Source organism: Bubalus kerabau, chromosome 3, assembly GCF_029407905.1.
Source record: "Bubalus kerabau isolate K-KA32 ecotype Philippines breed swamp buffalo chromosome 3, PCC_UOA_SB_1v2, whole genome shotgun sequence".
NCBI classification, from domain to species: domain Eukaryota; kingdom Metazoa; phylum Chordata; class Mammalia; order Artiodactyla; family Bovidae; genus Bubalus; species Bubalus kerabau.
Window position 1 is genome coordinate 45,463,094 of NC_073626.1, and position 500,388 is coordinate 45,963,481.

The 500,388-nt window shown below is 40.1% G+C and overlaps 2 protein-coding genes, 1 long non-coding RNA gene and 1 other non-coding gene across 11 annotated transcripts in view; 2 read left to right on the forward strand and 2 right to left on the reverse strand.

Moving 5' to 3' along the window:
• The first annotated feature begins 90,903 nt into the window (after positions 1-90,903).
• On the forward strand, positions 90,904-377,642 carry MLIP (muscular LMNA interacting protein). Of its 8 annotated transcripts, XM_055571766.1 has the most exons (16): positions 90,904-91,166; positions 100,624-100,772; positions 104,273-104,394; positions 223,222-223,377; positions 226,571-226,963; positions 244,775-246,328; positions 266,214-266,285; positions 276,596-276,661; positions 276,746-276,829; positions 276,943-277,002; positions 286,815-286,859; positions 299,923-299,967; positions 313,221-313,349; positions 338,989-339,195; positions 364,437-364,490; positions 375,852-377,642. In XM_055571766.1, the coding sequence occupies exons 2-16, from the start codon at positions 100,745-100,747 to the stop codon at positions 375,855-375,857; spliced, it is 3,021 nt and encodes a 1,006-aa protein (XP_055427741.1). In that variant the 5' UTR covers positions 90,904-91,166; positions 100,624-100,744; the 3' UTR covers positions 375,858-377,642. The 8 variants fall into 8 exon arrangements, with proteins under 8 accessions (XP_055427741.1, XP_055427749.1, XP_055427744.1 ...); XM_055571774.1 differs by lacking the exon at positions 244,775-246,328 and having other exon boundaries at positions 90,924-91,166; XM_055571767.1 differs by lacking the exons at positions 90,904-91,166; positions 100,624-100,772 and adding an exon at positions 92,377-92,499.
• Positions 199,497-200,351, reverse strand: LOC129646080 (uncharacterized). Its single transcript, XR_008711670.1, has 3 exons — positions 200,239-200,351; positions 199,844-199,935; positions 199,497-199,753 (listed from the first exon to the last, which is right to left on the reverse strand). It is a non-coding gene; the product is annotated as an uncharacterized LOC129646080 (long non-coding RNA).
• TRNAC-GCA (transfer RNA cysteine (anticodon GCA)) lies at positions 343,432-343,503 on the reverse strand. Its single transcript has one exon. It is a non-coding gene; the product is annotated as a tRNA-Cys (tRNA).
• Positions 377,643-437,171: 59,529 nt separating the features above from the next.
• TINAG (tubulointerstitial nephritis antigen) overlaps positions 437,172-500,388 on the forward strand; it is a 105,605-nt gene continuing 42,388 nt past the window's right edge. Inside the window, exons 1-9 of the mRNA XM_055571775.1 lie at positions 437,172-437,526; positions 450,015-450,078; positions 450,717-450,806; positions 460,083-460,197; positions 475,033-475,156; positions 479,395-479,545; positions 482,377-482,557; positions 484,436-484,481; positions 487,860-487,983. Of these exons, the coding sequence (XP_055427750.1) occupies positions 437,172-437,526; positions 450,015-450,078; positions 450,717-450,806; positions 460,083-460,197; positions 475,033-475,156; positions 479,395-479,545; positions 482,377-482,557; positions 484,436-484,481; positions 487,860-487,983 (1,250 nt within the window). The remainder of the gene's footprint in view (positions 437,527-450,014; positions 450,079-450,716; positions 450,807-460,082; positions 460,198-475,032; positions 475,157-479,394; positions 479,546-482,376; positions 482,558-484,435; positions 484,482-487,859; positions 487,984-500,388) is intronic.

The window sequence follows — 500,388 nt, forward strand, 5'->3', positions numbered from 1 at the left end:
AGGTAGCCTTCACAGCGGAAATGGCACCAAGCAGTCAGACCCAACCCAAGAACATGCCAGCCTCTTCCAAGGAAAAGAAAACAAATAATTAGGTATGTAGAATCTCCTAGAGAAATTTAAATGCGCTCACTGCTCTGTCCACCTCTATTCCCCCAAAGCCGTGGTGAACTGAACAGTGAAGGATGAGCTTTATATGAAAACAGAATCCACCGTGGACGTTCTCTCTGTTCTTCAGGGTCAAGATTTGACCTTAGATAAAGTCGGTCTGCTTCTCATTCAGCCCAGGAGTCAAAGTGTCATCTTTATAAAAACAAAACCGAGAATGCCCGAATCTTAAAATGGGAAAGGAAGCAAGCTTTCTTATCCTTATGATTCCCTGGGGGCTCAGTGTTAAAGACTCTGCATGCAGTGCAGGAGACTCGGGTTCCATCTTAGCATTTTAAGGGAAACTTGACTACGTGAAAGGAGGCCTTGTGAGGCCAGAGGCAGAAGTTCCTGACCTCTCTCTGAGGAGTCCTGCTCCCCAGCCCTGTCAGCCCTGCCCCTGTCTGTCTTTTCCTCTAGGAAAGGGAGGAGTACCCTGTCTGGCCTGACTGTTTGTCTTGGGGGAGTGGCAGGTAAAAGCAGGAAAGACTTGTATGACCTGTTCATCCACTTGTTTGTAGCCCCCAGTTCCTCTTCTGTAGCAAGGAAATTGTGCCTAAGTGTGTAAAATTCTCAAAATGGAGAGGGAATGAAATCATGAAATCACTGATGATGAGGGAAAAAGGAAAAGTGTTAGTTGCTCAGTCGTGTCCAACTGTTTGCAACCCCATGGACTGTAGCCCCTGTCCGTGGAGTTCTGCAGGCAAGGATACTGGAGTGGGTAGACCTTCTTTTCTCCAGGATGATGAAGAGGGGCATTTAAGAAATCTAGAGTAGGTTGCCTGTGTCTTCTGTTTTTTTCTGGAAAGTTTGGAGGAATGGGCCTGACCAACCCAATCTTTCTACCTAGAAACTTCCTAGTGAGGTTTCACAGGGTAAGGAAACCCAGGTGAGTCAGGCCCAATTCCTTGTCTGTTGGAAAGTTACTCTGAGCAGCCCGTTCTAATCTTGTAAGGTGGCCGACGCCCCTGCTCTGGGCACGCTGGCTGGCAGGCGGCAGGGCTGCACAAACACACACTGTCTAATCGGGGCGGCTCTGGAGCTGCTTTTAACGGGAGCCCAGTGAGAGCTGAAATCTCAAATCAGCCTTCAGAGTTGACGTCGCTCAAGTTTCCAAAGAACTAATTAAAAGAACTTTAAAATCAAAATCAAAAGTAGAGGTATAGTGGACCCTCATATACTTGTCTGCCGGAGTCAACAATTCCCAGTATGAGAACAGTGCTGAGCCATTTGACAAGATAGTGAGTGGCGTTCCCTGTGCTACACGGTAGGTCCTTGTTATCATCTGTTTTATATGTAGTGTATCTTTTAATCCCAAACTCCTAATTTATCCCTTCCCTTCCTTTCCCCTTGGTAACCATAAATTTGTTTTCTATGTCTGTGAGTCTGTTTCTGCTTTGTAAATACGTTCATTTCTATCATTTTTGTTTAGATTCCACATATAAGTGATATCATATGGTATTTGACTTTCTGACTTCACTTAGTGTGATAATCACAAGGTCCATCCATGTTGCTGCAAATGTTAGGCCATTGTGTAGAAACCAAATGATGTTTTATTTTGAAAGGTTTTTTTTTTTTTTTTTTGGATGTGGACCATTTGTAGTCTTTATTGAATTTGTTACAATATTGCTTCTGTTTTTTGGCCACCCCGACCAGGGATCAAAACACACCCCCTGCTTTGGAAGACAAAGTTTTAACCACTGGACAACCAGCGTGCCAGACCTTCTAGAACTAACACCAAAAAAGGTGTCCTTTTTATCATAGCGGACTGGAATACAAAAGTAGGAAGTCAAGAGGTACCTGGAGTAATAGGCAAGTTTGGCCTTGGAGTACAAAATGAAGCAGGGAAAAGGCTAACAGAGTTCTGCCAAGAGAACACACTGTTCATAGCAAACACGCTCTTCCAACAACACAAGAGAAGACTGTACACATGGACATCACCAGATGGTTAACACCGAAATCAGATTGATTATATTGTTTGCAGCCGAAGACGGAGAAGCTGTATATAGTCCAAAAGAAAAAAAGAAAAAGACCAGGAGCTGACTGTGACTCAAATCATGAACTTATTACAAAAAAGTGAAAAGGGAAAGTCATTCAGTTGTGTCCAACTCTTTACGACCCCATGAACTATACAGTCCATGGAATTCTCCAGGCCAGAATACTGGAGTGGGTAGCCTTTCCCTTCTCCAGGGGATCTCCCCAACCCAGGGATCGAACCCATATCTCCCACACTGCAGGTGGATTCTTTACGAGCTGAGCTACCAGGGAAGCCCAAGAATACTGGAGTGGGTAGCCTATCCCTTCTCCAGCGGATCTTTCCGACCTAGGAATTGAACCCAGGAATCAAACTGGGGTCTCCTGCATTGCAAGCTGATTCTCTACCAACTGAGCTACTAGGGAAGCCCTCCTTATTACAAAATTCAGACTTAAATTGAAGAATAAGCAGGGAAAACCACTAGACCATTCAGGTATGACCTAAATCAACTCCCTTACAATTACAGAGTGGAAGTGACAAATAGTTCCACCGGATTAAATCTGATAGGGTGCGTGAAGAACTATGGGCAGAAGTTTGTAACATTGTACAGGAGGCAGTGACCAAAACCATCCCCAAGAAAAAGAAATGCAAAAAGGCAAAATGATTGTCCGAGGAGGCCTTACAAATAGCTGAGCAAAGAAGAGAAGTGAAAAGCAAAGGAGAAAAGAAAAGATATACCCATCTGAATACACAGTTCCAAAGAACAGCAAGGAGAGGTAAGAAAGCCTTCCTAAGTGATCAGTGCAAAGAAATAGAGGAAAACAATAGAATGGGAAAGACTAGAGATCTCTTCAAGAAAATTAGAGATACCAAGGGAACATTTCATAGATGGGCACAACAAAGAACAGGAATGGTATGGACCTAACAGAAGCAAAAGATAGTAAGAAGAGGTGGCAAGAATACACAGAAGAACTATACAAGAAGAGCCAAATGACCCAGATAACCACGATGGTGTGATCACTCACCTAAGCCAGCCATCCTGGAGTGTGAAGTCAAGTGGGCCTTAGGAAGCATCACTACAAACAAAGCTAGTGGAGGTGATGGAATTCCAGCTGAGCTCTTTCAAATCCTAAAAGATGATGCTGTGAAAGTGCTGCACTCAATATGCCAGCAAATTTGGAAAACTCGGCAGTGACCAGGACTGGAAAAGATCAGTTTTCATTCCAATCCCAAAGAAAGGCAATGCCAAGGAATGCTCAAACTACCAAACAATTGCACTCATCTCACACTCTAGGAAAAGAACACTAAAAATCCTTTAAGCTAGGCTTCAACAGTATGTGAACTGAGAACTTCCAGATGTACAAGTTGGATTTAGAAAAGGCAGAGGAACCGGAGATCAAATTGCCAACATTTGTTGGATCATAGAAAAAGCAAGAGAATTCCAGAAAAACATCTGCTTCGTTGACTACACTAAAGCCTGTGTGGATCACAACAAACTGGAAAATTCTTAAAGAGAGGGTAATACGACACCATCTTACCTGCCTCCTGAGAAATCTGTATGCACGTCAAGAAGCAACAGTTAGAACCGGACATGAAAGAATGGACTGGTTCAAAATTGGGAAAGGAGTACATCAAGGCTGTATATTGTCATCCTGCTTATTTAACGTATGTAGAGTACATCATGCAAACTGATGACAAGCTGGAATTAAGATTGCCAGAAGAAATATCAATAATCTCAGATATGCAGATGACACCACCCTTATGGCAAGGTGAAGGGGATCTAAAGAGCCTCTTGATGAAAGTGAAAAAAGAGTGAAAAAGCTGGATTAAAACTGAACATTAAAAAAACTAAGATCATGGAATCCAGTCCCCTCATTTCATGGCAAATAGATGGGGAAACAATGGAAACAGTGACACATTTTATTTTCTTGGGCTCCAGAATCACTGCAGATGGTGACTGCAGCCGTGAATTAAAAGACGCTCCTTGGAAGAAAAGCAATGACAAACCTAGACAGATACTAAAAAGCAGAGACATTACTTTGCTGACAGAGGTCTGTTTAGTCAAAGCTATGGGTTTAACCGTAGTCATGTATGGATATGAGAGTTGGACCATAAAGAAGGCTGAGCACTGAAGAATTGATGCTTTTGAACTGTGGTGTTGGAGAGGACTCTTGAGAGTCCCTTGGACTGCAAGGAGATCCAGCCTGTCCATCTTAAAGGAGATCAGTCCTGAATACTCATTGGAAGGACTGATGCTGGAGCTGAAGCTCCAATACTTTGGCCACCTGATGCGAAGAGCTGATTCATTGGAAAAGACCCTGATGCTGGGAAGGAAGGAAGGCAGGAGGAGAAGGGGATGACAGAGGATGAGATGGTTGGATGGTATCACCGACTCCATGGACATGAGTTTGAGCAAGCTCTGGGGGTTAGTGAAGGACAGGAAGCCTGGCGTGCTGCAGTCCATGGGGTTGCAAAGAGTCAGACACGACTGAGCGACAGAACAACAGCAACCAGCGTGCATGCTAAGTCGCTTCAGTCCTTTCTGACTCTTTGTGACCCTATGGACTGGAGTCTGCCAGGCTCCTCTGTCCATTGGATTCTCCAGGCAAGAGTACTGGAGTGGGTTGCAATGCCCTCCTCTAGGGGATCTTCCCAACCCATGGGTTGAGCCTATGTCTTCTGCATTAGCAGGTGGGTTCTGTACCACTCTTGCCACCTGGGAAGCTGTGGACCACCAGGGGAGTCCTCAAATTATGTTCTAAAATACATCCATGAGGAAAAGACTATACAATGAAATAATTTAAAAACCCCAGGAGAAGCAGAGTGCAAGTGTACCTTTGCAGCAGCATTTGGAGTCTAAAATTTTGAATCAGCACAGCACAGCCACTGGAATCATGTGCTTGGGTTTGAATCCCAGAGCTGCAATGTGGCTTTGGAGAAGCAACTTAACCTCACCCGTTCTTCATTTCTAAAATGGGGCAGTGATGCCTCTTACAGGCTCAGCCTGAGGATGAAATAGGGTGCATAGGACATACGCTCTCAGGAAGCCTGCGTCTGTGATTATTACAGGTCTTGCTGCTGTTGTTATTCTAATGGTGTTATTAGCAGCTCTGCACTTCCTCCCATGGGCTCAGCAGTGTGTGTTCACCAGGGTCATATTCACCGGAAATGAGGACACACGCTTATTCTCTGTTGGAGAAAACTTCATCTGAAAACTCTCCTGTGATGTTCTCTAGAGACCCATGGGTTATGTAATGGACCAGGGAATTTGCAGCTCGCTTAATGGTTAGGTTAGCAACCATCCCCTTGTAACCGGTAACTGATGGCTCAGACTGTAAAGAATCTGCCTGCAGTGCAGAAGACCTGGGTTTGATCTCTGGGTCAGGACAATCCCCTGGAGAAGAGAATGGCTACCCACTCCAGTATTCCTGCCTAGAGAATTCCGTGGATAGAGGAGGCTGGTGGGCTACAGTCCCTGGGGTTGCAAAGAGTCAGACACGACTGAGTGACTAACACTTTGACCTGGTTACTGCTCATTGTAACTCGAGTTACCAGCTAGGTGTTCTCAAGGGAAAGCTCGTTTCTACTGGGGAACCGTTAAATGCCTGATTGAGAAAAGGTCTCTGGGTTTGCACACCGCGCCACCACCCCCCCTGCCCCCGCCAAGTTCTCGGTGCCCTGAGCTGTGGTCTCGTGCCCATTTACTGTCTTATTTCCCTTTGGTTCGCCCTTGACTTTTGTGAATCCCCCCTTTTCCTCTCCTGCTGGGTTCTCTCCCTTCTCTCTCCGAGGGAGATCTCTGAGGCTTCTCTGTCCCAGGAAGGGCAAGTAGATTTAACACGTGGAGCATTTTTGGGAAAAAACCTACTGGATAAAAGAAATCAACGCAGCCTGCGTTGGCGAGCATGCAGTCCACTCCCATCTTCCTGGAGTGTTTGCTTTTTGAAAAGCTGACAGCTGGTAGGATGGATGGGGAGACGGACCAGAAGAACTTGATCTGGTTGCCTTTGTTCAGCAGGCTGTGCGGAAGATTCAAGGTGAGCTTTTGTGTCTCACAGTTGGCAGACGGACAGTGTAGACTGTGGTGGTGGACAGTCCCTCTCTTTAACAGGCCCAGGCCCTTGAGAGAATCTGATTGGGTTGATTCTCCAAGGGCTTGTGAGGCACCAGCATTTAATTTCTAAGGCTACCCCGGTGCAGTGAAACAGTGGTTCCAAAGGCTGCTGTTTACTAAGCACTTGCTACACGCCACGTCCCGGGCGGACTGAGCACAATTCCAGTTTTTCAGAACAACCTCTGAGGTAGGTTGTTTCCATTTTGCAAGCATGCATTTTGCAAAAGTCACAATTAGGATTCAGCTAGTTTTGATGTGTTTGTGGGAGGAGGCAAGCTCCACATCCTGTTTCACCATCTTGAGCTCTCCCCACCAAGGTTCAGATAATTTTCGTGACTTTCACAACATCAAAAGTAAATGACAAAGTTGAAATTCAATTCACATCTCCATTGACTAGGATCCGATCTCCATAACTCATTTATTTTCCTTAGCCCCCAGACGAAACACTGTGAAGCTGCAGTTATATTTAGAGCTGTATTTATTGTAGAGGTGATGGTTCTGTCTTAATTTATCAAGATCCTTTAGATCTAGGCTGTAGACAAAGCCTGGGCTTCCCAGGTGGTGCTAGTATTAAAGACCCTGCTTCCAAAGCACGAGATGCAAGAGGCGTGAGTTTGGTCTCTGGGAAGGGACAGTTCCTCGGAAGAGGGCACGGCAACCCACTCCAGTATTCTTGCCTAGAAAACTCCGTGGACAGAGAAGCCTGGTGGGCTGCAGTCAGTCGGGTCACAAAGAGTCAGATATGACTAAAGAGACTTAGTACGCACATATGCATAAACAAAGATTGGCGTAGAACTCTGTGACATTGAGAGCATCTATGCAGACGCGGATCTTCCTCTGTGCCCAATTAGGGTGGCAAATGTTATCCCTGCCACCCCCTCCCCTCCCTACTCTACATGGTGTCCTATGGCAAGAGGTGCAAACATTTTCATGGGATCTCTGTTCTACCATCTCGGAATGTCTGCAATACTCAAGAAACTTGGGAGAAAAAGGGCTTGGTGGGTGACCAGAAAAGAAATCAATATGTTTTTTTAACATTGACTGAAGTGACAGTTGGGGAACTGAGTCTTGAGAGAGCGCCAACATGTTGCAAAAATTGGCAGTTAGCCCTAGAGTGAGTGAGCTAATTAATTAGGACCGATCCTCGACCTCGCTGCCTTTCACAGCCTCCCGTGGGAGAAAAGACAGCTCAAGAAGCCTTGGAGATCAAGAGTGCTGAAACCTGACCTTGGTGCAGTCTGGGGGGAGGTAAGAAAGGTGACTCGTGGTTTATTTCAGATCCTCCCTTTAAAAAGTGGTGTGAAAGATTTGACAAATAACGATCACTCCCCTTTAGGAACTATGGTTTAACCATAGAAGCAGAAAAGTAGGGGGAAAAAAAAGCTCATTTGATTTGGCAGGATTTAATTTTGTTGGAAACTGGCTCAACATCCCTGGTTGTACGAAGAGATGGCCTTGTGCGGTCAGTCTTCGTGTGGCAGGAAACCCGGGCCCTTTGGGGCTGGGTGGCGTGACACCTATATCTGATGAGTGTGCAGAGGCTTCTCAGAGGGGCTTTCTCAAGCGCAGGCTCGTGCTTTGCACCAGGCTTGCTCCTGTCTGAACCCCAGCATCCCGTGTTCACGCACCTGGCAGCTGCTGCTTGCCCTTCCCGGTTGTAGGTGTGAGGGCTTGTTTGTTTAAACCTCGAGCAACAGTTCTTGGAAAAACAAAACAACATGCTCACTTGTCTGGGCATTGCATGTTCTTCTTGACTGTCGTCCTGCCCGTTGGCCCAGAGGCATCCTGGGTGGGGTGAGTTTCGGGGATGGTTTGGGGAGTTTCGGCAACGGGCTCTGGGCTGGGTCTGTCGGGTGGGGGTTGCTCTTGGTTTTCATCATTCTGGAACAGCTGGGGGTCAGAGGGCATCGCTGTAGATGTAGGTTCTTAGGTTCTGGCCTCAGGCTTCTCAGCCTGAGGGCAGATGCACCCGGGGAGGCATTCACCCTAAACCTAACCCTGGTCCTAACACGTGCCTTAACCCTGACAGGTGGGAGGGAACCCTCCTCTGGCTTGTGTTCTCATCAGGACTCTTGAAAAACCGCTGGTTGGATGGGGTCCCTGCTGGACGTTGCCCCCTCCCACTGCTGGCTGCCAGCTTCGTGCCACATCCCTCCCCAGCCCCCGCACTGGGTTGGCGTCACCAGCAGATGAAGGTGAAGGCAGTGTGCTCGGGCCTGAACAAAAGCAGACCTTTCGATACCCAGGGCTGGGCGTTTGTGAGGACTGGCCTAAGCCAGTGACCCAACCTCCTCTTTCCCATCTCTGTGTACAGTTCCAGGTAGCACACAGGTTGTTAGAAGAAAAACGTCAACAGAGTACCAAAGCTCTGGACTGGTTCTTTCCCCCTAGTCATAGCTACTGGGGATAGGATCACATTGCTCTTCAAGGAACTGGCACGGGGTGGCCAGAAAAATCAGTGCCCAGCTGCCCTGCCTCCTGCCTGGAGGAGGAGGCCAAGCCTGTTTCTGCTCACCGTCCTGTGATCCAGGACCACTACAGGATCCTCTCTTTTTTGGTGGCGACAAGCACCAGAGTCCCTTGGTGGCCATGTTAAAGCAGATTGCTGGCTCCCACCCCCAGAGTCTGACTCAGGAGGGCTGGATTGGGGCCCCCAAATCTGCATTTCTAACATTTCCAGGTGTAGCTGTTGCTGGCTCAGCATCCACATGTGGAGAACCACTGCCCCCTGCATTGGAAGGAGCAGAAGCCTTAGAGTTAAGCAAAGCTGGGTTTAAAATCTAGCTACAGCACTTGGTTGGGCTTCCCTTGTGGGTTCAGATGGTAAAGAATCCGCCTGCCAAGGCAGAAGACCTGGGTTCTATCCCTGGGTCAAGAAGATCCACTGGAGAAGGGAATGGCTATCCACCCCAGTATTCTTGCCTAGAGAATCCCATGGACAGGGGAGCCTGGCAAGCTCCATGGGTTTGCAAAGAGTCAGACGTGACTGAGCAAGTAACACAGCACTTACTTAATTTTGAGACCTTGAGAGGTTTTTCTTAATTTCTCCAAGTCTCAGTGGACTCATTTTTAAATGGGAATACCATCTCTTTTTTTAGAGGATTAGGGGACAGAGGTGGCACAGAGCAGGCATTCAGGAATCACCCGCTCCTCTGCTGTCCTGAAGTGTGCACGCAGCGGTCCCACAGGTGGGCACAGGGCACCTGGTCTCTGTAGCCGAGTGCTGGGTTGGAGGCTTCTGTTAACACATCTAAGCTAATGCGAGTTGAGGCGGTGCCTCCAGGATCAGAAACTCTGATCGGGAGTGCCCCAGGGGAAGCCCGGAAGTGCTCGTGGCCAGCGGGGTTACAGCAGATCAACACTTCCTGACTTGCCCGATGGCAGAGACGGCATTATACTCATTTGTGTGTCTGTGCCTGACATTCCACCCCCAAAATTCCAAACCTACGATCTGCCGTTACACCTCGGCTGTTGGAGGAAATCTCCCAACCGTGCTATCTCAAAACATTTCAGGATGCTAAACCTCACTTGTGATTCTAAACCTTCACATGGGCCAGCACTCACTTTAGTGTCTCAAGAAGCTAAAGTCAAGTTGATTTAGTCAACTGGGCCCAAGTTTTCATTTTTCTCCATAAATCCATTATTCCCTGCAAAGACGATCCTTAAAACGGGTTAGTATGGAAAAAAATATATTCATAAATATTAAGTGGTATCATCCTTTGTTATTAACTAAAGCAAAATTATATATAATTAATTTTAATTACAATGGTTTCATAGACATATGACTAGTGGTACTAATCATTTATCATAGAATTTCCAATAAGTTGTGCATTTTTAAGCCTTGTGTAATGTTTATTCCATCACTATCTAAATGATGGAGTTTCTCTGAGCCAAGATTTCCTCTGAGAACAATGGCAAAGTTTTTTGGACAACATTTCTATTAAAATATTTAAGTGCAGGAGTCCTTAAACTGTGGCTCACTTACTGATTTTGTAAATAAAATTTTGTTGGCGCATGTCTGTGCTTATCTGCTTATGTACAGAAACTGGCCCTCAAAACCTAAAATACTCTCCGGCCCCTTACAGATAAAGTTTACAAGGGGTTTCTGCTTCTATCCGGCCGATATGGCTCTCTTGCCACCAGAGGGCGCTGTGTCCTGTCTGCTTATCACAGCCAGATTCCCATCTGGAAACCCTGGCTTCCTGCAGAGGCTGACTTCAGAGAGCTGAATACACCCTGGGCCCTGCTGCTCCACCACCGAGAGTACAGCCTCCTGGCTGCTTGCTCTGTCAACATGGGGTGCTCTGGGACCACCTCCTCTCAGAATGCTGAGAGGTCTGGGGTGAACCCTTGGTGCCCTTTCTGGGCCCCAGGACCATCTTAGGCCTGGCTAAGCAATGTGACCTGTCATCTCCATAACTGAAATAATATCTCATCTCTTCCCAGGTGGTACAACTGGTAAAGACTCCACCTGCCCATGCAGGAGACAAAGAGATGCGATCCTTGAGTCTTGAAGATCCCCTGGAGAAGGAAGTGGCAACCCACTCCAGTTTCTCACCTGGAAGATTCCACGGACAGAAGAACCTGGTGGGCTGCAGTCTGTGGGGTCGCAGAGAGTCAGACACCGCTGAGCACACACACACACACACGCAGCATGCTATGGGGAAGAGGCAGTGTTTTAAAGGTTGTGCAGGCGGCACGTGAGGATGCCTGAACGCCCGCTTTATTTTATGGAGGAAAGGCAGGCTTTCCTATATGTCCGTCTTCCTCTAGGGATGTCCCCTGGGCATCCGCGCTGAACTGGCCTTTCTCCAGACGTCCCTGGCCACAACCTGCTCTCCTGGCCTCTCTCCTGACTTCGGTGCATCAATGACCCACTTTACCCTTTAACTTCAGTTGCTTCTTAGAAACTATAATAGCCTAAGTTAGCGATAACCTTGATCTTAAGTCCTCCCCCCGTAACTACCTGTTCCCCTGTTCTCTGCCAACCTTCTTGAAAAAGAGTTCTGGTCTTGCTCTCTCCCCTTATAACCCTCCCACCCCAACCCCCTCCACCCAGTTCTGTGGGCATTCCTCCAGCACATCATGGAAACTATTCTGACCTGGCCACTGGGCCTCTGTTGCCATATTTGACAAACATTTCCCCCAGCTTTATTGAAATATAACTGATGTATTAAGGTGTAGCAAGAGTTGATGTGATACATTTATATTTGCAAAATAATGACCATACCCAGTGTGCACATTTTGATTCAGCTCTTGCTTTCCTAGACCCATCTGTTGGATTTGGCTCTGTGGAGAACCCTCTCCTCCTTGAAACTTCAGTGTTTTTCCAACTTTTAAAAACTGCAACTCAACTTAAGAAGGAATCTTCTACATGGTAACCCAGTAAACAGGTACATCTACTCAGCAGAAACTAATGTTTCCCAGTGTATCCTTAACTGTATACAAGAACCCTAGTCCAGTTTCGTTCTTCGTCAGTGTAAATTACTTCACAGTCGAGTAATTGATTTTATTACCCAGTGATGGACCTGATTCCATAGCTTGAAGCCCGTACCTTCGCCTCCCCTGACATTCTTTTCCTCTGCTTCTCCTCACATATCTCTCACTGTCCTCTTTGGTCCTTGCACTTCCTGATATTCCCGGCGTCTTACCTTCAGCTTTCCGTTCCTTTCGTATGTATCTTTCTTGGGTGGTCCCGTTTTTCCTCTTTATGCTGCAGACACCAAAATCCATCTGCACTCCAGAGTCCTGCATTGTGCTTCTGCAGGAAATGATATTGACCCCAGGTTCCGTTCCCAGAGCCCTACCCTGGGTCCAAGTCAGAGGGGACTGGTTACCTGGTTGAAACTCATGGACTTGAGGCTGATCTGGGACACGGCTGCAAGCAAAACCAAAATAAAAGCCAACTGCGTTTTTCTACTTGGATCTAAGACAGAAAGACAGGACCAGCGTTTTCCATTCTAAAGTCACGTGTGTTTCTTTCTGATGTTTGTCATTTCCTGCTCTTTGTTAGAAGTGAGTCGCTGGGCCCAGCCTGTACTCAAGGGGACTCCTTTGGCTTTATCATCAGTAGAAGAAGAAGAGATAATAGCTGTCCTTTTCCGAGTGACCACTGTTATGTCAGGCACTATCCAGACTGCAGAATACACACTAGTTCAATTAGGTTTTAAATCCCACGACACTCTGAGCTTGGTGGTTGTATCCACATCTAAAAGACTAGGACACTGAGGTGCAAATCGGATTAATGATTTGCTCACAGCGGCAGCTCTTGTGCTTGAACCAGGCCTGTTCAACTCCTCCAACGGTCACTTCTCAGGGCAGGCCCAGCCCCCGGGGTTTGCAAAACTCTTCCGATCAAAAAGTAGTTCGGGAGTGGTGATGACAGAAAATGGCAGACAGGCACAGAAGTTATTCCAGCCCAGCCTCTGGATCGGCCCCCTCTAGCCAGGTTTTCAGCCGATCAGCTGCAGCGATGACCTTTGGTGGGTGGGTGGGTGGTGGGGGGGAAGTCCAATTGAATTAAAATGGCAGAGGGTAATGACACCCCAGGAAGCTTCTTACACTTGACTGGCATCCATAGTTGAACTGGTAGGAAATTGTGTGTTGTTGGGGGAAGGAGGGGAGGAGGGGAGAAGAAAGAAGGGGAAAGGGAGGTGTAGTGGGTGTTTGTGATGTGGGTGGGGTGCGTAAGGGGCAGGAGAGGAGACTGGGCTTGGAAACAGGACTCGTCAGGAGGTAAAGAAGGTGATTCCAGAAGAGAAAAGGTTTTTGCCTGCTTGACAGGCCTGTTGGGAAAACTTAAAATGGAAATGTAGTTTCCTGGTATCTAGTGCACTTTTGGAAGAAAGGTACGATGTTCTCATAGAATAAGAATCCCAGGCAGGTTTTCTCCCTGTATTAAAGGTGCCAGAGAGAAGTCTCCCTGTGCTGGGCATCTGCAGTGGTGGCCCCATCCCCCACCACTGGACTCTCTGTTGCACTAGGCTTTATGTTCAAGCATTGTATCAAATCAGCCTCTGCCTGCCTCTCTGATAGCATTTTAGCCTAAGAAATTGACGGTTTTCTACAACTATGGCTGAAATGAACTTCGCTGTTCGCTTTCTAAACGAATTGCACAGTATGTAGGCACCGTTTCAATTCCTGTGGCTCCCTGCTACTCTGACTTCTACTGTCTGAAGTAGTTTCTTTACAATCCTTGAATGGCAAATAGGGAAACTGTAGAAGACCATGTAAAGACTTACACAGTAAGTCCCCTGTGTACAAATGAGTCTGGTTCCAAGAGTGCATTCTTAAGTCCGATTTGTTTGTAAGTCCACCATAGTTAGCATGCTGCTGCTAAGTCACTTCAGTTGTGTCCGACTCTGTGCGACCCCATAGACATCAGCCCACCAGGCTCCCCCATCCCTGGGATTCTCCAGGCAAGAACACTGGAGTGGGTTGCCATTTCCTTCTCCAATGCATGAAAGTGAAAAGTGAAAGTGAAGTCGCTCAGTCGTGCCAACTCTTCGCGACCCCATGGACTGCAGCCTACCAGGCTCCTCCATCCATGGGATTTTCCAGGCAAGAGTACTGGTGATACCCGATTAACACAATCGGCTATGTAGTACTGTACCGTAATAGGTTTATAATACTTTTCACACAAATAATACACCAAAAACTAACAAAAATAAACCATTTTTAATCTTACAGTCAGTTCAGTTGCTCAGTCATGTTCAACTCTTTGCGAACCCAAGGACTGCAGCGCGCCAGGCTTCCTTGTCTTGCCACCAGTGCCTGGGATTTGCTCAAACTCATGTCCACTGAGTCAGGTTGGTGACGCCATCCAACCAGCTCATCCTCTGTCGTCCCCTTCTCCTCCTGCCTTCAATCTTTCTCAGCATCAGGGTCTTTTCTAATGACTCAGTTCTTCACATAAGGTGGCCAAAGTATTGGAGTTTCAGCTTCAGCATCAGTCCTTCCAATGAATATTCAGCATTGATTTCCTTTAGGATGGACTGGTTGGATCTCCTTGGAGTCCAAGGGACTCTCAAGAGTCCTCTCCAACACCACAGTTCAAAGGCATCAATTCTTCGGCACTCAGCTTTCTTTATAGTCCAACTCTCACATCCATACATGACTACTGGAAAAACCATGGCTTTGACTAGATGGATCTTTGTTGGCAAAGTAATGTCTCTGCTTTTTAATACACTAAGTTTAATACACTGTCGTAGCTTTTACTTCAAGGAGCAAGCATCTTTTAATTCACGGCTGCAGTCACCACCTGCAGTGATTTTGGAGCCCAAGAAGATAAAGTCTGTTACTGTTTCCATTGTTTCTCCATCTATTTGCCATGAAGTGATGGAACTGGATTCCATGATTTTGGTTTTTTGAATGTTGAGTTTTAAGCCAGCTTTTCTACTCTCCTCTTTCCTGTTCATCAAGAGGTTCTTTAGTTCTTCTTCACTTTCTGCCATAAGGGTGGTGTCATCTGCATATCTGAGGTTATTGATATTTCTCCTGGCAATCTTGATTCCAGCTGGTGTGTCATCCAGTCCGACATTTCGCATGATGTAATCTGCATATAAGCTGAATAAGCAGGGTGAGAGTATACAGCCTTGACGTTCTCCTTTCCCAATTTTGAACCTGTCCATTGTCCCATGTCCAGTTGTAGCTGTTGCTTCTTGACCTGCATACAGGTTTCTCAGGAGGCATGTAAGGTGATCTGGTATCCCATCTCTTTAAAACTTTCCACAGTTTGTTGTGATCCACATAGTCTAAGATTTTAGTGTAGTTAATAAAGCAGAAGTCGATGTTTTCCTTGGATTCTCTTGCTTTTTCTATGATCCAGTGGATGTTGGCAATTTGATCTCTGTTCCTCTGCCTTTTCTAAATTCAGCTTGCACATCTGGAAGTTCTTGGTTCATGTACTGTTGAAGCCTAGCTTGGAGAATTTTTAGTATTACTTTGATAGTGTGTGAGATGAGTACAATTGTGTGGTAGTTTGAACATTCTTTGTCATTGCCTTTCTTGGGATTGGGATGAAAACTGACCTTTTCCATTGGCTGGATTTTCCAAATTTGCTGTCATATTGAGTGCAGCACTTTAACAGCATCATCTTTTGAGATTTGAAATAGATCATCTGGAATTCCATCATCTCCAGTAGCTTTGTTTGTAGTGATGCTTCCTAAGGCCTGCTTGACTTTGCACTCCAGGATGTCTGGCTCTAGGTGAATGATGATACCATTGTGGTTATCTAGGTCATTAAAATCTTTTTTTTTTTTTTTTTTTTTTGTATAGTTCTGTGTTTTCTTGCCACCTCTTCTTAATATCTTCTGCTTCTGTTAGGTCCATACCATTTCTGTCCTTTATTGTGCCAATCTTTGCGTTTAATGTTCCATTGGTATCTCTAATTTTCTCAAAGAGATCTGAGTGGGTAACAGGTAGGAAGGCTAGGGGTCCCCAAGTGGAGGAAATAGACTGCAAGTGGCAGAGGTTTTTTTTCTCTTAAGCAGCAAGAGGAAACAAACTGCAAATGGCAGGCATTTTTTCCACTTCTCTATACAAAATTTAAAGGTTTCTTTTAAATTCTGTGTTGTCATGATGAGACCTGGTTCCACCTGAGCTTAACTTTTCTCAAACGTTGAGCTAACCAATGGAAATGGTTTTTCTTATGGAAATGTTTTTCTTAAGCTATGTTAATGAACTATGTATTTGCCTTGGAATCTACCTTTCTTTAAGATTCATATCAATTGTTTTATGACTTGGGATGACTCACCTGGTGCCAATGCTGTCCCCAAATGCATGTTGTGGGAGAGGTGCCTGATGCAACTCTCCCAGTTTTGAGGTTGTATCAGATATATAACTCCTTGCTAAAAAATAACTCTTTCTGCCCCCTTCTGATGCCTATGTCGGAAGCTTCATCTATCCCTTTATTCTCTAATAAAACATTATTACACAAAAGCTTCAAGTGATCAAGCCTCATCTTTGACCCCAGATTGAAATCATCTCCCTGGGAGGTCACAAAACCTGGCCTAGCTCCCAGCTCTCAGGCATTCAGATATGTTTATCTTTCCTTTTCTCCTTTGCCTTTCACTTTTCTTCTTTTCTCATCTGTATGTAAAGCCTCCTCAGATAACCATTTTGCCTTTTTGCATTTCTTTTTCTTGGGGATGGTTTTGATCACCGCTTCCTGTACAATGTTATGAACCTCCGTCCATGGTTCTTCAGGCCCTCTGTCTATCAGATCTGATCCCTTAAATCTATGTGTCACTTCCACTGTATAATCATCAGGGATTTGATTTAGGTCATACCTGAATGGTCTAGTGGTTTTCCCCACTTTCTTCAATTTAAGTCTGAATTTGGCAATAAGGAGTTCATGATCTGAGCCACAGTCAGCTCCCGGTCTTGTTTTTGCTGACTGTATAGAGCTTCTCCATCTTTGGCTGCAAAGAATATAATCAATCTGATTTCAGTATTGACCATTCAGTGATGTCCATGTGTAGAGTCTTCTCTTGTGTTGTTGGAAGAGGGTGTTTGCTATGACCAGTGGGTTCTCTTGACAAAAGTCTGTTGGCCTTCGCCCTGCTTCGTTTTGTGCTCCAAGGCCAAATTTGTCTGTTACTCCAGGTATCTCTTGACCTCCAACTTTTGCATTCCGGTCCTCGATGATGAAAAGTACAGTACCTTGAAAAGTACAGTAGTGCAGTATGGCATCCAGGGGCTGGCATCCAGGGGCTGGCATCCAGGGGCTGGCATCAGGGGCTGGCATCAGGTAAGAAGAGTTTCTGACAGAAGAGGGGGGAAGAGGTGGGAGATGGTGGAGCAGAAGGATCACCAGCAACAGGAGATGGAGGGAGCTGAACTGTCACTCCCACCTGACGCTGCTGGCACAGGTTCTGCTTCCTTGCCGGAACCAGATGCGTGTTCCCATCTTTGAAAGTTCACACTAGAAACCACTTTACTTCTGGTTAGTTTTGCCATTGCTATGAGTCCCCAGGTCACTGGCGCTGAGATGGAGACTTGCTGGCAAATGTTCTCTGTGGTGACCCTTGAAGGAGGGTGTGAGAAGCAAGACTGGGCGTCGGGGAAGCCAAACAGCAAGGCTTCTGGGGCAGCGGCTTCAGCCCATCCGGCGGGTGCCTGGGAGCCCAAGTGAAGCAGAGAGGGGGCCTTTCACCCCTGAGCCGTGGTTGATGTGGCTGTACTGCCAAGGCGGGTCAACTCAGACCAGGCAGCTGCCTCCCTGGAGGTCAGCTCCTTGGCTGGAGGGGGGCCCGGGGATGAAGAGCAGTGGCCAGCTCACTGGACAGCTGGGCAGGGAGCACCCCACTTCTGGAGGAGCATCTATGCTGCCCCCACTGCAGGTGAGGCATCCGTTCCAATGATCCTAAACATCTGGTCGTTTTCTGATTATTTGTTCAATTTCAAATTCTCTTCTGGGACTCATTTTTTAAAAAATTAGTATTTGTTGTATCTCCTGAAAAGAGATTAGGGAATTATTGACTTCTTAAATGAAACTGTCTCTTGAGTCCAAATGCCCTAAATTGTCTTCTAGGCTGATGTACAGAGTGAGTTTGTTTATTTTTCTTGAAGTATAGTCAATTTATAGTGTTGTGTTAATTGCTGCTGTGCAGCAAAGTCATTCAGTGACACACACGCATGCACTTTAAAAAAAACAACACTATTCTTTTCTGCTGTGGTTCATCCATCAGATCAGATCAGATCAGTCGCTCAGTTGTGTCCAACTCTTTGCTACTCCTTCTGGTTATTACAATCTGACTCCTAATGCCAGGAAAGGCTTCACAGTCTTCCACATCTCGAATCAGGACTAAACCACAGAGGATACATCTTGTCAGTAATAGTTTTACTTCATCAAGAGGCAGGAGAGGTTGGATTCTTTTACACTTATTGGGAATATTTTAGTAATAATATTACAAAATGACAAATGCACGGTCTCCTATTTCTTTAATTTGCTGCAGTCTCTGTTTCTCCCTTATCAACCTAAAAAAATTCAAAGTAAATGTCAGTGTTCAGCATCCAGTGAGACAAACAGGAGAAATAAAGGATCCTTCTTACTCCACTAGAAGTTTTAAAAGGGCACATGGCCCCTTTCATTCTTATGAAATACATGGTTATTTTATGTGCTATTCCAAAAAGCACATAAAAAGTTCTAATTTTATGCAAATGCATAAAAATTGGCTTAGAGAGCCCAGATTTGAGGGGAAACACAGCCCTGCCCTCAGGGAGTCCCAGTGGCGGAGGGACTGAGCTCTGCCCAGAGCTGGGGCCTGAGAGGAGACGCAGCCCAGTGCCAGGGAGCCCCAGTCTGAGGGGAGACCAGCCCAGTCCTGAGGGATCCCCAGTCTGAGGGGAGTCACAGCCCTGCCTCAGGGAGCCCAGTGATCTTTCTCCCAGTACCCCCCAGTTATGTGTCTTATCCCCTCCTGGTGGCCTCAGGGAAGGGCTTCAATAGGACCCCCCACACGTCTAGTTCTGGGCCTTTCACAGTTACAAAGCCCCAGTGGGTAGAAGAGGGGTCCTCCTACGAAAGCTCAGTCTGGAGCCCAGATTGGCAGCTGAGCCAGGAGACGGGCTCCAGGGTCGGGCTGGAGCAGACCACCCAGAGCTGTCATGAGGGCACTCCTGCTGAGAGCGGGTGCAGGCCTAAGGTGCAGGCTGGGGTCCCTTGAAGGGGTCCTAGGGGCCGCCTGAAAGTGCAGAGAAGCTGAGAGCGGCAGAGGCTGCTCAGAGCTGAAAGCAGCCTGTCGGGGAGACCTGCAGGAGGAGGTTCGCCTGGAGGAGCGAGGTTGCCACAGCAAGGACCCAGGACTGGGGAGGGGGATGGTCCGTGTTGCCCATGGCCCGGCCCAGAGGGCATGAGGCCAGATACCAGGGGCACCGTGGGGGCTCCCCTCCCTGACCTCGTCCCCTTCCCTCACACATCCTTCCTCATCATGGTAGGCCTGGCTGACGAGCAGGCACAGGCAGTGTGGGCACCTCTGCGGGGCTGGCATCTTGCCAGAGGCATGACATGACCTCCCCGGGGGAAAGTTCCATCTCTCGCCTGTGAGCTTGTGATGGAGGCCCGGGTCACATTTCTGGGTCGAGAATGTTTGCTTCAGTTATAAGTAACTGGAAAAGTCAGAGGAACAGCCCAGATTTTCGGGCTGGAGACAAAAATGGTTTTCTCCTATTTCCCCACATCAGGCTTGTTTAATAATTCAACACTTCTTATTTTTAACTTGTAAATGTGGGAAATATTTATTATTCCTAGTGATTTCTGCTGTAATTAAAGAAAATTGAGAAGCAAAACAATGTGCAAAAGAAACTTCCTAAATGATGGCCTCTGGAAAATGGCAGGATGATGGTGACGACGAAGATACGCGTGTGTGTGATCAGTGAGTTCTTTTCCTTTCTCCCCTCGTCAGAGTCAGGGGCATGGAGACCTGCACTTCTGTTTTAACAGGCACTTCTTTGCAAGCATCTTAAACACTTCTGGCCCCAACCTACCTGGGCTGGTGCCTATACCCTCCAAGTAGGATGAAATTAGTGGGAAAGTCCATTACCCATCTTGACTCCCAGGATGTGGGTAACAGGCTCCTGAAACCTCTGAAGAGCTCCTTTGCCAGGTTCCCACTGGGGCTCATTACGGGGAAAGGAAAGTCTTCGTGGTTTTTCGGACAGGTTCAGCTTAGCTAATGAAAAACAGAACGGGGAGTCAGTCCAGCGCAAGAAGCCGAGGAGAGAGAGCGCCCACCTGGAAATGTGTGAGAATAGGTCTTTGGAAATAGAATATACTAGGTTAAAAAAATTAGTTTTTAAGCTTTTTCTCACAGCTATAAAATGAAATATTAACTAAAGAAATGTGCTCCTACTTATAGTCCAAAACAGTGTGCTGTAAGTGAAGGTGGCGATGTTGCCATTTTGGACGGTCCTTTCGGCCCGGCTAGTGTGGGTCGCATTGATTGTCCCCATCCTCTCAGCACCAGTCCCCTTTGCGTTTGATGGCGTGTTGCCATGGTACCGTCGAGAAGCACTTAGTGGACTTTTCTATTCTCAGGATCAGGAAAGGGGTGGGCAGGGAGAAGAAGATCATTTGACGACTTAAACTTATTGAATAAGTCCCTCGAATGTGGATGGAATCATGGAAAACATATCTCCTTGCCAAGGAGTGAAAAATATTCCCTTAATAAAATACTGTTCATGCACAGTGTGTGCCAACTGTGCTTTTCAGAATTAGCTATTTATCTTTTCAAGTTTGGTTTGAACTTTCCAGGGCTTGACCCAGTACTGGAGTTGGCTTCAGAGCATTTAGAAGATTTTCTTCTTAGATCTTGTCTGTCAGTTGACACTATACTGTTTCTTATAGGATATCACTTTTGCAAATAAATATGCTTCAGTGATTTAAAACATTTTCCCATGTATTCTAAACAATCATTTCTCTGTAATTATTCATCACTGTGAGCATTGCTTAGCTTTTAAGGGTGTTTACTGATTGCTTCAATAGGCTGTTCTTATTTTGGTAAGTCTAGTTTAAAAAATTTTGCAGAGTCAGCAAAACCCCTCCAAATCACTGTCTCCTTGAGTGACTAAATGAAATAATTATATTTCTATTTATAATAATTCTATATATTCATTGTAATAATTAATTCTATTTCTTCACTTTTATCCCCCTCTATGTTCTATTTTGAAAAAAAAAATCAGTAAGCCTTTAAACTTGAATGTACTAAAGGAATAGCTTTGCTCAGGCATTTCTCTTAAGACGAGGTGAAGATGTGGAAAGCAGGATGATTTGGAAGGGGTATAATGCTGGTAGCATTAGAATGTTTGAAGAAAGGACGGGAATAAAATACAGCAAAGAGTGAAAATAATCTATTAAAGACGTTCTCTATGTCTTAGAATATTTTCACCAACAGGGTGAGTGATATATTTTTAGATGGATGTTATCGTTCTGCTTTATCACATTTTTTAGAGGCTGTATAGCACTTATTTTTCTTCTTCATTTTTCTATATAACATTCATTTTTCTTCTTAAAATCTAAAGCAGGAGCCAATCCTTTGGTGATCTCTCAGATAATAGATTCAACAGCAGTGACCAGAGAAATGCCTGTGAAGTTTTCATGAGAAATCAGAGAAGCTACATGTACAGTAAGGAGTTGGTCGTGACTGTTGGAAGAGGTGATTTCTCTGATTCTGCTTTCAGCATTTTACAAGTTTCCAGCCATATCTCTAGAGACACGCAAGGTTACTCACATTCCAGGAGTGACAGACAGACACAGCAGTCCTTCAAGGCAAAGCTGTCCATGCAGGAAAATGCTGCCACCTTGCCACTTGCAAGCCTTCTTCTAGGTGGCAAATGACCTCACTGGATATTAGCGTATGTATGTGTGCATGCACACATGTGTGCTGTGGTGTATAGATGAAATAATTTATCCATTGCAATCGATTTCTCTGGACCCACATATTTAGAAGCTACTAGTTATTTTTAGGATGCAAGAATAAAGTTCTCTTAGTTTGACAGTACAATACAGAGAAGTTTAACATCTGAAGTGGAGTGATTGAGTCTCCACTTATTCACAGAAACACATCTTTATTTGTCAATCGCTTTGCATGTATCTGCCTAATTTGGAGATGGCAAGAGCAGAACTGGCTCCAGAGATGGTGGCCCTGCCTTGGTCTGAGATGTATTACTGACTGGCTGTGTGTCCTGAGATAGGTGGCATAACTGCTCTGTGCAATTCCTCCATACAGAATCTTTGGGAAACAAGAATATTCTTCTTAAGTTTTTCAGGCTCTTGAACTACTAGTCATTTAGGGGAGTGACATAAAAACACAGAATGCCACTCTCAATGAGTTTTATAAAAACTTTTCAGAAAGCCACACCTGGGATGATGGTGCTTTGTTTCTATCTCGGTTGTTTTCTCCTCTCTTGACACCCTCTTCCTTTCTGCTCTTCTTTTAGAAAATGCTGTTCCCTGCAAAGAAAATAATTACTTCCTTAATATTTTGGTGAATTTCCTTCTGGGTAAATTGCAGCTATTTGTGAAGAAAAATAACAAGTGTTAGAAAATAAAATATAACAACTTAGAACAAAGAAAACTCTAAATTCATGACCTGGGCGGTTTGCAGAGTTTTTTAAGTTGCTACTTTAATAAATACAAAAGTTAGAAAATACAAAACGCAGGCCACTGTCGATTAAGAGCTAATTGTGTCCCTAATGGTAATCGGAATATTATTTTTAGGAAACAGAAGCAACTCCTTGACAGTTTCCTAGGCTATTGCATCTATTACAAAGACAAACAGAAAGCAGCCCTGATGTGGACACAGTTATTTCTCAGAGAAACGCGTTCATAGATATTCCCATTTGCAGAAATTCCCCTGGCATCAGCAGTATTGGCTCAGATATTCCTCTTACACATAAATATTTAAAACATAGCCTGAGGTTTACAGAAAACACAACAGCCTCTATTTTGTGTGCTTGTCCTCAGGGAGAAGCAGAGCTCATATGTGAATATTAACAGCGTAGATTCACTTTTCAAAAGGAGCTCAGCTCCAAATTCCGAGTCAGAAATAATTTTCTAGTTGAGTGGTTCTCAGCTTTTCCAAGGATTGAGAATACCCTTTTCACATCTAAAAAGAGTTGCAGACTTCTTGTAAAACAAAGCGAAATTAAACAAAGTGAAATCACACAAACTCCTGGTAGAATCATTATATTTTCATTGCCTTCAATTGAAGAAATAAAATGACATAAAAGTTACTATGAATTTGGTAATTCGTTAAGAAACTTGTGTTTCTTTTTCTCCTTTCCCTTGATTTTCTTCTGTATTCACATTGACTTTTTAGTTACATGTATATTTTGATATGTCATCTCAGATTCTTTGTGGGGAGAGTATAGGTGTTAAAAAAGAAAATCAGGGACTTCCCTGGTGGTCCACTGGTTAAGACTGAGCTTCCAATGCGGGGGGCACAGGTTTGATTCCTGGTCATGGAGCTAGGATCCCACAGGCTGCGTGGTGCGGTCAAAAAAATAAAAAATCAAGAAAAAAATTTAGGAATTTTTATTGGGTAAGTTATTTTGTAAAAGTAGGAGTAGTTTATATTTAAACTATTTAAAGCTGCACGTGCACAGAGCTTAAGAAGTTGGGCAAGTGTACAGGGCTTCCAATAAAAACTTGGCAGTCCACTGGACATCTCCCAATTTCCACTCCTTAGCAACAACCACTTCCAAAGTGAGATTTTTTTTTTTTTTGAGATTTATTCCCATATCCCTATATGGCAGATTTCTGTTATTACTTCTTTGCTACAACTTTGCTATTACTAAACTTTTATAGTTTTAGTCATAATATATTGATTGTCTTGCTTGATATTTTTTCTTTTTTACCTACTATCGATTTTGACTTTCTGCCTTCCCCCCTCCCTCCTAATACAGTTGTACAAAAATTTTGGTTAAAAGAATATTCAATGCTATTGTTTTTTGCTATAAAAACACTATTTGAGGGTTAGAGAGGGATTATTGGGAGTTTGGGATCAGCAGATGCAACCTATTATATATCGACTAGATAAACAACAAGGTCCTACTGTGTAGCACAGGGAACACTATTCAATATCCTGGGATAAACAATAATGGAAGAGAATATGAAAAAGAATGTGTATCTGTATATCACTGAATCATTTTGCTGCACAGCAGAAATTAACACAACATTGTAAATCAGCTATCTTTCAACAAACTAAACAAAAAATAAAAATGCTATTTTACAGACAAGGGAAGTGGCATACAATGGTTACTTTTTCTCTCTTGTAAAGTGTTGTATTTTCCTTGGAGTTAATAATTGTTTGCTCCATTATCTTATATGCTTGTCACCAGTTTAGTCCCACATTCTATCAGTTGCCCAAATGTAATCAGTCACGTTAAGTTCTATCTCATCGTCTTGAAGAAATCCCTTGCTGTTTCCCAGTTTGCTCAAAATTTCCTAATTGCTCTCAAGACCTGTTTCAGAATCAGTTCTTCAGGAGCTGCCTGCACCATCTTCCTAGTGATTTTTCTCTTTTTCACTCTGATGTTGGATTACCTGTGTTTTACTTCCTTTGTCTTCCTGTTTCTTGGTTTATTTCCTTGTTTTGGTGGAACATATCCTTTGGACTTCCTTGGTAGCTCAGATGGTTAAAAATCTGCCTGCAATGCAGGAGACCTGAGTTCAATCCCTGGGTCAGGAAGCTCCCCTGCAGACGGGAATGGCAACCCACTCCAGTATTCTTGCCTGGAAAATCCCATGAACAGAGGAGCCTGGTAGGCTACAGTCCATGGGGTTACAAAGAGCTGGACATGACTGAGCGACTAACACATACACACACATCCTTTGGTAGTTTTCTGAGAAAAGATTTTTTAGGCTTACCGTATCAGAAATAGCACCCCACTCCAGTACTCTTGCCTGGAAAATCCCATGGACAGAGGAGCCTGGTAGGCTGCAGTCCACGGGGTTGCTAAGAGTCAGACACGACTGAGCGACTTCCCTTTCACTTTTCACTTTCATGCATTGGAGAAGGAAATGGCAACCCACTCCAGTGTTCTTGCCTGGAGAATCCCAGGGACGGGGGAGCCTGGTGGGCTGCCGTCTATGGGGTCACACAGAGTTGGACACGACTGAAGTGGCTTAGCATAGCATAGCATATCAGAACATATATATATATACACACACACACATATTTAATTTTATTGTAACTTTTAATCAATAGTTTGAGTACATAATTCTAGTTTGGAAATTATTTTTCCTTGTAATTTTGACTTATTTCCAGAGTTTTGTTAGGTTTTCCAATACCATTCTGATTCTTGATCTTTTGCAAGAAAAAAAATGAAGTTTTCACAATCTTCACTACCTTCTTGTTGTTCTGAAATTTCACAATGCAACAGCATCATGTACATCTATATTTATCTGTATGTTAGAATTATGTGCACCTTTCAAGGTAAAAATTAATATTCTTTGAATATGGGGAATTGAAAAAAATTATTATGTTGATTACTTACTGTTTTGTTTCTCTGTTCTCTCTTTTTGGATTTTCTATTGCTTGGATCTTTGAGCTACTGGATTTCTCCTCTATTTTTTAATTGCTATTTTCCATATATTTTTTTACTTCCTGGAAGATTTCTTCTTCCAAGTTTTTTATTTCTGCTATTGTATTTCTGATATCTCAGAGCTCCTTTTTTCCCCCAAGTATGTTTTTTGCAAAAGAGTAGTGTCCTGTTCTTACTTCATGAATGTAATAGTGTCTCTTATCTTTTTGAAGATATTCATGGTATTTTGTGAGGAATTTTTTTTTCTTCCTGCATTGCATGTATCTCCTATGTTACTTTTTTTTCTTGTTATTTTCTCTGATCTGTCTTTCATTTGAGTTTCCTCAAATGTCTGGTGATCTTTACTTGTCTGCTTACTCTTTTTAATTTTTAACTTTTTGTTGTGTGCCTCATGGCTTGCAGGATCTTAGTTCCCAGAGCAGGGGTTTCACGGCAGTGAAAGTGCAGAGTCCCAACCATGGACCACCAGGGAGCTCCCCAACTGCTTATTTTAAGTGGGGCATGAAGCTGACTGGAAGCTCTGTTTGCATGAATGGGGCCGGCTGACATGGTGTGTCTTTGTTCTGTAAGGCAGTCTGATAATGTCAGTATCTTTAGGACTTTTCTACTGGACTGGTGTGAATTTCCAGAGTAGTTTCCTTTCATTTTCTCCCTCTAAAATTCCTCTACCCTGTTTCCAGTAACCTGGTGGGGTGATGGTGGTGGGGTAGGTGTCTCAAATTCCATATGTTAGCTTTTTCCTTCATTCTACTTATTCGGTTGCATAGAATAATTTTTCTTGGGTGTTTTTAGATGTAAAGAGAAAAACAAAAAGCCTCCAAGCCCTGGGGGAATTTTTCAGAGTTTGCGCTGGATGTTGAGACTGATGATGTCATACAGCAAAGGGATGTGAGAAGGCTCGTTAGTTACATAATGGGGATTTCTGAGCTGAGCAGGCAGGCCGCTCATGCAGGTGCAGAATGGCCTGAGCTAGCAAGGGAAGGGGGCTGGCCTTTTCTTTTGTGGTCAGAGGGGTGAGCTGGGGAAAGGGCTCACGTGCAGAGAGAATGCTGTGGTTTGAATTGCCCCCCTGCACAAGCAGGGAGCACTCAGGCTTTCTCAGATGCTGGGATAAGGGGAAGAGGGAGGGTGAGGTTTGAGAGGATAAAAGGAATTTTTGTGTACTGAGGTAGAGGGAAGTCATTCTGCCTTAGACATGAGTTAACTTGAATCTGATGCTATCTACAATAGCTTGTTTGTGGCATATCAAATATACATTGTACATCTGCTTTAGTTATTAAAGAAAAGTAAGGAAATCTGTGTTAAAAATAAAGATGAAATGCTCCTTTTCCTGGGAACCCAGTGCCAGTCCTCTTTGGATGATAAGTCTCCCTTCACAGGTGCCAAGGCCCTGCTGGACATGCTGTATGTATTCAGCGTCTGTTTTTGAAACCCTGAAGTGTTTCCCTGACTTGTTTAATGTTCTTTATTTGGACAAGACAGAAAACTGTGCTGTAAACCCTGCTTCTCGGGAGCAGTTTCTCAGAGTAATCTGAAAAGTTAGTTTCCTGGCTCTAGTCCTCAGTTTGACTCAAACTTTTTTCTATTCTTTTTTTTTTTTCCAGAGTTCATTAGTTTTTATTGGAATAAGCACAGGAAAAAGCAACTTCCATTTTTTTCATGAATATTTTACATGTTTGCAGAAGCAAAGAGTTCTACTAGGAAAAGGGGATGTGGTTGATATTGACAAAAAATGATTATATATTGATGGCTACTTCAGACATATTTTAAATTGCTTTGGATATATTCTTTCTTAATTTTCTTTTTAAAAAACTTTATCGAAGTATAGTTGATTTACAAAATTGTATTAATTTTAAGTGTACAGCAAAGTGAATTAGTTATATAAACACACTCATATGTATCTTATTATTGATGGCTTATTGATTATTTTCATCGGCAGAGAGCTGCCGGCGGTCAAACATTCAAGATAGAGTCAGACACTGCTATATTTAAAATGGATAACCAACAAGGTCCTATTGTAGAATTCATGGAGCTCTGCTCAGTGTTATGTAGCAGCCTCCATGGGAGGGGGTTTGGGGAGAATGGATACATGTATGTGTATGGCTGAGTCCCTTCACGGTTCACCTGAAATTATCACAACATTGTTAATTGGCTGATTTTTTTAAAAAAATTGTTTTTTAATTTTTTAAGATTTTTTTTAAAAAAGATAAGTCAACCACTTTTAATACATTCAGCAAATGCTATCACCCAAATAAAATACCAACTCCTGAACTGGAAAAAAAAAAAAAAAGATGGAGTCAGAATCCTCCTTACAGGAACACACTTGGAACAAAAGGCAGGACAAATGTCTTGAAGATGATGCAGAAAATGTTACTAAGGGACATGGCCCTGCCTAAGCCCAAGAGAGGGAACAACTTATTTAAAAGTTCAGTTCCCTCTGTGGGGCTGATGCTGAGGCCAGGAGTTGAGTCGAGTCTGTTGTTAGGAAAGCGTGTTCAAAAACCTTGTAGACCGTGGTTTTCAGAGTGTGACAGACTGTTCACTAGCAACAGCAGTGTCTCCTGGGAATTAACAAATGCAAATTCCCAGGCCCCACCCCGACCTACTGAATCTGCAGCTCTGTGGGTGAGGCCGGCACCCTCTGTTTGAACAAGCCCTCCGGGTGATGCCAACACCCAGCTCCAACCGAGAACCACAGGTGGAGAGTTTACAAGTCAGGACAGGTCCGGGACACAGCCGGAGAGCTAACCGGCACAACGCTGTGAAGAAACAGGACTTGAAAAATTTCCACTGGCAGGTAGAAAAACAGGTCACTGTTTCTGAGAAGGGTGAGCGGAGGGGAGGTGATCGCAGAGGAGAGGAGCCCAGCCTCAGGGCAGAGGCGAGGCTCTAAGGGGGCGAGAGCTGGACGAAATTTCCAGGAGGTAGGGGGAGACGAGGGAACGAGGCTGCGCTCTGTTCCAGGGGTTCTGCGTTTGCTGCCCCGCCCTCAGAAGACGCTGGTCACACAGAGGCCTCCGACTTGTGCGGGGCAGTGGGGACAGAAGCGGAAGATGGCCAAGGGGAAATTCCATCCCACGTGGGTAGAGAGGGTACATTAAAGATTATTTTATTAAAGTATAGTTGACATGCTAATACAATGTATTAGTTTCAGGTCCACAGCAAAGTGTCTCAGTTACATATGTGTTTTTTCATATACTTTTCCATTGTAGTTTAGTTGCTTGCTAAGTCGCTTCAGTCGTGTCCGACTCTGTGTGACCCCATAGACGGCAGCCCACCAGGCTCCGCCGTCCCTGGGATTCTCCAGGCAAGAACACTGGAGTGGGTTGCCATTTCCTTCTCCAATGCATGAAAGTGAAAAGTGAAAGGGAAGTCGCTCAGTCGTGTCCGACTCTTAGCGACCCCGTGGACTGCAGCCCACCAGGCTCCTCCCTCCATGGGATTTTCCAGGCAAGAGTACTGGAGTGGGGTGCCATCGCCTTCTCCAAAGGATATTGAAAACAGTTACCTGTGCTGTATGGTAGGACTTTGGTGTTATCCATCCGTACGTACTAGTTTGGATCTGCTAATCCCAACCATCCCTCCCTGCATCTTGGCAACTACAAGTCTGTTCTCTATGTAAATTGGTTTCTTTTCAAAGTTGCAGTCATTTGTGTTGTGCTTTAGATTTCACATATAAGTGATGGGATATATGGTCCTCCACTGACTTCACTTAGTGTGATAATCTCTAGGTCCACCGTGGATCTGCAAGTGGCATTATTTCATTATTTTTCATGGCTGAGTAAGAGTGCCACATCTTCTTTATCCATTCATCTGTCTGTGGACATTCAGGTTGCGTCCGTGACTTGGCGATTGTAAATACTGCTGCTATGAACATGGAGGTGCACATATCTTTTTGAATTATCGTTTTGTCTGGATATATGCCCAGGAGTGGGATTTTAGGATCATATGGCAACTCTATTTTTAGTTTTTTGAGGAATCTCTCTACTGTTTTTCATAGCGGCTGCACCAATTTACATTCCTACTAACAATGTAGCACAGTTCCCTTTCCTCCACAGAGACGGTACGTACTTTTAATTTTTGCTTACCGATGCGTTCCCCAATGCGTTCAGTATGCACTGACGGACTGACTAGATAGATGAGGTGTTTGAGTATTTTTAGAATCTATGGCAGGGGCCTGGATTAGTTAAAAACAATTTTTTAAACTAATTTGTTGCTGTAGGCATCTTATGTATTAAAAATAGAAATAAAAAATAACTGGCATGCATTTGATTTTCCTCCATAAAAATGGTATGTAAATTCCTCTAAAATAGAATATACCTGTGTCTATAAATGGGGTTTCCCTGGTGGCTCAGCTGGTAGTGAGTCCCCTTACCCGTGCAGGAGATGTGGGTTTGATCCCTGGGTTGGGAAGAGCCCCTGGAGAAGGAAATGGGAACCCACTGTAGTATTCTTGCCTGGAAAATTCTATTGTCAGAGGAACCTGCTGGGCTACAGTCCATGGGGTTGCAAAGAGTTGGACGTGACTGAGCATGCACACACATGTAGTATCTACATTTTCCTTGAAAATTGTTAAAATGAAGCCTACTCCTATAGACAGATGTCTTATAAGCTTCTGTAATAGTTTTCCTCATACTTTTAAAAGGTTAAACTTTCTAATTAAGGAATACTGGAAAATAAAAATAGTGCAAAGAGCAACTGAAGTTACTCCCAGCACCACACCTAGAGATGAACAGAATGCTATGGAGTTTTAGGGCTGAGACCCTTGTGGTTGGCACCCCCGCTTCCCTGAACCCCCTGCTCCCTCAGCTTCCAGCTCGGGGTCTTATTCTTGGCACACTTATTTACTGATTTAAACCAAGGCTTCAGCATCAACTGTCGTCTTTTACCATTTTAAGTACTTTTCCATCATAGCCATTGTGGGAGAAAAAAAAAATCAAAGCGCCTTCCTTGAAGCCATGCTCTTTCTTCCAAGTGTGTCTTTTTCTTTCTTTTATCCATTAATTCTTAGTCTCCGTTAATCCCACTCTGTGAATCCATCCGTTCTTCTGGCTCCCATCATCTTAGGCTCCTCCACCAGTTGTTTGATCTTAGCTTTCTTTCCTGTGATAATTTCACATCTCCACTTGCCTTTATGGGATTGCTTTTTGCTCTGTTACTTTGAAGTCTTTATGTCCAGGAGGCAATTCTGACTTCCTCCTCCCGGCTCAAAAAAAAAGTCAGCGCTCTGGATTTGCCTGCTTGCGCCAGTACCATCATCATTCTTTTTGTCACTGATGCTGTCAACCCTCCTCTCGTCTCTGTTCTGGAACTGTGGCCAGTTGGTAGTTTTTGTATGAGAGCCTGTGCTGACTCTTTTTTTTCCCGCCACACTGTGCAGCATGCACAGCCCCCAGCAGTGGAAGCGTAGCGTCCTAACCACCGGGCCACCAGGGAAGTCCCTGTGCTGGCTCTTAACCCTTTTTATTTCTCATTCTTTTGTACCTAAATCACTGCAATCGTCCCACGAGCAGCTTCTCCTCCAAGGCTCACTTCCAGGCACTGCAGAATTAACCTTTGTAAAGACAACTACTCCTGTCCATCATTCTTTTTTAGGAACCTCTGGGGCTTCCTGTTGTCCTAAGGATGAAATCCACCATCCTCGTCCTGGTGCCTGGCTATCCCACAATGAGCAATGCATCCTTCAACCTCATCTTCCCCTATTTTCCAGTGAAAAAACATTCCTCTGACTAGGTTGTCCTGAATCCAGTCCCCTGAATCCCCACATTTCCTCTTCCAATCTTAGTTCAGATGCTAATATTTTCTCCAGAAAACCTTTTCTGATCCACCAAGCCACAGCGATTTCCCCCTAGTTTGGACTTTGGAAGCCCTTCCTGTCCCATGTATATTGTTCCTAGTTATAAAATTACAGCTTCTCTCTGTGGAACTGAGTTTCTACTGTGTGCTCAGCACTGTTCTAAGTTGTTCTTATTGTACTTACTCATCACACAGTCAGTGGAGTAACTCCAGTTATGGACAGGTGAGGTCACTTACCCAAGGTACAGGACGGTAGAACCAGGATTTACATCCAAACGGTGGCTCAGCATCTGCCCTCTTATCTACTCCTCACCCCCTCAGTGTATGCTGCCTTCCACTCTTAGACTCCACTTGCGTGTGCACATTTGAATGCATGTTGTCGTCTGTACACGCCCTTGAAGGCAGGAACCTTAACTCACGCATGCTCCAGAAGTCCCAGCAGAAAGCTCTGTGTGTCTATAAACGTTGACTGTTTGAGTTAAATGGTTTATGGAGACTTTTTTCCTTCCTGAGATGATTTAGTTCATTTTCATGAAAGGATAGTCTCAAAGTCACGTTTGACTAAGTCTTGACCAACGGAAAGGTAGACTATCTGGGATTAAGCCAGTGTCCTGGCCTCAGCGCTCGGCTTCAGAGGAGTCTGATCGTTTCACAAATGACCCCGTGCTGAGGTCTGAAGAGTAACGAGGCTTGATGAACCTGTGCGTTCTCCCTGTGCTTTGCAGGGGCTGGAGAGTGAACTTGGCCAAGGCTTGCATGTCTGCAAACAAGAATGAACCGGCCTTGACTCTAGAAGTTGCAGCTGAATGGCCAGCATTGAAAATGCAGTGACTCTTTTCCACTTTTTTTTTTCTTTTCCCCTCTCTTTGCTTTTGAAGCCAAGGGTGAGTTATGGGAGAAAGTTTGGATACAATTTTTCTGTGTTCTCAGCCTGGCCCTGACTGACAGGCTGCTCGAGAAAAATTCCGCCAGAATGGCCTGCGTACCAGGAGGAACCAAACAGCCAGACGGATGATGAAGATGGGTCTCAACCCGCTGATGGTGTCACACGCTTACTTAAAGCTCCAAATCGAGTTGTGTCTTTTGACTGTTTTCTCTTCCTAGAATGAAATGTCTTCAGAAGCTTTTCCAGATTGCTCATATTATTTATCAGTTTAGGTAAAATGAGTAAAGCTGTCTTTGTTAAGAGTCATTCACTTTTAAGGAGTGGATATGGACTTCAAGTTATATGCCAATTGAATGTTGGAATAGCAATTTCTGGTATTTTTCAAGGACTTTATAAGTGAAAAGAATCACCTGTACTTATTTTGTGATTCTTAACCCACGTAGTATTTGCCTTTTGCAAAGCCCTTAGAGACACATCTATGTTTTTTTCTTTTTTTTTGGCTGTACTGTGCAGCTTGTGGGATCTTACCTCCCTGACCAGGGATTGAACCCTGGCCCTGGCAGTGAAAGCGCTGAGTCTTACCCAGCAGGGGATTCCCAGAAACACGCATGCTTTTAAATAAATAAATATTTTTTTATTTGGGACTTCCCTGGTGGCTCAGATGGTAAAGTGTCTGTCTACAACGTGAGAGACCTAGGTTCGAATCCTGGGAAGATTCCCTGGAGAAGGAAATGGCAACCCACTCTAGTACTCTTGCCTTGAAGATCCCGTGGACGGAGGAGCTTGGTGCAGGCTACTCTCCATGAGGTCGCAAAGAGTCGGGCACGACTGAGCAACTTCACTTTCTTTCTTTATTATTTATTTGGGGTTATGAACGAGGTCTGCTGGGCACAGAGTTGGGTCTGAACAAACCTGGGCCTGGTTCCCGCCCTGCAGGCATTTGCCCACTGGCTGTGAAGGCCAGACTAGGGCCCTCTGTGAGCCCCACATTTTCCCTCAGACATCCCTGCCTTTGTTTACACTCTTTGGGACCTGATTTGATTTCTGGGGTTGTTTCCATGTGGACCTGGAGGTAACCACTCCCACGGCTGCTGGATGAGGTTGACACGCCGTGCGCCTGACTGGCACTTTGCAAGTTTGCGCAGTGCCCAGCCTGCACATCAGTACATGACGGCCCTCAACACTGGGTCTAGAGGGTTATTGCAGACCACCAATCGAGTTTATTCTGTGCTGGCATCACTGCTTTCATACTCAGAGTTCTGGAGGAGGTTAAGTTCTTACTTCTATCCCTGTGGACTAACCTTATAAGATACGAATGAAAGAAAAAGAAAAAACCAGAAGTTTATTCTAAATACAAGACAGTAATAAACTACAGATTAGATGACGTGGAAGATGCACTGTCTAACTTCAGAGGTGAAACCGTAATAGTGGAGACATGGCCTAAGAGTCAGAATATTTAACTTCTCCTATTGGTTCGGTTTATTAATATGTTGACTTTTGAAGGGATTATTTAACTCCTTGGAGCATCTAAGAAGGATTACATGCTTCCCTGGGCTGTCACAAAAGATTCTGAAGAAGAATAGATATGTGTGTATGCAAAACTGAATCACTTTGCTGTACACATGGAGCTAACACAGCATTGTAATTTAACTATACTCCAATCTAAAATTTTAAAAAATTGCTATACCAAGTGATTAAGATAAATATGCAGAAAAAATGGCCATCCATTATCAGGATTTTTTTTTTGGATTGTTTTGCTTTGTTTTGGCCCCAATGCACTGCAATGTGGGGTCTTAGTTCCCCGACCAGGAATTGAACCTGTGCCCCATGCATTGGGAGTGTGGAGCCTTAACCACTGGACTGCTAGGGAAGTTCCGTGTTTGCATTATTTTGAATTTACGGTATCACAATGTTTTTAGAAACATGTTGCATTTGTAGCAACAACAAAAAAAGAGTGTACCAGAGACAGAGGGAGACAAAAATGCAATAGGCACCAGTAAGGTCCAGTCTTCCCCATGAGAAGGATATGGGAGCAGTCTGAGAAGGTGAGTCCTGAGATAGGATTACATTTTGCATTTTACTGTGCATTGACCTGAAGGAAGGAGTCATAATTTGGAATCCTCTCTGCCTCCAACACTTAGCATATAGTGATAAACTCTGTTTTTGAGATGAATGAAAAAAATAGATGAAACTCACAAATCCAGAGAAAAATAGAACATACACTGATCCAAGCTCTCAAATTTCCCAAATCAACAAGCATCTTAGAATGCTGACTATATGCCAGCCGTACACAGGCCCTCAGTGTGCTGCTGCTGCTGCTCCTGCTAAGTTGCTTCAGTCGTGTCCTACTCTGTGCAACCCCAGAGACGGCAGCCTACCAGGCTCCCCCGTCCCTGGGATTCTCCAGGCAAGGACACTGGAGTGGGTTGCCATTTCCTTCTCCACCCTGAGTGTACAGCAACGCACAAAACAGAGCAGTTTTTGCTTTTAAAAAGTGTTCTGTGCTGGCATAGCAAGAAGATATGTAAAAAGTAATTAAAATATATTCATATTATAAGGTGAAATCTAGGTGCATAATTAGGAGTCTGACAATTGCTAATTTTACAATTATTCAATACATTGAAATCCACACGCAGAAAGCTTACCTCTAAAGGGAGTTTTTAGAACAAAATTAGCATTGATATGATTGGCCAGACTCTCTTTCTCCTGTAAGAGAGGCCTGTTTGTACATTCTTTATGGTGTCTATTTACAGAGACCCAATCTGTGATATACAAAGGACAGATTTTCCCAGAGAACATCTAGCAGCATTATCAGCTTTAAGTTATTTATCTTGGAAGCATTCATTAAGCACTTATTAAATTGTAAGGAGATACCAGACTCTGCCTTTAGAAATCACTCTTCAATACAGTCCACTAAACACATGTCCTTGAAATGTGGCTAGTTCAAATTGAGATGTGCTATAAATATAGAGCAGACCCTGGATTTTGAAGACTTATTATGAAAAAAAAAATAGGAACTATCTCTTTAGTAATTTTATATTGACTACATATTGAAATGATATTATTTGGATTCATTAAATATAATATATTAAGATAAATTTAAGTTTCTTTTTGCTGTTTAAAATGTGGCTGCTAGAATATTTACAGTTGTAAGTGTGACTTATATGTGTGTCTTCTATTATCTTTCTGCTGGATCTGCTGCTTTAGAAGTTAATAGACTAGTAGACAGATACACAAGCAAATCATCAGACAGACAAGTGCCCTAGAAGCACAGAGGAAGGCGCAGGCCTTTCCCTGGTGTGATCAGAAACAGATTTAAAGGAGGAAGGAGGGCAGACCTGGAAGACAGAGAAGCATAAATGAGGCAGGGAAGAAAGCCTGGTAGCTTCAGGGAAGGCTCTGTCTTTAGGGGGACAGAGGCACCAGCAGGAAGCTATAGGAATAGTCGTTGTAGTTTCCTGTAATGTAGTTAAATTTACCTGTCGCTTAGTTAGAAGGTTAGTATTTGCAGATCTTGCCATCTGAATGACAACAGATGGAAAAATTACCCAACTCGAATGGCTGTATTATCTCAGACACCACTAGATGGCACTGTGCCCTAGGACGGAAAAGCAGGTAGGTCAGGAAAAGTGGCGATTTCTGGTCTGTCTCAGAGGCTTTTTTTCAAGAGTACGCTTTTTTGAGCGTGCAAACCTGATACATACATGTCTATTTAGATACGTCTATACCTAATACTGCATTGGAGAAGGAAATGGCAACCCACTCCAGTGTTCTTGCCTGGAGAATCCCAGGGACGGAGGAGCGTGGTGGACTGTCGTCTATGGGGTCGCACAGAGTCGGACACGACTGAAGCGACTTAGCAGCAGCAGCAGCAGCAGCATACCGAATACTGGACTAATACACGACGTCCATCATAAGACATACATATAGAAAAATGGAAGTATAAAAGACTATGATGAAAATTTAATTGAAGCCCTAGATTCTTTCCTACACTCTGGTGGATTATTTTGGGGTTGTGTGCATCTCTCCAGGTGTGTGTACCCCACTTCAGAGAACATGGATCTATTTCATGCTTTTTATCATGATTTTTTTTTTTTACATGTCAACCCTTTTAAAGTAATGAAATTAAAGACTAAAATGAGAAAAGGTCAAGACGTGGTTGCCTGGAGATCTTTATCATTTTCCATTTAAACCAAATTTCATCTAATATACCAGAAAAATGAATGAGTTAAAGCAGCAAAGCAAGTACTATGGAATTTTTTTCTGTTATATATTTTGTTGTTTAAAAATCAAAGAGGTTAAAAAATTTAAAAACTGACAACAAGCAAAGCAAACCAAAAAAGGATATAAATGATATAAGTATTGTTGCTGGCCTATGCCAAACAAACATGAAGAATTAAATAAAAACCACCAAAAAACCCAAACAAGGGGAATAATTCCTGACTTTATTAGAGAAATATAATTTCATTTATGCTCTGGTTTCATAGAATTGTCTCTGTAGAAGGTTTTTGTTGTTTTGTAAAGTATGATGGACTTCTGGATTTTGGAGAACAAGTGATCCTCAGTGATCAGGTGACCCCGTTGGTCAGGTGATCCCTGCTGGTCCAGTCAGCTGTGGATCCAGGGGCTGATTGTAGAGTGAAATCCACTCCCATGAGTGGAAGGTTGGATCAGATTTTAGAGAATAAGGATTACAAAGTAGACAACACCCCACAAGTCTTGTTGAAAGAAGGATAATTCCAGGTAATTATATTTGTATGAGATTAATTTTTTGCTTTCTAAGACATTGCCATGGGCACTTGCCATCAACGTGCACAAGAATTAAACCATGTGCTGCTGCTGATATTCAACACTCCCTGAAAGGAGTGCAGGGTGGAGAGCAGAAAAGAGGCTCTGTGTGCTGGCGGTGGGGAGTGGAAACTGGCAGAGCAGGCCTTCCGGTAGTTAGATATTTTCAGGGGCTGATTTTGTGAGCCTAATTCTTGAATCTCCTCAGATCTAGAAAAGCACTAAAATCGTTCACGGTGAAGACTGTGCCTCGTGACGAGCAGAAACCTTCTGTAAAAAAAATATGTGCATCCACACCAACCTTTCCCCCTGCCTCTTAGAAACAGTTTCAGAGCTTTCTGAGATGCTATCTCCTGGTCCTAATTTTGCCCCAAATGAAACTTAACTCGCAACTCTCACATTGTGCATTTTTAAAAGTTGACATATTGTTAAGGGGCTTCCCAGGTGGCTCCATGGTAAAGAAACTGCCTGCCAATGTAGGAGATGTGGGTTCCATCCCTGGGTCAGGAAGATCCCCTGGAGAAGGAAATGGCAACCTACTCCAGTGTTCTTGCCTGGGAAATCGCAGAGGAGGCTGGCAGGCTACAGTCCACGGGGTTGCCAAAAAGTTGGACATGTCTTAGCAACTACACCACAGCAAATTGACAAGAAGGCTGGATTTAGGAGTTAGTAGCCCAAATTTATTCATCAGTCAGAACTCACGGCGACTCAAACAGGAAACAGGGCTCCTTTCATCTCAGCGTAGAATCCAGCCGCCATCTCTCAGACCTCAGGGGCTGCCTTGCGATGACTCTCCAGACGCATGTACTAACTTTGCAGATGTTTTCAGTGTGTATTTGCCTCAGTTCAGTACAGTTTCAATCTAAGCTCCGCCCCCCCCCCCCCCCGCCCCTTCCATCACCCTCTGGCCAGGCTGCTGTCCTGGGGTCTGGGGTGGGATGTGTGTGTCTGTGTGTGACCACCTCCCTGCCTCCCAGGCCTCCTGCCTCCTCCTCCGGGTCTGAGTCCTCTGATGTGCTGCGGCTTCGCGGGGGAAGGGCAATGGGTCACTGCTGCTCGTGATCACCCTGCCCACCTTCTTTTCCAGTTACACAAAGACTAGCTCTCTCTCCAATAAAAAGTTAATAAAATAGAAAAGAAAACAGAGTTTCAAAAAATAATAAGAAAAAATTAAGAAAGAAAAAAAAAAAAAAAACCAGCAACAACCTCGCTCTCTCTTCAGGGGCCCTGGAAACACCTCAGAGGGCCCAGAGCCTCGCTGCAGCCCAATTCCCACCAGCGATCTGGTGCCACCTTTTGCTGTCCTAACGCCCTTTGGGTGGCACCCCCAGAGACTCACCTCACAGTCACCTTGCTCAGTGGACAGCTATCTTGGGTAGAGAAGCAGCAAGGATTCTCGGCTTCAGCTGTCTTCCACAGTGTGCATTCGGCCGTGGGAAGCCCAGCATCCCTGGCCAAGCCGCCTGAGGGCCACCCGCCTCTCCCATCTCTGGTTGCTGTCCACGCCACTCTTTCCTGTCTCGGGAAGCAGGCTAGCTCAGCTGGCAACCCACTGGGAGAGGCGCCAGCTCCCCTTCCTGAGACCCCCAGTTTCTACCAAGGATTCTCTTAAAGCCCTCTTTGATTGGTTTCATTCAAGAGGAGAAGAAACCACCCTCTTTTTCCTCTGCCTCCTCGCACGCCAAGGGGTGGCCTTCCAACTCGGGCAATTGCATCCTCTCAACCCTCCGCCTCCAGCCCCCAGTCATTATCACTGAGTACAGAGCATCCTTTACATATTCGCTTACTTAATCTTCGTATAGGTGCAATAAGATACGTTTTAGGCGATGAGGAAATTGAGACACCAAGAAGTTAAAGAGCTTGTGAAGGTCACACAGCGAGCAAATGGGAAAGCTGGGATTCAGAACTGGACTGTGTTTGGAGCCTGTGGTCTTGGGCATGAAGCTTTCTGAGGTGTGTGTGGCAGGGATAAGAGCCAAATGGGATATATGGTGCTGGACCTGGGCTATAGGTAAGAGAGCAAGGTGACTGTCTCTTACTAAGTCCTGAAAAGTGTCTGGCCCCCAGTATCTGTGGAGAAGTCTACTCAGCTTTGAGCATTTTCTACTTCCAGGACAAGAGGAAGGTGATGTCTATAGGATCCCTAAAGGCATTTGCTACCTTAAGAGTCTTTAAAAAAATTCTTCACGTGGCAGTATTTTTAAGTTGATCAGCCATGACTACATGACATAAGGCGCCCTTAATCCAAAAGTATGATTGAGCACACAGAGCACCTGGCTCTTCTCCATGTCCATGCTGGAGTTTCGATGGATGGATGAAGCTGTTAGTTTTTTCCTTTAATTATATTATTATTTTTAAAAGTTGAAATGTAGTTGATTTACAATATTGTGTTAATTTCAGATGTACAGCAAAGTGATTCAGTCTTATGTATAATTTTTCAGATTCTTTTCTAAGTTATTATGAAATATTGATATAGTTACCTGTGCTGCACAGTAAGCCCCTTTTGCCTAATCTATTTTATATAGAATAGCATGTATCTGTTAATCCCAAACTCCTAATTTATCCTCCTCTCCTTTGCCCTTTGGTAACCATAAGTTTGTTTTCAGTGTCTGCGAGTGCGTTTCTGTTTTGTACATAAGTTCATTAGTATCATATTTTAGATTCCACATATAGGTGATAGATGATATTTGTCTTTGACTTGCTTCGCTTAGTATGACAGCTCTGTTCCATCCATTTGCTGCAAATGGCAATATTTCATTCTTTTCTGTGGTTGGGAAACGTTCCATTGCATATGTGTACCGCATCTTTATCCGTTCACCTGTTGCAGGACACTTATGCTGCTTGCATGATTGGACTCTTGTGAATGGTGCTGCAATTAACATGGGGTGCATGCATCTTTTCAAATTAGAGTTTTCACCTTTTCCAGATATATGGCCAGGAATGGGATTGCTGGAATAAGCTAATTAGTGTTATAATTTAGATATTCTGTGTGGCCATTTATTATCCAAGTAAGGAACAGTATGTAGCGGGGAAAGTAAGCCAAAGTCTCTATTTTCTCTCAACTGCAAACCTGGGAAAATCATATGTTAGGTTGATAAGTAACAATAATTTCTTGGGTAAAAGCCCTTGATTAATTACTTGTCTATTTATTGAAGCATAATTTTGATACTCTTTGGCAATTCCCCCTTTTGGCATGCATTTTCCTATTTGCTTTGGTCCTTGGAAATAGCTGAGGACTTGAATTTATGACCCTCCTTATTAGCACTTTACTGAGAGAGTCATGATGGGCGGTGGGTGGGAGGAAAGGGGGGAGGGTCAGTCATGCCCAGTGTCTTCGTTAAATCTGGAGAAAGTCATCTTCATGGCCTTGGGGGTTGGATTCGGCCATGTGAGGTGAATGGAGGATCCTATAGATAATCTTTATTTTAAAATTTACAGCAAGAAGTAACCAAAAAGGGATGTGATGAGTTACTCTGTGCCCCACAGGAAGGAACTGTCTCAGAACCTGGCTGACCTGATTCTGCTGATGACTCAGCTCGGAAGGACACCTCATCGGGAAAGTGAATCACGTACGTTCCACGTGTAACAGGGAGAGAGCTTCCCGGTGCTGTATTTAGGGCAAGGTCTTACCACCCTTCTGCCTGTGACTTCTGGATATGTCAGGTAGGTCCATGTAGGCACTTCACTTCTCTGAGGAGGTGATCACCAGGTTAGCTTCTCTTGCCTTGATTGTGCCATCTTGAAGATCAGGTTCTTGAAGTTCCCAGACTTTGAATTAAAGAAGCATTCAGTTTCACATTAGCCTTAGGGGCTGCAATGCTGTGACACGACTTCTCTTGAGAAATATAAACATCACACCAGGTGTGTGACCTGGTGTTTTCACAGCTTTGTTTGCGGTTACATGTGTGTTACATGCTGATATCTGTAACGGCACTAGGCCCAGCTCTGTCAGTCCTGCTTCTAGTCATGACCCGTGGATATTAATGCACTTTCACTGTCTTACTGGACTCACTTCTAGGATCAAAGTTCTAGCATTTTCGTGTTAGTCTCTGACACTTGTAAGCTGGGGACAGACTGAGCTTTTAGGACCAAACAACATATCAGGCAACATGTCATTTTCTACTTGACAGAATTAAACAGAGTATAGTCTCTAAATATTCTTTGCTGTATTTTTGTGTTCTGCCAGCTTTTGCAGGATGAGGCACTGATATTAAATGAACAATTCTATTTATATATGAATTATTTAAATGCAGATGAGCATAATAAATGATAAATTCATTAAATGCATTGTGGTATTATTCTCTTACATTCATCATAAAACATACAAATTTATGATTTTTGAAAATAATGAGGTAAACAAATGAATACAAGTTGAAGTGTTGATCTTTTCTTTCTTGTCTGCCCTGGGGTACGTGCTGTCTACTTGGACTTTTCTGCAGACGTTCATGAACTTATAAGTAAGATCCACTTTTCACATAGCTATGCAAATATAAGTGAAAACCAATACCATCATTCTGAAAGGAACTTCTCAGAGCCTGCTTTTCCAGCTTCTTGTTTTCTAGGCATGGTTATTTCTAAGGTGAAAACTGCTTCTGTAGGTCTCAAAGTTCTAAATTTTAAGGGAAATAGCTCAGCCGTGTGTGGGAGTGGAGTTATCCCAAATGAGTGGAAAACGATGTCAGTGGGTGACATCACCCTGTGACTCACGCCTCTCTGTGAGTCCTTCTGCCTCCGTGGAATCAAAGTTCACTTGTGAGATAGTGCTGCCCAGGACCTGGGAAATGTGCATCTCTGTCTGGGATCCCTGTTCTGTGGCCTGAGTCATAGGTACACAAGATGACGGGGTGGCTAGCGACTCATGTGAGAACTTACTCACAAGAGTAACCTCATTTGGTTTATCATGTAAGCCCCAATAAAGTCACTTCTAACTGACCGGAAGGAAGGGTGCATTCAATTTTTCTTCCATGGTAGTTTGAATAAAGGGAATGAAGGAGGGATCTATTCAGTTCAGTTGCTCAGTCGTGTCCAACTCTTTGCAGCCCCATGGACTGCAGCACGCCAGGCTTCCCTGTCCATCACCAACTCCAGGAGCTTGCTCAAACTCATGTCCATTGAGTCAGTGATGCCATCCAACCATTTCATCCTCTGTCATCCCCTTCCCCTCCTGCCTTCAATCTTGCCCAGAATCAGGGTCTTTTCTAATGAGTCAGCTCTTCGCATCAGGTGGCCAAAGTATTGGAGCTTCAGCTTCAGCATCAGTCCTTCCAATGAATATTCAGGAGTGATTTCTTTTAGGATGGGCTGGTTGGATCTCCTTGCAGTCCAAGGGACTCTCAAGAGTCTTCTCCAACACCACAGTTCAAAAGCATCAATTCTTTGGTGCTCAGCTTTCTTTGTGGTCCAGCTCTCACATCCATACATGACTACTGCAAAAACCATAGCTTTGACTAGATGGACCTTGTCAGCAAAGTAATGTCTCTGCTTTTTAATATGCTGTCTATGTTTATCATAGCTTTTCATCCAAGGAGCAAGAGTCTTTTAATTTCGTGGCTGCAGTCACCATCTGCAGTGATTTAGGAGCCCAAGAAAATAAAGTCTGTCACTGTTTCCACTTATTCCCCATCTATTTGCCATGAAGTGATGGGACTGGATGCCATGATCTTAGTTTTTTGAATGTTGAGTTTAAGCCAGCTTTTCACTCTTCTCTTTCCCTTTCATCAAGAGGCTCTTCAGTTCCTCTATGCTTTCTGTGATAAGGGTGGTTTCATCTGCGTATTTGAGGATATTAATATTTCTCCCTGCAATTTTAATTCCAGCTTGTGCTTCATCCAGTCCGGCATTTCATATAATATACTCTGCATGTAAGTTAAATAAGCAGGGTGACAATATACAGCCTTGATGTATTCCTTTTCCTATTTTGAACCAGTCTGTGGTTTCATGTCTGGTTCTAACTGCTGCTTCTTGACCTGTATACAGATTTCTCAGGAGGCAGGTAAGGTGGTCTGGTATTCCCATCTCTTTCATAATTTTCCTGTGTGTTGTGATCCACACGTCAAAGGCTTTGGCATAGTCAATAAAGCAGAAATAGATGTTTGTCTGGAACTCTCTTGCTTTTTCTATAATCCAACAGATGTTGGCAATTTGATCTCTGGTTCTTCTGCCTTTTCTAAATCCAGCTTGAAAATCTGGAAATTCTCAGTTCAGTTCAGTACCTGGCTTGGAAAATTTTGAGCATTACTTCACTAGCATCTTCACTAGTGTGTGAGATGAGTGCAATTGTGCAGTAATTTGAGCATTCTTTGGCATTGCCTTTCTTTGGGATTGGAATGAAAACTGACCTTTTCCAGTCCTGTGTCCACTGCTGAGTTTTCCAAATTTGCTGGCATATTGAGTGCAGTACTTTCACAGCATCATCTTTTAGGATTTGAAATAGCTCAGCTGAAATTCCATCACCTCCACTAGCTTTGTTCATAGTGATGCTTTCTAAGGCCCACTTGACTTCACATTCCAGGATGTCTGGCTCTAGGTGTGATCACATCATTGTGGTTATCTGGGTCATGAAGGTTTTTTTGTACAGTTCTGTGTATTCTTGCCACCTCTTCTTAATATCTTCTGCTTCTGTTAGGTCCATACCATTTCTGTCCTTTATTGTACCCATCTTTGCATGAAATGTTCCCTTGGTATCTCTGATTTTCTTGAAGAGATCTCTAGTATTTCCCATTCTATTTTTTTCCCTCTATTTCTTTACACTGATCACTGAGGAAGGCTTTCTTATCTCTCCTTGCTATTCTTTGGAACTTGGCATTAAGATGGATATTTCTTTTCTTTTCTCCTTTGCCCTTCTTCTCTTCTTTTCTTGAATTTTGACTTTTTGTATTTATTTTTCTTGGGGATGGTCTTGCTCCTTGTCTCCTGTACAACATCACAAACCTCTGTCCATCATTCTTCAGTCACTTTGACTATCAGATCTAATCCATTGGAACCTGCACTCTCTGCATTGGAAGTGTACAGTCTTGACCACCAGACCACCAGGGAAGACCCTGATTCCACAGTTTTAAACTCTAACTCAGAAAATTTCACAGTGTTTTCACAGACATTACTTCATTTGATTCTCATAATCCTCTAAGGTGGCCAGACTAGCTTGTTGGTGTCCCCATTTTATGGATAAAGAAACAGAGTCTCAAGGAGGTTCAGTTTAGTTCAGTTGCTCAGTCGTGTCCGACTCTTTGCAGCCCCATGAATCGCAGCATGCCAGGCCTCCCTGTCCATCACCAACTCCCAGAGCTTACTCAAACTCATGTCCATTGAGTCGGTGATGCCATCCAGCCGTCTCATCCTCTGTCGTCCCCTTCTCCTCCTGCCCCCAATCCCTCCCAGCATCAGGGTCTTTTCCAATGAGTCAACTCTTCACATGAGGTGGCCAAAGTGCTGGAGTTTCAGCCCCAGCATCAGTCTTTCCAATGAACACACAGGACTGATCTCCTTTAGGATGGACTGGTTGGATCTCCTTGCAGTCCAAGGGACTCTCAAGAGTCTTCTCCAACACCACAGTTCAAAAGCATCAATTCTTTGGCACTCGGCTTTCTTCACAGTCCAACTCTCACATCCATACATGACCACTGGAAAAACCATAGCCTTGACTAGACAGACCTTTGTTGGCAAAGTAATGTCTCTGCTTTTTAATATGCTATCTAGGTTCATCATAACTTTCAAGGAGTAAGTGTCTTTTAATTTCATGGCTGCAGTCACCATCTGCAGTGATTTTGGAGCCCCAAAAATAAAGTCTGACACTGTTTCCACTGTTTCCCCATCTGTTTCCCATGAAGTGATGGGACCGGATGCCATGATCTTTGTTTTCTGAATGTTGAGCTTTAAGCCAACCCTTTCACTCTCCTCTTTCACTTTCATCAAGAGGCTTTTGAGTTCCTCTTCACTTTCTGCCATTAGGGTGGTGTCATCTGCATATCTGAGTTTATTGATATTTCTCCTGGCAATCTTGATTCCAGCTTGTGCTTCTTCCAGCCCAGCATTTCTCATGATGTACTCTGCATATAAGTTAAATAAGCAGGGTGACAATATACAGCCTTGACATACTCCTTTTCCTATTTGGAACCAGTCTGTTGTTCCATGTCCAGTTCTAACTGTTGCTTCCTGAACTGCATATAGGCTTCTTAAGAGGCAGGTCAGGTGGTCTGGTATTCCCATCTCTTTCAGGATTTTCCACAATTTATTGTGATCCACACAGTCAAAGGCTTTGGTGTAGTCATTAAAGCAGAAACAGATGTTTTCCTGGAACTCTCTTGCTTTTTCGATGATCCAGCAGATGTTGGCAATTTGATCTCTGGTTCCTCTGTCTTTTCTAAAACCAGCTTGAACATCAGGAAGTTCACGGTTCATGTATTGCTGAAGCCTGGCTTGGAGAATTTTGAGCAGTACTTTACTAGCATGTGAGGTGAGTGCAATTGTGCTTTAATTGTCACCTTTAATAAGTGGTTGACCTAGGAGATCCAACCAGTCCATTCTGAAGGAGATCAGCCCTGGGATTTCTTTGGAAGGAATGATGCTAAAGCTGAAACTCCAGTACTTTGCCCACCTCATGCGAAGAGTTGACTCATTGGAAAAGACTCTGATGCTGGGAGGGATTGGGGACGAGAGGAGAAGGGGATGACAGAGGATGAGATGGCTGGATGGCATCACTGACTCGATGGACGTGAGTCTGAGTGAACTCCGGGAGTTGGTGATGGACAGGGAGGCCTGGCATGCTGCGATTCATGGGGTCGTGAAGAGTCGGACACAACTGAGCGACTGATCTGATCTGATCTGATCTGACCTAAGAGGAGAATGTTCATCTTCTGACTTCTACCCTAAACAAAGGATAAGAAAAATTACAGCATAGGAAGTATATTTTTATATAACATTAAGCATATTGAGATGAATTCTAGTGTATATTTTATTATATCCCAATATAAATGTCTTCAGTTCAGTTCAGTTCAGTCTCTCAGACAAGTCTGACTCTTTGCGACCCCATGGACTGCAGCACGCCAGGCTTCCTTGTTCATCGCCAACTCCCAGAGTTTGCTCAAATTCATGTCCATTGAGTCAGTGATGCCATCCAACCATTTCATCCTTTGTCGTCCCCTTCTCCTCTTGCCTTCAATCTTTCCCAGCATCGGGGTCTTTTCAGGTGAGTCAGTTCTTTGCATCAGGTGGCCAAAGTATTGGAGTTTCAGCTTCAGCATCAGTCTTTCCAATGAATATTCAGGATTGAGTTCCTTTAGGATGGACTGGTTGGATCTCCTTGCAGTCCAAGGGACTCTCAAGAGTCTTCTCCAACAGCACAATTCAAAAGCATCAATTCTTTGGTGCTCAGCTTTCTTCACAGTCCAACTCTTACATCCATACATGACTACTGGAAAAACCATAGTTTTGACTAGATGGACCCCTGTGGGCAAAATAATGTCTCTGCTTTTTAATATGCTGTCTAGATTGGTCATAACTTCTTCTCAGGAGCAAGTGTCTTTTAATTTCATGGCTGCAGTCACCATCTGCAGTAATTTTGGAGCCAAAGAAAATAAAGTCTCTCACTGTTTCCATTTTTTCCCCATCTATTTGCCATGAAGTGATGGGACCGGATGCCATGATCTTAGTTTTCTGAATGTTGAGCTTTAAGCCAACTTTTTCACTCTCCTTTTTCACTTTCATCAAGAGGCTTTTTAGTTCTTCGCTTTCTGCCATAAGTGTGGTGTAATCTGCTTATCTGAGGTTATTGATATTTGCCCCAGCAATCTTGATTCCAGCTTTCACTTCATCCAGCCCAGCATTTCTCATGATGCATATAAGCTAAATAAGCAGGGTGACTATATGCAGCCTTGACTGTATATACTGTACTCCTTATGTCTTGGTTACATTTCTGTCCCCTTCTCCAAGAAGGACTAATTATATTAGCACTGAGAAATTGATTTTAAGGAAACAAAGCGTTCAGTGACATTTTAAGAAGTCCCATTGATTGATGGATTGATTAAACTATAGTTGATTTACAGTGCTGTGTTAGTTTCAGATGTATGGGAAAGTGACTCAGTTATATATGTATATGTGTGTGTATGTGTGTGTGTATATATATATATATATATATATATTCTTTTTTTGATTTCCACTATAGGTTATAACAATATATTGAATATAATTCCCTGTGGTCTACAGTAGGACCTTGTTTATTTTACATAAAGTAATGTGTACTTATTAATCCCAAGCTCCTACTTTTTATCCCTTCCCCATTTTCCCTTTGGTAACAGTATGTTTGCTTTCTATGTCTGTGAGTCTGTTTTGTAAATAAATTCATTTCTATACGAACATCTTTTTCATGTATCTTTTTTAGTTAGAGTTCTCTCTGGATATATACTCAGGAGTGGGAAAAAAGCAGGGTCATATAGTAGCTCTATTTTGAGTTTTTTAGGAACCTCTATACTGTTTTCCATGGTGGGTATACCAGTTTACATACCCAACAGCAGTGTAGGAGGGTTCCCTTTTTTTCCACACCCTCTCCAGCATTTATTATTTGTAGATTTAAAAAATAATAACTTATCTGCATTTTATGGTTCTTTTTAAAATCAAGATATAGTGGATTTACAATGTTGTCTTAGTTTCTGGTATACAGCAAAGTGATTCAGTTATGTATATATATCTTTTTCAGATTCTTTTGTGTTATAGTTTATTACAAGATACTGAACATTTTTAGTAGACTTTTTGATGATAGACATTCTGACTGGCGTCAGGTCATACCTCATTGTAGTTTTGATTCACGTAAGAAGTCCCCTTTCAGATGAAACTCTTGAATTTAGTGTTACCTCGGAAATGCGTTCTTCACTATAAGGACAAGAACTTACACTCTCACCGTGGGCTGTCTCAGAGATAAAGTTGGCAGCTTAAGAGAGCAGTCAGCTGAGTGCTGTGTGCCAGTCACCAGGCAGCTTAAATGCTCTTGGGTCGAGTTGCTCTACCATATTGGGCAGGTTTTGTCTGGAGAAGCAAACGATCTACCCTCTTGCTTCCCAATTCACTATCCTTTGACTCTGGCTGCTTTGGTTTCATCTCTTTATGCCTGGACCTGCCTATTTCTCTGTATCTACTCCCACCTCCCTGGTGGCTCAGTAATAAAGACTCCTCCCACAATGCAGGACACCTGTATTTTATCCCTGGTCTGGGGAGATGCCCTGGAGTAGGAAACGCAACCCACTCCAGTGTTCTTGCTTGGGGAATTTCATGGACAGAGGAGCCTGGCCTGCTACAGCCCGTGGAGTCACAGAGAGTGGGACACGACTGAGCACACATGGAAGTACTCCCACTTCTCCATCTTTCTTTCTTTCCCTCACCTTCTATTTCCCTTTATTTCTCACTTTACTTCATATTATCTGTCACTTTGATTTTCTATTAACCCATAAGCATCACTAACAGATTACAGATTCCTATAAATGATGAGTGGGAATTTAGAAGAGTTTTTTTTTTTTAAAGAATTTTCAGATCCTTCTGCATATGTGTGTGTGACTGAAATTAATTTATTTATTGAAATGTACTTCCTTAATTCTTAAATGGCTCACTCAGATACAGTGGAGTCTTGCTCAAAATCCCTCTCTTGCATAAACATCCTGATGTGATTCTTTCCAGATGCGATTTTCTAGAATCTGAAAATTCTAGATCATATACATTTGCATAGAGAGTATTTAGCTAGAATCTTGCAAAAACATGCTCTTTCTGAAGTGTGGGTGCAGGGGAGCTGGAGGCCAGCAGGTGTCAGGCTCACCCAGGAGGGGATCTGAGAATGGCTTCACTGCGGTTTAAGAGAGTTTGCTTTTTTTTGAATGAACTTTTGAATAACCAAAGTTAGGGTCTTGCTGGTTTTAAGGCAAACTCTGGGTTGGCTAAGAGAGAAAGGAGATCATTTCAAGCCTGTAGCACCACATACCCAAATGGTATGCTGAGTATCCCTTAATAGGTAATAGACATTTTATTTTCACTTGCCGGGTGACTGATTTATGAGAGAGAACAGAGCTGTCCCTTTGGGTCCATACAGCAGTGTCTTCCCCCCTGGAGTTTTGGAGTTGGTCATCATCTATACCAACCATACCCTCACCCACCCTATTTTCAGATGAGAAAAAGAGAGATCTAGAAAAGGTTTTTCGAAAGACTCACAGCTGTGGGGAAAGGTTCAGAGTTAGGATGAAATCTGGGGTCAGAGTAACTGGGTCTTCAGCCTGAATGATGATAAAGTGTCATTTGAGTCCAGGGTTCATGGCCATGATGACCTTTACCTGGCGGGGGTTCTCTGGACTCCAGGCTCGGTTCTCAGCATTGCCGTGTTCAGATCATGAGAGAAACGTCAGACTGGAGAGGACTGCCTGAACCCGCGCTTGTTCACAAATGGTTATCCTCACGATAATCCCCGTAGCAACGAGGGTGAAGATGATTGTGCTGGAGGAGGAAAGCAGGTCTAGGGACCACCTGATTGAGGGGAGCGATCAGGCAGTCAGCTCCCAGTATTGCTTCTCAGGAGCCAGCAGCTCTGTTAGAGAGGGGCCTGGGGAGCTTGCTGTTTGCATTTACAAGGAAACCACTCCTCCTTGCTGGTCTGTGGCTGGGACCTGACTAGCAAGCCAAAGATTGCTATGGTTCACCTTTTCTAGCTCCTAAAGGTGAAGGACAGTCTGCTATTTGCTGTGGGTTCCTCAAACCCGAGCAGGCTGCAGAGCTGTGAGCCCAGCTTCAGAGAGGTGCTGATGGTGGCTTTTACAGAGGAGAATGCTCGCCCACCTTGCTGATGTAACTGGCTCAACAGACACGGAGACAAGCTCAAGGCCGCCTCCCTCAGAGTGGCTCTCCATGTGTTTTCCAAAGTAATGTCTGAATGCTAAATTTTTGTTGTTGTTGTTAAATGGAATGCACCATTTAAGGCACCGCACGCTTGTAGGATTTTTGTTCCCCAACCAGGGATCGATCCGGGCCCCCTGCGGTGGAAGGGCAGAGTCCTACCCACTGGTCCACCAGGGAATTCCCAGATACAGATGACATTGGAAGAGGCTTCTACCTAGGACTGTCGTCTAGCCAATGAGTGACAGCTTGGTGGGCATGGAGTGTGTGGCCCTGGTCTTTCTTCAAGGAAGAGCTTGCCGGCCGTCTTTGGGGAGGGCAGTGGGCAGACAGCCCACACTTGTCGTGTGTCCTTCACGTCTGCTTCAATGACAGAGATGCTTCGTCCTGTCTCCCTCTGCGCAAGCAGTCCACCTCCAGGGGCTGATGTGGCAGAAGGGATAAAAGCCTAGCCAGCCATCGCCACCCAACTTGGACTTGCTCTGATGGGCCCTATTGGTGGGAGCTGAAGTTTCTCTTTTCCCTTTGTCCAATCCAGCTTTGTCCTCTACACTTCAGGGCTATTGATCTTCTATTCAGCTCACTGTCTGTGTTGGGGAAACCCAACCTGCAGCAATTAACCTATCTCTCTGTTTTTGAAAACTTTATGTCCCCATAATGCAAATACCTAAAAGTCTTTTGTAATTTAATTTTCAGTTATATTTACATAAGGTAGGAAAGGATTATTTGTACAAAATCTCAGAAAGAAAAAAAAAAGTTGTCTGGTACTAATACCATAAAAATAGTTATTATAAATTGACTCTCAACACAGCCCACTTCACCACTGTTTACTGTGGGAGAAGGTTCCTGAATTCTTGATTTATAAGATGCTGTATACTCTGAAGTTTTTCACACCCAGTTTTTTGTCTTTCTTCTTTTACTAATGAGTTTCCCTAAATGTCTTCACATATTTCTATATGGGGCTTTGTGGCTCCATCAACCTTTGGAGCTAGTCTCAAAATACCAAAGCATTGTCCTGATCTTGCTGGGGGAGCAGCCCTGCAGATGGGGGAGGAGGTAGAGGGGAGGAGGTAGGAGGGGAGGGGTGGGAGGAGGGGAGATGACCCTCAGGCAGCAGGCTCCACTCTTGCAGCCTAGCAACTGTTTCCAGCGTTTGCTGGATCTGTGCTTGACCCTTTAATTACCTACCTGGGTACTGTGGAATCAAATGGATTGGATCAGGAAAAGAAAAAAGTGGAAGGAAGGAGTGCCCTCACCTTTTAGGTGCTGTGCAGGTCATAAGCAGAGGTCATGAGCCACGATTCATGGTGTCAGGAAGTTTATGTTTGAGTTGATGACATACTAGATTAAAAACTCTTGTGCATATGCCTCAAATTTTGTTACATAAAATTTGAAAAATTTCTAATTTAAAAGGAACTACAGGCTGTCATATAGAGTGAAGTCAGAAAGAGAAAAACAAATATATATTCATGCATATATGTGGAATCTAGAAAAAGAATGTTGTTGCTGTTTAGTTGCTATAAGTCATGTCCGACTCTGTTGCAGTCTCATGGTCTGTAGCCTGCCAGGCTCCATGGAATTCTCCAGGCAAGAATACTGGAGTGGCTTGCCATTTCCTTCCACAGGGGATCTTCCTGACCCAGAGATTGAATCTGGGTCTCCTGCAATGGTAGGCAGTTTCTTTACCACGGAGCCAGCAGGGAAGCCCATGCACTATTGATACCATGGATAACATAGATAACTAATGAGAGCCGACTGTATAGCTCAGGAGGCTCTGCTCAGTGCTCTGCGGTGACCCAAATGTGAGGGAAACCCAGAAAAGAGGGTTACATGTATACCTATAGCCAGCTCACTTTGTTCACAGTAGAAACGAGCACAACATTGTAAAGTAACTATATTCCAATAAAAAAATGTACAGAGCTTATAGTGTCCAAGTCAGATTTAGAACTGGTTTTAATATGATACTGCAGGGTGATATCCTTGTTCACACAAGGGCTGGATTGTGAGTGTCAGTCCAAGATACCATCATGTAATCTTATCTCTATTTCAGGAAGTATTCTTATTAGAACCATCTCCTAGAAGAAAGCAAGTTATATTAAAAAAGATTGAAACATGAGTCAGTCTTCAGTATTGCAGCATAATGAAAAACCACATATACGTATCCTGGAAAATTCAGTGAGAGTAGATAGTTAGAAAAGAAAACAGATGACCAGAAAGAGTTAGCTTTTATTCCTGGAAATAAGCACTTTTCCTAATAATGTATGGATATTTTTGTCATGAAAATGTTTCATGACATTAGGTTTCAAACGTTAGGTTTCTCTCAGTTGTTAAAGCTATTTTGCTTGTTTTAATAGGCTTCTCTTATATACATTTCAACGAAAGCAAAAGAAGAAAAAGTGACAAATGTCTTACAAAATAGAAATATCCTTTTTATCAGTGATGATTTAAAACATTCAAAAAGTATTTTCTCACAATGACCCTGATTGAATAGTCTCAGAAATATATGTTTTAAATGCTGATATGGTTTTGGTGAGTTTAATCTCAAATGGGGTGGTGTGTTCAGCCCAAGTGGTGATGTTTCAGGTTTATTCAGCTTGACAGTACCAGCGTTTCCTTGTTGGACATTACCTTATCAAAGTGTCTATCTCCTCAATAAAATATCCTGGCTTCAAAATGAGCAGCTCCCACCGTGTGTGGGCTGGCTTCTTTGCTGGGCCCATACTACAGAAATCAGAGAACGTTTGCTTCCAGCTGGTCTGCCTAGAACAACTATTTCCCCCACTTTCTCATCTTACTCTCTGACCTTTTAAAGCATTTCAAGGGTGCAATTGTCTGACTTCCTCCTTTATTCTGCCATTACCGTTCCTCCCTGCTTGGCTTTGTACTCTTCCATCCCATGATTTCTGGATTTTATTTGCCTTTTTATATGAATGTTCTGTTTCTTTTAATCTACTGGAAAGCCTTCTTATCATGCTCACTTAAAAGCTCTGGTGGCGTTGGACTTGGTCTTGATTGGACTCAATCCACATTTCAACTGCCAGTATCTTAGGCTTAAAATAAATGTTATTGTTCAGCTTTATGCTCTCTAAAAAATAGTAGGGCAGGGAGAAAAAGGACAAAGCTTTGTACAATTATCAAATCACAGGAAAATGTTCTTGCTGGATCACCTGGGGATATCTAGGCCAATGTGGAGTTTTTCTTCTCATTGTTTTTCATTTTTGTGTGCTTTGAGTAGCAATGCTCAGAACTTTTAAATTCCCATCAAGAAATGTTCTCATTTTGTCATACAAATTCAATTAAACCTCTTGTTTTACAGATCTATCACCCTCATGTTCAGAGGAGCCATGAGGAAACTGTGATCTCAGTCCTCTGTCTTTGCTGTCTCCTCTAGAGCGTTCATCACACATTGGTGACTCTCTTCCTAGCAGTTAAATATTGACTTTAAGAAAAAGAATATCACCCCAGGGCCCAGAGAAGAAACATTACCCTGGGCTAATCTGTGCACTGTTTAAATTGCAAGAACAAAACTTACTGTCTGAATGTAACACCTGGAAAGGTCATCCTGACCCACTTTATCCACAGGTATGAGTCGGCACATAATATTGTCCTGGAAACAAGAATGCTCGCGTCCCCGCCCTGCGTGTGCTACCTGTGTGGACACATGGCCTCGTGTATCCCTACCCCACCCACCCCACGTGGCATCTAATTATCATTCTCATTTAGTTTTGAGCTCAGATTATTGCAAATTTGGACAGTAAAGTCCCTTCAAGATGGTTCCTTGTGCCTGGGTCATATTGCCATGATTCTTGGCAGCATATCCTTACCTTCCGGTGCAACTGAATGTTCCAAGCTTGAAGGGCTCTTCACCTTCTGCTCACAAAGCCAGGTGGGGTGGGAGGTGGAGGCTAACTTCTCCCTCACCTGGACTGGTCTGACACATCTCAGCCCTAGGAGGTTGGCTGAAACCTCCACCCTGCCCCCGTGAGTTAGGTGAGTGAGGTCAGAGCAGAGCCTGGGAAGGGCAGGTCGGCTCTAGAGCCATGTGCTTCATCATCTGTCCAGACTGCTCAGTGAACAGAAAAGGTTCATTAAAGTAAAAAACAAACAAACAAAAAAAAGCTCCAGGCTCATCCGGCAGCTCCAGCCTCACTCTTCTCCAGCCTGGCTTTCAGCCACTTCTCCAAGGACCCCGGTTTCTTGTCAGGGGGCGTGGTGTTAAGAGATCCAGGTCTGCCCCGGGCTGTGCTTAATGTTCCTGGAGCGTCTGTCTTCTGAGCCTTTTTAGTGGAAAGAGCCAGGAAATATACACGTGCACTACACGCGTTAGTACGCATGTGCGTACGCACATGGTCTACACATGGGCGCATGTATATGCATAGATACATACACACATTTAAGTATCATGAGTTCATGCTCGTATCTCTGATTCCAGTTTACTACTTCTTTGTTTTGAATGTAAGGATGGGACCCCTTTCTTTCTTTTTATTCTTTTATTTTTTAAATTCCTTGGCCTCCCTGGTGCTGCATGTGGGATCTTAGATCCCCCAGCCAGGATTGGTAACCAGGCCCCTGCGTTGCAGGGAAGTCCCTCCAGTTTACCTTGCTTACCTTCCCCTCCCACATCTATGTGTCTCTTCTTTCCCAGTGAGAATCTTAGCTTCCAGAAACATCAGGACATGAATCATTTGCTCAGTCCTGTATTACATCTGAAATGGTATCAGAATACCTTCACCCACAACCACTACAGAAACAAACCTGCTAAAAAGAGTTCAGGATCTTTCTAGTTCTCCCATCTTCCTGCCCAGCCTGAGATGGAGGACAAATAGCTCATAGGTCAAAACTGTTAAAAATTATTCAAATTAGGTTTTCCCCTACTGTGGTTATAGTTATTAATATATTGATTCTAAATAATAATATATTATTAGGTAACCAACTTAATTTTTTTGTTTTATTTCTCTTCCATTATTTTGTCACCTAATAATTGGTGGATCTGTCTACAAAACTTCGCCTTTGAGTATTTGTCTGTAATGTGTGTTATAGAATACAAGAAACACTTGCTTCCATTTTCTGGAACTTATTCATTGTATCTTCTCATCCAGATTTATTCCCATCTGTCCATGCCTTTGTTTCAGAGTAGATTCTACTGTGGTTCTAATCAGTTATGCATGTTCTATATGAATAAAATTCCAGGCACACAGAGCCTAGAAATGTACATGATTTACTACAAGATACTGAAATCTCAGTGTGCAGGGACCTCATTTCCAGTGTGACTTGATGGCTCCCACTCTTTGCAGTTTTAAACTTTTATGTTGATCTGGCATTCTGGATGGGGATTTTTTCTACTTTTCTGTGAGTCATAGCCATGTAACAGCCATAGGAGAGCTAAACTTGGAGAGACTTGTTTTCAAGGATTTGAGGATCTGCCCTCTGGCTTTTTCTCATCTGTATTTCATAACAAAAAACTAACAAGGATTTCATTTTGGTGAATCTGCCTACTAAATCGATGCTTGCACATAACACATTCATCGATTAGCATTTGGGATTTTGATGAAACCAGTATGCAAGTAATTTTGCTTTAGTGGCTGTTAAAAGTGTATTTTAGAAGGAAAAATATGTTCTCGCATTGAGTACTTCGAGGTTCTTCTTCAGTTTATCAAAATCTGTGCATATTGTAATGTGGCCTTTTAATGTACGGGTGAACCCTTGTCATCTCATTACTGACTACCGTATGATATACAAAATAACCCACACACCAAAACTGCCAATAAAATAGCAAAATCAGAGTGACATTCCTGAAGTGCACAGCGCTTTTATTTGCTTTTCTATCCCTAACTGGATCCATTGTCTCCTTCTTCTACATTCTACTGCCTAAAGCATTTGCCCCATTGCTGTATTCATGCTCTGGTCACACCTTTGTCAGTGATTACCTTTACTTGATTACTCATCTTCCATGGTGACTCCTGGCCTTTGGTTCATCTTTTTTTGTTTAGCCTCCTTCCTTTTGAGAAACCCCACATTTGAGTAGTCAACAACTTCTGATTATCTCAAAGATACCTGGGATTTTTCTGACGAGTGCTTCTGCTTCAGATGAGGCCCCTGACCTGGGATCTCAAGACCCAGGGGACATCAAGATGGAGGATGAGCCAATGGAGGCAGCCTCCCCTATTCAGATGGTTTCAGTAATGCTTTTAAATCGTCTTATCCTCCAAGAAAAACAACGGCATATTTTTGACACTTATATTTTTCTAATATTGTTCCTGAGTCACACTGCCTTACTCATAGTTTAAGTTGTTAGAAATTGTTGTAAAGAGGTCAAAAAAAATCCATCTGTCATATAGATTGTTTTTCATTTGCAAATACTAGAAATTTGAGTTAAAAATCATATAACTTGAGATAGTAAAGGAGAAATATCGTATGATATCTCTTACATGTGGAATCTAAAAGAAAATGATACAATGAATTTACGAAACAGAAAGAGACTCACAGACTTGGAGAATGAACTTGTGGTTGTTTGCACACACTGCAATATTTAAAATGGATAACCAACAAGGACTTACTGTTTAGCACATGGAACTCTTCTTGGTGTTATGTGGCAGGCTGGATGGGAGGGGAGTTTGGGGGAGAATGGATACATGTATGTGTATGGCTGAGTCCCTTCACTGTTCATCTGAAACTATCAACGTTGTGAGTCAGTTATACTCCAATACAAAATAAAAAGTTGAAAAATAAATAAATATGTTTAAATGGTAATAAAAACCATATAACTTGAAACAGTCTACATAACATGAAGTCATTAGCATATTAAAATTTCATACTTTTTATTTTAAGCACATTTTATTAAAACTCCATAGTCAATGACTCTAAAGTAACCATGGATGTGTTTTCATTTCTTATATTTTACTGGAAAAAAGTGATTAAAGTCATTGTATACATTTTTACCTTGTTCTTGTGTGTCTGGTATAACTAATTCTTTTCTTTAGGTACAAATGACCTACTTGTTGTCATTTTCTGCTGGAATAAAATAGCTTTCCTATTTAATGATTAACTTTGGAAGAGCATGCATTAGTTTGGAGGAAAGAGCAAGTAATAATAACCTAATTCATAGTTTCTTTTTCTCTTAGGTGTTTTCCTTTAAGTTAATTTCCTCTAGACTTAGTTCATATATGGAATAATATCTTATTTACCTTCAACAGAAGTACCTCCTAGGATAGTTCTCTATCTCTGAGTAAATGCTGCTATTCTTTATAGTATTATAACTAATTTTTTTTTAAACAGTGCATTTTCCTCAAAGGTTCAGACATTATTAGATGGCAGAGTTGGTTCAATGATAAATGTTATCAAGTCTGATATCTGTGTTTTCTTTGTCTTTTCCTTATAGTCACAAAAAGGTTGCCATCAATCCACCCATCATATCTACTATCAAGCAGGAAGAAAGGAAAAGTGCCTGACTTTAGTTTATAATTTTAGAAATAGATACAGGAGGATCTGTAACCTAAAAATATAAATATTATAACTTAAAATATTTTTCTACTTATAATATTTTACTTTAAAAATTACTTATCTGAAAGGCTATCAGATTTTTTATTACATTACTCAGTTCAGTTGCTTAGTCGTGTCCAACTCTTTGCGACCCCATGAATTGCAGCTCGCCAGGCCTCCCTGTCCATCACCAACTCCTGGAGTTCATTCAAACTCACGTCCATCAAGTCGGTGATGCCATCCAGCTGTCTCATCCTCTGTCATCCCCTTCTCCTCCTGCCCCCAATCCCTCCCAGCATCAGAGTCTTTTCCAATGAGTCAACTCTTCGCATGAGGTGGCCAAAGTACTGGAGTTTCACCTTTAGCATCATTCCTTCCAAAGAACACCCAGGACTGATCTCCTTTAGGATGGACTGGTTGGATCTCCTTGCAGTCCAAGGGACTCTCAAAAGTCTTCTCCAACACCACAGTTCAAAAGCATCAATTCTTCGGCACTCAGCTTTCTTCACAGTCCAACTCTCACATCCATACATGACCCCTGGAAAAACCATAGCCTTGACTAGACTGACCTTTGTTGGCAAAGTAATGTGTCTGCTTTTTAATATGGTATCTAGGTTGGTCATAACTTTCCTTCCAAGGAGTAAGTGTCTTTTAATTTCATGGCTGCAGTCACCATCTGCAGTGATTTTGGAGCCCCCCAAAATAAAGTCTGACACTGTTTCCACTGTTTCCCCATCTATTTCCCATGAAGTGATGGGACCAGATGCCATGATCTTAGTTTTCTGAATGTTGAGCTTTAAGCCAACTTTTTCACTCTCCACTTTCCCTTTCATCAAGAGGCTTTTGAGTTCCTCTTCACTTTCTGCCATAAGGGTGGTGTCATCTGCATATCTGAGGTTATTGACATTTCTCCCCGCAATCTTGATTCCAGCTTGTGCTTCTTCCAGCCCAGCATTTCTCATGATGTACTCTGCATATAAGTTAAATAAGCAGGGTGACAATATACAGCCTTGACATACTCCTTTTCCTATTTGGAACCAGTCTGTTGTTCCATGTCCAGTTCTAACTGTTGCTTCCTGACCTGTATATAGGTTTCTCAAGAGGCAGGTCAGGTGGTCTGGTATTCCCATCTCTTTCAGAATTTTCCACAGTTTATTGTGATCCAGACAGTCAAAGGCTTTGGCATAGTCAATAAAGCAGAAATAGATGTTTTTCTGGAACTCTCTTGCTTTTTCGATTACATTACTATTTAGTAAATATTCATTTAAGAAATACAAACTATGTGCCAGACAGTATTTTAAAAGCTGAGACTGTAAACTCTAATAAAGAGATTTTTGCCTTTAAGGACCCTCTGGATTCATCCAGGAAAAAGTGCAAGAAAACGGACAAATATAGTCGTGTCCTGGATAAACCCCAGAGCATAGCACTGCCAGGGGCAGGGTTAGTGTGGAGATTGCTAACTGATATCTGGGGCAGGGTTAGTGTGGAGATTGCTAACTGATATCTGGGGCAGGGTTAGTGTGGAGATTGCTAGCTGATATCTGGGGCAGGTGAGACTTGGCCCAGAATCTGGATCATGAAGATAAGGTACTCAGTAAAAATGAAGCTCCAATACTTTGGCCACCTGATGCAAATAACTGACTCATTGTAAAAGACCCTGAGGCTGGGAAAGATTGAAGGCAGGAGGAGAAGGGGACGGCAGAGGATGAGATGGTTGGATGGCATCACCAACTTGATGGACACGAGTTTGAACAAGCTCCAGGAGTTGGTGCACAGGGAAGCCTGGTGTGCTGCAGTCCAAGGGGTCACAAAGAGTCAGACACGACTGAGTGACTCAATGGAACTGAACTGAAAAGTGAGGGGAGGAAATGGAGGGTGTCCAGGCATCAGGAAAGCATATTCAAAGGCCTGGAGGTGATTGGGTACACAGTTTACTCAGGAACCATGTCCAGATCACAGGCGCAAGGGATGGAAATTTAGGCTAACACTTCACTTTTTCAGGACCTTGGTCTTGGTCCTATCCTTGTTAATTATACTATTAGCTTTTAGTTTCACCTGGTTCTCATTCTTTAGAAGTTGGTTTTGGTTCTACTATCCTGGGACCTCCGGGCTAACAAGCCAAATACTTTGTTGTATTAACATTGGAATTCAATAGAAGCTATATATCATGTCATGATATATATGTCAAGCTATATACATCATGGTGGCCTAATCTGCCCTATGGGTGTGACTAGTGCTGTGTTTGTATGCTTTTTTTCTTTTCTTGTATAGCATAAAAAATTGAAATATTTCCCCACATTTAAAATCAGGAGATTTCGTAGAAGAATCCAGTTTCTCTGGAAAATGAGAAGATCTGGAAAGACCAGGACTGTGTTCTCCTACAGCAACAATAGCCTGTAGTTGCAGAAGGACCAGAGGTGTCCAGTTCACTATGGTCCTCACTTCCCGTTGTTTCATAAGTGCCCACTAGACTGATTAAAGGTCGGTTGATCGGAAGGCATTTATATTTGCAAGCTCTAGTTCAGTACATGAAGTATTTATTTAGAGAGGGTTTGTGTCCTCCATAGGTATATGTGTATATATGTATATATGTATGTATATATATATAAAATAGATGTGTATATATATGCATGTGTGTATATGTATGTATATATAAATGTATGTGTGTAAATATATATGTATATATTATACATGTATGAGTATATATGTGTGGATAAAATGTATGTATGTGTGTGTATAAAACATTTGTATCTGTGTTTATATGTATGTTCAGTTCAGTTCAGTTCAGTCGCTCAGTTGTGTCCGACTCTTTGCGACCCCATGAATCGCAGCACGCCAGGCCTCCCTGTCCATCACCAACTCCCGGAGTTCATCCAAACACATGTCCATCAAGTCAGTGATGGCATCTAGCCATCTCATCCTCTGTCGTCCCCTTCTCCTCCTGCCCCCAATCCCTCCCAGCATCAGAGTCTTTTCCAATGAGTCAACTCTTCACATGAGGTGGCCAAAGTACTGAAGTTTCAGCTTTAGCATCATTCCTTCCAAAGAAATCCCAGGGCTGATCTCCTTCAGAATGGACTGGTTGGATCTCCTTGCAGTCCAAGGGACTCTCAAGAGTCTTCTCCAACACCACAGTTCAAAAGCATCAATTCTTTGGCACTCAGCTTTCTTCACAGTCCAACTCTCACATCCATACATGACCACTGGAAAAACCACAGCCTTGACCAGATGAACCTTTGTTGGCAAAGTAATGTCTCTGCTTTTGAATATGCTATCTAGGTTGGTCATAACTTTTCTTCCAAGGAGTAAGCGTCTTTTAATTTCATGGCTGCAGTCACCATCTGCAGTGATTTTGGAGCTCCAAAAAATAAAGTCTGACACTGTTTCCACTGTTTCCCCATCTATTTCCCATGAAGTGATGGGACCAGATGCCATGATCTTTGTTTTCTGAATGTTGAGCTTTAAGCCAACTTTTTCACTCTCCTCTTTCACTTTCATCAAGAGGCTTTTGAGTTCCTCTTCACTTTCTGCCATAAGGGTGGTGTCATCCGCATATCTGAGGTTATTGATATTTCTCCTGGCAATCTTGATTCCAGCTTGTGCTTCTTCCAGCCCAGCATTTCTCATGATGTACTCTGCATATAAGTTAAAGGTAGGTAGAATAGGGAAAAGGAGTCCAAGATGGCGGTGGCTAAAAGACAAAGAAGGGAAAAGCCCGCAAAAATAAAACAAAAGAAGGTCTGAGGACCAGAGTGAGGACCTCAGGTAAAACAACACTCCTGGCTGGGCCAGTTTACATAGGACAGGCCGAGGTAGAGAAAAACATATAAAAAGAGAAGCCAAAGCTAGCTCTCTCTCTCCCACGCGCTGGGGCACTCTTCTCTTCGCGTCTTTGGATCGATGTGCCCTCACGCCTCAGAGATGGATTTTCCAGCTATCTTCCAAATAAAATAGAGCTGTAACACTGAACTGTAACACTGATTTGTCGAAGAGCTATAACATGGCTCTTTCGAGACCTAAGAGCTATAACACGGTCTATCCAAGACCCGAGAGCTGTGACATGCCAAGGGGGCTTTAATGTCCGTCACTCCAAATCTTTGTTGTGATGAGACAAAGAACCGAGGAACATACGCTTGCATGACACGTAGATGTGCATATATGTATATATAATTTATGCATATATATATTATGTGTGTATATATATCTGTGTGTGCCTATATATATGTGTGTGTATATAAATGTGTGAGTACGCATGTGTGTATACATATGCATGTGTGTATACTATACATCTTCTTGAGGAAACATTACTGGGTTAACTTGCACACTAGCAATGCTTGTCAAGCTACATCAACATAATTTTGTTTCTATTGACACAAACTTATCACATTTCATTGAGTTTACATTGGCTACTAGTCTGCTTGAGTGAACAACCATGAAGCACCTCTCTATTATGAATCTTGTTTCTAATTATCTTACACAATTTTTGCACCCTGCAAAATTATTACTATCTGATAGACTTTACCATCTTAAAAAAAAAATCCCTCAGCAGGTTATGACAAAAAGAAGAAAATAAGACTGTGACTTTTCAGGCATGATGTCTCCTTGGTTTTTGTTAACCCATTGAGTCTCCTTGAAAAATATCTGTAATGTCCTCAGCTCTGTCTACATGATGAGGTTGTCACTGATATTTGAGTAGGATGGTGTATGTCACCAGGACTGTAACTAGGTACTGAGGACCTTAGATGAAAGGGGCTATCACTTATCATCCTTAGGAGTCATAAAAAGTATTACCAGAAAGGGCTACTGGTCTAAAAAAAAAGGCACAGTTTTAAAGCTCTATGGCTTCTTATAAAAAAGGAAGCCAAAGAGTGGAAGGCCATATGTATGGAGGCTTTGGGGCCTGTGACCAGTGATAGACTGGTCGTTGACTAAGGTCTGCTTTATGTTTTGCTCAGAGGGTGGGTGAGGGTATATTTATTGAACCTATGACTATGGCAGTATTAGACCTCTAGAACAAAAAGAAAAGATAGAGATGACCTTGTCTAGTTCCCTCATTTTAATGATGAACAAGTAGGTTCTCAGAGGGACCGTGTGATAGAGACAAGACAGGGGCCAGGCCCCCTTGCCTCTCATTCTGTGCCTGTGGCTTCACTTCCAAGGCAGTGTTCACTGCCCACATGGGTTTACCTGAAGTCTGTTAATCTTGCTATTTTTAAAGGAGACAGCAAAAGAGACACTGATGTATAGAACAGTCTTATGGACTCTGTGGGAGAGGGAGAGGGTGGGAAGATTTGGGAGAATGGCATTGAAACATGTAAATATCATGTATGAAATGAGTTGCCAGTCCAGGTTCGATGCACGATACTGGATGCTTGGGGCTGGTGCACTGGGACGACCCAGAGGGATGGAATGGGGAGGGAGGAGGGAGGAGGGTTCAGGATGGGGAACACATGTAAACCTGTGGCGGATTCATTTTGATATTTGGCAAATCTAATACAGTTATGTAAAGTTTAAAAATAAAATAAAATTAAAAAAAAAAATAAAAAAAAAAAAAATAAAGGGAGTTAGAGACCTGTTTCTTCTGTGTCTTTGAGGCTTATTTACCATGTGAGTCAAATAGGGGAACCTCAATCAATTATCATCTTGGACAGGTTAGGGGGTTTGTATGAATGACCAGGAATGAGATTTGAAGAAAAGAGAAAGGCAAAGGAGAAAAGGAAAGATATACCCATCTGAATGCAGAGTTTCACAGAATAGGAAGGAGAGATAAGAAAACTTTCCTTAGTGATCAATGCAAAGAAATAGAGGAAAACAGTAGAATGGGAAAGACAAGAGATCTCTTCAAGAAAATTGATACCAAGGGAATATTTCATGCAAAGAAGGGCTCAATAAAGGACACAAATGATATGAACCTAAAAGAAGCAGAAGATATTAAGAACAGGTGGCAAGAATACACAGAAGAACTATACAAAAAAGATCTTCATTACCCAGGTAACCATGATGGTGTGATCACTCACCTAGAGCCAGACATCCTGGAATGTGAAGTTAAGTGGGCCTTAGGAAGCATCATTACGAACAAAGCTAGTGGAGGTGATGGAATTCCAGTTGAGCTGTTTCAAATCCTAAAAGATGATGCTGTGAAAGTGCTGCACTCAATATGTCAGCAAATTTGGAAAACTCAGCAGTGGCCACAGGACTGGAAAAAGTCAGTTTTCATTCCAATTCCTAAGAAAGGCTATGCCAAAGAATGCTCAAACTACCGCACAATTGCACTCATCTCACGCTAGTAAAGTAATGCTCAAAATTATTCAAACCAGGCTTCAACAATACATGAACCATGAACTTCCAGATGTTCAAAATGGATTTAGAAAAGGCAGAGGAACCAGAGATCAAATTGCCAACATCCACTGGATCATCGAAAAAGCAAGAGAGTTCCAGGCAAACATCTATTTCTGCTTTATTGACTACACCAAAGACTTTGACTGTGTGGATCACAATAAACTGAAAAATTCTTTAAGAGATGGGAATATGAGACCACCTGACCTGCCTCCTGAGAAATCTGTATGCAGGTCAAGAAGCAACAGTTAGAACTGGACATGAAACAACAGACTGGTTCCAAATAGGAAAAGGAGTACGTCAAGGCTGTATATTGTCACTCTGCTTATTTAACTTATATGCAGAGTATATCATGTGAAATGTCGGGTTGGAAGAAGCACAAGCTGGAATCAAGATTGCCAGGAGAAATATCAATAACCTCAGATATGCAGATGACACCACCCTAATGGCAGAAAGCAAAGAAGAACTAAAGAGCCTCTTGATGAAAGTGAAAGAGGAGAGTGAAAAAGTTCGCTTAAAACTCAACATTTAGAAAACTAAGATCATGGAATCTGGTCCCATCAGATCACATCAGATCAGATCAGTCGCTCAGTCGTGTCCGACTCTTTGTGACCCCATGAATCACAGGACGCCAGGCCTCCCTGTCCAACACCAACTCCCGGAGTTCACTCAGACTCACGTCCATCAAGTCAGTGATGCCATCCAGCCATCTCATCCTCTGTCGTCCCCTTCTTCTCCTGCCCCCAATCCCTCCCAGCATCAGAGTCTTTTCCAATGAGTCAACTCTTTGCATGAGGTGGCCAAAGTACTGGAGTTTCAGCTTTCGCATCATTCCTTCCAAAGAAATCCCAGAGCTGATCTCCTTCAGAATGGACTGGTTGGATCTCCTTGCAGTCCAAGGGACTCTCAAGAGTCTTCTCCAACACCACAGTTCAAAAGCATCAATTCTTCGGTGCTCAGCCTTCTTCACAGTCCAACTCTCACATCCATACATGACCACAGGAAAAACCATAGCCTTAACTAGATGACTTGGCAAATAGATGGGGAAACAATGAAAACAGTGACAGACTTTATTTTTTTGGGCTCCAAAATCACTGCAGATGGTGACTGCAGCCATGAAATTAAAAGATTCTTGCTCCTTGGAAGAGAAGCTATGACCATCTGGACAGCATATTAAAAAGCAGAGACATTACTTTGCCAACAAAGTCCATCTAGTCAAAACTACAGTTTTTCCATTAGTCATGTATGGATGTGAGAGTTGGACCATAAAGAAAGCTGAGCACTGAAGAATTGATACTTATGAACTGTGGTATTGGAGAAGACTCTTGAGAGTCCCTTGGACTGCAAGGAGATCCAACAAGTCCATCCTGAAGGAAATCAGTCCTGAATATTCATTGGGAGGACTGATGCTGAAGCTGAAATTCCAATACTTTGGCCAACTTATGTGAAGAAATGAGTCATTAGAAAAGACCCTGATGCTGGCAAAGATTGAAGATGGGAGGAGAAGGGGACGACAAAGGATGAGATGGTTGGATGGCATCACTGACTCAATGCACATGAGTTTGAGCTAGCTCTGGGAGTTGGTGATAGACAGGGAAGCCTGGCGTGCTGCAGTCCATGGGGTTGCAGAGTCAGACACAACTGAGCGACTGAACTGAGCTGAACTAGAAATGACAAGGAATGAGATTTGGTTTCTCAGGGGTTGGAAGAAACAGGGGATTGGTCTACGGCATCAAATATTTGGAAAGCCAAAATCCCAAATATGTCTTATTCTTTTGCTATTGAAGTCATATATCTGAAGTCTTCAGTCCTCTGAATATAAGAATTTTCACAACTGAAAATCTGGCATGATTTTTCACACTGACAAGAAAACCTGTTAGAGTTGAGTATAACTGTGTATCACTTCTATGAAATACTCTCCTTCTAAAAAGTTTTGGTAGTGTTTTTTATGAAGAATATTTCATATTTGAAGTTTTAAAAATGATTATTCAAAATGACATTGTCAGTTTAATACATTCTTGTTAGAAACAATAAGCTTTGCTGTAAGAGGCAAAGGGAGTCCCCAGTACTTAGGCTTAAAATCCTTTGAGAATGCTAGAATTTGACTTATTATATTTTTGTAAATTACTGTTGTAAATTATAACATATTTATAAATAACTATATTTTTAATATTAGCTAAAGTTAACTGTAAAGATAAATTCTTTATATTTGCTTGCATGCTATGTGCGTGCTAAGTTGCTTCAGTCGTATCTGACTCTGTGCGACCCTATGGACTGTAGCCTACTAGGCTCCTCTGTCCATGGGGTTCTCCAGGCAAGTTGTGCCCTCCTCCGGGGGTCTTCCCAACCCAGGGATCGAACTTGCATCTCTTACTTCTCTTGCATTGACAGGCAGGTTCTTTACCACTAGTGCAACCTGAGTATATTCATTCACTTCAGTTCAGCCTCTCAGTCGTGTCCGACTCTTTGCGACCCCATGAATCGCAGCACGCCAGGCCTCCCTGTCCATCACCAACTCCCGGAGTTCACTCAAACTCATGTCCATCGAGTCCGTGATGCCATCCAACCATCTCATCCTCTGTCGTCCCCTTCTCCTCCTGCCCCCAATCCCTCCCAGCATCAGGGTCTTTTCCAATGAGTCAACTCTTCACACAAGGTGTCCAAAGTATTGGAGTTTCAGCTTCAGCGTTGAGTCCTTCCAATGAACACCCAGGACTGATCTCCTTTAGGATGGACTGGTTGGATCTCCTTGTAGTCCAAGGGACTCTCAAGAGTCTTCTCCAACACCACAGTTCAAAAGCATCAATTCTTTGGCACTCAGCTTTTTTCATAGTCCAACTCTCACATCCATACATGACCACTGGAAAAACCATAGCCTTGGCTAGATGGACTTTGTTGTCAAAGTAATGTCTCTGCTTTTGAATATGCTATATAGGTTGGTCATAACTTTCCTTCCAAGGAATAAGTGTCTTTTAATTTCCTGGCTGCAGTCACCATCTGCAGTGATTTTGAAGCCCAAAAAACAAAGTCTGACACTGTTTCCACTGTTTCCCCATCTATTTCCCATGAAGTGATGGGACCAGATGCCATGATCTTCGTTTTCTGAATGTTGAGCTTTAAGCCAACTTTTTCACTCTCCACTTTCCCTTTCATCAAGAGGCTTTTGAGTTCCTCTTCACTTTCTGCCATAAGGGTGGTGTCATCCGCATATCTGAGGTTATCGATATTTCTCCTGGCAATCTTGATTCCAGCTTGTGCTTCTTCCAGCCCAGAGTTTCTCATCATGTACTCTGCATAGAAGTTAAATAAACAGGGTGACAATATACAGCCTTGACATACTCCTTTTCCTATTTGGAACCAGTCTGTTGTTCCATGTCCAGTTCTAACTGTTGCTTCCTGACCTGTATATAGGTTTCTCAAGAGGCAGGTCAGGTGGTCTGGTATTCCCATCTCTTTCAGAATTTTCCACAGCTTATTGTGATCCAGACAGTCAAAGGCTTTGGCATAGTCAATAAAGCAGAAATAGATGTTTTTCTGGAACTCTCTTGCTTTTTTGATGATCCAGCAGATGTTGGCAATTTGATATCTGGTTCCTTTGCCTTTTCTAAAACCAGCTTGAACATCTGGAAGTTCATGGTTCACGTATTGCTGAAGCCTGGCTTGGAGAATTTTGAGCATTACTTCACTAGCATGTGAGATGAGTGCAATTGTGCTGTAGTTTGAGCATTCTTTGGGATTGCCTTTCTTAGGTATTGGAATGAAAACTGACCTTTTCCAGTCCTGTGGCCACTGCTGAGTTTTCCAAATTTGCTGACATATTGAGTGCAGCACTTTCACAGCATCATCTTTTAGGATTTGAAATAGCTCAACTGGAATTCCATCACCTCCACTAGCTTTGTTTGTAGTGATGCTTTCTAAGGTCCACTTGACTTCACATTCCAGGATGTCTGGCTCTAGGTGAATGATCACACCATCGTGATTATCTGGGTTGTGAAGCTCTTTTTGCACAGTTCTTCTGTGTATTCTTGCCACCTGTTCTTAATATCTTCTGCTTTTGTTAGGTGCATACCATTTCTGTCCTTTATCGAGCCCATCTTTGCATGAAATGTTCCCTTGGTATCTCTTATTTTCTTGAAGAGATCTCTAGTCTTTCCCATTCTGTTGTTTTCCTCTATTTGTTTGCATTGATCACTGAGGAAGGCTTTCTTATCTCTCCTTGCTATTCTTTGGAACTCTGCATTCAGATGTTTATATCTTTCCTTTTCTCCTTTGCTTTTCACTTCTCTTTTCACAGCTATTTGTAAGGCCTCCCCAGACAGCCATTTTGCTTTTTTGCATTTCTTTTCCATGGGGATAGTCTTGATCCCTGTCTCCTGTACAATGTCATAAACCTCATTCCATAGTTCATCAGGCACTCTGTCTATCAGATCTAGTCCCTTAAATCTATTTCTCACTTTCACTGTATAATCATAAGGGAATAGATTTAGGTCATACCTGAATGGTCTAGTGGTTTCCCCCACTTTCTTCAATTTAAGTCTGAATTTGGCAATAAGGAGTTCATGAGCTGAGCCAGAGTCAGCTGCCAGTCTTATTTTTGTTGACTGTATAGAGCTTCTCCATCTTTGGCTGCAAAGCATATAATCAGTCTGATTTAGGTGTTGATCATCTGGTGATGTCCATGTGTAGAGTCTTCTCTTGTGTTGTTGATAGAGGGTGTTTGCTATGACCAGTGCGTTCTCTTGGCAAAACTCTATTAGCCTTTGCCCTGCTTCATTCCGTACTCCAAGGCCAAATTTGCCTTTACTCCAGGTGTTTCTTGACTTTCTACTTTTGCATTCCAGTCCCCTATAATGAAAAGGACATCTTTTTTGGGTGTTAGTTCTAAAAGGTCTTGTAGATCTTCATAGAACCATTCAACTTCAGCTTCTTCAGCGTTACTGGTTGGGGTATAGGCTTGGATTACTGTGATATTGAATGGTTTGCCTTGGAAACGAACAGAGATCATTCTGTCATTTTTGAGATTCCATCCAAGTACTGTATTTTGGACTCTTTGGTTAACCATGATGGCTACTCCATTTCTTCTAAGGGATTCCTGCTTGCAGTAGTAGATATAATGGTCATCTGAGTTAAATTTACTCATTCCAGTCCATTTTAGTTCACTGATTCCTAGAATGTCGACGTTCACTCTTGCCATCTCCTGGTTGACCACTTCCAATTTGCCCTGATTCATGGACCTGACATTCCAGGTTCCTATGCAGTATTGCTCTTTACAGCATCAGACCTTGCTTCTATCACCAGTCACATCCACAACTGGGTATTGTTTTTGCTTTGGCTCCATCCCTTCATTCTTTCTGGAGTTATTTCTCCACTGATGTCCAGTAGCATATTGGGCACCTACAGACCTGGGGAGTTCCTCTTTCAGTATCCTATCATTTTGCCTTTTCATAATGCTCATGGGGTTCTCAAGGCAAGAATACTGAAGTGGTTTGCCATTCCCTTCTCCAGTGGACCACATACTGTTAGACCTGTCCACCATGACCCTCCCTTCTTGGGTGGACCCACACAGCATGGCTTAGTTTCATTGAGTTAGACAAGGCTGTGGTCTGTGTGATTAGATTACTAAGTCCTATTCTTTTTTTTTTTTTTTTTTTTTAAAATCACTCTCCTTCTCCACCATCCACCTAACTGGTTTTCCTGCATTCACTTATTGTGTTGAATTGTGCCTATTGATAACTTGGTTGAATTTGGGGCCATATATCCTGAATCCCTTTTCTGGAGAGTTTCCCTTAGTTTTGGTCAAGAGAGGAGCTTGGGTGAAAATACAGAAATGGAAGCCCACCAGATCCAGAGATGAAAAGACACAGATGTTCCTCGCAAGTCGCATTTTGTCCTCGCTGTCCTTCACTTGATGGCCCGCTCATTTTCCTGACCACTGGACCTGCTGCCCAGCTCTGGCCTCAGGTCCACCATCAGATGCTTGACTTCAGACCCACAGAGGCAATGACCGCCAGAGGCCACAGCCCCCTAAGACTCCCCCCAAGCTCCCCTCATGGCCCCACTTCACAGACTAACCATGCTTGGCTTCTCAGATCTTTCTTTGAGCTCTGTCTTGTGCAGAGGTTGGTGTACCCTGGCAAGAGGCTAATGACTTCTATCCTATAACTATTCTAGACCGTTCTGCTCCTCCCACAGCTGTGAAAGCTCTAATTCCTATGTTATTGTTGTGGGTGCTTAGTTGTGTCCAAGTCTTTGCAACCCCATGGATTGCAGCCCACCAGGCTCCTCTGTCCATGGGATTTCCTAGGCAAGAATCCTGAAGTGGGTTGCCATTTTCTACTCCATCTAATTCTTATAGTAAATCTCTATTGCCATGACACTCCTGGTGCCTTTGCTTCTCCAACTAAAGCCAGACCAATCCACCCAGGGGCTCATCCATGGCTTTTCACAGAGCCAAAGTCTTACAGTGGAAATGCTCCTATCCGACCCTCCCTTGTCCATTAATCCTTGACTCTCAGGATCTCTCTTTTAAAGCCACCACTGTACAGGATTCTGAACTCCCTCCTCTGGCCCTGCCTGGCCCCCACACTGCCCCAACACCTACATCCTTGGAGACTAAGGTGTAGGGTGGATTCCCTCTTGAATCCGCGGCTCATCCTGTTCCTTCCTAGCTGGGGCCTTGGGAAAATTGTTCAACATTTACTAGACACAATTTCCTCCCTTGTAAAAGGGAAAGAAGGATCCCAGCTACCTCATGGAAGCCGTGTGCGGCATCAATACAAAGCTGTCCACATATACTATCTGGCTGCCTCCCCCTTATTCTCCACCAGTCCTTCGCCACCCTCCATGGAGAAGGAGGAGGTGGCCCTGGGGGTCGACGTAGTCCACCACCTCTGACCCCATGATCCCAGTGGATGAGACTAGAGTGTAAACCGTGGGCGATATCCCTGAGCACTGGGGCAGGAGCATATGGATTCAGGGCCAACGGAACACTATCTTTTGTTTTTTTTCCCCTTAAGATTTCTTTATTTTTGGCTGTGCTGGGTCACTGTTGCTGCGTGTGGGCTTTTCTCTGGTTGCAATGAGCGGGGGGCTACTCTTTGTTGTGGTGCTTGGGCTTCGTGTTGCAGTGGTGTTTCTCATTGCAGAGAATACGCTCGAGGTGCACAGGTTCAGTAGTTTTGGTGCGGATGTGGGGTCTTCCTGGACCAGGGATCAAACCAGTGTCCCTTACATTGCAAAGTGAATTCTTTACCACTGCACCACCAGGGCAGCCTCAGCACTTAGTCTTTTAAAGTGGCTGATTGTTCCTGTGAGTGATAATCATGAGGAAGCCACATTAAAAAATTGTTTACATCAATGTTGGTTACAGGTTTGAAGAATGGAGAAAAATTTTAAAAAGAAACTTTGCTCTAGAAGCAATACTAATTATAGATGCTTATACCCGTGGCTTATTGTGTCCACCAATCGGCACGCAGCACATGACAAGGAGGCGGAGCCTTACGTTTGCCGCAGGCAGACTCGTTTCCCTCCACTGCAACTGTAGCTTCTGTCTACGGACGCTTGGCTGTGGAATTTCGTTGTTCAGATAACGTATTCTTCTGACAACAACTCAGGGTGATGAAAGGAAGAAGAATTCCCACAAAGATAGTACTAATATTCAGGGATCTTTTTATATTTTATCCCTCAAACCATACTACAGGAGAGTTGTTGTTCCCATTTTTTTCTGATAAGAAACAAAGGCTCAGGGAATTTAAATAAATGCCTAAATCCATAAAGGTATACATTGGACTCAAATAATATTCTCTTCCAAGCTCTTGTTTGAATCTGTGTGGCAAATCTGATCTGTTGGGAGTTATTTAATGATACACATAAATTCCTTAATTAATGGCACAAAAATGTGGAGAGAAATGGATTGGCCTCAACTGGGATTTAGAGTTCTAGATGCAGGGGCAAGGGTGTGCCTGCTTATTTTTCCTTGGGGTCCAATTTTCTTAGATTTTATTTTATTTATTTATTTATTTTTTAATGTCTGCCTGCAGTTTGAATTCTGTTGGCTTCCTACGAGCTCCAAACTTTAAAAAAACAATTCTTGGGTCTCCCCAGCATGTTCTAGCATCTGTGAGCTACTTGAACAGCCTAGCATTGTCTTTAGTATTTCAGATACCACAGTCTGTTTCAAACAAATTATAGTGGTCTCTATTGACTGTAATTCTCTGTCAGGTAGACCACGTGGGGCCTTATGCCTGACGATTCTTGAGAAGAGGATGCTACAGTTGATCTGACTTTTTTTATTGAAGCGTAGATAATGTATGATATTATATTAATTATAGATGTACAAGATAGTGATTCACAATTTTTAAAGGTTACATTCCATTTATAGTTATTCTAGAATATTGACTATATTCCCTATGTTGTACACTATAATCTTGTAGCTTATTTTTTACACAATAGTTGGTACCTCCCCACTGGTAAGCACTAATTTATTTTCTACATCTATGAGTCTATTTCTTTTTTGTTGTTATATTCACTAGTCTGTTGTATTTTTCAGATTCCACATATAAGTGATATCATACAGTATTTGTCTTTCTCTTTCCAATTAATTTCACTTAGCATAATCCCCTCCAAGTTCATGCATGTTGTTGCAAATGGCAAAACTTCACTCTGTTTTTGTGGCTGAGTGGTATTTAATACACAATGAAATACCACTCATAATATATATATACACACACACACACACACACACACACACACATACATATATATGAAAGTGAAAATTTTAGTCAGTCAGTTGTGTCCAACTCTTTGCGACCCCATGGACTATAGCCCACCAGGCTCCTCTGTCTGTGGGATTTCCCAGGGAAGAATATTGGAGTGGGTTGTCATTCCCTTCTCCAGGGTATCTTCCCGACATAGCGGGCAGATTCTTTACCACCTGAGCTACCAGGGAAGCCCATGTATATAATATATATACACACCACATCTTTATCCATCCATCTGTTGATGAACATTTAGGTTACTTTCATAGCTTGGCTATTGTAAATGATAATGCTATCAACATTAGGGTGCATACATCTCTTTGAATTATTACTTCTGTTTTTGTGGATATATACTCAGGAGTGGGATTGCTGGGTCCTATGGTAGTTCTCTTTCTAGTTTTTTGAGAAATCTTCATACTATTTTCCACAGTGGCTGCACCAATTTACAGTCCCACCAACAGTGTATGAGGGTTCCCTTTTCTCCACATCCTCTCCAACATTTATTGTTTTCCTTTTCGATTGTGGCCATCTGACAGGTGTGAGGTGATATGGTGGTTTTGATTTGCATTTAGGAGATCAGCCGTGGGATTTCTTTGGAAGGAATGATGCTAAAGCTGAAACTCCAGTACTTTGGCCACCTCATGGGAAGAGTTGACTCATTGGAAAAGACTGATGCTGGGAGGGATTGGGGGCAGGAGGAGAAGGGGATGACAGAGGATGAGATGGCTGGATGGCATCACTGACTCGATGGATGTGAGTCTAAGTGAACTCCGGGAGTTGGTGATGGACAGGGAGGCCTGGCGTGCTGCGATTCATGGGGTCGTAAAGAGTCGGACACGACTGAGGGACTGAACTGAACTGAACTGATGATTATTTAGGCTGAGCATCTCTTCGTGTGCCTATTGGCTATACTCTACCTTGCACTGATCTGATGGCTCTGAAATTCACCTGCAGGGTGTGGAGGAGAATGAAAGTCAGTTTGTCAAGACTGAAGAAAAGGAAAATGTGATAAAACAAACTTTTATGATGCTTTGAAATCTTGAGAAAGTTGACTTGCTTTATCCTCTTCAAGGGTGTTTGAGTCACCCTTCTTACTTCCTGGTTGGCAGTTACTTCATGTCCCCTGAAAAAATGCATCAATCATCCAATGAATGGTGTACAAATTAATTCATGGACATGAAGATTAACATGCAATCTGCTAATGCTGTGCTAATGAGCTTATGATTTTCACAAAATGGACCAATTTTGAGTTTTATCAAGCTCAGTGGTTGAAATTAAAATGGAAATGGCAACATTTGTTTTTTGTTCTCTCCACAAAGCAACTAATTATTTTTCTCTGGGTAATGATAATTAACAGAATTCCTCTCATGTTCCTGATCAGTGCACAGCTGGTACTCGGAAAATCACAGAGACGTGTTTTTATGTGGTGACGTTAAACCCCTGTCTAACTTGGGAAGTGCATTCGTTGTATGCTCTTGCCCTCAGTTTATTAATTCTAAATTATGCCTTGATGAACTTCTCAAATTGGGAGCAAATTCACATTAATAAATTGTCATCAGTCAGAGAGAGAGAAGGAAGGAGGGAGTGTTATCATAATGGTCTACTATTGAGTGTAGGTTTTGTCTGCCTCAGATGTTGTAGTTGGGCTTACCATTTTGATCATCTGAGTAAGGTATATTTTAAAAGAGGCATTCTTCTTTCAGTTAAGCAGACATGTGCTTGGTGGGTCTAGGCTTGGGCCTGGGATGCATTCAGAGGACTACTTACCCCCATTCTTCGGGCTTTCTGAAGTGTAGATCTGGACCAGCACTGGCCAGAGGACCTGTTGGCTAAACCTCACCAAGGGTTTCCAAAGCTCTGTAGGGCAGCTGAGTAATTATTATCTTTCTTGTTCTTTGCACAGCAATTGCCTTAGGCACAGGGTCTATGAATCAATATTTTATCTCCAAGTTTTGCACAGTGCTCAGAAGCTAACAGGAGAAGGAAATAGCAACCCACTCCAGTATTCTTGCTTGGAGAATCCCATGGACAGAGGAGTCTGGCAGGCTACAGCCCACGGGGCCACAAAAGTCGGACACAACTTAGTGACTAAACCAAGACCAGAAGCTAACAAGTGGATGAATGAAGAGAGGTACAGAAGAAGACTGCCATGTTCAATCCTGGCTACCCAAGGAGGCTTGATACTAACTGAACAATGCGTGGTGGTTGTGTCTCACAATCATATAGAAGAAACCATGTTTGCACTCATATTACCTTAAGAACACTAGTGAATGTCTTTGTGAAGTTTCCACTATGGCAAATTTTTAAATATGCTGATACTTTATGCTGGTGAGGCTATCGAAAGCACACTTATGTAACCCTTTAGGAAAGAAATTTAGCAATCTCTATGAGGAATTTGGATGATTTACTTGTTTTCTTTAATCTGCCAAAACTCAGCCTCAGGAAGGCAACTTTAAGGAAATAATTTAAAATAGAGAAACAATTTTTGGCACACCAAGATGCATGTCTCATTTTTTTTTTTTAATCATGGCAAACTAGAAACAAGCTAAGCTTCCCACAACCTGAGGGTGGTTAGTGACATGTGGCATATTCACTAACTGCAGCTTCACTTGTTGATATAAAAGATGCTTTTCAAGATTTTATAGTAAGATAAAAAATTACTCTGTTTAGGTCTAAAATTAATACATTATTCTTGCAATTAAAATTTCCTGCATAGAGAAAAAGCCTGGAAGGAAATATTATTAAATCTAAGAATAGAAAAAAGAGAAAAATCCATCAAATATTATTGCTTTTATTTTTCCAAATTTAAGTGCATCCCTTTGATTGCATCTCCTCTTCTCATTCCTCTGAGAACAGGTGACCTTGCCCCAGCTTCTTCCTTCTCTATGTTCTGTTATCCAAACCAGATTGGATCATGGTGGTCATCTGACTCAAGGTAGGGAGATGGACTTTCTCTCCAGGGTATTTACACTTGGGAATTCAGAGAAAGCAAGTCAGGTGGTATGTATGCCTTGGATTGAAGGACATGTGTGGGGGGTACAGGCATCTTCCCATGCTTGTAGAAAGAATGCAAATTTTCAGAAAAATAGGAAGAAAGCAGAAATATTAAGAAAGTAAAAATAAAAGATTGTGGGACCCCAGAGAAAAACTTGTTTCTGATGATGTCTTAGTTTCTGGTTCTAGCCCTCATGAGGCCTGGCTGAATGCCATAGGATATTCTTGTGTCCTTATATTATTCATATTATTATTGTTTTTCTCACAATTTTAAAAATTGTATAATTCTGTTTATCAAAACTTCCAGAATAAGCAAATCCATACAGACAGTAAATAGACTAAGGGGTGTGAGGGGCTGTGGCAGAGGCTGCTGCTAATAGTCATGGGGTCTCCTGGGGGGGTGATTCACAACACTGTGAATGTACTGAATACCCATGAATGGCATACTTTCAAATGGTATACTTTCAGATTTTAGCTGGAATGAAGTCTATGTAAGTAAGATGTCTCTACTTTGGGATATTTTAAAAAGTTATCCACTATTATCCAAAGTGATTCTGCATTATACTAAAATATTTTTACAACAAAATAATAATTGATATATTTTTAAAAAACAACAGATATTTTATCAAGAGCCCTTGCTGACTTGCTGTTTGTAATAAATGAGAAACCACATCATTCATGGGCATAGAAGTACAGTATTTCTAATGGTCCTATTTTTCTAATTTTGGGGAAGTATGATAATTTCATTTGCTTCTAACCTATGGGTATTCTGTTATGTTAAGCAAACTTTATGTGACCAGTTTCATTTTTAAAATGATAAAGAAGAGAGACGTCCATTAAGGTAGGTTATATCTGGTGGTTCTCACCAATGTCATTGCCTGACCTTTGCCCCTGGATCTTGGCCGGACAGACAAAAATTATGTTTGCCACCACCTAACCATCAGAAATGCTCAAGACTAAAAGCATTAGTGATAGGAGACAGTATTCATAATGTATTTATTCAATAAAAACACCAGTCCCCATTCTGATTATATTAAAAATTCTAACTATATAAAGAAAAACCTGGAAAGAAATGTGCTTTACCATTAACTGTGGTGTAACTGAGTTGCAGCTTTACAAAAAATTAAAATTTTCCTTTTTGTACTTCTTTGTATTTTCCAGATTTTCTACAGTGTGTGTGAACTTGTTAATAAAATGTTTTAAAAGTTAAATTTTTAGTGAAAAAGCAATTACCTTAGTCACAAGAACAATCTTGTCCGTCTTCTCTCCTGATTTTATCAGGAGAAAGATTCTTTGAGAAAAAGGTAAGTATGGAGGGACAGAGCTTGGACTTCCTTGAATGTACCTGTCAGATGCAGGCCCTTTGGTCGCTCTTCAGGGGAACTTTTATCAGGACGACGTGGACCGGAATTCATGGCTGGTCCAGAGAATCCGAAGCTTACAGCAGGGAGTGGCCTAGAGCTCTGGCTCAAGGGGAAGCGTGGCTCTGCTCTTTTCTGTGTGAACTTGAGAAGTTACTTAACCTCTGTAAGTCTCAGCTTCCTCATCTGAAAAATGACGTAGCGTCCTCACCGGGTTGTTGAGAGCATGAAATGGGACAGCATTGTATCAGTCACTCAGCACAATCACTGGCTCATAGTAAGTGGTCGTGGAGTTTTTATTTCTACTGTTAGTAGCAGACATAAATCCTCCTATGTACTCTGTAAGTTCTCCAAGCCTACCTGCCTCTCCTCAAGCGCCCTTTCATAGTCTGTCCTCCATTACGTTACCCCTTGTAGGGAGAGAGCAAATTAGCCAAGATGGCCTGTCAGGCTCTCCTGCCCCCTGGCCTCTCGCTCTTGCCCCACATTTTGTAAATAATGACTAACAGCTGAGCTCATTTATAACCCTGCACTGTCGTGAGTTACTTTGGGCTGTAGGGAAATAAGACTGCCACCCAAAAAGCAGCGGGAATTACTGCTGCATCAGGGCTGTGTCCCTCGGGTTGGCTATGAGAGGCGAGACTATAGCGTGAATGCTACGGCGGCTGCGTGAGTCAGGAGAGACTACTGGTACGGCTGCTGCATCAGCCGGAAGAGAATAAATGCGTCTGCAGCTTCTCCAGCTCCTCCGGTCTTCTTCCGGCTTCTTAGCTCACGCATTGCCTACCCTGGGCTCAGCGAACGGTGCGGACAGTGTGAACAGCGAGACAGTTGGTGCTGTGAACAGGATGAAGAGCAATTCAGTTCAGTTCAGTTCAGTTCAGTTGCTCAGTCGTGTCCGACTCTTTGAGACCCCATGAATCGCAGCACGCCAGGCCTCCCTGTCCATCACCAACTCCCGGAGTTCACTGAGACTCACGTCCATCGAGTCAGTGATGCCATCCAGCCATCTCATCCTCTGTCGTCCCCTTCTCCTCCTGCCCCCAATCCCTCCCAGCATCAGAGTCTTTTCCAATGAGTCAACTCTTCGCATGAGGTGGCCAAAGTACTGGAGTTTCAGCTTTAGCATCATTCCTTCCAAAGAAATCCCAGGGCTGATCTCCTTCAGAATGGACTGGTTGGATCCCCTTGCAGTCCAAGGGACTCTCAAGAGTCTTCTCCAACACCACAGTTCAAAAGCATCAATTCTTCGGTGCTCAGCCTTCTTCACAGTCCAACTCTCACATCCATACATGACCACAGGAAAAACCATAGCCTTGACTAGACGGACCTTTGTTGGCAAAGAAATGTCTCTGCTTTTGAATATGCTATCTAGGTTGGTCATAACTTTCCTTCCAAGGGTAAGCGTCTTTTCATTTCATGGCTGCAGTCACCATCTGCAGTGATTTTGGAGCCCCCAAAAATAAAGTCTGACACTGTTTCCACTGTTTCCCCATCTATTTCCCATGAAGTGATGGGACCGGATGCCATGATCTTCGTTTTCTGAATGTTGAGCTTTAAGCCAACTTTTTCACTCTCCACTTTCACTTTCATCAAGAGGCTTTTGAGTTCCTCTTCACTTTCTGCCATAAGGGTGGCGTCATCTGCATATCTGAAGTTATTGATATTTCTCCCCACAATCTTGATTCCAGCTTGTGTTTCTTCCAGTCCAGCATTTCTCATGATGTACTCTGCATATAAGTTAAATAAGCAGGGTGACAATATACAGCCTTGATGTATTCCTTTTCCTATTTGGAACCAGTCTGTTGTTCCAAGTCCAGTTCTAACTGTTGCTTCCTGACCTGCATACAAATTTCTCAAGAGGCAGGTCAGGTGGTCTGGTATTCCCATCTCTTTCAGAATTTTCCACAGTTTATTGTGATACGCCCATATATCTCTATCAATTCCAAAAGTAGTGAAATCAGTGGTTCTCAAACTTTAATGCCCACAGGAATCATCTGGGGGTCTTGTCAAAATGACCAATTCTGACTCTGTAGGTCTGGCCTGGCATCTGAGATTCTGAATTTTTCACAAGCTCCCACGTGAGGTCCGTGTTGCTGTTCAAAGACCACTTTTACCAGCAAGGACTAGGGTGACCCAGCTCCAGTCTTCGAGGAATCACCTCCAGTGTCCTAACCAAAGTGGTCTCCTTCTTTGGCTCTCAACGCACATCATTTACTCTCCAAATTCAGCACTTCTCAGGTTCAGCCTGCTTTGGTGTGTTGCTGTACAGAATTCCGTTCACTTCTCTCCAAGCTCCTGACAGTAGATGGTGCGGTCCTTCCAGGAAGCTGTCGGCACCAGCACAGCGATGCGATCTCCTGTCCTCCAGTCATTGTCAAATTATTGAACTAGATGAAAAAGGAAACGATGCCTTGAAATATTAATAACACTGCTGTTTACATGAGTATTCACTTAGAAATTGACAACATAAATCAATTTAATTAGTGGAAATAATGGAAGGCAGTACTGATGTGAAGAATTCCAAATGACAAATAGATGCTGTGATTTTTTTCTTTTACAAATATGTTATTTATTGTAGAATGCAGAGTGGGATGATATACTGGATGGGATGACAAGGCCAACCTGAAATATTTTCCACAGAATAAGTGGAAATAAATCAAATAAGTGATTTATAATTTGTTTGGCACAATGAGTCTCTTGGGAGGTGGTTTAAAAACATCCTCCAAAAGGACCAGAGGCCAAGGTTGAATAACCTGGTGTGCAGGCTGGATGCAAAATTAGCAGGTTTTGAGGTAATGTGGACTTGCTTCTGTTGGGAGTAATTAGAGGAAAATTTTGTGGGAAATGAGGAAGGTGTGGCGAAGGAATGTGTTGGCAGTGGTCATCGAGTGGATGTGACCGGAAGTCGATCTGCGAGCTGCACCCAGGTCGTCAGAGATCACTTCCTCCTCTCCTCTCCTTGAAATGTACATTCTGACCACAGTTCCCAAGGGGGACACAGCCCGGAGTGAGCTTTGAGTTGTTGAGACCATCTGAATGGAGGACAAAATTGAACCCAACTTGACCTCTACGTAAACTTTTAAGATTCTGGTGGGTGGACAGGTGTGGAGAGCTACTCACTTTGGTCACCAAAGACAAGCCTCGGTTGTAAGGTCCCTCACTGATTAAACCTGCCACCCGCCAGTCTGGAGTGTCTGCCTTGTTCTCCTCTCCCTTGATGCTAAGGCTAGTTTGTGAACCAACAGCCTGCTCTTTGGTGTTTCCTGGAGGCTGAATCTCAGGGCAAGTGCCCCACCCACTTGTGGGGTTTGTTCAGCCTGCCACAAGCCACCCTTTGTATAATTCTGACTTACCTTCTCTGGATCAATTGTCATTTCATTTCTGGAGGACTTTCACCCTTACTTTAAAAAATCCAGTTGAAGCAAACAGAAGAGAAACTCCATTTTCAGTAACCTTTTCCTCATCTGTCATTTATGTCCATAAGGAAGCTTAAACAATTTTTGTCAGTACACTAAAAATTAGATAATTGGCTATATTGTAAAACTTTTCAACTCTGGACTCCAGATCTCTACAGTTGCTGAGAATTCTTATCAAGAAATCATCTAGGGAACCTTCACAACTCCTGTTTTCATGAAGAGGTCTCAGTGGGGATGAGGTTTACGCCTAACTCTTAAAATTTCATTTTGGTGACTTGTGCCCAGGATCCAACTTTAGTTACAGAGTAAACAGTATTTCCAAAGACTGACAGGGTCAGCTGCTCGGGGAATGTGGCCGGTGACCTCCCTGACGGATGACCGCCCTGCTGGCTGCTTCCAAGTCAGTTGAAAGGTAAGCTTTTTTTCTGTATAAGGGCACGGCTGCCTTGGAACGTGTTTCATTTACTAATGATAAAACTGAAAGTATATCCCAGGCTCGCTGTCTTAAAGGGCGTGGAGCTGTGACTTTGGGGGCAAAGTGATTTGTCATGTCAAGACAACTACAATAGCTAAGTTGCTGGGGTTGGGGGAGGAATGCGTGATGGTGTGAAACCTCATTGCTTTGATTAAGCCACAAAGACCCAGGAAAACTTAAATCCAGAACTCCTTTCTGATGTGAGAAACACACACGGGATTCTAATATTCAGAAAGTAAAGACTTCCATCTTTGAATCCTTTTTCCTGAAGTCTTGTTAGTTTAATCTGACTGTTGTCTTCACTCCTGAGACAGTCATGGTGTGTGTGTGGTTGTGTCTGTGTGTGTCTGTGTCTGAGAGAGAGAAAGAGAGATTTATTGACTACTATGAAGTGTATCTGCTATATACATATAGTGTATATATTTGTGTATATACAAATATTTGTATATATGTAAATACAGTGTTTATATACTCTGTATAAATAATATATCTTGTGGGTGCTGAGTATAGAACAGTTGAGAAAATGGAACTTGCTGGTCTTGGATCCCAGACTGACTTTATTCAGCTCGTGTGTTACAAATTGTGTAACAGGAGGTAAGACTTTTGTTTCATATCAGAATCGTTGCTCTCTCTCCATGTTGATCGTTATTAGTGTTTCTTTTAAAAACCTCACATTTTATTTTTCAACAAGTTTTGATAGAAGAATTGGCATTTAAAAGATGCACGCATTGAAAAGGTAACACTTTTCAGAGTGCTCACAGCTCTCACTTAATTGAACTATTTTCTAATGTGCCAAAAAAGTGCTCTACCATCAAAGGTGATTTTATAAATAAAATATTTTATGTTAGATAAAATATAAAGAAAATACTTTATATAGAAAATATGCTTTTCCTCCCATTGACTAAGCTGTCTTGCCCAGAATCATTTAAAAAATATGGCCCAGAACCAAAAACAAGGGCACAAATAGTATCAGAAGAAGTAAAAAAGTAAAATTCTAGTAGAAAAGGTTTATGCTTCATTGAAGAGGGATAACTACAAAGGTACCAAGTTGTTAAGCTGTCATTAATGCAATTATCCTTTACTGATATCTGGGGATTTGCTTTTGTGTCCTCTTGGCAGCTTCAACTTTCAAAAAACGTATATTACATAGTGATAGATTCAATGTTAAGAACTTGCTCTGTGGACATGGTCTTTTTCACAAGCGGTGGGCATGTACCTCTGGTCCACAGAAGCCATGAAGAGGCTTAAACCTGGTGACCGTGAGAGGTTAAAGTCTGAGTATTTGCCTATTTGTCAGATGACAGACAAGAAGATGAGACAGATTTCGTAAAATGAGAATTCCCAACTGCTGCCTGCGAGTTTACAGTGGTCAAAATGGATAAATAAACTCAGGGAATTCTGGGAACCATTCGCTGCATTTGGCTCTTCACTGTCACTCCCCACGGCCACCCTCATCCCACCGGACCATTAAACAGAGTCTCCTAGAGATAGAGGCATATATTTTGAACCAAAAGCAACACCAACAAGACCAAAGTTATCTCAGTTCGCAGTGGAGGGGGGTCCAGCTAGATGTGCATTTGGTGCCTGGGTACCGCAGAAACACATCCTTTGGGTGGGGGATGGGGTCCTTGGGACCGCTGAGGCACCTGGAGGCCTGTGCTGAGTGCAGGGTCCTGCATCACTACGAAACAGGCGGCGTTACCTCGGCTTCTGGCTTGACTGTGGAGCACACGTAAGACCCTAGTCTTGGAGATGCTGTGGAGAATGATAAGAAACCCATATAAACGGTGTTCCTTGTCTCAGAAGAGGACCCTTTTTTAATAAAAAGACATTTATCCTTGGAGCATACAGTGAGGAAGATCTTTGTTGTCTACACAATGCTTGCAGACTGTCATTCTTTTAGAAAGAAGACAGCATTGGTTTTTCACACCTTGAGGTGTCCACCTACCTTGTGAGATTTCAGCAGTAGAGCACTTACCGGTGCTCTTGTCGTGGAGGTGAAAGTTCTTTAAATGGCAGGCGTGGGGAAAATCACCACTATTAAAAAAGCAAAAAAAAAACCAACCTGTATTAACTCTTGGACCTAGTAGATAAAAAAGCCATTTTATGTGTTTGTTAGCCCTCTGTATGTAAAATAGGTAGCCAACAGGAATTTGCTGTATGTCTCAGGAAACTCAAACAGGGGCTCTGTATCAACCTAGAGGGGTGGGATGGGCAGGGAGATGGGAGGGAGGGTCAAATGTATACCTATGGCTGATTCATGCTGAGGTTTGACAGAAAACAATAAAATTCTGTAAAGTGATTATCCTTCAGTAAAAAAATAAATGAATTAAAAAAAAGCCATTTTAATAGTGGCAAACTCTACTTTCCCCCATGTTTGAATATGGGCACAAAATCTGAGCCGTATTTCCCAGCCACACCAGGCATATGGTGATGAGGAATAGAGTGAGGTGACAGTGTCTCGAAGCAAAAATCATTGACTGAGGGTCATTTGCTTCATGTTTGAATGGAGTTCTTGCTGGCTTAATGTAAGGTAGATTTTAATTTCCTGTTTGGAGTGACCTGTTGCTCATATTATATTCCTGGGGAAAAAAAATCATAAATTCCCATCTTAGGAATTATAGATCTTCCTGTTTTTTAAAAACAATACCTTCATTGAACCATAATTTACATACCATAAAATTCATTCTTTTAAAGTGTGCGTACAATTCAGTGCTTTTAGCATATTCAGAGTTTTTATGTCATCATCATTATCTAACATCAGAATATTTTCATCACATTCAAAAATCCCACCCCTACTCATCAGCAGTCTCTCCACAGTCTGCCTTGCCCCTCAAACCTTGGCAACTATGGCCTGTTTCTATGGATTTGCCTATTTTGGGTGTTTCATATAAATGAATCACAATATGTAGCTTTTGTGACTAGTTTCTCTCACTTACCATATTTTCAAGGTTCATTCACATTGTTGCATGTATCAGGACTTCATTCTTTTTTATTGCTGAGAAATACACCTCTGTGATACATCCCCTTTATGTTTTCACATTAAAAAAATTTTTATTATTATTATTATATTTTTTACTTTACATCATTGTATTGGTTTTGCCATACGTCAACATGCATCCGCCATGGGTGTACACGTGTTCCCCATCCTGAACCCCCCTCCCACTTCCCTCCCCATACCATCCCTCTGGGTCATCCCAGTGCACCAGCCCCAAGCTTCCTGTATCCTGCATTGAACCTGGACTGTTACAAACAATGCTATCATGAACATTTGTTTACAAATTTTTGTATGAACATATGTTTTCACTTCTCTTGTGTGTATACCTAGCATTAGAATTTCTGGCTAATATGGTGACTGTATCTATAAGATTTTGAGGGATTCCTACACTGTTTTCCAATGTGACTGTTCCAGTTTGTAACGCCAGCAGCATACGAGGTTCTGGTTACCCACATCCTTGCCAAGGCTTGTCACTGTCTGCTTTGATTCTAGCCGTCCTAGTGGGCGCGAACTGCTATCTCCTTGGGGTTTTGATTTGTGCTCCCTAATCACAGTTTCGTTGCACAGCTTTTCATGTGCTTCTCAGCCATTTGTTTGTCTTCTTAGGAGAAATGCCTATTCAAATCCTGCGCCTATTTAAAAAAAATACGTTTATTTAGTTTGGCTGCTGGGTCTTCGCTGCTGCGGGCTGGTTACGGTCCAGTTGTGGGGCACAGGCTTCTCACTGTGGGGGCTTCTCTTGTTGTGAGCTCAGGCTCTAGGCTGAGTGGGCCCGGTGGCTGTGGTGCTCAGGCTTAGTTGCCCTGCGGCCTGTGGGATCTTCCCGAAGCAGGGTTCGAATCGGCACCTCCTGCGTTGCAAGGCAGATTCTTAAACACTAGACTACCACAGAAGCCCCTTTGTCAATTTTTTAAATTGGTTCATCTTTTTCTTTGATTTGTAAGAGTTCTTTATGTATTCTGGATCGTTGTTGTTCAGTTGCTCAGTCACGTCATACTCTTTGTGACCCCCTGGACTGCAGCATGTCCGGCTTCCGTCCTTCACTGTCTCCCGGAGTTTGCTCAGATTCATGTCCATTGAGTTGGTGATGCCATCCAACCATCTCATCCTCTGTTACTCTCTTCTCTTCTTGCCCTCAATCTTTCCCAAATAGCAAGGAGAGGTAAGGAAGCCTTCTTAAGTGAACAATGCAAAGAAATAGAAGAAAACAATAGAATGGGAAAGACTGCAGATCTCTTCAAGAAAACTAGAGACACCAAAGGAACATTTCATTCAAAGATGGACACAATAAAGGACAGAAACAGTATTCTGGATATAAGTCCCTTATCAGATAAATGATTTGCGAATATTTTCTCCCATTCTCTCTGTTAATTTTAACAATGCCACATTGTTAGGATTTTGATATTATCTTTGAAGTTAACTTTTTTCCTAGATAAACTTTATGAAACCCAGGGGATTAATGGCACACACCTTCACCAAGAACTTGCTTGATGGCAGACAGTGGGTTAAGTTCTTTTCACATGTTACCACATTTCAATGTTTGTCAGAACATTAAGAGGTTGATACCATTCCTTTACTTAAGGGAGAAGGAACTGAGACTCGGAGAATTAATTTCCTGAAAGTGACCCAGCTAGAAAGTGGCAGAATCTGCAAGTCAATTAAATTCTTCCTGCTTCCTGAGTCTATTTCTTCTTCACTTTAATTGTTAGTGGTTTGAGTAAGATAAGTGAACAATCAATATTGTATTCATCTGAAGTATAATTTGTATTGGATAAACATGCATTTTATTCCTATGTTTTCTATCAAAAGTTATCTAAATATCAATGCAATAAATGTCTTAAGTCACGTCCATGCATGCATGCTTAGCTCCCTTCAGTCATGTCTCTTTCATGACCCTATGGACTGTAACCTGCCGGGCTTCTCTGTCCATGGGATTTCCCAGGCAAGAATACTGGAATGGGTTGCCATGCCCTCCTCCTGGGGATCTTACTCACCCAGGGATTGATCCTGCAGCTCCTGCATAGCAGGTGGATTCTTTACCAGTGAGCCACCAGGGAAGCTCCCTAAGTTATATCCATTGGATACATTTCACTCCTGTCTCTTGCTCCTTCCCTTCTGCCTTTTTTCCTTCTTTGCTTTTTCCTTTCTTTCCTCTCTCCTGTGCTCTTTCCAAGTCCTTTGTTTAGTCCTTACTATGCTTTAAGTGACTGAAACACACACACACACACACACACACACACACACATGCTTTAAGTGCCTGGATAAAGTGATGAATAAAGCACCCTCTTGTGCTTATATAGTACAAGAAGTCCCCCACATATGGATGATTTCTTTTCTTAGAGTGCATTCGTAAAGTCCATCAAAGTTAGCCTAGGTAACTAACTACCACAATCAGCTACGTAGTACTGAACTGTAATATGTTTATAATACTTTTCACACAGATAATACATAAAAAACAAACACAAAAAATAGATAAAACATTTTTAATCTTACAGTATAGTACTTTGAAAAGTACATCAGTACAGGACAACAGCTGGCATACAGGGGCTGTCTTCAAATGAACAGGCAGGAAGGGTTATTGACTGGAGTGGGTAGAGGAGGTGGGAGATGGTGGAGTGAAGGATCATCAGCAACAGGAGTTGGAGAGCAACCTGCAGGTTCATTTGCACTTGGCACTGATGAAACACACATTTGCATCTTTCAAAGTTTGCAACTTGAAGGTTCGTGTGTAGGGGACTTACTGTAGTAGGAGATATGAACTGAAAATAAATGTTAGATATGGATAAACTTCAAATGAATTGCACCATCTCCCATGCTAGTAAGGTCATGCTTGCGTGCTATGCTTCAGCATTATGCAAACCAAGAACTCCCAGATGTCCAAGCTGGATTTAGAAAAGGAAGAGGGAGGTCAAAATGCCAACATTTGCTGGGTTATAGAGAAAACAAGGGAATTTCAGAAAAACATCTGTCTCTGTTTCATCAACTATTCTAAAGCCTTTGACTATATGGATCATGACAAATTGTGGAAAACTCTTAGAGAGATGGGAATACCAGACCATCTTACCTGTCTCCTGAGAAACCTGTATGCCAGTCAAGAAGCAACAGTTAGAACCCTGTATGGGACAACTGATTGGTTCAAGACTGAGAAAGGAGTACGACAAGGCTGTCTGCCGTCACTCTGTTTAACCTATACGCAGAGCACATCATGAGAAATGCAAGCTGGAATCAAGATAGGTGGCAGAAACATCAACAACCTCAGATATGTGGATGATACCACTCTAATGGCAGAAAGAGAAGAGGAACTAAAGAGCCTCTTGATGAAGGTGAAAGAAGAGTCAAAGAGCTGGCTTAAGGCTAAATATTAAAAAACTAAGATCATGACATCTGGCCCCATTAGTAGTGACAGATTTCCTCTTCTTGGGCTCCAGAATTACTGTGTATGGTGACTGCAGTCATGAAATCAGAAGATGATTGCTTCTTGGCAGAAGAACTGTGACAAACCTAGACAGTGTGTTGAAAAGCAGAGACATTTCTCTGCCGACAAAGGTCCATATAGTCAAGGCTGTGGTCTTCCCAGTGGTCTACGGTTGTGAGAGCTGGACCATAAAGAAGGCAGAGCACCAAAGAATTGATGCTTGTGAACTGTGGTGCTGGAGAAGACTCCTGAGAGTCCCTTGGGCAGCAAAGAGATCAAACCAGTTAATCTTAAGGGAAATCAACCCTGAATACTCATTGGAGGGACTGAAGCTGAAGCTGAATCTCTAATATTTTGGTCACCTGATACAAACAGCCAACTCATTGGAAAAGTCCCTGATGCTGGGAAAGATAGAGGGCAGAAGGAGAAGAGGATGAGATGGTTGGATGGCATTGCCAATGAATGGAAATGAACTTGGGCAAGCTTTGGGAGATGTTGAGGGACAGTGAGGTCTGGTGTGCTGCAGTCCATGGGGTCACCAAGAGTCAGATATGACTGGGCAACTAAACAACAATGACAACAAAAGCTTCAAATATCATGTATAATGATAGGCTGGCAGAATGATAAGAACTATGAAGTAGAAGCGGAGAAAGCGATGGCACCACACTCACTCCAGTGTTCTTGCCTGGAGAATCCCAGGGATAGGGGAGCCTCGTGGGCTGCCATCTATGGGCTCACACAGAGTTGGACAGGACTGAAGAGACTTAGCAGCAGCAGCAGCATTAAGTAGAAGACAGCAAATGAATGGACAGAGGATATGCTAAATTAGATGGTCACTGGGGAAGCTCTGGATAAAGGGTGAAGGGAGCCATGTGACTCTGGAGGGATATGTTTAAATATATTTTACATATGTTTAAGGACCAGGAGCTTTCCTTGATGAAAGTGAAAGAGGAGAGTGAGAGAGTTAGCTTAAAGCTCAACATTCAGAAAACTAAGATCATGGCATCTGGTCCCATCACTTCATGGGAAATAGATGGGGAAACAGTGGAAACAGTGTCAGACTTTATGTTTTTGGGCTCCAAAATCACTGCAGCTGGTGATTGCAGCCATGAAATTAAAAGACGCTTACTCCTTGGAAGAAAAGTTATGACCAACCTAGATAGCATATTCAAAAGCAGAGACATTACTTTGCCAGCAAAGGTCCATCTAGACAAGGCTATGGTTTTTCTAGTGGTCATGTATGGATGTGAGAGTTGGATTGTGAAGAAAGCTGAGCACTGAAGAATTGATGCTTTTGAACTGTGGTGTTAGAGAAGACTCTTGAGAGTCCCTTGGACTGCAAGGAGATCCAACCAGTCCATTCTGAAGGAGATCAACCCTGGGATTTCTTTGGAAGGAATGATGCTAAAGCTGAAACTCCAGTACTTTGGCCACCTCATGGGAAGAGTTGACTCATTGGAAAAGACTCTGATGCTGGGAGGGATTAGGGGCAGGAGGAGAAGAGGACGACAGAGGATGAGATGGCTGGATGGCATCACCGACTCAACGGACGTGAGTTTGAGTGAACTCTGGGAGCTGGTGATGGACAGGGAGGCCTGGCGTGCCGCAATTCATGGGGTTGCAGAGAGTCGGACACAACTGAGTGACTGAACTGATCTGAATTGAACTGAAGGACCAGGAGCTTTCCTTAGGTAAAATTATGCCCATATAAAAGCCAACCCTCATACACTTGCTGGTCCAATGGAAGCCAAGAGCTATCCTTCGTGTTTATCAACAACAGCAAACATGCTCCTTCTTCTGATCAGCCAGCTATCTCTGCAGAGTCACACGGCTCCCTTCATCTTGACTTAGCTACCTCTGTAAAGATCCTATCTCTAAATATTGTCTTATTCTGAGAGACTGGGGGGTTAGGGTTTCCACTGTGAATTTTGGGGGGAAGACAGTTCAGCTGGTAACAATGGGGAAAATAATAGTGCCTACCTAGAAGTGTTTAACAAAGTAGGTAGAATAGTATCTACCTCCTACAAGTGGTTTAGAGAAGTGCTTAAGATAGTAGATGCAAACTCTTACAGCTGTTGCTGGCACATGGTGAGTGCTGTTGGGTGTGCTGTGTAAGATGCTGTTATCTTATTTATATTCAGTCACACCTACATTGTGAGCTTGTTGAAGGAAGGAAAGCAGAGATTATATCTTAGCATTTTTTTTTTAATTTTATTTTATTTTTATTTTTTTTATTTTTTATTTTTTTTTAATTTTATTTTATTTTTAAACTTTACATAACTGTATTAGATTTGCCAAATATCAAAATGAATCCGCCACAGGTTTACATGTGTTCCCCATCCTGAACCCTCCTCCCTCCTCCCTCCCCATTCCATCCCTCTGGGTCGTCCCAGTGCACCAGCCCCAAGCATCCAGTATCGTGCATCGAACCTGGACTGGCAACTCATTTCCTACATGATATTTTACATGTTTCAATGCCATTCTCCCAAATCTTCCCACCCTCTCCCTCTCCCACAGAGTCCATAAGACTGTTCTATACATCAGTGTCTCTTTTGCTGTCTCGTACACAGGGTTATTGTTACCATCTTTCTAAATTCCATATATATGCGTTAGTATACTGTATTGGTGTTTTTCTTTCTGGCTTACTTCACTCTGTATAATAGGCTCCAGTTTCATCCACCTCATTAGAACTGATTCAAATGTATTTTTTTTAATGGCTGAATAATACTCCATTGTGTATATCTTAGCATTTTTTATTATTTTTATCCATTATTTAAAAAATCTGCCTGCACCTAGTACTCTTCGTCCATTATGTATACTCAGCACACGTTTGTTTAATTCAACTTTCCATTTTTCTCATTATCACCGGCATCTGCTCCTTCCCCAACCAGCTTTGCATCCCACCCTCCCTTTACTCCCAGCTGGATCATGGATTTCACCTTCAGGTATTATACTAGCATTGAACAAGTTTTCTTTTGCAGCCATAGTATGCTGGGTTGTGTTGTTTCTTTTTTTCTCTAGAGAGATTTTGGGACGTCTCCTTTGTAGCTGAAAGTGAGGTCCAGCTGCTCACCATTCAACAGCCAATAAAGAGGCAAGGTTGGGGAAAGAAAAGTTTGCTTTAGTTTGGATGCCGGCAAGTGGTGGGTGGGGTGGGAGGAGGAGGGTGGACTTTTATCCAAAATCCGATCCCACCTCTGACAATCAGTGGGCAAGAGCTGTTATAGACGGAGGAAGGGGACTCCATGCAGTAACAGTACAGTCAGCTCTGACAGTCCTCTTGAAATTGGTCGTCAGTGGTCTGATCAGTGCCATCTTGATTGTTTTAAATAGTTAATCTTCAATTCCAGGGTCATTTTTTCCCCGTTTCTTTGAGGCCAGTTCTCAGAACCGCGACGCTGTGTCGTGCCTACAGTCTGGGCACCGTGTAGTTAACTTCTCCCATCTGCGGTTTCAGTATCTGTAAGACAGCTCACAGGATACGGCTCAGAATAGTATCTGTAGTTCTTGAGAAGAAACTAAAGTTCTTAGATGCTTAATGACTACTGTGATTAATCTTGTTGAGCTCTTTTCCTTTGTTTCTGCATTTTCTCACTTCTCTGATTAAACTTATTCTTTGGCTAAGGTTTCTCACAGACAAAAGGCAGGCAGAGAACATGGAGGGGAGGGACCATAAGGTCCTGCTCTGTTTCATCCTCATATGAAATGTCAACTCTTGCCTTGCTTTCGACGCGTATGGATCTTGCATGCTAATCAGCCTCTAAGACTTACATTTCCAAGCTTGTCAGAACAATAACTAACATGTGTGATTCCCTTTCTGGATCTGAGGAGAGCCGAAGAGGGAAACCACTTTTGCCCATGAATCTGATAGACGTTTCTGAATTCTCATCCTGAAACAGTGGTGGCTAGGTTTATTTCTGCTAAATGTTTCACTTCTAGAATCCTCGGCACTTCCATCCTGATGCATATTAAGCCTAGTGCACCCCGCCTGATGACAGAGAACCAGCTGTGATCACGCCAAAGGTCAGAGCCTCGCAACACGTTTCCTGAAATGTTTTCTTTAAAAAGTGGGGGAAAAACTGATAGGAAATGTGAGTTACAATCACAAACAGGTGTGAAAATGATCTTTGAAACAGCCTGAGGGAGTAGGCCACCGGTAGATCAGTCTTAACTTACTCTGAAAGCCGTTTTTATTGCCATCCACGTATCTAATTCTCTGTAAAAAACAGGGAGTTAATTACCATCGCCCTACACAGTTAATTTTTTTTCAGGCATATAACTATTTCTAAAGAATTCTGGGAACATTTGTTCGACTGGAAAAAGTGAGTTTCATGTTCTATGTCATAACTTTGTTCTCAGTAGAAAATCCAGGATAATGAAAAAAATAATCAGGTTTGTGAAGGAAAAATATCACTTTTCCTTTATGAAGTTTGTAGACATCATTTGCCTACTTTTCATGATATGAAGTTGACAACACCTCTTGAATATATACATTGTGTGTCTGAATAGCTTTAATTAGTTAACTTTGTGCTTTCCTTGAAGTGACTTTTTAAAGTTTTGAACTGCAAAATAAGGCCAGGATTCAAATTGGAATTAGAAAGAATGGGGCTGGCTGATTCATGTTTGCTATAAGACCATCACATTTGTCCTTTAATTTTATTTTGCAAAGTTTTTTTTTTAAGTGTTATTCTCATTTATTGATACAGAGGTTAAAAAAAAGATGATCTATTTGTATAGCTTACATTAGTACAGAGGCTTGAATGCCAGGTTTAGATTGTATCTAAAGATTTATTTTTTTGATGTGGATCATTTTAATTTTATTTTTTTTTTCAAACTTTTTGTTTTATATTGGGGTGTAGCCAGTTAACAAAGTTGTGATAGTTTCCATGAACAAAGAGTGACTCAGCCAAGCATGCCCAATGTATCCACTCTCCCTCAAACCCCTCTCCCATCTGGGGGCTCCTAACATTGAGCAGAGTTCCATGTGCTATTTAGTAGGTGATGTGAACCATTTTTCAAAGTCTTTATTGAATTTATCACCATATCGCTTCTGTTTTTTTTGGCTGTGAGGCATGTGGGATCCTAGCTCCCCAGCCAGGGATGGAACCCGCCTGCCTCTCTCCCTGCTTTGGAAGGCTAAGTCCCAACCCCTGGACCACCAGGGAAGTCCCAACACATTCGTCCTTTTAAAATTTGTTTATTAGGCCCATATTCTATAGTATGTTTTATTCAATTGCAATGGCTATTCATGAACTTTTTGACAGTGGCTCTTTGTCACAGACATCTTTCTTGGCTCAGGAACCTAACATGTAGGGATAATCTCCTGTTGAGGGGTTGCTTTCTTATCTAGTGACATTTATCATTATCTAAGGCCAGCTGCCTGACGTCTCTTCAGGGCTCTGTTTATGGGGTTTGAACATCTATAAATGGAAACACTAGCTAACCAGAAATTATCGCCAGGGCTTTCTGATAGTGTCCTGGGCTCTCACAACTTGGAATGTCCTGCAATATCTAACATGTAAGCACGTCACATCATTTTCTAGACAGAATCGGAATCTTGCCTTTTCTCTCTCTCTCTCATTCTCTTTCAACATGGACTTTGAAAAGCATGGAAAAGGAAGCTTATTAAATGAGAATTTAGAGGAGAAACTGACGGTAAGGCTGATATTTCACAAACACGGATTTATGATGTAACTAGCAGAGTAAAAATCAGTTGTTATAGTATGAAAAAGTTATACCAGGCACCTATATTTCCCTGCTTTTCTGGTCAATGACCTTGAAATCAATGAGTTCCAAGCGTTTTACTGAAAACAATGTGATAAAATTATTAATATGATGTCATTACTAGAATGTGGGTAAATTAGATTTAGTTAAATGATATGGTTTATCTCTGTTTTAACAACCAGGATCCATTTATTTTGAGACCTGGTGGTGGTCACCTCAATACTGGGAGGTTATTTTCTTTACTCATATGAAGTTTAGCGAATATTCAAAACTCAATTTCAGAGATACCAGGAATGAGTGTCAAGGGAAATCTGAGTATTATGGACAATTTTAATTTTTTTATGGAAAAAATTAATGATAAAATGTAAGGATAAAATTTACTTTTGAAAAAGTTTAGTTTTTGGCAGTAAAATTTGTAAAAGTTGCTTTACCTTGATGCTAAGAAATTTAGTGTCAGAAACACAGTGGTCACTTCTGTTTGCTCAAACACAGAATGTGCTGTAACCTAGATTAGAATGTATTGTTCATGGTTCACCTGATAGGTTTAGAAGATTAATTATGTTTATAAAGTTACTGAGGCTTCAGAGTTAATGTTAGAACAGGGCATGGCTTATTTTAATAGCTGTACAAGTAGCAAAAACTAAAACTGTATTGACTATAAGACTGTGGCTTCTTGAACTCATGAGAATGTGTTGTTCTGGATGTCTGACATTGAGATATATGCACTAGCAACGATATTAAAACCTGAAAGAAGGAAGAAAAAACCATATTGCGTTGAAAACTCCTAACGTATGTTAGAATTTCAAGGTCTTAAAGAAATATATTGGATAAAATATATAAAACTTCTTCTTAAAGGATTTGGGTCATTTTGAATATTGACCGTGGACCTCTCTTCAGGTGATTGTTTAAACATGTCATGGCCCCAGACTGCTTTGCCTTTGGACTGTTTTAAAAAGTCATGTATTACTGTAGAACTAACCAGGGGTTTTGAATCAGGAAGATCTGATGAAAATCCTCACTCCATCACTTCTAAATGTGGGATGATGGGATTTTGTTTAAGCCTTTCGCGTCTCAGTTAAGTCACTTGTTGATGGGGAGCAGTGATACTTAATCGGAAGGCTGTTACGAGCATTAACTATAATGTATGTGAAGTCCCTCGGCTGAACCTGTTATTTTCAAACTGCTTTTGGCCTGACTTACTTAGCAAGTACATATCCAGGCTTTGTTTACATAGAAAGAGAAAGCTGAAATGCATTTCAAATTAAAAGGAACACTCACATATGTTAACTATAAGGCTTAGGAGTTATAAAACCTTGATGGAACCAGATAGATGGTTAATAAATACACCAGTAAGAGTTGCTATGAACGAGTGTGAAATTTGATCCAGAGCTCACTGGCAGTCTTTTAGAGGAATAATAAACATAGTGGACATGGGGCAAGTGAACAAAAGTGAAAACAAACTCTTGGTATATAAATGTTTCACTGCCCGGGAGGTCAAATGTACCCGAATCTCTCTGGAACACAGCTCTGAATCAAGAAGTGAGCAAAAACCTCTCTTTAGAGGGAGTAATTGTCATAACATTCATGGACTTTAGTCTGGAGGGGAAGCCTAGGACTGGCCCCTGATTAATTTCCAGGAGATTTGCAGGAAAATCTGGGGTGGATCGGAAGGCGCCAGAATGTCCAATCTGTACTGAGCATAGGCGGTTCTCAGGGAGGGCAGGAACACAGTAAATAAAGTTCAGTACTTGGGAAAGTTACCTGTTCAGATAAATAGATAAATAAGTAAATAGTGCTAGTACTCAGCTGCTCAGTCGTGTCTGATTCTTTGTGACCGTGTGGACTGTAGCCTGCCAGGGTCCTCTATCTTTGGGTTTTTCCAGGCAAGAATACTGGAGTGGGTTGCCATTTCCTACTCCAAAAATAAGTAAATAATATAACAAGTAAAATTAAAGCAAGAAATCTTGACTACTCTCCAAACTCCTTTTCTTTTAGATGATTAAATGCATAAACAAAGAATTTCACTTACATTGATCTTTAACTGAAATAGAAAATACAGTATTAACAGAGTAAAAATAGTCATGCGTCTCAGAGCATTTTGACTTAATGGTGGTTTCTTTCTTTAAAAGTTGATAAGAACAAATAGATCTTACACATAAGTCTAATAATTTCTATCACATCAGTTAGTATATCTCGAGACAAGTCTATCTTCCCAAGTAATAAATGTTCAATAAATATCACAAAAATCATCATAATGAGAAGGGTACAACAGTACCCATTATAAACAAACAGCCAACTCATTTTATACGGATGGATGCTTGGTAGAAACAAATGAACACAGTGGAGCTGACTGCTGTGTTTTTTACTCAAAAAATATTGCTTTTTTGAGTAAAAGTAACTATCTGAGATTGAGAAAGAAATTCATCATCTGACAGTTTGTTAAACAGGATGTGTATAATATAAGAAGCTGAAAACTGGTATTTTAAGTAAAATTTTACCTTTATTAAAATTTTTTTACTTATTTTAAATTTGAGGGTGAAAGACTTATCCTATGACATGTAGATTTCCTTAGGATCCACAAAAACATTCTCCTCAATTTCAGGGAAAGAGAATCATGACTCTTTTGAATACAATGAAAGAGAAATGATGTAGAAGAAAAAATGATGGGTAAAACATAAGCATACAAAACATACATTTAAAAATCCAGTGAAGGGTAGTACTTTAAGGTTAAATCAATCATCAATTTATAGATTCAATAATAAAAATAAAATCTTTTTCTAAGAAGAAATCTGTTAGCAAACAAAACACAAAACTACTGTTTTGGCTATAATTCCCGATATCATTGTTGAGTTTTGTTTGGAGCCTTTTCAAAGAGTCAACTTCGTGTCTGTCCTGAGAAACAAAAAGATCCTTTCAGATTGGTATGTATTCCTGAATGCCCATTTGAACAAGACATGTGCTAAGGGCTGTCACGGAACATGCTTGATAAAGCCTTGGACATCGAGGAGATTATTATGTTTTGATTGTTTTTTAGTAGATTATAAAGGAATAATGGTAAGCTTAAGTAGCTTAGAAATATTCTAAGGGTGCAAAACATAAACATTCCAAATTTTTTCATTCTTACATAGACTCGGGACAGCAAGACTATATATAATTACTCATCAGAATGTCTTAACAATGAGAACAATCGTGAAGCATTTTATGCAGTAACATATTTTGTTTCATTATAATATCAACTGCTGGAGGAGATCACAGAGAGAACATGACCTCTTGTTGACCCAAGAGCAAGACCCAGGCAGTGGAAGCCTCCTCCCTGGTCCCCTGTCCTTAGAATATGAATTCTGTCTACTGTTCCCACAGTGGGAGCTGTTTCAGGGATGCAGCCTTGAGAAGAAGGGGATGCTGAGACTGTCTGGGTGGGACGGTCTGACTGGACCCAGGTAGGACCTCTCTGTAAACTTCTAAGATTCTGACAGGCAATCCAGGAGATTTACTTCTCTTGCTGATGCCCAAGAAAGCCATGTATGTAAGATCCCTGTTTATTAAACCTTCCACCCACCTTCTGGAGTCTCTGCCCCTTCTCTGGTCTCTCCTTACCCTCCCTGTATGATAACCAATTTCAAATTTCACCCAGCAAGCTCCCAAGGCATCAAACCAACATCTGCATACCTATTTATTTTTCTTATTTTATCTAACTAGGGTCCCTGGTAACAGGCACTCAGTAGGTGCTTACATATCTGAACAAAAAAGTGTATACTATTGCCAATGTTTTTGGTGTGTTATGGAGAGATTATTTTCTGTACAGCTTGAGTGTTGTTTCTGATCTATGCATTATTTCTGACAAGGTAGCATCACATAATACAATAAGTGGTAAATTTAAGTTTGTAATTCTCTGGAGAAAAGGTGCTGGATCTCTGTTATCTTTATATCATAATTGATTACCCTAGATCCTTAATAAACTAATTCTGGTGATGGCCAAAATGAAGGGAAGTGGAGAACAAACAAACAATATTTCCTTTTCCTTGACATTTGGTTATTTATCTTGAAAACTTCCTTCCATTTCTTTGCTATTTGTGAGAGTGGTCCAGTGACTCTTGCTATGTTCTGGACTTCACTGAGAAGTTGTTCTGAATGTCCACTGTGTCTGGTTACTCTGATGTAGAGGATATGAGTTAATCTGTGCCCAAACCTTAATTCCTCCATGCTACTGGCTCATTCGGCTTTACGGGCGGCGCCGTCGCGGAGAATGGCAGGCATCTGCTCGTCTGTGAGAATGCCGCTGGCCTCTCTGGCACATCTGTGGTGCCTGCTGTGAATTCTACGCGCCTCCCTAGATGGCCCGTTCATCATCAGTATATTTTGAATTTAACTGTTTGAGAGAGCCAAAGCTCTGTAATAAGCTGACACTCAACATACTCCGTGGAAATAATTATTTTTCACAAAACAGATGGGTGGTACTGAACACAATTTTATGATAAGCGGCTCAGTAGGCCTCCCTTGACTGGAAGGCAAACAGAGGAAACTCAGAACTAGCTTCTCTGAATTTCTGAGCTCAGCGTCACTTCCGAACTTTTAGTGAGATCAAGTCAGTTGGTCTCATATCTTACAGGGGTAGACCTCCTCTGAGAAGTCAGTAGAGGGGCATAGGATTGATCAGTCTGTACCAGGTATTAGGGAGTTGATTGATTAAGACACGCTCTCCAAAGAACTGAAACAGCCCTCAAGCATTGTGAGTAGTAAGAAGACTCTGGTTTCATCCTAGGTGAAGATGTATAGTTGCACAGAGTAACCATGAGTCCTGACCACTGGCAAGTCAAGGTAAAAAACTAAGTAACTACTCTTAGAGCTCTCTTTCATGAGAAATAGTCCCACCCGACGGAGGGGCCTGGTAGGCTGCAGTCCGTGGGGTCGCTAAGAGTTGGGCACAACTGAGCGACTTCACTTTCACGCACTGGAGGAGGAAATGGCACCCCACTCCAGTATTCTTGCCTGGAGAATCCCAAGGACGGGGGAGCCTGGTGGGCTGCCGTCTGTGGGGTCGTGCAGAGTCGGACACGACTGAAGCGACTTAGCAGCAGCAGCAGCAGCCACCTCTCTCTGGCCTCCTGTTCATAGAGCCAGTAACACATTTTTAAAGCTATCCGAAGAATCTGTAGCATGAAATAAAAAACGGAGGGAGGAGATGAGATGCCGTGATGCCATAATGGTGATGAGTCACTGTCATGGGAATCAGTGGGAAACTGTCAAAGCAGTGGGAACTGAGTCTTCTTTTAAAACTAATTTTTACTGGATTGTAGTTGCTTTACAATGTTCTGTTTGTTTCTGCTGTGCAGCCAAGTGAATCAGTTGCGTATATGCATGCATCGCCCTCTTTGTATAGTTCCTTCCTGGTTAGGTCACCACAGAGCACCGAGTACAGTTTCCTGCTCTGCCATAGGTCCTCTAGAGTTGTCTGTGTTACGTAGAGTAGTGTGTCTATGTCAGTCTCCATCTCCCGGTTCATCCCGCCCATCCTTCACTCCTTGGGAACCTTAAGTGTGTTCTGTACATCTGTACTCTATTTCTGCTTTGCAAATAAGTTCATTTGTACCACTTTTCTAGATCCCACGTATAAGTGATGTTATATGATACTTGTTTTTCTCTTTCTGACTTGCTTCACTCTGTATGACCATTGCTGGGTTGTTCCATGTCTCTGCAAATGGCACTATTTCATCCCTTCTTTTGCTGAGTAATACTCCTTTGTGTATTCATATATATATACACACCAAGTCTTTCCTGTCTATTCCTCTGTCAGTGGACACGTGTAAATTGCTCCGTCTTGGCTGTTGGAGACAGTGCTGCCTTGCACACTGGGTGCAGGGGCATGCATCCTTTTGAATTATGGTTTTGTCTGGATATGTGCCTAGGAGTGGTGTTGCTGGATCATACGGTAGCTCTGTTTTTAGCTTTTTAAGGAACCTCCATACTGTTTTCCATAATGGCTGTACCAATTTTGTAGTTGAATCTTAATGGGCATCATGGCAGAATAAGGTGAGGCTGGGAAAATGATGAGTTAGGGTAGGTGAGTGCATGCAGGTGTTCTGGGGACCATTCTGACATATCTATGAAAATCAGAACAGAGAACCTACACATGTGTGTGTGTGTGTGTTCTGGGGACCATTCTAATGTATCTATGAAAATCAGAACAGAGAACCTACGTGTCTGGGGACCATTCTAACATATCTATGAAAATCAGAACAGAGAACCTACACGTGTGTGTGTGTGATGAGGACTTCTTATTCCAAAGAAGAGGCTTTCTTCCTCTTCCTAAGTGCCTGTGTGGTGAAAAGCATGTTGTATCTGAGGCTAGGGAAGGTTGTATTTGTCTGGCTTTTGACAAGTCACTTAACCTTTGGTGTCCTGGGGCTTCCCTGGTGGCTTAGTCAGTAAAGAATGTGCCTGAAATGCAGGAGATCTGGGTTCAGTCTCTGGGTTGGGAAGATCCCCTGGAGGAGGGCATGGAAATCCACTCCAGTGTTCTTGCCTGGAGAATCCCATGGACAGAGGAGCCTGGGGGGCTAAATCTATGGGGTCACAAAGAGCTGGACACGACTGAGTGACTAACACTTTTGCTTTCACTTTGGTGTCCTAGCTAAGAGGCTAGGTTGTACAAGGCTGGGTTGGATTTGTCAAGATTGTTATTCTCTCTGAAACTTTGAGTCTGTAGCAAAATACCCTTTGGCTGTGTGCTGATTAAATTTTTTCCATGGCAAAGAATGTCTGTTTATACAAACATTGAAATAATTTGTGTTTTTATGTCATCACTGACCAAATGTAAAACAGAAGTCCTCGTGATTAGATTAAACCTTCCTTGCAGTATAGAAAGTTCACAGTTCAGTGCTCACAAATTGAATTGCATATATTTTCAATGTTTTCACTGAGAAATGACAAAGATTTGAGAACTGGATCTTGGGGGAAAATTATGGAATCGATGAAGAAAGAAGCATGTAATTGCTTCAATATAAACACTGAGATATTATCAAAATAAGGCATTCTGTTTTCTTACAGCAGTACATAAAATAAAGTGGGCTCTGTGTTTTCATCAGGAGTAGCAATTTACAAAATATGGGCTCTGTGTTTTAAATGTTATTTCTGAGATGGTTTGTTTAGGGCGTATTCATTCCCTCTTGTAGTTCTTGCTGCTCCTTGCAATGTTCCTGACACAGATAACTTGGTCCCTTTGCAACTCTAATTTTAGTCCCTTTTGCATCACTGAGGTTGAGAAAAAAGTGGATTGCACACGAATGGCAAAATCCTAGCCACCATTTCCATTTTTCTTTTTCTCAAAGGGAAAAAAATGAGGGCTGTATCTATTAGAACCCAGGGCAGGGAGGTGAAGAGTAAAGTGAAACTGATAAGGATCCAGATTTCTACTTTATGGTTCACAGGAAGTTCTCGAAGCCAAACCAGTCCTTTGAAAATCACTGCTAATTAAAGCAGTGTCTGCTGATAATGTAAGTCTGAGATGCGCTGTTTGAATGGGTCTTTTGCTGGAGCTCTGTGTGATGACGAGTAGAAGAAAGATGGATGGTAGGCTCTCACCGAGCTGTGATTTCACAGCGACGTTTGTAACACCCTGTACTGCGGTGAGGTGGTTCCTAGGTTCTCGTTGTGGGAATTACAATGACTTAACTAGCCAGGCGTGCTGTCCGGGGTATGGCTCCCCCCAGGGAATGGCAAGCAGACTGTGGTGTTAGTGATGCAAGCACGTTAGAGAGTCGCAGGCTTTGTTTTGCTGCCTGATCATAAAAATAAGGAGATGGCTTTTTAAAATGGCAAGAGGGTGTCTGTGATATAACAGCCGGTGTTTCTCTTTTATTTATAACCTGAGATTTTCTGGAGCGTCCTTTCGTCACTTTCCTTCTCAGTTAAGTGGGGGTTTCCTTGCAGAGGTAGCTTCTGGGGAAGATGTCCCCACAGTTTTTTCTCCAAGATTGGCCTTGTGTCTGTCAGGACGTAGCCATTCAGAGACCACTTCATGCTCGTAAATACTGACTTGATGACGTTCATTTTCAGAGCAGAGGAGAGAGCTCACGGGATTGCTTTCCTGAACCTGTTACACTTTGCTGGGATATCACGTCATCATGGGGAAGCTGAATGAGAAAATGTCAGCTTGAATTAATAAGCTTATTAGAGAATGGGCAGCTCTTTTAGAAAACGTGAAGGTAATATGGAAAAAATCAAATGTTTTTTGATTTCCATTTTGCTTTTCCAGTGGGCCTCAGCTTTCAACCTGGGAATTCCTGTGTGTTTGTTGTTCCGTTGGCTTCTTCTTATTCATTCATTCATCCATCCAGCCTGGGAATTCTCTGTGTGTAGCTTGTGACTTTCTGCCCACCCATTCTCCTTTGCACGGCAAGTGGAAGAAGAAGCGGGATGGGTCTTAGAGACCGCCAAAGAATTCTCTTCTTTGCAGCCCATCTACAGTCCTGCCCTGTGAAATTTGCCTTCCTTGGCTCTGGTGCCTCCAGGGTTTGGAGAGACATCTATCAGGGCCCCTTCCTAGCTGCAGCTCTGCTTCATAGCGCAATGCACCTCCATCTCCTATCTTCCAGGAACTTACAGAGCACAGCTTCATGCTGATTCCCCTCCTATGATAGGTCTCTTATAGTTGTGGGTTTATTCTTTTAGCTTCCTTTTCTCTCCTTTTAATGTAGTCCAGAGGAGGATGTGAGGGAAACGCCTGGGTTCCATCAGTGTCCTTGAACCAAAAGACGTGTCAAAAGTCAACCTTCCTCAATGTTCAGTGTTGGAAAATCTTTTCAATAGGTGGTGAGTGTTGTCAAACACCCAGATTCTTCATTGAGAGAGAGGTTCTGATGTATAAATGTTGTATAAGCCATGGTATATGGTGTGCCAAGAAATATTCTGCTGCTAAGTCACTTCAGTCGTGTCTGACTCTGTGTGACCCCATAGACGGCAGCCCACCAGGCTCCCCCGTCCCTGGGATTCTCCAGGCAAGAACACTGGAGCGGGTTGCCATTTCCTTCTCCAATGCAGGAAAGTGAAGTCGCTCACTCGTGTCCGACTCTTAGCGACCTCATGGACTGCAGCCCACCAGGCTCCTCCGTCCATGGGATTTTCCAGGCAAGAGTACTGGAGTGGGGTGCCATTGCCTTAGCATGTAATTAAAAATATTATGCTGTTTCTGAAAGTTGGAAAAGGAGGAAAGTTATAGTTTGGACCCTGCTTCGTTGTGGAATAGTGACAGTGGTGGTTCAGTGCAGGGACTCTGGGGCGAGCGTTCAAATCCAGGCTCTTACGCGATCATTCTACATCAGCTTCGGTTTCCTTACCTCTAAAACAGGATGTGACTCGCCTCCCAGGGCCATTATATGGATGGCAATGAGGAAATTTTGGAAAAGCACTTGCATACAACAAGCCTTCAGTAAACAGGAGCCATTAGACAAAAGGAAATCACAATGGGATACAAGTTACACAAACCCTGGATTTGTGTCTGGGGTTTGTCCTCTGCGAGACAATGTGATTTCTTTTTTTCTTTTTTAAAATTTTTGCCCACACTACACAGCATGTGGGATCATAGTTTCCTGACCAGAAGTCAAACCCTCACACCTTGCAGTAGAAGCAAGGAGTCTTAACCACAGCACCACTAGGGAAGTCCTGAGGATGTGATTTCAAACCAGAGGCAATGCTTAGAAGGTGTGCCTTCATCAAAATTCTAAGCTTTTATTTTGTCTCTCCTGGAAGGGTGACAAAGTTTTAAAAGTAAGAGTGTTTATTTTATTTTTCCCAATTATTTTAATTTTAATTAATTTTTATTGGAGTAAAGTTGCTTTACAGTGTTTGTTAGTTTCTACTGGACAGCAAAATGAATCAGCCCTACATATACGTGTATCCTTTCCATTTGGACTTCCTTCCCATTCAGGTCACTGCAGAGCATTAAGTAGAGTTCCCTGTGTATACAGTAGGTTCTCATTGTTATCTATTTTATGTATAGTATCAGTAGTTTCTGTAGATCAATCCCGATCTCTCAATTCCTCATAGCCTCCTACTTCCCCCTTTGATATCCATACATTTGTTCTCTATATCTGTGTCTCTGTTTCTGCTTTGCAGATAAGATCATCTGTACCATTTTTATAGATTCCATATATATATGCATTAATGTATGATATTTGTTTTTCTCTTTCTGACTTATTTCTCTCTGTATGATGCTCTCCGGGTACATCTGCATCTCTCCAAATGAACCATTTCATTCCTTTTTATGGCTGAGTAATATTCCTTTATATATATGTACCACATCTTCTTTATCCATTCCTCTGTTGATGGGCATTTAGGTTGCTTCCACATCCTGGCTATTGTAAACAGTGCTGCAACGAACATTGGGGTGCATGGATCTTTTTGAATTATGGTTTTCTATGGGTGTATGGTCCAGTAATGGGATTGCTGGGTCAGATGGTAGTTCTATGCTTAGTTTTTTAAGGAACCTCCATACTGTTTATGTTCCATAGTGGCTATTTGAATTTATGCTTCCACTAACAGTGCGTAGGGGTTTCCTTTTCTCCATGCCTTCTCCAGCATTTATTGTTTGCAGTTGATGATGGCCATTCTGACCCTTGTGAGGTGATACCTCATTGTAGTTTTGATTTGCATTCCTCTAATAAAACATGGCACCCATTCTGAAAGACATTATGGTTTCTACTCAGTGGAGAATACTTATATTACATTAATGTAGATTATATGTAGGGAGAGAACAAAAGGGCTAAATTGTGCAGTGCAAATAATTATGACATACTTAATATGTAGCTCGTACAATTAATAAAAAATATGCCAGTGACTGCTAGACTTATCAAGGCTGGGTGTTTGTAGGAGCAGAGGAGTCGAGGTGAATTGTTAGGAAGGCATCCTAGTGCATGTGTGTGTAGAATGTTTAAAAGAAGAACATCAGTTCAGTTCAGTTGCTCAGTCGTGTCCGACTCTTTGAGACCCCATAGACCGCAGCACGCCAGGCCTCCCTGTTCATCACCAACTCCCGGAGTCCACCCAAACTCATGTCCATTGAGTCAGTGATGCCATCCAACCATCTCATTCTCTGTCGTCCCCTTCTCCTCCTGCCTTCAATCTTTCCCAGCATCAGGGTAGGACTCTTTTCAAATGAGTCAGCTCTTCCCATCCGGTGGCCAAAGTATTGGAGTTTCAGCTTCAACATCATAAATATGGTTAAAAGTGCTGTTGGATTGAAAAAAGTTTTAAATCCAGAAGCTGTTTATTCTCTTTAGGAGATTATAATTTATGTCTCTTACTTCATCTGCCATTTTTCTTCCCTGGACATAATGTATTTTCCTGGGAAAGCAAACCACCAATGGTTCATTTATTTACTTTAGAATTTTTCTATAAAACATATAGTTCCTATACTACAAGTAGGGCTTATATTGGGACAACTTTTCTGGAGCATAATATATAATGAAGCCTTAGATACTTGTATATCTACTGGCCAGGTAATTTTACTCTAAGAATTTTTTTGAAGCACAGAAATGTACAAATATTAGTTTCAATGATGTTTATTGCCATATTGTTTGTAAAAGCAAGAATAATGGACACAGTAGAGAAATTAGTTACGAATCCACAATAATATTATATGAGGAAATTTAAGGGCTGTGGGATAGTGGACAATATACTCCATTTTTTTTTCCCTACAAAAATACAGATATTGTGCAGTGTGGAATGAATGAGTCTTTTATGGACCTTCTACTTGGGAAGAATATTAGCAAGCAAATCAGTGAATGTATTTGGGCAGCGCTTCTCTTTACAGATAAAGTCTGCAATACTGTGAGTTGAACTACATTTTTTTAGTTTTATTAAATTTCAAATAGCTCAGAGTTATTTTTGTTCATAATAACCTCATGTTTTTACGATCCTGCTGAACTGAGATTGTATCAGAGAAGAATGCAAGGTCAGCTGATATTTGGTGCACTATTCCTCACCTGAGAGCAGATTTATAGACTCTTGAGAGCTTTCATCTTTTAGCCAAACAGCCTTGGGCCACCACCAGACCACAAACTCCTCAAGGACAAGAATTGGATTTTCCTGGCATTGAGGTCCGTGTCTGGTGTGTACCTGGTAAATCTTGGTTAACTGCACAGGTGTGACTTTCATGTACATGTGGGTGTGTAGTGCACTTTATCTGACTTCCTAAGTAGTAAGGATCACAGACTAAGCCTGTACTGAATTCATCTTAAGATTCAGCCATGTCCGGAGAGCTGGTAGCTTGGCACTTTCAAAAACTTCTTTTTTAAGAGACATTGAAAATCCTCCCAGGGAGAGACTTACCTCTGAGTCCTGGGGTAAAAGACAGATGAGATTCTTACAGTTTTGTCCATAGAAAATGAGGGACCCTAAGTATTGGCAGGTCACCTTCCCTTCTGGGTGATCTTTCATTCGACCTCAGCCGTTTTGCTTGTGAGAAAAAAAATGAGCAGAGTTGTCTTCCGGGGAGTCTTTGAGCAGCGTGGAAAGCACTAAATGCCAGTGTTCTTGGCAAAGGCATCCGCATCCTCATTGCAGAGCCCTGGACGCCTTGGTGTGGCCATTGGTGGGCAGTGATGATGGGGGTGCAGAACTGCAGATCTCAGCATTGGCGACAGCGTGGCCAGGGTGTGGCCTGTGTGTGGCAGGGAGGGTTGCAGACTCCTGTGAGCCCAGGAGCTGGTTCCTGGAGCAAGGAAAGAAGGGCAGAGGCGTGGAACTTTCTCAGAGTGGGGAGAAGGATAGCCACGGTGATGCTATCTTTTAATACAATTTTAAAATAATTAACTGAACTTCAGTTTTGCTCCAAGAACATGTTGTTTCCCTTGTGAAAAGTTAGGTACTATGAAAAATGGCAATTAATTAGGCATTTTCAGATACCTGGAAACTCTACCACTGGCAGTTATGATTAATGAGATGCTCAGGACATCAATAGAATCTGCATTAGCCTTTGAGGATTATTATTTTTTGAGGGGTTTATATTTTGCTAAGATTCATTTTCTTTTCCTACCAAACCCAGTGCTGTGAGGTAGGTTATCCCAACACACTCTGCACTAACAATCGTACACGCTGGATGAAGTAGAACAGACCACATACTTCTGTCTGGAATTTTTGTGCATTTGGCTTTGGGATTTTGAAAATAGTACTTGAGATATAAAAAGGATCATTTTTAGTTTTCCAAGTATTTAAAGTACTAGAAGTAATTTTAGGTTGATACCCCTCCTCCTCCCCACTTTCCCCTTCCCTCTCTTCATTTTCCTCCTCATTCTCCTTGCCCCCCTCCTTTTCCATCTTCTTCTTTGTCTTTGGATGTCCAGATGTTTCAGCATCATTTATTGGAATGGCATATGCACTCTAATTATCCATGACAAAATAATCCCATGTATTATAGATTCTTTCAAACACCAGAGGAGTGCTTCATCATCTCAACAACAGCCACCTGTGTTAATACTTACCTATCAATAGTTTTGCTATGACCTTGGCATCTCTCTATACATACTGGAGATATATAGATCCATAAATAGCTCTAACTCCCAAAGTTGATATTAGTTCTGTTTTAGTTTTATGTGTGGGAAAACCAAGGTGAAAGAGGTTAGTTTCACAGTTAGTAAATGGTAAAGCTCATTGCAAACCCAGGCTGCCCCCAAGTCCATGCACTGAACCACCATAACATGTTGTCTCTAAACTCAATTTTCTTTATGGTTAAATTTGCTCAAGAACATATTCTGGGATAAATTTTATGTTTCCAATTACCTGCTTTCTAATTAGTGTTTGGGTCCAAATAACAAATAATACTCCTACAGAAACACTGAGAATGGTGGAACGAAACATCAGTTTGCTTAAAGATTCAGGTGGACAAGATTACTGTTTGAGGAAGATGATGGGAAATATTTTCTGAGTGAGGTGTTTGCAGTATTTTGCAAATCTGAACTTTATAAGAACTTACTTTGAGATAGATTGCTACCTGAAATTTTATAACTTTAAAGAATAAAAAGATAGTTTCATGGGAAGCATCTTGTTTTTATGACCACCCATTTTAATTTCCCCTCTGATACTATTGGCGTATATTTGTAAGAATCAGGTTCTTTATGTGATGGACAGATTTTTAAAGTTCTTATTTGACCAGGTGACAATGTACTTTATGATTCAAATGGGGAGCTTTTTGAGAGTAAAAGGGGTGCGATTAATAATTTCTTTCTGACGACAGGCACTAACCAGGACTGTCCCAGACAAACCAGGGCACGTGGGCAGCTGGTATTTAACTTATTCCTGCATAGAGATCTGGGAATCAATGATTCCAGGGGTCAGGGATGACTCTTGAAAAGTCGAAAGTTTTCTCTAACAGACAAATGTCATTTGCTTCTGTTCTTAGCAAAAGGACAACCTGAATTTAGTTACTGAAATTTTTTTTTTTTTAAGAGCATGAGCTTAGTTTTCCTTTTTGTGTATCAGGTTATCCTTGTGTGTGTGTGTGTGTGTGTGTGTGTGTGTGCGCGCGCGCACGCGTGTGTGTGTGTGTGCACGCGCGTGTGTGTGTATGAGAGGGAGAGAGAGGGAGACATGGAGAGAGAGGGATAGAGGAGGAGAGAGGCTCTTTCGTGGCCTTGCTTCAGGCTGCAGAGCTACTGGTGCAGCCGATGCCCTTGACCGTGAAAAGAAAGGGAGAACTCAGCCCAGGTTTCCTAAATGTTGGTTAATTTTACTTGTGAAATGAATCCAATAAGAGAAAGAGAAGGGCCATGGACAAATAGCTGTAGTTCCTTCAGTTTCCCAGTGGATAGAATATTATATCACTTTATTCAAAGGTGTGGAAGCATTTTGTTCACAGGTGTAAATCCCCGCCCCCGCACCCCCAGCATCATACATTGTGTCATGAGGTCATCAGGGAACAGCACGTGGTGCTCGTCTCTTGGGCCTCTTGTTGTCAATCTCTGAGTGAAGCTGAGTGGAACTGCAGGAAGAATGAGGAAAGCTGGACCATCAGTTTAGGCATGGCTGCGACAAGTTACTTCATTTCCCTGGGTCTCAGCATCCTCAAGGTAAGAAGAAAATATTGGACTGGATCATATGAGGTTCCTTCCAGTTTTGATTAATGTGATTCTATAACCTTCTGGGAGGGTAGAACTTAGATTCTTGAAAGTTCTGATGGAGACGTCATGCCTGGATTTCATGCCTCACCTGCAGAAAGGGGAAAATTCAAATGCTTCTGGGGTTTTTACCACGGTGAATGACACTTGCCCAAATATGTTTAATCACTGAAAGTGCACTTTTAAAAGCATAGATCTATAGAAAATATGAACTGTGTTACGAGACCCCCCACAAACCTCTCATACAGCTGGTGAGAAGTTGCTTTATCACTCAGGGAGCCCAGCCCGGTGCTCTGTGATGACCTAGGGGGCTGGGGTGAGGGGTGGGCAGGGAAGCTCCAAAGGGAGATGATACACGTATAATTGTGGCTAATTTGCGTTGTTGTATGGCAGAAACCAACACAACATTGGGAAGCAATTTTCCCTCAGTTAAAAATAAATTTTTAAAAAGTAAAAAAAAAAAAAATGGCAGTATAGAAATATTGGGCAAAGATTAAAAAACTGACAAAAAAGAGAATAGTTTATTGGTTTAAAAAATGCCAGTTTCTCTCCCTGAGTAGTTGAGCTGGCTTTGCCTAGTGTAACTCAGGGCCAAAGGGATTATAAATATGGTGGTGAGGGGCCTTGGCTTGACGTCACATTGGCATCGTTCCTGGCTCCCACAGTTCACTGTGTTACCTGGGGTGTTTAACCTTGTCAAGTGCATTAACTTGTAATCTTGGCAAGTTTATTAACTTCTTTAAATATCAGAGTCCTTGTCTGTGAAATGAAGGTAATGATAACCCTCATAACAAAAGTTATTGATAGAAATAACACATGTAAAAATATTGACGCCTGCTGCTAAGTTACTGCAGTCGTGTCCGACTCTGTGCAACCCCGTAGATGGCAGCCCACCAGGCTCCCCCATCCCTGGGATTCTCCAGGCAAGAACACTGGAGTGGGTTGCCATTTCCTTCTCCAATGCATGAAAGTGAAAAGTGAAAGTGAAGTCGCTCAGTCGTGTCCGACTCTTAGTGACCCCATGGACTGCAGCCTACCAGGCTCCTCCGTCCATGGGATTTTCCAGGCAAGAGTACTGGAGTGGGGTGCCATTGCCTTCTCCTATTGACACCTATTTCCCTGTAATTCCAGCCAGTTGCTAAATTTTAATGGGAAAATTACTAAGCTAATTAACTTGTATTAGAAGTTTAGTCTAAGTAGCTGCTATAAGTAGACCCAAATATATTGACTGAACCCAGCAAAAATTATTTTATCTGTCATGCAAGAGTCCTGGAAGGAGGGAGGAGGGAAGAGAGATCTCCAATATGATACTCAGTGACAGCAGAGTACAAGTGGGAGAGAAACACACACACCCTCTTGGGAACCTGAGGGTCATACCTGGACTTTCAAATGTTCTTTCAAGAGAGTAGAAAAGTGGTTTCCAAGGGCTGCTGCTGCTGCTGCTGTTAAATCGCTTTAGTCGTGTCCGACTCTGTGCGACCCTATAGATGGCAGCTCACCAGGCTCCTCTAGCGGAAGGGTAAATAGGGAGAGATTGGTGAAAGGGAGAGCAAAAGTTCAATTATAAGATAAATAAGGCCTGAGAATCTAATGTGTAATGTGGTGTTATGGTTGATAACACGCTATCATAGTTGAAATTAGCTGTGAGTGAAACATAAATGTTTTCACCAAAGGGAAGAAAGGTGAATAGGTGGGGTGCTGGAGGTGTTAGCCAGGTTGGTGGGGGGATTGTTTCACAAAGTATACCTGTATCATCATCACACTGAACAGTTTAAATATTCTACAGTGTTATTTGTCAATTATACCTCAGAAAAGCTGGAATAGCGTTTCCTCAGGATTGCCCTTTGAGAGTCACAAGGGCAGAGTGAACATTTGTGATTCTTACTGGTCTTGTCCTTGGTTGACACAAAAGGCAAGGTGTAAGCAAAAAGTTTGGGCAGTTGCTTCTATGTGGAATCTAAAGTACAACGCAAATGAACCTGTCTACAAAACAGAAATAGGTTCCCAGACATAGACAACAGTCCTGTGGTTGCCAAAGGGGAGGTGGGTGGGGAAGGGAAGGATTGAGAGTCTGGGATTAGCAGATACAAACTGATATGTCTAGGATGGAGAGATAGCAAGGTCTCACTGTAGAGCACAGGGAGCTATATTCAATATCCCATGATAAACCATAACGGAAAAGAATATGAAAAGGAATATATGTATGCTGCTGCTGCTAAGTTGCTTCAGTCGTGTCCGACTCTGTGCGACCCCATAGATGGCAGCCCACCAGGCTCCCCCGTCCCTGGGATTCTCCAGGCAAGAACACTGGAGTGGGTTGCCATTTCCTTCATGGAAGTGAAAAGTTAAAGTGAAGTCACTCAGTTGTGTCTGACCCTTAGCGACCCCATGGACTGCAGCCCACCAGGCTCCTCCGTTCATGGGATTTTCCAGGCAAGAGTACTGGAGTGGGGTGCCATTGCCTTCTCCGAATATATGTATATATATGTATAAATATATATGTGTGCATGCGTGTTTTGTCGCTTCAGTTGTGTCCGACTTTCATGATCCCATGAACTGCAGTCTGCCAGGCTCATCTGTCCCTGGGGATTCTTCAGGAAAGAATACTAAAGTGGGTTGGGGAAACAATGGAAACGGTGACAGACTTTATTTTCTTGGGCTCCAAAATTACTGCAGATAGTGACCGCAGCCCTGAAATTAAAAGACGTTTGCTCCTTGGAAGAAAAACTATGACAAACATAGACAGCATATTAAAAAGCAGAGACATTACTTTGTTAACAAAGGTCCATCTAGTGAAAGCTATGGTTTTTCCAGTAGTCATGTATGGATGTGAGAGCTGGACCATAAAGAAGGCTGAGTGCCAAAGAATTCATACTTTTGAACTGTGGTGTTGGAGAAGACTCTTGAGAGTCTCTTGGACTGCAAGGAGTTCCAACCAGTCAATCCTAAAGGAAATCGACCCTGAATATTCATTGGAAGGACTGATGCTGAAGCTGAAGCTCCAATACTTTGGCCACCTGATGCGAAGAACTGACTCACTGGAAAATACCCTGATGCTGGGAAGGATTGAAGGTGGGAGGAGAAGGGGACGACAGAGGATGAGATGGTTGGATGGCATCACTGACTCAATGGACATGAGTTTGAGTAAGCTCCAGGAGATGGTGAAGGACAGGGAAGCCTGGCGTGCTGCAGTCCATGGGGTCACAAAGTTGGACATGACTGAGTGACTGAATAACAACACTAGTATCAATTGATGATATTTTTATGATTTAATGGGAGATAATACCACCTAGATCAGGGTGTATGGTGTTCAGAAAATTCTTATTTATGCTTCCCCTGACTCTCCTGCCCCTCAGAATTCTGCTGAGGGTCAGCTGTGGTCCTGACATGTGGCCTGAGTGCCCATACTGCATATGTGTGTGATAAGTCGCTTCAGTTGTGTCCAACTCTTTGTGACCCTATGGACTGTAGCCCACCAGGCTCCTCTGTCCATGGGATTCTCCAGGCAAGAATATTGGAGTAGGTTGCCATGCCCTCCTCCAGGGATCTTCTGGACCCAGGGAATCAAACCCATGTTTCTTATGTCCCCTGCATTGGCAGGTGGGTTCTTTACCACTAACACTACTTGGGAAGCCCACGATACATACTAGGCTGTTGCAAACTCCCTCTGATAAGTTATCAGTAGACTTATTTTCTGAACTGACTCCCGTCTAAGTGAAGGTAACTGGTTTCAGAGTGAGGTTTTCTGTTATGTATGGTTGGATGAATTGAAGGTCCTTGAGTAAAGAAGGCAGATCTCAGAAGTCTCTCATTCACTCATGGTGTTTTCTAGAAGACTGGCTGCCAAAAATGGTTTGTGGATTATTGCTTGTCTGTGACAAGCATGACAAGTGTTACTCACTCTAGAGTAAATGAGAAAAATAAGAACAAAGTAATCTCCTTCATAAAATAATTTGTTTATTCAATTTATTCTTTTTAATGGGGAGAGTACATCTTTCCTCTTTTTTTTTTTTTTGGTTTTAAATTTTTCTTTCTACTTATAACATGATGATGAATCTTAAAAAAAAGACAGTTATTGATCCATGAAGTCCCAACGAACAATCATGCTTTCTGAAATTTTGGTCTCTGCTTTCAGATGTCTTTAGAAAGGTTTAGTGAACTTTGCTTTGTTTTTAGCATTGCTGGAAAAAAAAAAAAACATTACTGTGATTTCATTCTCTTGCTTCTTTTAGGATCCTTATTTTCTTACTCAGCAACCGAATCAGTCTTTGTTACATATAAACTTTCAAAATTTTTTCCATTTTGTCATTCTTATCACGTATGTAAGAAGGTCCATTTACTTTTCACATTAGGGAATTTGAATAAAAACCAATAAAAGATCTTGAGCATGTGTCATGAGATAGGCACAGTCCTTGGAATTTTCCATGCATTGTCACACTTTTACAAGATATTTTTTCCTGTGGACCATTTTTAAAGTCTTTTTTGAGTTTGTTAGAACATTACTTCTGTTTTTTTATATTTTGGTGTTTTGGCTGCAGGGCATGTGGAACCTTAGCTGCCTGACCAGGGATCAAACCTGTACCCTGTGTGTTGGGAGGTGAAGCCTTGGACCACCAGGGAAGTCCCAACGTCACAGTTTTACCTTGCCGCAGCCTTGCTTTCTGTTCCCTAAGAATCTGAGATTTCTTTTTCTCTTATGGAACTGGATGTGGTGTGAGTGGTAACTGAGAAATTGTAATATATTGGGTATTCAGAATGTTCTTTTGGAGGAATTTTCCTTAATAAATCCATGATTAAAGTTGAAATGAATGTTTTATCACAACTCTACTCGGAGAGAATCTCAAAAAGACCACAGTCCCATCACAGAAATTATTATTGGAAAATATATCTCTAGTTGGAATGGAAAAGGCATAATAACCATAAAAATCTATAAAACCAATTTAAAGCATTTTTAAAAATAGACATGCTTTAGATCTTTGAACAATAAACATTTCACTAATAAAGAGGATGAGCAAAATTGTAGGAAATCTTTGGAAGCTGGTGTTTCTATCATTTTGATCATGTTATGGAAAAAGTTTAAGTGGTTGAAGTTTGACTTGCATCTTATTTTCCTGGGTAATTTGTTAGAGAAAATAGTACCATGTAATGACATTTTATGAACTTTAAATCATTCTCATCTGAAAATCATGCTGGGAGCTGCCATTTGAAAACAAACAAGCACAAATAAAATAACTCAAGAGGAATAAATAGGTTGGATTTTAAATAGGTGAATGTTACTGAAGTGCGTTAATGGCCAAGACAGATCTTAAAGCCAGACCGCTTTTCCTTCAAAAGGGAAAGTTCTTGGGCTGCGGTGTAGACAGTTCCATCTCTCAGGTTTGAAGGAATGGCTGTTGGTGATGAAAACACAAATTAGAAAATTCGCTGACAAGAGAAATGAACACACACACACTTGTATATATAAAGCATGTCATCAACAAGGACCTACTGTGTAGCACAGGGAATTCTACTCAATATTCTGTAAGAACCTAAATGGGAAAAGAATCCAAAAGGAATGGATATATGTATATATATCGCTGAATCACTTTGGTGTACACCCAATACTAACACAACATTGTAAATCAGCTATACTCCAATGTAAAACACAAAATTTTAAAAAAGTTATAGGAAAGAAAATTCTCTTTGGTGTGGTGCTGACCTGTGTGACCCCAGTGGTTTAAAATGAGTGAATGGATGGTGGCCCCGTGTGTGAAACTGCATGATGCAGGCTTACTCCAAGATTTAAACATAAAAGATGAGAAAATGAAGAGCCCTTATTAAATTCTATCCTTAAATCTCTCAGTCTTATTTTTTTTTAAATAGTCATCATGCTGTGTATTACATACTCAGAACATATAACTGTAAGTTTGAACCTTTTGACCACCTTTACTCATTGCCCCCAGCTCCCACCCTGTAAAATGAACTGTAAAATGAAGCTAAAAGAATAGAAGTAATGTAACCCACTCCAGTGTTCTTGCCTGGAAAATCCCAGGGTCAGGGAAGCCTGGTGGGCTGCTGTCTATGGGGTCTCACAGAGTCGGACATGCTGAAGTGACTTAGCAGCAGCAAGACATACAATGAGAAACGCTGGGCTGGAAGAAGCACAAGCTGGAATCAAGATTGCCGGGAGAAATATCAATAAACTCACGTATGCAGATGACACCATCCTTATGGCAGAAAGTGAAGAGGAACTCAAAAGCCTCTTGATGAAAGTGAAAGTGGAGAGTGAAAAAGTTGGCTTAAAGCTCAACATTCAGAAAACGAAGATCATGGCATCTGGTCCCATCACTTCATGGGAAATAGAATGGGAAACAGTGGAAACAGTGTCAGACTTCATTTTTTTGGGCTCCAAAATCACTGCAGATGGTGACTGCAGCCATGAAATTAAAAGACACTTACTCCTTGGAAGGAACGTTTTGACCAACCTAGATAGCATATTCAAAAGCAGAGACATTACTTTGCCAACAAAGGTCCGTCTAGTCAAGGCTATGGTTTTTCCAGTGGTCATGTACGCATGTGAGAGTTGGACTGTGAAGAAAGCTGAGCGCTGAAGAATTGATGCTTTTGAACTGTGGTGTTGGAGAAGACTCTTGAGAGTCCCTTGGACTGCAAGGGGATCCAACCAGTCCATTCTGAAGGAGATCAGCCCTGGGATTTCTTTGGAAGGAATGATGCGAAAGCTGAAACTCCAATACTTTGGCCACCTCATGCGAAGAGTTGACTCATTGGAAAAGACTCTGATGCTGGGAGGGATTGGGGGCAGGAGGAAAAGGGGATGACAGAGGATGAGATGGCTGGATGGCATCACCGACTCGAAGGACGTGGGTGTGGATGAACTCGGGGGTTGGTGATGGACAGGGAGGCCTGGCGTGCTGCGACTCATGGGGTCACAAAGAGTCGGACACGACTGAGTGACTGAACTGAACTGAACTGAAGACATACAATGTGTGTTCTGTGTTACAGTGAGTTGTGGGGGGACTGGTGAACAGCCACACTAAAATAGTAACCATTTCTAGACCCAAACCAAATCACAGCTACAGAGTTCTTCCCTTTAGGATCCCTAGAATATTTAAAAATAAGACAGTGACAGTGACAATGCCAATGACCCGAAGGAGGATTTGCCAGCCCAGGCGCTTGTCAGCAAGTTCTGTTTTTGTGCTGAATATAGTATGTAGGGGGACACATGCATACCCGTGGCTGATTCACGTCGACGTAAGGCAGAAGCCACCACAATATTGTAAAGTACTTAGCCTCCAGTTAAATAAGTTAATTAAAAAAAGATCAAGTGAGTCCCTTTGCTATTACTTGAAACTATCACAACATTGTTAATCAGCTATGAAAAGTGAAAGTGTTAGCCATTCAATCATGTCCGCCTCTTTGCGACCCTGTGGACTGTAGCCCTCCAGGCTCCTCTCTCCATGGAGTTCTTCAACAACAATACTGGAGTATCCATTCCCTTTTCCAGGGGATCTTCCTGACCCAGGGATGGAACCTGGGTTTCCTGCATTTGAGGCAGATTCTTTACCATCTGAGCCACCAGGGAAGCCACTCCAATACAAAATAAAAATTAAAAAAAAAATTTTTCCTTTTACAAACCCTAGTGGCTCAGTCAGTAAAGACTCTGACTACAATGTGGGAGACCCAGGTTTGATTCTTGGGTCAGGAAGATCCCCTGGAGAAGGGAATGGCAACCCACCCCAGTATTCTTGGAGAATTCAATGAATAGAGGAGTCTGGCAGGCCACAGTCCATGGGGTCATAAAGAGCCAGACATGACTGAGCAACTAACATACACATGCATTATTTAGAAATAAGGAGAAACTAAAAGACACACTATACCTAAACATGTAAATATATAAAAAAAGATAAGGCAAGGCATACTAAAAATGTTAAGGGTTTTATTTGAGCATAAATCCATTGAATTGGGCAGCATCAAACAGGACGTTGTTGGGAGCTGTCCACTGACAGGCGCTGGTGAAGAGTTTTGTGGAAAGAAGGGGAAGCAGAGGGAGGAAATGACCTGATGGCCTGTGACTTAAGCAGCCCCTCATTTGGGAAAGTCAGGTTGGCTGTTTGTGATTGGTGTCCTCGGGCTTTGATTTCTCGACCTTGAGATGTTTCAGTCTTAGGTTTTGGTTTGCTTACAGGGACTACTAAGACAGGTTGAAGCCACTCAGTGTAACCACCTCCTTGTTTCTTTAATTTAATAAGCATGTAGCCACGCAGAACCCTATGAGGCTCTACCCCATGTCCTTTGCTGTAGCTCTTCTCTGAGGTAGCCAGATAATATATCTGATGCACATTTCCTGAGTTGTTTCACAGATGCTAAGTCCTTGTGAAAGTGATAGTTGCGCAGTCGTATCTGACTCTCTGTGACCCATGGACTGTAACCTGCCCGGCTCCTCTGTCCATAGGATTTCCCAGGCAAGAATACTGGAGTGGGTTGCCATTCTCTTCTCTAGAGGATATTCCTGATCCATGGATGGAACCCAGGTCTCCTGCACTTCAGGAAGATTCTTAATTGTCTGAGCCACCCAGGAAGCCTCATAGATGCTAAAATCCTCACCAAGTGGAAGAACTTAGCTACTTGATGATCATGAGCATATAGCCCCCTAAGGATTGATAGTATGAACACCTGTGGCCCTTCCCAGTTACCTCACCGTTAGAATTATGCACAAGCTGATCACACACCCTGGGACACCCCTCTCTCACCTGGCCTTTGAAAATGCTTTGCTGAAAGCCATCGGGGAGTTTGGGTATTTTGAGCCCTAGCTGCCCTGGACGCCTTGCCTGACACCTGCAATAAACATTGCACTTTCCATCACTGCAACTTGGGGTTACTAGATTGATGGGGTTACTAGATTGACTTTATTGTTTGCAGGTGAGTGGACCCGTCTGGTTTGGTAACAAGCAGAATCCCAGAGGTTTAGATATTGCTTCTCAGTGTCGTTTTTGAGCACTTACTGTGTGCAAGGCTACTTACACTACTTACATTTACTGTTCATCAGCCATTCATTCCTCTACTTTAACTACTTGAAATGCCCGTTAAGTCTGTACTGTGGGTCAGACGTCACTCTAGGTACTGAGGATACAGGAGTAGACATGACCAATTGGACCACAGCCTTTATGGGGCCAGCATTGTAGGGGAGGGTGGTGAGAGAGCTGACAGTAGCCGTACGAATGAATAAACAAGGTAACAATAAATGGAAAAAGAAATTAAAACAGCAAGAAGGACTGGAGATGGCTGGAGGCCAGAGAATGAGTGCGGGCTGCTCAGAAACACTCAGGAAAGCCTCTCTCGGGAGCCGACACACCCTGAGGAGGAAGTGGGGGTCGGAGGGGGGCATTCCCTACAGAAAAACAGGTGCAAAGGGTTCTCAGCATCTTATTTCTGTATATTGCTCATTTTTCAACTGTCCAAGGCTGACTGTCCAAAGCAGCACAGTGAGGAGCTAGCATGTTCCTTCCTTGAAGCATGTTTGGCTCAGAGCCTATGTCTTCAGCTACCGTGTATACTGCTTACTGGAGATGGACCACCGATTGAGCCCTGCTTCATCTGGTATCAACAGAAGAGACAGACAAACCAGCTGACTGACCCATCTTAGGTCTGGCAACCAGAGTCCTGACCTGGGCTCCCAAGGTGTGAGCCATTGCCCCTCACCCAAATTCCAGACCTGAGTTTTTCAGACCCGGAACCTCCAGAAGGAAGGAGAGGCCAGATTTAAAAATGTCGACTTCTTTCTCTTTCATATACCCACATCCTATCAAACAGGAGCAAGTGCAAATCAGTGAGTTAATTTTTAAAAAATCACAGCAAAGAAATAAAGAACGTAAACCAGATGAAGAAATAGAAAATGCTCATGAGGATTTTCATCTTTAATGAGAATAAATAAGTTTACTTGCATTAATTGTCAAAGAATTACAAACGAAAACAAGGCACCATTTCAACCTTTTTTTAAAATTAGCAAACATGAAAGAGGCCAAGAATATCCAGGGTTTGTGTGATGTCTATCACAATTTGGGTATAAACACCTTGTAATCTAGGTGGGGCACTTCTCTTCCCCCATAGCTCAGCGATAAGGAATCCACGTGCAATGCGGGAGATGCAGCAGGAACCTTCAGTTTGATCCTTGGGTCAGGAAGATCCCCTGGAGAAGGAAATGGCAACCCACTCCAGTGTTCTTGCCTGGGAAATCCCATGGACAGAGGAGCCTGGTGAGCTACAGTCCATGGGGTCGCAAAAGAGTCAGACTTAGTGACTTAGTGACTAAACGCACATGCAGCAAGATCTTACAGACTCTGTGTTCACATGTTACAAGGTGTCATGAGGTGGACAGACTCTCAGAAGATGTGACCGGGGACTCCCCTGGTGGTCCAGTGGTTGAGAATCCGCCTTCCATTGCAGGGATGCGGGTTTGATCCCTGGTTGGGGAACTAAGATCCCACATGCAGTGGGGCACCTAAGCCTGTGCTTGGCAACTCCTGAGCCTGCACACTTGAGAGCCTGTGCTCCACGACAAGAGGAGCCTGGGTGCCACAGTGAAGACCCAACACAGCCAAAAAAAGATTTGACCAGACAGAACCTGTGAGTGTGATCTCGTTTGAAGAAAGAGTCTTTGTGGGTACAATAAAGAATCTCAAGATGAGATCCTTCTAAGTTAGGATGGACTCAATCCAAGAACAAATGTCCTGAGAGAAGTGAAGCAGACAGACACGCAGGGGCAGCTTGGGGCGAGTGGCCAAGACGTCAAGGAGCATCTGGGTCACCTGAAGCCAGAAGGGCCAAGGATTCTCCCACATCCTTCTGCCAACTTCTTGATTTTGGACGTCTGGCCTCCAGAACTGTGAGAGAATATATTCCTGTTTTTTAAAACAATCTTTTTGTTGTTGTTGATTATTTATTCACTGGCTGTACCATGTGGCATGCGGGGTCTTAATTCCATGACCAGGAATTGCACCCAGATCCCCTGCATTGGAAGGCAGAGTCCTAACGATTGGACTCCAGGGAAGTCCTGATCCCTGTTGTTTTAAGTCACCAAGTTTGTGGTAATTCGTTCCTGCAGCCTTAGGAACCTAATGCACAAGGTACATCCACCTTTCATGTGACAATATTTTGTAATGGCAAAAGTCGGAAACAATCTAAATGCTTGTCAATGTGTGACTGGTTAGCTAAGTCATGTCATTAAAAAAAGAAGATAGATCTAATTGCTCTGATAACTCGTAAGTGATATATTGATAAATAAGGGAAAAAGACATTATTATTATTATTTTTAAAGACATTATTATTATTAAAAAATAAAACTAAAATCTCCATTTATAAATATGTTTGACATAGAGTGAACTTGAATGGAAGGCGATTCTCCATTTTTCTGATAGGGACGCCCTTGAGTATTGGGCAAATTTGAATATGTAAGTCATTAGGGACATAGATGAAATAATCAAAAGTCTACTCATAAATTATTAATGTAGTTAAACATGCATATTCAACATCGAAAGTGTAAGATAATATTAAACAAGACAGATTTTTTCTCTTTCATTTTTTTGCAATTTTATTCAAATCCTTGGCATGCTATGTATAGCTTGAGATCATTTTAGGCTAAAACTTCTTCCCCCCAAAACTGCTGCTTTAAATAGACTTTAGTGGCTGAAAGGTACCACAAAGCTGTGGAATCCTCTCAAGTTGTTTTTAAGGGATGATACAGAGCAATCTGATAGCACAGTTATAGGTACTGGAGAAAAATAAAATCATTTCATGAACTCGACTGAGTTCAGCCTGGTCAATGAATTGTATCTGTTTAACATTTGTGCACGCATAGAAAAATGGGAGGACATAAACCAAGCTGTGTCCAAGTTAACAGCGGTTACTCTGGGGTGTGGGGTTAGTAGTAACTGTGTGTGTTTTTTACCAATTAGTTTTCCCCTTCTGTATTGTTGGAATGTGTTACCCGGGCATGTATTACTTTTGTATTACTAATACTGTTAACTATAAAAGGAAAGAAATGTAAAAATCTACCAATCCTTTAAGATCCAGGCTACCTCTGCTGCTGCTGCTGCTGCTAAGTCGCTTCAGGCTACCTCTGACCCATCCTCATCTTATTCAGAAGTGATTTCTTATCCAATTTTATCCAGAGACGACTTCTCCCCACTGAAATCTCCCAGTCAATGCTCTCTCTCTTTTATGCACTATTACTTTCTAACATGTACACTTATCCTTTGCTAAATAACTTTTTATTTGTTCTTGAGAACCCTGCTGCAAAGGAGAAAGCTAGTGAATAAATATATCTGGTAACTAATTATTGATCTCATTAAAAATTTTAGTTTTGGAGTAACATACCACATAATCAACTTTTAAAAAATATACAGTTCTATACATTTTAACACATGCATACATATTTGTATATACTATGATCAGAGTACAGAACAGTTCAGTCCTCCTAAAAAAAGTCCCTTGTGGAGACATAATATGCAATTTCAAAGTGATCCTTTTGTAGTTATATCTTTCCCCTTTCTCCTCACCCCTGGCAAATACTGATCTAGTCTCCAAAAGTATGTCTCTTTTTTCTGTATTTTTGAGACATTTAGGTCAATAGAATCTTACAGTATATAACCTTTTGAGACTGGCTTTTTTTTCACAGGGCGTAATGCCTTAGACTGGAGGAGGGCATGGCAACCCACTCCAGTATTCTTGCCTGGAGAATCCCTGTGGACAGAGGAGCCTGGCGGGCTACAGTCCATGGGGCCACAAAGGGTCGGACATGACTGAGCGACTAAGCTCAGGCAGCACAGTGCCTTAGAGTTCCATCCAGCCTGTTGCACACCTCCTTAGATCAATACTTTGTTTCTTTATTGTGGAGGAAGTTTCCATTGCATGGATGTGCCAAGGTTTGTTTAACCCTTCACCCGCTGAAGGACGTTTGGATTGTTTCTGGTTTGGGGCTATTATGAACAGAACTGTTACATACATTAGTGTACAGGTTTTTGTGTGGGCATGAGCCTTCGTTTGTTTAGAGTGAATAACTAGGAGAGGCCTTTGGGGTCATGGAGGTGTATTTTTACTTTTATAAGAAACTGCCACACTGTTTTCTGAGAGTAGCAACACTGCAAAAGCATTTCCACCTGTAATATGTGAGCATTCCAGTTGCTCTGTATCTTACATGTATTTTACCTCCTCTATTTTCAACATTTTTTATTATAGCCATTCTAATAGGTATGTACTGAAATCTCATCATGTTTTGTCTTGCATCCCTAATAACTAAGGATGTCGAACATCTTTTCATGTGTGTATTTGCCGTGTGTGTACCATTGGTTGTGTCTATTCAGGAATTTTTGCCATTGTCAGAATAATGAACCACTGGTTTGTTGAAAGCAGTATTTTCCAGCAGGTCCACTGTTGGCATTGGGGTGGTATAATTGCCGTCCTTTTCATTGCAGCTTATTTAGATTCCCAAGGACACAAAATGCTCGAAGCACGTGAAGCTGTGATGACCAAAAACACTTTCACACGTTTCCAAGCTCCACTAGGAGGGCGGTACCACCTACTGAAAAACTGCTTGCTTAGAAACTAGGCTTTTTGTGTAAAATCAGATTGATTTCCCCCAATTCACCTGATTTGTGGAGGAAGGAGCTTCACCCTATCATGGTTCTTCTTGGGAAGAGAGGAATTCATGCTGGTCATACGGGCAGCAGAGTTCCCTGAGATTTAAGTCACTTTCTCAACAGTCTGATTGTCCATTGCTTAGCCTCCACGTATCCTTTCTGTAAATTAGGAACTGACAACTTCCTTCAGTGCCATAAATATCGCTTGGACCAAATTCCTCCCATTACCTACGGTATTTATGTGTGTGTGTGCGTTTCCAGTTAGGATGCATATGAGGGTGGAGGAACGACCACTGTCAGCTTTCTCCTGCTCCCCTGCCGTCTCCCCGCCCACCCCTCCCTCCTCCTCCGCCCCCTCTCCATCCCTCCCATCTCCTTCTCCCTCTTCTTCCTCCTCCTTTTTTGAATTACAGCAAATTTACTTACAGATTAATGGCTGCAGTTTTAGCTTGTTCCCCTAGCAACTGATTTTAGAATCCTGAACGAATCACTTCTCTTTAAAATCATGACTGTCTCTGACAACAGTAGGCAGAAAATTGAACAATGTAATAACTGAGATTATCAACAGAAAGTCACAGTTTAGTTGGGGACAAAATGCGAACTTACATAGGAGTGTCTACAAAATATCCGTAAACAAGTATTCTGTGATATAAATTAAACATGGTGAGGAAATAGAGAGCGGAGGAGCTGCAAAGTCTGGGAATCAATGGCAGCAGACTGCACAAGACTCCAACCTGACCAGGGACAACTTTCTTGTTGTTGCAACTTTCTTGAAACTTGCTAAAACTTTCTCCTTCCGTTTTCTTATTTATTAGTTAGGATAAGAGCTTCCTTGGTGGCTTAGACGGTAGAGAATCTGCCTGCAATGCAGGAGACCCAGCTTCAGTCCCTGGGTTGGGAAGATCCCCTGGAGAAGGGCATGGCAACCCACTCCAGTATTCTTGCCTAGAGAAACCCATGGACAGAGGAGCCTGGCGGAATACAGTCCATGGGGTCACAAGAGTTGGACATGACTGAATGACTAATACACACACAGTTAGGATAAAGTTCCTCCTCTGTAAATCTGACATGACAATTGCTAAGATATGCCATGATAATATATACAATATATGTTGGTATAAATATAGGTAATGTGTGATATATATATATATGTAACATATATAGATGTATTTTTCATAATGGAAAACTTGAACTAACTTTTTGGCCAACCCAATTGTCTGTGTGTGAATATATCTACACATACATGTATTTGTAATGTATATCACAATGCTTTGAAATCTGGAAAGGTAGGAATCCCTATCTGAAATCATCATCATCATCATTATGATTGTATTAGTCGGAGTTCTCCAGAGGAATAGAACCAATAGGATATCTAAGTATCTATCTGAATATAGATATACGAGAGGAAATTTATTGTGGCCTTTATGGTTATGGAGGCTGACACATATCACGATACACTGTCTTCAAGCTGGAGAACCAGAAAACCCAGTAGCATAATTCAGTCAAAGTCTGAAAGCCCAAAAACTAGGAACCCCGAGGTCGGAGGGCAGGGCTCAAAAAGAGACAATTCAGAGATAGAGAAACACAGTATGGTAATAGCTTACATGTGGAGTCTAAACAATACACCAAACTAGTGAATAAAACCAAAAAGAAGCACACTCACAGATACAGAGAGCAAAGTAGAGGGTACCAGTGGGGATGGCAGTGTGGTGAGGTGATGTAGGGGAGCGGGGTGGGGGGCAGCAACTCCTGGGTGTAAGATAGGCTCAAGGATGAGCTGTACAACATGGGGGACAGAGCCTCTGTTTTGTAATAACTGTGACTGGAAAGTGACCTTCAAAATTGTATAACATTTTAAAAATTAAAAAATGTTAAAATCTATACAAAGAGAGGGAGACGATTCACCCACCCTTTGACTTTTTGTCCTCCTGGGGCTCTCAGAGGATTGGAGGATGCCTATTCAGAGTCATGCAGACAGATCTTCTTTCTTCAGTCATGGGATTCAAATGCTAATCTCCTCCAAAAATACCCTGGCGGACACACCCAGATATAATGTTCCCCAGTTACCTGGACATTCCTTAGCCCAGATTAGCTGGCGCATGAAACTAACCATCACAGTCGTCCTCGTCACTTCATCCCTTAGCAGGCCTGGCGAGTAGGGACGGGACCACGGACAGGAGAGGAGCAGGACATGCAGCAGGGGACACGTGTCTTCTGGAAAGACTTAGAGCCGGTCACACTCTAAGTGTTCCGTCCAAGCTGCCGGCAAAGGTCTCGGGACTCAGACGCTTTCTCCCTTCATCAAGAAGCTCTTTAGTTCCTCTTCATTTTCTACCATTGTGTTGTTGTGTTAGTTGCTCAGTTGTGTCTGACTCTTTGTGACCCCATGGATTGTAGCCCGCCAGGCTCCTCTGTTCATGGGATTCTCTATGCAAAAATACTGGAGTGGTTTGCTATTTCCTTGTCCATTTCTACCATTAGGGTGGTGTCATCTGCATATCTGAGGTTATTGATATTTCTCCGGCAGTCTTGATTCCAGCTTGTGCTTCATCCAGCCCAGCGTTTCTCATGATGTACTCTGCATAGACGTTAAATAAACAGGGTGACAATATACAGCCTTGACGTACTCCTTTCCCAATTTGGAACCAGTCTGTTGTTCCATGTCTCGTTCTAACTGTTGCTTCTTGACCTGCACACAGATTTCTCAGAAGGCAGATAAGATGGTCTGTATTCCCATTTCTTTAAGAATTTTCCACAGTTTGTTATGATCCACACAGGCAAAGGCTTTAGTGTAGTCAATGAAGCACATGTTTTTCTGGAATTCTTTCACTTTTTCTATGGTACAGTGGATGTTGGCAATTTGATCTCTGGTTCCTCTGCCTTTTCCAAATCCATCTCGAATATCTGAAAGTTCACGCTTCACATACTGTTGGAGGCTAGCTTTCAGGGTTTTGAGCATTACCTTTCTAGCATGTGAAATGAGTGCAATTGTGAGGAAGTGTGAACATTTTTTGGCATTGCCCTTCTTGGGATTGGGATGAAAACCTTTTCCAGTTCTGTGGCCACTGCTGAGTTTTCCAAGTTTGCTGGCATACAGCCCTATACTTTTTTTTTTTTTTTTTTGTACTAAGTGTATTTTCCACTCCCTTCTGTATAAAGCTAACTGAACCAGGAGACCCAGCCACTAGAGCCAGGACAGAGAAAGATATCCAGTACAGAGATGGACTGGACTCTTTTAGGCTTAGGGAATAGGATGCCTGCTAATGATTAGTTACTAGGTAGAAAGAAAACGGATAGCTACTTTGGAGAGAAAGATGGAGCAAATAGATCAAGTCCAGTCTCAACTAATACTTAGAAAGTATTAGGTTGGCCACAAAGTTTGTTTGGCTTTTCCATGGTACAGAAAAACTCAAATGAACTTTTTGCCAATCCAATAGTTCAGGTGACCCAAGTGCTAAAGATGACAGGCATTATAGGGAGTTTAGCACGGCAACGAGTGTGGCATGGATGAGAACAAAGAGAAGCAGAGAAAGAGACAAGCCTCACTTAACCCGAAAACGTGAGGCGAGCTGGCCAGGAGTGCTATATTGGCCATGGAACCAAAGAGATTCAGATGTACGTGAAGTGATGTGTTTTGCTACTTTATGTTAAATTTTTACCTAAAGTTACAAAAATTACCAAAGAGATGACTTTGGTGCTTCTTTATTCCTTTGCAGGCAAAGTGTGAAAGTGAAAGTGTTAGCCACTCAGTCATGTCTGACTCTGGAACACCATGGGGACTGTAGCCTGCCAGGCTCCTCTGTCCATGGAATTCTCCAGGCAAAAATACTGGAGTGGGTTGCCATTCCCTTTTCCAGGGGCTCTTCTTGACCCAGGGATTGAATCCAGGTCTCTTGCATTGCAGGCAGATTATTTACTGTCTGAGCTCAGAGAAACAGGCAGAGTGGAGGCCAAATTTCTTGGTCTTTTAAAAAAGAACATTGACATTATCACTCTGTTGTTAATGCAGATTCAAGGAGTCACAGCAAAGATGGTCAAGGATCTGGTCATTTGAGGTATTTAGTCCTTAAATTTGACAAATGTGACAATATCCTTGATCAGTGGTACCTTGTTCAAGAATGAAAAGCCACAATCTGTTTGTTGTAGAAGCTGCCACGATTCTGTAGGAGGGAGTGGGAATGGAAGACCAGGCAGCCACCCTCCGTCTCACCTTGAGCTGTCCATCTGCAAGTGTGACCAGGGCTCCCCGGGGGACGCGGAACTGCTGTCTGTCCCATGAGTTGCTCTGGCCCAAACAGGACACTCTATGTCCCAGGATCTCTCAGTAATGTTTAAAATACACACCTTGGGTTCTTTGTTCTTTTGAAAAATTTCAGCGTTTAGAAAGCATTTCAAGCCAATAGGCACATGCTCATTATTATTCAAATACATGGGTCAATTGATAGCTTTTGCCAATTTTGGGGTGTTTGAAAGCAATCTTTTCTATTGATGGTAGGCTTTTTTTTTTTTTCCAATATAACATGATTCCAAAAGAAGACCTTAAAGGGAGTTTGCTGGCATCCCGGTGGTTAGGACTGCTGACTTTCACTGCCAAGGGCCAGGATTCAATTCCTGGTTGAGATGCAAGCTTCATGAGCAAAAGGAGCAGACAGAACAGAACAGAACAAAACAAACAAAAACCATAAGAAGACCTTAAAATTCATTCTAAAACCATGAATTAATCTGTTTTTGGTATTTTATTTATTCTTCTTTGTAACTTTTTTCAAATTGAAATGTGGTTGATTCACAATGTTTCAGGAGTACAGTAAAGTGATTGTTACATTGTTCACTTCTATATATTATGCCTTTTCAGATCCTTTTCCATTATAGGTTATTAGATGATGAATATAGTTTCCTGTGCTGTACACAGATCTTGTTGTTGACTTTGTACATGGTGGTGTATATCTCTTAATCTCCAAAGCCCAATTTCCCCCTCTCCTCCTCCCCTTTGGTAACCATGAGAAAACCATTACTTTATTTGGACTTCCACTGTGCAGACTTTAGGGGGGTGTTATATCAGTGAGATCAATGCTACAAATAGTAGAAAGAAACAGCCAGAGCTGACCAGTGGAAAGGATTCAGGGAACCAAGGATTCCTATTTGAAAAATTTCTTTGGAAAAAGCTCTTCCTGGGAATCCCCTGGCAGCCCAGTGGTTAGGACTTTGCATTTTCACTGCCGAGGGCTTGGATTCAATTCCTGGTCAGGGAGCTAAGATCCTACAAGTTGCTCCACCGAAAGAGAATTACAAAACAAAATTATTTTTGAAAAAGTTCTCCAGCCCAGTTTAGGTGTATCAACTTTCTTCCCACCTGCAGTAGGAAAATGAGAAACAAAGTTTCATACGGAGCTTATGTAACAAGAAATAGTTCATGAGATTATATACCATGCTTGACATGTAGGTATCCTAGATTTTTGTTTCAAATGTTATATTTATCTTAAATATAGCCATCTTAAACTTGGCTTCAAATTGTGGAATTATCTTTCCCTTATTGAAATTTGTGAGCTGTGCTGGCCTTGTGTGCATGGCTAAGTTTGGAGAGCCTTAAAACTAAGGAACATGCTTGTGGCAAAAATATAAATTTGATTTCTCTGTGAATCATCATGACCTATTTTATTATGCAAGTGAGTTGCTGTGGATGTAGAGGGAGTAACCGCACACTTGGTGGAGACTCTAATTTTGCATTTCTTTACTGGCAGCTGTATTTGGTGGAAGGCTCTCTCTAGGTAAGATTACCTAGGTGAGGCTTTCCCTAGGTAAGTGGGAAAGCTGTATTTTTATTTTCCTCTCTCTTTGACTAATGCAGTCACTAGTGGTTATATTTCCTTTCCTCCTAGTATCTTCAGAAATTCATATCTCCTCTTTTCTAAGAATCCAGCAATATATACTTTCCACAAATGTTGAGTAACCTAATTTATATTAACACTAAATGTTATCAATAAAAGGCTATTTTTAAGACATGGGTATTGGGCTTCCCTGGTGGCTCAGTGGCAAAGAATCTGTCTGTCAATGCAACAGATGCAAGAGCCATGGGTTCAATCCCTGGGTCGGGAAGATCCCCTAGAGAAGGAAATGGCAACCCACTCCAATATTCTTGCCTGGAGAATCCCATGGACAGAGGAGCCTGACTGGCTATAGTTCATGGGGTTGCAAAAGAGTCAGATACGACTTAGCAGCTAAATAACAACAACAAGACATGAATATTACTTTTTTACTATTATTTCTGATGGTAATAAAACTCTTTTTTCCCCTTTCCTGTAATTTAACACATTTTCATTGTAGAATACATGGAAAGTAGTTGAATAAAGAGAAAAAAAATTCCATGATCCCATCTCTCCAACACAACTTTTGTTCATTTTGGGGTACATTCTTCATATAACAAAATGAAATCATCCTGTATACAAATTTTATTTTTATTTTTTTCCCACTTGCTCCCAGTAGTATTTATTTATTTATTTATTTTTAATATAAATTTATTTATTTTAATTAGTGGCTAATTACTTTATAATATTGTATTGGTTTTGCCATACATCAACATGAATCTGCCATGGGTGTACACGTGTTCCCCATCCTGAACCCCCCTCCCACCTCCCTCCCCATACCATCCCTCTGGGTCATCCCAGTGCACCAGCCCATCCTCTTAATTTATGATGACATATTTTATATCTTTAAACATGCTGATAGTCATGGCTGTATTATATGGGTGTACCCTAAATAATTTAACCCATTGTTTATTTGACATTAAAACTGTGTCCATTATTTTGTTCTTATGAGTTGCTGAAATTAACGTTCTTTGGCTTATTTCTTCAAATGTAGTTATGATCATGGGAGAACAACTTTGGAAATGATACTTTGTTGCCAGTGAGCCAGGGACGGAGAAATTTCCTGCCCCTTGAAATCATATCTGGTTATTCAGTCATTTTATTTCTTGCTGCTGAGTGTAGCCTTGTTTGTTAGCACTAAAAAATGAACAAAAACTAAGGAAATCTGGCCCTTGCTGAGGGAGAAAAGAGGTAACAAATAGTTTTTGGAAGTATTGTGTGTTAGATTGAAAACACAAAAATTATGTGACCTACAATTGACTCAAATTACTATGATGTTTGGAAACATTGCAATGAAACTGCAGCATTTGGAATTCAGTGCAGAGCCTTTCATGTGACAGTTCCTCATGGCTGAGATAGCATGATTCCAGAGCGTTTTCTCTTAAACTGTATATCTCAGGCCAAAGTTATAAGACACATGGGTGGGAGAGTGCTTGACACAGGTGCTGGGGAGCTGACCAAGAGAAAGGGCCAGTCCACTGAAAGGAAAAAATCTCTGGGGCTGGACAGATCATTAGCTCCAAGGAGGGAGGGAGATGGAAGATGGATAATAGGACCCTGGAGGCAAGAAGATGGTCCTGCTGTTTGCTGCGGAGGAACAGGGTGTGTGGATATAGACAAATTCCACTGCAGGCATTGAGGCTGAGCCTCTGCCAACTGAACTAGATAGATATCACAGCAGGGGGTTGGAAATGCAAAATTAGAGCTAGAATAGTAAGTGCGCACAATTCATAGTTTGTTTTTTAAATTTATTTTACATCGGAGTATAGCAAAATGGTCAAGATAGGCCATGAAATCAGAAGATGACTGCTTCTTGGCAGGAAAGTTATGACAAACTTAGTGTGTTGAAAAGCAGAGACATTACTCTGCCAACAGAGGTCCATATGTATAATCAAGGCTATGGTCTTCCCAGTGGTCTCGTACAGCATGACAGCTGGACCATAAAGAAGGCAGAACACTGAAGACTTGATGCCTTCAAACTGTGGGGCTGGAGAAGACTCCTGAGAGTCCCTTGGGCAGCAGAAAGATAAAATCAGTCAATCTTAAGGGAGTTAAACCCTGAATATTCACTGGAAGGACTGATGATGAAGCTGAAGCTCCAGTATTTTGGTCACCTGATGTGAACAGATGACGCATGGAAAAGTCCCTGATGCTGGGAAAGATTGAGGGCAGGAGGAGAAGAGGGTGTTAGAGGATGAGATGGCTGGATGGCATCACTGATGCCATGAACATGAACTTGGTTAAACTCCAGAAGATGAAGAGGGACAGGGAGGCATGGTGTGCTGCCATCCATGGGGTCACAAAGAGTCGGACTGGGCAACTGAACACCACCAACAGCAAATAGCAAAAGGATAAAAGGAGAAGAGGGCAGCAGAAGATGAGCTGGTTGGATAGCATCGCCTACCCAATGGACATGAGTTTGAGCAAACCCCGGGAGATAGTGAACGACAGGGAAGCCTGGTGTGCTGCAGTCCACAGAGTCGGACATGACTTAGCGACTGAGCAACAACAGCAAGTAGGTGATTCACAATGTTGTGTTAATTTCAGGTGTACAGCAAAGGGATTTGGTTATGCATGTGCATGTTACATGGAGAAGACAATGGCACCCCACTCCAGTACTCTTGCCTGGAAAATCCCACGGACGGAGGAGCCTGGTAGGCTGCAGTCCATGGGGTCGCTAAGAGTCGGACACGACTGAGCGACTTCACTTTCACTTTTCACTTTCATGCATTGGAGAAGGAAATGGCAACCCACTCCAGTGTTCTTGCCTGGAGAATCCCAGGGACGGGGGAGGCTGGTGGGCTGCCGTCTATAGGGTCACACAGAGTCGGACACGACTGAAGTGACTTAGCAGTAGCAGCAGTACATGTTACAATTCAGTTTGAACCAAGAGAAAGAGTCAGTGTCTATAGAGAAAGGATCTCTATATTTGAAGGTTGAAGTGAAAACTCTGACGGTGGGGAGTTAGCAGGTGGAGGGGAGCGTCAGGAGGAGTCTGGCAAGGATGCAGCCTTGGAGACAGAAGGGGACTGATAACTGCTGACCTGTGACCTAGCGTCACTGTTGAACTTCAGCTAAGGTGTTCCAAGTGAATGTGAGTGTGGATGCCAGAGAACAATGAAAAAAATTAACAACGACGACAAGAAGAAAAAGTAGCAAGTATTAAGAGATTACACTGTCACAACTGCTGGGCTGAGCACATCATTTAACTTTCTCAGCAAGAGCTGGGAGGTTTCCATTGCCCAACTTTTACAGAGGGAAACCAAAGTCGACAGAGATTAAATATTTTTTCCTCAAGATCCCACAAATAAGCCGTACGTAGGACAGAAACCTGAAGCTCTGCTCTAAATTTCTCTATGACTGTTTTAGTCAGCTGTGCGGCCTCCGATGGGTTGTATAGTGAGAGGCTGGAGGGAAAGTGGAGGACGCCGACTGGATTTCTTTGGGAGAAGTTCAGCTCATTATTGAAGAAGGAGAGCAGTGGCAAGGTGGAAGAGAGCTACGTCCAGATTTGGGCATTGCAAGAGGAACCATCCCCAGGGTTGAAGAGGAAAAATGCGTTTTGTTCCAGTTGGTACCCATAGGCAATGGTGAGCAGTCTGAATATTCTGATGCGTTTCACAGGCATCTGTGTATTTATCCCCCAAACTTGAGATTTTGAGAATTCTGAAAGCCTATTGGAGACAGGAAGTTCTCCTGGTGTTCTTTCCCTAGTATGACTTTGATACACTTACCTTTCACGTGAATGCTCGTGGATCCAGGGTCACTTTGTTTACAAACGTATGGCGAATTTTCAAGTTTCTGTACTCGTGTTGCTGACCACCTCTGGAAGCTGTTTATCGACCACATCCCCAACTCAGGCTTTTGAAATCCAACCCTTCAGCAAAGCCAGCTGAAAGCCAACTTTTTTCCGGAAGGTTTCCCCAGGTCCTTCAGGAGGAATTGACCTCTATCCCTTCTGCGCTCGTCTCTCCGCTCCTCTTCTCCCTGACAACCTCACTCAGGCTCCTCCTGAGACCTAGTGTTCTCCCATTATTCTGTGTGGGTACATTCAGTCACCAAGTTGTGCCAACTCTTTGTGACCCCATGGACTGTGGCACACTAGGCCTCCCTGTCCCTCACCATCTCCCGGAGTTTGCCCAAGTTCATGTCCATTGAATAGGTGATACCATCCAACCCCCTCATCCACTTTTACCCGCTTCTCCTTTTGCCCTCAATCTTTCCCAGCATCAGGGTCTTTTCCAGTGAGTTGGTTCTTTGCATCAGGTAGGCAAAGTATTGGAGGTTCAGCTTCAGCATCAGTCCTTCCAGTGAGTATTCAGGGTTGATTTCCTTTAGGATTGACTGGTTTCATCTTCTTGCAAGCCAAGGGACTCTCAAGAGTCTTCTCCAAAAAACAATTATCATATACTACTGCATATATATGGAATCTAGAAAGATGGTACTGATGAACCTATCTTCAGAGCAGCAATGGAGAAACAGACATTGAGAACAGACTTATGGACACAGCTGATGGGGGAGAAGAGGGTGAGAGGTATGGAGAGAGTAATATCAAAATATACATTACCATATGTAAAATAAACAGCCAATGGGAATTTGCTGTATGACTTGGGGAACTCAAATTGAGGCTTGATAACAACCTGGAGGGTTGAGATGGGGAGGGAGGTGGGTGGGATGTTCAAGTGGGAGGGGACATGGGTAAACCTATGGCTGATTCATATTGATATTTGGTAGAAGCCAATGCAGTACCATTGGAGATGGCAATGGCACCCCACTCCAGTGCTCTTGCCTGGAAAATCCCATGGACGGAGGAGCCTGGTGGGCTGCAGTCCATGGGGTCGCTGAGGGTCGGACACGACTGAGCGACTTCACTTTCACTTTTCACTTTCATGCATTGGAGAAGGAAATGGCAACCCACTCCAGTGTTCTTGCCTGGAGAATCCCAGGGACGGGGGAGCCTGGTGGGCTGCCATCTATGGGGTCGCACAGAGTCGGACACAACTGAAGCGACTTAACAGCAGCAACAGCAATGCAGTACCATAGAGCAATTATCCTTCAATTAAAAATAAATAAATAAAAAAAGATAAAACATCTTTTCCAGCATCATAGTTGCAAAGCATCAATTCTTTGGCACTCTGCCTTCTTTATGGTCCAGCTCTCATATTTATAATGACTACTGGAAAGACAATAGCCATATTAACATTTGAAGTTATACGTACTTAATATTTGAACTTAAGAGTTAATACATAGCATTAACACTTGAAGAGCAATACCCTGAAGGCTGATTTAGTCATCTGTGTTTTGTTTGTGATACATTGTGTAGTACTTTTTGTATGCTTGAGATCAGTGTGTGGTCTTTATATTAAATTGTATATTTATATAATTTAATGAGCATTTACTATGGCTAGGCATTATGCCACCCATTTTACAAGTTTATATATTTTTTTAATTGAAGCATAGTTGATTCACAATGTTGTGTTATTTTAGGAGTTCTATTATCTATCTATCTACATTTTCAGATTCTTTTCCATTATAGGTTATTACAAGATATTGAATATTTTCTTGTGCTATACAGCATGTCCTTGTCATTTATTTTACATGTATTTTTGGTTGCTGATCACAGAAATCCAAGCAAACTTGCTTTTATTAAAAAAGGACTCTATTAGTTGGTATAACTAAGAAGACCACAGGTATATGGACTTCAGGAACAGCTGAATCCAGGAGTTCAAAAGATGTGTGCAGAATTCTGACTCTCTCCGTCTCCTTGCTGTTCTGCTTTTCTCTCTCTCCATGTCCTAGCTTCTCTGTGTTGGCTTCACTTTTAGGTAGGCTCATGGGGTATGACGAAAGAGACGGATGGTGATAGTCACAAGCTGGAAAATTATGAGTGCAAACGCTAACTTATCAGGGGTAGATCATGGGCATAACTTTGCCCAGTCACTTGGTCCTGGGGAAGGAATATATGATCATCCTAGGTGGTAATGAATGACAAACTGGGTGGCTGTGGACAGTGATGATAAATAGCCTTACAGGGTCGGTGAAGTGGGCTGGAAGGTACAGGAACTATGGAGTCAGGGAATTGTGCGTCTTAGGGCAGAAAAAAGTTTAAAGTTCGTCTAGTTATTGTTCAACCATCCACTGAAAATATCTTTATTCTTCCTGCAACTCTGGCAAGAAAAGGTTTAGTCAATGTTTAGTAACATTGATTTTAGAGAATTAATTAGCATTTTTGTTTTTAAAGGACACGAACATTTACTTTTATTTTACACAAAGTAATTGAAACAGTAAATGATTATCTGCATAATATGGATAAACGTAGTCAGTCATGTTTACACAATGTGCTAAAAACCAGGGAGTTATAATGACAAGTCTAACCACACATTCAAGAATGTCCTCCTTTCCCTGTCTCTTTAGAGAGAAATTATAAGCAAAAATTTATTCTTCTTGAAATAGGGAAAGTGATGGCACAAGAGAGAAAAATGAGAACATGGGGTGACAAATTTTGACTGTATAATTCTAGAATGAGAGAATAAATCAGGGTGCCGGATCTTCACTGGGTGCTGAGGTGATTCTGGTGTTCATTTCACAGAAAAAGGAATAGAGTTGCACGCGTGGGCTCGTATCATGCGCTGGTCTACTTAGGTTGAGGAGATGTTGTAAGGGGAAGGTATATGGACTCGGGGCTTGCTGGCATCGTTCAAAAGTACCCGAGCCTCTCAGATACTTTGAATCACTTGTCTACCTGATTATCTCAGATGCTTTCAGTGAGTCTGGAATTAGATTGATTTCGGTGGGTACTTCAGGCTCAGCATCTCTTCTGAGGTTACCGTTAGAAACTGGCTGAGGCTGAAGTCATCTAACAAGTTGCTTTGCTCATACACGTGACATATGGGTCGGAAAGTCTTGAAGTAAGGGCTTAAATAGGTACACTTTGAAGTCATTAAGGGCACAGCCCTAATGCAATATGGCTGATGTTCTTAAAAAAATGGAAAGTATACCAGAGCTTGCTGTCTCCTGTCTCTTAGAGGAAAGGCTCTTTGAGGACTTACGTGATAATCATCTTAGCGCATCCTTCACTGCTGAGACCTGGATGGTTGCTCCTGTGAGTGCTTTGTACGAATTATATCCTCACAAAGGTGGGAACTTTCATTAGCCCCATTTCACAACATGAGGACCTTTGACTGAGAGTGATAATAATGTGCCAAAATCAGAGAGCAAGAAAGTGTGAAGAGCAAGTCTTGAAGGTCTGCTTGGTCCTGAACTCACATCCTGGAGCATCACTGTGCTATCTGAGGGTTGAACTGTGCAGAATTGCCATCTTTGTGGTTCAGAAGTCAGGTATCAGCTATTTCACTAGAGAAAAGAATGTATGTGGCACTAGAATTCTTGAATATTTTGAATCATTTTTATTTTGATCTTTACATCTTTCTACCTTTAAAATCTCACGTGAGAATGGTGAGCATTAATGATGTCTCTTTTCCACACTTTAGAGAAAAAAAATCCATCTTTTCTTCTAATTTGCATTCTGGGTGAATACAATATAAGGTTGGAATTAGTAGTCTTACCATAGACAGATGCTTGTGTGAAATCTCATTATAAAGTTCAATATTAATTTCTTGATTTACCACAGCAGGTGGTCTTGAAATGAAAATGGAAGAAAGAATGCCAAATTGCAGGATGTTCTCATGATGACTAGTTTTGTGACTGTGAGCAAGTAACTGAACTTAATTCAGGCATGATAATCTAATATACTTTACAGAGTGATCGTAACAATTTAATTAGAAAATGTACCTAAAGAGCTTAGCACGGTGCCAAGCTGAATAAATATTCACTGCTAGCATTATTTTCATTTTATTTACAGATTTTTAAGTGAGTATTTGAGAGTGGGATCCATCTGAGGTAATCTGAAATGGTTAGCTGATGCGAATACACATAGTGGCTAATATAATAAATAATATAGGAATCCCTTGAAATGAAGACTGTGGAAGCACTCCCAACCTGTTTAAGCCTTGGTTCTGCTATCTTAGCTTATGATGTTGTTTATGACCGAAGCTTATTTCAGAGTTTAAATTTTACTTTAAAGGAAAGCATCCAAATTCGTTATCTGAGCTAGGTGAGAGAAATTAAGCCTCGTGCCATTTAGTGCTGTTTTGGAGTCTTGCCTATCTCCAGGTTTGCCCTTTGTCACTAAAAGACCAAAAGGGGGGCGGAAGTTCTTGGCAGCCAGGGCAGCTCGTTAAGAGGCACCCTCTCCTTCCCTCACTGAAAGGCTCCTCTGTATCAGCGCTCGCACAAGAATTTGCATCCCATCATGAGTCACGCAGTCGGCTCTGGGCTTCCCGGCAGGCCGCTTAGAGTCAAACGCTGCAGCTATTCTTAGCTGCTCCCCGCCCTGGAATGGAAGATACTGGATGAACTTGCAAGTGACACATTGTCCTGATGACAAACAGGGCGGTTGGGTCAGATCGAGTTTCCAAGTCTCTGCTTTCCTTGGTGACTTAGGGACGGTGAAACAAACCAAGGAGAAGAATCCTGTTGCGATTTCAGGACCACAGCTGATGCAGCACCACGGGCTTCAGTGAGCAGTGAACAGAAGTGTCCTTCTTCACAATTCTCTGATTCCCACACTGTTCCGATCAGGGCTAAAGCCATCAAAGCAGTTACAAGCTGTAGGTCCCTTGCAAGATCTCACTGTGGTTAGAAGTAGTTAGTGGCTTTGCTTTTGAATGGTAAGTAAAACATCGCGTCGTCATGTGTCCCAATAAAATAACATTTTCCCTGGCAGCTTGGCCATTAACGTGACATATATGTATAAAGTACCTTTTCTCTAATGAGGTAACTGTTCCCACTTTTACCTGGCCATTTTCTCAAGGAGCCAGACCTGTTCTAAAGCAGAAGAAATGCAGGTATATTCATTATAGTTTTTATCTAGTTGTGCCATTGTTATCTTTTTTTTTTTTTTTTGCTTTTTAACAAATCACTTGTTCTGATTCTCCATGAAATTACAGCTATTTGCTGAGGTATACATTTCAAAGTTGCAATATCCTGGAGTTTTAATAATAATAAGAAATCCTAGACACTAGACCACCAGGGAATCACTATAATAAAAAATCAATGGACAATTATTTACCTTGTGTATACTTCCTAATTACAGTCCCCTTGGAGTCTCTCATCAATTATTATTTAATTTAAGGACTACTCATACCCTTTCTTAGATGATTTTGAAAGGTGTTTAGATAATTTTATCAGACACACAATGTAGTATAATATTTTTCTTCTTGAATTTACTTAAGGCAAAATATGAGGAAATTAAAGAGTTATTTTCCTATATTACTGGCTGCTTCTGTATTCATCATTCTTGTATATAGAGCAGAGCTGGCAAGTATTCATTTAAATATGAATAAGGAGAGTGAATTTAGGCGTAGGAAGTCACTGTATGTGCTTGTCTAGTACACTGTCTTTTATCTATAACTCTTTGTGTTTTTTTTTATTTTTTTTAAATTTTATTTTATTTTTAAACTTTACATAATTGTATTAGTTTTGCCAAACCTCAAAATGAATCCACCACAGGTATACATGTGTTCCCCATCCTGAATCCTCCTCCCTCCTCCCTCCCCATACCATCCCTCTGGGTCGTCCCAGTGCACCAGCCTCAAGCATCCAGTATCGTGCATCGAACCTGGACTGGCAACTCGTTTCATACATGATATTTTACATGTTTCAATGCCATTCTCCCAAATCTTCCCACCCTCTCCCTCTCCAACAGAGTCCATAAGACTGTTCTATACATCAGTGTCTCTTTTGCTGTCTCGTACACAGGGTTATTGTTACCATCTTTCTAAATTCCATATATATGCGTTAGTATACTGGATTGGTGTTTTTCTTTCTGGCTTACTTCACTCTGTGTAATAGGCTCCAGTTTCATCCACCTCATTAGAACTGATTCAAATGTATTTTTTTAATGGCTGAGTAATACTCCATTGTGTATATGTACCATAGCTTTCTTATCCATTCATCTGCTGATGGACATATAGATTGCTTCCATGTCCTGGCTATTATAAACAGTGCTGCGATGAACATTGGGGTACACGTGTCTCTTTCCCTTCTGGTTTTCTCAGTGTGTATGCCCAGCAGTGGGATTACTGGATCATAAGGCAGTTCTATTTCCTCATTGTTATCTTTTTATATGTCAGTTTCCTGTGTACACTTTTCCATCCAGATGGCCCAAGCACACAACATCATGCCAGACACAACATCAATATGATTTGTATACGTATTGAAAATAGGATCGTATTATGCATAGTCTCTCATAATCTGACTTTCAAAATCTAACAAACTCTAAGGTTTAATGTTAACTTGTTTTTTGCCAAGTTGTGAGATTCAGGATGATTTACATGCTGTAAAATATCAAAATATTTTATGAAATATCAAAAATGAAATATCAAAATACAAAATTTTGACATATTTTGTTTTGTAGAAGAATCATAATTTATTTACCAAGTCCTCTCTTGTTGGACTGGTTTATAATGATTGAATGAACTAAAATTAATTAAACTAGTTCATAATTATTAGGAAAAAGGTGCATTGCAGTATGTTTGATTTAATCTCTATTTCCTCAATAATTTGGTAATATTTACTGATTGCCTGCTCCATGCCAGGCACTGTTTAAAGTTGGGAATCAGAGCAAACCGCTGTTTTAGGGAGAATAAAGATATAATAAGCAAAATAAATAGGAAAAATATATAAGATGGAATTAAACTGATCACTTATGATCTACTACATTTCTTAATGAACATGACATGAAGAAAAATTATCAGTAATATATATTTAATATTCAATAATTTATTATAACATTTATATCACATATATTTATAAATGTATTTATATAATATATAACAATATATTGTAATAAATATATATAATGTTCAAATGTGATCAGTGCTATGGAGAAAACTTACTCAGGGAGAACTGGGGGAAATTTAAAATAGAGTGACAGAGACCACCTAGTTCAGTTCAGTTCAGTTCAGTCGCTCAGTCGTGTCCGACTCTTTGTGACCCCATGAATCACAGCACGCTAGGCCTCCCTGTCCATCACCAACTCCCGGAGTTCACCCAGACTCACGTCCATCGAGTCAGTGATGCCATCCAGCCGTCTCATCCTCTGTAGAGACCACCTAAGCAAGTGACATCTCAAGGAGAGGAGCCCTGCTGAGCTCTTCCAGGCTGGGATCTTGTCTCCTGGCTCATCCTTATGTGAGATCCCTGACCCTGTGGAGCTTAGACTGTTAGGTCTAATGTTATCTCAGTTATGTCCAAGTTGTGAGATTCAGGATGATTTTTATGTTGTATATATTTTTATATCTACTATTACATGTATATAATAAACTACATATATTTAAATATTTTCAACCCTTTACACAACGGCAAGAGAAATGACCTCTTCACCTTAAAGGCTTGCTTCCGTGCTGTTGTGAGCGTGTGCCCTGATGGGACGCTCCTGTCCCCTCAGCCTGATGCACTTGAACCGCCGATGCACTAAGCCCATCAAGCACAAAGGCAGTCCTTTCCTGGCTTTCTAAATGCAAGGCTTTAAATTTCAGCCCTGAGTTGAGCAAGTTTGGGAAATTGGAAGATTCCACTGACAGCCTGAAAGAGGATGCTCTGGACTGCAGCGTGAATGCGAAAGGTCAGGCAGACCTTTGGGAGCGATTCGGAGAGGCTTTGCTCTCCAGCTTCTCTGCCCACTTGAAGAAGATGCTGTTCTTCCTCTTTGTTGGAGGTCACTCTGCTCCCTGCATCTTTGGCAGACTGCTCTGTGAATGACGGTACAGGGAATACTTGCTGAAGTCAGCAGTGGGAGGCCCAGAAGCCAGGGCCCTGTTCCGCTTTCTAGAGAGAACGCTTTTATGTTTTTGTGGAGCGCGTTTTTAGTTCACTCTGTGATAATGAAAAAGCCCCAATCTTCCATATGCAGAAAAATGCTAAAAGCCATCTCTGAAAGCTTACCAGGAAGAATGCCTTTATCGCTACAGCAATTGTCTACTTTGATGTAAAACTCCTAGCTCTTTTTCCTGACACATTTCTCTTGCAGAGTGAAGAAAAAAGTTACAAAGTACTTTCTACTGAAAAGAAGGCAGAAAGAAAAAAATTTGCTTAGCTGTCTGTAATATTATTTTTATTCACTCCTAGCATTTGTGTAGAAGCTGATCTATTCCAAAGCAATTTTCCTTTTCTCCTGTGATTTTCACAGTACTGTAAGATAGGAACATTCTTTTTGTACATGCTTTAGAATGAGAAAACTAAGGCCCTGAAAAGAGAAAATTATCCAAAGACATAAGGTTAACATTTACCCAGTACTACCTGTGTCAGACGGTGACTGCAGCCATGAAATTAAAAGACGCTTCTTCCTTGGAAGGAAAGTTATGACCAACCTAGATAGCATATTCAAAAGCAGAGATAATACTTTGCCAACAAACATCCGTCTAGTCAAGGCTATGGTTTTTCCAGGGGTCATGTATGGATGTGAGAGTTGGACTGTGAAGAAAGCTGAGCACCGAAGAATTGATGCCTTTGAACTGTGGTGTTGGAGAAGACTCTTGAGAGTCCCTTGGACTGCAAGGAGATCCAACCAGTACATCCTAAAGGAGACCAGTCCTAGGTGTTCATTGGAAGGACTGATGCTGGGGCTGAAACTCCGATACTTTGGCTACCTCATGCGAAGAGTTGACTCATTGGAAAAGACTCTGATGCTGGGAGAAATTGGGGTCAGGAGGAGAAGGGGACAACAGAGGATGAGATTGGCTGGATGGCATCACTGACTTGATGCACATGGGTTTGAGCGAACTCCGGCAGTTGGTGATGGACAGGGAGGCCTGGCGTGCTGTGATTCATGGGGTCGCAAAGAGTCAGACATGACTGAGTGACTGAACTGAACTGAGCCTGTGTCAGGCAGGATCCTAAGGACTTTATGTACTGGCTCATTTATTTACTCCCTCCAGTGGCCCAGATAATTTTGGTATTGTTTTCATCGTAATTTTTCAGATCTGGAAACAAGGCATTGAGAAATTAAATGACTCACTCAAGGGTGTGGACGGTTAGTTAATATCAGAGATGTCATTTACTCCCACAGAAGCCTGATTCTAACCCAGAACACTAAAATCCCTATCTAGTATGGCTGGGCCACTGGGTAGATGAAGACTCGGGCTGTGATCATGGAATCTGAGCGCTGGAATCTCTCTAAATTCTGGGGCTGCAACCATGGTATGGATGCTACCTTGGATTCCTTCCTTGTAGAAGGAAGGAAAACTAATCTTGGATTTTCCTATTTCAGTGAACTCACAACAAAGTGTGTTTCTAACAATTCTATTAATTCTTGGTCCATACATAATCATACGTTAATAAAATACCTGTGAATTTGCATTCATGGGGATTGTAGTCACTTTTCAGGCAGCACCACTTGTGTTCTTAGGAAATATCGAGAATACAAATCTTCTCAAGCTTTCTTTGTTCTGCTGGAATCTCTTTAGGACACTTGTGATAAATACTAACCCATTTATGGTTGATTATGGCCAGTCATGGCAAGCGACAAGTTATGTAAATTTTGAGGCAGTTTATTTGGGGATAACTAATTATTGGGAGGGAGAAGGCAATGGCACCCCACTCCAGTACTCTTGCCTGGAAAATCCCATGGACAGAGGAGCCTGGTAGGCTGCAGTCCATGGGGTCGCTAAGAGTTGGACACGACTGAGCGACTTCACTTTCACTTTTTACTTTCATGCATTGGAGAAGGAATTATTGGGAACTTCTTTTTCATACACACACTCACATATCACCCACATATATGTTTTAGATCATGTCCTGACTGAAGTAAAATATTTTGCTCTAAGGATTCCAAGATGCAGTATGTAATCTCTGTGGTTAAATGAAACTCCATTTTTATCAAGAAAATGCAGGAGATCTTTTCATTTTGTTTGGGATAGGGAGGTAAAAATAGAGGCAACACGTTTAACAAATATATCCATACTTCTTAACAGAAAAGAAGAATCTAACCTGTAATAATACACTGTGTTAATTTCCTCAGTTTCTCCCAATTTACCTCTGAAACATTCATTGTAAAGCCAGGTTGTATTAGTCAGACCAATATAAACAAATAAGTTTGGATTAGAAGCTAGGAACAAAAAATAATGTACAGTGTGTATGAAGATGATATGTGTGCATGTGTGTTTTAAGAGGGTGAAAGAGGAAGATGTAGGAAAATTATTTGGGAAAATTCATTGAAAGGCTCAATTTATAATTACATCTTTTATTTCAAGTGTCAGAACTTCAATATTAAAATTCAGTTTGTTAGATAATTATCAAGTTTTATCCAGATGGCAGACTTCATGTTAGGTACAGTGATACAGTGGTAAAAGCACAAATCTGGTCTCTGCTTTTAGAGAATCTTGTGTGCGAATGTCTGTTCCCACCAAGGTGTGAGTGGGGCTGAAGTTTGGGCAGAATTGCCTGCCCCTGGGCAGAGCGCTGTGACTGCCTGGCGGGAGGGGACATTTATCTAACCTGCCTGCCTGCCTTTATAGGGCTTACATTCTAATAACAAAGGCAGTTTTTAAATATGTAACAATGTTGAAGCTGAAACTCCAATACTTTGGCCACCTGATGTGCAGAGGTGACTCATTTGAAAAGACGCTGATGCTGGCAAAGATTGAAGGCAGGAGGAGAAGGGGACGACAGAGGATGAGATGGTTGGATGGCATCACCGACTCAATGGACATGAGTTTGAGTAAACTCCGGGAGTTGGTGATGGACAGGGAGGCCTAGTGTGCTGCAGTCCATGGGGTCACAAAGAGTTGGACACAACTGAGTGACTGAACTGAACTGAACAATGTAAATAGCATTACCAAAGGGGAGCATAAGACAAACATTATCTAATTTAGGTCAAAAGGCTAGGAAAAGCTTCCTTGGGAATGTGACCTTTAAGATAAATCCAGAAGAATCACAAAGAACTGAATTGGTTTAAATGAGAAGGACCAGACCCCTCCCCAAGCCTCTTAGGAAAACGTGTTGCTGGCATTGACCCCTCAAGTATCGATTATTGGCTCAACAGCAGTTGTAATTCAGTTTGTTTTTCAGTAGGAACCAAATGTCTGCTGCTGCTGCTGCTAAGTCGCTTCAGTTGTGTCCGACTCCGTGCAACCCCATAGACGGCAGCCCACCAGGCTCCCCTGTCCCTGGGCTTCTCCAGGCAAGAACACTGGACAGGTAGAGGGAGAAAAGGGAGGACATACAGAGAAAGTTACATGGACGTGAACGGAACCCCTTCATCCACGGTAGCATATTGGCGCTTAAAGGCCTGTGTTGACCCTGATGGTTTCCATATTGACAAGAAGCAAGGCAAATCCTAAGTCCATAATGATAACAAGACATTGTCATTGAGAAAGTGATGTATTTATTGGTTATATTTTTTTCAAGGCAGGGAGGAAAGAAAGAGAAGGAGATAGAACAAGAGAGAGAGAGAGAGAGAGAGAGAGAGAGAGACTTCATTGACCACTGCATCTTCAAAGATAGAAGCCAGCGTGCTCAAACATCTTGCTTTCCCTCCTTTCTTCCCTCTCTTCCTCTCAACCTGAGTATACTGTTCTGCTGTTTTCAGTGGAGTAGAAGATGGTGCTTAGGCCTCATATTGGTTCTGACTTTTCATCAAAGCCTTTCACTGGGGACTCTGGTATTTGGACAGTTATTAATAAAATGTTACTTTGATTTGTGTTGGCACATGAGGCTCCCTTGGAGTGCCCTGAAGGTGAGGTGATTGGCTGAACTCAGGCATTTCTATGTGTCTTGTCATAATACTGTTAAATACTGCTAATTCCTGTTAATCTCCTCTTTATTCTCAAACTTGAACGGAGACTAGCATATGAGGAATTATTGTTCAATTGTGTCCACCTCTTTGTGACCCCATGAACTGCAGGATACCAGGCTTCCCTGTCCTTCACTATCTCCCAGAGTTTGCTCAAACTCACGTCCATTGAGTCAGTGATGCCATCCAACCGTCTTGTCCTATATTCTTCCCTTTTCCTACTTCCCTCAATCTTTCCCAGCATCAGGGTCTTTTCCCATGAGTTGGCTCTTCCCATCAGTTGGCCAAAGTATTGGAGCTTCAGCTTCAGCATCAGTCCTTCCAGTGAATATTCAGAGTTGATTTCCTTTAGGATTGACTGGTTTGATCTCCTTGCAGGAGATCTCAGGTCTTCAACACCACAGTTCTAAAGCATCAGTTCTTTGGCACTTAGCCTGCTTTGTAGTCCAACTCTCACATCCATACATGACTACTGGAAAAACCATAGCTTTGACTAGATGGACCTTTGTTGGCAAAGTAACATCTCTGCTTTTTAATACATTGTCTAGATTTGTCATAGCTTTTCCTCCAAGGAGCGAGCGTCTTTTAATTTCATAACTGCAGTCACCATTCTCAGTGATTTTGGAGCCCAAGAAAATAAAGTCTGTCACTGTTTCCATTGTTTCCCTATCTATTTGCCATGAGGTGATGGGACTGGATGCCATGATGCTCATTTTTTGAATGCTGAGTTTTAAGCAGCCTTTTCAGTCTCATCTTTCACTTTCCTCAGGAGGCTCTTGAGTTCTTCACTTTCTGCTATAAGGGTGGTGTCATCTGCATATCTGAGGTTATTGATATTTCTCCCGGCAATCTTGATTCTCACTTGTGTTTCATCCAGTCTGGCATTTCACATGTGTGCTCTGCATATAAGTTAAATAAGCAGGGTGACAATATACAGCCTTGATGTACTTCTTTCCCAATTTTGAACCAGTCCATTATTCTATGTCCAGCTCTGTTTCTTCTTGACCTGCATACAGGTTTCTCAGGAGGTAGGTAAGGTAGTCTGGTATTCCCATCTCTTTAAGAATTTTCCACCGTTTGTTGTGATCCACACAGTCAAAGACTTTAGTGTGGTCAATGAAGCAGAAGTAGATGTTCTTCTGGAATTCTCTTGCTTTTTCTGTGATCCAACAAATGTTGGCAATTTGATCTCTGGTTCCTCTGCCTTTTCTAAATTCAGCTTGTACATTTGGAAGTTTTCAGTTCACATACTGTTGAAGTCTAGCTTGGAGGCTTTTGAGCATTACTTTGCTAGCAGTGTGAGATGAGTGCAATTGTGAGGTAGTTTGAACTTTCTTTGGCATTGCCTTTCTTTGGGATTGGAATGAAAACTGACCTTTTCCAGTCCTGTGCTCACTGCTGAGTTTTCCAAATTTGCTGGCAAATTAAGTGCAGCACTTTTCCAGCATCATCTCGTCATCTTTTTGGATTTGAAATGGCTCAGCTGGAGTTCCATCACCTCCACTAGCTTTGTTTGTAGTGATACTTCCTAAGGCTCACATGACTCCACACTCCAGAATGTCTGGCTCTAGGTGAGTGATGACACCATCATGATTATCTGGGTCATTAAACTCTTTCTTGTACAGTTCTTCTGTGTATTCTTGCCACCTCTTCTTAATATCTTCTGCTTCTGTTAGGTCCATACCATTTCTGTCCTTTATTGTGCCCATCTTTGCATGAAATATTCCCTTGGTATCTCTAATTTTCTTGAAGAGATCTCTAGTCTTTCCCATTCTATTGTTTTCCTCTATTTCTCTGCATTGTTCACTTAGGAAGGCTTTCTTATCTCTTCTTTCTATTCTTTGGAACTCTGTATTCAGATGGGTATATCTTTCCTTTTCTCCTTTGACTTTCACTTCTCTTCTTTTCTTGGCTATTTGTAAAGGCTCCACAGACAACCATTTTGCCTTTTTGTATTTCTTTCTCTTGGGGATAGTTTTGATCACCACCTCCTGTACAGTGTTATGAACCTCCATCCATCATTCTTCAGGCACTCTGTCTATCATATCTAATCCCTTAAATCTATTTGTCACTTCCACTGTATAACATAAGGGGTTTGATATAGGTCATATATGAATGGTGTATTGATTTTCCCTACTTTCTTTAATTTATATGAGGAGTAAAAATACTTACATAGGAAATGAATTGAAGTTTGATGATAAAATTTTGGAATATAAGAAGGGAAAGACATCTACAAAATTCTTATTTTATGGAAATGACATAAAGGTGCAAAGTCACAGAGTTAGTGAGTGACCAACCGTGGAATCATCAGGGAGTGTTATTTTAAATATCTGCTGACCATAAGTAGTGAGTTACTATTATTGGCATGATTAAAGGCTAGCATTTAAAAGAATTTTATTTAAAAAGATAAAAGAAATTTTATTGATGTATAGTTGATTTACAGTGTGTTAATTTCTGCTATACAGCAAAGTGATTCATTTATACATATGTATATTCTTTTTTATATTGTTTTCCATTATGGTTTATCCCAAGATATTGAATATAGCTCCCTGTGCTATGCAGTAGGACCTTATTCTTTATCCATTTTATATACTCTAGCTTGCATCTGTTAATCCCAAACTCTCAGTCCTTCCCTTCCTCATCTCCTAGATTTTTTTTATAGTGATTGGCTAGCTAGTTAATGGTTGTTTAGAGAGAAAGAGTCTGACTTTGTTCTTTATCACTTAGATTTATTAATGGAACTATCTCTCCATTAGCCTGATTATATTTAGTTTCTTTTCTCCAATGGGTATTTTCTCAAAATATTTTGAACCTAGATTGACCATGAGACCTATTTCATTCACAGTGGGTATGTATTGATTTCTCCCAAGACTTTGTCCAAAAAGTAGACTTCTGTTGAAAGATTTTTTAAGATAGTCAGTGAAATGCTCTTGTATAACATTATTACACTCAGTTTATAAATGGGAAGAATTAGAGCAATGGAAACGTGGAATTGACATAATCTGTTAATCATGTTTGGAGAAATCTTATGTAGTTTCAAATATGTCCCAGAAATACCTAGATGCCTCCAGAGCCACTGAAAGCTGTAGTTATCTACTCTGCTTTTAAAAGATAGCAGTATTACATCTTAAATACATGGCATTCTTGCCAAAAATCGAAAGTGCTTCATGGATAAATGACATTTTCCTAAATCATAGTTGTTAATATTTTAATGACTCTTTTTTTCCTAATGAGTTCAACTGAGATGTAAGAAATCCTAGGGGAGATGTTATTTACCTGTGCTGTAACTTGACCTTTTACCGTTACAGCCCACCTTCCTAAGTGACTTCAAAGGGCCAGGTCAGAGAGCACAGGAAGCGGCCCTCAGCTGGATGAGAGCGTCCTTCCGGTGCCCTGTTCAGTGATTCTGTGTGGAGGTCAGAGTCGTGAGCTGTGGCTCCCACTTTGCATCTTGACCAGAGCTGTGCTATTCCATCTGCCCAGTCATACATGTATCAATAACGTTTCAGTGTCTTTATTTTTTTACTTAAAAATATTTATTTATTTGGCTGTGCCGAGTCTTAGTTTTGGCATGTGGGATCTTTGATCTTCACTGCAGCATGCAGGTTCTTAGTTGTGACATGTGGCATCTAGTTTCCTGATCAGGGATTGAACCCAGGCCCCCTGAATTGGGAGCATGGAGTCTTGGCCACTGGATCACCAGGGAAGTCCCTCGGCATCTTTAGATGAAAAGGAAACCTAAGGAACGGAGGTGAGAAACATTTTTGTTTGCTCTGAAGTACAATACATTAGTCAAGGGTTACAAAAGTAACAATTGTTCTAGTATCTTATTTTTGGAAGTAGATAGTTGCAAAAGAGCTTACAGAATAAAAAATTATTTAGTAAGAACAATAATTTAGCAGGAAGAAGGTTGGAAAAGGAGAGAATTAAAAAAAGATTCAGTCACAGTATAAGGATAGAAGAGAAAAAAAAATATATATATATATTTGATACAGACAGAAGACACAGAAGACACCCAAGCCAATGTATATATTTAGCCACAGTGCCCTGGGGAGGCAATCAGATAGGGACAGACAGGGGAGAGACATCTAGGGATATTTACTAAGGACAGAAGTTTAGGCTTTTATCAATTTTGGGAGGTAAAGAAATTTATATCTGTGTTGTGTTTGACAATTTTCTTCAGGTTCAATGTGGACAATGGGGGGAAGTTTACCAAAGATGGAAGGGTATTGAGCTGTCTTGGGGAAGTGTCTGAGTCACTAGAAATTGTCATCTACAATTTGGGCTTCCCTGGTGGCTCAGATGGTAAAGAATCTGCCTGTAAGCAGGAGATCTGGGTTTGGTACTTGGGTTGGGAAGATCCCCTGGAGAATGTAATGGGTACCTGCTCTAGTATTCTGGCCTGGAGAATTCCATGGACAGAGGAGCCTGGTGGGCTACAGCCCATGGGGTCGCAAAGACTTGGACACAGCTCAGTGACTTTCACTTTAATGTTAATTTTACCCCTTGAAGCAGTTTTCCCAACTTGCTTCTGTTTTGCAAGTATGTCTTCTTATTGGTAGAAAAGCAACTGGTTCAGGAAGAAGATGGAGATAAGAAAGTGAAGATGGTTCAGTTAATTAAGTGACTTGTCCTGAGGACAAGGACCAAATAAGCAGTGGGCCAGCCTGTATTAAGAGGAAGCTGAGCTCCAAATAGTGCCTGCCAGCCATGTAGTCCTGAGTTGATGGCTTAAAATATGCATCTGTTCCTTATCCATACCTGGGGGTGAAACTTTGGCTTGCTAGACTGCCTTGAAGATCAAATGTGATAGTGTATGTTTTTTTCTTGATTGTAAAGTGTACAAAAATACAAAATACGAAAGTAACTTCCTTGACTATTATTCCATTTTGCTCAAGGTTTTATGCAGGACATTGGGCTCCAACCTTAGAAGAATTTATGTTAATTCCAGAGACAAAACATACAAATTGAATTTAAAAGATATATACACTCCAGTGTTCATTGCAGCACAATTTATAATAGCTAGGGCACGGAAGCAACCTTGGTAAAATAGGTGGCTTCTGGGAAACTTCTCTAAAGCATAGGGATGAAGGCTCAGTGTCTGTGGTGATCTGGAGGGGTGGGATGTGGGGGCTGGAAGGAAGGGCCACGAGGGAAGGGGTGTATGTATATGGATAACTGATTCACTTCCTATACAGAAGAAACTAACACTGTAAAGTAATTATATTCCAATAAAATAGTCTTGAATAAAATGAGACCTTTTTATGTATTAAACACCGTGTCAGTATTTGGATACAAAAATGAGTACAGTGTCATTCCTGCCTTCATAGAGTTTCCACTGGGGAATTAGTGGAAAAAATGAATGCAGATTATAATAACATTAACAATGCAGGTGTGAAAGGCAAAGTTAAAGGGTAAGTGTCACATGGGTATAGAGGAAAAGGCCAGAAGGGGAGGGAAGAAAAATCGAAGGTCAGCTCAGAAGTCCTGGGTTGCTCAGGTATTTGTGACAAATCCCATTACTCTCTTGAATTGGTGCGATCCTTTTTTTTTTTTTTTAAGCCACTCTCTTTTAAAAATCTTTGCTTTGCAATGTACTTATTTTCACTCCTCGCATTTAAAACATTTCATTTTAGGAGATTTCTGAAGTCTTTTCCAGCTGACCTGATTTTACATCAGACACCTTTGTGATAAACAAGGTAATAGCCTTGCAAGTCGTCAATTCTGGTCCTTTCTCATCTGAGTGATGGGAGCCAATGGACCAGAGCAGAGAACAAATTACTTTCAACATTAGAACTTCGGAAACTTTCTGCAGTATTCCTTACTTCAAATCCAAATGCTATCCTCAAGTGTTAGCTCTCTTGCTGTTGGCTCCCTCTTTTCTTACTATCCCAATCACAGCAATCACCTCCCCTCTTGCCCTACCCCCGACTCCTCTCCATTGTCAAGTTCTTGTGTGTGTGTGTGTGTGTTGTTAAAATTAAAACCTCACTCTAGAACTCCTTCAGCCTCCTATATGGGAGACGCTTTCTGTACTATAGATTGGTATAGTAGACACTGTAATACATCCGCCAAAATACATTTTTTTAGAGATAATAGGTAACTTTTTTTTTTTTTACTTGATCATTTTTAACTGTGCAGTTCAATAAGTGTCTTCACATTGGTGTTTTTTTTTTTTTTGAGCGGTGGGTGGATAGAGCTGCTTTGCAATGCCGTGTTCATATCTGCTGTACAATGAAGTGAATCAGCTGTATGTTCACATATGTCCCATCCCTCTTGGATCTCCTTTCCCTCCCACCCCTCACCCCTCCAGGGCACCACAGAACACTGAGCTGAGCTCCCTGTGCTGTATACTGAGCTTCCCACTAGCTACCTGTCTCACACACAGTAGTGTATATAGGTCAGTCCCAGTTTCCCAATTTGTTGTCATGTTCTGACAAACCTTTCTCTGAAATGTTTGAATTTAATCCATCAATCCATCTATCCCCAACAGCTAATGTCACAGAATATTTTAAGAGACTTTCTCTCTGATCGTTTCACTCTGTGAATCACAGTCAGGTCAGTAGCCCTAAAAACACCTTTATAATAACTCAGGCTTCTTTAAAAACCTATAAAAGGTTTTTAAAGAAGTCAAATCTACTTTAGATGAAGTCAAATCTGCTTTAGACTTTCTGATGATCTACAGTCTAGGCTAGTCTCCACTTGCTCACTTTTCTGAACTTTTAACTACAATCTAATTTATACACTTTTTCCTGAAAGGGGAGGCCCTTTCATTTTCTGCCTGCAGGAGTGTCATAGGATGGATGGGAAAAAAGAGAGAGGTGAGGAACAGAAGCACTTACTCACTCCTCAACAGAATCCCTTTCTAAGCCTCTGTTAATCCTGGCTTAACTTTAACATCCATTTCTCATGTCTTTAAAGTGGAAAAAAATGAAAGAAATTGCCTATGGTCATTGGCAAACAAATGAAAATAAGGAAAAATTCAAGTTTAAAGTTGTTTCTTTGTATATTTTTAAACAGGGATCCAGATTGTGTGTCTGCCACTTAGTAGGTTCTCAATAAATGTTTGTTGAATGGTAAATGAATGTTCAGGGCCAGAATGAAAATAGGCCAAAGTATGAGACCTTTTTCTTCTTCCTGTGGTCCCTCACTTCACTGATGTTTCTCCCCTTACTTCGCTTATTTTTTAACCTGAAAACTCTCTTGTCAATTATGTATGTGTGCTTTGAAAACTTAATTGGACAAAAGTTCCATTTGAACTGAATTATTTTGTAATATTTGGAAGAAATATTTTGCATATGGTAAAGATATTATGACTTTGGCATATTTAACAATGGTATACGAACTCTGTCAAGCCATCAATCTCAGCCACTCAGTAGTATCTGACTCTTTGAGACCCTGTGGACTATAGCCCACCAGGCTCTTCTGTCCATGAGATTATCCCAGCAAGAATACTGGAGTGAGCTGCCATTTCCTCCTCCAGAGGATCTTTCTGACCCAGAGATCGACCCCAATAACGTGAGTCAGCATTGGCAGGCAGGTTCTTTAATGCTGAGCCACCTGGGAGCCCACATACAAACTCTTTCCATAGAATTAATTTCTTTGCTTATCATTTAGTTACAATGTAATTGTAACTTGTACAATGTAATTTGTAATGCAAATATGTATTAAGCCATTTAAACCATTTGTATTTAATTAAACATTATCATAGTAAGTAAATCTGCTTAAGATAGATTTACCCTAAAAGCTAAAACTTAAAATAGACACAATCAGTTATATCCTGTGTCCCAGGGATGGCACAGTTGGGGCAGTGTTGTGTGTGTGTGCGCGCGCATGCATGCATATGTGTGAGCTTTGTTAATACAGAGAGCAAAAATCTTCCATATTTTATTGCCAAAGGTAGATATTGGGCAATGGGTACTTTTAGAGAATGCATTGGGTACTTTTAGAATTCTACCCTGAACACTTAATTGAACACAAACGGAGAGTCAGAAAGATCATTTATAGATTTAAATTAAGTAATTTGCTTTCTCAGAAATTCCAATGAGTGTTTCATTGGAAATAAGGTAAGCCATTTTAAAAATTGTACCTTGACTGAACTTCCCTTGCTTGAGGTTCTAATACTAATGAATTCTGCTTTTATGACTCCAAAAAGCTGTTGGCTCTAGTTTGGAAATAACACAGATATTTGGGGATAATTTTGACTTAAAAGAAAAGCATAAAAATAAGAGACAGAAATTATGGTGGACCTGCCTAATTTTTCCTCATTGGTTTTTCTGTGTTAACGCCAATCAATCCTCAGAATCAAGAGTCAACAACAAGGCATACATTGATTTATAGTCCAGGGTGTGTGATTAATTTATTCAATGCTGGAGAAAGGAGCATTAAAAGTTTGCAAATTTTCATGGTATCAAGTCACTGTCTGCTTGTGGCTAAAATACAGAAGCCAGGAGTTTTGTCCCCTTCAACTTCTTTCCCGAAAGCATCAGTGCCCACTATGATATGGAGATTTAATTTATCAGCACAGTAAGGAAGACTCTGTGTTTCACACTCTTGAGACTCAAAGTCTCTTTCAAAATCCTCTCAAAAAAACCCACAAGATAAACATTTCTCCCCTTATGTGAGTCAAGGTCAATTTGTAGGTCTTCGGAACCATTAAGAATCTGGAAGAAAGGGGAGATTCAGGAATGCTGGAGACAAAGGAGTTAATTGACACAGTACCAAATAACTCATCTTCAGCAACTGATAATTTTTTAAGTATTAGGGAGTTTAACTGTATAACACACTGTATCATAATTACTTCTGAGTTCAGATTTGAGAGAATCTAGAATTAGCAAGCCCATCAGGAGATCTCCCTTAATAGAGTTCTTCCATGTTGCTAAGATAATTATTAACTCCCTCATGATTTTTTAGCAGGAGGGAGTTAATGCCTAAAGAGAGGTAGAATTGAAAGTGATTGAGTGGCTTTTCATTTAGATGTTTGGTGCATAAATCGCAGCTCTGCTCAAACTAGTTAGAAAATCTGGGATAATGAATTTCTTTCTCCCTTGATTTTCTAATCTGAAAACTATGAATGTACTCGTGTCATTTCATTGTTATGTGATGAAAATGAGCTGCTCCACACCAAACTTCCGGAGTGCTGCCCGATATATACACTCATTTTGTGTCTGCTATTGTTATTGCTGCTGCTGATGCTACGTCGCTTCAGTCGTGTCCGACTCGATGCGACCCCAGAGACAGCAGCCCACCAGGCTCCCCGTCCCTGGGATTCTCCAGGCAAGAACACTGGAGTGGGTTGCCATTTCCTTCTCCAATGCATGAAAGTGAAAAGTGAAAGGGAAGTCGCTCAGTCGTGTCCAACTCTTAGCGACCCCATGGACTGCAGCCTACCAGGCTCCTCCATCCATGGGATTTTCCAGGCGAGAGTACTGGAGTGGGGTGCCATTGCCTTCTCACTTGTTATTAGGACTAAATTATTATGAATCATTTCTTGTTTCATCAGAGTTACCTCTAGTTAAAAGGAATCAAGGATAGAGACTTCTTACTATTTTAAAGAGGATTTAGATGCATATGTAAAGATAATGACTAAATGTATTAAAGGAATTGCATTGAGTATGAATTCTAGCTAAATCATTGTTTCTTCCTAGGGAAAAGCAATCACAAAAGTCTTAAACTAGAGTATAAAGGCATTAGAGAAACTATAAGGGAGAATATACCACTGAGACTTAGATTAATTCTAAGTGAAGTTATAACCCTGGGGTCTTTCAGGCAGGTCAATCTTAGACGGCATTTGAAACACTTGGGTTAATTTTTTGGTGTCCTCCAGTCTTGTGGGTTTCGTTATTCCTTCCATGGGCTGCCCCAGTCCTTCATGAAATGTCTAGTCCAGGCCACCTCCAATATACTTAGTCAATGTAAGTTTATACACTACTCCTGGTCCTCACCTGAAACTTTTTGCAGATTTAATAGTTTTTGCTTTATCAGTAATATTTTCAGAATGGAGTTCCAACTCTGATAACTATATAGGTAATCCTTTTTTGGATGATCTCTTCCAGTTTTCATACCAATGAAATTATATGTAGTTGTAATAAAAATATATATAATTTCATATTTTTTTTTGTCCATTCAGCATCATTTTCTGTATCCTTTCTATATTTATCTTAGCTGTAGAGTCAGTCATCAAAATTTTATATAAATATCAAATACCTTTTCTATTATTGATTTTTTGGCTTGGTATTATTTGACTCGGTATTAGTTTTATATTTTCCTCTTAAAATACTGTTATAAATGTCTTTGCTCATTTTTTCATTTTCACATTATTTACTTAAAACAAATTCCAAACATTGGATTATTAGGCTAAAGGCATGAACATTTCTATGTATCAGCATGTATGTTCATACACATAGCCAGGTCTTCCTCTAAAAGCAATAAGCAAATTTGTTTCTATCAGCATTAACGGTGTGCAACATATCTGGCTCATAAACCCCTTTTGTCCTAATTCCTGAGGTTTTCAGGAAAGAAATACTTTGACTAACTCCAATTGATGTATGAATGACTGATGGCATCTTCTTTACTCATTTTAGAAGGAAATTCTAAGCAGTATGAGTGTGTGTATCCATAGTAACACAAATTTCTGAATATTTAGAGGCAAGAGGACTTTCTGGGGTTTAGATCACAATGTGTAACACACTGTACAATTTCCTTACTTAGGAAGGCCAGTTTAAACAGAGTGTAGATTCATACTGAGTGAGGGAAGGCAATAAACGTTCCTTCCAGCATTATATTATTATAATTTAATGAGAAATAGATTGGGTTTGCGGGTGATTTGTTACTTCAGCAAACACTTAAGAAACGTCCTCATTGTCCAAAGCCCTGAATCAGGTGCCACAATTGCTCCAGATGTAAAAACCACACTCAGAGCCCTCGGTGACTTTCTAGTCAAATAAGGAGGATAAACATGACCACAAATCAATACAATACTAAGTAGAAAGTGATGCCTCATCCAAAAAATAATGTGAAAGTTAAGTGGAGAAAGAGATTGCTTTGATGAAGTGGTGATTTATCTCAAACCTAAGTATTCAATGTCAGTGATATCTAGAGGAAAAAGAAGTCCCGTTCTCATTTTAAAGCAGATGAGATTTTTTTTTCCAAAATGAATTATGTACATTTTTCTGCCTTCATCAGTGGCATTGGCACATGAAAATATTTGGGAAACCTTATGAAATTCCAACATCCTTATGGACAGCAAAGGCACTGTAATTTTCCCACAGGCATGTACTTATTGAGGCATAATCTCTTCTAGGAGAGATGGAGGTTGAGATTAATGCGAGAAGCACTCATGAATTTTAAATTTCATGAGTTGGCATTTGATCTGTAGCAGGACACTAAGATTAATTCAGGATACAGTGTGTATTTGTAGCTGAATTAATCAAATATACTGAAATTGATAAAAAGAAGAAAGAAATGGAGTTTGACATGCTGTTTCACAGTTCTCATTGCATTAAATGCCCAGCACATTCAGTAAAACATAGTTCAGAAATAAAACAAAGGGGAACATCTGAAACTGGCACTTTAACTCTTTCAGAATAGTACCTAATGAACCTTCAACAGCTTCTGCAGAATCCTTAAGGTAGCAGTTTCTTTAGAAAATAGACATAAAATCTGTCCTTTTTAAAAAAATTAATTTATTTTTTATTGAAAGATACTTGCTTTACAGAATTTTATTGTTTTCTGTCAAACCTCAACATGAATCAGCCATAGATATACATACATTCCCTCCCTTTTGAGCCTCCCTCCCGTCTCCCTCCCCATCCCACCCCTCTAGGTAGAGAGCCCTTGTTTGAGTTTCCTGAGCCATACAACAAATTCCCATTGGCTATCTATTTTGTTGCAATGGTGAATGGGACTGATTCCTTAATCTCTCTTTCTGATTTTTCATCGTTAGTATATAGAAATGCAAGTGAGTTCTGTGTATTGATTTTGTATCCTGCAACTTTGCTAAATTCACTGATTAGCTCTAGTCATTTTCTGATATTATCTTTAGGGTTTTCTGTGTACAGTATCATGCCTTCTGCAAACAGTGAGAGCTTTACTTCTTTTCCAATCTGGATTCCTTTTATTTCCTTTTCGTCTCTGATTGCTGTAGCTAGGACTTCCAGAACTATGTTGAATAATAGTGGTGAAATTGGACATTCTTGTTTTATTCCTGATCTTAGGGGGAATGCTTTCAGTTTTTCACCATTGAGAATAATGTTTCCTGTACATTTATCATATATGGCCTTTACTATATTGAGGTAGGTTCCTTCTGAGCCCATTTTCTGAAGAGTTTTAATCATAAATGGGTGTTTTTGTCAAAGACTCTCTACATCTATTGAGATGATCATATGGTTTTTATCTTTCAATTTTTTATATGGTGTCTCACATGATTGATTTGCATATATTGAAGAATCCTTGCATCTCTGGAATAAACCCAACTTGATCATGGGGTATGAGCTTTTTGATGTATTGTTGAATTCTGTTTGCTAAAATTTTGTTGAGGATTTTTGCATCTATGTTCATCAGTGATATTGGCCTATAGTTTTCTTTTTTTAAATTTTGGTATTAGGGTGACGGTGGCCTCGTAGAATGAGTTTGGAAGTGTTCTGGTTTTGGTATCAGGGTGATGGTGGCCTCGTAGAATGAGTTTGGAAGTGTTCCTTCCTCTGCAATTTTTTGAAAGAGTTCTAGGAGGATAGGCATTATGTACAAACTCCATAGAACAGCAAAAGCCCAACATAGAGGCAGAGGTTTATAACAACAATAAAAAGTGTGACTGAATATACATATATACATATACATCCATAAGCAAAATCAAAATAGTCCAACAAAAATAAAGTATAATAGACCTATCTGGCAAACAAAGGAAACCAAAATTATACCTGTCAGTTAAGAACAAAGCTGCTGCTGATGCTAAGTCGCTTCAGTCGTGTCCGACTCTGTGCAACCCCAGAGACGGCTGCCCACCAGGCTCCCCCGTCCCTGGGATTCTCTAGGCAAGAACACTGGAGTGGGTTGCCATTTCCTTCTCCAATGCATGAAAGTGAAAGTGAAAGTGAAGTCGCTCAGTCATGTCCGACCCTCAGCGACCCCATGGACTGCAGCCTTCCAGGCTCCTCTGTCCATGGGATTTTCCAGGCAAGAGTACTGGAGTGGGATGCCATTGCCTTCTCCAAAGAACAAAGCTAACTAAAGCACAAATTGGAAAACAACCTAAAGCAAGGTGCCAACTGGGGAATAAAGCAATGGAAGTAAAACTAACAAATATGTTGAGAGGAAAGGAAAGAAAGAAAAGAAAGGATAGATATGCAAAATTAAATAGAGGTAGATAAAGAAGATTTATATACATTAAAGGTTAGCTGCAAGGGGAAAAGAATAGTATAAAAAGCAAACAAAGGAAGAAATGTATAAAAAATAATAACAGGTTTAAAAAATTAAAAATTAAAATTAAAAAAAAAGAGAAAAGAAAAAGGAAAACTCCACAGAACTGCAAAAGCCCAGTGTTGAGGCAGAGATTAATGACAATGATGAAAAATGTGACTGAGGAAAAAAAAACCTCAAAAGCTTAATTAGGTTTCATGCTGCTGCTGCTGCTAAGTCGCTTCAGTCGTGTCTGACTCTGTGTGACCCCATAGATGGCAGCCCACCAGGCTCCCCCGTCCCTGGGATTCTCCAGGCAAGAACACTGGAGTGGGTTGCCATTTCCTCCTCCAATGCATGAAAGTGAAAAGTGCAAGTGAAGTCGCTCAGTCGTGTCCGACTCTCAGCGACCCCATGGACTGCAGCCTACCAGGCTCCTCCGTTGCCTGTGGCCACTGTGCCCCGTGAGAGTTGAGCATGTAGGTGGCACAGCTGCTTGGCTTGTGGGGACCCTGGCAGTGCCAAGTGTGCAGGGACATGGACTGCCTCCACCACAGGAGTTACGGCCCTATGAGAGTCTTTTTTCGAGCCTCTTGTAGCTGGCGATCAGAAGGCCTCTTCGGCCCATTCAGGCACTTAGAGGGCTCCCTTGCCTGGGGTCCTTCTCTGTTGTTCCGCGCGTCAGGCACATAGAGGGGCACCCTGGGTGGGGTCCTGCTCTGTAGATCCGCGAGGCAGCACTTAAAGGGGCAGCCTGGGAGGGGCTGTGCTCCGTAGTTCAGTGCGTCAGGCGTTTGCTGGGCCAGCATCTTTATTGTTCAGCTGCTGGTGCTGGCGTGTGGGGAGAGAAAGGCTATGGTGATGGCTCCACCTGCTACGCGTGACTCAGCAGTATCGCCTTGCTTCCATGGCTGCCTGGCTTTCCTCCACAGCCATTTCCCACCACAGTCTCCTCCCTCACATCCCCTCGATAAGTCTCTCCACTTATTGCTCCAGGGTGAGCAATCCCTCACCCTGGGATTGCTCCACAATCCCTAAGCTCCAGCTTCCAGCCACTGCGCAGTCCAGGGGACCCTCGTCCCTGTCCGGGGTATGTATGGCTGCGACAAGGACTGTCCTATTCTCATTCCATTTAGGCTGCCACAGGCTTTCTTGTAGTTCAGTGGGTAAAGAATCTGCCTGCAGTGTGGGAGACCCGGGGTCAATCCCTGGGTTGGGAAGATCCCCTGGAGAAGGAAATGGCAACCCACTCCAGTATCCTTGCCTAGAAAATCTCATGGACAGAGGAACCTGGTGGGCTGCAGTCCATGGGATAGCAAAGAGTTGGGCAGGACTGAGCGACTAACACTTACTTACTGACTCAGGCAATGGCCCCTGTGTGGGGATCGGACCCCTGCTTCAGTTCCCCCACCCACTGAGGGCAGTTCCAGTCCTACTAACACTCCTGTTTTTCCACCTAGTTCCTTCGTCCTACTGAGTTTTGCATGGTTCTATATATTCTTTTCCACTAGTCAGGTGCTTCTGTCCATTCTCAGCTGGTGTACTGCATGTATTTCTGTGTCTGAAGGTATATTCCTGATGTATCCATGGAGAGAGATGTATTCCATGTCCACCTGCTCCTCCACCATCTTTGGGATTTAAAAAAATTTGTCCTTCTTTAAAATCATCAGCTCATTTCAGTTCATTCTCTAGAATTAGGTTTGATCACTTTTTCCAAGTTCAGGCTAAGTTTTACTGTTCTCGTCTAAACAAGCCATCAGCATTTTGAGATTCTTTTAGGTTAGAGGGCTAATTGCCCACAGTGAGTTCTATGTTTTTAATATTTGAGTCACGAAGTTAAAAGCTGTTCTGTACACAGCCTATACCTTGAACATTGTAGGCGGAGACTGAGAAAACCCAGGAAGCCATGAAACATTAACTATCTTCATGATTTTCACTAGAACTGGATAAGTGATACAAATCAAACTTTTATATAGTTTAGGTTGAAACAATATTTTATTGACTCACATATCAAAGCCAAGATTGAAAATCAGGGATTAAGTGTGGTCAGGTGTGTGCCTCCTGTGCATTGCCAGGTAGATGGACCATGTCAACTCCCAGACTAGTTAAGGTCGAAGATGTGATTGGAGGTGAGGAAGCATCACAGGGAAGAGGACAATATGACCGATGTCCTCCACATTCCTTCCATCACCTACAGATGTCAGCGATGTATGCTACCCCAGGCAGTTTTCATTGCCCTGATTAATACACAAACACATTGGATAGGTTACTTCACATTCATTGTCTTCCAAGCATCCTAAGAATTCTCCTTGTGTCTCCAGGTCTGAGCCCAGAGGTCACAGTTTCATTCATTTTATTTATATTTTTCTATCACTTTAATTGCTTATTAGAAAGAGGAGATATATTTGTTTCTTCTTGAGACAATTTCAACATTATTCAATGAATATTATTCTTTGCTTCTCAATTAAGTGATTTAATCTTTCTTGTTGGGATGTTTACAGATAGCAAATAGTACAGATATATTTACATAAACATTCAGGTAGAGACCTTAACAATTGTTTGATGATGAAAATAGTGCTCTTTATTCCAAAATTATTTAAAATACTCAAAAATTTTTGAAAATGTCTTTAAAAAAGACTCAAGTCAGCTGCTGCTACTGCTGCTAAGTCGCTTCAGTCGTGTCCGACTCTGTGCGACCCCATAGACGGCAGCCCACCAGGCTCCCCTGTCCCTGGGATTCTCCAGGCAAGAACACTGGAGTGGGTTGCCATTTCCTTCTCCAATACATGAAAGTGAAAAGTGAAAGTGAAGTCGTTCAGTCATGTCTGACTCTTCGCGACCCCATGGATGGCAACCTACCAGGCTCCTCCGCCCATGGGATTTTCCAGGCAAGAGTACTGGAGTGGGGTGCCATCGCCTTCTCTGCAAGTCAGCTGTATTTTTAATTCAAACATAATGGACTAAATCACAGCTGGAGATATATCATATTTCTTGCTTAGTGGTTAAAGACCCGCCTGCCATGCAGGAGACGTGGGTTTGATCCCTGGGTTGGGAAGATCTCCTGGAGAAGGAAATGTCAACGCACTCCAGTATTTGTGCCTGGGAAATCCCATGGACAGAGGAACCTGGCGGGCTACAGTCCATGGGGTCTCAACAGAACCGGACACGAGTTAGCAACTAAACCACCACCACCACCAGAACCTAGTGTTTCACCAATAAGGTTCTTTGGAAACTTGTGAAAAAATACTGGCAAAATATGAAGTGGTCAAGTTCAAAGTTGACTTATTCAACATGCTTTTTTTTCCCCCTCTGCTAAGCTTTTTTCATCTTGTGCCAATGTGTCCTCTATAGTTATTCATTTTGTTCTAGTTCTCTCTCTCTGCTCCCTTCAGAGGTAAACCACATGAAATGATTGCTTTTACTTTTTAGTATTAAGCGTTAAGGAATGGACCATTTGTGACACCCACGCACGACTCAACTGTTTTCCCTGGAGAGCTGTCCAACTCACCTCCTGACTAAGCTTCCTGCCTCATTCACTGCTTTGTTGTTTCTCCTTCAATTTTCTCAGCTACTTAAGATCATGCTGGGACTAGCTCGGCTTGATATAATGTCAGATTTTCCACTCTTTCTTTCCCTACCTCCTCCATGGTTGACATCCTGTATAATAGTAAACTGTTAAACTGGACTGCTTTACCCAGAGATTCTCTGCTGATGTTTTGGTTGCAGAGGCAGAGTGCAGGCATGCTCAGTTGCTAAGTCATGTCTGAGTCTTAGAGACCCCATGGATAGTAGCCCGCCAGGCTCCTCCGTCCATGGCATTTCCCAGGCAAGAATACTAGAGAGGGTTGCCATTTTCTTCTGCAGGGTATCTTCCAGATCCAGAGATCCAATCTGTGTCTCCTGCGTTGGCCAGGCAGATTCTTTACCACTGAGCCAGCTGGGAAGTCGAGTAGGTGCATCCAGCTCATGATTTCCAAGCTCACAGCTTGAGTAATTAATGTGCCTTTAAGAGGACTATGTTCCTACTTTTGTTTCTGGAAAAGGCAAGGTGTGCTGAGTTTATTACACATGAAATTTGCCTTCTAACCTTGAGGAACTCTTTCCAACAGCTATTATGGTATCCTGTAATCTTTTGCTGCTCTGGTCAAAAAGAAAATAGACTCAGAAAACAGACATAAGAGTGGTTGCCAAGAGGGAGGGAGAGTTGTGGAGGGATGATTTGGGAATTTGGGATTAGCAGATAATATCATGTCAATGGACATGAGTTTGAGTAAGCTCTGGGAGTTGGTGATGGACAGGGAGGCCTGGTGTGCTGCAGTCCATGGGGTTGCAAAGAGTTGGACACGAATGAGCGACTGAACTGAATTGAGTAGTATATTTAGAATGAATGGACAATGAGGTCCTACTCTACAGCACAGGAAACAATATTCAATGCCCTGGGATAAACCAGTATGGAAAAGAATATGAAAAAGAATGTATGTATATTGGCTCAGAGGTTAAAGCGTCTGCCTGGAATGCAGGAGACTTGGGTTCAATCCCTGGATTGGGAAGATCCCCTGGAGAAGGAAATGGCAACCCACTCCAGTACTCTTGCCTGGAGAATCCCATGGAGGGAGGAGCCTGGTAGGCTACAGTCCATGGGGTCGCAAAGAGTAGGACACGACTGAGCGACTTCACTATATGTATAACTGAGTCACTTAGCCATACAACAGAAACGAACATAACATTGTAAATCAACTACAATTTAATTAATTAATTTATTTTTTTAAAATTTTATTTTATTTTTAAACTTTACATAATTGTATTAGTTTTGCCAAATATCAAAATGAATCCGCCACAGGTATACATGTGTTCCCCATCCTGAACCCTCCTCCCTCCTCCCTCCCCATTCCATCCCTCTGGGTCGTCCCAGTGCCCCAGCCCCAAGCATCCAGTATCGTGCATCGAACCTGGACTGGCAACTCGTTTCATACATGATATTTTACATGTTTCAATGCCATTCTCCCAAATCTTCCCACCCTCTCCCTCTCCAACAGAGTCCATAAGACTGTTCTATACATCAGTGTCTCTTTTGCTGTCTCGTACACAGGGTTATTGTTACCATCTTTCTAAATCCCATATATATGCGTTAGTATACTGGATTGGTGTTTTTCTTTCTGGCTTCACTCTGTATAATAGGCTCCAGTTTCATCCACCTCATTAGAACTGATTCAAATGTATTCTTTTTAATGGCTGAGTAATACTCCATTGTGTATATGTACCATAGCTTTCTTATCCATTCATCTGCTGATGGACATCTAGGTTGCTTCCATGTCCTGGCTATATGTAATAAATGAGCTCATTATGTAACATTTTTTGAGCCACCTCTTTTCAGTCTTGGAAGTTGATGGTTCCCTTCTTAGCATATGATTTTTACATGCATGCTATAAAATACATACAACAAAGGAAACCACTTATATTGAAATACAGGCATCAGAATATTTTTAAAAATTGTGATGTAGTAATATGTGCTTCATTGATTAAATAGCAAGATTTGGAGATAGGCCTAATAACTCTTATAACTTCAAGTAGTAATCGGTGATATTTTGCTATATCTGTAATGTTATTTTGTAATGTGATATAAAAATATTGATTTCTTTAGGAATTAAAGTTATAGTGCTAATTCTACAGTGATTGATTATATTCATAATTGAAGAAAATATTAAATTTCACTTAAGGATTAATGCAAACAAAATATATATTCCACTGCTATAAATTGTAAGGTGACGATGCATTACTTCTTTCCTAGGCGTTTGCATTTTAAAATAAGACCTTCAGGGAGAGAGAAATGGCTTGCAAAAAATAATAATGGAAATTCAAGTAGTGTATGGTCCTCTTTTATGGGGGTATATACTTTCCTGTAATAGTGGTATATGGTTTAACAAACAAGACAAAATCAAATATGCATGGATGCATTCTCTATCAAAGTTGTCTCTTCCATAGGCTATAAAAACATTTGCAAACTATTTATAATATCAAAAGCTTCCTGGGGAAGCTTAGTTTTCTTCATAGACAGAGTCCTAATCTTCTGAGTCCATGATACATCATTATCCTTCAATAGCAGATTTTAAGAAAAAGTCAAAAGTCATGATGAGATAAACTGTTTAGGATTAAAAGAAAAAGGGTGTAAATTTAAGGCAGCAAAGCCATTTTTCTTAAATTAGTTTTTAAGTTAACGCTGAGAGAGATTTCAAAGATCCTTTGAGGAATGGCAGAAACACTTAGAAAGTATTAATAACTTCTTTGTAGATAACATTAATATGGATATAAGTTAAAAAAAAATCTGACCTCTTGAGCTATATGTTATAATTTGGGGGTAGACAGACCTTGTTGGACTTCAAATCCCAGGATTTAGGCATCTGCCTTTTCTGCTTCAGCGTGAAGCTAATTCTGGCCCCTTAGACTCTGCACATGCCAAGTGAGACAATGCACTGCCGATGGTGGTGTGCATTGGTTAGTAACCAGGTTTCAGAGTTTCCCAGCATTCTGTTGCTTGAAGCATCCTGTGATTTACATTGAGATACCTCTGTGATACCTTTTAGGGAGTTTCCCAGCATTCTGTTGCTTGAAGCATCCTGTGATTTACATTGAGATACCTCTGTGATACCTTTTAGGGAGTTTTATGTGGAGCAAGAACAAAGTCTTGTCTGAATCTGTCATCAGAAGTACTCTAGCTCTCCTCTCCTCTGTGACTGGTTTGTGTAAGTGATTGATTTCGTTGTTTCTGCTTTCAGATGCCTGGTAACAAACAGCTCTTGGATGCAAATAAACTCTTTCTAAGCATTCCTTTTTCTTTTGCCTCAGGGGCTGCTGTTAACTCTTTTTCAGCTTCTAGGGGACTGCTGCTGCTGCTGCTGCTAAGTCACTTCAGTCGTGTCCAACTCTGTGCGACCCCAGAGACAGCAGCCCACCAGGCTCCGCCGTCCCTGGGATTCTCCAGGCAAGAACACTGGAGTGGGTTGCCATTTCCTTCTCCAATGTGTGAAAGTGAAAAGTGAAAGTGGAGTCGCTCAGTTGGGTCTGGACTCTTCACGACCCCATGGACTGCAGCCTACCAGGCTCCTCCGTCCATGGGATTTTCCAGGCAAGAGTACTGGAGTAGGGTGCCATTGCCTTCTCCAAGCCTTGAAATCTCTGGAGATTTTTGCCATTCATCCCTCAGCCTTGCCACGTGTTATCAGAGGTCCAATGCAGTACTCATCACTCACTGCCTTCTGGTGGGGGAACTCAGTCTCTGCCCGGTTTTCAAACTCTGTCCTTCTCTTCCAGTGGAGTTGGCAAAGAAGTGGGGGTGGGAGCCTTGGGGGAGAGGGGTTGGGAGAACCTTTTTTCCTTCCTTGACCTCTCTCATGTATCAGCTTTCAATTTTCCATAGTTACTTCTGGAAGGACATTCCGTTACAATGCCTATTAAATTGCATTTTTTAGTATGCGAGTTCTAATTTTAGAAGTTAAATTGGTTTTGTGGGTTGGGCTGAGCATTTTAGTTCATTTTGCTATGTTCTCATAGAAAACCAAAATAGTTTGCAAGTAAACTTTTCATTTCTATAAATTGAGGATTACTGTGGTTCACTTTTCCTTTGGTTAGCCCTAAGGGTATCAGTCAGTTCAGTCGCTCAGTCGTGTCTGACTCTTTGTGATCCATGTCCATAGACTGCAGCACGCCAGGGTTCCCTGTCTATCACCAAATCCCAGAGCTTGCTCAAACTCACGTCCATGGAGTTAGTGATGCTATCCAACCATCTTATCCTCTGTCGTCCCCTTCTCCTTCTGCCTTCAGTCTTGTCCTGCATCAGGATCTTTTCCAATGAGTCAGTTCTTCGCATCAGGTGGCCAAAGTATTGGAGTTTCAGTTTCAGAATCTGTCCTTCCAACGAATATTCAGGACTGATTTCCTTTAGGATTGACTGGTTTGATCGCCTTGCAGTCCAAGTATATGTTTAGTCAATTCTTGTACATGAGGACACTGAGTTCATGGGCCTTAGAATAGTGGTTCTCAAATTTTAGAATTTCCTAAAACATAGATTGCTCAGTCCCATCTCCAGAGTTCCTGATTTAGCACACTTGGGGTAGGGCCTGAGAATTTGCATTTCTAACAGATTCCCTAGTGGCATAATCACAGCTAATAGAGGTGCACCCAGGCTCACTTAAAACTTACATTTCATTGCTCATTTTCAGGTTTGCTATCACATATTAACTCCATAATTTATAATAAAATTTTTTATAAGTTGGTCATAAATAGTCTAGCATTCATGTGTGTTTAACCAGACTAAGCTTACTCTGTCTTCAGTTTCTCCTTCAGTCATTTCTTTTGCTTTTGAGCTGTACTTTCTTAAGTCATGTTTTCCAAGAGTTTTAAAGTAGAAATTCCACCAAGTTCATTATCTTATGGTTATTTTTTTCGAGGCACTATAGACAAACAGCTGCCAGGATGTTCCTGCTCTATAGATGGGATAAGGTAATTGATTTTAGAGTGAACCGAATGCTTCACTCTGGAAACTGCTGGCACTTTGCAGACCTGTGAATTGAATGGGGATGGGAGACTTCCGTCACTAATCATGGCAGGACTCCAGACCAGCTCTGGGAGGTGAACGGCCGAGTACTGATTTTCTTTCTGGAGGAAAATAGAAATCTTTTTTTTTTTTTTTGCCACTTGGCATTCAGGATCTTAGTTCCCTGACCAAGGATAGAACCTGTGCCCTCTGCAATGGAAGTGTGGAGTTTTAACCACTGGACTGCCAGGGAATTCCCTGAAAAGGGAAATTTAAGCCACATTAAAAAAAAAAAAAATTGAAGTCTAGTTGATTGACAAAACTGTGCTAATTTCTGCTGTGCAGAATAGTGATTCAGTCATACATATATATATATACACATTCTTTTTAATATTCTTTCCCATTATGATTTATCAGAGGATATTCACTGTAGTTCCCTGTGCTGTAGAGTAGGGCCTAAAGTCACATTGCTTTCCTGTTAGCTTTCATGATCTCACTTTCAAAAACAAACAGCTGTTGATCACAGTGGAGGTACCTTAGTTAAGCTGTCGTCCTGAAAGATGAATGATTTTTATATACTGGGTTGAGGTTTGTCCCTAACTGAAAGAAGCCTTGGGCTTCCCTGGTGGCTCAGATGGTAAAGCGCCTGTCTGCAAGGCAGGAGACTCGGGTTCGATCCCTGGGTAGGGAAGATCCCCTGGAGAAAGAAATGGGTTTACCCTAATTTATGCAAATGATTTGTCTCTTTGTTCCTGTCTTATAACTAGAAACTTCTATCTACTGGGGAACCAGAGCAGCACAACAAAGCCTCAGTGTGTCACTTGTTAGTTACGCTGCTGGAGGCGAGTGTTCAGTTTCCTTGTCTGAAATCACAGGGGGCCTTCAGGCTGTGAGGATGGAGAAACTCTACATGGAAAACACCTGGTACACGGAGAGCAGCTGATACATGGAAATTATTATTATAGACAGAAATGCATTAATTTGCTCATAAATTTCAAGATTTCTGACTTCTTTATTTGCAAAAGCACAGCTGCTGTTTTCATTTGAGAAAAAAGATTTTCCTAAGTCCCTGAATAATAATCAGAGAGATGCTTGTGTATCTCTTACTGAATTTTTTATTCAAGGCGATTTATGCTTATTTGTCCTTGCTTTTGTCTACTGTGTGGAGATAGATTTGTGATTGGTTTGTTGAATTTTAAGAGCAACATCAGATCTTTTACTGGTTGGATCACATATTTATTTATTTATATTGAACTATAGTTGATTTACAATCTTGTGCTAATTTTTGCTTTGATTCAGTTATACATAAATATGTATATCAGTACATTCTTTTTTATATTCTTCTTCATTATGGTTTATCATGCTTCCCTGGTGGCTCAGACGGTAAAGAATTTGCCTGCCATTTGGGAGACCTGGGTTCAATCCCTGGGTTGGGAAGATCCCCTGGAGGAAGGCATGGCAACCCACTAAAGTGTTCTTGCCTGGAGAATCCCCATGGACAGAGGAGCCTGGTGGGCTACAGTCCACGGGGTCGCGAAGAGTCAGACAGGACTGAGTGGCTGTGTGCTTATGCATGTGGTTTATCACACAGTGTTAATATAGTTCCCTGTGCTGTACAGTAGGGCCTTGTTGTTTATGATCAAATTCTTTCAAGTAGCTTTTAAGTATGTCATTATTATAAGTAGGATTTCTATCATGTCTGGCAAATGTTGAAAATCTCTACCATATACCATTTATTGGATAAATATTAGTGATTTTTGTTAGTAACTATTGAAAGATTCCATGATGCTTCCAGATTTGAGATATTTTAAAGAGTAAAAGGGGCTTTTTTTTTTTTTTGGACCACAACTGATATGGGTCGACTGTAAAGAAAGCTGAGCCTTGAAGAATTGATGCTTTTGAACTATGGTGTTGGAGAAGACTCTTGAGAGTCCCTTGAACTGCAAGGGGATCAAATCAGTCCATCCTAAAGGAAATCAGTCCTGAATATTCATTGGAAGGACTGATACTGAAGCTGAAACTCCAATACTTTGGCCACCTGTTGCAAAGAACTGACTCATTGGAAAAGACCCTGATGCTGGGAAAGACTGAAGGCAGGAGGAGAAGGGGACGACAAAGGATGAGATGGTTGGATGGCATCACTGAATTGATGGCCATGAGTTTGGGTGGGCTCTAGGAGTTGGTGATGGACAGGGAAGCCTGGCGTGCTGCAGTCCATGGGGTCGCAAAGGGTCAGACGTGACTGAGCGACTGAACTAACTGATATGGGTCCATAGTCAGGAGGCAAGTTATCACTTCAGACACATCTCACAAAGAGCTCCTTCCTTTTTCATTCCTGAGGGCCTCCTGGTCTCCCAGGCCAGTAAGGAAGTTTTCCCAATAACTCAGAGCCCAGCACCAGGGCTGCTGCCTTTCAGGTACATTTCTAGAGTCTGCCAGTTGATACCTCCAAGCGTCAGTCCTCAAAGCCAATCCATGACTTGAATTTGTCCTTCATTTCACTACAGTTGAAAGAGTGGATTTGAATATTTCATCATCACAGTACCATTTTAATGGGTTTCATTTTAATGGGTGACAAGTGTTTCATAGAATGAGAATATCATTTGTGTCCCAGTTAAGAATGCTTCAATAATAAAGTGAATGACTTCACAGGTATTTAGTCTACTAAAGCCTCCAGTTCTGGTGAGCATCAGATGATGCATTTCTGACTCCTCCCTGGGGAAGCACTTACCTCTCTGCAGTCACCCATCCTCTCCTGCTCTCATGAGCTTGGGATGAATGGATGCATTGGGTGGATTAGGGTGGAATACCTAAGGCTCTTCAGAATAATTTCCATTGGTCTTCCCAAAGCCACCAGTCACACTCCCAATAACCATAAATCTAACTAAAAATCATGGGCTGACTGTGCAGTAGAGGCAAGTGTGGATACTTCCTCTACCCAATCCACACCCGATTGATGTCTCTGGGCTTTGTCTGAACAAATTTGGAAAGGCCACTGGACCATCTTTCTGGAGGAGAGCATCTCTAGGGCACTGCCAGTAGAATGGCATGAAAAGAAATGCAATGTAAGGCATTTATTTTCTGCAGTGAGGCGTGTCTGTGGCCAGTGTTTGCTGGAAACAGAGAGAAACCCAATACATGGTCCCCGTGGCTTTTCCCAAGCTTCAGAGAATAAATTTTGCACAGTGTGCTGGAGGCACCACCAAGATTAAAGCCTGAATACAACAGTTCATCTAAAACAGCCCTGTGTGAAAAGTATGTATCTCCTGCATTCCCCAAATGAAAGTGTATTAACTGATGATGAAGACTGGTTGGTAGTGTTTCTAAGATTGATTTTGGCTAGTATTTTCTGATGGGCAGTGAGGGTGTGATGTGCCAGAGGCAACTTTAAAGGATTTTTTTAGTTTCAAAAAGATAAAAGGAGAAAGACATCAAACTGAGTCGAACTTGATTCTTATAGCAACTAGATAACTAACTTATCTAGTTTCACTGCCAGGAGTGCAAGATGGAGGTGAATGACCCACTAAAAATGGTTTTTGCATTAGGCTGAGTGAGGAGGCCGCCCCTTTGTAGATAGAGTGTGTTTGTATGTGTGTGTACAGAGCTTTATTGAGATAAAGTTCACACACCATACAATTCACTCATATCAAGTGTATAATTCAGTGGTTTTTAGCGCACTACATACCTCTGTGATCATCACCACAATTGATTTCTTTTTATTTTTCCATATGTTTATTTATATTATTTTTGAGTTATAATTAACATACAGTATTTTATCAGTTTCAGGTGTACGACATAATGATTTGCTGTTTTTATGCATTTCATAAGGATAGTCAGTACGATAAGACTGCTATTATCTGTCACCACACAGTATTGTTGACTATGTTCCCATGTGTACATTCTCTTCTCTTGAGTTTCTTTATAGCTGGAACTTCATACCTCTTAATGGTCTTCACCTATTTCACCCATGCCCCATAACCCCTGCTTTCTGGCAATGACCAATTTGTTCTTTGTATCTATGAGTGTTTCTGTTTTGTTTGTTTCGATTCCACATATAAGTGAAATCATGCAGTATTTGTTTTTCTCTGTCTGACTTACTTTAGTTAGCATAACACTCTCCAGGTCCATCCATGTTACCTCAAATAGGAAGATTTTATTCTTCTTTTATGGCTGAGAAATATTCCATCATCTGTGTGTTTCTGTGTGTATACCACGCCTTCTTAATCTGTTCATTTGTTGATAGACACTTAGATTGCTTCCATATCTTGGCTGTTGTTAGTACTGCTGCAATGAATTTTTCAAATTAGTGTTTTGAAACTCTAATAGTATTTTTCAAATCAGTGTTTCAGTTTCCTTTGGATAAATCCCCATGAGTGTAATTGCTGGATCATATCATGGTGATTCTATTTTCAGTTTTTTTTAAGACCCTTCATACTGTTTTCCTTAGTGATGGAACCAATTTACATTTTCTTCAGCAGTGTACAAGGGATCCCTTTTCCCCACATCCTCACCAATCCTTGTTATTTGTTGTATTTTTGACAGTAGCCCATCTGACATGTGATAAGGCATTTTCTCAGGGTGGTTTTGATTTGCATTTTCCTGATGATTAGTGATGATGAATACCTTTTCTTATTGGCCATCTGTATATTTTCTTTGCAGAAATGTTTACTCAGCTCCTTTGCCCATTTTAAACAATTTGGTTTTCTGATATTAGTTATATATGCTAAGTCACTTCAGTCGTGTCCGACTCTGTGTGACCCCATAGATGGCAGCCCACCAGGCTCCCCCATGCCTGGGATTCTCCAGGCAAGAACACTGGAGTGGGTTGCCATTTCCTTCTCCAATGCATGAAAGTGAAAAGTGAAAGTGAAGTTGCTCAGTCGTGTCTGACCCTCAGCAACCCCATGGACTGCAGCCTTCCAGGCTCCTCCATCCATGGGATTTTCCAGGCAAGAGTACTGGAGTGGGGTGCCATTGCCTTCTCCGATTAGTTATATAAGTTCTTTATATATTTCTGTATCGACTCCGTGTTGGATATATCATTTGAAAATATCTTCTCCCATTCAGTTGCCTTTTCTGTTGATGGCTTCCTTCACTGTGCGTTTAGCTTGATGTAGCCCCATTTGTTTCTTTTGTTTTTGTTGTCCTTGCCTGAGGAGACTTTTCCAAGTTGACAGTGTTTTGAACTTTGTCTCTTCACTATGCAAGGCCTGACTTACCAAAGCTGCCAAGTCAGCTCTAGGTGAGTGATCGGTCCCCTTGCCTGGCAGCAAATGTTTGTTTAGACCAGAGGTTGGCAAATCTTTTGTGTAAAGATCAGAGAGTCAATATTTTAGGCTTTAAAGGCTGTAACTACTCAACCCTGTGGCTGTAGCAAAAAAACAATGTATAAATAAACATTGAGTGTGGTTGTATTCCAATGAAAATTCCTTTTCCAGCCTAGGTGGCAAGGCACATTGGTCTTGCAGACCTTAGTTGTAGATCCCTGGTTTAGACCATTTCTGGTGAACCTATAAAAAGTAGACTGTATTAATATGTTCAATATTCAAAATAGTTACTCAACATGGTCTTGCTTTAAAAGCATACCAAACTCTACTTTTCCTTAAAAAATTAAAACTGGCAGGACGTTTAAAAAACTACACCCTCTAAAGCAATCAGGCTTCCCTGATGGCTCACATGGTAAAGAATTTGCCTGCATTGTGGGAGACCTGGTTTCGCTCCCTGGGTTGGGAAGATCCCCTGGAGGAGGGCCTGGCAGCCCACTCCAGTGTTCTTGCCTGGAGAATTCCATGGACAGAGGAGCCTGGCGGGCTACAGTCCATGGGGTTGCAAAGAGTTGGATATGACTGAGTGAATAACATTATAGCAGTCAGAGACTGTCTTATTAATGTTAGGAAAATGTAAATGCGTTCTGTTTATGTACTAATAAAAAAAGTGGGGCCCATAGCAGCATCAGCTTAGAGCTCCAGCTGACCTCAGCAAAGCATTTATAAAGTCTGCAAGCAAGCAAGTAAATGCTTTAAGAAACAGATGAATAAAGCTCAGTCAAGAGCATTTATCTTCCAAATACATGACTCAGGACATATGTTTTCTTGCCAGACATGTAGTTAGATTATTTCAACTGTTACTGAGGATTATGAACCATTTTTTTCGTTAATGAGAAAATAGCTTTACATTCAGGTCAAAATTAACAGTTTTCTGCAATCCTGGTCCAGGTTGTTCTCATTTTCACTCAGCAATCTGACAGAAAAATGGAATAATGACTCTGAATAGGTTGTGTGACCACCTGACCTGCTGTCATTTTGGCAGAAATATTTCAACTGGTTCCATTTACTGCTCCTGACAAGCAGGGGGCTCTTTGTTGTATCAAAGCCTTTGAGATACCTACTGCTTCAGGCTTTCACAGATTAGATTAACAATGCTTGAAAACAGACGTGTAATCAATTTCCCCTATTTTCTCCCTAAAAATTGTGCTCATAAAATACCACACAGAGAATTAGTAGACAAAAGGAGACGTCTAGCTCTTGTTTGGGCACAAAGGATGGAACTAGTGTTTCCATGAATATAGACATGAATTTCAGATAAATGACAGGTACATTTTTAGTTTCAGTATGTTGAACACACTATTTGGAACACACTAATACTAAAAAATTCTTCATTCTAAATACTTTTTGGTACATAATTATATTAAAAGCTTATTTGGTGTTTATCTAAAATTCAAATTTAACTGTATACTGAATCGTGTTTTAGTAAGTGCAGAACTATGATTTCTGCCATCTACTATGTTTTATATTGGGTACTACTAAAGTTGAAAAATGTAAATGCTTCTACTAGGAAATTTGTAAAAAAAAATTAATTGAAATAAAGTTGATTATCAATGTTATGTTACTTTCTGGTGTACAGAAAAGTGATCTAGTTATAGATATTATTTTCAAATTCTTTTCCAATATGGTTTATTACAGGATATTGAATAAACTTGCCTGGGCTGTTCAGTAGTATTGTGGTGTTTATCCATCCTAAACATATAGTTGGCGTTTGCTAATCTCAGATTCCCAGTCCATGCCTCCCACAAGTCTGTGCTCTATGTCCATGAGTCTGTTCCTGTTTCATATTTAGGTTCATTTGTATCGTAATTTAGATTCCACATGTAAGTAATATTTTATGGTATTTGTCTTTCTCTTTCTGACTTACTTCACTTAGTATGATAATCTCTAGTTGCATCATGTTGCTGCAAATGGCATTATTCTGTTCTTTTTCACGGCAGAGTAGTATTCCATTGTATGTATGTTCCGCGTCGTCTTTGTCCATTCATCTGTTGATGGGCATTTAGGTTGGTTTCATGTCTTGGCTATAGTGTGTAGCCAAGGGTTCCGTGTATCTTTTGAATTATAATTTTGTCTGGATATATGCCCAGGAGTAGGATTGTGGATCATATGGTAATTCTATTTTTAGTTTTTTCAAGGAACCTCCATAATGGTTTCCACAGCAGCTGCACCAATTTACATTCCCACCAACAGTGCAGAAGGGTTTCTATTTCTCCACACCCTCTCCAGCATTTGTTATGTGTACTATCAATCTAGTCTTTCATGTGTGTGTGTGTGTGTATAATATGCATATGACAGAAGCTATGATGTCTTGAATATTTGAAAGCACTTCAGCTCTGAACTGTCATCTCTACCATTAATTTCCAAATACGCTGCCTTAGTTCTCCTTATCCCATATTATGGGAAATGAGTATTTTAAAAGTTTCGCCAAGATCATGTAGTCTCCGTTCCTATAGCCTCCTGCTCTCCCTCCCTTCCCTGACGGATCCTCAACCATCCCTCTGGTTGTCACTCTTCCTCTTTCTGTGCTGTTTCTTAGATGTCTCCCCTCTTACTGCACTCCTTCAAATGCCACCAGCACAACACTGTTGTACGGAGTCGACTTTTACCGAAGGTTAGAAAGCTGGTGGGGATGAATCTACTCCACAGCACAGGATGGGAAGTCTTGACACTGGGTATAGAGTATCCTGTTCTTAGAAGTTTCCTTCCATCCCACAGACCACAGGAGCCTGGCAGGCTATAGTCCATGAGGCTGCAGAGAGTTCGACACAATCGAGAAACTCAGCACATATTTATCTATCATCTCTACAGCTATATATAAATCTTTATCTGAGAAAAAAAAGTTACCAACTACTAAGAGAACCAGCAGAAACTTTTTTTTAATTTAAAAAGGTTTTTAAATTGAATGATTCTTTAAACTCTATAGTGCTTTATAGTTATCAAAAGCTTCACAAACATGGTTTAGTATAATCTAATAACCCCCTTTCCCCTCTATTCCTATATTGCCCCTTCCCTTTTCCCACTCTCCACTTGTAACCACTAGTTTGTTCTCTGTATCTGTGAATCTGATTCTGCTTCCTTCAGACATGGTTTAGTATAATCTAATAACCCCCTTTCCTCCCTACCCCTATATTACCCCTTCCCTTTCCCGCTCTCCACTGGTAACCACTGGTTTTTTCCCTATATCTGTGAATCTGCTTCCTTTTTATTTCACTAGTTTGTTGTATTTGTTAGATTCTACAGGTTACTCATATCATACAGTATTTGTTTTGCTCTGTCTGGCTTATTTCACTTAGCATAATGTTCTGCGAGTCCATCCACATTGCTGCAAACGTCAAAATCTCATTCTTTTTTTTTATGGCTGAGTAGTATGTGTGCTACATCTTTATCCATCCATCTGTTGATGGATGTTTAGGTTGCTTCCATTGTAAATGATTGTACAATTATTGTAATTGTAAATTACAATTGTAAATAGCTATTGTAAATAATGCTGCTTATGAACATTGAGGTGCATGAATCTTTTCAAATTAGTTTCTGTTTTTTTGGGGGGGGATATATACCCAGGGGTGAAATTGCTGGGTCACATGATAGTTTTATTCTTAGTTTTTGAGAAACTGCCATACTGTTCTCCACAGTGGCTGCACCAATTTACTTTTCCACGAACAGTGTATGAGGTTCCCCTTTTCTCCACGTTTTTGCTAACTTTGTTACTTGTGTTCTTTTTGAGGATAACCATTCTTGTAAGTGTGTAGAGATGTCTCATTGTGCTTTTAATCTGCATTTCCCTAATGACTAGTGATGCTGAGTACTTTTTCATGTGCCTGTTGACCATCTGCATTTCCGCTTTGGAGAAATTGCTGTTCAGTTCTTTTGCCCATTTTTCAATTTGATGTTGAGTTGTATGAGTTATGTGAGTTATGTGTATACGTTGTATATTAAGACCTTATTGATCACATCATTTGCAAGTATCTTCTCCCATTCAGTATGTTTTCTTTTCATTTTATTGATGGTGTTCTTTGCTGTGCAAAAGCTTTTAAGTTTAATTAGGTCCCATTTGTTTATTTTTGCTTTTATTTCCTTTGTTTTAGGAGATTGATCCAAAAAGTATTACTGTGATTTATGTCAGTATGCTCTGCCTATATTTCCCTCCAGGAGTTTTATAGTATCTTACATTTAGATCTTTAATCCATTTTGAATTTATTTTTGCATGTGGTTTGAATGAATGGTCTAATTTCATTCGTTTACATGTAGCTCTCCAGTTTCCCCAGCACCACTTTTTGAAGAATCTGTCTTTTCTCCATTGTATATTCTTGCTTCTTTTGGCAAAGATTAATTGGCCATAAATAGGTAGCTTTTATTTCTGACCTCTCTATCCTATAGATAGATACATAAATATTTGTCTGAAAAAAAATTTATGTAGATAGATAGATATACCATCTATCCAAAGAACCAGAAGAAACTCTGAAAGTACTGTGCACTTTCTCTTTTACCTGAGGCGCACCATTTATTCCTGCTTGAGATTTCATCACTAGGCTTGGTGAAAGAACATTTATCTCATCTCCTTTTATGCCCTCTTTCCCCCAGTCTTCCTCACCCTGATCTCAGAGACCTTGTTTTAAATGAACTCTATTCCAACCCTAAGATTCATGACTTTGGGATTCTGCCTGAAGTGCCCTTTAAAACTTCTGCAAAGTGCTGTCTTATTTTATTTTATTGTTCAGACCTATCTCCCCACCTCCCCTGGTCTCCTCTGGCACTAATGGATCCCTCTCCCGTGCTCTTGTTTATTTGCGAGTCCCTCTCGGATCTTCCTGCAAGCAATAGATCATGTGTAATTTTCCCTCCATTTGCTCATGACAGTGGCAGGAACACAGTAGGCGTTTAATAAGTATTTGTTTACTGCACTGCCGAACTGCTGCATGGAGGTATCAATAGACAGATGCAGTTTCTCTCTTCCTTTCAGCCTAACCCTAACAGTGGGATCCAGCACTGTTCAGTATCACAAAAAGATTTTGCCCTGAAAGTGAGTTGCTTTCAAGCAATCTGATTTTCGAGAGGAGCAAGAGAGGAGCAAGATCCTGGGGAGATGCTGCCTTCATAGTCGTAAGATACTTGTGGGTTTCCACTGGAGGAGATGAAAAAGGGCACATTTAGTGCTTGTGCAGATTACACAGAGTATTTGATCACACTGACTGTTCAGTCTCAGTTGCAATCAATGAACAGAAAGCAGCGGACCCTCTAAATTGGTGTTGGGATCAAAATATTTTTCTCAAAAATTTTTAGTACATTTTGACTTCTCCATGGCAGATTTTTTTTTTTTTTTTTGATGCCAGGTAATGCCTGGAGAATCCCATGGACAGAGGAGCCTGGCAGGCTGCAGTCCATGGGTCGCAAGAGTCGGACACGACTTAGTGACTGAACCACCACCACCACCAATGACTCATCACCATTTTATTCACTCTAGTTTCACTGTCATTTATCTTGAGGCAGAGCCAATTGCTTGTTTGCCTCTGCTTTTGTTTCATTTTTGGAGCTTATTGTTAGTATCTTACAGTAGTTCCGATCCATAACAAAGAGAAATAATGATCTTTAAACATTAATGGAAACTTCTTTTTTTTTTTTCACTTTCACTTTTCTTTTTAATTTAATTTTATTTTTTAACTTTACAATATTGTATTGGTTTTGCCATATATCGAAATGAATCCACCACAGGTATACATGTGTTCCCCATCCTGAACTCTCCTCCCTCCCCGTACCATCCCTCTTGGTCATCCCAGTGCACCAGCCCCAAGCATCCAGTATCGTGCATCAAACCTGGACTGGCGACTCGTTTCATATATGATATTGTACATGTTTCAATGCCATTCTCCCAAATCATCCCACCCTCTCCCTCTCCCACAGAGTCCAAAAGACTGTTCTATACATCAGTGTGTCTTTTGCTGTCCCATATACAGGGTTATTGTTACCATCTTTCTAAATTCCATATATATGCGTTAGTATACTGTATTGGTGTTTTTCTTTCTGGCTTACTTCACTCTGTATAATGGAAACTTCTTATCTCCCTCTTTCTATCGTACTTTTCTCAGGATAGTTTACTGTCCTGGGTTTAGTGTTTATGATTTTCATGAGCACTTTATACTAATACCACCTGTAATCTATATGTAGCTAGTTTGTGTTTTATTTGAATACCACACAATTCATGTCATGGAAGTTATTTTTTTTATAATTTGCTTGTTTTCAAAATAGTCTATTTTTAGGATATTGTTATGTTGATATAATTCTAGGGAATTAATTTTATTGCTTTGTACTATTTCATTGGATACATTCATCACACTCAATTATCTATTCTTAAGTTTATGGGCTTTTGGACTCTCGTTTTCCTCTAATGGAGAGCATCAATACAATATTCAGGTACGTGATTTCTTGGACCATGTGCAGTAGTTTCTTTAGGTTATGCACCTATCGCTGGTCATGGCATGTACCCACGGTCTCCTGTTCTGAGACGCTGCCCAACTGCTTTCTAAGGTGGCCTTACTCTGCCTTTAGCCGTGTGTGACATTACCTGTTCCTCTGCATCCTGGCAGCATCTAGTGTTGCCACTTTGGTTGGGGAGGAAATGACATTTCATTATGCGCTTCATTTGCACTTTCCTGATTATGAGGCAGATTGCATATCTTGTCCTGTTTTGTTTTTGCTATTTCTGTTGCTCATTCTGTGAATTTTCTCCTTACATAACTTGCTAATTATTCCAGTTCTTAAAGGCTGCTCTATATGGAGCCCTTGAAATATATATATTTAACTTAAAAATCCTTTTTAAAAAATTTGTGTACTGCCAGTGTCTTCTCCCCAACTCTGAATATGCAGGGCATTTCTCCCATTGGTGGGTTAACGTAGTGGTGATCTCATTGTGCGATATTTTCTGTTTGCCTCTGTCTCTCATAAGGCTCAGCTGATAAAGAATACACCTGCAGTATGGGAGAGCTGGATTCGATGCTTGGGTTGGGAAGATCCCCTGGAGAAGGGAATGGGTAACCACTCCAGTATTCTGGCCTGGAGAATTCCATAGACTATATATTTCATGGGGTCACAAAGAGATGTGACTGAGTGACTTTCACTTTCTCATAAGGCTGTGAATTCAAGTGAGAGCAAAAACAGACCTTTTCATTTTTATTTCCTTGGTCCCTGGCACATAGATGGTACCTAGAAAAATTGCTTGAGTTGACTTGAGAGTGTCAATTTAATATGGATGTTATTGTAAATTTGAGGCTGTACTTAAGGCTTTCAATTTGAGGAGTTTCTGTCAGCCTTAGTTATTTGATATATACACATAATGTACATATGAACATATGCGTATATACATACCAGGGATGCCCTGCAGGCTCAGTGGTAAAGAATTTGCCTGCAATACAGGAGGTGTGGATTTGATCCCTGGGTCAGGAAGATCCCCTGGAATCTTCAAGGGGATTCAATATTCAACCCACTCCAATATTCTTGTCTGGGAAATCCCATGGAGAGAGGAGCCTGGCGGGCTATAGTTCCTGGGGTCATAAAAGAGAAGGACGTGGCTTAGTGACTAAACAACACGTTTGCAACCAAAACAAATTAGACCCTTTTCATAACCTTTAAAATAGGGCTTCCCTCCATTTCCAGGCAAAGAATTTTTCTTAGAACAAAACTAAGGTTGAAATAGGTTAATATATTCAGATGCGATTTGAATAACAGATGCATCTCTATTTCTGGTCCAGAGTTGTTGGGGAGGCAGGAGGAAGGGGGGCGTGATCGTACAGTGCTTTGCCATCTTCACAGCTCATCAGTATCAGCAGCTGACACCAGCAAGTGTTTGCCAATTAGAGTCTGTCGGCTAACCCTGACCTTGTCGTTACAACCATTGCTCTCTCGACCTCTGCCAGCTTGACACATGGCACCAGGCTCCGTGGGCAGCTGGTACTTTGGACTGGAATGTTCTGTGAGTTGTCTGGCATTACTAGTGAAATTCCTTATTAGTGTTACTGTGTCATGATTTTGACATTGACAATGCTGTCTCCTATCTTCGTGTTTCTTCTTTCATATCACGGTAGTATGTTGTAGTTGATGTGACTGTTTATAATATAGCAGGAGATAGATGTTCAAGTTGCTGTGGACTGATGCATGCTCGACTTAGAATTACTCCAGGAAAAGTTGATTTTACTGTAACTTTATGTAACAAGAAATCATTTGAGTAAATTTTGGGTTGGAGGAGCATCATGAATTTAATAAGGAATTAATTTTTGTTTAAGATGTAACTAAACTCTGAATGTTTTGAAACATACTGAAATACATTTGAAATGTATTGAAATGTATTTCAAAATGCAATTCTAACTCCTTAACATATTCTTAGCTATGCATTAGGAGAGCAAAAATCAAAAGCCACGGTTCTCACTTCCCCACCTTGGCCGTTCTTTGAACTTCACTGCTTTTTCTCTTTCTCTTTCTCCCCCTCTTTCCCTCTTCCACCCTTCACTCTTTCCTAACCTGGCATTCAAGCATTCCTAGGCTCTTCAGTTGACACTTTGCACTCCACTTGTGAAGTTTCATTCTGTGCTTTTCTCTCCAAGGGTGCCCTTTGAAACTGAGCTTTGTCCCCAGTAGTAGCTGGAGATAGGACCGTAGTTTGTGGTGCTGTATGTGATTACACTGGGCGTTGGGTATATTGGGCCTGGGACGATGGCATACTGAATGGGTACCGAATGTTCTGGCAGCTTCTGTTTGTGAGGCGTTGCTCATGCAGTCAGGGTCACATTACCTAGGTGCCAGTGAAATGGGACAGAGAGAAAAGGATTTATCTAATCCACCATGAATGCATTCCAGAGTGATTTGATTGTTTTTCTATGCCTTCTAGCAGGTGGATATGTGTACAGATGAAATAGCTAGCGACCTTTTTTATTTTGGTTAATAAGGATAGAGGTGGTCTTTGTCTTGCAATTTCAGGCATTTTTATTCTTCTAGAGTTTGTCAAATTGGGAAGATTAGTGTGTTTTCATTGCCTTTTAAGCTTGTTCCCCCAGGGTAGCACAGCTGTAACTGTTCCCAATATATCCTGACTATCGTAAAGGCCTTTTTATCTCAGAGGCAAGGGAGCAGTTGAATACTAAGTTTTTATTCCAGAAATTCAGCTGTTGTGACCTTCTATAAAATTTTGTCTTGACTTCATTTATTTTCTGTCTGGAAGTTATATATGTCACGACTTGAAGGTTCTTTGAGATGATGTCAAGTTACTATAGAAATGTGTTCAAATTCTGCAACAAGTGCATACTTCTTGGAAGATCTAATAACACGCATAGGTCTGATTTCAAATCCATTGCGCTTAGCCTGTAGATGGCTTTTCTCCAGGAACTGCACCTGTGGGAGACTTTTCACCTTCAGTAAATCCCAGTCTCCAGATGGCAGCTCCTTCAGTGGGTAACCAATCGAAGGACGAGACGGGGCTCGCTGAGAGCGCATCTCCAGCCTACTCCTTTCTCTTGAGTCCAGTCTCTTCATTTCCAACTGGCCATGTCGCAAGTTACATCTCTGAGAGGCATCTCTCTGAGAAGCATTGTAGGATATTGGTTAAGATCACACTGCCATGGCATCAGAAAGACCTGGATTTGAGTTCCAGGTTTACCATTTACTTGGCGTATGGCCTTGTGAGATGTTATTTAACCATTTTTGAAAATTATTAAGACTTTATTTTTTAGAGCAATTTAAGGCTCGCAGTAAAATTGAGGGGCAGGTACAGAGATTCCCACATACCCTCTGCCTTCACACATCCATAACCTCTCCTATTTTTTTTTTTTTTGAATGGTTTCTTTTTTTTTTTTTTAATTTTTTTTAAATTTTATTTTATTTTTAAACTTTACATAACTGTATTAGTTTTGCCAAATATCAAAATGAATCCGCCACAGGTATACATGTGCTCCCCATCCTGAACCCTCCTCCCTCCTCCCTCCCCATTCCATCCCTCTGGGTTGTCCCAGTGCACCAGCCCCTAGCATCCAGTATCGTGCATCAAACCTGGACTGGCAACTCATTTCATACATGATATTTTACATGTTTCAATGCCATTCTCCCAAATCTTCCCGCCCTCTCCCTCTCCCACAGAGTCCATAAGACTGTTCTATACATCAGTGTCTCTTTTGCTGTCTCGTACACAGGGTTATTGTTACCATCTTTCTAAATTCCATATATATGCGTTAGTATACTGTATTGGTGTTTTTCTTTCTGGCTTACTTCACTCTGTATAATAGGCTCCAGTTTCATCCACCTCATTAGAACTGATTCAAATGTATTCTTTTTAATGGCTGAATAATACTCCATTGTGTATATGTACCACAGCTTTCTTATCCATTCATCTGCTGATGGACATCTAGGTTGCTTACATGTCCTGGCTATTATAAACAGTGCTGCGATGAACATTGGGGTACACGTGTCTCTTTCCCTTCTGGTTTCCTCAGTGTGTATGCCCAGCAGTGGGATTGCTGGATCATAAGGCAGTTCTATTTCCAGTTTTTTAAGGAATCTCCACACTGTTCTCCATAGTGGCTGTACTAGTTTGCATTCCCACCAACAGTGTAAGAGGGTTCCCTTTTCTCCACACCCTCTCCAGCATTTATTACTTGTAGACTTTTGGATCGCAGCCATTCTGACTGGCGTGAAATGGTACCTCATAGTGGTTTTGATTTGCATTTCTCTGATAATGAGTGATGTTGAGCATCTTTTCATGTGTTTGTTAGCCATCTGTATGTCTTCTTTGGAGAAATGTCTATTTAGTTCTTTGGCCCATTTTTTGATTGGGTCATTTATTTTTCTGGAGTTGAGCTGTAGGAGTTGCTTGTATATTCTCGAGATTAGTTGTTTGTCAGTTGCTTCATTTGCTATTATCTTCTCCCATTCTGAAGGCTGTCTTTTCACCTTGCTAATAGTTTCCTTTGATGTGCAGAAGCTTTTAAGGTTAATTAAGTCCCATTTGTTTATTTTTGCTTTTATTTCCAATATTCTGGGAGGTGGGTCATAGAGGATCCTGCTGTGATGTATGTCAGAGAGTGTTTTGCCTATGTTCTCCTCTAGGAGTTTTATAGTTTCTGGCCTTATGTTTAGATCTTTAATCCATTTTGAGTTTATTTTTGTGTATGGTGTTAGAAAGTGTTCTAGTTTCATTCTTTTACAAGTGGTTGACCAGAGTTCCCAGCACCACTTGTTATAGAGATTGTCTTTAATCCATTGTATATTCTTGCCTCCTTTGTCAAAGATAAGGTGTCCATATGTGCGTGGATTTATCTCTGGGCTTTCTATTTTGTTCCATTGATCTATATTTCTGTCTTTGTGCCAGTACCATACTGTCTTGATAACTGTGGCTTTGTAGTAGAGCCTGAAGTCAGGTAGGTTGATTCCTCCAGTTCCATTCTTCTTTCTCAAGATCGCTTTGGCTATTCGAGGTTTTTTGTTTTTCCATACAAATTGTGAAATTATTTGTTCTAGCTCTGTGAAGAATGCTGTTGGTAGCTTGATAGGGATTGCATTGAATCTATAGATTGCTTTGGGTAGTATACTCATTTTCACTATATTGATTCTTCCAATCCATGAACATGGTATATTTCTCCATCTGTTAGTGTCCTCTTTGATTTCTTTCACCAGTGTTTTATAGTTTTCTATATATAGGTCTTTAGATTCTTTAGGTAGATATATTCCTAAGTATTTTATTCTTTCCGTTGCAATGGTGAATGGAATTGTTTCCTTAATTTCTCTTTCTGTTTTCTCATTATTAGTGTATAGGAATGCAAGGGATTTCTGTGTGTTGATTTTATATCCTGCAACTTTACTATAGTCATTGATTAGTTCTAGTAATTTTCTGGTGGAGTCTTTAGGGTTTTCTATGTAGAGGATCATGTCATCTGCAAACAGTGAGAGCTTTACTTCTTCTTTTCCAATTTGGATTCCTTTTATTTCTTTTTCTGTTCTGATTGCTGTGGCCAAAACTTCCAAAACTATGTTGAATAGTAATGGTGAAAGTGGGCACCCTTGTCTAGTTCCTGACTTTAGAGGAAATGCTTTCAATTTTTCACCATTGAGGATAATGTTTGCTGTGGGTTTGTCATATATAGCTTTTATTATGTTGAGGTATGTTCCTTCTATTCCTGCTTTCTGGATAGTTTTTTATCATAAATGGATGTTGAATTTTGTCAAAGGCTTTCTCTGCATCTATTGAGATAATCATATGGTTTTTATTTTTCAATTTGTTAATGTGGTGTATTACATTGATTGATTTGTGGATATTGAAGAATCCTTGCATCCCTGGGATAAAGCCCACTTGGTCATGGTGTATGATCTTTTTAATGTGTTGTTGGATTCTGATTGCTAGAATTTTGTTAAGGATTTTTGCATCTATGTTCATCAGTGATATTGGCCTGTAGTTTTATTTTTTTGTGGGATCTTTGTCAGGTTTTGGTATTAGGGTGATGGTGGCCTCATGGAATGAGTTTGGAAGTTTACCATCCTCTGCAATTTTCTGGAAGAGTTTGAGCAGGATAGGTGTTAGCTCTTCTCTAAATTTTTGGTAGAATTCAGCTGTGAAGCCGTCTGGACCTGGGCTTTTGTTTGCTGGAAGATTTTTGATTACAGTTTCAATTTCCGTGCTTGTGATGGGTCTGTTAAGATTTTCTATCTCTTCCTGGTCGAGTTTTGGAAAGTTGTACTTTTCTAAGAATTTGTCCATTTCTTCCACGTTGTCCATTTTATTGGCATATAGTTGTTGATAGTAGTCTCTTATGATCCTTTGTATTTCTGTGTTGTCTGTTGTGATCTCTCCATTTTCATTTCTAATTTTATTGATTTGATTTGTGATATGTTCATTGTAATACATGAACCTATATAGACACATTATAATCACCCAAAGTTGATAGTTTCATGGTCATACACTCATACACAGTGTTCCCTTATTATTCTTTTAATGTCCATATCATCTGTAGCGATGTCACTTTAAAGCATCTCCCAGATCAAGAAATGGAACCTTAATCTCAGAAGCCCTCCATCCTCCCTTCCTTTGAAGAACTCATTGTGTACAGAGCTGCCCACCAGTGTTCATCCTGCCCACCAGTGTTCATCCTCCTGTAAGCATCTACTCACATTTACTTTCTTATCCAGGTCCAAAACTTTGGAGCAACCATTGACTCCTCTCTTTTTCTCTCATACCCCACATTCAGTCCATCAGCCTCATCATTGGTCTGAAAGTAGAGTCTGTCCAGTTCTCACTTCTTCCACAGCTATCGCCTTGGTCCCAAACCCATACTTCCTTGTCTGTGCAAAATTATTGCCTCCAACCTGCCCTCTTTGCTGCCCCTTGTTCCCCTAAAGTGTATTGTCTTCTATTTTTAACTGTAAATTTTATTCTTTTGCAAAGTTTCAGATTCCCCTATACCTGTTCTTTCCCAGGACATCTTGTCATAACAAATCAGTTTAAATAAGCCAGTATGATTAGCATCTATTGCCAAATAACTCTCTGTGCATTTGAAATAAGAAAGTAGTGACAGTTCCATTGTATTTTTGCTTCAGGCTAACAAAGGATTCATTATAGCATGTTGATAGCTGATATTTCTGATTTTTTAAAACTGAGGTATGCATAATTAAAACTAAAAATGTTTAATAGATATATTCTTTTCAAAGTTTTTACTTTTTTATTTTAAAAATGTCAAAGCTGCAGAAAAACTCGAAGAAATGTACAATGAACATCAAATAATGTTCACCTAGATTCACCAATTATTTAACATTTTGCCATATTTGCTTTATATCTCTATCTTCACCATCATCATCTATCATCTTCATTTTTGTTGAACCAATTCAGGGTAAGATGTTGACATCACAATATTTAATTCCGAAATACTTCAGCATGAATCTTCTAATTACAAGAAAATTTTCTTAATATAACTCATTACAGTTATAAAATTTAGGAAATTTACCACAGATATAGTATTGTTTTTGAACATATGTTTTATATTAATTTCCACAGCTTATACCTTCATCCCAAACTCATTCTTTCTTGCTTGGATTAATGCAAAATTAGTGAACTACTCTTTATAGCAATGTTCTTTATAGCATCATCTCTTTTCAATTCAGAATGTAACCCAGAGTCATGTGTTCTATTTAGATGTTATGTCTTTTTGGTTTTCTTTATATAGGACATTTTCTCAACTTTTGTCTTTTCTGACATTGACAGTTTGAAGACAGCAGCATATTCGTTTGATAGTCCTTTAATTTGGGTGTTTTTGTTTGTTCCCTCATAATGAGATTCATATTTTCATCTAGAATGAAATACAAGCAATGTATTCCTGTTATTATCACATAAGAAAGCACATGATTTCAGTTTGCTACTTTTTTGTTGACGTTCATGTTGATTACTTGTATAAGCTGATGTCTATCATATTCATCTCCTGTAAAATATTTCCTCTCTCCTTGCAATTAATTAGCAATCTATGAGGAGGCATTGAGACTGTACGTGCTGTTCTCAGCCTTCTATCTGATGGCTTTGGCACTTATTAGGATTCATTTTTTTCTAACTCTGATATTATTTCTACTTTTAGTTGGTACTGTCATGCTAGGAAGAACTTTCTCCCCCTACCCATGTATTTATGTTTTAGGTGGAATTTTTAGTATTGTTCCCAACCAGGGTTCTTGGCCTCCTTGATCAATGGAAATTGACTAGAGGCCAGACAAGAAATTTAAGCAAGGCTTTATTGGAGCCCCTGCTGCAGCAGAGGGGAGCAAAAACAAGTAACAGATTCCCTTGCTGGCTCACTCACCAAAGGGGGTGAGCTGGTTCTTTATGTGGGGTGAGGGTAGTGGTGAGTCCAGGGGTTGGGCAGGAGGGGTGGCTTAGCTGATTTGCTCACCGCTTTGGTGGTGGTGTGTGCAGGGGGCATGTGCAGTACCCTGCTTTTGCTCCCAGTTCTTCAAAAGTGGCAACTAATTTTTTTTTTTTTGTCTTCTGTATCTTGTCCATAATTTCGGAGAAGGCAATGGCACCCCAGTCCAGTACTCTTGCCTGGAAAATCCCATGGACAGAGGAGCCTGGTAGGCTGCAGTCCATGGTGTCGCTAAGAGTTGGACACGACTGAGCGACTTCACTTTCACTTTTCAATTTTCATGCATTGGAGAAGGAAATGGCAACCCACTCCAGTGTTCTTGCCTGGAGAATCCCAGGGAAGGGGGAGCCTGGTGGGCTGCAGTCTATGGGGTCGCATAGAGTTGGACACGACTGAAGCAACTTAGCAGCAGTCCATAATTTGCCCCAACTGTGCATGCACACAGCTATTTTTAGTCCCTTGTAGTTTCTTTGTATTTTGTTGCTGGAGGAGATGTTTGTCCGGGTCCAAGCATTGCAGCACCGCAGCAGAGGGTTCCAGGTCACAGCCTGTCTCAGTATCATCTTGTAGATTTCTTGACTCAACTTTGGATTTGGTTATTTCTCCAACCCTGGTCCTTTTTAAGGGGATATGGCATACAGGAATCAAGATTTAGGTGTTTCTGGGGTATCATTGCCTCTAAGTCCTTTCAGCAGAAACAACTAGGAAAAGCAAATATTTTTCTAGTCATCTCTACCATCCACTGAACTGGGGTTATTTCTGATCTTCCCCCTTCACATTTATATCTTTTTTCTCCCACAGTGAAGGATCTACACCTTCACATAACAATATACATTAATCTTAAAATACAATATTGAGGAAAACAAGTCAGACTTAAAAGACTTCATGCCATATGAGTCTATTTACATAGAGCTAAGAAAACCCGTTGATACTTGTGGGGAAATTACCAAGATGGCGTCAGTCAGGCTCTTTCGCCCCACGCTCTCATAGCCTCTCACGGCGTGCTCTGCAAACAGTGACTTTGCATGAGGTATTCTCTTGGCCACGGGCTACTTTTTGTCCTCTAAGTATATATAAGCTTCACCTGGAAAAGCCCTGAAGAGTTGTGTGTAGTTATGTTGTACTGAACTGTGCTGTACCAGCCAGGAGAAAATAAATGCATCTGCAGTCCCTACGCAGATGGAACTCCTCGCATTTTCTTCCGGCCGCTTAGTTCTCACCTTACCTACCATGGGTTCAGTGAACAGTGCGCACAGTGAGATACAGAGAAACGATTGGTGCTGTGAGCAGAATCAACAATAGAATACCCCAATAGAAAACAAAAAGTTTAAAGACAAACACACCCCCTCTCACCCTTCCCCTGCCCCCGCCACAGCTGACATTGTTCTGTGCTCTTAGAAGCTAGGGTAGCGATTACCCTTGATCGGCCATTATTAGATTGATAGCAACAGGAAGGGAGAATGAGGACATGTCCAGTGCTGGAGAAGTTCTGTTTCTTGATCTGGGACATGATTCTAAGGGTATATTCAATTTTATAAGATCTTTGAGTTGTATACTAATGTTTTAAGCCTTTTTTTTTTGGCATATATATTAAACTCAGAAGTTGGATTAACTTCTTTTGTTTTCCATTGTGTTATGTGGTCAATTTTATATCTGTGTTAATTTGTTTCTCTTTATAGTCACTAGTGCGATTCCTCCCCATTGTTGTTAATTTTACCTTTTTGAATATTTTAAAGACTAGCATGATTTCAGTGGTCAAAACTATACAAAAAAGTGTCCTTGGAGAAAGAGGCTTATTCCAGTGTCCCTCTGCTGTTCTCCTCCCCTCCCCATTGCAAGTCTCAATTTATTTATCTCTGTATTGTCATGTCCTTTTATTTATTCCTAATACAGCCAGAATGACCCTTCCACAGGATAAGGAGATCATGTTACTTCTTTGCTCCAGATACTCCAAGAGTTTCCCTTCTTACTCAGAATGAAAACTCAAGTCCTCACAGTGGTGGACAGGTCTTCGCATCTGACCTGGGTTCCTCAAGCCTCTCCTGGCCGTCTCCAGGGACTCTTCCCCAGGATCACTGGTCCTCAGCCACCCCGGGCTCTGTTTCTGTCAGATCTCCTCCCACCTCGGGTTCTTGGCTTTTGCCATCCTCTCTTCCTGAGGTGTTTCCTCTAGAGATCAGCATGACTCATTTCCTTACTTCCTTCAAGGTCCTTTTTAAAAGTCACCTCAAGGAAGTCTTCCTGTTCACTTTATTTAAATATATCATACTCCCATCTCCACTTCCTGGTACTCTGTATCCAGCTGCCACTGTTATCTTTTCCTCAGCACTGTTGCTGCTGCTGCTGCTAAGTCGCTTCAGTCGTGTCCGACTGTGCGACCCCATAGACGGCAGCCCACCAAGCTCCCCCGTCCCTGGGATTCTCCAGGCAAGAGCACTGGAGTGGGTTGCCATTTCCTTCTCCATCCTCAGCACTATTGCACTCTAATATATAGCTTTTTTCTTTTGTTGTCTCTCTCTCCTCCAGAATAGAGGCTCCAAGAGGGCAGGGAATTTTGTATGTTTAGGTCACCGCTGTCTCTAGAACCGAATGATACACCACTCATGCTCAAATCAACATTTATTTTTAAAAAGCAGATGAATGAACACTGTTGAGGAGATAACAGTAGGAATGGCCTTGGAAATTCCATACGAATATGGTACCAGAACCAAAATGACATAGTATAGAAGCAACTCTTCCATAGCTCTAAGGGTGGAGGGTCAGGGGTGGGGCGGCTATTACAAAATCTGCCTTAGAGACATAAACCTCTCAGGATGTTAGAAGGTTCAGGTTGCTAGCAATAAGCTTCGGGGTTTAGATTGTTTATCAATTAAGAAGAATGAACTGAATGACTCATTTGAGGTAGATATTTCATGGAGGGAAAGTGTTTTAAGAAACGGAAGGGAAAAGAAAGAAAGGAAAAAGGGAAATCAAGGAGAAAAAGTATGGACAAAAGAAAAATGAATGCAGTTGTAAGGGAGGGACTTCCCTGTGGTTCAGTAGATAAGACCTTGCCTTGCAATGCAGAGAATGAAGGTTCAATCCCTGTTCAGGGAACTAGGATCCCACATGCCTCACCGACAAAAAAATCAAAACATGAAACAGAAACAAATTTGAAACTAATTCAATATAGAGTTTAAAAAATGGTCTGCATAAAAAAGTCTTTAGGGAAAAAAAAAAGAGCTAAGGAATTTCAGGTAAGAGCATCCTTGGAAGCTGTTGGTGGCTTCTCCTGGGCCCTCTGACTTCTGCACTGGAGGGCCCATGCTCTTAGATCTGCGTGGCAGTGAAAGAGAAAGAGTGCAAGCTCTCAACCCACGTGGGCGCATTTGTTGGGGGAACACTACTCTGATTGAACCGAGGAAAGCAGGTTTAGCCTGAATGATGCTGTCATTTACTGGACTGATTAAGAAAACTGTAAATAGCAGAGAGATATTCAGATGCTTATGAAGGAAACTCCTTTTCTAGTTTCTTCTACCTGCCCTTGAGATCCTTACCCTTTGCCAGAAGGCCCATCTGCCAGTCTTTTGGAAGAGCCTGAAGCCCTGCTTGGGGAGTGTGCCCAACAGGAAAACATCTGGAGAGGCTGAGTTTAGTGTTGAGCTCAACTTCTTCAGCTGAGCAGCTGCCTTTGGGAGCCTTAAGAAAGGACCCTAGGGTTATTTTCACTTGAGCTCCTGTTCTAAAGAAGAAATGTGTGTCTTCTTATACTAATGTGTTTTCCAAATGTTGCACATTTAGTTGAAACCAGGTGGTTTTAGAATTAAGGTAAAAGAGTTTGTCTTTTCTGAAGAAAATCCAGGAAAAGAGAAACTTCTGTGAGGTCTCTGAGGTACCTAGCTCCCTGAAGGTGTCAAAGGTCCGAGGCTGAAGCTTCAGGAGAGAAAAAGGTGTGTGTGAATAACCTAACTGGGAGACATGAGGGACTGGCAAGGCGCTTGAGTGTAGGGCTGGCAAAGTATAGATTTGTTTTACCCTTCATTGCTTCCCTGGGGTTCTGTGGCAGATGAGACAGTCTCCAAGCCAGAGCTGGAAAAGGCCAGAGAGCATGACCAGCCATAAAGACTGGGTCATGACTTCACTTTGTACATGCCACTCATCCATCCCCACCATCTCTCTAGGCTGTTCTTTAAATGTTAAGGGCATCAAAGAATGTCTCCTAAAGCACATTGTCCCTTGGATTTTAGGGCAAACTAGCTTCTCAGCTTTGGTGGGTATTTTTTGCCACTCCTTATGATGTTCCAAAACCAGTGCCTCATAAAAGCCAGCTGTGCGTGACGCTTGAGTAGCCTGCGTTACATGTATCGCAGTGGTCTCAGAGTGGGTGCCACGTCTCGGTTGTTGTGCCAACGCAACCTGTTAGTGATCTGAGCAGTGAGGTGGCTGGAAGAAGGGTCTCGGTCCCTGTCCTCTTTGAAGAAAGAATTCAGCAGAGAGCCCAAAGTTTGAAACAGATCAAGCATTTATTAGAAGCAAAGTGCAATGTGTGTAGAAAAGTACATGAACTCACAGTGAGTTGTGCCCAATAGTTCGGGGCAGCTTAGATCATTTTCATGGGGGCGGTCTTCTGGGTCGTCTCTGGCTGGTTGTCTTGCTTGTGGCCGTGTTTAACCCAACTCAGGGCCCTTCCTGGTAGTCATATGCATCTCTCAGCCAAGATGGATTTCAGTTGGAAGGTTTCTGGGGGTTGGCAGAACATGTTGTGCGCTGGCAGCTCCTTCCTCCCTTACACCCTCCCTACATGGAGTACCTTCTCTGCACATGTGTCAGGCTGGGAAATCCCCTTGACCACAAGCGTGAGGAAATTGTGGTCACTTTGCCTTCCACCCAGTCCGTGCCTGGTGCTTCTGCTGGTATCTTATCTTGAAGTGTTAGCAGGAGACTGGTTGCAGCTGCTCAGCCTGGGGTCCGTCTGTCTCCTCCATTATTAGGGCTTCGCGGGGGTTATTAATCTGTATTAATTTTTATTTTCACCATTTTGATTTCCATTTAGGTGCAATTTTTACATTATATGTTTGTGCAGGAGTACACACACGAGATAATTAATAAATAAACAAATATTCATATAGTGAAAGCATGCACATGGATTATTTTATTATTTATTCCTGGTGCATACTCCAGGAATCTTGGAGACTGCTATATGCAGATCATATGTGCTCTGACACCCCCACCTCAACCTAAACAATCCTATGTGCTAACCCCTAAGAAGACTTAGTGTATTAAACATTTAAGGGTGTCTTATATATGCAACATGATAGAGAATGCTGACCCACTAGAAGGGAGTTTCTTCATCTCTTTTAGTGAATATGCTCATTCTTATGCTATGAAAGATAACTAAATATACTTTCTTAAAACTTTTTTAAAATTAAGTTTTTCCTCCCAATTAAAACATTTTTGAAGTTAATGCAAATAATTTGAACGCTTCTAGTGGAACATACGCAGAAGGCAATGGCACCCCACTCCAGTGCTCTTGCCTGGAAAATCCCATGGGCGGAGGAGCCTGATGGGCTGCAGTCCATGGTGTTGCGAAGAGTCGGACACGACTGCGCGACTTCACTTTCACTTTTCACTTTCATGCATTGGAGAAGGAAATGGCAACCCACTCCAGTGTTCTTGACTGGAGAATCCCAGGGACGGGGAAGCCTGGTGGGCTGCCATCTATGGGGTTGCACAGAGTCGGACACGACTGAAGCAACTTAGCAGCAGCAGCAGTGGAACATAAAAAAAGAAAGAAAGAAAGTAAAGCATTTAGACAAAATTCTGAAGGTTTTTAAAAAAAAATTATTTCTATAACTAAAAATACATTCAAAAGTACAACAAAAGCATCTTTCTTTTCAAAGACACTTGGTTTTCTCTGAGTTTTAGTTAAATTAGTAATTAAATTGACTCACAATTTAGAAGATGTATATGGATTTTCAGAGATTTTCTACACTTGTAGCCATGCTGAGTTACATTACTTTGATGATAAAAAGAAGTCCTTTCACAGTAATATTTCAACAAGGCTGAAATACCTGTTTTCCATGATATTAATACAATTATGAATTACCTTATCTGAGCTGGAATTGTAGGCTGCTTGGCATTTTATATTACCTGAATAAGCTTGTATTCCAAGGCCACAAGATAATTTTCCTTCCAGGATTCAAAACTGTACTTCTCTTAATAGAGTGGAGAATGTGATTGAAATGCATTTTGGTTCTGAAGAATGACAGGTGTGCTGAATGGTTTAGGATATTTCTGTTTCTCATGGGTAGAATGCTAATAAAAGAGCTTAAAGTCCAAGACTGTCCCTCCACAGAATTTTCATACCTGAACATTTGAGTCTTTGTGAAACCAGAATCAGAATCCCCTTGAAACATCATCTCAAAAAGCCAAAATAAAATGTTACATCCCATTACACCAAATATCCTTGAAGAATTTACTAAACCCTGAATTAAACCCAAATATTGAGTTTATTTTTAAACTAAAATCTATATTGTACAAGCATATTTTAAAAACATTTCGTTTGAACAGCTGCCAAACTTGCATATTTAAAAAACTATGGGATAGTAACCAAATGAGGCCATTAACATATCCTCTGAATGAGACTCACCTTGATCCAGTGCCTTGGTGGTAAGTCCCTGGATCGAACCTCCTTACCTGCCCACACCTCTGCAACCAATTTCCCATGAATCCTTATGGATAGTACCTCCCCACCTCTTAAATAACCTTGTCTCTAATTTGGAAGCATCATTTTTAGAGAGATGAGAGTGCTTTTGTTACCTGATTCTTGGTTTCTTTTTCTTTTGCTGTTGCACATTAAAAGTGGCAAGAAACATAAGTAGAGGGTCTCAGACTTCACCTCCCCATCATGAGTGAGATCTGATCCTTAAGGGATTTACATTTTCTTCTCAACTGTTCCTCAGTGATAAAGTTCTGCCTGTGTCTTGTCTGGCAGAAAAGTCTCAGATGGCTGTATAAAGTGCACCCACAAGCTTATAAGGACATCTTGAGATATAGACATTCATGTATAAGAATTACGTTGAAGATGCCTCTTCTCTGTTAGAATCAATTAGGCTTTCAGACTACTCTAACCCCTCCTGGGAAGACACTCTCACTCTGTCATTAGTTGGCATGTCTGACAATCTTATTCTAAGTTTTTTACTGTGGTTGGTTTTAATTTTCACCTTCTGTCCAAAGCAACTTTCTTTGACCATTACAATCTCCATCCTTCTGACTCCAAGGCAGTCTTTTTAACCCTCTCACTCTGAATGATTGGTTGATGTGGGTACCAGGCTTCACAATGGAAGGAGAACCGGTTGTGTGCAGGGCATTCCATCTGTGTTAAGTACTATGTCTGTGTGTGTGTGTGTGGTGGTGGTGGTAGAGAAGCTCTCTCTCTCTCTCATGCACACACACACACACACACACACACAGAGAAGATAGGACTGCAGATTTGGTATGGATGGCTTTAAAATTCTCCAGCAATCCTGAGGCAGAAAGTAGGAGAGTCATGAAGGGATCTGCAGCTTTGCTAAACATGAATTTGAATCCCATCTACTTGAGGTTAAGGTAGGGAAGCAAGTCACTTAGTGAGTATTTAAGCCAACTGTTTCACCAAAATAGGGCTTCCCAAGTGGTGCTAGTGGGAAAGCGCCTGCAACACAGGCAACGTAAGAGACGCAGTTACCATCCCTGGGTCAGGAAGGTCCCCTGGAGAAGGGCATGGCAACCCTCTCCAGTATTCTTGCCTGGAGAATCCCATGGACAGGGAAGCCCGGCCTGCTAAGGTCTATCGGCTCACAAAGAGTCAGACGTGACTGAAGCAACGTAGCACTCAGGCACGCACAGACCAAAATATAGCATCGTCACAATCGTTCATTTTCATATTTTTGTTTGTCTGTTTTGTTGTCAGGGAAATGCTGTAAAGAGGTTTTGTCACCCTCAGCACTGCTGACATTTTGGGCCAAACAGACTATTGTTGAGCGGCCTGAGCAGCGCACTCGAGGATGTTTAGAAACACCCCGGCCTCTACCCACTAGATGCCAGCAGCTCACTCCTCCCCATTTTTGCGACAATCAAAAGTGATTCCAGCCATGACCTTCAGGGAGTAGAACAGTCCCAGCAGAGAACCCCTTCTAGATTGATGAGTAATAACTGAGCCACTGGAGTTTTATTAAAACTTTTATTTTTTAAAGACATTTATTAAATATGGAAAATGAAATACTATGAAATCTACAGGTCTTTTGAGGAAGGCATCTTGTACAGAGGAAGCCTCTAAATTCTTATTCAGTGAAGTTTGAACTAATATCTTCTCTTTCTGTTGAATAACAGTGTCTTCACTATAGGCATTCTTATTCAATGCTTGAGAGAAAATACTTGTCAATTGAATTTAAGATGAAATAGAGAATAGGGAAGATTTTATTCACAGAATCTCTTTAGGAGATTGGCCTTGTCAGTAAGATAGGAGTAAGGATGAGTTTTCAAGATCTTTGGAAGAAAAATCAGTGAGTTCCAAATAAATGGTATTTTTAAAAAATGTTTTATTTTATATTAGAGTTTAGTTGATGTACACTGTGTTAGTTTCAGGTGTACAGCAAAGTGATTCAGCTATACATGTACATAAACATTCTTTTTCAGATTCTTTTTGCATATAGATTATTATAGGATATTGAGTAGAGTGCCCTGGGCTATACAGTGGTGATGCTAGTTTTTATTACTTCAGTGAAATCTAGCCGTTCCCTGATCACAGTGGGAACAAGCAAAGACTTGGCCCTTATTGTCTGGGAACCGTGCCATGTGTTCAGCTTCTGCGAGGATCAGCTCTGGTGATCCTTCTAAACCCCAGGTGTCCACCTGTGCATTTATTTAAATTATACTCATGCCTGCTGTTGGAGAGCTTGTAAACATTCAGCACAATCAAAACTTCTTATTTATTCTCTCACTTTGTGCTCACAAGTTGTATAATTCTCCTTTTCATTCTTCAGTTTTCAGAGTCTTTATTCTGCAAAACACACTTAACTGAGCTTGTGTTTCTGAATACTAATCCATGAAGATGGTTTTCAGAAGGGGAATGGCAGCTAAGTGAGGTGCTGGTAATTTGTCAACGTGGATACTTTTTACAGCATGACTTGACTAGGATCTGGAATTAAATGCCCACGAGAGAGGATTAAAAATAGAATGGGTTTCAGTTTCAGAAAGTGAATTCTTGAAGTGTCTTTCCTGTCCTTTCCATTCAATTTATCACACACGCTGCCACTACCATTTCTGCAAATGAGGCAGAGTGTCATTGAATTGGAGCCCAAAGGGCTGGATTCTGTTGGCTGGATTTTTCTACAGACTGATGAGTTGCCATTTCAATGCAAATCATAACATACCTGTCCTGCAAGAGCATTGACCATACCTTTAAAGGGAAATCAGAACTGGAAAACATTGCTCTTTTTTGTACATCTTGATACATGTTTGATTCCTTTCAAAGTGGTCCCTGTGGAATGGTTTATTTGGTCTTGTCTTACTTACATGGGCTTCCCCGATGGCTCAGTGGGTAAAGAATCCACCTGCTAATGCAGGAGACATAAGAGATGCAGGTTCTGTCCCTGGGTCAGAAAGATCCTCTGGAGGAGGAAGTGGCTACCCATTCTGGTATTCTTGCCTGGAGAATCCCATGGACAGAGGAGCCTGGCGGTCTACAGTCCACAGGGTTGTGAAGAGTCGGACATGACTGAGCGGCTAAGCACACACGCTTACTTATATGCAGGCAAGGAGGACCACAAAAATCAGGTTTTTCAGAGTTTATTTCTTTATTGATCATATTTTCCCAAAGTATATTTAAATATAAGTATAGTTATATTATATCTATAATGTAGCAAAAGTGTCATTATTGTTAATGAATATGTTCATAGTCTATGGTAATGATCTAAATGACATCATAATAGAATTTGTCTGCAATGTACTAGAACCAATTTATAATAATAGTAGAAGAATTATAAAGAATTTCTCAATAATTGGAAGACTTGGAGTGTTGAGAGGATTGGTAAGATTTACATTTCTATTGATTTTCCATCACTTTAGTGTGTGGTTTGAGTGAGTTTATCACAGTGAGAAAAGGGTAGAGGGTTACTGAGTCTTTCAGCTACACAAAGCTCAGCTCATTTGGACCAATGGCTTTCAGATTTGTGGACCACAAATCCCATGTGTGTGTGTCTGTGTGTGTGTGAGAGAATCTGAAACAGTCTCTGATATTGTGCTTATTGGGATATTTTCTATTACATTTGATTGTTTTCCATTCTGCTCGTGAATTCATTTAAAAATACTGAACACAATTTATTCGCGTTCATAACCTGTGATTTGAAAAACACTGGTCTAGTGAAAAATTTTTTTACTAAAATCTATTTATTACTGTCTGGTACCCATTTTTTTTTTTTAACTTTTTATTTTATTTTGGAGTTTGGCCAGTTGGCAGTGTTGTAATAGTTTCAGGTGGGCAGCAGAGGCACTGAGCCATGCATATACACGCATCTGTTCTTCCCAAACTCCCCTTCCATCCGGGCTGCCGCACAACATGAGCAGACTTCCATGTGCTATACAGTAGGTCCTTGTTGGTTATCCCCTTTTTTTTTTTTTGTATGCTTGTTAGTTTATTTGGTATCACTTTTCAAAGATGGGAAGGTACATTGGGACAGAAGTAAGACTCAGTGGAAGTTTTTGAACATGGCTGATACCACAAGAACAGAGACCCTTGACTGTGGTGATATTAAGCTTTTCTGACAATATTTTAACATCACCAGGGGTAAGGGCTTTACATTCATTTTTATTTTTTATTTTTTTTTATTTTATTTTTTTATTTTTTATTTTATTTTATTTTTAAACTTTACATAATTGTATTAGTTTTGCCAAATATCAAAATGAATCCACCACAGGTATACATGTGTTCCCCATCCTGAACCCTCCTCCCTCCTCCCTCCCCATTCCATCCCTCTGGGTCGTCCCAGTGCACCAGCCCCAAGCATCCAGTATCGTGCATCGAACCTGGACTGGCGGTTATCCCCTTTAAATATAGCAATATGTACGTGTTGATCTCAAACTCCTTAACTATCTCTTCCTACTATTCTTACTCCCCATCTTTTTTCTAAGTCTGTGTTTTATTAAACGCAGGACTGGTTCAGGGAATGAACAAAGTTTCCCTAAGTTAAACTGTAGAAATATCTTTCAGTGTCGTGATGCTTTTTCTCCAAGGCATGGCTGTATTTGCGCTATGGATGAGCTCCTGAAACTGATAGAAAAGCTAGAGGTGTTTTCTTTTTCTCAATCTGCTTATTCTGAAATACATCTAGGTTTTCTTTTGTAGATGAATAAACTATAATCCCCTGAAAAACCCAAATAACACAACAATCAAAACAAACAAATGCTGATCAAGTCCAGCAGCTATGTTTTGTGAAAAATCTGGGGTCCTTGAACAGGAAGTGACTTGGCTAAGATCCAATATCTTCAGTTCAGTTCAGTTCAGTCGCTCATTTGTGTCCGACTCTTTGAGACCCCATGAATCGCAGCACACCAGGCCTCCCTGTCCATCACCAACTCCCGGAGTTCACTCAGACTCATGTCCATCAAGTCGGTGATGCCATCCAGCCATCTCATCCTCTGTCATCCCCTTCTCCTCCTGCCCCCAATCCCTCCCAGCATCAGAGTCTTTTCCAATAAGTCAACTCTTCGCATGAGGTGGCCAAAGTACTGGAGTTTCAGCTTTAACATCATTCCTTCCAAAGAACACCCAGGACTGATCTCCTTCAGAATGGACTGGTTGGATCTCCTTGCAGTCCAAGGGACTCTCAAGAGTCTTCTCCAACACCACAGTTCAAAAGCATCAGTTCTTCAGTGCTCAGCTTTCTTCACAGTCCAACTCTCGCATCCATACATGACCACTGGAAAAACCATAGCCTTGACTAGATGGACCTTTGTTGGCAAAGTAATGTCTTTGCTTTTCAATATGCTATCTAGGTTGGTAATAGCTTTTCTTCCAAGGCGTAAGCGTCTTTTAGCAGCTAAAACAAGCATTCTTTTAAAAACACATATGGAATTTCATATTCATTTCATTTAGCATTTGGTACTTACAAAGTGATTTATGGCTAATCTGGAAAGTTCTTTCAGAGAATTCCCTGGCAGTCCAGTGATAAGGACTTGGAGTTTTCACTGCAGGACTTTCTGGGTTCGATCCCTGGTCTGGGAACTAAGATTCTGCTATCCAAGTGGAGTGGAAAAAAAAACAAAAACCAAGCAAATAAACAGAAAATACTTTCAGCCTGCTCTGATGGAAATCAGGGGCAGGCCTTACCCACTGCCACTGTGCATGCCCACACACACTTGTTCATCTGGGTGACTGGCCTGTAACACCAAGGCCCAAGAAACCTGACTCATGTTGCTGGCTTTTAGTTACCTTGATACTGTGGGAGAAACAAGAAGTTCCTCAGCTGGCTGTTTACATTCTGAGCCCTGGGGAGCCCACGTGGATGACACAGCAGGAGGAAAAAGGGAGCTGGGGCTATATAAACTGCCCGCTCTGTCTCAGGCCACTCTCACAGTGCATGACCTTGGGAAACCATTTGACCTTTCTGTATCTTGGTTTATCTTATCTGCCACAAGGGGATAATAATATCACACTTCTTTTCTTCTTTCTGTGCAAATCAAGTGAGAGCAGAGAATGAAAGCTTTTTTGAAAGGCCAAAATGATACCTACATACTGAATGGGTATTACAAAAGATTTTCCCTCTTGTCAACAGATATATCTTTTCTTTATTTTCTAAAAATAGAAAGGCACACAAATAATTATTATGATTGTTCCTGTGTTTCATCTGAAGAAAAACCATTAATAAAATCAAATGTTGAGTTTTCTGGTTATATGTTTTTCATGCATATTAAAATAAATGGAGCTCTTAAACTGTTTATAAACGTATCTTCTAAAATCAGCTTGAGTAGCAGCACGGGGTATGTGGATCAGACTCGGACGAGGTGGGGAGCAGGCATTTGCCTTGGTGGTGGCAGGTCTCACTCTGCCCTCCGTCTGCTTCCCATGTGACCGTAGACAAATGACTCAGTCTCTGACATGCCTGGTTTCCTCACTGGAGAAATGAAGATGCTCCCGCCGAGCTCACAGCCTTGTGAGGATACTGATGAAATGGTGCTAGTTGGTAAGCCAGGGGCAGCAGCCCACACCTGGCCTACGGTCTGCTTTCGTGGGTGAAGCTGAATGGAACCACCAGGGTGCCCATGATGTGCACGTTTGTGTGGCCACGTTTCCCTGGCGATGGCAGAGCTGAGTAGTTGTGCCAGAGATGATCCAAAAAGCCTAAAATATTTACTCTCTGGCCCTTTACAGAAAAGTTTGCCAACTCCTGAGAATTACTTGATCATGAATGTAAAACACGGTTTCTGGTACATGGTAAATTCTAAAGAAGAGCAGCTATTCTCATTATGTAACAGTGATAGAGGTCTCAGTGAATTATGATAGTGTTGGTGATGATAATTATAATAATAATAATAGAGATGATGATGGGGTGTTAATAGTAATAATGATGACAATGATGATAAAAATTATATTAATTTCTTTGGCCACCAGCTCCAAATTCTTTCATCCTATTATAGAAACCACTCTTTAGATTGGCTGATATCTCACATTTAAAGGGTTTTTTTCCTTTCTCCTGGTATCAAAATTAACTTCCAGGAAAGGATCTGAAACTTGCAACAAGGTCAAAGAACGAAGCTCTAGATTTCAGGCTTCATCAGCAGGGAGGGGAGGTATTCTGAGGGGGGCCCAAAACTGTTCCTTGTTCATTTCTGCAAAGTGCACACTAACCTCTTCACACTTTTTTTTTTTTTTTTCATTCTGGACAACAGCTTAGAAAATATGTGGGAAGTGTTCACAATTTTTTCCGCCTCTACAATCATGCTTAAGTATGTAAGAGGCCTTCTCCTGTGCTGGGTTTTGTGGTACATCCTGGGGTCATTTTCTCGGATCCCATGGGAATTCCTGGGAAAATTTTGTTTGCTTTTCTAGACTTTTTATTTTTTTGGTTTGCAAAGCTAAGAAAAGGAGAATAAGTAATTTGTTTTTATCCATAATTTCTAGGCTAGAGTAAGATTTCCTCTAAAGTGCATAATTTTGCTAATCTATGGCCTAAAAAATGGAACCCACTCTTCCCATCCAGTACATCTCAAAGTAAATTAGACCCACTCAGAAACTTAGCATCTGCTTCTTCTCCTGGTTATACATTCACAAATAGGATTTGTTTCTCCCTTGCAAGCTGTTTCCCTGGCAACAAAGCCACCCTTCCATAATCAGAGCACTTTGTCACTTTTGAAGTTTGACTTTCTGACAAGGCCCGCTCGCTTGGGGAGATGAAGAAAACAGCATCCAAACACAAACATTTCGAAGACACTAAGTGGCGCCTTAACAAACGGGAACTCCATTGAGGTGGCTTGGCCGTGGATGGCATGTCGGGCGGCATCACCGCCACCCTCCATCGCCGACCTGTGAAGATCATGGGCTCTTGAAGAAGCTATCCTTGTAGCAGAGAACAGATGAGTGATGCTCCGACTGGAAAAATTACCATAAAGTTACAATGTGGGAAGCGGCGGATGGAGAAGTAGAGGGATTGCAGCTGGCAGCCCGGCCAAGCGAGCTCACCTGGGGATTGTTCCATCTTGCTCATCTCTAGGCTGAAGTGGTAGTGTCCGTTACAGCCCAGATGCATCCCAGGAACACTGGCTCTCCTTCCTCTGCTCACAAGCGGCCAGGACCAAGGGAGAGGTCTTAGCGGATTCTTGGATGGGCTTTTCATTTATTATTATTATTTCTGGTATTATTATTATCATTTAGCCCTGGTGACTTTCCCCCCTGCGGCTGCCCCCTCAGCCTGTGAGCACAGTCAGAACCTCACTCAGCTGTGGGCTCCATAACTCCCGCTCCACAGTCCCTCCCCCTCCGCAATCCTCTGCCAGCCCCCTCTGTAACCGGAGTGCGGTGGGTCTGGGTGGAGTATTTGGGGTAGGAAAGTCGGGCAGAGTAAACAAGAAAGGTACCTTTTTCCTGATGAGCCAAGAGACCTATAGAAACTGGGGAGACCCTGCTGAGATTTCCCCCCTGAATGAGCTTAGAGTGAGGGGGGTTGGAAAATACCAGAGAAGAGCAGACGTAGTAACAGAGGGAGTGTTTTCATCGTGAGCTTGCTTTCACGATCTCCAGGTACACAGTGGGCTGTGGTCCTGGGAAGACGGTCCCCAGGAGCACGGGGTCGCTCATAGGAGCGGCTGGACCCACGTACTCCTCCTTCAGACGGGGTGTGTGTTAGGAGGCCCCTGGCGGCGTCCAGCGTGGTGGGAGGTTTCAGAGGAATTAAGTGAAAAAGGCATGTTCTGCAACACAAGCTTTGGCCGAAGTCAGTGTTGATTCCAGGAAGCAGAAGGAAAAAGTTTTATAAGACCTTTTCTTATAAAGGAACATTTAAATACCCTTTTTTTAGGGGGTGAGGGGCTTCATCTCAGGAAGTTCATACTGATTATGTTTCTTAGTTAGACACAGAGTAAGTTTTAAGGCAGTTTTCTGTAAAGATTTATCAAACACTTGTTGGTTTAATATTAAAATTGGTGTTTTGGGAAGAGAAGCAGGGAATTCAGACACAAGGCACAGAGGTGAACACCCGGCTCCCTCTTGGGGGAGGTCTTGCTGCCAAGTGCGTGGAGTGTGGGGGCAGACCTGTCACCCCACTCAGGGTCTTCCCCTCCTGCAGTGACGTCTTGCTAAGGACACGGGGCGGAGGCCTGGGCCGTCTGGCTGGATGCGGGATGCTCTCATTATGACACTCACTCCCGAGCTCCCTACACAGTCAGCCAGGCTCCATCAGGTTCACATACAGTTCAGCGTCTCCCTCTGCCCAGTCCTGCTTCTGCCTCATCACTCTCGTGGGTGTTGATCCCTCATAAATAATTGACACCCTGAACTTTATCTCAGGATCTGTTTCTGAAGAACCCAACCTGCAACCCCTGGTTATTTATGACCTTACAAATAATCCAAGAGGCAAGGTTACCCTATGGGAATAACTGATAATGTGGACCAGAAGAGAAATGCTACAACATTTAGATAAGAGGGAGAAAAAATCAATTATAGGCTCCTGCTGGCTCTGGACTGCTTTGTTGAGCACAACCGAGACCCCTGGGGGGTTAGAAGTTGACAGGCAAAGGGAACTAAAGTGACTGCAAGAGTGCAAGGAACGTGGCCTGGCTAGAAGGGGGTGGGTGCATGTCAGAGAAAATCAGAAATCGAGATGTTCTTAATTCACTTACGATCATACCTCACTGTAGACAAGAGAGACACCTCAAAATAAACATTTATTTCTCTCTCAGATTATTTAAAAAAATGTTCAGAGGTTGTCGGCCCAAACCTTGACTGGGGGCTCCTCCTGCCAATTCATGAATCATTCTATCGTGTTCGGAGTAAAGCTTAAAAGGTCTCATATGGGTCTTATCAGGGTCTCATATGGCTGCTAGAGATCTATCCATCACATCCACATCCCAGACAGAAGGATGAAAAATGAGACAAAGAGGGCATGTCACACAATTTTAAGGAGCCTTACTTTTAATTATATCTCACTGATCATAGATTAATCACATGGCCACACCTATAAGTAAGGGAGGCTGCAGAATTTAACATTTAAACTAGGCAGCAACATACATAGGTGAAAAAAATTCTTTTTATCACAATTGAAGAATATATTACCATGTTTTCCTTCAGATGATGGAAACAAATCAGAGAAAATAATAAAACCCCTAAAATGTAGTGTCTTGAAAATAATGGTGGCAATAAAATGTTTTAGAAATTATGAAGAAGAATAATTATTTGACATATGATGGAGAATGACAGAAGATTTTGGACATATTCTACTGAATGTTAATATTAATACTTATCTAACATGTTTTTTAAGGTCACAAAATTATTCTTAGAATATTTATGACCTAGTATCATAGCAATTTTGAAACATATAGTATTGTTTTTAATCACAATGCTGTGCATTAGGTCTCCATAACTTATTCATCTTCTAGTGTCAAGTTTATAAGGTCTGCATAACTTATTTGTCTTCTAGTTTTGTTTGTAACTTTTAATGACATCTCCCCAGTTCCTCCACCCCTACTCCCTGAATACTGAGCCCTTTCTGTGGACCAGGAACTATGTCAAACGCTTTACATCTGTTGTATTGTTGAATGGAGCCTATGGGGTAGATGTTCTACACAATCTATTATAGATGAGGAAATGGGGATTTTGAGGAAGGAAGAAACTGATCAAAGTCATACAGCTCGCAGAGGGCAGAGCCGGGCTTTAAACCCCCACTGGTCAAGCCCCCCAGCCCGACCACTTGCTCTCTGATGCTCCGATCAAACATCTGATGTTTGATCGGAGCATCAGAGAGCAGAGCTGGGACTGGGGAGAGAGGGCTGCGATGGAGGTGCCGGTGGGGGTTGAAACCGTGAGAGCTGAGGGCAACCCTCTGGATGGAGGCAATCAGGCAGAGGCAAGAGGAAGCTTGAGTCTCTGGGCTCTTTCTTCTGGGCAAGGAGAAGCAGAGGAGAGACTGGGGAAGAACCAGGTAGGGAGGGCTCCGAGAGACCCAGAGGAAGACTTCTCTGACCGTGAAAAGAGCCAACAATGTCTATAACTCAGACGGTCAGAAAAAAGTCAATGATCTGAGCAGTAAGAGGCTACTCATTCTTTAGAAGTGTTGGAAATAGGATGTGTGAATGGTTGGAGGAAGGTTGGAAAAAAATGGATTAATTATTTAAAATCTATGTGCTATGCTTAGTCGCTCAGTCATGTCTGACTCTTTGCCTCCCCAAGGACTGTAGCCTGCCAGGCTCCACTATCCATTGGATTCTCCAGGCAAGAATATTGGAGTGGGTTGCCATTCCCTCCTCCAGGGGATCTTCCCAACCCAGGGATGGAACCCAGATCTCCCACATTGCAGGCAGATTCTTTACCATCTTAGCCACCAGGGTTTAAATTCTATATGGTTGTTCTATTGTTAGCAATGGTTGATTGTAACTGTGACTATTTATGGATTGCTTAGGCCATGCTGAATGCTGTTCTAAGGGTTTATGTGCATCCCATGGGGTAGCTACTCTGGATATTCCCATTTTGCAGATGAGATAATTGAGTCATCTATGTAAAGCCACACACAGAGTTATTTAGTGGCAGAGTTCTGACCCAAGCCCAGCAGTCTGGCTGCTGAGCTCATGGTTAAGAGTCTGGAAAAGCCAACAGTTTTTTTTAAAAAGTAATGAGTTGGCAAGAGTCCACAGAGGTTCTATTTTCTGAGATAAAATCCCACATCCATTTTCATAGGAATTGTTAAGGGTACTTAGTGATTATTCATTCTTCTTTCCCTAAACATCTGTTTTGAAGAGGAATCCATTTTGTTTGATTTTTTACTATGTTAGTTTTCAAATAAAAAATAGTTTAAAAAATTAAAGTGAAATTTGAAAATATTAAGAAAACATATATTGCATTTTTTATGGTGAGCTTGTTGAGAGCCTTGAAATGATACCTTATGGTCCTTAGTAAATGTCTCCAGAAAGAAAGAGGGCATTCTCTTTTCGCAGCAAAGCATTTTAATAACTAGGCACTGGAATAATGATTTTTTTGTGTATCTCAGATTCCTTTATGCCTACAGACTGATCAGCTGAATGTCATTAGAACCTCTAGAACTTATTTTCGCATAGTTTGAAGGCTCACTTATCGCCTACACAGTCACATGTTGATCTGAAAAAAATCTCTCTCTATATATACATGTTCCTGCACACCATGCACATGTGCAGCCTGTTGGAATCTAAGACTTACAGAAGACAGCCTTACAGCATCCTTAACCTTTTCAGGTAACTGGATTTATTCACGTCAATATGTGTTTTCAAAATACTGAGAAGTGATTCTTAAAATATTTCTACCAGGAACCCTATAGTTTGATTTTAGAATAACGTAGTATGATGGTATTTAAAACCAGAAAAACTCTTGCAAAGTGTTTCTGGTTAGAATCTGCTGGTTATAAGAATAGGCAGATTTGAAGGGAATAGATTTGCCTTTCCATGCAGACTTACCAGTGAGCAAAATCATTAGTGGGAAGAGAGTTTCACTGTACAGATGTAAAAATCTAAAGGCAAGAAAAAATAGTAAAGGTTGATCAGAGGAAAAAAAAAAAAAGAACTCAAAATACTGATTTTAAAGAAAAGCACTTAGGATTATATATTCAGTAATAGTATATTTTTTGAAATCTTAAAATGATTACAGAACTGACATTTCTTGGTTTTAAATGTATACTTAATGTTAGATTGCACGCCTACAGGAACAACAACAACTGATCATTTCTGAGAGTTTATCATATGGTGGAAATGTCTCATGTATCATTTCATTTAAGTATCCCAAATCCCTGTGCATTTAGGTAATCTAGTTTCCTTATGGAAATAAGGAAGCCATTGCAAATCTTTAATAGTCTCTTTATTCTAATTTTTGGACAAATTTGAAAAGTAGGTAAAGTGTTTTTTTTGGGGGGGTAAATAGTTGCTATTTCAGTTTCCTTTTCATGATGTATAAATTACTTTAAAATGATCTATTTTATTAACTTGAGATTTTTCCTTCTTGCCTGCTGTGTAGTACTTCACTGCACACAGAGAAGACACTTAAGAAACATGTTTTCCTTGTATTATCTCCTGTGTTGCCTCTTAACATCCCGCATTTGAAATGCTAGCCATTTCTGACCTAGGAAACATTCTATTATATAATGCGATGTAGTCGGACAAGTGACAGTGGAAGGCTAAATTACAGTAGCTCCTGTCTTACCTCTAATGAGGTCAGTCGTGGGGAGAAAAGCTTTGCTTTTGATTTTCTATTTCTTTACTCTTGACCCCTAACACCTTTGTCTCTGACCTTTTCTTTTCTGTAGGGTAGGCATGCACTATTAATGAATTCACCCAACAAACAAACATTTAGTGTCTACTCAAGGTTAAGTACCAGGGGTGCCATTGTGATTCAAAAAGCCATCATTAATGACTGTCTTCATGGAAGACTACTTGGCAGTGTTGGTCCCAGGACATGTCCCATCCTGGGGGAATATACTGGCTACTGTAGCCATTGGCTGGTTTTTGCCTCTGTGGAAATTATGGTGTCAAACCTAAAATCAAAAGGAAGGATCATCCCAAAGTGCTTTGATTCACCGGCATCTTTTCAGCCAATTACTCTGCATATGGACTTTCAGGACAAACCTTCTGTCCAAGTTGTGATTGATTCTGTAGGAGAAGGAGCCTTGAATGTTGGGTCTATTAACATGCTGCTGGAGTGTTCTGGAACTCGTGGTGAATCCAGTCTTCAACGATTGTGGGCAAGTCAGAGGGTCTGTAAAAGATATTTAGGATGGCAGTGACAAGGATGAAGATGATTAAAATATGCCTTCCTGTTTTATTTTGGAGTGAACACATTAAGGGGAAAACAGAGGACACTGCAAGAAAACACAGGCATATTCTGAGACTGTATCCACTAGAGATTTTTGTTAAATCTTATACATTTCATCTGTCCTAGAAAGAAAGAGAGAAATTAACATTTATGGTGCGCCTGCTTTGTGTGGGGCCAAACATTGGGGTCTTATATGTCATGAGACGTATGAAATATGTCTTTAATTTTCATATTCACCCTCTGAGATTTGGATGCCTTTATTATGCCCATTGTATAGATGGAGAAACACAAGTACTTGGATTTAAAGTAACTACATGCTTTCATCGGCTAATAATTAGTAGATTTATGATTGGAATCTGATTTCACATTTCATTGTTTCCATTAGCAGAATTAATACATTGATGGTGTAGACCATAAGCCAGGGCTCCCACATTACTTTAGATATTATCAAAAATAAATATTGTTTATTAGAATAATTAATATATTGAAGGTATAAAACAGTGGAGATCACACATTACTCTAGATATTTTTGAAGATAAATATTGTTTATAAATATAAGGAAATACTTGTCATAAACAGATTTAATCATTCAACAATATTTTTCTGAGTCTGTGCTGCACTATCCATATTGAAATTTAGATAGCTTTAGCATTTGTACCAATACAATTTGACTTTTTGCTGTCATCTCATTTCCAATTTAAAGCTATGTATGTTGCAAAATAATGATGCATTCCTTTTATATAGAACTACATGGAAATAATAAGAGAATAACAGTGATGAAAGGTAGAAAAGTCAGTGTGTAGCCAGCCACATTTTGGGAATGAATACCGGAGGCTTGGGGAAAATGTTCATCTGAGACCAATTCTCTTTAATGTTGTTAAAAACAAAATCTTTGCTGGCTACTGATTCCTAAACCTTTCTTATCACTTTTTTGTAAATGAGTATTTCTAAGCTAAGACTGGCAGAGGCAGTTAGCAAATAAGAGTCCATGTGAACCTGGGTTCTAGCCAGGCACAGCAGGATTAAAATCTGATTGCATCTTATGCTGGTTAAGCAAGTAATTCAATCTCCCTGAGTCTTATTTTTCTTACTCATCTAATGGACATCATAATTCTCTTGCTGGCTTGTTGTGAGAAATTCAAGAGATGATCTATATTAAGCACCAAGAATAGCATCACATAAAACTTGTTAAGTGGTGTATTTATACATAGTATATGTAGGATACAATCTGTTCTGTGATGAGTGGGTGGAGCATGTGGGGTGGCCAGGGTGACAGACCACAGCAGCCAAGACTGGGAGGAGTGATTTAGACCAGAGAAGCTTCTCCATTTCCTCCAAGAACCTCGGCCCCTCACATACCTTTTGGATGCTGATTCCTTGCATCCATCCTTAAAACATTCACAGCTTTGGCATTGGGTGTTGCTGTTTTTATATCTGATCTATCCTCAAAGAAGCAAAATTATACAGTGATTAAATCACTCTTATTGTGTTGCAGGAAGGGGGCGTCCTTCCAGGGCATGAAAGTGGGCTCTTGTCTAAACACAAAAATGAACTGTCCCAGGAGACACACGCGCTGACAAAGCAAGAGACACTATTGGGAAGGGGCGCCCAGGTGGAGAGAAGCAGGGTCAGGGAACCCAGGAGAACTGCTCTGCCACGTGTCTCGCGGCTCCAGGTTTATGGCAGTGGGGTTAGTTTCCAGGTTGTCTCTGGCCAGTCATCTTGCTTGGCCCATATTTGGTCTGACTTAGGGTCCTTCCTGATGGTGTGTCTCTCAGCCAAGATGGAAATCAGTGCAAGGGATTCTGGGAGGTTGGTAGGACATATTATGGGCTTGTGTCTCCTCCCTCCTTTGTGCCCCTCCCAAATTACCCTGGTTAGTGTTCTGTAGCCACAGCGTGTTCCTTATCAGGATACCTCCTGATGTGAAGCAACTCAGGGAAATGGTTTTCATTGTGCTTGGCCAAGGCAGGTGGTTTCGGTCAGTGGTTCCCTAACAACTGTATACTCCTTGAACACGGAAATCTCTCTTGCCTTCTCTGAGACCTCCATACAGCTCTCATGAATGCACGTGGTCATTCATTTATTTAATGGACATTTATTGAGCCCCCACTATGTGATAGTTCCTGTATTAGATGCTGGGGATACAGCAGGGAAAAAAATAGAAATTTCCCAGTGTTCTAGCGCTTTCATTCCAATCAGGGAACCAGATATTAAAGAATTCCCGGTACATATAACCATATCAATTTTTAAAAGTCTTTATTGAGCTTGGTACAATATTGCTTCTATCTTACGTTTTGGTTCTTTGGCTGTGAGGTGTGTGGGATTTTAGCTCCCCCACTAGGGATCAAAGCTGTACCCCCTGTGCTGGAAGGCAAAGTCTTAACCACTGGACTTCCAGGGAAGTCCGGCTATATATTGATTTTAATAGTAGCACCTGCTATGAAGAAGTAAATAGAAGCTGGATCTGTTTGATCACTTACATGTTTCTTAGCAAACTTTTCTGGATATGTCTATTTTTTTCCTCCAATTTGTTTCCCATGTCAGGAAGAGAGACTATTTGTTCTATACGGTTTGTTTTAACAGCAATACCTTAAGAGTCTCTTGGCTGGAAGGTACTGCAGTAATATCTGTATAGTTAAGAAGTGGGAAGGATGCCCTACTTCAGCCATCAGTAATGCCAGATTTTAAAGAGAATTTTGGATTGTATTTGCCGGTTGCAAACTTCAACAAACTTTACTTTCTTTTGGGAATCGATTATTCAACAGAACAGTTTGTGTTCTTTAGTAAAACAGACATCATTAAAACTCTATTTGTGAAATGCTTCATGGTCTTAGGCAGACCCTAGGTGACCTTCTTATCTCTAGAAAACAGTAGTTGTAATTGGAGGCTAGACTCTTCCCTCCTCCCAGCCTTGATCCTGTGTCATTAATTCACTTGGTCTTCATCATCCACGACTGAGGCCTATTTTTTGATGAGGTGCCATCACTTTCTGTTCCATTGAGGATGGTTTCTATAGAAATTTTTCTAGATACATGTGCTCTGGGAGGCTGTATGTAGTTACTAGCCAGATGACTGAAGCATGCTACTATAATGCATGGCTATTATGCTTTTTTTAAGTAAAAAATTATGTTTTCCATCAATATAAGAAATACTCTATAATACCAACAATTATTAATAAAACAAGGGAAAGAAAATGATTAAAGAGACAGAGAAAATAGCAAAATAGTGGATTAATTTTATTGGTTCTCATATTGAAAAATGACTCAAGGAAAAATTCAAATAGGGCAAAGGATAGGGGATAACATATTTCCTCTCCCAAATATGATATACCAATATGTCTAAATATTGCTTTCTGCTTGGCAGAGGGAATGAGAAAAAGGAAAGATCAGAGGGGGAAGGACAGAATGAGACTTTGGAAAAGAGCTTCCTGATTGTTTGAATTCATGTGGCATAAACTTATGAACCATTGACAAAGGACAGAACGTGGAGATGAGTGTGGTCTCTCGGATTTGTTAAGGCTACCCTATTCAGTAGGGATTACGAATTAAGATTTTTATGTGTATGTGGTATATACATATATGATGATAAATATATTATATACATACATGTGTATATAGCAAAATAATGGATTAATGTCATTGTTTCTCATGTTGTAAAATGACTCAAGGAAAATCATATACATATACAGGGTTGGCCAAAAGGTTCGTTCCATAAGATGGTATGGAAAAACCTGAATGAACCTTTTGGTCAACCCAATATATACATTTTCATATATACAAATCTTTGTTCCTATTCCCTACTGAATAACATCAAAACACCTTAATTCAAGATCTCTGATGATCTACAAAGAAGAGGAGAGATGAGTCTGGATGTAGAAAGTAGAACAGTGGTTACTTGGGGATGGGGGGTGTGGGGAATGGGGAATTATTGCTCAATCAGAGCAGAACGTCAATTTGACAAAATGAAAAAAGTTCTGTGGATGATTAGTAATGACGGTTGCACAGCAATGTAGGTGTCCTTAACGTGCTCACTAAACTGTACCCTTTGCAAAGGTTAAAATGGTGTATTAAAAAAAGGTCTCTGATGATCCACACTGAACCTTATTTGCCTTTATTCTGATGTACACTACTTACCAGGCTTCCCTGGTGGCTCAAAGAGTAAAGAATCTGCTGCAGTGCAGGAGACCTGGGTTCTACTGAGTAACAATAGTCCTCACGGCAGTAACACACATTATTTGCCTGGTACAGAGCTTTACATGCTGAATTTAATAAGTGCTGTTCTGTGAACCCAGTGAAATAAGTACTATTCTGATCCACGTTTCACTGGTGGAGGACTGAGCCTTTGAGAGGTCCTGTAACTACCCCACCCAAGGTCCTCCAGCCAGTGGGTTATCTGACTCTTTGGCCCCATGCCTTGCAGCCCACCCTGAGGCTTTCTCTCAAAGCTCAGTTGGTAAAGAATCCGCCTGCAATGCAGGATACCCTGGTTCTATTCCTGGGTCTGACTCCTGGGTCGGGAAGATCCCCTGGAGAAGGGATAGGCTACCCACTCCAGTATTCTTTTGCTTCCCTGGTGGCTCAGCTGGTAAAGAATCTGCCTGCAATGTGGGAGACCTGGGTTTGATCCCTGGGTTGGGAAGATCCCCTGGAGAAGGGAACAGCTACCCGTTCCAGTATTCTGGCCTGGAGAATTCCAGGGACTGTATAGTCTGTGGGGTCGCAGAGAGTCGGACACGACTGAGCAACTTTCACTGCTGCTTACTGCTGGTCTGATAGGGGCCTTTGCTCAAGCTTTTCTCTCTGCCTGAAATAAGGGCTATTTTGCCTCATCTTCAGAGGTCTCACTCCCCTGCTCTGCTAAGTGAAAGTGAAAGTGTTAGTCACTCAGTCACATCTGACTCTTTGCAATCCCATGGACTGTAGCCCTCCAGGCTCCTCTGTCCATGGAATTCTCCAGGCAAGAATACTGGAGTGGGTTCCAATGCCCTCCTCCAGGAGATCTTCCTGACCCAGGGATCAAACCTGGGTCTCTCTCAGTTTACCATCTGAGCCACCAGGAAGGCTCCAATTCTTCTAAGTCCAGCCTGAACGTTTCTTTATCCTTGAACTACTCACCCCAGATGACTGTGATCTCACCACCCTCCAAAAGTTCCTCTAAGTCTTTGCTACTCATAGTGTCACAGACCAGTAGGTAGGCACCACTGGGAGCTCGTGGGAAATGTCAAATCTGGGGCCACAGATCTCTTCAGTCAGAAACTGCATTAAAAATATTTTATGAAATATAGCTGATTTACAATGTACAATTTCTGCTGTACAACAAAGTGATTCAGTTATATGCATATTTACATTCTTTTTCAGATTCTTTTCCATTGTGGTTTATCACAGGATATTTAAGAAACTGCATTTTAACATGATTTCAAGTGATTTATGTATCAACTTTGAGAACTGCAGTATGGGAATTTTTCTTTTCTTTTTCACTTTGCATCTCTCTATTCATACACCTGTTTTATATTCTCATTTGGGCTGTAAGCTCTTTGAGGGCAAGAGTATCCATAAATATACCTTGCATAGAAAAAGGCACAATTTATTTTCTGATGTCTTACAGTATTCACTTTAAAAATTTAGATCATTAAATTGTATGGTATTAAACATAATGTGTGTATGTGCAATTTAGACAAATGTTGGACAAAAGATACAAAGAGACCAAAAAACCCAATTACCATTTCTGAAGAGCTGAGAGCAAAAAACCTCGGTGTCAGGAGCAAAAGTAGAATACTGTACATATCTCCTGCATGCAACACCATCAGTTCAGTTCAGTTCAGTTGTTCATTCAGTCTGACTCTTTTTGACCCCATGGACTGCAGCATGCCAGGCCTCCCTGTCCATCACCAACTCCCGGAGTTTACTTAAACTCATGTCCATCGCGTTGGTGATGCCATCCAACCATCTTATCCTCTGTCGACCCCTTCTCCTCCTGCCTTCAATCTTTTCCGGCATCAGGGTCTTTTCCAATGAGTCAGCTCTTCGCATCAGGTGGCCAAAGTATTGGAATTTCAGCTTCAGCATTAGTCCTTACAATGAATATTCAGGACTGATTTCCTGTAGGATGGACTGGTTGGATTTCCTTGCAGTCCAAGGGACTCTCAAGAGTCTTCTCCAACACCATGGTTCAAAAGCATCAATTCTTCAGTGCTCAGCTTTCTTTATAGTCCAACTCTCACATCCATACATGACCACTGGAAAAACCATAGCCTTGACTAGACAGGCCTTTGTTGGACCTTTTGAGGGAGGTCGCCATCATCTTCATTGCCTTCACTATAGTTTGGCCTTGGGTCAAACAACAGGGAGGGAACACAGCCCCACCCATCAACATAAAATTGGATTAAAGATTTACTGAGCATGGCTCCGCCCATCAGAACAAGACCCAGTTTCCCCCACAGTCAGTCTCTCCCATCAGGAAGCTTCTGTAAGCCTCTTATCCTTATTCATCAGAGGGCAGACAGATTGAAAACCAAAATCACAGAAAACTAAGCAATCTGATCACATGGACCACAGCCTCGTCTAACTCAATGAAACTATGAGCCATGCTGTGTAGGGCCACCCAAGACAGACAGGTCATGGTGGAGAGTTCTGACAAAACGTGGTCCACTGGAGAAGGGAATGGCAAACCACTTCAGTATTTTTGCCTTCAAAACCCTGTCAACAGTATGAAAAGGCAACACCATCAGAGGGATGGGCAAGCCACCTAAGCCAGCCAGCCCCCTGGCCCAATCCCTGAACACACCCGTACCCTCTCCCAGTGTGAGGAATGCTTGCTCCTCCTCAGGGAGAGAGCAGACACGGGAACTTGTCATTTGCTCTCCTCCCCACCACTGCAGCAGGGGCCCCGATAAAGCCTTGCCTGAAAAACAAGTACTAGGTTATTTGGAGTAGTTTTCCCCAGGGTGCTAGTTTTCCCCAGCACCACTTTCGACAATTGTTTTACTTGTAGTGTTCCCACAAATTCGTGCTTCTGATAAGCAGGGAAAATGTTAAGTGGTATAATCTAGGTCCCTAAAATAACTCCTTCATTCCTTCCCAGAGCTTTTGGTCTATAACCAGCTCTTGCAACAGAACAACTTTCATCGCCAAAGCACAAATACAGATATTACAGATTTGGAGAAAAATCAATACTCAGAAAATAGAAGTACAAAAACGGAAGACGCCAATCAATTCCACGTGTAAAGTTTGGAAGTTTTCTGCAGTCGGGACACTCACTGTCTTCCAGGAACCTTGGAATGTTGTTTTGACAGATTTTTGATTCCAAGCTCTATTTGAGAGCAGATTTGGTTAATAGCAAGACTTCAGTCACTGCTGATGCTGGTGTAGCGTTGCTCACTACGTACATGCCAAGGACCAAGAATTAAAGCTACTGATTTTATGAAGGAATCGCTGTGTGTTTTCTCGTTCTTTATTTAGACCCAGTGTTTGCGTGTATTTGTGCCTCTAAATGTTCTCAGCGAGTGTGACCAACTGGTTGCTGAGATTGTCAGCTGTGCGGGCCCTTCAATCAGCTTCTTGTTGCTGTACAATCTGGCTCCTCTGTTCTTTTTGCAGAATGTTTAATTGGACTATGTGCATGAAAAGAAAAGGGAACTGCATATAGGTGGCGATTCTTTTTTTTTTTTTTTTTTTTACTTCTACTGGCTCCATTTCAGCAGTCAATCTGACCTCTCCTGAAGTTCCAAATCTAAAAACTGTCTGAGCATGAATCTGCTCTTTGGAGCTGACAAAAATTCTTCTGTTCAGGGAGGAGTCCACATTACCTCTTTTTAGAATTCTTTTCTCCCCGCGAGTGTGTGTGTTGTTTCAGGGAGCAGCTCCCTTCCCACCTCACTCATTGGTTTGCTCACTCCCTTATGGGATGAATCAATGCTTCCAGAAACCCAGGGGCTTCCGAGGGACTGCGGGAACAATTCCTTCCAAATGAACTCGTGCGTCTTAGCAGGGAGCGTGCAGACCACACCCCAGGTAAAAGGAAGGCTTTCCTTCCTGCTTTTGAGAACTTTGAAAGGCTGTGCACTGTGGTGTTTGCTGCAAGAGGGTTTGTGAGAGAGATGCCCGGGTGTAGATAAATTTGACTATGTCAAAATGAAATGTTATAGGCAGTTAGTGGAAAGGATGAGCAGATAGAGCAAAGCTGCTTACTGGCAACCGAAGAAGATGCTGAGGACGGTCCTTGGAGTGTGAGCGCTGACACCCTGTCTTGTCTCTTCTCAACAAGAGGCTAGTGGCCATCTGTGAGTGTGGGTGTCAACATCAGAAGAAGAGAGCGTTTCGAGAAAGAGAAGGAAGGAAGGCATTGCTCCTGGAAACTGAGCAAAGAAACAGTCCGCCCGCATGGCATGAGGGAAAGCAGTTTCTTAAATTATTGGTTGGCTGGCCGGTGAGAAGGTGACAGTCTCAGAGTTTCAAGTGCTTGAAACCATATTTAGGGAAAGCTTTTCATCCTTTCAGCTCTAATTTCTATTATTAAACTAGTTTCCCAAGGATAAGAACTGAGATGTGTTTTTAAACAACGCTGACAAAGGAAAGTGTTAATTGGCATTTAACCAATGCAATGATATTAACATGCATCTGTTTCTGCTTTGTGTGGAAAATGATTTTTCATCACCATAGCGATTCATTTCTGGGCTTTTTGGAACTTGGCCACGGTGTGCAGTAAACAACAAAATTTTTCTTTTTCTTTCCCGAATAAGGGATTCAGCAGTCAAGCAGCCTGTTGTATAGCATAGCTAGTGTAATTTCAAATCCTTTCCAACTAAATTCTGTGCAAAAACTCTGTGCATCCGTGGTAGGATAAGAAGATGGTACGGAAATGTGATGAAAAGAGCCACATGCCAACATTGTACTCTCAGCTTAAAAGCAAATACCAAACCATTGCCCCTTTTTGAGGATGATCTGAGGTTACATGTGTGGACAGGAATTTATCTGTGATCTTCTGACAGTAACCTAGGAAGATGAATAAGCCTTTAGTACTATTGGATTTTCCATTTTTAATGTTATTCTTGATGATATTATGTATTGGTTCAACTAAAAATTCTCAAAAAATGTTCTCTTTACCTGGTGAAGAAATTTTATGTAGGCTGTGGCTATTTGTAGGAAAATACAGCAATAAAGGAGAAGGAAACAATTTTACTTATTTTCAGTCGCTTTCATTGTCAACATATGGTTACTTTTAGAAATTCCTTTGAAGACATCCTTCTAAAAGCACACCTTATTCATTGAAGCATCCGTGTTTCTTGTACCACATTTCCATTTTATTCACTAAAATTGTAGCTATTAGCCTTTAAAAAGTCAATAGTTTACGATGCATCAATAGTGACATTCTATTTGTATTTTGGGAACTTATGTAGCAGGCCTTTTGGGGAAGTAAATTTTTGTCATTGTATGTGCTTTAGAAAGTAAAACCACTTATTGTTAATAAAGGTGATACATATTTTGTAACCACAGGGAAGTGAATTGAAGTCTTTCATACATTAGTGTTTAAATTTCATCTAGATAGAACCTAAAGTAGACCTGTAATCATTCTGTGGGGAGATGAGGACAGGCCTACAGAACCTGAGGACAAAGTCAGTTTCACCTCTTCTTTGACTCTTAAAGGACTGTCTTTATTTCTTACCCAAATGAAATTCTGTGATAAATTATCTGAGCTATCCTCAGTGATTTCCTTGCTAAAACCTCTCTCCATCTATCATAATATTGATGAGATTAGTCATGTAAAGAAACCTTCCTAGAAAAAAAATTCCCTCTGGAAAGTGTCTTGTATTGTGTATCACTGATGAAGGCTACTGGACTCCCCGAATCTCTTGAGGGATCTCATGTCTCTTCCTACAAAGGAACGCATTGCCTTATTATTTTTCAGGTGATAAGCTACAAACTGGGAACTGTGACCTGACTGCCATGGTGGAATAATGACAATTTTTTAAAGGCAGAAAATAATAGTGAAAAATGAAAGTTGGCTCAGAGGATTTGCTGTGTAATTTTTATGCCCTAAAGAATAGGCGTTGCTTCTAGAAGGCATAGGTGTCTTAGTTTTCTGGTTTGCTGTTCAGTCGCTAAGTTGTGTCCAACTCTTTGTGACCCCATGGACTGCAGCATGCCGGGCTGCCCTGTTCTTCACTATCTCCCGAAGTTTGCTCAAACTCGTGTCCATTGAATCAGTAATGCCATCCGACCATCTCATCCTCTGTCGCCACCTTCTCTTGCCCTCAGTCTTTCCCAGCATCAGGATCTTTTCCAGTGAATTGGCTCTTTGCATCAGGTGCTTCAGCTTCAGCATCAGTCCTTCCAATGAATATTCAGGATTAATTTCCTTGAGGATTGACTGGTTTGGTCTCCTTGCAGTCCAAGGGACTCTCAGAAGTCTTCTCTAGCACCACAGTTTGAAAGCATCAATTCTTTGGCGCTCAGCCTTCTTTAGGGTCCAACTCTCACATCCATACATGACTACTGAAAAAACCATAGCTTTGACTATTCGGACCTTTGTGGGTAATGTGCTGTCTCTGCTTTTTAAGACGCTGTCTAGGTTTGTCATAGCTTTTCTTCCAAGGAGCAAGCGTCTTTTAATTTCATGGCTGCTGTCACTGTCTGCAGTGATTTTGGAGCCCAGGAAAATGGTTACCAGAAAGTTGTTTTCTGCAGTAAGTGGTCCAGGGTTAGTTCGTTAGACCGTCTATAACTTGGTGAAATCTCCTGCAAGGATATCTAGTTCTCTTTATTTGATTGTGTGTTCACACACACAAAATCTGATTAGCGATCTCCTGTCCCCGATGTCAGCTGATCCTGGTGACACCTGAGCCTTGCCGCGTGCACTTTGCTGTGCTGTCTTCCCCGGCCCCGCCCCGCAGCCCCAGCGGCTTCTGTTGTCACAACTAGAGTCTTGTTGGCCTTCTGGTCTCCCAGTTCCTTCACCTGCACAGGCTCAGTGCCCTTCTGTTTTTTCATCTCAAGTACTCAGGCTTAACTCCATTGATTTATTATTTTCTGATGATAAGCTACAACCTGAGAATTGTGACCTGACTGTTATGGAGGAATAATGACAATTATTTTGAAAGGCAGAAAATAATATTGAAAAATGATAGTTGGCTCAGAAGGGTTGGTCTGTGTATTTTTTATTTCTTAAGGAATGTGCCTTGTTTCTAGAAACCCGAATCCTAACTGTACCTGGTTATAAGCCTAGAACTGATAAATCAGCTGGACTTACCATGCTACCGGATCTCAAGCTCTCTCTTGCATCCTGTACTGTGACCCCGCACTGTTCTCCCAAATACCCACCGTGCTTTCAGATCTGATTTCTCAGCCACAGAGCCTGCTAGTCTCTTAGAGTGAGGTCCCCCTTCTTCCTGTCTGCACTGAGCTCCCTGGCTGACCCGTTGCTTTTCTCCCATTGGTGCCCTCAGTTTCCTGACATGCACAACGTTCTTCTGCAGAACCAACTCTGAACATCAGTTCTATAAATGCTGCAGTTCACTTTCTCTGTTCCTATGATAGGCAGCTGAGCATCCCTGGAGAGATTATCCAACAACCAAGCAAATTGCTTTCATGACAAATTCTTGGATTTACATTTGGGCTGGACTCTCACAATAGCCTGTCGATCCTTTTATTATTCATGGTCTGGCCTCTTTCTTATTGCTGTCAATGATGTTCCAGGCTTATTTTTATCTTAAAATCCAATGTCACCTTTACGAGTTCTTCTTCAGCTACTGGACCACTAAATGGTAAAGCCTGGATGCTTCAGCCTTGGACCTCTTTTTTCCTGTTTGTGCCTGTATCCCTGGTGATCTCATTTGGTCTCATGGTTTTCAAAGCCATGTATAGGTTAACAACCCTAATAATTTTATCTCCAGAACAGATTCTGCTCTGAACTTTGCTTCTCCTATCCCCACATTTCCTCTTAGATGTATTTTTGTCATATCAAATTTGATCTTTATTATCAAACAAGTCCCACCTCTTATTTTCCTCACTTCTATGAAGACTATCTCTTATCTTTCAGTTATTCAGGTCAAAAACTTTGTATGTCTTGACTCTTGTCTGCCTCTTGCATCTCGCATCTAATTTTTCAGCAAATTCTAAGTTTTTCCTTTAAATTATAGCCAACCCAAGTTTTACCTATCATTTTTTCTCCTGTGGAGTATTATACTAGTCTTCATAGCACTTAGCTCAATTGAAAATTCTACCTTTATCTTATTTATTTTGCTTCCTGTCTCCCTCCCACTAGAATGGGTAGAGGTTTTGTTCATATCACCAAGCCCTAAAATAAAGCCTAGCACCTGGTAGGCATTTAATAAGATCTTTAGTAAATGAAAGTATTATAGAAGGCAATGTAATCACTTGAGGTTTGGTTTAGTAGGAGTGGAATAGAAGGACTGATGGTCCGATAAAAGGATAAAGATGTAGGTGGGTGACTAGAAGCTGTGATGAGGGGTTTGGAGGTTCTCTTCTGTTTGCTTCAATTATCTCAGTGAAATGGGAAACAAAGTTTTTAGCTCAGAGTGAGAAGCAGATGCAGGTGTTTGCAGAAAGCAGAGAAGATGTGAGCTTTCTATGTGCGTGGGAGAGTAAATGGGCTCTGGATCTATCAATGTGTAGTATGATTCCACATATACATGTTGGTATCTGATATTTGTTTTTCTCTTCCAGATAGAGAAAAGCAGGGCAGGAATAGAGACGCAGATGTAGAGAACGGACATACGCATATGGAGGGGGAAGAGTTGGGTGAGATGAATTGGGAGGTTAGGATTGTCAGATACACTCTGCATGCATGTGTGCTCAGCCTTGTCTGACTCTTTGTGACCCCATGGACTGGGGCCTGCCAGGTTCCTCTGTCCAAGGGGTTTTCCAGGCAAGAATACTGGAGTGGGTTGCCATTTCCTCCTCCATGGGATCTTGCTGACCCAGGGATCAAACCCATGTCTCCTGCATCTCCTGCATTGGTGGGTGGATTTTTTACCACCGAGCCGCCTGGGAAGCCCACATATATATGCTACGCTGTGTAACATAGATAGCTAGTGGGAACATGCTATAAAGGGCAGGAAGCTCGGCTGGGTGCTCTGTGATGTCCTGGTGGAGTGGGATCGGGGGTGGAGTGTGAGGGCGGTCAGAGAGGGAGGAGATATATTTGCACATAGCTGATTCACTTCGTTGTACAGTAGAAACTAACATAGCATTGTAAAGCAATCATAGTCTAATAAAAAATATAGTATGATTATAGAGTAGTATGAAAGGACCTACTTGAGGCTCAGAGCCACGCATCTTAAGTGAAACCAGCAAGCATGGTCCTGTAACTTTTTCCCCAGCCGCATTTACCTCTGTGATGCCAGAGTAGGGTTGGTAGGGGTTAGAGTCAATGAGCACCATGATTTACCCAAAGGGGATGATGACGTGAGAGAAGGCAAGGCTTTGGAGGGGTGTCCACAGGAGTAGTTGCATCAGACATTGAAACTGGCTAAAAAAAGGAATCCGGGAAAACTTACTGCTGGAAGGATCGGTAGACCATTTTAATGGGTTCCCAGAAATGCTGGAGTTAGAGAACCAGAGGAATGATGTGGAAAGAAGTGTTGGTCAGAGAAGGAAAACACTCCAAAATTATGGAAGTGTTGTTGTGGCTGTTGGTTGTTGCCAGGGATGTGAAGGGCAATGAAGTGTAGAGGTCAGTGACATATGCTACTAGAAAAATTACCCGTGGGATATAGCGTTAGAAGGAGTGGAATTAACCCTAGAACTAAATCTTCAAAGAAAGAAGGGGTTGACTTGGTTGTGGGCAGATGACTGCAACAAGGAGAGGTAGGTAGTGAAGGGCGTTATCTGGTGCATGGCAGGAGCTTTAAACTTGGAAGTTTGTAGGGGTGAGGGAAGAAGAAGAATGGTCTGGAAGCTATAAAGACAACAAGGAGGACGCTTCTCCTATTCTAGACCTAGTGTGAGAGGAGACGGTCACTGAGAACTTGCTGGGAAGCAGAGGCCTTCAGAGGGGCCTGAGGTTTACAGAGAGCTAGAGCAGGCGAAGAAGAGGTTCAGGATGTGCAGGGCTGTGTGACGACTGCCTGAATTCCAGACAGTGAAGGATGAGAAGTTTCCAAGAGCTGGATAAGTGTATGTTTCTGAAACTCTACCTCTGATCACTGGTGCCAAATAGAAATGTAGAGACAGGGTTTTGGATGAAGGAGAAAGAATAGCTTTTATGCTCTGTCAGGCCAAGGGGGCCACAGCGGGCCAGTGCCTGCACGGTTGTGCATCCCTTCCTGGAGGGGGTCACGAGGAGTCAGTGTTCAAGGAGCAGGGCGTGGTCGGTTCGTGGACATTCTTCTGATCGGTTGGTGGTGAGATAATTTGGAGTCCACATCATTCACCTTCTGGTTCCAACCGGTCTGGGGTCTATGTGCTTGTAGGCAGTATACAATTAACTTCTACCACCTGGTGAGGGTTTCAGTATCTGCAAAACAGCTCAAAGAACATGGCTCAGAATATTATCTATAGTCCTTGAGGAAGAACTAAATGTCTTTGACTTTGTTTAGTGGCTAAGCTATTATTATTTTGTCTTGCTTGACTGTTTTCCTTTTTTCTAGTTTCTCTGATTAAATTTATTCTTTGACTAAAATTTTTCTACAGACAAAAGGCAGGTGGAGGGCATGAGTGGGGGTCTATTCTGGGAAGGCCTCAGAGGGTCATGCTCAGTTACAAGGACAAGAAAGGAACAAGACTAGGGCTGTACATGGCACACAGGGATACAGGGATGGCTGGGTTTCTTGAGGGGCTGATGTGATGGGGTTAAAGGGCATGTTGAGATAAGGCGTGGTGGCATGGCTAGAAGGGAGAGGAGCATGGGAGGCCCTGCTGGGACCATTGCATTTCCTATGACGAGCAGGGAGGTGGCAACATGGTAGTGCCACCTTGACTAGATGGGGCTAATTGCATCACAAATATAGTTTAAATGCAAGATGATTCCTGTCACTTTCCAGCTTCTCCCAGTGCCCCGCAGTGGGATCTTTTCTGTATCTTCATTCATTTTCTCTGTTCACAGAGGAGGCTATATTCTTTCTGTTGTTTACTTTTATTTATTTATATTTTGGCCTCACTGTGTGGCATGTGGGATCTTAATTGATCTACCAGGAATTGAACCTACATCGCCTGCTGCCCTGGTGGCTCAGAGGTTAAAGCGTCTGCCTCCAATGCGGGAGACCCGGGTTCGATCCCTGGGTCGGGAAGATCCCTGGAGAAGGAAATGGTAACCCACTCCAGTATTCTTGCCTGGAGAATCCCATGGACGGAGAAGCCTGGTAGGCTACAGTCCAAGGGGTCGCAAAGAGTCAGGCACGACTGAGCGACTTCACTTCACTTTCTTCCTTCCCCTGCAATGGAAGGGTGGAGTCTCTGACGTCCCTTTTCCTTTGGTTTTTCCTGCCTGTGTCCTCCAGGACCGAGTTTCACGTTCCTTCTTACTGGCTCCTTCCCCAAGTCTACAGATGTCTTCATGTCTGTCCCATTAGAGACCAACAGAGGCATCTCTTTGACCGGACTTTCCTCTCTAACTTCTCTCCATCTCTCTTCCTACTTCTCACCCAACTTCTTGAAAGAGATCTCCAACATCATCTTCTCTTGCCATCTTCCCATTCAGTCCTCCATCTACCACTCTTAGATTTCTGTCCTGATTGCCAGGCTTGGGTCTTTTAAGACCGGCATCACCCACCCGACATTCTGACGTGATTAAATCATTCCCCATCACTTGGTTCTCATTGTCAATAGGGCAAAACCCGGGCTTGATCTACACACAGTATTGCTTTCCATGACTTTTCTTATCTGGTTTTCTCAGCGTGGGAGAGCCTTCTCTTCCCCTCCACCAGGACTTAAATTCAAGGTGCTGCCTTTTATGGAGCTTCCGGGACTCAGCAGGCGTCCAGCCATCATTGCTTTTTCCCTTCCTGTTCTGTGCTCCCCTGGTGGCTCAGAGGTTAAAGCGTCGGCCCCCAATGCGAGAGACCTGGGTTCGATCCCTGGGTCGGGTAGATCCCCTGGCAAAGGAAATGGTAACCCACTCCAGTATTCTTGCCTGGAGAATCCTATGGACGGAGAAGCCTGTAGGTTACAGTCCAGGGGTCGCAGAGAGTCGGACACGACTGAGAGGCTTCACTTCCTGTTCTGTGCACACCATTTTCCTACTTGTGAGAGATCTATTAACTGTTACCTTTTGCTGTTGTCTCTCTGGCTCCTGAGTGCCTGCCACATGGTAAAAACTTGACAAAATAATTTTTGAATGAATAAAGGATGAATGAGAGAGAAGGTATGTCCTTGAGAAGAGGCATTGGTATATTGATAGCCAGGAAAGTACATTTTCAACTTTCCATTCACGTTTTAGCCTACTCATTGATGATGCATGTCTGAGGTTTCACATGTAGTCGGTGCTTATGAGCCAGTTTGAACCTGCTAACCCAGGGTTAAATGGAAGAACGTCCTTGACCTCTGTGGGGTCACCACAAGCACAGCATGTGGTCTGGGTTGAAATTGACTTTTCCATGTTCAGTTCAGTTCAGTCGCTCAGTTGTGTCTGACTCTTTGAGACCCCGTGAACCCCAGCTCGCCAGGCCTCCCTGTCCATCACCAGCTCCCAGAGTCCACTCAAACCCATGTCCATTGAGTCGGTGATGCTATCCAACTCTCTCATCCTCTGTTGTCCCCTTCTCCTCCTGCCCTCAATCTTTCCCAGAATCAGGGTCTTTTCAGATGAGTCAGCTCTCGGAACCAGGTGGCCAAAGTATTGGAGTTTCAGCTTCAATATCAGTCCTTCCAATGAACACCCAGGACTGGTCTCCTTTAGGATGGACTGGATGGATCTCCTTGCAGTTCAAGGGACTCGCAAGAGTCTTCTCCAACACCACAGTTCAAAAGCATCAATTCTTCAGTGCTCAGCTTTCTTCACAGTCCAACTCTCACATCCATACATGACCACTGGAAAAACCATAGGCTTGACTAGACAGACCTTTGTTGACAAAGTAATGTCTCTGCTTTTTAGTATGCTGTCTAGGTTGGTCATATGGAGAAGGAAATGGCAACCCACTCCAGTGTTCTTGCCTGGAGAATCCCAGGGACGGGGGAGTCTGGTGGGCTGCCGTCTATGGGGTCACACAGAGTCAGACACGACTGAAGTGACTTAGCAGCAGCAGCAGCAGGTTGGTCATAACTTTCCTTCCAAGGAGTAAGCATCTTTTAACGTCAGGGCTTGAACTGCTGGAATGCTACACGTTTATCCATGTTAACGTGTAGCATTCCAGCAGCTCAGCTTGTCAACCTACTCTTCTGTTGCCATGTCCTACAATAAGATCTTCCTGGGGCTTTATTTCATTCACTGATAAATATTTTCATAAAAAAAGGATCAGATACACTATGAATTGTTTAATAGCTGTTCTCTTTGGCAATCATTCATGTAATCACAGGACAATAGGCAGTTTATTAAACAGGAAAATACCATAATATATAGAAAGTAAAGTCAAGATAAACCTTTGATAAGACTGAAAGTCTAATTTATTACATGTCTCATAGGTCTCTTCTGGTGATTCTGAAGCCAAACCTCTGATCTTCACATTTGTCCCCACTGTCAGAAGACTGCCAACCCACTCCCAGTTGGGTGACACGTCTAAGTACATTGTTAAAATTCCTGAGGAACCAAGTGATAAGACTCCAGAAACTGTAAATAGGGTAGGATTATTTTTATTATTTTTATGTCCAGTAATTAAAGTATCCATAATAATGACATGAAAATCTGTATGCATGTTTATTTTCTCTACTTAAAGTGAGATAACGGGGAAATCTAAGAGTGGCTAAAAATATAACTATGTAATGGGTACTTCAGTGTTATCAAATCTCAGGTTTTCTATAGTAAGTTATCCCTTTTGATTTGACATCCTGTCGTTTGTTGTTCACGTGATATATTATGCCTCCTGGCACCTCCCCTCCCACATGTACCTTAAAATAAAAATACAAAATTTTTTGCAAAGTTTAAATTTATCTTTAAAGGCTATTAGATAAAGAGTGAGGAGCTATTTTATGTGTAATAGATTAACAATGTTAAAAAATATACTATTCCATGTTTAGGGCACTTGTGGACCTATTGTCATGCTCACACTTTGCTGCTAGTTTTGTGAATTTTTACAATTTTGGTTGGAAAACCCTTATCCACATCATACAACTTTTCATAACCTTTCAATGATCTAAGTGGAAATGTATACCAGAGAAATACTACAGAAGATAAAAAGTATTATGTAGGAAAATAATTAGGAAAAATAAAAAGAGCCTAATATCTAACAGAGAAAAGCTAAGCATCTGATAGCAGCACCTTGACAAACTTATAATGATTATTCAATTTTATGGAACATGTTAATGTTATGTTAAATGATACAGTAGATTATAAAATTGTATTTATACCCCAATTATACTTATCTAAAGTGAGACCAAGGCTGAAAATGAAATTAAACAAAAAACTAAAAATTACTTGTGTGAAAATAACAACTTTTTGGGTAAAAACTTTTTTTTCTTTAAAATGTATTTTAATACTGTCCTCTTATAAAAAAATGTTACTGTGTAAATTTTGTGGTATTTTTGAGCCAACTTTGTAAGAAATAAAATTATCTGATTCTCCTTGTCTATATGAAAGCATCTTATCTAGCAAGCAGTAATATGTCCATGAACCTGGGACTTAATTCAAAAACTATTGTGAGAACAAATTATTTTAGAGAAATTCTGAAAGCTACATAAGACACTTCTCGGAAGTTTCTCTCTCACGGTACTAAAGTACGTACAATATATTCAAGGGATCCTTTGTGATTAGGTGTTCTGAGTTCATGAGACTATAGACGTATGAATCAATCTTGGTTGCAGATTTCCAGAGCTTCCTGAACTAATGATATTCATCTACAGATGGCAATGGTACCTACACAACCACATTTTTAAAAGAGTAAACATTTTTCTTCCTATTTTTTAAGCAGTTCAATATTATAATACAGCAGGGTAAATAATCCCTCATTCTTTGTATATTTAAAAACTATTTCCTTGAACACATGCTGTGTGCTTGGTGCTGTGGATTCTGGATGAATAAAGTCAACTCATAAGTTATTTGTTATTGGAAAGACAGACAATGAAAAAAATAAAAAACATATAATAAAACCTCGGGTGGTTAAGAAATGCTGTAAAAAATACATCAGAATAAACAAATAGAGAATGTTGGACTGTGGAAGCAGGGAGTTATCATAGATCATTAATAGCATTTTCAAAAATGAGTTCAATTTTGCCAGCTCTTAGTTATTCTGCTACTTTCCATCATAAGCAATCTGTCTTTGAATCCTTCTATTTTTAATTTAAGCTTTCTTCTAATTTGGGTTTTGTTACTGGATGTGAAAAGTCGCTCAGTCGTGTCCGATTCTTTGCAACCCCGTGGACTGTAGCCTACCAGGCTCCTCTGTCCTTGGAACTGGAGTGGGTTGCCATTCCCTTCTCTAGGGGATCTTCCCGACCCAGGGATTGAACCCGGGTCTCCTGCATTGCAGGCAGATTCTTTACTATCTGAGACACAAGGGCCCTTGTTACGACATAGTGTTGTAATTTAATATGCGAAATGACCACTCTCAGAAAATTCCACATCAGAAGCAAAGTATATTTCATCTTGATTATGTCATCATCAGCTGAAAAGTGTGGTCTGGTGGTATGAATTTGACTCTTAGTTCATCACTGATTTGATTATTCTATCTTCTCTCACGCAACACATAATACATATTAGCAAACATTAAACTGATGACTATAGTTGACATTTAGTTTATTTTAGCTTATTTATATCTTTTTATTTTGAAATAATGTTAGACTTAGGGAAATGTTGCAAAAAAAAAAAAAAAAAAAGAGATTAGTATCAGCATTTTCCAGGTGGCTCAGTGATAAGGAATCCACCTGCCAAGCAAGAGATGAGGGTTTGATCCCTGGGTCAGGAAGATCCCCTGGAAAAGGAAATGGCAACCCACTCCAGCATCCTTGCCTGGGAAATTCCATGGACAGAGGAGCCTGACTACAGCTCATGTGGTTGCAAAGAGTCTGACACAACTTAGTAACTAACAACAACAACAACAACAACGCTTATCAAAACCAAGGAAATTAGTATTGGGTCTTTTAAACATAGTCTTGGTGTACATTGCTGGTACCATTTTAGAAAAAAGATGCTTTGGTAACATGAGAAAACTATCTAATTCCTGGTCTTGTAAACCTCCTATGTGTTCATAGAAAACTGAATGGGAAAATATTTAGGATTGTAAATAAAAACGAAAATAACAGTAGAAAACACTTTATGCTAAAAATATCTGTCTTTTTGATGTCTTATTCATGAGTTCTTCCCATAGGCTTGGACTATTTTGTCTGAATTTTCTGCATTTTGTTCCAATTTTACTTTCCTTCTTAGATTTTTAGAAGAATGCATATTATTTTAGAACCCTTCAATGGGATTTCATTTCCTACCCCCAGCTTATGCAGGCTGTACAAGTTTTGCTTCACTATTAACTAAGCCCATGGCTGACCAGTTCCCATTTGTTTTGTGAATGTCGTTATGGAAGACATTGCCCTCATCCTCTCTTTCTAAAAAGTCATATCAAAATTTATTTGAAAGCATGTTTGTTTGTGGACGTTAATTCTGAGTCCTAAATTACTTAGGTTTGGAGCATGACATACAAGTGAGTTCTTAAAAGTAAGCCATTAACTTCAACCCAAACTCTCCTATGTCAACTTGATTTGGGGGTATATTTGTAAAACCTTTTGTCCTTGAGAATATAAGCAAGTTAAGTGTTTAGAGGACATGTAGAAAAGAAGCAAGTATCAAAGCAACATCAACTCTTTTATGTTTCTCCATTTATTGCAGTTTGATTCCAGTGAGTACTTGACCTTGAATGTTGGGCGCCAACAGGAGAAAGAACGAGGAGCACTGACTTGCCCTTCAGAGGTTGAGGACAAGGCTTCCCAAGGAAGGGAATTTAAAGAGAAGAAACCTCAAGGAATGCAGCAAAGTGACCTCTTCAAAGCGGAATATGTCTTTATTGTGGACTCTGAGGGGGAGGAGGAAGCCCCGGGCAGAAAAGGTGACCAGGGACCCCCGGTGGGGACAGGCCCCCCGGCCGCTCGGCCCGCGTCTCTCGCCATCTCCTCCTGTCTGGCCTCCGATGCAGTGCGCCCCAAAACTCGAGGGGCGGATCTCCAGGCCCCTTCGCATCCTGAACGGCCTCAGGCGATGGCTCCTCAGCAAAGACACGGGCAGGTAGGTTTCTCTTCTTGTGAGTAAGAAAAAAATGTTTCATATTCCTTGTCTGCAAAGGCCTTCTGTTTACTGAAGGGATCGAGGCATACAAAACTCTCAAGGAAAAAAAACGTTAAAAAGCTAAAATCCCAAGATCACAAATCATCACAGTGTAAATGAAGATAATAAATTCCCAAGGATTGGATAAATTATACTGTGAATTGGTTGAAGCGAACATGTAAAATGCTTAGCTGGGGTGGATTTGGGTGAATATTAACTCTTCCTTTTGAAAATGCTTGAATAAGGTCAGTAAAGGGAATTTCTTAGAGTGCTTGTTGGGCTGGGTGCATCAGGAAGCACATTTCAAAGATGAGATGTGATATGACATATAGAAATCAACTAGATATGACATGTAGATACGTGACTTTTAAACTAGTAAAAGAAGAGTAAAAGGATACACTAGGAATAAGAGTATGTAAGGAAAATCGTTTCCTCCTCTGTGTCTTAAGAGAAATATTGACTGTGTTCCTGGAAACCACCATAAGCAGGGCTGGCCTCAGTGATCTGGGAGGAAGGCAGGCAGTTCAGTCGCTCAGTTGTGTCCAACTCTGCGACCCCATGAACCACAGCACGCCAGGTCTCCCTGTCCATTATCAACTCCTGGAACTTACTCCAACTCATGTGCATTGAGTCAGTGATGCCATCCAACCATCTCATGTCTGTCATCCCCTTCTCCTGTCTTCAATCTTTCCCGGCATCAGAGTCTTTTCCAATGAGTCAGTTCTTCGTGTCAGGTGGCCAAAGTATTGGAGTTTCAGCTTCAACATCAGTCCTTCCAATGAACATTCAGGACTGATTTCCTTTAGGATGGACAGATTGGATCTCCTTGTAGTCCAAGGGACCCTCAAGAGTCTTCTCCAACACGACAGTTCAAAAGCATCAATTCTTCAGTGCTCAGCTTTCTTTATAGTCCAGCTCTCACATCCACACATGACTACTGGAAAAACCATAGCCTTGACTAGACAGATCTTTGTTGGCAAAGTAATATCTCTGCTTTTTAATATGCTGTCTAGCTTGGTTGTAGCTTTTCTTCCAAGCAGTAAGCATCTTTTAATTTCATGGCTGCAGTCACCATCTGCAGTGACTTTGGAGCCCCAAAAATTAAAATCCATGACTGTTTACATTGTTTCCCCATCTATTTGCCATGAAGTGATGGGACCAGATGCCATGATTTTAGTTTTCTGAATGTTGAGTTTTAAGCCAACTTTTTCACTCTTTTTAACTTTCATCAAGAGGCTCTTTAGTTCCTCTTCACTTTCTGCCATAAGGGTGGTGTCATCTGCAGATCTGAGGTTATTGATATTTCTCCTGGCAATCTTGTGCTTGTGATTCCAGCTTGTGCTCCATCCAGCCTGACATTTCACATGATGTATTCTTCATATAAGTTAAATAAGCAGGGTGACAATATAGAGTCTTGAAATACTCTTTTCCTGACTTGGAACCAGTCTGTTGTTCCATGTCCAGTTCTAACTGTTGCTTCTTGACCTGCATACAGATTTCTCAGGAGGGAGACCAGGTGGTCTGGTCTTCCCATCTCTTTAAGAATTTTTCAGTTTGATCCCACCACAAAATTTAGCAGCAAGATTGAATGGTTCCTTTTAAGTGGAGAGTCTTTGATATAGTAGGAGCCCATTATCTGTGATGACAGGAAAGAAGGAGGAGAAAGGGGGAATTTTGAAGGGAAAACAAAAATAGAATGGCTATTTGTTGTCAGGAAGTTATCAGACTTTGATAAAGCAGAGAATGTCAGGAATGCAGAGGCTGGCTTGGCTTTGAGAGTGAAAAATGAATCAATGAAGAGCCCTCTGTGACAATGAGCATGAGTCAGTATCACGGTGTCCTGTTTAGAGTCTTCTAAACCAGGTATTTGCAAGCTACCTAAAGTAGTTGGGAGAACATTTTTATTGGTGAGTTGGCCTTTTGGTACTACTAGGACCTCTGCAAGACTGTAGGGCAGGCACTTTTTAAATCTCTGGTGCCACGTCTTTATTTTTGGAGCCTTCATTGACTTCCTGATAATGTATTTATGTCACTTAAAGCATCCAGTATCCTCATAGCATCTTTGGGTGATAAAAGATTCTCACTGCGGTACCACTGTCCAGCCTATTGGACTAAAACATTTATTTCCTCTTGAACTTTATTCTTACCTAGTTATTGGAAAAATTCTAATAATCTAATTAAACATATTCCCAGTAAGTAGAGATAGGCTTAAACATTTTTTTCTTGCCTCAGGAAAGATGATGAAAGAAGCAAGTTGATGATGTAGAGGCTTCCATAGTCAGTGGAGAATAGTTTAATGTGGACTTTTAAAGAACACATAAACATGATGACACCAAATATAAATAAAATAAATAAGGAAAAACATTCTTAATGAAGCAATGTTTAGATTTTTAATTTATCCTTTTCCTCAACTACTGTATTTCTACTGCTAAATTGGTCATTTATTTTCTTTTTATGTTACCTAATATACAGAGGGCAAACTAGAGACAAAAACACACATTTGGGATCTTTTTCAGGGGGCCAAAATAAGTTAGTTAAAAGGTTACAGTTATCAAAGCTCCAAATGAAAAGGCATAGCTCAGCCTAATTCATGAGTGGTGGCTGAGTGTTATGATTACTCCAGGTGGAGGAAACCTGGGTCCTAAAGTGTTTGTGAATAGCCATTGTCTTGGATTCCATTTCCTATAGTAATCCATTGGAGTGATGAATAGTAGATTATCATGAAATAAAAATAAGATGACTGTTACTGACAAATATAAACTAAACAGAAGAGGCAAGAGGCCAGAAGGCTGTCTGAGAAGCTGAATGTGGCCAGTGTGTGTTAGTGGTAGTTGCTCAGTTGTGTCCAACTCTTTGTGACCCCCTGGACTATAGCCCATCAGGCTCCTCTGTCCATGCAATTTTCCAGGCAAGAATACTGGAATGAGTTGCCATTCCTTTCTCCAGGGAATCTTCCTGACCTAGGGGTTGAACCCAGGTTTCCCTCATTGCAGGCAGATTCTTTACTATCTAAGCCACCAGAGAAGCCAAGGTAGCCCGTGGTGGTTAGTCCCTCAGTTGTGTCCACTCATGACTCCATGGGGTGTAGCCTGCCAGGTTCCTCTGTCCATGGGGACTCTCCAGGCAGGAATACTGGAGTGGGTTGCCATACCCTTTTCCAGGGGGTCCTCCCGACCTGGGAATCGAACCCAGGTCTCCTGCATTGAGGCAGATTCCTTACTGACTGAGCTCTGAGGGGTGCCCAGGGTAGCCAGTAGTTGAAGCTTAATGTAAAAAGCCTAAAGATTATCCCATGATTGGATTACCTGATGCCAACAACATCAGTTTTTCAATCAGAGAGGCAGTTGATTAAGTCTATTTCTGGTCTACTTGGTAAAAATGAATCTGTGTATTGTGTAATTTATGAAGTTATTCCTAAAAAGATGTACCTCAGGCCTAGTGTGGCCTTTAACCTATTACCTAGCCTTGATGTCACTTTCTATCCGCATCTCATGCTTCTATTCTTCAGCACTCCTGACCTGTCATCACAGTTCACGCATCACACCCCTGACCCCTGACCCCTGACCCCTGACCTTCTGTGTGTGACGCTGCTCTCTTCCCAGCCCATCCTCATGTAACCTCAGCTACCTGAAACCCTAAGCCAGGCCCAAGCAGCACCGTTTCCAAGAGACATTCCCTTTGAAGAGGATTTAGTTTCTTTCCTACATCTTTGTAATTTTCCTTGTAGGTTGTAGTATTTTTAGAAAATCTCCAATATAATTCCTTTTCACCTGATTGTAATACTGGATTTTATCTTTCTCGCTAGACTGAGAACAATTTGAAGTCAAGGGAAAGTCTGTCTCTTGTTCATTTCTGTATCTGTAGCACTTTCTGGAGTGTCTTGCATATACATGAGGTTCAAATGGTGTATAAAAAACAGAAATATTTCAAAGTTCATATCTTTGAAGTCCTTGCTCAGATATTAACTCCTTTATGAGGCTTGCTTTGGTTCCTTCAGTGAAAGCAAACGCTTCTTCAAGATAATTCTAGTAGCTTTTTCTGTACATCTTCTATAACAACGATCCTATTGCAATCTGTATGTAACTATTTAGGTTCATGCCTTATCTTGCCTAGCAGATTGTAAAGTGTTTAAAAGGAACGTTCACCTTGAATCCATTTTTATTAAGCACTTTGTTCCCTACAGTGGCTACTGTATCACCTTAAACATAGTCAGTGTAAATATTGGGTTGAGTGTATTTTGTGTTCCAAATATTTCTGCTGAAGTGGCATGTTTAGGTAAAAGTACTTATGTTATCCATTCATCTGTCGATGGGCATCTAGGTTGCATCCATGTTCTAGCTATTGTAAATAGTGCTGCAATGAACAATGGGATACATGTGTCTTTTTCAGTTTTGGTTTCTTCAGGGTATATGCCTAGGAGTGGGATTGCTGGGTCATATGGTGGTTCTACTCCTAGTTTTTTAAGGAAGTGGTACATATACACAATGGACTATTACTCAGCCATAAAAGGAATACATTTGAGTCAGTTCTGGTGAGGTGGATGAACCTAGAACCTTATTATACAGGGTGAAGTGAGTCAGAAAGAGAAAGATAAATATCATATTCTAACATACATATACAGAATCTAGAAAAATGGCTCTGAAGAATTTATTTACAGGGCAGCAATGGAGAAACACACGTAGAAAATAGACTTATGGACTTGGGAAGAGGGGAGGAGAGAGTGAGATGTATGGAAAGAGTAACCTGGAAACTTATATTACCATATGTAATATAGATAGCCAACGGGAATTTGCCGTATGGCTCAGGAAACTCAAGGGCTTCCCTAGTGGCTCAGCTGGTAAAGAATCCACCTGCAATGCAGGAGACCTGGGTTTGGTCCCTGGGTTGGGAAGATCCCCTGGAGAAGGGATAGGCTACCCACTCTAGTATTCTGGCCTGGAGAATTCCATGGACTGTATAGTCCATGGGGTCGCAAAGAGTCGGACATGACTGAGAAGCTTTCACTTTCACTCTCAAGAAACTCAAACAGGGGCTCTGTGTAAACCTAGAGGGGTGGGGTGGGGAGGGAGATGGGAGGGAGGTTCAAAGGGAGGGGATATATGTATACCTATGGCTGATTGATGTTGAGGTTTGACAGAAAACAACAAAATTCTGTGAAGCAATTATTCTTCAATAAAAAATAAATTAAAAGTACATTATGTTAAAAATCATTAAAGACTGTAATTTTAAAGCATTAAGTCAAAAGTAAAAAAGTTATATCTGCAGTTGAATCAAAATCCTCTCAAAATTCAGAATGATTTTGAAAGTTAATTTCTTGAATGTTGGTGTAGACTTCTAAGAATGTCTTATCAAGGGATAGGATTAGACTTAAAAGGAGAGGTGAATATGGATACATGAAAACAGAGTGATTTATCTGAAAATCTTATGATAAAGTCTGGAGCAAAGACAGTGACCATGGGAACAAAAAGAGCGACTTTGTGGCATAGAATGAACTGAATTTGCTCCTTGACAATACATGGAGGAAAATAAACAATGAATGAAATTTGTAACCAAGGAAATTGAATGAATGCTGGCATTAATGAGAAAAGAATAACAGGTCTTGGGAGGGGATAGGAAGAGATGAGCCATCTGATGTTGAATTTGAGATGCCTGATGGTACAGCATGATGCTGTCTAGAAAGAGGCTGGGAATACTAATATGAATCTGGACATGGGAGGAAGATGGGAGACTGGAGGTATTTGGCACATAAGCTGAAGCTATGAGAATGGAATTGTTTACTCATGGAAAGAATGCAGCATAGGAAGACACGGGATACAAGATAGGACACAGTAAAGTATCCAGAACCTGTGAAAGATGAGAAGCAAAGAAGGAGGCTGAGAGGGAACCGAAAAAGTTGGAGAGGGGGGTTTCATGCAGGGAAAGCTAAAGAGACTTTCAACAAAAAAAAATGATAAACAGGGCCAAGATAGCAAAATATACAAACATGAATTAATCAGTAATTTTAAGGTATCTCAATAATGTTTTCTTTATTAAGATCAAGTGAATCTGGTATCAATTACATCCATTTGGGAACACAGAATACCAATCCGTGAAAGAACATTCTGGCAGCATGACATGTTTTCAGCATGAACATGGGATTATCACACAGGAAACACACGGTTCTCTGCCTTTGATGTCAGGAGACCACCTGAAGCAGGCAGCTTTCCTCACCAACTCTGTACTTCCATACTCTCTAGCTGCTTGCCAGATTTTCTTACTGTGCAGCAGCAAGTAATTCTGCCAAGTGGAACAGTCAGGTTAATATTTGCTCCTGATTGATTTAGAGAAGATTGGAAGCTAAGAGATCAAGAGGGCAAGATCAAAGGGAAGGGAAAGATCAGAAGGCCTTTAGCCTATAGAACTGGAGCTGAAGCCCTAGGGGCCCCTATGGGAAGGTGTGGCCCCTGCGAGGAAAGGAAGGGCTTTCTCTTCTTTGACTACTAGTAAAACTAGAAGATTTGTGGGGATGGAGGCAGGCATGTGGGGGTCTGACCTGGCCACTGTCTCAGTCTGGAACACGGGACCCCTTCTGCTGCCCCAGGTGTGAGCCTAGAGCCTTGTCCTGGTTACCTGCTTGGACACACACCTCCTGTGGGAGTGGGGATGAGGTTGTCCAGCATCTAACCAGCTCGTCTCCAAAGGGCTGCCTGCTGCCTTCTATTCAAATATTATTCTAGAACATGGTTTATGAAAAAACATGTAGCGCAATAGAAAATATTATAAATATAATGCAAGTCAAATAAAATACAGAACAAAGCCAACTAAAGTAGGGCCCTCCAAGTCCATTATAGGAATAGACAATTCCTATAAATATAGGAAGTCATTGGATGACCTTGATGGGAACAGTGTGTGTGGTGATGGGCAGAAATCAAGCTGAAGAGTAGATAAGTGGTGAGGAAAGGGGGGGTCATGCTTTGGAGAGATGGTATGAAAAAGCAAAAATGAGACAGGCAACTTATAGTCATGCCCATCTGGGTAGTGACTTGAAATCGTAAATTTTAGTGTCTTCCTTTGAGCGATTCTATCAACCTTCCTTGTGAGCATTGAATGTGATCATCTGTATAGGCTAGAATAGTTCCTAGCCCATGGTACATTCTCAGAAATGACTCACTGTATTTAAAAAAGTTAGAAATGGCATGTTCAGGGGCATAGGGTAAGGAACATGGGTGGAGGGAAATTTTTTATATATTGGTTCAAACACAGTTTGGACGTCAGAATTTAAGAAAGGATATGAAACATAAGATCAAAAGGACTAATGGTGGTCAAATAGAGGAGGTTCTTATAACAAATTAGGGGAAATTTGGACATTGGCACACATATTATTGTAATTAAGAGACTGGATTTTAGGGATCTGTGGAAAAGAGAGTCTGGAAAATCATTTGGACAGGCATTATACATAGAAACCTTTATTATAGTCCTAGGCCTTTATTTTACACTGAAATACCCTGTTCGTATTGGCACATTATATCAGAGTAGCCGTTCTATCTCTCTCTTACCCCAGTAGATTTCTGAGCCCTGTGAAGACAAAAAATCTGCTCACCTTCTTATCCCTATCACCTAACCCCCATGCCTGGGACGCTGTAGGTGCTTAGAAAGTGTCTGATGAATGAATGAATGATCCTCCTTTTCCCATGATCCTGCTCTCTGGCCTTCCTAAACCCACTGGACATTTATTTCTTCATTCCTGCAAGAAGGTAACATGCCAGGCCTTAGACACTACGGAAGTAAACTTAAAAAAAACAAAACAAAAACATAGTACCTGCCTTCAAGGGGCTTGGAAAACAGATGCAGCCTGGAAATGATGACAACGAAAGGTGATATGTTCAAGGGAGAGTGACACATGTAGAGGAGGAGGCCTAGGCTGGCCTGGACTACCGGGAAGGGTTCACATTCGTCTGCGCTGAAATGTGAAAGATGAGCCAAAGTATTCTTGGCCGACCACCGGGGCCTGGGCATTCCAGGCAGTGGGGACAGCCAGGGAAGTACTGACACGCAAGGAGAGGGTAGAAATAGAAGGAGCTAAGAGCTCATCAAATATCCTAGGAAGTACGCTGGGCGAGTGATGAAATACAGGTCACAGATAAACAGTTTTGAAAAGGAGGACAAGATTGGAAGCCAGATTCTGTAGAGAAATCAGAAGAGATAAGGGATTCAAGTGACTGTGGAGCTTAAGGCAAAAATAAACCATTGTGAACATTGCTGATGGCAGATTCTGTGGAAGAGCATGGGGTAAAAGCTGTTAAGAACCAGGGGGGAAGTATTACTTTCCTATTGTTGCATAACAGATTATCATAAATTTAGTGGCTTTAAAAAAAAGCACCTATTTATTTTCTCCAGATTTTTGTAGATCTGAGGTCTGGGCACAGCTGAGCTGGGTCTTACAAGTTTGAAACCGAGATGTCAAGTTCCTCTCATCTTCAGGCCTTTATAGGGAAGGGTCTGTTTCTAAATTCCCCTGTGTTGTTGGCAGAATTCATTCCCTTGAGGATGTAGAATTCATGGCAGCTTGCTTCATAAAGCTGGCAATAGAGAGAGTTTGTTACTTTGATTGCTAGCACTTGGAACCTCTTTTAAGGGGCCCACTTGAGTAGTATTACCAAGTCCAAGCTCATACTACTTGCAATATGTCAGGTCAATAAATTGAGAGAAGAGTTATTGGTACATGAACTAGCAACTTTATTCAGAAAGCTAGCAGACTAAGGGTCATGGTGGAGAGTTCTGACAAAATGTGGTCCACTTTAGAAAGGAATGGCAAGCCATTTCAATATTCTTGCCTTGAGAACCCCATGAACAGTATGAAAAGGCAAAAAGATATGACACTGAAACAGGAACTCCCCAGGTTGGTAGGTGCCCAATATGCTACCGGAGGAGAGGGGAGAAATAACTCTAGCAAGAATGAAGAGACAGAGCCAACGTGAAAACAACGCCTGGTTGTGGATGTGACTGGTGATAGAAGTGAAGTCCGATGCTGTAAAGAGCAATATTGCATAAGAACCAGAAATGTTAGGTCCATGAATCAAGGTAAATTGGAAGTGGTCAAACAGGAGATAGCAAGAGTGAATATCAACATTTTAGGTATCAGAGAACTAAAATGGACTGGATGGATGAATTTAATTCAGATGACCATTATATCTACTACTGCAGGCAAGAATCCCTTAGAAGAAATGGAGTAGCCCTCAACAAAAGAGCCTGAAATGCAGTACTTGGGTGCAGTCTCCAAAACAGCAGAATGATCTGTGTTCATTTCCAAGGCAAACCATTCAATATCACAGTAATCCAAGTCTATGCCCTGACCAGTAATGCTGAAGAAGCTGAAGTTGAACAGATCTATGAAGACCTACAAGACCTTCTAGAACTAACATCAAAAAACAAACAAACAAACAAAAAGATGTCCTTTTCAACACAGGGAAATGGAATACAAAAGTAGGAAGTCAAGAGATACCTGGAGTAACAGGCAAGTTTGGCCTTGGAGTACAAAATGAAGCAGGGCAAAGGCTAACAGAGTTTTGCCAAGAGAATGCACTGGTCATAGCAAACACCTCTTCCAACAACACAAGATATGACTCTACACATGGACATCACCAGTCAATACCAAAATCTGATTGATTATATTCTTTGCAGCCAAAGATGGAAAAGCTGTATACTGTCAGCAAAAACAAGACTGGGAGCTGACTGTGGCTCAGATCATGAACTCCTTATTGCCAAATCCAGACTTAAATTGAAGAAAGTTCAGGTACGACCTAAATCAAATCCCCTACGATTATACAGTGGAAGTGAGAAATAGATTCAAGGGATTAGATATGATAGAGTGCCTGAAGACCTATGGATGGAGGTTTGTAACACTGTGATCAAAACCATCCCCAAGAGGAAGAAATGCAAAAAAGGCAAAATGGCTGTCTGAGGAGGCCTTACAAATAGCGGAGAAAAGAAGAGAAATGAAAAGCAAAGGAGAAAAATGAAAGATATATCCATCTGAGTGAAGAGTTCCAAAAATAGCAAGGAGAGATAAGAAAGCCTTCCTCGGTGATCAATGCAAAAAAATAGAGGAAAACAGTAGAATAGGAAAGACTAGAGATCTCTTCAAGAAAATTAGAGATAACAAGGGGACATTTCATGCAAAGATGGGCACAATAAAGGACAGAAATGGTATGGGCCGAACAGAAGCAGAAGATATTAAGAAGAGGTGGCAAGAATACACAGAAAAACTGTACAAAAAAGATCTTCATGACCCAGATAATCACGATGGTGTGATCACTCACCTAGAGCCAGACATTCTGGAACGTGAAGTCAAGTGGGTCTTAGGAAGCATCGCTATGAATAAAGCTAGTGGAGGTGATGGAGTTCCAGTTGAGCTGTTTCAAATCCTGAAAGATGATGCTGTTAAAGTGCTGCACTCAATATGCGCACAAATTTGAAACACTCGGTAGTAGCCACAGGTCTGGAAAAGGTCAGTTTTCATTCCAATCTCAAAGAAAGGCAATGCTAAAGAATGTTTGAACTACCTCACAGTTGCACTCATGACACACGCTAGTGAAGTAATGCTCAAAATTCTCCAGGTGAGGCTTCAACAGTATTGAACTTAACTGAGAATGTCCAGATGTTCAAGCTGGATTTAGAAAAGACAGAGGAACCAGAGATCAAATTGACAACATCCATTGCATCATCGAAAAAACAAGAGAGTTCCAGAAAAACATCTACTTCTGCTTTATTGACTATGCCAAAGCCTTTGACCATGTGGATCACAACAAACTGGAAAATTCTTCAAGAGATGGAAATACCAGACAATCTTACCTGCCTCCTGAGAAATCTGTATGCAGGTCATGAAGCAACAGTTAGCACCAGACATGAAACAATGGAATGGTTCCAAATTGGGAAGAGTACATCAAGGCTATAAATTGTCACCCTGCTTATTTAACTTATATGCAGAGTACATCATGTGAATTGCCAGACTGGATGAAGCACAAGCTGGAATCAGAATTGCCAGGAGAAATACCAATAACCTCAGATATGCAGATGACACCAGCCTTATGGAAGAAAGTGAAGAGTAACTACAGAGCCTCTTGATGAAAGTGAAAGAGCAGATTGGAAAAGCTGGCTTAAAACTCAACCTTCAAAAAGCTAAGATCATGGCATCTGGTCCCATCACTTCATGGCAAATAGATGGAGAAACAATGGAAACAGTGACAGACTATTTTTTTGGGCTCCAGAATCACTGCAGGTTGTGACTGCAGCCATGAAATTAAAAGACAATTGCTTCTTGAAAGAAAAGCTACGACCAAGCTAGATAGCATGTTACAAAGCAGAGACTTACTTTGCCAACAAATGTCCATCTAGTCAAAGTTATTGTTTTTCCAGTAGTCATGTATGGGTGTGAGAGTTGGACCATAAAGAAAGCTGAGCACTGAAGAGTTGATGCTTTTGAACTGTGGTGTTGGAGAAGACTCTTGAGAGTCCCTTGGACTGCAAGGAGATCCAACCAGTCCATCCTAAATGAAATAATTCCTGAATATTCTTTGGAAGGACTGATGCTGGAGCAGAAGTTCCAACACTTTGGTCACCTGATGCAAAGAACTGCCTCATTGGTAAAGACTCTGATGCTGAGAAATATTGAAGGCAGGCAGAGAAGGGAACTACAGAGGATGAGATGGTTGAATGGCATCACTGACTCAGTGGACGGGCATTTGAGCAAGCTGCAGGAGTTGGTGATGGACAGGGAATCCTGGCATGCTATAGTCCATGCGGTCTCAAAGAATGAGAGACGACTGAGCAAGTGAACTGAACTTAACTGAGCAGACCAAAAAGATGGCAAGCCACTGTTCCGAGCAACTGTCTTCCCCAAGTTAGTATTCAGTTTTTTTTTTTTTTTTTAAATCAATAGTAAAAAGGAAGGAAGTGTGGTTAGTTGTTGCAGACTTCTTGGTTTGGAATCCTTTGTTCTTGCAGCTGTCCATATAGGTCAGGTCATGATGTTCCTATAAACTGCCAACAAGATAGATGTTATTCTCTGTTCCACAGCTTTTTATCTCTTTAAGAATGGGAAATGTTATGCCTTTAAAATTAAGAGCCTTGCGAATGGGCTGTCCTGTATATTTCCGGCTATGGGCAATATACTATAGCATAAGCAATAGAATACAAAGGGTAAAGTTAAAGAAACAGATCGCTCTATTGCATTAGGTGATGCCTACTCAGGAGCATCTCCTGTGTGATTAAGTTAAAGTCACCTGATTAGGAACTTTAAATGCATCTGCAAAATCCTTTGCCAGGTTCGATTAGCTAGAAGCAAGTCACAGTTTCCATCTATAATTAAGAGGGGATTATGAAGGCAGTCGATGAGGGCTTCTGTGGGAAGTTACTTTAGGGTTTGTTGGCCACAAGAAATAAGGAAATCAACACAAAGATATAGATTCAGATGTGACTCAGAATAAAGCTACGTGGACCTGTGAATGGGGTGTTTATGGATGCCACAGAACTTGGTGCATGTATGTGCACATGCTTTTATCGGTTAGCTTTTGCTGCTTAATGAACTGTGCCAAAATTGTGTTTTCAAACAGCATCCATTTATTTAGCTAAAAAAAAAAAGTACAGATCAACAGTTTGTGTTTAGCTGGGTGGTTCTACAGATCTGGGTCAGACTCAGGTGATCTTTACTGTGGTTCTTGATGTGCCTGCAGTTGGCTTCTGGGTCAGCTGCTGGCTGGTTAACTGAGATGTGGTCTTGTAGTTCTTCCAGTGAGGAACTGGGCTCATTTACATCAAGGTGATGCTGTCCACTCAGCAAGCCAGCAAGCACCAATCCACAAGTGCTTTTCAATTCAATATGTCTTATATTACATTTGCTAATGACCCACTGATCAAAACAAGTCATATGGCCAGTTGAGGTTAAAGGGTAAGTGAAGAAAAGGACTTTGCCTTTCTTATAAAAAGAGTAGAAAAATGTGGGTATTTTTACAGTCCACTACATGATAGTTATTACTTTTTAAAGATTGTAAGTATTCTGCTTTTAGGATGAGCAAATCAGTAAAAAAAAAAAAAAAAAAAGATGGATACATAGCTTATGGGGGGGCGGGGGACTGATGAAATGGGATCCTGGAGAAAACAAAAGCTGCTGGAATGCAGAGCACACTGGGGAATTTGCATTTTAAAAAGGGAAAGTCCATTATATGTCCATAGAATGAATGAAAGGGGAGAAAGAAAGTTCTAGAAAAATTTAATTTTCCTGGTAGTCTCAATTTTCCTTGGATAAAAATAACCTAGGTCAGGAAATGGCAACCCACTCCAGTGTTCTTGCCTGGAGAATCCCAGGGACGGGGGAGCCTGGTGGGCTGCCATCTATGGGGTCGCACAGAGTCGGACACGACTGAAGCGACTTAGCCGCAGCAGCAGGTCATCTATTGAATACAGTGAGGGTGGTGTTGGGAAAAGGGTTTGTGGAGAGTGTGAACTTTGTTGAAGGCTGTTGTTTAGAACAGGAGAGGAAGCTGAGGTCAAAATATAAGAGAGGGAAAAAAATCCCAAACAGTCCACACAAAAGGTGAGTGGTACACAGCCCTGTTGAGATTTACAGAGCTTACATTTATGTTGGTGCCCATCCACAGTGCCTTACCAGCGCATGGGTGAACTAGAGACAGGGACCCCCTCTGCCTCGTTCAGGAAACGTCTTTCTCACTCTCAGTTGATACCCTTATGCAAGACAAACTCATAAATAAGTGCAGTGGCCCTGCCAATCAACAGGATTATATTAGATTTTTTAAAATAGCGGCTTTAGGTAAACTAGATCTAGGAGCATAAGGACAGTTGGTGGGACTGATTTAAGAATAACAACTTGCCAAGTGGATCTGCAAAAGAACAAGACAGAATGTTGACAGTGCTTGCAAAAGGTTGAAATTAAAAAAGTAATTTTAAAACCTAAAATGCAAACTAGCAGGGGTTGAGGGAGATGAGAGTGGGTCATAAGAGAAGAGCTCTGTTGTGAAGGAACAATCGGTTCATGGTAGATATGGGGAGGTGTTGATGGCACTATAAATGTCCATCTGTGAGAAGAGGACAGAGTAGTAGGTATGTTGGGAGACCTAGCTGTTATAATGTAAGGACTGCATTTGAGGACACTGGAGAATCAGAAGTTTCTGCCTTGCATGACTGTATCAGTTGAGGGGAAAGAGTACAACTATATATATGGACCAACATGGTTCAAATCTTTGTCGCTCTTCAGAACATCAGGCAGCAGCAGATCAGGCACTCTGGCTTGGAGTCTGATGTCTCAGAATCCATGGACACGCTGGGAAAAAACTGAATATACACAGAAGCAGTTAATTTTATTTGTTAATTTTTATTGAAGTATTGTTTATTTACAATGCTGTGTTAATTTCTACAGTACAACAAAATGATTCAATTATACACACACACACACACACATATATATATATATACTTTTGCAAATTCTTTTCATTTATGGTTTATCACAGGATACTGAATATAGTCCTCTGTGCTATATAGTTGGCTCTTGTTTATCCGTCCTGCATGTAATGGTTTGTACCTGCTAACCCCAGTCTCCCACTCATCTCTCCCCCAAACCTTTCTTCCCTGGCGACCACAAGTCTATTTTCTGTCTCTGAGTCTGTTTCTGTTTTGAAGTTAAGTTCACTTGTGTCATATTTTAGATTCCACGTGTAAGTGATACCATATGGTATTGTCTTTCTTTTTCTGACTTCCTTTGCCTAGTATGATAATCTCTAGTTGCATCCATGTTGCTGCAGATGGTGTTATTTCATTCTTTTTTATGGTTGAATAATATTCCATTTTACATATGTATCACATTTTCTTTATCCATTCATCTGTTGAAGGACATTTAGGTTATTTCCATATGTTGGTTATTGTGAATAGTGTTGAGAAACAGTTAATTTTAGACTTACTAAAATGACAAGGCAGCTCTATTACAGAGATTGGTTGTTCAAATAACTGATAATCTCTATTATGCAGGATCCAAGGGTGGATTTAGGATAAGGATCATCCACCTGATGAGAGCAGAACATTGCAAGCATCCTCTGTTATGGGGATTATTGTGAATGTATTCAGAGCTCAGGATAGTTTTTCTAGGAGAAAGCTTTGGAAATGATTTGGAAGGAAGCGTATGGTGAGGGGGTTTCAAGGAATCAGAAGAGAGCTGGGGATGAGAGAACACGGTCAGCAGTGTTTTTAGAGAAGTTTCTGAAGCAAAGGCATCAACAAAGGTCAGGTTAGAAGATAAATGGAGGAGAGGACAGAGAACAGGCTTGAGAGAGAAGGAATTAGAGTACATCAGTAACAAACCTAGAGAACAGAACAGAGGGTATTAATGGGAGAGGAGGAAGGGGTTGAAATAATTTGCAGGCATCTTAGAGAAGTGTATTATCGCCTGTAAGGGGTTTACAGGTGAGAGGCAAAATAAAAGGCCTATTCTGAGTAAGTTGACTAAATTTTGACAGGTATCCATCCTTTCTTTCTGCATAAAATTATTCATGTCTTTATACCCTCTTTTTTTTTTAACTTATTAATAAGAGGAACTCAAGAAATGAATCTTTTTCATTTATATGTTACAAAAGGCATTCTCCTCTCCTGGGAATTTTATAAGAATATGGTACCACATTTTTATTTTAGTATAAATTAGGATAATATAAAATTCCAAAAATATATTGCAAATGCTTATTAGTACATTGATTAGAAAAATATAATAAAAACATTCTTAGACTCTTCAGAATCTTTCTCTTTGAACTTTTCTTAGTTCTTCAGTAATCAAGTTTTAGAATTACTTATATTAGGTAAGACAGGACTTCATGCAATAGAATGTTTGGTAATTAATTAGAAGCCATGGTCTTGAGGAAGTTGGAGAGAAGAGTCTTTTCTTCTGATGAGACCCTCAAAATCACAGTCCTGTGATTTTACAGGATAATCAGGATGAATTAGTGAATTTGTTATATAAAATGAAGTTATTTGGAAACATGGCTGAAAAGTTAATGGGATTTTGGTGGCTGTGATTAATTTAAAATTTTTTTATACCAAAAGCTATGGCATAACATAAAAAGAGACTCTACATAGTCTTGAAATTTCTTCATTCCTTCTATGAGAAGAGATCAATCATTGGAAACAGAGAACTTTCACTTACAACTAATCTTATGAGTTCGTTTTACAAACACTGGATAAGCAGAATTGTTTCTAAGTAGAACTTATGTGAGGAGGTTGTTAAACTTTCTATCTCAATTTTATTGAATTCTGCTTAATTTTCAATTATCCCTGATTTTCAGATATTCTGGGTTACATGCCAAAATATTCAAAAATTATTTATGTGGCAAGAATTCTGTGTTGCAAATTTACAAACAAATTTACATATGAAAAGAAAGGAATATTTTGGGTACATTAATTCAGAAACATAAGTTTTGGATGAGTTGTTTGCATTTATCAGTTTTAAATATTTTTAGGACTCAAAGCTCTGATGTGAAAATCTTTGCATTCGGTCTGATGGGCACCTTTTTAACATGTTAAAAAGCAAAATCAAGAAATATCTTTTACTGAGTTTATAAATGAAGCTCTTGCTAAGTTAATTATTATGGTTGTAAGCTTATCTGATATATACTGTAATATATATAATATTATATATTATATACATATATAACTTAATAAATATTTATTAATATTTTTGATAACAGATATGTTCTAAATTCTTTGGTACAAATATTTTCCTTTCCCTTATGGACTGATAGACTCCCTTCAATAATTTTGAAAGGAAACTGCTCTTTAAAAGATTTGACTTTAGAATCATTTATAATTTCAGTACTTGTTTTAAAATAATGGATAATTAAAAAAAAACAGCACAAGAATATAGATACCCAGTTATTTTATGGGCTCTCCCTAACCACTTTTGGACATGATTTCTTTATTTTCTTTTTATTTGATGTGGATTGGTGAATTGCATTGTTTCAGGCAGATTGCATTTGTAAAGTACTATGCTTATCTATTCATTCCTTCCAGCATAACTCACATCATTTGTTAACTGTTCATTCTGACAAGTAATTAGGGAAAATATTTTTAATAAGCTAAAACTTATAAACCTTGGCTTTCATTCTCAATTTATCATTGTATGTTGATGTTGGGTGCTGTATCTTTTGAATTCTGGCCATTATTTTCAGGTTTACAATGTGTAGGAAAAGTCTAAGTTTTTATTTTTATTTATTTATTAACATTTTTTTTTAAATTTTATTTTTAAACTTTACATAATTGTATTAGTTTTGCCAAATATCAAAATGACTCTTGAAATATTGTAATCATTTTTATCATATTATGGTTTATAGTCTTACAATGGAAGAAAAGCTATTTCCTTTTCCAAAGTGCATTTTGAAATTTATATTAATGATGATTTAAATCTTTTCAAATCACCCAATTCCAAAAGAAGATAGCTCTTTTAGATTTTGTCAATGAATTATTTTCCAAAGGGAGACATACAAATACAATTTTATATTGATGTTTATTCCGGGGAATAAATGAGATCTAGTGTCTAAGAGTTCACCATTTATTTATATTTTATTTCAAATTCAAAGAAACGCCTCATTAGCAAAACTGAGTTTCTTCCATTTGAGGGGAGGTTTAAGGGCTTCCTTTTGTGTAAACGAATAGGACTGTTTGCATAAACGCACGAGTGACAAGAATGCTTTGACAGTTTCACAAATGATGTCCTATGACCCTGTCTATTTCTCTTTCCTCTAGTTAACTTCTCCCACTGCCTCTGAGCAGCTTGCCCGTAAACCACCTGCTTTCTCCTTTGTTTCTCCAACTAATCAGAAAACACCACCTGCCCCAGGCGACCTCGCCAGCGCCTCTGTCCTGGAGGAGTTCCACTCGAGGAGGCTGGATGCCCGCGGGGCCCTGGTGGAAGAAACAACCACGTACTTTCAAACTTCTGCTCACTCTGCACCTTTTTTTGCACCGAAGGGCACGTCCTCGACGTCACAGGTCCCCCAACCCGCTCAGTTATCAGGGTCTCCTTCATCCAGTCCAAGCACAGCACAGCAAAACACGGGGCAGACTTCTGAAGTCCTCAAGAAGACGGTCACCTCGAACGTCCTTAGTCCCAAAGAGAGTCCGAGAGCCTCTTCTTCACCAGCCTCCGGTGCTTCTCTGAAGTCGAGTGCAGCCTCCTACATCCCCGTGCGCATCGTCACGCACTCGCTCTCGCCGAGTCCCAGAGCTTTCCCCTCCCCTTTCCACGGCTCCTCCTCCACGGTCTGTAGCCAAGCGTCCTCCAGCGGAAGCCTCTCGAGGTCAGGGGTGAAACCCCCGGTGCCCTCCAGGCTTTCCGTCCTCACCGCCATCCTGAAGTCCAGCCCTTCTCACCAAAGGCCCCTCTCCCCGGCCTCCTGTCCCACCTTCTCTCTCAACTCCCTGGCTTCCTCCACGCTCACGCTTGATCAAAAAGTCAAACAAGCCCCACCCACACCTAAGAAATCCCTCTCAAGTTGCTCCCTGCGATCAGGGTCTCCAGAGCAAAAGGAAAACCCGGTTTCCGACCTCAGCCAGCCATCTTTCCCCTTTCTTTCTCCCACCAAAGCTGCACCCCCTCCCCAGGCATCGGCCCTTTCTCCCCCAAAACAGGGCAGTAGCAGCTTCGCTTCTGTGATTGTAGAGAAAATGCCATCCCCGACTCTGAAGAGCAGCCCAGTGACTTCCCAGCTGCAAACCAGTACCTCCAGCTCTGTGGGTCTGCCTCCCGTCCCTCCAAGCTTTTCTCCTCTGTCTTCGAAAGGCAGACAGGATGCTGAGCCCAGAGGCCCAGGGAAGCCCAGGGATATCTGCTCGCATGCCTCTACATCACCTTCCTCCACATCGTCTTCTGTGTCTCCTCCCACTAACCCAAGGGCCATGCTCTCCTCACCAGAGAGACGCTACCATCCGTCCCCAGCTCTTTCAAACCTGATAAACAGATCTAAGAGCGCACAAGCGCCGGTCTCTAGCCAAGGGCAGACTCCGTCTACTCCACCCCCAGCCCCTGTCTCCAGCTCCAGCTCTGCCTCTTTTTCCTGTCTGGGGTCCTCTGCTCTCCCCCTGGCTAATCCTCCCACAAAAGCACACCAGCTCAGTCCCTCCGCGCTGCACCCAAATCTTACCCTGCCTTCAAGACTTAGGAAATCCGAAAGCTCTATATCTGACCACAGGTCATCTGTCTCAGCTCCGTCACCTCCCTTCTCTCTAACAAGAACCAAGGAGCTGAGTTCACCTTGTGCATTGTCCATGTCAGCAGGCCCTGAGAATAAGAAACCCAAGGTATTTCTTTTGCACGTTGCATGGTGCATGCTTCTTTTGAAAAGAGAAGAATTTTTTTCCAGGGGAAAATCAATGATTATGATATTCGTTCTGCTCCTACAAGGAGGTAGTGCAAGAGGATGTAAGACTTGGTGGATTTGAATGTGTGGATGAACTATAATCTGTTTAAAATTATGCATGTTTCTGAAAACCTCTTTGATTTTGCAAATCCTCTTATGGTAACTTTTTATATCTATGGCCTTAAGGGCATTTTTTTCCCGGGCATAATGAGTTATATTATTGATCCCAAAGATGGAATTTAGAGCAGTTAGATGAGATTTGGGAATATGATACATTTATGATTTATTTAATAACATGAACCGTATTATCCACCAAGATATCCTGTACTGATAGAATAGTAGATAGGATTAGTATAAAATGGAATTTTATATGTCAAGCCCCAGATGATTGCCAAGTCAATTTGAAAACTTTCTATTTCCTTTGCTGGCATTTATTTATTATTATTAATTTTCCCCCCTTCTACAATGTTGATTTCTTTATTGCTTTCTATAAACCTCAAGCTAAATCAATATGTATTTAGTTATATATTAATATATATGTCAAAATAGAATAGAAATTTCCTTTGTATGTGAAAATTATTTGCTTTATTCTAAACACTAAATACATAATGATTATAAAATACAGAAAGAGTGGACAGGCTGGGTATAGGGAAATAGAATTAAGAGAGGAGAAATATTGACTTTTAAATGCTCCAACATAACCTGTTGAACAAGGATGTGGATCAGCATCTGTTTTAATATGAGAAGGGAAACATTTGAAGGAGTTACCCATAGCATTCATGGTTCATTTGTCCTGGAAGAAGGCACCTCTGCCCTAGGATGGCACCTCTGCCAGCTTCCCAGCTGTTCCCATGTAACTTAGGATGTGGAGTTTATCTGTGGTTAGACAGATAGCTTAGAATCCAGTCATTATTATACACATGAAATAAAATTATGAAAGTGCCTGTATTTAGAAAGGGATAGGGATTTTAAGTTCAGTGCGTTGAAATAACACCATTAGAGCATCCAGGTTGATTCCATGGAGATTGTGTTCAATTCTATCACTGTCAGGATGGTGAACTAATCGTGGAAAAGATGAAAGAGCCACATGATCTTGTATTAAGAAGATCTTAACCTAATAAGGTTACAATATGATTCACCTTAAAAAGCGTGCATTAGGTATCTACTGTATGCCCACCGCTCTAATAGCTTTTTAGAGGTAGTGTGTTTTATTTTTAAGGAAGAGATAATCCTTTGTCTTAAAAAACAAATTTTATGTAGCAGAAAAGCATACATATATATGAGCGTCCCAGGTGGAACTAGTGGTAAAGAACCTTCCTGCCAATGCCGCAAACAGATGTGGGTTATATCCCTAGGTCAGAAGACCGCTGGAGAAGGAAATGACAGCCCACTCCAGTATTCTTGCCTGGAGAATTCCATGGACAGAGCAGCCTGGTAGGGTACAGTCCGTAGGATCACAAAGGGTCGGACACAACTGAAGCGACTTAGCACGCATGAACGCATACATATATATATATATATATATATATATATATAATGTGGAGAAGCTGTAGAGACTTAGTAAATTTACAGTAAACCTAGAAAACAAGGACAAAGGCAATATTAACAGTATAATACAGATTATGTATAAAATGATAAAAGTTCACTGAATTCAGAGAATATTATGGGATATGGTTAGTGAGGTACATTGTCATAAATGTTGGAAATGTTGGAACATTTATGTTCCAATGTTTAGGATTTAGTTTAATGAAGAGGAACGCAGTTGGCATTTCAGAAATGTTAAACGACCTGACCAAATATACAGAAGATGGTCCCAGATGAATGTATGTGGACACATAAGAATACTGGTCTTATCATCAACTAGTGATAATAGCAAAATGATAATTACAGAAAGAGAGATCGAATACTCTCTGTGAATCATGAACCATCATAGTAGTTACACAAAGCAGTTAAAATTTAGTTAGAAGAGACGATGTCTGTTAATTTTGTTATGACCGTATAAGATTGGTCATATTATTTTCTCCATTCTCTGTACTAAGAAACTGTTGTTCAATGAATAGCTTGCTCAGGTAATGTTTCTTATGCTGGCTGAGATGACATTTATATTAATTGAAGTCTACCGAATCTTGAAGCCATTTTTTTTTAAACTGAGATTTACTGCAACAAAGCAATAACTCATATTCATTATAATTTTAGCCCGGTTTATTAATTCTTAGGAAGGAAATAATCATTATGAGATGATTAGAATGATCAATTGATATAATATTTGGATCATTTTAAAATGTATTTTTTCCAGATTATGAAGTCCTTCTATTTTAAAAAGCAAATGGGGGAAGAAATCTTTTACCCTAATTCTAAATTTGAAAAAGTGGTTTATTTGAAGTAAATGAGCTGGTGGTTATTTTTTCAATACATATATGTTATTATGGAATTCACTTGTGATGTATTAAAAAAAAAACCTGGTGATTTAAACACTACCTTTTCCTGAATTTATTCACAATGATCTCTTAAACCACACTGCATTATACTTAAATTATTCTTTACCTTTGTGAAAAGTAGTTTTACTCCACTGGCTTCTTTAGAGAGTTTCTGTTAATGGCACCCCACTCCAGTACTTTTGCCTGGAAAATCCCATGGACAGAGGAGCCTGGTGGGCTGCAGTCCATGGGGTCGCTAGGAGTCAGACACAACTGAGTGACTTCACTTTCACTTTTCACTTTCATGCATTGGAGGAGGAAATGGCAACCCACTCCACTGTTCTTGCCTGGAGAATCCCAGGGATGGGGGAGCCTGGTGGGCTGCCATCTCTGGGGTCGCACAGAGTCGGACACGACTGAAGCGACTTAGCAGCTGCTTTGTTTATGTTTTGCCCTGTTTTTGAAGAGTTGGAAGAGGATGAGCCTGAAGGGAGTTCTGATAAAATCTTTTTGTCCTAAAATCAAGTTTTTCGATGACCTTTTCCTCCACAGCTCACTTACTACTCCCAGTATTGAAGAATTCTTGGCATTTGCTTTATTTATTCCTGTTTAGTTTCTTTATTTCCAAGTTCATATAATTCAAGCTTATAGAAATGCATGATAAAATTTGATGAACTGTATTAAAATATGAAGAGTGGTTATAATTTATCCATTTTTATCTGTTTCTTTGAACAGAAAAATGTTTCATATAATGGATAAAATTTATAATAACTTCTGAAAAATTAGTTCCTCTTGAATAACACTCTTCTTTAGCATATTTATTTCCTCCTTGTTTTTTTTTTTTTTTTTTTTTGCTATTATCTCTCTAGGTAAAAATCAGCCCGTGTGTGTGTGTGTGTGTGTATGTATATATGCATGTGTGTGTGTATATATACATATATATATATGTATATATATCGGAGAAGGCAATGGCACCCCACTCCAGTACTCTTGCCTGGAAAATCCCATGGACGGAGGAGCCTGGTAGGCTGCAGTCCATGGGGTCGCTAAGAGTCAGACACGACTGAGCGACTTCACTTTCACTTTTCACTTTCATGCATTGGAGAAGGAAATGGCAACCCACTCCAGTGTTCTTGCCTGGAGAATCCCAGGGACGAGGGAGCCTGGTGGGCTACCGTCTATGGGGTCACACAGAGTCGGACACGACTGAAGTGACTTAGCATAGCATATACATATATATATATATATGAAAGAAAGTAAAGTGAAGTTGCTCAGTCGTGTCCGACTCTTTGCGACCCTATGGTCTGTAGCCTACCATTCCCCTCCGTCCATGGGGATTCTCCAGGCAAGAATACTGGATTGGGTTGCCATGTTCTTCTCCAGGGGATCTTCCCGACCCAGGGATCGAACCTGGGTATCCTGCATTGCAGGCAGACTCATTACTGTCTGAGCCACCAGGGAATCCATATATATATATATATATATATATATCAATCAGATCAGTCACTCAGTCGTGTCCGACTCTTTGCGACCCCATCAATTGCAGCATGCCAGGCCTCCCTGTCCATCACCAACTCCCAGAGTTCACTGAGACTCACGTCCATTGAGTCAGTGATGCCATCCAGCCATCTCATCCTCTGTCGTCCCCTTCTCTTGCCCCCAATCCCTCCCAGCATCAGAGACTTTTCCAATGAGTCAACTTTTTGCATGAGGTGGCTAAAGTACTGGAGTTTCAGCTTTAGCATCATTCCTTCCAAAGAAATCCCAGGGCTGATCTCCTTCAGAGTGGACTGGTTGGATCTCCTTGTAGTCCAAGGGACTCTCAAGAGTCTTCTCCAACACCACAGTTCAAAAGCATCGATTCTTCGGCACTCAGCCTTCTTCACAGTCCAACTCTCACATCCATACATGACCACAGGAAAAACCATAGCCTTGACTAGACGGACCTTTGTTGGCAAAGTAATGTCTTTGCTTTTGAATATGCTATCTAGGTTGGTCATAACTTTCCTTCCAAGTAGTAATATATAAACTTGAGTATATAAAGTTCTTTAAAATAAACACTGATGGATACTGGAAGAGATAAAGCTTACCCCAATTCTCAGTTTCTTTTGATGTTTGACTAGCTTTGCTTAAATTGCTAAGATTATTTTATAGATTGATAGGAGGAAATAGACAAAAGCTTCAGGATATCAAATAATTTTTGTGTTTTTGTGGAGTTTCTTATCTGGCTCTTTCCACTGTGGTTCTAACCTGAGCACAGAACACTCTTTGAAGTCAAAGAGTTTCAGATTTAGATCAGCTTCCCTCAGTGCCAGATCCCAAGAGGAGAGTGGTCCTATAATATGGAAGATGATCAAATTAAAACATCAGTGCCTGGAAGGTATTAGTTCCAAGCCTGGGCTGTATTCTCCTTTGATATGAAAATAAAATGGAACAGCTGGATAATGCTGAGCTAAATTCAGGGATAAGACATGTTTGATATTTCTTTCTCATAGAACCTGAAGGTTCTGAGTCTATATAATGTAATGGCTATATTTTAATTTCAGATATGGTTGAAAATACTACTTTACATTATAATCATGGCCCTAGACAGGATGGGTGTCTCCTTAAATGTTGCTCTCACGGCTCTTTGATCAACATGTGTATTGTTGGAGACCTTTCTTTTCGCCTTGGGAAAGCCTGAATATCAGAAAGCTAATCCACCGAGTTGTATTTGGGCTTCTAATATATTTGGCCTTCACTTATAAAATAGTTTATATTTTTCTCCTAGTGGGTTATCATGGCATTCCATATGGAAATTTGGGATGGTCATTGTATCAAAAACTCATTCATTTTGCCCCTCACTGATGATGGTCTGGAGCTCTGTGAGGGTCAGTGGTGTGGCTGCCCTGGCTTGAATGCTATCTGGGCACGTAGCTTATTTAGGTAATCATTTGGGAGCTTTTTGATATTTCCTGAACTTTTACAGCTGATGTTTTATTTATAAACTCTCATTCCTTTGAGGCATCATAACATTTCCAAATATATCACACTGGAAACTTGGTGGTAAGCTTCCATGCGACTTTCTCCATTTCTGCTGATCCTCATGTAATCTGGGAAACAAACAATATGAAATGTACCTCCATGAGGAAAAATGGTTATGTGGGCTCAAAACAAATCACTCATTCCTACAATCAATATGTATTGAGTGCTTATTATGTATACCTTTCAAAGTTGTGAAGATGTTGAACCAAAATTGCACAAATGCCTGCTGGAAGAGCATTTACAATCTACGGTGAGAGAGAAACGATCCTCCCTTCTCAATAAGTAAATTTTCTTGTCTATGAGATCATAAGTGGCATGGAGAAAAGTCTATCAGGGCAAGAGGTGGTGGTTTTCATAAATTTATATTGGGTGATGCAGATAGGTTTCTTTGAGAGGGCGACATCCGTGGAGGTGATGCTTCTTGAGAGAATATAGTCAGGAAAAATTCCTAAGGCCACAGACCACCAGGCTGGTACAAAGAACAGATAGGGAGCCAGTGTGGCAAAAGTAGAGTGAGTGGGGGAAGCTGAGGCTGTCAGAGGGAGATGTAACTGGGAGAGCTTGGTCCTATGAGGACTTGTGGACCACTTCTAAGTTTTCAATATATTTTAATTTATTTTTACTGATGCATAGTTGATTTACAATACTGTGTTAGTTTCAGATGTACAACAAAGTGATTCAGTATATATATACACATATGGTGTTTTCCAGATTCTCTTCCCTTATAGATTATCACAGTTCAGTTCAGTTCAGTTCAGGCACTCAGTCGTGTCTGACTCTTTGCGACCCCATGAACCACAGCACGCCAGGCCTCTTTGTCCATCACCAACTCCCAGAGTCTACCCAAACTCATGTCCATTGAGTCCGTGATGCCATCCAACCATCTCATCCTCTGTCATCCCCTTATCCTCCTGCCTTCAATCTTTCCCAGCATCAGGGTTTTTTCAAATGAGCTAGCTCTTTGCATCAAGTGGCCAAAATATTGGAATTTCAGTTTCAAAATCAGTCCTTCCAATGAAAACCCAGGACTAATTTCCTTTAGGATGGACTGGTTGGATCTCCTTGCAATCCAAGGGACTCTCAAGAGGCTTCTCCAACATCACAGTTCAAAAGCATCAGTTCTTCTGCGCTCAGCTTTCTTCACAGTCCAACTCTCACATCCATACATGACTACTAGAAAAACCATAGCCTTGACTAGATGGACCTTTGTAGACAAAGTAATGTCTCTGCTTTTTAATATGTTGTCTAGCTTTGTCATAACTTTCCTTCCAAGGAGTAAGCAACTTTTAATTTCATGGCTGCAATCACCATCTGCAGTGATTTTGGAGCCCAGAAAAATAAAGTAGGCCACTGTTTCCACTGTTTCCCCATCTATTTCCCATGAAGTGATGGGACCAGATGCCATGATCTTCGTTTTCTGAATGTTGAACTTTAAGCCAACTTTTTCACTCTCCTCTTTCACTTTCATCAAGAGGCTTTTTAGTTCTTCACTTTCTGCCATAAGGGTGGTGTCATCTGTATATCTGAGGTTACTGATATTTCTCCCGGCAGTCTTAATTCTAGCTTGTGCTTCCTCCAGCCCAGCGTTTCTCATGGTGTACTCTGTATAGAAGTTAAATAAGCAGGGTGACAACATACAGCCTTGACGTACTCCTTTTCCTATTTGGAACCAGTCTGCTGTTCCATGTCCAGTTCTAACTGTTGCTTCCTGACCTGTATATAGGTTTCTCAAGAGGCAGGTCAGGTAGTCTGGTATTCCCATCTCTTTCAGAATTTACTACAGTTTATTGTGATCCACATAGTCAAAGGCTTTAGCATAGCCAATAAAGCAGAAATGGATGTTTTTCTGGAACTCTCTTGCTTTTTTGATGATTCAGCAGATGTTGGCAATTTGGTCTCTGGTTCCTCTGCCTTTTCTAAAACCAGCTTGAACATCTGGAAGTTCATGGTTCATGTATTGCTGAAGCCTGGCTTGGAGAATTTTGAGCATTACTTTACTAGCGTGTGAGATGAGTGCAATTGTGTGGTAGTTTGAGCATTCTTTGACATTGCCTTTCTTTGGGATTGGAATGAAAACTGACCTTTTCCAGACCTGTGGCCACTGCTGAGTTTTGCAAATTTGCTGGCATATTCAGTGCAGCACTTTCACAGCATCATCTTTTAGGATTTGAAAATAGCTCAACTGGAATTCTATCACCTCCACTAGCTTTGTTCGTAGTGATACTTCCTAAGACCCACTTGACTTCACATTCCAGGATGTCTGGCTCTAGGTGAGTGATCACACCATCGTGATTATCTGGGTCATGAAGATCTTTTTTGTATAGTTCTTCTATGCATTCTTGCCACCTCTTCTTAATACCTTCTGCTTCTGTTAGGTCCATACCATTTCTGTCCTTTATTGAGCCCCTATTTGCATGAAATATTCCCTTGGTATCTCAAATTTTCTTGAAGAGATCTCTAGTCTTTCCTATTCTATTGTTTCCCTCTATTTCTTTGCATTGATCACTGAGGAAGGCTTTCTTATCTCTCCTTGCTATTCTTTGTAACTCTGCTTTCAGATGGGTATATCTTTCCTTTTCTCCTTTGCTTTTGGCTTCTTTTCTTCACAGCTATTTGTAAGGCCTCCTCAGACAGCCATTTTGCTGTTTTTGCATTTTGTTTTCTTGGGGATGATCTTGATCCCTGTCTCCTGTACAATGTCATGAACCTCTGTCCATAGTTCATCAGGCACTCTATCAGATCTAGTCTCTTAAATCTATTTCTCACTTCCACTATATAATCGTAAGGAATTTGATTTAGGTCATACCTGAATGGTCTAGTGGTTTCCCCCATTTTCTTCAATTGAAGTCTGAATTTGGCAATAAGTTCATGATCTAAGCCACAGTCAGCTCCTGGTCTTGTTTTTGCTGACTGTATAGAGCTTCTCCATCTTTTGCTGCAAAGAATATAATCAGTCTGATTTTGGTGTTGACCAATTGGTGATGTCCATGTGTAGAGTCATCTCTTGTGTTGTTGGAAGAGGGTGTTTGCTATGACCAGTGTGTTTTCTAGGAAAAACTGTTAGATTTGCCCTGCTTCATTCTGTATCCAAGGCCAAATTTGCCTGTTACTCCAGGTTTTTCTTGACTTCCTACTTTTGCATTCCAATCCCCTATAATGAAAAGGACATCTTTTTTTGGTGTTAGTTCTAAAAGATCTTGCAGGTCTTCATAGAACAGTTCAACTTCAGGGTCTTCAGTGTTACTCGTTGGGGTATACACTTAGATTACCGTGATATTGAATGGTTTGCCTTGGAAACGAACAGAAATCATCCTGTCATTTTTGAGATTGCATCCAAGTACTGCATTTCGGACTCTTTACTATGCTAAATCTTTGATGTTTAACTTGAGTAAGTCAGGAAACCATTGGAATGTTTTATATTTTAAATTTATTTAATTTTTACTGGAGTGTAGTTGCTTTACTATGTTGTGTTAGTTTCTAATGTACAGCAGAGGGAATCAGCTACACATAGACATATTGTTGTTGCTGTTTAGTCACTAAGTGAAGTCTGACTCTTCTCGACCCCGTGGCCTATAGCCCGCACAAGGTTCCTCTGTCCGTGGGATTTCCCAGGCAAGAATACTGGGGAGGGTTGTCATTTTCTTCTCCAGGGGATCTTCCTGACTCAGGGACAGAACCCATGTCTTCTGCATTGCAGGTAGATTCTTTACCACTGAACCATCTGGGAAATCACACATATGCATATATAACCCCTCTTTTTTTTTTTAATTTCCTTCCCATTTAAGTCACCACATAGCACTGAGTCGAGTTCCCTATGCTATACAATAGGTTCTCATTAGTTAGTTTTGTATCTTATACCTATCAATAGTGTATATATATGTCAATCCCAATCTCCCCATTCATCCCAACCCCTTCCCCACTTGGTATCCATATAATTTGTTTTCTATGTCTGTCTCTATCTCTGCTTTGCAAATAAGATCATCTGTACCATTTTTCTAGATTCCACTTATACATTTTAATATATTTAATATAAAAAGTGTTTGTCTTTCTCTTTGTGACTTACTTCACTCCGTGTATCAGTCTCTAGGTCCATCCACATCTCTACAAATGACCCAGTTTCATTCATTTGACACAATTCAATCTATCTGGCTGCTATGCTGTGACCCTTGGAGGGTGAGAGGGAAAATAGGAGACCTTAGGAAGCTGTTGCAACCACCTGGGGTGGGGGAGTGATGGACGATGGTGGCTCTGGTGGCGGTGAAGGAGAAGATAATATTTCTGGGTATATTTTGTAGGTAATTAGCAAACATTCAGCCATGATCAAAGCCAGCTGTATGTAAAATGTCATTAAAATAGCTGATACTAGACATGGGTATCTTTTTGTTTCCTTTTTCTGTTTTTGTCTCACTGACTTCTCCTCCACCTCCTCCACCTTGGCACCTTTCTGGGGATTCCAGGTTTTCATGATTGTCACATCCCTACTATCTCAGAACTAACCAATTCTGTATCCCATTCTTTTGCTTCTCTTCAGCTAGCTTTTCCAAACTCATCTTAGGAAGGATTCACACTCAAGTGACAATGACTGACCAAAGCCCTAGTTTTTTACTCCTCAGGGAGTTTTGCATTTTTACTAAGGGATGATTGTGCAATTTAACTCTAAGAGACTTTTCTAAGACTTAAACAGCAGATGAGGAATTAAAATTTTGTTTTTTTTTATACCTCCTGAATCTTACTGTAATTTTTAATTAAATGTTTCAATTTATTTCAACAAATATTTGCTGAACATTTGTTCTTTGCCAGGTTGGTACTAGGTGTTGGAAATAATATAAAATCTCTCCTCTAAATGACCTATGAGGCTAATAAGGATGGCAGAATCTTGTAATACAATGAAATAAATGCTATACACTTGCTAGAAACACAAAAAAAATAAATCAGCCATGGAGAAGGGACCTGGGAAGAACTGTCCGGGGAACTTCTCCTAGTAGCTTGCAGCTTCTCTGCCTGGCCATTATCTACAGCCAGCCTGCTCTGCCCACAGCACTTCAGTTATCAGGCTCAGTGTGGACCTTGTGTTCTGCCAGTGATTCAGATGTAAGGGACGTGTCTGGGCAGCCTCCTCCTGTGAATTGGATCAGGGCTTGGCTTGAGCTTTCATCTCAGGGAGACTCTAACTAGGGCAATGTAAACATGGTCCCTGAGGAGCAGGAAGCAGACATTCGGAGTGATGCTCTCAGCCATGTGATGCATGCTTCTAGACAGAGAAGCTGGCTGTACTGAAAGTGTAACCATAAGTTCAAATCCCTGATTCTCCAGGCAAGTAGCACAGTTTGTTTTGAGGTCGCATAGCTCTTTATTACTAGAGCCTGTGGTGGATTTAACGTGTCAGTGATGGGGGGTGTGGGCTTCCCTGGTGGCTCAGACAGTAAAGAATCTGCCTACAGTGCAGGAGACCTGGGTTCAATCCCTGGGTGGTCAGGAACACCCACTGGAGAAGGGAATGGCTACTCACTCCAGTATTCTAGCCTGGGAAAGTTCATGGACCGAAGAGCCTGGTGGGCTACAGTCCATAGTGTCCACAGAGTTGGGCACAACTGAGTGACTGACACTTTTACCTGGGCTTCCCAGGTGGCGCTAGTGGTAAAGAACCTGCCTGCTAATGCAGGAGATGTAAGAGACACAGGTTCGGTCTCTGGGTTGGGAAGATTCGTTGGAGGAGGGCGTGGCAATCCACTCCAGTATTCTTGCCTGGAGAATCCCATGGACACAAGAGCCTGGCAGGTTACAATCCATAGGGTTGCACAAACTCGGACACAGCTGAAGTGACTTAGCATGCACACACGCACACACAATGAAGGGGTGATGGTGAAAATAGTGGTGGGAAGTATTTTCTGAAGGAGAAGGGTGTTCTTGCTAACTTCATCTTCACACCCAGGATTTATGTTGCAATATCTAGCATTGCCTATAAATAGAATTAGCTCTGATAAACTTGCATACAAAATACCAGTTCTTTTTTTAAACCTAAACTTTGCCCTGCACCTGTCATGTAGTAGATATTTAAGAAATATTTATTGAATGATGGCTGAAAGCATAGATTGCAAATTGAAGAGATATAATAGTTATCATTGAATTTTTTTGCTGGATTCAAAGTCAGCCTAGTTGGTTCTACCTTGTATGATTTGTTAATGGTGATTCCAGTCTGTAATATTACAGCCTATTATTATTATTTGAGTTATAATAACAGTGATTGGAGTGATTTGTAATTTTAAACTAAAGAAGAGAAGTCAATATATTTGATTTAATACCTGGAAGCCTTGAAATGCTGAAGAAGAAATATGTTCCAAATTAGAATATTGTTAAGAAAACACAGAGGAAATATAGTGAACATAAAAGGCATCTCTTATGGCAATAAGAGTCAGTGATGCTATCTAACCATCTCATCTGTTGCCGCCCCCTTCTCCTTTTGCCTTTGGTCTTTCCCAGCATCAGGGTCTTTTCAAAAGTGTTGGCTCTTCTCAACAGGTAGCCAAAGTATTGGAGCTTCAACTTCAGCATCAGTCCTTACAATGAATATTCAAGACTTATTTCCTTTAGGATTGAATGGTTTGATTTCCTTGGAGTCCAAGGACAATCAAGAGTCTTCTCCAGCACCACAGTTCGAAAGCTTCAATTCTTCTGTGCTCAGCCTTCTTTATGGTCCAACTCTCACAATCTGTACATGACTACTAGAAAAACTGTAGCTTTGACTAGATGCACCTTTGTTGGCAAAATGATGTCTCTGCTTTTTAATATGCTGTCTAGGTTTGTCATACCTTTTCTTCCGAGGAGCAAGTGTCTTTTAATTTCATAGCTGCACTCACCATTTGCAGTGATTTTTGGGTCCAAGAAAATAAAATTGGTCACTGTTTCCACCTTTTCCCAATATATTTGCCATGAAGTGATTGGACCAGATGCCATTAGTTTTCTTAATGTTGAGTTTCAAGCCAGCTTTTTCACTCTTCTCTTTCACCTTCATTAAGAGGCTCTTTAGTTTATCTTTCTTTCTGCCATTCAGTTCAGTTTAGTTCAGTTGCTTAGTCATGTGACATTCTTTGCAACCCCATGGACTGCAGCACGCCAGGCTTTCCTATCCATCATCAACTCCCGGAGCTTGCTCAAACTCATGTCCATCGAGTCAGTGATGCCAACCAACCATTTCATCCTCTGTCATCCCCTTATTCTCCCACCTTCAATCTTTCCTAGCCTCAGAGTCTTTTCTAATGAGTCAGTTCTTTGTATCAGGTGGCCAAAGTATTGAAGTTTCAGCTTCAACATCAGTACTTCCAATGAATATTCAGGACTGATCTCCTTTAGGATGGACTAGTTGGATCTTCTTGCAATGCAAGAGACTCTCAAGAGTCTTCTCCAACATCACAGTTCAAAAGCATCAATTATTCAGTGCTCAGCTTTCTTTATAGTCCAACTCTCACATCCATACATGACCACTGGAAAAACTATAGCCTTGACTAGATGGACCTTTGTTGGCAAAGTAATGTCTCTGCTTTTTAATACGCTGTCTAGCTTGGTCATAGCTTTTCTTCCACGGAACAAGCATCTTTTAATTTCATGGCTTCAGTCACCACTTGCAGTGATTTTGGAACCCAAGAAAATAAAGTCTGTCGTTTCCACTGCTTCCCCATCTATTTGCCATGAAGTGATGGGACCAGATGCCATGATCTAAGTTTTTGAATGTTGAGTTTTAAGCCAGCTTTTCCAAATCAAGAGGCTCTATAGTTCCTCTTCACTTTTTGCCTTAAGGGTGGTGTCATCTGCATATCTGAGATTATTATTTGTCCTGGCAATCTTGATTCCGCCTTGTGCTTCATCCAGCCTGGCATTTCGCATGATATACTCTGCATATAAGTTAAATAAGCAGGGTGAAAATATACAGCCTTGATGTTTCCCAATTTGGAACCAGTCTGTTGTTCCATGCCCGGTTCTAACTGTTGCTTCTTGACCTGCATACAGGTTTCTCAGGAGGCAGGTCAGGTGGTCTGTATTCCCACATCTTTCAGAATTTTCCACAGTTTGTTGTGACCTACACAGTTAAAGGCTTTGGCATAATCAATAAAACAGAAATAGATGTTTTTCTGGAATTCTCTTGCTTTTTCTATGATCCAGTGGATGTTAGCAATTTGATCTCTGGTTCTGCCTTTTCTAAATCCAGCTTGAATATCTGGAAGTTCACGGTTCACGTACTGTTGAGGCCTGGCTTGGAGAATTGTGAGCCTTACTTTGCTAGTGTGTGAGATGAGTGTAATTGTGCGGTAGCTTGAGCATTCTTTGGCATTGCCTTTCTTTAGGATTGGAATGAAAAGTGACCTTTTCCAGTCCTGTGACCACTGTTGAGTTTTCCAAATTTGCTGGCATATTGAGTGCAGCACTTTCACACCATCATCTTTTAGGAATTGAAATAGTTCAACTGGAATCCCATCACCTCCACTAGCTTTGTTCGTGGTGATGCTTCCTAAGACCCAGTTGACTTCTCATGCCAGGATGTTTGGCTGTAGGTGAGTGATCACACCATCATGGTTATCTGGGTCATGAAGATCTTTTTTTTGTAGTTCTTCTATGTATTCTTGCCACCTCTTCTTTATATCTTCTGCTTGTCTTGATCCATACCATTTCTGTCCTTTATTGTGCCCATCTTTGCATGAAATGTTCCCTTGGTATCTCTAATTTTCTTGAAGAAATCTCTAGTTTTTACCATTCTATTTTTTTCCTCTATTTCTTTGATTGATCACTGAGAAAGGCTTTCTTCTCTCTCTTTGCTATTCTTTAGAACTCTGCATTCAAATGGTATATCTTTTCTTTTCTCCTTTGCCTCTAGCTTCTGTTTTTCTGAGCTATTTGTAAGGCCTCCTCAGACAACCATTTTGCCCTTTTGCATTTCTGCCATAAAGGTGGTGTCAGCTGCATGTCTGAGGTTATTGATATTTCTCCAGGCAATCTTGACTCCAGCTTGTGATTCATCCAGCCCAGCATTTCGCTTGATGTACTCTGCATATACGTTAAATAAAGAGGGTGACAGTATACAGCCTTGATGTACTCCTTTCCCTGTTTGAAGCAGTCCATTATTCCATGTCTGGTTTTAACTGTTGCTTCTTGACCTGCACACAGATTTCTCAGGAGATAGGTAGGGTTGTGTTTAAGAATTTTCCAGTTTGTTGTGATCCACAGAGTCAAACGCTTTGGCATAGTCAATGAAGCAAAAATAGATGTTTTTCTGGAACTTCCTTGATTCTTAATATGTTGATATTCAATCTTGCTCTTTCCTACTTTACCATGTTCAATTTGCCTTGATCCATGAAGGGAAAATATATCTTAGAGATGCATAAGGCTCCAGATAGATGAAGTATGAGAAAGGACATCTGGTTGCTGTAAAGAAGTACAATCTCCTGGTCTAGAAAAATTATATCACAAAAAAAGAAGGATTAAATTATGACTTCTATTGCAAAACTATTGTAAATTATGGAAGAGATTTACCAGAAAAAAGAAGCAAGCAATTTTTTTTTCCACACAAAATTCCAAGGTAAATTCTGAAAATTATGGCAAATTCTTAGTTTGTGATTGTTTAGAAAAACAACTATAACTGGAAGTGAGAGATTTTCTTAAAGCAATAGACATTTGTTGAATGCCTTCCAGGTTCCAGCTTTCGTGATGTCTCTCATGATATCATGAACAAGGAAAGATATCTTCCTTTTTTTCCTATCTTCCACTAGACCTATTAGAGGTCTAGTGATGTATTCCTGTGAATTCCCACTTGTTCTGAATGTTTAATCCAAAGCATTCTTGAGATCACTCTCTATCTCATCATTTTACTTTAATTTTCTGAATATTATTTATCTTTCTAGGACTTTTCTTTATTAATTATTTATTGTTCGTTTGTTTCAGTTCAATGAGATATCAACTCTGGACAGTAAAGTCTTGTGAGTTTTGTTTACTGCTGAATCTCTAATATTTAGAACAATACACGTCACAAAGTAGATACTCAATAATAATTTGTCAAATGACTCCGTTAATTGGACTGCTGTATCCAAGTAAATTTACAAGATGGATCGATGCCCATCAGGTTGGCAGAATCCAGTAGGCAAGAGCTTTCTATCCTTAATCTGTGGCTTGAATGAAGATAAAAATGGTTCATGAAATAACATAAAATTATTAACTTTACAGTTTACAATGACGAACCAAATATAAACCAAATGTTAAAAAGAAATGAAAGAGTAATATTCCATTGTGTCTGTGTAGGACAGTTTCCTTACCATTCATGTGCCAGTGGACATCCGGGCTGCTTCCATGTCCTGGCTGTTGTAAACAGTGCTGCAATGAACACTGGGGTACATGTGTCTCTTTCAATTCTGGTTTCCTCTGTGTGTATGCCCAGCAGTGGGATTGCTGGGTTGTATGGCAGTTCTATTTCCAGTTTTTTAAGGACTCTCCACACTGTTCTCCATGGGGGTGGGGGGTGAGTTGGAGGGGGAGTTCTGGATGAGGAGACACCTGTACACCCGTGGCTGACTCATGTCGATGTATGGCAAAACCACCGCAATATTGTAAAGTAATTAGCCACCAATTAAAATAAATTAATTTAAAAAAGTGATGAAAGAATTAGGAATTTGAGGCTCTAGCATAGTCACTGTGATCCAGTAATATATAAAATGACTTCAATTTCACTCTCTTCTGTATTCTAAACATAACACAAAAACTAAGGAGACAATTCCTATGATTATTATCTTCACTGTATTAATTGAGTTTATTGTCAATATCATGTACATGATGATGATATTCTGCCTTGTGTTAAAAATACATCTAGTTAAACATATCTTTAAAATTTTTACATATAGTAGTGTGTATGTTAATCCCACACTCCTAATTTATCCTTCCCGGCACCTTTCCCCTTTGTAAACATAAATTTTCAAATTTGGTAAACAGAATTTGGTAAACATAAATGTTTTCAAATTCTGTCAATCTGCTTCTGTTTTGTAAATAAGATCATTTGTATCATTTTTTAAATACAACACTGTAAATCAAGTATGCTGCTGCTGCTGCTGCTGCTAATCGCATAGACGGCAGCCCACCAGGCTCCCCCGTCCCTGGGATTCTCCAGGCAAGAACACCAGAGTGGGTTGCCATTTCCTTCTCCAATGCATGAAAGTGAAAAGTGAAAGTGAAGTCGCTCAGTCGTGTCCGACTCCTAGAGACCCCACGGACTGCAGCCTACCAGGCTCCTCCGTCCATGGGATTTTCCAGGCAAGAGTACTAGAGTGGGGTGCTACTGCCCAAGTATACTCTAATATAAAATCAAAATTAAATTTTAAAAATGTTAAACGAATATTGACAGAGGAAAATGATAGTGGAGTTCTTCAATTGAGGATCAGTAAGAAAAAGGTTGATAGAGACAGCAGTATAACCATTACACAGAAGAGAGCTCTTAGTCAAACAGGGAAAAAAAGGACCAATATCCTCTAGGAGTAAGTTAGCAGAAGCATATTTTGTCTCAGTATAACGGAGAATTTTGTACTAATTCTAACAGAGCAAAACGTGCTACCTTGGGAGATGTGGCTGAACAAGGGATCAGATTTGGCTAAGGGGGTTGAACCAAATTGCCTTCAATTTCACTTCTGATTCTAATATTATATGGCATTACGTGTATAACAGAAAAATATTGCTCTGACCAAGCTTTTCAGCTATATTCTTTAGAGCAGCTGAGGATAGGCGAGCAAAGGTTATAAATAATTATGCACCCTGAAAGATGAGGTGAGGTCCTATGGTAGGTGAGTCATGGCTGTTGACCTGGAGCACCCATGTCCAAATCCCAGCGATGATTTAGTAGCTAGTGACCTCGGAGAAGGCAATGTCACCCCACTCCAGTACTCTTGCCTGGAAAATCCCATGGATGGAGGAGCCTGGTGGGTTGCAGTCCATGGGGTCGCTAAGTGTTGGACATGACTGAGCGACTTCACTTTCACTTTTCACTTCCATGCATTGAAGAAGGAAATGGCAACCCACTCCGGTGTTCTTACCTGGAGAATCCCAGGGACGGGGAAGCCTGGTGAGCTGCCGTCTATGGGGTCACACAGAGTTGGACACGACTGAAGTGACTTAGCAGCAGCAGCAGCAGCAGCAGACCTTAGATAAGTTCTTTCTTAACGTCTCTCTGCTTTGAAGTGAAAGTGAAAGTTGCTCAGTCGTGTCCGACTCTTTGCGACCCCATGGACTATACAGTCCATGGAATTCTCCAGGCCAGAATACTGGAGTCGTTAGCCTATCCCTTCTCCAGAGGATCTTGATGACCCAGGAATAGAACTGGGGTCTCCTGCATTGCAGGCGGATTCTTTACCAACTGAGCTATTAGGGAAGCCTTTTAGTTTCCATATATAAAGTGAACGTAATATAGTATCTACGTCATAGGTTTGTTTTGATAACTCAGGGAGATAATACACAGGTAGCTTTTAGAGGGTACCTAGTAAGCTTTTAGAGGGTGCTGCTGCTGCTGCTAAGTCACTTCAGTCGTGTCCAACTCTGTGCAACCCCATAGACGGCAGCCCACTAGGCTCCTCTGTCCCTGGGATTCTCCAGGCAAGAGTACTGGAGTGGGGTGCCATTGCCTTCTCCGTTTTAGAGGGTAGTGATTGTTAATTATTATTGCAACTATTGTTGCAATTAAATACCCACAAAACCACTGTGGAGTATTAATAACATTTTTTCTGCATTATTTATCTGTTTAGATATTCCTTGGGAGAAGATATCTTATTGAGAAATATGGGCCTGGTGGACCTGCATTCCACATCTTTTAGATTTTATATGGGCTGTGGTCTTAGATGAGTCATCTGAACTCACCACATAGCCTTTGCTTAATGATTGTTTAGTTATAGGGATTCTGCAAAATTAAATGAGGCAATGCATGTTATTTGCCTAGTTATAGATGTCGGCTCTTATTTTCCATGTTGAGATGGTATTTTGCTTCAATCATTAATCTAAATACATTATTTTCTGGAGACTATAGCAGTATAGTAAGTGCCCTACATATAAACCTTCAGGTTTCAACCTTTCAAAAATGTGAACGTTCATGCCAGCCCCTATATCCCAGCTGTTGTACTATAGTACTGAACCTTTCAAGGTATTGTACTGTAAATTTGAAAATGTTTCATTTTTTGTGTTTCTAATGTACATTTTGTTTGTATGAAAAGTATTACAAACCTATTATAGTACAGTACTATATAGCCAAATGTGTTAGTTGAGTATCTAGGCTAACTTAGTTGGACTTACAAACAAATTGAACTTACCAATGCGCTCTTGGAATACAACTTGTTCATATGTAGGGGGCTTACTGTACCAGGTCAACAGAGAGACTCAGGGCTTGAAGGGGCCGAAGTGTTGCTTCTTCCGTCCCTGGCATTTTTTTATTTTACTTGATTGCTCTGTCTTCTTCTGTAGACCCTTTGGTTTGCTTGCAGGGGATGAAGACAGCCTGGTGCTGTATGCCAGTTTCCCACAGCTCTGGGGCCGGTGGGGAAGCTGCCTGAGACAGGAGCTTTTGAAGCGAGAGGAACCTTGAACTTGGCACCCAGAGCAATGTCAACACTGGGATTTTGATTATGTCTATGATCCTGATTTCTACAGTTTCCTCATGCTTGACCCCAAATACTCTACAAAACTGAATTGGATTACCCCAACTTTTACTTAAAACTTGGAATATTTTATCTTTTGATTCTTTAATATCACTGTATTGGAAAGTGCAGGAGAGGGTGATGAAGTTTAAAAAATGAATTTAAGACCTTCTAGTGGCCTTCTAGTTTTCCCATTATGGAGTTAAATTGCTATCACATCTATTCAAAATACTACTTTTTAAGCATTATTACCAGATTTTATGTGTTCTGATCACTGTTTTTATAAATGATGCAAGAGACTATCAAGTTCAATTAAACTTATTGGCATAATATTTGTTAATTACAGCACCATAAAAAAAGACCCACATTCCTTTGAGAATCAAGCAAAAATACCCCAAATATTTATACAATAGTCTTCCTGTCAGGGCATACTGCCAATGAGAAATTTACATATAACTTTGTAAAAAGGAATGTTTTTAAACTCTGAAATGATATACCATATAATTGCCTATAATCCCTAGGCTGATGTTTTACTGTGGTATTTCTTTGCTTTTCATTCTAATAAAACATTAACAGGAAGAGCTATTTTTTTTCTGTCAAAAGCAAGTTGTTGAAGCATAATCATTGTTTCCTTCATTTGATAACATGTCATTTAACTTAGTAGAACTGGTCTAAAATTATGTCACATTCTTTCCCCTTTTCAACTCCATTCTTACTTTCTGGTTACCCCCCATTCTAGCAATACAAGACCAAGTCCAGCTACAAGGCTTTTGCAGCAATCCCAACAAACACATTGCTTTTGGAACAGAAGGTCAGTGTTGGCTCAAAAGCGGAGTAAATTTTGGTGATGTTTTCTAAGATTGCTCATGTTTTTTAGAAAATTTCTGTTTTCAAGTTTTGCATTTACCAAAATAAAATGCTGCTTTTAGTTTAGGATGACATGGTGAAAGCATCTTGGTGAGTAGAATTGGAGATATCATTAATTTATCAGTAGAGTCTGGGTAGGAGCTGTCAGGCAGCTCTGGGAAACTTGATTACATCGTGTATCTCTGAGTATATCCCTGTCCTTTGGAATTTTAAATAATTGTTAAAATTTAAGTGTTTCCAGGATGGTGGTCTCGTGATGATTAAGACTTCACTTTCCAATGCGGGAGGTGTGGGTTCAGTCCCTGGTTGGGGAGCTGAGATCCCACATGCCTCGCAAAAAACCAAGACATAAACCAGAAGCAGGATGATACAAATTCAATAAAGACTTTAAAAATAAAGTCCACATAGAAAATCTTAAAAAAATATGTAAGGGTGTCCACTTCTGTTCACATTGGTCAATCGACGGAGTAGAGGTAAAATGGGGTTACATCTGGGCAACTGGCCACCTTTCAAACTGAGTGATTCATAGGTGTCTCAGATGTAAAAATCTGCCTGCAGTGCAGGACACACAGGAAATGCAGGTTCAATCCCTGGGTCGGGAAGATGCCCTGGAGGAGGGCATGGCAACCCACTCCAGTATCCTTGCCTGGAGAACTCCATGGACAGAGTGGCCTAGTGGGCTGCAGTCCATGGGGCCAAAGAGAGTTGGACACGACTGAGCGACTAACACTTTCACTTTAACACACTACGTGACTTCCACAGGGTGGAAATGCATTAGCCAAGCACCTAACTTAACCTCTTAAATCCGATCACAGTCTGAACATCTTTATCCATCTCACTGATCTGACCTCCATGAATGAGATAGAAGGTGGAAATCCTTTCCAGTGACCCAGCTGCTTTCACATGGCTCCAGGGCATTTTTGATTTGCTATTAAGAGTCATTATAAAATTACAGGATTCTGCTTCAGTGGGTAAATTAAATTAAAGCCTCTTGTTTCACAAGTCCATTACAAAGGCTCTAATGAAGTCCCAGTGGAGGAAATGAATGAAATCAATTACCAAGTTTATGACATGGTATAGTTCCTATGTTATTTTTATGCTATTTATTTAGGCAATATATCTTTGATTGCATGAAGCCCATTTTTGTGTGTGTGTGTGTGCAATTATAGTGTTTCAAATAATATTATTATTTGTCAAATGTTAGTGTTTGCAACCAGGTGATATTTTGACCACTGGTTTTTGAATCTACATGCTAAAATCTACATTTTAGCATGATCTGGAGAATAAAACTGTATATTCTCATATTCTGTATATTGCTTTGTCTAAAAAATAGGAATTGTTAGTGGGGAATGCTAAGAGGTGTATAAGTGAACATTAATTGACAGTATCTCTTACATTATGTATCTCTGATAAGGAACTGTTATCCAGCTGTGGCCCAGAGTATGCTCTATATTTCTGAATCCTTTGAGGTGGGGTGGGAGTTACTTGGCTGCAGGCAGATGGGTAGCTTTTTCCTCTAGCTTCTTTTCTGAATTTTGACCTTCTATGGTTCATTGAAGGATAACATAGGGGAATTCCCTGGTGGTCTAGTGGTTAAGACTCTGAGCTTCCACTGAAGGGGACACGGGTTCAGTTCTTGGTTGAGGAACTAATATCCTGCATGCTGCATGCCCACCCCCCACTCCCCCAAAAGGGAGATTTCCAATATTGGGAGATTTCTGGAGGCGTGAGGAAGTGACACCATCACCGTGTCACCAGATGCCCCTTATCCTATGTCTAGAGTTACTACGTGGAGTCGTAGTAGAAGTGTTCCTTCACCATAGACCCTCTGCCCATTTAGATGGACGTTTCCAAAATCTGCTCACAAGGGCCTGCCTTCACAGAAGTGAGAGAAGCTCTTCCCTCACCAGCCATGCAGACTTCCTGGTTTCAGAATTTCTGTCTTTTTCAGTTCAATGGATTTTAAGGATTATACCTTATTAGTCAGTCATTAAAAATGAAGAATGATTAGCTTAATTTCAAATTTCATCAAAACCCATTTCATAAACATCTTTGGTGGTATTGGTTTTTACTGAACCTAACGCAAGTTCATAAAGTAGAGGGTTTGTGTTTTTAATTTCAAATAAAACATGCTCTTCAGTAAAATTATCATTTTTGTTTTTAGTACAACATCTGTAAATATCATGATATCTAATTTAAAATACCTGAAGCATTTATTCACCAGGGATTAGCCTGACTGAGCACGCAATACATTTATCTAGTGTGGATAATTGTCTCTTGGCTAAGATATTGTTTTTGGACCACAAATACTTGACTTGCTTCAGGGTCACAGAATATAACATGATGCTTGTTTTTCTTTAGAGCCTTTTATAATTCCATGTTTTTTTTTTTTTTTTTTTTTTTTTGGTTGGCTTTCCTATGTTATGTACTCCCCAATGGGAGACTTTACTTTTAAGAATTTTTAAATCATAAAAATATTATCCCAAGATTTTATGAGAGTTTATATATTTTCCGTCATATTTCTTGAATTATACTGTGTTGTTTCTTTCATGGTTGTAGTTTTAAAAAAATAAATCTGGTTTATACGATAGAACTCATCCTATGCCATCAAAATCAAAGGGACTTATTTCTGAATGGAGTGGGTAAACTAGGACTATAATAATAAGAGGCTCACCTATTTGGGGGAGGATTTGTAGTTTGGAATATGTTGAATCCCAGAAACTTTTTGGAGATCCCTTTAATATCATGCAGAACACTACAATTAAGAAGGGTGATGCCACAGTGTCATTACGGGATTCTGTTAGGGCCCATGCTGGGGACCACCTTGAAGATGCAATGAACCCATTTACTTCATCTTAAGATAGTTCAACAATTCTCCCCCAGTCAGATTTTTTATACCATATTTTGTTTTATAGCATATAGTATAATTAATGAGGAACCAGAATCACTTTAAAAAAAATACTGTTTTTTAAAGCAAACTTTTCTCCAAATTGAAATACAGGTATCCCTTCTGATTAGACCTTAAGCTCTCATTGAATCCCCCAACTGGTTTCAGCTTTAATCACCCCTTGATGAAGCCCATAGTTTTCAAAAGTGTGCATTTTGTTGACAAGGGGTATGAAGTATCTGGTACTTCTGTTCTATAATTTATTGTCCACATCAAACTTAAATTTATAGCTTATTCCATTTTCTATCATTTCCCCTCCATGAATGTTTAGGAGGAAAGCATTTTTAGCTTAAGCCTTAACTAAGGCTTTACAGGAAAAGATGAATGTCAGCCTTCATATTTTAATGTGTTGGCATCGAGGTCTTTGACTTAATCTCCTGCCAATAATCATCTTCTCCAAGACTGAGATGAGGATGTAATACAAGTGATTATAAAGCAGGAACAAAATAATTAGATGAATTTGCATTCATGACTGTCCTTATTACAATATGTTCAACAATATACCAAGTTCTGTAGAGGAAATAATTTTGATATGGACATTATTTTTTATTCTCCATATGGGTACTGTTATCCTTTTCAGAGAATGTTAAACATCTCTCTCTTATTGACTAATTTTTCTTATCATCTAAGTCCAATAGCAATAGGTAAAAAGTGAAACTGAAGGAAACATATTTATATTCTAAATACATGGATTATTATTTTTATTGTGCAATTATTTTAAGGATAGGAAAGATAAAGGAATGTTTCCTTGTAATCAAATAATACGAATATTTATTGTCTCATGGTGATTGCTATTTTTCCATGAAATAATACACTTTTTCTTTGGAAGTATTTTATCTATTGCCTTCTTCACAAATATTTCTCGGGATAAAATCAAGGCTACAGTTAGGTACTAATTTTTCCAACAAATGATATTACTGTGCATTTAATTCATAACCTATGTGTGTTTGAAAGAATTTTAGAGTGAATCAATTTTATAAATAGCACCTATAAACTACAGAATTATTTAAATGAAGATTACAGGAAAAATCATTTTATTTCTCCTGGTGGAAGGAGAATATAAACAGCTGTTTCAAAGACAATAGGGAGAACTATGCTAAAAAAATAGAAAAGTAAAGATTTGAGATATCTTGTCAATGTAAATGTTTTATTCTAAGTTGCCAGTTTAATTTCTTTAAAGGTGACTTTTTAAACTCCAATCAGATTAATTATATGTCTTTGGGTGAGACTATTTTAAGATGAATGCATGTCTTAAAAATTTAACAAAATCTGGTTACTAACTTAAGCATATGGTCTAGACTAGAGTGAGTGTCTTAATTTAGGTTACTTCAAGAAGTAACTGTGTTCCCAATTTGTTTAGCAGTGGAGAAGTGCCCAGGACCCAAGTCTATACTAACTGGTTGCCCTTGGGCAATTGTCTACCACTCAACTACTCTTTTAAAACACTTATTAAACCATATTTAAATATACATATTGGATTTTTCTTTTTCCCTACTATAAACTGTGAGAAAATGCAGTAGTTTTTGTTAAGCATTCATTGAATAAATTAATTCAGTTTTCACCTGGGTAGGTCTCTAAAATTTCCAATCACAGGGTTTTAAGCCAAATTTTTGCTCATAGGATTATAAAAATAAAGATACCTAGTGTATGGTAGTTAGGAGTCTTGCTTTGGGGTGGAATAAGTCTCATTAACGCTAATTCCATGGAAAAGATACAAAGGGCCTTCTGTTACAGGGAAAGCAAGTTGGTTTTAGACTTGGTGCCTTTTAAAGAATACCATGACGGCCGCCATATTGAGTCCTTTAGTGTATCAGACACTGAGCTAAATGCTTTACTATCTTCACAACTCTGTAAGGATTTTGATGCTCCAAGATGTCAACTGCATTTCCAAAAGCAGCAGGGCTAGTAAGTTGCTGAAATGGACCTCAAGTGGGATCCAATTACCCCCTGGCTTTTCCCTCCTCAGCATGCAACAGTGATGCTGAGCTAATTAGCTAATGTGAAATATTCAGCAAGAGATGATGGTTTTAGATAATTTTTTTATTACTTGCTAAAATATATTTAAATATTCATTAAATTAGAGCAGCAAAAGCTTTTTTTTTTTTTTTTTTTTTTAATGAGGAACAGTTAAAGGGAATTGGAAATGGCTTAGTTCTGACAAGACTTGAGTGAATGAGGGTTTACAGACCAGCACAATTCCTTAAGTTACTGAAAGAGAGGAGGTGAATTACAGTGGAGGAGGTGCCGGCTGGAAATCAGAAACATCCTTCTGATATCCTTGATTAAATGAAGAAAAAGTCCAGAGGCTTTGCCATTGGGCCTTGATGAATGGATTTGAAACTAGCCTAATGATTTGCCAAAAATCCATTCCTTCTGTGTGTGAGGAACAGATATTTAACCCTCCAAAGATCTTGGGATTAAAAACACCAAGTAAATTTCCTCAATTCTTGAATTTTAAACCAATCACATGAAAATAATCTACTGATAAATATTCCTAGATCTTTAAAGAAGCTATACTTTTATAATGGAAACCCCTTTGGCTTACAGTGTACATTTCCCCCCTTTCTTCAGGTCTGAAAGCTATTCTCTGACTAGAGAATCAAAATGAGATTTATTTGCCTGAGAATATCTCCAGTCTTACAAATGGTTTTGTATTAATGACTGAAAATCAAGCAAATCTCTTATGGTTAGAGGATTTTTCTACCAAATTCCTGGTTAACAAAGTATAGCAACATTTGGGTTCTGCCTGAATTGTTTTTTGGGAGGTTAATTTTATCATTACTAAAATACAGTACTTACCCATGAAATTTTTGAAATCCAATCCAGTTAGAAAGTCGTGGCATCACAAAAAGTTTACCAGTCTTTTTAGATAACTTTTTGTTTGGAAACAGTTTACTTTCTAATTCTGCTTAGAGTGCAACTAATTCATTCTGTTTTCAGATTTTTAGCACTTAATCCTATTTCCAAAGAAAGCAGGTTCTGATCAGTCTTCTGGTTTAACATATCTTACTTGACAGTGACTGGGGCTCCATGAGAGCTGCTCCTTTTGGACGAGGAACACCTTTTACGATGCGTAGGCATAGCTCACGAAGACTTTGATTTTCAATGGTGTTCTTGGTTCTTGGCCCTTAATTAGAAAATCATACTGAATTCAGAAACTATTTTTTTCTTAAAGTCAGAAAGAGACTATGTGTCTTTTCAAAAACTGGGCCCCAAAGTTGGTTGTGCTGAGCAAAATATAACAACTTTTAATCAGAATACTTCTAACCATTACTTAAGAATCTTGAAAAATGGGATTCAAAGTATGTTCTCTTTATGCCTTGCTTGGCTATCTTCCAATTTGGTGGAAAATATGTTTTTATAAAACCTTTTACTGGAGAGTGTTCTGAGAGAACTTCACTTAAAATGAATAAGAAACATCAATACAGTCCTGCTAAGTTGTCAAAAAGCAATCTATGGTTACACTTCATGTTAATAGAGATTTAATGTATTTTTTTTTTAATACATTTTGTACCACAGTGGGAAAAAAAAAGTCTGCTAGGAGTGGATCAAGATGATATACTTGACAGAGAATTCCTTGTCAATAAAAAAATCAATTCTAGAAAATTTCAAGGCTATTTAAACTCGAAATAATCCCCCCTCCAAATTTTAATGCAATTTGAGTATTGTCTTCATTTCAAGGTTTCAGCATTGCTGATATATTAATACTACTAGTTATCCTCCTTAATTTTCCAAGTATTCTGTGTAGATAGTTTTTTTATTCCTTGAGTAAACATCAGTGTTTTAAGTTGTATAATAAAGGATGTGTTTGCTTAGTAAGTTCCTATGAAGTAACCAGGATAATAACCCTATTTGATTTTGGCTAAAATAATATTTGCTCATTATATTAAACTGATCACATACTCAGATCTTTGATGGTAAACAAATTTAATTGGAATGTGGGAAAATAAATTATTTGTTATTTAAAATATTCAGAGTTCAACCTCCTTCCCTAGAGCATTTTACTGAGGCGTATTGAAATCATATTCTTTCTATGATTCATTTAACTCCATTTATTTGCCAGTTTACCCTGGTTCCAGTTCATCCTAAATGTCTTTCCTGAAGACATATCATATGCTATATCCTGAGGCTACCAAGATAAATGCCACAGTTACATAATTGTAGTAGGACAAGTGGTCCAGTAGGATAGAGATACAGTCGAAGAATAATGATGATACAATATTTTTAAATCATGTGTGGAATGATGTGGTATCTCAAGGAGGGAGTGAAAGACTTTGCCTGGTTCAAATGCCAAAAGCCATTATAAAGGACTTGGATTAAGATCTTTAGGGTGAGCTGATGGTGGAGGAAAGATCCATCTAGGTGGAGTTGATGATGTGTGATTAGAAGGTTAACACAAGTTCAAAAACCCAAGTCCCTTGTGGTTAAAGAGCAGCATGCAAGGGAGGAGTGGGTAGAAGGTGTTGGTGGCGAGGCAAGGAAGGGCTGGATCAGACTTCTCTCCTAAGGAGTTTGTTCCTAATTCTGATCATTAATTCCTGACTTTTTTCTTTTCTATAATTATTATCATAGAAGCCATATGTGGTGTAAAGCCTAAAACTAAGGCCCAATATTATGTGCTTGGCATCTGGTAGAACTGGGAGGACCTCAGATAGCTTAATTACAAGCTCTCTTCCCCATTCCGCTTCTCCAGACGTGGTCCCCCAACTCTCCCTGTCAGACCGACCAGGTGCAGTGTGTAGTTATTCAGGCAAGGTGACCACAGCCTTCTAAGGAACCAGGGACATCTCACTTGATCCTACAAAGCCTGCCTCCCACAGCCCCTAGTTGTTTACTGTTTCCTGAGCACAACTTTTCTGTGGCCCTGATGGGACACACACTCTCTTCCCCTGGGCCATGACTACTTCTGAGTATTAAACTCTGCTTGATTTCACCTGCCCAGTGTCATCCATTCAGGGGTCCCTAGCACTATAGAGTGGGAACCCCTTCCCCGCCTCACCCCAACCCACAGGGTAAATAGGAAGTGGTTAAAACACCATGTCGAGGAAAAATTAAATTGTCTGAACAGCAGAAAGGAGTTGTCTTTATGATATTTTCTGTTCCCTGCTATCTATTATGCATAATTAATTTTAAGTAGGAAGGATGGAGGAGAAGAAAAGAGATACTTTTTTTTAATGGTAGGAAAAAGGAAAGCTCAAGCATTTCTATTAGGTGACCATAGCTAGTTTTTTATATTTTATTTAATGTAAAGGAGTGGATTTTGAAAAAATAGCTTCCAGACAATTTCCTCTGTGTTATTGAAATGAGGGAGCTAGCTTAATAAATATTCATTTTCTCCCACATCACAAGGGGGTACAGCTCAACTTGGCGATTCAACGTGGCTCAGTGATGTAATCTCTTTCCGTCTCGCATTTTCAGGTATCTGAAGAAGAAAGAGAATGATGAAAAGTCATATCCACCCTTAAGTGACTTTCATCAGAAGTTATGAATCACCTTTGCTCACATTCATTTAGGAAAAGTCAGTCACAAGCCCTAAATTCTTAAGTTCAAGGAAATGTATATCCTTGCCTGAGAAAATGAAGTAATTTGGTGAACCTTAGCCTTGTCTGGCATGATATCCAAATTAGTGCAGGGAAAAAATAAATTACAGTAAATTTAATTTATTAGCTTTAATCAATTAAACAATTCAAAATATGAATAAAAATTAAAGAGAAAAAGTGAGACAAAGGTAAAACAAATATATTTTAGAAACAAATGATAATAAATGTTACCTTATATTAAAAAACATTATTAGATCAGATTAAGAAATAAATTCCAGACATTTATAAAAAACACTGATTTCTAATGTTTGGGTGCAGAGAGTTGGAAAGAAAAAGGCAACGATATAGTAAAAAGTACTAATAAAAACATTTGATTGTATCAGGCAAAATAGAGATTAAGACCCAAAGTACTGTTACGGATATGGAGAGACACTTTATAAATACAAATATTTAATTCATGAAGAAGGTATGCTTCTTCTAATTATGAAGGTAGCTAATAAAATGACTTCAAATGACATTGAGCAAAATTGCTAAGATCACAAGGAGAAATTAACAATTAAGTCATATTTTATGATTTCAATTGTTAATAAGAATAAACATGCATAAGAATGCAATAAAGCTAAACATGATTTGGAAAAGACAATGAAAAATTTTGATCTGATACATACACACACATACACATGGAACTCTGCAGCCAACAATTAGAGAATAGATATTATGGAATATTTACATAAAACATGTCTTATACCATAAATATCAAACTACATAGGAAATTACTACTTTGAAGAAATTCTTTGGTTCTAACTAAATAAGTAGTCATTTAAAAATTGGATAAAAAACTTATATTCCTAAAAATTAGAAGGAAAAACTACTTTGAAGTAACTCTTAAGTCTAAGGAAACTTAATGGAAATATTAAAAAAATATGTTTAGCATTGTATAATAGTGATCATATACATATCATAACTTGCAGAATGCCACAAAAAGGATTCTTTGAGGGAAAAAAGGATAAATCCAAAGACTATAGAAAGAATTAAATAGTGAGTCATAAGCAGAAATGACTGAAATGGAATGAGTATGCCAAAGATCAAAGCCAAAAATTAGTCCAATTAAGAGATTAGAAATGGATAATCCTACCTGGAATTTGATTAAGAAAAAAGCAGGTAGACACAAATATTAGACATGATGAAGGAGAGAGACCAAGGTGGCAACATGATGGCTTCTGAACTCCTCTCCTCCCAATGATAGGCTGAATGTGCAAACTGCGCATGGAGAAATTCCCCCTGAGAGAAATCCAGAACCCAGCTGAGTGACTCCAACATCTCAGATTAATAAGAAAATACCCACATCAAACCTGGCAGGAAAGGCTGAGATACACTCTTGCCATTAACTCTACCCCTGGTACGGTGTCAAACAATTGGGAGGGCAACTCCAGCTCCCAGTTCCTCCCTTAGGTTTTAGGCTGAACATTGAATGTCCCAACTTTTAAGGTTCCCACCTAAGGGAAAAGCCCCTCACATGTTTACCTTGAAAAGCCAGTGGGGTGCCGATAGGAGCTACAAGGTTTCTTATATTGGAGGTACTAGTTCCACAGCAGAACGTAGACATTTGTGGGCAATGCCTCTGTGTCAGACAGTAGCTCATGAAATGATTCAAAGATTATTCTTGGAAACATTGAGACATCCAGAGCTTTTTTTGAATTCAGACTTTACTATCTGTATATTTGACTAAAAGCCTCACATGAGAACCATTTCATTTATTATCACTAGGCACTAGACGAACCAGCCAAGACGGACAGCATTTCCAAGGACAGCACCTTAGACCCACCTCTGGAGGTAATGGCTTCAGATCCACCCCTGCTTTTGAAATACAATCCCGAAACTCTTTGCTAACCCAGTACCTGGTTTCAATTCTTCCAGTTGTGTTCCCCTGCACAGCTCAGGCAGCAAACTGAAGAGCTCTGTGCTACCATTGATAAGGTCTTACAGGATTCCTTGTCTATGGTAATGCCTTAGACTAGACCATGCAATTCAAACCTTTGCTTCGCTTCACTTCATTTCCCTCTGCTTGACTAGGCTGGATGCATCCTAAGCTTGTCCTTTTTTTTTTTCCCTAGCATTCTTCTGATTCTCCTTCAAGTTCCCTACAGACTTTTTTGGGTTCTGACACAGTCAAAGTATGTATATATATTTAATATAATTTACTCAACCATAAGAGTTACTAGGTTAATGATTTTTAAAATAAAGGTCAAGGCCCAGTAGTGATTTGGGGAATTAGTGGACAGCAACCAGTATTGTGTTTTTTTGTTAGCAAACAGCATTTTAAAAATAGGATAGTAAGAGAGTTCCCTGGTGGTGCAGTGGATAAGAATCGCCTGCCAGTGCAGGGGACACAGGTTTGCTCCCTGATGTGGGACGATTGCACATGCTGTGAACAACTAAGCCCCTGCACTATGACCACTGAACTCATGCTCTGTGGCTCACAAGCCACAGCTGATGGCCTGGCGTGCTGCAGCTACTGAAGGCTGTGTGTTCTAGGGCCCACAAGCCGCAGCTACTGAGACTGTGTGCCTAGAGCCTGTGTTTTGCAACAAAAGAAGCCACCACAATGAGAAGACCAAGCGCGGCAACTAGAGAGTGGCTCCCACTCGCTGCAACTAGAGAAAGCCCACATGCAGCAATGAAGACCCCAAACAGCCAGAAAAATAAATTCGAAATAAATTTTAAAAAGATAATGTGCTGATGATTATTTTAAAAATATAACAGTAAGAATGTAAACTATCCATCAGACTCTATTATTCCAACCAGTGGGTAGATATTGTTGCTATTTCTTTCAATTTGTTTACATGTAGAGGTATAGGCTTGTGTGTACAGGCTGGAGTAAAATCTGTTTCTATCTGTAGGTTACATTCAAAACAGTTTAGAAGCCAAAATATGGGGCTATGTTGTCATATGTTGACATTTCAAATATGGAATTGCATGTAGAGTTTGTGGCTTATTCTAATCAGAAACCATAGCTTCAGTCCTTATGTAATTCACAACCCTTAGACTTTGAAGAAATGGAAAATGAGGTAAGATCTTTCATTAGTCTAATGACTAATGAGGTAAGAGCTTTCATTAGTCTAAGAGCTTTCAGTTCAGTTCAGTTGCTCAGTCATGTCTGACTCTTTGCAACCCCATGGACTGCAGCACTCCAGGCCTCCCTGTCCTTCACCAATCCCCACAGCTTGCTCAAACTCATGTCCATCAAGTTGGTGATGCCATCCAACCATCTCATCCTCTGTCATTCCCTTCTCCTCCTGCCTTCAATCTTTCCCACCTTCAGGGTCTTTTCCAATGAGTCAGTTCTTCATATCAGGTGGCCAAAGTACTGGAGCTTCAGCTTCAGAATCAGTCCTTCCAATGAATATTTAGGACTGATTTCCTTTAGGATTGACTGGTTTGATCTCCTTGCATCCAAGGGACACTCAAGAGTCTTCTCCAACACCACAGTTCAAAAGCATTAATTCTTCAGAACTCAGCCTTCTTTATGGTCCAGCTCTCACATCTGTACATGGCTACTGGAAAAACCATGGCTTTCACTAGATGGACCTTTGTCAGCAAAGTAATATCTCTGCTTTTTAATATGATGTCTAGGTTGGCCATTACTTTTCTTCCAAGGAGCAAACGTCTTTATTTCTGGAATTCTTTTCTTTTGGTTGACTAAATTTATTTCCTTGTTCTTTGACTCAGAGAGACTGAATCCTGGATATTTTATATTATTTGAGGACTACTAAAGCATTAATTGTTATTATTAAATATTTAAATATTTCCTTCTTATCATATAGTCATTTTCATTCATTGGGATAAAATTTACATTTCTCCAAATTATTCTTTTGAATATTTTGTATAGATCCACTTATCCAAATTTTAAAATGATTGTGGTTTTTCTTTTATTGTTAATTGTTAGTTTTTTAGGCCAGTTTTATTTTGCCCCTTGGAATTAGTATAAATGCTTTTTTGCCTATTCTTTTTCAAAATTAGAATTATATATATATATATATATATATAAAGTAGATTGCATTTATTTTAAATTTTTTATTAGAGTATAGTTGACTTACAATGTCATGTTTAAAGTAGATTTTAAATGTATAGAATTGCCTATGATTAAAAGTATTCCTAACTTTCAATTGGAACATTATAGACAAATATCCTTTAATAATGACATTGAAGCCAGGTAATTAATCTGTCTGTATGAAGAATTATATTTTCATAGAGAGGACCTGCAAATAGTTACACCTTCTCTATTTGTAATCTATTTTGTTGTATATTCTTTATGTCTTTTAATCTAAAGATGGGAAGTTTTGATTTGCCAGAGCTATGGAATAAATTTTAGGTATTTTTTTTTCTTTTCATTTGTTAAACATATAAAAATACCCCATATTACATTAAATGTGACAGGGATAGGATTTAAGAAATAATGTGAGTAATCATCTATATTATTTATTTATTTAACACATATTTAATGCTTATAAGTTAAAACGACATTATTCCAGGCCATTAAATTTAAGGCAAGTATTTTATTTAGCAAGTATTTGTTAGTGATGGGCTTGGCACTGTGAGGCACCATGGTGATAAAGGTGAGGGAGGCAGAGTAGCTTGACAGGGGTACTTAGTTGTTTTCTTAATTGAAGTAGAGTTGATTTACAATGTTGTGTTAGTTTTTCAGGTTATAGCACAGTGATTTAGTTAATATATGTATATATATATTTATATAAATATATATATATTTAGGTATAATATGCACAGATATTCTTTTTCAGATTCTTTCTCCTTATAGGTTGTTATAAAATATTGAGTATAGTAGTATTATATTGATATTATGCAGTAGAACCTTATTTTTATCTATTTGATATATATTAATAGGAGTGTATATATGTTAATTCTAATCTAATGTACCCCTCCCCCACCCACTTTCCCCTTTAGTACCCACAACTTTGTTTTCTGTCTGTGGATCTGTTTCTGCTTTGTAAATAAATTCATTTGTATCTTTTTTTAATATGCCACTTATAAATGATATCGTATGGTATTTGTCTTTGTCTGAGTTGCTTCATTTAGTATTATAATTGCTAGGTCCATCCATGTTGTTGCACATGGAACTATTTCATTATTTTTTATGGCTGAGTAATTTATTATTGTATATACGTACTGCATCTTCTTTATCAACTCCTCTGTCAGTGGACATTTAGGTTACTTTCATGTCTTGACTCGGAGAAGGCAATGGCACCCCACTCCAGTACTCTTGCCTGGAAAATCCCATGGATGGAGGAGCCTGAAAGGCTGCAGTCCATGAGGTCCCTGAGGGTCGGACATGACTGAGCGACTTCACTTTCACTTTTTACTTTCATGCATTGGAGAAGGAAATGGCAACCCACGCCAGTGTTCTTGCCTGGAGAATCCCAGGGACGGGGGAGCCTGGTGGGCTGCTGTCTATGGGGTCGTACAGAGTTGGGCATGACTGAAGTGACTTAGCAGCAGCAGCATGTGTTGACTATTGTAAATAGTGCTGCGATGAACATTGGGTGTATGTATTTTTTCAAACTAGAATTTTCTCTGGATGTATGCTCAGGAGTGGATTGCAGGGTCATATGGTAGCTCTATTGTTAGTTTTTTAAGGAATCTCTGTAATGTTCTCCATAGTGGATGCACCAGTTTACACTCCTACCAACACTGCAAGAGCGTTCCATTTTCTCCACTCTGAGGGGTGTACTTTGGATATAGCAGTCTGAAAGTAGGATTCAAACTGAGATCAAGATGGAAAGAAGCCAGTCATATAAAGATCAGGGATAATCAATTTCAGGAAGAGGAGTAAGTATTTGCAGATGTCCTGACAGGCAAGAGCTCAGTGTGTGCGTGTGAGGAAGGCCAGCGTGGCTGCAGTGTGGTAAGCCTGGGCTGAACAGTGGGAAATGAGCTGAGAAGACAGGGGCAGGGCTGGTGAGGACGCTTACATGCCATGGCATGAAGTTTGAGTTCCATGGGAAAATGTGAAGATATAAAAATATGGGGGGAAGGCAATGGCACCCCACTCTAGTACTCTTGCCTGGAAAATCCCATGAACAGAGGAGCCTGGTAGGCTGCAGTCCATGGGGTCGCTAAGAGTCGGATATGACGGAGCGACTTCGCTTTCACTTTTCACTTTCGTGCATTGGAGAAGGAGATGGCAACCCACTCCAGTGTTCTTGCCTGGAGAATCCCAGGGACGGGGAAGCCTGGTGGGCTGCCGTCTCTGGGGTTGCACAGAGTCGGACACGACTGAAGTGACTTAGCAGCAGCAGCAGCAGCAGCAATAGGAAACTGCTGAGAAAGATCCTGATGGCTGCTGTAAGGAGGCTACCGAGGCTAGGAGGATCAGTGATGGTGGTCTCGATGGAGTGGGTGCAGAGGAGTTGCAGAGAAGAACTAGGTGTGAAAGAGATCTTACAGGCTTGCTTGGGTTTGGATGTGTGTAGAAAAGCAGAGGAGAATCTTGGAAGAGCTCCTGGTCTCTGCATTGAGTGCAGACAGGGAAATATAATGTGGAAGATGAAGAGGCTATGTTTGTTTGGAAAGGATAAATTCAAGGTATGTGTCAAGCAGGCCTTAAGCCTGTGTATCTGGCAATGGTAGGAGGGCTGGGGAGGGGGCGACTAATATTTGGATGTTGTGGGCACCCTGTATGAAGATCCTAGGAAGGAAACGTGGAGGGTCCAATCATGGAGAATGGAAGTCCACTCTGAGAGCAAAGTCAGGGCAGCGTGGCAGCACGGAAGCTACAAGAGCACAGCATTCAAGAGAAGGTGAACGTGGTGACAGCTGCCAAGAAAAAAGAATAAATAAGGCTTCAGTGGGGATTATTTGACTCTGATTTTGAAACTAAGGCTTCAGTGGGGTTTATTTGACTCTGATTTTGAAACTAAGGCTTCAGTGGGGTTTATTTGACTCTGATTTTGAAACTATACTGTTGTTGCTTATGTGTTGTTCTATCTTACCTCTGCCATTTTTCTAGCCTTTATTAGCATATACAGACCTTTTGAACTTAAGGCTATTCTTTTGATTTTTTAATTTATTTTGAATTTTTTTCAGTCAGTTCAGTCACTCAGTCGTGTCTGACTCTTTGCAACCCCACGGACTGCAGCATGCCAGGGCTCCCTGTCCATCACCAACTCCCTCGGTTTACTCAAACTCATGTCCATTGAGTCGGTGATGCCATTCAACCATCTCATCCTATGTCATCCCTTTCTCCTCTTGCCTTCAATCTTTCCCAGCATCAGAATCTTTTCCAATGAGTCAGCTCTTCGCATCAGGTGGTCAAAGTATTGGACTTTCAGCTTCAGCATCAGTCCTTCCAATAAACATTCAGGACTGATTTCCTTTAGGATGGACTGGTTGGATCTCCTTGCAGTCCAAGGGGCTCTCAAGAGTCTTCTCCAACACCACAGTACAAAAGCATCAATTCTTCAGTGCTCAGCGTTCTTTATAGTCCAATGCTCACATCCATACATGACCACTGGAAAAATCATAGCCTTGACTAGATGGACCTTTGTTGGCTTTTTAATATGCTGTCTAGTTTGGTCATAACTTTTCTTCCATGGAATAAGCGTCTTTTTATTTCATGGTTGCAGTCACTGTCTGCAGTGATTTTGGAGCCCAAAAAATAAAGTCAGCCACTGTTTCCACTGTTTCTCCATTTGCAATGAAGTGATGGGACCAGATGCTATGATCTTTGTCTTCTGAATGTTGAGCTTTAATCCAACTTTTTCACTCTCCTCTTTCACTTTCATCAAGAGGCTCTTTAGTTCTTATTCATTTTCTGCCATGAGGGTGGTGTCATCTGCATATCTGAGGTTATTGATATTTCTCCTGGCAATCTTGATCGCAACTTGGGCTTCATCCAGCCCAGTGTTTCTCATGATGTACTCTGCACAGAAGTTAAATAAGCAGGGTGACAATATACAGCCTTGACGTACTCCTTTTCCCATTTGGAACCAGTCTGTTGTTCCATGTCCAGTTCTAACTGTTGCCTCCTGATCTGCATGCAGGTTTCTCAAGAGGCAGGTCAGGTGGCCTGATATTCCCATCTCTTTCAGAATTTTCCACAGTTTATTGTGATCCACAGTCAAAGGCTTTGGCATAGTCAATAAAGCAGAAATAGATGTTTTTCTGGAACTCTCTTGCTTTTTCGATGATACAGCGAATGTTGGCAATTTGATCTCTGGTTCCTCTGCCTTTTCTAAAACCAGCTTGAACATCTGGAGGTTCATGGTTCACACATTGTTGAAGCCTGGCTTGGAGAATTTTGAGCATTACTTTACTAGCGTGTGAGATGAGTGCACTTTTGAGGTAGTTTGAGCATTCTTTGGCATTGTTTTTCTTAGGGATTGGAATGAAAACTGACCTTTTCCAGTCCCATGGCCACTGCTGAGTTTTCCATATTTGCTGACATATTGAGTGTAGCACTTTCACAGCATCATCTTTTAGGATTTGAAATAGCTGAGTTGAAATTCTATCACCTCCACTAGCTTTATTTGTAGTGATGCTTCCTAAGGCCCGCTTGACTTCACATTCTAGGATGTCTGGCTCTAGGTGAATGATCACACCATTGTGATTATCTGGGTCATGAAGATCTTTTTTTATAGTTTTTCTATGTATTCTAGCCACCTTTTCTTAATATCTTCTGCTTCTGTTAGGTCCACACCATTTCTGTCCTTTATTGTGCCCATCTTTGCATGAAATGTTCCCTTGGTATCTCTGATTTTCTTGAAGAGATCTCTAGTCTTTCCCATTCCATTGTTTTCCTCTATTTCTTCACATTGATCACTGAGGAAGGCTTTCTTATCTCTCCCTACTATCTTTGGAACTCTGCATTCAGATGGGTATATCTTTCTTTTTCTCCTTTGCTTTTGGCTTCTCTTCTTTTCTCAGCTCTTTGTAAGGCCTCCTCAGACAGCCATTTTGCTTTTTTGCATTTCTTTTTCTTAGGGATGGTCTTGCTCCCTGCCTCCAGTACAATGTCATGAACCTCCATCCATATTTCATCAGGCACTCTATCAGATCTAGTCCCTTAAATCTATTTCTCACTTCCATTGTATAATCGTTAGGGATTTGATTTAGGTCATATGGGAATGGTCTAGTGGTTTTCCCTACTTTTGACACTCATAAAAATCATATTTATTTTTTCTGGCACCATCCAGGAAAAAAAGAAAACAACCAGAGAAAAAAAATTTTACACCAAACCTACTTTTTCTTTTTTCAATTTAATTTTGTGTACACCTTCTTTTATTTTTTAAAGTCCCTTCTTTTTTATTTTCTAAATTAAATTTAATTAATTAATTTTTTAGAGTATTGTTGCTTTACAATGATGTGTTAGTTCCTGCTGTGTGACAAGGTGAATGTACAACATGTATAAATATATCCGTTCTTCGAATTTTTTTCGCATTTAGGACACCACATGGAAGGCTGTTCTTTTTAGTCTTGTATGAAAACACTGACCTGATAAGCACAATGTATCTGTAGTTTTTCCTCCATGTTTTCCTAGATATACTTTGTTATTTTTTTAGTTTTACTATTTTCTATTACTTTTTATCTTTTGTAGGCTCTTATTTTCTTCAAGACAACATTTTTCTGAATATCACTTTTATATTTAATCTGGAATTCTGTTGATCTGGGACCTTAAGCCATTAACAGTTATTGCAATTCTTCTTCTATTAGGATGAGTTCCTGTCATCTTAGTGTATATTTTCTACTTAAAATGTTTTCTTTAGGATATTTTGACATTTATTGGTTTGAAAATGAAGAAAATTTCAGTTTGCATTTTTGTTACTGTTCATAATTAGATGTAAATTATTAAAAACAATAATTGTGCTGATTTTCCTATCAATTTTCAGACTTACAAATGTATTTTTCCAAAATTAAATACCACAGCATTTTCTACTTTCCAGCTTTAACCAAGAGCTCTATATATGTACATATATACACACACAGTTTGCTAGTATCTTTTGGACCTCTATATTTGAATTTTAATGGTGATATTTTTCTTGATTTATTCTTTATTTAGATGCTTGATCTTTATTTAGATCCTGATTTCTGAAAGATTCATAGATTTTTCCTAGATTTATTTTTCTTTTTTTTTTTAACTCCTGTTGAAAATTGTATTCAGTGTTTTTGTATTGATTCTATTGCCTGTATTCCTGAGATTAGCATTTTACCCTTTCTTTTAAATTATAGCTTTGCCAGATATAAAATTATAGGCCCCCTTTTCTCAACAGATTTTTGGCCCAGATTCTTTCTTGTCAACAACATAACTTGTGAAATATTTTGTCCGTATGATATTTACTCCACCACTGCAGAGTGATCATTCACAGAGTAGTACTGTAATCTTTTAGAATTTTGTCTTTGTGATGTTACTGATTTTTCCTATTATGTGTCTAAGTGTGTGCGTGTGTTTTCTTTTATGTATCTGAGTTGATCCTCTCTTTAGCCTTTCATCTGAAGTTTTCAGTCTCGTCCTCCCCTCACATTTAGGATATTTTTAGTCATAATTTTTTCAAATGTTTCTTTCTTCCTAGGGCTCTCACTATATGATTTTGTCACTTTTGTTTCTATATTCCATGTCTTCATCTTTACATATTTTTTTTCTATTTATTGTTTCCTAATTCTTCCAAGAAGATTCCTTGGTCTGATATTCCAGTTCAAGAATTTGTTCACTATCTATTCTATTCTTCAGTCTTTATGTTCAGTTCTTTATTGTAGCTTATATAATTCTGTTTTAAAAGTCAGGTTCATTGGGGTATAATTACCCATAGTAAAATTTACCCATTTAGTGTACAATTCTTTGAGTTTTGACAAAGCATATAGTTATATAACCACCACCACATTTAAGATGCAAAACTTCCATGAAATAAAATGCTTTCCATGTGCTGCTTTGGAGTCTCTTTCTCCCTGCAACCCAGGTTCATTTGCATGTGAAAAAGTGAAAGTGAAAGTCGCTCAGTAGCGTCTGACTCCTTACAACCCCATGGACTGTATATTCTCCGGGACAGGATACTGGAGTGGGTAGCCTTTCCCTTCTCCAGGGGATATTTCCAACTCAGGCATGGAACCCAGGTCTCCCTCATTGTAGGCGGATTCTTTACCAGCTGAGCCACAAGGGAAGCCCATGTATCCATAGCTAATTCTTCATTTTTATTGTAATGTGCTTGATGTACAAATTTATTTCATAATTTATAATGAAATCAGTTAGCTTGATTGAGAAGGTTCCTCTAGCCATGTTTTGCATCTCAAGTGCAAATTTAGAGGAAATATATAATATGATCCATATATGTTTTTATTGTTAGTTTTTGTGAATTTGTCTCACAAGGAGAGAAAGAAGCAAGATAAATTAATATATTAAAATGACTGAGAATATGAAGCATATGTAATGGAGCTGGGAAGGCTCATTAATTTTGAAGTCTCAATGAAGCTGTAGAAATGTTGTGTTGGGATATTTGAAAAATGAAGATGGTAGATGGGAAGTAGAGTTCTAAAAGACAGATGTGAGAAATGAAATTTCAAAAGTTTCCCATTTTATTTGTGAAGTGACATCTAGGAACAGTCCTGGGAGCTGATGATTGAAATGGAGCAGATGAGGATGTTTTTGGAGTTGAACAGCTCAAAGAATTGAGGGATAGAGACTTCTGTGTGAATCCTGAAATTGTGTGAGGAACTATTATGATCCATGAGTGAACGTCATCAATAAATAAGATATAATTTCTTCAAAACTGATTGATAACAACAATAAAGAGAATAATAAAGTGAAAGTAAAGCTTAGTGAAATAAATTTCAAAGGAACAGGAGGTTTTATATAGAAAAGATGGAGTACTGTTTAGAAAGTCTTAATAGGAAAAGAAAGGTGAACACATATCCCAGAAGTTAAATCTTTTCATATTTTCTTGATTACTTCAGTAGCATAATTGTTTTTATTTTCATACAGATGCCTACAACTCTTCCAAGAGCAGCTGGTCGAGAAACCAAATATGTAAGTCGCTTTATAATTATACATACTGCTCGATGTCGTAATGGGTGCTTGGGCATGCTTTGGGGTGAACTCAATTATACAATCATCTGAGCTGAATTAGTTGAATTTTTCATAAATGGAAGAGTTAGGATGGTGTGATTGGCCCAGAGGTGGAAAAATCAGTTATTTCAGGTAAGTATATTGACCGAATTCCTTCTTAAGTGAGGTCTTACTTATCTAATTAGTTTGGCTGAATCAAACAGAACGCCAATACCTGCTTTCTGTCTTTCTAATTATCTGTGCTTAGATAGCATTTTCATTTTTGTAATGATTTATCATGCTTATTATGATAGAGTCCACTCATATACTTGAAATGTTAAGATTTGTCTATTTCCAATGGGATTGCCAGTTTAGTTGATTTTGACTAGTTTGCTGCTTTCTTGAATTTAAATTTTTAACAAAGAAATCAGTCCCACTTTTGAGCAAAAGTGTATTAGTAATGAGCATGTAGATATAAACTCACACACTTGATTCAATAAGTTGTGACAAGTTGGTTCTGAATGTGCTATATGCACACACGTAGCTTCACCCCATTCCTACTCTTTATTCACTAAATAATCCATCATGCAGTCAAATTCTGCATCTGACCAAACATATTCTGGTGTAAATAAGACTGTTCCCTAAGGAAGTGTTTAATATTTAGTTTAAAACAAACCAGCAAACTATTCCTTTTAGCTTATATCTTCGGGTATCGTCATCATCATTCAGAGTCAATTAGTAAATATAAATTTTGTGACCAGTCTTCTTTCAGTATATACATTTTTGCCTTTATTTGAACCTTCCCAAGGCAGATAATGAATTGAGTGAAGTTACTGAGCTTCATCACATTCAGGAAGTGATGTTTAGGGGGTATGGATAGGAACACTGCTTAGAACATTATTTAGAAGTTTCACTGTTATTTTCTGTTATTCCTGGAAGTTATTTGAAGCAAATACTTTAAAAAGTGGAGGCATTTGGTGGCTATTTGTTGTTTTTGTTCAGTCGCCCAGTCGTGTCCAGCTCTTTGCAGACCCCATGGACTGCAGCATGCCAGGCCTCCCTGTCCCTCCCCATCTCCTGAAGTTTGCCCAAGTTCACGTCCACTGTTGCTGCTTGCTCCAGAATCCTGGAAAGTCATTTAACCTGTCTGTGCCTTAGATTTTTTTAATCTATAATATTGACTTCTCCAATGGCTCAGCAGGTAGAGAATCTGCCTGCAATGCAGGAGACACAGGAGACTTGGGTTCAGTCCCTGGTTGGGAAGATCCCCTGGAGAAGGAAATGGTGACCCACTCCAGTATTATTGCCTGGAAAATTCCATGGAAGAGGAGCCTGGTGGGCTACAGTCCATGGGGTCACAAAGAGGCAGACACGACTGAGTGACTAACACTTTCAAAATTGGGATACTAATGGTTGATGTAAGATTTACAGTGGTTAATGTATGAAAAGTCCTTAATGTAGTCCTGACACAGATATGACTCAATAAATGATTGTTCTTCCCTTCCTTCTTTTTTTCCCCTTCGTCTGTCTCTCCACTTCTCTTCCTCCTCCTTATCTTGGGAAGACTGGATGCACCATGATTTAGCTAGTTCTTTGATTCTTTAGTTGAATGTAAGAAAAGAAAGTCCTTAGAGATGTTTCTATACTTTTTGTGACTAAGACATTCTACAAAAGCCAGATCCAAGAAAAAAAGAGCTAGAATATTCTTTACTCTCTCCTTTCTTTCTCATCTACTCTTGGTTTGCACCCAAGTCTGATTTAGGCTCATTTGAAATAAGGATGCCTTCTTCCATCACTCCAGGGGATGAGTAATTTGATAGCAATGGCAATAATCCTACAGGGGCTGCTTCAGTCTCCATAGTTAGAGGCTATTTCAAATTATTCTTCTGTTATCTGACTTAATTAAAGGAGGTTAACATTTGCCCCAAACTTTGTGACAACATTTGAATCATTCAAAGTTAACTGAAGTTAACTGAATCATCAAGTAGATTTAATATAGACTCAAACAAATATCAATTCTTACTCAGATAAGATTCTTGACTTTGATTAAATTTGGTTTCTTGGAGAAGATTTGTTTTTTACTTTCTCCCACAAAATGACATTTGAATTGTTGTGACATCTCCGATATGTCCATGTCTTTTGGAAGACTAGATGCGTAATTTTACAGTGGGGTGCGAAAACTAGTTTCTGGTGCCATCATAGGGAAGTCACACTTGTAAATATTTGGCTTCAGTTATTCCATTTACTAAATGATGTCTGACATTTCTTTCCAGGAGAAAAATGAAATTTTAGAACAGAAGTCTTCCTTAGTTATAAGCCTTAATCTTATGTGAACAATTGATCTTAAATACAATATACCATGATTTTAAAAAAGAATGACACTGGAATATTTTCTTTTTCAAAACTTTTTGCACTGAAAAAAAATGAAATTTTACACTGGTGTATAGTTGATTTACAATGTTGTGTTAGTTTTAGGTGTACAGCAGAGTGATGTAGCTATACATAGATCTGTTCTTTTCCAGGTTCTTTTCCCAAATAGGTTAATACAGAGTACTGAGTAGAGATTCCTGTGCTTTATTTTAGGTCCTTGTTGATTATCTATTCTATATATTCTACGGTACATATAATAATATAATATAATAATTAGGAGGTTAATCTCAACCTCCTAATTTATCTCTCCCCACTGATTCTGTAATATTTTCTTCTAGAAATTCTAATATTTCTATTAACAGAGCTATAAGTGCATCATATTAAGTGTGACTTGAATAGTTTTCACTTAATTAATCTTTATATTTTTCTCCTTTCTTCTCCCATGGAAACTCAAAAGCAAATCTGAGAATCCTACAGGTTGTAACATTTCAACATTCTACCATCTCTCTTCAAAACTTTGAGGAAAGCAGTCATCTTTGCAGTATACATCTGCTAGGAGTAGGTGTGTTATTGCCCTTCTTAGATTTTATTCCAAAGCAGGGATCATGCAGTTTACCAACTTCTGCACCTCAGAGGAGAAAAGGGAAGAAGAACCAAGAAGAAAAAGTTTTGTTACACTGTGGAGTATCCTCAGCTGGTTAGCACACTCCACTCAAAACCCTACTTTGGAGGGGTCGGGGGCGCTTTAAAAAACTATCCTATATAATCTATGAACTGTGATGAGTAGAAAGTATAGTCTGTTTCTAGCCCTATTATTCATTTTTCCCCTTTTCCCCCACTGACTTGACAAATATCTGAGTGTCTGCCATGCCCTAGCTCTTCTGCAGAGTCACTGGGTGTGAGGGACGAGCAGAACAGCGGTGTCCCCATTTGTGAAGCGCAGGATGGGGACGACAATAAACAATCAAAACAGGAAAGAGCAAGATACTTGTTCACAGAAACTGGAGGAGAGCGAGATTCACATGGAGGAGAGCGAGACAGAGAACTGGTGTTGAGAACTGACGTTAAAACAAATGTACAAAGATGCTAATTCTCAATGTAGTATGTTCATTGGATTTCTGATTTTCCTGGGATGATGAGAGTGGTTTAATTAAATAACGAGAAATTACACGACTAATTCCTTTTTATGGGGCCTATGATGACAGGCTGGCTTTCCTTCATCAAAAAAAGAAAAAAGATAGAAAATCCTTGTAAAACAATTCTTGTCCTTTTCTTCATCTTGATTGCACACATTGTTACATTCCACATAGTCTGCTTTTTAGGATGAGCCCGGTGTAGTAAAGTACCATACTCTACTACTTTACTGTAGTAAAGTACCATACTCGACTACTTTACTGTAGTAAAGTCAAGGTTTTTCTTCAATTCATGGTGTTCTTGAATTGCAGTTTATTTCAAAGTAATTTAATTCAGGTTCTCTTAAGTGTAATAGAATTTAAACGAGGCTAACAAACACATTGAGTGGTCCTAATCATCACAGGTCACTTGTGGGATTAATTATATTATCATTCATATTTCACTTCATTGTTTTTAACAGATGCCAAATTCAATAATCATAATAACTAATGTTTTGAGCTCTTACAGATGAGTTTTAACTATCTCATCTAACATGATGCCAGTCCTATGATGTGGGTCTGATTATTTCAAATTTCTATTTTATGGAGGAGGAAACAGTCACAGAGGAGAAAAATCCAACCTAGGTCTTCCTCATGTTAAAGCCCCTGTCGTTAATATTTGTTTGCACCAACAGCAGCTGAAAACAATTTGTCTTCCTTAAATATTTTATACATTAGTATTCATTTTCTGGGTCTGAATTATTTCTTCATCACCCCAAACCTTCAGTCTAAACTTGAAATGAGTAATTTTGTATCTGGTGACAACATCTGAGATGATAATGTTTAAAATATTTCTAATGTTTTAAATTATTTTCTTATGTGTAAATTAACTCATAATTTATCAGTTAACCTATGAGTGATTGTTTACCATGGCACTCATTTTTAGAGTTTCTTTCCCCCTAAGGAATGAATTTTCTAATTAAGTTTCCGTTTGATTCTGTTTTCATACTAACATCTCTGGAGGGGAATGTCATTTTTTTTCCTTTACATTATACATGTCTTTGTAACTATTTATTATTTTTCATTAACTACTGCCAGTATAATTTCATTTCACTCATGTAATTCAAAACCACAGTATACTTTCTTAATAAAGAGCAACTTCAGAAAATAGGGCAAGTATTTGGACTTATTACTAATTTACCCAAAAAACTCTCACTTGGAGTCACATTTTATTGATAACAACTCATTTAATAAAGTCACTACATTTCAGAAATTACTTTTAAGTGCCAGAGAAAGAACAAAGACAGGCTTATTGAATATAATATAGCATAGAGGTAAAAAAATCTCATTTTAATGAGCTGGAGGGACAGAAAAATATCATTACAATGGAAATATTTGGCTTTCAAAATATCATCGTATATTAAAAATGTGTCAAACTTTATTAAGAATATTTCCTTCTCTATATACAGATATTCAAATAAAGGTCATCTTCTCCAATTTAGCCAGCACACACAGTCCCCTTGTTGCTATGGCTGGAAACGTTGCTATGCTGGAGTGTTTCAGGGCAGACATGCCCTAATGCAGCCACAGATCTTAGGGTAAGAGGTGACGAATCCAATCCACTTACATCCAGACATGGATCCGCATCTGCTTCTGTAGGATGTGACCAGATATTTGATGAGTTATGAACAGTTTCAGCAAGAAATTCCACTCTGCTGATCATTCTTCTTTCTTTTCTTGATGGTTCAGAAATATTTCTAAGATATGTTTGTGTGAGAGAGGCTGAGGAAGAAATGGAAGATCATTATATCAGTTGTGCTAAATGAGGAGGAAGAGAAATGACTTGAGACATCTCTTATGCCTTGGTCCTTATCATCATTTTACACATCATCAAACATGAAGGTGCCATATTTCACCCACATTTCCCTTGGTTTGATCTTTAAACTGTGACACATGGAGACTGTGACTGCCACTGGTCCCCATGGTTATTTATTCTGCCTACCAATTATGTTCATAGCAACATGGAATCATCATTCCCTAACTTACTGAGTCAAACTTTTAAAATACTTCCAACTCTACTTTTTATACTTAGAACATTTGGGGATATATTACTAACTGCTACAGTGACTTGTAGTGAGATATTCATACAGGGTAAGGTCTACAGATAGAAAAAGCAATAAGAAGCAAGAAAGATATGATGTCTCACGGATATATCTCTATGGTCTTGGTACCTCCTCTGCTTACCATTGGATTAATTTTTTTAAATTGAAGGATAGTTGATTTACAGTGTTGTGTGTTAGTTTCTGCTGTGGAGCTCCCCAGGTGGCACACTGGTAAAGAATCTGCCTGCCAATTCAAGAGATGAGGGTTCACTCCCTGGGTTGGGAAGGTCCCCTGGAGAAGGAAATGGCCACCCACTTCAATATTTTTGCCTGGGAAATTCCATGAACAGCAGAGTCTAGTAGGTACAATCCATGGGCTCGCAAAGAATCAGACATGATTGAGCAGACATGCACACATGTTAATTTTGCTGTACAGAGAAGTGACTCAGTTATACATATATATTCTTTTTCATATTATTTTCCATGTTGGTTTATCACAGAATATTAAATAAATTCCCTGCACCATACAGTAACACCTTGCGTCTCCCAATCCTTTCCTCCCCACCCTTCTTCCCACTTCAGTTCAGTTCAGTTGCTCAGTCGTGGCCGACTCTTTGCGACCCCATGAATCGCAGCACGCCAGGCCTCCCTGTCCATCACCAACTCCCAGAGTTCACGCAAACTCATGTCCATCGAGTTGGTGATGCCATCCAGCCATCTCATCCTCTGTCGTCCGCTTTTCCTCCTGCCCCCAATCCCTCCCAGCATCAGGGTCTTTTCCAATGAGTCAATTCTTCGCATCAGGTGGCCAAAGTATTGGAGTTTCAGCTTCATCATCAGTCCTTCCAGTGAACACCCAGGGCTGATCTCCTTTAGAATGGACTGGTTGGATCTCCTTGCAGTCCAAGGGACTCTCAAGAGTCTTCTCCAACACCACAGTTCAAAAGCATCAATTCTTCGGTGCTCAGCTTTCTTCACTGTCCAACTCTCACATCCATACATGACCACTGGAAAAACCATAGCCTTGACTAGATGGACATTTGTTGGCAGTGTACTGTCTCTGTTTTTGAATATGCTATCTAGGTTGGTCATAACTTTCCTTCCAAGGAGTAAGCATCTTTTAATTTCCTGGCTGCAATCACCATCTGCAGTGATTTTGGAGCCCCAAAAAATAAAGTCTGACAATGTTTCTACTGTTTCCCCATCTATTTCCCACGAAGTGATGGGACCAGATGCCATGATCTTAGTTTCCGAATGCTGAGCTTTAAGCCAACGTTTTCACTCTCCTCTTTCACTTTCATCAAGAGGCTTTTTAGTGCCTCTTCACTTTCTGCCATATGGGTGGTGTCATCTGCATATCTGAGGTTATTAATATTCCTCCCGGCAATCTTGATTCCAGCTTGTGCTTCTTCCTAGCGTTTCTCATGATGTACTCTGCATATAAGTTAAATAAACAGGGTGACAATATACAGCCTTGATGTACTCCTTTTCCTATTTGGAACCAGTCTGTTGTTCTATGTCCAGTTCTAACTGTTGCTTCCTGACCTGCATATAGGTTTCTCAAGAGGCAGGTCAGGTGGTCTGGTATTCCCATCTCTTTCAGAATTTTCCACAGTTTATTGTGATCCACACGGTCAAAGGCTTTGGCATAGTCAATAAAGCAGAAATAGATGTTTTTCTGGAACTCTCTTGCTTTTTCGATAAAGTCTGTTCTCTATGTCTGTAAGTCTGTTTCTGTTTTGTAGATATGTTCATTTGTATCATATTTCAGATTCTACTTATCAGATCAGATCAGTCGCTCAGTTGTGTCTGACTCTTTGCGACCCCATGAATCGCAGCACGCCAGGCATCCCTGTCCATCACCAACTCCTGGAGTTCACTGAGACTCACATCCATCGAGTCAGTGATGCCATCCAGCCATCTCATCCTCTGTTGTCCCCTTCTCCTCCTGCCCACAATCCCTCCCAGCATCAGAGTCTTTTCCAGTGAGTCAACTCTTCGCATGAGGTGGCCAAAGTACTGGCGTTTCAGCTTCAGCATCATTCCTTCCAAAGAAATCCCAGGGCTGATCTCCTTTAGAATGGACTGGTTGGATCTCCTTGCAGTCCAAGGGACTCTCAAGAGTCTTCTCCAACACCACAGTTCAAAAGCATCAATTCTTCGGTGCTCAGCATAAGTTGAAGGAAAGTTACAGGGCAAAAAAATAGCCTGGAGTTAAAACTCCCCTCTGGATCCTCCCCACCATTCTATACAAAACAAAGAACTCTCTCACCCTAAGAGTAGAATGGATATTAAGGTTGATTACGCCCAGCTCCCAGCCCTTCCCAAATCACTGTCAGTGGACTTCAAATCCTTTGAGCCTTAAGAAAACTCAGGACAATCAAAGTCAACAGAGAAAAGGTCAAAGAGAAACACTTTAATGCTATTGAATTGAGAGGGACATAACTGTTGGAGAAAAAACTCCTAAAAGTGTTAGTGCAGAGGGTAGAAGGCAAAAGCAAGTGTTTAGCACTTTTTACTTGCTGCACCTTGATTTTATTTCAATCTCCCAAAAGGGTGTCTGTTAGTGTGATGCCAGATACCCATGAGTCAAGCATAGGGAACAGCTGCAGATTGCACGGAAAAGCAGCATTAGAAAAAGCCTGAGGAGCTTGGTTTTTCTTTATGTGCCTCGGGCATGAGGTCTTTGGCAATTCATTTTTCAGTGGATTTCAAATCCTTGTTTCTTTCTTTAGTCTAACTCTATTAGTTTGCATGTAATTTGCTTTTTTAACAGATTTTCTTTGAAATAAGAAGTTTTGATTTTCACAATTTTTTGACTGCTCTGTTTGTTTTAAAAAGTTTTGTGTTTTTTTGGTTTTCAATGATGATAAATGGGTTAAAATACTTGCACTCTCTACCTTTTCTTTCTTTAGTAATTAAAATGATGTCAAAGGCTACAGAATATAGACCATAAGACCTTGTTTCACACAAGAACCATTCTTACACTCTCTCTGATGTTCTTCATGGATAGATCAAATGACTAATAAGCTTAGTGCAGTTCACATCCAATTTCAGGTTTGTTTTTAGGTACCCCATGTTCCTTCTCTTCCTTAGTTTAGTTTTTTAACCAATGGGCAGTTGTTTAAATATAGTAGTCTCCTCTCACTATTCACAGCTCCAGTCTCAGCTCACCAAAACAATCTTTCCTTACTCTTGAAAAATCATTGCTAGAATATTGGTAACATAACTATAGCTACAGAATTTAATAAACAATCTCAAACCATATTGGGCAAGGAGAAGGAGGCTTCTCTAAGGGTTTGACACAACTAGATTAGTTGAGAGAGTCTGGTTTTATTAGTGATAATACACATAAACTAATATTCTTTTTCTTTGATAAAGGATCTGCAGTGGCTTTACTCCACCCTCAAGTTCAAATTTAATTCTATTTTTTTTTCTCCTCCTGGAAATAGTTTCTCATAATAGTGATACGAAGTCCATTATATTAGATGAAATAAAAATGTATTGGGGATGTCTAAAACACCTTAATGTTATGTCATCATTCTCAGTGAAGAAATCTGGGGGACTTGTGGAGATTGAATACAAAGATATATGGGTTTTTCCCTAATTTAATCAATATATTTGCCTGAGCATTTTATCTTTTTTCTCTATGACAGTCTGGTATTATTTAGCACAATGTACTGAAAAATGTTAGTAATGTAGTTAGATTGTGCAAATATTTTTAGTGGGTGACTTCTTTTTTCCTTAAAATTATTGAGATAAAAACTTAACTATGCTTTTAAAAATATTTGTTTATTGACCGTGCTGGGTCTTCACTCCCTGTGGGCTGTCTCTAGTTGCGGTGAGCGGGACCACTCTCTAATTGTGGTGTGTTGGCTTCTCACTGCTTTGGCTTCTCTTGTTGTGGAGCACGGGCCCTAGGGCACGTGGGCTTCAGTACCTGCAGCATGTGGGCTCAGCAGTTGCGGAGCTTGAGCTCTAGAGCACAGGCTGAGCAATTGTGGCACACGGGCCCAGTTACTCCACTGGATGTGGAATCTTCCTGGACCAGGAATCGAGCCAGGGTCCCCTGCATTGCAAAGCAGATTCTTAATCACAAGACCACCAGAGAAGCCCCTTAACTATGTGTTGTTTCCATCAAGACACATTTAGTTCAGCATATTTCATAGAAGCCGTTTAACTAAGGAAATGAGTAGAGAAAGTCTCTCAGTATTCCAATAGTGAAAAACTAACTAAAGGAAAACGATCCTTAGACATTAGAAGTAACCATTACTCATATTGCATTACAAGGTTAAAAATGAAGGCTTCGGTGAACTGAGCAATTGGTGAGTGAGCGTTCTGAAGGACAATTTTCTGTAGCACGGAAGAGTCAGAAACCTCAGTGGACACTAACCTGGTCCACAGCTGTTGGCCAGGACAGCTAGAGGTAGGAAGCCATTAGCCTGGACAGCCTGCTGCCTTAGAGCCACCAGGAATGACAGTGATCAGTGGCCATCTTGGTGAAGAATGGCATGAGTCAAAAATAAAAAACAAACAATGATGGACACAATACAAGAAGGACTGCAGGTGCCTGGTTATCACGTTTAGTGATTCACACTCCTGTGTGCTTGGCAATACCACGGGAATCACTCAGCCTTCGGTGTTCAGTCATCATTCACCTCTCAGGGGGTGAAGACAACGTTGACTCATCTGTCATAAACCCTGAACATATTTGCAATTTCAAGAGGAATAGAAATAGTTTAGAAACACAGCTTTATTGTGTCTTAGCCAAGTATATTTAAAATTGTGCATCTGTATTTGACCACTTCCTGGACTTCTCTGGGCCAGTGGTTAAGACTCTGAACTTTAAATGCAGGGCACAAGGGTTTGATTCCCTAGTTAGGAAGATCCTGTATGCCACGTGGTACAGCAAAAAAAAAAAAAAAAATTATATATATTGCCCACTTCCCAACAATGGTGAAAACTGAGCTGATATGGAAGCCCAGCCTCCCATTTAAGGGCAGAATAGCTTGAGAAAATGTAACTGTTAAGGTATATATGTATCTCAAACTACAAGAAAGAAAGTGAAACTGTGGGTGCCAGATATGAGGAGAGAGCTCCAAGTGGGAAAATAAGATATAAGGTGGGGAAATAAGTGTAAGTTCTGTAGGACACAGGTACATCAGGACCTAGGAGCCAGGAACTTCGAGTTTAACTTTCACTGTATAGTGAATCTGAGAGCTCGAAATGAATCCTTTGTGTGCATCCAGGTGTCTGGTAGGTTCCCTATCCATGAAGTGTGGGATAGAAATAGACATACATCCTTCCAACATCTTTACCCTGCACTCCTGGGTACCCTGCACCCCTGCACATCCATAAAAAAATGGGTGCTCAACATATGAAGATGAAGGATTTGGAGCAAGTTCAATGGGATTTCCCAGGTGGTGCAGTTGATACAGAATCTGCTCGCCAATGAAGGAGATGCAAAAGACAATGGTTCGATCCCTGGGTCAGGACGATCCCTGGAGCAGAAAATGGCAGCCCAAGCCAGTATTCTTGCTTGGAAAATGCCATGGACAGAGGAGCCTGGTGGGCTACAGTCCATGGGGTCACAAAGAGTCAGACACAACTGAGAGTACACGCAACAACAAACCTGTGAAACTTGAACATGTGGGGACCTGCGCCCCTGTGCGTTTGATGAAATAAAATGGAAGCTTGCCCAGAGTCAGTGAAACTCCTGGGGCCCCACCAGGGCAAACATGAAATGTATTATTGGCATGGTTTTCCAACCCAGAGTTTCTCAGATACCTACAAACATCTTCGCTAAAATTACCCTGACTAAAGAGGAGCTCAAAATCAAAACTAAAAAGTCACCAAATGAGTGAAGGACATCTTGGGACAGAGGCATGGAGGAGAATCAGCAGATACAAGAAACAGCAGATTTAATCATGCGTGTGTGTGTGTGCTAAGTCTCTCAGTCATGTTTGACTCTTTGTGACCCTATGGGATGTAGCCCACCAGGCTCCTCTGTCCATAGGATTTCTCTAGGCAAGAATACTGGAGTGGGTTGCCTTGCCCTCTTCCAGGGGATTTTCCTGACTCAAGGTTTGAACTGGACATTGCTTATGTCTCCTGTATTGGCAGGGTTCTTTAGCACTGGTGAGTGCCACCTGGGAAGCCCGATTTAACCATGAGAGATTATATAAAAATCTGGAATGAAATATAAATAGAATAAAAATGTTGAAATAGTTAAAAGGAGTTATGGACACCATAAAAAGATTTGATAAAGAATCAAATTGAACTCCTTGAAGTTAAAAATGCTGTCGTAAAAATATAAAATCCAATGGCCACATTTAATGTATATTAATATTGATTCATTAACTGTCAGGCTTATGTGGAAACAATCCAGAATGCAGCATAATGGGATAAAAAAATATGACAGGGAATTTTATGGAAATGAAGGATGGATTCAGAAGACCCAACATATATTTCATTGAAACTGTAAAGAACAGATTAGATGTAGTAGGAGAGACGCAATATGTGAAGAGATTCCTAGAGGATTTTCCAGAAGCAAAGAAAGATATGCATACTCAGAGTAAAGGACTATACCAAGCCCCAGAGAAGGATTCGTAAAAGGAGGTCACCCTCAGACACATCGTAGTGAGCTTTCAGAATTCCCTGGAGAAAAACCTTAACCACTAATGAAATGCGAAGACAGATAATCCAAGTTACAATGTTTAGACTGACAGCAGGTAACAGAAGTCAGAGCAAGTGGACAGTATCTTCAAGATGCTGGGAACAATAACCATTATCCTAGAATTCTATGTTCAGGTAAATTCTAGCTCAAGAGGAGAACAAAATAAAGACATTTTCAGAGAGAGTTCAAGATGGGAAGCTCTGGAAAAAAAAGCTCTCGAAACATTTACTTCAATGAGAAGGAAACTAAATCCAGAAGAAAGGTGTGAAATTCAGGAACCAAGAATGATGAAACAATATTAATTTAAAACAATTTAAAAAAAACCAAAGACTTTTTTTCATGAAAGCTTTATTTTTTTAATATGAGTAATTTAAGGAAAAATCTGTTGTTTTCTTTTACTATAAATAAAGATAAATAGCTAACAGTGTTGGTGTAAGTAGAATATGGAATGTATGGAGGATGAAATATTACATCGCCTTGAAGAATTTTTTATGCCTTTTGCTGGTGCTTGTGTTAAGATACTAAGGAAAAGCACTATGGAAAACATCAGATTTACCACTATGTGAGCTGAATGAAAATGTGTAGGGGAAATATTGAAAGGCAATGAGCAAAAAATGTAAAACAATTATTTTAGAGTTGACATAATGGTATTTTTCCTCAATATCTGTCAAAATTCTACAATTGATATGTATTATTTTAATAATAAAAAACTTCAGAATACTTAAACAGATATAATTACTAAATTATGAATTTCACTAAAAGACACTATGTTTATAATTTTGCAGGCAAACCTCTCCTCACCATCTTCTACAGTACCAGAGAGTCAGCTGGTATGTATCCTGTTATTAAATTATAGACCTAGTATTTTAGAAAATCCTAATCTTTCAAGATAGATTTATCTGAACAAAAATGAATCAGTTTTAATGAGGTGGATGAAACTGGAGCCTATTATACAGAGTGAAATAAGTCAGAAAGAAAAACACCAATACAGTATATTAACCCATATATATGGGATTTAGAAAGATGGTAACAATGACCCTATATGCGAGACAGCAAAAGAGACAAAGATGTAAAGAGCAGACTTTTGGACTCTGTGGGAGAAGGCGAGGGTGGGATGATTTGAGAGAATAGCATTGAAACATGTATATTACCGTATGTGAAATAGGTGACCAGTCCAAGTTTGATGCATGAAACAGGGCACTCAAAGCCGGTGCACTGGGAGAACCTGAGGGATGGGGTGGGGAGGGAGGTGGGAGGGGGGTCTGGATGGGGGACACATGTACACCTGTGGCTGATTCATGTCAACGTATGACAAAAACCGCTACAGTATTGTAAAGTAATTCGCCTCCAATTAAAATAAATCGATAAATTTTTTAAAAAGTGAACTGAGGACAAATATACTATGGGTAAATTTCTTTGCTTACTTGTCTAGTAAAAGTTTACTGATGCTTTACTAAAGCTCCATGCTGGTTGTTTTATAGGCTACAAACATGCATAAAAACATACAGAGACCGTGTTTGCTGGTAACTTGCACCCTGGTAGTGGTGTTAGAATAGAGTGGTCAAGGCTGGAAGCAGATACTGATGTTTTAGAGGCAAGGATTCATTTCCTGGTGGGAGAGATCAGAAAAGGGTTCAAGAACAAGGTCATCTTTAATCGTGTAGGGTAGGTTCTGAACTTGGGGAAATAGGAAATGAGATGTTTCAGGCAGGAAGATAAAGAATGATCAAACCAGGGATGAGCAGCAGAAATATAGTATGAACCACAAATATAAATCACATAGGCAATTTTAAATATTCTAGTAGCCATGTTAAAAAACTAAAAAGAAGCAGGTCACATTAATTTAAATCGTATATTTTACTTATTTAATATACACACATTATCCTTTCAACATACAGTAGTATAAAATTGAGATTATTTTCCATTATTTTTGTAGGGGTAAAGTCTTTGAAATCTGCAGTGTATTTTATATTTACAGCATCTCTCAATTCAGACTTGCCACATTTCAAGGGCCCACCAAGGGGGCTGGTGGCTCCTCTGTAGGACAACACAGATCTGGGCTCTAGGATCTGTTTGTTATTTATAGATAAATATTTAATGAAATAGAAAAATTACTTTTTCTTACAGTGTTTCATATTTCTTATTGTTACAAGTGGTTAGCAAATGGGAACCATGATATAAACTGCCTAGATATTATTACATGTAATAATATAAACAGTTTTAACTGTTTATAATTATAGGTTCCTAAACAATAGACATGGAAAAGGAATTGAAAAGGAATGAAAATAACTAGTAAAATGAATGAAAATATCTGGAAAAGTAGTGTGATACTGATTCTTCTCTTTTTAAGCAATTCTTTCTATATCCTACATCCATAACCAACAAGTCATCTTGTCATTATCATGCCAAAATGATAACAGTGTTTTATTTGTAGTGCTAGAAAATCATAAAGAATGTTGTTTGACTCTTAAAATAGCCTGACTGAAGCAAATGGCTTGGGTGTGTTGGTGTTTGTATGTATACTTTGTATATGAGGTGTGCTTGTGTGTATGCATTTAGTGTCTGTTGGTTTATTTATTTATTTTTTTTTTCTGTGGCTTAACAAATAGTGGCAGGCAGTATAGTGTAGTTGACAGGATGCTGGAACAGGGGCCAGAAGACCTACCTTTTACTTCCTGCTCGGACACTAACTACTGGACTGACAGTGAGAAGTCAGGAATCTGAGAACCTGGGCTTCAATTTCCTAACTGAGCAAGAAAAGCATTCAATTACACTCTGCCCAAGCCTCTCTAGGGCAGAGTCCATGGTTACTAGCTCAAGGGAGCAAAGGCGTTGCCATGGAAACAAGCACTATGATAATATTATGAAGTTGAACAATTTCCCACTTTAGATATGGAACTGTTGTTATAGCTATTTTAACATTTAAAATAATGATATATGTATCTGTTTCTTAAGAGTAATGTTTGAAAATCAAGAAATATTTGTATACTCAACATAGTACACAAAAAATAGATTTTAGGTGTTGACTGCGTGTGAATGTATATATGTATTATCAGAATGACATATATATGATATATATGCAGATATATGTTGATATATGTATAGATGTAAGTCTTGATGTAATATTTTACAAAACATTTTGAGAAAGCAAATATGATTTCATGAAATAGGATATAGTATGAATGACTCATTGTAAATGTGATAATGAACTTTTTTTGGCCTAATCAAATAATTCTATGAATTTGACTCCTGTGTTCTCTAGGGGAAAAATGCAAAGCATTGCTTTAACTGATGTTGATGATAATATTTTTTGCATTTACTTTAGACCTTTTCTATAGAGAGTTCAAGGAATTTTTTAGCCAAGTTTTAAATTAAGTTTTAATCCCCAAATGCACTTGAGATCTAGGTAGTTTTGTGAAGTGATTATTTTCAAGCAAGCTATCACACACAAAAAGAACATCTCTTGGATTGATATAATTATTCAATTTAATCACTGACTTCTATCTCATCGCATTAACCCTGTACTTACATTCCCTGAGTATGGAATAGTGTAGAAATAATTACATACTAGTGATAGTGTATAAATTTGCTTCTTAAAGAATTTATAATATTTCTGCCCTTAAGTATTGTCATTATGAATTAAATTATAATTTTTCATTTTTATGAGTGGATTTCCAATATTTGCCATTATGAATTCTCTTTTGAGTTAAGTTCTGAATAAAATGAGTAAATAAGAATACCTTTGAAAAACCAATATGTGTATAAATATATATATATACACACGCACACACATTTATATGTGTGTGTTTGTAACATATGCTTTGCATATAAATGCCATATTACAGGTAATTCTGATGGCACATACACATGTGTATGTATTGCTTTTTGTTTATACATGTATAAACATGTGTACAACACAGGAAAACAAAATTTGGGGGAACATATGATAGATTATGGTTAAATTATGTAGATAAATATTGAATAAATATTGTACACTTTGCATGAAATAAGCAGTTAATTAAAATTATTTGACTCCTATTTTAGGGGAGAAAAGTAATAAATTGTTTGAAGTGAAAATAAATGATGGATTGCTATGGTAGCCTAAGCTTAATACAGAAGCTGTTTTGTTTTTGAGCTTTGGCTTTTTACTCAGCCATAAAAAGTAACACATTTGAGTCAGCTCTAATGAGGTGGATGAACCTAGAGCCTATCATACAGAGTGAAGTACTTACTTCAGAAAAGGAAAGGTAAATATCATATACTAACACATACATCTGGAATCTAGAAAGATGGTGCTGATGAAAGAGGGACACAGCAAGAGGGACACAGACATAGAGAACAGACTGATGGACACGGCAGGGGGGTAGGGGTGGGAAGGAAGGAGAGGGTGAGATGTATGGAGAGAATAACGTGGAAACTTACATTACCGTATGGAAAACAAGTAGCCAGTGGGAGCTTGCTGTATGGCTCAGGAAACTCAAACAGGGGCCCTGTGACAACCTGGAGGGGTGGGGTGGGGAGGGCGATGGGAAGGAGGCTGAAGAGGGAGGGGACGTATGTATACCTATGGCTGATTCATGCTGAGGTTTGGCAGAAACCAACAAAATTCTGTAAGACAATTATCTTTCAATTAAAAAATAAATTAAACAAAAAGAATAGACCAAGAAAAAACCAAACTTTTTTTTCATTTTAACTTGGCTTACCTGATTACATTATAATTATGCCAATTCAACACTTCAAGGAAGAAAAGAAATGTGATCTTTCCCCTTACTATTAAAATATTTCCACTGTTTACGCTGCAAGCCAAGTTATGTAATATTAGGCTCAGAAAGAAGTGTTTTGGGGATCCTTTTGAAACTTGTTCACCAACTATGTCTGTTTCTCTTCTATTAGACAGAAACGTAGTACATCAAAACTGCGAAGGGACTTAAAGATGAGAGTGTGTTGGAAATACTTACCTGGAAAATGGAGGTTGGGACAACTGCTATGTCAACTCGAAGGGGTTATCGCAAGGCTCATATATCATAATATGTGACATTGCCAGTGTAATCCTGTATGGAGTTGGGTGTGTTGTTGTTTAGTCACTAAGTCAGAGGGTCTATTATTGCACAAAAACTCTCTGAAATATTATCTCTGAAATTTACTTTGTGGCCATTTTACAGATAAAGAAACAGGGTCACAGAGTTTGAATAGATTATCTAAGATCACAGGGTTCATGCTCATCTTTGTTGTGTGATTTTTAAAAAGGAGTCATTATTGATTTTAGATAATTCAAGGAGGGGGAAAAAAAAGGCTGTTGGGAAATCAGGACGCTATGAAAGTGTGACCTTCACGGGGCACATATGATCACTTCCTGAAGAGGAGGGGCTGGGTGAGTCCAGTAAGGTACTGAGGCTTCACACCTGTGAACAGGGAATCCTTTAGCATCTGAAAGGGAACAGAAGGAAAGGAAGATCCAATATCTAGGCTGACCCTTCACAAAGCTTTCCTAATTCCTGGACTGGGTCATCACCGTCTTAACAGAGGCTGGCAGCGTCTTTTTTCTCTGAGTAGGAAAACAGGTTGGGCTCAACACGATGGGTAAGCACTGGTCTCCTTTGGCAGTTAGATGGGGAACCTAAGGTTAGAAGACACTGGCTTTTGCTTTTGAAATTTTATGCCGCTGCAAAATGCTCATTGTTGCCCAAGACGCAACACTGAATCTAGAGAGTACAAAACAACATATTTAATAAACCACATGACTACAGGTAAGAGCAAAGTGCATCTTCCTGGAACATTATACAGAAGAGTACTTAACCTTTCATATGTTTTGTTCCCAGTTCTGAAAGCCCATGGATGTGTCTGGTTTTAGTGGTGCATGACTGTTCTAAGAGCCCTTGAGGTCTCTGTTGTTCAGAAATTGCAGCCCTGAAAGCGTTTGTGTAGAACTGATGCCTTCTTTAAGCTTAAAGGCAGTTTATTCTTGGCTAATTTGCCTTGACACAACATGCTTAAGTGCTGCGGCGTTTGTCATGGATGCCGCCTCAGGTTTGAGTCATGCTATTGGCTTTTCTTTAACTATTGAGATATTTCAATCTGGGCAATCTGTGTTTTGTACATTTCAAAAGATGTTTTCTGAGCTGTGGAATAGGTTTATAATTATTGAAATCTTGTATATGTTTATTGTAATACGACTATCATAGTGAAAGTGAAAGTCGCTCAGTCATGTCTGACTCTTTGCGACCCCATAAGAGTATACAGTCCATGGAATTTTCCAGGCCAGACTACTGGAGTGGGTAGCCTTTCCCTTCTCCAGGGGATCTTCCCAACCCAGGGATCGAACCCAGGTCTCCCACATTGCAGGCAGATTCTTTGCAAGCTAATCAAAAAACCATAAGACATTTTTTTAAAAGGTCATCAGATAAACATTTTCCTGGGTAATCAAGATCCTTTGGTATCAGTACTCTGAATTATAAATACAAAAGCTAGAAAAAGCAAAGAATTGTTTTCTTTTTCAATTTCCTTCTATGCTATTTTCTCTTTACAAAGTTCTGTCATGCATATTATCTTATTAGATTTGCACAGTTTGTGACTTAGTATGGCAGGAATTGTTATTTCCATTATTCTGATGAAAAACACTTTGAAGTCTACCATGTGTCAAAAGTCCTGCAGCTAATGGGTGGTATTAAAATCTGTCCACACCCTCTTCCCCAATTTTGGAAGCTTCACTCTGTACTATAATGTTTTAAAATTTGAGATATTTCTTTGAGAGAAAAAATGCTTAAGTATTTGCTACAAGCACATTAACATTTTTATTTAAAAAAGAATTAGAGTTAATGAACATTTATTAGTTGAACGAGTGAATCAGCTAAATACTTTAGAAAATGTTGCTTTTGTCAACAATCTTGACTAGGAGAATGTTTTTGCATTTCTTTGAGCTTGTTGCCCCAGTAACTTAAAAAACAAAAACAAAAGCACTGGAGAATATAGGCAAGACAGAAGCAAATGGCTAAAAGAAGTAGCGATGGTACTTTCACACTCTTTGGATCCATCAAATTAGGAGAATTCCTAGCCAGACCCATGGATTTTCTATGTGCTATGTTCTGTTACTTCCTTTGCTGATTTTTGTTGTTGTTGAGTGTTTTGTTTTCTTATCACGTGACCCAAGAGCTTGCTACTGCAGTCGAAAGCAATTAAAAACACAGTCTGCTAGTTGGAGTTAATTTAAGAAAGATGTTGTTTTAAGAAGGCATTATCTATATAATGCATTCTCTAGATCAGTGCTGGCAGTTACTTTTCAACTTTGGTCTCCAGCCAGAGACAATACCAACCTATTGTCATAGAGTTATAAGTTCCAAAGGACAGAGACAATGTCTGTTTTTTACAGTGCGAAAGTAACAATGCTCTCGGGTAAGTGTTTACTTGATGAGTATGAACAGCGGAACCAGCGCCCTACAGACCATTAAAACCTGCCTCCAGGCCCTGGGACTCCACTCACTGCACCTTTTGAGCTTTTTCTCCATTAAGACTAAGAATAGAATTAGATGTGATCTCCCAAGTCTCACCCACGCTCGAATTCTCCAAAGAACATGACATCATTGTCTCCTGGTGGTGTTAGTTTTATTGCTTATCACTGTAATCAAACGGGGGGGAAAGAAATTATTTTTAAAAAATAGAGTTAAAATCTTGCAAAGTCCTTAAAGATGTGGTCCCTGGTCTTGACTTCCTGTATCATCAAAGATGGTAACTTCTGCTTTCTACTCATCTCTGAAGGTAGAGCTCACCAATCCACATCCCTTCTTCTAGTTCTCTAGGAGTGAAAGGTAGTATGGATCTTCTGTCTTGTAATGTTCCCTTTTCCTTGGTTATGCTGTAATCAAAAAGTCATTCCAAGAAAAATAAGTGTGTTCACGCTAAGTCACTTCAGTCATGTCTGACTCTTTGCAACCCCCTGAACTATAGCCTATCAGGTTCCTCTGTCCATGAAACTCTCCAGGCAAAAGCACTGCAGTAACAGGATTTTCCCAACCCAGGGATCGAACCCATGTCTCTTATATCCCCTGCATTGGCAGGCAGGTTTTTTTTTTTTTTTTTTTTTTTTTTTACCACTAGCGCCAGCTGGGAAGTCCAAGAAAAATGAGAGGAGACATTAAATGGACAGTCAAAACTTTTTAAGGCTTTGATGGATTATAGCCTACATATTCGGAGAAGGCAGTGGCACCCCACTCCAGTACTCTTGCCTGGAAAATCCCATGGATGGAGGAGCCTGGTAGGCTGCAGTCCATGGGGTAGCGAAGAGTTGGACACAACTGATCGACTTCATTTTGACTTTTCACTTTCATGCATTGGAGAAGGAAATGGCAACCCACTCCAGTGTTCTTGCCTGGAGAATCCCAGGGACAGCGGAGCCTGGTGGGCTGCCGTCTCTGGGGTCACACAGAGTTGGACACGACTGAAGCAACTTAGCAGCAGCAGCAGCAGCAGCAGCCTACATATTGAGCTTCTGCCTGTCAATTAGTTTATTTATCCTTCAAATGTCTGTTTAGCATCTGCTAGGTTCCTAACACAGTTCTAGGTGTTAGAAGGATAACAGTGAAGAAAACAATGATCTCTGGCCTCACAGAGCTTACATTCTAGTGGAGGAAGCAAGAAAATAAACGTCAACTGAGGTCAGATGGAAAAAAAATAGGGCAAGTAAGATCTTTTATACAGATTGTTAGAGAAGACCTATCTGATAATGATGTGGCATTTGAGCAGAGACATGAAGAATTGAAAGAGAGTCCTAGAAAGGGAGAAGAGAGTTCCAGACAATGTGAAGGCCAAGTTCAAACTCCAGAGGAGGGAAGACACAGTGTGTGCCAGAGGGGACAGTGAGGGAGAGAGGTCTAGAGCAGGAGATTCCATGGGAAAGGGGAGGCTGTTTGGGGAGTGAAAGAGTAGGTCTCCCTGCAGCCCCTGTAAGGGTTTTAGCTTTTATTCTAAGTGAGAAGGTGGAGTTAGAGAGGAGATTTGAGAGGAGTCCAATGATGTGGCTTGACTTACACGGTGGTTGTAACGTGCTTAACTCACCTGAGCTGTGAGCCCTCTGAGAACACGAGGTATGTCTTGTTCACCTCCGTGTAGACACTACATTTCCTGACATAGACTAGATCTCAACTGGAAAAATGGCTTCAGAGAGCATCTGATAGAAGGATGCTTCAAAGCTCTAAGACAATGGTTGTTTTGTCTTTGAGGCACTTTAAAAATGTCAAGAATACATACGTAATTACATATGCACATTATATATGTATATGTGTAACTGAATCACTTTGCTGTACACTTGAAACTAATACATTGTAAATCAGCTATATTTTAGTTTAAAGCAGAGAATTTATCAGTACTGTGTGAGCTACTCTGCTCTTCAAAGCAAATGGAGAGTAGAGTTCTCCGTGATTGTTGGAGTCTAGCACTCTTGGAATTGTGTCAAGAAGAATATAAACAGGCAGAGTATCCATCCACTCAAAGCCCACATATTCACCTGGCTCTAATGAGGTTCTCAGATTTTAAAACTTGTAATAACTAATCAAAATCATAGTATTCTGGTTCCAGTTAAAAATAAAATGTCTGATCATCCCTTCTACAATGATAATGTTATTTTTCTGAATGTGGGGAAAATATTTTAATAGCAAGAATGAAAAGATTAGCAGTTATTTCCCCAAAATATAGCTCCAAAAGAGAAGAAAAATGTCTTATGTACAGTGTAAACCATTTCTCAAGAGGTTTATCACAGTACATTGAAATTTGCTTTTTGAAGCACTTTCTTATTTTTCTTCCTGTGTCCTTTGTGCTGAGAAGGGGAGTTATTACCTGTTTTATTTCTCCACTTAGATGGAGTGACTTTTCCTGGTGTCGTTAGAATGATATTTGTATCACTTGTGAGTCTAGCTGGATCTGTCAATGCTTTAGCAGCTAAAAATGAATCATCCAGAGTAATTAAAATCCTGGGCTTATGATCAGACCAGACTTGGATTAAATCTTGAGTTGTTCACATATTAACTGCATGGCTTTGGCATGTTACGGATTCTGACTCTTTCACAGGGTGTTGAGAACAGGAACTGAGATAATCAATTTAACATATTGAATGTGGTGCCTGTAATATATGGAATTGGAGTCTTTGGGATAATGATGGTGTCACTGTCTACAATGAGTGCTCAGCCTTTGAGGCAGGTTTCAAAGCAGTAGTGGAATGGTATGAGCAGGTGCAGAGGCCTGCCGTGGTCAGGACTGATTGTGTACCATGGTTCACGGAGAGTGCGTGAGGTTCAGAATTGGGCTGCCAGGGTTCGAGTTCCAGTTTGACCAAACACTGAGACACAGTTGGGTGTGGAGGGTTTGGGTAAAGGTCATAGGATGGGAAGTGTGAACAATGTCAAAGGCAAACAGTGTTTAGTATTCTTTTGCATAGAGTTGACTTCCCTGTCCATTAAATGCTGACTGGTGAGTGACAGCAAGTTAAGGTTCAGGGGGAAGAAAAAAAGAAAAAGAAAAAAAATCATGATTAAAGAAAGAGGTGGTGAATTTAATGGAAGAATCAGCGTGGGGCAATAATTCTGAGACTAAGGAAGCAAACTAGGAGGAGGAAAATTCAGAGACTTCTGGTAGGCCAAGACGAGGGACACAGAATCCAAGTAAAGAGCATCTGGAAAATCTGAAATAGAGAAATCTAATTAGACTAGTTATAATTAGAAACTATTTTTCTATTTTCTAATAGAAAATAGAAAATCTGAAGTAGAGAAAATAGGGAAAGAATCATTGTCGAATGGTCAGACGACCATCAGATTCAGGAAATTCATAGCAACATAAAGCATAAGGCCTGGTAGAGAAACAAATATGAAACATAAGTAACTGATTCTGATATTAAAGCTATTAATATTTGATATCCAACCAACCAGAAGAGTGTCTTTTCTGGACTCACCCTGGAGGTTGAGGAAACCAAGAGAGATGATCCGAGTGGAAGGTTCCAGGTCAGGATAACCCAACACATCAACCTGCTAGCAATGCGGGGACCAGGGGACCTTGTTTTCCTGGCAGGGAGAGTCTTCTAGCATCTCATGTGCATCTGACCAGATTTCTCGCCTCTGCTTTCATCTTTCTGCTGCTGCTGTCAAGCTTAGCTCCTAAAATTCCATGCTGGCTTTCGAACCTGGTAAACCCTAAGTACTGGGGTTGTACTGATTTCCTACTTTCCAAAGGAGGTGGAAATTAGGAGAAGGAACAGGAATAGAAGTGGCAGGAACGAGAAATGTAATAGGAAGTCGTGTGGAAAAGAGAGGCCTGAAATCTGGACAGTTTTGCATTATGACCGAGATATCAGGCTTCCCCGTTACAGGTGGCTGTAGAAATCAGTATTTGCCTGGGCTTTGTTCTCGTGTTGGTTCATTGGAGGATATGACTCTCATGTGTATACTCACCTGTGCAATTTCACATATAATTGGGTGTTATTAGGTTGGTGAAAAAGTAATTGCGGTCTTGGACTGTGAATTTTCAATCATTGTAACTAGGCTCAAACACATCTTTATTAATCCAAATAGGAACCATTACAATCAGCATGTTTTTGTCAGTGAGAAATACATTTGTTTATTCCTGTAGCCTAAAAATCCATGCTTCAGGATTCGACAAACTCTTAGAAAGCATCTTCTACCTTCTGCTGGTTGTGGAAGCATTTTCCCTGCAAAAAGTTGTTGAGATGCTTGAAGAAGTGGTAGTCAGTTGGAGAGAGGTCAGGTGACTGTAGCGTTGCCAGATTTGTTCAACTTTTGGAGCGCTGGTTGTGTGATACGTGGTTTATTATTGTCATGGAGAAAAATTGGGCCCATTCTGTTGACCAGTGCTGGCTGCAGGCATTGCAGTTTTCAGTACATCTCATCAATTTACTGAGCATACTTCTCAGATGGGATGCAGAAAGCTGTAGTGGATCACCAGACATTACCTTTTATTGGTGCAAGTTTGGCTTTGGGAAGTGTTTTGGAGATTCTTCTCAGTCCAAGCACTGACCTGGTCATTGTTGATTGTTGTATAAAATCTACTTTTCATCACACATCACAGTCTGATTGAGAAATGGTTTGTTATTGTTGCATAGAATAAGAGAAGATAACACTTAAAAATGATGATCTTTTTGATTTGCAGTCAGCTCACGAGGCACCCACTTATTAAGCTTTTACACCTAATTTGCTTCACATGCCAAATGACCATAGAATGGTCAACACTGAGTTCTTCAGCAGCTTCTCATGCAGTCATAAGAGGATCAGCTTCGATGACGGCTCTTAGTTGGGTGCTGTCAACTTCTGATGGCTGATCACTGCACTCCTAATCTTCACGTCTCTCGTCTCCTTTGCAAAACTTCTTGAGCCACGACTGCCTGTATGTTCGTTAGCAGTTCCTGGGCAAAATGTATTGTTGACGCTGCAAGTTGTCTCCGCTGCTTTACCATCTTGAACTTGAATAAGAAAATTGCTCAAAGTTGCTTTTGGTCTAAAATCATTTCCCTAGTCTAAAATAAATACAAAATATGCAGCAAGTAGTAAGTCATCAGCAAAAAACATAAAGCAAGAAATGCACATTAAAATGATATATAACATAACCACGTTTATTTGAGAATGCATTCCAATATCAAACAGCAAAGTTCAGCAATGCATAATCACAATTACTTTTGGACCAACCTAATACTTGCTTACTTTTCCCCTCTGGAAAGAAATCAGTTTCTTAAATGGGAGATATTTCCCAGCCCAGCCTGTGGAAAATAGAGACTTTCCTCCATCTTTATTTGCCCAGTTGGCACAGAAATGAAAGTCGCCTGGGAAAATATGAGCTGAAAAAAATTGTTGCAGAGTGGTACTTATTCAAGCCTCAAAACATAACCAATGGCTTGTATGGCAGCAAGATAGATATTCATCCTTAAGGCTTAACTAGTGAGCATCAGCACGGACTGAAGAGAGCTAATTTTCTATTTTCTGCAAAGAAATGGACCTGATAAGAATGATTACAGCAAAGTGCTCATACAGAAAAAAATGTCACAACTTTTTATCGAATTATTGTTTGGGATGTTTCTGTAAACTTATCCGTCATTTTGTGACACTTTACAATGTAACAAGACTTCTGTGTTTGTGAAACATCATTTTGAAATTGCCCCAAACTACATTTCTCCCTTTCCCTCTCTTGTCTAACTGATGTTGGGTATAAATCCATGAATTTTGAATGACTGGCCTATTCACTCAGACTTTTGATTGCAAATTATAGAGGTCAACCTGAGTTTACAAAAGGGAATTTTGTGTTAAAGAAAAGGAAAGTCTCAGGGAGTCTCAGACCAGAAATCTTGCTTGGTTCCAGGGATGTTTTGGCATTCAGTTCTGGAAAGCCCTCAAGTGTGTTTCCTCTACCGGCTGCTTCTCCTTATACTTTGCTGTATTTTTCTTGATCTCATCAGATCTGCTTTTATGGCAGAGTAAGGCTTTCCCAAAGCTCCCAGATTTACATAGTATCATTTCCATCTCCTAGCATGACTAAAGAGCAGATTAAAGCCCTGCTCCATATTCTTGGGAGAAGCCCCTACCCTCTCGGGTCAGAACGCCACCCCTGTCTGGTTTCATTATCGGGAGTCTGAACATGGATTCTGGGATTTTAGGGTGTGGAGGGCGGGGGCAGTTTCCAGAAGAAGAAAGTTGTTATGGACTTGGTGAATTGTACTGAATTCATCTCTCCTATCATGCCCCAAATGGGTATGCTGCCTGGCCCTGAGGATGCCGTCACTAAATATTTGTCAAATGAAATATTTATTGGCTGAAAGTGCTGGTAAAGATACTTGACTAGACAGATGAAGATGTTTTGGCATTTTGAATGTCATGATAGTAGATCTTTTTAAATTGATTACTGTATAACAGGTCACTTAAAACTAAAGCTACTTTACTTAAAATCTTTTGATTTCTGGCTATTTATGTATTTATAAAAGCATTTAAAAATTAAAAATAATAAATTGCTGTGAGAACGTTTGAATGAATTAATACACTTATGTATTCATTTTAATAGTATTTTTTTCTTTATTTCTAAAAAATCATTGACATTCATGAAGACAAAGCCTGGAGTAATTCGCCCCGTACCAGTAAAATCCAAAGTATTACTGAAAAAAGAGGAGGAAGTCTATGAACCCAACCCTTTCAGTAAATACCTGGAGGATAACAGTGACTTCTTTTCTGAGCAGGTGAGTGTACACATGAAAATGTCTTTGATATTTGGATAAATAACTGTACAAAATACAGAGATGCCCTAATGAATAGAGCATGTGCAGGAAAATGTCATTGGAATAACCTTAGCAATTTAAAAAAAGCTCCATTTTCTGCATAATAAAAATTCTTAAGTATTTCCAGGATGTTTGGAAGTATTTAAAGGCTTTTGTCTAAAATTTTTCTACCTAGTGCTGGTATTATTTTGGGGATTAAGACATTACTTTCTATGAAGACATCATGGAGTCTTCATGTGATATAGATGTCGCATCTTGTTACTAAAATACCGTTTCCTCTTGAAGTGACATAGTTTTTTAGGTTTGGTAGTACATTAGTACATTTGACAAAAGATCTATTGTTTGGATTCCTATCAACTTAGTAGAGATGATGTGATCCCCTAGATTGAGTGGTGCCAGGTAGGGAATAGGAGGTTAAGTTATTTTAAGGTATTTTTTTGTTTGTTTATGTACTAAAAAGGTAAATCCCCCTTATATATCCTATTGTTGGAGAATGTTTATTGGAAGGTTGTTAATGATGCTTTATAAGACATTTGGGGAAAGCATGAAGATATACATTTAGACAGTATAAAATTTCATACATTATCTCAAAGAGAAACTTGCATCTTTGTTTGTCTTCTTCCAATGCAACAAATAGGCATAGGTTATATATTTTATATCTCAAACTTTATTACGTGCTTAAGCAATGCAAACAATCCAGAAACCTTTGTGGATATAACCGGGAAACACAAGATCACCACCACATTTGGTAATATATAATAGAATAGACTTACAAAGGAACATAAAGTGCTGTACTCTTTAAACTTTAGTTTGAAAATGATAACTAACCAATTCTTGGAAATAGAAATTCTGTTCATATTTGTGAAACATAAGAAATATCTCGTCTCACTTTATGACACTGAGCAAGGCGTTTCATCTCGCCCCGTTCCAGTATCTTAATGCATAAGATGAGGTGTTCTGATGAAGTATTTAAGGATCCTTCAAATTTTAAAATCTGGTTTACTTAAAATCTAAGAATATGACCAGGCTCAAAGTCTTGAAAAAGTTCATTATAAATACTTTCTCATGCTTAGCTATAGTTTTTATTTATAAAATGGAGATGATAATATTTTCTGCTTATTTGTATATACTTTGTGAAAACTGATAGGATTTCAATAAGTTAAACATTTTTAGAGGGCACTAATATCATTGAAGGAAATGGCAACCCACTCTAGGGTTCTTTCTTGGAGAATCCCAGGGACGGGGAAGCATGGTGGGCTGCCGTCTATGGGGTCGCACAGAGTCGGACACGACTGAAGTGACTTAGCAGCAATATCATTGAAAATGATAATTAGAGGCAATTTTTTCCATTTTTCAGGGGGAAAAAAGCCCTCAATTTAAATTAGAAAAGTCCTATTGATATATAAGGTTGTGTTCACTAAATTTGCACATAAAAGAAATGGAAATTCCTCTTAGGAAAGCATGTTTCCATCATCAGTAAAAGCATTCATTAGATATCTAAAGATACTAATCATTTAGAGGCTTAATGTGACATTTTAGACAATAAGGGATTATTATAAAAATTTATAAAAGTTATCTATTGTTATATGATAAAATGCTGACACAAAATAAATTTCACATATTATCCATGCAATATATTCTTTAAATATGATCTAATGTTATAAAGTAAAAATTGTATTCTTTTTTATTAGTATAGTTTCAAATTTATGCATTTTACCTTGAACAAGATTCTTTGCAGAATATCAAGTTAATCTTCCTATACAGTATCACAATTTACTGTCCTCTGGAATGATAAATTCCATTTTCAGGTGTAGGAAATTATTTTCATTAAAAGAAGTTGCCAATTCTTTTCACAGCTTTTCCTGACTATATAGCAAGCTTAAAGTTCTATGTATATACACCATAAACCAATGTATTTTCAGATAATTAGTGCACAATTTTAGTTCTTTTGTTAAGTATTTTGGTGCCACAGACATAAACTTATTTATATTTTCTTTCAATCAATTTATTCTTGTGTGTATCCTAACTTCTGTGTCAGGGGACTATCAAAATTCAAAGAAGTCTAACAGAGTACTTAAAAGTGAATTCCATACTTTGCCTGGTTTTATTCATTGACTTTGCAGGAGAGGAAAAATGCGTATAATAGGAAACCAGGAAACTGCGTATGCTATCAATTGGCCTCTAGATTGAGCTGTAACCAATATCTCATTGTGGCCAGAATTGACAATGGAGGCAGATACAAAAGGCAGCTCCCAGGTGTAGCTGCTGCGAGTTCCTTAAACAATACATTGAGTAGCAACAATTTATGGTTTCAGTGTGGCTGCTTCATCAGAACTTAGCAGGAGGGAGTCTACTCAAGTGTATTCCGTTCTGGTCACTATTATTGTCTCCTTCACTGGTGCCACAGAATAAATTGAATGGTTCCACACTCAGCTGATCTCAGCCATCCATGTAATGGAGAATACTTCAGCCTGACAGTTGAGCCAAATTGGAGCAGCTCATATTCACTAATCTGCCTCGTCCTGGGGATAGTTCCACATGACAGGAAGTGCTGAATGGGATTGTTAAGTCAGTAAATTTCCCCTGGCAGCTTCAGTGCCATAAAATATGATTTCAAAACTCTATGTTACAAAATGTCAGACACCAAAGATGATGAGACCAGATGGAAATGTATTTACTATAGCTTCAGAAGGTACAATAGGGCAGTCTTTTGAACTGATAATGAACTGAAATTTTGCCTGGAGATACCCTCTGAGTCTTAAAAGCAAAGTTTGAAACCAAATGCATAATTGAGTCATTGAGACTTATTAATCAACAACTTTTGCTTCAAAATGGCATAGGCCAGGATCTACCATTCTATATTAGATGGATTTTTAAACAAAGACACTTCAGAATGAAGCTTAGGCTTCTCTGAAATTACCTTTCAATCCATTATTATATCAATTTGTCACCCTTTTGAGTTCTTACAGAATATCCTCAACACTCCATATATAGATATAAAACTATGATGATGTACTTTGAAGCATAGTTTTGTTAATAATTAAAGGTTGGGTTGGAAAATAATTAACAGAATTGGTTGGACAAATGGACATCCAGAAGATATAAAGGTTTAGAAAATCAATTTGCTGATGAAAATAAAGATACTGAAGAGAGGCATGGTTTTTTGTTTATCTGTGTGAGTTTTCAAAATATATTGATTTTTTTCTGGTCATTTAATGTATTTAATTAGACAAAGTGAATTGCATTGGAGTCTCAACTCCAATGAAAAAGCAAAAGCAATTGCTAACCTCAGTTATATGACATGTATAAAACATTTTCCTCTCATTCTTTATAAATTAGTAATTCAACCCATACTGTTAGATATATCATTTCTTTCTTGAAGCCATAGAGAAATATAGGAAAAATATTTTGGACAGAATTGAAATGTTATATGACATGTATAAAACATTTTCCTCTCATTCTTTATAAATTAGTAATTCAACCCATACTGTTAGATATATCATTTCTTTCTTGAAGCCATAGAGAAATATAGGAAAAATATTTTGGACAGAATTGAAAGTTGAGGGGGGGGTGATATTGTAGTTTAATCTGATTTTCCTGCAAATGTTTTTCTTTTCTCTTAAATGAAAAAGAATGCTTTCTAGCATGTATACCTCTTAAATTTTATTTTCCTTCTAATTTGCTTCAACAGGAAAATTGCATGTTTTTGTGTGAAAATGATCATTTAATGAGTTTCCTTTGTACCATAGAGAATGTAAAAGGATAATTTAGAGAATTTTCTTTGTTGTAGCATTTACATTTTTTATTTTACTTCTGAGTTTTCTTAGCCATCTGACTGCCCTACCAAACTATCTGCCTGACATTCAACTTTAATGATTATGTGGATGACTTTCAGATTTCTATCTAATTACTCATCAAATTATATTTTTACTGTGATCGTCCCCTGCACTTCTTCATGTCACTCATGTTTTATAGTTACTGAGCAGACACTCACCATGTCAAAAGGTGAACTAGATAATACTGCCTTTTTTTTCTGAATGACTTCTGTTTTTGCCACAAATTGCTACCTTTTTCAACATTTCTCAATCAAGGTGGCTCACTCTCTTTTATCATAAAATTATCTTTTATCTTGTTAATATTTTATTAGGAAATATTTTTTCAGATTAAAATGTTTAACCTTTTCAGATCTAGAAATGATTAAGTGATTTGGTGAATAGTTTTGGGGGGACAGAGCTTAAATTCCTTGTAGGGCTACATTTGTTTTTGAAGAGTTAAGCCTAGAGATTCAGCTTCTCCAAGTTCTACCAGGTTGTTTTTCTTATTCATGTAATGAAATCCTTGTGCGTTTTTCTCTTCTTATTTCTTTCCTCCCTCCTCCCTTCCTTCCTTTCTTCCTGCATGCCTTCCTTCTTTCCTCCTCTATAGGTAATAGATAATAGATGATTTTCATATATGGGTTATGTACTATATGTAATAGATAATTTCTCATCAGTACAATAAAACTTTTTAATAGTAAAAAATTGTCCTATGGAGACAGAATACACTTTTTCCTCTAGGATATAATCAGTTAGGATTCCCCTCTTCAAACTTAGGCTTTTATCTCTCCCTTTTATTTATTATTGTTATTATTAGCATTGCTTTAAGCTTTCTCTTGACCTTGTGTATGTATCATGGAAGACAGAAGCTAAGGGCTGCAGGGTCTGCACAGCTAAGGGAGACGTCTTCTGTCCCCTTCTGCTGCTTTCTGTAGGATTAGGAATCTTAGATTTTTACTTGCTTTAAAACAAACACAGAAAGAAGACTTATTTGTCAATTCTGTCATAATAGACAGAATACTTCTAATAATTAGTTAAGCAACTGAATTCTAAAAATTAGTGAAGCTTCAGAGCATTAGTAGTTTAACAAATAGTGAATACGTAGTACCTGTCCCCCAATCCACTGGGAAACAGTGACGATCTGAAAACTTTAAGCGAATAAGTCCTGTTTCGTTAACTCCTCAGATGTCTTTATTTGTGAGAGATGACCATGACCATATTTAGAGCCTCTCATGTAAATTGTATTCCTCTTTTTCTGTTATTTGTTGTGGTTGAGTTTAACCTTTAGTTTCATTTTTATCTACATCTGATAGGATTGCGGTCTATGGCATAAAAAGTTTATTCATTAAATCTAAATTTTTATCAATTCTAATTGGGAGGCTAAGTTTCTTTTTTAAAAAAAATTAAAATTAAAGACCTAAATAGACATTTCTCCAAGAAGAAATATAGATGGCTAATAAACACATGAAAAGATGCTCAACATTGCTTCAGTCAAATCTGACTCTTTATGACCCCATGGGCTGTAGTCTGCCAGGCTCCTCTGTCCATGGGATTCTCCAGGCAAGAATACTGGAGTGGGTTACCATGCCTTCCTCCAGGAGATCTTCCCAACCCAGGAATCAAACCTGCATCTCTTAGGTCTCCTGCACTGGCAGACGGGTTCTTAGCCACTAGCGCCAACTGGGAAGCCCCTCACTCATTAGATAAATGCAATTCAAAATACAGTGAGTATCACATTACATTGGCCAGAAAGGCAGTCGTCAAAAAATCTACAAGCAATAAATGCTGGAGTGTGTGGAGGAAATGAACCCTCTTGCCACAGTGCGCTGTTGATGGGAATGCAAATTGATACAGACACTATATAGAAGAGTGTGTGTGTGCGCGTGTATTGTTGCCTCAGTCGTGTCTGACTCTTTGTGACCCCGTGGACTGTAGCCCACCAGGCTCCTTCGTCCATGGGATTCTCCGGATAAGAATACTGCAGTGGGTTGCCATGCGCTCCTCCAGGGCATCTTCTCAACCCAGGGATTGAACCTGCATCTCTTATGTCTCATGCGCTGGCAAGAGGGTTCTTTACCACTGGTGCCACTTGGGAAGCCCCAGAGAACAGAAATGGAGATTCCTCAAAAAAGCTAGGAATAAAACTACCATATGACCTAACAATCCCACTACTGTTAGGTCATGTACCCTGAGGAAACCATAAAAGCAACAAAGAACATATGAACAATGTGAAAAAGACAATGAGACAAAAAGACACATCTTCCCAGTGTTCCTTGTAGCACTATTTACAATAACTAGGACATGGAAGCAAGCTAGATGTCCATCAACTGATGAGTGGATAAAGAGGTTGTGCTGCATATATACAATGGAATATTACTCAGCCCTAAAAAGGAACACATTTGAGTCAGTTCTAATGGGGCAAATGAACCTAGAGCCTATTATACAGAGTGAAGTAAGTCAGAAAGAAAAAAAACAAATATCATATAATAATGCATATATATGGAATCTAGTGGAGAAGGCAATGGCACCCCACTCCAGTACTCTTGCCTGGAAAATCCCATGGATGGAGGAGCCTGGTAGGCTGCAGTTTATGGGGTTGCTAAGAGTCGGACACAACTGAGCGACTTCACTTTTGACTTTTCACTTTCATGCATTGGAGAAGGAAATGGCAACCCACTCCAGTGTTCTTGCCTGGAGAATCCCAGGGACGGGGGAGCCTAGTGGGCTGCTGTCTATGGGGTCGCACAGAGTTGGACATGACTGAAGCGACTTAGCAGCAACAGCATGGAATCTAGAAAAATGGTACTGATGAACCTATTTGCAGGATGGTAATGGAGACACAGACATAGAGAGCAAAACTTGACACAGTGGGGGAAGTATAGGTGGGACGGATTGAGAGAGTCGCACTGAAACATATACATTACCCTGTGTAAAATAGATAGCCAGTGGGGATTTGCTGAATGACCCAGGGAGCTCAAACCTGGTGCTCTGTGACAGCCTAGAGGGGTGGGATGGGATGGAAAGTGGGAGGGAGGCTGGAGAGTATGAGGGGACATGTGTATACCTATGACTAGTTCATGTTGATATAGGACAGAAATCAACCCAATATTGTAAAGCAATTATCCTCCAATTAAAAAAAATTAAGTTTCTTTGAATATTCCAGCTTTAAATTAAGCTTTTCTCTGTATATTTGTTTGAGAAAAGCCAGGGAAAGGCAAGACAAACAGTACCTAAAATAAGGTTTTGTTAAAATATAGAATTTAAAATTCTCTATTGTGCTCACCTTAAAAGTATCATTCAACAGGATTTCAAAAGAGTGAAGGTAGCTGTGTAAAATAATTTTAAGTAATAGGCAAAATAAGGGTTATTCAAAAATTAGAAAGTTCATTTTATTTGTGAAAAAAATATGCATCTTATGTTTTACTTCAGAGGATTCTGTTTCTCAACCCATGTTGAACTTTGAATCAACATCATCCTATGAATAGAACTCGATGGCTTTGTCTGATATACCAGAACACTGTCTACAATGATCTCCTCCAACTCCACCCAAACAGGTTCAATCCCACAGCTTTGTTAAGATGATTTGGGGACTAGTTAATCAAAATAAATATATGTAGCAAAATGCAACCTGGGGTGAGGGGCTTATGGTTTCCTTTCTTTCTGTTTTTTTTTTTTTTTTAATTGAATGTTTCCTTGACCCATGAGAAATGGAATCCTAGTAGAATACATCTTGAGGAGGACATACTAAAAACTGGATATATTCTTTGACTATAAATGCTAAGATTAATGTGTTTAGAATAAATGTTACAATCTCTAACCATTGGAGAGATTGTTAGGTATTTTACTTTTTAGGAATTTCACTATAATACATGTTTTTAATTGGGGTATAGTTCCTTTACAACGTTTTGTTGGTTTCTGGTGTACAAGAAAGTGAATCAGCTGTGTGTATACACCCATCCCCTCCCTCTTGGACCTCCTCCGCACCAACCCTTGCCTCATCCCCTGGCCCTCGGTCATCACAGGGCACAGAGCAGAGCTTCCTGTGCTATACAGCAGGTTTCTACTAGCTATCTCTTTTATACATGGGAGTGTGTGTGAGTGTGGGGGAGATTAGACAGACTTTGTATGATGACAGATATAAAGGTCACAGGAAGATATGGAAGTTTGAAGCTGATTCATATGAAGAGAATTAGGAACCTTCTCTTCCTCACTGTGATCTAAGATAAAATAACTTTAAGCTTGTCATATTGGCAGAGAAAATGATAAATCCAAATGAGAAGAACAGCCAAGAGAGTGCATAGGCCAGAAGGAAGCAGAGAGCTCAGACTGGTAAATAAACGATTTTTTAAATCCCATTAAAGAAACCAAAGAGCTTCAGCAGTCCAACCTGCAAAAACTGAGATCAGGTTAGTGAAGCGAGTGATTTAAAATAAATATATGGAAAAATAGAAAACAGGATTAAAGTGTATTTTTCTTTATCTCAAAGGCTATGTGAAAAGAGCTATCTGCAGTAAATTTGTAAAGGATTGGCGATTCCTTTGAGATGGAAGAGCTAGTAGGTTTTTAGAGTTTTTCAAAATATTGTTCTAATCTCCAAATCTAGACATCCTAAGTGAAATTTACTCTACTATAGCCCAGCCTTCCAAATACCAATTTGCTTTATGAACCCCTATATCTTTAATATTTCTGAAAACAGAAAATGCATTTGGTAAGAAACCGCTTACCAAGAACTGAATTGTCAGTTATCCTTGTCTAGTAGAGCAGAAAGGCTTAGCATATTTTACCTGCTCAAATCAAAACAAGTATATGTGATATTTATCCCATTGGGTAAGCTCAGAAAAATAGAGGTGTTTTTCTCAATCTGTGGCTTAATGGATTCTGGGAAGCCTTAGACCCTTGTGAATTGCATCTCATAGCAGGATTGGCTCTTTGCAGTGTATCCTCGTATGCGTGTGCTTAGTCACTCAGTCATGTCTGAGTCTTTGTGACCCCATGTACTGCAGCCCCAGGCTCCTCTGTCCTTGAGGATTCTCCAGGCAAGAATAGTGGAGTGGATTGCCATGCGCTCCTCCAGGGGATCTCCCCAACCCAGGGATCAAACCCAGGTCTCCTGCATTGCGGGTGGATTCTTTACCATCTGAACCACCAGGAAAGTCCAAGAATACTGGAGTGGGTAGCCTATTCCTTCTCCAGGGGATCTTCCTGACCCAGGAATCAAACCAGGGTCTCTTGCATTGCATGTGGATTCTTTACCAGCTGAGCCACCAGGGGGACCCTTTGCAGTGTATTCTTAGGTTGGACTGGTTTCACCTCTCATTCAGGCAAGATCTGATGCCTTTATTCATTCTGATGTATAACTGAACCAAAGGGGAAGTAGGGCAGCTTGGTTTTGTGGAAAGAGCTCTGAAGTGTGTGTAGTTGTGATTGTGTGGTTAGCCAGTTCTACCCAGTGCATCTGTGAACTCTGAACCTGATTGATGAAGAGAGGGAGCTAGACTGGGCAGTGGTTCTCATCTGGTATGAATTGCCCCAGCCATTATTATCTTGCCTGGAGCTTGGGGTACTACGGACATGCAGTGGCCAGAGGCCAGGGAAGCTGCTAAACATGACGGCAGTGGCCAGGACGGTGCCCCAGGGCAAAGACTTACTCTGCTCCAAATGTCACTAGTACAAGAGTTGAGAGGCCCTAGACTAGCCCATCTCTTGTCTCCCTTCCAGTTCCAAGAATTTTATGATTAATGATGCTTAATGCCACCCATGCCAGGGACATTTCTGTTCAACCAACATTGGTTAGGTGACTTTTTTTGTGTTTGAACTAAGCAATTATTCCTATTTGATTGACACAGAAGAGATGAACAAGTCTCCATTTATGAAATTTTCCACATTCCACGGAGCCTCTACTCATAATGATAGCCCTGTTTGACAAGGGACATGCATTTGCATCGGCTCTGGCTTTGTCAGCAAGATTATAGCTTCCCTACTTTCCCAAACATTTCTCTCTCTTTCTTGTATTTCCCCAATTGTTAGGTGTCAGGACAATTAACTAAAAGAGAAATTCAAAAAAGGGGGGCAGTCTGATGGTAACTGTTAAAACATTAGCATCACACTAAGTTGGACTAAGTCATTCCTGCTCCTGAATTTAATTATACATCTGCAAATGAGGGTGTTGTATGAAGTACTTTCAAAGGTACCTCCTTACTGTGAAATTTTGTGTTCATGCCTTTAAATATTATCGGGATGCTTCTGAGGTTTCACATCCTTAGGTGATCCAAAAACCAGGGGAAAAAAAAGATCGAGTATTAATCAGGTCATAACTCTAGAGAGATGGAAAATCTTTTAATTTACTATCTAGGTCAAAATCATGACAAATAATACCCATCTCCAGAGAGCTTACTTTGATTTTTTTTTCTTTTTGATTGAGCAATTTAGGGTAGATAAACTTTTATTTTGACTTTTCCTTAAAAAAATCCTATTTAATTCCTATGTGTGGAGTATTAAGAAACCATCAATATGATTCAGAGTCATTATTTCACTTTGAATAACTATAGTTTTGTTTTGCTTTTCCTTAAACTAAAATCCCTGGGGGGGGGGGAGAAATGATATATTTTCAAAATTAAATTTAAATATATATGTATACAGAGGTGGGCACAGCAACGCAATCCAGTTTTCTTGCTTGGAGAATCCAATGGACAGAGGAGCCTGGCAGGCTGAAGTTCATAGGGTCACACAGAGTCAGACATGACTTTAGTGATTTAGCACGCATGCATGTATGTATACATATATTCCTATAAAAGTCACAAACATATAACAGCCTTTATCGGGGTCCTGGTATTGGTTACTTAAATTATTTTTTTTCCATTTGCAAACTTGACAGCTATTTCCTTTGCAAACATCCTGAATAGGAAGGCCAAGTAGGCAGACTAAAATTTAAATAACAATGTTTCTATAATGAAAGTGAAGATGTTTTTGTAAGTCTTTGCCATATCTGAATTTCCCATTTCTGCATTCTTTAAATACAGAAGATACCATACTTTAATTCCTTTATTTCACAACCACAAAAGACTTTGGGATAATCCTTGCAGTGAACTTGGGGGATAATTTTTGCTTTTCTAAATCTCTCTATAAGGTGATGCTAGACTAGGTGACACAGCTCTGTACAGGAAACACAATTTTGTTCCTGAACCTCAATGTTTTCACTTAAGGTTCTCGGTAAAACAATAATAGATTCAAAGGAACAAAACCTCAGGATATTAAAAATTGCAAGATCATTTTTCTTTAAAATTGTAACACTTTGTTAACATACAATGTGAAGGCTACCTCTAGTGGTTCTTATATGTGAAATGTCGGAGAAGGCAATGGCACCCCACTCCAGTACTCTTGCTTGGAAAATCCCATGGACGGAGGAGCCTGTTAGGCTGCAATCCATGGGGTCGCTAAGAGTCGTACACGACTGAGCGACTTCACTTTCACTTTTCACTTTCATGCATTGGGGAAGGAAATGGCAGCCCACTCCAGTGTTCTTGCCTGGAGAATCCCAGGGACGGCGGAGCCTGGTGGGCTGCCATCTATGGGGTCACACAGAGTCGGACACGACTGAAGTGACTTAGCACAGCATATGTGAAATGTACCAAATTTCTCTTTGAAATTCAGTTGTAACTGTTACTACAAATCCTACCCTTAGATATGAGGATGGTATTAAGCCCTAGCTGCCCAGGTTGGTGGAAGGGCCATGGAGTGCAGACCTACAGAGCAGAAAGGGATGGACAGTAACCGCTGGTATGTGGTTCTTGCCATGATTTCCTGATGGATGATTTTGCTACGTCTCTCCATACTCACTTCCCTTCTGTTTCCTTTTAGCCTCCAGCCATTTATGTTTGTGCCAGGCTATGTAAAAAACCTGGATGACTTTTCAGGAAACAGGGCAGATAATATCCCTGTCCCCTTTGTGCTTAGATTCTAGTGGTTTGTAAATATCTGAACCTTAATCTCTGTTGCCTTCCTGCTACTCTTAACCTTCTCTGCAGCCCTCTGCACTTTCTCTCTCTGACTGTTGATTTCACACTCAGGCTACATACTCCATGGCCTGGTGTTTCCTTATCCATTAAGGGACCCTACCATGACTGGAGGGTTGGTTTGTTACTGGAGACTACTGGGCTTCCCAGGTGCCTCAGCGGGTATAGAATCTGCCTGCAATATGGGAGACCTGGGTTCAATCCCTGGGTTGGGAAAATCCCCTGGAGAAGTGAAAGGCTACTCACTCCAGTGTTCTGGCCTGGAGAGTTCCATGGGATCACAAAGAGTAGACATAATGGAGCGACTTTCACTTTCACTGGTCCAGCAGTGACTTTCCTGCTTCCTACAAAGGAGAGGAATGTGACAGAAGGCAATGGAAGGAACGGGCTTGGTGTGATCTTGGGAGTATCAGTCAACTTTCCGAACTTCAGAAACTTCTATTTTGTCCTTGAAAACTGGGACTACTAATCTCATTTCTAATGGTACACATACTCATGCTCATTTATGACTTAAAAAAAAATGTGTTTGGCCTGTCCATGCAGCATGTGGGATCCTAGTTCCCCTATTAGGGATTGAACCTGGGCCCTTTGCAGTAGAAGCCCAGATTCTCAACCACTGGACTGCCAGAAAAGTCCCCCCAGTCACTGTGAAAGGACTCTGGACACTTTAAAGGGAATGCTAAGTCGCTGCTGCTGCTGCTAAGTCACTTCAGTCCTGTCTGACTCTGTGCGACCCCATAGACTGCAACCCACCAGGCTCCCCCGTCCCTGGGATTCTCCAGGCAAGAACACTGGAGTGGGTGGCCATTTCCTTCTCCAATGCATGAAAGTGAAAAGTGCAAGTGAAGTCGCTCAGTCGTGTCCGACTCTCAGCGACCCCATGGACTGCAGCCTACCAGGCTCTTCCATCCATGGGATTTTCCAGGCAAGAGTACTGGAGTGGGGTGCCATTGCCTTCCGCATTAAAGGGAATACACTTTTCTAAATGTTTACTGTTGTTACTCTTTCTTCTAGAAGTACTATAATTTTGGAAGAAAGGAGTTGACTTTCTACTAAAGTGTCAGCAAATACATTCTCTTCTTTCTTCCCACCATGAAGAGAATGTATTTGCTGACACTTTAGTAGGAAGTCAGAGAAGCCTCTTTTCTTTGTTACTTTCTTACTTCTTCACCTTAAATTGTGCCTTTCCTCACAAAAACCTCCAGATCAGAATGGGGGGGTAAGAACTGAACTATATGTATAGAAAAACATAAAACTCCGCATTTTCATTCTCTGGTGCCCACTGTGATTGATTATAAAATACTTCCTCTTTCTTTTCCCATGAGCATGTCTCTATCAAATATCTTCATGTTTATTTATGTTTAAGGGGCTTTGCTGGTGGCTCAGACAGTAAAGAAGTAAAGTGAAGTGAAAGTTGCTTAGTTATGTCTGACTCTTTGTGACCCCATGGGGTGTATGTAGCCCACCACCTCTCTGTCCATGAAATTCTCCAGGCAAGAAAACTGGAGTGGATTCATGATGATGTTTGGCAGAAACCAACACAATTCTGTTAAACAATTATCCTTCAATTGTAAAATAAATAAATTTAAAATAAAAAATAAAAAAGAATACTGGAGTTTCTTCCCCAGGGAAGCCATTTCCTTCTCCAGGGCTTCCTCACTAGGGAATTTGGCTGCAATGTGGGAGACCCAGGTTCAATCCCTGGATTGGGAAGATCTCCTGAAGAAGGGCATGAAAACCCACTCTAGTATTCTTGCCTGGACACAGGAGCCTGGTGGGATATACTCCATGGAGTTACAAAGAGTTGGACACGACTAAGCGACTAACACTTTCACTTATCTATGTTATCTGCTCTGTGAAACTTGCTTTCAGCTAACTACAAACTTTCAGCACTAAATAATACAAATTCTGTCTTCAAAATTATGTTTTAATCCTTTAAAAACTTCTTTTTAAAATAGAGAATTTGAGATAGCTAAGCATATGCTACCTTTTTCATATTTCACAACTTTACATTTTTTGGTTCAAATCAGGACCTGAAATAGATGTGTTGCTTTAAGCATGTCTGCTTTTAAAACGCATATGAATGCTTCAAAATTGCAGTTGATAAGCAAGAAGTTATGCCATATGTTCAAAATTAAGAGACCTTATTTATTTTGGTCTGATGTAGTGAACTATCAATGATTTGAATCTCTTCCTAGTAATTTGGAGTCTCTGTGATCATATCTTTAAAATGTTGATACATCTTTGGCTGAAGGAGGCACTCTTTAAGAAATACATTGTAATTGTCCTTGCCTTTATGAACACTGCTGTTTGAAATTAAAACTGTAGCAGAAATGCTGTCCCTTTGATTCTAAATTGTTCTAGGCTTCAGGCAGGAAGGAAAAGCTGAAAATAAGTGCTGCATTTAAAAATAAGTGTTGTTTTCCCAAAGAGGTGGGAAGAAGAAAAAGAAGATGGATTTAAAGGCTCCCGTAATTTCCCCCAGCGGTGCTCTGAGTTCCCACAGGCACAGATAGCTATGTGGGGGTGCGAGGGGAAGCAGAAGCAAGGGGAAAGTGGATTTTCACCCTTCATTACTAAACAACAAGAAAGGAAGTAACTTTTGAAAACCAGATGGAACAAAAAAGCCTCAGATGTGCCAGCTTTAATGAGAAGAGTCCATATGCCTTCCAATGCCCTTTGGTGTTAAATAAATGGAAACAACTTTTGCCGTTGAACAATTTGACTTGATGCTAAATAGAAAGTGGGCTTTTTCTAGAGTGATGAATGTATTAGGTATTGCTATAGCATTATTTTTCGGATGCCTCTGTCAGTATCTAATTCTGCAGGCACTGTAGTTCTTTTAACAAACGCAGCTAAATGAATTTATTCACTGCATATTTGGTAATTTTTCTCTAATGAACAAAAATATTATTTGCTTCATAACTTCTTGTGTTCTTGGAGTTTTGCAGGATATTATAACATAATTCCTTTTTAAAAACCAACCTCTTAAATAAAGCTTATTTTGAAAAAGTTGTTCTATGTATTTTTATGTTGAAACAGAAAATTCTCAAGTAAGTGAAAAACACTGTATGGATTTTATGGGAAATTACTATGTTTACATATCTTGCTGAAAGAAACATAGACAAGAGAATTTTAGGGTTCTCGTTCTTCCCTCAAACACTAGAACCTTATGAGATTCATCGATTTAATGCTAAATCAGAGTAGAATGATGTTCATTGTCAGGAATCGTCTAGAATAGTGATCTCCAAAGAAAAAGGTACCAACGTCAAGATAATTCACTGGAAGGGAGGTGGGGTGCAGGCCAGACATAATAAATATTGTATTAATGCCTGTTTTTTAAAAACCTTTAGATTTAGGAGCTATGGCCTATGCGTCAGATCTGATCCACTACTACTTCTATATAGTTTCAGTGGCATACGGCCACATCTATTCATTTATGTATTATCCGAAGCTGCTTCCATGATATCATAGCAGGAGTAATTGTGACAAAATACATGATTTGCAAAGCCTACAAATACACTACCTAGGCATTTACAGTAAAAGTTGGCTTCTTACCAAAAACAGTAAGAAAGATTTTTTTTTAGCTTTTTTTTTTTCTGTATTGAAGTATATAGCTGATTAATAATGTTATGATAGTTTCAGGTGAATATACGTGTATCCATTTTCCCCCAAACCCTCCTCCCATCCAGGCTGCCACATAACACTGGGCAGAGTTCTCTGTGCTGTAGAGTAGGACCTTGCTGGTTATTCATTTTAAATATAGCAGTGTGTACATGTCGATACTAAACTCCCCAACTATCTCTCCCCACCATTCTTTCCCCCCGGGCAATCATAAGTTCGTTCTCTAAGAAAGATTTTAAGCTTTGTTGATGCATGTGGTTTTACATTAGTCTCTTTTGTAGGACTGAGTGTTGGACACTGGCAACTCATGTATATCCTAAGTGAGGTTTCCCAGGCAAGGGTCAGGGCTCTCCAGCTTTGTGCGATGGACAGAAAGTCCTCAGCTGGCTTTTATTACAGTTTGTGTGCCCAACTGGATGCAACATTTATCATTTCAACTATTTTTAAATATTCTTCATACAGTAAGCAAATACCTTTATTTTAATAACTTCTGCAAAATAATCTAGATTGAATATACCACTATTGATATAGAAAATGAATAAGAAACAACAAGAAGTGACCAGAGGTCATATAACACCTAGGTCTAGGATAAGCCTGCTGTCAGCCATAAATATAAGTTATAAACACTGATAACCTACTGGAATTTTACAAAAAGTAGGCCAAATTTCAAATAGCTCAACTGGAATTCCATCACCTCCACTAGCTTTGTTCGTAGTGATGCTTCCTAAGGCCCACTTGACTTCACATTCCAGGATGTCTGGTTCTAGGTGAGTGATCACAACATCATGATTATCTGGGTCGTGAAGATCTTTTTTGTACAGTTCTTCTGTGAAAGGAGATCCAACCAGTCCATCCTAAAGGAGCTCAGTCCTGGGTGTTCATTGGAGGGACTGATGTTGAAGCTCAAACTCCAAAACTTTGGCCACCTGATGTAAACAGCTGACTCATTTGAAAAGACCCTGATGCTGGGAAAGATTGAGGGCATGAGGAGAAAGGGATGACAGAGGATGAGATGGTTGGATGGCATCACCGACTCAATGGACATGGATTTGGGTGGACTCCGGGAACTGTTGATGGACAGGGAGGCCTGGCATGCTGTGGTTCATGGGGTTGCAAAGAGTTGGACATGACTGGGCAACTGAACTGAACTGAGGCCAAATTTGAAATTATTAATTTTTTTAATTTTTAGTTTTAATTGGAAGATAATTGCTTTACAATCTTGTGTTGGTTTCTGCTGTTCAACAGCACAAATCAGCCATAAGTATATACATATTCCCTCCTTCTTGAGCCTTCCTCCCACCCACCCTCAATCCCACCCCTCTAGGATGTCACCGAGCATCAGGTGCGGTTCACTGTGTTATCCAGCAGCTTCCCACTAGCTGTCTGTTTTACACATGGTAGTGTATATATTGGAGAAGGAAATGACACCCACTCCAGTGTTCTTGCCTGGAGAATCCCAGGGACGGCGGGGCCTGGTGGGCTGCCGTCTATGGGGTCACACAGAATCGGACATGACTGAAGCGACTTAGCAGCAGCAGCAGCACCAGTGATTATGTCAATACTAGTCTCTCAGTTTGTCCCATCCTTCCCTTCCTTCGCTGGGTCCACGAGTTTGTTCTCTATGTCTGCATCTCTGTTCCTGCCCTTCAAATAGATTCATCAATGCCATTTTTCTAGATTCCCTAATATATGTTAATATTTGAAATAAGATTTTATATCTGCTTTCATTACATTTTAAACTTTTATTGAAGTATAGTTGATTTGCAATGTTGTATTAATTTCTGGAATACTGCAAAGTGATTCAGTTATACACTAAATTCTTTTTCATATTTTTTTCCATTCATAGGGTATTGAATATAGTTCCCTAATCTATAAACAGTAGGACCTTGTTGTTTATTGATTCGATATATATAAAAATTTGTGTCTGCTAAGCCTAAACTCTCAGCCCATCCCTGCTCCACCCCCTCTCCCTTGGAAACCACAAGTCTGTCCTCTGTCTGAGTTTGTTTTTGTTTTGTAACTATTTAATTATTAGCATACCTCAGTTCAGTTCAGTCACTCAGTCATGTACGACTCCTTGCGACCCCATGAATCGCAATACGCCAGGCCTCCCTGTCCATCTCCAACTCCTGGAGTTCACTCAGACTCACGTCCATCGAGTCAGTGATGCCATCCAGCCATCTCATCCTCTGCCGTCCCCTTCTCCTCCTGCCCCCAATCCCTCCCAGCATCAGAGTCTTTTCCAATGAGTCAACTCTTCGCATGAGGTGGCCAAAGTACTGGAGTTTCAGCTTTAGCATCATTCCTTCCAAAGAAATCCCAGGGTTGATCTCCTTCAGAATGGACTGGTTGGATCTCCTTGCAGTCCAAGGGACTCTCAAGAGTCTTCTCCAACACCACAGTTCAAAAGCATCAATTCTTTGGTGCTCAGCCTTCTTCGCAGTCCAACTCTCACATCCATACGTGACCACAGGAAAAACCATAGCCTTGACTAGATGGACCTTTGTTGGCAAAGTAATTAGTATACCTAGCCCTCAGCTTATAGTTTTTTGCTTTGAATTTTAAATAATAATTGTATTATGGCATCATAATTAGTAAGGCATTTACAAAGTAGGCATCTAGGACTTGGAGATGCTGTGCAATTTTCAGGAATGTTTAAAGGCAGTTCAGTTCAGTTTAGTCGCTCAGTTGTGTCTGACTCTTTGCGACCCCATGGACTGCAGAATGCCAGGCTTCCCTGTCCATCACCAACTGCCAGAGCTTGCTTGTTTAAAGGCAAGGGGCACTAAGTATTAAAGTTTTCCTTAAGTAAATGACAAAATCTTTTCTGAGGAACCTTAATAAAGGAAGAAATTAAAAATCCAATTTCATTGGGGATACATTTATTTTTTCCTACTGCAGTAAACACTGAAATATGATACATAGAAAACAAAAGAATGATGAACTGAAATTTACTCCTTTGTGTCAGATGCCTTTAGAAGATGCATAGAAAACACCTCTGAATGTTTGAAAAAGTAATGAGCAAATTACATTATATTGGAGTTTTATTATGCAGCTGGATCAAAGTATAAATATAAAAATATTCTCATTATAGCATTTGTGTTCTAAATATGAAATACTTAAAGGAAAATTAAGTCAGAATATATTTTATTTTCTAAAATAAGTGCCTTTAATGAAATCATTGTTCGAGAAAGCTGTGAAGGTATAATTAGCAATGGAGTATATATATATAAAATGGACTGTGTTATGAGGTTGCAAATTATATAAATATTCATAGATAAACTATGAGAAAAGGAAGATGTAGAAACACATACACACTATATATATTACATATATGCATATGATTTTATGCATATAGTTAAGACTCCTATATATAGGAATAGGAATATAGGGATATGGATATAAAAGATATTTACATGATTTACAATAATGAGATAGAGAAGAACCAAGAAAATATTCTGGCTCGTCCAGAGTTGTTCAAGTTATCTCCTTATGGCGAACTGTTTTAAAAAGTTCATGATGCATTATTCTGCTGCATGCTGCTGCTAAGTCACTTCAGTCTTGTCCTATGCATTATGAGTGTTTTTCAAAGCTGTAAAGGAGGTTCTTGACTATGACCACTATCAAGTTAGCCATGAATCACATTTTATCATTGATATCATCTGGAAGCAAAAAGGCGGAGAAACAAACAAACAAAAAGCAGTGAGGCGATAACTAAAGGCCGCTGAGATCAGTGCCGAGTGTGAGCAGATGTGAGTTTTGGGAGGAAATGGAGTAAGATTACAGTCAGTAAACACCCTTCTTGAATGTGTGGAATACACCTTAATGTGCAAACCCCAACCACGTGTCCTTGCATGGGTGCACGTGTTGGTAACAGAAGATACCTGACCTGATTTCGTTCTGGGACATAGAAGAGGTGAGGCTATACTGTGAATCTCAGAGTAAGTCATACTTGTAGGAGGCTCTCTCTGTGGCAGCCTGGACACAGATAAGTTGCCACATAAAATACTATACAGATGACAGTCTTCATTATTTAAGGAAAAATAAAGGCTAGAGAGACTCACACCCCAAACCCTGTATCTTTGGAGCGCAAAGACAATCCCAGGTAACTGTCCCTTCCTCATATGAACCTCTTGCAAAAACTTACAGTCCAGGAAAAATTCATTTACTGTGGAGATAAACAAAATTTTTATAAAGGGAAAAGAAAAGCCTGCCAGATTGGATAACAAACAACAGCTGGGACTGTAAAACCCAGTGAATGAGAAGAGTTGAGGATGACAAAGTTTTGTTCTAGGTGCTACAAACCAAAAGAGGAGAGATTATAATCTTCATATTGGGAAGGTTGACTCCTGGCCAAAATTTCCTTCAGTTCAGTTCATTGCTCAATTGTGTTCAACTTTTTGTGACCCCATGGACTGCAGCACGCCAGGCTTCCCTGTCCATCACCAACTCCTAGAGCTTACTCAAATTCATGTCCATTGGGTCAGTGATGCCATCCAACCATCTCATCCTCTGTCGTCCCCTTCTCCTTCCGCCTTCAATCTTTCCCAGCATCAGGGTCTTTTCCAATGAGTCAGTTCTTTGCATCAGGTGGCCAAAGTATTGGGGCTTCAGCTTCAGCACAGTCCTTCCAATGAATATTCAGGACTTATTTCCTTTAGGATTAACTGGTTTGATCTCCTTGCAGTCCAAGGGACTCTCAAGAATCTTCTCCAACGACCCAGTTCAAAAGCACCAGTTCTTCAGTGCTCAGCTTTCTTTTTGGTCCAACTCTCACATCAATACATGACTAATGGAAGAACCATAGCTTTGACTATACTGACCTTTGTCAGTAAAGTAATGTCTCTGCTTTTTAATATGTTGTCTAGGCTTGTCATAGCTTTTATTCCAAGGAGCAAGACTTTTAATTTCATGGCTACGGTCACTATCTACAATGATTCTGGAGCCCAAGAAAATAAAGTCTGTCACTGTTTGCATTTTTTCCCCATCTATTTGTCATTAAGTAATGGGCCCAGATGCCATGTTCTTAGTTTTTTGAATGTTGAGTTTTGAGCCAGCTTTCCCATTCTCCTCTTCCACTTTCATCAAGAGGCTCTTAAATAGAATTTCCTTAAATAAGACAAATGCTGCCAAGTCGCTTCAGTTGTGTCCGACTCTGTGCGACCTCATGGACTGCAGCCTACCAGGCTTTTCCATCCATGGGATTCTCCAGGCAAGAACTCTGGAGTGGGTTGCCATTTCCTTCTCCAATGCATGAAAGTGGAAAGTGAAAGTGAAGTCACTCAGCTGTGTCTGACTCTTAGCGACCCCATGGACTGCAGCCCACCAGGCTCCTCCATCCATGGGATTTTCCGGGCAACAGTACTGGAGTGGGGTGCCATTGCCTTCTCCCAATAAGACAAATAAGACCCCTTTATATGCTAAAAGATAAAAATCACATGGAAGATACAGTTATTAGGGTATCTAAACATCAGAATATAGGATCAACACTCATAAGGCAAAGGCGAGACATAAGGTGAGAAAAAGTGAAAATATATTGGTGATAAAGATCTCACTTTTCAGGTTATGACAGATTATATAGGAAACTACATAAAGATAGATCCTCTTAAGTAAATTGAATTAATATACATGTAGATCAACTGTATCCTGCAACAAAATATAGCCAATATTATATAGTAACTGTAAATGGAGAATAATCTTTAAAAATTGTGAATCATAATGTTGTACATCTAAAATTTGTATAACACTGTTAATAAAATATACCTCAATAAAAATATTAATTGCCAAGAAAAAATAGTAGAGAAATTTCTCTGATAAAATTAATAACAGATTTAGAAAACATAAAATCCCTGTCATCTATATATTGAAAAATTTGCTTTTCAACAAATTATTTGATTAAAAAAGAAATTAAATATAAAATTTCTACCTGAAAAAAAGATAATGAGATAATCATCTATTATAACTTATCAGACATACTTAAACTAGTCCTTGGAAGAAAATTTATAACTCTACTTCATTAAAATAAATTAATTAAAAAAAGCTTTCAAGGAAAACAAGCTGAACCTGGACTATAAACCAGAGCCTGTGCAGTTTCTCTTTTCCTAGGTACTGTCAATAATCAACAGTAATGCTGACTTTTTCTTACACAATTATTCTTTGTGCTTACTACTCAATTTTCATATTAACCACTTTTCACATCAATTAAGGAATGTAATTAGTTGATAAAACAATCAAACAGTTGATTGAGAAATAAAACATAATTAGGATACATTTTAATCTAAAAGCCACCTTTAGTGGGCAAATACTACAAGACTCCCATTAAAATTGCACATTAACATGACTGTTATTTAACAGTAATAATGTTAGAGGCATTAGCCAATGGGATTAGACAAAAGAAAATCCTGAAAATTGTACAAACTGGCAAAGAAGAGCCAAATTTATGACAGTCCTAGTTGATTTGGCATTTTAGGTTATATACCTGGGACTTCCAAGAGAAGCACTGAATGGTGGTTATAACCAGTGAGATAACTCAGTAATGTGGCTCATAGGGAATCCATAGCTTTCATGTACTGAAATGTCCCCAAACTGTTGTCAAATGGAAAAAAAAAAATTCAGAACACTGTGTATAGATTGCTTCTTTTTAATAAATGTATCTTATAGTCTGTATATGTGTCTGTATATGTGAAGTGAAATGTAGATTTGTATTTGCTTGATATTTAAAATAAACATGAGGTAAAAAACCAGAAACTAATAAGCCATTCTGACTGGTGTGAGGTGATATCTCATTGTAGATTTGATTTGCATTTCTCCCATAATGAGCAATGTTGAGCATCTTTTCATGTGTTTGTTAGCCATCTGTATGTCTTCTTTGGAGAAATGTCTGTTTAGGTCTTTTTCCCACTTGTTGATTGGGTTGTTTGTTTTTCTGGTATTGAGTTGTATGAGCTGCTTGTATATTTTGGAAATTGATCCTTTGTCAGTTGTTTCATTTGCTATTTTTTTCTCCCATTCTGAGGGTTGTCGTTTCACCTTGCTTATATTAAGTTTCTTTTGCTGTGCAAAAGCTTTTAAGTTTAATCAAGTCTCACTTGTTTACTTTTGTTTTTATTTCCGTTACTCTAGGAGGTAGGTCATAGAGGATCTTGCTTTGATTTATGTCATCAAGTGTTCTGCCTATGTTTTCCTCTAAGAGTTTTCTAGTTTCTGGTCTTACATTTTGGTCTTTAATCCATTTTGAGTTTATCTTTGTATAGGTGTTAGGAAGTGATCTCATTTCATTCTTTTATGTGTAGCTGTCCAGGTTTCCCAGCACCATTTATTGAAGAGGCTTTCTTTGCCCCATTGTATATTCTTGCCTCCTTTGTCAAAAATAAGGTACCCATAGGCTCATGGATTTATTTCTGGGCTTTCTATCTTGTTCCACTGGTCTATATTTCTGTTTTTGTGTCTGTACCATATTGTCTTGATGACTGTAGCTTTGTAGTATAATCTGAAGTCAGGAAGGTTGATTCCTCAAGCTCCAGACTTCTTTCTCAAGAGTACTTTGGCTATTCAGGGCTTTTGTGTTTCCATATGAATTGTGAGATTTTTTTGTTCTACTTCTGTGAAAAATGCTATTGGTAATTTGATAGGATCACATTGAATCTGTAGATTGCATTTGGCAGTATAGTCATTTTCACAATATTGATTCTTCCTACCCAGGAACATGGAGTATCTCTCCATCTGTTTATGTTGTCTTTGATTTCTTTCATTAGTGTCTTATAATTTTCTGTGTACAGTTCTTTTATCTCCTTAGGTAAGTTTATTCCTAGATATTTAATTCTTTTTGTTGCAATGGTGAATGGGATTGATTCCCTAATATCTCTTTCTGATTTTTCATTGTTAGTATATAGAAATGAAAGTGATTTCTGTATATTGATTTTGTATGCTGCAACCTTGCTACCTTCACTGATTAGCTCTAGTAATTTTCTGATACTATCTTTAGGGTTTTCTGTGTACAGTATCTGTCATCTGCAAACAAGTGAGAGCTTTACTTCTTCTTTTTCAATCTGGATTCCTTATATTTCTTTTTCTTCTCTGATTGCTGTACCTAGGACTTCCAGAACTATGTTGAATAATAGTGGCAAAAGTGGACACCCTTGTCTTGTTCTAATATTAGGGTGAATACTTTCAGTTTTTCACCATTGAGAATAATGTTTGCTGTAGGCTTATCATATATGGCCTTTACTATGTTGAGGTTGGCTCCTTCCATCTCATTTTTTGAAGAGTTTTAATCATAAATAGGTGCTGAATTTTGTCAAAGGCTTTTTCTGCATCTATTGAGATGATCATATGGTTTTTATCTTTCAATTTGTTAATACAGTGTATCACATAGATTGATTTGCATATATTGAAGAATTCTTGCATCCCTGGAATAAACCCAACTTGATCATGCTGTATGAACTTTTTGATGTGTTGCTGAATTCTGTTTGCCAAAATTTTGTTGAGGATTTTACATCTATGTTAATCAGTAATATTGTCCTGTAGTTTTATTTTTTTGTGTTGTCTTTGTCTGGTTTTGGTATCAGGGTGATTAACTTGCTTAAATATTTTTAAAGTATGTTTTGAAGTTTTTTAAAGTAAGTTTGACCCCATTGCAGGAGGCATCTTCTGATACAACAAACAGATTCAGCATAAATTTTAGAAAACCAATTAGGACTTAATCAATCATGATTTTGACAAAATCAATTTGGCTAACAGAAAATAATATTAATTGAATAGTTTCAAAAGTTGAATTTTCCTGTTTAACTGTCATTTTGAGTAATGTGCATTATTTTGTACTAAATTTCCATTTCACACAGCCAAATACATTCATTTATTGCTAATAGAACAGAAAAATAATGAAATAATTGAATGCATTCTTGACCTCTTTGAATATATCATATTCTTTGGAAAATTTAGTCATTATTGCATTGAACATCTGCTCCATTAAGGCATTATGCTTGATGCTGAGGTTACAAAAGTGAATAAAACAGATTTCATTTTATAAGGTTTATGCCCTAAGGAATTTTATTGTAGGATAATCACTGTCAATTTATTATCTTACAGTAAAAATTTCAGGAATATAAGAGGTGCCTAAAAAAGATCTGCAAAATAATAACCCTTTTCTTTTATGATAACTATGTATATAGGCCCTTCTTTTGAGTTTTCTTTGTAAGCTCGAGACTTCCCCCCAGGATGGTTTTTTTTTTTGCTCCTTTCACATAATTGAAGGTCTCATCTACTAGTTCTTATTTCCTTCACGACTTCCACAGGCATCCCTTTCCAGGGGTGGAAAGACCCTCTTTGGTTAAAACCTCATTGACTCTCTCCTCTACAGTTGAGCTCATCTGTTTGCTCTCCAGTTTCTTCCCTAAATAACACACTTCCTGGAATGAACATCTCCGTTCATTTTTTCTAGACTCACCTCTCTCTGATTTCTTCCTCATACTCAGCCCAACCCAGAAACTCATGGCCCTATGGCTTAAATCATGAGTTGATATTCTCTATGATGCCCTCCCACTTTCCTCCCCCTGTTTCTTCCAGACCAAATCACAAGTACTTTTAAGTTAAATTCCACTCTTACCTCTTCATTAGAGACTTTAGTCCCATCTTCCTGCCTTTGGGATGAGTTCTGTCCTTAAACAAATGTGGTCCCATCAGGAGTCACTGCAGATACTAGTTCAGTTCTGCAGGAGAGGCTGGAGGTGGGCAACCTACAGAAATTACTGGAAGAGACAGACAATGCACTGTAAAAGCAGAAGTCTTGTGAGGATCCAAAGTGTAAGGAGAGATTTACTTCCTGCTAGTAAAATATTCTGATGCAGCGTCCATAGTGTGTATGTGTTAGCCACTTGGTCTTGTCTGACTCTTTGTGACCCCATGGACTGTAGCTGGCCAGGCTCCTCTGTCCAAGGGATTTCCTAGGCAAAAATACTGGAATAGGTAGCCATTCCCTTCTCCAGTTGATTTTCCCAACCCAGGGATCGAATCCAGGTCTCCTGCATTTCAGGCCAACTCTTTACCATCTGAGCCACCAGGGAAGCCCAGCATCAATAGTACTTAGACTCAGTTTCCAGTAAGCATGACTTTTGCCCACTAACATCCTCTTTATGCCTTTCTTCTTCCCAGGATGTGCCTGCCCCTCCCAAGCCTGTTTCTCTCCATCCTTTATATCAGACTAGACTCCATCCTCCTGCTAAGTCCCTACTGCGACCACAGACCCGCCCGCATGCTGACGGTCTTACCCCCGGACCCTTCAGCCACTTGTCCTCCTTCTCCTTGAGTGATGAACAGGAGAATTCTCACACCTTGTTTAGTTACAACGCATATAATAAGGTGAGAATGCCCCATGCTTAACTTTTAAATGTGGAGAAAACATATATTACAAATATTGAAGTATATTAAGAATATTAAATATTTGTGGGAAGGCACGTGTCCTTACAAAAAGATAATAATTAACCTTGGGAAAGTATGAAGTATTTGTTTCCTTTCAGAGTCATTTCCTGATTTGCATTGCTTATTGTTTCATGCTGTGATCCCAAAGTGGAAATCCCAAGACATGCTTCAAAGCCTGACAAGAGGCCATTATAAATTTATCTTCTAGTCTCAGTTCAAAGTTCTTAAAAACGTCTCAAAATGACAGTGCCTTGATGAGGAAGCATTTATAATTGTAGTCAGTGTGCAATGGAATACTTAGAATTTCTATGGATATCTGTAACAGAATATTGATATTTTATTTTAAAATGAATCTATTTGCCTTATAATGTATGGTGGTGAGACATGTAACAAATAATGAGGCGTTCGGTACCTAAAATATATTTTTAACAAAGCAAAAATTTTATAGTTGGCTTTGGAATGTAATCATGAATATTCTATTAGAAGCAAGCGGTCAGTAGCACAAGAGGCTTATGTATAAGCATTCTTTGCTCTTCTGAGCATCACCATAAGGACGTCCTGGCTAGCATAGGCTCTCAGATTTAGAAACTTTTCTAAAAGAATTGACTAGTCAAAATCAATCACCAGTTAAATCATTTTTAAATTCAAAATCTTGTTTTAAAGTATTTGTTTTTGCAAAATCTCTATATTTAATGAAATATACCTCTATACTTGGAAATCAATCAAGACCATATGTTCCAGAGTGTATGCAGTTGAGTAATATTCCTTGAATCCTAAAGAATTAAAAAAAAGCAACTGTTCATCAATCCAATCTAAACACCAAAAGATCATCCAAAAAGTGAGCACAATTATGAGGAAAATTTTGCTTTTTATATTTAATAGCATTTATCATGATTGAATGGTTAACCCTGAATTAAATTTTTAAAGTATTCATTTCTGGGACTCCCCTGGCAGTCCTGTGGTTGAGGATTTGAGCTTCCTTTGCAGGGAGAGCAAGTTCAATCCCTGGTTGGGGAACTAAGATCCTGCATGCCATGTGGCTAAAAAAACAAGAGAAAGAGAAAGAAAATTTCTTGAACTAAACAAAAAATGAAAATACAACATATCAACTTTAAAAATTTATGGAAAAAGTAGCAAATTTTTAAAAAGTAATCATTTTCTGCAAACAAAGTATTTTTAGGCTAAGTTCAGGATAGCATTTGTATGACCTTTGGTTGCTTCTAACTCTTGGTCTAGAAAAAGTATTTCATGGAGAGTATAGTATTTTTAAAAGATTTTATATTGCTTTAAATTCTCCCTATTTTAATACTAGCCAACATCTATGAAATTCATTTAGCTATTAGAGTTAATATTTTGATAACACACCATTTTCTTATAATGTCATCGATGAGCATCATAGGATTATAATTGTATTTTATAAATATCAATTGCTCCAAATAGTTCTTTCTTTGACATTTTGGTAGTGTTTCCTGGAGACATTCAGCAAAGATAAAGTCAGTATTTCATCCATGTTTTAGCCTTTTCCTGGTCTGCCTGTGAAGAAAAATATATCACAGCCATTTGAGGCTGGACAACTATTTTCATTTTATAAAAACTTCGCAATAGATTTTGTCTTTCAATGTCTGAGATTTATTGATATTGAATAAAGAAACATTCACATCTGAAATAATAATGTTAACATTTCTTGATGGAATATTCAGTTGCTTAGTCTGATATTTTAATTGCTCTTATTAAAATGTATGGATTATTCAATTTGACCTTTGTGTTTACTAAACTTGTATTGTAATGGCCAACAGTGTACTAAATGAAATAACTTGTCTGGAATTGTAAAACATAGTCATTTAAATTAACTTCTCTTCAATATCCTAACATCCTTCCCAGGCTTCACTTTCAGCCTTACCTGCTAGGTTTATCTCCAAACTCAAACCTTCCCACCCCTGCCCCAGAGATCCACACTGAACTTGACCTTACATAGCTATCTTTGGGGCTTCTTTATCAACTGTAGCTACAGAAAAATGTTTGACAGGTTTTATTCTTCTGTTGCATCTGTAGTGTGTGCTCCTCTCTTGCCCTAAATCTTTACACTAATCCCTGATCTCTTCTACTTTCATAAGTTCATATGATGAACCTTATATGACATCCTATCACATATGATGATGATCAGGCACTTTCCTTTATATCTTGGTTATACCAGTATGTCCTCTCTTTCCTCCACCTCATGAAGGGAGTCATTACTCTTACTTCCTTCTTTAACCCTTGTAACTAACATAGCCCAGTGGGTAAGTGTGCAATGTCTTCAATCAGTCCATCCGAGTTCATTTCTTGACACCATTCTTTCCAGGTGGTGATATTGGGTACATTATATAGCCTCCAAATGTCTCCATTTATTTATCTATAAAGTGAGGATAATAAGAGTACCTACCTTATTAGACTATGATAAGATGGGCTAGTATGTGTAAAGTATTTAGAATAGTGCTTGGGACATGAGGATCATGTAAGAGTTAGATCTTGTTACTAACTGTTGTTCAGTTGCTAAGTCACGTCTGACTCTTTGTGATCTGCGGACCGCAGCACGCCAGGCTTCCCTGTCCTTCCCCATCTCCTAGAGTTTGCTCAGATTCATGTCCATTGAGTCAGTGACCTATCCCACCATCTCATCCTCTGCTGCCCTCTTCTTCTTTTGCCTTCAGTCTTTACCAGCATCAGGGTCTTTTCCAATGACTCAGCTCTTCCTGAATTGTCAGTCCCATTACATTCTTACATTTCCATTTGTTCTTTTTCCAATGGACTCTTCTTTGAGTGCAGAAACTTCGAAACACAAACTAAAATGAATACTTTTCCATCCTTTTCTTTCACGACGTTGCAAACCTAGTAATTTCAAGATTTTCTTTCCCTCAAAGGGGTCAGTAGCCATTATTTTCATCCCCCTCTGTAAACTCACTCTTTAATTCATTCTTGAAAACATTTTGTCTTTCACCTTTATCATTCTACTGCGATTTCTCTCTTAAGGGTAAACTGCTTGTCAACAAACTCAGCTGAATTTAACTGAGTCTTCTCTTTTATCCCTTGTCGCAGTTGACACTGTTAATTATTCACTCTTGGATCTCTGACCTCACTCTGCTGTTGGGGTAATATGGACATTTCAACTCCCTTACTGTTCCTTCTTTATTTTCTTGGTGGACACTTCTTCTTCCTCTGTGTCTTGTCTCTAATTGCCTCACGTGACACTCACCCACTCACAGACTTCTGGGATGATCTTAGCTGTACTGATGATCCTCAAATCCACATTTCCAATTCTGTTTTTCCTTTGAGATCCAGAATTATACCTTCAGCTGCTTACTTGTGATTTCCCCTAGGATGTCATATTGTCACCTCAAACTCATCATCTCATGTCACCTCAAACCAGTTCTGTTCTGGCTTCCCTCCTTCTGTCAATACCACAATGCTCAGCCCCCAGACTTGAAACCTGATTCACCTATTACGCTTCTTCTGCTTTGTCGTCATAGCTACTCATTCACCAAGTTGCATGGATTCTTCTTATATCTGTCATGTTTTTATCTTTTACTACGCTTTATTAGTATTCCACTTTGCTTAAACTAATCTGCTATTTTCCTCCAGGTGTGCCTTTGGAATTTCTTGCTATTCAACTTGCCCACTCATTCCCCCCATATAAAAATACCTTCTTGCTTTTTACCTTACTTATGAAAATCATTTTCAAATTTCATGACCTAATCAAATGATCCCTCCTCCTCTGTGAAGTTTCCCCCTGCATCAGCACTCAAAGTGATATTTTTCTTTCAGTTTTTATAACCTTTGCCTGTGCCAAGGTATCTCGTGCATATTAAAGGTTATCATGTATTTATTTGTTGTGATTATTTTAGTGTCCACCTAGGACACGACATGCTTAATATGATATTTTTCACATTATAGGTAGAGCAACAAATATGTGCTAATGATGAACAAATACTAAAATGACCCAACTTATTCACTAGGAGCACAAGATGTTTGAATACAAATTTCAGATTATTTCTATTTTAGTGAAAGTAAAAGTGAAGTCGCTCAGTCATGTCCGACTCTTTGCAACCCCATGGGTGGTAACCTACCAGGCTCCGTGGTCCATGGGATTTTCTAGGCAAGAATACTGGAGTGGGCTGCCATTTCCTTCTCCAGGGGATCTTCCCAACCCAGGGATCGAACCTGGGTCTCCTGCATTGCAGACAGACGCTTTACCATCTAAGCCACTAGGGAAGCCCCATTTCTATTTTAAGCAGAAGCTAAATCTGAGTCAATTTAAAGGTTTATGGGTACATTCAGTACAATTTACATCAATTAAGGATCTACCATTTTTGAGGGCTACCACCAGTTTCCAGTGAGCTTACAGAGGGCCTTGAATGGAATGGTATGTGGAGGCAGGAGACCTCTGATCCTCCGCACCTGAACGTGGATGCTGGAATCTGCAGGGTGTCCGCAGTCCTGTTGGTCCATGACCATCAATCCAATAATGCATTACTGCATCCTTCTTTCTTCACCTGCACAGCATGACCTCCTTGGCTCTAGGTCAGTACTCCTGAATCTCTATAGCATGCATTGGAAAACATTGTTAGTTACATGCTAGGAGCAGGTAGACGTGGAACCTGCTCATCTCAGAACCATCAGCTTAGAGCCTCCACATATTCTCCTCTCCTGTTCATGCCTCCTTTGCCGTAGGAACTCTGCAAGAGTCTGTATTTGTGAATTTGCCTACTCTCTAAAATTCTGTTGTGACCTGCTAGTCAGTTTTAAAATTGTCTCTCATCTAGACTCATTTGGCCATTTTACCCTCCATCTTGCAATGCATTTAAACATGTTTATCTGCAAAGCTAAAAACGACCCACTCACAGCACATCTTTTATGTTTAGGTCTAATGCTGTCCACCCTCTATTTGTGAGAATTCAGTTCATTTAGAAAGACTCCTCTTCTCTGGGCCCACTGACGCACTGCCCTGGGGTCTCAGCTACCTTCTTGACCCTCAGGTGAGAAAACCTACATACCTCTAACGTGCATCTGTGGAAAGCTTATTGCTCTCCCAAACATCTGTTTTCCAGCCTCTGCCTCATTTATTCTCTCTTCCACTCTCACAGGCATTTTAAGTCAACCCAGGATTCCAACTCTTGTGGCCCACTTTCATATTCCAGCTGAAGTTCTCAGCCTTGTGCGCTTTTTCCTCTTTTCTTATCCCAACTACGTTTTTGACCTTTCATTTAGCACAACCATAGGCTGTGTTGACAGGATGTTCTTTCTCATCTTTGTTTCCCCAGAGTCTCTGCTCTGCCAGTCTACACCAGCAATAAGCAAACGCATGCCAGCGATGATTAGAGCTGGGAGGAGACAGAACTAAGCCGTCACCATCAGATGGCTTTTCTCATCTGCTGGCAGGAGGAAGGCTGGGATTTCCTACTCTGGAAGGCTCTATTTACAGGGAAAGCTGGAGAGATTTTACAAGGAAGAATAAGATTTTTATAGACAGAGAGACAGCTTTGAAGCCCCAGGAGAAAATTCACAGGCATTCTGAGGATATCTTCTGTCATTTTTAAAAATTAGATTATTTAGGGGGCTGCCTGTGTGACTATCCAGCCATTTTATTTCACCTTCAGTTTTGTAAAAACTGAAGTTTTTGAGCCTTTTTTGTGACCACTTTCCATGTTATTTCTGGTCTGGTTTTGTCCCTGGAGGACTAAGTATAGCTGATTTGTTTACATACATGCCCTCCCATAGGTTCCTCTGCTGTTAAATTCTGTTTTGTATTTTCTATGCAAGGGCTGGTTCCAGCACTTTCAATTTGAATATTCCAGTGCTTATCTCTGGCGTATCCTTTCTACCACTCTAGCTTTCCCTTCTGAGCAGGAGAGAGTTATTCATCTTCTACCTCTTTTCTTCCTGTCCAGAATACTCTTCCCAGCCATGACTGAGGTGGGAGGTAGATTGGCTCCATGGCTGAGCAGCTAGAATTTATCAAACTGAGTACATTGGAGATTTGTTTTCCCTGGATGCTTCAAGGAAAAAGTTCATGGCAGGAGCTGAGCTCTGCTGGAGTAAAGAGATAAGATGACCACATCTGTCATTCTTAGGGTCAAGGAGACTTCCCTGACTGCACATGTGCGGAAAAGTTCCTTGGGGGTCAAAAAAAAGAGGGGCTGCTCTTCCATAATAGGCACTGTGAATCTCCCAGCGACCCCCTGCCGGGGAATCCATCTTGGCTAAAGGATGCACTTGCTTGTCCAAGAGGGCCCTGGACCAGGTCAGATGTGGGAAATGAAGCAGGATGATTGGCTAGGGGAAAACAAGGGCCAGGAGGAACTGCCTGATATAAGTGACAGATAAATGATGATGTAAGTATCTTCTTCTCCCTCCTTATTCAGGAGGACGCCCGCACTCTTCTCTGGGTGTGTGTTTCTGCCTCGCCTCTGTCTTAAATAAATAAACTGCTTCTCAGCATGTCCTCCCATGCAGAGATGACTGAGCTGTGCCTCTCATCATCAGCTTTGTGCCTGTTTTTACAGCTCTGTATCCTTGAAGTCTTATTTTCAAGAGGGACAAGAGCCAGAGTGGCTCTATTCCAGCCACTCTTCCCTGGTGGACTAGTGGTTAGGATTCCTGGTTTTCACCCAGGCTTCCCAGGTTCAGCTCTGGGGCAGGGAACTTTAAGACCTCACTACTCACTCCTGTCTCCCCAAGGTCATGACCACTCCCACTCTCTCTCCTGCGTCAGACCCCTGGGCTGCTGACACCATGGCTAGACTTAAAGGTTTCCCACAGAGACAAGAAGGCATTAACTTCTCTGTGGGATAAACATTCATCTTTTTTATTTTTAAAGCATACTGATGTGTTTTCCATTTAAAAAAAATATTTCATTTTAAAAAGTTTTTCGAAAGTCAATATTTTACAGGTATATTAATGTAACAAACCATTTTAGTCAATAATAAATATTTTTAAAGTGGTGTGATTTCAGTTATTTTTACTGAGCCTTCTCATTAGCAGAAGTGCCTTGACTTGATCAGTGAGTGTGCTTCTGCTGCTGCTAAGTCACTTCAGTCATGTCCAACTCTGTGCGACCCCATAGATGGCAACCCACCAGGCTCTGCTGTCCCTGGGATTCTCCAGGCAAGAACACTGGAGTGGGTTGCCATTTCCTTCTCCAATGCATGAAAGTGAAAAGTGAAAGGGAAGTCACTCAGTCATGTCCGACTCTTCATGATCCAATGGACTGCAGCCTACCAGGCTCCTCTGTCCATGGGATTTTCCAGACAAGAGTACTGGAGTGGGTTGCCATTGCCCATTCCAGATCAGTGGGTGAACTTACAATGAAAACCAGCTTAAGATTGTCTTCAGACTCTGTAATGAAGACATCGGTTGCTGACAATCTTGTTGAATAAATGAATTGCTTTATGCTTATATTTGGAAAAGTAATTCAAACGTGTCCTTTAGTTTCTTACCTATAAAATAGCAATAAAAATAGAATCTCTAGCTTAGAATTGTTACCATGATCAACCAATACATGCGGCTTTCACATTTCACCTTAAGTACACAGTTTTATATGTTTTCACCGTGCTGCCTATTGTTTGTAGAATTCTGGTGCTGGAGTAAAGAAACAATCCATCAGTGTAGTTAGTAGGACATTACTCTCATCTAAAATTGACTTTTTCCTTTTATTACAATCTATTCGGTACTTTTATCCTTCCAAATTTATTCACATATGTATTCTGTCTCATTTTAATTTTTCACTTTGCTTTCCTTCTTCCCCTTGGCAACTACACTATTGTTGCTAGTATATTTTCTTTCAAAATTGCATTATTATTTTGTGTATTTATAATTAAATTTATATAGATGCTATTGTGCCACATGCTTCGCTCTTTTCCTGTGGGTTTCTTTTTTTCTTAGCTGTGATAATACGGTATTGGGATTGGTTCCAAAACTTTTGCTCTCAGAGATCACCTTGGCTGATTGTATTGGAATTACCTGAAGAGCTTAGAAAAATGTAGATTAATGGGACTCAGTTGAAACTTCTAAACTCAGAACTTCCACTGAATTGAGTGATCTTAAAGTTTCTGCTCCATTGAAAATTTTATGCTTCTTCTATGATAAGCAACATTTTCCTCTTTTGCTTTTTAAATTCTGTAATGATTCAACAAGAAAATGAACTTCAATATGAAAAATAACTTTAGAAAGAAAACCTGTTTATACTGACATTTTTGCAAGTGTTTGATTATAATGGATTTTTTCTCATAACCTCTAGTAAGTTAAAGGAAACACAACTGTTAAATAGTGTATATACTAACATAAGTCACAGAATTTTCTTCTAATTAGAGTAGGTTGTAAAAGGTAATGTTGAGTTCTTAGTCAAAATTGTCCCCATGAGCTTGTAACATTTACAGTTGGATTGAGTGGTTATATATCCAGTATTCTTGGACTTATTGAATCCCAGGTACACATATTTTTTCCCAGTGTGCTACTTCAATTATTAAAAGTCATTTCTCTTTGAAAAAAAATACCACAACTGCCAACATGCAGTTTTTTATAATTTAATTCTTTTAAGAAATTAAAGTGCCTTTTTCATAAAAAGAGATTTTAAAATATAGCAATGCTTTATATTAGCATTACATTTTTGCTAAGAAAGATGAAGCATTTTACTTGAAATGTATTTTTTCCTTATGATATGTTAAAAGAATATTTACTGATCCATCTTTATTAGGCTGTTTTTCAAGCAGCTGCTGCTGATATTGTAGATTAAGAATAAAAAGGAAATATAACTTGTCTGTGATGAAAAAGTGAGACTTCAATGAGCAAAATGGAGGTGTTTTCAGCTCAATTCCATCCATTATTTGCCTTCTTTAGGTAAAGGATCACTCCACTTACAATAAGCCAAGGGTGAGATGTCTATTATTAATAGAATAGTGAAGAATTTACCTAGAAGATGGATTATGAATAAGAAGTGTACAGTATTAGAAATAGGAGGGGGAAAAAAAACCAATTGTAATTGTCAACTCTTTGGGGCCATTAGATTCTGTTGACTTTTGTTCTCGTATTATGGATTATTGGGGGGTTGGCACAGGAGTGTGAATGAGATAGGAAGACAAAGGAAGGAAAGAAACTTTTACATACAGGATGAGTCAGGGGCACAGGCTTTAGCCTTCTTCCCAGATACGACTATCCCTTCTTTCCTCTTGGATATTTCACCCTATAAAGGTTGACTTTTCTCATTTGTTTCTTTTTCCCCAGTTTCATCTCCTATATCTTAATTTTCGAATTTAATTCATTAGTAAAATGTATATTTTTACCATGGGATTGAGAATATCTTAACTGGCATAATCATTACATAGCTACTCAGAGAACTGACCCTGGAAATCTATAGAAATTCAATAATTTAAAATATTAATATTAAAGGCATATTTCCAACATGCATTAAATATTTTAGTAGCTCCACTGAAATGAGATTTTTTCCCCTGAAGTTTCTTTTGATATTTTAACAGAAATCAATCAACAGAAATTAAAGCAGATTATGGCTCAGCTGGAGAAGGGAAAAATTAAAGTAATTCTGTCTTTTACCAACTGATTCAAAGACTGAAGGGGCTTTGAAATAAAAACTTGCTTTTCTAATGTAAGCTCTAAATATTTAGATCTAAAGATGTAAAAAATCTTTTATGAATACATTTCAAGAATAAAGCAGCATTCCTTTGAGATAAGTAGTTTACAATTGGGCATAGCTTTAGAAGGAGAAAATGAACCCTAAGTTATGTGATTGGGTTCAAGGTTACAAAATCCTTGTCCAACTTCTAGCCTAATTCCCCAAGAATAACAAAGAGCATAAAACTTGAAATTTTTTTTATTATAACACAAAGTCTGAGAACCCTCGAGTCTGGCAGTTAACAAAGTGTACTATATTCATTTCATAAAGATATATTGAGTAGCTCTTATTTGCAAAGCAGTGTGTCTGTGCTGCTCATGCATTGGGAAGCAAGGGCCTTTGTCAGGTACCTCTTTTCTATTTGGGGAAACACAGAAATTAAACAAATAAGCAAAAAAAAAAAATCATTATAAATGATCATCGTGACAGCGGCCACACAGATGACAAGTAGTTACGAGTGCATAGAACAGTGGTCCTGATCCCGTCTGATGAATCGGGGAATATTTAGTGAGGAATGATTTTTCATCTAAGGTTCATAAAGAAAATTGGGTCCAATCTGGACATCCAAGCAGAGGGAACAGTGTGGGGATGGTTTCCAGGTGGGAAAGAAAAGAAATAGGGAAAACTTGAGAAAATGAAAGCAGCCCAGAGTGTTGAGGAAACAGCTGGAATCAGAAGTATGGTTTGAAGTTAGCAAGAGGTAATACTGCCAGACAGCTCTGCCTCCTGTGCGGGGGGCTCATCTGAACTTGTGAGATGAGGCGTCTCCAAGATTCTCTGTGAAAGGAACTGATATTTACAAAACATAGCGTATAGGCTGCTTCCCTTATAGACAGTATTTTATTTAAATTTCAAAACAATCGTAAAGTAGATTTTATCCCCTTTATTTTACATATGAAAAACCAAGGCTCAGAAAGTGTAAATGATGTGTACAGGATTCCACAGAATTAGCTTAACAGCTGGTACTTGACTAGTTTTTCTTAAGGAATTTCCACCCCCCCCCCCCGCCCCCACCACCACACACACACACACACACACACAATAATCTGTCAGAGAAGCCGCATTACCATGTTCTTGGATGCCTCTGCTCTGGAACCACAGGCTTTCTTTTAGTTAGATGGCAGGATGTAGATGTCAGGACAGGAACTAAGTAACCATCAAGACCTCCTCACTTCTTTCAGTTTCTGGATGAGGAAACTGAGGGCTAAAGATGGCTGTGTGACACACCCGTGGGTTGGCGTGAGTGATTGCTTGAGGCTGGGTTCATCATCAACCACGTACACTTTTCATATTTTATCCCAGGCTCCAACCTTCTTAGGCAGCCACAGTTCCAAAGTTAAAGGCTGAGAGAGCCGCTGTTTTCCTAAAACTGACAAAAATTCACTGAGGTAGGAAATGGCAACCCACTCCAGTGTTCTTGCCTGGAGAGTCCCAGGGATGGGGGAGCCTGGTGGGCTGCCGTCTACGGGGTCGCACAGAGTCGGACACGACTGAAGCGACTTGGCAGCAGCAGTAGCAGTAGCCATAGCTACCTCAGTGAAAAAGTCACCTTGACTTTTGGAAGCAAAACCTCTTTTTATCCTCCCCATTAATAACGTCTGTTTGTGTTCTTTCTACATAATTAGAAATCCTTCTGTCTGAATAAACGAAGGTAATTTATTTTCTATCATCAGGAAGATAAACCGTGTTGCTCAATTCTAAAATTTCTCTGACAACTTTTGGAGTTAATGGGAATTGGATAACTATTAAGATTCTGTAGAAGAGAAAACCTTTGAGGTGGGTGGAATAGGAGGAAAAGCTCTATAAACTCGAAATTGGTTTTTAATGTTTTAATATTTTTCAGGAAACTAAAACCTGTTGGCCTGTGCCAAATTGTCTTTGAAATGGATTAATTCGTATAATATGTTCATAAAGAATGTCCTGTTTAAAATGGCTAAATGCAAATTAATTGGACTTTTAACATTAAAACAAAGAATGCCAATGAGTTGTTGGTGGTTCTGAAAAAGAAAGTATTAATCAGTCAGTATTTTGCTAGGTTCTCCACTAGAGGGCCGAAAGAACAACTCAACACTATAGAAGCCTAACGACAGGCTGGCATTTAAAACCAGACGTGTGTTGGGTTATCTCATTGTCAGTTATCACTTAAAAATGTACTTAATATAGTCACAAGAAATTGACTTGTACATTTCTTTCAGGAAATGAAGAATAATCCATTTATCTCTCTCTCTCTCTATAAACTCATGTGCTGATACCTAGCTGAAGGTTTTTATTATAACACTTTTAATAAAATCACCATGAAAATAATTTGCTGATTCGAAAGAGATGTGCAGTAGAAGGCAGGTTGGATGGAATTCTTAGCAAAGAAAAGTATATTTGGAGAAAGATTCATTTCACAACTCTTGTAAAATAACATACCAGCCCCTTAGAATTGATGAACCATGTTTCTATGTTGTAGGCATTCATTTGGACCTTATTCAGATGGAGACACTAAGGAAAAATGAGCCCTCTGCGTTTCACAGCACTCAGCTGCCACCTGCCCCATCCCCATTGCATGGTGTCTTAGACCAGTTTCCTTAGCAGTGGAGCCTGAGATAGGGGTTCGGAGTTTGTGATCTGCTGAGGATGTGGTTCTCCACAAAAGCATCCCATAAGGGAGAGTGTATATCATGATTGGGAAGGGCAGGGAGAAGAGAAAGAATGATCTCAGACAGTCTAGCCATAGCCTAGTTCACAGGGAGAGGGCTATGGACCATAAATTGCAAGGTCATCCACCCTTGAGGCAAAGGAGCTGCCCTTGGATACCCCTCATCTGTCATCACTGGCTGTGGACCTCCGTGTGCATAGAGGGTCAAGGAACTCAGTATTTGGACCCCCTTCTCAGCAGAGGGCAACGGTCTGTGGAAGGAGGCAGCTGTGGGCTCTGAAGTAAATGAAATCCCTGATGGAGGCATTTATCTTCATACTGAGTCTTTAAAATATATGTATTTTTTCTTTTTGTGTGTGTGTGTGTGTGTGTGTATATATATATATATGTTCAATACATATATATGTGTCTAAAAGAGAGTTAAATATGTATTTCTTAAAAGACATTTAAGAAAAAGAACAGCATTAAAAGGTTAGATAAACAGCTATCTTATATATGAGATTGATCCCTATGAAATTGTATTATTCAACAGTTCTTGACTTAGAAGAACGTTAGCTTTACCAGTTTCACATTGTTCAACCTAATTGTTGGTCTCATCCTTTAATTTGCTTTGTTATCCTTTTATTTACTCCATGTAACAAAAGCCATATATGAAATATGGCATTTATACAATCAAGTAGTCTCATGTTGAAACTTCAGGGAAAAATTTTCCTGTATTGCTTCCTGTTGCTTAATGTGACCACTGTTTTTTTTCTTTTACTAAAATTTGACCATAAACTTGTTTCTGATTGCTAAATTTGTTGAAGTTTACCCATGTATGACTGATTGAAGTACAATTAGACACTTGATTAACAGTCATCAAATAACGATGCTCATTTGCCCTCACATGGTCCATATATCCTGTGATTCAAATAGAAATCTCTTTTGTGGAAGAAAGATATCTCAGTAGATTAGAGCTTTCCTCAGGTTATTTCAAAGTATTTATTTAGCTCCCACTGGACACTGAAACACTTTCTTAACTTTTGAGATACCCTAGCTGTGTGTAAGTTCACTCCCCAAATATTACAAGTCAACCATTGGGACATTTTAAGACTTTGGGACTATAGGATTAGGAATGTGTGTTTCTGATGGTTCTATTTTCTTGTTCAGTGTTTGTTTTTTTAATCAGTACATAATTTTTTTTGCCCCTTACACAAATTTTTTTCTTAAATTCCATTTCAAAGATAATAAGCTGTTCTTCTAGTTTTATTTTGGCTCATCTTGGACAGTAGATCTTTTCCTCCTTTCTTTCCAACTTTTATATGTCTTCTTTGTGTCTCTTATTAAGTGGATATTCTCCCTCCTGATTTTTTTATTTTAACATGAGAGACTTCTCTTTGTGTCTGAGATTATCTCGTTACATGACATTAATTCTGCTGTATTATTTTACATTTTCCATCACTATAATTTTGTGTCTCTTCCCAGTTTTCCATCCAAAAGACATGAATTTAATTTATTAGTTTAGAATTTATCCATCCTGCTTTGTTGTTACAATGTCCTTGGCTTGAGACTCACCTTCACTTTTATACACCCCTGTCAGTATCCATGTTTTATTTGCTCACTTGGCTCCTTTCATTGTCTTTCATCATGTGGATACCATTCAATTCTAGATCTCTATTCCTGGCATGTGGTGGTTATCATTTTCCTCTTTCTTCCATAGTTCTTTTGTGGCTTTTTAATGGCAATGATATACTTATTCAGGGTGTTTTACTTTTCTGTATTTCTTGCTGCCTCCTGTTTTTATTGCTTGAGTCCTGAATGCAAGCAAGTTTCAAGGTAGGTCTTTATTTGGCAAATATTCTGAGGCCTTGTATGGCTGAGAATATAGTTTATGCTTTTGTATTTATATGCCATTTTAACACTGTCTCAAATGCTAGGTGATAAAAATCTTGGACAAAGTTGGTAGCATTTTTACCCTGACTTTCAAAAGATCTCATTCATTCTTTGAAATGGCTGAAACCTGCTAACATAACTAAACATAGGTTTTTCCATGGGCTTCTTAGCAACCAGTAAATACTCCACCTATTTTATGATTTGATATTTAGATAAAGAACTATCATAGTATGAAGTTGCGGTTCTAGCAGGAACATCGGAAAAGAAGACAGAATCTCTAGAGGGGAGATCTTAGATTACAACAAGGCTCAAGGATGCAAGGCTGGGGCAATCAGGAATGACTGCCAACCGAGACCCAGTTGCAGGGCCTGGCTGGATGACAGAGCTGGGGAGGGCCTGGTGCGGGGCAGGGAGCATGGGGGTACTGAAAGCTCAAAGGCATATAGCAGATGTGATGAGTGTTAGGACGTGCTGACATCATTCCTGAAAGGTGAGTTGAAAGAATGAACAGGGAGATGTGGATGTGGAGAACCAGAATCCAAGCTCAGGGAGGTGGGGCTGGCAGGTGCCATGGAGGAGGCAGCCTTTTGCTTGACCTGTAGACTCACCGTCCTCAGCTCATCTGCCTCCCAGCCATTTACACATCAGCTCCCTCAAGGAGGTGGCTGGGAGCGTCGTGTTAGGAGAGAGCAGAGAGAGGTCAGGTCAGGGCCTCTGGAGGGGACGGGGGCACGGATTGACCTCATCACAATCATGCCTGTTCTTCCTCTTCAAAACCACTTCCAAATTTTTATGATATGCCAGTTGACATCTGTTGACACACTCCTGGGTTCTGGGATAAATTCCTTGCAACTTGGGAATAGCTAGTTACAATTTAGGAATAGCTGGGGTGGAGCTAAGGCAGGGCAGGAATTGTGTGTCACATTGGAATAAAATGGCTAATACCCCGTCTAGTCTGTAGAAGAGAGAGAATGGGGGAGAAAAATGCCACTAACATTATCTGTTGTGAAGGAGACATTTGGTTTATGATTGTACTAGAGTGAGTGTGAGATACTGAGAACAATGGAAAAGGGTGCTTTGCCTGTAGTACTAAGCAACTAATTGTGCCCCTTAAAGGATAGAGGAAATAAAAAACAGCAAATATGCTTCCTTGTCAATTCCAATTTCAGGTTCCAGAATTTGAGTCCTAGAATATTGTTAGAAGGTAGATTTTGCTTCATTTCCATTCCAACCTGGGAGCTGTGCAGTGAAGAAAGCAAATGTGGTGGTTAATCCCCTCTGGGAAGTAGTTTTTCAGTTGAGAAAGAAGCAATTTTAGATGAAAAATGTGAGTAAACAGGGAGATGTGGTGTTTATCTTCAAAATAGGCTGAATGCATAGATGGAAAAAATACCATCTGCTGCCCTTTCAAAGGTGGTCTTTGGAGGAGAAGGGGGTTCTAACTCATTTTGAGTCTGGGCCTCCTAGGGTCAAAGAGAGAAGGCCAAGAATAAAAAAATAGCATAGTTGGGGAATCTTCAGCAATATTGCCAAAGATCTATCACAGAGATCAAAGCAGAAAATTCCTGTTTTCTTGCTGGTGTTAGACTTACTGCTCTTTAGATACCGATATAATGATATTAATGATCAGCACTTAATGGTGAGTTTCCTATAGGTTTATAAAACAATTAATATACCAAATTCCAGCTCAGCATTGGGGCTTCCCTGGTGGCTCAGACAGTAAAGACTCTGCCTGCAATGCAGGAGACCCAGGTTCGATCCCTGGGTTGGGAAGATTCCCTGGAGAAGAAAATGGCAATCCACTCCAGTATTGAGTGGAAATATGCCTGGAAAATCCCAGGGACAGAGGAGCCTGGTGGGCTACAGTCTACGGGGTTGCAAAGAGTCAGACATGAGTAAGCGACTAACACTTTGACTTTCACATGAGGATACTCAGTGAATGCACAAAAGAATGCTGTGAAATTTCATAGTGTTTATGAAACTTTACACACGGAGCAAGTGGCACAGCTAAGAACTGATATTAAGGATCCCAGGTAAGGTTCCACAGGGAGGTCATTTTTACCCTCCCTGTAGATATAACTTCTGCCTCAGCTGTGGCTCAGTGCAGGAGATTCCAAAAAGGAAGAACTTTTTTCTTTTTTTCTCCTGAGATAGCATTTATCAATGAACACAATAATCCAAGGAGAGAAGGAACTAGAAATCATTTAGTTAGCAGCCAGAATTTAAAGATGAGAAAACTGAGGTCCCGAGACAAAGTGGTTTTCCCCAATTTACATCAGAAGTTAGTAGCATAGACAAATGTGTAAACTTCTGGGCATTGCCTGAAATAGTCAACACTATACCTTTAAATTCTAAAAATAAATATTCAAGCTACTGAAATCGTTTAGTAATTAAAAAAAAAAAAATCCCAGGCTAATACTGATGACATCTTTAAGACGTATGGATAGGAATAGCATATTTCTGACTGTCATGAACAGCTGCATCCTCATAGCCTGTATCACGAACTGCTCTCATTAAGTGCAAACTCAGATTTGTCCCAGGCAAAGTTAAATTTGTCCCAGGCATATTTTATCCCAGGCATATTTTTCAAAATGCACATAGTCTAATTTCCATTTTTAAAAAATGGAAGTATAATTGATTTATTATACAACAGTGTATTAGTTTCATATGTACAGCAAAGTGGTTCAGCCATATGTGTGTATATATATATGTATATATATAAATTATTTTCAGATTCTTTTCCCTTATAGATTATTATAAAATACTGAGTATAGTTTCCTGTGCTGTACATTAAGTCCTTGCTGTTTATCTATTTCATATATAGTGGTTTGTATCTGCTAATCCCATAGCCCTAATTTCCCTTTTCCCTTTGGTAACCATAAATTTGTTTTCTATGTCTGTGGATCCATTTCTGTTTTGTATACAAATTCATTTCTATCATTTCTTTTTTTTTTAGATTTCACATATAAGCGATATGATATTTTTGTGTCTCTACAGTTCTATACAGTAATTTCTGTCTGGCTTACTTCACTTAGTATGATCATCTCTAGGTCTACCCATGTTCCTGCAACCAAGCATAGAATCTTGAGCAGTAAAATCAATCAGCTAGTACTAGCATATTAGAAGCCCTGTCCTCTAGCAGCTTGTAGTCTTTCTGGGCAATGAGACAGATTCCTATTTAACAGCCTTGATTTATTTAATGAGTATTTTCCATTTGGCTTCTGAAGTGGAGCTGACGCAGGCAGAATGCCTGCACAGTGATTCTCTAGCCTGGGTTCCTGATTTTCTCACTCGTTTGGTCCATCCATTCTGATATTTCTCCCTGTTTTCCCATCAGCCCAGTGGTTAGTAATTTCTTTTTAGCTATTCACCCCATATGAACTCTGCCCCTCTTATCGCTATTAGGAGGATTATCCCGTAGAATCTACAATGTAGATTTCAGCCTCTTGGGAAGAGATTCCTTCGTTCTAGACCAGATCCACTTTATTTGTGATGAACCCTCATAACAAGCTGAACTTGTCCTTCAAACACATTATTTTGTGTTTGTTTCTGCCTACTGCCATGCTGTGATTCATGGGGTCGCAAAGAGTTGGACACGACTGAGTGACTGAACTGAACTGAACTGAATCCTGATTATATAGTTAATATCTGCTTCTCCCATTGCACTGCAGTCTCCAAGAGGAGGGACAATGTCTATTCATTCACTAACATCCAGCAAAGTGTCTGGCCCATGAACACTTACTCAATAAAACCCTTCATAGAAAAGTATTTAATTACACAACTTCTGTGTAACTTAATTGATTAAGAACTTTGGATATAGCTAATTTCAGTTGTCAATAGACAAATATTTGAACAACACATCGATTCCATCAGTTCATACACAGATCTTTTCTGGGGTCTGGCTCCTCAACCTCTGGGATTGTTAGCCTCACCTGAGACCCGTTAGACATGCAGGCCCCTCCTCAGACCTGCTGCGTCAGAATCTGAAATTTACAGGACTTACCCGGTGCTTCCTCAGTGCTGGGATATGCTGTGAATCAGGGAATAAAATCTCAAATGTTTTGTTTGGCCAGGCAGACCCCCTAAGTGAGTGAAGTAAACCAGACTTTTAGGTATAAGCACGATCCTAGGTGATCTCTGGTCCTTGACCTCCCTCAGTGGGAGTGGTGGGCACTGTGCTGCCTGGAGATTAGCTTCATCTACCAAGGGTAGTGCTGTGCAGATCAGTGCCGGGGTCCAGCCCCGGCTGATCCAGGGTATTCGAAGCGGGGACGGCGTCGGCGAGGATCAGGATACAATAGCTTCAATTAGATATTAATTAAAGATATAAAGAGTAATAGAATAAGTATAGCTCAGTAGGAAAATTCAGTGGAGAAAAGAGGCTGAGTAGCTTGGTTTACATGGGGGACCAATAAAACTTCAAGACAAGAAGTTTGCACCACTTACGGAGGCCGCAGGCGTCCATCTGTTCTCCCGAAGGAGAGGAGACACGGAGGCCTCCCCGGTCGGATCTTAGAAGCCCAGGCATAATTAGTAAGCATGGTGGGTTCCGCACTCCAGATGGAGACTCAGCCAGAGTGAGAGAGGGAGAGACATGGGGAGACCAGTCTTTCGAGGAACTGATCCCAATTCTTTATTTTCCATGGTCTACTTTTATACACTGAGATGTTATGCAAAAGTCACGAGGGGTCAGCAGTCCTGACTTTTATCAAAGTCAGGTGCTTCATACAAATGTATACAGAGGTCTTAGGGGTGTTACATCATCTTCTGGCCAGGGGGCCTGCTGACAATTTATGACCCTCTCCTTGTGACAGCGGTCAGTCAACCAGGACACTTATTTCTCCAGGGGTGATTATTCTTAAAACAGACGCCACCCGAATAAAGTTACATTCCTATAGGATGAGGGTGTAGTGGGTTTTAGTTAAGGAAAGAATTTACTTAGCCTAAGGTCTAACGTGATTAATATTAAAGGTTAATACTTATTTCTTCTATATATTCATTAATGTGTGTAAGGGCAGGGGATATGGAGACTTAGCAACAAACATTGGCTCAACAAATGAAAAACCCTTCACCAATACAGTTTCTAATCAGCCCATTATACTTATACTAATAGTTTTCTAACTTTTCTAAGGAACCTGTTTTTAGAAGGTTTAAAGCATCTCATGCCTCTCACGGTTGGGAGGCTGTGAGCAATCACATGTGGCCGGACAAGCCTGTCTGGCAGGCTAGAGAACCTTCAGAGGAGTTTGTAGGTTGAAACACTCCTGTCACACCCAGGAATTATTATTAACTAGAGCTCTAAGTTAACTCCTTCTCTGAAAGAGGTGGTGGGGGACAGCCCCCCATAAAGTCAGAGGTGAAGGTGAGAGCACAAAGTAGTAAAGTAGGCAGGTTCTGGTTATGGGGATAGATGCTCGAGGATTTCCAGGGGGACTCCTGAGGCTCGATCCCGCCTTTGCGTATGTCAAGCCTCCTTCCTCATGACCTTTGCCACAGGCGGAGTGCCTCACGCTGGCCCCCAACAGATCAGGATGCCTGAAGGCCTAGTGTTGCAGGCCCCTTGAGCGATTCAAGAGAAAAAGACACAAACCTGCAAGTAGAATCTCTTGACTCAGAGACTGATGACTAACTTCAGTTCTTTTTTTAAATTATGTTTCCCCTTTTTTTAAAATTGAAGGATAGTTAATTTGCAATGTTATGTTAGCTTCAGGTGTGCAGCAGTGTGATTTAGTTATACATATATGTATATGGGCTTCCCCAGGTGTCTCAGTGGGTAAAGAATCTATTTGAGACACAGGAGACACATGTTCGACCCCTGGGTTAGGAAGATCTCCCGGAGGAGGGCATGGCAACCCACTCCAGTATTCTTGCCGGGGGAATCCCAAGGACAGAGGAGCCTGGCGGGCTACAGTCCATAGGGCGACAAAGAGTCAGACATGACTGACGTGACTGAGCACACACGTGCATATATATCTATATATTCTTTTAAATTATAGGCTATTATTAATTATCATAGGCAAGATATGGAATATGGTTCCCTGTGCTATACAGTAGGTCTTTGTTGTTTATCTATTTTACGTACAGTAGTGTGTGCCTGTTTACCCTAAACTCCCAATCTATTCCTCCCTCCCACCTTTCGCTTTTGGGAAGCACATGTTTGTTTTCTATGTCTGAGAGTCTATTTCTATTTTGTATATAGGTTCATTTATACCACTTTTTCAAATTCCACATGTAAGGGATATCATAGTATATTTGTCTTCCTGAAGCTGAAGAATCATGAGGGATTTAAGCAGAACACACAAGTGCCATAGAACTGGTTTTAGCATCCCTAGTTTGCAAAGTTTCTTACCAGTGAGAAGACTTTGGGGAATGTAGTAAACAAGTCCAGTTCTTCACCAATGCAGAATTTCTATAGTTTTGTAAATCAGAAAACACTCTTTCCTCTGTTTCCTTCCTTCCCTCTTTCATTACTAATTTACTTATTCAATATATGTTCTGTGTCTCCTCTGCTGCGTGGCCTCTGTACCAGGTCTAGTCAACCTAAAGGTCAATAGCATCAAATGGACCTGGCGTCCAGTGGCTCACAGTCTCACCATGACAACACTGTACTCAGAAAGCAAAGAGCTCTATGTAGGTGGCCCTTCAGTAATCGTCATGTCTATTTTTGAGAGATGTTCTTAAGTTTACACTCCAGCTAGAGTGGTTCACAAATCTTGGTAGGAGGCAGAAGTAGGGGGGATAGCTTCCTGAAGATGAATACAGTGAAGGAAGTTTACAAGAGGATGTGGTTCAGCTAAAAAGCAATCCTGAGGAGTGAATTCTGAAAAGCAGCTGTAGCACCCTCGGCGATTTAAAAATGGGAACGTTTCTTGCTGCACTTCCTCAGGTTCGTCATTTCTGGCAGGTGAGAAAAATCTGCTACATCTTTGAGCAGGAGCGAGAGCTGATTCATAAAAGCTAGTGCTCTGGATGCCGTTCCTCAGGTAGATTAAGACTTCATTAAGCGATTTCACCACATTTGGCATAGTTCTTTTTCCTTCTCGCTGTAGGAGTCTCTCCAGTTGCTTGGAGGGGATTTTTATCTGTCTTTGTCGCAGAAGTTAGCCCTGGAGATGCAGTGACATTTGTGAGGAAGCCCCACACGGGTGAGAAATACTCCACAAGGCTTTATATTTGGGTGGCAGCTGTGATCATGAGGGTAATAAAACTCAACCGAAGGCTCATTCAAACACCGCTTGTTGATCAGCCCCCAGTGCTGAGTCAGCAAAGGTCTGATGAGTGTTACACAATATCTGCGACTGGAGTTTCCATCTGGGATGAAAGGATGTTTTGCCGCATTTCACCCGAGCTTTCCATTTCATTGATCTGTCTATGTTGAATAAAGGTCTGATGATAAAACTAATAACTTTTCAGGGTATTTTTTTTTTGAGACAAAATAGTAATTTGTTCTCCAGCACGTTCACCACCAAGTAATCAGGCTGGGAGGACTCTCGCCGTCCTCCTGTAACCACTAACTCTCTGGATAGCACGTCATCTGTCTATTAACATATGGGATATATTTCCATGTTTTAGTGTCCTCATTCTCATTCTGACTATGAGAGGCTGTCCCTGCCATGTTTGTTCTCCTCACGTGGCATTTCCAGCTCTTATGCTTTACAAAACCTCTGTATTCAGCATGCATGCCAACCTCAGCATGACAGTGAGTCCCCTACATGCAAAAGAGTTCTGTTCAGAGAGCGTGTTGTAAGTCCAGTTTGTTCAGAAGTTCAACACAGTTAGACTAGGGTAGGGACCCAGCTAACACAATTGGCTATATAGTACTGTACTGTCATAGGTTTATAATACTTTTCACCCAATAATAGTAAAAACAAACACACAAAAGAAAACATTTTTAATCTTACAATACCTTGAAAAGTACAGTGGTCTACAGTACAATAGCTGGGATACAGGGGCTGGCATCGAGTGAACAGGCTAGAAGAGCTACTGATGGGGGGTAGAGGAGGTGGGAGACGGTGGAGCTGCGGGGTCGGCAGCAGGAGAGGGAGGCACGCAGCAGTGCGTCTCATGCCTGACGTGACTGGACATGCAGGCGCATGCGCAGGTGGTCCCAGCTTTGAAAGTTTGCAACTCGGAGGCTCGTATGCAGGAGGCTTACTGTATTTCCTTGGAACATTTTGTGATTTTTCTTCCCTAATCAACAAAATTTCAACATGTCGACCCGATGCTCCTTCACTCACCCTGGAGAGTAGAGGGGATCTAGGGTCAGCCAGGGAAACTTGACTTCATTCTATTCTCTAAGGTACTGCTTTCATTTAAACCTTCTTCTTTATTCTCTTTCTCTCTGATTACCTGCAGGTCTTCCAACCCCTCCTCCCCATCTGTATTCTGCTCTTTAGCCAGGGAGATGTCTTTTGACGTGACAATCTGATCGCATGTGCCCCTGTCTCCCTTGGAGATTCAAGGACTTCTCACTCTTTAGAGAATGAAGCCCAGAATCCTCGTCTGACATCCAAGCTTCATTGTCTTGCGTCTCCTGTGTGGAGACACGCATTGCCCCAGACACTCTGAACTGCTTCTGATCTCTGAACTGTATGCTCTTGCCTTTAGCACCTGGCCTTCCCCTTTGCAACGTGGCACACACCCCACTCCCTCCATCTGTCTGCCCCCACTGCGCACTCCCGAGCGTCTTCCCAGCGGCGTATTACCACTTTCCGCTGCTTTGAAAACACCATCTCCAGAGCCTGTCACCCAGACTCCAATCATGACTCTGCCACTTACTAGCTCCAGCCCTTGAAGAAGTCATCATCCCATCTCTTGGTGCTTTTGTTTCATTTGTGAAACAGGGTAAAATTAGTGCTCACCTCACTAGATTGCTCTTAAGACTGTATAAGCAAATGAGTGAGTGAGTGAGTGATGTCGCTCAGTCTGTCCAACTCTTTGCAATCCCATGGGCTGTACCCTGCCAGGCTCCTCTGTCCATGGGATTCTCCAGGCAAGAATATTGGAGTGGGTTGCCATTTCCTTCTCCAGGGGATCTTCCTGATCCAAGGATCGAACACGGGTCTCCTGCATTGCAGGCAGATTCTTTACCACTTGAGTCGCCAGGGAAGCCTATATAAACACATACATATAATGAATTTGTCATGTGAAGAAACTATAAATTATTATGACTTACTCCATTAACAGTATCACAGTTTATATGTTTTTAGTCACCTCAAGGATAATCAAAAAGCACACCTACTGGGTCCCAAGATCATAAATAGAAGAAAGCATTCCAAAGCCAAATATAAGTGATCTGGGGATTACCAGTTAATTAGAATCAGTCGTTTGCTGTTATTTTTTGTTGGTTAAGATAGCTCATACATAGTTTTTGAAATTCCAGATTAAAATATATTTTAGAATTTAAATGAATGAATACCTATATTGAAAAAATAAAATGTAAAATAGATATCAGATAATTACTCAATTGCTTTTCCAATGTCAGTTAAATATTTTATTGGGACAACATTTTAAAATTTCAGGATTTTTATCCTATTGTATCTTAGGAGAATGGAGATTGACATTTGTACAGACTCTGATGATTCATATAATTACCGTACCTCTTAGCCTAGGTATGCTTAAGATTTTGCTGTCTCCAGGACTTAGGTTTGAGTTTTGAAGGGGTACATCTGATCCTAAGCCAGGTTTAGGGTGTCAGGGGACCCTGATCAACAGGAGAAAGCAAGTGCTTTCAGCTGAGTTTTGGAAAGCTGTTTGGATCTCTAGTTGGTTTGGGGCCAGATCACGCTTCCATTTAAAGCAATGATCTCAGGATTCTAGGAGCCCTGATGTTTTGACACCCAGGGTATTTCACAGTTGGGACAGATTTAACAAAGCTATAGCTTTAAATAAAAGCAGGCTCCATTCTTGAAAATGGGCTAGAACAGAGGGAAACTTCAGGAAACTTTAAGGAGATGGGACTTCCTTGGCCTCCCTGGCAGCCACTGGTGATGTCCTCCTGGGGCCAAGACTGCACTCCTGGGATCCTCCGAATTGCCTTGGAGCTGGTTACTGATCTGATGATTCACTGATCAAATTAGGATAAGATGAGAGTAAAGGGCAGGCAATTATTTCCATAGCCTGGATTTGCCCAGGATCATAGTAGAAGCTGGGACATTTCTGGGAAATCAAGTATCGTGGTTACTTTAAAGCTGGAGTGAGGAGAGACGGTTAAAAAATAAAGGGGGTAAACAGATCTATTACAAATGATTGCCTTCCCCTTGTCTGTGTCCCTCATTCTGTCTGCCTGCCTTTTTTGCTTGCATATCTATGACTTTCTTCTTTCCTAATAGGTTTAAGGGTATGTATAGTGCTCAGAAAACCCATGCAATAATAAAAAAAATTCCTATAAAAACCAAAGAACCTCCCTCTGTTAATGTGCCACTATGTTGTAAACTGCATTATCATGGTGGCATCTGGTAAGACTGCAGTGTTTATGAAGCCCTTGTGTTTAGAGATTCTTTATGTTTACAATAATACACAGTGTTCTACATTTCATATAGGCATTAACTATCTGCAGAGGCATCTGCATTGCTGGCCTGAACATGATTTGTCTCTTTTGCTTTGGAGCTTTTCAGTTTGAGGGTTGTTGTGAGAAAATAGATTTAACTTCATTTCCTCTCTCTGAGAACTGCCAGTGTATGTTAACAGTTCATTCATTCAGTAAACATTTAATAACTGTCTATGCTGTGTGCCAAGCACTGTTCGAGTGTATGTAGGACACAGAGAGAAATAAGATGTGGTTTTAGGCTCTAAGGATTCACCATCTGCTAAAAATTTTTTCTGTGTTAAGAATATCTTCCTTTGTTTTTAGTAACAATCAAATCTTAATGTTTACACTTGGTAGAATCTACTATGATCAGCAATAATATACTTGCATCATCATTTAACTGCCAACTTAAATTTAAACTTTTATCTCTCCTTACCTCTATCTCTGATCACATCCTGGGCGTCTTTTCTGTGAAGCTGAGTCATCCAATGATGGCTATTCCGGAACACGAAACCCTTGATTCCAAAGAGGTAAATGTAGAATATAATTGAACATCTGCTTATCCATCTCCATGTAATACTGGATTGTAGAAGTAAGCTAATCTTCTATTAAAAATTAATAAAGTCTGTTTTATTTTAAAGAAAGAATGAACTGGCCTACTCTGTGTTGTTCAGAAGCATCTGATAGTTAAGGAGTAAATTCTTGCTTCTCAGTGTGGAAGGTGGTACTAGAGGTGCCCATGTATTTAGCACTTTGATCACAAACTACTTCTATCTCATCTATTTTTGTGATTTTTCTCTCTGGATTCATTATGTGAAGCCATTGTTGTTTTCTTTTTCTAGAAGGTCACTGAATGTCCCATAATATTTATAAGTGTCTTCTGAGTCAGAAATCCCAGGACCATCTGGTAGCTCAGTTTTCCAACTCCCAAGTGAATTTTGCACATGGTGGGTAGCATACAGGCAAAAGTGTGCCATCTAAAATATAGCTCTAAATCACATTCAAATATTGAGCCACTTTCACATTTGAGCTGACAGAGAAAAGTAAATGAAAAGACCTTTCTTATTTTTTAAAAATGCTATATCAAAGGGGTAAGAAAAAAATTCTATAAAAAAATTGAATTTTCTGTGGAGCAAGAATAATTGAGCATTGTTTTCTTTTATATCCCTTTAGGCAAAGTGGTAAAGGTGAGGGAAAAAAGTACTTTTTAAAGGACTTGTCTTTATGAAGGTAAAAAGTGAATTCATGCATTCATTCTAGATACCCTTACAAATTAGTCATGCTCAATTTTGTAACCTCCAAGTTTAAAAATATATATATAATACAATAATATGAAAGAGAGATAATAATAATATTCCAAATAAAATTATAAATGAAATCTGAATTTTTCCCCCAAGTATATTTTCTACAATTTGGGGCATATTTCACAAACTGACATCCCAATTTATGCAAATTTTGAAATGTCTAACATACAGTATTGATGTGTCCCTCTGCTATAACCTTAGTTATTACAATATAAAGGCATGCTATGAATAGGCATGGATTTGTATCCTTGACCATATCTCTGATGTTTTTTAGAACCAGGATTATTGGTGTAATGGGAAAATTTTGATACATGTAGCCAAGTTGTACTGCTGAACAATTTTAGCAGTTCTTCTTATCAGAAGCCTGTTGATTTCTGTGTACACATGCCAGCATTAAGAATGATTATAATTACCAATTTGTTGAGAGTTTACTATATGTTAACATGCTGTGCACTTTAGATGCATTGTTTTACTTAATCTTCAAAAAACATTGTAAGTTGAGTATTACTTTTCCCATTTTACAGAGGAGCCGAAGGTATCCATTTATTGATAATCTATGTGTCATCTGATATCACATACATGGAATCTACAGTATGATACAAATGAACTTCTTTACAAAACAGAGACATACTCATCGATATAGAAAATCACAAAGTTAATAAGGAAAAAAAGAGAGGAGGGTGAATTGGGAAGTGTGGGTTAACAGATACACACTACTGTGTGTAAAATAGTTAAACAAGGTCCTACTGTAGAGCACAGGGAACTATATTCAGTATCTTGTAATAACCTATAATGGAAAAGAATCTGAAAAAGAATATATGTATATATATATTTATGTATATATAATATACATTCTTTTTCAGATTCTTTTCCATTAGGGGTTATATATATTATATATAATATATTAATATTATATGTATAACTGAATCACTTTGCTGCACACCAGAAACTAACATAAAATTGTAAATCAAACTACATTTCAATAAAAATAAATATATATCACACTAAAAAAATAAAAGAAGAAATGTTTTTGATAATTAAACTACCATTTTAGGCATCCATGTGCAGGATTTTACTTAGTTACACTGGCACCTATGGGAGTGATTTAATAACTTTAGACAATTTCTTATGATGTGTGATCCACAGTAGTATTTACCTGTGCACTTTTCCCAAATCTTCTTTTTGGTATTTATTTACCCTCAAAACACCAAACAAGAAAACTACCTGTTTTTATAAAGCAAGTCTGGTCTTATGACCATATGGTCTAGAGAGTAAAGTATGCTAGTTGCCAACCCAGTACAAACAGACACTCATGGAAGGACCTTGAGCAGATCTCAGAATTCCCCTCTTGGTTTTCTCTCATTTCCTGAAGACAGCAGCCTGCCTTTTGGACTTCCAGATTGCTGTTTCTTTTGCTTGATCCTGCTATTTGTAGGCACTAGTTTTTCTTTCTTTCTTTCTTTTTTTTAATCTTTTTTTTTTAAATTTTATTTTATTTTTAAACCTGAAACACTGTATTAGTTTTCCCAAACATCAAAACAAATCTGCCACAGGTATACGTATGCTCCCCATCCTGAACCCTCCTCCCTCCCAACACCATCCCTCTGGGTCGTCCCAGTGCACCAGCCCCAAGCATCCAGTATCGTGCATCGAACCTGGACTGGCAACTCGTTTCATACATGATATTACACATGTTTCAATGCCATTCTCCCAAATCTTCCCACCCTCTCCCTCTCCCACAGAGTCCATAAGACTGTTCTATACATCAGTGTCTCTTTTGCTGTCTCGTACACAGGGTTATTGTTACCATCTTTCTAAATTCCATATATATGCGTTAGTATACTGTATTGGTGTTTTTCTTTCTGGCTTACTTCACTCTGTATAATAGGCTCCAGTTTCATCCACCTCATTAGAACTGATTCAAATGTGTTCTTTTTAATGGCTGAGTAATACTCCATTGTGTATATGTACCACAGCTTTCTTATCCATTCATCTGCTGATGGACATCTAGGTTGCTTCCATGTCCTGGCTATTATAAACAGTGCTGCGATGAACATTGGGGTACACGTGTCTCTTTCCCTTCTGGTTTCCTCAGTGTGTATGCCCAGCAGTGGGATTGCTGAATCATAAGGCAGTTCTATTTCCAGTTTTTTAAGGACTCTCCACACTGTTCTCCATAGAGGCTGTACTAGTTTGCATTCCCACCAGCAGTGTAAGAGGGTTCCCTTTTCTCCACACCCTCTCCAGCATTTATTACTTGTAGACTCTTGGATCCCAGTCATTCTGACTGGTGTGAAATGGTACCTCATAGTGGTTTTGATTTGCATTTCTCTGATAATGAGTGATAGTTCAGGAATTCAGTTAAAAACAACCTTAGATTTACTTGATTTAATTTAATCATTATTTTTATGAGCCCTATACTTTATAAAGTCCACTTGAAAGGGCTTCCCCTGTGGCTCAGCTAGTAACAAATCTGCCTGAAATGTGGGATTTAATTTGGTCATTATTTTTATAAGTCCTATGCTTTATAAAGTCCATTTAAAAAGAGCTAACTCAAAACAGTTCAGCTGCTCATCTGGGACAGTGGTTCTTAGCTCTGGCTCAGCATTAAAATCTCCTGGGACTTTTTTTTCAGCCGTGCCCAGTGGCCTGTGGAATCTTAGTTCTCCAACCAGGGATCTAACCTGTGGCCCATACACTGGGAGTAGAGTCTTAACTACTGGACCACCAAGGAAGTCCCCTCCTAGGACTTTTTAAAGCCCAAATAGTGCACTTCCACTAGGAAAATGGAATCAAGAATCTTTGCTGCTGCTGCTGCTGCTAAGTCGCTTCAGTCGTGTCTGACTCTGTGCAACCCCACAGACGGCAGCCCACCAGGCTCTCCCGTCCCTGGGATTCTCCAGGAGTGGGTCAAGAATTTCTAGAGGTGGGCGAAGGCAGGTGTAAAATCTCTGCTGGTGATTTACATGTACAAGCGGAGTTGAGAGCCTCAAATTCTAGCTCCTTCATTGTCATCTAGAAAAGCCAATCAAGTCAATCTTGGAAACAAAAATTTGAAATCATAAAACAATGTTGCTTTAGGGAATGCTGGCTTCCCAGGTGGCTCAGAGGTTAAAGCATCTGCCTGCAATGTGGGAGACTTGGGTTCGATCCCTGGGTCGGGAAGATCCCCTGGAGGAGGAAGTGGCAACCCACTCCAGTATTCTTGCCTGGAAAATCCCATGGACAGAGGAGCCTGGTAGGCTACCGTCCATGGGGTCACAAAGAGTCGGACACGACTGAGCGATTTCACTTCACTTCACTTGCATTAATAAAGATTTGGGTCACAAATTCTTCCTGTCTACTGTCATAAAAGTTTAGCCTATACTGTAAGCTATGGTAGGTTACATTTGAGAGATCTGTTCTACATTGAGATTCACTGTTACTGAGTTAATAAAACCGAATATTTTCTTTTTCCTTTGACATTCTACACAAGGTTTGGAAAGTACTTAGACTGGGGTTGGGAGTAACATCTGATGTGAATTAAGTCCAGGGGCTTTTGTTGTTGTTAGGTTGCTAAGTTGTGTCTGAGGAAGAAGAAGGCAAGATCCCTAAATAATGGATTTAACCATGGTGATCAGCTGGCTGATCAGTTTTCAAAGACGGTCACTTGCATAGATTTCTTTTGAGTTCCTTTGCATTTATTTTTTTAAAGTAATTTCATTGAAATACAGTTGATTCACAGTATTGTTATTAACTTAAGCTCTACAGCAAAGTGATTCAGTTATACATATATACATTCTTTTTCATATTCTTTTCCATTATGCTTTACCAAAGGATATTGAATGTAGTTCCCTGTGCCATACAGTAGGACTTTGCTGTTTGCTGCTGCTGCTAAGTCACTTCAGTCATGTCCGACTCTGTGCGACCCCCTAGACGGCAGCCCACCAGGCCCCGCCGTCCCTGGGATTCTCCAGGCAAGAACACTGGAGTGGGTTGCCATTTCCTCCTCCAATGCATGAAAGTGAAAAGTGAAAGTGAAGTCGCTCAGTCGTGTCCGACTCTTCATGACCCCATGGACTGCAGCCCACCAGGCTCCTCCGTCCATGGGATTTTCCAGGCAAGAGTACTGGAGTGGGGTGCCATTGCCTTCTCCCATATATAGTAGTTTGCACCTGCTAATCCTAAACGCCCAATCTTTCTCCCTTTTTCTGCCACTTCCCCTGCAACCACAAGCCTGTTCTCTATATCCATTTCTGTTTTGTAGATATGTTCATTTGTGGTGTATTTTAGATTCCACATATAAGAGATATCACATGGTATATGTCTTTCTCTTTCTGACTTATTTCTCTTAGTATGATAGTCTCTAGGTCCGCCCATGTTGCCGTAAATGACATTATTTAATTCTTTTGTATGGCTTAGTAGTATTCCACATATATATATGTATATATGTGTATATGTGTATATATATGTATGTGTATATATGTATGTAAGTATATGTGTATATATATATGTAGTTGTGTATACATATATATATGTGTATACACATTGCATCTTTTTTATCCACTCATCTGTTGATGGACATTTAGGTTAATTCCATGTCTTGTCTATTGTAAATAGTGCAGCTATGAGCATAGGGGCTCATGTATCTTTTTGAATTAGTTTTGTCTGGATATATGTCCAGGCGTGGAATTACTGGATCCTATGACAACTCTGTCTTTGTTTTTTTTGAGGACCCTTTACACTATTTTCCATAGTGGCTTTACCAGTTTACATTCCCACCAACAATTGTTGACACCGTTGCAGTAATCTCCCAGTAGGTGAACATATAACACCATCTCATTTAGAGCAGACTCTCTGCCTGAGATAAATGCTTTCTGGTTATAGTTACTTAGAAAAAATTAATTTCCATTAACAGTCATCATCATCATTTCTGATTGTATTCCTCATGTCTGGTGAATTCAGCAACTCGGATCCACAACCAGTCCAGATAGCTCACTGCTCTCTCTACAAGTTTAAATGTGAAAGTCAGGCTGGGAATGAGATATAACCGACTTGCCAGTCTTCACATCACCTGCTCCATGCAGTCCTAGGCCTATTTCATTTTTAACTTGAGGGTCAATTGATTTCCAAGATTAAATATGCATTTGGTTCTGAACTTTCAGATCCATTTGTTATTAACACAACTGGAGAGCTAATCAGTCACTACTTGCTCATAAAACACATACTAGGCAAATTCTTCTCCTGTGTTCTTATTCCTTCTCTTTGCAGATTTTTGATAAATACTTGAGTTGGCAAGATAACAATTCTGCTGGCAAGGTGACAGTCTAGGATCGATTTGCTGCTCTTGTGTATAGAAGATTTTGTGTTCATTTTATTTTTAATTCCAGAACCTCCATTGATGTCTCAAGCTCTAATTTTATGGGACAAGTGTCTCATTCCTTTATCTTTATTCTCCAAATGAGAACACAGAAATGAGAAAAATAAGTTATTTGTCCATGGAAGCCACTCTCATTTTTTTGTTTGATTCAAGGGTAAAAATGGAATTATCAAGAGGAATGGGCCCACTCTGTGCCCTGCAAGCAATTTCCCATAAATATTATTTATCAAAATCAAACTTTGATAAATCTTGAATTGCAGTGTTCAAGGTTGTAACTTTATAGAAGTCCTTGGTATCTGTATATTTGTAACTACTGATGAGAAGAAAATTCATATGCTTTGATTGACAACTGGTTGGAGGTCCAGGTCACCTCATATGAATACCTGAGTAGATCCCTACTTTGCCCAGGCATCCAGGTGGGCAAGGAAAAATAGAAAGAAAGATATCTGACCACCAGATTTGCAGCAGTGAACCCTATCAACATGACCTTTCTGTGTTGAAAGCCTACAGCCTGTGTTGAGGAAATAAAATTAAAATAAATATTTTTTTACCAACCCCAGAGTCCTCCTCACAAAGGTAGTAGAGAAGAAAAAGCACTTTTATTATTGACTAAGCATTCAACCAGACTGTGATGTGTATCACAAGCACCAAAAGATCACAAAGACAGAAGACATCTCACCCTTCATATAGCCAAGTAGGTTTAACCCATTATATATACATTCTCAAGATAAACAATAATTCGATTTACCCTCAGATAAGAGACTTGACAAATAGTGTTTATTCCACTTAGCTCATTCTAAATCACCTGGTAATTGGGAGGGCCACCTGTGTTAGTTCATTGACTTTATACAAAGGAAAAAGAAACTTCTATCTTTATGACAGGAGCTATTTTTACAACTTTGAGCCAGGTGTCAACTAAAGTTAGACTCCCATCCTTCCTGAGAACCTGGGAAAAACTTAGAGATAAGGCTTCTTCTATCTCGTTTGGATGTTTACCTTTAAAGGAGATGGTTGTCAAGTCCTTGAGACTTTTCTGAGTCTTAAAACTGGTAAAATGCCCATCTAGATTTCACAAGGATTTATCTCCATTTCCAAGAGAGGAGACAAGTTTTCTGAAACAAATGCTCTAAGAACAAGGGAGGGAAATTTCTTCCTTTACTTTCAGCAAGGGTAATTAAGCCTCTCAAACATTTTTATTTGTCCTTACACCTGGCTGATAGTAGTACCAGAATCTGAGAGTCTGATTCTAAAGTAGCCACTAAAGAGAAAAAAGTCTCATTGATTTTTCTTTTCTCGGGACTCAGTTGTAAATATTATAGGAGAGGTGAGGGTTGGTAAAAAATATTTATTTTAATTTTATTTCCTCAATACAGGCTGTAGACTTTCAATTTGGGGCTTTTTCCCTCAAAGTCATTTCAATAGATTCATGTTGGGTTTTATATTATAATGAATCATGGTAAAAGGCTGAGCAGAAGTCAGAAAGTAGAAGGACTGACCTTCTTGTGGGCACTAGCTTTTCAAGATAAACAAAACAAAATAATAGAATCAGGGTTAATAACTATTCAGGGCTCAGGTCACCAGATATTAAATTTTTTGGACTCCAAATTCAACATTGTCTTTCCTAGAATCCATTAGACCTGCATTCTCCACCTACAATCCTATCCACATAGGACCTTAGCTGCTGAATATTTTGTCACTTCTGTCTTATGGATAATAAATTCTGATGCTAGATCTTGTATTTTTACACCAACTTTAGTAGTTATGCAAATGTCCAAAATATATTTTAAATTTTTCAGAAAAAATTAATATGTAACTGTTAATAAATTATTAGATACATTTTCTGGAAATGACAATTTGCTTTGTATACCTGAAGTGTGGCTTCATCTTTACAAGAAGACATGTGTAGATCATTCTCTTTCATTTGACAGATAAGATTGTTCAGAGTTGGTTATATATTGAAAGGGAAGGAAAAATCAATTTACACAGCACATTCTTTAAGAAAGTCCTTCTGTCACACTGGCTTAAAGTTTCACAACACTGCATCACTTATTACCTAAAGTTAACTTTAAACAAAACCACTGTTGGAATGTGACTCTTTTCAAAATTGTAATTTTCTAAATATCTTATGGTCTTTCCTGTATATATATTTTTTATTCAAAATAACTTTGTTGTGCAGCTGGTGACAGGATATAATACTGAGCCTTCACTGCTGGGAAGTAGCCTGAAAATAATAATTTATTTATTTTATTAATGATTTACATATTTCTTAAATGTAGACATTTGTTTTTCCTGAGTAATTCAGCTCCTTACCTACATTGAGATTGGCAAAGAAAATAGATAAGTCACAAAAGGTATAAAATGTTGACTCAACCTGTCATAACATCATGTCATTTCAAACCAACTGCTCAATAGTGGTGGTAAGCACGGCGTTGACCTTTCAGTGGGTTCAGAGGAGATGAGAAATGGTGCTCAGTTTCCCAGCCTGGTGTCAGGGCATGAGATGCCCAGTCCTCTGCTATCTGATCTAATTATTTCTATAATTATAACATCTTACATTTGAAAGAGAATTGAAAGGGCCTTTTGTCCAATATTTAATTGTATGTTATAATCCTGTATATCCTTAAATTCTCTGTTGAAACTCTTCTGGGGCAGAGTTTACCATTTACAAGTCAAACATGTTATATGCCTTAATATGGATGAAGCAAACTAATGACTGTGTGACCAACAAAAACAAATGGGAAACATTGAACAAATAAGTAATTACGAATACTGTGTTCTTGGGCATGGTATTTAATCTTTTAGAGCCTCAATTTCATTCTCTGTAAAGTTAGATCAAAGGATTATGGTGAAGATTTACATTCATGTGTATAAAGTGCTTAGTATATAAAATACACAGCCCTTCATAAGAGTTAGTAAAAGATGATGATTTCTTTAAATATCTCAAATACCAAATGTTGCTGCTGCTGTGCTTAGTCGCTCAGTCGTGTCCAACCCTTTTTGACCCCATAGACTGTAGCCCGCCAGACTCCTCTGTCCATGGGGATTCTCCAGGCAAGAATACTGGAGTGGGTAGACTATCCCTTCTCCAGGGGAACTTCCAGACATAGGAATTGAACCAGGGTCTCCTGCATTGTAGGCGGATTCTTTACCATCTGAGCTACCCGGGAAGCCCACCAAATGTTGCTACTCTCAGGAAAATAAAAAACATGCTCATTTTTATTTATTAGAAGGAAAAAGGAGGCGATGCCATTGAGGCATTTTTCTCCTTTCATTCTAAAACTTCAGAGAATTCAAATGTTGAAAACCACAACTCATTTATTTCATGACTATTGGTTTTCTGTGGCCAGAACAAATCAGTACAGGGGTGCAGCTACCTCTTGTTTTTAGCAACTTTTCCTCCTCCTCCTCCTAATCTGGCAAAGGAAGGCTCTCCTCTGTGACTCAGGCATGTCCTGTTCCTCTGTCCTGCTCAGCCACTTGGCTTTGCTGCGTGCAGTTTTCCTGTCTGCTTCCCTCAGGCCTTGCACGTCCCCTGTATCCCCTATGGAGCGGCTCTGAGCCACAGCTCTCTCAGACCGTGGCTTCTTCACCCCTTGGTCTGGCTCAGGACAAAAAACCAACCAACAGAACAAACAAATAAAAACACTGAACTTATTTGTAAAACAGAAACAGAGTCACAGATGTGGAAAACAAGCCTGTGGTTACCAGGGGGAAATGGGGGAGAGGGAGGGATAAATTGGAAGGTTGGTATTGACATATAAACACTGCTATATATAAAATAATCAATGAGGCCCTACTACAACACAGAGAACTATATTCCTTTTCCTATGATAGATACACACTATGATGTATAAAATAGATAACTAATAAGGGCCTACTGTATAGCATAGGTAACTATACCCAGCATTCTGTAATGGCCTATATGGGAAAAGAACCTAAATAAGAATAGATGCATATAAATGTGCATATAAATGCATATAAATGTGTAACTGAATCACTTTGCTGTACACCTGAAACTAACATGGCATTGTAAATCAACCATACTCCCCCCCAAAAAAATTAAAACAAAAACAACAAATCACAAAACAGAGAGTTGCCTGCAGAAGAGACACTGACCTCCCTCAATTTCCACTAGCGTTTTTGGAATGTTCCGTTGATAGCCATGCATTGGCACCTGCAAATATATAGTTATGGTCTTTCTTTTCAATGTCATTTTATCACATTGCTCTATTAGAGTACAGTTTTAGAACTAAATTTCTCTTTTGTCCTCCTCTCTGATACTTCCTTTTATACTTCTTTCTAGACTGGTATAATCTGCTAATACTGATCTCCACTCAGTTAAGTTTACCTTATCTGCTCCAGACCATGTAATCTTATCAAACAGAGATTGAAGGATAAAGAAATCAGTGGAACCACCCCCCTACTCCATAGCAGCCTTGGGAAGCCAATGGAATTAATATGTGAAAAAAAGGCAAGAGGTTCATTTGCTGCCTCCTGCTTTTGTAATCGGAGAAGGCAGTGGCACCCCATTCCAGTACTCTTGCCTGGAAAATCCCATGGACGGAGGAGCCTGGTAGGCTCCAGTTCATGCGGTCGCTAAGAGTCGGGCACGACTGAGTGCCTTCACTTTCACTTTTCACTTTCACGCGTTGGAGAAGGAAATGGCAACCCACTCCAGTGTTCTTGCCTGGAGAATCCCAGGGACAGAGGAACCTGGTGGGCTGCCGTCTATGGGGTTGCACAGAGTCGGACACGACTGAAGCGACTTAGCAGCTTTTGTAATGTCCCATTTTGGAAATCCAATCCCAGTTCACTTTACCTTCTCTGTGATTTAGAGGCTACATTTTAGGGAATGATGCATTTAACACTAAAGAAAAAGTTGGCAGCAGCCAAGTCACTGAAGGATGAGGGTTGTGGGTGGGATATGGCAGGACTGTTCCTCAAGGTGGCACCAGCCCCTCAAAGCCATTGTCACCCCTTGCAGGAGGTCAGAACTGCTGTGCTGAGCTCTGGAGAGACCGGGGTCTGATTTGAAGGTACCACTGGGTGTCTTTATCCTACCATTAACTGTATAACAACAACAAAAAACAGCTACCGAGAAAAACAACAAACAAAAACTTCCTACTCCAAATCATTTTTATATGAAATGCTATACTTGAATATGAATGGGCATGTTTTTTAAAGTTCTTTCTCCATTAACCTGATTACTGTTTCCTCTTATTTTGCAGCAATGAAGATGGAGCAGAAGTGAACACTCAGGCTGGGCTGAAGTTTTTGGAACGCTGGTGCTAATCACTTGCTAGATTTAACTTTTATCACTCTTTTTTTTCAGCCTTAGTGTTTTCCTTATGAGCTGCAGTGAAACTAAAAAGGTTCCCTGCGGACATATAATATGGCAGTAGTCACTAACACCCCGCTTAGAAGAGATTTCCCTACAGTTTCTCCCACCACTGTTAGAGCCTTGAATGCCTTCCATTAAGCTGACAGCAATACTAACACGCCCCTCTGTTTAGCAGGCAAATAAAAAAGAAACATGGGGAAATAGACGGATGGGCGTGATGATTTTTCAACACCAGTTTTATTTTATGCATACGTTACTGTCTGAATCAGGTTATATTTCCTTACTGCTTAATTATTTTTACACATTAAAAAAAAAAAAAAGTAGCTTTTGGAAAAGGAGTCCCTGCCTGCTTTCAGGGCTTCACTGGGAAACTCTTGAAGGTGTGAAAGCTGGTATTGACACAGACACGTGCTGTTGTCCTGTCCTGTTTGGGTTCTGCGTTTCCTGGGACGTGCAGACAGTCAAGTGTAGGTCGTGTTGCTGAACTGTCCTCCATCACTGATTCTCTGACTGTTGCCACGTGATTCTTGCAGAGGCTGCTTCAGAGTTAGTTTGTACCCATCATCTTGGGAGCAGCCGAGACCGGAGAGCAAACCACCCTGTTGCAGACAGTCCCGGGAGCCTCCCTCCCCCCCACCCCAGCACACCCAGTGTCCGCCATATTGGCCGTGTTCCCTTTCTTTCCTAGCTGCCACCCCCAGCTTCCACTCCTCACCTTCTCGAAGTGGCTGCTTTTGTCTTGTCTGCCCAATTGGGGCAGTACACCAATGAAGAATCCACCATGGTTCTGGACATCGAGTCCCTGGTAGCACAGGACTTGGTAGACACTACGTACCCTCGTGCCCAACTCACATTCTCCTTGGAGCCATTGCTCCCTCAGACCATTGCTCCATCACCCTCATCATCCTGCCCAGGGCAAAGCAAGGAGAGTTGCCACAGAACAGTTGGCCTCCTCATCCTCCACGCACCATTTTGGATGGCTCCATTGCTGTATTGCAGCAATAAAGATGGAGCAGAAGTGAAGAAAAACATCCTGTATTTCCAGCTGGTGCCTGGAAATACAAAGTCCTTATCATCTCCTTCATTAGTGGGTGAGGAGAAGTGGAGCCCTAGTAATGCTTTATGCTCATTTCTTCTCCCCCAAACACTACTTCTCTACCTGCTAGCCTGTGTGAGGCATCATTTTAGATTATTGATCATCATCTCTGGTATCCACTGTGTTCTGATCATGTGTCCGGCACCACGAATTTGATTTAACCTTCACAATGAGCCTGTGGGGCAGGTAATAGTGTTATTCATATTTTATGTTTGTGAGAAGAGGCTCCAAAAGGTTAAATCAAGCTAGTAAATGCTAAAGACAGAACTAACACCAGATAATCAGGTTCTAAGACAGCCATTTATTCAATTGTTTGTCCACTCATCTTTGACTTTGAGAACAAAAGGTTGAGTCGATCACACTCCCTAGTTCATTGCTCTTATAAGTTTGGGCAAGACCCCTCTCCTGTGTACTTGTTCAGACGATTGATTGATTAACTTTTCTAAGGATTTCTATCTTCTCTTTTCTTGCTATAGGTACATATTCTTGTGTTTGATATATATTCTTTACCTATATATGTTTTGAAGATGTGCATTCTTTTTTGCTGCATATATATTTAATAAATGTAAATGATATAGTTTATATTTCGTTTCTTTTTTTCTCACTTCACCCTGTGGTGTGTAAGCTCTATTGCTCTGTAAACGCCTCAGCTACCTGAGGTCCTTCTTCACATCTCAGCTACCCACCTGCCTTCTTCACATCTCAGCTACCCATCTGCTCCAGGGTGAGCTCTCAGAGCGCCTCTCTTTACCCTCTATCAGTTGTGACGTCTAGTAAGTCCCCTACGTGCGAACCTTCAAGCTGTAAACTTTCAAATATGTGAATGTGCATCTGGTTCCAGTAAGGAACCAGACCCTGGGCCATCGGCATCAGGTGTGAGTGAAACTGCAGCTTGTCCTGTCTCCTGTTGCTGATGATCCTTCAGCTCTATCTCCCACCTCCTCTCCATCCTCCGGTCAGAAACCCTTCTCACCTATTCGCTCAATGCCAGCCCCTGCATACCAGCTGCAGTCCTGAACTATTGTACCTTTCAAGGTACTATACTGTAAGATTAAAAATGTTTTACTTTTTGTTCATTTTTTAATGTGTTTTTGGGTGAAAAGTGTTATAAACCTATTACAGTACAGTACGATACAGCCGACTGTATTAGTTGGGCATCTAGGCTAACTTTGTTGAACTTATGAACACACAGTACTTATGAATACACTCTCAGAATGGAACTTGTTTATAGGTATGGGACTTATTGTATATGGTTTCTTGTAACCTCCTATGTTCCTTTATGAGAATTTCTCTGGAATGTATATATACCCAGGTTTACAATTATTTGATTTTAAGTCTGCATAATCAGATTAGATCTGCTTAATTGGACTACATCCTTCCACATTACTATTCCTTTGAATGTAAGTCCTCATTTTTATTACCACAACAATGTGTTAGGGCTATTATGTCTCCAACTTCTCTGTACTTGAAGATCTGAACTATGAAAACTCAGGCTTTATCATCATTAAAGACAATGCTTAAGACAGGAAGTTTGAACATGTTGTCCTATCCATGCTGAATTTTCCAATTCTCAGAAACTTCTAGACCCTCTAAATCAGTGCAGTTGTCCCTTAGGTATTTTTTCTTCATATCATTGATGGAAAGACCTTGAACCTGAAGGATTATTTGACTGAGGTCACCAAGGTAGTGATGGATAAACCTAGCACCAGGCCTTTTGCTTTCACTACTGTGTTGTTTCTACTAAAGCGAGCTGCATCTGAGTGCCATTGTCCAATCTGTTCATTTTCTCAGCAAAGATCAGAGTGCTGAGAGCACAGGCACAGAGGGACAAGTTGATCATGGGGAGAACCGGGGAAAGAGCGTGATTTTCAGATTGGTTGGTGATAGTGTCAGAGCCCTGAGCAACTTGGGAGCACAGTGGCTGCTTGGACGGAAGAAGGTAGCAGGGATAGATATGGACTAGGAGAAGGCAATGGTGACCCACGCCAGTGCTCTTGCCTGGAAAATCCCAGGGGTGGAGGAGCCTGGTGGGCTGCAGTCCATGGGGTCGCTAAGAGTCGGACACGACTGAGCAACTTCACTTTCACTCTTCACTTTCATGCATTGGAGAAGGACATGGCAACCCACTTCAGTATACTTGCCTGGAGAATCCCAGGGACGGGGGAGCCTGGTGGGCTGCCATCTATGGGGTCGCACAGAGTCGGACACGACTGAAGCGACTTAGCAGCAGCAGCAGCAGGTGTGGAACAGACAGGTACTGAGGCTGTGTCTTTATTTGGGCTCCCTGGTGAGTAGATTGAAAGACAAGTATTTAGTGTGTGATGACTTTATCTTGGAGGTGATCACAGGTCAGTTCAGTTGCTCAGTCATGTCTGACTCTTTGCAACCCCATGAACCGCAGCATGCCAGGCCTCCCTGTCCATCACCAACTCCCGGAGTCCACCCAAACCCATGTCCTTTGAGTCAGTGATGCCATCCAACCATCTCATCCTCTGTCATCCCCTTCTCCTCCTGCCCTCAATCTTTCCCAGCATCAGGGTCTTTTCAAATGAGTCAACTCTTCACATCAGGTGGCCAAAGTATTGTAGTCTCAGCTTCAACATCAGTCCCTCCAATGAACACCCAGACTGATCTCCTTCAGAATGGACTGGTTGAATCTCCTTGCAGTCCAAGGGACTCTCAAGAGTCTTCTCCAACACCACAGTTCAAAAGCATCAATTCTTCGGGGCTCAGCTTTCTTTATAGTCCAACTCTCACATCCATACATGACCACTGGAAAAACCATAGCCTTGACTAGATGGACCTTTGTTGGCAAAGTAATGTCTCTTCTTTTTAATATACTGTCTAGGTTGGTCATAACTTTCCTTCCAAGGAGTAAGCATCTTTTAATTTCATGGCTGCAATCACCATCCGCAGTGATTTTGGAGCCCAGAAGAATAGTCTGACACATTTTCCCCGTCTGTTTGCCATGAAGTAATGGGACCGGATGCCATGATCTTCGTTTTCTGAATGTTGAACTTTAAGCCAACGTTTTCACTCTCCTCTTTCACTTTCATCAAGAGGCTCTCTAGTTCGTCTTAACTTTCTGCTATAAGGGTGGTGTCATCTGCATATCTGAGGTTATTGATATTTCTCCCAGCAATCTTGATTCTAGCTTGTGTTTCTTCCAGCCCAGCGTTTCTCATGATGTACTCTGCATAAAAGTTAAATAAGCGGGGTGACAATATACAGCCTTGACGTACTCCTTTTCCTATTTGGAACCAGTCTGTTGTTCCATGTCTAGTGACCACAGGCAACCCTGATAAAGGAATGAAGGAGTGAGCTAGAGAGGGGAGGAGCCAGTGAAGAATTGTCCTAAGACCAGTGACTTCAGTGGGTGACCAGAGCTCCTCCTCCTGGCCCTGCTTGGATGGCTTCTAGGACACAAGGTGGAATGTGTTCTCACAGTTAATTAAACTCAGAGTAAATTGGGGCAGTCATTCTAAAGCTGGACTATCAACCTTTCAGATCAGATCAGTTGCTCAGTCGTGTCCAACTCTTTGCGACCCCATGAATCGCAGCACGCCAGGCCTCCCTGTCCATTAACCTTTACAACCCTGATTTCTTGATATGGCTTTTTAAAAAATTAATTTTATACTGGAGTATAGTTAATTTGCAGTGTTTCATTAGTTTCAGGTATATAAAAATGTGGTTCAGTTATACGTACACATGTATCTATTCTGTTTGGGGACTTCTCATGGTGTATTTCCAATAGGATTCTATCTTCTTGTGAAATTTCAATTTGGAAAACATGGGAAGTCCCTTGAATATTGCCTTTTATAGCCTCTGAAGTAACCTACAGGAAGAAAGAGCTCATGGAAACCTTAAGTAATAAGGAGAATTCTCAGAATCTTATTTATTAGGGAAGCAGACAATTCTACAATTAGGTCTAGGAACAAAAATCTTAACTGTACTGCCTTGTATTTTCATACTTGATAAAAACTATCTATTAGAAATGAAATAAACAGTGTGAGAAGATCATTTGTTTTGTAAGAAGGAAAGACTGTTTTGCTTAGAGCAAGTCTGGAGGCCTTAGAGTAATCAGATAGTAGTTAGGAATTATTACTGAATTTGTTTAAAATATATATTACATTTTGGGGACTTTCCACATACTCTTGTGGTCTGTTGTAAAGTTATATTTCCCTCATGTTTTAGAACATATTATTCTCAATATATTTGACTAGAAAGACTTTTTGTTTACTATTTTAATGAACACACTTTAATTTTTTCTCATAAAGGTTTTCTAATGGATTTATTTGGAATTATTCAATAATATCCCTTCAGCACCTGAGTCTAGACTTACCTTAAGTGAACACTCTGAGAATAAATTTTTTAAACATGAAACTATACAATAGTCAGAGGAAGCTTAGTAAATAATGTTAAAAAAAAAATAACATTTTCCAGAGGGCTACAGATGGTGACTCAGACCCTGAGCAGAATCTCTAAAATGAAAACAGTGAAAAAATCAAAGCAATAGAAAGAAAGAAATCTATGTGCAATATTTCGCTGAAGGCATGCTTTGTGGCTGGAGAAGGCAATGGCACCCCACTCCAGTACTCTTGCCTGAAAAATCCCATGGACGGTGGAGCCTGGTAGGCTGCAGTCCATGGGGTTGCTAAGAGTCGGGCACGGCTGAGTGACTTCACTTTCACTTTTCCCTTTCACGCATTGGAGAAGGAAATGGCGGCCCACTCCAGTGTTCTTGCCTAGAGAATCCCAGGGATGGGGGAGCCTGGTGGGCTTCCGTCTATGGGGTCGCACAGAGTTGGGCACGACTGAAGCGAATTAGCAGCAGCAGCAGCATGCTTTGTGGCAGTACTGATTGGTGGCAAAACGTTGGATAACAATAGGGAGCGGACTGAAATCCATGCCCCGGTCATGCTCTCCCTCATCACCAGGCTCCCTTCAGACCACAACTTGACCTTGAACCATATCCTAGGCTCCGATCTGACTTCCCCGAGGGGCTGATCCCTTAACTCTATGGACCCTATTTTTAGAAAATTTGCCATATTCAGCTCTCTGATGCAGCTGTGATTTCAGGCTCCAGGACCAACCTACATAGCAAAGGGAATAGGAGAGATTTGACCTTAGACTTGAGCTATTGTGGTTATGAATTGAATGATAAGCTATGGTGAAGGTGACCTGTGCTTTTTCACTCTGTCTCAGTGGTAGATAATAATATGGGGAGAAACAGTGAAAAGTGCTGTTAATTAAAACTGCACTTGACTTTCTGGAAAAATGCCCAGAAAACTTTTCAGCTTCTATTGATTGGCTGCATGAGAGGTGTGCTTCCTTTAGAAGACTTAAATGGAGCAGAAGAGTCTCTTTTGTTTTATAAGATAATTTTGGGGGGCTTATTACCAATAAGTCATGTCAGGCCATTTCCTAAGTAGTAAGTGCTTTATCTCTACAATTTATAGGAAACATAAATGGAAATCTGCAGCTGACTGACGAGTCCTTTCAGCTTGTATCCTATTTCCATGTAAGCCTGGAGCCAGAATTTAACTAAGAAAATGTGCTTTGTACACCTGTTAAGGTTCTGCTTTGTTGAACTGCCCTGTGGAGCGAGTTTCAGATATTTCCTATGAAGAGAGTGTCCTTGGCTGGCAGGGCCCGTCTGCACACAGCCTCAGTGAAGGTTTTCCTGGCAGACACTTCCCTGTCAGCTCTCAGGCCCTGGGCTTTCGGGGTGCCACAGCCTGTTAGCACTGCTGCCGGATTCGGGGATGGGAGGGAGGCACGCAAGCGAACAGAAGCAGATGGGGTGTTAAATCGGTCTTCCATTTTAAACGTGGTCACAGTTCTCCAGTTTCTAAGTGTTTTCCAACTAACTGGGTTGGCCAAAAGGTTTATTCAGGTTTTGCTATAACATCCCAGTACATTCCAGCACACACACACACACACACACACGCATGCACACACTTTCTCTCCCTCACATACGAATATACACACACAAATAGACACACTCCTTTACTTCATTACTAGAAGCTGAGTTATAAGCATTCCTTTGTTTTCATTCTGATGGCTATAGAATAATCTATACTCCCTTTTGAATATTTCAGTACAGACCAGTGAGTGCTGATAGGACGGTTTGTGTAAGTGTTCTTACAGATCCTAGGTGCAAGGGGCTGAGACAATTCTCAGCCAGAATGGCAAACTGGATGCCAGTCTTCCCAACCTGCATCCTCTATTCACAAAGAACCCTTTTGTAATCTTGATCTTGAGCTACAGAGTCTAGGTTTGTGTTCAGAATGACTCACACAGAGGTTCAGGTAGCCATAATCAAATGGTTATAGTTTATGTTCAAGAGGAAGCCTGTTACCTCTCCTGCCCTGACGTGTTGCAAATTGGCTCTTTGATATTCCTTTCCTCTGGGCTCTTCTTCCTCCTTCTTGAGGACTGTTCTCTCTGATTGTCTAAATCAACCCAAATCCCCAGTACTCCCCTTATCCCTGGGCAAGTGGGGCTGATGCTCTGGAAACTGAACTTTAAGGGTCGCTGAGATTTGAAATGTTTTTTTAAAAAATGTCTGAACCTCTCTTTAGTTGCCCAAACGAGTCAGAGTCAACAGCACCACCAAAATGAGGCATCCTGGGCTTGGATAAGAAACTTTGCGGGCCCCGCCTAGACCCTGTATCTCCACTTCAGAGGCTCTCAAGCCTCTACATTGTGCTTGAGGCAGCTAGGTCCTCTAAGATGCATAGAGATGCATGCTGGAGGGTTGTCCCATGTCCCAGTTTTAGGAAATTGATCTGGTGAGTGGATCGTCCTGGCTGCCTTACATGTCATTTCTTTCTCAGAATCATGCAAGATCAGGCTGACTCGAATTGCTTATACAGGCAGAGATTCCACAAAACATAGTCATCCTGCAATGTTGGTGCCTTTGTGTCCTATGCATCTTTCCTTCCTCCAAATTTCCAAACCACTATTTTTTCCTGCAGGAAAGAAATTCTCTCTTCCCAACATTTTGCTTCTAAAATGGAAACTTATTTGTCCTAATTCCTGGTGCCAGTTGGAGCCCACTGTCATCGATGGTGTAAGATGGGACCTAATTCTTATCCAAGAGATTTAAGAGGAAATCTGCCTTTTAGTAAGAATTCCTTAGCTCTCAGAAAGACACACAATAGGTGAGTGAAGTCAGCAAAAAGGCAGAGTGGTAAAGCCAAAACCTGACCTCCGTGCACTGGTGTTGAATTGCAGCTTAAGAGACAGAGTTCTGGGTGAATTAGAAAAGAATAGCTCTATTCCAGGTGCCAAACAGGGAGTTCAGGAAGCTAGTGCTTAAAAGACTTCAACTCCTTGATGGATTTCAGGGAAATATTTATAAAGACAGGATGAGGGAGGGGGTTTGTGGGATGTGTGGTCAGCTTGTAAACATCCTTCTGATTGGTTGGTGGTGAGGTAACTGGGAATCAATACCATCAAGCTTCTGGTTCCAACCAGTCTGGGATCTAAGTGCTTGTGGGCAGCACACAGTTAGTTTCTCCTACCAGGTGTGGGTTTCAGTATCTGCAAAGCAGCTCATAAGACATGCTCAGAATATTATATATAGTCCTGGAGGAGGAACTAAATAAAGGTCCTAGACTTTGTTCAATGGCTAAAGTAATTATTATTTTGTTTTGCTTGACTGTTTTCCTTTCTTTTTGCATTTTCTCACTTCTGGTTACATTTATTCTTTGATTTAAGTTTTTTCTACAGACAAAAGGCAGGCAGAGGATGTGGGTGAGGGGTGGGAAGGCCTCGTAGGCTCCCACTTGGTTACAGTAGGAAGTCCCATTCCCTCCTTCCTTGCACGGAGACACTAATTCAATAACAATACAGGGACCAGTTCTTTTTGTGAAAGAATCAGAAGCCAGTTAAGTCAAGCACAGATTCAGGTGCATCAAAGCCAGCAGGAAAATTCATGGCACTGTCTTACAATGATTCCTAGCCCTGGCATGTGGCCATATGGTTGAGAGGAAAACTCTCGACTCCTGGAGAAGGAGAGAAAAGACTGGACCTGTAGCCCACCATGCTGGCTTTTGGGAACTATCCAAAGAACTGATTTCTTTCTCGACTCATCTTGAGAATGTATGGAAACTGGCATAATCTAGATGCCCGGGTGCTGCTTGAGAATGAAACAAGAGCTGGGTGGTGTGCTTGAGAATGAAACAAGAGCTGGGTGGTGTGCTTCTGCTTCACAATCTGCAATCCACCCACTCGTATATCACCCATATAATTACCCATCAATACACAACTGTTACCAAAAGTGGGGTCCTGCTGCTCTCTGATCAAAAGCCAAAAAAATCAAAGTTGGTGGAAAGAAAGTTTGATTTATTTTGGAGGCCAGGAACCAGGGTTGTGGGAACAGGGAACTCTTACCCAAAGGCTGAATCCCCCCACTGACAATCATGGGCAAGAGGCAAGAGCTTTTATAGGTGGAGGGAGTGGGATCATGCAGAAACAGTGCATTAGCTCAAACAATCATCTTGAAATTGATCATGAGATGGTCTAATAAGCATCCTGCTTAAGTAGAGTTGATCTTCAGTTCCAGGGTCAGTATGTTCCCATTTCTTTGAGACCAGCTCTTGGGATTGTGGTGGCTTATATCACAGACATGTTGGCATAAGTCCTTTTGGAAGTTACCAGTAGCCCTATCATAGAGCCTGTAGACTCCAGGACTGGGTCCTCTTAGGCCAAACAACTAACAGGGAGGGAGCACAGCCCCACCCATCACCTGACTGTTGGATTGAAGATTTTCTGAGCAAGGCCTTGCCCAACAGAGCAAGACCCAGTTTTCTCCACATCCAGTCCTTCCCATCAGAAAGCTTGCACAAGCCTTTTATCCTCATTCATCAGAGGGCAGACAGAAGAAGTAAGAACTATAATCCCACAGTCTCCAGAAGGAAAACTACAATCACAGAAAACTAATCAAACAGATCACATGGGTCACAGCCCTATGTAACTCAATGAAACTATGAGCCATGTCATGCGAAGCCACCCAAGATGGAAGGGTCATGGTGGAGAGTTCTGACAAAATGTGGTCCACTGGAGAAGAGAACGGCAAACCACTTCAGTATTCTTGCCTCAAGAACCCCATGAACAGTATGAAAAGGCAAAAAGATATGGCACTGAAAGATGAGCCCCCCAGGTTGGTAGGTGTCCAATATCCTAACGAGGAAGAGTAGGGAAATAGCTCCAGAAAGAAAGAAAAGGCTAGGCTAAAGTGGAAATGATGCTCATTTGTGGATGTGTTTGGTGGTGAAAGTCTGATTCTGTAAGGAACAATATTGCATAGGAACCTGGAATGTTAGGTCCATGAATCAAGGTAAATTGGACATGGTCAAGCAGGAGATGGCAAGAGTGAACACTGACATTTTCAGAATCAGTGAAATAAAATGGGTGTGAATGGGTGAATTTAATTCAGATGACCATTAGATTTACAACTGTGGGCAAGAATCCCAAGAAAGAAATGGTATAGGCCTCATTGACAACAAAAGTCATAAATATAGTACTTGGGTGCAATCTCAAAAAACAACAAAATGATCTTGATTCATTTCCAAGGCAAACCATTCAATAGCACTGTAATCCAAGTCTAAGCCCCAACCAATAATGCCAAAGAAAATAAAATGAAGACCTGAGAAAGGATGTCTTTTTCATTAGGGGGAATTAGAATGCAAAAGTAGGAAGTTGAGAGATACCTGGAGTAACAGGCAAGTTTGGCCTTGGAGTACAAAATGAAGCAGGGCAAAAGCTAACAGATTTTTGCCAAGAGAATACACTGGTCATAGCAAATGACTCTTCCAACAACTCAAGAGATGACTCTATGCATGGACATCACCAGATGGTCATAACTGAAATCAGATTGATTATATATCTTTTGCATAGGGAGATGGAGAAACACAATACAGTTAGCAAAAATAAGACCTGAGCTGACTGTGGTTCAGATCATTGACTCTATTGCAAAATTCAGGCTTAAATTAAAGAAAGTAGGGAAAACCACTAGACATTTCAGATATGACCTGAATCAAATCCCTTATGATTATGCAGTGGAATTGATGAATAAATTCAAGGGATTAGATTTGGTAGACAGAATACCTGAAGAATTATGGATGGAAGTTAGTAACACTGTACAGGAAGTAGTGACCAAAACCACCTCCATGAAAAAGAAATACAAGAAGGCAAAGTAGTTGTCTGAGGAGGCCTTAGAAATAGCTGGGAAAAAAAGAGAAGCAAAACGCAAAGGAGAAAGGGAAAGATAAACCCAGATGAATGCAGAGTTCCAGAGAATAGCAAGGACAGGTGAGAAAGCCTTCTTAAATGAAAAATGCAAAAAAATAGAGGAAAAAAATAGAATGGGAAAGACTAGACATCTCTTCAAGAAAATCAGAGATGCCAAGGGAACATTTCATGCAAAGATGTGCACAATAAAGGACAGAAACAGAAAAGACTTAACAGAAGTGGAAGAGATTAAAAAGAGGTAGCAAGAATACATAGAAGAACTATATTGAAAAGATCATCATGACCTAGACAACCATGATGGTGTAGTCACTCCCTATAGCCAGAAAATCCTGGAGTGTGAAGTCAGGTAAGCCTTAGGAAGCATTACTATGAACAATGTTAGTGGAGGTGATGGAATTCCAGCTGAGTTATTTCAAATCCCTAAAAGATTTTGCTGTTAAAGTGCTGCACTCAGTATGTCAGCAAATTTGGAAAACTCCTAGTGGCCACAGACTGGGACAGGTCAGTTTTTATTCCAATACCAAAGAAGGTTAATGCCAAAGAATGTTCAGTTTGTGCACAATTGCTCTCATCTCACATGCTAGCAAACTAATGCTCAAAATCCTTCAAGCTAGGCTCAATAATATGTTAATGGAGAAATTCCAAATGTGCAAGCTGGATTTAGAAAAGGCAGAGGATTACTGGGGTCCAACCCCAGAGATAAAATTGCCAACATCTGTTGGATCATAGAAAAAGCAAGGGAATTCCCAAAGATCTCCCTTCTGTTTCATGGACTACTCTAAAGCCTTTCACTGTGTGGATCAAAACAAACTTTAGAGAATTCTTAAAGATATGAGAATACCACCTTACCTGTCTCCTGAGAAATCTGTATGTAGGTCAAGAAGCAGCAGTTGAACCAGACATGGAACAACTGACTGGTTCAAAACTGGGAAAGGAGTACATCAAGGATGTATATTGTCACCCTGTTTATTTAACTTTTATGCAGAGCATATCATGTGGAATGCTGAGCTGGATGACTCACAAGCTGGAATCAATATTACTGGGAGAAATATCAATAACCTCAGATGTGCTGAGGTTATGAAGATGTGCTGTGCTAAGTTGCTTCAGTTGTGTCTGACTCTTTGTGACCCTATGGACTATCGCCCTCTAGGCTCCTCTCTACATGGGGTTTTCCAGGCAAGAATACTGAAGTGCATTGCCGTTTCCTTCTCCAGGGGATCTTCCTGGCCCAGGGATCAAACCTGCATCTCTTATGTCTCCTGCATTGGCATGCAGGTTCTTTACTACTAGTGCCATGTGGGAAGTCCCATGGCAGAAAGGCAAAGAGGAACGAAAGAGCCTCTTATGAGGGTGAAAGAGAAGAGTAAAAACGCTGGCTTAAAACTCAACATTCATGTGACAGCCAGAGCTGGAAGGCAAAGGGCTGCTACAATCTCAGCTGCAGAGGCTGGCATCCTCCACCAAACTGTGAGCAGGGTCCCAGTTACTAACCACGTTTTCCTGGGATCCTGGATGGTTGACATCTGCCAGGAGCATCGCAGCCTGAGATCAGCTACGCAGAGGAGACACACAGTAAACCTGAGACAGTGCTCTCATGGTGCACCCAGGAAACCACAAGCCAGGACCCGGGAGGTGATTAAGATACATGGTCCACCTGGGACAGTGCACTTGCCAAGAACATGGTCACCTGAGCTGCTCGGACCTGGGAAGGGCACAAAATGCACACTCAATTGAGTATGTGCCCTTGCAGAGTACCCGAGAACCTGAGTGGCTTAGACCTGGGAAGTGCAGGAAACACAAGGCCTGCCTTGGACAGTGCTCCTGCAGAGCACCCTGGAGCCTGAGCAGTGTAGACCCAGGAAGCACACGCCACCTTGAGCTGGGACAAACCCAGTGTGGTCCATACACAGTGAACACTCCTAATACATGCCAGTGATGTTTGTTTGCAATGTCCCTCCCTCCCCACAACACAACTGAACAAGTGAGCCTAAGTAAGTGACCACCTTCACCCCCTGGTGTCAGGACGGAAATTAGACAATGAAGAGACTTGCAAAAAGAGGAAGCCAAAATAAACAAAGAAGAGGGAACTGCTCTGGAAGTGACAGGTGCAACAGATTAAAACCCTGTAGTTAGCATTGACTAAATATTGGAGGTGGCCTGTAGACCTGAGAACAAGTACAAGCTGGAACAAGGAACTATCTGAAACTGAACTGACCCCACACTGTCCTCAATAGCGCCAGAGAAATTCCTAGATATATTTTTACCATTATCACTTTTTAATTCTTTTAATATTTAAGTTCTTTATTACTCCTTTAATTTTCATTTTTATAATCTACTATTACCTTACAAAAAAAGACCCTATTTATTATTTTTGTGATTGATTTTGTTTTGCATTTTTAATTTTTTTTTTTTTTTTGAGAATCTAACCTCTACTCTAGATTTTTAATCTTTGCTTTTAGGTATTTGTTATCAATTTTGTACCTTTAAGAATCTAATTTCCAGTATCCGTTTTCACTTAGGGGTGTGATTACTGGCTTGATTGCTCTCTCCCCTTTTGAATTTTCCTTTTCCCCTCCAGGTAGCCTCTATCTCCTCCTCCCCTCTTTTCTTCTCTATGCAACTCTGTGAATCTCTCTGGGTGTTCCAGACTGTGGAGAGCACTTAGGAAATTGATTACTAGCTAGATTTCTTTCTCTCCTTTTGACTCCCCCTCTTCTCCTCCTGGTCACCTCTCTTTCCCTCCTCCCTCTTCTCTTCTCCATGTAACTCTGTGAACCTCTCTGGGTGTCCATTACTATGAATAACTGTTTCACCATTAACCTAGAAGTTTTATCATCTGTGCTGTATAGATGGAGAAGTCCTGAGGCTACTGTAAGAATAAGACTGAAAGTCAGAGGCAGGAGACTTAACTCCAAAACTTGAGAACATCAGAGAACTCCTGATTCCAGGAAACGTTAATAGACAAGAGCTCACCCCAAAGCCTCCATGCCTATACTGGAACCAAGCTCCACCCAAGAGCCAACAAGTTTCAGTGCAAGACTAATTCTAATTTGAACCACACTAATTCTCCAGCAAAGCAGGAATACAGCCCTGAGCATTAAAAGACAGGCTGCCCAAAGCCATGCCAAAGCTATAGACACACAAAAACTCACAACTGGATGCTTCGTTGCACTTCAGAGAGAAGAGATCCAGTTTCACCCACCAGAACACAGATGCAAGCTCCTCTAACCAGGAAACCTTGACAAGCCACCTGTCCAACACCACCCACAGGCAGCAGGCTCCACAATAAAGAGGGACCATGAACTTACAGCTGACAGAAGGGCACCCCAAACACAGCAATCTAAACAAAATGAAAAGGCAGAGAAATATTCAGCAGATAAAAGAACATGATAAATGCCCACCAAACCAAGCAAAAAATGAGGAGATACTCTCTTTTTCAGGGAGTCTACCTGAAAAAGAATTCAGAATAATGATAGTACAGATGATCCAAAATCTTGTAAACAAAATGGAGTTACAGATAAATAGACTAGAGACAAGGATTGAGAAGATGCAAGAAATGTTTAACAAGGACCTAGAAAAAATAAAGAAGAGTCAATCAGTAATGAATAATGCAATAAATGAGATAAAAAGCACCCTGAGGGAACTGACAGTAGAATAACTGAGGCAGAAGATTGGACAAGTGAGGTGGAAGACAGAATGGTAGAAATAAATGAAGCAGAGAGGAAAAAAGAAAAAAGAAAAGAAATAATGACAACCTCAGAGACCACTGGGACAAGGTTAAACGCCCCAACATTCAAATCATAGGAGTCCCAGAAGAAGACAGAAAGAAAGGGTATGAGAAAATACTTGAGGAGATAATAGTTGAAAACTTCCCTAAAATGGGGAGGGAAATAGTCACCCAAGTCCAAGAAACCCAGAGAGTCCCAAACAAGATAAACCCAAGGCAAAACACCCCAAGACACATATTAAACTAACAAAGATCAAACACAAAGAGCAAATATTAAAAGCAGAAAGGGAAAAGCAACAAATAACACACAAGGGGAGTCCCATAAGGATAACAGTTAATATTTCAATAGAAACTCTTCAGGCCAGAAGGGAATAGCAGGACATACTTAAAGTGATGAAAGAGGAAAACCTACAACCCAGATTACTGTACCCAGCAAGGAGCTCATTCAAATATGAAGGAGAAATCAAAAGCTTTACAGATAAGCAAAAGCTGAGAGAATTTAGCACCACCAAACCAGCTCTCCAACAAATGCTAAAGGATCTTCTCTAGACAGGAAACCCAGAAAAGGTTTATAAACTTGAACCCAAGTAACAAAGTAAATGGCAATGGGATCATACTTATCAAAAATTACCTTAAATGTAAATGGATTGAATGCCACAACCAAACGACAAAGACTGGCTGAATGGATACAAAAACAAGACCCCTATATATGCTGTCTACAAGAGACCCACATCAAACCAAGGATACATATAGACTGAAAATGAAAGGCTGGAAAAAAGATTTTTCATGCAACTGGAGACTAATACTCATATCAGATAAAATAGACGTTGAAATAAATACCGTGAAAAGAGACAAAGAAGGACACTACATAATGATCAAAGGATCAATCCAAGAAGAAGATTAACAATTATAAATATATATGCAGCCAACATAGGAGCACCTCAGTATTAAAGGCAAATGCTAACAAGTAAGAAAGGGGAAATTAACAGTAACACAATAATAGTGGGAGACTTTAATACCCCACTCACACCTATGGATAGATCAACCAAATAGAAAATTAGCAAGGAAACACAAACTTTAAAGGATACAATGAACCAGTTAGACCTAATTGATATCTATAGTACATATCACTCCAAAACAATGAATTTCACTTTTTCTCAAGTGCACACAGAATATTCTCCAGGATAGATTACATCTTGGGCCATAAATCTAGCCTTGGTAAATTCAAAAAACTTGAAATCATTTCAAGCATCTTTTCTAATCAGGACTTCCCTGATGGCTCAGACGGTAAAGCGTCTATGTACAATGTGGGAGACCCAGGTTTGAGACCTGAGTAGGGAAGATCCCCTGGAGAAGGAAATGGCAACCCACTCCAGTACTATTGCCTGGAAAATCCCATGGACAGAGAAGCCTGGTAGGCTACAGTCTATGGGGTCGCAAAGAGTTGGACACGACTGAGCGACTTCACTTTTCCAATCACAATGCAGTAAGATGAGATGTCAACTACAGGAAAAATACTATTCAAAATACAAACACATGGAGGCTAAACAACACGTTTCTGAATAACCAACAAATAATGGAAGAAATCAAAAAGGAAATAAAAATTTATGTACAAACAAATGAAAATGAAATCACGACACCACCAAACCTATGGTATTCAGTAAAAGCAGTCTAAGGGGAATCTTCACAGCAATACAAGCTTACCTCAAGAAACAAGAGAAAAATCAAATAAATAACCTAATTTTACACCTAAAGCAACTAGAAAAAGAAGAAATGAAGAACCCCCGCATTAGTAGAAGGAAAGAAATCATAAAAATTAGGAAACTATAGCAAAAATCAACAAAACTAAAAGCTGATTCTTTGAGAAAATAGAACAAATGACAAACCATTAGCCAGACCCATCAAGAAACAAAGGAGAAGAAATGAAAATTAGAAATGAAAATGGAGACATCACAACAGACAACACAGAAATACAAAGGATCATAAGAGACTACTATCAGAAACTATATGCCAATAAAATAGACAACTTGGAAGAAATGGACAAATTCTTAGAAAAGTTTAACCTTCCAAAACTGAACCAGAAAGAAATAGAAAATCTTAAGACACCCATCACAAGCATGGAAATGAAACTGTAATGAAAAATCTGCCAACAAACAAAAGCCCAGGACCAGATGGCTTTACAAGTGAATTCTAACAAAAATTTAGAAAAGAGTTAACACCTATCCTACTCAAACTCTTCTAGAAAACTGCAGAGGAAGGTAAACTCCCAAACTCATTTTATGAGGCCACCACCACCCTAATATCAAAACCAAACAAAGATGCCCCCCAAAAAGAAAACTATAGGCCAATATCACTGATGAACATAGATGCAAAAATCCTTAACAAAATTCTAGCAAATAGACTCCAAAAACATATTTAACAGATCATACATAATGACCAAATGGGCCATATCCCAGGGATGCAAGGATTCTTCAATATTTGCAAATCAATCAAGGTGATACACCACATTAACAAGTTGAAAGATAAAAACCATATGATTATCTCAATAGATGCAGAGAAAGCCTTTGAAAAATTCAACACCCATTATGATAAAAACTCTCCAGAAAGCAGGAATAGAAGGAACATGCCTCAACATAATAAAAGCCATATATGACAAACCCACAGTAAACATTATCCTCGAAGGCAAAAAATTGAAAGCATTTCCCCTAAAGTCAGGAACAAGACAAGCATGCCCACTCTCACCACTACTATTCAACATAGTTTTGGAAGTTTCAGCCACAGCAATCAGAGAAGAAAAAGAAATAAAAGGATTCCAGATGCCAAAGAATGCTCAAACTACCGCACAATTGCACTCATCTCACACGCTAGTAAAGAAATGCTCAAAGTTCTCCAAGCCAGGCTTCAGCAATACATGAACCATGAACTTCCAGATGTTCAAGATGGTTTTAGAAAAGGCAGAGGAACCAGAGATCCAATTGCCAACATCCGTTGGATCATGGAAAAAGCAAGAGAGTTCCAGAAAACCATCTATTTCTGCTTTATTGACTATGCCAAAGCCTTTGACTGTGTGGATCACAACAAACTGTGGGAAATTCTGAAAGAGTTGGGAATACTAGACCACCTGACCTGCCTCTTGAGAAATTTGTATGCAGGTCAGGAAGCAACAGTTAGAACTGGACATGGAACAACAGACTGGTTCTAAATAGGAAAAGGAGTATGTCAAGGCTGTATGTTGTCACCCTGCTTATTTAACTTATATGCAGAGTACATCATGAGAAATGCTGGGCTAGAAGAAGCACAAGCTGGAATCAAGATTGCTGGCATAAATATCAATAACCTCAGATATGCAGATGACACCATCCTTAAGGCAGAAAGTGAAGAGGAACTAAAAAGCCTCTTGATGAAAGTGAAAGAGGAGAGTGAAAAAGTTGGCTTAAAGCTCAACATTCAGAAAACGAAGATCATGGCATCTGGTCCCATCACTTCATGGCAAATAGATGGGGAAAAAGTAGAAACAGTGTCAGACTTTATTTTTTTGGGCTCCAAAATCACTGCAGATGGTGACTGCAGCCATGAAATTAAAAGATGCTTACTCCTTGGAAGGAAATTTATGACCAACCTAGATAGCATATTCAAAAGCAGAGACATTACTTTGCCAACAAAGGTCCGTCTAGTCAAGGCTATGGTTTTTCCAGTGGTCATGTATGGATGTGAGAGTTGGACTATAAAGAAAGCTGAGCACTGAAGAATTGATGCCTTTGAACTGTGGTGTCAGAGAAGACTCTTGAGAGTCCCTTGGACTGCAAGGAGATCCAACCAGTCCATTCTGAAGGAGATCAGCCCTGGGATTTCTTTGGAAGGAATGATGCTAAAGCTGAAACTCCAGTACTTTGGCCACCTCATGCGAAGAGTTGACTCATTGGAAAAGACTCTGATGCTGGGAGGGATTGGGGGCAGGAGGAGAAGGGGATGACAGAGGATGAGGTGACTGGATGGCATCACTGACTCGATGAACGTGAGTCTGAGTGAACTCTGGGAGATGGTGATGGACAGGGAGGCCTGGCATCCTGTGATTCATGGGGTCGCAAGAGTCGGACATGACTGAGTGACTGAACTGAACTGAACTGAACTGAGATTGGAAAAGAGTAAGTAAAACTCTCACTGTTTGCAGATGACATGATCCCCTATGTAGAAAACCCTAAAGACACCACCAGAAAATTACTAGAACTAATCAGTGACTATAATAAAGTTGCAGGATATAAAATCAACACACAGAAATCCTTTGCATTCCTATACACTAACAATGAGAAAACAGAAAGAGAAATTAAGGAAACTATACCATTCACCATTGATGGAGAAATATACCATGTTCATGGATTGGAAGAATCAATATAGTGAAAATGAGTTTACTACCCAAAGCAATCTATAGACTTAATACAATCCTTATCAAGCTACCAATGGTATTTTTCACAGAACTAGAACAAATAATTTCACAATTTTATGGAAATACAAACAAACAAACAAACAAAAACAAACAAACCAAAAAACCAAAAAACAAAGCAATCTTGAGAAAGAAGAATGGAACTGGAGGAATCAACCTGCCTGACTTCAGACTATACTACAAAGCTACAGTCATCAAGACAGTATGATACTGGCACAAAGGCAGAAATATAGATCAATGGAACAAAATAGAAAGCCCAGAGATAAATCCACACTCCTACGGACACCTTATCTTTGACAAAGGAGGCAAAAATATACAATGGAGAAAAGACAATCTTTTTAACAAGTGGTGCTGGGAAAACTGGTCAACCACTTGTAAAAGAATGAAACTAGAACACTTTCTAACACCATACACAAAAATAAACTCAAAATGGATTAAAGATCTAAATGTAAGACCAGAAACTATAAAACTCCTAGAGGAAAACATAGGCAAAACACTCTCTGACATAAATCACAGCAAGATCCTCTATGACCCACCTCCCAGATTAATGGAAATAAAAGCAAAAGTAAACAAATGGGACTTCATTAAACTTAAAAACTTTTGCACAATGAAGGAAACTATCAGCAAGGTGAAAAGACAGCCTTCAGAATGGGAGAAAATAATAGAAAAGGAAGCCACTGACAAAGAATCAATCTTCAAAATATACAAGTAGCTCAATACCAGAAAAATAAATGACCCAGTCAAAAAATGGGCCAAAGAACTAAGCAGACATTTGTCCAAAGAAGACATACAGATGGCTAACAAACACATGAAAAAATGCTCAACATCATTCATTATCAGAGAAATGCAAATCAAAACCACAATGAGGTACCATGTCACACTGGTCAGAATGGCTGCTATCAAAATGACTACAAACAATAAATGTTGGAGAGAGTGTGGAGAAAAGGGAACTCTCTTACACTGTTGGTGGGAATGCAGACTAGTACAGCCACTATGAAGAACAGTGTGGAGATTCCTTAAAAAACTGGAAATAGAACTGCCCTGTTTACAATATTTAGGATATGGAAGCAACCTAGATGCCCATTGTCAGATGAATGGATAAGAAAGTTGTGGTACATATACACCATGGAATATTATGACTCAGCTATTAAAAAGAGCACATATGAACCAGTTCTAATGAAGTGGACGAAACTGGAGCCTATTAAACAGCGTGAAGTAAATCAGGAAAAAAAAAAACACCAATACAGTATATTAAAGCATATATATGGAATTTAGAAAGATGGTAACAATGACCCTATATACAAGACAGCAAAAGAGACACAGATGTGAAGAACAGACCTTTGGACTCCGTGGGAGAAGGTGAGGGAGAGAGAGAATATCATTGAAACATGTATATTACCATATGTGAAATAGGTGAGCAGTCCAAGTTCGATGCATGAAACAGTGTTCTCAAAGCTAGTGCACTGGGACAACCCAGAGGGATGGGGTGAGGAAGGAGGTGGGAGGGGGGTTCAGGATGGGGGACATGTGTACACCTGTGGCTGATTTCATGTCAATGTATGGCAAAACCACCACAATATTATAAAGTAATTAGCCTCCAATTAAAATAAATAAATTAATTAAAAAAACCAACATTCAAAAAACTAAGATTATGGTATTCATAAAGTGCAAACAGTGACAGATTTTATTTTCTTGGGCTTCAAAAATATATTGTGGATGGTGACTGCAGCTATTAAATTAAAAGAAACTTGCTCCTTGGAAGAAAACCTATGACAAAACTAGACAGCATATTAAAAAGCAGAGGTATCACTTTGTCAGCAAAAGTCAGTATAGTCAAAGCTGTGGTTTTCCTGGTAGTCATATACAAATGTGAGTTGAACCATAAAGAAGGCTGAGCACCAGAGAATTGATGCTTTCAAATTGTGGTGCTCAAGAAGAGTCCCTTGGACAGTAAGATCAAACCACTCAATCTTAAAGAAAATCAATCCTGAATATTCATTGGAAAGATTGACACTGAAGCTCCAATACTTTGACTGCCTGATATAATGAGCTGACTCATTGGAAAAGACCTTGATACTGAGAAAGAATGAGGGCAGGGAGAGACAGAGGATGAGATGGCTGGATAGCATCACTGACGCCACAGACATGAGTTTGACCAAACTCAGGGAGATAGTGAGGAAAGGGAAGCTTGGCATGCTGCAGTCCATGGGGTAGCAAAGAATAGGACCTGACTCAGCGGCGACTGAACAACAACAACATCATGGCTATAGTCTGGTTTTTATGTAGTTAACTTTTCCCATTTACTGAAGGTTTCAGTATCTATAAGACAGCTCACAGGATATGGCTCATAGTGTTATCTATAGCCCTTGGGAAGGAACTAAATGTCCTTGACTATACTTAATGACTAAACTTATTTGATCTCCTTTGACTGTTTTCCGTTTTTTCCTGCATTTTCTCAGTTCTCTGATTAAACTTATTCTTTGGCTAAAGGTTGTCTGCAGACAAAGCAGGCAGAGGACATGGGGAGAGACTATAACGTCATGTTTCATTTTGCTACTCCCCTTGGAAAAAGAATAGTTCAAATTAAGTGACCTCTTATTACACGCCAAGCATTCTTTTTTTTTTTTTGTACTATGCCATTATTTACTATTGTCGTTTTCATTTTACAGATGAGAAAACTGAGGCAGAAAGATGTTAAGTAACATGACTAAATTCACATTGTTACTAGACCTCCTTGGGGTTTAATATTCTTCACCTAAGGAAAAATTTCTGGCTAACTCAGGTAACAAAAGCAGCTTTCCAAGAAAATGGGTTTGAACTTATCAATTAATTGATTCATTCAATTATTTCATAACTTTTATATGGAACATCTGCTCTGTGCTGTGCTGGGCTGCAGTTACCTCCAGGCTCTCCTGTTAATTGCAGACTTGCAGAAGGATAGGAGGTACCACAGTGTTTGGCTGTAGGATGGGGCATTGTTTCATTGGGGGATGGATGTGAGGCTGAGACAAAGGATGAAGTACTGCCCCCCAAGGCCAAGGAGGGTGGGTGGATTAGCAGAGAGGGCAGCTCGGGAGTAAATGTGCTGGGAGTGCAGTCAAGAAGGGTGCACTCTAGAGCCCTCGGAAACATTTCTAAATCTTCCTGGTGTTTAGACCTTAGCTTTTCCAAGCAGATCATGTTTAAGGACGAGTGACATTAGAAAAGCAAAATCATATTACTTATCTATTCAATATACAGTAGCAACTATAAACACTGTAAGTAAACTATACTCCAATAAAGATTTTTAAAGTAAAACAAATATTAAAGCAAAAGCAAAACCAAAATAAAGCTAAAACCAAACATTTGCATCCCAAGTGAACCCAGATAAACTGAACTTGCAACAAATGAAAATCTCTCATTATGCCTCTCTGTATCTCATTTAAACGGGATTATATACCGAGTCAATAAATTTGTGAGAGTGGGCTGAAGACTCAGAACCAGACTGAACTGAAATTAACCTATCTTCTGGCTTGCTCAGTGTGGGAACAGAGGGCTGCCTTAGTGTCACTGTTAGGGCATTCATGGTGTCGTGTATCACTCTATTATTAAAAGTTTCAAAGTAGCGCTAGTCACAATAGCAAAGACACATAAATAACCTAAATGTCCACCAAGAGGTCAATGGATAAAGAAGATGTGGTATGTATAGGCAATGGAATACTACTCAGCCAGAAAAAAGAATAAAATAGTGACATTTGAAGCAATATGGATGGACCTAGAGATTGTCATACTAAAATGTCAGAGAAAGACAAATACCAAGAAAGACAAATACCATATCACTTACATGTGGAATCTAAAGAAGTGATATAAATGAACTTATTTACAAAACAGAAATAGACTCATAAGCTTTGGGAAAAAAATTATGGTTACCAAAGGGAAAAGGTGGAGGGGAAGAGGTAAATTAAGAGTTTGGGATTAACAGGTACACACTGCTATATATAAAAAGGAAAAACAACAAGGGCCTACTGTATGGCATGGGGAACTACATTCAATATCTTGTAATAACCTATAATGAAAAGGAATCTGGAAAATATTTATATATACTGTACATGTATATATATGTATTTGTGTAACCAAATTATTTTGCTGTAAATCTGAAATATTGTAAATCAAGTATACTTCAGTTAAAAAAAAAGTAAAAAAATTTAAAGTAAAAAATATTTCAGAAAAGAGGGGTAACAAGGCTCCACCAGGGGAGGGGTGTGCAAGACTAAATCACTATATGGCCCTCCCCCGACACCTGCCATCCTGTGTTGTAGAGGAGATTGTGCATGCATGCATGCTAAGTTGATTCAAAAGTGTCTGACTCTTGTGACCCTATGGATTGTAGCCCACCAGGCTTCTCTGTCCATGGGATTTCTCCAGGCAGGAATACTGGAGTGGGTGCCAAGCCATCCTCCAGGGGATCTTCCTGATCCAGGGATCAAATCTGTGTCTCTTAAGACTCTGGCAGTGGCACGCAGATTCTTTACCAGTAGCACCACCTGGGAATCTTCGATCAACTGAACGCTTCCTTCCAATTGTTTTTCCGAAAATAAGAACATTAGACTATTGTGGTAAGTGAACAGTAGCTGAACACGACTATTGCATTAAGGCTGAGGACCTGTGGAGAGTCTAAACTATGCATTTGTTTTTTATTTTACTTTAAAAAATTTATTTATTTTTGGCTGTGCTGGGTCTTCATCACTGCATGCAGGCTCTCTCTAGCTGCTCCAAGTCAGGGCTAATCTCTTGTTGCCGACACAAGCTCTAGGGAATGCAGGCTCAGGGGTTGTGGTGCACAGGCTTAACTGCCCTGCAGCATGTGGGGTCTTCCTGGAGCAGTGATGGAACCTGCATCTCCTGCTTTGGCAGACGGATTCTTAACCGCTGGACCACCAGGGAAATCCCTTTAAGCTATGTTCTGATAACTTGCTTTAAACATGGAGTGGCTGATTTGAGGACTGCACCATCTGACCTCAGGTCCAGGCCCTTCCCCTGCCAGCATGGACTGGTCCTCTATTTGAGGACACACTTAGCCCTGCCTTGGGCTCAGCCCTGCCCCTTCCCAGTGGGCTGGGTAGAAGGTAGGATCGGACTCTAACTGGATGCTTGGTGTGTGTTTGGCTGAGTCACTGGTTCTGTTGGGCCTTTTTTTTTTTTTTTTAATCTGTGAAGTGAAGATTCTACCCCTTCTGTCACCAAGTAATATCTCAAAATCTTCCTGGAATTTATACTCTTGAGATTTCCTGATTAATGTGTACCAAACAATGTTTCACTAAGCAAAAATGGTTGAATAAGGTTGTGCCCAGGGAACTGTGGTCAGAACGTCAAAGTTCACTAACAGACTGTTCATTAACCAAGCTGTCCAAATCCTGAGTTATATGACACAATTTTCCTAGGCAATGATCAGGGAGAATCCTGAACCGTTGGTAACGGTGCTAGTTACCAAGCATATCTCACAGATTCCATCACTTATCACATTACCTACATGGTCATTCTTGCCTTTTTTTACTCCCTCCCAGATCATGAGCCTTTTAAATTAATATTAGCTAAGGCTTTTCTCCTTACCCTGATGTTTCCTTCATCCATATGATTTATTCATGTTTTCTTCATCCATATGCTTTACTGTCCTATTTGTAGCTTATATTTTGCTACCCTAGTCTTTTGGAACTTGAGTTTTATTTTTCCGTTTTTATTCTAAAATGCATTTTTTTTTCATGGTAAAAACAAAAGAGCACAGTCTCTGGACTAAGACAGGCCTGGGTTTAAGTCTCTCTTTTTAAAACATATTATATTTGATATTAGGAAAGTTATTACCTCTTTGAGGTAGTTTAAGTATTGCTGTTGGAGAAGGCAATGGCACCCCACTCCAGTACTCTTGCCTGGAAAATCCCATGGACGGAGGAGCCTTGTGGGCTGCAGTCCATGGGGTCGCTGAGAGTCAGACATGACTGAGCGACTTCACTTTGACTTTTCACTTTTATGCATTGGAGAAGGAAATGGCAACCCACTCCAGTGTTCTTGCCTGGAGAATCCCAGGGACAGGGGAGCCTGGTGGGCTGCTGTCCATGGGGTCACACAGAGTCAGACACGACTGAAGTGATGCAGCAGCAGCAGCAGCAAGTATTGCTGTGAGGATGAAAAGAGAAAATAAGTGAAAAGAAATGATATTGTGCCCTACACAATAAAGATGAGTCTTCTTCTTCTTTCCTTCAGATCACTAGGAACAAGCGAAAATAAGTGTCTTTAGCCTTTATTTCTCCTTGAGCCTCACTCATTCTCAGCCAGTCTCGGCCTTGAGAGTAGCCCAGGTGAAGGAAAGGGTGCACCGTGTATACCTCCTGCAAGGGTGTTTGAGGCTGTGATGCAGAATAGTATTCTTTTGTGCCTCCAATATCTATGACATGCACAAGCATGTTTGAGCATCATAGCTATCTATGTTCCCCACCTTTCTTGGTTGAGGTAAGTTTCCCAACACACACTCTTTTCTCTAGGAACGCCCCAGCTCTTCTATGCACACAGCCACTGCAGGGGCTTTGGTGCACATACAACTGTGACGATGCCCCCAGGTCCGACTCAACTGCACAGAAACGAAACCCCCGTTCAAGAATGTTGCTCAGTCCACATCTAACTGGTCATGATGAGCACATGTTTCAGGCTGGCCTAATACATTTCCTCCCCCATAAATTTGGATTTTGACTTGAGAAAATTAATTTTACCTTTCGTGTAAGATGCTGCATGTTAAGCTGTCTCAGAAGCTTTCAGGGTCATTTTCCACAGTGGATACAGGCAAACACAGAAACATAATTTGCAAGGAGAGTCAAAAGAAAGAAAGGCATAAAGGGAAATACAGATTAGAGAGAGACTCATCTGAATTCCTCTGGCTTTTCAGTCACTGGTCCCATTGATTCCAAAGGGCCACCTGCCTTCCTGCTTACAGAAGTTCTCCATGTACCCTTCCAATAATGTTCTTATTTCTGCCTTCATTTGTTCAAGTTGTATTCTGTTGCTTGTAACCAAAAGAAGGTTTAACTGATTGATAATGATATTAAAACTCATAGCCTGCTAACCCAGATGGTCACTGCAACACTTAGAGACAAAACATCTCTTTTCACAGACTTCATTGTATATATATTTCCTGTAGCATTCTTTGCTCTTGATAAGTATGTCCATTTCTAATAATACTCAGATATAGATTTTCCAATTTATTTTTAGCTTAGCTTAGACTTAATAAGGGGCTTCCTCAATGGCTCAGCAGGTAAAGAATCCACCTGCAATGCAGGAGACATAGGAGATTCAGGTTTGATTCCTGGATTGGGAAGATCCCCTGGAGAAGGAAATAGCAATTCACTCTAGTGTTCTTGTCTGCATAATCCCATAGACAGAAAACTTAATAAAAAGTGTGGTTTGTTAGAGTAAATTGGATCACCTTGGGGGAACTTCCATTAAAGCCTGCCGTAAGAAGAGACGGCCTGATTTTAAAGCAGAGGATTCTAGTTAAAGTGTCTGTGTTGAAGTGTGTGCTGTCCTGTGCTTCAGTTCAGTTCAGTTCAGTCGCTAATTCGTGTCTGACTCTTTGCCACCCCATGAATTGCAGCATGCCAGGCCTCCCTGTCCATGACCTCCTCCAGGAGTTCACTCAAACTCATGTCCATCGAGTTGGTGATGCCATCCAACCATCTCATCCTCTGTCGTCCCCTTCTCCTCCTGCCCCCAATCCCTCCCAGCATCAGAGCCTTTTCCAATGAGTCAGCTCTTCGCGTTAGGTGGCCAAAGTATTGGAGTTTCAGCTTTAGCATCAGTCCGTCCAATGAACACCCAGGACTAATCTCCTTTAGGATGGACTGATTACATCTCCTTGCAGTCCAAGGGACTCTCAAGAGTCTTCTCCAACACGACAGTTCAAAAGCATCAATTCTTAAGCCCTCAGCTTTCTGCATAGTCCAACTCTCACATCCATACATGACCACTGGAAAAACCATAGCCTTGACTAGACGGACCTTTGTTGGCAAAGTAATGTCTCTGCCTTTGAATATGCTATCTAGGTTGGTCATAACTTTCCTTCCAAGGAGTAAGCGTCTTGTAATTTCATGGCTGCAGTCACCATCTGCAGTGATTTTGGAGCCCAGAAAAATAAAGTCTGCCACTGTTTCCACTGTTTCCCCATCTATTTCCCATGAAGTGATGGGACCAGATGCCATGATCTTCGTTTTCTGAATGTTGAGCTTTAAGCCAACTTTTTCACTCTCCTCTTTCACTTTCATTAAGAGGCTTTTTAGTTCCTCTTCACTTTCTGCCATAAGGGTGGTATCATCTGCATATCTGAGGTTATTGATATTTATCCCAGCAATCTTGATTCCAGCTTGTGCTTCTTCCAGCCCAGCATTTCTCATGATGTACTCTCCATATAAGTTAAATAAGCAGGGTGACAATATACAGCTTTGACATACTCCTTTTCCTATTTGGAACCAGTCTGTTGTTCCATGTCCAGTTCTAACTGTTGCTTCCTGACCTGCATATAGGTTTCTCAAGAGGCAGGTCAGGTGCTCTGGTATTCCCATCTCTTTCAGAATTTTCCACAGTTTGTTGTGATCCAGACAGTCAAAGGGTTTGGCATAGTCAATAATGCAGAAGTAGATGTTTTTCTGGAACTCTCTTGCTTTTTCAATGATCCAGTGGATGTTGGCAATTTGATTTCTGGTTCCTCTGCCTTTTCTAAAACCAGCTTGAACATCTGGAAGTTCACGGTTCACATATTGCTGAAGCCTGGTTTGGAGAATTTTGAGCATTACTTTACTAGCGTGAGATGAGTGCAATTGTGTGGTAGTTTGAGCATTCTTTGGCATTGCCTTTCTTTGGGATTTGAACCCACTAAAATCACTTCATTGTGTGACAACCACAACCTTTCATTACACTATAAAACTAGTGTGTATAGTAGAAAGCATATTTCATAGAAATAACAAAAGATTCCTCACATATGCAGAAAGTAGACAGTGTTGTAATAAATATGAATTTTAGACTAAAATGTCTTACTTTGAATTATTATTTTTGACATATAGCAACTGTATGACTTTAGAAAAGTTGTTTAAACTCATTTGTAAAATGGGAACATTCTCAATAATGTTCTAAGAGTCTGTGAAGTAATACATGTACAACTCTCAAGATGTAGTCTGTCTCAGTAATAGTTCAATAAATGCTATCTATTATTTTGATTATTGCAGCTATGTAGCCTTAGCTAGGTTTAGAAATTCTTGTGTGTCTCATTATCTAATCAGAATAAATATCTTGCACTTATTTATAATACTAAAGTCTCACTCCTTTACTCATCTATTTCTGTGTGCTGATTAACATTATTTTTTAATTGTATGCAGAAAAAATGTATACCAAAGACAAGTGATATGAAAATAAATTTCTATCTATATGAGATTAGAGTCTGGGGTAATAGTTGAAGAAGATAAAAAGCAGTCAATTAACATCAACAGACAAAATTGAGTACATAGAGTGTATACCACAAGTACAAATAAAAGTATATTTGTTTATATGTACAAGGATCTAGTTTATTTTTCTTAGTAATCCTACTGTGTGGATTACTGGTAAAAGTGGAGGGAAACAGTATCTCAGAGGATATATTTTAACTGAAATTAAAAGAGAAGACACAATATTTGCAGCAACATGGATGGACCTGGAGATTATCATACTAAGTGAAGTAAGTCTGACAGATATCACAAATATCATAAGATATCACTTATAAGCAGAATCTTAAAAAATGATACAAATGAATTTATTTACAAAACAGAAACAGACTCAGTCTTAGAGAAGGAACTTTTGTTACCAAGGCGGTAACATGTTGAGGGACAGACTGGGAGTTTGGGATTGACATAAACACACTTCTATATTTAAAACTTTCATCAAGAGGCTCTTTAGTTCTTCTTCACTTTCTGCCATAAGGGTGGTGTCATATGCATATCTGAGGTTGTTAATATTTCTCCCAGCAATCTTGATTGCAGCTTGTGCTTCTTCCAGCTCAGCGTTTCTCACGATGTACTCTGCATATAAGTTAAATAAGCAGGGTGACAATATACAGCCTTGACGTACTCCTGTTCCTATTTGGAACCAGTCTGTTGTTCCATGTCCAGTTCTAACTGTTGCTTCCTGACCTGCATATAGGTTTCTCAAGAGGCAGGTCAGGTGGTCTGGAATTCCCATCTCTTTCAAGAGGAGAGTGAAAAAGTTGGCTTAAAGCTCAACATTTAGAAAACGAAGATCATGGCATCCGGTTCCATCACTTCATGGGAAATAGATGGGGAAACAGTGGAAACAGTGTCAGGCTTTATTTTTCTGGGCTCCAAAATCACTACAGATGGTGATTGCAGCCATGAAATTACAAGACGCTTACTCCTTGGAAGGAAAGTTATGACCAACCTAGATAGCATATTCAAAAGTAGAGACATTACTTTGTCAACAAAGGTTCTTCTAGTCAAGGTTATGGTATTTCCAGTGGTCTTGTATGGATGTGAGAGTTGGACTATAAAGAAAGCTGAGCACCGAAGAATTGCTGCTTTTGAACTGTGGTGTTGAAGAAGACTCTTGAGAGTCCCTTGGACTGCAAGGAGATCCAGCCAGTCCATCCTAAAGGAAATCAGTCCTGGGTGTTCATTGGTAGGACTGATTTGGAAGCTGAAACTCCAATACTTTGGCCACCTGATGTGAAGAGCTGACTCATTTGAAAAGACCCTGATGCTTTTTGAGGAAAGATTGAGGGCAGGAAGAGAAGGGGATGACAGAGGATGAGATGGTTGGATGGCATCACCAACTCAATGGACATGGTTTTGGGTGGACTCTGGGAGTTGATGATGGACAGGGGGGCCTAGTGTGCTGCAGTTCATGGGGTTGCAAAGAGTCAGACACAATTGAGTGAATGAACTGAACTGATATTTAAAGCTGAAAACCAACAAGGACCTATTGTATACCACAGGGAACTCTGGACCTACTGTATACCACAAGGAACTCTGCTCAATATTCTGTAACAACTTAAATGGGAAAAGAATTTGAGAAAAGAATAGATACACATATATGTATAAGTGAATCAGTTTGCTATACACCTGAAACTAACACAACATTGTTAATCAACTATACTTCAATATAAAAAATTATAAGAAGTTCCTGGCTTTCAAAAGAAAATAGAAGAGAAGAGGCAAGTGTTACAGACATGGAAGATGGAGCTCCTTAGAACCAGAGAAACATTGTAACGGGCCTGAAGTCAGATTTGGAGAAATTCTGAATGTCTTTCAACAAATAATATTTGTGTACCTGCCATGTACTATGCCCTCTGTTAGTCATGGAATTTCCAAAGACAAATAAAAATGCTTCCTGCTGACAGGAAACATACCCTGGAGTGGTAGATACACGAATAGATGTGATATGGGTCAGTTTTTTTCAAATATGAAGCCCACACATTTTCATATCTTCTTGAATGTGTTTCTTTGCAACTCCTCCTCAAGCTGAGCCTCCACACTTTGTATTCCAGGAAAGGAGAAGAGAAGATAATACTTAGAAAAGAGGTCACTGATTGGTTTTAAATTTTAAAGCTGACTTTCTTGGCCTTTGAAGGAAGTCAGTCTCTCCACAATGGATTGTAAGAGAGGAAATGATTTTCTAAATTATTTTTCCTTGTTACTGAACCAAACATGAGTGTGTTTGCCCACATGCAGTAAAGAAAATCTACTGATACCAGTTGTGGTGAAGGAAAGTGCGCTGTTTAATTGCAGGCACCAAGCAAGGAGTCCAGGGCAGGTAGATGCTCAAAACACCTGAACTCCTGGATAAGTTTCAGCAAAGCATTCTTCCTAGGGCCGGGTGAGGGGGGCCATCCTAGGGTGTGCAGTCGGCATGGATACAATTCTGATTGGTCAATGGTGAGGCGACAGGGCCATGTCACAGAGGTTAGCATTGTCAGTTCTCATGCTGCAGTATGTCTGAGGGCTACTCACTCCTGGTCATCAGTAGTTAATTTCTTCCACTTGGTGGGTTTTTTTAGCATCTGTACAGCAACTCAGGAAATGTGCTTCAGATACTATTATGTAGGTAATTCAGAGAGGAGCTAAAACAGGACCTGAGGGGAGGAGCTGCCATGGGAAGATCCCATAGAGTCCTATTTGGTTACACCTCTAGCATATCCAAAGATAAGTGGGTTGCCCTGAAGAGGCAGCTGATGGCAAGGGTAGAGAGATCTGAGGGGATTGGCGGAGGATGGAGAAAGCCAGCTTCTACCCTTGATGTTAGTGAGAGAAGAGGAGGGAAAGATGTCAGGTGGGGGATACTGAAGATTCCTGGACAAATCTCAGCTTTCAGATTGGCACCATATCTACCCGGTCTGTGGGTAATCATGTGGACAATGCAAAAGGAGGAATCTGGGGAGATCTCTTCACCCCTGTGTAGAGTTCTGGGGATTCAGAGGTTCCCAGGTCAGAAGAAGGTGCTAAGAACCCAGAGTGCTAGCACAGACTAAGTTCAGAATTTTTTTTAAGAAAAGAAGGAATATATTTGAGCTTCAAGCCCAGAGGCAAATAACTGGGATCACAGATTTTTTATGATTGGTCTTTCCTGCCATCCCAAATGGTTTTCACTATATATCTGAGAGAACTCAGGAGCCTACTTCACAGGGAACTGCAATGCGATTTGATAAGAACATTACATTGCTCAGAGTTTGGGTATGGTTTTTTAAAATTAAATTTACTGGGGTATAATTGCTTTACAGTGTTGTATTAGTTTTAGGTGATATTAGTTTATATTTAGTTATATTAGTTTATATATATTGTTATATATGTATATATCTGCCATAATCCAATGTGGACTTGATGAGAAGGCTTCTTCCGATTATGATGCACTTTATTGAGATTATGTGATCGCCACATCCTTAAGGGTAAGCAGAGTTTAATCAGGCAGAATAAGGAGGTGGGATTGGCATTTCAGTCCTCAGACATCACATGAGTATAGGTCTGAAAGGGAGAAAGGACACATTCTGGGTGCTGTGAGTATTTCAAGTGGCTACAGCTCAGTTGGTAAAGAATCTGCCTTCAATGCAGGAGACCCCGGTTTGATCTCTGGGTTGGGAAGATCCCCTGGAGGACAGGCTACCCACTCCCGTATTCTTGGGCTTCCCTGGTGGCTCAGCTGGTAATGTCCATGGGGTCGCAAAGAGTCAACGTGACTGAGTGACTTTCTCTCTCACAGGACAGTTTGAGGCACATTTTAGGTTCCCCCAGAAATGGAGTCTAAGGCCGAGATGTCACTATAGAAAGTTACTGGGAAGTGTGCTCAGCTGACAGCACCTGTCAAGGAGGAAGAAGGAGGCGGGGCTGGGCCGCCAGAGAAGCTGGGCTGTGATGCAGTTACAGCAGGGACCTCAGGCTGCCCCATAGCAAGTTCTAGAACCAGGATGGCTCTTTAACATTATCACAGATGTGAAGCAAGGAGAGGGTCCTTGTATTTTCCACTGACCTTGGATAAATGTTGCCCGGGGGTGAAGGAGTCACCCTGGCGGAGGCGGCTTCCTTTGACAGAAGACAATTCCAGAAAAAGCTCTCAGCGGTGACCTGTCAACTGCCACCTTTGAGAGTCTCAAGAAAAGAGCCAGGACTTGAAGGGGCTCTGCAGCACAGCACAGTACTCGCTACAAGGAGTGAATCTGTAAAAGACGCAATTAGAAAGGTGAGAACATACTGGGTGATATAGAGTCTTACAAGTCATATTTACAGGTCTGGGCATTTTTTGTTTTAAGCAACAGGGAGCTACTGAAGAATTTTAAGCTGAGGTTAAATCAATACGATCATGTTTGTGTTTTAAAAGGATCACCATGGCTGCTGTGTAGAGAATTGATCAGAGAAAATACTGGAGGCAGGGCTCTCTGTGAGGAAGTGGCTACAGTCATCAAAGACAGACGTGATGAGAGTTTGAATTTACTAAGTGGGGGAATAAAGAAAAGCGGGCTGATTAAGGAGATAGAAAGCAAAATTAATCACATCCACTTATGGATGGATGAGCTTTCCCGGTGGCTCAATGGTAAAGGATCCACCTGCAATGCAGGAGCTGCAGGAAATCCCCTGGAAGACCAGGAAGATCCCCTGGAGGAGGGCACGGCTACTCACTCCAGTATTCTTGCCTGGAGAACTCACTCCAGTATTCTTACCTGGAGAGTTCCATGGATGCAGGAGCCTGTCTGGCAACAGTTCATAGGGTCACAATGAGAAGGATATGACTAAAGCAGCTTGGCATGCACACACACACTTATGGATGGATAGAGTGTGAGGATGATGGAGAAAACGGGATGAAGTCTAATTTCTGGTCTGGGAATCTGAACTAAGAAATTTAGTCAAAGACGATGCTTCATAGTTTTCATTTTCTGTTCCATCCTCTACCATGTGGACGACTAGACTTGGCAACACTCTTGTAGTGAGGAGAGACAGTGTAGCTATTGCCAGTTCGTGAGATGTGCGTGGAGGTTATGGCTGCAACCTGGGATGAAGCCGCAGAAAGCCCAGGGCATCTTCTCCTCTCTTTCTTCCTCTTTCGTAGAAGGAGGGAGACCATATGTGGAGACGGTAGAGCCACAGGCTCGAAGCAGCTGAGAACCCTGCGTCATGCTGAGGAGGCAGCTGCTCTGGATTGTTGCCCAGGCAGGAAGGACATTGTGTGAGCTGGAAACAGACTTTTCATGTCATGCTTTAAGACTGGGGATGTTCTTGCAGAATAAGGCTAGTCTGTCCTGAAAAATACTAAAACATAGAAGAATGTGTGTGTGTGTGTGTGTGTGTGTGTGTGTGTGTGTGTGTGTGTGTGTTTGGGTGTGTGTGTCTGAGTATGGGGATGTGTGTGTGTTTGGGTGTGTGTTGTTGTGGGGCTAGAGGCAAAAATAGGGTGGGAAAGGCAGAAGGTAAATTTAGTTTTACAAATGTTGAGTTTAAGTTTCCTGAGAGGTATTTTTTCTTTTTTATTAATTTTTAAATTGAGTATAATTGCTTTGTAAGGTGTTGGTTTCTGCCATATACCAACATGAGTCGGCCATAGGTGGGTATACATATGTCCCCTCTCTCCTTAACCTCCCTCCCACCCCACCTCTTCTGAACCCTCTAGGTTGTCACAGAGCACCAGATTGAGCTCTCAGCATCATATAGCAAATCCCCACTGGCTATCTATTTTAGATATGGTGAGGTACATGTTTCAGTGCTACTCTCTCAATTCCACCCTCCCTCTCCTTCCCCAACTGTGTCCACAAGTCCATTCTCCATGTCTGCATCGCTATTGCTGCCATGCAAATAGGTTCGCCAGTACCACTTTTCTAGATTCCATATATTTGTGTTCAGTTCAGTTCAGTCGCTCAGTCATGTCCGACTCTTTGTGACCCCATGATCACAGCACGCCAGGCCTCCCTGTCCATCACCAACTCCCGGAGTTCACTCAGACTCATGTGGATCTAGTCGGTGATGCCATCCAGCCATCTCATCCTCTGTCGTTCCTTTCTCCTCCTGCCCCCAATCCTTCCCAGCATCAGAGTCTTTTCCAATGAGTCAACTCTTCGCATGAGGTGGCCAAAGTATTGGAGTTAGTGTATGATATTTGTTTTTCTGTTTCTGACTTACTTCACTCTGTATAATAGGCTCTAGGTTCATCCATCTCAATAGAACTGACTCAAATTCATTCTTTTTTATGGCTGAGTAATTTTTCAATGTTTATATATACATATACACAGTATATACAATTATATACATTCCAATGTATATATGTGCAGTATATACTATATATGTGTGTATATATATGCATATATATACCACAATTTCTTTATGTATTCATCTGTTGATGGACATGTAGGTTGCTTCCATGTCCTGGCTATTGTAAATACTGCTGCAATGAACATTGGAGTACATGTGTCTTTTAGAATTGTGGTTTTCTCAGGGCATATGCCCAGTAGTGGGGATTAATGGGTCATATAATAGTTTTATTCCTAATTTTTTTTTCTTAAGAAATCTCCAGACTGTTCTCCGCAGTGGCTGTATCAATTTGCATTCCCACGAACAGTGCAGGAGGGTTCCCTTTTCTTTACACCCTCTCCAGCATCTATTGTTTGTAGATTTTTTGATGATGACCATTCTGACTGGTGTGAGATGATAACTGATAGTTTTAATTTTCACTTCTCTAATAATTAGTGATGTTTATAATTTTCCATGTGCTTATTAGCCATCTGTATGTATTATTTGGAGACATATCTGTTAGGTGTTCTGCCCATTTTTTGATTGGGTTGTTTTTTCTGATATTGAGCTGCATGAGCTTTTTATATATTTTGGAGATTAATCCTTTGTCAGTTGTTTCATTTGCAATTATTTTCTCGCATTCTGAAGGTTATCTTTTCATCTTGATTTTGGTTTCCTTTGATGTGCAAAAGTTTTTAAGTTGAATTAGATTCTATTTATTTTTATTTCCATTACTCTAGGAAGTGGGTCATGGAGGATCTTGCTGTGATTTATGCCAAAGAGTGTTCTGCCTATGTTATCCTCTAAGAGTTTTAGAGTCTTGTTTTACATTTAGGTCTTTAGTCCATATTGACTCTATTTTTGTGTTTGGTGTTAGGAAGTGTTCTAATTTCTTTCTTTTATACATAGTTTTCCAGTTTTCCTAGCACCACTTATTGAAGAGACTGTCTTTTCTCCATTGTATATTTTTGCCTCCTTTGTCAAAGATAAGGTGCCTACAGGTGCATGGGTGTATCTCTGGGCTTTCTATCTTGTTCCATTGATCTATATTTCTGTCTTTGTGCTGGTACCATACTATCTTGATGACTGTAGCTTTGTAATATAGTCTGAAATCAAGTAAATTGATTCCTCCAGCTCCATTTTGCTTTCTCAAGATTGCTTTAGCCATGCGGAGTCTTTTGTGTTTCCATGCAAATTGTGAAATTTTTTGTTCTACTTCTGTGAAAAACGCCCCTGGTAACTTGATAAGGATTCTGTTGCATCTGTAGATAGCGTTTGGCAGTATAGCTGCTTTCACAATATCGACTCTTCCAATCCAAGAACATGGTGGGTCTCTCCATGTGTTTATTTCACCTCAGTTTCTTTCCGCAGGGTCTTACAGTTTTCTGTACACAGGTCTTTGTCTCCTTCAGTGGTTTATTCCTGGGTATTTTGTTCCCTTTGTTGTAATGATGAATGGGATTGATTCCTTAATTTCTCTTTCTGATTTTTTTGTTGTTAGTGTATAGGAATGTGAGGGGTGTCTATGTATTAATTTTGTATCCTATGACTTTACTAAATTCACTAATTAGCTCTAGTAATTTTTAATAGTATCTTTAGCATTTTCTATGTGTAGTATCATGTCATCTACAAACAGTGAGAGGTTTACATCTTCTTTTCCATTCTGGATTCCTTTTCTTTCTTTCTTTTCTCTGATTGCCATGGCTAGGACTTCCAAAACTATATTGAATAACACTGTCAAGAGTGAGCATCATTATCTTATTCCTGATCTTAGAGAAAATGTTTTCAGCTTTTCACTGTTGAGAATACTATTTGCTCTGGGTTTGTCATATATGACCTTTATTATGTTGAGGTAGGTTATTCTATGCCCATTTTATGAAGAGTTATTATTATAAATGGGTACTGAGTTTTGTCAGGAGAAGGCAATGGCAACCCACTCCAATACTCTTGCCTGGAAAATCCCACGGACGGAGGAGCCTGGTAGGCTGCAGTCCATGGGGTCACTAGGAGTCGGACACGACTGAGCGACTTCCCTTTCACTTCCCACTTTCATGTATTGGAGAAGGAAATGGCAACCCACTCCAGTGTTCTTGCCTGGAGAATCCCAGGGACGGAGGAGCCTGGTGGGCTGCCATCTATGAGGTTGCACAGAGTCGGACATGACTGAGGCAACTTAGCAGTATCACAATTATATGGTATCAAGGTGATGGTGGCCTTGTAGAATGAGTTTGGAAGTGTTCCTCCCTCTGCAATTTTTTGAAAGAATTTGAGAAAAATAGATCTTACCTCTTCTCCAAATATTTGATAGAATTCACCTGTGAAGCCATCTGGCCCTGGGCTTTTGCTTTAGGGGAAACTTTTTTTTTTTTTCCTTTTTTTTTTTTTTTTTTTAAAATCCTGAACCCCCTCCTGGGAAGAAGGGCCTGGGCCAGAGTCGGGCTTGAAGTCTCTGCACTCCTGGGCTTCAAGTGTCCAAGTCTGTGTGCCCAGTGAGGGCGGAAACCGGTCCCCGTCCCTCAACCTGGGCGGCCCCAAGCTGACCCCTCCCAACCCCTTAAGTACCTGCCTCTGCTCAGTTAACGCCGCCAAGGCCGCCCCAGCCTGTCAGCCCGTCGGTCGCTCAGCCAGTCTCTTACCTGGGTCAGTCTGTCCGGCCAGACCTTGGAGCCCTCCTACGCGGACTCTGGTCAGCTGATGCAAAAAGTGTTTTTTGGTTTTTGTTTTTTTAAACATATACATTTATTTTATTTTTTAACTTTACAATATTGTATTGGTTTTGCCATATATCAACATGAATCCACCACACTGTATACACATGTTCCCCTTCCTGAACCCTCTTCCCTCCTCCCTCCCCTAGGGGAGACTTTTGATCACAGTTTTGATTTCAGTGCTTGTGATTGGTCTGTAATTAATTTCTATTTCTTCCTGGCTCAGTTTTGGAAGGTTGAACTTTTCTATTAATCTGTCCATTTCTTCTAGGCTGTCCATTTTATTGGCATATACTTGTTCATAGTAGTCTTTTATGATCCTTTATATTTCTGCATTGTCTTTTGTAACCTCTCATTTTTCATTTATAATTTTGTTGATTTGAGTCTTCTCTCTTTTCTCTTGGTGAGTCTGGGTAATGGTTTGTCAATTTTGTTTATCTTCTTAAAGAACCAGCTTTTAGTTTCATTGATCTTTTGCTATTGTTTTCTTCATTTCTTTTTCACTTATTTCTGCTCAGATCTTTATGATTTCTTTTCTTCTACTAACTTTGGGGATTTCTTTTGTTCATCTATTTCCAGTTGCTTTAGGTGAAAGATTAGCTTGTCAATTCAATAATTTTCTTGCTGTCTTCTTTCTTGAGGTAGGATTGTATTGATATAAACTTCCCTCTTAGAACTGCTTTTGCTGTATCCCATTGCCTTACAAATAGCTGTGAAAAGAAGACAAGCAAAAAACAAAGAGAAAAGGAAAGATATACCCATTTGAATGCAGAGTTCCAAAGAATAGCAAGGAGAGATAAGAATGCCTTCCTCAGTGATCAGTGCAAGGAAATAGAGGAAAACAATAGAATGGGAAAGACTCTTCAAGAAAATTAGAGATACCAAGGGAGCATTTCATGCAAAGATGGGTTCAATAAAGGATAGAAATGATATAGACCTAACAGAAGCAGAAGATATTAAGAAGAGGTGGCAAGAATACACTGTACAAAAAAGATCTTCACAGCCCACATAACTGTGATGGTGTGATCACTCACCTAGACCTAGATATCCTGGAATGAGAAGTCAAGTGGGCCTTAGGAAGCATCACTACAAACAAAGCTAGTAGAGGTAATGGAATTCTCTAGCTGAGTTATTTCAAATCCTAAAAGATGATGCTGTGAAAGTGCTGCACTCAATATGCCAGCAAATTTGGAAAACTCAGCAGTGGCCACAGGACTGGAAAAAGTCAGTTTTCATTCCAGTCCCAAAGAAAGGCAATGCCAAAGAATGCTTAAACTACCACACAATTGCACTCATCTCACATGCTGGTAAAGTAATGCTCAAAATTCTCCAAGCCAGGCTTCAGCAATACGTGAACTGTGAACTTCCAGATGTTCAAGCTGGTTTTAGAAAAGGCAGAGGAACCAGAGATCAAATTGCCAACATCCATTGGATCATTTAAAAGGCCAGAGAGTTCCAGAAAAACATCTGCTTTATTGACTATGCCAAAGCCTTTGACTGTGTAAATCACAATAAACTGTGGAAAATTCTTCAAGAGATGGGAATACCAGACCACCTGATCTGCCTCCTGAGAAATTTGTATGCAGGTCAGGAAGCAACAGTTAGAACTGGACATGGAACAACAGACTGGTTCCAAATAGGAAAAGGAGTACGTCAAGGCTGTATATTGTCACCCTGCTTATTTAACTTACATGCAGAGTACATCATGAGAAACGCTGGGCTGGAAGAAGCACAAGCTGGAATCAAGATTGTGGGGAGAAATATCAATAACCTCAGATATGCAGATGACACCACCCTTATGGCAGAAAGTGAAGAAGAATTAAAGAGCCTCTTGATGAAAGTGAAAGAGGAGAGTGAAAAAGTTGGCTTATGGCTCAACATTCAGAAAACAAAGATCATGGCATCCAGTCCCATCACTTCATGGCAAAAAGATGGGGGAAACAGTGGAAACAGTGTCAGACTTTATTTTTTTTTGGGGGGGGGTGCCAAAATCACTGCAGATGGTGACTGCAGCCATGAAATTAAAAGACATTTACTCCTTGGAAGAAAGTTATGACCAACCTAGACAGCATATTAAAAAGCAGAGACAGTACTTTGCCAACAAAGGTCCATCTAGTTAAGGCTATGGTTTTTCCAGTAGTCACATATGGATGTGAGAGTTGGACTATAAAGAAAGCTAAGCGTCGAAGTATTGATGCTTTTGAACTGTGGTATTAGAGGAGACTCTTGAGAGTCCCTTGGACTTCAAGGAGATCCAGCGAGTCCATTCTTAAGGATATCAGTCCTGAATATTCATTGGAAAGACTGATGTTGAAGCTGAAACTTCAATCCTTTGGCCACCTGATACGAAGAGCTGACTCATTTGAAAAGACCCTGATACTGTGAAAGATTGAAGATGGGAGGAGAAGGGAATGACAGAGGATGATATGGTTGGATGGCATCACTGACTCAATGGGCATGAGTTTGAGTAAACTCTGGCTGTTGGTGATGGACAGGGAGGCCTGGTTTGCTGAGGTCCATGGGGTCGCAGAGTCAGACATGACTGAGTGACTGAATTGAACTGAACTGATAAATTTTGAGTAATCATGTATTCATTGTCATTTGTTACTAGTTATATTTTGAATGACAAACCTAGAAAGTGTATTAAAAATCAAAGACATCACTTTGCCAACAAAGGTACATAGTCAAGGCCATAGTCTTTCCAGTAGTCATGTATAAGTGTGAGAGCTGGACCGTAAAGAAGACAGACCACCAAAGAATTGATGCTTTCAAATTATAGTGCTGGAGAAGACTTTAGAGAGTTCTTTGGACAGCAAGGAAATCAAACCAATCTTAAAGGAAATCAACCCTGAATACTCATCAGAAGGACTGATGCTGAAGCTGAAGCTCCAATACTTTGGCCACTTGTGTGAAGAGCTGATTCACTGGAAAAGACCCTGATGCAGGGAAAAATTGAAGGCAATAGGCAAAGAGGGAAGTGGAGGGTGAGATGGTTGGATGGCATCACTGATTCAATTGATATGAACTTAGGCAAACCCTGGGAGATGGTGAGGACAGGGAGGCCTGGCATTCTACAGTCCATGAGGGCACAAAAAGTCAGACACATTTTGTGACTGAACAACAACAATTTTTTGATTTCCTCTTTGATTTCTTCAGTAATCTATTGGCTATTTAAAAGCATACTGTTTAGTCTCCATGTATTTGTGTGTGTGTGTGTTTTTTTTTACAGTTTTTTGTTTCCTGTATTTGATATCTAGCCTCATAGCATTATCAGAAAAGGTACTTGAAAATTTTCAATTTTATTAAATTTACCAAAGCTTGATTTTTGACCCAAGATGTAATCTATCCTGGAGAATATTCCTTGTGATCTTGAGAAGAAAGTGTAGTTTTCTGCATTTGAGTGAAGATACCAACTAGGTCCATCTGATCTAATGTGTCATTTAAGGCTTGTGTTTCCTTGTTAATTTTCTGTCCTACTGATCTGTCCATTGGTGTAAGTGGGGGTGTTAAAGTCCTCTACTATTATTGTGCTATTATTGATTTTCCCTTTCATGTCTGTTAGAGTTTGCCTTATGTATTGACATGTTCCCATGTTGGTGCATAAATATTTACAATTGTTATGCCTTCTTGGGTTGATCTCTTGATCATTTTGTAGTGTCCTTCCTTTTCTCTTTAATATCCTTTATTTTAAGGTCTGTCTGATATGAGAATCGCTTCTCCAGGTTTCTTTTGATTTCCATGGGATATCTTTTTCCATCCTTTCACTTTCAATCTGTATGCAGCTCTATGTCTGAAGTGGGTCTCCTACAGGTAGCATATATAGGTCTTGTTTTTGTATCCTTTTAGCCAGCCTGTTTATTTTGTTTGGAGTACTTAATCCATTTACATTTAAAGTAATTATTAATATCAGATCAGATCAGATCAGTCGCTCAGTCCTGTCTGACTCTTTGTGACCCCATGAATCGCAGCACACCAGGCCTCCCTGTCCATCACCAACTCCCGGAGTTCACCCAGACTCACGTCCATTGAGTCAGTGATGCCATCCAGCCATCTCATCCTCTGTCGTCCCCTTCTCCTCCTGCCCCCAATCCCTCCCAGCATCAGAGTCTTTTCCAATGAGTCAACTCTTCGCATGAGGTGGCCAGAGTACTGGACTTTCAGCTTTAGCATCATTCCTTCCAAAGAAATCCCAGGGCTGATCTCCTTCAGAATGGACTGGTTGGATCTCCTTGCAGTCCAAGGGACTCTCAAGAGTCTTCTCCAACACCACAGTTCAAAAGCATCAATTCTTCGGTGCTCAGCCTTCTTCACAGTCCAACTCTCACATCCATACATGACCACTGGAAAAACCATAGCCTTGACTAGATGGACCTTTGTTGGCAAAGTAATGTCTCTGCTTTTGAATATGCTATCTAGGTTGGTCATAACTTTCCTTCCAAGGAATAAGCGTCTTTTAATTTCATGGCTGCAGTCACCATCTGTAGTGATTCTGGAGCCCAGAAAAATAAAGTCTGACACTGTTTCCACTGTTTCCCCATCTATTTCCCATGAAGTGGTGGGACCGGATGCCATGATCTTCGTTTTCTGAATGTTGAGCTTTAAGCCAACTTTTTCACTCTCCACTTTCACTTTCATCAAGAGGCTTCTGAGTTCCTCTTTACTTTCTGCCATAAGGGTGGTGTCATCTGCATATCTGAGGTTATTGATATTTCTCCCGGCAATCTTGTTTCCAGCTTGTGTTTCTTCCAGTCCAGCGTTTCTCATGATGTACTCTGCATATAAGTTAAATAAACAGGGTGACAATATACAGCCTTGATGAACTCCTTTTCCTATTTGGAACCAGTCTGTTGTTCCATGTCCAGTTCTAACTGTTGCTTCCTGACCTGCATATGTTCCTATTGGCATTGTCGTAATTGTTTGGGGTTTGTTTTGGTAGGTCTTTTTCTTCTCTTGTTTTTCTTACCTATAGAAATCCTTTTAGCATTTATCATGAAGCTGGTTTGATGGTGATGAATTCTCTTAACTTTTGATTCTCTGTAAAGTTTTTCTTTTTATGTCTCCATTAATTTTGAGTGAGATCCTTGCTGGGTAATCTTGGTTGTAGATTTTCCCCTTTCATTACTTTAACTATATCTCACTGCTCCCTTCTGGCCTGGAGAGTTTCCGCTGAAAGTATATCTCACTGCTCCCTTCTGGCCTGGAGAGTTTCCGCTGAAAGATCAGCTTATAAGGTTTCCCTCGTATTTTGCTTGTTGCTTTTAATATTTTTTATTTGTGTTCAATTTCTGTTAGTTTGATTAATATGTGTCTCAGTGTGTTTCTCCTTGGGTTTAACTCATATGAGACTCTGCACTTCTTGGACTTGATTGACTATTTCTTTTTCCACATTAAGAAATTTTTCAACTATAATCTCTTCAAAATTTTTCTGTACCTTTATTGTTTTCTGCTTCTTTTAGGCCACTACAACTCAAATGTAGGTACATTTACTATTGTCCTAGAGGTCTCTGAGACTATCCTTAATTCTTTTTATTCTTTGTTCTTTATTCAACTCTTCAGCAGTTATTTCCACCATTCTATCTTCCACCTCACTTATTCATTGTTCTGCCTCAGTTATTCTGCTATTGAATCTTTCTACAGTATTTTTAATTTCAGTAATTGTGTTCTTTGTCACTGTTTGCTATCTCTTTACCTCTTGTAGGTCCTTGTTAAGTGTATTAAATTAGCCTTGCCTTTTCTCTATTTTCAAAATTTTGGATCATATTACTATCTTTACTCTGAATTCTTTCTCGGGCAGTTTGCCTCTTTTCTCTTTGTTTATTTGGTCTTGTGGGTGTTTACCTTGTTCCTTCATTCACAAAATACTTCTCTATCTTTTCATTCTGTCGAGTTTTTCATGGATCTACATATTCCTTTCCAGTGGTCAGAGACTCCAGCCAGTACTCACCTGGTTCTCAGCAAGATCCTCTGCATCTGAAGATGTATTTTTCATGCATCTGTGGAGAGAGATGTACTCCATGTCCACCTATTCCTTCACTACTTTGACTCCTCTTTAAATGAGAGATATCTGAAAGGATGTGTCCGGTATACAGTTAAAATATGGTAAGGGATTTGAGGCAAAATCAAGGCTGGGACTATAGATTTCAAAAGACGTCATAGGCAATAAGTGAAGCAATGTGAGAAATGAGATTCCTAAATATTCTGATGTTTAGATTAAGAAAAGAAACCTAGACAACATATTAAAAAGCAGAGACATTACTTTGTCCACAAAGGTCCATACAGTCAAAGTTATGGTTTTTCCAGTGGTCATGTATGGATGTTAGAGTTGGATCATAGAAAGTTGAATGTCGAAGAATTGATACTAAAGTCAAGTAGGTCTTACGAAGTATCACTATGAACAAAGATAATGGAGGTTATGGAATTCCAGTTAAGCTATTTCAAATCCTAAAAGATGATGCTGTGAAAGTGCTACACTCAATACGCCAGCAAATTTGGAAAACACAGCAGTGGCCACAGGACTGGAAAATGTCAGTTTTCATTCCAATCCTAAGGAAAGGCAATGCCAAAGAATGTTTAAACTACCGCACAATTGCATTCATCTAACACGCTAGCAAAGTAATGCTCAAAATTCTCCAAGTTAGACTTCAATAGTACTTGAATTGACAACTTCCAGATATTCAAGTTGCATGTAGAAAAAGCAGAGGAAGTGGAAATCAAGTTGCCAATATCTGTTGGATCACGGAACAAACAAAAGAATTCCAGAAAAATATTTAATTCTACTTAATTAACTATGATAAAGCCTTTGATAGTGTGGATCACAACAAACTGTGGAAAATTCTTAAAGAGATGGGAATACCAGACCACCTGACCTGCCTCCTGAGAAATCCGTATGCAGGTCAAGAAGCAACAGTTAGAACTGGACATGGAAAAAAGGACTGGTTCCAAATCGGGAAAGGAGTATACCAAGGCTGTATATTGTCACTCTGCTTATTTAACTTATATGCAGGGTATGTCATGCAAATTACCAGACCGATGAAGCACAAGCTGGAATCGAGATCGCAGGGAGAAAGATCAATACCTCAGATATACAGATGATACTGCCCCTATGGCAGAAAACAAATAGGAACTGAAGAGCCTCTTGATGAAATTGGAAGAGAGAGTGAAAAAGTTGGCTTAAAAATTCAACATTTAAAAAATTAAGATCATGGCATCTGGTCCATCACTTTATGGCAAACAAATGGGGAAACAATGGAAACTGTGACAGACTGTATTTTCTTACACTCCAAAATCACTGAAGAGGGTGACTGCAGCCATGAAATTAAAAGACGTTTACTCCTTGGAAGAAAAGCTAAGACAAACCTAGACAGCATATTAAAAAGCAGAGACATTACTTTGCTGACAAAAGTCTGTCTAGTCAAAGCTATGGTTTTTCCATTAGTCATGTATGGATGTGAGAGTTGAACTCTAAAAAAAGCTGAGTGCTACAGAATTGATGCTTTTGAACTGTGGTGTTGGAGAAGACTCTTGAGAGTCCCTTGGACTGCAAGGATATCAAACCAGTCAATTCTAGGGGAAATTGGTCCTGAATACTCATTGGAAGGACTGATGCTGAAGCTGAAGCTCCAATACTTTGGCCACCTGATGTGAAGCAATGACTCTTGGAAAAGATCCTGACGCTGGGCAAGATTGACAGCAGGAGAAGAAGGGGATGACAGAAGATGGGATGGTTGGATGGAACACCAACTTGATGGATATGAGTTTGAGCAAGCTCTGGGAGTTGGTGAAAGACAGGGAAGTATGCTGTTCTACGGTCCATGGGATCACAGAGTCAGACACAACTGAATAACTGTACTGATCTGAAATATTCTGATCTAATTGAGCATATCATTTTCCAAAATGGTCTCCGTTTTTTTTTGTCCTTTAGAGAAAGCAATAGAATTCCATAAAACTTTATTCTTTACTTTTAAAATTGCATAAGTCAATCTCAGTATCACCATATAGTATAAAGCTTTTCAATATGACAATATAGTATACAGCTATTTTCGTTTTTACACTTCTTCAAGATGCTGTATACATCGGTGTGCCCTGTTTGAATGTTTATTGAAGAACCAACTTCCACCTCAAAGAAGGGCAGGAAAAACAAACAATTGCTATTAGAAATCTGCAACCAGTTTTTACCTAAGTGATGTTCAAACTAGGAGTTATTTTGAAAAATTATGTAAAAGGAACCTTTGTAACAAAAGTACCAGTATATTATTGTGGACAGCTATAGAATAATCTGAGTATCATTTAGACACAAAGCTAAGAGAGCTATTTTGTAATGCAAATTTTACAAGATTGAAGTACTTTGTAATGCTGAAGATTTTGTTGTTTTCAGGGATAAAATATAAGAAAGAATCTGATATGAATTCATTGGCTATGATACCGTGCAGAACCCTGTGGGGCTCCTGGGCATTGAAACCTTTCTGTGTCCTTAATTTCTTAGTTACAGGAAATATGCTTTATTCGGCCCCTCTGACCTTCCCTGAATTCCAAGGAGCAAGTTCAAACAGTTGCTAATTAGGGAAAAGAGAGGATGCAGAGATAAGGGAGGAGCAGTCAAGAAGACAACAGTGCAGCCTTGGAGCAGGTTCCTTGTTCCTCCTCAAATGATGCACACAACAGTATCTTTAAGCTGTTTTGCAGACACTGAAAGCCCCATCAGGTGGAAGAAGTTAACTCTATGCTGGGCACAAGCATGTAGACCCCAGGTTGGTTGGAACCAGAAGGTTGATGATGCTGATGCCCACTTATCCTCACCACCAATCAATCAAAAGAATGCCCACGTGCTGATCATGCCCTCCTCTTTGAACCCTTACTATAAAACCCCTTATTATCCCCTCTTAGTTGGGACACAGCATTTTGACAGCATATTAGCCTGCTGTGGCCCCCTTTGTCTGGCAAAGCAATAAAGCCATTCTTTTCTACTTCACTCAAACTCTGTCTCCAAGATTTCATTCAGTGTTGGGGTGCAGAGGCTGGATATGGTTTCAGATAGTCATTAGGTGCCTAGAGTGACTCTGAATCAAGCAGCAAAAATGTGTGGACATGAGATTTGCACCATATTGCAGGAGAGGCAGAAATATAGAAGTGGGTTTGACTTGGCTGATGGTCTACACTGTCAGTGTCCTTCACACAGACAACCTGCTTGGGAGGAAATATGCTGAACTGTTCTACTTATTGTCATTGCACTTTGAAACTGACTTGCAGAAGGATTAAGTTAGTTCTAAGAAATGCACCAAAATATGAGGGCTTAATATCAAAACCAAAATTTGGTCCTCCTTCACTCCAGACCCCATACTTTCTCTTCTTGAACACAGTATTTTGAATGAAGTCATTTTAGTTGTACAGATGTGTTGTTTATATCCCTCGCTGTTGTGTAAGGGTGGGGGGCTTCCCAGGTGGCTCTAGTGGTAAATAACCTGCCTGCCGATGCAGGAGATGGGTATGGTAACACACCCCAGTATTCTTGCCTGCAGAGTCCCATAGATGGAAGAGCCTGAAAGTATAGTTGATTTACAATGTTGTTAATTTCTGCTGTATAGCAAAGTGCTTAGTTATACATATGTATATACACATTCTTTCTTTATATTCTTTTCCATTACGGTTTATCATAGGACATTGAATATAGTTCTCTGTGCTGTTCTCCATTCTACGTATAATAGTTTGCATCTGCTAACCCCGATTCCCAGTCCATCCCTTCCCCATTTCCTTTTCTCTCTCCTTGGCAACTTTGGGTCTGTTTTCTTTATCCTTGAGTCTGTTTCATAGACAGCTTCATTTGTATCATACTTTAGATTCCACATATAACTGATATCATACGGTATTTGTCTTTCTCTTTCTGACTGACTCCACTTAGTGTGATCATCTCCAGTTGCATCCATGTTGCTGCAAATGGCATTTCACAGAAGCTTTTCCACTCATAAATGTTCAATGCATAGGCTCTCATTTTGTGAATGAAACTGTGCTGCAATTAAAAGCACCTACCACCAATAGACACACTTAGGTCATTTTTGGTTATTACGTTTTGTGAGTCATAGACAGGAAGTCTGCTGTGCATGGGTTAGTCTCTTATTAACATGAACACCCCCATTCTGGTAGATAAGTACAAAATAGGTGCCAAAATGAAAAGACATGATGGGACGAAAAGTAGATACAATTTTTATAAATTAAAAGTGATAAAGAAATGGATGAGTATTACAGAAGAGTATGGAGTGATTCATTTTCAATGAATCCAGAGCACATATTGCAAATCACGAAACACTTAAAGGAAGGCCCTGGGTCTGTACCACTAAAATTAACAGACAAGAGATAAGAAAAAGTGATCAAAGAAATGAAACAGCTTTTGAGTGTGGGATTCCAGCAATTGTTTTTGAGTTTGACCATATTTCATACCATACCAATGAAATAATCATTTCTTGAGATAAGATCTGCAGATTGTTACTTTTTGTTGTTGTTCAGTAGCTAAGTCATGTCCAGGTTGGTTAATTTTATTTTATTTTATTTTATTTTTTTAAATTTTATTTTATTTTTAAACTTTACATAACTGTATTACTTTCCCAGTGACTCTATTCTGCAGCCAGTGTGAACCCCTGGGTTAGGATGTCAGAAGGGAGGCAATGGGTATGTAAATAAAAAGGCTTTAAAAAATTGGGTGTGCTGGTTTTATACATTTAGGATGATTGCCTCAAGCTGGTGGAGATTCAACAGACTCAAAGCTTTTTCAAAGTTTTCAAATTAAAACTAGTGATGAGGCAGTAAGTGTTACTGCCATATTCTAGGAAATCCACTTTCACTTGTGCAGAGATCATTGAGAAAGTGGCCTTATTCACACATTTCATATTAGTGAAACAATCAGGTTTTGAAAAATATATTTCTAAATAAGTGCATATCAGCAAAGAGGATAAGATTATGTTTAGTTTTAAGTCATTTTAAGGAAATGCATTAGGACCACAAGCTAAAAGAATGGGTCCCCTTTGGATTTTAAACACACTGGCTTAAGATCAACCTTTTGTAAACTAATCCTTTGCAAGGAAAAGAGCTTCTGCCTATTTCTAATACTTTCCCATAGATTATTTTATTTAATCCTCAAAACAACTCTGTAAGATTGGTATTATGTTTCCAATTTTGATATGTGAGTTAACCAAACCCATAAGAATATAAAACAGCTTGATTCATGTCATGTGGCTGGTAAGGGATTTCAATCGACTTTCGTCTTGAGAAAAAAAAAAATCAAAGCTAAGAATCATTCTGATACACAGTGATGTCTCTCATAAAACATATGCCTGAGGAATATTTGGAATTTTCATATAGTTTGTGAAAAATGATTTTAAAATGTTCAGTATAGCCCATGAGGTTCTAAAATGAATTTCCTTACAAACACATTTAGACTATTCAGTATTCATGCCAGTGTCTTGCTCCAGCTCTGGCTGATGATGGGCAAAGCTATTCATATTCATGGTTCTTAGTGTATGTTGGTGACTTGCAAATATATACTTAAGCAAAGATGGAAGTTAGTTTCTTATTAGACACCCCTATCTGGATAACACATCAGAAAAATCAAATAATAGATTCCAAACTGAGCTAATTTTTGCTCAGAGGGCTTCTTCTGTAGCTGATGCTACTCACTAGTTCTAAGTGTGAGAAACCTGGAACTCACCCTGGGAGGCCCCTATTCCTTTGCCTTCACATCCAAAAAGACACTTTATAAGTATTACTTCCTTCATATCGCTCTTATTTAGCTCTGTTTCAGAACCACCTTTCAAGGCCAGGTTCTCACTAGTCTTGCCAAGACTCCTGCAATAGTTTCCTGGTTCCCAACCTCATCTGATCCATGCTCTCTTCTGCCAGTGTGGTGATCTAACAGCGAGTGCTGTCCGACCATATCCTTGTCTTGTTATGAATTTGGACTAGCTTCCCAGTCTAAGAATCCACTACAAATGTCAGGTACCGACCATGGTCAACCGAAAGTCTTCCCCAAAGAGGTTTTTGAAGGATCTTGGTATTCACAGAAATTAAGGAAAAGCCGACCGACTGAGGATCCTGGGCCTTCTGGTCAGTTGTGAGGGTGTTAGTGTCTGAGTAACTCATGCCAGTGACCCCACTGAATGAGGGGCTCAGTTTGTGTCCCATGAGACCTCTAGGAAGTGGTAGGATGAAGACCTGGGGTGGTCACTTAGACCAGGAGTCCATGGCCTGGAGGAAGAGCAGATACCCAAAGGAAAGTATGTGATGCTACTTAAAAAATTTTGAGCATGAGTGAAAATATATAACAACTGACTCACATTCCTTTTCCTTTTTAAAATGAAATCTATACTTAGTGTGTCCTTGTCATTTAAGGTACAAAATTATCTAAACCTTATCAGTTTTTCAAATATGTCACCTATTATATTCTGTTTCTCAGTCTAGAATTCCATCTGCTTTACATTGCAAATATCCTACTTACTCTTTATTATTAAAGTATAATTGATTTAAAATGTGTTAATTTCTGCCCTCATGGCTCAGAGGTTAAAGCATCTGCCCGCAATGTGGGAGACCTGGGTTTGATCCCTGGGTTGGGAAGATCCCCTGGAGAAGGAAATGGCAACCCACTCCAGTACTCTTGCCTGGAGAATCCCACGGAGGGAAGAACCTGGTAGGCTACAGTCCACAGGGTCGCAAAGAGTCTGCCACGAGTGAGCTACTTCACTTCACTTTTCTTCAATTTCTGCTGTACTGCATAGTGATTCAGTTATACACATATATACATTCTTTTTTATATTTTATTACATTATGGTATATCCCAGAATATAGTTTCCTGTGCTACACAGTAGAAGTTTGTTGTTTATCCATTCCATATATAACAGTTTGCATCTACTAACCCCAAGTTTCCAATCCATTTTTACAACTCAACTGAAATGTCATTTCCACAGTCATGTTTTCCCTAATTCCAGCAGGATGAGTGGGCCACTGTGTGTGCTCGCTAAACCCTATGAATACCCCTGTAATCCTGTAATAACTCTAATCACGGCTACTTGCAATGCTTTCTTGACAAGCTGGCTTCTCTGGCTAGACTGGGTTATTCTGTAAAAATTAAGATTAAGTTTTACTAATCTATGCCTCCTCCAAATGTGCCTGGATTATGTTGTTGTTCAGTCACTCAGTCATGTCTGACTGTTTTCAACCCCATGGACTGTAGCCCGCCAGGCTCCTCTGTCCGTGAAATTTTCCAAGCAAGAGTACTGAAGTGGGTTGCCATTCCCTTCTCCAGGGGATTACCCAACCCAGAGATCAAACCCAGGTCTCCTGCATTGCAGGTGGAATCTTTAGCCGCATATACATAAATGTCTGGCATATGTATGTATGTATATACGTATGTGTGTATATATATATATATATATATATATATATATATATGAGAAGGCAATGGCACCCCACTCCAGTACTCTTGCCTGGAAAATCCTATGGATGGAGGAGTCTGGTAGGCTACAGTCCATGGGGTTGCTAAGAGTTGGATACGACTGAGCGACTTCACTTTCACTTTTCACTTTCATGCATTGGAGAAGGAAATGGCAACCCACTCCAGTGTTCTTGCCTGGAGAATCCCAGGGACAGGGAGCCTGGTGGGCTGCCGTCTATGGGGTTGCACAGAGTTGGACAAGACTGAAGTGACTTAGCAGTATATATATATATATATATATATATATATATATATGGAGAGAGAGTAGAACACTCTTATTTTCCTTCCAGGCCCAAATTGGATGCATCCGTTCAGCCCATTAGAGTCTGCTTAGATGATTATTGGTCTAAACCAAATACTCTCTTGAGGCTATCTTCATCTGGAAATGTATGCTACATAAATAGGTGTGGGTACAATTCTATGTTGGAAAAGTTTTAAAAAATAGAATGAGATGTCGAAATTGACATTTCAAAAAAATTAAAAAACAAAACAAAACAGAGGAAAAGTAAAACCAAAGTACCTATTTAATTATTGTGAGAGGTGAGAAGGTTTTGAGGCAAACTGCTTCTAGCTTGGACCTGGGCCCAGCATCCAGTATATGATACTCTTTTCCATTTCATGGATCTACTAAGTTTTGACTTTTTTTTTTTTTTCAAGTTTCTTAACAATGTACAGTTGCAAGTCTGCACCATAAACTTCCACAGAGAAGTAGCTTTCACTTGAGTGTTTTCACAATGTACGTGTGTATGTGTGCTCAGTCACTTCAGTTGTGTCTGACTCTGTGACCCTATGAACTATAGCCAGCCAGGTTCCCCAATCCATGGGATTCTCCAGGCAAGAATACTGGAGTGGAATCCCATGCCCTCCTCCAGGGGATCTTCCTGAACCAGGAATCAGACCCATGTACATACACAGACATATATTGGAGTTATAATGTATAAAATCTTGCAGGCCTCCTTAGCAACCTAATCCAAACATAACTACACATTGTAGGCAGAGGTTTTATGTCTCACTGAAAATTTTTATTCTAAAATTTGAGAAAACCCAGTGGAGTAGAAATAAGAATGTAGCCTCAAACTATTGCCGATGGCCCAGTGTGTGAAGGTGAGCACATCCCTTTGCCTCAAACCGATCCCCACTCTGACATCCTCACTGGTCCATCCCACCACATCATTAGATCATCCTGGACCTCTCATGCAGGTGAGGGGACCAAGTCCCAGGCCCTCAGAGCTGACTTGGTAATTCTTAACTCACCTCACCGAAGAGCACTTGCTCCTGCAGGACATTTTGGCAGCCTCCGTAATTTGAAGAGAGAAATCTCTAATGGTGGAAATTAAGCCAATAAAATAAGCTGTTTTAGGCAAGCCCGCCTTCCTGTTTTCTCTCTTTCTCTCTCTCTCTCCCTATATTTGCCTATTTAAATATATCTAAATCTTCCAATTGTGGTACTACTCCCTTAACCACAGAGCGTGCATTTGAAAAGCCCCAGTGAATGCCTGGAATCTTGGCTACTACCAACCGTATATGAATACCACTATGCTTCTTTCCTATACAAATGTGCCCATGGTAAAGTTTCATTTATAAGTTGGGCACAGTTAGAGAATGTCTGAAATGCCAGCATCACTACTCTAGTGCTTCAGGGACATGAGCATTAAGTAAGGTAAGAGTTCCTTGAACATAGGGGCTGGAATGCCCCGGCAGTCAATCTGATAATGGAGATGGCCAATAAGTGATGACAGGTGGGTAGCACGCACAGCACGGCACACCAGACAGAGGGATGATTAGTATATTGGGTGGGATGAAGCTAGACAGTGTAGGGTTTCATTACTCTGTTCAGAACAGTGTGTGATTTTTAAAAGGAGTGAGATAGTGCCATTTGCGGAGATGTGGATGGACCTAGAGACTGTCAAACAGACAAGTAAGTCAAAAAGAGAAAAATATTGTGTAACATCACTTATAAATGTGGAATCTAGAAAAGTGATAGAGATGAACTAACTTGCAAAGCAGAAACAGAAATGCAGAAGAGAACAAAAATATGGATACCAAGGGGGGAAGAGGGAGTTGGATGAATTGGGAGATTGGGACTGACACATATACGTTATTATGTATAAAATACATAACTAATGAGAACCTACTGGATAGCAGGGAACTCTCTTCAATGTTCTGCAGTGACCTAAATGGGAAGGAAATCCAAAAAAGAAGGGCTATATATATGTATTTCTGATCCACGTTGCTGCACAGCAAGAAGCTAATAAAGCATTATAAAGCAACTAGACTCCAATAAAAATTAACAACTTAAAAAAATTGCTTACTTATGGAATTTTCCACTTAATTTTTTCAAACAGCACTTGATCATGGGGAACTGAAACCACAGAAGGGGAAACTGAATCAGATGATGATTGGATAAGCGTGGCTAAAATTTCTAGTGTCGTCAATCTTCACACATCTAGCTAAGATCTAGTGTTAAGAAACATATTTGATTAACTTAATTATTTCCAAGAAAACATCTAAAGATTCTGATTCCCTTCATTGTTCTTGTGTAATGATGGTAGGAAAAATCACAAGAAGAGGGAATGCAGTGCTTTTCTTTTCATCTGAAGTGGAGCACGTCCAAGGAGAATGGTCATGTAGAAAGAGTGTGGTGCGGCGGGCTCTGATCTTTCTAGTTATGCATATCCTACATCCAATTTGTTGAAAAGCTACTCCAATATTTATGTATTACTGTTACTGGTTATTATCTCAAAGAAGTCATTTATTGGAAATTCATCTGATCAACCTTCATGTAAATCCAAATTGCAAGTAAACATGATCATTTCATTTTCTTTTTCTGATTTCTTCTTGGTTGTTTTAAAATGTTTGTAATGTGTCAATCAAGGTTCACAAACAGCATCATTACTGACAATTTTGGCCAGATAATTCTTTGTTGTGAGCTCTGTGCTGTGCACTCTAGGAAGCTCTGCAGTATCCCTAGCCACCATTCACTAGATCCTTGTGGTCTAGACAAACAAAACAGTCTGTGACCTAAAAAATGAAGTCTGGACATGGCTAAATTTCTGTTGGAAGGTAAAGTCATCCCTTGTTGAAAACTGCTAGTCTAAAGGAATTTATTAGTTGTGGAATTTGTGTCCAATATGTCACTTTCAATATGAAGTTTCTTTACAGGAATATTTGAAAGCTTTAGTTAATTTCTAGACCATAAATTGATTGAAATGAGATAGTATAATTAATAGATACACTTGAACTGCAGTATTTAGCCATGTGCTGGAAACAAAGAAGTTAGGGCACCACTTTCAATCCCTCCCAATCGCAGGGTTCCCACTCCTACCTCAGGGTGAAAGCAATGTGCATGTGGATATCAGAGATAACCCCTCAAAGAACAAGGAGAGGTACTTATACATACACTCATCCATGCATTCTTTAAAGACTTCTCCTGGGTTTCAGAGAAGGTGTTTATTCTCAGCTCTCTTGGATTGGGGTGGGGAAGGACTGGAGAAGGGGAGGATTCTGGTCCGTAAATCACAGTATTACAGTTTCAGCCAGCTTGTCCTAAAATGGTAAGCTGTGCAGATGGTAATATGTGTAGAGTGCCAGTAGTATCTGCTGCAATCCTGCTCATGGACTGAAGTCACTGAATGAGAAAGGGTTTGAATATGTATGGGCACTAAAAGATAAGTGAAGGACGAAGAGAAATGGTGGCAGATTTAAGCATCATAGGTGGAAGGATTGCTTGGGGACAGGATGACACCTCATCTTCTGAGTCTGGAAAGAAGATGGGAAGGATGGCTGCAGATGGACATGGGTTTATGTGTTTGATGACAGGAAGGAATAGGACTGACATTTACCATCTTTGTCTCCTTGGTAACCTCTGAGAGAACATCTTCCCTGGAAAGTGATGATCTCTGAGAAGTTAAGAAATCAATAGCTACGAAAGGAACAAGTTAAAGACATGTGAGCAACATCTAAAAGCTTAGCTGAGACAAAAATCTGAAAATCCGTGGTGGCACCAAGACTGTGGTGGGTCATCTCCAATAGTACCTAAGAGACATCGTACAAGCATAGAAAATGAAAAGGGTAGGACTCACATATTTATGAAATAAATGTTTATTGAGTGCCCAATATGTGTCAAGAACTAAAGGCTGAAGATAAAATAGGCAACAGACAAATTAGACAAAATTCTGTGATTTTACAGAACTTTCTAGAGGAGAAATATAGAAAGCAAATAATTGATGAATACAATTATAGTGTATTAGGGTGAGCTGGGGTTGGAGATGTGGTGTCATTTTATATAGCAAATGTGGACCAGAACTCTCAGAGAAGGTGTCATTTGAAGAAAGACTTAAAAGAGGTGAGAAATGAAGTCTTGGGGATTCAGGGAAGCATGGTTCAAGGAGAAGGAAGAGCAAGTGCCAGGGTTCTAAGATAGGAGAGTGTGCGGCATGGTGAACAAGAGCAAAGTTAGTGTGATGGCTGGACCAATATGAGCCAGGGTAAACTGGTTAAATTGAGGCCAGAGAGATACCAAAGCTGGAGGTCCACATTGTATAAGATCTTTGTAGTCTATGGCTTTTAAGTTGGTTTAATGCTAAGAATAATGAGGAAAGATTATTTGAGAGGACCAGGGAAGAAAAGGATTGAGGATATTATAAAAACATATTTTAAATGACCATAGAAAAGGAGAGGAAGTGAGTCCAAGATGATGTCCAAGAAGAAGATGAATTGGGGGCCTGATGAAAAATGGGATGAGAAGCAGGGGAGAATGAAGTTCAGTTCAGTTCAGTTCAGTCACTCAGTCGTGTCTGACTCTTTGTGACCCCATGGACTGCAGCACGCCAGGCTTCCCTGTCCATCACCAACTCCCGGAGCTTACTCAAACTGATATTCATCGAGTCAGTGATGCCATCCAACCATCTCATTCTCTGACATTTGCTTCTCAGTGAAAGTGCAGGATTTGAAGGACAAGAGAGTTCTTAGGTGGAGAATATACTTTTGAATGATAATTAATACTTATTTAGCATGAATGCTAATAAGTTGTAAAGAGTGTGAATAAGCTGTAAAGAACAATATTGCATAGAAACCTGGAATGTTAGGTCCCTGAATCAATACAAACTGGAAGTAGTCAGACAGGAGATGGCAAGGGTGAACATTGACATTTTAGGAATCAGTGAACTAAAATGGACTGGAACAGGTGAATTTAACTCAGATGACCATTATATCTACTACTGTGGGCAGGAATCCCTAGAAGAAATGGAGTAGCCATCAGAGTCAACAAAAGAGTCCAAAATGCAGTACTTGGGTGCAATCTCAAAAATGACAGAATGATCTCTGTTTGTTTCCAAGCAAACCATTCAATATCACAGAAATCCAAGTCTATGCCCCAACCACTAATGTCGAAGAAGCTGAAGCTGAATGGTTCTATGAAGACCTACAAGACCTTATAGGATTAACACCCCCAAAAAGATGTCCTTTTTGTTATAGGGGGCTGAAATACAAAAGTAGAAAGTCAAGATACACCTGGAGTAACAGGCAAGTTTGACCTTGGAGTACAAAATGAAGCAGGGCAAAAGGTAATAGAGTTTTGCCAAGATAACGCACTGGTCATAGAAAACACCCTCTTCCAACAACACAAGAGATGACTCTAACACATGGACATTACCAGAGGGTCAACACTGAGATTAGATTGATTATACTCTTTGCAGCCAAAGATGGAGAAGCTCTATACAGTCAGCAAAAACAAGACTGGGAGCTGACTGTGGCTCAGATCATGAACTCCTTATTGCCAAACTCAGACTTAAATTGAAGAAAGTGGCGGAAACCACTAGACCATTCAGGTACCTAAATCAAATCCCTTATGATTATACAATGGAAGTGAGAAATAGATTTAACAGACTAGATCTGATAGACAGAGTACCTGATGAACTATGGGCGGAGGTTCGTGACATTGTACAGGAGACAGGGATCAAGACCATCCCAAGAAAAAGGAATGCAAAAGGTTAAATGGTTGTCTGAGGAGGCGTTACAAATAGCTGAGAAGTGAAAGGCAAAGGAGAAAAGGAAAAGATATACCCATCTGAATGCAGAGTTCCAAAGAATAGCAAGGAGAGATAAGAAAGACCTTCTAAGCGAACAATGCAAAGAAATAGAGGAAAACAATAGACTGGGAAAGACTAGAGATCTCTTCAAGAAAATTAGAGATACCAAGGGAACATTTCATGCAAAGATGTGCTCAATAAAGGACAGAAATGGTATGGACCTAACAGAAGTAGAATATATTAAGAAGAGGTGACAAGAATACACAGAAGAATTATACAAAGAATATCTTAATGACCCAGATAACCACGATGGTGTGATCATTCACCTAGAGCCAGACATCCTGGACTGTGAAGTCAAGTGGGCCTTAGGAAGCATCACTATGAGAAAAGCTAGTGGAGGTGATGAAACTCCAGCTGAGCTATTTCAAGTCCTAAAAGATGATGCTGTGAAAGTACTGCTCTCAATATGCCAGCAAATTTGGAAAACTCAGCAGTGCCCAGAGGACTGGAAAGGGTCAGTTTTCATTCCAATCCCAAAGAAAGGCAATGCCAAATAATGTTCAAACTACTGCACTCATTTCACACGCTAGCAAAGTAGTGTGCCAATTTTTCCAAGCAAAGCTTCCATAGTATGTGAACTAAGAACTTCCAGATGTTCAAACTGGTTTTAGAAAAGGCAGAAGAACCAGAGATCAAATTGCCAACATCCACTGGATCATCGAAAAAGCAAGAGAGTTCAAGAAAAGCATCTACTTCTGCTTTATTGACTATGCCAAAGCCTTTGACTGTGTGGATCACAATCAACTGTGGAAAATTCTTCAAGAGATGGATTACCAGACCATCTGACCTGTCTCCTGAATAATCTGTATGCGGGTCAAGAAGCAACAGTTAGAACTGTACATGGAACAACAGACTGGTTCCAAATTGAGAAAGGAGTAGGTCAAGGCTGTATATTGTCACCCTGCTTATTTAACTCATATGCAGAGTACATCACGTGAAATGCTGGATTGGATGAAGCACAAGCTGAAATCAAGATTTTTGGGAGAAACATCAATAACCTCAGACATGCAGATGACACCACCCTTATGGCAAAAAAATGAGGAGGAACTGAAGAGCCTCTTGATGAAAGTGAAAGAAGAGGGTGAAAAAGTTGGCTTAAAACTCAACATTCAGAAAACTAAGATCATGGCATCTGGTCCCATCATCACTTCATGGAAAATAGATGGGGAAACAGTGGAAAGAGTGACAGACTTTATTTTCTTGGGCTCCAAAATCACTGCAGATGGTAATTGCAGCCAGGAAATTAAAAGATGCTTACTCCTTGGAAGGAAAGTTATGACCAACGTAGGCAGCATATTAAAAAGCGGTGACATTAGTTTGCCAACAAAAGTCTGTCTAGTCAAAGCTATGGTTTTTCCAGTAGTCATGTACGGATGTGAGAGTTGGACTATAAAGAAAAGTGAAAGCAAAAGTGAAGTCGCTCAGTCATGTCTGACTCTTTGCAATCCCATGGACTGTAGCCTACCAGGCTCCTTCCTCCACGGGATTCTCCAGGCAAGAGTACTGGAGTGGGTTGCCATTTCCTTCTCCAGGGGATCGTCCCAACCCAGGGATCGAACCCAGGTCTCCCGCATTCCAGGCAGACGCTTTAACCTCTGAGCCACCAGGGAGGCCCCTAATAAAGAAAGCTGAGCACCAAAGAATTGATGCTTTTGAACTGTGGTGTTGGAGAAGACTCTTGAGAATTCCTTTGACAGCAAGGAGATCAAACTAGTCAATTCTAAGCAAAATAAGTCCTGAATATTTATTGGGAGAACTGCTGAAGCTGAAATTACTATACTTTGGCAACCTGTCATGAAGAACTGACTCATTGGAAAAGACCCTGATGCTGGGAAAGATTGAAGGTGGGAGGAGAAGGGGACGACAGAGGATGAGATGGTTTGATGGCATCACTGACTCTATGGACATGGGTTTGAGCAGTCTTCGATAGTTGGTGATGGACAGGGAAGGCTGGCATGCTGCAGTCTATGGGGTTGCAAAGAGTCAGACACGACTGAGTGACTGAACTATTGATGTGCTAAGGACCTTTATGTATTATCTCATTTAAATTTTGCAGCCACCTGATATGGGAATAAATTTTATTATCTAAATGTTGCAGCTGATGAAATCGAAGCATAGAGAGACTAATCCTCTTTCTTAAAGATGTGTTGCTAATCATTGGTGAAACTAGAAATTGATTTCCATAAGTCTCTTTGGCTCCTGTTCTTGACAAGTTCACTGTACAGGGCTAAATGCTGTGGAGGATTCAGGTGTGATGATATGGACTCAGGTCAATGAGAATCGAGGTTAGAGATGATTGAATGGGGCTGGAAATGGCACTTTGCAGTACTTTAGTGACTCAGTGGGTGGCAAGGAATCAGAGGCAGCAGAATTAAGATTGCACAGGTAGGATTATGGACATCGACGCCAAGATGATATTAAACTAAAACAACAAAAGATAAAGACTTGCACTAGTTTACAGTCTGAAAGAAAGGTGCCAAAGGAAGGGAAACAATGAAGATAAAATTATGAGTTAAATAATTTACAGAGCAAAGTTGGGGAATACGTTTGATATGTTGGAGTTATGAATTAACTTTGGAGAGAAAGACTCTCATTTTATAGGAAAATAACTGAGGACCAGAGAAGCAAATCATGAACCCAAGATTTAAAGCCAATTAAATAGTAGCTCAGGGGCAAGGATCCAGGTTTTCTGATCTTCAGGACAAGTCCTTTCCACGAGGCAACCCAGACGCTCTTGGTGAATCATTGTCTGCTGGTTATTTGTCTCTAATCCAAAGGAAGATATTATAGTTAATGAGTAAATACAGGATGGCAAAACCCACAGCCTTACAGAGACATGAACGATATCTTGACCTTTGAGTTTCCTTCACATCTCTTCCCTCCCCCCTCCCCAACAGCTCCTTAGCTCAGATCACTGACTCTTCTTGACTATAAACTGCCTTTCAGATATTGCAGACCCCTGCATTGATGTCAAGCAGAAATTCAGGGAGAGAAAACTAAGGTCACCATCAGGGAATTTCTAGCTAAATTAGACTCCACTAAGTTTTGAAATCAAAATGCTTCTGGTAGGTGAGTGCTGTATGGATGCGCTATCAAGCCCGTGTGTGACTGGGCATTTGTTACTGATATGACAGAGCGGAGCAGGCAATCTCAGGAGAGTCTGGATTTTAGTGGCAGTGCAAGTAGGTGAGATGAATAATTGTGTTTTTGACTTTTGAATTTCCTACACCTTGCCAGTAGTCCTTGCTGCCAAAATTTGGGCCATGTGTATTCCAGAGAGGTTTTTGATTTAAGAATCTAGGTTATTTTGAAGGCAAGCAATATTCAATGTATCATCTACACCTAAGATTTTATGCATTTATTTTTATGGCAACGGATGTTTCTCCTGTAATATGAAATATAAAATTTTAACATTGGAGGAATGACAATGGTCTATTGCTAACATGCACATTATCTTTGGCAAGCATTGAAATTCTTGATTAATGTTTAACTACAAGAAATACACTCAGTTCAAGTAAAGGATCAGTTTCAGGATTCACGCTGAGTTGTCTTGATGATTAGAACTTAGGCTCCAAGGAGAAGCCCCAAGGCCAAGGGGATCGAACATACCAACCAGTGGGAGCCTTGCTGACTGACCTCTGGAGAATGTGGGCCGGATATAAGATCTTAATCCTTGCTTATCTCACCACAGAAATTTGGATGGAGAGACAGTATTTATCACAACGAGAAGTGGACCCAGGAGCTGAGTTCACTAGGAATCACACCATTTTGGAAGGTCCTCGATTCAAAAGAGCCATTTTCGAAGGGCAGTACTGTAGAAGTTTTGGTTGCTGTTCAGACAGAGATGATGGCTGCGTGACTCAGTTCTATGAGGTGGACGCGCTGTGTTACTGTGATAAATTCTGTGAAAGGGAAAATTCTGATTGCTGTCCTGATTACAAGTCATTTTGCCGTGAAGAAAATGGCTGGCCTCCTCGCACAAAGCCTTGGTCCCCAGAAGGTAGGATTCGGGAATGTGTTTCAGCATTGCCCTAGTTCATAACAAGGTCTAACTGTCTCTTTCCTTCCTTCCTGCCTCCATCTCTCCTCTTCCATCTTTCCTTCCTTCCCTCCTTACCTCTCTCTCTCCTTTCTTTCCTCCCTTCCTTTCTTAAGTTGAAATGAAAAATGAATACTTTGATCACCAGGTTAAATTTCTTTGGTTTGTTAACATGCTTTGATTCAGATGCCGGCACCTGCCTCAGCCTAGCACCTTCGGCAAAGTCCTGGTGTGACTGGCCACGAAGGCTGCATTCCGTTCTGCTTTGAATAGCCACTCACCTTATAAAAAATTACTTAAAATTCTTTCTTTGTAAAACGTCTTGACAAAAAACAACCTCTCCTGCTTTTTTGAGTGTAACCTCAGAGAATCACATCAAAGTCACAAAATTGATCCTCTGCAGATGTATGTAACATTTTACTTATTGTCTCATTGAGTGGCATTAGAACCTGTGTTACAGCAATGCCATTTAAACCAACGCAGGAGCGTAATAAAGGTGGCCACCCTCCCTGCCTAAGTAACACCAAAGAGATTCTCCTTGTATGTTTTTGTTCATTTTGCCAATCAGGGATTTTAAACTGTGAAAAACAAAACAGTGCTTCATACAGAGTAGTTGTAAAAGTCTAAGACTGAGTGAATAAATACAAATATTGGGTTGGCCAAAAAGTTAATTTGGGTTTTTCTGTTACATTCTATAGAGCAACCTGAATGAATATTTTGGTCAACTCAATAATTCAAAAGGAGAACGGTGTTATTTGCTCTATTGGTTTAATTATAGTAGAATGACTGTAGGTTCTGAGCAATCAATATATCTAAAGTTTGCAAAAAACACAAAACAAAACTCTCCTGCTCCACTTTATATGAGGCAAAATTCAGGTTTCCTCAAAGCTCTGTCACATAATTATAAGTAGGTGATGGTGAGTGGAAATTACTATTAGAAGACAGTGCAGGACAAATTAGGATTTGTATCCTTACAGCAAAATCCAGATGCTGACTTTTGCTTTCATTTTCAATAGTGCCATCTTGTTTGTAAAACACACACATGCTACGTTAAAATTTCCACAGCATGGTCATTCCTGCTGGACCTTTGCCTTTCCTAGCAAACAGCAATTAGACAGTCCATCAGAAATGGGAGAGCTTGTCATTCATTGAAAAATATTCATTGACTGCCTCCACCATGCCAGACATTGCACTTTTGCTGAGGCAACCATGGGGAAGTGGCTCAGATGGTAAAGCGTCTGTCTGCAATGCAGGAGACCCGGGTTCGATCCCTGGGTTGGGAAGATCCCCTGGAGAAGGAAATGGCAGCCCACTCCAGTATTCTTGCCTGGAAAATCCCATGGATCGCAGAGCCTGGTAGGCTACTGTCCATAGGCTCGCAAAGAGTCCGACACGACTGAGCGACTTCACTTTCACTTTCACTTTCTCCTTATGGGAGTGATAGTCAAGTTTTGTGTGTGTGTGCATGGAGGGGGGGCGCGGGGGGGGGGGGAATGCGTGGTGTAAGATATTTAACAAATGCACTGTCCAGTCGCAAATTGTGTTAAATTCTCAGAAGGAAACATTTCGATGTTGTGGGAAAGCCTATCAGAATATAATGTCAACATGGAAAGCAGTATACAATATTAGCTTGGGGAGTGAGGGGTGTGGTCACCTGAGGAGCTGACAGAACCTGGTCTGGGGGCCAGGAGCTTGGTGTGGACTAGGTGCTGGATGGAGGCCACCATTTCTGAGAGTCATGGCTGGCGGAGGGTTGAAGGTGACATAAGAAGGGGTTTGAGAGGAGTAGAGGTCAGATTTCGCTGGGACTTATAGGCTATATCAAGAATTTTAAATTTTATCCTATAATAAGAATTCATTGAAAGGTGTCAGGTACGAGCAGGGTCGGCTTCACGAATGCTGAGAGTGAGTATTATGTATTAGCTGCAGCGTTTTTGATGTGCTAAAGCATACTTGAGCTTTCCTTATTTGAGCCCTGTAGCCCATTTAGATGGAGAAGGCAATGGCAACCCACTCCAGTACTCTTGCCTGGAAAATCCCATGGATGGCGGAGCCTGGTGGGCTGCAGTCCATGGGGTCGCGAAGTCGGACACGACTGAGCGACTTCACTTTCACTTTTCACTTTCATGCATTGGAGAAGGAAATGGCAACGCACTCCAGTGTTCTTGCCTGGAGAATCCCAGGGACGGCGGAGCCTGGTGGGCTGCTGTCTATGGGGTCGCAAAGAGTCGGACACGACTGAAGCCACTTAGCAGCAGTAATAGCAGCAGCAGCAGCAGCAGCAACAGCCCATTTAGAAAAGAAACTGCTACTTCATCTATGTCTGTTTTTGCTTTAAAGCTAAGACTTTGCTAAGACTTTAATTTAGGGTTATGTTTTAGGTAGAACTTATGTTCCCGGTATAGCTTTTATTCCATTCATGATGGAGGGAAGCAATTTATTATTTTATTTAGAGGCAAAAGGTTCACATCATAACTGTACTCATGAGGTAATTGTTTTCTTTTGTTTTTTTTCTTTCTTATGAAAGTAGCTTGTTGAAAGAAAATAACACTACACAATATTGAAAAAGATACAATTATATGAAATAAATAGACAATGGCATACTGCTGCTAAGTCGCTTCAGTCGTGTCCGACTCTGTGCGACCCCATAGACAGCAGCCCATCAGGCTCCTCTGTCCCTGGGATTCTCAAAGCAAGAACACTGGAGTGGGTTGCCATTTCCCTCTCCAACACATGAAAGTGGAAAGTGAAAGGGAAGTCGCTCAGTCGTATCCGACTCTTAGCGACCCCATGGACTGCAGCCCACCAGGCTCCTCCATCCATGGGAGTTTCCAGGCAAGAGTACTGGAGTGGGGTGCCAGTGCCTTCTCCAAATGGCATACTATTTGTAGTAATTTTTTGCATGTATGAAGTGACTTTCCTCTGAGATGCTAGAGACAAAATCACTGATTTATTAAATGTTTTTCAGTTATTTAACTGCATGATATGGATAGCCTCCAACTAAAATAAATAATTTTTTTAAAAACGGGACATTATTTACTTATTTGGCATATTGTTTTTAAAACTTAAGATAATACGTTTTTAAGTCCCAGGTTGAAAATAATTACAGTAATTTCTTATACTGTAATTATTTTCAACCTGGCACTTAAAAATGTATTATCTTAAGTTTTAAAAACAATATGCCAAATAAGTAAATAATGTCCCGTTTTTAAAAAATTTATTTATTTTAGTTGGAGGCTAATTACTTTACAATACTGTAGTGGTTTTTGCCATACACTGACATGAATTAGCCACAGGTGTACATGTGTTCCCCGTCCTGAAACCCTCTCCCACCTCCTTCCCCCTCCCATCCCTCTGGGTCATCCCAGTGCACCAGCCCTGAGCACCCTGTATCATGCATCGAACCTGGACTGGTGATTCGTTTCACATATGATAATATACATGTTTCAGTGCTATTCTCTCAGATCATCCCACCCTCGCCCTCTCCCACAGAGCCCAAAAGACTGTTCTATACATCTGTGTCTCTTGCTGTCTCGCATATAAGGTCATCATTACCATCTTTCTAAATTCCATATATATACATTATTATACTGTATTGGTGTTTTTCTTTCTGGCTTACTTCACTCTGTATAATAGGCTCCAGTTTCATCCATCTCATTAGAACTGATTCAAATGTATTCTTTTTAATGGTTGAGTAATATTACATTGTGTATATGTACCACAGCTTTCTTATCCATTTGTCTGCTGATGGACATCTAGGTTGCTTCCATGTCCTAAACCACTTGTAAAAGAATGAAACTAGAACACTTTCTAACACCATACACAAAAATAAACTCAAAATGGATTAAAGATCTAAATGTAAGACCAGAAACTATAAAACTCCTAGAGGAAAACATAGGCAAAACACTCTCTGGCATAAATCACAGCAGGATCCTCTATGACCCACCTCCCAGAATATTGGAAATAAAAGCAAAAATAAACAAATGGGACCTAATTAAACTTAAAAGCTTTTGTACAATGAAGGAAACTATAAGCAAAGTGAAAAGACAGCCTTCAGAATGGGAGAAAATAATAGCAAATGAAGCAACTGACAAAGAATTAATCTCAAAAATATATAAGCAACTCCCGAAGCTCAATTCCAGAAAAATAAATGACCTAATCAAAAAATGGGCCAAAGAACTAAACATTTCTCCAAAGAAGACATACAGATGGCTAACAAACACGTGAAAAGATGCTCAACATAACTCATTATCAGAGAAATGCAAATCAAAACCACAGTGAGGTACCATCTCACGCCAGTCAGAACGGCTGCTATCCAAAAGTCTACAAACAGTAAATGCTGGAGAGGGTGTGGAGAAAAGGGAACCCTCTTACACTGTTGGTGGGAATGCAAACTAGTACAGCCACTATGGAGAACAGTGTGGAGATTCCTTAAAAAACTGGAAATAGAACTGCCATACGACCCAGCAATCCCACTGCTGGGCATACACACTGAGGAAACCAGAAGTGAAAGAGACATGTGTACCCCAATGTTCATTGAAGCCCTGTTTATAATGTCCCTTTTGTATAAATTGGAAGTTGGACATATAGTTACTTCCAGTCATTGGGGAATTTCAAAGGTCAGATACAGAAAAAAAGTGATAGAGTTTGAAATGCAACTAGACTGGATTTTCCAGACAAAATCTCTAGTGTGGCAGATATTAAGGAAGAGTCTAGTGAACCATCTGCTGTGAACAGACATAAGCTAATTTGATTATACACAACTTCTATGTTCACACTGGTTAAAAAAAAAAAAGGATGTAAATCACTGACATTTGAATTGAATCAGAGTTATTTACCCTTTCACAACCTCCCTAACCACATTACAATGAAGATAAATCACATTCCAAATTCTGCTGTGCATACTGATAATTACAAAAATATACATTGGTACGGAGACCTACACTAGTCTATAAACCTGTGTAAGCATCATGAAATCTCAGGTCCCCATCCTGTTAGATGTTGCCATATCTACCATGCTTGAAAAATTTATTGGCATTTTCCCATATCTGATAATATTACAGATTATCAGGTTATAATAAATCCTCCTACCCAGTGGCTGGACAGATGTTTTGGAGATTAATCCTAGGGTATCAGGTTTAAGCATGAAGTCTTTTGATCTTAAAAGATACAAAAAACTGGGGAGTATGAGTGGGATATGATTTTTAACTATTTAAACTAATCTATATAAATTGAATATTGTTAAGTGATGAGTTGATTGCTTATATCCATTATGCTGATTAGCAAGTCACTAATTTTACCAATGAAAGCCCATATCTGGCACTCATTATGTTATACTCTAGTGTTCATTAAAAGATGGATAGTGGAACACCTTGTAGGAGCTGCCTTTGAGTCTGGACTTTCAGGATAAATGATATTGACCACCTATGGATGCAAACTCCTGATTAAAGCAGGCAACTGCCTTCCCTGAAGTGATGTTGGGACCAACACAGATAGTAGAACACATTATGATGGAGTATTTTAAAATAAATTATATTATACTGTCATTTTTTCTTTTCTTTCTTTCTTTTTTAACTTTACAATATTGTATTGGTTTTGCCATATATCAAAATGAATCCGCCACAGGTATACATGTGTTCCCCATCCTGAACCCTCCTCCCTCCTCCCTCCCCATACCATCCCTCTGGGTCATCCCAGTGCACCAGCCCCAAGCTTCCTGTATCGTGCATCGAACCTGGGCTGGCGACTCGTTTCATATATGATATTATACATGTTTCAATGCCATTCTCCCAAATCTTCCTACCCTCTCCCTCTCCCAGAGTCCAAAAGACTGTTCTATACATCAGTGTCTCTTTTGCTGTCTCGTATACAGGGTTATTGCTACCATCTTTCTAAATTCCATATATATGCGTTAGTATACTGTATTGGTGTTTTTCTTTTTGGCTTACTTCACTTTGTATAGGCTCCAGTTTTATCCACCTCATTAGAACTGATTCAAATGTATTCTTCTTAATGGCGGAGTCATACTCCATTGTGTATATGTACCACAGCTTTCTTATCCATTCGTCTGCTGATGGACATCTGGCTATTATAAACAGTGCTGCGATGAACATTGGGGTACACGTGTCTCTTTCAATTCTGGTTTCCTCAGTGTGTATGCCCAGCAGTGGGATTGCTGGATCATAAGGCATACTGTCATTTTTTCTAAAATCAAGAGACTTATTTAACTTTCCAAAAATCTGATTTACCTAATTCTTTTAATAATGGCTGATAATGTTGCAAAACTCATTTGGTTTCAACAGTCACCGCTATGCATCTATCTACTTATTTATTTATTTATATCAAGGTGTAACCAGTTTGATTACCTCACACTGAACGCTTTTCACTGAGAAAATAAATACACCAGGGATTCTTTCATCTCTTATCATAATTTTCAACGTACTGCCATCTTGGTTACTGTTTCCGTGAAGTAGATTCCTCTTCTTGGGCTCTGAATCCCATCATCTCTTGTCTTTTCAAGATCTCCACCCTTACAATTGTCCGTTCCTCCCTCTTTCCCCTCTCCTTTTCTCTTCTTTCCTCTCTCCCTTTTTTTCCCTCTTTCTCTCCTAAACCATCATTTTCCTCCTTCTTTTCTGGATTAATCAGTTTACAAAGTTATTGATTTATGAAAGTATTTTTGTAGCTCCCAACTTTTCTTTAACTCAATTTCTACTACCTTTAAATCATCAATCATATTTTCAAATGAACATTTTAAAAGAAATATTTTTTATTTAAAACTAGCAGAATCCAAAACAGGATACAAACATTGCTTGGGAGATGGAGCTAGACATCAAAGATTAATTTCTAATCCTGACTCTGTTTCCATGATGAAGTGATACCTAGCATGGGAACCATACAGTTTATTCCTTAGAGTGACACAGGATAATTCATCTTTTCACTGCTGGTGAGTGTAAATTGGTGAAATCATTAAAAAAAAAAAAGATGATATGAATTAAATGCCTTAAAGATGTCCAAACCTCAGTTTTGACACAGAACTTCCACTTCTTGGAACTTTTCCTGAGGAAATAACTAAGAAAGTGAGCAAATGTCATTTACAAGACATTCTCTTGCAGGACGCTGGTGGGTAGTTGTAGCTCCCAACTTTGAAAAAGCCCACCCTCATCTCCATGTCCTTAACTAGTTTTATCTTATTTCCTCCTTTCCTTTAATGGCAAAATATCTGAAAGAAACATTTCACTTCCTGACTTCTAAACCTCTCATCAGCTCATTCCTACAAGACCTTTTCCCCTGCTACTTTACCAAGCTCTATCTTGGCAGGGTTATTGAAGACTTCCATGTTTTCAAGTGCAGTATTCAGGTGTCCATTCTCTTTTATTTTTTGTTTTTGCTATTCAGCATGTGGAATCTTAGTTCCCCTACCAGGGATCAAACCTGCCTCCTCTGCATTGGAAGTGCAGAGTCTTAACCACTTGACTACCAGGGAAATCCCAGATCTCCATTCTTTTCTTGACCCCCTCAGCTGCACTCTATGTAGGTGACTGTTTCTGCTTCTTTGGAATACGTCTGTTGCTTTCCAGGACTCCACCATCCCCTGAATTCCCCTCTTCTTCCCAGGTCAGTTCTTCTTAGTTTGTTTCTCTGAATGTCTGTTGGTTACAGTGTTTGAGCTCAGTCCTGGATGTCTTTCTCTTACCTACAAACACTCTCTCAAGGAGACTGTTATTTATTCTCAAAAACTTAAAGATATGTATGTTACTGGCTCTGAAATTCATGTTCCAGCCTTGACTTGACTTTGGACTTCCGTTCCTACTCTACTTGATGTTCTCCATTAGGATGTCTAACTTAGATTTGATCTTAGTCTAAAATATGTAAAGCAGAAGCTTGATTTCTCACTACAAACCTGTTCCTTATTTCAATAATAGCATCACTGCTTCTCTATCCCTAAAGCAAAAATCTTAGTGAGACTTCTGTGACCCTTATTTTTCCTGATTCTCCAATAGTTAATCCCATTTGCTTTGGCTCCAAATTAAGTTCATCCAGTTCTTTCCACCCTTATCTGTATCAGGCAAATCCTTCATTCCTCTGGGAATACCACTCCAGGCAGTAGACTAGGAGAGGTGAGGACACAGTTTATGGAAGAGACACTTTGGATAAGGTCTTACAAGTCCTTGTAAGAGGTTCAGTTTTAGTCTAAATTTAATACAGAAAAACATGAGGCTTTTAAGCAGGGAGTGACATAACACAGATCTTAAGAGAGCTTTCTAAATGCTGTTCAGGGGATGAAGGATACACTGGAGTCAGGCAGGAGCAGAGGAGGGGGGTGAACTGAATTTCTGTATTAGTGTAGAAGCTGATGCTTCACTTTGTCAGTACTTCGGCCAGGCTCAGATGAACAAATAATGGTTTTTGTTTAAGAAGCCACCTCTCAAGTGAGATTGTAGCAAACATTGTTTCTGATAGTCAATTCTGACTTGACATTAAGGAAGGAAGATGAAGAAATGTAACTTTTGATAACACTAGACATAGTACTAATGATGTTGGGCAGGCCTGGGGATAGCATTCTCTTGGCTTCAAAATTAGTAGCTGGGGAACAGGTCAGAGAAGGGACAGCCTCCTTTAATTAGAACCTTTGTAATTTCTGGTCCCTTTATCTATATAACTGGTACATTGGACAAGAAACATTTAAGCTGTATGAATAAAAACCAGCTTTAAGATATACATATGTATACGTACATACATACAACATCAGTTCAGTTCAGTAGCTCAGTCATGTCTGACTCTTTGCAACCGTATGGACCGCAGCATGCCAGGCCTTCCTGTCTGTCACTAACTGCCAGAGTTTACTCAAACTCATGTCCATTGAGTCAGTGATGCCATCCAACCATCTCATCCGCTGTCATCCCCTTCTCCTCCCACCTTCAATCTTTCCCATCATCAGGGGCTTTTCAAATGAGTCAGTTCTCACATCAGGTCACCAAAGTATTGGAGTTTCAGCTTCAACATCAATCCTTCCAATGAATACCCAGGACTGATCTCCTTTAGGATTGACTGGTCCAGGGGACTCTCAAGAGTCTTCTCCAACACCACAGTTCAAAAGCATCAATTCTTCGGCACTCAGCTTTCTTTATAGTCCAACTCTCACATCCATACATGACCACTGGAAAAACCATAGCTTTGATCAGATAGACCTTTGTTGGCAAAGTAATGTCTCTTCTTTTTAATATGCTGTCTAGGTTGGTCATAACTTTTCTTCCAAGTAGCAAGCGTCTTTTAATTTCATGGCTGCAATCACCATCTGCAGTGATTTTGGAGCCCCCCAAAATAAAGTCTTCCACTGTTTCCATTGCTTCCCTATCTATTTGTCATAAAGTGATGGGACGAGATGCCATGATCTTAGTTTTCTGAATGTTTTAATCCAACTTTTTCACTCTCCTCTTTCATTTTCATCAAGAGGCTCTTTAGTTCTTCTTCACTTTCTGCCATAAGGGTGGTGTCATTTGCATGTCTGAGGTTATGGATATTTCTCTCTGCCATCTTGATTCCAGCTTGTACTTCATCCAGCCCAGTGTTTCTCATGCTGTACTCTGCATATATGTTAAATAAGCAGGGTGACACTATACAGCCTTGACGTACTCCTTTCCTGATTTGTTCCATGTCCAGTTCTAACTGTTGCTTCCTGACCTGCGTACAGATTTCTGAAGAGGCAGATCAGTTGGTCTGGTATTCCCATCTCTTTCAGAATTTTCCACAGTTTGTTGTGATCCACACAGTCAAAGGCTTTGACATAGTCAATAAAGCAGAAGTAGATGTTTTTCTAGACCTCTCTTGGTTTTTTGATGGTCCAGTGGATGTTGGCAATTTGATCTCTGGTTCCTCTGCCTTTTCTAAATCCAGCTTGAACATCTGGAAGTTCATGGTTCACGTACTGTTGAAGCCTGGCTTGGAGAATTTTGAATATTATGTTGCTAGCATGTGAGATGAGTAAAATTGTGTGATAGTTTGAGCATTCTTTGGCATAATACATACATACATATATATGTGTGTGTATGTGAGAAAATTTTTGCTTCTGGGATTTTTGGTGCCCATCTCCCTTTTACCCCTCAGGTTTCAAACAATGTGAGATATATATATGCATATAGGGCTTCCCAGGTGGTGCAGTGGTAAAGAATACACCTGTAATGCAGGAAACACAAGAGACATGGGTTTGATCCCTGGGTTGGGAAGAGTCCCTGGTGTAGGAAATGGCAACCCACTCTAGTATTCTTACCTCAAAAATTCCATGGACAGAGGAGCCTGGCAGGCTACAGTCACCAGTCAGACATGACTGAGCCACTGAACACACACACACACACACGTGTACATATACATACATATTGAATCATTTGCTGTTCAGCAGAAATTAACATAACACTGTAAATCAACTATACTCCAGTAAAATAAATTTTAAAAATAAGCTTTTCCCCCCACTTTCATCCACCCTTTAGAACTAGTCAGTGGAGTACTTTCCTTGACTTTGAATGACACTTGAATTGTTGCTTGAATTTTTACTGTTGCTTGCCTAGGTAACGAAAAGTTCTAGGATCTTTGTAAATTGCAAACATAGAAATTTATTTACAAAAAGTGTTTAATCCTGGGTAGTAATTAAAACTCTGAACTTAATTTAAAGTTGAGTCATTTTCCTCCCCTGTGGGCCACAAAAGAAGTGTTTTCCTTCTCTCTTCCTGTGATGGTGGAATACACGGAAAAGGGATGGATAGATGCAAATACAAGGAGATTTGAAATTCATTAAGCAAAACATTGAACTGTGAGAACATGGTGCTTGCTGAAAAAAGTAGCTGTAAATGTTCCCTGAGAAACAACTTTTTGAAAAATTGGAAGAGAGCTAATCTGAAATTGGCTTTTGTGACATTATGGCTTGTAGTTAAACCAGGTCCCTTGAAATGATTTTTAAATATGTAGATTTACTCCTATTATTATATACAGTAAAAAGTTAGAATTCCTAGAGGGGTGGGATGGGGTGAGAGGTGGGAGGGAGCTTCTAGAGGGAAGGAACATAGGTATACCTCTGGCTGATTCATGTTGATGTATGACATAAGCCAACACAATATTGTAAAGCAATTATCCTCCAATTAAAAATAAATATATTTTAAAAAAAGTTAGAATTCATTTTATTTAACTAGGGGCCATTGATGTGATCTCTCAATGTTGCGTTTCCATCAAAAAAGTTTTTATGTGACACGGGAGTGAATTATGTTACTTTTGCTAATTCGGTAATTTGTGTAAGTTATATTTACAAAGGGATTTAGTTTCTAGCCAGTGCACTATTTAACCATATCTTTCTGATTGGCTTTCATGCAATGATAATTCACCATTGATCTCTTTGGAGTAGTTTCTATAATCTGGTAAAACAGCAAAAAGTTTCAGTTAATGTGACTTCACTGGTGGCTCAGACCATAAAGAACCTTCCTGCGTGTGGGAGACCCAGGTTCAGTCCTTGGACTGGGAAGATCCCCTGAAGAAGGGAATGGCTACCCACTCCAGTACTCTTGCCTGGAGAAATCCATGGACAGAGGAGCCTGGAGTGCTGCAGTCCATGGGGATGCAAAGAGTTGGACAGAACTGACCAACTAACACTTTCACTTTTTGGTTAATAGTTGAGGAACATTTAGATTTAGAACACAAAGGGCTGCAATCTTATAAACTTTCCTCTGGATTCACATTCTGGAGAAAAAATAGAGTTTCTCTTTGTAAGGTGAATTCGCTGAAACAGCTTCATATTTTGGTCCAAAACTTTGTTCCTTCCTCTAATCATATGCAACTATTTATATCCACATGAGACTTGATTAGATTTTAAGATGAGAAATGCTATTAATTATTTCGAACACTGTTTTACTGCTTACCTATTTCTTTAAACACATTAATTATTTTTTGAGTGTGTTTAGTGATTAATACCTCAGTAATCTAGTTTTTAATGCTTTACAAACCCTCTCAGTTGGGACAAATACACACTGCAAGGATAGAAGCTCATGGAACAAATCCAGAAAAATTGGATAAATCAGATCAGATCAGATCAGTCGCTCAGTCGTGTCTGACTCCTTGCGACCCCATGAATCGCAGCACGCCAGGCCTCCCTGTCCATCACCAACTCCCGGAGTTCACCCAGACTCATGATTGAGTCAGTGATGCCATCCAGCCATCTCATCCTCTGTCGTCCCCTTCTCCTCCTGCCCCCAATCTCTCCCAGCATCAGAGTCTTTTCCAATGAGTCAACTCTTTGCATGAGGTGGCCAAACCCTGACAAAAACCCCATGTAGATTTCTGTCAGACTGGCATCAAATATTTTTGCATATTTGAGAACACTAAACACAATTTTACAGTACTTGTTATGTGAATGCATTTTATTAATCAATTTAGAATTTTGATTTGTTTACATGTTATGTTGACAGGTTGCCACAGAGATGGTCAACATTATGAAGAAGGAGCAGTAATTAAAGAAAACTGCAATTCCTGGTAATGAATTTAAGTGGCCCAGAACTGAATTCTACTGTGTATGTTTTCTTCAAATAAAAGGAATATCTGTGAAACAAAGCATATGTTTAAATACAGATACACAGAATCATAAGATAGCACATATCAGTAGTCTTTATGAACATATTTAATTTTAATAGATGTGCCAAATCTACACATGAATATTTCTTTTAATGTTTGAGTTTGATGTTAGTGACAGTCCAGTAAGCACACCCATTAATTACAAACATTCTGATGTACTATAGGCAAATCAAATCGTGTTTCCTTGAGCACAGTAACTAAATATATTATAATCAGACTGCCTTAAAATGATTATCCTGCAGAAAATTTGCAATTACACATGCTGAATCTGCTGTCTTCATTGTTGTCTATTTTCAAACTTCAATGACTGAGTGGTCATTTCATTCATTAACTGCCTGGAGTAGAAGATATTGCGTTGTAGCATAGTTAATGAACGTATTGTGATTTGTTTTTGTCAAGAATTAAATAGTCATTAATCAAAGCATTAACATTAATCAAAAATATATTTTATGCCTTAACAAGGTGCAACTCGGGGTACTAATTTCGTAAATGTACTCCTAAAAGGCCCAGTCACTTTCATAATGTTTGTATTTTTACAGCACATGCTCAGGACAGCAGTGGAAATGTTCCCAGCATGTATGCCTTGTTCAACCAGGATTAATTGAACATGTCAATAAAGGAGATTATGGGTGAGAAAAATTTTGCTTTCTGGGATTTTTGGTGCCCACCTCCCTGTTACCCTTCACGTTTCAAACAATGTAGTTCTTATCAGTTACCTGCAAAAAAGATAATTCTTTAAAATAATTAAAAAAAAAGTGTGAGAGAAATGGAGAGGGAGATAGAAAGGCATGTGAAATTGGAATACACAGAGGTAAACTTCAAATAACTAAAAATTAAAATGTACAAAGGAGAAATATGGAGCATGGTCTTAAATTATTCAGGAAGGAGCAGTGTCATGGTATGAGTGAGGTGTGTAGGAAGAAATTTAGTTTAAATAAGTAGTCAGACAAAATCAGGAAGTAGCAAACTGATTCATTCATGTTTATTTTCTTTCCTTCCACATTTGCCCTGACCTAGCCAATCACACTTTCACTTTTCACTTTCATGCATTGGAGAAGGAAATGGCAACCCACTCCAGTGTTCTTGCCTGGAGAATCTCAGGGACGGGGGAGCCTGGTGGGCTGCCGTCTATGGGGTCGCACAGAGTTGGACACGACTAAAACGACTTAGTAGCAGCAGCAGCCAATCACAAGCTCAAGCTATCCTGTGCAGAATCTTATCTTAAGAGAGTAATATTTTATCTTGAGGATTCTCCAAAAGACCAGTCCATCTAGACAGTTTCACCGAGATGACTGGTATCTAGCCAATTTCACTCATAGTTGAGTCAAAAGGTCAGGCCATTTTACTTTGCTAATGAACAGAAACTTGGGCTGATTGACACTTAAAATAACTGTTTGATGCTCTGTAGATTAGCAAAGTCACTTTGCCACTTCACAGAAGGAATAAGGAGAAGATGCCAACACTGGCTTTCTTTACAGAACTGGAAGGAAGAGGGGTGGTGGGATGGTTTCTGCCTCAGGATTTCGCTACCCTTGATAACATTTTCCACCTTCAGGAAAAGATTTCACTTGAAAAGATCTATTGTCTAGCAACTATAAAAGTGAAGTCATCCTCAAATGAATTTTTTAAAACTAAAAATATCATTTCTCTCCACACTTAAGCTGTATGTTTCCCAGCACAATGGGGCACTAATTTTCAACGTACTCCGAGTATTTTCTTGGAAGACATGAAAGACAGAAGTCACATTTGTTGATATTAATATTCTCAAGCCATTTTAAACTGCTCTGTGTGTGTTTCACCAATATTTTGGGTGATAATATGATGACATTTTAAGTATTTCTAGGGAAAATCAATTCTTTTCCGTGGCTAAGTGATATATAAATTATTTAAAAAACATGAGAGTATGTGTCATTATGAGAGATTATCTGAATCAGGTTCCTAAAAGGATTCAAATGCTTGCCCTAACAAGCACACACTTCCAGGAAGCCAAGATAAGCAGCCAACGTTTCTGTTGTCACAGAACCCAAGAGAAACCACCACTTAAAGCAATGTGGAAAGAAAGTCATAAAAGAGTCTAGATCTGTTGGGAATGCTATCTCCCTTGGAAGGAAGCATTTTCCCATTGTTCATTTACTGTTGAGAGTACTCTAGGAATATGTCAGAGGCATGGGCTTTACCTTTTAGTAGCAAATATAGATGACTCAAAAAAAAAAAAGGCGAAATAAAATTGCAGGAAAAGAAAATATATACAGACAAAGGGGAAAAAGAGGTGTATCGCTCATCGCCCTGCTTGTGGCACCAATTGTCTTGCTGTATCCCACTGTGCCCACTGTTCGTTGAACCCAGGGTAGGCAAGGCACAAGCTAAGAGGCTGGAAAGAGACTTGAGGAGCCGTAGGAACTTCAGACAGGTTTATTCTCTCCTGGTGGGCACAGCAGCCATAACACAGCCGCTCTCTCGGCTGGCTCAGCGGACGTACTGCAGTTCTCTCCTCTCATGACTGACCCAATGGACACAGCCGTGAGACAGCAGTAACTTCCCCTACTTTATGGCTGGAGCTCACATAGATACCGCACACAACTCATGACCAACCGAGTACCTCATGACGCGCATGTGCGGTGCTATAAATGATTTCAGCTGTTACACAGTCGTTATTTACAAAATGTGGGGCAGGAGAGCCTGGACACGCCATCTTGGCCAATTTGCTCTCTCCCCACACTCCACCCCTTCAGGGTCTCTCGCTCACGTTCTATGCGCCGTCCATCTGTGATACTCCTTTGGCCAGTAACACTAACCCTTGGATTTACATCTTGCAACAGCAGTAGCTACAACAGCAGTTACATCCCCAACACAGAGCAAAGCCCAACACCAGGTATCACTTGGGACCCATGTTGCAGTCCTTGCCCTCATGGTGCTAGACGAGTCACCCACTGCACGTGGAGTGCCTTTATCGTTCATGGCCAAGTCCAGTCCACTGTCTGTCCTTGTGAGACTGGAGGAAAGCCTCCACAGGGGCAACTCCATTCCTGCGGAATTTTTATTAAGGACACACAGAACTCCCCACAGGCACCAGGCCCACCCCGCAAGGAAGGGATGTTTTGTGGTCCCTGTTCACAGTCCACCCACACGATTACACTTTACAGTACACTCCCCATAAATTAGCACACATTTGCATCTGCGTAACCCAGTTGGGACCCCTGCTAGCTCGGGCCCCCTGTGGGCTATTCGCACTTTCAAAATGGCGTCCTGCATGCCGTCTCTCTACTTCTCTCAGTGAAGTGAGGTGAAGTCGCTCAGTTGTGTCTGACTCTTTGCAACCCCATGGACTGTAGCCTGCAGGCTCCTCCGTCCTTGGGATTCTCCAGGCAAGAACACTGGAGTGGGGTTGCCATTTCCTTCTCCAGGGCTTCTCTCACTAAGGACCTGCAAAACCTCTCAGGTGCGGGGCCCACCCCTGTGTCCCAAAGTCACAAAAGCCATGCTTCCAAGTGTTTCCTGTGCATTTGCTGAAACCGCTTACCCAAGTTGACCAACTCCATCTGAGTATATGTCATGAACTCGGTCACACTGGGATCCCTTGACGATGCCCCCCTCCTTGGCCTTAGGCTGCTCATGCTTCACTTTCTGCTGCACAGCGGGCCTCACTGTCTAGCGGGGACCCACGGGCTCATAACGTTCATCATCAGTCACTTACCGCCTCGCTGTCAGAGATGCTGGGTTCTTCAGGGCCACGGGGTTCTTGCTCTAACACCAATATACGCTGTTCTAGTCCTTCCACGTGTCTCTGCACATTGCACACCAGCATGGCATCACAGAGAGCACTATCAGTATTCTCCTTCAGGGCAGTCAGGAAAACACACCCCACGGTGCCAGGCAGTTCCTGCCACCTTGTTTGGCAAATGGGAACTCACTGCCTGTAACCCCTTTTCAATACTATCCAGTGAACCATCCACCACTTCCCAGTCTTCCAACTGGAGCCCATGTCAAGAGAACAGAGGCCACCAGTACCATATGCTGTCTGGTGGCCACTGGCTTCCTCCATCTAGTGGAGCCTCAGACTCCCCTACCTGCTGGATATCCTGCCAACTATGCCAATTGTATCGCTGATCATCCTGTTTGTGGCACCAATTGTCTTGCTGTATCCCACTGTGGACACTGTTCTTTGAACCCAGGGGAGGCAAGCTGTGAGCTAAGAGGCTGGAAGGAGACTTGAGGGGCCAAGGAACTGCAGGCACATTTATTCTCTGCTGGCTGGCACAACAGCTCTAACACAGCCTTTCTCTTGGCTGGTTCGGAAGCCATAGCAGTATTCTCTCTTGGCTGATGCAGCAGCCATAAAATTCTCTCCTCTCGTGACTGATCCAACAGACACAGCCATGACATCACAGTAAAACCCTGACTTTATGGGTGGAGCTCACATATATGTGTACTGCACACAACCTGTGAGCAAGTGAGTACCTCGTGACAGGCATGTGCAGTGCTATAAATGATTTCTGCTGTTGCATACTCATTGTTTACAAAACATGGGGAGAGGGAGCCTGAACACACCATCTTGGCCAATTTGCTCTCTGCCCGCAAGAGTTAAGTAAAAGAGATGAGTGATGAAGAAAAGGACTAACACTAAAATTATTTACCAGGGAAGAAAAGACAGAGTGTAGAAAGTCCTTGAATTTAAAAGAAAGTTCTAATTCTCAGATATTTACTGTTTCTGATGTTCAAATTGCTTTCATTGTGTGAAAATGAAATCATTTTATATCATTCAGTGTCTATTTTAGGCTCTTTTAAAAACAACCTACATGGAAATATATGCAGCCTTTGCTTTTAAGCATTTATTTCTGTCATCTTGGTAGTATTTAGATCCAAGCCTTTATTCATTCTGCATAACCTACTTTGGTGCTTATTTGTTCCTTGTATTATGTTTTCATGCAATTAATATTAACAAAACATGTGTTTCCCTTTTGGCACTGCTGAGGATACAAATAAATAATGTCTTAGAGGAATTTACAATCCAGCTGAGGAGCCCACATGCCATAGCTTTGTAAAAGGGTTTCTAATGATAGGGCTGTTATAAATCCCAAATTCGTAGCACAAGTGATAACCAGCAAGTTAGTGGAATGAAGGGAGAAAGACACAGTCTCAGTTATCTGATGCTATGTAACAAAATCACTTCGGAATTTAGTAGCTTAAAACCACAAGCTTTCTTTCTTTATTTATTTTTAAAAAGTTCTCTTTATTTTGGCTGCACCTTGCAGCAAGTGGAATCTTTTTTTTTAAATTAGTTTATTTTTTATTGAAGGATAATTGCTTTACAGAATTTTGCTGTTTTCTGTCAAACCTTAACATGAATCAGCCATAGGTATACATACATCTCCCCTTTGAAACTCCCTCCCATCTCCTTCCCCATCCCACCCCTCTAGGTTGATACGGTAACATGGAAACTTACCTTATATTACCATTTGTAAAATAGATAGCCAACGGGAATTTGCTGTATGGCTCAGGAAACTCAAACAGATGCACAAGCTTTATTTATTTATTTTCTTTTTTTATTAAATTAATTAATTTATTTTAATTGGAGGCTAATTACAATATTGTAGTGGTTTTTGCCATACATTGACATGGAAGCAACCTAGATATCCATTGGCAGATGAATGGATAAGAAAACTGTGGTTCATATACATAATGGAATATTACTCAGCTATTAAAAAGAATGTATTTGAATAAATTCTAATGAGGTGGATGAAACTGAAGCCTATCATACAGAGTGAAGTAAGTTAGAAAGAAAAACACCAGTACAGTATATTAACACATATATACGGAATTTAGAAATATGGTAATGATGACCGTATATGCAAGACAGCAAAAGAGACACAAATGTAAAGAACAGACTTTTGGACTCTGTGGGAGAAGGCAAGGGTGGGATGATTTGAGAGAATAGCATTGAAACATGTATATTATCATAAGTGAAATAAATCACCAGTCCAGGTTTGATGCATGAGACAGGGTGCTCAGGGCTGGAGCGCTGGGTTGACCCTGAGGGATGGGGTGGGGAGGGAGGTGGGAGGGGGGTTCAGGGTGGGGAACACATGTACACCCATGGCTTTATTTTTATGTTCACAGCAGCAGTACATGATGGGCTTAGCTGAGGCTCTTTTCCTGATCTTTCCTTGGGTTACTCATGTGTCCACAGACATCTGGAGCCTTAGCCGGGCTGCACTGTCTAGGTGGCCTCGCTCCTATGGCTGGTGGTTGGTGCTGGTTGTTGGGGGCCCACATGTATCCAGGAGGACAGCCTTGGCTTCTTCATATAATGACAGTGTTCAAGCAGGACATGAGTGGAGGCTAGAAATGGCCCCTTTGGAGGCCAAGGCTTGAAATTTTCACATTGCCAGTTTCACTGCTTTCTACTGAGCAGAGCAAGTCACCAGGCCAGCTCACTTTCAACAATTGGAGAAATGAACTCCATTTATTAATGGGAAGAAATGGAGAAGAATTTGTGCCCATTTTTAATCTATCATATCTCTAAACCTGATTTTTTGTTATGAACTCAATGTCTAGTCTATTGAATAAGTTGGTCCTGATTTCTCAATGATGTGTCAAATCAAAAATACCCCAAACTAAAAAGATTAGCCCTTGACTTGTCCTTGGTTACTGGCAACTCCCTCTACCTTGTCAACTAAGCCAGAATATCCAAAGTTAGTTTCAGGCTTTTCCCCTCTTCACTCTCAGTCACTAGGCTCTTATTTTTCTCACAAAGCTTATTTTAGAAATTTGTTTCCTATATTTCTATGCTATATTCTAGTGCATTTATTGATCAAGCCTAGTTTGAAGTGATCTGACTTTTTCTTTTGTTTCCAGCCTAATGAAACCTCAAACCAATCCTTTATACTTTCATGGCTATCCTTCTAAAACAAAGCTTTGCTTCTGTCACTCTTGTTGTTGAAAACTCTTCAATGACACTCCATTGATTTAGAATATAATTATGCTCCTCTGCATAAATGACAATTTGGCCCAAATGCTTTACTGCCTCATCATTTACACTCTTTCCAGCCTGTCTTTCTGGTCTCTCTCATAGTTTAAGCATTACGTATCTCCTCTTCGCTAAATGTGCTTCCCAATTTCAAATATGCTTTGCTCCAGAGTTGCCTTTGTTTAGAATAAATTCTATCTTCCCCCACATCTGGCTACCTAACTCATTCTCATTCTTCTAGGATGAGCAATGAAAAGTCACTGTCTGTAAAAAATTGTTCTAACTGCTTCAGGCAGAGTTATGTTTCAATTCTCTACTCTGATCAGGGTTTGACCTACTGCTAATAAATAACACAAACTGAAGTCATTTCTCTCTTTGTCAGTTTTTAGGGTATGAGATTTTTGAAGGTTGAGAAGTTTATTTATTTCTATGTTCCCAGTGTTTATTGGAGAATATGATCGATAAATTAAGAAGATTCAGTAAATGCTAACTTGGAAAGTGATGACAGACATAGAAAACAGATTTGTGATTGCCAAGCAGGAGGCAGGGTAGGGGAGAGATAGATTGGGAGTTTGGAATTGGTAGATGCAAACTGTTACATATAGAATGGATAACAACAAAGTTCTACTGTGTAGCACAGGGAAATATATTCAATATCCTGGAATAAACCATAATAGAAATTTATTTTTTTCTAGAAAATATATGTGTAAAAATATTTTAAATATTTCTTCAATATTTAAATTTCTTTTTAAAAAAAGATATATAATATACAGAGTTCCCTGGAGGTTCAGCGGTAAAGAATCTGCCTGCCAATGCAGGAAATGAGGGCTTGATTCCTGGGTTGGGAAGATAACCTGGAGAAGGAAATGGCCACCCCCTCCAGTACTGTTGCTGGGAAATCCCGAGGGCAGAGGAGCCTGGTGGCTACAGTCCATGGGGTCACAAAAGAATCAGAAATGACTTAGTGACTAAACAACAGCACACACACACACACACACACGTGTGTGTGTGCACCTATATATATAGTTAAATGTATAGAAATAGTACCTACTCTCACTCTGTCTGATAAACTCTAATATTTCCTGTTGTTTTCCCCATATTCTATCTTTTAAAATTGATCCCTGTTTACTAAATTGAATGGTTAATTAAAAGACCCACAAATATCTCATTGTCGGAAGACTACTAGTGTAGAGCATCAAAAACATACGTTACTGACATCATGATTTTGCCTAAGGCTGGCCCTGGTAGTCTCCTAAATAAAGGCTGCAGTATCTAATATATTCAGAAATTTCCTTATTGAAATTCCTTGGATGATGGACATCATATTTAAACATTGTGGCTTAAAGTTGCTTAAGCTTTTATGAACTAACAGATCTTATAAAAGAAAAGCATTAACTTGTCAGGCATATTATTGAAGATTAAGTTGTATCTTGAATCATTCCTTAGACCCTTTCTCATTATAAGCAATTTTGGTGATAAACACAATAGGATAAAGTTTAGTTTTGACTTAAGTACTGAAAATATATTGTCCTTAAGTTGTAGCTAATTCAAACAAAATTGATTAAATTATTTTCATCTTTTTCTGATTAAATTAATCAAAATTGATTAAATTACTTTTCATCTTTTTTCATTTGTCATCTCCTATCATCTCTTAAGGAATTTTCTTCAAATATCAACATAAGATTTTGAAAACAAAGCCTCCTTTTCTATGTATGGCATGAAATATGTTTCTAGAAAATTATGTGCTTTTTTGTTATATAATTTTACATCAATTGAATTCATATTATTGTTAATAATGACTAAGATTATTGGGCACTTAACACAAATTAACTCATTTATATGTAATCAGATTAGATCAGTCGCTCAGTCGTGTCCGACTCTTTGCCACCCCATGAATTGCAGCACGCCAGGCTTCCCTGTCCATCATCAACACCTGGAGTTCACTCAGACTCAGGTCCATTGAGTCAGTGATGCCATCCAGCCATCTCATCCTCTGTCGTCCCCTTCTCCTCCTGCCCCCAATCCCTCCCAGCATCAGTCTTTTCCAGTGAGTCAACTCTTCACATGAGGTGGCCAAAGTACTGGAGTTTCAGCTTTCACATCATTCCTTCCAAAGAAATCCCAGGGCTGATCTTCAGAATGGACTAGTTGGATCTCCTTGCAGTCCAAGGGACTCTTAAGAGTCTTTTCCAACACCACAGTTCAAAAGCATCAATTCTTTGGCACTCAGCCTTCTTCACAGTCCAACTCTCACATCCATACATGACCACAGGAAAAACCATAGCCTTGACTAGACAAACCTTTGTTGGCAAAGTAATGTCTCTGCTTTTCAATATGCTATCTAGGTTGGTCATAACTTTACTTCCAAGGAGTAAGCGTCTTTAATTTCATGGCTGCAATATTTAAATATTTCAATAAAATTAATTAGCATTGCTGTAATCTTTTTAAGTGTAACTATTTGTCTTTAATTTTTCATGGATACTTCTTTTTACACAGTCAACTTCTTTTCACATCTAAATTATAAATAAAACATTACCTTATTTAATCTTTAAATACATTTCTGAACATTCAAGCTTCTTTCTAAAATGCATTTAATGATTTTTTAAAAGAAACTACCCATATTGGCCTTTTACTAAAATCACTTCACTGTAAGTAGCGATTTCATATTCTTAAATTTAATCTGTGTTGATACAACCTTAGTTTCCTCAAATGAGGTATTTAAATCATTGACATAGACCTAATTTAAGAAGAGTGGTATGCTTCCATATTAGAGTGATCAATAATGCATCATTAATATAACAAATACCTAGGTTTCAGTAATGGTTCCAATTTTGTCAGACTTGCTTCTGTGTAATTTCAGAAAAACACATGAACCTATACTGATGAAAGTGACATCATATAACCTGTACCTATTTTTTCTCTTTCATTTGTAAGGCAGATGGACAGCCCAGAACTATAGCCAGTTCTGGGGAATGACATTAGAGGAGGGTTTCAAATACCGCCTTGGTACCTTACCACCCAGCCCCTTGCTTCTGAGCATGAATGAAGTGACCGTAAGTATTTGCTCAGTTTGATTCATGTATATGTGTGTTTATATAAGTGTGTTCATAGGTGAATTTAAAGCAATTTTTAAAATTAACTTTTATTGGAGTATAGTTGGCTTACAATATTGTGTTAGTTTCTACTGCTACTGCTACTGCTAAGTCGCTTCAGTCGTGTTCGACTCTGTGCGACCCCAGAGACAGCAGCCCACCTGGCTCCGCCGTCCCCGGGACTCTCAGGCAAGAACACTGGAGTGGGTTGCCATTTCCTTCTCCAATGCATGAAAGTGAAAAGTGAAAGTGAAGTCGCTCAGTCGTGTCCGACTCCTAGCGACCCCATGGACCGCAGCCCACCAGGCTCCTCTGTCCATGGGATTTTCCAGGCAAGAGTACTGGAGTGGGGTGCCATTGCCTTCTCCGGTGTTAGTTTCTACTATACAGCAAAGTGAATCAGCTGTAATTATACGTATGCTCAGGCATTCAGAGGTGTCTGACTTTTTGTGACCCTTTGGACTGTAGCCCACCAGGCTCCACTGTCCATGAGATTTTTCAGGTGAGAGTATTGGAGTTGAGAACATTGAAATGTGTTGCCATTTCCTCTTCCAGGGAAACTTCCTGACCCAGAGATCAAATCCACGTCTCCTGTGTCTCCTGTATTGCAGGTGAATTCTTTGCCACTGAGACACGGGGGAAGCCCACATTTACATATATCCCCTCTTTTTTGGATTTCCTTCCCGTTTAGGTCACACAGAGCATTGAGTGGAGTTCACTCTGCTATACAGTAGGTTCTCATCATTTATCTATCTAGTGTATACGTCAGTCTCCATCTCCCAATTCCTCCCATTCAACCCCCTTTCCCCTCTTGGTATCCATACGTTTGTTCTCTATGTCTCTGTCTCTGTTTCTGCTTTGCAAATAAAATCATTTAAAATAACTGAAAGAGTGAGTTTTAAGCATTCTGAGATAATTTTGTCATTAAAAAACAAACACCTTTCTCCAAAATGGTTGTTACTGCCCTCAAAATTTTCATGTGGACTTTGTAAGTTCACTAATATCAATGAGATATAGTCTCTTCAAGAATGATTGTGTGTCCATTTACACTGCTAATCATTTCAGAGAAATTCATGTTTCTGATAATTGGCTTTCCAGTGACTCAGTGCTTAAGCAAATCACTAATTGTCCTTATTTATATTTTTTTAAGTAAACTTAGTTATTTTGTGAATTCATCAAAACAGAGTTTTGTTGGCTCCCTTGGACTCTCCATCATGAAATTAAAAAAATAAATGCCAGTAACTGCAGATGAGTATGCTTTGATGATTAATAAAGTTTATCTTCAAAAATCCTCACATTTTTCATTTAAAGAACACCTTCAAACTTTGCCTGACAAGCTGGCAAACTCCTTCATGAAATTGCCATGTTTCCTAACACCTTCGTGCTCTGTATTACTGACTTAGTTTTCCCTTTCGTAACTGAGAGGTGTTATCTTCTGATCGTAGGGGTCTTATATAAAGAGACTTCTGCTTCTCTAGTTATCACAGACCTCTAACTTAGAGCTGCAGCTTTACCACCCCACGTGCGGACCTCTCAGTTGAGATGTTGATTATATTCAAGGCCTGTTACAAATGCCCAGAGCATTTGTACTTTTTAAAGATTCCACATATAAGTGATATCATAAGATATTTTTCTTTCTCTGTCTGACTTACTTCAAAAACAAACTTATGGTTACCAAAAGGGAAAGCTGGAAAGGAGGGATAAATTAGGAGTTTGGAATTAACATATACACATTGTGTGCGTGCCTGTATGGTTTGATTCTTTGCCACCCGTGTCTCTTGCGTCTAGCACTATCAGGCTGATTCTTTACCACTGAGCTCCCTGGGAAGCCCTTGTATATAAAATAGATAATCAAAAAAGAGAGCTGTATATCTTGGGGCTTTCCTGGTAGCTCAGATAGTAAGGAATCTGTCTGCAATGCAGGAGATTGAGGTACAATACCTGGGTCAGGAAGATACCCCGAAGAAAGAAATGATAATCCACTCCAGTATTCTTGCCTGGAGCATTTCATGGACAGAAGAGCCTCAGGGCTGCAGTCCATGAGGTTTCAAAGAGTCAGATATGACTGAGGGACTAACATAACTCACCCCCTATATCTCAGGGAACTCTACTCAGTATTCTTTAATAAACTTCATGGAAAAAGGATCTGAAAAAGGATGAATATTTGCATATAGACAAACTGAATCACTTTGCTGTACACCTAAAACAAACACAACATTGAAAATCAATCATGCTCCAATATAAAATAAAAATTAAATTTAAAAAAAGCCCAAAGAACAAATGTCCAGGCTGCTAAAGAACTGACACTTCACTCTGCAATGAAGATGTCAGTTCCTGGCTGTCTGGAAGCTCTCAGCATTTGACAGCAGGCAGTGCTGCTGTTTGCTGTTGGATGAGTTGTAAATCCACAAGTTTCTCATTAAATGTTTAATGTGCTTTGCTTTCGGAAGATGTAATCCCCTGAGTTATTATTCCAATTCACATTCCAGTAGCAGACGCTGCTAAATTATAACTAGTATGCGAAAAGATCACAATAGCTGCCATGGATTGAGTAGTTGTGTGCCAAGCACTCTTATTAGCACTTGCATGCATTATCTCATCTAATTCTTGGCTTGATGTAGTGGGTACTGTGATTATCTGTGTTTTAAAGACAAGAACACTGAGAAAGAGAGAGGCTAAGTCACACTGAAGTAGAGAGAAGCCACCTAGAATTATTTAAATGGCAGAGCCAGAACTATACTATTACAATTTTTTTTATTCTAGTTGAATTGGTTTACAATGTGTTAGCTTCTGCTGTACGACAACGTGAATCAGCTATATGTATACATTTATTCTCTCCCTCTTGAGCCTCCCTCCCCTTCCCATCTCACCCCTCTAAGTCATCCCAGCACTGGGCAGAGTCCACTGTGTGTACAAGAAGCATTTTTCCACTATTTTATACATGTTAGTACTTTTGCCTGGAAAATCCCATAGACGGAGGAGCCTGGTAGGCTGCAGTTCATGGGGTCGCTAAGAGTCGGGCACGGCTGAGCGACTTCCCTTTCACTTTTCACTTTCATGCATTGGAGAAGGAAATGGTAACCCACTCCAGTGTTCTTGCCTGGAGAATCCCAGGGACAGGGAGCCTGGTGGGCTGCCGTCTATGGGGTCACACAGAGTCGGACATGACTGAATCGACTTAGCAGCAGCAGCAGTGTATATATGTCAATGCTAGTCTCTAAGCTCATGTCAGCCACTTCCCACTCTACTGTGTTCACAATTGCATCCTCTATGTCTTCATCTTTATTCTTGCCCTGCAGATAGGTTTGGCTGTGGCATTTTTCTACATTCCATAGTATGTACATTAATATGCGATATCTTCCTCTTCCTGATTTACCTCACTCTGTATGACAGACTCTAGTTTCATCCACATCACTATGAATGATCCAATTTTGTTCCTTTTTATATCTGAGTAATACTGCATTGTATATATACATGTGCCATATCTTCTTTATCTATTTATCTGTTGATAGACATCTAAGTTGTTCCATATCATGGGCAGAGACAGGACTTTAAAAGATCTGTCCCCCAACTGGTCCTGAGTGTTCCTGTAGAATCAGTTAACTTTGACCCATTCAGGTTCAAAATAGCAAAATGGCTTTTAATCTTGGAGCCAGATATCTTTCTGAAATGATCAGCTTAGATATATTTCTAAGCAGCAAATATGATTCATTGACTGCACCTACTTCTGCTTCACTGATGGCACTAAAGCCTTTGACTGTGTGGATCACAACAAACTGGAAAATTCTGAAAGAGATGGGAATACCAGATCACCTTACTTGCCTCCTGATAAATCTGTATGCAGGTCAAGAAGCAACAGTTAGTACCATACATGGAACAATGGACTGGTTCAATATTGGGAAGGGAGTCTATCAAGGCTGTGTATTGTCACCCTGCTTATTTAATTTATATGCTGAGTACATGATGCCAAATGCTGGGCTGGATGAAGCACAAACTGGAATCAAGATTTCCGAGAGAAATATCAATAACCTCAGATATGTAGATGACGCCATCCTTATGGCAGAAAATGAAGAGGAACTAAAGAGCCTCTTGACGAAAGTGAAAGAGGAGAGTGAAAAAGCTGTCTTAAAACTTAACATTCAGAAAATGAATATCATGGCATCTGGTCCCATCACTTTATGGCAAATAGATGGGGAAAAAATGGAAACAGTGATAGACTTTATTTTCTTAGGCTCCAAAATCACTGCAGATGTTGACTACAGGCATGAAATTTAAAAGACGCTTGCTCCTTGGAAGAAAAGCTATGGCAAACCTAGACAGTGTACTGAAAAGCAGAGATATTGTTTTATCTACAGGGATCCCTTTAGTTAAAGCTATGGTTTTTCCAACAGTCATGTATGCATGTGAAAGTTGGACCATAAAGAAAGCTGAAAACCAAAGAATTGATGTTTTTTTCAACTGTGGCATTGAAGAAGACTCTTGAGAGTCCCTTAGACTTTAAGGAGATCAAGCCAGTCAATCCTAAAGGAAATCAATCCTGAATATTCTTTGGAAGGACTGATGTTGAAACTCCAATATTTGGTCACTGATGAGAAGAGCCAACTCATTAGAAAAAATCCTGATGCTAGGAAAGATTGAAGGCAGGAGGAGAAGGGGATGACAGAGGATGAGACGGTTGGGTGGCATCACTGATTCAATGAGTATGAGTTAGAGCAAGCTCCAGGAGATGGTGATGGACAGGGATGCCTGCCATGCTGCAGTTCATGAAGTCACAAAGAGTCAGACACAACTGAGTGACTGAACAGCTACAATAGATATATTTTTGGATTTTTTCCTACAATCAGTAAATTATAACATCTTTAGAGGTTATCATAACTTTGAGTGACTTAATTATATGATCAGTTGGAAAAAGAGGTACTTTTTCCTGGTTTTTTTCTTTTTCATTTTTGTCCTTATCTGGATAAAAAGAGAAAGAATTGTTTGGGAAAATAAGAAATTCATCCCCTTTGTAAGGAATATTTTTCCCTTGCTTCTAGTGAGGGCCCACTAAGCCAAATATTCATTTAGGTGTCGATATACATTTTCTCTGAGTTCTTTCTAACATATCTTATGAAGCTCTATTTTCTTGCAACTTAGAGTATTTTATATTCTGGGAGAAATGAGGTACATTTCTTTCCCAGGTTGCCACAGTTTATAGCATAGAAAAAGGAAATCTAATTCTAAATCACTTATTGGCTCCTGGGGATTTGTTTGCATAAAAGTCACTAAAGCAATATTTAAATGAAAAACGATTAGAGCTTTGGGAGAATTTAAATTACCTAGCACTATGAATTAATGTAATAAAGTTGCCAAGTAGTTCCAGGAAGGCAATAAGGAAAATTTGGCTGATCTGTAAGAGTTCTGCTGCCCACTTATGATACAAAGCAAGGAAATAGCTTCCCATTTCTAAGGTATAGTAGCTTCAAGGCTGAAGTCTCTTCAAAAATTTTCTGAGTGTTGAAATTGTCCTGGTATCTGGTCAAATATTAGAAAATCAGAAATATAACAAGTACTTCAGTGAATAACATGGGATCAAATGAACTGAGTTAAACCAGTTGCTACAGGAAGAGCTTTAAAAATAGGTTAATTCTTAGCCTGGTGACTACATATAACACAAAATACCCCCAATTATCAAATGGACTCTGAATACAGTAGAAATGAATTATTTTGTGTGTGTTTGCTTCTGGATAACTCCCCCCCTCCCCAATACATTTTTTAAATGCAATTTTCAACATAGGATGGTGTGTTACATACTAACTGTACTAACTGGATAGGCAGTTACCAACAGTTGGGATGGTTTTTCTGAGAACCCTGCATCACCAGCCCAAGACAGGTCCTTTTCCTCGAGCATATTACCTGAATGAGAACTGAGATTTATCATATTCTTTATCTTGAGTGGGAAAGGTGAACTGTGAGTCATTCCTGGTTTGTGGAAAAGCTCTTATCTTCTCTAGCTGGCTTCCTGGCTTCCCGGCTTGTTTGAAGCCATTGTTCCCATAATATGTCTTCTGAGCTAAGTTGGTGGCTTATCAACAGGTCTTTGATAAAGAGTTCCATGATCATATAAATATGAAAAAAAAAAACCTGGTTAATCTATATGAATTCAGCTCAGTTTAGTTCAGTTCAGTCGCTCAGTCGTATCTGACTCTTTGTGACCCCATGAATCGCAGCACACCAGGCCTCCCTGTCCATCACCATCTCCCGGAGTTCACCCAAATACATGTTCATCGAGTCGGTAATGCTATCCAGCTATTTCATTCTCTGTTGTCCCCTTCTCCTCCTGCCCCCAATCCCTCCCAGCATCAGAGTCTTTTCCAATGAGTCAACTCTTCGCATGAGGTGGCTGAAGTACTGGAGTTTCAGCTTCAGCATCAGTCCTTCCAATGAACACCCAGGACTGATCTCCTGTAGAATGGACTGGTTGGATTTCCTTGCAGTCCAAGGGACTCTCACGAGTCTTCTCCAACACCACAGTTCAAAAACATCAATTCTTCAGCACTCAGCTTTCTTCATAGTCCAACTCTCACATCCATACATGACCACTGGAAAAACCATAGCCTTGACTAGACAGACCTTTGTTGGCAAACTAGTGTCTCTGCTTTTTAGTATGCTATCTAGGTTGGTCACAACTTTCCTTCCAAGGAGTAAGCGTCTTTTAATTTCATGGCTGCAATCACCATCTGCAGTGATTTTGGAGCCCCCCAAAATATGAATTAATTCAACCCAAATGAATTTTTGTAGGCTGTGATGTGTAACAATGAGGAATAGAATATACTGATCATGGGAGGTTAGAAAGGTTTAGCTTAAAGATTTTGGTAGCTCTTCCTGGATGACAGTCCTAAGGGTGAGCCGACAAAAGGAAACAAAAACTGATTGTTTTCCCTGGTACAAGCAGACTGACTGAGAGGAAGTGAGAGAGGGGAAAGAAAGAGGGCAAGAGGGTCCTGACTAGACCATGCAGATCCTTGTTTTGTAGGAAGACTCATTTCCACCCACTTTATTTATTTATTTATTTTTTAATTTTATTTTATTTTTAAACTTTACATAACTGTATTAGTTTTGCCAAATATCAAAATGAATCCGCCACAGGTATACTTTAGAATTACGTCTAATGTCAAGTCAAATGACATCGGCTGGTCAACATTTGCCTAACTTTTTCTTAAAGGTGTTTTCTTGAGATTGTTCAAAATAATGCCTTGATTAGACAACCCTGTTCCAAATTGTTCTCCTCTAAATTAAATTAATCAACAATTCTCTGTCAGCCCATTGGAACTTTGTGTGCTGTCTTGGTAAATTCACAGCGGGACTGATGGGGAGCTGGTTTTCAGAAGACCATCGCTCCCTGAAAATTTAAACTCTACCACTTAGGACTTTTTTCTCTTTATGGTAGAAAAACAGGTTAGAAACTGTTAAAAACACAGTTAAAACAGGTTAGAAAACACAGAAACTTATTTCAATATTTCTCGACATATGTGCCATTAGTTATCAATCCTGCAAGGTTTGGAATAAAAGTGTCCTATCTGTGGTCAAATATATTTGTGAAATGGTGTATCTTTCTTCCAAAGAGTCACTTCATTGACATTTTTTTTTTACCCCATGTTTCCTGAAATCATGACATCATAGAACCTTTTCTCCTTTGCTTATAATGATGGTTAATATTCCACAGGATTTATATTCCACAGAACACACTTAATGAAGTGAAGTCACTCAGTCGTGTCCGACTCTTTGCGACCCCATGGACTGTAGCCTATCAGGCTCCTCCGTCCATGGATTTTCCAGGCAAGAGTACTGGAGTGGGTTGCCATTTCCTTCTCCAGGGGATCTTCCTGACCCAGAAATCTAACCCGGGTCTCCCACATTGAAGGCAGACGCTTTACCAGATGGTAAAGCGTAAAGGCACCAGGGAAGCCCACAGAACACACTTAGGAGATGCTAAAATATTGAAAGAAAAGTACTGGAGGGAGCAGAAATACATTCAGGGATAAAACAAAGGTTTCTAAGTGTCTCAGAAAGAAAATAATTATTATGATTGTAGGCAAAGTTGGCATGCAACTTTGGGAGTTAGTGATGGACTGGGAAGCCTGGCATGCTTCTGTCCATGGGGTTGCAAAGAATCAGATAGGACTGAGCGACTGAACTGAAAACTGAGGTCCTTTGAAACCAACAGAAGGAGCACAGTTGAGGTCTGTTGATAGGTACATGTAGGCAGTGCATTTAGTCACATTGCTGTGTTTCATATGCCCTGATGGACATGAGCTCTGCATGCTGTGTGCTTGGGTCTTATTTAGTCTGGCTTAAATGGTTATAGCAGAGGTACCCAGCTCACAGGCCTGTGAGAAGTCCATGAAATGATGAATAAGAAGTACTTTCCACACAGTTATAATAGATTGAGCATAATCTATTATGCTCATATAATAGTTGAGCATAACAGAAATGTTATTATATAATATGTAAATTTGCTCTTTCTTCCTTTCATTAACCTTGGGAGAATAGCAGATTTCTGAAACAGGTAAATTCTGTAAGAGCTAAATAATGAAAGGCTTCATTATTTAGAGCATTTTATTTCATAAATAGAGTGTTCTGGATTTATTGGCCTTGATGGACTTTATGTATTTCTGGTGAACCTGAAAATTCTACTCTTCTCCTAAATCAAATCAAATCAAATCATGTCAAGTCTAATCTAATCAAATGAACAGCTCTGTACCTGATTGTTTTTCAGTCAAGTTCAAGTGCATTGAATTTGAGAGATAACTTTAAGAGGCTTCCCTGAGTTATGTCCTATTATAAATATTGCAAATATTTTGAATAAAAGATACTGTTTTCAAATAGAGATGGGGAAAGTCAGAGTTCATTTCTCTACTTGGCTTAGTTAAAAAATATAATTTTAATAGCTTTGTTATTCATTCCCTGGAAGAACAATGAAGTTAACTAATTTATCACAAATAAGACTCACCTCTTAGGTGGAGCTATTTGGAAACTATTAAAATACTAATAAAGCTGGTATAACATTTAAAACCTGTAGCTAAGGAGTTCATATGCCACAACTCAGACCCGATGCAGCCAAATAAATAAACAATAATAAACATTTAAAGCCTGTAACTTTACTACATTATATGGTATCAGGTTGATGTATTTAAATATGTTCTAAATTTGGGGGATAACCTCATTGTTTACTAGTACGTCTTTTCTCAGACATTCAATATGCATGATATTAGTGTGTCTAAGTTGGCATCACCAACAAATAAAAAACGGCATCTTTTTCTTTTGCTTGTTGGAAGTTAAAGTAAAATAACATTTTATATATTATATAACTTTTAAAACCACTGATCATTGAGGTGAGAAAGAAAAAATTACTTCATTACCTGGATCATCATTATCTAGATAAAACATAGTATTTGATTGACTAAATCTGTTTCTCTAGGAGGAAGTTGCTTATTATTTTCTGAAATGTATTTTAGTGTGGGTAAATATTGAGCAATGAGGTACCTTTGGGAAATATCAGGGTGACTATTCCCAAGGTCTTTTTTACCTCTCATCATGTTGTTGTTTAGTCACCCAACTGTGTCCAGTTCTTTGTGACCCCATGAACTGCAAACATGCCAGACTTCACTGTCCTTCACACTCTCCCAGAGCTTGCTCAAATTCACATTCATTGAATAGGTGATGCCATCCAAACATCTCATCCTCTGTTGCCCCCTTCTCCTCCTGCCCTCAATCTTTCCCAGCATCAGGGTCTTTTCTAGTGAGTCAGCTCTTCACAACAGGAGCCGAAGTATTGGAGCTTCAGCTTCAGCATCGGTCCTTCCAATGAATATTCAGGGTTGATTTCCTTTAGGATTGACTGGTTTGATCTCCTTGTTGTCCAAGGGACTCTCAAGAGTCTTTTCTAGCACCACAGTTTGAAAACATCAATTCTTTGGCACTCAGCCTTCCTTATGGTTCAACTTTCCCATCCTTACATGACTACTGGAAAAACCACAGCTTTGACTATACAGCCCTTTGTCAGCAAAGTGATGTCTCTGCTTTTTAACAGGCTGTCTAGGTTTGTCACAGCTTACAGTAGGTGTCAGTGATGCGGCACCATGACAGGCAGATGTCGTGGTGGACTTTAAGTGTGCACTTCCCTTAGTTCATCCCAGCATCTCCTCCACTCTGTGGGTGAAGAACCAGGGGCAGAATTGGATGTCTCTGAAACAAGCGTTTTGAAATTCAAAGAGCATCAAGCATTTCCTTATGTTTCCTCCAGACTCTCTCTTTTCTTTCTTTCTGTCCTCAAAATAGAATCACAAACCCTTCAGCAAACTTGAGGAAACACGACACTGTCCTCACTCCTCATTCAGCTGAACTTGTGGCAGAATGAATGTGTTATCAGTCTGTTTCTGAGTTTTCAGTTTATTTTCTTTACTAGTCGAAGCCTGATGCGTAGCACTGTGATGTAATTGAATCAACATTGTGAGGCCGAATTGATCACCACAGGACATATCTTTGAGAGAGAAATGTGAAAATTTACTTTTTCCCTTTTTTGGGAACAAAAATTGGGGGCTGTTAAAAAGTAGATTCCTGAGGTGATTCCTGAGGTGTGCTGATAAAATAGATACCTGCTCTTTGGCTGTTGCCGAAATATGGCCTCTGTTCACTGGTGCTGAATAGAAACTCAGAGAGAGAGTTTTGTGTGAGACAGAGAAGAATAACTTTATTGCTTTGCCAGGCAAGAGGGCCACAGCGGGCTAGTGCCCTCAAGACTGTGTTTCTGACCTGGAGAGGGTAGTGAGTTTTATAGCAACGGGTCAAAGAGGGCATTGTGAGCTTGTGGACGTTCTTCTGACTGGTTGGTGGTGAGGCAAGTGGGAGTCCACATCATTAACCTTCTGGTTGGAAGCGGTCTGGGATCTAAGTCCTTGCAGGCAACATATAGTTAACTTCTCCCACCTGGTGGGGGTTTCAGTGTCTGCAAAACAGCTCAAAGGACATGACTTGAATATTTATCTAGAGTCCTTGAGGAATAACTAAAGAAGGCCTTGGACTTTGTTTAATGGCTAAGGTATTATTGTTTTGTCTTGCTTCACTGTTTTCCTTTCTATTTGCATTTTCTCATTCCTTTAATTAAACTCATTCTTTAATTAAAGTTTTCTAAAGACATGGAGAAGGAAATGGCAATCCATTCCAGTATTCTTGCCTGGAGAATCCCATGGACAGAGGAGCCTGGCGGGCTACAGTCTATGGGGTTGCAAAAGTTGCACATGACTGAGTGACTTTCACTTCACTTCTAAAGACAAAAGGCAGGTGGAGGACACGGGTGGGGGTCTGTTTCCAGATGATCTTGCAGGGTCCTTCTGGGTTACATGGACTCCCCAAATTAGAAACTATCTAGTCTATATGATCATTCTTCCCAAAGTGAGTTCCATGAAACACTAGTCCTCTGATCTACTTCACAGCAAAAATGATGTTAAATGAAATAGAGTAGAATATGTTGCATTGGGTCACGCATATTGAGAATCACAAACATTATTTTTGTTTCTTACAGCCTCTCAGCACTTAGGTAGTTTATAAAAAGTATTGCAGTGAGGACAACAAAGACTAATTTTTAAAGCCAGTGTTTCTTAGAACTGTTTGATTAATCAGCTGCTCCTCTTGCAATTATCTATTAAAATTTCTCAGAACTAGTGTTCTGAGAAAGTCATCTTAAGAGAGAGCAGTTCATCAATTTCCAGAGATACGTTTTCTTTATTATCACACCTCTGAAGCTGGGATGCTTCTTACATTTGACAATGTCCTGGGTTCAAGCCAAAAAAAAAAAAAGATAAAAGGATAAATGCTGCTGCTGCTGCTGCTAAGTCACTTCAGTCGTGTCCGACTCTGTGTGACCCCATAGACAGAAGCCCACCAGGCTCCCTCGTCCCTGGGATTCTCCAGGCAAGAACACTGGAGTGGGTTGCCATTTCCTTCTCCAATGCATGAAAGTGAAAAGTGAAAGTGAAGTCGCTCAGTCGTGTCTAACTCTTAGCGACCCCATGGACTGCAGCCTACCAGGCTCTTCCGCCCATGGGATTTTCCAGGCAAGAGTACTGGAGTGGGGTGCCATTGCCTTCTCTGAAAAGGATAAATAAAAAGGGGTAAAATTCCATGAGACAGAACTTAGTAATGTGGCCACACCTGGGAGCCAAGGGAGACCAGGAAATATAGTCATTTTTCTGAGCCTGCAGGTACTGAACTAAAATTGCTATCACTAAAACTTATAAATGGAAGGAAAGCCTACTCAAAGCAGGAGCCCTGAGGGACTAGCTCCACCTGTCATAGTGTGGTCACTGATTAATGATATTTACAAGAAACTAGTTCCGTATAAAAAAACAAAATTGGCCAAGTAACAAAGCAAAACTCTTTCAGATTTCAAGCATGAAAGCAAATATTATTGAAGATGAAAAATTCATTTTGCCATTATCACCTGGAAGTTAGCCCTTTCTTCTCTAATATTAAGTAGCTTAGAAGAAATTTCTTGGTATGCACGGCCACTGAACTTGGTCAGAAGAGAATAATATTTTCTGTTGACTTCTTCTGATTCTTGGGTCACTCATTATCCACATTTAAGTGGGAATAAGTGCAACTAGGAGATGAAGGGGTGATTCACCGAGTGGATACTGTGCAAATATGGGCTCTTAGTAACACTGTCTAGAACGTCCAGAATTTGATTAGTTAGTTCTCAATCTGCTCTGTGACTGGGTGTCCATTACTTTTAGAGATTTTGATTCTATTAAATGCAACAATTCTTGTAAAATATTCTCCAGCATTCACCAATGCTTTTAATTCTTACATTTTTTTACAGGATATTTAATCTCTAATCAAAATTGAAATATTAAGGTGGGAGACTGTTCAAGTTTGACTAATCTTAATCTGAAAACAGAATGTGGCTGAAATTTTTCAACATTACAATGAAAGTAAAATGCCATCTGTAATAGTGTAAAACTTTTTAAAATTAAATTTTTGCATCTTTAGGTCACTGTCATTTTGGAATTTCTGTCTCTGTCAGCTGATCCTCTTGAGTTTTTTGCTTTATTAAGTTATCCTTTGACCAAGGGAAAAAAAATCATTTAATGAAGTCAGACTTCATTACCAACTACTAAAAGCTGTTATTCTGTGGTGTTTACTTTTCTTTATTAGCTCTTGAAAACATTCTTACTTTATAGAGAAATGCAATAATCATGGAGTAATGAGATGTAAAATTTGCCCTGTGTTTATTATATCAGATTGTCTGGTGTCATAAAGTAAATAAAATTTCAAGGTAATATGTGCTTCTTGGGTCTCAAGTCTTAAGGGTTTATTTTAAAGAAAAGCAATATTAAATAATTGGTAAAAAGTCTTGTAAGATCTGACAGGTGAGCTTCATGAATTGATCTGACTTAGTGATAGATACTGTAAATATGTTTTAATAAATATGGTATTTTGCCTGTTGTTTATCACCTTTTCTTATGGAGAAGGATTATTCATTAATATACTTTTATTTTTAAACAGTAAATCATAAAAAAAAAATAAATGCTATTATTATAAGAATGTGCCTGGGGGAGGAAATGATGTTCTTAAAGTTATGCAGTCTATCAGATAGATGTGTATTTCCTCATTATTATCAGGTATTTACTGCATACCTCCCATGTACAAAGTTCTCTGGCCAACTTTGGAGCTGCTGCTGCTGCTAAGTTGCTCCAGTTGTGTCCGACTCTGTGAGACCCCATAGACGGAAGCCCACCAGGCTCCCCTGTCCCTGGGATTCTCCAGGCAAGAACACTGGAGTGGGTTGCCATTGCCTTCTCCAATGCAGGAAAGTGAAAAGTGAAAGTGAAGTCGCTCAGTCGTGTCCGACTCTTTGCGACCCCATGGACTGCAGCCCACCAGGCTCCTCCGTCCATGGGATTTTCCAGGCAAGGTACTGCAGTGGGGTGCCATTGCCTTCTCCCAACTTTGGAAAGTGGATGTCGAATTCTGAATAGCTCAACCCTGCAAAAATGTGTTATACCTTTATTACTTCCACAGAGCAGGAGGGAAATAGCCCAGCTCCATTATTAAATTAGAATTCTAAAGTGATAAATTGCAATAACAATGATAATCTAGCTATTTTTCTGGAACATGGGGCAGCTTAATATCATAACTCCTAAAAGCACACTGATTAACCAATAATGAAAGTATGAGTAATGTAGAAGGTAGGTGTATTTCTGTCCCAGGTAGAAAGACTTTGAGTTCATGTCTATGTCTCTGAAACTATGTACTCAGAGAAGCAAATTTATTCTGCTTCAACTCCAAGATTCTGCTGTGTGGCCAATCTGATGACATAAGAATCTAAAACCACCCAGATTTCTAGGATTTCTAGGCACTGCTCTTCGAGTTTTCATGCAGACACTCTACCACAATCTACTTGAGAATTTGACACTTTTATCCCATCACCTAAATAGCAGCATGTAAGGAAATGCAGGATATTCAAGATAACAAAAAACAGTGGCCAAAATTATTGCATTATATAGTAACTGAGAAAACACATTCTACGTATTCTTTCAATTTTGTACTATGTTATGATTCCCCACATTGAATTGCTATTTTTAAACATAGAGTGAAATAGATGTGTTACATAAATAATACATTTAAGAAATGTCATTCAGAACAGTTGAATGTACAAAATAAAAAAACATTATAACAGGGCATGGGGATTTCTTATAATGGTTATTGGGATAAATTGGAAAAACTCTCATATATTTGCTTCTTTTTCTTCTTTAGGCTTCTTCAACTGAAACTACTGATCTTCCAGAATTCTTTATTGCATCTTACAAATGGCCTGGATGGACCCATGGCCCTTTGGATCAAAAAAATTGTGCTGCATCCTGGGCTTTTTCCACTGCAAGTAATAAAGTCATTTTAATTACTTACTTACAAATTCTCCCTTTTACTCTAGACACTGGGATAGTACTTAAAAGGGTTTTTAATTTAGAACATCTAAATATTATCACTTGGTCAATAAAATAAAATCTTACTTTAACCAGAGAAAGCAGCCTGAAGATTAAATAAAAACCCATTTTTACTCTGAAATTGGTCTTTATCATCACAGACTAATTTTAAATAGAGAGTAGATCAAAAGAGTAACAGAGAAAAGTTGCCAAAATGTGTTTGTTCTTTGAGAGTTAAGGCCAGATCATAAGAAGAGTATAAGATTCCTCTTTACCCATAGTACTATCTGCAATCCTAATATGTATGTTATACATATATATTGTATGTATAAAATAATTCTTATATTCTTTTCTCTTGATTAGATCTGCAGAAATATATTTAATTATGAAATTAATATATTTGATGTAGATACTTCAGAACTAAGTGATAATGGATTAAATGGGCTTTATTTCATTTAATTAATTAATTTATTTATTTTTAAATTTTATTTTATTTTTAAACTTTACAAATTGTATTAGTTTTGCCAAATATCAAAATGAATCCGCCACAGGTATATATGTGTTCCCCATCCTGAACCCTCCTCCCTCCTCCTTCCCCATACCATCCCTTTATTTCATTTTAGATAAAATCAGTTTTGTAGATTCTGACTCTACAGTGAAACAACTGATCTAACAAGAGTAGTTTCCAAATTACTTCAAAAGTGTAAGGAGGGACTTCCCTGGTGGCCCAGTTGTTAAGACTTTGCCTTCCAGTGAAGAGGGTGTGGATTTGATCATTAGTGGGAAAGCTAAGATCCAACATGTCTTGTGGCCAAAATACCAAAAAGTAAAACAGAAGCAATATTGTAAAAAATTCAATAAAGACTTAAAAAAAGTTCACTAAAAGCAGTGTGAGGGATAACACACCTCTATTACAGCAACTTCATACAGTTTCACAAGGCCAGTACATCAGTACTCAGGTTAATCCCAAGATTTGGTCTCCAAAGTATCCTCAAAATGTGTTGATTATATTACAACAATTAGACCTCACACAACATTGTCTACTCTCCAAGATCAGTTTCATAAAACTGTGCTCTAGGCTTAGAAATAATTCCAAGAGTCCTCAAAAACAGACCAAGTTCTGAATGCATCATGAAATAACTTCACAGGCTCTGAAGGGTGGCACTTCTTGGGACAGAGCAGTGCTGAGACTTTCTCTAAATACCATCACTTCATAGAATAAGCTAGTTTGTTCTAGAAAAGATGCATTTGGTTGAGCTCACCCTGGAGTGTCTCCATCTGTTACATCTGTGGTAATGCTTATTCCCCCAGCGTAAATATTCTCTGGCATGGGAATCTTTTTGAGCCTTGTTTCAAATGGATGGGGACAGATTTAATCAGATACATCATTTGCCATTTTATGTTTATGTGGCTAATGTATTACACCTCTTAAGGGATATATAATAATTTTACTTTAAGTTTAAGCTAGACCAGCATTTCTGAAGATGTCTTAGGAAAAATATTTGCTGTGAAATACTGAAAGTGACTTGCTAGGCTGATCTGGACTGTGTATTTTTGGGGTCCATTGATCACAGTCCCATAGACGGCCTCAGCACAGGGCCAAGTCCATCTGTCCCTCTGATGTCAGTTTTGTATCCTGCATATTCAATATAGCAGTAGTTACAATGAGAAAAGTTGTCTTTCAAAGAAGCTAAAAATTATAAAATGGGATAAAGAAGACAATTAAAAATATGCACACATGTAAAAATATAGTTATATAGCTAAATAAAATTTAAGCAAGATGTCAGAAGCTAAGAGGTGAAGGAGTTCCGAATGGTAGGGGTGATGCCTGCTGCAGAGCAAACTTGGAGACAGAATAAAATAAGCAGGAAAAATAGCAGTGTGAGTCTCAGAGGTAAAGCCCGGTGAAAGTTTTCATATAAAGAGTGGAAAACTATTTGTTGAACTGAGTCATTCTTAAATCTTCTGACCTTTTCTAAGTATTTCAAGAGAATTTGGATTACACCTTCACTGAGATTCAGGAATGTCTGTAATAAGAGCAACATGTTGAATATCATTAGAATTTAAAGCTCTTATTCTTTGCTTGGAATCTACAGATTCATGGGGCTGGAAGGGAAGGTAGAGGTCCCCATTTTCAAGCCTTTGCTTTTATAAAAGAGGCACAAACAAAAGAAGTGACCTGCCCAAAGTGAAAGGCAAGAAGTCCCAGAAGTGACCCCAGAGGCAGGTTTCTGACTCCTTCAGTATTGTTTGTGAAAGTCTTTTATGAACCAGAGAATGGTTACAGGAACACTTGATTCTGAGCCCTTGTACTGAAAGTCAAAGCATCAAGGAATTTCTATTTTCTTTTATGAAACAGGGAATTATTTTCTTGAGACTAAGAGAGATGGAGGTATAATGATTTTTGCTCCTGTGAAATGTATCCTAGCACAAAATACATGGGAATTGAGAAGCAAGTAGGAGGTTATAGATCCAGCACACACTGAGCATCTAAAATATGCCAGCAGTTATACTACAGAATTGTACATGTGCTGTAATTACGTTTTATAAATACATATACAGAAATACATAAGTAAAGGAATTATTTTTAAAGAATTTATTTCAGTGCTAGTTTAATAATGCTAAACTAGCACTGTGAGGGGTTCCAGTACACAGATAATTTTGATAAGTAAAAACTATAACTTCTGAGAAAAGTGGATAGGTAGAAGAAAGGTTATGAATGTGCTTCCTTTAATCAAAAGTGAGTCGGAGATTAAGAAGAAGACTATATCGGGTCTCCAACAACAACAAAAGCCTGTACCAAAATGTCACTGACTCCAATTTTCTTGTGATCTCCACACACATATTATCATGGTTGCATGATCAAAATGCTCACATATATAGTTTTCTGCTACTGGTTGATTAGTTTCCCCAGTCTATCATTCTATGAGGTCAGGATGATGACTCTTGATTTTGTTCATTGTTGCAATTTCTACTGCTCAGTCTTGTGCCTGCCACCTAGCAGGTGGTGAACAAATGTGTGCTGGGGAAAGGAACACATGTTAACAACAACCCTGCTAGGGGATTATTTAAACAAATGGAATGTTCAGTCACAAAGGGTAGACATACACATAAAACAAGGTGAATTCGACATCTACTGAGATTACGAACATGATCTTCAAGAGAATTATAAGCACGGAAGTGTGCTGTGTAGCTTTTTGATAATTTTTTAAATTGGAGTTTAATTGCTTTACAGTGTTTTGTTGATTTCTATTGTACCACAAAACGAATCAGCTGTATGTACACATGTATCGCCTCCCTCTTGAGCCATCCCCCCATCCCAGCCCTCTAGGTCATCACAGAGCAAGGAGCTGAGCTCTCTGTGTTGCACAGCATCTTTCCACAGTTATCTATTTCACTCATGGTAGTGTACATACGTTGATCCTAGTCTCTCAATTTGTCCAACTCTTTGATTCCCCAGACTGTATCTACAAGTCTGTTTTCTCTGTCTGCGTCTCTATTCCTGCCCTGCAAATAGGTTCATCTGAACTATCTTTCTAGATTCCATACATAAGTATTAATTAGTGATAATTTATAATGTAGATTCATGCTAGTCTCAGTTAGTTTTAAAACCAAAATTTAATTTATTCCACTATATCAGATTAACATGGATACATTTTCAATGAATATTTCTGTGATTAGCTTTTCTGATTGCCTCAGGTTAGTTACATTCATTATATAATGAATATATATATATTGTTCACTGTTGCAATTTCTACTGCTCAGTCTTGTGCCTGCCACCTAGCAGGTGGTGAACAAATGTGTGCTGGGGAATATATATATATTCATTATATATATTCACACACACATTTTAAGTACAGGTGATATAAATGTAAGCAAGATATGACTCTTGCTTGCAAGGTGTTTCACTTGACAGGTTTCTTAATAAAGAATTCAGAAGTATATAGAACATGAAAAGAATAAGGAACTAGAACAGACTTTGAAGACGGTAACATAATGAAGCAATGCCAAAACCGGACATAAACTACGACTGAAATTATGACATGGTTGAGTGTGTTGGGATATGCATCACATTTGGCCTTTAAGTTCCATTAAGTTTCAGAGACTAGTTTAATGATTCACACAAACAGGGCTATGCAAATTTTGGCAATATTATATGCCTTTTGAATACTAATTAATATTCTCTTTGAAGCAGGTGTGGCAGCTGACCGCATAGCAATTCAGTCCCAAGGTCGATACACCGCCAACCTATCCCCTCAGAATTTGATCTCTTGCTGTGCCAAGAAGCGCCATGGATGCAACAGCGGAAGTGTTGATAGGGCTTGGTGGTACCTGAGAAAACGTGGGTAAATAGCTCCCCAACATGTATCTCTAGGATTCTTAAGAGTGTTGCTTGGGTTAGAATAAGGGGAAAAAACATTTTGCATTTTCCCCAAACTCTACAAATATATATGCTGCATCTATATAAACACAGGAATTTCATTTAAATATAATCTCTGTTTGGTATCTACTGAAGTTATAAGCTATCAGAAACAATTGTTTGAAAAAATGTATACTTTTCTAGCTAAATTAATCGAGACAAGTAAGCATTGTCTTCTTGTGGTTCTGAGCCAAATGGTTGTAGAGTCCCGCAAGGGGGGTAGAGTTCATACTTATCTTTAGACTCTTAGTTCCCCAGGCAGATTAATAGGTAATGCCAGGGGGAAATTAGCCTAAGACCCAGAGGAATGATATAAAGACATGCTGTATAGTCGCCTCAACTCATCAACATCATTGTCACATTAATCCCATCTGATGAGACGATGCAGGTTGCATTTCTTTACTCTCATGTAGTCTGATACCCATGCAGCACCGTGTATCTAAGATCTACTTAAAAGCTGAGTTATTTGGCAAAGGAAATAGCAGCTGATAACTAATAGTTGGTGTATATGCTGCCCATGTGTTCTTTCCTCATCCACTGAGTGCTCTGGGTGTGCTATAAGAGACTGGGTGTTACGTATTTATAAAGTTCTTTAAAATGTGTATCTAATGCTTTGCTAATAAGATGGTGATTGGAATGGGCAACTTGGGCTATTACCTTCCTGATTTAATAGTGCTTGGTCAGCTCTGTTTGTATTATTTTACTATAATAAAAGTTAAAGCCCTTCAGGAGCTTAAAAATATAACAACATTGAAAACCAATTAAATCTCCTTGTATTAATCTGCTCAGGTTAACATACCAAAATACCATAAACTCTGGCCTAAACCACAGAGTTTTTATTTCTGGAAGCTAAGTTCACAATCAATGTACTCAAAGTCAAATCACTTTCTGGTGAGACCCCCGCTCTTGGCTTGCCGTCTTACTGAGTCCCCACTTGCAGAGAGAGACGTCTCTGTCTCTCAGGGTACTAATCTCAGCATGAGGATCCCCACCCTCATGACTTAATTTAAAGCTAATTATCTGTCTATACTGATATAATTATATATCTATATATATAGATGATATAGATAATCTGTATATAGAAAGATAAATCTATGGTTGAAAAGTAAAGCACACAAATGTTTGAAAAGTAGAGAAAATGAATGAATACAGAATAACTAAACTTACATGGAGCAGAAGTTTTGTAGGGAGATTTGAAAAGTTAGCATAAGGAAACATTTTCTGGAAAGAAAGTGCTAATTCATATATATATATATATATATATATATATATATATGAATTATATGCTTTCTTCTTTCTTAAAATTTTGTCCATAATCTTACCTTGTTCATGGATGATCTGATAATCATGGTTTGTTTCCAATCTAGTATATTGTTCAAGAATGTGAATATTTTCACTACTGGTTTAAATAAAGTTATATTACCACACACACAAAAAACTAATTATATTTCAAAGTTCCCACCTCTAAATGCCATTGCATTGGTGATTAGAGCTTAAATTCATGAATTTGGGGTGACACACCTCAATCCATAGTACTCATTATCCCCAAGTAATCCACTGGTACGTTTTGTCAAAGTGGCTTAGCTTTCATCATGCTCCTTACTCAGATTCTCTTACTTTTTTCACACTGTTGAATTTCCTTGAGGCAATCCTAGTACCATAATTCTATGGCCAGCTGAACATCAACTACCCATAAAATAAATTCACTGTTTTATTTTCCTTATTGTCTGCTTCTGTAGTCAATGAATTGTGTTAGATTTGGATCCAAATAATTTGTATTTTTCTTTGTTCAGTTTCAAAATCAGAAACCAAATTCTTTTATCATTTGTATAATGTATATATCTGATCACTTTCTACTTTATTAACTTCAATACTGTAGGAGTATATATAATTTCTCTTGAAGGATCATGAATTATAAGCACATAATAATTGAAGTCCTATGAGAAGGTATTTATAACAATAAAAACATATAATTTATCAGAATACTCCATCTGAATATGATAAAACCTGTTCTTTTTCATATTAAATTCGGCTTTTTTAACTTATCTATTTTTAATTGAAGGATAATTGCTTTACAGCATTGTGTTGGTTTCTGCCAAACATCAATATGAATCAGCCATAGGTATACACATGTCCCTTTTGAAACTCCCTCTTCTTTCCTCCCCATCTAGCTTGTTACAAAGCTCCAATTTGAGTTCCCTGAGTCATACAGCAAATTCCCTTTGGCTATCTATTTGGCTTTTTTTATATTATAGTTATAAATGAAGACTTAAGGAGCCCTTCCCCTATTAATATTACCACATATTTTATTAATCATTGCTTTTCATCTTCACAAAATTCTATTTGGTAGGTAAATGTCTTTATTAGAATGGATTTGAGCAAGATTTTAGAACCTAAAAAAATTGATACAAATAAGCTTATTTATAAAACAGAACAGACTCACAGGCTTAGATAAAAAATTTATGGTTACCAGAGGGCAAGGGTTAGAGGAAGGGATAGATTGGGAGTTTGGGATTGGCATGTACACACTGCTATATTTAAAATAAAATGCCTTGCCATGAAAAAAACTATAGCGAAGATATAGGAATGGGGCGGGGAAAGAGTTCATATGATTGAACGACTATGTTCAGTGTCATGAAACTTACATGTAAGTTGCCAGAATGATTTACAGATATGCAAATCAGTAAAATCATACAGAGATAGGTCATTACTGCATTTCCTAAGTATTGCCTTTACTTCTTTGCTTACTCCTTGTAGACTGGTATCCCATGCGTGCTATCCACTTTTCAAGGACCAAAATGCTACCAACAACGGCTGTGCCATGGCAAGTAGGTCTGATGGACGGGGAAAACGGCATGCCACCACGCCATGTCCCAACAGCATCGAGAAATCCAATAGGATCTACCAGTGTTCTCCTCCGTACAGGGTCTCTTCCAATGTAAGTCTGAATTGCAAGACTTCTTAGTGGTTAGCTTTCTCAAAAATATATACTACTGTTAATAAAACTATTTACAAACAAGTATATTCTAAAATAATACTATGCTTTCAGATATAATTTTTGATATTATTGAAGTGTTTATTAAGGACTTCCAATTTGGGTATAATTTTTGATCTTTGTAATATTATATATTACAATATTACAATATATTACAATATAATATTATATTATATAGCTGTGCAAATGATTGCCTTAAATTTTAAAATGTCCTTGGGAATAGAGTTTTATAATTATGTTTATTATATAACACACACACGTATATATGTGTATATAAAGTAAATGGTGGTTTAGTTGCTAAGTTGTGTCTGGCTCTTTTGCAACCCCATGGACTCTTCTGTGATCCTGCCAGGCTCATCTTTCCATGGGATTCTCTGTGCAAGAATACTGGAGTGGGTTGCCATTTCTTTCTCTAGGGGATTTCCCTGACCCAGGGATTGAATCTGCATTTCCTGCATTTCAGGTGGATTCTTTGCTGACTGAGCTACCAGGGAAGCCTATACACACATACATATATACATACTTGACAGATAAAAGCTAAAGCAAACCATTTTTCATGGACTTTTCTGTGGTATTAGCTTATTTTATTCATCCTTTGCCTTACTCCACAAAATACTTAAAATGGACATAGTCATGGTGGGAAAAAGATTCCCCTGGATTCCGGTTTGTCATGTTAAAATCCTGGGAGAATTTTACTCCATCTTATCAGTGCCACCTAGACATTCTCACTTTCAAACTGTTTGAAGCTTCAGTGATTTTCAGTTATCTGTAGAATACAGTTCAACATTCTTACCATGACACCAGGCCCTCTTTGCTTCTACTTAGCTGGATGATGATTCCTCTCACACCAGTGGTTATCTTCCATGTCAAGGAAGTAGGTCAAAACTTCATGACTTGGTTCTGATCTACTGCTTTTTGGACTCATGTCCAACAAACCTACCCATTCCTCACCTGCCCATAATGTTCCTCATAAATTGACAGCTGTCTGCTCCCCACATGCACCGGCCCTTTTTGCTTCTACTTAACTGGGTGATGATTCCTCTCACACCCAGTGGTTATCCCGCCAACTTCCATGTCAAGGAAGTAGGTCAAAACTTCACCTTCTCTGAGAAGTTTTCTTGACTTCTAGGCAGAATCAAAGTCCCTTTCTTGTTTGCATCCACAGTATTTGTGCTTGTCTCTATAATCAAGCTTAGTATATCATGATGAGTTATGTTAGTATTTCATAGTTATGTTACTTAGCAGTTAGTTATGTGATTGTCTGTCTACTCCACCAAAATGGAAATATCTGGAGGACTGGTGCAGGGTTAATATTTGTTTCTGTCCTAGTTTCTGGGATGTACTCTAATCAAAGTGCATATGTGAACGAGCTTCTTCATTCCTAAAAGTTGCATTACACGGTGGATTAAAACAGAGAAATATTTGTATGCCAAAACTGAGGAACCTCACAAAATAATCATCTGGGATCACTGTTGTGGTCCAAAGAATGGAGATGACACTACTTTCCACTGATAAAACAGTGTTTTATTTAATTTTTTCTTTTTGACCATAAAAATTATTATATTTTCTCTTTGTTCCAAATTTATTGCCAGTGGTAAGAGTCGATGAAATGTGTGTGTCTTGTCTTTAGCAACTTCACCAATGTGGAGATTCACATGCAAGTATTTAAAAGTATGATTAAGAGTAAATTGCAAGTTGTCAAGGCACTCTGGGTTCCATAATTCCTAAGCTGACTATACAGCCCCTAACATTACAGACCAAACAATAGGTGTAGTGTACTCTGACAACGATAATGGTGTTCATTGATATTTTTCCCTCCAGGAAACTGAGATCATGAGAGAAATCATGCAAAATGGACCAGTTCAAGGTAAGCTTGGGCTTCCCAGGTGGCACTCGTGGTAAAGAACCCACCTGTCAATCAGGAGATATAAGAGATACGGGTTTGATCCCTGGGTCGGGAAGATCCCCTGGAGGAGGGCATAACAATCCATTCCAGTATTCTTGCCTGGAGAATCCCATGGACAGAGGAGCCTTGGAAGGCTACAGTCCATGGCGTCGCAAAGAGTCAGACTTGATTGAAGTGGCTTAGCATGCACACAAGGTAAGCTTGGATGAAATATGATTGTGTCTTATTTATTCCTTTAATAAAAACTTTGCGTTTAACTCCTATATAAAGAGCTTAATAAATGATAGACATCTTTTGCTTTTAGATAATTCTTAAAGATTCAATGGTTGTAAAACCAACGTAATTATAGGAGATACACTCACCTAATAGCCTCATTAGCTCCTCTTGTACTTGAAGAAGACAGACTCATTCATAAATTGAATTGTTGAACAAATGTTATTGACACATTGGATGAAAGTCAGCTTAGTCTATACAAAGTGATCATGGACCCAAAAGACATTCAAACAGGAAATGCTGAGAGCTTGTTTCATTGTTTAGTTATATTTGGCTCATACATAGTGTTAAAAATCTTCTCACTTCAGCTTAAACGGATTAGATAATGGATTGTAAAAAATGAAGGTTTAGCAATAGAAACAAAGTAGACACTTCCCTTTTCCTATGAGCTCAAAAGAAATCAAATAAGCCAGGATGATTTTTGTGATTTATAAAATGCTTTCCATTTTGATCTATTTTGAAAATGTGTTATGGATAGTAAGCTAAAATCAATAAGGAAATCATATGCTAATTTATAAAATGTCCATTGATTTAATATGAAGATATTATATCTGATACACAGTTCCTCTGCTTATCTATTGGAATTTATTTTGCACCAATGGTATGAATAAAAATAAGTTCACAGTGTATATTTCCAGTATTAAATATTGCCTTGAAATGCTTGGGAGAACAAAACCAGTGAGGCCTAAAGTAGAAATTCAGGCTGCGAATACTGAAAAGTCCAAAAATATATTAATATTATCACTGCAGTGGAATTGATAAATAAAATAATTAGGTTAAACAAACCAAAATTAAATTGAAAACATTTTATGTATACCCATAGAACTATTGGTTATATGTATTTTTTGTGTTTCTGAATGCCGGCCTAATCAATATTGGTTCAACAGATAACAGGAACTACAGATTTTAAAATTGTGTTGGAAAGACTTTTATTGATCTTTATCAAGGCTTAACATTTATTGAGAAACCAAAGCTTATTCTGAACATGGCCTGAATTCAGTTTTTAAAATCCTGGGGCCATACACAAAACCTGAAATGAATAAAAAGAAATTTTTTTTTCTCCTTTTAGTTGTGTAATCTTTGAAGGCTAGAAAAACAGTAGGGAATTAATGTGTAATTTAAATATATCCTTCATTAACTAGAGTTTGTGTGACAAACTTGAAGGAAGCGAGGCATTTGAAGTCAAGGTTAAATTTGAAATTCCAATTTTGACATTTCCTACTTAAATGACTTTGGTCAAATTATCTAAACCTCTTTGAGTCTTTAAAATCATTATATTACTGTTTAAAGTTTCTCTCTCATTCTTTTAATCAGTTAAAAGAAATCTGCAGCATAATGATTGAAAATTGAGAATAGCTTATGTTTATTTAATGGTCAGATACTTAAGTATTCATGAATTTTACAGACTGAATCAAAAATAAAGAGGTAAAATTTGAAAATAATAAAGTTGAAGTTCAAATTATTCAGCATCATGGAACCAATGTTTGTTGAGAACTTTTCTCCTTCCAGGCTGAAGCAAGAGCAGAAGACAGAGCTCAGTATCCTACCCTTGTGTGTGGGTAGAGTGTAATAAGTTTGTGTGGTTTCCAGAAGTAAAATTGCATTATGGTAGCTTATGTAGTTGGATCATCAGGTCTGTTTGGTGTCAGAAACTCAAGGAGGAATCCATCTTCAAGTTAATTGTCATGGCATCTCATTCATGTTTCTTTAGTTGGGGAGGGTATTTTTCTGCGTTGAAGAGTACTTTTTATTTATGGTGCTTTGAATGCTAATGGGGTCAGTAGCTCTATGGAAGAGATTGCCAATAGCAATATTTTCACAGTTATAAATGCTGGTTGCCTCATCTTGCTGTAGATGCAACATGGCTGTCTGCGTGTTGTTGCCAGTGTTAAGGTACAACATTTTCCCCCTCTGCCTTACAAAAGAATGTAAAATGTGATAGATTGACGAATAAATGGTACTGTGTGCATTCTTCTAAAATCTGTAGAATTAAAAAGAAGTTTAGGTCCAGGAAAGAGGACAAAATGAAAGAGCTGAATAGAGTACAGTTATATAAATTCTTAACATCCTATGGAAAGGTGTGTTCAAGTAAATAAAGATTTAATCTCTTTTATGAGTATTTGGACACCATCAGAAAAGGCATGCAACATGAAAAAATGAAATAAAAAGTAGAAATCAAAAGTAATACTTGACTTTGGAGGAGAAGCTTCATTTTAGGATCTGTCAAACGTTAGTGGCTTTCTTTCTTATTTTATTTAAAATTCACATCAAACTAAAGACAAGCATTGTGCACAGTTGTCAAGGTATATGTAACTAGCCCAAATAAAAATGCTTTCAATTCATGTCTTCTAGAGGAGTTTAAAGTATCCACCATAAATTGCTCAAGCCTTTCAGTAAAACAGCCACAATACAGAAAAGAAAAAGAAATAATCTAGGTGAGGGAAGAAAGAAGAGTTTTATAAAATATAAGCTCTTCCTTTCTGAAGAGTATAAACTCTTCCTTTCTAAAGAATACACTATTGGCTTAGCTCCCCAGAGCTGGACGGATGCAATCTTCTCAGAGTATTCTTTTGCTAAGGGTTTACTTTTTATTTAAACTCACCAAGGAAACTTTTGTGTTTACTTCTAAGGAGGAAGGACAATTACTTTAAACCCTGTTTGTTAGGTTCACCCTTCACTGATAGCTTAATTGGAATTTTAAGGGACTGGTGGAGAAGCCCAAGGTTAATGGAGAAATAGTGATCACCAGTGTGTAGTGGGTTTCCTGCAAGGATTCAGCTCCTGATAATAGTGCTTCTGTTAATTAAAAAAGATCGAGTTCTAAATGTACAATGTGACTTTAAGTAATATGCTAAGTAGCTAAAAGTTACTTTTATAAGAGAACTAGAAAATGTTTCAATCAATTAAGTAGGAAAGAAAATTAAGCGGAACTGCAAAATTCCTTTTTAGATTCTACCCTTGGTAATTTACTTGTTGACTGTTCTGTAAGAATTTCTGAAGGTTTTTTTTTTTTTTTAAGATAATGATTTAAAATCATGTCATTTATCCTTTTGGGTTTTATTTTAGCTATAATGCAAGTTCATGAGGATTTCTTCAATTATAAGACAGGGATATATAGACACATTACCAGCACAAATGAAGACTCAGAAAAATATCGAAAGTTTCGGACACATGCAGTCAAACTCACTGGGTAAGGTGATTTCTCAAAAGTCTTCATTTAATACTTCTTGAAAATAAAATTGAAAATAGATTATGTAGTGCATTTAGGTGCCAGAATTCCCCTTGGTATGAGAGCTTCTCATACAAATTAAAAATTATAAAACCTTGACATTATTTAGTCATTATTTTAAAATCCAGTGAAAAATCAACTCATTATTTTAGGAAAGGTACCAAAGCATGTCTCTCACTTACTTGGGAATCCATCCTAAGAAACTGTTCTAAGGGCAAGGAAATAGATTATTGGAATTCTACATATGGGATGATCAAGGAAAGTGTGCAAAACCAAAGTGTGCTAGGATGTGGAGAGGTTTGGATGGAATTACAAATGGTAGAGATTAAGCAGGAAGACAGGGTAAGATCTCCTTTATTCAATGTAAAATTATTTGTTTAAATCTATGTGAGAATTGTGAAAACTTGTCTTGTTTTACTTTGTTTTTCCATTCTTAATTGTTCAGTGACTTTTCAGAAAGGCAAACAGAGTAAAAAATTCCTTTATACTGCTACTGGAACTGGGAATTCAGTGCCACTTGAATTCCATTTCCCTTCAGTTTGAAAGTCCTGTTTCTTCTAAATCTCTTTCCTATGTACGTTTCATTATCAATTTTTGTTTCCCCTAGTAATAGTCATGATTTGGAAAAATTTTTCCCACACACTGGGTGATTGAAATGATCTTTCTTATTATTCAGAGAACTCTGGAAATGGCAACCTTGATGTGGACCCTTTCTTGATTGATTAGAACTGATTCTTTATTATCTCTCTCCTGCCATGCTGATCATGTTTTCTTCATTCTACTCCTAAATTTGTTCATGCTGGGGTTGAACAATATGAATGTGTTTGTATTTAATCACTCTGCACTGTTTGTATATTTTCCATATTGAGTGTGTCAATTGAAATAATGTGTTCACTTTTATAAACTCCTAAAAGATTGGGACACTTAAAAATTTATCTCATATGTGTGACAATTAGCAAGGCTAATTCTTCTAGTGAGCAAATAACTTTTGGAGATTTTGTTTATTTTTCAGAAATATGTTAGGGCCCTTGGGCATTGTTAAATGCCCTGAAGCAGTAGATTTTTATTCATTTCTCTATTAGTAATTCCTGATTTGGTAATTACTGTATTCAGAAAATTAACGCATCAGTGAATTAGAGAGTAATCAAATAACCCAAGTAAGTTAATGTTCCTTATCAGAGAACTTAGTGTACTTCTATGAAATACCTTACAAATTTATTGCGTCAAATTCTATTTGCTATGAATTTGTCAAACACAAAGCTATCAGATTTAACTCACTTGTACTTAATGAATTTAAACTTCTATCAAATGCCCATCGCTGAGCAATAGAAGGAAGATTAATACATAGTTCTGTTCTTAAGGAGTTTAGGGAATAAAGTAGAGACATTCACAAGTGATTACAGTATAAGGTGATAAAAGTTGTGTATTTCCATATGCATGGCATTATATTATAGATATATATATTATATATTTACAGTAGGTAGATAGATAAACACTTAAATTTCTTTGCTCTTCATCATTTTATTTTATTTTTAACTGGAAGATTATCACTTTACAGTATTGTGGTGGTTTCTGTCACACAGCAGCATGAATCAGCCATAGGTATACATTTGTCCTCTCCCTCTTAAACCTCCCTCCCACCTTCCTCCCCATCCCACCCCTCCAGGCTGTCACAATTCACCTGCTTTGGGGTCCCTGCATCATATAGCAAATTCCCATATAGCAAATGGCTATCTGTTTTGCATATGGTGATGCACATGTTTTAATACTACTCTCTCCAACCCTCTTCCTCCCCCACTGTGACCCTAAATCTGTTCTTTATGTCTGTATCTCCTTTGCTGCCCTGCAAACAGGATCATCAGTTCCATCTTTCTAGATTCCATATATATGTGCTAATATACAGTATTTGTCTTTCTCTTTCTGACTTACTTCATTCTGTATAATAGGCTCTAGGTTCATCCACCTCATTAGAACTGTACCTTTGCATGGCTGAGTAGTTTCCATTGTATATATATACCATAGCTTTTTTATCCATTCATGTGTTGATGGACATCTAGGTTGCTTCCACATCCTAGCTATTGTAAACAGTGCTGCAATAAATATTGGGGTACATATGTCTTTTTCAGTTTTGGTTTCCTCAGGGTATATGTCTAGAAGTGGTATTGCTTGGTCAAATGGTGGTTTCATTCCTAGTTTGTTAAGGAATCTCCGTAGTGGCTGTATCCATTTATATTCCTATCAGCAATGCAAGGGAGTTCCCTAATCTCCACATCCTCTCCAGCAATTCTTGTTTGTAGATTTTTTCATGGTGGCCATTCTCACTGGTGTGAGCTGGTAGCTCATTGTAGATTTGATTTGCCTTTCTCTAATAATGAGCAGTGTTGAGCATCTTTTCGTGTGTTTAGTAGCCATTTGTACATTTTCTTTGAAAAAATGGATGCTTAGTGTTTCTGCCCTTTCTGATTGGGTAGTTTGTTTTTCTAGTATTGACCCACATGAGCAGCTTGTATATTTTAGAGTTAATCCTTTGCCAGCTGTTTCATTTGTTAGTATTTTGTCCCTTTCTGAGGGTTGTCTTTTCACCTTGCTTATAGTTTCCTTCATTGTGCAAAAGTTTTTAAGTGTAATTAGGTCCCATTTGTTTACTTTGCTTTTATTTCCATTATTCTAGGAGGTAGGTCATAGTCGATCTTGTTGTCATTTATGTCAAAGAGTGTTCTGCCTAAATTTTCCTCTAAGAGTTTTATATTTTTTAGTCTTTAATCCATTTTGAGTTTATTTTTATGTATGGTGTTATGAGGTGTTCTAATTTCATTCTTTCACATGTAGTTCCTCAACTTTCCCAGTACCAATTATTGAAGATACTGTCTTTTCTCCATTGTATATTCTTGCCTTCTTCATCAAAGATAAGGTCCCCATAGGGCATGGATTTATCTCCAGGATTTCTGTCTTGTTCCATTGGTCTATATTTCTTTTTTTATGACAGTACCATACTGTCTTGATGACTGTCACTTTGTAATATAGTCTGATGTCAGGCAGATTGATTTCTCCAGCTCCAATCTTTCTCAAGATTGCTTTGGCTATTTGGGATGTTTTGTGTTTCCATGCAAATTGTAAAATTATTTGTTCTAATTCTGTGAAAAACATCATTGATAGTTTGATAAGAATTGCCTATCAATTCTTTGGCACTCGGTCTTCTTTATGGTCCAACTCTCACATCAGTATATGACTAGTAGAAAAACCATATCTTTGACTATACAGATCTTTGTTGGCAACCTGAATGTCTGTGCTTTGTCTCTTTAAGTAGGTTTATTCCTAAGTGTTTTATTCTTTTTGCTGTAATGGTGAATGTGATTGTTTCCTCAATTTCTCCTTCTGATATTTCATTGTTAGTGTATAGGACTGCAAGTGATTTCTGTGTATTAACTTTGCATCCTTTGACTTTGCTATTTTCATTGATTAGTGTTAGTAATTTTCTGGTGACATCTTTAGAGTTTTCTTTGTAAAGAATCATGTCATCTGCAAACAGTGAGAGTTTTACTTCTTTTCCAATCTGGGTTCCTTTTATTTCTTTTTCTTCTCTGATTGCTGTGGCTAAGACTGCCAAAACTATGTTAACTAAGAGTAGCAAGAGTGGGTATCCTGGTCTTGTTCTTGATTTTAGAGGAAATGCTTTAAGTTTTTCACCATTGAGAATAATATTTGCTGTCGATTCGTCATATATGGCCTTTATTATGTTGAGGTAGGTTACTTCTGTTCCTACTTTCTGGAGAGTTTTATCATAGATTGGTATTGAATTTTGTCAAAAGCTTTCTCTGCATCTATTGAGATAATCATAGGGTTTTTATCTTTCAGTTTGTTAATATAGTGTCTCAAATTGATTGATTTACATATATTGAAGAATCCTTACATCCCTAGGATAAAGCCCACTTGGTAATGATTCATGATCTTTTTAATGTGCTGCTGAATTCTGTTTGCTAGAATTTAGTTGAAAATTTTTGCATCTATGTTCATCAGTGATATTGGCCTATAATTTTCTTTTCTTGTGGCATATTTGTCTGGTTTGGGCATTAGTGTGCTCTTGGTCTCATAGAGTGAGTTTGGGAGTTTTCCTCCCTCTGCAGTTTTCTGGAAGAGTTTGAGTAGGATAAGTGTTAGCTCTTTAAACTTTTGTTGGAATTCACCTTTGAAGGCATCTGTCTCTGGGTTTTTGTTTACTGGAAGAATTTTTTTTTTTATTATAGCTTTGATTTCTGTGTCTGTAATTGGCCTATTCGTATTTTCTATTTTGTCCTGGTTCAGCTTTGGAAGGCTATACTTTTCTAAGAATTTGCCGATTTTTTTCCAGGTTGTCCATATTATTGGGATATAGTTGCTCATAGTAGGATCTTAGGATCCTTTGTATTTCTGTGTTGTCTGTTATAACTCCTCCTTTTTCACTTCTAATTTTATTAATTTGAGTCTTCTCCCTTTTTTTCTTGATGAGCCTGGTTAACAATATGTCAGTTATGATCATTATGTAGTGTCTTTCTTTGTTTCATAACTGTCTTTATTTTAAAGTCTATTTTATCTGATATGAGTATTGCTACTCATGCTTCCTTTTGATTTCTATTTGCATGGTATAGCTTTTTCCAGCCCCATGTCTGTATGTCTCCTTAGGTCTCAGGTGGGTCTCTTGTAGACAGCATACATAGGGGTCTTCTTTTTGTATCCATTTAGCCAATCTGTGTCTTTTCGGTGGAACATTTAGCCCATTTACATTTAAGATAATTATTGATAAGTATCATCCTGTTACCATTTACTTTATTGTTTTGGATTTGTTTTTATAGGCCTTTCTTTTTATGTTTCTTATCTAGAGAAGTTCCTTTAGCATTTATTGAAGAACTGGTTTGGTGGCTCTGAATTCTCTTAACTTTTGTTTGTCTTTAAAGCTTTTGATTTCTCCTTCAAATCTAAATGAGATCCCTGCTGAATAAAATAATCTTGGTTGTAGTTTATTCCCCTTTCATCACTTGACATATATCTTGCCATTCCTTTCTGGCCTGCACAGTGTCTGTTGAAGGTCAGCTGTTGGCCTTATGGGGGTCCTCTTGTATGTTATTTGTTGATTTTCCCTTGCTACTTTTAATATTTGCTTTTGTGTTCAGTTTTCATTAATTTGATAAATATGTGTCTTGGTGTTTCTCCTTGGATTTATCCTGTATGGGACTCTGGGCTTCCTGAACTTGGGTGGCTATTTCCTTTCCCATTCCAGGGAAACCTTCAATTATGTTCTCTTCAAATATTTTCTCATGACCTTTCCTTTTGTCTTCTTCTTCTAGGACACCTATGATTTGAATGTTGGGATGTTTAATGTTGTTCCAGAGGTCTCTGAGGCGGTCCTCATTTCTTTTTATTCTGTTTTCTACTCTGCTTCAGGTATTTCCACCATTCTATCTTCCAGCTTACTTATCCATTCTTCTGCCTCAGTTACTCTACTGTTGGTTCCCTCCAGGATATTTTCACGCTGTTATTTCATTGTTCATTGTTGATTATTTTTTAATTCTTCTAGTCCTTGTTAGACCTTTCTTGCTTCTTCTTGAACATACCTCCAGTCTACTTATCTGTGCCTCCATTGTGCTTTCAAGATTTTAAATCATCTTTCTATCATTATTTTAAATTCTCTTTCAGGTGGACTACCTATTTCCACCTCGCTTGTTTTGTCTTGTAGCTTTGTACCATGTTCCTTCGTCTGCTGTGTATTTCTCTATCTTTTCATTTGGTTTAATTTATTGAGTTTGCGGTCTCCTTTCTGCAGGCTGGAAGGTTGTAGTTCCTCTTAATTGTGGAGTCTATCCCCCATGGGTAGGTTGGGACCAGTGTTTTGTGAAGGTTTCCTGGTTGGCGGGACTTGTGCCTGTGTTCTGGTGGATGGAGCTGGATCTTGTCTTTCTGGAGGGTAGTGCTGTGTCCAGTAGTGTGTTTTGGGGTATCTATGGGTTCAATATGGATTTGGGCAGACTGCCTGTTGATGTGCAGAGTTGTGCTCATGTTTTGCTGAAGGATTGGTATGGGGCATCCTGAACTGTAGCTTGCTGGCTCTTGGGTGGTGCTTGGTCTGTGTTGAGTTGGAGGACTTTGGGTGGGCTCTTGTCTATTAATGTTCCATGGTGAGGAGTTCTCTGAAGGTCCAAAGTCTTAGTTTAAGTCTCCTGCCTCTGGGATTCAGACCTGACTTCTTACAATAGCATCAAGACTTCTCAGGCCATACAGCGCAAAAGACAAAATCTCTAGATTTATAGTGAAATGGCTCTCAACAGCCAAGAACACCCAAGAGATTCATGGACTCATTCCAAGGATGTTGGTTTGACTTTCTGGATGTCTGGGGTCCTCTGCCAGTGTTCAGAAGATGTTTTGTGTTAATTGTTACACCTGGGATGCTCTGTCTCCTCACAGCCACTGCTCCATTAGGAAGCTTTGTCTGGCTGACAGATTTCATATAAGGACTCTCATTTCAAAAGTACTCTGAAGCATAGTATTAGACATGCTCACAGCCCTCATGGTAATCCTCCTCTGGTTGGTACTTTTCCCCCTTTTTTTTCCTCCTAGATCTTCTTGTCCACTTCACTCCTCACCATTTTAGTTTACTCTTCTTTCTTTTCTTACCAAAACCTCTGTTTTGGATACTATGATCATGAAAGGATTTAACTGAATTAAAAATGCCAGATATTTTGAAACATGGCTTATTTTATATGCCAATAATAATAATAAGAAGAAAGAAATGTTACTAATTAAACTAAGCAACTCCATTGATTATTCAATGGATTTCAACTTAGAGATGTTAAAATGTGGGGTGAAAGTGTATCACACAATGAAGAATATGATAATTAATACTTTTATTGTGGCCAGTGGTCTCTATGTTATGGTCCTTTATATAAGTGACAGCTCATCCTGTGTCTTTGTCCACCAACACTTATGAACTTTCTTTAAACCCTCATTTGGAAGTATAAAGTAGTACCTTAAAGGCATTTGCTTTTGCATATTATTCCAGGCATTATCACTAAAACTCAAATTAAAAAAAAGTAGCAGCTAGATATTTTAGAAAGTTACAGGAAGTTATGTGGATAAGTCATTGTCATCCCTGCTTGTGGGACAGGATTTTACTGAGGAATAATCTCTCTGTTACAAAAGAGAATAATAAAAATTATTTTAGGACATATTTTTGCCATTGTTCAATAATGCTTTATGTGAAAGTTTATTTATTCAGCAAATATTTTATTGAGTACTTCTATGTTCCAGGTGTGTTGTCAAGAAGCTAGGGATATATCAGGAAACAAAATAGACACAGGGTCTTCATCAAATTTATATTCTATGAATTGATGTATGGCTGTTAGGCAAACACAATTGTGTTTATGAAAGGCCAGAATTTTTATGCTAAAGTTTATCTGTTTGTGTGTCTGGGGTCAAAAGTGTTAAATTTTTAACATATAAAAAATTGACTCAGAGAGAAAATGCAAACAATTGGAAGGTGGAGGCCAAAAGGAAAGCAAACATTGAGAAAGTCCAAGGAAAACAGATGAAAAAATAACAAAGATGTTTCAAGTAGATTGTGAATGAGGATTGCAGTTTTTTTAATTAAATTAAACAACCCCAAATACATTAATTTTTTTGGGCTCCAAAATCACTGTAGATGGTGACTGCAGCCATGAAATTAAAAGACGCTTACTCCTTGGAAGGAAAGTTATGACCAACCTAGATAGCATATTCAAAAGCAGAGACATTGCCAGCAAAGGTCCATCTAGTTAAGGCTGTGGTTTTTCCAGTGGTCATGTATGGATGTGAGAGTTGGACTGTGAAGAAAGCTGAGTGCCAAAGAAATGATGCCTTTGAACTGTGGTGTTGGAGAGGACTCTTGAGAGTCTCTTGGACTGCAAGGAGATCTAACGAGTCCATCCTAAAGGAGATCAGTCTTGGATGTTCATTGGAAGGACCGATGCTGAAGCTGAAACTCCAGTACTTTGGCCACTTCATGTGAAGAGTTGACTCATTGGAAAAGACCCTGATGCTGGGAGGGATTGGGGGCAGGAGGAGAAAGGGGCGACAGAGGATGAGTTGGCTGGATGGCATCACCAACTCAATGGACATGAGTTTGAGTGAACTCGGGGAGTTGGTGATGGACAGGGAGGCCTGGTGTGCTGTGATTCATGGGGTTGCAAAGAGTCGGACATGACTGAGTGACTGAACTGACTGACTGAAATACATTAAAATGTTGCAAAGTGATAGAAATTGGGCATATTTCCAAAAATGACTGTGAAGGCATTTGGCTTGAGTAAATTATTGAAAATCCAAGTCAGAGATTTCTGAAAGGTTGATGCAAATCCATAATGTTACTTAAAATTGGACACAGAATGAGTCGTTTCTCTTTTTTACATATTCAACAAACATTAAAAGAAAGCCCATCTTCTTCACCATGTTGTGCTCGGTATCAGATATGAAAAGAAAAATGAAAACAAAAACAAAAACATACAGCTTTTGCCCTCACAGTGCAGCTATATATTAACCAAAAACACTCAAAAATGGGAAGTTTTGATACATTTAACAAGGCAGGGTGGAAAGTGTTAACATTTATTATAATATCTGATCTAGATTTGAAGATCTGAGAAAGACCCTTGAGGAAAAAAAGTAGGAGATAAGATTTATGAGTTGTTTAGTAGCAGGCAAAGGGATTAGCTTGTGTAAAGTCCTTGTGGTCAGAAGGATACAAAGTAGTACATGAACACAAAGAAAGTTGTGTTTGCTGAATCTTGAAAGGCAAGGACTTGTAGGCTAGTGTAGAGAATTTAGTCAAAGATACTAAGTATTCCATTAAGGACCTTAAGACCAAAGGGAAGTCACTGAAGATTTAAATATGAAAGTCGTATGATCTTTGTATTTTTAAAAAATATTGCATTGTTAAAGCAATAAATATAAAGAATGTGATACAAAAGGCAAATGGTGATAATCACAGTAAAAGATAATGGTCTGGACTTAGATGGTGAAAGAGTTGAGAAAATAAGGGTGAGTCAAAAAGGATTTCAAGAGAAAAGCTGGAAGATAGGATGTGGATTTAATATTGAAATGGATGATACAATGGAGACATGGTGTTCCCTACTGGGCTTGGTGACTTCAAGATGTCTTCGAGACATAAAAATGCAGATAGATGTTAGAGAAGACAGGTAGATACACGGATCTCGAGGTCATAGTAGAGGCAAGGGTTGAAGATGGATGGTGCTGAACAGAATAAGGAAAGCACAAAAGCAAGACAGACTGAGGCTAAGGCATGGGAAAAAGCTAATATTCATAACTGGCTAGAAAATGATGAGTCTGCAAAGAAAGAGCAGAAACCAGTGAGGATATTTTAAAAAGTGGTTATTGTAAGATCTGGAGAAAACTGGAAAACTGTAAGCTTGGGATCCAGAGTATGTGAAGACATCTGTCTCAGAGAAAGACTGAGTGACAAGTCTATTATATCAGAGAAGGAATGCTATGCTATGCTAAGTCACTTCAGTCGTGTCTGACTCTGTGCGACCCCATAGACGGCAGCCCACCAGGCTCCCCTGTCCCTGGGATTCTCTAGGCAAGAACACTGGAGTGGGTTGCCATTTCCTTCTCCAATGCATGAAAGTGAAAAGTGAAAGTGAAGGCACTCAGTCGTGTCCGACTCTTAGCAACCCCATGGACTGCAGCCTACCAGGCTCCTCTGTCCACGGGGTTTTCCAGGCAAGAGTACTGGAGTGGTGTGCCATTAAGGAGGTTAAATGAAACTTCTAACATGAAAGGTAGTGGTAAGTTGAGGAAAATTCCTATCAGATTGCTTTCTTTTTCTAACCTCCAGGAATTGGGAGGTGAGGTTAACTGTAGAGGGAAGAGGTGGCGGGAGGATGAATGATCAGAAATTTGAGAATAGAGATGGTTTGCAATGGTCCTCTGGATATTTAGGTGAGGGAGCTGCCCCAGGAACCAACAGGAATTGCCTAACTTTGCTGATGGTGCCGTCTGCCTCATATATATGATCTCTGCAGCTGTAATCAGCACTTGGTGGATGCAAAGAGAAATGAGTTCATTTAAGACAGACAGTTCTCCATATGGGTGCAATGGGGCATCGGAAAAGCAAGGGGTTTAAGATATGAGTAAGATGGCAGAAAACTTGATCAGTCTGATGAAAAGAAAGCATTGATGGATTCAAAGAAAATAGAAAAATCACTGGACTAGAGACCATGATGATTCTAATCTCTGCGATTTTTATGATTCTCTAACTTATTTTTCTTACCTTTTAGAGCTTTAATGTTTTATTTTTATTGTTTATGAGAAAAAAGTAATCATGTAATAATGAGGTAATATTTTACAGATTATGAACATCATGGTAGAATGACTAAGTCATAATTTTATATGTTAGCACCTAATTATCTTGGAATACTCAGTGTCTTTTAGGTCCTAAACGCTTGATTTCTGCCTATCTGTCTTATATATTTATTTATCTATTCATCTGTCCATTTAAAGATAGTTACCCCAAAGAGACTATGAAAGTAATGCTTCACCTTGTAATAACTTACAATGAAAGAGAATGTAAGAAAAAAATATACATATATATATAAAACTCATTTTACTAATACCACATTATTAAATCAACTATATTTCATTAAAAAAGTAAAAATAATGCTTCAGAGCTAAATTTCTAATATAATTTCCTCATATTTTCTAAACATACATACAGAAAGGATTCCAGGAACACAAATCACTATTAAGTGCAACTGAACCTTTTTTTATGTAGTTTTATTAGGGCCACCACTTGTTTTTCCCCATTCATTTTCCCCCTTCTTCCTTTCTAAATAATAACTGAATGGTAAACCTGAAATTTCATGCTATGTTATGTTTAACCCCTGGCAAATTGTTACATTCTGAGCAGATGTTTTAATTAGAGGTTTTTAATGAATGGCGAAGTCTAAGACAGATCAATGAACACTTACTTAGAAAATGGAAATAAATATGTGATAATCAGTATAGGGAATGCAAAAACATTGAGTTTGGGTCTTCAGGCATCTTTAATGGCGAAGTACTTAGTTCTTTCTTTTTGGGAGGGGGGCTAGAGGGTGCACTGCTTTGAATAACAAGCTGCTGCAATAAACATACTCAAAATACTTGATAATTCAAGTACATTTATAGAAGCATATTATTCATTTAATAGTTCAAGATCGGAGGTGTTACATTTGGGGTGGCTTTCCCCAGTATTGTTTCAGGAACCCAAGCTTTTTCTACTTTGTTGCTCTGAAATCTTTTAGGGTCACATATTTTTATTTTATTCTGTGTCTGGAAAATAAGAAGAGCATGAGGAGGACTTTTTAAATTCACTTCTTTTAAAGCCTTGACTCAGAAATGATTTTTCTAGTCCATTCATGTCTGTTTGGCTAAAGCTCATTGATATGACTCTACCCAGCTGGAGTCAGCTGGGAAGTATAAAAGTGTTGTCAATAATATTATAATATCAGAACAAATAGAGGTATATCTTCAAGTAGAATTCCAAATTTTCATAAACTTAAAAAAAATAAAACACAGAAACACAAATTTCAGTTTGTGGAGAGCTGACTCAATCTGCATCTCCTAGGCCCTCAGTGATTATGTGCTCTGCTTTTAGAGAATCTTATTGGGAAATTCTAATAATTACTGCTGTATAGATCAGATCAGATCAGTCGCACAGTCGTGTCCGACTCTCTGCAACCCCATGAATCGCAGCATGCCAGGCCTCCCTGTCCATCACCAACTCACGGAGTTCACCCAGACTCACGTCCATTGAGTCAGTGATGCCATCCAGTCATCTCATCCTCTGTCGTCCCTTTCTCCTCCTGCCCCCAATCCCTCCTAGCATCAGAGTCTTTTCCAATGAGTCAACTCTTCGCATGAGGTGGCCAAAGTACTGGAGTTTCAGCTTTCACATCATTCCTTCCAAATAAATCCCAGGGCTGATCTCCTTCAGAATGGACTGGTTGGATCTCCTTGTAGTCCAAGGGACTCTCAAGAGTCTTCTCCAACACCACAGTTCAAAAGCATCAATTCTTCGGTGCTCAGCCTTCTTCACAGTCCAACTCTCACATCCATACATGACCACAGGAAAAACCATAGCCTTGACTAGATGAACTTTTGTTGGCAAAGTAATGTCTCTGCTTTTGAATATGCTATCTAGGTTGGTCATAACTTTCCTTCCAAGGAGTAAGCGTCTTTTAATTTCATGGCTGCAGTCACCATCTGTAGTGATTTTGGAGCCCAGAAAAATAAAGTCTGACACTGTTTCCACTGTTTCCCCATCTATAAGATTAAACCAATTAATAAATACATTTGATTAATATAACAACT

What these genes read in the sequence shown, in the direction of transcription:
- MLIP (XM_055571766.1), top strand. Translation starts at nt 100,745, where the DNA reads ATGGGCAGCTCTTTTAGAAAACGTGAAG. An exon ending in CTCTTTTAGAAAACGTGAAG is followed by an intron (nt 100,773 to 104,272) that starts GTAATATGGAAA and finishes ACAAAAATACAG; the next exon opens with ATATTGTGCAGTGTGGAATG. An exon ending in CTCAGCAAAGACACGGGCAG is followed by an intron (nt 226,964 to 244,774) that starts GTAGGTTTCTCT and finishes TCTTTCCTCTAG; the next exon opens with TTAACTTCTCCCACTGCCTC.